General features: G+C 40.7%; 14 protein-coding genes and 1 non-coding gene across 28 annotated transcripts; 5 read left to right on the forward strand and 10 right to left on the reverse strand.

Moving 5' to 3' along the window:
- Nucleotides 1–18,576: 18,576 nt before the first annotated feature.
- ATP4B (ATPase H+/K+ transporting subunit beta) lies at nucleotides 18,577–25,210 on the forward strand. Its single transcript, XM_030467356.1, has 7 exons — nucleotides 18,577–18,688; nucleotides 20,113–20,241; nucleotides 21,291–21,404; nucleotides 22,166–22,365; nucleotides 23,642–23,695; nucleotides 24,796–24,888; nucleotides 25,049–25,210. The coding sequence occupies exons 1-7, from the start codon at nucleotides 18,577–18,579 to the stop codon at nucleotides 25,208–25,210; spliced, it is 864 nt and encodes a 287-aa protein (XP_030323216.1).
- A 10,119-nt stretch (nucleotides 25,211–35,329) lies between these two features.
- On the reverse strand, nucleotides 35,330–73,120 carry TFDP1 (transcription factor Dp-1). 5 transcript variants are annotated; one of them, XM_030466630.1, is made up of 12 exons: nucleotides 73,004–73,120; nucleotides 71,263–71,347; nucleotides 59,900–59,966; nucleotides 49,328–49,434; nucleotides 44,515–44,636; nucleotides 43,005–43,170; nucleotides 42,663–42,809; nucleotides 39,974–40,042; nucleotides 39,014–39,165; nucleotides 38,101–38,267; nucleotides 37,442–37,523; nucleotides 35,330–36,664 (listed from the first exon to the last, which is right to left on the reverse strand). In XM_030466630.1, the coding sequence occupies exons 2-12, from the start codon at nucleotides 71,272–71,274 to the stop codon at nucleotides 36,517–36,519; spliced, it is 1,239 nt and encodes a 412-aa protein (XP_030322490.1). In that variant the 5' UTR covers nucleotides 71,275–71,347; nucleotides 73,004–73,120; the 3' UTR covers nucleotides 35,330–36,516. The 5 variants fall into 5 exon arrangements, with proteins under 5 accessions (XP_030322490.1, XP_030322485.1, XP_030322513.1 ...); XM_030466625.1 differs by lacking the exon at nucleotides 73,004–73,120 and adding an exon at nucleotides 72,268–72,438; XM_030466653.1 differs by lacking the exon at nucleotides 73,004–73,120 and adding an exon at nucleotides 72,268–72,376 and having other exon boundaries at nucleotides 42,663–42,806.
- Nucleotides 73,121–77,294: 4,174 nt separating this feature from the next.
- TMCO3 (transmembrane and coiled-coil domains 3) lies at nucleotides 77,295–112,910 on the reverse strand. The gene is made up of 14 exons (XM_030469409.1): nucleotides 112,378–112,910; nucleotides 112,023–112,138; nucleotides 109,533–110,064; nucleotides 104,119–104,298; nucleotides 99,844–100,035; nucleotides 98,891–99,019; nucleotides 96,888–96,980; nucleotides 96,048–96,234; nucleotides 95,239–95,356; nucleotides 94,476–94,671; nucleotides 88,015–88,165; nucleotides 81,829–81,908; nucleotides 81,130–81,279; nucleotides 77,295–79,550 (listed from the first exon to the last, which is right to left on the reverse strand). Exons 3-14 carry the CDS (start codon nucleotides 109,977–109,979, stop codon nucleotides 79,437–79,439), a joined length of 2,037 nt encoding a protein of 678 aa, XP_030325269.1. The 5' UTR covers nucleotides 109,980–110,064; nucleotides 112,023–112,138; nucleotides 112,378–112,910; the 3' UTR covers nucleotides 77,295–79,436.
- Nucleotides 112,911–112,982: 72 nt separating this feature from the next.
- DCUN1D2 (defective in cullin neddylation 1 domain containing 2) lies at nucleotides 112,983–140,232 on the forward strand. 2 transcript variants are annotated; one of them, XM_030469410.1, is made up of 7 exons: nucleotides 112,983–113,067; nucleotides 115,641–115,857; nucleotides 119,283–119,451; nucleotides 122,097–122,227; nucleotides 135,384–135,466; nucleotides 137,878–137,974; nucleotides 138,744–140,232. In XM_030469410.1, exons 1-7 carry the CDS (start codon nucleotides 113,065–113,067, stop codon nucleotides 138,821–138,823), a joined length of 780 nt encoding a protein of 259 aa, XP_030325270.1. In that variant the 5' UTR covers nucleotides 112,983–113,064; the 3' UTR covers nucleotides 138,824–140,232. The 2 variants fall into 2 exon arrangements, with proteins under 2 accessions (XP_030325270.1, XP_030325271.1); XM_030469411.1 differs by lacking the exon at nucleotides 112,983–113,067 and adding an exon at nucleotides 113,437–113,588.
- Nucleotides 140,233–146,153: 5,921 nt separating this feature from the next.
- On the forward strand, nucleotides 146,154–183,678 carry ADPRHL1 (ADP-ribosylhydrolase like 1). 2 transcript variants are annotated; one of them, XM_030455483.1, is made up of 8 exons: nucleotides 146,154–146,647; nucleotides 150,514–150,678; nucleotides 158,556–158,681; nucleotides 161,259–161,399; nucleotides 164,425–164,552; nucleotides 169,024–169,156; nucleotides 169,690–169,843; nucleotides 175,752–183,678. In XM_030455483.1, the coding sequence occupies exons 1-8, from the start codon at nucleotides 146,434–146,436 to the stop codon at nucleotides 180,064–180,066; spliced, it is 5,376 nt and encodes a 1,791-aa protein (XP_030311343.1). In that variant the 5' UTR covers nucleotides 146,154–146,433; the 3' UTR covers nucleotides 180,067–183,678. The 2 variants fall into 2 exon arrangements, with proteins under 2 accessions (XP_030311343.1, XP_030311350.1); XM_030455490.1 differs by lacking the exon at nucleotides 175,752–183,678 and having other exon boundaries at nucleotides 169,690–170,154.
- A 19,670-nt stretch (nucleotides 183,679–203,348) lies between these two features.
- On the forward strand, nucleotides 203,349–245,286 carry GRTP1 (growth hormone regulated TBC protein 1). Its single transcript, XM_030464257.1, has 8 exons — nucleotides 203,349–203,560; nucleotides 205,416–205,567; nucleotides 211,621–211,779; nucleotides 219,958–220,082; nucleotides 223,295–223,391; nucleotides 240,959–241,131; nucleotides 241,236–241,421; nucleotides 244,917–245,286. The coding sequence occupies exons 1-8, from the start codon at nucleotides 203,523–203,525 to the stop codon at nucleotides 245,004–245,006; spliced, it is 1,020 nt and encodes a 339-aa protein (XP_030320117.1). The 5' UTR covers nucleotides 203,349–203,522; the 3' UTR covers nucleotides 245,007–245,286.
- A 1,896-nt stretch (nucleotides 245,287–247,182) lies between these two features.
- On the reverse strand, nucleotides 247,183–267,593 carry LAMP1 (lysosomal associated membrane protein 1). Its single transcript, XM_030464144.1, has 9 exons — nucleotides 267,377–267,593; nucleotides 257,567–257,685; nucleotides 256,032–256,245; nucleotides 255,763–255,924; nucleotides 252,156–252,376; nucleotides 250,051–250,173; nucleotides 249,133–249,202; nucleotides 248,800–248,970; nucleotides 247,183–248,198 (listed from the first exon to the last, which is right to left on the reverse strand). The coding sequence occupies exons 1-9, from the start codon at nucleotides 267,426–267,428 to the stop codon at nucleotides 248,059–248,061; spliced, it is 1,272 nt and encodes a 423-aa protein (XP_030320004.1). The 5' UTR covers nucleotides 267,429–267,593; the 3' UTR covers nucleotides 247,183–248,058.
- Nucleotides 267,594–272,141: 4,548 nt separating this feature from the next.
- CUL4A (cullin 4A) lies at nucleotides 272,142–311,202 on the reverse strand. Of its 2 annotated transcripts, XM_030448701.1 has the most exons (20): nucleotides 311,003–311,202; nucleotides 310,245–310,360; nucleotides 305,565–305,668; nucleotides 303,203–303,272; nucleotides 301,403–301,476; nucleotides 300,260–300,422; nucleotides 298,661–298,750; nucleotides 297,264–297,346; nucleotides 293,649–293,716; nucleotides 291,229–291,347; nucleotides 288,950–289,142; nucleotides 287,433–287,537; nucleotides 285,566–285,676; nucleotides 285,140–285,225; nucleotides 284,015–284,122; nucleotides 282,633–282,746; nucleotides 281,336–281,441; nucleotides 274,832–275,004; nucleotides 273,854–274,006; nucleotides 272,142–273,561 (listed from the first exon to the last, which is right to left on the reverse strand). In XM_030448701.1, exons 1-20 carry the CDS (start codon nucleotides 311,157–311,159, stop codon nucleotides 273,466–273,468), a joined length of 2,289 nt encoding a protein of 762 aa, XP_030304561.1. In that variant the 5' UTR covers nucleotides 311,160–311,202; the 3' UTR covers nucleotides 272,142–273,465. The 2 variants fall into 2 exon arrangements, 1 of the variants encoding a protein (XP_030304561.1); XR_003987435.1 differs by lacking the exons at nucleotides 272,142–273,561; nucleotides 273,854–274,006; nucleotides 274,832–275,004; ... (2 more) ...; nucleotides 284,015–284,122; nucleotides 288,950–289,142.
- Nucleotides 311,203–311,353: 151 nt separating this feature from the next.
- On the forward strand, nucleotides 311,354–325,533 carry PCID2 (PCI domain containing 2). 5 transcript variants are annotated; one of them, XM_030468825.1, is made up of 15 exons: nucleotides 311,354–312,016; nucleotides 312,872–312,962; nucleotides 314,787–314,876; nucleotides 315,385–315,458; nucleotides 316,196–316,261; nucleotides 316,790–316,831; nucleotides 317,237–317,291; nucleotides 319,018–319,121; nucleotides 319,877–319,952; nucleotides 320,076–320,217; nucleotides 321,296–321,396; nucleotides 323,540–323,613; nucleotides 323,776–323,901; nucleotides 324,073–324,196; nucleotides 325,174–325,533. In XM_030468825.1, the coding sequence occupies exons 2-15, from the start codon at nucleotides 312,927–312,929 to the stop codon at nucleotides 325,261–325,263; spliced, it is 1,200 nt and encodes a 399-aa protein (XP_030324685.1). In that variant the 5' UTR covers nucleotides 311,354–312,016; nucleotides 312,872–312,926; the 3' UTR covers nucleotides 325,264–325,533. The 5 variants fall into 5 exon arrangements, with proteins under 5 accessions (XP_030324685.1, XP_030324498.1, XP_030324430.1 ...); XM_030468638.1 differs by lacking the exon at nucleotides 311,354–312,016 and adding an exon at nucleotides 312,193–312,490; XM_030468570.1 differs by lacking the exon at nucleotides 311,354–312,016 and adding an exon at nucleotides 312,193–312,474.
- An 894-nt stretch (nucleotides 325,534–326,427) lies between these two features.
- Nucleotides 326,428–338,072, reverse strand: PROZ (protein Z, vitamin K dependent plasma glycoprotein). The gene is made up of 8 exons (XM_030468468.1): nucleotides 337,958–338,072; nucleotides 336,149–336,312; nucleotides 335,097–335,121; nucleotides 331,952–332,065; nucleotides 329,443–329,574; nucleotides 328,110–328,195; nucleotides 327,914–328,037; nucleotides 326,428–327,394 (listed from the first exon to the last, which is right to left on the reverse strand). Exons 1-8 carry the CDS (start codon nucleotides 338,058–338,060, stop codon nucleotides 326,892–326,894), a joined length of 1,251 nt encoding a protein of 416 aa, XP_030324328.1. The 5' UTR covers nucleotides 338,061–338,072; the 3' UTR covers nucleotides 326,428–326,891.
- A 7,939-nt stretch (nucleotides 338,073–346,011) lies between these two features.
- Nucleotides 346,012–354,943, reverse strand: LOC103530788 (coagulation factor X). 2 transcript variants are annotated; one of them, XR_003988940.1, is made up of 6 exons: nucleotides 354,804–354,943; nucleotides 352,525–352,656; nucleotides 349,807–349,982; nucleotides 349,010–349,127; nucleotides 347,345–347,967; nucleotides 346,012–346,626 (listed from the first exon to the last, which is right to left on the reverse strand). XR_003988940.1 is itself a non-coding variant. In XM_030468919.1 (5 exons), the coding sequence occupies exons 1-5, from the start codon at nucleotides 354,877–354,879 to the stop codon at nucleotides 347,420–347,422; spliced, it is 1,050 nt and encodes a 349-aa protein (XP_030324779.1). In that variant the 5' UTR covers nucleotides 354,880–354,943; the 3' UTR covers nucleotides 346,012–347,419. The 2 variants fall into 2 exon arrangements, 1 of the variants encoding a protein (XP_030324779.1); XM_030468919.1 differs by having other exon boundaries at nucleotides 346,012–347,967.
- Nucleotides 354,944–358,252: 3,309 nt separating this feature from the next.
- On the reverse strand, nucleotides 358,253–371,010 carry F10 (coagulation factor X). Its single transcript, XM_030468335.1, has 9 exons — nucleotides 370,999–371,010; nucleotides 370,739–370,879; nucleotides 367,390–367,550; nucleotides 365,636–365,660; nucleotides 362,950–363,063; nucleotides 361,730–361,867; nucleotides 360,662–360,912; nucleotides 360,459–360,576; nucleotides 358,253–359,641 (listed from the first exon to the last, which is right to left on the reverse strand). The coding sequence occupies exons 2-9, from the start codon at nucleotides 370,830–370,832 to the stop codon at nucleotides 359,094–359,096; spliced, it is 1,449 nt and encodes a 482-aa protein (XP_030324195.1). The 5' UTR covers nucleotides 370,833–370,879; nucleotides 370,999–371,010; the 3' UTR covers nucleotides 358,253–359,093.
- Nucleotides 371,011–373,550: 2,540 nt separating this feature from the next.
- On the reverse strand, nucleotides 373,551–383,005 carry F7 (coagulation factor VII). Its single transcript, XM_030468382.1, is given in 9 exon segments — nucleotides 373,551–374,187; nucleotides 374,613–374,733; nucleotides 376,002–376,076; nucleotides 376,078–376,109; nucleotides 378,418–378,558; nucleotides 379,323–379,436; nucleotides 379,530–379,554; nucleotides 380,145–380,305; nucleotides 382,736–383,005. Coding segments are annotated over 9 exon segments (1,278 nt in total). The 5' UTR covers nucleotides 382,806–383,005; the 3' UTR covers nucleotides 373,551–373,648.
- Nucleotides 383,006–388,653: 5,648 nt separating this feature from the next.
- MCF2L (MCF.2 cell line derived transforming sequence like) lies at nucleotides 388,654–488,285 on the reverse strand. 2 transcript variants are annotated; one of them, XM_030468267.1, is made up of 33 exons: nucleotides 488,089–488,285; nucleotides 456,177–456,260; nucleotides 447,104–447,218; nucleotides 427,651–427,741; nucleotides 420,371–420,490; nucleotides 419,718–419,834; nucleotides 419,062–419,211; nucleotides 418,337–418,461; nucleotides 416,509–416,623; nucleotides 415,407–415,526; nucleotides 414,376–414,567; nucleotides 413,968–414,159; nucleotides 413,160–413,319; nucleotides 412,941–413,011; nucleotides 411,798–411,874; nucleotides 410,725–410,791; nucleotides 406,703–406,818; nucleotides 405,673–405,742; nucleotides 404,406–404,498; nucleotides 404,161–404,253; nucleotides 402,841–402,966; nucleotides 401,946–402,167; nucleotides 401,270–401,362; nucleotides 400,873–400,951; nucleotides 400,661–400,727; nucleotides 398,257–398,372; nucleotides 397,531–397,617; nucleotides 396,657–396,713; nucleotides 396,228–396,302; nucleotides 391,984–392,111; nucleotides 391,249–391,361; nucleotides 391,022–391,125; nucleotides 388,654–390,898 (listed from the first exon to the last, which is right to left on the reverse strand). In XM_030468267.1, the coding sequence occupies exons 1-33, from the start codon at nucleotides 488,207–488,209 to the stop codon at nucleotides 390,804–390,806; spliced, it is 3,651 nt and encodes a 1,216-aa protein (XP_030324127.1). In that variant the 5' UTR covers nucleotides 488,210–488,285; the 3' UTR covers nucleotides 388,654–390,803. The 2 variants fall into 2 exon arrangements, with proteins under 2 accessions (XP_030324127.1, XP_030324150.1); XM_030468290.1 differs by lacking the exons at nucleotides 396,228–396,302; nucleotides 396,657–396,713; nucleotides 397,531–397,617; ... (1 more) ...; nucleotides 456,177–456,260; nucleotides 488,089–488,285 and adding an exon at nucleotides 427,924–428,468.
- An 8,021-nt stretch (nucleotides 488,286–496,306) lies between these two features.
- On the reverse strand, nucleotides 496,307–496,408 carry LOC115600476. Its single transcript, XR_003989003.1, has one exon. It is a non-coding gene; the product is annotated as a U6 spliceosomal RNA (small nuclear RNA).
- Nucleotides 496,409–566,393: the final 69,985 nt, after the last annotated feature.

A 566,393-nucleotide genomic window follows, 5' to 3' on the forward strand; every position in this document is an offset into this window, starting at 1 on the left:
TGATTTCACCTATTTGTGAAGAGGAGGAGTGCTACCTGGGAAAGCCCTGCTCAATCCACCTTTTACCCAATGAGTTAGCTTAGAGTTTCCTTAAATCAGGTTATTTCTCTCCTTTTCGTTCTCTCTAGGGTACTTTTTATCCCTGATTCCCCTTAATCTGTGGCTTGTGCCATTGTGGTGCCTATCAATCCCCTGTAATAACATCTGAACCCACCAGCCAAACATGATCACACTTGGCAGAGGGTTGGACCTTTCAAGGGTAACTGAGCTGTGCAAGGGAAACCAGATCATGAAGGGAGAGAGAGTAGTACTGCACTCACTGAGAAAGGGTTTCAGAGAGAGTTCAGCCACATCATGAGGCACCAGAGGAGTTACACAGGGGAGAGAAACATGGGAACAAGCTCTACCAACTCTGATTATTACAGAGTGACTTTGTCTGAGGAGCTTTAAAAACCCAGATGGACTGTTCACACTGACAACATCAAGTATGTGTCTGCATGTAGATGAATCAATTCTCCATCTTTCAGCCTCCCAGATGAGGTGTGTTGGACTAGTTCAGTCCAGCTCAGTTTTATTTTATCTACAGAATCAGATTTATCGTTCTTCTCTAAACAATTTTAAAAGACAGTGTCCAGAAGGCATCTCTGGCACTCTGCCCTTTAAGAATCAATTACTGAGTGCTTATAGCAAATCACTTACAGGAAAGGAATATCTAGTAAAATGTAAGTCTGCTTATTCTTCTTTTCATGGACTGGGCTTCTCAAACAGTCTATGCCATTAGACAGAAAGAGGACAACATTTATTTTCCACCCTGTCAATATCTCATAGTCATGTGGGTGCACTTTGGGGTTTCCCCAATACAAAGCAAATATCCTGATTTGTTTCACAATATTTCAATGTCCTGGAAAACCTGTGAAGCCCACTGAAGGAAATTATGATGGATTGCAGGTATAGGAACGGAAAGGCAGAGTTTTCCATCAGAACCCAGCAAAATGACACACAGCAGATGATTATACCTCCCCAGGCAGGTTTGTGCTGCTTCCAGGGAGACCTTCTCTCAGCAGGAAACAAGGTTTTACACTTCCTTATTATGAAAGGACATCTGATAGCCCAGATTGCTCTACAAGGCAATCTATCATTTATTTATTTGGCTTTAATAGGATTGAATAGCTGTCTGCACCTCCTGGATGCATCCTGCTTTCTGCTCTGTAGTTGACTGATAGGCACCATTAACATCGAGGTGGACAGATAAATTGATTCCAGGGGGAAGAGATGCATGTTTCTGAAGCTGAATTCTGTGTGCTTATTCCCACAGCCAGAAAGCTACAGCAGAACTTGGAAAAGATGCAGAGATGTGTCATGATGCATCTCTGCATTGGCAGCAAGGATGATCAGAGATACCAAGTGGTGTCTGCACCAGAAACCACTAAAAGGAGGAGAGATCTTCTGTTTGAAAAGGGCTAGCATGAGGGAGATCAGTAAGACCTCAGGAAGAAAGTCAGTGGGGTAGAGTTGCTGGCTGCCTCTTCTAATCCAAGAAGGAGTGGGCAGCAGTTTTGAAGGATAGAAAAACACCTGTGCATAAAACATGCAGGTAATGTGTGGGCTCCCTTGCCAGAGGCCTTGCCAGACCTTAAAGGTCACCTGAGCTCAGAAAGCATCCAAGCCTGGTGAAAAACAGTCATCACCACTGGTTCAGATGGTAGAAGTGTCCCTCTGTCTCTCTGTCTCTTTATCCCTCAGGGGCATTTTGGATCTGTGTCTTACACCTGGATATGGTGGCAGGCATCTGGACAAAGGCTGCCAGGTGCCCCACAGCTGCCTCCCACTTCCAGCCCAGTCAGTATTTATGTGTGCAGGGCTTCCTGCTCCATGGTATCTGGTGGGGCTGATTGAGGCCAGAAAGTCCCCTCTGGCTGGGAGAGTGGTCTCAAGATGTGGAACAGTTCCTTGTCTGGTGGGTGTTGGACCAAGTGCTCCCAAAGGGCTCAGCCACTTGAGCTGAGGATAAGCCCACACTGTAGATGCAATGTCCTGCAAACCATTTATACAGAAAAGTAAGAAATAAATAAACCAAACAAAACACAGAAAGTAGTTTCAACCCAAAGAGCGTGTGCTGGGGAGACTATCTTCTCATCCCAGCTTTCAAGCCCCCCACCTGGGCCCTTGAGCATACATTCAGCTCATTCAGCACCCTGTGTGTGCATTAGTGACACCTTATATGTCCTCCTCAGGTTGCTCCTCAGATAGGGTTTCCATTAGTTAATCACAGAATGTTCACAGAACGTTAGGGGTTGGAAGGGACCTCAAAAGATCATCAAACCCAAACCCCATATGATTCCATTAGTTTGGTTTGGTTTTGCAACCAAAAAGCCTGTACAAGATTGACCATGAGAGACAAAAGGGAGGGACACCACAAAAGCATCACTGAAAGCCATCCTGTTGAGATCAGTGGCATCCATGACCTAGAGTTTCTGGGTGCCTGTAACATAGCCAACAGCTATGTTACTGTTACTGAAGGGAAATAAGAATAACGTGTAGTAGCAAAATAAATCATAATTTCATTAATTTCATGTATTTGCTAAGGTCACTTTTCTTTTTGTAAACTCTTCTCAAAGTCAACATAGGTGATACATGTAGGGAGGTCCTGATTGCAACTGGGTTGTCTTTCATCATCTGAACTGAGCAAGCCTACAGGAAGGCTGGAGAGTGACTTTTCCTAAGTGTCTAGTGACAGGACAAGGGGAAATGGATTTAAACTGAAGGAGAGTAGGTTAAACGGGATCTTAGAAAGACGTTCTTCAGTGTAAGGGTGGTGAGACTCTGGAACAGATTCCCCAGAGAAGTTCTGGATGCCCCGCTCCCTGGAGGTGTTCAAGGCCATGCTGGATGGAGCTTTGAGCAACCTGGTCTAGATGAGAGGCATCTCTGCCCAGAGCAGAGATGTGGTTCAACATTGAGGTTGGATTAGATGATCCCTTCCAACATAAGCTATCCTATGAGTCTATGATTCTATGAAATACAGTACCAGATAACACCTGTGGTCAGTAGAATACAAACCACCATCTAGGTGGTCATCACTGTCTAGGAGGAAGGTATATATGTTTACTAAATTAGCCCTTAATACTTCAGGTCAGTGTGCTCATCCTTGGAGTGTATAGTTTGAAAGACAACTTCTAACTGCTGCCACACAGACTTGTGATTACTCCATATTGTGCAGACAGTAGAGGGGGATCAATGCTGTAGGGTATACTGAGTGGTAGTAATTATTGATCTTCATGACTGTCTGGCTGAAATGACATTGATTTATAAATACATTTGCAGAAATGCTCAGGAAGGAGCAGGCATATGTGCAAGCATTCCTCATGGACATAAATAGAATCATAGAATCATCAGAATCATCAAGTCTAACTCCTGTTCCTGTGTAGGGCCCCCCCCAGAATCACACCGTGTGCCTGAGAGCATCATCCAAACTTCTTGAATTCAGGCAGGGTTGGTGCTGTGACCACTTCCCTAAGGAGCTTGTTCCATTGCTTAGCTAACCTCTGGGAGAAAAACCTTTTCCTGATATCCAACCTAATCCTCTCCTGGTTCAGCTTCCTACTGTTTCCCTGAGTCCTGTCCTAAGTCACAGGAGTGAAGAAATCAGTGTCTGTCCCATCTCTTCCCCTCCTGAGGAAGCCATGTACAGCAGTGAGGTCACCTCTCAGCCTCCTTTTCTCCAAACTGAACAGTCCAAGTGACCTCAGTCACTCCTCCTAAGTCATCCCTTCCAGACCCCTCACCATCCTTGTTGCTCTCCTTTGGATGCTCTCCAACAGCTTGATGTCTTTTCTGTACTGTGGTGCCCAAAACTCCACAGTACTCAAGGTGAGGCTGTACCAGTGCAGAGCAGAGTGGGACAATCGCCTCCCTTGACCTCCTGGCAATGCTGTGATTGATGCACCCCAGGACATGGTTGGCCCTCCTGGCTGCCAGGGACACACTGCTGTCTCATATTCAGTTTGCCATCAACCAGGACCACCAGGTCTCTCTCCTCTGCATTGCTTTCCAGCCACTCATTCACCACTCTATACTTGCCACCAGATTTGGCCTGTCCTAGGTGCAGAATTTGGCACTTGCCCTTGTTATAATTCATGGCCCATCTCTCTAGCCTGCTGAGGTCTCTCTGCAGGGCCTGCCTGCCCTGGAAGGAGTTGACCGCTCCTCCCAATTTTGTGTCATTCACAAACTTGCTTAAAATTCCTTCCAGTCCTTCATCCAAGTCATTGATGAAGATGCTGAAGAGGACTGGGTGAGGGATGGAGCCCTGTGGGACACCACTAGTAAACAGTAGCCGGCTTGGTGTTACCCCATTTACTGTCACTCATAGTGCTTGGGCTGCAGACCAGGTTGCTGCCCCAAGGTTGGGGGAGCACCACACCACCTACTCAGAAATAGCCAAATACTGTTTCCCCCAGATCTGCCAGGAGAAACACATCTGTGGAAATTATCCAAGGTTAGAAAAAGCTGGTAATCAAGGGCACCAAGGCAAACTGGGTCATTGCGATATAAGAGAGAGAGCCTGGAAACTGTTGCATGTGCAGTTGTGCTGGTTGACTGGAGGAGGGCAGCAAAACATTGGGGAACTTTGGACCCAGCTCAGCACAGCCTGTGTCTAGCCCCAACCCTCCTTTCCAGAAGAATCCCACAGCCTTTGTACCCACCCACCTGCACCCCACATCCAGTTCCAGCATTCTTCCACAAAGTGTTAAAGGTCCCTGAGCACGGTGGCCTCAGCTCAGGTCTGGTGACCTCTCACTGAAAGTCTCAATCCTGTCACAAAGCAGGCTCAGTCACAATGCAGGAAGAAAGCCATTAGCATCATAGAGCCCTTCTCTTCCATATATCCCCACCTAAGAGGGTGCTGCTGTCCTGGAGCCATGGGAGGACACAGCCCTCTCAGGTCTATCACCCTTGGGCACTGAATGATGCTGTCACAGTTGAAGAAGGGAGACTGAGCTTGGGATTTTAGGACATTCTGGTGCTCCACATAGAGCTGAGCTCATGACTGCTTACATGACCAACGGGAGCAGCCATTAATGCAGGGGTTATTCAGGGATTTGTTAGTTCCTCCTGGGCCACTGGTTACCTGCACATGATGTGACTTAAGCACATGACTGGGCTTGTCACTGACTCCATCCCCAACTTGGAAATGCTGGTGACAACCTCTCCCTCCTCCCCATATTCACAGGAGTATTGCAAGGTGGTAAGATGCCACAGTGCTGAGCCTCACATATGTAACTGCAGTACAGAGCCCTGGCAATGGCAAATAGTAACCTTCCGGTATCTGAATGGGGCCTACAGGAAGGCTGGAGAGGGATTGTTTGCAAGGGACTGTAGTGATAGGATGGGGGGGAATTGTTTTAAATTAGAGAGGAGTAGATTTAGCCTGGATGTTAGGAAAAAATGCTTTATCGTGAGGGTAGTGGAAAAATGGAACAGGTTGCCCAGGGAGGTAGCTGAGGCCTCATCCCTGGAGATATTCAAGCTGAGGCTTGATAGGGCTCTGAGCAACCTGATCTAGTTGAGGATTTCCCTGCTTACTGCAGGGGGGTTGGACTAGATGACCTTTAGAGGTCCCTTCCAACACAAATTATTCTATGATTCTATGAAATGGGATCAGCAAATCTTGCAAGTTCAGCAGTAAGGCAGCAGTTCAGGCCAAAGTCATGATGGGACTTTAATAACAATGGACATGAGCTTTTAGGGATTTTCATCTAAGTCTAAATATAGCTTGGAGGGATATGTTAGCATCCCAGATCTGAATTTTACAGGTCACTTTTGTTTAGTTAAAGCATGTACTGCTGTATGCCTGAGAGAACTGCCCTTTCCAGCATCTAGCTGCAGCCCATTGCTTCCCTCCTCAAGTCTCTGAAGGGCTCTTTTCATGCTCTGTCAAAACAGAGACGAAATGAAGGTGTACTTGGATCCCACCTTGATCCACACTGGGTTGGGACAGAGCTTCCTTCCCAGTATGAGAACCGGAAAACTTCCACATCTGGGTATGGAGACCTATAAATACAGCTACTGATCTCCCCTCATGGGCCTGCCCAGGCACCACAGTAACATCAATATTCATTTTAGGGCCACTCTTACACACAGCTTACGCACAGCTCCCCCTCCTGCCCTGGCAAACACTGTATGAGAAGAGCAGCAGGGTCAGAATTCACCCCAGGTGGCCTCAGGAATTCAGAAATCATTCCAAATAAGTAATTTGTACTCAGCTTCAGATAAGCTAATCTAGGTATTTTTTCTCCACTGATTCTGCTGGGACCCCTGATTAGCCCTGTGCCATCAGGCAGGCAGCATCCCATAGCCATCTATATTTTCTCCACTTTCAGCAAGGCATGGAGAACCTACATGCCCAAAGTCCAGATCAACCAATATATCTAAGCATGTGAATTTCATTGAAGCACTGAGGGGTTTATTTATTCACAGCTATGAGCAAGAGCAGGACATAGAAAAATCCATGACAAAGTAACAGCAGAGCCTGTGCTAGACCATTTGGAGATCTGTTTCTCCACTGCACAAGTAAGAAGAACCAAGCACACAACACAGGCAACTTAAAAAGAGAAGGGGCTACTAAATATTACTTAGCAACCATACTTCCCCATGAGCCATCCCTGAGATATCTTTCCACCAATCTGCTATGAAGCACTCAGGCCTTCTTGTCATCCTCTCTGCTGTCCCTCAATAGGTTTAAAAAAGCATTTTTCCCTCCCTCATGTCCTTATTAAGATGTTCCTGCACTTCAGCAATGGAAGGAAAGATAAGTTCTATTGCATTTCTGTACATATACAGTTACCCTTAGGATAACTTTAGCATCTTTCTAACCCAAAAAAACCTCTTTGGCTAATTCCCTGGCTTTCTAATTGGAAAGTATCTTGTTTCCTGCTGTGGATGTTACTTATGATGTCCTCTCTTATTGCACCTGTGTCTCCCTGGTTCTGCCATGTGTCATTCCACTCCTGTTTTTAGCTGAGCACTATTACATGAGGCACTTTCGGAACGATCGATTATTACTGAGCTGCATTTCGAGTGCAAAGTCAGGCTCTGCTTGTAACAATTTCACAGTGGTGGATTGCAAACAGGAGTTTTAAAGGGCAGGAGGAAAAACATGAATTGTTAAACCCAAATGGGAAAAACAAGAAAAAAGGGCACCAGCTGTAGATATGACAGTGACCTGGGGTAATCAAACAAATCACTCTTTGCCATTATGCCTCTGGACAACAACCTCCAGCACTGCTGAATTCAGTTATTTAAAAGACATTTCCTACAAAATTTTCTTCATACAGAAATAGTATTCAGTACAGACTGTGAGAGGTTATGACCCCCTCTTTAATATCTGCTTTGCTGACACATTACATTGCAGTTTTGTATCTGCAAGGCATTTTTTTCTTCCTGGGTCTTTCCTGGAATCTAAAGTAAAAATATCCATGTAAAGAGAATAACTTCAAAAAATGTTATGACTACCTGCTCAGATGGAGCAAATAAATAAGTAAGTCCTTACAATTTCACCAAAAGCCTTGGAATTATAATTCTAAAGTTGAAAGATACATTTATGATTATTCTTGTGCCCCACTGGTAATCTGGACAGGGAGGAAAATCAAACAGTCTCATTACCAAAATATGTTTTTGGCACGTCTCATGAATGCCCACCATCACCATGGGACCCAAAGCAGACAGCTGGCATGGTGTGATCCCTTGCTTGCTAGAGCACAGTTTTTCTAATGTTTGTCACAGGCAAACACAGGAGCTCTGTCTCCCTCCTCTGAGCAGGTACTTTGAGCAGGTACTTACCCTCCCTTTTGGCAAAGCAAGCTGTGGGTGCTGTGTGAGGGTTCCTGTCTAGGAAGCAAACCACCCCCCCCCAGGACGTCTGATTTGTAGGGGACCATGTCAGGAGGACCCTGGTACAGGCTTCTCATCTTTGGGCATCAAAAGCTCTTTACTTATTCAAACAGTGTTTTGATTTGTTGTTCCTTCCATAAGGGAGCTCACTGAAATATGACTGGCAGCTGAGAAATGGATTTGCCACAGGCTCACTGTGCTCACTTCACGGCAGACTCTCTGCAAGAAGAGTCCTATCCAGCAAGGGGGGAAATTTTTATTGAAATCTGTGTCACAAATCCCAAACTGAGTCTTTCAAGTCATTGGAGTAAACTGAAGGATAGACCTGATCAGTTGTTTTCTCTCTTTTCTGTTGTTGGTTCAGACTTACAAGTCTGGCTTTCCAGTGATGCTGTAAAAGTCAGATGAGAATCAGGCTCAGTACCTTGCCAGGTGACCATCAATCTTTGCCATGGATCCTGCCAAGTCTGCCAATCTTAATACTTATTTCTAGGAAGGAATAAATCTATCTGCACGTGCCATGCAACTGATAAATGCAAAAAATGTACCACTGTGCCAGCCTTACAGTTTAGGAACTGAACAAGTTCTTTATATCAACTGGGATATATTTTGAGAGCTAGACCTGGTATTCACAAGTATCTCCACAACTGCTTACAGCAGTAGTTAATTCCAAACATCAGGACTTCATAATGGTGCCTTGGGAACACAGGCTTCATTGTCTATTATGGATGCTGATCCCAGCACTCAGAGAGATACAGAGATTCACTGATACTTAAACTCTGATGCATAGATATATTCTGATTTGCTCCCATCTCAGCAGAACAGCAGCTAAACACAAAAGTGCCATAAATGCTCCTAAACCATTTTAGTGGAACAGTTTTAAAATAATTTTTCTCAATCTGGCCTTCTCTTGAAAGCCAGCATTTGTATTAATGGCATATCAATTAAAATTGTTAACATTGTCTCTCTGAAGGGTTTTCTAAGTCTTGTAGTGAAACAGCTGAAAGTGGAAACATTTCATCTGTAGCCATGTACCTTCTTAATACCAGGTCACTAAATGTAAGATTGTCATAGAAGATGGTATGGCCTAGACCAGTGGTTTAATAGCTCTACAAGTAGGCACACAGATTTCTTTTAATACTAAAACCTGCTTGTGGTCATCCCTTGTTGTCATATTTCTCTCATCTCCTCTTTTCTCCTTAGTGCTTACAGTACCACCACCAGGAAAAATCTCACTCTTTTCTCAGCCACCAACATTTACTGGAACAAGAGAAGTATTTCTGCCTCTGGATAAAGACTGGATGCAACATTTTTGCCATCTCCTCAGTCATTTCAGCATCATTTTTATACGTCTCTCAGCATACACAGTTCAGGAGATGTGCAGGAGATCTGTGGTAGTTTCCATAGCTGTGCAGTAATGTGCAGCTCTACAGGGATGGCCCTGCAGGGCTGTTCCCTCTGCACTGCACCCTCTTGGGCAGCACAGGAAGGATGCTGAGGGGGATGCCTGTGCCAGCACCCTGCTGTTGCTGCCTGTAAGGGTGCAGGACAGCAGCAACACGGTTCCACCATCACCCCGACTGCCACAAGATGAGGTGAGAGGTGACTTTTGGAGAAGCAACCTGGCCTGAGTTTGGGGTCCCTTGTAGAATAGCATGGCATGCCTTATTTGATCCAAACAAGTATCTCTTTATGCAGTGACAGCAGCCACACCAGGCATCAGGCATCAGTCAGTTGTTGTAACAAGACCAGGAGGACTACTGACAGGCTCCAGAGGGAGAGGAAGTGTAAAAGGAGGTCTGCATGCTGAAGTGAGATCATAAACCACTGAGCAGCCACTGTGGTTATACTGGGAGGTAATTCTACCCTTTTTAGCTGACCTCATTTCCCTGTAGCACCCTCAAAAAAGTCCCCCTCCATATATATACATAAATTTATACACACACACATAAATATAGCCGTATATAATATATTAAATATAAACATATTTAAATATTTTTATATTTATAGCTTCATATTTAGAGATATCATTGGCAGCAGTAGGGGATTTAGCTCTTAACAAATAGGTATTACTCAGACTGACAACAAAGGAGGAAGAATCAGCCATGCAACTTTAGGGAAACTGTCAGCAAGTCTGAAGGGCATTTGTAAAAGCAGAGTGTCCCAGTGTGGGGGTATTTTAACCCCCACAACTTGAGATGCTGCTTTCCAGTCAGTATTGATTTCTCATTTGGTTGGAGCTGACCTTTCCCTGCCCAGTGTCACACAGAGTTCCCATCTAAAACAGCACACCCAAAAGCTTTGTAAATCCCCTGTGTGCAGACAGCCCCTGGCACTGCCAGGCCATTGCAGATGGATGATCCCTACCTCAGATGGGCTGTCTAGGGGGTAGGGCAAGGCAGAAGCATTCAGTCCCTGCTGAGGACCCAGCTCTGAAGATGTAGAAAAAGATGACATTGTCAGCTGGGTCTGGCAGGTCCTGGCTATGGTCAGGGGCTGTCCTCTTTGGCTGGCACCAGGTTACATCCATCTGTTTTGGTTGGGAGGGAATGGGAGACCAATTCACTCATCACCTGGATCATCTAGCAATCAGCAGGCAACAACAGCCCAGAAATAGATCACATTAAAGAACACGTGGATAAACAAGTGTTTTCCAGCTGGCAAGAATAGAGCAATTCAGCAATGAGCCACAGCAGTCCCTAAAAACCTTGCTGGGAATCAGCCTCCTTGCCAGGCACCCAAAGACAGGGAAACCCCAGCTCCCCCAGCCCTTCCTCACAGGACTTGTGCTGGATCCCTTCACAGCCTCCTTGCTCTTCTCTGGACCTGCTCCAGCACCTCAATCTCCTTCCTGAACTGAGGGGCCCAGAACTGGACACAGGACTCAAGCTGTGGCCTCACCAGCGCTGAGTACAGGGGCAGAATCCCTTCCCTGGACCTGCTGGCCACACTCTTCCTGATACAGGCCAGGATGCCATTGGCCTTCTTGGCCACCTGGGCACACTGCTGGCTCATGTTCAGCTTCCTGTCAATCCAGACTCCCAGGTCCCTTTCTGCCTGGCTGCTCTCAGCCACTCTGTGCCCAGCCTGGAGCTCCCCATGGGGTTGTTGTGGCCAAAGTGCAGGACCTGGCACTTGGCCTTGTTGAACCTCATCCCATTGGAATCAGCCCAACTCTCCAGTCTGTCCAGGGATACATGGCATTTGGAGAGGCAGCAGCACGGAGCCATCTGAAACCTGTAGGCTGAGCACCTTCAGCACCCATCCCTCTGGGTGTTTCTCCCAGCACCACCACACATCCCCCACCCTTGGGTGGAATCAGTGCTCTTATCATGAGTCAACAAAGCTGATGTTTTATAAACACTGGCACCAGATTCTCATTAGGCTCTAGGCTCATTGACAGCAGCTCAGGTGGGTGATGGTGGGTGAGGAGCTCTGCCTGCCAGCATCTGGGTCTTCTCAGGCCATCAGCTCTGGGGATGTAGCTTCTCAGGATGGATCTAACTCTTCAGGCATGGTGCTCCAGAAGAGGCCTTCAAGCTTATTACTCAGGCTTCCTAATTATGCAAACCAATGGGAGAGGAAGGAACTTGATACATTTATTTACTCACTAAAATGTAGAGGAGGCCAAAGGAACCTCATCTTTCTCATCTCACGACACATGAGGTGGACGGAACACTGCAGATGAAAAGCTGTGAGCAGAGGGCATTGAAGCTGCTGTGTGTGGATGCAGCAAACAAGGGGGGCAAGCAGGGGTGAGAAACCTGCTGGCAGAGCAGGATGGGGAAGTGCCTCTTTGTACCAGCAGATTCTGCTCCCTCTGGTCACAGCGGTGCAGCTCTAACAGACACAGGCTCCATTTCTTTTTCTGGAGATTCTGGGCCTCCCTGCTTCCAGGCTTGGCTTTGCCCAGTGAGAGAAGGAAAACACATGGAGCCTGCCTAGCTTTGCCCACCACCAGGACAGGACAGCATGCCCAAGGCCCCCCTTCAAATAACTGGTGCTAGCATGGCTCCCCATCCCTGCAGACTTTGGTCTCCTCCCCAGTCTGGTGCAACCTTCATACTCCTGCCAGACCTTTCCCTTTGGTTGTCCTTCCCTCCAGTGGCCAGCCCAAGGTCAGGGATGCAGGCATTGAACACCAGCCAGGGAAAGCAAACATCAGTCCCACTCCAAGCAGCTCCAGGTACATTAAACATGACAAAAGGCTCCTAGCTGAGGCCCTGGCACAGCAAAGGGATCGGGAATGGCTGCAGTGGCCACAAGTCTAGGGCATCAGGGCAGTGCCAGGGGGCATCCCTGCATGGTCAGATGAAGAACTGGTTGAATCCTGGTGGAGGTGCTTAGACCATCAGCCCTCCTCTGAGGCCATGAGATGTCCACTGGTCAGTAACGTGTGTCCTGCAGTTGCTTGGAGCCGTTCAGCAGCACCCATAGAGTTCCCATCACTCCATCCTGCCTTGATCAACCTCTTCACACAGGCAATGCTCACTTACACCCCCACACACAAACTTTCCACAAGACCTCTGTATTTGTGACAGCAACCATGTACACAGGGGTGGTGCCATGGCTCAGCCACCCCACAGAGCTGGTGTGTCACAGGAGTTCTGAATTCAGCTCTGTGCACCAGCACTTCCCCCTCCTGCTCTTCCAGCAGGTTTCTCACCCCCGCCTGCCCCCTTGTTTGCTGCATCCACACACAGCAGCTTCAGTGCCCTCTGCTCACAGCTTTTCATCTGCAGTTTCATCCACCTCATGTGTCTTGAGATGAGAAACATGAGATTTCTCTGGCCTCCTGTACAGTTTAGTGAGTAAATAAATGTATCAAGGCCTTTTTTCAGATCCGTGCAGCCAGCTTTGACTCTTTGTTCCGAAAATTAAGAGGAAAATCTGTTTTTACAAATCTTTGCTCATCCCAAACTTTTCCTCCAGCCTTTCAAGAGAAACACCAAGTTCTGCATCTTTTCACAATGAGATGGAAAATCCCCAGGTTCCCAATGGGAAATTTCTGTGCCCAGTACTTATGCACATAAGAAGGTGAAGCTCTTCACAGCCCTTCTTTTGTCATGGTCTCTGATGCTCTTAAGCATTAAAGAGACAGGGGACAAGTCCATGAAGACAACATGGCTGTGCCTGTCCATCACATGCAGCATATGGCCCTGGGTCCCCTCTGAGCCCCTTGTGGTGTTTCTTTGGCCACAGTGAAGACATAATCAATATTTTTTGCATGCTTTTCTAGCTTAAGGGGTTGGAAGAGTGGAGGGCTGTGCAGCAGGCACCCCACCAAGGGGCTTTTTGTGACATCAAACAGAGGGCACCTGTTGTGTGCTGAGGGATGGGGCTGAACCACTCTGGTGGTGGGGCTTGCTGCCAGTTTTTTCTTTTCTTTTTTCTTCTCTTTTCTTTTCTTTTCTTTTCTTTTCTTTTCTTTTCTTTTCTTTTCTTTTCTTCTTCTTTTCTTCTCTTTTCTTTTCTCTTCTTTTATTTTCTTTTCTTTTCTTTTCCTTTCCTTTCTTCTTTTGTTTTCTTTTCTTTTTCTCTTCTCTTTTCTCTTTGTTGTTTTTGTTTGCTTGTTTTGGTTGGGTTTGTTTTCTTTCTCTCTTTTTTTTTTTAGCCATTATTTGAGCTATTTTTTTTAGCTATTAAAGAAGGTATGATTTCCTTTCACCGAGTCACCCTTTCCCTGAAAATAGTTTTGACAGCTGAGTTAGTGTGATATTAGAGCTTGCAGTGAGAGAAAAGCAGAGCTGCTGAGGCTGTCACAGGGGTTATTCAAGGTCTTTTCCTCTACCAGGGCTGTGCAGGATCTCCAACAACCAGGTTGTTCCCTTGATGCTGAAGACAGCACAGTGTACACTCATTTGGATGAATTCCAGCAACAGACCTGGAAGTGACAAGCACAGAAATGCAAAGTGTTGCCATGTAACAACACTGTGACAGGTTTTCAGTGTTTGTTAGGTGTCTTTTTCTGCTTCCCAAGCTGATAATTAAAAATGGATTAGGATCGTAGATTCCCAGGACTGTGTGCATGGGCAGGGACCTTTCTTGGTCACCTCATCTGACCCTCTTCCAAGGCAGAGCCAGCCCCAGGGCACAGCAGGCTGTGCAGGCTTACATCTAGCTGGTTTTTATGTCTTTTAAGAGGGAGACTGCACCACCTCTCTGGGCTCCTGTCCTTGCAGTGACCCCCAACATGGAGCAAAGCTTTTTCCTAGCTTGCTGGAGTTTGCTTTTCTGCCACCCCTGCTTGTTCCTTCTTGTTCCTTTGCTGTGCTCCTCAGAGAAGAGTTTGGCCAGATAACTTCCCTTTTGGCCACTGGAGACAGCAGCAGGGTCTCTGCAGCATCCTCCAGCCACTGAGCAAGGACACAGGGCTCCAGATGTGGCCTGGCAAGTCTGCATGATGGGGGAAAACCCCTTTTCTCAGCCTCCCAGCTGTGCTCTTCTTCATGATGAGCCAGGTATGTGGCTCAACGTCTTTGCTGCAAGCTTTGGTGCACTACTTATGTTCAACTTCTTCAGCAGTCCCACCTGTCCTGTGCCATGGGGCTGTCCTGTCCCAGCTGACAACGCTGTCCTTGCCCTTGCTGAGCTCAGGAGGGTCTGGAGGTCCTCTCGGAGTGGCAGTCCTGTCAACCACCACTCCATGGTGCCCATGGTTAATGAAGATGCTAAACACCTTCCTGACGTACACCAGTCCATACTGGTTGCAGCTGGATGTCCACCTGCTGACCAGTGAACTGTGTTCCCATCTGCTATCCATTCTCCTGGTTCTCTCCAAGCCAACAGACAAGCTCCCTGTCTGGTCCCTGTGTTGCAAGCTGCACTGATATCAGATTGTATGACATCAAATGGAAAATCCTCTGCTTTTCTCCTTCAGCTCACTCAGGATGTGAAAACAAGGCAGGGTGTGCTCTTGGTTAATCTCAACCATCTTCTTCTCTTTCAGCTGCTTGCAAATATCTCCCAGGAGGAGTTATGTACTTAATGAGGAGTTACTTGCTTCTTGCCAATCCCATTTCTTTAATTATACTTTTGGAAATGCAGATTTTAATTAAAATTATTTCCGCAGTTACCCATCTAGTGTTAAAAAGATGGATAAAAAGAAAGTGCCTGTTCACAAGCACCAGCTGACTGCCAAAAGCAATTTGCTGGTGGCACAGACATTTCTTCCACCAGCAAGTCTTGTTGGTCTTCCATAACGTTTAAGTTTCTTAAGCCCAGATCTACTGATGCATCACTCTCCAGATGTTGGTATCTTTCATTTGCACTGACAAATATCTGCCGTTGTCATTAACAATATGCAATACTGGAGAAGAAATCTAGGACATAAACCACCTTAATATAACTCACTGCTGTTACACAACTTGTTTTCCTTACTTGTTCTTTTTTTTTGGTTGGTTGGTTTGTGGGTTTTTTTATGTGAATGTATTTTTGTAATTTATTAGTTCTAACAGATTTATGTATTTAATTTCTGCATCAGTTGACATTAGAGCCATAGATTATTATACAGTAAAGATATAATAAAATTATACTAATTCCATTTATTCTTTCAATGTCTTTAATACACCTATCTAATACATATTTTTGGAGCTTCAAGTCACAGATTTCCATCTGTTCAACTTTATTCTTTTCTTTTATAGTAGACAATGCTGTTAAGTTGGTGTATTTACATTTTCAGTTATCGATGAACTTTACTAACACTAGTTTAGAAACAAGAAAATTTAATTTAAATCACCTACTTAAATAATTTATCTTCCATACCCTTGCCTAATTCAGATGGCACTGTTGAATTTAGGGTAGCAAATTATGGACAGGTTACAGACAGCATATAAAGCAACCAGACCTGCTCCTTCTCTCCCTGTTTTCCCCCCTGACCTGCTCACTTCTGAAACCACTACATAGGAACCTCCACAAGCCTTTTAACCTCTTGGCAGATGTTTCATATTCATCCTTTCCAGGACACTGCCCAGTCGCCCTGTCTTCTTTTAACTTTAAAAAACCACAACCCACAGTTGTCCTGAGTATCAGCCAGCTCATGGTGAAATGGCTGGAAGGACCTTTTTGTTCACCTTCCTCTCCTTTCTATGGGGCATACAAATTGGTCAGATGTCTGTAAATCTTTGTTTTCTTTTACTCAACCTGACTCCTCTTTCAGCACCTGAAAACAAGTTAAATCACTTCATTGGTGGCTGTTATGCTAAAGTATCACACTGCCTGTTCCGAGGCAGAAAAGCACAATAAATTTCTATGCTCAGAAGCTCAGTGTTATTTAGCTGACAGAATAACTCTGCCCTATTAATCCAGCTGACAGGCTCAGGTACAGCTGTGTAGTGTAACGAGGCAACCAGGTGCCACTAATTGCCAGGGAGTGAGCATGAGCTTGTGTCAAGCCCACCTGTGCCCAATTAGGGTGGGCCCCCACTGCGCATGAGCAGGACCAGGGGGCCAATAAAAGGTGAGTCCTGAAGCACAGGCTCAGCTCAGTCCTGAGCATGTCTGCAGAGAGGTCAGTTGCTCTTGGAGCACTGTATTATCTTCATTGCCCCACTAATGCTCATTGCCCTCAGGGTGAGGCTCTGAGGAGTCTCAGAACCCAGGGCCTCAGCACTGCAGTACTGGGTCTTAGCTGGCTGCGCCACTCAAGCCTCACCCTGAGGGCGATGAGCGCTAGTGGCGTAATGAAGGTAATACAGTGCTCCAAGAGCAACTGACCTCTCTGCAGACATGCTCAGGACTGAGCTGAGCCTGTGCTTCAGGACTCACCTTTTATTGGCCCCCTGGTCCTGCTCATGTACAGTGGGGGCCCACCCTAATTGGGCACAGGTGGGCTTGACACAAGCTCATGCTCACTCCCTGGCAATTAGTGGCACCTGGTTGCCTCGTTACACTACACAGCTGTCTCAGTGTCCAAATCATAGAGTCATAGAATGGTTTGGATTGGAAGGGACCTTACAGATCATCCAGTTTCAGCCCTCTTGCATAGGCAGGGACACCTCCCACCAGCCCAAGTCACTCCAAGCCCCATCCAACCTGTCCTGGAACACTTCCAGAGAGGAGGCATCCACAGCTTCCCTGGGCAACCTGTGCCAGTGTCTCACCATCCTCACAGTGAAAAATTTCTTTCTAATATCTAGTCTAAAACTACCTTTTCAGTTTAAAACTGTTGCTTCTCGTCCTATGATTACACCCCCTTGTAACAAGTCCCTCCCCAGCTTCCCTGTAGGCCCCCTCAGATACTGGAAGGCCTATAGTTATATATAACTACATAGTTATATAGTTATATATAACTATAAGGTTATATATATGCCCATTGTAAAGACATATAGCTCATTAAAAGGGACTCCTGGCCCCCGCTGACTTCTCTGGGCAGTCTGGGGGGTTGGCACTACTGGGGTTCAGTAAGAGAGTAAGAGCACTAGCTAACAACTCTGACTAGCAGCAACAACACCAGCATGATGGGCAAGGCTTTCTAAAACCCAAGCTCCCCTTGCAATGGTGGCATTTAGAGAGCACGTGGGCTCTGCTATCTGCTGTGTGCCCCTTGCTCTTCTCTCTGCAGGGACCTCCTGGGGACACTTTTCAGTCCTGCTCCTCTGTGAACAGAGTGAACTCAGGGTCGGGCATCTGCCTTTGAACATAGAAGAACCTTTGACTGTAAAGCAGATAAAAAAGGTACCTAAATGACACCTAGGTGTTCTCTGCTCTGCCTTGTCGTATACTTGTCTAGCAAACCTTTATTATATTTTTTTTTAATTTCCCCTTATATCTCCTTCATTTTTCTGTTGGCTTTTCTGGTGGAGTGCTGAGAATGAGGCAGTGAGCAAACAAGGTGGGGGATATGCTCTGAAGCTGTGCTACCGTGGTCAGAAATCACCTAAAAACATTCCCCTACAGACAGCAGGAAAACACTGATCTTGATTTGTCCAGCTGTGCCACATGGCAAACCCACTAGCAAATAAATGATGCCTCTGTACTCACACCTGCTGTCATCTCCTGTACCCAGAGAGATGGTTACAGCTGTAGTGGGAGAATGATATCCACTATTTGAGGGTTAATAGGGAAGGGATGGGAAGGGAAAGGAAAAGGGAAGGAAAAGGGAAGGGAAGGGAAGGGAAGGGAAGGGAAGGAAAGGAAAGGAAAGGAAAGGAAAGGAAAGGAAAGGAAGGAAAGGAAAGGAAAGGAAAGGAAAGGAAAGGAAAGGAAAGGAAAGGAAAGGAAAGGAAAGGAAAGGAAAGGAAAGGAAAGGAAAGGAAAGGAAAGGAAAGGAAAGGAAAGGAAAGGAAAGGAAAGGAAAAGGAAAGGAAAAAGTTCTCCTTTGCTTTATCTGCTCTGATAACTATTGCATTGAGTTTATCACAAGCCTACGGGCACTTCGCAAAATGCGTAACTCTGCTGATTGGCTAAGGCTGTGAAGAGAAAGGAGAAGGGCATTTGAAAGGAATTACTTTTTCTTTGCCAGCCTTAACATCAGCATTATCAACACCCTTTATAAAGAACTGTATCTGCTGCAAGCTGATAATGGTGAGCAGGGGCTTTCATTGGTACAGGAAGTAATCTCCGTGACCTTCACTGGAGAAGAAAGTATAAAAACCAAAGTGCTTTTCTTGGTTGACTTTTGGGTACCGGTTGAATTTCTTAGTATCTGAGGAGGACACACTTTGGGGACAATTTTGTGAGAAAATGGCAACTTTAAATGAAAAAAAGACCTGCAGTGAACGGATGGAAAATTTCCGTCGTTTTGTCTGGAATCCCGAAACGAAGCTCTTTATGGGAAGGACCTTAATTAACTGGGGTAGGTTTCCACATGCAAGAGTCTTCTCTTCCTTCTGGTACACTTGAAAATCTTGGCAGTGGGAGGGTTGTTCTAATGAATGGACCAGAATGTTGTGGTAGATGTGCTGTGATTGCTAAAAACATCAGTTCTCATACATGCTTTTGAGCCACTTATAGGTTGGCCCTATAAGCTGTGTCAATCAGATCAAAAGATTGATCAAAGTAATTCCTACAAATGGAACAAAACTTGAAACTGATTTTGGAAGAAACAATTTGGAAGGACTAAACAAATTAACAGTTAACTTATCAATAGCTAAAGGTGGTGGTTAGTGTGGTTCTGGCACTGCTGACTAAAGGGTGTTCTGGTACATGGAAAATTTTGCTTAATAGGTGGGTTTTATTCAATTCTTTGGAAACACATTTGCTTTTCTCAAATTCCTTTCTAAGTTACTATCTTCTCACTTATCAGCATGTGCTAATGTATATTTCATCTAAGTCTCCCTGTGTCCCTTGCATCTATGACAATTATGTGTTTTTCCTATCCCCACTCTGGGAAGGGTGTCCCTGACCATTGTCAAAGGAAGGTCCCTGTTCTCCCCACAAACCATAAGATTTGGGTTTAAAGTCTGCGAGAGTATTTGAGAGTATTTGCCACTCTTAAAACTGTAATTTTACAAAAAATGAAAGTGAAATGTGAGCCTTTCCAGTCTGCAGAGAAGAAGGTGCTACAAGGCACTGATGATTACAGGGAATGATTTCTGATGGCCACCCCAAAATAACTACTGGCTGTGTGTGAGACACATTAAGCACATACAGACAAAACCACAACATTATTCTGCATCCTAACAACAGAACAAAATAGCAAGATGACACATTTTGCTGAAGGTGTTTTCACTAATAAAAGGCAGTGAAGTGCTAGGGGTCTAAAACCAACACACTTAAGATACAGACATCCAAATAACACAAGGAGCAACTTGGTTTTGTCAAAGAAATACCTCAGCTGTGTCACTTAGTCATAGAATCATAGAATCACCAGATCATATAATACAACGTTGGAAGGGGCTTCATAGATCATCTGGTCCAACCTTTCTTGTCAAAATCATGTCCATGTATAGTAAGTAGCTTAAATGGCCTTAATAGTTGAAGTTACTTCAAGACACCACATCATCTTTTAAGCTTTAAATAATCTGAGCTAAGCAACAAAAACTTTAAAAATATGTGTAGAAATGAAAACATTTACAGCCATTTTTTTTCTAGAATAATATTCTTTTAAGGGTAGAGAAAAAGATCCAATGCACCAGTCCCTTTGCAGAGAAAACCTCCCTGGGGACAAGGGTAGAAAAGAGATGGCCACCCCTGCTGAGGACATCCTGGCCATGGAAAGATCACTGCAGCACCATGCTTGAAAAATAAGATTTTGCCCTTCATTTTTTTTTTCCACAGTGTGGATCAGCTTGTACTACCTGGCTTTCTACGTGGTGATGTCAGGGCTGTTCGCTCTCTCCATTTACTGTTTAATGAGGACAATTAATCCATATGAGCCAGATTACCAAGATCATCTGAAGTCCCCAGGTACTGCCACCGGGCACAAGGAGGGACAAAAGTGAACTAAATCAGGTCAATTCTCCTCAAAGAATCCCTGTAAAATTTAACCTTTGTCTGAGAACACTTTTAGTGTTAAAACAAAAACCCCAAAACCAACCCCCCCCCCCATATTTATTTAATTTATTTATTTTTCTGTATTTCTATATTTCTGTATCCAAATATCTACCTCCTCTCCCCAAGGGCAGGGGTCAGCCCCTGGGGAAATGCTGCTTTCTGCTCCAGCTCCCCAAACATCCCAGAGGGATTTGGGGTTCCTGGCAAGATGGAGGGATGTTGGGACAAGCAGCCTGGGCTGGGTATTTCCATGCTTGCTGTCAGCACAGAAAGAGCCTGGAAGAGCAGGAATCCCTCCTCTATGGGACATGTTATACCAGTGGCCAAGCCAGTAAAAATCAGACAAGGACACATGGGTTTAGAGATCTGTGGGACATGAAGTGAGACTGGGGAGACACAAGACAGAATCAGCAAGAGATCATCACTGCTAAAACTTCACCCCTCTAGTGCCTTGTTCTTACAAGGAATGGTACAGAAAAAAAAATAATTTTTTTGAAGCTTTAGGACCAGCCCTAAAAATCATTTAGTCTGCTTGTTGCTGAATTTTGAAGTTTCATTTCAGCTTGATGTTTGCTGGCAAAATAATTCCTGTAGAATATTAAGCATGGCTTTTTCAAAAGCTGCTTCTCACACTGCAGTACAATCTGTTTCTTCAATCTGACATGACTATGACAACTGCTATTTTTAACAAGTCCTGGGGAAATCCAGTGCAATTGCTGGAATAATTTTGCAAGCTCTGCTGATAATAGCACAGATAGACATGAAACTAAAAGTTCCGCAGAGGGCTTAGTTTTTCAGTTTAACCACACGTGGGTAAATCCTCTCCAGCAGAGCCTGGGGATCTCCAGCACTTAAAATAACCAAGTCTTGATGTGGCATAATTGCTATTGTCAACTTAAATAAATCAATCTGTGCCTGGCACCTCACCCCTCCTTTGCCTTCCTTTTTCTTCCCCCCTGAAGGTGTAACATTACGACCCAACGTTTATGGGGATAAAGGACTACAGATTTATTACAACGTATCCGACAACAAAACCTGGGAAGGTTTAGTGACAACTCTTCAGACATTTCTGACAGGTAAATATGAGGTTTTTTTCTGCATCACCCTGAAGAAACATGCTGTTGCATTCAGTCTGAAGACCTTAAGTGAGAGTTTCCATTTCACAGTTGTCTTTCAGAAATCAGAGATTTTGAGTGGAAAATGCATCTTCTGAAAGGGACTGATGAATAAATAATCTCATGAATCTATAAATCAAATCTACATAAACATGTTAATTAAAGCAGAGCTTAGCTTCTGCTTCAGAGCTTTTACTTTTTAAAATCCTGAATAACCTTAATAAAACAGGCTAATAGAAAGTTTGAAGGAAGTGGGTAAAAAAGTTTTCAAAACTACTCTCAACTAAATTAATGCAGTGTTGCCCATGACTACAAATACCAAAGTGCCACAATAAGTCTTGTGAAGCTGTTGCATAATCAAAGTAGGTTTGGTGCCCCATAGGCCTGTTCATATCTTAATACACATATATTCTTTGTGAGTCTGAATATTTCAGTGTTTCTCATACACATACTGAGAAAAACTATGTTTGAAATGGACTTCATATGGAGCTAGCTATCAACACTAATTGCCAGGAGTAACTTAATCACTTTTTTTGCTTTGCCTGGGTATTCTATAAAAAAAAAAAACCCAAGCCAAGGCAAGTTAAACTTTTCTTGTTCCATCTAATCCCAACTTGGAAGCACAGTTTCCCACAATACAACCTCCAGCCTGGTATCGGGATGTGTAATCTATATATAAAAAACTCAGAGGGGAATTTTTCTTTCTTCCTTCACCCCTCTAGCATACACACCAGCTGCTCAGCATCTAAATGTCAACTGCACCAGCAACACATACTTCATTCAGGACACCTTTGATGGCCCAAATAAAACAAAACTATCCTGCAAATTTACCTCAGATATGCTTCAAAACTGCTCCGGCATCACAGATCCTACTTTTGGATTCCCAGAAGGAAGACCCTGTTTTATTATAAAAATGAACAGGGTAAGTACAAGCTCAAAGTGCCATGCAGGAAAGAATTCACCAAAAAAACCCACCCCAAACTGATAGCTCAAGTCTCTGCTGGGGAGCTGCTACATCACTTGCTGCCACGGGCTCTGATCTCTGCTTTGTACTGGGAAGACAAATTCCTGTGCTTTTCCTGAGAGACCTCCAGTTACCCAAGAAATAGTAAGATTGGTCACCACCCCTAGGAAAGTAACAGGGAAAAGTGGTATGTAACACACCTCTCTAGAGCCTTGGGTTTTAATTTTGTTAGCATCTGTCTTGCCCTCTCATGCAACAAACTTGTGCATAAAACAATTTCATTCTGCAATACTATCCTGTGCCTTCAGCTGAGGTGTTAAGATATGACAGTAACTGAAATTATTTCAGAAAGGCAAGACTTACACATCTTATTTCTCAAGGCTGCCACAAAAATCAAAAATCTTTAAAAAACTCCAGCACTTTTTTTTTTTTTTTTTTTTTTTTAAGAAGGGCTCCACCATGCTTCCTTTAATTGTTTCAGGACATAGACAAAGGCATAAGCATAAGCATAAGCATTTCGTTTTTATTTCAGGGTAAGATTTGGAGCCTTCAAAGTTCAATTCCAGTCCAAAGTGAAGAATTCATATTCTCCACCAGCTCCTGATAGACAAAATGAACTAATTTTTGGTCAAGCTGGCACCTTAGACTTGGGCAATGAATCTGTGCAAGGTCCAGCTGTGAGAGGAGATCTGAGTCCCTGATTTTGGCACATGAAATGCTGGCTTTTCCCCAAAAAGCCTTCATCTCCTTCAGCAAGGCTGGAAATGCCACCCCAGGCAGGGGAAAAACAGGCAGTTTTTGCCTGAGGGTCTTTATCTCCTGTCACTTCTGACTCCACTGGTTTTGTAGGATCAAACAGGGCCAGGAGTTCCCGCCAAAGCCAAAGTTTAATATGACACATGATGAAAAGCACAGGGATTCAGCTTTTCCTTTATTTTCACACAGCTGCTGTAAGAGACCCCCTGGCTGAGAGCAAAGAGTCCAGGCAGGTAAATGAGCTGAACTTGCCAGGAGGTGCAGCCAGGACAGAGCCCACCTACAGTGCCTGTCCCAGAGTCCTGCTTCTTCAGCAGTCAGCCACAACACCTTAATTTCACCCAGGTAGATAAGATGAGGTGATCCATTTGTTTTATTTGGAAACACATCAGGCAGTACTTGAAGCTCAATTAATCATTTGCTCATTTTTAACTCAAACCGACTTCCGAGATGACCAAAAGTGTGGTTTATGTTTCAGATTATCAAGTTTCTCCCTGGCAATGGCACTGCCCCAAGAGCAGACTGCACATATGTGGTGAGTGTATGAGGCCTGAGGCTCAAAAATTTGAAGCACTGAAGCTCTAAGAGGAAGTGAAGTGCAGCTGTGAGCAGACAGATAACCCTCTAGCTCTGGAGATCAAATAATTCTGGCCGAATACTGTGCATATACTCAGTGCAATTTCTTGCACCAGCTGACATCCTAAGAACAACAACAGCAAATGTTTATTTTATGTTAAATCACCCAAAGAATCGTTTTTCCATGCTGCAAAGAACATTTGCCATTTGCTTTCAGCTCCCACTAGTTACATGCCTCCTTCAGGCTCTCTGCAGATCCCCATTCACTGAATTCACAGCTGCTACAAAACACCACTTGCCTGGTTTTCTTGGCAATAGGAACAGCAAGACATTTTCACTTATATTTGAAAAATAAGACCAGCATTCAACAGACTGCTGAGCTTGAGTTTTAATACATACTGCACAGCTTTTAGCAGCAGTAAAGTACTTAGAATCATAGAATCATAGAATTGGCTGGGTTGGAAGGGACCTCAAAGATCATCAAGTCCAACCCTGGATCCACTACCACTGTGGTTCCCAGACCATGGCACTGAGTGCCACATCCAGTCTCTTTTTAAATATCTCCAGGGATGGAGAATCCACAACCTGCCTGGGCAGCCCATTCCAATGTCTGATCACCCTCTCCAGAAAGAAATTCTTTCTAATATCCAACCTCAACCTCCCCTGGCACAACTTAAGACCGTGCCCTCTTGTCTTGCTGAGAGTTGCCTGGGAAAAGAGACCAACCCCCCCCTGGCTACCCCCTCCTTTCAGGGAGTTGTAGAGAGCAATGAGGTCTCCCCTGAGCCTCCTCTTCTCCAGACTGAACACCCCCAGCTCCCTCAGCCTCTCCTCATAATTTTGGGTCTGTGCTCGAGTCCCTTCACCAGCCTGGTTGCCCTCCTTTGGACCCACTCCAGCACCTCAATCTCCTTCCTGAACTGAAGGGCCCAGAACTGGATACAGGACTCAAGCTGTGGCCTCACCAGGGCTGAGTACAGGGGCAGAATCACTTCCCTGGACCTGCTGGCCCAGGACCAGCTTATGTTTGCTTTATTATTCTTGTTTTACTAACAGGGGGATGAGTCTCGTCTGCTGGAGGTGGACTACTACCCCGTGAATGGTACCTTCAACCTGCACTACTTCCCTTACTATGGAAAAAAGGCACAGGTGGGTGTATTTCAATACCACTTTTCTTCTTTTAGCTCTGTGGAAGATGAAATGTATGGAGCATCTCTGCAGTCTTAGGAGAACTAGAGAAAATGTTAAGACTTTTATTTTTAAACCGGTTCTGTAAAATTAGTTGGTTTTTTTTTTTCTCTCATCCCAGCCCAGCTACAGCAACCCTTTGGTAGCTGTGAAATTTCTCAACATTACAAGGAATGTAGAAGTTAAAATAGTGTGCAAAATCATCGGAGCTGGAATTATCTCTGATAATGTTTATGACCCATATGAAGGAAGAGTGGAATTTAAATTGAAAATAGAAGACTGAGCAACAACAGAGACATTTCTGAAATACATGTAAAGAGTGAGTTACTTGTTAGCATATTCTTCTGTATTTATTTTCTATGATTTCTGTATAAATTTATGAAAATTACAGTGCAGACACTTTCTACTGAAAAATGACCCATACAGCTAAAAATGGAGATACCACTCTGTGTGTGAATGAGTTAGGGATTATCTTAATGTAAGTATCTTACTACTCCAGGGCTATGGTTTGCTGCTGCCTTCATCCAAGTATTGTACAAAACAGATTTCCTTTAAACTGCACAGCAGTTCCTTTGAACAAAATAAGCATAGAGTTGAAACACACACTTTCCATAACCAATATATATAAACCAATATATGTAACAATACTAAATTGTGGATATTGAGAAATAAGTAGATAGCGAGAAAAGAAACGAATACTTTGAAATACTAGCAAGTAGTATAATTCTCAATCTCTCTTGTATAGGATGTCAAAATTATCAAAGTTTATAAAAATTATCTGTATCCCAGTGCATTTTTTGTCCTAGTAAGCTAAGTCAGATTTTTTTAGATGGCAGATTGGTGACTGCAAAAGAAGTGAACTTGAAATATGTCCTCTAGCTTATAGTTTTATTGTACCACTTGCAACTTATGTACTTGTAAAACAATAAAAATTAGTGGTAAAACTGTAACACCCAATTATATCCAGGAGAACTGTGTTCATTTAACTATTAAGACTTGTTTTGGTGTGTGTGTGGTTGTTTGGTTTGGTTTTGGTTTTGTTTTTTTGTGTTGTGTGCTTTGTTTTTTGTTTTGTTTTATTTTGTTTTCAGGTAGAATAGCCCTGTATTCCAACAATGAGTTTGGCTTTACTTGGAATAATCTTGAAGATGCTGATGTAACAATAAATCACTAAGTGAATTGAAATTAAAGAAGTTTAACTCAACCTCATATCATGCAATAGGATTACTCTGTCAGTACAGTTATGTTTCTCATAGATGAAGTACAGAGGCTTCACCCAGAGCATAAGGATTGCACAATAAAAAACAACATTCAAGAGAACAAATAACTTTACACCTTCACTGCCTGGACATTTTAGGAATTCTGAAGATGTAACAGCTCAACCTCCTTTACTAAAGTGACCCTCAGCCAGCTTGCAAAAAGAACACAGTTGGAGGAAAATATTTTCCTTTCAAAACCGCAGATGCTATTTGAGCCTTAGAAAAACTGGGTATTCTGCATTTCAGAAAGACTAAGAAAATGCATCCTCACTTAAGATATTTTTTCCCCCTGGCCTTTCCTATTTAGGCTTTCACAGTGGGATTTTGCCTCTCTTCTCAGAGACTGAATTTAAAAAAAAAAAATGTATCTTTGTTGGAACACACATACCCCTGGGCATCTTTCCAAAACATGGAAAACAAATAATAAAATATTTCTTATAACTAGACAGTAACTCATGCTCAAAAGTAATTCAGTGTTGCCTATAAACACAGAGAACTCCTTCTGCTGGTGTTTCTTAACACATATGCAGAATCTCTGCTTGACTGTATTTGACAGAGCATTTACAATTTGCATGCTTGAATCAGGCAATGCAAATTGTTACAAGCTCACATTTTATTCAGCACTACGACACAACACAGGAAGATGCTGGAATTTCCCATGGATTGGGTAGGAGCTACAGCTTCAGGATGACAGCCTGGACTGAAATGACAGAAAGACTTCTCATGAGATAAACACATTAAAAGGAAAGACTGAAGTGTCTCTGCATCGACTAATGGGTACTATGTCCTGAGGTTAAAAAAAAAGGGTATACAGGTTCACCAGATCTGCTTCCTCAAGCAAAATGACTGTCACTGAGTTTAGATTTTTCTTTAACTTTTAGCTATCTGAGATGATTTTCTTCTTTACTGCAATTGTAAATAATAATCATAGAATCATAGAATCATAGAATCATAGAATTGGCTGGGTTGGAAGGGACCTCAGAGATCATTGAGTCCAACCCTTGATCCACTACTGCTGCAGTTACCAGACCATGGCACTGAGTGCCACATCCAGTCTCTTTTTAAATATCTCCAGGGATGGAGAATCCACTGCTTCCCTGGGCAGCCCATTCCAATGCCTGATCACTCTCTCCATAAAGAAATTCTTTCTAATATCCAACCTAAACCTGCTCTGGCACAACTTGAGACCATGCCCTCTTGTCTTGTTGAAAGTCGTCTGGGAAAAGAGTCCAACACCCCCCCGGCTACACCCTCCTCTCAGGTAGTTGTAGAGAGTGATGAGGTCTCCCCTGAGCCTCCTCTTCTCCAGGCTGAACAGCCCCAGCTCCCTCAGCCTCTCCTCATAGGGTCTGTGCTCGAGTCCCTTCACCAGCCTGGTTGCCCTCCTTTGGACCTGCTCCAGGACCTCGATATCCTTCCTAAACTGGGGGGCCCAGAACTGGACACAGGACTCAAGCTGTGGCCTCACCAGGGCTGAGTACAGGGGCAGAATCCCTTCCCTGGACCTGCTGGCCACACTCTTCCTGATACAGGCCAGGATGCCATTGGCCTTCTTGGCCACCTGGGCACACTGCTGGCTCATGTTCAGCTTCCTGTCAATCCAGACTCCCAGGTCCCTTTCTGCCTGGCTGCTCTCAGCCACTCTGTGCCCAGCCTGGAGCTCCCCATGGGGTTGTTGTGGCCATAGTGCAGGACCTGGCACTTGGCCGTGTTGAACCTTATCCCGTTGGAATCAGCAGCTGGTGTAGTGAAAGTCGAAAAGCCCAGAGAAAGCTCCAAGTGTACTAATCTGGGTACAGTTAATATTAGCTTGCCTGGACCACAAACAGAAGCACACTTGTAAAATATCAGAAGGGTCAGCATGAAAGCATCTTGTAATACTGTGATGGCACAGCCCAACCCTATGTGCAATGAGCAAGGTGACTAACCAGGCAACAAAGACAGGCTTGCACAGTCGTACTGTGGAGACATCCAAGCAACAGAAGTTACAAGATAAAAACCAAAATAAGCACACAGGAAGGAAAACTGGCAGGGCATCCTGCCCATGGCACATGTGGGGTGACTGGCAAAAGCAAAACCAAGTTAAGGAGCAGTTGAAATGCTCCTTTAGGGGGGGAGGATAAGGCTGGGGGATGAGAAAGATGCGTAAGATGCCAACAATGACAGGAGAGACTAAGGCAGGCACACCTCCTCCTGTGGAAGAGCTCTTCAAGCCCGATCACCTTCACCAGGGAAGGTGCCAGGAGTTTCATGCTGTGGTACAGTCACAGCTTTTTTAGTGTACAAGTGTTGCAGAGAACAGCTTTATATACGAAGTGATGGTGATTAATAACATGCAGAAAGTAGCCATTAGCACAAAGTGTCTTGTTAATGAATTCAGTAGTTTTGCTTTCAAGTTTAGAACTGGCCTCATTTATCACTTTTAAACATTCTTGCTGCAAGCCTCCAATTCCTTGAGACATATATACACACCCAATATATTTAAATTTACCCAATATATATAAGTTCCAATGCAACATTTGAGATACTTGACTAAGCAAAACAATATAAAAGGAAAAAGCCTGTCAGGCTATGCAGGGATTTTTTGGTTAGGAAACTGAAGCAGCATACTGAAGAATTAAATACAAGTGAAAACAAACTCCTGAATTTGGTGAGATGCTGTTGATCATGTAGGACATCTGACAGAGTAGGGAGCTACCCTGTGTCTCTGAACAGCAGAGGGAAGGGGCAGGCATTACCAGGAGACAGCTGGGGGGCTGTCAGTGCCAGGCTGCCTGCCCCTTCCCTATCAGCTGTGCTACTTAGGGCTTAGCTGGGAGAAGCAGCACAGGAAAGGTAACAACAAGCCATGAAAGTAGTGTCATTGACTACACAATTCTTCATATTCCATAAATTTTTGTTTCCACTTATCCCTTAAAGACATAGAAGTCTCAAGTGCAGAGGGCAGAAACAGGATAGCTGCTTTGAGGTGTATCTTCCTCTTGACACCATCTATTCCTATGAATATTCCTATGAGTGGTAAAGCCAATAATCAATGTGTAAAGTCCTAATGACTTATTGAAAATTATGAAGAAAAACTAAGAGTGCAGAAAAAGGGTCAATTCAGGCTCCTAGATGCTTAGATTTTTTTGTGTGCTATGAATACGAGCCTACAGCAAGATCAAAATGTTTGTCCTCTACCTTTCAAAATTGCTAAGTACTATATATTAATAACTAAATCTTTGCTTCATGGTCTCACATGATGTCATTGCTATTGCACTTGGGAATTCCACTCATTTCATGTAACTGGTTTTAATTTCCTACCTGTAGTAAAATTTAGTCAGTGATTGATTCTGCAGCAAATAAAGCTGTCTAACCATGTGCAACTTTCTCTAATTGGATGGAGAATAACAGCTGCATCTGTAATGTTTGCAGGAAATAGGTTATGCTTTACACATGCACTCTCTTCACAAGCTTTATTTCTATCAGATTCAAAAGTTCAAGCTCAAAAATACTATCTTGTTTAACATTTAAAAAAAATGTGCAAGAACAAACATGTGTCCTTTTCCTTTCCTCAATTTAATCTGCAAAATTCCCTCACTGGGGATGACAGTTCACTTTCCTTCTCTTTCAATGTCTTTTTCTTGATACCAGAGTGGTAACAACAGATACGTGGCACGTCCCATTAGAAGTTAAAAGTAGAAATTGGGCAGAAAATTCCCTCTCTAAGTTCCCACTACTCTTACTTGCTCTAAAATGAAAAAGAACTGAATTCCAGAGAGACACTTGAGACAACATCATTGATATTTCTTTATGTGTAACCCTTGTTCAAAATTGTACTTAAACCTTAACTTTTTTTTTTATTTGTATGCCCTGCTTGCCAAACAATCCACAATAACCTGACCTCTTCATCATTTACTTCTTTTCTAACCAGTGTAACTTACAATTCCTTTTCAATCTGGTTTTCTTCTAGGCTGAAGTGTTAAACAGAAGTACAATCTTGATACAGCTGTTCAGTCAGTGAAAACCACAAAAACCATTTTTGGTTCATCAGTAAACTGTTCATAATCCCTTAACATGCAGTCTGTCAATACTGTAAAACATATTTAAAATCAGAATGCAATGAAACAGAGAAGTCTAAGTCTTCAAGATGCTGAAATAGATCCATCCTTGCTAAGGAATTGCTATCTCCTCTGATTTGCATTTGATAGGAACTACTCTTTACTTTGTCATTAATAATTAAACTTCCAGGATTTTCATTTTCTTCCAGTTGTTTCCTTCAACAGTTTTTCCATGGGGCTCAGGGCTGATCTAGACCACATCTGGACAGGAATTCCTCACATTGGTTTGAAAATTAGTACTCTAGCATTATTTTAGTCTGTATAATTTACCATTTCAAGGTTCATTAAATATCAGCATCAGAAATTAAGATACCCACTCCCTACCTAGCATAAAGTGATCATCAGGGTTTCCTTTAAGGAAGTTAACCTTAAAGCTGAACATTATGCATGTACTTGAACAAATTTTCTCAAGTTTACATGATACAAGATCATGATCTTTGTCCAAAGGTTCTGTCTGCAACTTTGCTGCCTTTTAACAGGCTACAGTGCAGAAAACCTTCCATTCTGCTCTGTCCAGCCCTCCTGATAGGTCAGGGCTCGTATCACTACAGTATCTACCCGTATGTACCTTGATGTGTACAGTGATGTGTTGCAAGATAAATCTTTGAGCCTAGGTTTGGATTTCAATCTGCTCAAAACATTCAAAAAAATTAACAAAAGTGCTGTTAGCAGAACAAAAAAAAAAAAAAAAAAAGCAAAAAAAAAAAAAAAAAAAAAAAACCCCCAACACCTGTGAAAATACTGCACTGGTTATTTTTTCATTAACACCAGACTCCCTTATTCTTCGCTACATCAGGACATTCTCCCTTTATCACAGAAAAGCTGTGAATCAATCAATAATCATGATTTCCTCTGGTTAATGTTTCACTTGTTAGTGCTGATGTACTTATGAATGGCTCTCAGGGGACAGCAGCCCTCCACTTGCGAGTGGTGACAACCACCATCCTGCCAGGGAAGCACTACCCATGTACCCAAGCACTGGAAACACCCGTGCGTGTCGGTTGTTGCCTTTCCTCATCCTGCTCCGCACATCACTGCTGCTCCTTACAAAGCTCATCCCCAAGGAACAGACTTCACCTCTACCTGACCATCTAACCACCTTTCCCATCATAGGAGTTGGGTAATCTTTGATGGCTTCTGAAAAGGAGTTAAACTTCCATTCTTTTTCTGCGAGTGTTTTTGGAATACAGGCAAGCCAGATGACCCTCGTTAGTCTGCTTGGGATACTGACAGACTATTTTCTAAGGTGGTTTTCGTTTGTTTTCTTTTTCTCTCTTTCTTGTGACCTATGTGGTAACTCAGACTGGAAGACACCTCAGATCATCTCTAGTTCAATTCCTGCTCAAAGTATGGCCAGCTGTGAGGTCAGACTACACTGCTCAAGACTTTTTCCTGTCTTGTCTGGAAAACCCTAGGGATGGAGTCAGCACAACCTGTCTGGGCAACCTGTTCCACAGCTTGATCATCCCACAGTCATAATCATAGAATTGGCTGGGTTGGAAGGGACCTCAGAGATCATCAAGTCCAACCCTTGAACCACCGCTGCAGTTACCAGACCATGGCACTGAGTGCCACATCCAGTCTCTTTTTAAATATCTCCAGGGACGGAGAATCCACTACTTCCCTGGGCAGCCCATTCCAATGCTTGATCACCCTCTCCGTAAAGAAATTCTTTCTAATATCCAACCTAAACCTCCCCTGGCACAACTTAAGACCGTGCCCTCTTGTCTTGTTGAAAGTCATCTGGGAAAAGAGATCAACCCCCACCTGGCTACCCCCTCCTTTCAGGGAGTTGTAGAGAGTGATGAGGTCTCCCCTGAGCCTCCTCTTCTCCAGGCTGAACAGCCCCAGCTCCCTCAGCCTCTCCTCATAGGATCTGTGCTCGAGTCCCTTCACCAGCCTGGTTGCCCTCCTTTGGACCTGCTCCAGGACCTCAATCTCCTTCCTGAACTGAGGGGCCCAGAACTGGACACAGGACTCAAGGTGTGGCCTCACGAGCGCTGAGTACAGGGGCAGAATCCCTTCCCTGGACCTGCTGGCCACGCTGTTCCTGATACAGGCCAGGATGCCATTGGCCTTCTTGGCCACCTGGGCACACTGCTGGCTCACGTTCAGCTTCCTGTCAATCCAGACTCCCAGGTCCCTTTCTGCCTGGCTGCTCTCAGCCACTCTATGTGCCCAGCAGTTGGAGATGCTCCTGTTTCAGCTTCTCTGTACTGCCTATCATCCTCCTACCATGCACCACTGTAAGCTGACCCCAGTTCTGCAATGACCTTCTCTCAGGCCTGAAGGCTTTTAGGTCTTGAGGCCACCTCTTCTTCAGACCAAACAAGCCCCACTCTCCCAGCCTTTCCTCACATAGCTCCAGAACCCATGAAAGCTCAAGAACAAGTCAGAGACCAAGCAAAACCCTGGAAAAATGGGAAATCACAAATTTAGAAAACAAAGGCATTACAAGTCACTGCTCTCCTTGCGCTGACTTGTCTTTGCTTTTCCCAGTGAGTGGTAATCAAGGTAAAACAAGGCTTTTAACAAGAAGTGAATATGGTAGTAATTCTTTCTGAAAGCAGAGAGAGCTGAGAATGGCTGAAAGCTGTTAACTCAATGTAAAAGCCAAGCCAAACAAACAAAAAAACCCCCCAAAAAACCCCAGCACAACAGAGCCTACTATCCTTCCTATAAGCGGCCAAGCAAAAGGAAACAATGGACTACCTGGGAAAAAGTGTATATACTCTTTCTATTGACCATCATTCAGTTGTCTTACATCATGTTTTTTTCTTCTTTCACCCTATTTATATTAAATCAGCATCCAATTTTCTGATTTCTGATTAATGTCAACATTTCACAACCTGTGTATTCACTGATAAAGAAATTAGGAGATTTATCTCATGATAGTTACCCTCTTTTAATGAAAAATCTACCCTTTTCAAGGGTAGGTACCCTACTAGCCCCATTAATTTTTTTCTTCTATGCAATGGCTTCTCCTTGTTGAAAAAAGATTTTAAAAAAGAAAGTTTCCAAGGTCATAATTGCTTTTCTTTAGTTCATGCCAATTCCTACAGGACAAGCAAACCAGTTTATTTTTGAAGCAAACAATTCAAGAAATCCTTAACTTGTTACATACACACACATCTTCCAATATTCCCTCTTTTTCAGATTATAAAAAAGTGCTGACAAATGAAAAGAGTAACAGTTCATCCCTTCCTTATGTTTTCCCCCAAACTGAGCCCTTATTATCTTTATCATTTGTTGGTATTTTTTTAACTGGTTTTTAGTTTCTATCTCCTTACAGTATGTTCTACACTTCCATAGATTTCATCAAAAATTTTTTGTCCAGAATTTCCTCCTACATTCTGTTCTGCTTTTGATCTTCCTTTTCTGTTTGTATGTGTGGTACCACCCTTTTCAGAGATCATAACCATACAGTTTAAAGTTGTTTCCTGCTTTCCATGTCCTTGCATGCCAGGCCTAAAAATATTACATCTCTTTCATTAATTTCTCTGCCTTCTCTTTTTTATTTTCCTAAATCTTCTTCTACTACATTTTTTTGCAGTCTGACCAGTCTTCTCTTGTTTGCTCATTACTTCTTCCCAACTTAAACCTTCTTCCCTCTTTATGCCCCTCTGTAATGGTGCCAAATTTCAATGTTTTTATTGTTCCCTGGTTTCCCTAGTTAAAGTCTCTTTTCCTCAGTTATACCTCCTCCCTCAGTGTTTGTCTCTTTCCTCTATTTTCTCCCCTCCTCTTCCTTCAACTAAACCAGGTTACTACCTGATACTAGCAAGTAATTAAGAAGTCAGAAACTCTATTTTGCTATTGATTGTCTTTACTAGCAAGCTCTCCTGAAACAAAGGTAATACAGATTTGTTTAAATTGTCAAATTCTATTTGAGATTCATCAGCAACCAAAAGCAAATGAAGAAATTTATTTTGAAATTATGTTTTGTTGCACTTTCACTCCCACCTTGAGCAAGTCTCACCTGAGCTCTATTCCACTAATAAGAACCAAAAGGAGACTCTCAGATGTGTTCAAGTCTTCCTTATCTAACACACCTGTAAAAACTTTGCAGGTAAACCTTGGATCATATATTAGAGATTTAGAACATAAGGGAAAACTGGCATAACCACCTTGGACTGTCAAATGTTCCTTGGTAACTATAGTTGGGCTGTGCAGATAAAGATGATGTTCAACAGCAAAGATAATTCGAATCAGCTGACTCAACTGCAACAAGAACTTTGCTTCTAGCATTAGCACTACAAAGAATGACTGCATTCAATCACCACCTTCCTTGTGTTTTCTCACAAAATTAAATAATTTCTTTGGTTCACTCATACTACAGTAATACAATTCAATTAGAAAATGTTCACTGGGTACCAACTGCTCTGTAGTAAGCAACCCCATCCCCTTACGACAGATCTGTCGAGTCAAAATCCCTCAGAGAAAAAACATGTAACATTCTTTATATCTGTCACAGGATTTAAGTACATCCAGGAGCCCTGACCACAGTGCTGTCATTTACAGTGCTAGCTGCCTTTGCAGCAGTGCCCTGCAGTTTGTGAAAGCATCAAATCCTGACAGCAGCCTGCAGAGCAGCCAACTCAGTTCAATAACTTGTGCTTTCCAGTGAAAGCTGAGGATTGGATCTAACCAAGAGGTTTGAAGTGGAAGTATATGAAAAGCAGATGAAGAACTGTTTTGTGTTCATGGGACTGTGTGGCAGAAAGCCAGGACTGAGGAGTATGGGATGAAAAGGTAAGACAGTAAGCATAGGATTTCAAACACAGAAGCTGAAGTATGAAGAGGGGCCTGACACTCTAAGGAGCAACAGGGGATGTGAAAGAAGAGAGCATACATGGTAAAATACTACTTTTTACATCATAAGTTACCAAGAACTATAAGGAAAAATTACTAAATCAAAGCAAAAAAATCTTTGCCCTCTGTAGTGCAGATGCAGCATCCTGAGAGAGTTAATTCTAGGTCTTGAGACGAGAGGAAGTGCAATGTTCTAACATAATCCTAAAATTAGAAAAACCACAGAGCTTGTTAAAAATGCCCATGCGCGTTTTATTAATAAAAACTAACAGTGCCAAGGTTAAACAAGTCAAACAATTATAGTCTCTTTATATTCCATAAAATATTACAGAAAAGTTTATTTGTGTTTCAATAAAAAGACTACTGTCTTAGAATAGGCAGCTGACAGTATTTGTGCAGTTAATTGTTTGTGAATAAATTTAAAAAGACTACCACCTGCCCTGAAATTCCTTTTATAAAAATGAACTATTAAAAATGATTGACAAATTTTGAGTTAAAAAACTTAAAACATTCTCTATATTTAATTTCAACTTTATAATAGATTACAGGAAGATGCTTATGAAACAAATACAAACATTTGTTTCAGTACATGTCTTTATATGATAGACTTATAAGTATGTAAACAACTATATAATAAAAAGTTTCCAAAGTCTGCCTGTAAGAAATCAGGCAAATTTTACCATAAGCAATAAATCATTCCAAACCTTCAAGACATTTTATATAGCTGCACCAACTGGCAGTAAACATTTGCCTAGAACTTTGTAATTCGTATGTCCCAACATACAGTGAAAAGTATATAAACTTGATGGAATCATAATGTTAGATATAATTTAAGGGAAAATAAGTTCACAACAACATTTCTGGAATTTAACATGTAAAAAAGTAGGACGTATCTTTCTTGTTTGGTTCTTTGGACACTGCGTGATTAACAAAAAACACTACTACATTAGCTCACTATCCCTCAAAAAGTGGCATAATCAAAATACACTCCAAATAAATTGCCATTCAGTGTATTCATTTTCCACAGAAGGACAGTATTTTATTTCTCAATGATGTGTCTACATTTTCTTTAGCAAACTTCGCAAGAACATTTGGGGCAAAATCCATTTTCCTTCAAGTAAAAAAAAAACCCAAACAAAAAAACAGCCAACAAACCAAAAACCCCTAAAACAAGAGTAAATAAAGGCTCTGCATTAACACACTGGTATCAAAAACACACATCCACACCACATTTAAAAATATCCTACATAAAACAATCCTTGCTTGCTTATCAGAGGTGCAATTTCTAAACTCAGAACTGCTTACCAATATTCTCCTCGAGGGATGGGGCAAAGTAATTTGAGACACTTCTCCCTAGAACAATTTATTCCTGAAGCTTGCTGAATTTTAACAAAAAAATAGTCTACAAGCAAAGGGCATCAGTCGTCATCATCATTTTCATTAAAATCGTCGTCGTCGTCATCGTCATCTCCAACATAAGAAACTGGTGTCTCAACTCTGGAGCCACTGTACTGAGATCCATTTGAACTTGTAGCCAACATCCCATCTCCACCATTAGAAAAGTCACTGCAGAAAAAAAATAATAATAAAAAAAGCCAGTTGGCATTGTTTAAGTTTTTTCTATTTTACTGTGGTCTTAAATACAATCATGTATCTATTCTGTTTCTTTAATGTATCTGCCACTGCAACCTTAGCTCTAATTTATGTCAAAACTGCTTCTCAAAAGCAGAAACAGTCATTTTGAAATTGTTCTTACTATGTTTCTTCCCTTAGGTTCAAGATAAAGATGAAATCCTTTCACAAATGTCTTAGAAGTATGCTTTCCAGGTTTCCTGTAAAGAGCATTTAGTATAAAGGCTAACTAAGCTCTTTAATATTTTTATGCAGCACTGGATACTTGCAGAAAGACAAGTGTCTTTCAAAAGCACTATAAAAATTTAAAAGCACTATAAAATTGAGAAATTAATAGCTTTTCCTAGTTCCTTCTTATTTCAGGGCAAACACGTGCTGTATTTTTAGCTCAAATTTTTTTTATTCATTAAGCTTTTCTAGTAAAAAACAAACAAAAAAATCCAAAAACCCCAAAGCAACAAACAAAAATCTTGTAGGTTTTCTACTGTATTGCAGTCCCCAGTATCAATACAGACTGGGTGAAGGGACTGCAAGTGGAAGAACTTGGGAAACTAGTATACCAAAGCTTAGATACTCATTGATGTCTGAGAATAACCTTAAACACATATTCACACCACATTTAATTAGAACTTGTTTCATGAAGCATTTAATCCCAGATTAATGCCTTTGATGATCACAGACTTTAAAAAATAACTGATAATTTCACCTCACCTGGCTGAAAATCTTGTGCCATTTGATGCAGAACCTGATGAAGATGTGACATATACACTGCTGATTGATCCCTGAGCCATTTCTGTAAGAGAAGCAATACAGATGTCAACAATACTTCAAAATACTCATCTAATTCAGTTGAAATTCTTAATGCTTTTAAAATCCAGAAAGTAAGTCTTGCAAGGAAAACACCAAAATACTGTACAATGAATACACCAAAATGTACTGTATCCATAACCATGATTTAAAAACAAGCAGCTAATGCAACAGCAGAATTTCAAAATGCAGTAAAAGCTATTCTAGTGAAGTGAGCAAGTCAGATGTCTTCAGCATTCTTACATAATGAAAACAAAACCAGTACAAAATGAAGCCAGGACCATGTCTGCACTTTACAACCTGCCTTTGCAGATGAATCAACTCACACACTACAAGGATCTACTTGCCTGGTATAATGCAAAGTGTGTTTCTGGAAAGAGCAACAGCCTATTCTCTATGAACCTCTGTTATTTCTTTCTCAAGTTACACTACCAAGCATACGTATTGTAGAACTGGTTAGAAAACTTCACTCCAAATCAGTGGAAATTAACTGATCTTGGATATTTTCCTGTTTTTAACTTGAGACCCATATTGAAGAAGAAAACAAAACAACTCTAACTAACCTGTCACATATGGTTCCAGAGCTTTAGGAACCAAACTCCTTGCAATTTTTAGGTCCTCTGCTGAACAGCTTCCAGATTCTAGCCCACAAGCCATTCCCATGCGTTTTAGTACTTCTATATCATCATGAATTTCAAAAGTATTGTCAAAATTAAATAGATATTCAAACCTGGAAAGGAAAAATATCTCAATTAGCTTCAATTACTTCAGCTAACTTTCAAGTTTCAACTACCTTGCCAGTTTCAGGAATTGCAGCATTTTAACAGCTTAACACACAGTGTTAGTGACTCAACACAAGCAACTAAACCTGCAATAACACGCATTATATAAATCTTTAACAGGCCAGCTAAACAAATACTGAGTTTTAATTAAGTATTTTGCATGTTTTATTATTTTTTCTTTAATACTGTTCCTCTGCCTACCGCGTAGTTTTTAGAAATGTTTTTAAGCTCTTCTAATTAGTTAATAGTGCAAGTAGAAACCACAGCTACATTCAGCTTCTTTTCAGATGAAAACCCCATCTTTTTCAAACAGAAGTAGAGAACAGCATTTATGAAAGCAAAATCCACTTAAAATTCTGCTGGGTGTATTTCATCATGCTAAGCCAGAAGTAAACACTACTTCTTGAAGCATGATCTCAAACTTCACAGAGTTGCCTTACTTTGCTTCTAACATCTTACATATTAAGTCTTAAAGAACTTAAAAGTGTAATCACCATTATTCTGTTTATTAAAAAGCTCTATTAAATGTTTCTAGTCAAAATGAGTTTACTCAACTGAAATGCATGCTATCAATCTACAAATTTACTTGAAGAGTACATGTATTTAGATTTCATTCTTAGCAAATCCAGATGAACACTTCAGCATGGACTTCAAAGCTGTACCAAAAGCCAGACAGAAAAATCTGTTAACTCACTTGTCATTTGAAATACTGCAGTCAATCACTGTTTTCTTGCTGGTGTTCACAATGATAAATGGTAAGTGGATGACAGAATTGGAAGGTGGGGGTCGATTTGCCTGTTGTTCTGCTTGACGGTTTCGCTGAACAAGGTTCTTAAAGGCAATTTGCTAGAAAAAGCAATAGTGATACAAAAAGTATGAATTAAACCTTCACCATTCTGGTAATGAAAAAACACCCCTCAGATAAAGAAAGCCAGCAATGGTTGCAGCAAGCAAGTGCAGAAAAGGAAGAAGAGTGTTTGCCATATTCCTGCATCTTAAGATGCAAGAAGAGACACAAATGGTAACAGCAAAAATACAACATGGTAAAACTTAACTGAGAAAAAAAATGCACATTCCAGTAACTGTACCAGGACAGATCCTTGATGGAATGAAGTTATAATCATGACTGGAAAAGGGGATTTTCACACAGCATGCTAATTTCCCTGTTTACTATTCCAATGTAGCTACTGCACTCCACCAGAACAGCTGTTTGATTAATACTGTATTTTTACTGACATAATATTCTAAAAAACAGTTAATGCTTGGGATTTGAACATCTGACATCAGGTTTTGAATTACTCAACTAGTACTAGTGACTCTTCAGACACAATTTTATCTACAGACGCACTCTAGATTACAGAACTGAATTGGAAAACTCAGAGGACACAGTAACACAGCTACTCTTAGCAGAAATTCTGTTTAAACATACTTGAAACTGCAGAGTCCATCCTAACTCATGGAAGGTTTCTAGCTTCCCCATTGGTAATGGCCAACAGCATGGTCCCAGCCAAACTACCATTAAAACTTCATGAATTAAAAGCCTATTAATTAGACTGAATCAAAAAAGCATATGCCTATACCCCCTCAGTGGGATAAAACAAGAGGCATACAGATATGTTACCTTGCCCTATAGACAAGAGTACCTTGACTGTACCTGTAGAATGAGTTCTTGTAGTTGAGACTGTTTTTGCTTTATTCTTTCAAGTCTTCTCTGTTTCTCCACCTTAAGACAGAAAAGGGATTTGTTAATAATAAATTCTTTTTTTAATCTGTATCTTTTCCCCCTAAAATCACTTCAGTATCACAGCATTGCAGGTAGGATGCATAATCTTTTAAGGTTCTGTGGTTATTTAAAGATCTAATGATCAAAATTCACATAAGTAGTACTGATGGAAACTACAACAAAGACCAGAATTAGAACATTGGATAATGAAGTACAATATATCTGGAAGAAGGTAAAAATATCTTTGCAAACAGAGATATGCCTCAAAGAATTATCCAAACTCTTTCAAGGAGGCAAAGAGCATTTAGACCAGAATGATCCACTTGCTGTAGTCTGCTGATATTGGAGGTACTGGAGAAGATCCTTCAAAGATGCTTAAAGAAATGAAGTTGCTATGGAACTAAAGATTAAGTTCCTACAGTACTAAATACTTACTAAATAATAACATAAAATATTACAGATAAAATGGTAGCAAATAAATTGCTTTCCCCGTGGAGGAAGCTCACTAGATTCCCACAAGGACTTACAGACTGCTATTAAGATTACAGAGGATCAGAATATGTAAAATAAATAGTAAAGGGATAAATAGTAAGGGGACAGAATCTGCTGACAATGCTGGGCTACCTGGCATAAAAAGAAAGCTTGACACAAAGCACTCTTGGAGTGTTCTAACACTGAGTGATTAGCTCAAAACCTGATGTGGTAGATGTGAGAAAGTACAACCCCATTAATGTGAATTTTAGAAATAAAATTACATTCAGTAGAGATCCCAAATTAGAGTATCTACAAAACCATCAGATGAGTACACTGCAACAGCCAAAAATATGAATTGCTAGGCAAGAAACTGATAACAGAACAGAAATTATCATTACATCAGTGTATAAACCCATCTACTTTGAATTCTATAGGTTGGGTGGGTATTTCACAAAAGAACCACACAAAAGAAGAATCAAGATTATCAGTATACAGAACAGATTTTCACACAAGGGAATAGGTAAAATAGAAAGGAGAATGAAATAATGGGGGAGAACAGGTAAGTTATCTAAAAAAAAATTAATAGGATGGAGAAAGTCAATAAGGAATGACCAAGTACCCACCACTTCCAACAAAAGCAGATTTTAAAAATTATTAAAAAATAAGTCAGAGGATATCAACTATACATAGCATGTTCAAAACATTTCCTAAGAAGCATCTAATGCATCTGAAACTCACTGCCACAAAAAACTTCAATGTTAAAAGCTAACTTTGTATGAAGTAAAAATTTGTGGAGAAAAACTGAGGGCTATTAAACAGAAGAATATTATTTTCAAATACTGTATTACACTTGTACCTCAACAACTATTTCCTCCTCTTGCAACATTCAGCTAACTTCTCACTTTGGTACTCTGTCCTTGTTCTCATCTTAAATGCATGAACCTTCACTGTGCATTATTACATTCTAAGTTGCCTTTTTTTACTTCAGCCCTAATACTATCCTGCCCTTCTTTAGGACATCAACAGTCACAGCATCAAACCCAGCTGAAGGAGTCACACTTTTTTTTCTTTTGCTCCAACATTACTGGCAATACCATACCGTGTGAGACACATCCAAAGAGAACTACTTTTAAAATTCCTCCAGCTAGCCAGTGCCCTTCTCAGCACAAAGCACCATCATCTTCAAATCACTTCACCTCACATACTCACCCTACTATTTTTGCCTTTGTTATAACTCTCTTACTCTAATAATTTTCCCTTAAGATGACAAATATTCAAAAAAAAAACAGGTTCCTTAGATATCTTGTATTTTCTTAATACAGGTAGCATTTACTATTACTTAGCAACTACTAAGTTATTTCAGTACTAACTGAACAATCAATTATCAGTATTCAACAAAAATCTCCATAGAACTAGCCCTCTGCAAATAGATTCCAAAACATTTCTTTCCAAATTTCCAGCTTCTACACTGACTTCAGTCCTGCTGAAGTGGATTTAGACTTATGAAGAATAAAGTCTAATTCTATTCTTATAAAGCAAATTTCAGTAAACCTCAGTGATTTTATTAGCCCACAAATCTCAGAAAAAAACCAAAACAAAACCCAACAACAATCAAACCCTGAAACCCTGCCAGAAATTACAAATTCCTTTCAGTATAAAACATGTTACTTCTTACCCAAGCTATGAAGTAATAAAAAAACCCCAAAATATCTTATATATTCATGCAAGACAAATGTCAGAAATACATGAGTGATGCACATATATGTAGGTTTACATTCAACATCTGTCATCACAGATGTATTATTTGTTTGGCATCTGGAGAAAAAAGTACTTCTTGACTCTTGAGCACCACACGACCTCCATGCTGGAAACACATATAAACACATATAAATCTTTCAGTTTAACTTCCACTCAGAATCATTTGATAAGCATGGTAAAAGCTGTGAGAGCTGTATTTTCACCACATAAGAATTCTAACATAATACATATTTAAGCAAACTTTAAGTGTGTGTTCTGTAAATACACATTAAGAGTCAAACCAGACCACATTATTTTATCTTGCTATCTCAGAAGATCACATGTACATGTTGGATCAGAACACATTTACTCAAACACAAAGCCACTGTGAATTTCCTAATACATATACCTCTAAATTCTGACATTCCTGAGCCGAGTTAGTAGGTAGACCAATCCATTTGATTTCCTTCTTCTCCTTGGAGATAATGTTCATGGCCATAAGGACATTTAAGGCATCATAGACACGTCGTCTAATATTCTTCTGGTCATAAGCCTGCTGTGGAAATAGTGCAATAATCAAAAACATATCTGTGACAAAATATATGAAAACAAATGTATTATAGTAAATGAGTAAACTTGGGTAACATCTGAACTGTTGCATTTAAAAGTAGAAAAAGAAATACGTAAGTCTCAAAAACAAATTTCTATTCCCCCATTTGGTTCATATGCAATTGACCTCCCATATACTTACTGATTCATTTGGTGAAATGTGATTATCAGTGGTACTGAATTCTGCAACCAACTCGTCTGCCACCTCATTGTATGAGGTGGTTCCTTTTCTTTGTACCTTCTCACAAACCTTCATAGAGAAATGACGTAAACCCTTGCCATTCTTCTCTCCTTTTTTGTTCCGCTTCCTAAATATATGTATAATATATATTTTAAGAAGATTTGAACTTTGGAATATTTAATGTCTCTTTTTCAAATACAGGCACACTGCTGCAAAAACCAAGCCTTCCCTTTTATTCTGCTTCTAACCCCTTCCCAACTATTTTATCAATAATTTTTCCCCCCTACAATTTACAATAATTAACAATTCTAATATCTTGATGCTGAAACACAGTACAAATTCATCCTTCTGGCAACTCTAATAGTTCCAGTAACAGATAGAAAGTTAACAGTAGGGATACTCCTTGAGGAAGTCAGTAAGTAAAGCCTTCCAATCTTCAAGACAAGAAAGGATAGAAGGATAAATGCTAAAATATGAAAAGTTAATTACAGGAGATAATATTTTTGGTGTTTGTTTTGGATTTCACTTGTTCATTCGGTTTTGGGGTTTTGTTTTTGAAATTTAAACACCCCATCTAATTTGACCACAAAAAATTAAGACTGGACACTGTTTTACGTAAATCAAATCATCACACAACAGGCTGATACTGATTAAACTCAGTGAACATTACACAATCACTAAAACACAGATGTAAATTTATACAGTATGTGAAGTTGCCACAAAAGCTTTGAAGTTACAGCAGATGCTGGAAGTATAACAAAGCTTTCTATACACCTTAAAATTTCCTTGTAACTTTGGATAAAATGTAAGTATCAACAAAATTAGTACTAGCATTAGAACCTCCCAATTCTCTATACCTCATCTTGCTGAGTAATTCCGAAGTAGAGATCTATTTGTTTTACAAGGCAATGATGAAACTTCAGTTTTATAGCAATTACATAACTGAAGATCCTTAAAAACAAGCTTACATGAGAAAAGACAGCAAAAGAATGCATTTGTTACATCTAAATCTTTTCCCATAAGACCTAAGTTGTTATTTCAAATGATACTTCAGGATAGAGTTGTTCAAATCTGAAATGTCTGTGGTTTTGTGTTTTTTGTTTGTTTATTGTTTTTGTTTGATTGATTTATTGTTTGGAAACAAACCAGAAAAACAGAAACACCAAATTAAAACCTGAACTAAGTCAGACAAATTCCTCTGTACTTTCAGGAACTTAATACTCTAAAGGTAAGTAACCTTTATATGGATATAACCTGAATAACCATCAGTGTTTACAGAAACTTTCTTGGCTTTTTAATCACACATGAGGAGGTATTAATTCTTGTGTGACTATGCCTGGTTTTAATACAGTAAGCCTTTCTTGAAGGAAAGGTGAATAGACTGTTTTTCTCACATTGCTAGCCTGAAGAGTATATACCCCATCACAATGAGCTCAGAAAATTAATTAACTGGAACTTTTATTTTGCTCACCCAGCAGACCATGGTGAAGAATCTGCAGTCTGGTTCTGTGACACAAAGTGTGTGTTAGGTGTATGTGGGCTTCCTACCAGGATAGTATTTGGCGCTGAAGGTCTCTGAGGTGTACCAATAACCTAGAACAAAGATAAAATCATTTGAAAATGATCATAAATATTCAATAATATTTGCATGCTGCATTATCCAAACATAATGTTTTTCTTACCTACATTATTAGATGCATTGCATTTATCAACACTAGAACAAAAACTTCCAGATTACAAATTATGTATTTAGAGCACTTTAAGTAACGAGCATTTTATGTTTTATCATACTTAAATGAGATTTCCATGCTTTCTCGATTTCTTAATGATATTCTACACTAACTTAGATCAAAGCATACTCAGATCCTCAGAAAAAAAAAAACAAAAAGGGAAAGAAATCCCTATCAGACCACATTTAAAGAAGCTGCAGACAGTTAAAGTATAAATATATGGTACAGGAAGATCTGAAAATCAGTGAAAGCAAAGAACATTTTTCTCTGAGGTCAGTTTCTATAACTAAAGTCAAAATCAAAATACAAATAAGTTAGAGGTGAGAAAAAGTATGGGCCAGATTTTCTGATCTGATCACTACAGTAAGCAAGACCAATTCAGGTAAAACCATTTCATTCCAAACCTGTTAGGAGCAAGCACTTAGCTGATTCCAGTCATCAGGCTTACAGGTAAGTGGTCTTAAAGATGTGCTACTTTCATCATGAATAATACACACATTCATTCATACAAGCAGAGGCACTTTCCTTATCTGTGAACACTAGCTGAAGCCAAACTCCCACTTTTGCAGATGGTTTTTTTTTTTATAAATATAACTTGCTAGGTGATATGTATATAGAAAAAGAAAATTACACTGCACATACTTTTACTTTATAGAAACATATACACAGTTTCTTGGGGTACATTTACTTCTCAATGGAACAGCAGATTGAATGTGACATCAGCTGAAGTGAAAAAAAAAATCAAATTATTTGCCCCTGTACTCAGCCCTGGTGAGGCCACAGCTCGAGTCCTGTGCCCAGTTCTGGGCGCCTCAGTTCAGGAAGGAGATCGAGGTCCTGGAGCAGGTCCAAAGGAGGGCAACCAGGCTGGTGAAGGGACTCGAGCACAGACCCTATGAGGAGAGGCTGAGGGAGCTGGGGCTGTTCAGCCTAAAGAGGCAGCTCAGGGGAGACCTCATCACTCTCTACAACTCCCTGAAAGGAGGGTGTAGCCAGGTGGGGGTTGGTCTCTTTTGCCAGACGACTTTCAACAAGACAAGAGGGCATGGTCTTAAGTTGTGCCAGGGGAAGTTTAGGTTAGATATTAGAAAGAATTTCTTTACGGAGAGAGTGATCAGGCATTGGAATGGGCTGCCCAGGGAAGTGGTGGATTCTCCATCCCTGGAGATATTTAAAAAGAGACTGGATGTGGCACTCAGTGCCATGGTCTAGCAACCGCAACGGTGGTTCAAGGGTTGGACTCGATGATCTCTGAGGTCCCTTCCAACCCAGCCAATTCTATGATTCTAAAATGAACCTAAACCTATGAAATGAACCTAAAATGAACCTATGAACCTAAAACCATAACCACCCACAAGCTGCTCCATTTTCCTGCAGTGACATTCTACCTAACCAACAAAATTTTACATTTCTTCCTCAGGCTGGCTTCAATAATTTAGCCTCAACAAGAATAAAATAGAAAATCTGAAAATCCAGCATGAAGTACTTTTGCCTGTTAAAATGAACCAAATCAAACAACCTTTAAATGCAGAATGCAAGAGACACTCTGGTGACTATTACATGTTTGTAATTTCAGCAGCTTCCAAAGACAAACAGCAGCACTTCCTTCCATATAGTCTCTCAATTTTATGCTACCTCTCTTAAGTAGTTAACACCCAAGTTCGTCATGTGCACTTTTGACATCTGTAAGATCTTAAGTCCTTCTCTCTCCCCTTTCCAGAAGCTTGCTTCCACTCATAAAGAATTTCTAATTCTTATGGGAAGGCAACTACCTCCCCTACCACTTTTCAAAATAAAGAATTTTCTTGTGGGAAACAGAATGAGGGTGAGGGATGCCAAACTTGCACAGGGCATAGGTGAAACAGCTCACTTTCTCCCTGATAAAAAAATACTGTAAGTTCTGCTATTGACTGATCTTGTTCACCAAATGTCTCAAAAGGCTGTGAAAATGACAGGTGATGTAAAAATTCAAGTGATGCAGACAATACCAAGAACAGAGGGAAGCTGTTTGTCAGTTTTTATCCCCTAGGTAGAAAATAAGGAGGACTGGAAGAAATGATTCAACATCTTGCTGGCAAAGGCTAGAATTAGAAAGACCCACTCTACTCCATAGCTTCCTAATTTCCCAAACAGATTCACCATCCCCCAGGGACCCCATCTAGAATTTGTATGACTGTGTTGCAAGATGAAAGCCAAGCCAGTACAGGGGAGGGGATGGAATTACAGCTGGGAAAAAACCAAACTGTCAGCAGCAAACCCTGCACTCAGGTATGTCTTGAAATACCCAACAGTACAAAGGAATAAATGGATGAGTGTACAAATTCACAGGCTCATTTCTACAGTGGAAAAGTGAAGTCTGTAGTACATGCAAAACCTGCTCTGTATTCCCATTTTGACTCAGAAAAGTCTGCAAACTAGGTAGAGTTACGTGCTTTTATGAACCACAATTAATGAAGCCCCTATAGTCAAGAGTTTCAGAATCTTCTATGGAATTACTCTGGTATTATTGGCTTCTTAATAGAAATGTTAATGCCCCCAAATTAATTCACAAGTTCATAAACAAAAATGACTTTTAATGAAAAGAGCATGAATTGAAAGTTAAGCAGTAATGAGTCACTGGGAACATCCTAAAATAAAAGCTTTGAATTCAGAAAAAAACACAGGGACTAGGGGGGTGGAAGAAGCAAAAATAAAAGAAACAGCAGACGCTTCTTTTTCTAAATTTCCTAATTTCAAAAAAATAACAAGATTACAGTTCAGCTCCTCAAAGAATGAATAACATCAGGGCAAGGGAGAAGAACACCAAGACAGCCCACACAGTCCACTTCACTGTACTGAACAGAAAAGCTTACGTGGGGACAGTATTAAGAAAAACAAATCAGACTACCAGAACAAAGGACAAAAGCCAAATTGGAGTACTTAAGTATTAAAAACCTGATTTTACCACTCTAAGCTAAGCAAGTTGAGCAGGGTCACAAGCCAGACCCACAATCTGCTTCCCAAGAACATTTTGCACACTGCTAGAACAGTTTTGTCCTCTTAAGTATCAGAATACTAGGGGTAATTTTTTATGGTTCTTGCTATCCCCTTGAGAACTGTAAAGCTAACAGAAATTTACCCCAAATTTCTCCCTTTATATACACAAACCCTCCATCTCTTCTTTAACAACAGACAACTAAGTATCTTACTTTGTTCTCGTAACAGCCAATGCAAATATGCTAATATGTTCAGAGTAAAAAGAGATTAACAAAATTACTAAATGTAAATTTCCCACATTAGTCATATTAACAAAAGCACCATTAAAAGTAGTTATTTTTTCTTAATAGTACTTTTATAATGTCACAGTGTAAAATTCACCACATACATACAAAGACTTATCATTTTCAACTTGTGATGGAAGACACATGAATTTTTATGTACACAAACACTGTAAACATTATTTCCTCATTGCTGGAAGTTTTAATGTGATTTTGTTATTATTACCTCATTTTCATACTTAAAGAAAATATTTTATAAGTTACTTAAAGAACATTTCATTTTCAACATTAACTCAAGCATACACACAGTTTCCTATACAAAGCTCAAGACTTAAACCAGACACTGGATCTGCAATTCAGTTAAGAATATGGGAAGATGCAGAGGTTTGGGCATTTTTGCTTTCTTTGTTTCCTGCTTCAAAGTGACACTTACACCATAGCAACTATCTGAGCATGGGAACAGCTGCAAAGTATGGTTAATAAACAGTTATACAGATACACTGCCTAACGCAGAGGGACTAGACCATTGTGACTTACATACAGTTGAAGTGGTGTAGTATATTGATTCAGGCAGCCTCAGTTGTAAAACACTCCTTAGAGTGTTTTACACACTAGAGTTAGAGCTTAGAGTTGGGAAAGGTAGATATGGAACTGCTTTTACATCAAGAAAACCAAATTTAGGACACATTCCATTTCAGATGTTGACATACTATAGTTGCTTTCCAGCAGATGCACGGAGACCAGCTCTTTACAGATCACCAAATTTTAATTTTGATCACTTCAAAAGTGATTTCTCATAACCTATGTATTACCCAATGAAGTACTGGGTTATTTGAAACCTCTAATCTCATGAACCTCACACGAAGCCCACAATAAGTGTTTAAACAAAAAGATTTCTAAATTAAGCGCTAAGAAATGTGGTCTGTTTTCAGTGTTGTTCCACCTAACTTCAAAGTCAATAAATATGTGCTACTAGACTCAATTTACATTTCCCTATGGAACATTTCAAAGCTGAGACTTCACTGATTTTAAATGGCATGACTAGCAAAAGGGAAAGACACCTGAATATTCCAGTACCCACTTTGACAGTCATTTTTTCATTTCTTCATGTAAAAGAGCCATTTTTGTATTAAAATTAGAAAAGAGCTTAAACTATCTTGCCCATTACAAGTGATACCAGCTATCAAGCTCTCTAAGTCAGATTTACAGTATGTGCAAGTAGCAAAACAAAAACAACAAACCACCAAGCAAAAACTCCACAGAACAGAACAACCAAACACAGCAAATATCTCCTTACCACTTGTTGTGCAATGTTGACATTAGACTGTCCAAATGTTTTTGGCAGGAGCTGTTTTCCAAGCGTATTTACTGTAGAAGGATGAACAGCCAATAGAGAAACAACCCCTAAAACAAATACAAATAGATACCTTCAGGTCAGCCACATTGTATTATTTCAGCAATTCCAGTTTCATCTATACTACTAATGGGTATTAACAGAAACTAGCTCTGAACTGCATGGAGTAAATAAAAATAAAGCATTTACACATCTGAAACAACAAAAGGAATTAAGATGCATGGTATGGACTCTGCAAGTCTCTCCTATGTAACCCTAAAGGTCAGTGGTCTAGTATGGACATGTTTTAATTTCTTGTATTCGTAATCCCCTCCTCTTCTACCTCTAAACTTTGTGGCTACTTAAGTATTTTGCCATACCACCTAGAAAACATGCCTATGGCTCCAGCACAGGACATACCTTTCTGAGGCTGGTTTACAGGAGATAAAATTTGGTTACCACAGATCTTTCCAAAAGAATACTCTCAATTTTTCTCTCAGTGCCTCCTCCCAGCTAAGGGCAGGGAATTAAGAACAAAAATCTTCAAGAATCCAGTATCTGAGCAAAATACATGCAAGACAGTATACTGTCCCAGGAGGGAAAGCTGTTCTCTTCCTGTTCCTTAAGTCAGCCACAATCACCATTGACGGTAAGAAGTCTTGAACCATGTAAAACAAAAATTCAAGTACAAAAATACCAAGCCAGGTATCCTCTAGTAATTTGATGCTTCTTGCCATAGTTAAAAAAAACAACAAAAAAACCCACCAAAAAACCAACAAACAAAATAGACAAGACTGACTACAGAAAAAGAATTCTAGGACAAACAAGTCTTAAAATACTGGAGACATTTATTTTGCTGAAACATGTCATTTGGTTGTCAAGTGGGAGGTTTAGTAGTCCTTTCTCTCATATCACTTTTAGAGGAGCCAAAGAGGCAGAAGGACTTGGCACAATTCCCATTCTCCTTCCTTTCTTTTTCCCCATTATCCAATACAGAAGCATTAGGTAAGTACTTAAAATTAAATTCTAATAGGATGCAGTAGCCTGCCATTCTTCCCTTATTAACCAACTTTCCAGTGATCTTTCAGCATGTCAGCAGCTATCTAGTTCCTAAGTCTGTTATGCCTTCCTGTTCTTTCAAGTACACCCATCACTGTCATGCCCTGTTTTGTGTGTGTCATTCCTCTGCAGAACACAGCAGAGCAATATAAACTACCATGACATTACTGCTTGTGTATCTTCTGTCAGCTTCCTGGAGTTCTATGGCTTTTTTAAAACTCCTCCGTCTCCTCCTCACTGCTTAGAAAGAAAACAACACCACTATCTGAAGATTAGTTTTCCAGTATAAAATAAGAGTTATAAATGCCTTCCAAAGTTATGCCTTATTTAATTGATAACCTTTCCTTACTTACTATTTTACTCTCTGCTACTTTGCAAATAATTCTTAAAAGTCAATTCGCTTCTTCCCCAAACACTGATACTGTATTTTCGTAACGTAATCCAGAATGACTTCAAGATCATTCTTGAGTGCTAAAAGCTAACTTGGAGTCCTCATTTTATCTAGTTTGGTTTTCACCAATTATTAACCCATGGGAGGACTGTCCCATTTATAACACCTTGGTTTCTTTTCTGATTAAGCACCTTGATAATCAAGGGGTGTTGTTGTAATTTTTAAGAACTCCAAGGACATCACACTGATTAGATAACTCTTATCCATATGGTTGTTGACTCTTTCCAAGCATGACTTTGGAAAGACATAATTTTCCTTTTCCCCTCTCTAGAGAAGCTCTGTTAATTCCTGCTCATTATCACATTTATCCATATGCCTACTACTTCACTTCTCTCTTAGGTACCCATCTGATTTGCCTAGCAGAAGTCTCTGCAGTTACCTGAGCCCTTCAAAAATTGGTGCAGGGTATGTCACTTTCCGACCTTCTAGTACTAAACATACACTGAGTAAAGAAGGACAGAAGTACCATTGCTAGGTCATTTAAGAATTCACAGGTAGATATTCTCTAGCCATGATAATTTCTAAACATTGATGCTTTAAATTTTTTCCTAAGACAACAACTTCTAGCAGCATCTCAGTAGGACAACTTCACAAGGAACAGCATTGCCCCCATCACCCTAAACATCAATCAGCTTGTCAGCAGCACTTAAGATTGACTTTGTTCTTCTGCTGTGCTTAAAAATATTTGCTGTAACGTAAAAGCTTTTATGCAGATAACAAAGACAACTAGAAAAAAATCTTGCACTTCCAACACTGTAACTTCATGCAAAATAAGAGGTCAGGGCTCGCTTGGATTGGAAGATGTACAGAAAAGGATCTGGGGGATCAAGTGGACAACAAGCTGAATGTGACCCAGAAGTACAATCCTATGTTAATGAAGACTGAACTGCACTCTGGGCTGCATTTGGAAGAGTACAGAAGTAAGTACAAAAGAAGTTATTATTCCCTTTTGCATCAGCACTCTTTAAGCTGCACCTGCACTATCCTGTTCAGTTTTGGGTCAAGAGAGGCATTAACAGAAGAGTGTCCAGCAGAAAGATGCTACTATGGCTAGGGTACTAGAGCACATTATATATAAGGAGAAGCTGAGGGAACCTGGCATTTTCAGCCTGTAGAAGATTAAGGTGGGATGAGGTATGTGTTTGTGTGAATCTAATATATTCCTTCAACTATCAAATGGAGAGTTGCAGAGATGACAAAGGACAGAACAAAAGGAGAAGTGGCAGCAGTCACAAATTGCTGCACAGCAAATTCCAACCAGACATGAGGAAAAAAAATTCTCAATGAGAAAGGTAAAGCACAGGAACAGGCTGTCTAGGAAGTTCCCTGGAGATACTACAGGAACAATTCAGCTCGTGAAAGCTCTGCACTTCAAGGCTGGCCCTGGTTTGTTTGTAAAGCTAGATTAGACTGCCTTCAGCAGCCTTATGTTATTAATTTAATTCTGTGAATACAAATAGCTGTCTTGCATCTAAAACATCTGAAGGGAAGAGCAGGCAACATGTTTTGTTCTAGTTTTTAATTAAATGAACATTTCCTGTAGTGCTGTGCCAGAGTTAATTCATACAACTGAAACAACCTGGCTCTATACAGAAAACTGCCAGGTACCTCTGTCTATATGCCACAAACTGACTGGCAAGGAAATGCAAATATAACTGGAAGAACAGCAGCAAAAGAGCAAAGAGCAGCAAAGTCAACCTCTAAAAGACATCACGCTAAACAGGAAAAAGCATAAATATTCAACATCAGGGGAAAAACAAAACAAAACCCACAAAAAAATAGGAGTTTCTTTTTAATGAAGAGTATTTTCGGTTTGTCTCACTATTTTCTCATTTACTTGCTGTGCAAACATTTTTCTCCTATCTACCTCTACCTGCATTTTCAAACCTCATAATGCTCTTGTTGAAGTGGTTTCGTGTATGTGGCTTGTTTGGCTTCTAAACATACAAGCAGAAATCACTTTATTAAGAGCTTCACAAGTGACTGACAGCTCAGATTCTCAAAGGAATTTTACTAGTCATTTTTTAATTGCTGTTACTCTTACAACAATCACAGAATCCAAATAATCCAGTACTTTGTGGGCAACATACACTGTGCATAACAGCATGTAAAAATTAAACCACAAGTTTGCAAACAGCTTCCTTCCCTGGCACTAACTCTTCTTCCTTTTCAAAACAAATACATATTAATACTGCACTCTCCTGACTTTTTTTTTCTCCTCCTAAAGACGACAAAAAACACAGAAAAGCCCAAGAAAAACATACAAAACAATTACACTGGAGGACATTACTACTACCTAAATTCTCAGTCTCCCAAACATTAATAATTTGGGAGACCACTGTTAGTAACTTTTAAGCAATCATTAAGCCTAAATGGAAGTGTAACTTAATCAAGAGGAAGTTCCAGAATGCTGCCAAAAAAGAGATAATCATACTGTTAGGACCAAGGAGTAATGACAATCTAAATTTTCCACAGCAAGAGCAGCAGCACCCTTTAACAAAACCTATTCTTTATCTGTCTACAAACCACCCCAAGTAATGATCTCTTCATACAGAATATGCAGTAAATTAGACTTCTTTGGCTACTGATTGCATTTAGGGGAGAACTCTTGAACCTGAGCTTTCCTTGCATATGAAAAAAAAACCTCACAAACCAAGAAATCTACCAAAATAAAATCCTTTGCAGAATTTTAGTAGTAAAACAGGCTGGTGATAAAGGCAACTATGGCCATTTTAAGTAACTTGACATGCCCCAGAAGAAAGACACAGTACATCTGAACTTAAGACAAAGGAGTGCCCTCTGCAGACAAAACAGTAGATCTTTCTACAACCTGACTGCTCCAGTTCATGTAACAGTACTGCCTTTGAATTTGGAGTTTCAGATCACAGAGGCTGAACTGAGGTACACCTTGCCTCCAGAGCAGAAATCCCTTTCATTCTAGGTGCTGTACCATTTTCTGATGTAATGTCTTTATGCTTTGTTTACTTGTGAAAGCAAGAGCAGTAAGAGTGATGCAACAACAGAAGGCAACAGAAAAACATGTCTGTTTCCTGATCATTTAGTCTCAAACAAACTAAATGTCAGCCTTCTATCAGAGAAGCAATATTGCATATGGTGAAACTAATATTTGGTAAGAAGGTAATTTTGCAAGCACTTTCAGAATTATTACATCCCAAAGTAATGATGTTTAAAATGAGATGAGTGGTTTGTCAGAATGAAAACTAATCCCTATCTCCTGCAAAATGTAAAGCAAACTGTCCAGCAAACCACTTTTTCAGTAAGTACCCTATGTAACTGAAAGTTAAAGGGTTATTTTAAGAATAAAGAAAATTAATACAGAAAATTACTTAAGAAAATTAATCTTCCATGGCCCATGTCTTGATTACATAAGCTTTGAAATTGTTTTAACAGAGCAGTAAGAATCTACCTTAACAAACAGCTACTTGAAGACAGCAATATCATTAAGCCAGTCTCAGCAATACAAGTCAAATATGACTTGTGTTATCAAAAAGATACTACTATTAATTCCTGATTAAATTCATAACTAAGAGAATGTCAGTTGAAGAGCCAAGTAAGACTCTTTGGGGGGGGAGAAAAAAAAAAAAAAAAAAAAAAGCAAAACAAAAAGAGAAAAACCAACAAAACCAGCAAGGCTTTCCATAAACAAGAAGATTTAAGGAAGTGACAAAGACAATCAATTCCACTGTAACTGTCACTTCTGAGAGGCTAAGTCCCATTGAGAACATTAAATTCCTTATTTCTGGAATTAAGTCGGAACAGAATTTCTATAAAGCCACAGTACCTGTACTACTGCTTAAGATGCATACGATTGACAGAAGATTACATGAAAACTATGAGAATTAACTGGAAAATACTGTAGATTCTGTTTTGGCAGTCTTATGTATGTGGATTTTTCCTTCTTTTGGTAAGAAAAGAGATAAGAGGAGAGGGAATCAGACATCTAAATCATATATTTGACCAAATCTGTAATGAAAACAAAACTGAAGTTCTTTATGCTCTCTTTCTCTACCTCAAAGCATCACAACAGCAGGAAGCAACATAATAAAGCCTCAAACCCATTAAGCTGTCTCAATGCAGTCAACAATGCAGTGCTTGACAATTTTATTCAAACCAACTTGGAGGTGAAGTGAAAATCAAATGCAAAGCCATTACCTCAAGGGCTGTTACAGTATATCATGTGCATTTTGCTTTACAAAATCTGCCCTAAATCACCGAGCCTGAACTGATGCTTTTTTTCAAGTGCAAGAGTTTTGAAGACATACCAAGGCTAAAAACATTAACTTAAAGGTGCCACTTGAGTGTCTTTACCCAATAAATTCCTCAATTCCCATCACCTACCATGAAAATTACTTCTCAGCACAAAACAAGTTTTTGATTATAGATCACAGATATAATGCAGAATATGTATAAGCTGTACTCAAAAGATCTGGGAAAGAAGACAGAGGTGACAATTATGTCCTAGTAGCTGATTCCTCAGATGTCACTCTCACAAAGCTGCAGTTTGTAACATATATAACAAATACAATAGATATTTTATGAGTGGTTGCTTAAACACAAGTTTGCAGCAAACACTGAACTCTTTTTTGGGGCATCAATATACCATAAGCTTTGGCAACACACAGTTGTCTGCACAGTCATGTAAAAATACCTCTGCTTACTGAACAAGTCAGACACCCCTGCCAAGAAAGAAATAGTGCTTACACAGCAAACTTGGGCACTTTTATGAAGATACAGATCTTCCCTAGTGTGAAGTTCTACTGTGCTTATTTCTTATATCAACTCAGACTTTTATGTCACTCTTATCATCCTTAGATATGACTAGCAATACTTTGCTCTAGCTATTACAAACCAGTCTTTTCAAGACTTGTGTTCAGAAATAAAATGTGTGGTCTACCTTTAGACTTTTTAGAAATCTTTTTAGACTTTTTCAAATACCATTCCTATTTGTAAGAGTTCTCTTTCCTAAGCTTGACTTTAGATATTACTAACTGTTTGGAGTACAATAATACAACAAGCACTTTATAACCAACTTTCAGACAGAAGTCTTTTTTGCTAAAGCACAAGTTACAGGCTCTGAAATCAATCTCTACAGCTGTTCCAGAGGAACAATTCCAGTCACTGCAAAAAATCAGGAAATATTATTTGATCTTGCAAATAATATTAACAATATCACCACCTTGCATATGTTTCTTGTCATGCAAATAAAAAAAACACAAGACAATATTAACATTAGACAGTGTAAAAATGTAAGAGCCTAAATACAGACTAAAAATTCATATATTTGACCAAATTTGTAATGAAAACAAACCCGAAGTTCTTTATGCTCATGAAATGCAAAATCACATTTTTAAAGTGTAAAGGGTGAAAGGAGCTAAAGACATCTTTTACAGGGATTTGCCGGTTATGTACCAATAATGCCACCTACTGGCATGACCAGATAAAAATTTTCTTTCTGAAATTTTCAAATTAAGAGCTTTAACTTCAATACAGCATTAAGTATCATCGGTTATCTTTTCCCTTGGACTCATCTGAAGCAAATTATTTCCTTCACTCCAGTATCTTTAAAAGCAAGCGGCAGGATGAGAACTGAACAATGTTCTATTTAATACTTAAGTATTAACACTGACAATACCAAGGACCAAGTTTTATTCAAACTGAAACGCTTCCTGAACAGCAAGTTTCCTAAGTTTCTCAAGCTGCCAAATAGATTTTAGAGGACACAAACTTCAGGAAGTTTTACTGGATCAGCATCTATAAAAAATTCTCTCTCACTCGCCAACCTGTACATCTTTTCTAACCCTCAAGTTTAATTCTGATTATAATTATCACTCTAAATCCATGTAACGTGTGAATTTTAGCAATTTCAGGTTTAAGCAATTACCCAGGTGAATATTCTAAAACAAATACAGGAATTAACAATTTTTTTCCCCCAGAATGGAAACAAAGTAAAATAAAAATTCAAATATCCAAACGAGATTATCCTTGCCCAACAACCAAGGAATCAATTTGTAATTTTGCTCTATAAATAAACTGCTCTCTTATTCTGTCCTTGATAAAGCGATTTATCCTTTTTATTCTTGCCAGAAAAGGAGCAGAGCTATAAATTACTGTTTGTCTGCACTTAGTTTTCCTTCACTTGACATGTGAAATATAAATATTGTTTCTGATTATAAATAAAATCTGGAGTTCACGGCTGAGATCAGTCTCTCCCAAGGAAATTAGTCAGAACCATGTCTCCACTTGTTGAAGTAAAAGTCTGTCTAGGTTGGTAACCCATGTCTGACAGAGGAATAATCAGGGAATGAAGTAAGGACAGAACTTGCATGCAGAAATAACTCCCTAGAATTCTACAGCTTTAGAAAGTTTTGAGGAAGAGATTGTGCAGGATAACTGTTCAGCATAGCAGGGAGTGTTACCCCCTTTTCACCGTTCATGCCAGTGAAGTTTAAAAATTTACAGAAGTCCATTCACAGGCTATTGTGTGCAGCACTGTTCAGGCAGTAAGAACTGTAGCATATTAACCTGGTTTAGCCATAGAAGTACACTTTTGATTATCTTTCATAGTTGACTGATAGACCTATCACTTAGTCCCATATGCACTTTATAGACCTTTGATCAAGTGTCACAGAACTAGCTCAAGAAAAATACACTGCTCTTTCTCCCAGGCTGATTTTTGCAAGCATGTTGTTGTGATCCAGCAGACAAGTAATTTTTTTGTCCTCTACCACTCCTGTAATACCTTTACTTCTCTGACAACTGAGCTGCTCCTCTGTTCACAAATGGCTGGAAACATGGAAAGTGAATGAAGTGGCAAGTTTGCATTAATTTAGTTAGCAAGACAGCAAAGGACTGGACTTTCTGATATAATGGCATGTAATGTAGCCAGCTACTCTTAGAAAGAATGCAGTACTTTTGTATAAGTAGTTGCATTTAAAATTCTAACATTTAAAGACTACACAAAAAACCTAAAACTATGAAAATGCAGCAAGAGAAACCAAGTACTACTTTAGTGAATAAATTCTGATGCATAGCTGAATATTAAGTAACAAAACATTTGTTTTAAACTCTTATTAAGACTACTTATACAGAGCCTACATGCAAAACACAGACAAGCTAGATACAAGAAACATTGAATGATCAGTTGTTTCTCCTCAACAATATGAATCAGTTGCTGTCCATTAACTTATAAAACTCCCCTAAAAGCAATGAAGTGCAGAAATTAACTGAGGACAGCTTAGTTTGCCTGTATTATTCATGGTGGTGTACACTGAAAATAGAGCTTGACTCTGCAGCAGACCTATAATCAACTATTTAATTACTCGAATTTATTTTAGAAATTCTACAAGCAATTAAATGGCCTCTTTTTTGTCCAATTTTACTTTAAGAGCTATGTAATAATGGAAGATGCACATTTCCAATTCTTGCTGTTTGTTTTGACTAGCTATCTTCTGGTTGTAACAGAGTCTAGACACAGGAGGCTACATTGCTATAGAATATCCTGGTAAGTATTTACCTAGAACAAAAAACCTGCCCATTGTGGGTAGGGAAAGTGGTACAGCTGTTAAGGATCAAGTAATCTACACTTCTTTTGTTCAGGGGTGTGGGACTTTATTTACAAATATACACATGGACCAGTTAAGAGCCTACTGAAACACCAATAAAATACTTCATGTACCCAGAAAAATTGTTAAAGTGGTGGTAATGGAAATTAGAAATTCTGCATGTTGTGAAACTAAATACTTAAAGGGGTTTCTTGAAATGGCATATAAAAAACTGGGGCAATAATAGTAATTGAGTTCACCTGAACTGGACTAGAGGTTTATCTGAGAGTTTATCTGTCACACACAAGAATAAACCAGAGTGTCATCATCTGGAACCAACAACAAAGGAAAATGGTCATTTCACCAAAATCTGTTGTGAGATGGCTGCGAACCACAAACATGGTGTTATACAAAAAAAGTACTGATATGACCAGCACTTCACCCTTGAGTCCTAGATACTTTTTTTACCACTTGCATTGAAGAAAGTTGATGAAAACAGTAAAACAGGCTAAAGAATGGCAATAAGGAAAATCCAGAGGACAAAGAGCTCATCTGAAGAGGAATCTAAGACACAGTGACTACCTGACCTGTCAAACTGAAGACTGTAAACACAGTTATGTATAACTGTTATTTATTAAATAACAAGTAGGGAAACACACTAGTGAAAGCTATTCAGCTGAAAACCAACACCAGCAGCAGCAAAAAGCATAAAGTGGCAAGAAGATACTTAACTGGAAATCATAGCATAGGTGTACAATCTCACCACAGAAAATGCCTTCCCGTGAGAATACAGGGGACAAAAATCTAATTTTCACATAGAGCATAAACAGAAGATGTTATAAAACATAGCTGTCCAGAAGCACATGTTTGGAACTGGGTGGTACTTGTGTATGTAACTATGCTAATTGTAAAGTACAACACAACTTTCCAAATGTTCCGATTCTTAGTTTTTGAGCCTACGTATCAAATTCAATTTGATTATTACAGACTGTGTTTTATTAAACTGCTTCATTACATTACAGTATCACACATGCACAGTGGGATATCTGCCAAGTCCAAAACTGGTTTGTTCAATGTATTCTTTCATTCAAAGTATTCTTTCAGATAGGTTTGTAGCAGTGTGGATGCACTATCATAAAAACTGTCATAACCCACTTCAAACTGCTAGACTCAGGTATTTTTCTCCCTTGCTACAACACACTACCCCAGAAGATGTTTTAGACTAACCTGGATTTATACTTGAACACAAGCTATGCTACCAAGAAAATCTCATATGGTATGATAAACCACCACTGAAATTCACATGCAGTTTACAAACAAAAGAAAATCCACAGTTTGCTTGCTGATTATGGAAGAAACAAGTTAAAAATACCCTTACAAAAAATATGTTAAAAAGTAGTTTAAAATCAGTAATAAGCTCAACAGTTAAAAATCAAGAAAGTCTACTAAAAATTGTATCCTTACCTTTTCCAGGACTTAGGTTTTGGTCTATAAACACCTTAAGCTCTCCATTGGCTTCAATTAGTCCAGCCTGTTAAAGAAAGTAACTTTTATTAGATTTACAAACACAGCCTTTTATTGTTAAGCATGGAAGAAATCATACCGGAAGTCTCTACTGCTACCACTCACATTTTGTCACAAATCTGCCACTATTTAATGGCACTGCTTGTGGCATAGTATTTGACAAACTTTAAAATCTTGGTTTTAAAAGTAACATATTCTTAAAACACAAGCAGACAATCTGTATACTCCTACCTTGCTCTTTTGTGTCCTTATTAAACTCTCATAGTGTACAGTTTAACAAAGAGCTGAACATCATTCTAATGAGGAGCAGTGACAACTGGGACTATACCTTTCTCTGTGTTGATACTACTTGCCTACCCACACACAGAAGTTACCAATATTACAGCAAAAAAATAGAGGTGGTAGAGAATGCTTTAAGACACCTGATTCAGGAAAAAAAAGACATTAAGAAGAAACACCTTGAGCTTTTTATTATTTTCTAAAGATCAGAATATAAAGCTCGTAAGTGAAAGAGCTATAGGATTATGTACAAGGTTATGACCATACTCTGAGAAAGCTCCCAGAAGTTATTGTTTTTAAAATACTATTAATTTTTGGATCAAAAACACTTGATGCACCAATTCCTTGGTATCTCCATACAAAACAGTTGTGAAAAAATAGTAAGAGGATGTTTCCATTTAGAAGGAACTGCAAAGTCAACACTCACAGTTAATCATAGCTACAGCAAGGGGCTTTACAGAGGCTGAGAAGTCCCTATCTGCATTTTATGAACAGTCAGTATCTGCAGGCTGCTGCTGAACTTCAAGAGACATTGAAGTGGTGTGCATGCAGTCAGCAGCAAAGATTTTCCACTAAAAGTCTATCTACAACCCCCTACTTGGGATTTTTAAGAGGTTCACCAAACCGAGCAAGCCACTAGAGGATGCTGTGGTGCTGTTATTATCCAGGTGTATGACAGCAATGACTTCTTTAGACGGCAAACTTCAAAAAACAGCAAACTTTCCTTAATGAAAAGGGAGGGGGGCCAGGCTGGGAACAGAGCAAAAGAAATATTGCTGAGTGAAGCATAAAGAGCAGTGGCTAATGGCTAATGGCATGGCAGTGATGACGATATGGGGCACAAAAGAAAACCCAGGTAAGGAGACAGCAAAACTGATGGGTAGAATGAAGATACTGTAGCAATTCTCTCTTCTATTCTGCCAATTTTCCTCCCCAAAAGTATCGAAAACCTTCACACTTACTACGTAATTCAGAAGGGCAACAGACTGTGTAAGACACTTTCAAAGAAAGAAGGTACTCACCAACATGAAATCAGTATCATGCACATGTTACTAGAGCTACATTCTGCGACATTCCCAAACCGGAACTCATGTACTACATGAAGATGAATTCTGGGTGTTATGCTCCCGTTCTACCTCAGTTTCACAAGACTGTTAAACCACACAGGAAGTGTCATAATTTCTTTATATGAAGTACTAGCTTTCTTCTATTCAACAACAGAAATAGAAGGCCTTGTACTCAAGGGCTCCTGCAAATTCTCTTTTTTTCCCATGAGGATCAATGACACTGGAAAGACACTTAATATTGAGTTTGTAACGCATGGACCAGCCAAGCAAATGGCTGGGTTAATCTCTAATTGATTTTAGAAGCACATTAATTTAATAATTTTGAACTTCTTTTTATCTAGTATTTTTGAATTGTTAAATTAATTCATTAGTTTAATATGGAAAATCAAATTTGCATCAAGTTCACATTAGTTACACTGATAAACCAAACCCAAATATTTAAGATGTGATAATCAGAAAATTAGTTTTAAATGCAAATCATTATTTCAGTAACTAGCAAATTAGGCAATTCTGTAATCTGTTACTTATTGGTCCCTTCCTAATTTTATTTTTTTTTAAGTAGAACAGTCTCACAATATAACCATTTCTATTAATTCATTTTATTTGTAAGTATTCAAACAACTACCATACCACAGTACCAAATAATCTCATAAGCTTCAAGCTATGAGAATACCAAATAAAAACATACAGTGAAAAATAATACACAAAGCTATATGCAACTCAAAAAGCTACAATCTAACGTACCATTACGAAAGGTCAGGTTAGTGCTACATGGCCATGCTTTTGTTTGACTGAAATGACACAAGTCACTGAAGAACTGGAGAACATTTAGGAAAACCACTACATTTAATACAATCTGGGAAAAATCAAAGAACAGTAATGATTGAACAAGAAAAATGTCCTCAGGAACCACAATACTGATGAAGATTACTGCAGTTACAGTTCCACCACCTTTCCACATCAGTATCTTATTAGAAGTTCAGCTCTAGCAGTTAAGATGGCTGGTAAATACTAAGCTCATTCATAAGAGTACGTCTAGGAAAGACTCCAAGAAAACTAGCTGGAAAGAATACCACCAAATCCCAGAGCAAATACCACCCCAGCTGCTATTATTCAAAATGAAAACTCATTTCTAGTGAAAATTCTGTTATTCCAGCCTCAGTATGGTCTTCACACTTCTGGATACACTATTCAAGTCTAAGGTTAAAAAAATTTATCACCAATTTTGAGTCTACTCAGTCACAGATACCAGCTCTTGGTGAGAGAAAACTGAAAAGCAAAACTCCCATCCCATACAGTATTCTGGGGTCTGTTAAAAAAAAAAGGAACACTAGCCAAAATAAAATAAAATATAATACAATAAAATAAAATCTCTCCACATGTATTTTGAAGAAATCCCAGATATTTTTCAAGCCAAGTTATTTTGAAGAGATCAGTACCTATCTAGCATACTGCCGTGGCCAAAAGAAAGAGAGAAAATTGAGAAAAATGTGACCATGGCTCCCATTAGGTATATCATAGTCACAGATCAACAATAAACAAAACCAACAAAAAACACTCGCCAGCAAGAAGTATGTGCTTCTCCCCAGTGGAAAAGTAACCTTCTGTCAAGGTTAGGGTTTAGACAAAAATAAAATTCTGCTTTCTGATGGGAAAATACATGTAGTTTTCAGGTCTTATCAAGCTACTTGTAACAAGGTAATCTGATTTTTTTTTTCCACCTGATAATGGTTTTTGGGGTTTTTTATCCCACATTTTCTTTTTATCCTCTCATGAGTCTCAATTTCAAGATGGGTTACTTCTTTTTGGTGATAACACCAGGGCTGTTTTAAATAATATGCTTTTAATATTCGACTCTGAAAGCTTACAAAGTGTGTGCAACTTCACAGTTTACCATTGCTTTCCTCTTCAAAGACACACTGGCTTTGTATATTTCTCCATGGCTGTATAAAGAAACTCCTAGTATCCTAAATGGTCAACAGATAAAGATGCATCCTTTATCCTAAACTGTCAACACACAGAGAAACACCCTTCATCCTCTTCATGTTACAGCAAAGTCAACAATGACTTTAAAAGACAGCTTTTGACACATAACATAGCATCCAAACTGCAATAAATTATGATTTCCTTTCCACAGATCAGATAAAGAAGGTTAAACACCATTGGACAAATTACTAAATCTGTTAATTTTAATTGTGGAAGCCATGCTGCAGTGGAAATCCCAAGTGGAATTCCCTAGGCTTTGTCCCATCACATCATTCAGACCTCCTAAAGAAATCAACTGATGGGCTAAACATATCAAAAATGCAACTGAGAGTAGCTTTGGCATGCTATGAGATCATCAGCAGTCATAATGACTGGGAACTCTGTTGTTTTGTTTACGAGTAAAAGCTGAAAAGCACAAGTGCCCTAGCTTGTAAGTCAGTAAATTGGGAAATACCCTTTTTTTGGAACTAAAGTTAATCTGAAGACAAATTTGCTAAAAACGCAGATGTCACTAATCTAAAAAACACCTTCATGAGAATATCATAGAATAGTTTCAGTGTCTTACTTTAAAAGCCAGTATTTGTGGTCTCTGAAGTTATGAACTAGAAGCTTAATACCTTTACAGCAAAAGTATCATTTCAACACTTGCAACTCAACTTCTTAATAAAAATTAGCATAAAATTATTCCATAAACCTTTAAAGTAAAATAAAGATTCAAGGTGAATTTAGACGGAAGGACTGGGAATGTATAAAAGCATGACCAGGGAAGTTTAACCAAAATGAGACTGAATAAGTACACGTGCTATGTCTATCAGGCTTAACCGAAGAGGAAGATCCCCCCAGCACCCTGAGATAAGTAAATATGGGGAACAGAAGGGTGCAATACCTCTATCTTGCTTCTGGGTAGCTAGCCCATTTTAAGTATACTCCCTAAAAAAGAGCTGCAATAAGAGCAAAAGGGGTAGAGATAAATGGAAACAGTGCTATTTGCCAAAAGTTATTTCTCAGAATAGAAATTTTCAGTTGCTAACAGGAGATTAAGCCCACTAGACTGAGGCACAGGACTGGGCTTGACAACAAAACCTAAAAGTGATCTTATTAATGGACAAGGAGATCTGATCTCCTGGGGAGGGAAGAACATAGCAATAGGAAAGGTGAATACAATCTATTCTAAACGATGACTGAAAGACTAAATAAACTAGGATTCAGAAGTTCAAAATACATCTGGCAAGAAGCAGTGAAGACAGAATAAAAATTTCAACCAGGAAGGAAAAGTACTCCCAGAGCTTGACAAAGGCATCAGGAGATTGCATCTGCTGTCTAAAGGTATTCACAAAGGCTGCAAAATTCTCAGACATTATTTTACTGAAGGTGTCAGTAGCCTTCTTCTGAAACGATCATACCAGATCCTCAGATCACAGCATCATCTTGAAGATTGTCAACCACTCAGAAATGAGCTATTTATTCCATAGAAATGACCTTTCCAAAAGTTATAATCAAATTACTAGCACCTTAACTAGCAAGGCATAATCAAAGCACTAGATATTAAAGATTTGGATCACACACAATTGTGAAAATAAAACCGACATACAGTATCATAGCTCAGTTCAGTATTGTCAATCTTCGGTCTGAATAGGGGCTCCACTGATACTTCACTCAAGTTGGACACTGAGTATACACAGAATGAAGAGTATGTCAAGGCCACCAGCTTTCTTGGCTGCTCTCTCTAAACAGAGCAACAACTCTAGAATTCAGCAAAAAAATAAGTGAAGAATAGACTTTAAAGATGAGTCAGATAGTAATCCAGTTAAGGCACCACTCAGATCAAAAATAACACAGGTTAAATAAAACCATCCAACTGTGCTGTTTTTTACATTATTATTTCAATTGCCAAGTGATATAATCCTTGCAAAATTGCAGGGCATTAACAAGAGCAGCAACTTGCACAACCTTCTGATGCTGTTCTAGATTTTACCTTAATAAACTGTTTGTCCAGCCAAATCTAATTTTTACAGCAGTTTATTCAACAGCACCTGAACCACAGGTGAAAGCAACAAGTAATGATAAACAGGATTCATTCTGAAACCATCAGCTTCACCAGCCTCTTTATCAGTGTCTTTTAAGGCTACAGAAGCCCACAACGTAATTTTCAAGCAAGTCTGCATAAGCATTAATACAATATTGGGATGCTTAGGCAAATGTAACACAACACAAGAAGCCAGCAGCATTTTGGGCGAGATGCACTACTGTCCACTTTTGAAATTATCTCCTACCTGTCTGAGACCAACTTCGACACAACGTTTAATAAAGATGGTCCCATTTTCCCTCTCACTTGTAATTTGCTACAATAAATCTCCACTAAATGATATCCAAACAAGTAAATATAAACACTAAAATAGGTGACCCCTAATATAACTCTACTTTTAAAACCTCCATTTTTGTTTAGAGTCTTGTCAGCAGTGTATTTACTCAGTAATACTGCAAATATGTACTTATATAGAGCCACTATTAACTGACACCTACAGTGAATAAAGTTAAATATGCACATTCTACAAGAAAATGCTTTATTTACTCAAAATGTCGAGGTAATGGGCAACTTCTAAGTTGCCATTTTCTGCCAACATGGGGGGGAAAAGGGAAATTCTTACTGTGTATTCAGAATGTATAAAGAATAGCTTAAAGATGGTTTTCCTTCTGCCTTCTAATAGAAGGCATATTAAAAAAAAATAACATTTGACTGTGGTGCCTTTGTAAAAGACCTGGCTGCATACTACTATTTGATCTTCAGTTTGCAAACTTCTGACCAGGCTGGAACTCAACAAAAGTAAATAAAAATAGATCAAGCTACCAAGAAGTGCTGAACTAAAATGGAATCAAAAAAGATGCATGAACCACTTGAGACCCACTGAAGACCTAACTTCAAGCTCACCTCAATGAAATTCCCAGTACATAACCAAAAATAAACATAAAAGGAGAAACACATGCTGTATTTTATGGAAGTCCAAAAATACATTTTGAAGAGTTTAACACTTTCTAGGCACTGAAAGTGCATCATGTAAAAAAAAGATCAAAAATGTCTTTCCTATTTTCACTAGGCCCGTTTTTTATTCAATCCTAAACGCAACTTTTTCAGACCACAAAGACTTGCTGCTCGAGACTGATGAAGAAGCACCACATGAAAGCTATCAAAAACTACAATTTTTCTGGTGTTCTGGTAAAATTAATATGCAGAAACACAGATCTACTTCTCTCGCCAAACTGAGCAGACTTATTGACCTACCCAGTCAAGTTGCACTAAAAACCTAATTTATGGGGGTTTTAAGTATTCTTTGAGCAATTTACTAATACTGTGAAACTAATTCACTGAACTAAGCTACACACATGAATATATTCTGAATTTTTAATTAAAATAAGCCATCAATGTTAATCCCTACATTCTGGGATGTCTTAAAGAGTTATTTTAGATCAGGTGCTGAACTTTGTGCAGGCAGAATTTCTTTCACCCTGGCCTCAAATTTACACATGTACAGGGCTTCCTTTGCAAAGCTAGATCCACAGGCAAAACTGCACCATGTTAGTTTTACACAAACCAGGGATCAAGAGAAGAAATCCTCATAAACTAATCTGAGCAAAAGATAACAAAAAACAGTAAGATAGAATAGAACACAATTTAAAAATAATAAGTTAAAAATATAATTTTAGAATGAGTGTTTCCAAAGCCAGTGCTGCTATCAGCAACCTACGAAACAGAAAAATGCCATGAGCTTTCCAGATAAATAGGTCTTAAGAAAGATACTTTAGTCTGTGAGAAATTCTGAAGGTTAACAGTGGTGTGTCCATTTTAAAAGTTTGTGAAATACCAGATGAGTTTTCATCTGCATGCTCTTCATAACTGGGGTTATTTTAATGGCTGGAAACATTTCATGCAATAATGGTGAATAACTGAAACAATCATAAGCAACTACTACTATATAGATTATTTCATTTATGTAATGCATCTTTTTTGATACACATAATTTTCCAGATCAGAAGGAACCTCACTTGTTCCTGGTGTCCATCATCCCCTTCCTCTCTCCTAAATATTCACAATAACAGCACACGTTGCACTATCCTTTTAGAAGACCAAATTCCTGCAAGCAACTCCTACTTCTTCTCTTCTGTTTATCAGTGGATCTTACAGGAAAGAGCCACAATCTTCTTTACAGCTGTTCGAGAGGCCTCAGCAGAAGAACTAACGGAGAGGTGAACCAGGGTCACACTGCAAGTCTGATCTTCAGCTACGCTACAGAAGCTGGTACTCCAATGGTGGAAGGTGTTAACCATTGATACTAAAAAAGTATTTATGCTCTTAATTTACAGATAAGTCTCAATATATACTGGCCTGGAAGTAGTCCTCAGTCTTAAACTGTGACTTGGAAGACAAAAAATTAGGTTACCAAATTTACTTCTTGCTACCACAACTCCTGCTCCTTTTTTTGATGCTGCATCCTGCTTGGTTTTCAGCATGCTGAGGATGGTCATGTCAAAATTCCACTTAGGGAACCATACTGCCCACCCAACTATTAATGCCATGAATAAAACGAGCAGCAGAAGGAAGCTAAGTACCTTGGTGGGCCAGTTTTGATCCTCCAGCTCTTACCTGGAAGGTGTCAGATTTGTAAGCAGTGGAAGTTTACAGTAGGCTCAAAATCTTAAGAGAACTATTCTCATCAACTAGAAAGAGGAATACTGCCTGATTTGGAGTTTCTAGAGACTGACTGCATGTGATTACTATCTGTCCCAGACAAAGAAACTTTTCATACAGTGCAAATGTACATGTCAAACTGTACCCAATTCTACTGACCTCAATTAACTTGTCATTCAGCCACTGACATGATCCCATCCCCAAGTTACAAAAATCCTTGAGATACTGCAATGGGATGTTCTCTCATCCATGCATGTTTGCCTTTCATTGTTTCTTTAAATTACATTAAAAGTCTTTCTAGTAATCAAGATCTGCTGAATCAAATCTGACATTCTGTGGCAAATCTGCCTGTTGCTGTTAGAATTGCTTCTCAGAGCCACACAATGTTCACTTACATAAAACCAAAAACAGCTATGCTCATTACTGTTACCAGAACACACTGGAAAATGAGTTTGCTTCTTTTTTTTCCCCTTTACATTTATTGCACTCCAGATCCCCTACCTTTTACATAATTTTTCAAGCTAAAAATTGATATACTCACAGATACTTTAACCATCACAAGCTATTTCTCATTTTCCATTACTATTTTTCAACTTAGCCAGCTATAACATCACTTATCATTATGCTCTTCAACTCCACCTGCAGGCTCTTAATTAAGGTGCTTCATACAAATACATGTTTTTTCCCCTTCATAGCTTTCTGACCACTGCAGAGAAAATGAAAGTGTTCTGCCAAAGAAGTCAGTTCTTTGCTGCTTATTTTCTCTTTATTACACACTCTGAAAAGCATTAGAGGAATAAATTTTAAAGTAATATTTAACAGAATTTAGACTTGGGTGAAATAGCTCATAACCATTTTCTTGTCAGCTTACTTGATCAGCACTTTTGTATTTAATCCTTTATAAAAACATTTGATTGGGTTTGACAGTATTCTCCATCATACTCCCCATACATTCATTTACCCAGTTAACTCTCAGTCTGAAAACTTTTACAAGTATTTTACTTTTAAACCAGGTCTTCTCAAATCATAGCTATTATAAAGAGGTATAAGAAGAGTTGGAAGTGAGCAAGTAAAGTACTCTCCTGCAGCAGGTGGGAGGAAGGGTTAAGTAGGAGCATGTTGTCTTGTAGAGCTCTGGTTCCACACCTTCCTCTTCTGCAGTGCTGTTACCAGCACAAGCAATGGCCCCAGCAGCACCAACTAGAAGTGGGGACACACTGAGCCTGTGTTCCCAGACTGGAGCATGCTTGGCCACGTAAATGCCCACTGCAGCCCAGACAAGAAGAAGCACAGTCCTTACCACAGTTTAGGCATCTCAGCTTTGCTAAGAAAAAAGGAAGGAAGAGGTGGGGGCATTCATCAACTATGCTGTCTCTTTCACCACTACCTCTCGCAGTGTACTTGATAGGTGACATGGCAGAACTACAGGACATTAATCACAGCAATATTTCTATGACAGACTGTTTAGATTTACAGCAGAGCAGGTCTTCATAGTTTCAGTGACCAGTAATTTAGTGATACTGTCTCTAACATGATTAATTCTATCATTTTGGTAGGAAAAGAACCTGTATTTCAAATACAAAATACGGAAAGAATTCTCTTCCCTTCTGAAAACCCATTATACCGATTAGTATCTCCATTTTCTAGCATTAAATCAAACCTAATAAGGCCCATAATCAGCCAAGGAAATTTAAATTTCCCAGCATTCACTACACGTTTTAGACATCATGTAATGGTGCATATGTAATAGTCTGCAAAAAGGTAAGCAGTTCACCTTTCCTCCCTGAGGCATGATTAAGTATGTGTAGAGGTTTTTAAGAACAGGTTAGACCATCCTTCAATTAAGATTTCATACCCTGTTCCGGTGCTCAAGCACACCTAAAATTTTACCTAAAACCTGACCTAGATTTTTATTTTTCCAAATTCAGCTTACTAATTCTTGTATTTATAATACTGAAAGTAAATTTCTCTTCCTAGCTGCACCAGCTTCTGCCATTTCTTAAGTTTATTATCAAGTATGCTATTCTTCCCTTAACTGCTCTCATTTCTTGAGGTGAATCTTTCAAAAATGAGACTCGTTCTTTAACGTCTTACTATCATTCTTCTCCCATAGCTCTTCTAGGATATTAATCTGTATTTACAGGTGCTACTAGTTCTTCACTCAGTTAATCTCCCTCCCAAACGCCAATACTAAACTGTACTTTAGTACCTCAGTTACTTTCAATCGTTTCAATTTCATATCCTAGTCTAACATTCCTCTTCGATTTTCTTCCCGCCTATGTGGCCTTTCATTCCCTGAACTCTGCTATCTCTCACGTACTTGGCCACCCTTATCTCTTCCAGGCAAGCTTTGAGTGACTACGTAGTTGTGGTTGCTGCTCTGTGCATTAGGATGTTTTTCAGTTGCTTCTAAACTACTAAAATTTGCTGTAGGATTAATTGTCAATCACTATTTCATGGTAATTCTCACTATTTGAAGGCTACAACAGCTTGTAAATTCACCTTCAAGAATTTGAATTGCGCAGTTTTTCTTTAGCTTGTATATTGTTGGGGTTTAGGGGGGTTTTTTTGCAGGTGAGATACATTCTCATTTGAATAGCTTGTCTTACTTTCAATAAGGAATTATGAAAGCCCAATTATATTAGATATTAACAGTGAGTTATGGCTTAAGTACACAATTTTTATACTACAATGGGTGTAGTGCAAACATGGTTCAAGAGGAAGGCCACAGCATCAAAATCACTAACTTTAGCATAATTGGCAATAGAATTCTTCCATGAAGTCCCCAAAACCTGCTTTTACAGACACTAACCAGCACCTTTTGGTAGACAGAGACAAAACAATGAACACATATGGAGGCGGAACCATCTTCACTCCCTTGAATATTTGATGCCTCCCCGAACAGAAGAAAGGCAATGCTAGTTGACAAGAGCAGGCAATGACAACCCCATCATAACAGTATTTGTTGGGCTTTTGTAATTGCAACTGTGAACCAAGTTGTTTCCCTGTTCAGTGTGAATACACATAATGGCAATGGCTCAAGTGCCTCTATAAGCCTAACGAATTCTTAAGATTTAAACTACTCTGAAAAAAATGGCTGCAGATCTGAAGCTCTTTTATGCTGGAATATCTACAAGAAAACATAGCTTATGCTTGATGATCAACAAGAATAAATGAGGTTTCATATATTAATACCACCTATTAAAATGCATGACCTGGTTTGCTTTACAAAACAAAAAACATTCAATGAGCTTCGCTTCCACATATTGTGCTACAAATATACTTACATCTTTTGCCATGTTACCAAAGACTAGAAATCAGTCCTCTTAAAATCTTGATGGCAGCAGGACACAGAGACAACGATGTTATTTTCTAGAAAGCAAGGACAGACAACAGCTATATAAATGAAAGGAGGGAAAGTTTTTACAATTGTAATTATTGAATAGCACCAAATACAATTCAGCTTTCAAAAGAAGCATTTTTAAGAGGAAAAAGTTTGCTGTCATCACCGATTTATCCTTTAAGGCCCCTAACCCCATCCCACGCTCACGTGTGGTAAATACTCCTTGTCCGACAGGGGCGGTGATCTCTCCACCGGCCGGAGCGCCCTTCCCCCAGCACCCACCCGGATCCCAGCAGGGCAGCAGGCAGCCCACGCTGGGCCGGTCCCTGTCCAGCTGCGCCCCTTACAACACCGCAGAGCAGGGCGCGGGCAAAAAGCGGCGGGGGAAGAGATCACTCCTTTAGCCTCCTCCTCCTCCTCCCCTCCACCCCCATTTCCAGCAGCAGGCACAAGTAGGCCCCAGGGGCCAGCTCCCCCCGAGGCCTTGCAACCCCCCTTCTCCTCCTCCTCCTCCTGCTCGCAGGCGGACGGGCCGCGCCTGCACCAAGGCAGAGACTGGCAGTCGCCACCGCGCCTTGGGCACCCAACGCCCGCCCACCTCCCCCACCGCGCCCCCCGACCAGGGCCTCACCGCCCGGGCAAAGCCCTAAGCCCCGCGCCGCCTCCCCTCGGCAGCGAGGGGCCGCGCTAATCGCCTCGGAGGCGGCGGGGGCACGAGGAAGGGGGGACTCGCCAGGCGGCACCGCCGCCGGGGGGGGGAGGTGCGGGGGGAGAGGGGGCGACGGGTCCACCCCGTCCCCAACCTCCTCAACCCCCGCCGGCGGCGACACCAGCAGCACCCTCCACCCCCCGCTGCCGTCCGTCCCTCGTTTCCCGCCTCCCTCCCCCCCCCCCCACACACACGCTCCCCATCGTCCTCTCGCTGCAGGCCGGGCCGGGATGCTCGCACCTGAGCAGCCGAAGGCAGAGAGAGCCGGCTCCATCCCCCGCCGCCGCCTCCAGACAGGGACCTGGAGCGCGGAGCGGGAGCACTCCCGGCCCGCCCGCCCGTCCGCCGTCGCGCTGCTGCGGAGGCGCCCGACTGCACATGTGCGGCGGCGCGCGCGGGCCTGGCGAGCCCGGCGGGAGGGGGCAGGGGAGGAGGCAGCCGGAGCGCGGCGGCGGGAGGCGGGGGGGGGCAGGGAGGGAGGGAGGGCCGGGAGACCAACGGCCCCAACGGCAGCGCGGGCGGGGTGGGGGGAGGAAGGGAGGGAGGGGGTCCGGTAGGGACCGCCCCCCATCCCCGCTCTCCAGGGCTGGGGGGGGGGGGGGGGGAGTGCGGGGGGTCTCCCCCGGTGTGCTGTCACTTCCCAGCCCGCCTCTTCTCCAGCAGGTCTCCGCAGCCTGGTGGGCTACCGCACAGACTCCGCCACCACCGGTCCAGACAGCCGCCCCGCACACCTGCCCGGGTCCTGGCCCCGATCCCCCGGAGGCTGTCTCCGCGGGGGGGGGGAAGCGGGTGTAAGGGGAGGGGGGGGGAACGGGAGTGCAGCGGGCCCTCCCCGAGCCCCACGCGCGCGACCCCGCCGCTCTTATTTTTTATTTTAATTTTTTTTTTTATTCTTTAAACCGCCCCGCGATGACGGGAAGGGGGGGGAATGAATAAAATAATAAAAAAAAATAATTTTAAAAAAATTGAAACTTACACTTTTGTGCGTCCCACCGGCGTGACGCTGCGCGCTGACGTCACGGGGGTGTAGCGTGCCTTGCACGGGCACACGCGGAGCGGCTGCTAAGCCAACCGCCCGCCGCGGCACCGGCGGCGGGAGCATGCGCGGCACTTTCGCGCCTTCCGACTCCCCGCCCTGCGGCGCTCGCGGCGAGCGCGCGGGAAGCATCGGCGCGAGACCGCTCCCCGGCCCCGCCGGCAACCGGCACCGCCGCCGCCCCGAGCACGTGGGCGCCGGCGCGCGCGCGGGGTGGCGGGGTTGGGGGGGACGGCGGGGAGGGAAGAGGAGGGGAGGGGAGGGCAGTCGCCCGCGGGCGGTGTGTGTCCCCCCCCCGCACCCCTGCTGTGAGGAGGCGGGAGGGGAGGAGGGGGGCGGGGAAGGAGGTGCCGGGTTACTCCGTGTCCTTATCGCTGCGGGACACAGCCCGAGCTTTGGCCCCGCCACTGGCGGGTAGGTCCCGGCGGACCCGCCTCTGGCCCGTCCGGTCGGTTGCCGCCCTTTGCTGCCGAGCGGGTTTTGGCGGGGCAGGGCAGGGCCGGGCGGTGCGGTTGAAGGGGTTGCCGCAACATCCTGGCGGGGCTTCCTCCTCACGTTTGGTGCGGCCGTTACTGGAGGAAGCGGCCTCGCCGCGGCCCCGGCTGCAAGGAGGGCTCTGTGGTCACCCCGGGGCAGAGGTGATGCCGTGGGCAGGCTGCTGGACGGCGGTCTCGAACCGGGCCAGACCCAAGCCCAAAGATTCGGTGCTCACCTTTTCTGGTTCCAGACTTAGCATGCCCCATCGGCTAAGCCGAGCTAGAGTTGGGTGATGTAATTACACGAGAATTATGTAATTCTTGGCAAAAACCTTTCAGCAGGCGTAGTGGGGGGCTACAAAGGTACAGCCATAAGGGTGGGAGCTGCAGGCTCGCTCCTGAGGAGCTGCGCTTCTTGTAGGAGTGGATTTAAGACACTTTGATGCCGGGGAGCTGCAGAAGATGCTTCTGCGTGCAGTGCCAAGCCTGCCTTGAAGTATTTGTGCCCATGGAAAAACCTTCAGCATTTCTCTTATCTCCGAGTTCACGTTTCATTTTGGAGCCTCAGGTTTTGTGTTTGTAGTGGTGAAAGGCTATTCTAGGTCCTGTTTTCAGGTCAGGCTCCTCTGAAGTGTGCTTGAAGGGATCACACCTTTAAACGGCAGCAGCAGGGTGCGTTTCAAGAGATCATCTTGTCTGCAAGCAAGAGACCCATCACAGATGCCACAGGACATGCACAGGGGCATGTTCTGAGCTACCTGCTTCAGAACCAGAAGCCATGCCTGCTTCAGAGAGGGACCAAATAGCAGCTGACAAGCATCTGGTCTCATTGGGAGGTAGCATCTCCCAATTCTCAAATCTCTGCACTATTTTAGGAAATAAAAAATACAGCTTGGTACCGTAACCTCGAAAGTGTTGCCATTCCCAGATTTAGATTTTGTCACCCAAGGTGGGATCAGTTGTCCCTAAGCCACTCCAGTCACACCCTTTTGTCCAGTTTGTCTCCAGCAATCCGATTTTCCTAGTCCTCAATGTCTTGTCAAAAAGGTTTCTCCCACCCCAGCAGTGGTAATGACTGAACAGCAGCAGTGGGAGAAGCAAAGCAGCACACCTCCTGGGCTACCAAGTGAAGCCCGGAGAGGCATGCCTTTCTCTTAGGCTGTTTGCTATCTTTAGGGTGGGCCACACATCTCCCAGCCCTTAGGACATCTTCCTCCTCTTCCTTCTTGCTTCACTGGTTTGGTTTTCTCCACATTGTCAGGTCATCTTAATAGTGGATGCCTGGTACTGGCTGTTCCTTACGAGCTACTGCTGTTTCCCACAAAGATGTTAATGCTGTTAGTGGCTTGCCTCCTGTCACTTAAGCCCAGTTTTCTCCACCTTTGCCACTGCCTGTGTGCTGGAGCAGTGCCAGGACTGCTTACTGAGCAGAACTACAGATTCCTTCCCTAGACAAACCCCAGGAGTGCTTTTGTGGTCAGACAGCTGCTGGGTTGATTCCAGCAGGCAGCAGGACCATGCTAAGGTTTCTCACACCCTCCTCAAGCAGCACCATACAGCACTGTTCTGTCATGCAAGGCACATGCAAAAATGAAGATGTCCAACTATAAAACAAGTAAAATACAATGCACTGTTTCTTCTTATCTTTAAGGATTATAGGAAATACAAATTCTTACAGCTTTTAAAAAGCTACATAGCCCTAGACCAGTATGACAGCATTCCCTAAGCCATACTGGGCCCGTGTCAGTCACAACTTTCAAGAACCTCACAGCTCTTAGTAGATAACTTTCCTTGGGAGTCTGGATTGACAGGAAGCTGAACATGAGCCAGCAGCGTGCCCAGGCGGCCAAGAAGGTCAATGGCATCCTGGCCTGTATCAGGAACTGTGTGACCAGCAGGTCCAGGGAAGGGATTCTGCCCCTGTACTCAGCCCTGGTGAGGCCACAGCTTGAGTCCTGTGTCCAGTTCTGGGCCCCTCAGTTTAGGAAGGAGATTGAGGTCCTGGAGCAGGTCCAAAGGAGGGCAACCAGGCTGGTGAAGGGACTCGAGCACAGACCAAAATTATGAGGAGAGGCTGAGGGAGCTGGGGCTGTTCAGCCTGGAGAAGAGGAGGCTCAGGGGAGACCTCATTGCTCTCTACAACTCCCTGAAAGGAGGGGGTAGCCGGGTGGGGGTTGGTCTCTTTTGCCAAACGACTTTCAACAAGACAAGAGGGCATGGTCTTAAGTTGTGCCAGGGGAGGTTTAGGTTGGACATTAGAAAGAATTTCTTTACGGAGAGGGTGATCAAGCATTGGAATGGGCTGCCCAGTGAAATAGTGGATTCTCCGTCCCTGGAGATATTTAAAAAGAGACTGGATGTGGCACTCAGTGCCATGGTCTGGTAACTGCAGCGGTCGTGGATCAAGGGTTGGACTTGATGATCTCTGAGGTCCCTTCCAACCCAGCCAATTCTATGATTCTATGATTCTACTGAGCAACTGAAGCAGGCTGCTCCACATGGGATGAGGCATAAGGAGGGTGGTTGTGGGTACATAAGTACCAGTCTGACCCAGGGGACAGGGAAATGACTCACAAACTAAGCATAGCCCACACTACCAGCTTTGAACTGTTTTGGTTCTTTCATTCTCACAGGGAACAATGACCCCAAAGTAGTAATCAAGGGGTAACATGCAAGAACTCAATTTTTCAGAGAGAAAGCCACACAAAACGAGCAACCAATTCCACCTCCCTTCTGAAACAAGCCTACAAAATACCCCCCCAAAAATAAAAATAGGTATTCTGAATGAGTTGCTACTCAAGTGCAGAACAGACCCTTCCTTCCACTCCCTTAAGCTCTGTTTCACCACAGAAATATCCTCTCATCACTTAAAACGTATCTGCCCTGTATCAGCTTTACTGTATTCAAGTCATTTTGACCATTAGATAAAAAAAAAGAGACAGACCCACTGCTGAACAAGCTGAAACAAAAATTTCCATAATGGACCACCTGTTCTTCAGCAAGCCTTCAACAAATCAGATTTTCTTTTCTTCAGAGCTTCCAGATCTCTGCTTTAATTTTATCTACTTGGCACCGAAAGAGAATATTCCAGGGTAGAAGCATAAGGTTCCTAAAAAGGTGCAATTATATCTTAGTGGGCCAATTGTGAAATATTCTCCTCATTTTCCATACAGGCATGACTGATCAATCATTAAGGAATAAGGTCTGTTGTTGCTATCCTAAGACTGCATCATAAGACTATTTTGACATGGAACTATGCATGGAGACATGATATGCATTTCAGGAAGCATTTACAGTACCTCAGTATACCTCCAGATTTCTAGGAGACAATCTCAAACATCTGATTGTAAACAAACATCATATGTCCAATAAGATTATTAATTTGAACTTGCATCTAATATTTGATCAGACAATCCAATTCTATGTCAACAAAGAGGCACAGAAAATGGCTACTCAGATGGGGCTCCTATTTGTCTTTCCCCAGTTCTCCTAAAGCCCAGCCAAGGCAGGACTGAATAAAAAATTATTTGGGAAAGAAGTGACAGAGATGAGGCAATCAGTATGGTATCTAGATGCCTGCTTTCCTTTTTGGACATGGTACAAAAAGGACTCTTCACCCAACTCCTTTAAAAGGTAATCAGGAAAATATTTTCTTCCATTTAAGAGACACAAACTGGGTATTTCCTACTCTCCTAACTGCAATTTTCCAAAGAAATACAACTAGCCACAGCATTTTATTTAGACAAAATCTTTACTCATCACAGCTGTAATACTTTGTATAATAGTTTCAAGGGTAACTAAGAGACACAATGGAAACCATACAGAGGCCTCTACCATGGTCTGTTGAAGATAAATTTTTTCCTCCTGAAACACAGGTGGTAAACTACAGGTGAAATAAGCATCTTTCAAAACCAAAATGAGGCATTCAGGAGGAAAGCTTGTATACCAAGCAGAAACTCTAAGTTAGGTCAGTGGATAGAGTAAGATTTCTCTCCCTGGTACACTTAAGAAACTAATTAATTTAGCAAGGCACCTGAAAAAGAGGAAAAATAATCTGAACTGGTAGAGTGTTAAACAGTACCACCAAAAATTTAAATTACTTATATATTTTTAATAAAAAATATTTTAAATACACTAAATACAAAATCAGTTTCAAGTTTAATTTGTTACAGATTCATATTATTAATAAACTAATTTATAGCACAGCTTTTTCCTCTGCATTTGTCACTGTTCTTCAATAACTTTTGAAACCATTCAAGAAAAGGGGGAGTTGCCATATATTCCTGCAACCTTCATGAAAAATCAGTACCTGGGGAGAAAACCCTGAATCCAGTGAGCAAGAACTCAAATATGATGAAACCTACCTTGTCCTAACAGAACACACTGCAGGTAAGTCCAGGCTGTGTTCTGACAAGCCCAGCAGATGTCAAGAGAAAACACAGGAGGAAACTGAGGCTACTATGGTAGAGGAAAGAGGTATAAAGCATACAAATCCATCCAAAGCTTTGTTTTGCTACTTGGAGGACAGCTTTCACTTTAATTAGCAATTTAAACCTACGTAACATGCATTTTTCTAACCATTTTGTGGATATGGCAGTTATTTCAGATGACAGTGTAACACTGGCCTGGAGTGTCAATACCAATTTAATAGTATTGTTTTTAACAGAGAAACCTCAATATGATTTTTAAATTGTTCACCAGAGTAGACTACAGTCTATGAGGAAGCTTCCTCTGTAACACTTAAGGGATGGGCTTTTACCAGGCTTATCCGAATACATATAATGTTTTAAAAAACAAAACACATTCAAGATCACATTTAAAACTTTGTTTCAAAAAATGCCATGATATTTTAAAGACACTAACAATTTATTCAATGTAAACAAACTGTATAAAGACATGAAGTTCCAAATACACATCCAGTCTGTCATGTTTTGTGCAAATCAATTTACTTAAAATTATTTCAAATGTAGCATAGCATCAGATATCAAACGTCCAAAGTTACTGATGTTTTTCTCATCTGCTTAAAATTAGACTTCCCTGTTTTAGAAAATGTATTACTGATTTAAATCAGAAAAAAAATGTAAAAAATTACTGCAACAGCAGTTAGCAACAAAAATGGGTGACAACTGTCAGTCTTCAAATATAACTTATGCCCTTTCTTACCATCAACTTTTAGTCAAGTATGTAAATAAATACAAGAACTGACACAAATAAAAGTTACCACTACCAGAAAATACATTATATGCTGCAATATTCAATAAAATATCATATACTATTGCCTGCATCATTTGTAGTATGTATTTGACTGCTTAAAACAGTTTGATACTAAACAGTTAGATTTTTTTCTTTGTGTAGAGGGCTACACTTTTACTTACCATTAGAAATGTGTTTTGTGATTAATTTTATACTACTATAATAAATTCCTAAATGTGAAAATGACTCAAGTCATTTAGTGAAAAAAGATACCATAGGCACCATAATATATCTATTTTTTTTCTTTTTAAACAAAACCTGGTGATGAACCAGCGGTAACAAAATACAATGAAAATTAAAAGGCACATTCAGGCAAAAAAAATAACCAACACAGTTTGCATGATGCTGTATTTTAAAAAAATAATCTATGCTCTGAATAATTGGTTGGATCAGAAACAAATATTCTGGCAGATTCTCATCCCTCAAAGAGAAAGTAAGTTTTGTAAAAGATGTGCAATTCAAACGATAACTTTTTTTTTTAAATGTTGAATTTTGTGTTAAAGTCAGCATAAGGCTTGTAACCAAGTGCACATTAAGAGGACTGACTTCTCAAAACCTCTCGTTTTCCAAGTGCATAGAAATACAATGAGCACTGAAGCTATTCCTTTCAAGAAGATGAATTCTTGGGTATGTGCAAATCTTAATCAAGTACTTGAGCGTCTCTCAGGTCTCGGAACACATTTCATAATTGCAGCTCTCCACAGGGCAGGGGCAAGTAAAAGGCTTAGAGTAGTCACGCTCAGAATAAGAAGATAGACCTGAAAATTGTAAATAAAAGCCATTAATTCTCTTAATTACGTGGTAAACTAACAAATGACTCTTCTGTTTGAGGAGATCAGACTCGGGATGGTATTTTTAGAAGGCTTCAGCTGGCTTCCTGACCAACTATGCATATTGCTACAGAAGCAAACAAGTGCATGCTCATATAATCTCATTATCTGTTTACCAGGTTGGAAGATACAGTTAGAAAAACAAAATTATGATCTTACAGAAAAAAAGTATTTACACATGTAATTAAGAGGTCGATCGTAAAACTCAATGTTTGCTTAAAGGTCAAAGATCAAGTACCATTTTACTTGAAACAAATAAAAAAAACCCCAAACCAACCAACCAACCCAAAACTATTCTGGTTTAAGGATATAATGGCAAACTTCACTAATATTTTATACACTAAAAAAAAAAAAAAAGCACAAAGATAATTTTCAGTCATACCACACATCTTCTGAAAAAAGATCTTAACTTCATACTTAGAATGAGTCTTATGAAAACAGCAGCAGGAAGTAGTTTTGAGGTGTCAAACAGAAGAATCACTTTTGGAAATTTCAGAGCTATATAAACCTCTACAGTAGATAGTCACATGAGAGCTGCCACAGAAAAAAAATGAAAGCCAATAGGCCTGCAAGCTTAATATGTGGGTCCCTAAAATGGTTCTGTGATCATGTATGGGTATGTCAAAACTATACAAACATACCATATTTGTAACTCCTAATTATATCCAGGAGTGAACATGAATCTCCTTTAATTATAAAAGTGAACAGCATTGTGTGAGTTTTTCACATGTGCTTTTATTTGGACTTGGTTACACAGCTCACTTGCTCAGACAATGAAAACACTGGCATGCCAGCAGAGTATTTTTGTTAGCAGAGATGCAGAAGAAAAAGCAGCTAACACTGGAAAGTGAGGTCAGTTGTTGTATCTCTAGGGCCCTAATATACTTTATTCCACAAAGCAGGCTTCATCTTGAAAAAAATAATGTTCTCACAGCTTCAATATAACACTAAGTTAAAGTTTTCTTTCCTCGGGGATTTTTTTCATAGCTACAGAAAAATGTTGGGTTTTTTCTGCAGATAATTATAAATGAACAAGCTTTACAGGTAAATACTACACATTTGTTTGCTAATTTAAATGTTAAGGCAATTTCCACTTCATTATATCTGCTCTCTAGCTTTTATTTCTTTTATACTTTCTTATTCAAATTCTATACTCTGAGTTCCCCCTTCTATAGCTGTATCAATATTTTTAAAGAAAGGCTTCTCAATGACTTGAGTGCTATCTATCTACAACTCACTGCTCAGTTAATGAAGTTCTAAATGAGAGCAGTTAAGGTAAAGCATTTATAACTAAGCTATGTAAAAGTAAAACCTGCCTTTTAATATCAAAGTACAATATGAAACAAGCAAAAACCAGAACTAAGAACCTGTCAGGTCATACTTTGGGTTGGTTCTACTTGTTAATAGCTGAGACTTGCCACAAAATTGAAGTGTATTGGTATTTCAGAATCCCAGTCAGTTATTCAGGTGCAAAAACCCAAAGGTTAATAACTATAGCACAGCTTACCTCCCGAGATATGATCCCTGCTCTTCGTGCTCTGCTTCCCAGAACAAAAGAGAATTCACTGACTTGTGCCAGTCCTGCTGAGACAATCCACTTGATATACTGGCTGGTCTTTGGAAGAATCAGAGAAAGGACAAGCACTGCCAAGACAAACTGTAAAAACATTTTTTGGGGGTTGTCATGGGTTTGTTTTGTTTTCAAATAAAGGAAGTACAATAAATAAGTGCTATCTTTGCAAGACATATCATCAGATACAATTCTACGCATAAAATGAATTGGTGGGCTTTAGATGTGTCTTCTGCATTAATTTTAAGAATATAATTATGTACACATTGCACATGTACTATACTGTAAGTATAGTATATGACACTACATAAGATGTAGTGTAAGATACTATTATAAGGTAGTATCTTATTTACTGTAATAAAAACACTCCATAATTTTGTCAGCTTCAAATACAGAACTTTCTCCATGTGCAACTTACTTTCAATATTAAATACAATTCTTTTTTTTTTTTTAAAATACATCTTAAGAATGTTGGATCAAACTGTATTCTAACAAGCAAAATTCCCCCAAATACAGATTTACAGTAAATATGTAATGTTCTCTGTAATGTGAAGTATTCAGTTCTTGCACACAATTTTCATTCAGGCACAAGATTATTTAGAGTATTAAAAGATGAAAAAGAGAAAAAGAAAATACCTTCATTATGACCACAGACAATGTGAGAAATAGTAAGACTGTGAGCTCATATATTACAAATGTGGGGAAAACATGAAGTCCTAGGAGGAAAGAAAACAATATTTCAAAGTTTAAGGCCAGTATCTTACTCAGGTAATTTTCTGAGTTAATAGTAGATCTAATTGCAAGACTATATTCTTAACAACAAACAAAAAGCCCTAACATAGACCTAACCAACACTAACTACTTGATCACTACAACACTTCCTGAATTATCCAACCCTTTTTTCTTTGGAGGGGTTTAGCAGAAACCATATTTCAAATTAAATGAAATTGTATGTGGCTGATGCATGAACACTTTTAGTTTATAAACATTTCTCTTTCTTTCACACCAGTCAATAATCCATTGAACTGAACTGAAACACACCTCTAATGAAAGCTATAAAAATGTAGGAAAAGAAGTCCACTGTTCTGTACAATGACTGTAAAATACACTTTGCTAGCCACTTAACATTTTTGTATGGCATGGTAATGGACTATCACTGTGGGAGGAACATGATATTCAGTATTTGCACAGGCTACAGCTACTACAGAAAATACAACTTTTGTTCGCATGGCCCTCACTAGCAAACACTGGAAGTCAACTGAAATGTGAAAGTCACTTAAGACTGGAATTAGGTAAAGTCATAAACACCTGAGCAGGGCCTAAAAATTTATCAAACCCCATAGGTATGATGTTAGTGTGGGGTTTTGTTTTGCTGTTTTTATTTGTTTGTTAATTTGGCTGGTGGCTTTTGGTTGTGTTTTGGGTTTTGTTTGTGTTTTTGTTTGTTTGGTTTTGTGGGGTTTTGTTGGTTGGTTGGGTTTTAGGGGGGGATTCCCTTTGGGGGAAGTGTCTGTATATTGTTTAATTATTGTTTAATTATTTTTTTGTCTTGTATTTGTTGAAGTCCTGGAGACAGTGAGGAAGACTCTTACAGCTGAGCAAGTCCATTTTTTCCTCTTAGGCTATAAGGAATTTGCTCAAGCAAACATAACTGTGTATCTTTGGGAGCTCATTCCTTCTTCATTAAAGCTCTTAAAAAAGAGGAACCAAAATAGTGGTGATGTTCTAATAAATCCGTAATAGTTGGCCATTTTCCAAGCCAATTATTTCTGGTGAAGGACAAGAGTTTAGCTTTCTAAAGCATGAAACATATAAATCGATGCTGTAACTTCTTTTAATGCAAGACAAGTTTTCCCTGTCCCATGACACTGCAGAGCCTGAAGAACTGGAGAGTTCTGAATCATCTTTTCTTCCTAAGTACACAAGAGAAGCTACTCTAAGTACCTTCACAATTTTTTGTCCACACACACACACTCCATTGTGGACAGAAATGTACTTCAAATGCAGAGACTTTTATACAAGTACGACCTGGTCAGCATATGCACAACCTGCAATATTTCTCCATTTCCTTCCAACTACTGATCCACAAATGCAAAAGACAATCAGAATAAGGAGAGAGATGGCAGAATGAGACACACACCACACCAAAACAAAGAAATCCAAATGCGTGCACACATGCACGTGGAGGGAGAGTAACTTCTCTTTTTTCTTTTTTCTTTTTTTTTTTTTTTTTTCTACCTTGTATCATGCACTTTGCTCATTCACCTTTAGGCCAGTCTGAGAAATAGGCATGGAAAGCAACTAGAGAAATACAGAATGTAACAATGTCATGTTTGGCTGGAGGGCCAACTCTGCCACAATCTGGAATCAAAGATTTCAGAGGAAAGCTATAAATACATCCTAGTGCTTTCCTCACTACTGGTAGGGCTAATTTTTCAGTTCTGGAGCAGGCAAGCAGTCTGAAGTCCATTTGAACCACTGCCCAATGTGGAGATTATTACCATATTCCAAAGAGCTGAGGTGCAAACTACCAGAGTTTTCTATAGCAATGCCATGGAGGTAAGCATCTGCAAGGTGAAGCAAGCCTGAACCTGTTACATACACTAGTCTGAGCAAACAAACAAACATCCCAGCACACAAACATGTTTTGGGGGAAATAAATCCTGGCACAGTGGATCTCATGGTCATTACAGACCTTTGCCCCAGCCCTAGATGAAAACTTGGGATATGGCCAGAAATCCTATCTGACTGCTATACCAGCACATGAAGCCTTCCCAACAACACAAATATCATCAGAAAGATTAACTTCGTAGACAGAAGGTGCATGAGTATGGGTATTTATTTCAAAGGTTTCAATACAATTTTGTGACTAAGCTGAGGAGTCACTGTGGATGGAAGAAAGGCTCCGATCAAGTAATTCAAGAACTTCAGCACCTCTCATCAGGTAGCAAGTGGCATGTTGGCTTGTCACCAACAGCTAGGTTACCACTTAGGTATATTTTCACAGACCTGAGCATAAGCCATTGGACTTCAATTCTAAGCAGTAGAATGGAGGCTTTGGGGTGAAGGTGACCTTTCATCAGTGTGAAGCCAGAAAGCACAGTTCACTCATACATTTTTATGAGGAGATGCCAAGAGATTCCAGGCAAAATTTTGCACATTCTTTTTATAGGTACTTTGTCTTAACAAGTAAAATTCCTACAATTAGACAGATTCTACCAATTTGCTGGACAGTTATTAAACAGCAAGTGAAGATCGAAACATCATGACCACATCCTGAAAGATCCAGCATCAAGAAAAGCAATCTTTGAGATCGTCAACAAGATGACAGAAACTAGAAATCTGTTTATCAAATTAGAGTCACTAGAATTCATTCCTCAAGAAAGGACATCACTCAGAAAACTCATATTAGTGATGCATTGGGATGCAGTATCTACTGAGAGTCTTAATGAATCTAGGACCACAGCCAGCAAGTACAATAAATGCTACATCCCTGGCTAGATGAAGTATCAGAGGGCAAAAGCAACCAACACTCAACTCCATTTTTCAGCAAAGGGGAAAACCTTGATTCTATGTCTTTTGATTCTAAGATTCTGTCAGTTTTAAGAGATGGAAAACTCCCACATTTCATTGTTTTCTATAGAGGACAACAGAGCAGCAGAACTGGAAGGATAAGGAGAAGGTGATGTATGTCACCTATTGAATTACAGCTGTGATCTTCTGCTTTTGATTTCTCTCAAATTCAAAGAAATGTTAAGAGGCTTATCAAAGAACCACCATGTGCGTGTTAGTTCTGGACAATGGTAGTGCTGACAGTGTAAGTATCACCTGTCTTCTGAATAACAAAGACTGCACCATTACAGGGCTTTCAGTATCTTGCATTCCAAGTGCAACACTGAACACAAGATTCACCCAGGAGGGAAACACAGAGCCTGGCAAGTGAGTGCATCTCAACAGCACATTGAGGACACAGAACTTTGCCAGGAGTGGAAGTAATCTCTCTCTTCACCAGATCCTGATACCCATATGCTCCATAGACTGACAAAAAAAAAAAAAGGGATGTTGGAGCCAATAAAAAAAAAAAAAAAGTTAAGCATTCTATTCAAGGATGCCATCTGCCTTTATATAAAGCAAAACAAAATCAAATGATGGAGAAGCAGAAAGGGAAGGATCTGAATACTAGGTACCAAATCAAAAATGAGGAATAAAGGGACTGGTCTTGATGTTCTCTCAAAAATATTAGTGAGGATAGAGACTAGCAGGAACTTTCTAACCTCAGGAGGTAGCACAGAGAGACACAAAATGTGAACAACACACAAAGGCTTAAATGAATGTACAGATGGAGCAAGTGTTAATGCCTAACTGCAAAGGTGTATTATCTCCACAAATGCACCCATGCGTGAATTTGAAAGCAGCAGCATTACACAGGTCAAGCTAAGGGCAGGACCACTGTTACAGATATTACACGAACAAGTACTATTCAGCTTAGCCTTTAGGAACCAGAAGGAGTTCTGTAGTGAGAACAGGAAAGCAGGCAGTTATGACAAGCAAAATAGTGACTAACGTTTTCAAATGACATATTTACAGTCGCCTTAAAATTAAGTCCAATTTTTCTACTCAGTCCTTTATGATAAAAGAAACAGAAATTATATTACTGCCATGCTGCACCATCCAACCTCAGGATCTCATAGTGTTTCTGCTTTCTATAATAGGGTGCTTGCTGCCTATAGCAACAAGCCTTCTCTTTAGGCAGGGGAAAGAATCCCTGGGGCCTTTACATAATTTCACATAGCAAATATATCTCTGTGTTTATAATACATATAATTTGCATGGGTACATATGTAAGTAGAGAGCAAGGCAGAAGTATTTTCTTACTAGATTTCTTCTTTTAAAGTTTAAGGAATACTTTTTATCCAACTCGGGTTTTGTTTGCAACATCACATCACTCCTTTTAACAACTGACTTCCTTGCCACCCCACAAAACTTCCTGTTAACCACAAAATTTGAAAGTATTTGAAAGTAAAGGGGGGGATGGTGGGATAATGTTTATTTGGGAGGCAGGGGTGGGGTTTGTTTACTTTTTGTAGAGGTTGGGTTGTTTGTTTTGGGTTTTTTTTTTTACACGTGAGCATTGCCACATTTTGTCAGTGGCCTATAACATAGCAAAGTTTTCTGATTTTTAGCTAACGTTCTGAGGCAGGAATAACACCCATTTTCTGTAAAGGCATACAAACTTGTTAGGCAATTTTCTTTTCACTCCTTTCTTGCAATTCTAGTGGTAAGAACAGTTTAACAGATTTTACTTATTTTAAATTATGTAACAGAACTACTAAAATAATTTCCTTATAGTATAACCTAGGCTATATGGAGTGCTGCCAGCATGCCAACTGAGATTTTGCTATTTTCTTGTACTTTACCAAAGCCTTATCTCTAGTCTTAATTTATGCAGTCACAAGAGTGTAGGACAGTATTTTTTTTTATGTTCAGTCCCTCATAAAATTCACTCTGGGCTTATCATTACTTTTCATTCTTTGTATCCCTGACAACACTATCCACTCCATCATCATCTTTACTGAAACTTACCCACGAGCAACTGGGAATTACTTATCCACACTTGTCAGTTATATGGACCCAAGAGCTTTACCATAGCTCACCACTGTCCTACCCTTATTAAAAAAATAAGTTGTTCAAACAAACATATGCATTACTAAGCAATCTGACTGATCAGCACAGGTTATCATGGGCTAGGTAAAACAAAAATCAAGATTGGCAAGCATAACTATTTCATTTTTATTTTAGCAATCACTAGAAACAGCTTAGCTTCTGCTAGGAAACAACTATCAAACAGGTATATGAAGAAAGGCATTAAAACTATGCTGATGAGACCTCACTATTATCTGAACAAATATAGAAAGATAAAAAGAACAATAGAAGACTTAAAACCAGAAGAAAATCCAAGTGCTGTAGGAAAAAAAACAAACACCAAGACTGAGTAAGCATGGGTTGAAGGAGGTGAGATTTGTGCAAAGGGCCACGTTCAAACCCTCTGTTTTAGACCCTGAATGGCCTCAAAATAGGGCAACCCACAGTGTACAGTCCACAGTGAGAGAGTCAAGTGCTTTCATAGGACCTGCCTCCATCTAAGCACTTCAGCAACATTTCTTGTGTTACTGTAGCAGTTCAAACTGAAGCTACCAATTCTGATTCAAGTATTCTGATAAATGATCTTGCTTTGGCTAACACACATTAAGAATCACTCTTCTGGTCTTAGGCATCAATGCTGCATTTCTGTTGGCATTCAGATCCCATTTTCCTATCTAAGACATTATAAAAAAAGATATCCTGCTTCTAGAGAAAACCAAGCCACAAGAACCTGAAATCTTTTATACCAACTGACTCAACATACCACTACAATTTCAGTGTAAGTTACAAATATAGCCACTATGAAGACAGGACTTTAAAAAAAAAAAAAAAACAACAAAAAACCCACAACAAACTAACACCCAAAACCCTTTCTCCTTTAAAATTTTACTTACATGTTTAGTTACATTTAAATAGTCTGAATTTAGAACTTACAATGAAAAACAATGAAAAAAAATTCACAATACTTGAGAGCATAACATGCAAATTGCTTATCAAAATGAATGTTCAATTTAAAATATTAGCAAAGGCAAACCAATATTGTGGTCAGTTAACAGCTTAATACTTTAACAAAATAAAAGTAATTTCCTCCCCCCCCAGTTTGCAGACACCATTTTTTTTTCTCCTCCCCCACATTTGTAGGTTAATGCTATTTTTTAAGTAAGTTTTCTTAGAAGTTACCTATGGATGCAAAGAAAATGATGGCAAGAAAGTCACGTATTGGTTCAATACAGGACATAATCTCCTCAGTAACCATGTGACCCTGAGAAGAGATCAGAGCTCCAGCTAAGAAGCATCCCAGCTCCATTGAAACATCCAACAGCTCTGTGATCTGTCAAGGAATAACAGAGAATCTATTGCTGTTCTCTAGCCCTGAGTGACTTATATACCATTTCACAGTGAAATTATAAAACTGTACATTATACTGAATGTAGGAAATTACTGTCTTTATGCAAGTTCAACAAGAAATAGAATTTAGCATGCTTATTTCAGTGTTCTTCAGCATTGTAGTTATACAAGAGACTCACAAAACCAGTTTCCCCTCCATGTTACCTCCTTCCCCATAAAAACAAAACGAAATTTCTTAATATACATTGTAATGCTTTGTATCACTCTTAAGGACAGCATCTGATTTCACAAAAACGAGAAAGACTATAGCAGCTTTGGAGTCAGGATTGCATAATACATTGAGGCTGTGAAATAAAGCAGTAAGGACATATTTTCCAGCTGTCTCACAGAAGGAAAAAATAAAAATCAAAGCTTATAATTTGGGAGAATAGTCTCAATTTAGCAGAAGTCGCAGGCATAAATTACATTTTATTATTGTAAATTGGACTTAAATGTGCCTGTGTGCTTTAGTGAATAGGGAGGTATTTAAGCATGTGAAGTAAACTGCTGAAATGAAGCACGGGTTCTGTTTGAAAGAACTGAGACTGCTTCATTCATTTTCATTATTTGAATACAGTATTAGAAGGAAGAGATGAAACACACATAAAGAGACTGAACTAAACACAAAGCAACTGCTTAATGCAATGCTCAGGACATTTTAGAAAAACAACAAAAAAAAACACCAACCCAAAACCCAACAACAAAAAACCCCAAGCAGCACTTTTAGTTGGCATAAAGTATGTTTTGAAATAGTTGCTCTAAACCCAGGCTGCTGCACATGGTCATCTTACTGAGAAAGGGCAGTGCTAGGTAATATTTATGGAAAATTTTAAACTGAAGACTTATTTCTATACTGGGTTAGATTAAGAAACAATACACCATGGTACATTTATGGACAACATTCACCAGATCTCCAGCAGTGTTACACTGCAAGGTGTGAAGCTAAAACTCAAGTGACCTGAAATGAGTGGAGGAGAGCAAAAGACACAATAGTCAAGTCTCCAAGCTGTGCATAAAATGCTATCTTAAAACAGTCCCTGGACTTCTGTGTATTGCAGTATTCAAGTCTGAATGCTTATCACATGATTCCATTTGGATATCAGTCTGTAATTTATTGCAAGACAGTTAAGAAAACTGATGGGTTTTGTCCACTAATGCACATAGTTGTTGCTCGGGCAAAACCAACAAAATAATATTATAATGTTAGTCTCATTTTAAAAGGAATTTCATTGCTTTTCACCACAATTTGAAACTGTATGAGGGAAGGAAATGTATGTAAGTCGCTTTAAAATGACCAAAAGATCAAGAAGATAAAGGAAATAGTTATGAATAGGAAACATTTAGGTTCTTCTGAGTCACATTAAAAGTCACAACCTCTTGAGAAAATCTGATTAAGATCCCATATAGCCTCTTCTATTAAAGTTAGAATTAATTTTACTATTCAGCTATGCTTACCTCTACACTTTAGTGTTATCAGTCAGAACAGGGCTCCAGATCAAACTTCCATAGTTAATATTTTAGGTATTGACATCTATATGGGTTGGACTGCCATATCAGAAGAGATTTATCATCTCTTGTATTAGAAATTGCATGATTCTTTGCTGTTATGAGAATCACTGGTCAAGCAAGGAGAAATTTAAGTAGGAAAGGAAGCTTGTTCAGAAAGCATCAGACATAACTGGAGTAAACTGTATGTCTGTCAGGGTTTGCTCCCACCACATAAAAAATGAACTGCATTCCTTCATTCTATGGCAAGCTAAGTATGAGCTCAAGGGTCTGGTAAATTAAAAAAAAAGCAAATTGTGCTGTTTCTTGTCTACCCTCTAGGGTCCTTTACAACTTGCTACTACAAAATCTATAGGTTGCTCTACACACAGAGAAGTGCAAAGTGGATGAAAGGGCAAGAAAGTATCAAAAATTACATTCTTTTCTTAACCCCATCCCCTCTCCTTCAGTCTGTTTTTCAAATTTATATCGAGATTTATACAGATTCTCTTTTATACAGATTCTCCATCCTGGTCTCTGATTGTCCAATAATATTGCCAATAAGTGTACACATTTCCTCAGCTAAATCTGTCGCATTGGGATGTATTATATATAACGTGTGGGATGCACACATACACACAGGAGAGGATTTGTTTTGTGGCAGGAAAGCATTCTCAGCTACGTTTCTTATATAAGCAAAACTTGGAAAGTATTTTGAATTTTGTTTTCCCTCTTGGCTTTCATCATCTTTAATGTTTTGCCTTTACCTAACAGAGCTCTAACAATTACTAATCCCAGGGCTCTGCACTGTTCTTTTCTCAGCTCCTACATTACAGAAAGCTTTTTCAGTCAAAATTAAATGCAAAATTTTGTCAATTTATATGTTTTTCCCAGTACAGAAATCACAGAAAGTTAGGGGTTGGAAAGGACATCCAAAGATCAACCCCCCTGCCAGAGCAAGGTCACTTACAGCAGGTCACATAGAAATTTAGCTTTCCTTTGATTTCAGAGTTCCCATTTTACTCTAATTCCCAAAGTATTGCTTTGCTTTCACTAGAATATTGGATTTTTACGTTCAGATGTTCTAACATGGCAATAAATAAAGAAATACACATTACTGCTATAACATGTTCCAGCTGAATTTCAACCATTTGTTCAGCAGTTGTTTTGCCTATGTTCTCCAGTAATGTGTATCTTACTGCTGCTCTTTAATCATGACAGAAGCTTAATGAATATAGCAAAGCAGTAAAGTTAAAGAATGCCTGATAGAAAAAAAATGTATAAGAATTTCAGGCTTCAGTAACTTAAGTCTGCCCAAGAGTAAAGAGGTGAATTCATTTCGAGGAAATGGAAAACCTTAATGGAAACAGAAACAATTTTTAGAGAGCCTTGTAAAAACTCCAGCTCAACTGCATTTTATTAAATAATTAACCAGAATATTTGAGATTACAGTTCTTCCTTAACCTTCTCCTTTTAACTGATAGAATATAGTTCATTATCAGGTTACGAGCCCCTAAGAAGTACTCCAGGCAAAAAAGGAACAACATTCCTAATAAAGTGCGGGAAAAAGTATAAACATTTTCATAACAGAGCTTTATTTTCTTTTTATCTTTTTGGTATATAAAGCAAGCTGGACACTTCTCTTTAATTGCTGCCATCATCCCAGGTAAACCACAATGCAATCAAACTGGAAAGCACATCCCCATCTCCCTGAATTGTACACACAGTCCTACAAACTTGTAACTGTACCTGCTATCCTTCTTGCTAGATTTTTTTTTCCAATATTTTTTCCCCATTCCTTTACAACACTCAGAAACTTCATTTTTAGACAAAACTAACTACAGTTTTCCTGCAGATGTCCAATACAGCAATTCATTATCAGGATAGCACTTTAAAAATGTATCCCTGTAATATTTCTGTACATACAGAACGTGAAAAAGCAACACTACACCAGTGAACACTGGCTGAATTATAACATCTTCTTCAGCTCACTGTGGTATATATCTTGACCTAGAAGTACCAGTTTGACCATCAATCCTAAATGATCATATTTGACACTTTAAGATAGATTTACTCCTTATGTTATGATTCAGGAGAACAGTTTTCCAATGGGAAAAAAAAAAAAAAAAGCAGTATCTGTGTAACTCTCATCTTGAAAAGGAGTTGATGAAATTGTGATAATGATCTACTGAACCTTTGTTGCTGTTGACAAGGCACATGTTTGAAAGATGCAGAACTGCATCTCGAAGTCAGACAGACTTCCAGAGGAATGGTATTTGACACAACCCCCTGCTCTCCTCTATTTGACCAGCTAGTTGAAGGACAAAAGGAAGGGGGGAATTTCATCACTTCTAAGAATGTCTGGAAACAGAAAGAGGTATCTTAAGCTCCAAATCTTGGTAAAATAGCTCTTATTCAAGATTGTTTGCATCTCTTTAATTAAGTTTATCAAGAAGAGATGTATTTCAGACCCTGTTTCTGATTTAATGAGTTGCAATGTTATCTATGTGAGCCAAGCAGTGCAGAAATCCTTACACTTCATTACTTCCATATAGGAAGTTCTTTAGCTGACAGGATAATTGTTACATCAAAATTGCTTACTTGGACTTGAACCTCTTCTGTCCTAGGCTCCCTCTTGTTTCCCATACAGAATTTTCCCTTACTGGTAGAGAAACAGCCATTCTTGTTTAATTAGTCATCTGAGACCTTCAAAACCAGGGAACTAGTAAAACAAATTAAGCTTATATATAAAGTGCATTACATGTGAGTGTTACAGATTAATCCCAATACAGGATAAATTTAAGTGGGCTGCAGAAATCCAGTCAACACTGAAGCACATAAAAAATAACTATATGCAAGAAGTAGGAATACCATGTCATTCCTACCTCCTTTATCACATATTGGAAAGCACGTGTCCTGCAGAATAACTCACATGCTAAATAGGGGTTAAAATATTTTTTTAAAAAGGTCTTACAAAAGTTTTCTAAGTGGAGCCACAAAGTCACCTTTGGTTAAGGCCACTAAAATATGCATTCTGTTATTCTTTCTTCTAAAAATTCAAAAGCTTTTTTAGAATTACATCAGGATGGAAAATTCTAAGTTTAGAGACAGCTATACCAATTCTGTCAATATTTAAGCTTGGTTTCCCAAAGAGAAAAATCTTTGCAGGAACCACGACAGTTTAATTACCTTCCTGCCTGGAACCCCAAAAATACTTATTTAGCCTTTCCAAACACATGCAACATTTTTTTAAACTAGATTTCCATCCCTCATACTATGGTTTTATTCCTGACATAGTAGGTCATCTGTACCAATTAAGATTTTAAGATTTGTTTGCTGAGCTGTTTGTTCAACTGGACAACCAAATCCTATTTTTGCTTTGTTTTCATTGTAGTTTTTTTAGGTCTTTTTTTTTTGTGCTCAAACCACAACTTGTAGCATTACTATAATGGATGTATCTGTGTCAGTGAACATGAAGCATTGCATTTGGTTTACTGAGGTTACATGCAGTATCTTTTGTGCTGTTCCCTTTGATTCATTATTTATCAACTTTAAAGGAATTCTTTTTTTCACTGAAAGTACACAAAATATTTGCTCTTTCACAAATGCTTCCCGTGCTGAAGCTGCATTCTGGTTTTGCAGTATGAATCTAACACTGAAACATGTTCATTCTTAGGTTTGTATACACAGATATATTATGTAAAGTCATGTAGACAAACTCCTTGTATATTTGATATGTGATCAGTTCACTCTATCTAGGCAGCATTTTACAAAAGGAAGACTGCCTCTATCTATGGTAATATTTTATACAATTTTTTTTGCTTGGCTGTTGTTCTTTATTGAAGTTTCTCTACAAATGTCATATCTGTGTGTTAGAAGAATAAAGGATAAAGCAGTTAACAGGTTTAGTTTCTTTTCTTATTGGATTAAACATTTGGAATTTGAATAACTGGCCAGAGGGATGATATTTTTAACCTATATAATGGAAATCAACAAACTGTAAAGCTGGACCCTCAAAAATTTCTGTCTTAACCTTCCTGAAGGAGGTCAGGTCTTTCTCTGTTGGGCCTGTAATAATTAAGCAAAATACCCCTAGAGGGAAAAAACACTGTACATGCAGAGTAGCTTTCTGGGATAATTTTTCTCAGGACATAACAATCTGCACATCCAGGATAATGGAGTTTCAAACCCACAACACTATCAGCAACTGTCACATTCTGTTCTCCAGCAGAACAGTTTTTCACAGAGCTAGATGTGACATAGAAATAAATAAAAGGAAGATTCAGAGGCAAAATGAACAAAACCCAAAAGGGTTATCAAAATCTAGAAGCCTTAAAAGTCATTTCTCTATTTTCTCAACTTCATCCCAAACTGTTTATCTACCACAAAACATTATTTTATAATAAAACATTGAGAACTTGCTATTGAAAAGAAACTTGAGAGCATGTCACAATAGCCATTATCAGTATCTCAAAATCCATCCTAAATTCTTTTCAAATGCATGAAGTAGCCCAAAATTAAAAATGTAATAATGATTCTTTATCTGGCTGCATTAAGAGTTACCAGCAGAAGTTCAGATGATTGACATTCAACTCTTATCTCATCTTACTCATCTGTGCATTTGGGGTTTGTTTTAAAACATTTTATAACCAAGTAATTAACTACAGAGGTACACGGATACGCAATTACAGTAAGTGTGGTGGCTTTTGTGATACTGATGCAGCAAATTACCAGGTGCATTAAAATGTTTTATTAATTTAAAAGATTACCGTTAACATAAGGAAGATGAATGCAGTTATTCCTAGAATGAGGATTTCTTTATTCCCTTTGCTTTCTGCATGCAGCTTGCGATAATATGGTCCTATGAGATAAGTCTTTATAACAAGACACATAAGAAAAACAGCAGCCAGAGAAAAGAGAATTTGGCCAATCAGTATCAGTATTCTCAGTATTTCCTTGAAAATGCTGGAAGAGAAGAACAAACAAAGCATTTCTTTCAAGTGCTCTCATGTGTCCCAACTGGTTCCCCTTAAGTGAAAAGATCTAATTCCACAGATGTTCAATATGGAGTGGCTATAGTAATATATTTAGATGCATTAGTAAACAAGATGAATACTAATCTGCTGAGTGCCCAGCAATCCCTCTTATAGCCTAGAACTTACTTCCAGGTTGATTCAAAATGAAATTTTTTGATTGATCTTTCCAAGGTAAGCAATCAGGCTTAGTAATACTATCACATAGTCTTTAACAAATACATGGCTTGAGGAAATAAAGTAACTGAAGAAATTAATTTATTTTTTACAATAACAAGCCTTCCACTACAAACTTTATGTATTGGACAGGACTAAGGAAGCTAGAACAGAAAAATATCTTCATACAACATGCCAAGTACAAATATAGTAAAGGAAACTCAGAACAGTGTGTATTTTTCACTGAACTGACATTAACTGCAGTACTCTCATAGTTGTATCATCTGCATACTAACTGGAAAGGAGTGGGGAGAAGATACATACAGGAATTTTTTTTTTTTACCTGGAATACGTGCTTGCTCCTGCTTGAATAAGTGTAGGCATGACAGCTATAAATAAACCCAGCTGCACATCCTGCATCACCAACATGCCAAGTAGTACACTACTGTAGTCAATGTCCCCTGTACACCAACAAAGCAGACATGGAGACATTCAGCAGAATCAGTGAATACTTGCAGTGCTCAGAAATCTTGAAATGTCTTAGAATCATAGCATTGGCTGGGTTGGAAGGGACCTCAGAGATCATCAAGTCCAACCCTTGATCCACTACTGCTGCAGTTACCAGACCATGGCACTGAGTGCCACATCCAGTCTCTTTTTAAATATCTCCGGGATGGAGAACCCACTACTTCCCTGGGCAGCCCATTCCAGTGTTTGATCACCCTCTCTGTAAAGAAATTCTTTCTAATGTTCAACCTCAACCTCCTCTGGCACAACTTAAGACCGTGCCCTCTTGTCTTGTTGAAAGTCATCTGGGAAAAGAGACCAACCCCCACCCGGCTACACCCTCCTTTCAGGGAGTTGTAGAGAGCGATGAGGTCTCCCCTGAGCCTCCTCTTCTCCAGGCTGAACATCCCCAGCTCCCTCAGCCTCTCCTCATAGGACTTGTGCTTGAGTCCCTTCACCAGCCTGGTTGCCCTCCAGTTCTCAATCAGGTGAGGTCACTCAAAACATACAGCGTTAAAAGAGGATGAACACTTAACAGGCTTAACAGTAGGTTTTGGTTTGTCTTATTTCATAATATTACAAAGACAACTTTTTTCTCCTTTTATTGCAGATACTACAGTAGTCCATATTTTAAATCATACTTACCTTCTTTATCTCCTCGAACACTACCTGCAAGAAATCTTGACACCAGTGGTGTGCTTGATAAAGATAAACAAGTGGAGATGAAGACACTTTGTGTTGGTCTGATTTGGAGCAAGTGTCCCCACAGTAAACCAAAGGCAATCATCAGAACTGTCATGTAGCAGGGTCCTTGCAAAGATATTTTCCATACCTTTGTGAAGAAAACAAGTTCTTACAATAAAGACAGATGATGCTTTTAATGCATAAGTTACAATGATTTTCACTATATATAAGCAGTTTAAGATGCATGATTTAATATTATTAGAATTTTAGCTAGTTATTTCATAAAAGTTATTTCATAAACTTTTTTTATTAAGACCAAGAGAAACTTGTAACTTTTTGCAGAATCCTGATGGCCAGATTGTGCTAACATACTTGTGGACTCAGTTTATTAGCCAGTACATGTATCATCATCTCAGCATGCAATACATAACAAACTGATTTTTTTTCCAACAGGACTGGCAAACATTACTGAACACTCCATAATAGCAACTGCATGTTACTGCATGTTAAAATAATGCAGGGATGGATTGCTGTAAGTTGTGTCAGATTTTTCTAGTAATCAAACTGGGATTTTTTACCAAAATGAAGAGATATAGCAAAGTGGTTTTTTTGAAAGGCCAAACAAAAAATGCATTCTATTCTTTCCAAAGAGTTAAAGAAGTGAATGTCTTAACTGTCCTTTCAAAAATGTACAAAGTTATACAAGCATATTAGAGAGAGAACGTAAAAATCTGAAACAGAACTGATAACCTTAACACCATCGATTGAATTCTGTAATGTAGAGACATTATACAAGAATACCTTTCTTAGTCTTTCAGGAGAAAATTCCAGACCAACAAGGAAAAGAGTGAAGAATACACCAAACTCTCCTAACGTCTCCACCTGTACAATAGACTTTAAAAAAAAATAAAAAAATAAAAATCCGTGCACAGTAGTCTACTTAGAATACAAATTTATGTCCATTTACAAAAGGAATTGTTTCTCATTATGTTTCCCTAGGTAGTTCCCATAGGAAATTCCCTCAGCACCTTTAGGGTTCAAAGGTTTTTCCCCATCACCTGTCTGCTACTGGACAATTTGGTTGGGTAGTAAAGGTCACCCAAAATGATTATGTGTTGACATATGTAAGTTTGCTTGTTTGTTGAAAATAAATAGGTTAAATTTTATGCATATCATATTAAACCTCCAAAGTTTACATTTCAGAAGTTACTTCTCTCTAGTTATTTTATTGGCCTATTGGTATAATAATTCTGCTAGACTGTAGATGCTATTCTGCTCTCTGCCCTATAGACTCCATGCATCTGTCTCTCAAACCAATACAACTACCAGACTTTCCACTTCAGAGAGAAGGGTGCAACAGCAAGAAAAGTGGTTGTCTTCCTTTCACAACAGAAAAAAGCTGACTTTTTTTCCTATGTATTCACAGTCCAGAGCAGAAGAGGACAGGGTGATCAAGCACAGAGAAGTGGAGATGGAACATTCCCTGCCAGATTAGAATCTGCCTGCCTTTTCAGTTCCTCTGACATTCAAGTTTTAATGAAATACAGAAGAGACAAAAGGCAGGAGCACAGACAAGAGACCCAGCCAAAATGAACTGTAACCAGATGAATAATGCTTAATCACATCTCCACAAGAAACAGGCAGTCTCACTTCTAAGATATTGTTCTAAAGAAACCTCCATCTCTGTTGTGTTCACATCACCTTCTTCAGTGTAAGCCTATGAAAATTCATTGTTGAGTCTCCTAATGCCAAGCTTAGAAACCTTCTTCTTAGACTAAGTGGTCAAGTTGTCCAGACCTTCTTGATCCAGACCTTATGTACAACACAAAGGTTATTATTTAATCTCAACTTTGGAATTTGAAATTTTTAAACTGTTCTATTTGTAGCCTTCTCTTCCAAATACGAGACTGACAAAACCCTACAATCTCTTTCCCTTCCAACTTACTTTTGAGCCCAACAGTCATTTTTAACAAACTCCCACCTCACAGCAAAGGTTGCAAAGACACTAAATTCCAAGCAGTTATGCAGAGATCAACATAACAGACAAATGTAACTTAACCAGACATTACCATGCAACCTTAACATGTGTTCTGTTTTGCCTGCTGGCTAAACAATCTGTTAATGCACACCAGACCACTTATCAAAACATGTGCAATGTTTAGCCAACCACAGCCCACAGCCTCCTCACACTGAGCTAGTAATCAGGGGACACGTGATGGAGCTAAAAAGGTTCAAGAGACTTCAGGAATGTGGGCAGAGGACTGGAAAAGAAGTAGGGTGACTGGGATGGATGAAAGAGCTACAGAGGTGCAAAGTAACTGTCTAGGAAGCCAAGCTATGCTACTTAGGGAACTACTTCTTTTAAACACTTCCCCCAGAGCCAACACATAAGGTTTTGAGTATTTGACATCTTTTAAATAATTTGTCTATGAAGTTTGATGATTTATGATTAAAGGTAAGAAGGGAAAATAACCAAAACCAAATAACAAAAAAACCCCAAAACACCAAACTATAAAACAAATACAAAACCATACCAAATAAAAAGAAAAACCCGCAACATACAACCTTCAGCTTTCACTTTGAACAACTATTTCTGTCATGATTATATAGAAGAAAACACTTAAAACAAAGTCCTTCAAAGACATAAAATTTTAAGGCCTCATTTTGCAAAAGTCCAAGTTTGGGGATTAATTCTTTTTAATTAAAAAAAAATACAATTGAGGTTGGCAATACTATATTCTTTTAAATCTACTGTTAAAATTTTCAACAAAGGAAATTAATCAAAAAACAACTTTCATACTTACCTTGATACTATTTAGTCCAGATGGTCCTAAGAGTACTCCACAAATGATATACCCAAACATGGTTGGCAATCCTATTGTTGTGCACAGCCAGCCACATGGCAAAGACAACATTCCTATTGTCACAATATCCTAAATATTTAAGATTTACAAAGGTATTAATATAAAGTACACACAAATTTGTGATTAAAGACCATTAACTTTCAGAAGACAAATAGCACTCTGAAATAAAACGTAGAATACTGTCTGTCAAAAAAAAAAAAACAAACCCACAGCTTCAGTAAATTAACCAGAAGACTTTGCTGTAGGTATAAGCACCTCAGTTTTGCAGATGACACATGTGAGGTACTCACCTTAAGTAATTGGTAGCTTTGGGGACTTGTGATTAATTTATTAACTACTTTAAATACATTATAGGAAGTAGACAGTTTCCTAGAAAGTTGTGGGGAATGACAATTTGTACTAAAACAAAATGGTAAAACAGATCCAACTTTTTTGTTTGGGTTTTTTTTTAAATATTTCCAATCCAATAATTCTTCATGAAGCAGAAATACAATGAAAAACACATCTATATATTTTCCAGCATCTTTTTTTCATCACAAGACATGAACAGAGATAAACTCTCTAGTGACAGCACACAAGTGGCTTCTATCAGTCACAGCAAGAGCTTGCCATGCTGTTTGCAGCCTGAGAGAGAGGATGCTGCCCTAAAGATGCAAAAGGTTAAATAAAAACAAAGAGGATTAATGGGGCATCATAATCAGTCTTGTGAAGACTACACTAGGGGTAGGGAACCCACTGTCCAGATCATCAGTAGACAGAGTAATGATGAATGTTAGGATAAGTTTAGAGTGACAAATGCTGAAACCATATTCAATCCAATCAAGGACTCCATGCAAGCTAGCAGGAATAAACTTTAGCAAAATGAATATCAAGAACATCCCTAAATTTATTACCTTTATGAAATGATGGTCAGCACGAGGAATGGTTGAATCTCTGGGCTTGGTAAGAATATATTGATTGTTCTGGGAATCAATAAGCATACTAAGACCTAAGTCATCCTCTACTTCTCTTTTTGAAGCATTTATTTTGGAGTTGGCTTCATCTTCTTCCACCCTTAAAACAGCTTCAAAGTTTACACCTCTTACCTAGACGAAAAAGAAAGCAAATAACAAAAACAAAAGGTCAGTGAAGGAATAGACTATTAACTGTGCTGGAAATTGATCCAGAATTTGCTGATGCTAATTATACTGCAGTTTCTTCTTAGAGAAGTCTTTCAGTCTCTTTATGCAAGCTTGATGTCCATAACTGAAAATGCTATTTTGCTTCACATTTTAGAAATGAGAGATTTTTTCAGACCTCTATATCCAAGTTGTCCAGCTAAAAAAAACAAACAAAAAAATAGACAAGGTCTCAAAGCTGTAAAATTGCAGTTCAGTATTTTCAATCGCATCTAATCTGATTTAAAAAAAAAAAAAAGGCTTTACCATATTTAGAAGACTTCAGGCTGGATTGAAATGTAACATTTTATTCCCTTGAAGAAAACCAGTTAGATTATTAAGTGATATTCAGTTCACAAAAATCTGAAATGATGACTGTATTCCAAGTCAAGAAAAAGCCACTAATCAGTAAATTTGAAGGAGAAAGGATAAAAACCATTAAAACCATTTCTATCTAACTCTGTCCTCTTGGCTGCAGCTATGAAGCAGAAGACACTAGAATGATTTCATTATGCAGTGTACTTTAAATAACATAGATTTTACCAATATTCAGAAACAGTTATAGTTGTTCTTTCTTTTAGATTCCAGTAAAGAGAGTAGGCTGTTGACATTCCACTGACTGAGTACAAAACATTCAACTTTTCTGTATTGCTGTATTTTGCTGACAAATTAATTTCTTTAATGAAGAAATTCATTCACATATGCCATCTGTAAAACAAGATCCTAATTTTTTTTTCTGATTCTCCAGCACATTTCCCCAGTTATAATAAATATTGAATTTGATATTGATATTTGATATGTAACTGCCATTTTTATATTTTTCTTCCATTCCTTACATTTGTGTGTGTGTACATAATTAAAAACTTTTACTTTAGGAATTACCTCTTACCCTGGTTTTGTACACCATGCAGTATGATGGGCCTCTAAAGAACTGGCAGTCACTGAGAACCAAAACACAAGTGTTAAAAGAAAAAAGGAACTTGAAACAAATTATGAAGTTTGCAGAATTATTTAGAAGCATAAAATAACTCCTTCAAATATCAGCATTTTTAGCTGTTGGAGTAAGAGGCTGATGGCCATTTTCTATTCATGAATTATGAAAGCTGTCTTAACACCCTTTTTTTCCTCTCAAAGCCAATTATTTTATATACATTTTGCCCTTATTTCCCTAAGCTCCCTACTTACCAGGCTATTTTGCATTCAAGAATGAGGGGTCTGATGCCAGGTCTAAGAGACCAAACCATGTGCTCAGCTGATGGGAGAAAGCAGAGCAGCTGCATGCCACATACATGCAAAAACTATTCTCACAGCACTGGAGCAAGATGAAAAGGCTTCCCTACCATCAGCAAGCATGAAGAACTGTTTCTAATCAGAATACACAAGAAGTGCCCAGTCCTACAGTTCTTCTGTCATTTTTGCTCCTGAGCCCCACAGCCTCGTTCCTACTCCGGAGAGATGAAAACAGAGCTTAGAGTTTATTGTTAAATGCTGGCTCTACATTTTAAATTTACACTGATTTTCACATTGGAATTAATCCGCTGTTCAGTGCAGTGTTCCCATCTTGCAGATGACAATTACTTTGCCTAAAAACCAAAACACTAATAAGCCAACATCTGTTATAGTATCTTCTTGGGAATTCAATGTTATGACATCAGCAATCATGTTCAACTAAGCAAAATTATCTGATAAAACACAACAGCAGTGAAGCATCTGCTTTGAAGCTCTGGAACTCCAAATTCACACAGAGTTTGTTAAATGTTCTTTTGCAGTTGGTAGCTTGTCGGTCTGGAACTTAACCAAACTTCTCTGAGTCAAAATTAAAAATGTAACAAAGGTCACATAAAAGCAATGCTATTGGATAAATATATTCCTTATCTACTGGAGTTCCCAGCCTAGGCCAGAAATAACATTAGAAAAAAAGGGAAGATGTTTATAAGTTTAAGACAATTATATATTAAAAAAATCTGTTGGTTTTGTTTGTTTTTTCCTGTGTAATACATTTATAAATGTATTTATAAATGTGGATACTTAATATTCATACATTGTATGGATATTAAAAATTTTTACTTTTACAAAAGAAACGAGTAGAAGAAGAAGAACAAGAGTAGACAGCATTGGATCAGATGAGCTTTAAAATACTAATTAATTTGAGGACATAATGAGAGAAAACAGTTATTTACAGGATTTTCTTTCCTACATCAGCAGCTTCTGAAAGTGGTTTGTACATAACAGAATTCAGTGTGTAAATACCCTTGTCTTGCAATAAGAGGGCTAGCTCAGATTCTTTTTTTTTTTTTTTACCTACTACACTTCTCTATTTTATTTTAGTAGAAGCTTTTTTATCTTTATCAGATTACTGATGAGGCTATTAGAGCTTCTTTGTTATAAAGTTCCAGTGCTCTAACTTAAGAGAAAAACATGCTAGACGTATCCTGCAAAGATGGGTATGCAAACAGTCCTCTGGGTTCCACTTCATGGTGCCTTTTCTTTCACGAATAGCGATGCCAGCGGGAAACCAGAGAGAGACAGTGGAGAAAAAGGATGTACTGGCATTTTGCCACCTAGCAGGTGCAGCTGAAGGAACTGCGTTTCCTCCTCTCTTTAAAACGCGCGGTTATGCCGCAGCGGAGCAGAAGAGGGCACTCCAGGAGCTCGTCCCTTCCCTGATGCTGCTGCTGGCCGAGCTGAGTTAGGTTCCCTGTTTGGGTAGGATTGCTGAGGGCTGGTGTATACAAAGTAAAAAGATGCTGATATTTTTCCTCAGTAGAGTACAATTACAAAAAACTGTCCTGGCTCTACTAGGGAACAACTGCTTTGCCTCCTTAGTGGAATTTGTGTGCTATGTTCACCTTAAAGGTCAGCCTGCAAATCAACATATCATAGAATCATAGAATTGGCTGGGTTGGAAGGGACCTCTGAGATCATCAAGTCCAACCCTTGATCCACTACCGCTGCAGTTCCCAGACCATGGCACTGAGTGCCACATCCAGTCTCTTTTTAAATATCTCCAGGAATGGAGAATCCACTACTTCTCTGGGCAGCCCATTCCAGTGTCTGATCACCCTCTCCGTAAAGAAATTCTTTCTAATATCCAACCTAAACCTCCCCTGGCACAACTTGAGACTGTGCCCTCTTGTCTTGTTGAAAGTCATCTGGGAAAAGAGACCAACCCCCACCCGGCTACACCCTCCTTTCAGGGAGTTGTAGAGAGTGATGAGGTCTCCCCTGAGAACAAAAACCTTTCAAAAAGCAAAAGGCAAATAAAATTGCAATCCACACTTATGCAAAATAGGACTGATTAGGAGAATTGGTCTCTGAGGGCAGCCCAAGGGGACACTAGAATAAACTGATGCACTCCCAGCTCCAAATACACACAGCCTTACCTGAGGGACACTGCCCAGCACAGAAACAACGAGCAGGGCAAATAAAAAAATTTAAAAAGCAGAGAAAGTCAGAAGAAAGCAAGACCACAAACATATTCCATGTCCTTACCTGGAACAATGTATCTTTCTCAGACTGTGAAAACAAACTGCAAGGATTCTTGTTCTCTCTTAACTTTCCCAACAGAATGTAAGAGAAAAAGGTGGAGACTGTGCTTAACATGGTAACTCCAGATCCTGCAAAGTCTACCACAGTTCCCACCACCACTGCTGAGATGTCCTAACTCTTAAGGACTGTTTCAATCAGATGGACTATACTTGCCACTGTCAAGGTGGCAGCTGTTGAGAGGACTTTAAAATCAAAAACACAGGAATAACCAGCAAAAAGGAGTAATTATTCCTGTTTGCTCACTCCTAGAAAACAATCGTTCTATCAACAAATGCTTTCTTCTGTTGAAAGCAGAGCAAAATGAAATGTAGAGACAAAAGGTTTTTGTGTTGTTTTTTTTTAATAGGAACAAAAATCCTAATTATTTAACAAAAGAGGAATGCCCCTACAGTGCAAGTATCAGCTAAAAAAGTAAATGCACACCAATGAAAAGATAGTCTGAAACATCGCTTAATCACTTACAGATTTGTTGTCATCAAAGGCATGCTCTTCTATTTCCTCTTCCAATCTATCAGCTGCCTTCCTGACATCTTCTAGAATTTCATCAAGCATTGACAGGCTTTTGTTCTGATGCTGCATGTTCTTAAGGGCTTCAACCTGATGCTTTTCTGCTGCTAATAGTTCGACGTACTCCATTTCTTCCTGTTGAATTTTACAACACACATGAAGTGCTACTTAGGCCTCTGACCAGAAAAACATTTGACATAAATGTACATTTCTTTTGACACAAAACATCTTACAAGTGAAATTGAGAAAAAAAAAAAAACAACAACATAGACCTTATAATGGCAAGTGAAGATTGCTTTCCCCTTTGTCAGTTTTCACTAGGGGAAGTGGACAAGCAAAACAACAAACAAAATATCCACCCACCAAATGCCTTTTCTAATTCATTAAACAGTAGAACTGCCCCAGGATTACCATCCAGAAAATACAAGAAAAGAATCAATTTGAGGAACTCTAGGAAACATTTCAGAGCCAAGTAAAAGTTAGAGCTTAATGCTTTAGCAAGGAAGCATAATAAAACTTGAGCATAGTTTTACTAGCTACAACAAACAAACAAATTGGAAGAAAAACACAATGAATCTTAATTTTATAAGGCATTTTATAAACATGGGAAGAGATTTGTTTATGGTTTTCAAAATTATAACAACTGTGGAAACAACTACAAAACAATAAAAAATAAAAAGCAGTTGGGAGAGAGTACAGATGAACAGTCAAGCACTCTAGTTGAGTTTCTAGCTGTTTATGCTTCCCAATAAGCATTTTCCTAACAGAAGTAAAATACTTGACTTTGTCAATCTTTTCAGAGTGGGCCCCTTGTGAACTTGTGCTAATGATTTCTGAAATCCATTTCTAGGCTTCAGAAGTAAGAAAATAAAAAACGCTGATGTGATGCAGTGTGAGAATATTAGTAGGATAGTCTTACTAGTAGGATATTCCTACAGTTCTAGTAGGATATATTCCTGATAAAGTTATGATGTTTCAGGTTCAAATAAGAGAAATAAAAGTTTTATTTACTGGCCAAGAACCAGATTTGTCACTGTGCCTTTGGCTACTAATATGATAACCAAACTTAATACTTCGTGCACTGACAAGGTGTAATTGAAGGGTTGTTTGTGGGCTTTTTGGTTGTTTTGTTGGATTAAAAAAAAAAAAAGGATAAAAATAATCTTCACTTTACATGCCTCCATTCTTTAAATATGTGCTGACTGAGAAAATCTAGGGATGAGGATATGTAAGCAATGGCAGGTTTTTTCCTTTCAGTTAGATTCAGGATGCTGAGAATTAGTGTGCCCGGTAGGTCGAGGGAGGTCACCCTTCCCCTGTGTTCTGCCCTAGTGAGGCCCCATCTGGAATACTGCATCCAGTTCTGGGCTCCCCAGTTCAAGAGAGACAGGGAACTGCTGGAGAGAGTCCAGTGGAGGGGAACAAAGATGACTGGGGGATTGGAGTATCTCTCTTACAAGGGAAATCTGGGACTGTTCAGTGTGGAAAAGAAAAGGAGGAGACCTTCAGCAATGAGCATAAATATCTACAGGTGAGTGTAAGCAGGATGGAGCCAGGCTCTCTCTTTTCAGTAGTGCCCAGTGACAGGACAAGGGGCAATGGGCACAAGCTGGAACACAGGAAGTTTAAATTGAACATGGGAAGAAGCTTCTTAAGTGTGAGGCTGGCAAAGCACTCGAACAGGATGCCCAGAGAGGAGGAGTCACCTTCTCTGGAACCATGCAAAACCCATCTGGATGCAATCATGTGTAATGTTCTCCAGGCAATACTGCTCTAGCAGGGGGGGTGGACTAGAGGATCTGTAGAGGTCCCTTCCAGATCCAGTGATTCTCTGATTCTGTAAATATTTAGGTGAGAGAGACCCTTTTAAAAGAGCCAATATAATATTACCAAGGGAAACATGAGACTGGGCAAAAAATAGAAGCATTCTCTTGGTCAGATTGAATTCCCATAAAACACAAGTCTCAGTCTCCATTTTAGATGCCCTGCCATGCCCATTTAGAAATCAGACAGACCTCTAGGTTGCATGTTTTGTCTGCATACCCCACACAGGTATCTTAGATAACCTGGGCATCTAAAATGGTCCTAAACTCCTCTGTTTATCTTAACAACTGGAGCGCCCTCTCCTTCACAAACATTTTCAGATGAACATTTTTCTGCTTGAAACCTGCAAGAACATGCATATAATTCAATTAATTCTTCAATGCCAAGACAAAAGTATGTTCAGTACAACCTGTAACTGTAGCTTAACCCCTTTAAAATACTGACAGCCAGATAAATACTCCTGGTTGTGATGAAACCACAGAGCTGCAGGCTCTTGACTCTTGGTGTTTAGAATTACCATAGTTACACCAGCATGATGAAAATCACCCAATTCCCAAAATAACACAGGGTTGGGAAAAATGTAACTATTAATGTGTTTGGCTCTATGACAGCTGCTTGAGTTCTTATGCAACACATAGGCAAGAGCCACAGTCACTCCCATACAACCTCAAGGAAAAACTTTTCCTACCTGTTCTCCGCCATTAGACATTGCTTGAAAGATGTAAAAAAAAGTCCCCTGAATGAGTTGCAGAATTTTTCCTCATTCGGCAACAATTTAGAATGGAATTGGTAAGGGTTACATCCTTTCCCCTCAAAAATGGAGCAGGTGATGGAAGGAGCTGATTAGTCCTTTCTGAGACAGACTGGCTGAACTGTTATGAGGTAAACTTCAGGAAAAAAGTAAGGCTTTAATTTGCAAGAAGTTAACTTTCTCTGAGTAGCAAGATAGAAGGGCTTTGAAAAATCTGAGCTTAACTGTAAGCTTCTTTAACTAATGAAGACTGAAATGTTTGTAGTTTATTACAGTGTCACCTCTGTCTTCACCTGCAGAGCAGTGTCATGGCAGCTGAGTAGGACAGTCAGAGAACAGTGTCACAAAAAGGACACCCTACCTCAAAGAGACTGCTACATTTTAAGCAAAAGTGCATCACAGTACAAACACTGCAACTCAGGCTGGGACTGGAGACATCTGATCACAAGGTGCATACCAGACAATCTTTTAAGCAAAGTAACACAGATTGTGGTTGTGCACTAAATGGGAGACTGGAACACCCAGAAACACATAAGCTAAATGAAGTAAGGTTAAGCAAGACTTGGTGGCAAAGCTGTTTATGAAAGCAGTGCTGCTCTTGGTCTCTACTGTTCAATCAGGGATGAAATAGGCACATTTAGAAAATGAAGCTTCTTTGTACTACTTGCAAGTTATTTCTTCCATCAGTATCTGAGTAGTAGGCACCCAAGAAAGTAGAAGCTGATAAAAAGTAGGTAAAGTTTTGGTGATTTTTCCTGAACCTCCCACACGAATTCCTAGAGCAAAGAAAGGCAGAAGCTTCAGTGCTTCTTCCTTCCTCCCCTCCAACCACAAATGATTCCACTATATCTTTTCCCAGCATCAGAATCAGCAAGAAATGCATCAAAAATGCATATATCCCAACACTAAAGACTTCCAAATACTTCAGCTCAACAGAAATCAAATGAAGAGTCCAGAGTCCCTCTACAGTCTTTTGTGTTTTCCAATCACTGTTTCAGAAATGGAAAGGAGGTCTTATGAGCACACCAAAAAAGTAATCACTACAGTAAAATGAAACTGGAACACAACTGTACCTAATGTGTCTGTTCTGAAGTAAGAAAAAGTAAAAAAAAAAATATATAATCTACATAATTTTTTGGCATGCATTTCCCCACTGTTCTTTGTTCCACTTTATGTAACAATGGTAAGGTTAGAACAAGTATTCTGTTTAAATAATCACAAATATGACATAAGAATGAAGGGTGTAAGTAAACACCTTGATATGATAATAAAAAGAATAAAAAAAAAGCCTACATAATCGACCTCTTCAGAAGTGAAGTTTTGACAGGACACACTTCTAAAACACTATGCACCCAGGCCTCCTTTTAGGAGAAAAACGAAGAAACACTGCTCTCAGGTCCAAGGACAGATTACTTCAGCATTTTACAGTAAGATTTAGTTTTAGTAAGATTAGTACTTTACGTTGCAAAGAACTAGGTAAAAGAGAAAAGATTCTGGAAAGCTTTACTTTAGTATTTTTGAGATCTCTCAAGACAAAAAAAGGTGAAAAAAATCAAATAACTCTCATAACAATTTCTAGCATTTCTATGCAGCAGAGATTGGCACTACCAGAGAGCCAATACCAAAGTCATATTGAGAACTTCACTGGAACACACCTAGATCCAAGCTACTCCTTATCCAAACTTGTCATAATTCAGTTTTTGTTTTCACTGCACAGGCCACTCCAGCCTCCCAAGTCTGCATCCTAACTCTACTTCCACCACCCCTTCTTTCCTCAGTTCACTGCACACTTTTCTTCCACCCAACCTCTCGCTATGTTCACCTGGTAAGGTCTGGACATTTCTCACACAGGCATCCCTTAGAGTCTCCCAGCTCAGATCCTATATCCCAGCTACATTTTTTTCCCCTTCCCTTGCTTCCTTGCACAAGGGCAGCCTCTTCTATTAGAAGACAGAAAACGAAGAAAAATCTTAATATATTCCTCAAGTGGCTGAGGTGCAGAGCAAGGAAAAGAGCAATTTAAATACCAAAGCAATTGAATAACATTTTCTTCCAAAAGGACTTTCAGTACACAGTCTGAGCACTACCAAGTCTAGTAGACAGTGGCAGATTGTGCACAACCTAACAGGTCTGCACTGACAGGGGAATTCAGATTTTCTATGAAGTACTTGTGCTCAACAGTTACTCACCTGTGTGCTCTTCTTGGTAAAGTTATCTCAGTCAGCTCCTCCTAGGAAATACTTGTTTTCAAACAAAATCTGAACTTCTTAGACTAGGACTGATATACTGAGATTAAAAATCTAGCCATCTCATGTTTTGGTTAGTTATTTTACCCATCTCTATACCAATATGGAAATAACAGGCAAGAAATAATTCTGTTCAAATTGTAGATTTTGGTTATGCAATTATTGGTTCAAATGGAAAAAACAGTATTTTGCCAATTTATGGCATTATTCCACTCTGATAATACCCCTGGCTTATCTAATGCAATGTGCAATGACACACTTCTTGTATTCTTTTCCCTTTAACATACTTTTTGCTGTAGGTCTCACAATTATGCTTAGCTTTGCTTTGAAATAAGACCTAGTGACTTCTAGTAAGTTTTAAGTTCCACATGAGAAGTGCTTTTAATTTTACCAATGAGAACAAATAATTCAAAATCCATTTTAAAGAGTAGAACATTCAAGTTTCATGTAGAACCACTTTTTTATTAAAAGACTGAAACTGTGCCACAGTAAAATGAAATTAATGAATAAAATATTAATATTCTAGTAATAAACTTGGAGGAACTAACCTTAATTGCAGCTTCTCTCAAGGCTTCCAGTCTCTGTCTACTGCTTTCTTTCATATTTACAACATCTTTGTAATCACCCTGCAGAGCTCTTTGGAGGCCATGGATTGCTTGAAAGACTGAGTTTTCACTTTCATTTAGCTCCTTTTGGAAAATTTCAAAGGTGTGCACCTGAAAAAGTTTCTCTTCATCCGACAGCCCTGCATCCTTCTCAACTGCTCTTATAGCATTTTTCAGTTTGTTGAGAACAACATTCTTTTGGCGAAGAAGACCAGAGAGTTTTCTGCAGCTTTCCAGCACCCACTGCTTTCTCTGAGCAATCCCAGCTCCTTTCCCACGGTGCAGCTTTATTGCATGCTTTACTACATCTTCATGTTCTGCAGGATTTGCTAACTGGACACAAGGCAGTGAAACCAACGTCCACAGGGAAATAAATCCAGTTGCCTTCATTCTTCACTCCTTATTGCTGTTGGGAGAATCTGATGATGCACAACCTCTCAAAGCTTTATGCTACATGGTTTCTGCATCTTCAGTGCTGCAAGACAGTACCAACCAGTTAACAAATGTGATGATGTCAGGCCATATAGGTCAAGCAAAACAAACCTAAGAGTCCATCCCACACTATCATCTTTTAACAGAATGTATCAGGTCTCCTTCAGTCAAGAGTTACCAGAACCAAGAAACAGCCCAAGGTTGTCGATAGATTGTTTTCCTCTTGACTGTTTTCTAGAGATTAAAAACACTTTAAAAAGCTTTGTTATGTCATATTTGCACTGCTTCTTAGACTAGAGAAAAGCCAAAAAACATTAAGTGATGATGCCATAGGCTGTACTTCAACCTAACACCAGAACTCATCCTTCTAATTGATCAGCAAATATCTTCTATTTTTTCCAAACCTATCTTTAAAAAAAATCCCATCATAATTATTTGGTATTTATGCAGCCTCGGATGCATTAGGACACTCAACTATACAAAACAAAAGGGGAAAAAAAGCTTAACTGAAATAGATTACATTATAAATCAGACTTGTGAAGGAAACATTGCTGCAGTAAAGAAATAGCAGCAAAACTTCCTTGATTTCTGAGCAACACTAGTTTAGATCAAACATCTTCATGTGTAAGACTGCATGGTCTTGAAGCATTTTACCTCAAAGCTAATTATTGATCCTCAAGATTTTAAAGTAGTTATAAGAACACTAAAAGTAAAATCAATTAATAGGTTCATTTCCCAGAAGCTGCTTGAAGACGTATATTTAAACTGCTATATTTGCTTTTAACACCAAGCAGGATAGAATTTCAGAACCAAGAATCAATTTCCTTCCCTCAGATCTAACAGAAAAACACTGACCTTATCCTATAAAGTCCCATTTTCTTTAAAAAAACCCAACCAAACAGAAAACCCCCTATACCACAAAGCTATACATAACTATGCATAAATATATGAAAAACATACATTCAACACTGAAGCATGGCATTCTAAATATGCACAACACAGTATGTTAGATCATCAATAGAGATCATTAAAACATTTAAATAATTGAAAGTGCAATTAAAACAGCAAAACCATGTATATACATCACTCTACTTTCAATAAAATAATAAAGTAGAAATATTTTAGAACTTTGCTCAAGCTACAGGGTTTACCCTTTTAAGAGATCAGAAAAAAAAAAAAGCTCTCCCCACCCTCTGGCAAAGTTCAAGAGTAATATTTAAGGAAATATTTCTTCATGTTTACAAAGTAATACTCTTCTGTTCAACACTTTTGGAGGAGAGATTTTGCTGAATATATTACAACCTATTCCTGTAAGAAAAAAGGAAAGGAAAAAACCTAATGTATATTCAAGCTTCTGTTTATGAGGAGGTAAATAAAGCACTCTGCTGCACATCTTACATGGTATGTCCCACCACATAACTAAATTCTGAGGGGAGATTCAATCTAATAAGTTTACGATTGTTGCCCTGTGTAAGTTTACCACCGTGGTTCAGCCATGGTATGGCTTTGTTTCAGTAAAAGTGCTTTTTACTCAGCTAACAAAAACTATTGAGAAAAGCAGCACCCAGGGCAGCGCTCAAAATCTCTTCAGGGAATAATGACGTCACCTCTTAAAATTTATGATGAGTTCTGCGAGCAAATAAAGAGGTTAAAAAAACCAAAAAACCTTTCACCCCTCTCCGTGCACCAGCGATGACCAAAATTTTAGAGCAGACCCTTGTCGCTTGGAGTCCTTTTTCAGCAGTTTGTTCCCGATGCCCTGCAGCTCATCTTCCCCAACAAGCTGCGCAGCGCCGGATCTCATCGGGCTGACACTACACTCTGCCTCCACTCCAAGCCCTCACCCGCTCTTCCAAAAACCCTTAGGGCTCCTTCCACATCTACGTTTACCCCCCCCCTACCCGATCCCATTTTCTCCATCCAAGCTCCTTCAGGGCAGGGGAAGGGGCTGCCACTGTGACACACCCCCCCCCGGGGCACCTCTCTCCCCCGAGCACCCACCTGAGAACGACGACCGCCGGAGGGCAGCTCCAGCCGCCGCCGCCGCCGCCTCCTCACGGGCCGGCTTCCGGTACCGGCGCCTGGCGGTACCTCTCTCCCTGAGGAAGGCCGAGGGGCTGGAGGAGAAGGGAATGCGATCAGGAGAGCGCCGGCTGCGATCGGCACCTTTCCGGCCCCTGATGGCGGCACAGAGAGGGAGGGGGAGAGAGAGAGGCGGCTGCCCCGCAGCCCGACCCTCCCGGTAACGGGACTCAACTTTGGGGCCCCGCAGCAGTAATACCAAACACGCTCCCGCCTCCCCGCAGCACCCACACCGCCTCTTCGCAGCTCCTGCCCGCAATCGCCCAGCGCCCACCTTAGGGCCCGGCCGCTGAAGGGAAGGAGACGGAGACACCGGGCGGCTCCGAGCGCTGTTTCCTCTCCCCGCCCCGCTCACCTGAGGAAAGGAGGCGGGAAGGAAAGGAGGAAGGGAGGCCGACAGCATCCAGGGGAGCGCGGGAAGGACGAGATGGCAACGCGAAGAGCAGAGAGGTGAAAGAGAAGCGGCGACCGCTGAGTGCAGGCACCGAGGAGCTCGGCCCTTCCCTCCCCCCGCTCCGCCGGTCACCCCCGGCCGCTGCGGTACCTTTAAGCGCAGGGTGAGACGGGACCTGTAGTCCCAGCGCCTCCGCACGGCGTGTTGAAGGAAACCCAGTAGTGTCTCCCCCCAAAACCCCCGCACATTACCCTCCCCGCACACCCCTTCCCCCACATCCCGCCCGCTCTCCGGTGCGGGGCAGGCCGCGGGCCGTAGCCGCCGCTCTGGGCGGCGCTGCCCCTTCTTAGCGACATCGCCTCTCGCCGGGATGGGAGAGGGGGAAGGGAGCCGGGGCGCAGGAATAGCGGCGGTCTCCGCCAGCGCTCACCTCGGCCCACCGCGCTCCGCCTTTGCGCCGGGTCCCTTCCAGCGCGGCCGGCGATAGGCGGTGATAGGCGGGACCGGTGCGCGCCTGCGCGGGGGGCGGTGTCGGGCGGTGAAGTTGGTCAAAGCGCCGGTGATAAAATGGTAGGTTGTGGGAGCGGGGGGGAGGGGGAACCTCAAGCAGCCCCCAGTCATCCGGGCCAGCCAGACGCGTGTCGCCCCTCCCCACTTTTGCGGTTTTCCTCCGCTCCTTTCCCTCAGCGTCGTGTCCCGCTCCCCTAACCGAGGGGTACGGTGCAAGGCGGGAGGAGGGGGTGGGCTGTGCGGGCCGGGGATGAGGGAAGGCGAGCGGTGGCTGGAAGGGGAGAGCAGACGGTGCGGAGTCGGCCTCCCGCCTCTGCCGGGAGCGGGGAAGGTCACCGGGGGCGGAGGGGGAGGGGAGGGGGGCGGGCGGGGCGGGCGGCGCCGCGGGTATTTCGAGCGGCGGCAGCCGTCGGGGCGCGTACCTTTCCCTTTTTTGGGCTTCGGGCTGGCGGGGCAGGTTGCTGGAGCCCTGTGTCCTCTGCTCCAGCTTGCTGGGGCCGAGTGGGTCCTTCCCGCCGGCTCTAACCCAACTCTCCCTCCTTTCACTCTTTCCTGGGACGTCGGCAGGTGCAGCGGGAAAGGTGCGGTACAAAATGCCTTCCCGGGGTGACGGGGGGCGGGGGAGGGAAGAGGGGGCTGGGGCCGGGCTGGGATAGCAGCAGGGTGGTGGTAGTGGGGAGAGTTCTCCCGGGAAGGGTTTGCAAGGTGCCTCCAACCCCAAGCTCCGCGTGTTTTCCTTGGGCTTTGCCATAGGGCGTAATTCTCGTTTCGAGAGTTGTTGGGGTTTTGTTCGGTTTGTTGTTTTTTTTTCTAAAACGTGGCTTAATCTTGTCTTGATGAGAAGCGCAGCTGCTGGTTTGGGTTCCGCTAGTGAGAAGCCGTGTTGGAAACCCGGCTTCCAGACCTTCTGCCCTGGAGCGAATGTGTAGGTTCCTTTGCTCAGGGCATTAACACACAGGAGTAGAAGCCAGGCTCCATGGCAGGGCAGTAGGCTGGCTAGTCAGATGTGTTCCTTTATCTCGAATGTCTTCAAATAACTCGGTGTTTCATTTTGAACCTAGACAATCTCCCTAAATGCCTGGCGTAAGTAGAGTTGTAAGACGACGCGGGTTTTACTTTGCAATTGTTGTCAGAGACCTCTCTTTTAACGTGATCGTCACCGAGGTGTTTGCTGAAGAGAAGCTTACATAACTAAGGAAGATCTCGATGCAGACTCTCATAGTTAGACCCTAATGGAAATTAGGGGTGAAGTGACACAGAGCTTGCAGTCAAAGGATCAGGGAGCATTTTCTTACCAAAATACACTGTAGTTATTTTTGAAGCTCTTTTCTCAGTTTACATATTTCTTCTTGTATAAAACGAAACTTTGAGTTTCTTCTTACATAAAATAGAAAAATCCTGTAGGGAATACCGAAGTCCTTGTTTACGTGACGTGTTTCTTGTCTCGGGACCATCTGTAGTGAAGATGTCACCATCCATATGTGTACAAGAGATAACAAGTAAACTGAAAGATGGTCCAATGTTTACTGCTTACTGCTCGCTCAATCAGGACTCAGTTTCCCTCCCTCCCAGATATTTAAGAGACCAGAATTTTTTCTATTATGCCTGATAATTTGAGCAGTACTGAGGGACCGAGACAATTCTCATCTGAATTGTTGGCCCAGAACATGTGTTAAGTATGGTTTAACAAAAGTGCAAAGTATCAGAATATAGTAAAGAACAGAAATGGACCTAAGCTGTCTCCTTCTTCCCACTTTATAATGTTGAACTATGCTGGTAGAAAATTTGCTCCTATAAAATCCCAGTTTCCACCTCTTGTTTTTTTCCAGCTTAGAGATGTCGTATAGAGATGGTTGCTGCAATTAGCTGCCATTAAGGGATACATATTACTGGTTCCTGTATAACAGCATAATAGACAGTTCTTTTTGTTTAATGTATTAGTTGTACAAACATCTTTTTCAGAGTTAAAGCTTTAGATCATATTTACAGCAACTTTACAGTCTCATTGAAACATTTGGCAAGTCTGCTTTATCTATTTTCTCTTTGGCTCCTGTCTTCTCTTTGTGATTGTTTCTAACAAAAATGCAAGAAATGCATCTGATTTTTTTTCACCTGATCACTTAAAGTGATTAAACTTGCACTGTTCATTGTTGCTAAGACAGCATTAGGAAAACTGTTGACTAGTTTTCCTCAGCGTATAAAGGATTTATGCAGAATCTGAGAATCTCTAAGTTGTGCCTTTGTATTTTCTTGTTTGTATAACCACTGGGCATATTTTCAGAGGATAACCATATTGTTATATGATGAATCTTGTGTTTGCTGCTGTTACAGAACAGAAAAAGTTTGGCATGTGTCAGCAATAAAGCAGGAAGTACAAGTGTATTGCTGGCAGAATATGTGCTGCTAAAAATGTATATATATATATATATATATGCTGTCATTTCAATTTTCAGAAGAAAATGCTGTCTTTTTAACTGCAGAAGAACAAGGCTTTGTCTTCCTGTAATTCTGAAGTGAAAGTTGTCATCAACAAGGAAACTAAAACCTTTTAAAGATAGGCATTAGTAGTAGAATGCTGAAACAAACTGCTGGATTAGCTTCATTGGCTTTCCTGCTTCTTTTGCATCCCAAAGCATAAGCTTAAATCGTCTCAGAAGGACAAGGTCCGCCAGTTTATGGCATTTACCCAGGCTGGTGAAAGGACTGCTATATACTGCTTGATGCAGAATGAATGGAAACTAGAAGTGGCAACAGACAACTACTTCCAGAATCCAGACTTGTACTACAAAGAATCCATGAAGAATTCAGTAGACAAGAAGAAATTAGAACAACTGTATAATAGATACAAAGGTAAGGCTTGGGGGGTTTTTTTATTGTTTTGTTTTGGTTTTTGTTGTGTTTGTTTGTTTTTTGTTTTCTAGTTCTTTTGTTTGGGGTGGTATTTCTACTATTCCCTCAGATGTTCTTAAGGACTTTTATTGCTAGCTTTTCTTTTTTTGTTTATTGTAGTGGGATAAGCCTGAAAAAGGTTTTAAGTGCTCTTAATGCTATACAACTTAATGCTATATTCCTGTTCAGTTTAAAATAAATTCACAGTAGACAAATAAACCTATCATAGAATTGTTGGAAGGAACCTTAAAAGATCATCTAGTTCCAACCCCCGTGCCATGGTTATGGACACCTCCCACTGGACCAGGTTGCTCAAAGCCCCATCCAGCCTGGCCTGGAATACTTCCAAGCAGGGGGAAACCTCTTCCAGTCTCACCACCCTCATGGTAAAGAACTTGATAATGTCTAACCCAAATCTGCCATCATGAGAAAGTAGTATCAACTACATATGGTAGAAAGGAGAGTAAATCTTATTATGCAACTTATTTGATTTATTGCCAGCGGCAGCTATTAAATATATGCACAGTGCATCTTTGTGTGGTAAAATAACAGGCATGATTCTTACACTAATATTTGGGGAAGTTAACTTTGTTCTAAGCTACTAGTATTCCTATACATTAAAATAAAAACCATTTCAGGTAACATTGCAGCCAGGAGTCGGACAAAGCAGTCAAATAAGAAGACTTAAAAACTAGTCATGGAAACTCCATCCTTAATTTATTTTTCATGCTGGCATGCTACAGAAAAAAAGTGATGTGTCTGTTCAGAGAAGCTTGGAGGGAAAATGACAGAAGTGTTTGGAAGGCAGAGTTGCTCCTTTTCCATTTATTTGAAGCCATTGTTAAAAAGAGCAGGAAAAATAAAAAGAGAAGATAATTATTTAGATATGAGAATGTTCATGAGCCAGGTGACAGTGCTTCCTGAAATGGGTCCATCTGACATGAATGTGAGCATTGTTCATTGCACATTAGAGCAGAGTGGGCTGGAGCCAGGCCAGGAGAACCCTGCCGAAATCCATACATCTCTTGCTTTAAAAGATGAACTTTCAGAAGTTACTCAGCTATGGTTTTTGTGTAATTTTCTAATTGCAGTATAATTTCTAATGCAGTATATGGCATACTTTGTATACACTTTATCTTTTTTTATATTGTTTCCACCTTTTTCTGTTGCTTTTACGTATGAGCTTTATTTTAAGAGTAGACATTCTTCAGTATTTCATTTTGTGATAATGAATGGCATAAGGACAAAGAATCAGCAACACTATAGCATTTCCTTTGTGGAAAAAAACAAACTAAACCTAAGTAGAAAGCAACTTTTTTGTTTCATATTTATATATTTGTATATCACATACATATATATCAAAGTCTTTTGCTTGCTCCTTCCATGTTGGTCTTAAAGACTACTGGGGAAAAAGATATACATTTATAAATGCTACTAAGAATACCTCTAATGAAAAAAACCTCACAAATGTTATTTATTCATAATTTTCCATCAGTGGCAGACTGTACCACTTGGCTTTTGTGCAAGGAAATATGGCCAGTTTTACATTTGCAATTTGGTTGGCAGCACAACTTTGCCCTTCTAGGACTTAAGTGTTAAAGTTGCAAACTTGAACAAAACCTTCAAGATCCAGGAGAAAACAACAAAAGGTTTGGTTAAGCACCTTTCCTTTTTTCATATGTAGTCTAAACCTGAGTCACTGGCCTGACAGCAACAAGGAATTCCTTTGTATTATGGGGCCTTGTAGAATACTACGTTCATTGTGCTGTATTTGAAATCTGAGATGAGACTTCTTTCATTTTCTGTGCTTTGTGTTAGTTTTCTTATCTGTTTATCCAGCAACTCTATCAAAACAATCATTTCATTTTGCATCCTAGTTACTTGGATGGTGTGAAATATGATAAGGGTGAAGCAGCCCTTGCTAAAAATCATCAGCATTTTCCCACTGGTTTCAACACTGGGGTACTCTTTGCCTTCAGTTCTTCCATTAATCCAAATCCTAAATACACAAGAATTGCATTTTACGTGTCTTAGAACTAAATCTGATATATAGCAGAACAGAAATGTCTACTTGATATTCCTGCTCTAAGATCTCTGAATTGTAACCTGAGTGTACTTCTTTGCTTAATCCACAGAAATCTTTATTTGCTAAATTGAGTTCCTCTCTGCATTTTAGAATTTCTTCTGCTCTATCAGCTGGAAAAGTGGAAGAGATCTTAGCTTGACACACACATTACCACTTCCCCACACCCAAAAAAGAAGTTAGTTTTCTTTAGGCCTGATTATTGAACTTTTTTTTTTTTTTTTTTTTTTTTTTTTTTTTTTTTTTTAATCAATTGATTGCAGAAGGACTTAAAAATTGCATGATTGGAAAATCTTACCAGTTCAGAGATTGATCTTGAATTTACTTGAGGGATGCTTTTCTATGTAGCCTAATTTAAAACACTGAAATGCCATTTTATCAAAAGCTGGGAAAGAGTTTTGTAGCTATAAATTGTCCAGCTTGGAAAACTACGGGTGTTTTGTTGTTGTTGGGTTGTTTTTTTTTTTCCCTCCCACTTATGCAAACTTACATGCAGAAGGTTTTGTTTGGTGTTTGAGTTATGTTTGTGTTTTGGGGTTTGCTTGGTTTGGGTTTTTTGGGGGACTTTTTTTGGGGGGAGGGGGTGTTAGGAATTTAGTTACCTTACATAATTGTTACAATGATATTTACCCTGATGTAGGTAGTTACAAAGTGTGGTTCTGAAGGCCAAAACCATAGTAAAAGTACTGTTGAAACATAGTATTTCTGAAGTTGTGTTATTTACCTTAAAAGCCTTTTCTGCTAAGGTCTTGTTTGAGCAACGTTTGGGGGAATTCCCGGACTTTAATTAAAAACCAAAAATATGTGAATCAGTTGTGGTCTTTTAACAGTTATAGTGGATTATAACATATCCCTATCAGGAAAAAAATACCTCTGTGCTTATTTTGTAGGTGTTTATTTGTTATGGATGTTTTTTTATTACTATTATTTTAAAGTTTAATACATGCCAGTCAATAAACATATTGTATGTTTTGGTGTGTTTATCAGCCTTACTGGTTTTAGATGTAGTCAAGCACCTCCTCAGTTGATTCATAGATATTTCATAGAGAGGTAAGACAAAAATTTCATTGGCATTAGCTGATGAATTTAGGAAAAAGTTGCAAACCAATTTCTAGAAAAGTTTGCAGAATACTTTATCTATTTACAGACACTCTTGAAAGTACTTCTAACATTAACTAGAATTCAGGTGAAGACATTAGTGAGGCTTGTGGGGAAAAAAAAATAAAAGTCGTGTTACTCAGCATATTAAAGCAGTTGTAAATTTTTTAAATAATTACAGTTCTCCTCTCTATATTTTGAACAGACCCTCAAGATGAAAATAAAATTGGCATTGATGGGATTCAGCAGTTCTGTGATGATTTAAGCCTGGACCCAGCCAGTATCAGTGTTCTGGTTGTAGCATGGAAGTTCAGGGCAGCTACTCAGTGCGAATTCAGTAAAAAAGAATTTGTTGATGGCATGACAGACCTGGGGTAAGTATCCATTTCTGGGTAGTTCTGCATAGTTCAAGATGTAAGGCCTGAGCTGGGTTGATGTTTTAAACACTTTTTAATTTCATGAAGTGGGAAGCTTCAAAAAGCTGGTAAGGCTGGTGTCAAGCTTAATGTGCTAAATGCCTTTAGTGTCCTGTTGACCTTAAATTTGTGCTTTACTGCAGAGCTTGAACAATGACCACAGTAAGGGTGAAGCAAAATAACTCCTACCTCTACATCAAGGAAGACAGATATGCTGATCTTTTAATGTAATTCATACAAATATACACGTGGTTGTGTTAAGGTTTTGAGCTGGACTGTGTGCTCTTAAGAGCTGGAAATCACTGGAGATGTATGAAGGAAAAAGAAATTCAGTCTGCATTGAGGCAGAAAAGAAATAGGGAAGCAGAAAAGAACCTTCAATTCTTTACATTATCACTACCAATCTTTTTGCCTATTTTACTGACCATAGTTTTGTCTTATTGCCTTGTGTACTAGATAAGTCATTTTTTCAAGTATATAAGCAATTGAATTAAAAATTAGGGTATTAATAGTAGAGAAGGTGGCTTAACCTGGCTGTGATATATTTGATTTTGTTTTTTCCTCCCTGGCTTATATAGCTGTTTTGCATAGTAGACTTTGGGGTTAGACCACGTGGCTTCTGTTTAACAATGAAGTCAAGCATTTGCCACTTTAAAATAGTATCTTGTGCAAACATTTGGTTGGAAAATATGCAGTATTTTTAATATAGAGAGGTGGCAACATGTTTTTGGGTTTTTTTAACAGGTGCATTAGATAGATGGAGAGTAACAGCTTATAACTTGTATGTATTTTTTTGTAGCTAAATAATTTCATTTGACCTCAGAATGGCACTTTATAGATACCTTTCTACAATAGACCAACTTCTTGCAAATGTGATGTTTGTATCTGAGTAGAGGTCCTAGAAGTCTCTTACTGACTTCTTTCTAAGCTTTCTTTACTAGGTAAGGGTATTCAGAAACTGTGATGAAATAACTTTATCATCTTAGGTGCACTGTTTTATTTTGTTCCTTTGGGTAGTTTTGAGTAGAGACTCTAATAATTATTATTTTCTAGCCATGGACAGCAATCAAGTGCTTATGCTCTTATATTAAAGGCTTCCAGCATTATTTGATTAAAAAGCTTTAAATTACCAAAAAAAAAGGAGGGTTTTTTCCCAAGCCACTTGGGGCTTCTGGCTTGGTTTTTTTTTCATAATTTTATTGTCACAGTGCTTTGATGTCCTCATAACTGTCTCTGATACAGTTCTTGCCAAGATAATCTCATTGTACCTGCTTGGCACTGGTATAGAGTGTGTTGAGAATCTGGAATTATTTTGTTTCTGGAGTTGAAGTGTTTGTGGTATCTGGTGATGATTTGAATGAAAAGAAAATCCCTGAGGCTTAGTTCATACAGCACCTTTAGGATATGTACAGAAAGGCATGGTATGTGTCCCTATTTTTAACTAGGTCAAATCTCCATGAAACTGAAGTTCTCAGTTGAAGACTGTTGGCAGAATTCTTTCTTTTCTCCTCCAGGGACTCTTGGAGGCCAGAAAGGTGATTATTTTCAACTGTACAATTCAAGACAGTTAAAACTGCATCTGCATTTTGTGGATTTTTGCTGTAGTTATCCATCTTTGATACAATTACTCTTGAATCTTTAGAATAAATACAAACAGCTACTTAGAACTTCCAAATGCAAGGTGTTAGTTGTGATTGCTGCTTTGAAACCTGTTTCCTTTGCTTTGAGTTTCTTGGTACAACTACAAAAATTGGCAATATCCTATAAACTTTGAATATTCATTTGATTCCTCAGCATGAGGGAAACATTTTTTTTTTTAAATTTCTTTTAGAATATCTTGTCAGCAAATGCTCAAAATGTTCCATTCTTGTGTTGAGAGATGTGTTTCTGTTAAAACCTTAGTAACTTGATTATATCTTAGTTTACCTGTGCCAGGCTGTTAAATGCTTTGTCAGCCTTCAAGCTATTGTCAAAGGCTTTCTTTTTCCCTAGGTTTCATCCACAAATGTTCTATGGTGGAGAGAAGGTGACTGCACATAGTAGTTCATTTTGTTAAAAAGTTTTCTATCTCTAAGGTTAGCTGCTAATGTAGTATGCAGCTCTTCATTGAGGTAAAGCAGGGAACAAGAGATACCTATGTTAAGCAAAAACCCACACCCTTGTGTTACAAGAGATATAAAAGGGGAAAAGATAGTAGGTTTCAGTGAGGTTTATAGGTTTCAGTGAGGTTTATAGGTTTCAGTGAGGTTTATAGGTTTCAGTGAGGTTTATAGGTTTCAGTGAGGTTTATAGGTTTATATGTTCTTTAACAAAATAGCATCTGTTGTTTGAGTTCAAACTCGTGTAGAGACTGAGACAAGACCCACTGAATCCTGTTTGGGGTAGGTACTTAATGCATGCCTAGATGTAATGTTCCATTTAAAATGATTTAGTGAAGACCTGCAACTGTTTCTATTTTTAAGAATGCTATCCAAAAGATACTCTGGTTTAATCCTTACTACTGTTTTATTTTGCTCTGAAACTGAACCTTAAAATACAGAGAGGAGAAAAAAAAAAGTAAAAAGATATCTTAAATATTTACAAATATAACCTTTTTTGAACAGGTGTGACACCACAGAAAAACTAAAAGCTCTATTGCCAAGACTGGAACAGGAGCTAAAGGATCCAACTAAGTTCAAAGATTTTTATCAGTTTACTTTTAACTTTGCTAAAAACCCTGGACAAAAAGGTCTAGGTAAGTAAAAAAAGAAATACACAAAAAAAAAAACCAACCTAGAAAATATCTACAGACAATGAAGTCAATTCTAAATACTTCCAATAATACAATTTCTGACTTATTGTATTGTAAATTCATTATTGATCTCTTTAACTGACTTTCCCACTTTCCCATTCTCTTTCAATTAATCTCTTCTTTAATGTCCCCTTGGTACAGATAACTTCCTGGGGTTTTCTGCTACTATTGACATTCTCTTTCCTCTTGTCAAAGGGGAGGATTCCTGCAGTTTGCAGAGACCTGTCAGGCATTTTTTTTAAAGGACTGAGCTGGTGAGCTCCTTGTTTTCCTTTTTTTTAAGAGCAACTGAAACAAGATGTCCATATTGGCTTAAGACAGAGAAAACTCTGGGCAAAAGTTATTGCTCTAAAAATTTTTAGTTTTAGCTCACATTTTTTATGTGAAGTTTAGAATAGCATTAAGGACTTGGTTGAAAGCTAATGAATGGAAACAGGCATACAGTTTACAAAGTATTATTATTATTCTTTATATGATTTAATACTTTTAAATTTGTCCCAGTCCATGCCTTCTATTGCTGAAGCAAAACAGATACAGTATTTAAATCCAATGTTCTATTCAAATCAAAAGTGTCCATAGTTTGTGAATAGGGGAAAAAAATAGTAAGATGAAATCTGAGAACCTTTCAAATTTATGTCCACTTTCCAAAGACACTTTGTAGGAGGGAATTAAACCTGTGGTTTTTTGTATAGAATAGCAACATACTTTCATAGTTTTGTTTTTCTTTTTAGTGTAGCTGCTTTAACTCTGTCTACAGTACTTGGCAAGCATGTTAATAGATATATTTTCTCAAACTGTTGGCCAAATAGCAAGATGGAGGAGCAGAGTAATGATTTAGACCTCAACCAGAGACATTCTGCACATTCTTTGGGAATTACTTTGAACACTACATTTTGTCTTTCCCATTGTTTTTTTAATTACTATTTTTTAAACTATGGGCAACTTTTGCCCAGTTGTTTTTTTTTTTTAATCAGCAATTTCATTTTTCATTACTTTTTCATGGGTCACATGCCACCTTTACAGACACAAAATTGAAATAGACTTGTACTGCTTTTGTGAGGATGGATGGAATTCAGATGCCCTCGTAGTTCTTAATTTTCTTGCCTCTTTTCATTAAAAAGCCTTGTACTTTCAGACTGTGGAAAAGGTAAGTCAGTTGCAGCTGAGGCTGGATTTTATGGGATATGTAAAGAAGTCTTACAAATGCCTTCTGTTTTAATTGGATCAGTTCTAATATGAAACTCGTGTACTTGCGAAATAAGTCTTGGAAGCTTTTCACCTGAGCCTGTACAAAGAGAGGAGGAGGGAAAGTAGCCCAACCCAAATTATGGAACTGAATGTACTGTTTATTTGACATGAGGGAGGAAAAAGGGAACTTGCATGTTTTCCAGTACTTCTGTGCATTTGGTGTGGAGGCCATTTCATCTCGTAAGACTGTCTTCCCTGGAGGAGGAGCAGGCACTGACCTCTTCTCTCTGGCAACCAGTGGTAGGACCTGAGGGAATGGTAGGAAGATATGCTGGGGGAAGTTTAGGTTAGATATTAGGAAAAAGCTTTTCATCCAGAGGGTGACTGAGCAGTGGAACAGCTTCCCCAGGGAAGCAGTTATGGCACCAGCCCAGCCTGAGTTCAAGAAATGTTTGGATGATTCTCTTGGGCACATGGTGTGATTCTTGAGGTGCCCTACAGGAGTTGGACTCGATCCTGATGGGTCCCTTTCAACTTGGCATAGTCTACGATGCTATGAATGGTAACACCTGAGTGCCTTCTTGCACTAAGAGTTGAAGTATTAGCAGGTGGAATTATGAAGTGCAAAAATTGTTAAGCTTAAACTCTGGAAAGAGTTGATTGGAACTGTTGCTGATTTCAGTTGTCAGGAGTTGTAATGATTCTGGTAATACAGTTTCTTAATTTCAAGTAATGTTTAGTTCTTGCATGGCAGTATTGTGACATTTTTGATCAGACCTTTTCTGGTTTTGCTAAGATTATAGTAAATATAAGCAGGTGCCAGTGCTCTTATTTCAGTGGAGATACACGCTATCTCCTTCTTGTGTGAACTTGAATCACTGTAGGTCAGAGTAGAAAGAGTGCTGAGCAAGCATATGGACTAACATGACATTTTTGAGTGTTTGAGTGGTAGCTTATTCAAATAAAAATTGACACAGTATAGGTTTGGAGTTTGGGTCTTAATAGGGAAAGCAGTTGTATTCAGTGGAGCAGGGAGATGGAGGAAAAAAGTTCACAGGTTGATGTCTATAATGTACTAAGAGTTATGCTCATTCCCTTTCATCAAAACAGTTTAGCAAGGATAAAAATCAGTTTGTTACCTTACAGGAGTGTGTGTATAAGCTGAGAATCCTGGTTGTTTCAGCTACATTTTGGTATAGGCCTAGGTGCTTTTTTTATTTTACATTGTCTTCTCTGTATACACTGCATTTTCTCCTAGAAAGAGAAACTATCCATCTTCCCTCACTCTCTCCACAACTGATGCAGAGGTGTTTGGTGTTTGTGTCCCAGTGACAATGTGCCCTGTGGTCAAGGAGATGTGGGAATTTATGTTGTCCGTGTACAAATTGTGTTTCTCTTACAAAGTTTGGAGCCTTGGCTCCAGATGCTTCTATGAATTCAGGCCAGATAATTAAACAGAATGTATGGTTCAATTTGTTATCAAGTAAGCTGGTGTAGCTGTCTAGCTCTGTCTAGGTCATCTTAAGGTGCTGACTTCCTCTTCTTCCCAACATGCATATAAGAGGACATGGAGTGCTACCCAAGTATAAAATGCTGCCAAGCTGCTGCTGTAGGTGCCTGCCTTACAACATTTCTGGTGCCAAGATCCCATGGTTGTGCTTGCCTCCTTGTTGCCATCTGTTCAGACCTGAATTCTGACTTGAGGACTGGGAGGTCAGTAAGTTAAGATCAAGTAGGGACAAAAGCGAATGGTTTTAATTAGTGAAGTGAAAATAATCAATATAATTCTTTCCTAACTTTTAGTTACAAAATACTAAGCTCTGAACTTATATCACCAAGTCTGGTAGTTGTTGCACTCATTGTTAAGGGGAGTGAGATTTAGGCTAAAAAGTACAGCTTTATTCTCAGGTATGCACGTGACTAATTTGACATAGTGCCAGTTACAGCTGGGAAATTTGTATTCTTAGCAGATTGTTAGTAAAAACTTTTATAAAAGAAGACTTAATTAAAATGTTCCTTCTGTTGGATCCTTCAGGATAAGTGCTAAAGCATCTTCTTTTATAAACATAACTCTCAAGAGTAGAGATCACCAGGAAAATATCTGTGATAGACAAAGAAGACTCAATTATTTTTCTGTGTTTATTATCTTAACATACTAAAACGGAGAAATTATTGAAATACTTAAATGTCCACATAGTGATGCTTTGGATATGAGTCATGTTCATTGCTCTTATCAGTATTTTAATATGTTTCAGATTAAGATGTTTTTTACATCTCTTTCTGCTATTTTAAGAAGTGATAAGCAGCAGTTATTACTGTGGGTTTTTTGCCCTATCTCCCCCGAAGAACATCAGAAAATGCAATGATTCATAGGTCCCTTTTTAACATGCCAGCTAGTCTTTAAAGATAGAGAAACACTTACACAGTGTGTTCCCTGTGCCAGACAGAATCAGTGTCTACCAAAATCATCACTTCTGGATGTTTTTCTAACCCAGTGTTCAGTGGTATGCTGCTGCTAGGTACTAACTGGCCCAGTTTTGATAGTTATCAACAAGATTTGAGATCTGGCAGTTGTCCTTTTCCTAGCTGAAAAAGTTTGAGAGCCACTGCCTTCACATCTTGAATTTCTGATGGCAGGTCTCGTACGTCTATATCTGTATCTGCTTGAACCTAGTGTTAGATTATTTTATTTTTTTTCCTAGCATATAACTTAGATTTTTGTTACTGAGTTCTTCAGTTTAATACCTGCCTTTCCGAAGTATGCAGAATACATATTTCCTTAGAGCTAGTAACAACTCATTTAAATATTGACAACTATGTCTAAGTCTTCCCTTAGTCTCTAGACTGAGTGAAACAGACTACCTTGACAAATCTTACCTTTAACTCTGATACTGGAATTGTCTTCCAGCTCCCTTTTCCTTTGCAGTCCTATTGATCTAAAATTCTCGTCTTGTAGTACCCAAACAAACTTGGTATCTTCATGTTTTGCTCTGTGGTTTATATTCCATTTGTAAAGTGTATGTTTATAGCACTGATACTGCCTGCATTTTGTAATCTGTTCTGTCACTTGGTTTCTGCAAAACTGTAATGCAACCAGTTAGTTCTAATCTTGTTTTCTTGACTTCTGCAGTCAATTATTCCCACTAGCTGTATGACTTTGCACTTTAATGAAATCCTATTTACTTCCAAGTGGGTTTTGAATTCGCCCAGATTTTGATTTCTAATGCTGTCCTCTACCATGCCACACTTTTTTTTTTTCCCCAGGCTTTATAAGACTTGCAGTTTTAATAAAAGTTTTCTTTGTGGTGTCATCTGAGTTCTTTAAGTATGGGACAGTGTTAGTACAGGCCTGACTGCCATGGATGAGTTACTTCCAGTGTGGCAGAGAAAGACTAAGGTTTCAAAGATGGTAGGTAGCAGTTCAAACTTGCATACTAAGATTAATTTCATCATGTCTAGCTTCACACTGGGCACCAGTGTGTTCACACGGAACTTCTAGAAGTTGTTTTGGAAATTTCTGTTGGTTTTCATTCAACCTTTTTGCTTGGAGTGTCCTGAAAAAAAACACCTCTGCAAATCCTGGCCTCTTCTCTCTTGGGAGGTATCAGCAGGACACGGTTTCTCTTATTGCACCAGCTGCCATTTGTAAGAGGGGGAGGTGCAAGGCATAAAAGCCCCTCTTAGAAGTTTTTTTGATTATATTAGTATTATTTTTAATTATAGTGGTACTTGACAAAGTCATCTTCACAATGCAGTAAATTTTGCTTCAGAAAACCAGTCCAGGGGTGTGTGTGCGTTTTTGTGGTTTATTTCTTTTTAGAATAGCCAATCTTCCATTGCTTTTTAATTTCTTCTTATTCCACATTTACTCTCAAAACGAATGCAAGAAATTCTGCCTTTATGTAATTAGATGGAAAAAAGCCTCTCCAATAAATTCAGTTACATCTATTCCATCATTCCCCAAAATAGGCACAGAGTTCAGTACACCGATACTCATTCCTAGAAATAGGACTGCCTTTTTTATAAGAGTCTCTTTTCCACATTTTGTGTGGTGCTGCTATGGCATTTTTATTTCTCTTTATATCTGCAGGACTGCTGTCTCTGTAGTCTCATCCAACTTCAAATGTTTCCATTTACTTTGATTAGCTTCATATTGTCTAGTAGCATGCTTCAGTGTGGGCCCATGCTCTTTGAAGAATTAAAAGTAGTACCAGTCCCTCCAGGTGATGGCTCATTTAAGCAGTGAGATGCAGGAAGCAAAAGCACATTGCTAAAGATGTGCTGTGATTGCCTTCAAGCAGAAAATGATGTTCTAATTAATGTTACTCAGGACTCAGTTCTAACGCAGCAGTGCCAGCAGTGGCTGTGGATTGAACTGGGTAGGCATAACATTTAGATACGTTAAACTACATCTGAGTGGTTTTTTAATGTATTTTGAGGTGGAGTCAAAGGTGCAGTTTATTTATAGTCTAGTTTGCCCAGAGACTCTTAGAATAATGGACAGCTGTGATTCTGTCTGTTTAATCTGTTCTCTCATGTTCTTGCTTTTATGTTTAGTATGAAAGAAAAAAAAAGTTTCGCATAGTGCAGATTTGGAGATGTTTCTCTCACCTTCTACTCCCAAGTCTTTGCTTTTTCCACCACAGTCTGAGTCGAATTTTGCATCCTAGCTCTTGGTTGGTAAGTGTACTAAAGAATGGGATTATAGATCTTTTGTCCTGTTGCATACAGAGTAGTTCAGATTTCTAAAGACACTGTTCAAGCTCAAAATCAGGCCTTAGCTTCATTTTTTTTTTTTTCCTTAACTTGATACTTACTGTTTTTCTTCATGGGTGTCTCTCTGAGCTCCAACAAGACATATTCAACTGTTTCATGCTCAGGAGTTTACTACAACATGGAGGAACTCAATGCATTCTTTCATGGTCTTGGACTGCCAACATGGAAACAAAACCACAGATTTGGTCCTTCATCATTCCTTTGTAGTCTCTTCGCCTGCTTGCTGGCTCAAAAGGTTGTGCTTCCTTTTCTCTGCCAGTTTCCTGGGATGAAGCAAGAGATGATACATGAGGAGGGCATTCAGACTTGAATCAAATATTACCTCAAGACCAGAAGAATGACTATCTTTGCATCCAGTATGTGGACTTCCAGGAGGTTGCATCTTCTATGAGCAGATGAGTATAATGTGCTCTTTTTAATTGAAGCAACATCAACTTTGTCTTTCATCACAGCAGTATTTCAAGAATCTTTAAAGAAACACTTAGACATTAGGGGAGAATATCTTTTTTTTTTCCTTATTTTTTAATTTTTTCCTTTCCCCCACCCCAACTTCAATAGAATTGTGGAATGAATCATGGAACATCGAATGGTTTAGACTGGGAGGGACCTTAGAGATCATCTGGTTCAAACACCTCTGCCATGAGCAGGGACACCTCCCACTAGTCCATGGGAGGGACTAGTCCCACTAGTCCCACTAGGTTGCTCAATGCTCCATCCAACCTGGCCTTGAACAGTTCCATGGAGAGGACAGCCCCAACTTTGGGCAACCTGTGCCAGTGCCAGTGTTCCAGCACCCTCACAGGAATGAATTTCTTCCTAATATCTAGTCTAAATCTGCCCTCTTTCAATTTCAGAATTAGATTGATGCATTTATAGGCTGTTTGTTGGAGTGAGTGGATGGAAGAAGTGGAGGGAGTTCCAATGAATTGGAACATTTCATGTTTACTTTGGAAGAGGTTTGTGAATGCTGTATTTTAGGTATTTCAATGGCTTTGATCTGCAAGTATGTTTCTTGCTTTGTTTTTGTTCATGTTTTTCGTTCTGAAAATGCCAGCAGCTTAAGGGAAGTTTAATCTAGAACAGGGCTCTCTGATCAAAAAAGGCTGATTGCAGCTGCAAAGGTGTGACATGACTGCTAGTTCTAGTAATGCCTTATTTATTCTTTTACTCATGTTTGGCTCCTATTTGGGAAATGTACATCCAGTCAACTTTAAGTCAGCTGTTGTAGTTTATCTGAATTGTACATGGAGAGATTTGCAGATTGGGGGGTTTTGAAACTAGCAACAATCAGGTTTATTAGGTTGCTCTCAAATTGACATTCAGAGAGCCATCCATCTTCTAAGCCCACCTCACATTCAGAAGCATTTTTGTCTGCTTTTGTGCTGTTTATGCTCAAGATGATAAAAACTAAAGGTTCTGCATAGCATCAACCTGCTTCAGCATGGGAGAAGCTGAGATAGAGCTAATAAGCACAGTCAGACTGTGCCTCATCCCTGCAGAACCCTTCTGAAATCCAGATGCTCTGTTTCACCACTCTCCCCTGTCCACCTCAGGGACTTCTCTGTTACACTGTGCACTGTATGTCATAACAGATCACTGGGCAGGGATGTATGGATCCAGTTCAGCTGGTTCCTGAGTTTAGCTACTTCCAGTATTTGTATTGTACCCCTTACCTGTTTTCCCTTCTCTCTCCCTTCTGTGGGGTAGCCCTTAACTGCAGGTAAGGGCTATTTTGCTTGAAACTTTTGGCAGTTTGGTGAATGTTTTTTTGGTTTGAATCCTACTGGCAGTTTCTTGTTATTTTGCTATGTGAATTTTGTGGAAGAAGAAAATGTTCTGATTAGGAAAGAAATTAATTCTTGTGTCCATGTTCTTAGTAGTTTGGAGACCAAAGAAAACTCTTAGTTATTCAGAGATGATAAAAAAAGGAATCAAGTCACTCTGAATCTTGCAAGTATTTATTTGATGTTTGGTCAGGTAGTGTGACAGTCCAGTTGTTGAGGTAGGTTGACACCAGTTTTCACTGTTCCCACATCTGTACTAGTTTCAGTACAGTGTCCAGGAATTTTATTGGAAAAAAAAAAAAGATTTTGTGCAAGGTAGCTTTTGTTTTAGCTTTACAGAGGTATGATGTTTGCCTGTGATCACAGTGTGGAAACCAGAGGAAAGAGATCAAAGAATATCAGCTGAATTATATGTGAGGGCAAATTATGACTTTAAAGAAAACATCTGAAGTTCAGTCTCTTACAGAAGCTACATTTTTTTTTTTTACAAGGCGATTGAATGATAAAATAGATTTGTGTCTTTAATCTGTCCAGCTTAATTCTTTTGTGCAATATTGTTAACAAGAAAGTTTGGCTTCTCTTTTGTCCTTTGAGCTGTAGGGTGAGTTTTAGTGAAAGTATTGGGGAGAGAAAGCCTCAAAAGGGACTCTTGGCTCTGAAATTGATTTCCAAAACCTTGTTTTGTATTTTAATCCTTATTAACTGGACTAATAAAAGGAACTTTATTCCTCCTACAAGCTTTGTTAGATTTTTACTAATTTGTTAGTTTGTGTCTATAGATGGATGGGGTAAAGTTGATGCATCCTGTTATTCTGAAAAATAAAAAATTAAAAAAAAAGAATGAGGCCCATGTGGTTGGAGAGAGTATTCTGAATAAATCTCATTGGTGAGCTCCAACACTTATATTAAGCTGCCCAAAGTGTCTCATAGAGATGACATGTAATGTAGCAAAGCTTTACAATACTGATAAAAAGGTTAAACATCAATAAATGAATAAAAAAGCAATACTGGGACAATCAGTTAATCTCAAAAGATGAAATTAAAATAAATTATCTGTTTCCAAGCTCTAAAACATGATATTTTTACCATCATAATGTACAGAACCTAGTAAATATTCTAAGTAGGAACTATGAGGGCAACAGTGGTTAGGAAAGAAACTAATTCTTGTTTCAGTGGCTAATATTAAAGTATTCATATAAATAATTTAAAGATTTTAAAATGTCATTAGGAGTCCAATGTGTAATGCTTGCAGCCTTTTTTTGCTTTTAAGCTATAAGAGTAATTTAGGTGAATTGGTTTTAATATTCTGACAGCTTCAAAGATGACTGCATGAGCAGCTCTGTTGATAGGGCATTTTGAGAGCTGGAAGACAATTTGGCAGAGGATGATGAGCAAGTGCTGCAATCCCAGAGTGCTGTTTTGGCACAGCAGGTCTAAATGAACTTCATTTCATGTCCTCATAAATCCTACTCTCCAGCGAGTTCCTTCCTGTCTGTGGATTTATTTTCTGTTTTCTCACTCCCTTGATTATTTGTTTGCAGTGACTTCATTGCCTTTATCCCAAATCATACCAAGGGGGTGAGAAACGTAATTTTCCTTTTAATTCATGCAAGAATTTTTTTTCTTTTTTTCTTTGTGGGTAAGAAAAGCATTTGATCAAATCTTGAGACCAGACACAGGATGACTAACTGATAATGTATATCTCCTCCTGCCTTAATTGTGCTAATTTGTTATCAGTTCAGGCTTTCTGTTTAGTCAGGGTAAAAGAGGATGAGAGTTTTTAAAAACAATTTTAGAAATAGGCTTTAAAGTTTTGGGATAGCTCACACTGCATGCAAAGTGCTTTGCTTCTCATCAGGATTTTTTCAGTTGTTGATTGTTTAATTCAGAAATGTAAAGAACTCTCTTTAAAACATAGTAAAACATGTTTACCATAATGATATTCAGTAAAATAATGTTTAAAGTTATTAAAATATCATTTTATTAAGCTTTTGCTCCTTTTTGAATTTTACTTGGATATCGTATCTCACAGAGTCATTCCAGGTGGAAAAGACCGTGATCAAGTTGAACCATTGACCTAACTCTACCAACCATTAACCCTGCTCTGCCAAGTCCAGTGCTTAAACCCCAAGCACCACATCTGTGTCTTTTAAACACCTTCAAGGATGGTGGTTCAGCCACTTTCCTGGGCACCCCATTCCAGTGTGTGGTTACCCCTTCAGTGAAGAACTTTCTCCTAATATCTAATCTAAATCATAGAATCAGCTGGGTTGGAAGGGACCTCAGAGATCATCAAGTCCAACCCTTGATCCACTACCGTTGCGGTTCCCAGACCATGGCACTGAGTGCCACATCCAGTCTCTTTTTAAATATCTCCAGGGATGGAGAATCCACTACTTCCCTGGGCAGCCCATTCCAATGCCTGATCACCCTCTCCGTAAAGAAATTCTTTCTAATATCCAACCTAAACCTCCCCTGGCACAACTTGAGGCCATGCCCTCTTGTCTTGTTGAAAGTCATCTGGAAAAAGAGACCAAACCCCCCCCCATCTACACCCTCCTTTCAGGGAGTTGTAGAGATGGTAGGAATCTCACCTGGTGCAACTTGAGTCTGTTTCCTCTTGTTCTATTGCTTGTTACTTAAGAGAACAGACTAGCTCTTCCCTTATCCAGGAAGCTGAAAATCTAAATATTGAAGCTTTGTTTCAGCATGAAAAATCTTTGGACTATAAAGCCATTGTACTGAAGGGGCTGCATGACATGCAGTGCTCACTCTGTGTTGACAATAGAAATATTTTGATGTGAAGGGAAAGTGCAAGCTGCTGTTTAATGTACTGTATATGGTGTGGTATTTTGGGGATGTTCTTTAAACAGCTGCTTAGCGGTTTTGTTTTGGACATGAACGTTTGCAATGATGTCTCTTCTTAAGTGGTCTATTCTTAGGCACTTGTTTCCACATATTCATGAATCTCTTTTGCATCCTGTATATAAATATTGCATTATTCTCTATAATATGGGGTGCATGATTTTTTGGTACAAATACAGCATGTTTGTGTAATTATAGTTTGATTTTGTTTTGTTTGTAATAATGCCTTCATATCTATAGATAAAGTGTATTCTGAAGATTGCCTAAGAATTCCATGCCCTCCAAACCATCTTCCTGTAGGGATGTATAACTCTGATGGCACAAGGCCGCCTTTGTTTTCTTTTTCTTTATTTTTTTATTTTGTGCTGCACAAATTGTAGCACATACACAACCTCCACAGCATTACTGGAACTGTAACTATGTGTAACTAGGTCTTCCCTTTAAAGCAGAGAATCTCTCCCGTTTGTCCTCCAAAGCTAAGTTTTTCAACCTAGAAAGGGAATTGTCTTCAAACAAAAAGTGTGGACATCCCCTGAGAATGCAGCATACCTGAGGGCCCAGTTTTATCAAATACTTCAATGGGTGCCACTGCCAAAAGTGATAGTTCCATCAAATCCTTTTGTTTAAATGTCTCTTGTGTTAGTTCATGAGTGTGATCGCAGTGAACCAGAGGAGGAAGATTTACTTTTTAATTTTTTTTTCTTGGATCTGATTTTGAACCAAGGTCAGAGCATCTCAAAGCATGGAGTGGTTATAGCCACTACAGAGATATAGCCTATATCCTCAGCAAGAGATGCTTTTACTGTATACTATAATTCCTATACTTTTGTGCAGAAGGACTGATTTGCACACATATGTAATGTAACCCTCAGGTATCAACTTAAATAAGATAGTATTTTCATGCATTGTGTTAAATACAGTTTTGCAGTAATCAAGTTCACCTGAATTTACTACTAAATTTGACACATACCCAAGGAATCCAAGGAAGTTCTTCTTTCCTTTTTAACATTTTTGTGGCACCATTAACCATCTTTATTTCCTTGCCTGTACCATCTTCCATTTTCTAAGGAATATTTCATCAGAAGTATAAAAAACTCTTCCACTATTAAAGTGCTTTTTCTTTGAAGTGCATCTTGCTTAATGCTGTCACATGATAGGTTTGCAAGATTGGCTTGAAAAGGTTGAGTCTTCATAATGAAGCAGAGTAAATGGGATCAGACCCAGTCACTTCACGGTGCAGTTTAGAAACCCTTAAGATTATTCAAGTTTTTCCCTTCACATTTCTTTTGCTTTTCATTTGAGATAACACATGTGAATAATTAATCTGCATATATAAACAGCAAGTAAATACTATTAATTCTCTTCTACTTATTTTCTTTGAAAAGTGAGCCCGGTGGCAAAGACAGGAAGGATTATAAAAAGTTAATTAAGGCACAAAGCAAGTTCTGTGCTGAAATGAACACTGGCAGCCCTGTCCCTTTTATAGCTCAGTATAGGCATGCTGCAGTTGTCTATACCTTAAAATTGCATTTTGTCTGGGCCCCAGCCCCCTGATACAGACTCCAGGGAACTGCCTCTGTTAAAATCTGGGTATGTCTTTCAGACTTTTGTCACAGTATCGTTTGGTTTGTAATGTGAAATGTACTATTTCAAGTACCATGTTCCTTTCTTGTAGTTGGAAAGCAAGCTTCCATCTTGGCTGCTGTGGCAATACTGTCTATTAATCTTTCATATTTTGTTTGTACTTGCTTTACAATGAAAGCACAAACTGAAATCCTGTTGTGGTTTAAGAGAGGCTGCACTTGATTTTGTGGCTGCACAGCAGTGGGCAAACATTTATTGCTGCTGCCTGTGGGACCAAGCATAGAAGCCATTAGGTTTTGTGAGCTGCTGAGGATGAAAACAGGCCTTCAAGAAAGCATCCTTTCTACTGTTACACTGCATCCAATATTGTGCCTACTTTTCTTCTTGAATGTGTGGCTGTGCTGAACCCTCTTCTGGGCATGCATGAGCTGAGCTCTACTCTCAGGTCATGGTGCACAAGGGCTGCTTTCTTGGATTTAGCTTTTCAGTAATGGTTCTAGGTGTTTGTTAGATTCCAGAAGTGTTTTTATCAATGTTTGCTGTGTTTGTGCCTGATATCTTTTTCCTTACTTTTTCTTTAATTAGTAGATAGAGTTGATAACTATTTTGTTCTGTTTCTGTGGATCAAGTTAGCTTTTATCTGGCTCTTCCAGATGGTGACAAAAATATTTTAGTCTTCATGACTGTGATGCTCAGTAAGCAGATTAAACCATTACTGCTCCTCTTCTGCTTTTTGGGTTCAGTGATAGTAGTAAGCAGTTCCTAATAATTTTGTAGTGACTTTAGAAGAATGGTGCTCATTTGTATCATAATATACTGAATGTAGCATTAATTGTTTGACCATAAGAGTTGTACTGCATATAATGTGCTTTAATATTTACATGTTGCTTTGTCTCTTACAGATCTAGAAATGGCAATTGCATATTGGAATTTAGTCTTGTCAGGAAGGTTTAAATTTCTTGATCTTTGGAATAAGTTTTTGCTGGTAAGTATGGATCATATTCCTTCCTGAGTATTTGACTTGTCTGACTTGTAGGTTGTGTGCTTACAGTTAAGAAAAAGACAGGGTGTCTGAATGCTTCCTTCAAACCTTTTTCTTTTTGAAAACTGACATAAAATAATCTTAAATCAAGACAAAATCTTCTCTATTTAATTTTCTAATTCAGAAGAATGCAAAAAGATGTAGCAAAGCAATAGAGCATTCTGCTTGCTTGAACTTATATCCTCCTACTTTACAAATCCTTCTGCATGAAATGAAGGCACAATTGTAGACTGAACCTATCTTGCCTTTATTCTCAAGACACTTATGATTTGTATCAACTATGTATTTTATCATGCCCTGCCTTCTGTGGTATTAATGAGTAAACTCAATCTTTTCAAAATGTCAGTTCTGTTATGACTGACTTAATCTGAGACACTTTTCTTTTTTAAGCTGAAGTTCTTGTCTGAGTAATTATTTTGACTCAGTTTTTAGATAATAGCTGTGAATTGATCTTGACAATTTTCTGCTACCAGTACAATTCTGTGGGCAGTGGAGTAAAGATGCATAAATTAAGCTTTAGAAATTGCAAAATACTCTTATTTAAGACCTGATTCATTCATCCATGTTTCTACATTTGCATTTCTCTGTATTCGCAATAAAAATACTTTGTATGATATTACATAAACTAAGAAGTCTTTCAGTATTTTGTCCCGTAATCACCAGTGCTTAATAGAAGTCATAGTACCTTTTTTCAATAGTTTCCAGAGCTTTTTCTAAATTTGACAGTATATTAACTTTCTTCACTGAACATTGTACCAATTTCATGAAGCAAACTTGTGAAAACATTTTGCATTATAACTGCCTTCACATACTTAACACATCCAAATTCAGTTCTAGAAAAGTAATTGGAGAAAAGTCTTAACTTTTTTTTTCCCTACTTGGCTATGTGATTAAGTTTGCTACAACATACAGTTCTGCAGAGCTCTACTTCAGTCACTAAACAAGGTGATCTAGTATAAAATGTCTTGCATTGTTAGAAATACTTAACCTGCATATTTATTTCAGAAGAAATAGATTAAAAAAAATACAACCTAAAAAAGAAACCAGTTAGGACTCATAAGATGGGTGGAGGATTGTTTGTGTTTTCTTGGCTTTAAGAAACCTTTTCCTGAAGGTGTGTTTGCTTGTCATATTTATTGCAGTCAGGATATGACCTTTGGCTTGAGTGAAAGGTGGTGCTGAGGGACATGGTTTAGTGATGGACATGGCACTGCTAGGTTAACAGTTGGACTTGATGTTCTTGAAGGTCTTTTCTGACCTAAGAGATTCCATGACGTATGTTTTCTGTTGTGTTGGACATCAACCTCATATTGATCAGGTTCCACATTTTTTAAATGGAGTTTGTTCTTTTGGATACTCTAGAGTATTACTCCTTTAAAAAACAAACAAGCAAAAATCTACAAATAAGCAGAAGGACAAAACCACAAACACGAACCCAACCCTTCACTGAGCAAGCCTGCAAGCCTTGTCATGCAGTTGCAACTCGGTACTGCACACTAGAACTCCATATTGAAATTTAATTTCCCTTTAATCATCTGCTCTCTGCAGTTCATTTAGCAGCATCAACAGAGGAAGGGAGGTGTGAATGGTCTGGCTTGGTCCTACAGCTCAGAACTGCTTACTAGTTGTGTTTCCCCACACACTCACTCTTCTTGGGAGTGATAACTTAAAATGCTGAGGGAACTTTGGGACTGAAATCTTTTGTTATGCTGGGTGGTAGCTGGTATCTGTGAATTGGGTGATGCCAAAAAATGTACTTGAAGTCAAGCAAGGAGGTGGTAGTGGAGAACAGGACAGAGTGGGCAAAAGGAGACTGGGCAGAAGTGGAGTAAATGCAGGCAGTGGGTTGTGGTGAAGGAGAGAACAGCTGGAGAGAGGCTGAGATGGGTGGATCCAGAAGGCAGTCTGGGAGTCACTAAGAAGTCTGTAGGTGCAACTAGTAACCAACAAGTTGAAAGAGAAGCTAAATGTAAAAAAAAAAAAGGATAAGAAAAAAAGGGCTCAAGCTGAAATGGCAGAATACTAACCCATGGCTGCACAGTTTCATAACCTGGAATGGATGCCATTAAGTAGAAGAATAAAGCACATCTTGTTGGGTTGGTTTTTTCCCCATAACAAGTTAGGAATCCATACTCTAAAAGCAGAACAGAAGAAATAAAACAACTATCAAATGCTTTATACATTTTTTTGCCTTCTTCTGTTTCAATTTGTTTTGTAGCTTTCCTTAGAAACTCTGAACTTTTTTTTTTAATAAAGAGAGAGAAGAAGAAATATAGTAAATTGTCTATGTCAATAAAAATACTGCTGTGGAATTTGGAAATAGTTTGATCAACACCATTTTTCCTCTTTTATAGGAACATCATAAAAGATCAATTCCAAAAGATACTTGGAATCTTTTGTTAGACTTTGGAAATATGATTGCAGATGATATGTCCAACTATGATGAAGAAGGTAAGCAACATCAGGTGCTTTCAAAAACCAGCACAGCAGAATTAAAATATTGCTGTAAATGAACAACAGAACTTTCTGCTACCTTCTGTCTTAATTTTCTTGCCCTTAGAGTTGTAGCTGAAAATATGGTGTCATAATTGCTGCCAAAGCAGTAATGATAAGAAGGTTAATTAGTTGGCTGTAATGTGTAAATAGAAGTAAAGATACTGTCACACTCTGATATAACACACACTATTTGAACCTGCTATGCTACAAGAGTATCAATGAAACAGTTTGGTGGGGGGTTTTGTGCAGGTTTTCTTGGGCAAAAATGCTGCTAATTGCAAGGAAGTTGTTTTACTTGCAAGTATCTGTTGGATTTTTTTTTTTTCTGTTAACCTAAAAGCAGCTTACATCCTATTAGTTACCCTGCAAATCCTTTTTTAGAATGACTCTGTACATAAGTCTTTCCTAAGTTATGAATAGCTCTAACAGGAATGCCAGGGGTTTGCTGTCAACTAATGTTCATAAACTCTGTAGTGTCGATTATGCTTTAAATATGTTTTCTTTGTACTAAGAATTATTGCTGCAATACAATATTCAATTTACTAGTTTAATTTTTAAAATATTAATTTATTAGTTAGATTGTTTTTTCAAGTGTTTATGATGTTGTGGATGCTAAAGCCAGACTAGGCCAGAAAAGTCCAAGATCTTTTGTATTTAGAGACTACACCAATCTATTGCTGACAACAAAACGTTAATTTCCCAATTTCTTGATTTTTTTTTTTAGGAGCATGGCCTGTTCTTATAGATGATTTTGTGGAATATGCACGACCAGTAGTCACAGGAGGAAAACATAAAACTTCCTAACCCCAGACTTGTCAATATGGACTAAAAGTGCACTCTGAACTGCGTTAGGCAATGAAGATTTGTTGACTGATAACTGCACATTGTTGCTGGATTCAGCAGTCTTGATGAGATTCTGCAGGCAAAGCTGAAATTCTTCCTTTCTGCCTAAAGAAAAGGGTGGCTGACTTGTGGACACTTGAAGAACAAACTCAGAAGATAGTACAGACTGTTTGTAGGCTATCGGCTTCAATTATTGTGCCAGTTGTATCATATAGGATGTAGATTTTGCATGATTTTATACTTTGGAGAAGTTTAACTAGAGGCCATTTTATTAAAGTTTTGACAGCACAGCATGCCATTCAGTTCATGATCCAAAGTGAACACCAGCAGTTACATAAATAAAACTGTATTATATTGTACTTATATAAAAAGCAGTATTTGTGGTATATAAATTAAATCCCCAAATAAAACTTATGCAGTATGTTGCATTTTTATAAAAGTTAGTTCTGTGGATCTGTCCTAATATTGAATTGTAACCAAAAAAAAGGAAACAAACCACTTTGCTTTTTTTTTTTACTTGTTGCCAAAATTTTAAATTTATGTTTTAAAGTCTTAGATGTATGGATTGATTACATCCAGCCTTTTCTTCCAGTGAGATCAACTTCCTCATTATTCTTCTTGAAGTGCTTGGACGTGTAACAGTGCTGAGGAAAGGCTGCTGCTCTGTGCTACGTTGCAACTCCAGCTTTTTTATTAACCACTTTAAAGCAGACATTAAACAGCCAAAGATGATTTTATAATTAGTGTTTGATTATCATAATTCAGTTAGTCTTTGATTATTTATTTCAAATAACGAATGGGTGGAATATAAGTTTTAGTTTTATTTGTAGCCTGAAACGAATCATAAATCCCATCTAAATGCAACATTGTTATAAACGAATTCCTGTCATTTCTCATAGAAAATAAATGTGAATAAGCCCAAAAGCTTCACTAGTTGGCATCTGCTTTGAAGAAATAGTTAAGGGTAACAATAAGTGATGATAAACATTCATGCCTCTGGGTGTATTGTGCATTCAATTTCATTTATTTAAGTGGAAAAAAAAGAAAATTAATGCAGTATCGTTGATCTTCCAGGCTAGTGAAATTGGTCTAGCTTCTACCAAATATATATTTTTTTTTCCACCTTTTCACCAGTCCTCAATTATGAATTGTACAGAGGTCAGCGGCCTCTTTGTCAACAGTGTCTCTGATGCCAGAAACTATTCAACACATCTTCTCAAAGGACTCTTTTAAAATGCTACCTCACCAAAATGGGTTTGTCACACCCACTGTAAAAGTTTGTTAAAACAAAGAGTTACTAAAGAATATGCACATTGAATACGGTCAATGTATTTTCTATAATCAGAGCTGAATAGATGCAAGAATATTGGGAAAAAATAGTGCATTAAGTTACATAACTTGTATCTGCTTGGATCACCTCAGATCACTTTGGCACTGCATGATGGCATCGTGTATTATTTCATAGCTGTGAAGGTATGCAAGCTTAGAATGTCCTCTTAAACTCTAATATTTAGAGTTTCATATAAGCAGTCAGCTTTCATTTACGTCTCTGCAGCCTACAAGAACAAATGTTCACTCTGCCTACAGAAAGATTACCTTTGTTTTGCTGCTTGAAAGAATTTCACTTGTGCATCATGTTTTACAAAGCAGGAGTAGGACAAATGTGAACAAAGGAGCAAGTTTCCTGTTAATAAGAATATAGCAGGCAGGTTGCAAGCGCTCCATGAGTGATTTATTAGTAGGGGTTTTTTGTTTGTTTATGGGTTTGTTTCGGTTTTGAGTTTGAGGGTTTTTGTTGTTTGTTTGTTTGGTTTGGGGTTTTTTTTTGTTGTTGTTGTTTTTTTAATCCTAAACAGCATTTGTGAACGGTGTCCCTTGCAGGGCAGCCACTAGATGTCAGTGCCCCAGCCTTCAGGGGCCTCTCTTCTGTATGGTGTTCCGGGCTAATATTAAGCCAAAGTGTTACCTTCTGACTGCATCTTTTTAGAAGAGCCTCTGTGTACATAAATCCAGGTATTCTACAGAAATTAACAGAGATTTAAAAGGAGCTGTTGTGCCCTTTTTAAGGCATTTGATGGATCTACTCTTCCTTCCCAAAAGAAGCCATGTCTGTACCTGTCCTGTAGTCTTTGGAGAGCGTCTACCATCAAGTGTGTTTACCCAGCCAAAAGTGGTGGAATGCTTCTTATTCACACCATTGCTACATAAATTATATAGCTATAAGTGAACAGAAGTAGCTTAATCTACTGGTATGTGATGTAACTGATTTAATTCCATAGCAACAGAGCTTATGAAACATTTGTTCATGCTGAGAGGTCCTTCAAATCAACCTGGTTAACCTTCTACCTTTTAAAATAAATAGGGCATAAAAGATGTATGTGGGTCAAGGATTTTTGCCTTGTTAATCTGGGGAGGAAGGAAGGTGCTTAGCCTGGGAGGTTTCTTCATGGAAGACACTTTCCAACAAAGGAAGACTGGGCAAAATCCTCAGAAGATAGGAATTCTTCCTTATCAGCCAGATTCCTGGATGTAGTGGAAATTTTATTTTGCTCTTCTTAGTCTTCTACCCATTTGAAGCCACGTATGCATTTTACATTCCAGTAAATAGTAGCATGGAGTAAAACCTTCACACTTGAACAATCATAAAAATAAAAGCAAATAAGATGCTTTCAAATTATGAGTTCCTTATTTATTTTGTTTGCTGCTGCCCACAGTTCCACTTTACAAATCACTCTGACTTGTTTTCTAGGTAAGTTGATACAGTGGGAACATGCAGACTGATGAATTTATAATCATAAATGGTAGAGATGTCTTCAAGTTGTTCACTGCATACAGTATAAATTCCTAGATATGTTGTATGTATTTTCAAACTTGGTGCCAGGTTGTTTGGTTTTACATCCTCGACTGTTTGAAACTGAGCCATAGGGTTTGTACTTGCCAATTCTAAATTTAAATGTAATTTATCTCGTATGTCATACCAAGGAGGGCAAACCTGCAGATATCTGCTCACCCAATACACCTGAGAGATTTGGTGCTGAGTAAGTTGTATTTGTGTAAATTTTGTGGCAATGGAAAAAGGAATAAATGGACTGTCAACAAAAAAGGATTGAAGTCAGTCATGTGAGATGTCTGTATGAGGGGTTTTTTAGCTTTCTGCTTTGGAAATCTTGTGAAAGCTGATGTTTTGTTTGTTTGGGGTTTTTTTCTTGTTAATTTATTAGATTCTTGCATTACTATTCTACCAGTCAGAAGAGAGCACAGATGTAGTGCATTAACTTTTGAGAAGTTATAATAAATGTCTGGTTTGCTCATCTGTGCAACTTTTAGTAGTGCCACATCTATCCAATGTACCTGCTAGCAATCAAACTCTCTGCAATTTGTGTCATCATTTTTGTACTGGCAATATGTGATGTAATTTCAGGGAAACTCTCCCTCAGTCTTAACCTCTGAGCTCTGTAAGAGAAGCAGCACACTTAGAAGTGTGTGTGAAGACCTTCAGAGATCTGCATTCAGCTGTCCTGCATTCTCTTCTGAAAGTTTAAATTGAAATGAAATGTCCTCTGTACTCTCCCAGCTGCCACCCCTCTCCAGCGTTTCATAGAATCATAGAACTGGCTGGGTTGGAAGGGACCTCAGAGATCATCAAGTCCAACCCTTGATCCACTACTGCTGCAGTTACCAGACCATGGCACTGAGTGCCACATCCAGTCTCTTTTTAAATATCTCCAGGGACGGAGAATCCACTACTTCCCTGGGCAGCCCATTCCAGTGTCTGATCACCCTCTCCATAAGGAAATTCTTTCTAATATCCAACCTAAACTTCCCCTGGCACAACATAAGACCATGCCCTCTTGTCTTGTTGAAAGTCATCCGGGAAAAGAGACTGAGCACAAGAGGACCCAAGTTTCCCAGTGGGTCAGCAGGCACAGCAGTGGAACTACTTGTCCCTGTCCTCTAAGCAGATTGTTTCACCAGCTATGGCTGCTTTGGTATCCCACAAGTCTGTCTTCCTTCTGTAATACTGATGAATACTGATGTGTCTTTTCTTGTTCCTCTTTTACAATCAGTGAAATACTCTGCACTATGCTATTTGTTGTTAGGCAGACTTTATAGACTTCATGCCATGACACAGGCTTTCTGTCAAGAGGGTAAGAAGAAAAAGCTCATGCTGTGATGTTACTGCTTTATAGCACTGTCTTCCAAAATATAGATTGCAGTACGAAAATTATTCATCCCTACGATTAAAGAATTGAGTAAAAACAGTGTATAATTTTTTCCTGGATCTCAACAAATGTCTTCTATAATTAGTATCATTCCTAAAAATAGGATCCTGTTGCCAAACTGAAACTCTTCACTTGAGTAGTGGCAAAGATGCAGCTCTGGCAGAAGTCTGACAAAGTTTAGTGAAAAGGCTCAAGTTTAACCAGGAGCTGGAGAGGAAAATTCAATTGTTGAGAAGACCCATCTGGTATCAGCCTTACTTTTCCAGGACATGGCTTTGCATCCTTGGGGTGAGTGAATTTGGAATCAAGAGTATTTCTTTACTGAGTGTCTTGGATTGGCAGAAGCATCACTCACTCACAGGTGACATACTTGGGGTGTAGTCTTCTTTTACTTAGAATGCTTGTGGTGGAGGAGCTTGTGGTGACAGCAGTCTCAGCCCTTGCTTCCTTCACCAGTTCATTTATACATAAGAGAGAAGGGTGTCTGTATAGCTCAAGAGTCCTCTCCTGGGTGGTGAAGGGCTTGTTTGCTTGTTTGTGTCCCTTAAGGAGGAGGAGGCAGGTGGGGCCACCTTTGCTGAAGGCATGGGTTTGTGTTCTGACAGGGTTTCATAGAATCATAGAATTGGCTGGGTTGGAAGGGACCTCAGAGATCATCAAGTCCAACCCTTGATGGGTTTCAAATGCAGCTGAGCTGAAAAAAACAGGGTGTTGGCACCATCACAAAAAAGTCTTTTCTCTGTCCTGCTTTCTCATTTCTTTTTTCCTGGATTCTCCTCATCTGAAAGCAGTCCTTTGTACACTAATGAGAGGTCACCAAAGCTGCATTTTAATCTGGTTTAACATTTACTACAATTTTTTTTCCAGCTCTACTTGTTTTTTTCCTATTGTGAATATGTATGATAAGTGAATGCTTATCCATCTGATGGAGTTGTGTTTTGACTATGTTTAAGACACGCAAGTATGGTATTTAACAAATAATTGTTTCCTCTGGGGGGAACAGGGATAGGTATCAGTGTGCCTAATCTACCCCCACCTGGAAAGCTCACAGTGTCTTGGAAGTGCCACATGAAAAAGTGATTATGTGCAATTAACTAAGTAAATAAAAGCTAATTTTTTTGTTGCATATCCTGGTTTGTGGAACTGAAAAACAGAACTTCTCTGAAATATTCCCTGGGTTTTCATTATAGTCTTCTTTCTAAAGCCAAAGATTGTGTTCCTAATTTGGGCTCTGTTATGAGCAACCAAGTGTGCATGCGAAGGGGTAAAATCCACAGGGGACAAAAGGGCAGTGCAACTGCCAGCACCTTCAGAAGGGAGAGATAAATGGAAAACTAAGAATAGCTTTGCCCGTTTTCAGCTTTCATCTGATAAGGCTCTCCCTAACTCTCCACAGAGCCTCAGCAGGTGATTTCCCCTGTCCTGGTTTGTGAGTTCAACTTCTCATGGGCTTCCAAATCGTAATGCTTTGCAGAGACAGAGAAGAGATGGGGGCCACAAGAGGATGCATGGAGCTGTAGCAGAGACATCAGAATCAGTGGGGTTTTTTAAGCTGGTGTGTCTTTTTTTAAGCTGCCTTAGCTTTCCGTGTTGAGTGTTCATGTTGAGGGATGCAGAACCTGAGGTAACTCTGGCAGTGCAGAGGTGGCTCCAAGATTACTTCTGTGTTGCCTAAATGCCCCGGTTTTGGGAGGTAATGCTCATTCCCATAGCCATGCAGGGCAGAGGAGCTATCTCTAGAGCAGGCTGGCCACAGCCCTACTGTAGAACACTTGGCTCTGCATCTCCCCTGGTCTTCTATAGTGCCCATGGTATCTTAAGCTGTAATTGACCTTTTTTTGTGCTTTTCCAGCTCAGAGCTCCTAGCAATGAAGGCACATTCTCGCTGTCCTCTCAATACTCAACACTTCTGTTACCCAAGTCCTAATCTTTAAAGCAAGAGTGTACTGACAGAGGCTACTTTCACCATTTTGGTGTTTTATTTCTTTAATGTAGGCTAGGGATGGTAACGTTTATCTGTGTTCTGAAGCTCCATTAAGGTTTCTTGTGAAGTACAGTGATATTTCTACATGTCAATAATTCAGTCTGCCCTTAACTGCTTATTGGTTTGTGTGATAGGAGGATGTATCCTTTACTCTGCTGGCCTTTTCCATCTGAACAGCAATCAATATTGCTTTCTGAAAAAGATCAAAATTTTTTCCTCAGGCATTCTTTATCAAAATCGAAGTCAAGCCAACCAAGGTTTTCTGTTTAGTAGTCACTTGTGAATCTTTATGACAGCCTGGATAGTGACTTGGAACCACAATCTGAGTCAATCTCAGCAGATCCCTTGAAGGAGAATGTTGAGCCTACACAGAGAAGTGTTTGTAGGCAAAACACATTTAAAAGGCTGCAAGACTACACAGCTCCTTCTTGCACTGCAGGGCAGAAGCACTGAAAAAGTGGCAGTAACAGAAAGAACAATGTAATTGCACAGGTATCGAGTCCGAAAGGATGGTATTAATGAAGTTCAGTTCTTTAAAAGTGAGATTTCGTTGTATGTGAATTTTCTTAAGCTCACAGGATGCCATTTAAATGCATCTTTCAAAATATTTTCCTTCCAAATGTGAGCTGCTCCTGAGCTCTGCCTTAGGAATCTTCACCAGGGAGTAAGAGGCGTTGAACTGAGCTTATATTATACTCAGTTTTTTTCCAGAAGTACAATGAATTAGCAAAACATTCTTGTAATAGATAGAACAGAGCAAGAAAGCTGTTGACAAAATATTGCTGTTGGGCATAATTAGAAATGGTAGAGGCCATCTTCATTTGACTAGATTTCTTACTGCCTATAACCCATCATTCCAGTGTTTGCAGAGTTTCCTTCATCACAGGCTTTCCTTCTGACTGGAGTCTGAAAAGCAAGCTGACTCAGCATTCAGAAAAGGGCAGTAAAATATATTAATTTACAAGTTATTAAATAAATAAACACCCCTGTGGAGACATCTGTTTCTCTGGGTGTAGAGTTACTTATGCTGGGGAGGGCTAAAGGATTTCCTGGCTTGCTTTACAGTGGGTTGCAGAAACGAAGCTTTTGCACTTCTCTTTGCAGGTCAGCTCGTGGAGTTTCGTTGAACAAAGCCCCTGCAAAATCCCTGGGTTATGAAATATTTCCTCTCCGTCAGGTCCCGGGGAAGAGATGGCATCTGCAGAGCCAGAAAAGGAAGTCCTTGCCTTATAGAGAGAGCTCTCGGTGTGACACAATGGCTGCTATAAAGTGTCAGGGGGAGCTGAGCTGAAGGCAAAGGAACAAAGGAAGATCAAGATTTGGTGGCTGTCTGGGACAAAAGGAAAGGGGGAAGTGTCTTGGGGATGGATAAATTTAAGGCTGCGCTGGTGCTGGCTGGGGTAGGGGATGCTCTCGGTTATCGTAATTTCTCCCGGGAAAACAATGCCTTAGGGGCAAAAATCCAGCAGGAGCTGAAGGAAATCGGAGGGCTTGAGAACCTGGTGCTCTCCCCCGACAAGTGGCCAGTAAGTGACAACACGCTCATGCACATGGCTACAGCAGAGGCTGTCATCACAGGTAGGTACGAGGGATGGAGACTCAGCCTGAAAGGAACAAAACTGTCGAGCTGCTGCATTTCTTAAAATAAGCCTGAGTGCTGGGGAAGTCATAGGAAAGCGTGGCAGAGATGCTGGTTATGTGAATGATAATGGATATTTGCTTGTCTCCCCCATGGGTGTAGTCTGGTGACCACCACGGGAACTCGGGAGCGTTGATTCCTTGAGTGTGGAAAGGCTCTCCCTGTGTTTTCCCTCAGTGTAGGCAGCTGGTTAAAGCTGAAAGGCTAAGGTATTGCATGTCCAGCATAATTGATAAATAGATTACAGGTATGCTGGAATACATCAGGAAGTAATATAACCACTAGAAATTCTTCTGTGAAAGATAAGAGCTCTTCAAAGTGCATTTTTAACATGTTTGTGTCCAGAACTCCAAGCTGGAGTAGAGGCACCTTATTACCCCTTTCAGGTTAAAATCACTGGCATTGTCTCCTCTTTGGTGCCATGCCAGCAAAGGGTTGCACCTGCAAGGCCAGAAATGGAATAATTTGCTTTATAAATAAAGCTTTGTGACTTCAGTCCAAAAAAATATTCTAGCATACTATGTTTATAATACAATCTGTGAGAACAGTGGAAGTTAAAAACATGTTTTCTAAAAATCACAATAGTTTGAGAGTGAACATTTGTATTTTTTCTCAAGGTAGGATTAGTCTCTTGTAAGGTAGGATGGTATTTATAACTACACCCTACCTATTGAACTGGAGCCTTCTGAGACTGTCAAGATGGTCACCAAAAGTACCCCAGAAAACAGTGACCATTCAGCAATATTTTGCTTCTTCAGAATGAATCAATTCATTTAAACTCTAAAAATATTCCTGATTTGCCCTCAAGGTACATAACAGTGGGTAACCAACAGTAGCAGAAGCCCACAATGTAGCCAAGTATTCTTCACATCAATGAAGCTTCCCTTGTGCTTTTGTTTCACTGCTTTATCTGCCTGCTTCCAGTGTGCTCTAAATTTAGTACATAGAGATCAGTTGAAGAGTGTGTTGGATGCTTCATATTTGGCTCTTAGCTAACCAATGGTTTAAGAGGTAGCTAATGCACTAAAGATAAGGGCAAGATGTCAGCCTATCAAGTAAAAAGATGACTAACGTATTTCTGAATATAGGGTATGACTAAATGTGTATCATATGTTTCTTGCTTATTGAACTCTCTAAAACGGTAATTTCTGGGTAATCAAACCCATTAGACCAGCAGTAAAATAATAAATCTTATTTCTTAAATGTAGCAGGAGTACCCTGGATCTAAAGAGAAGTCTCAGCTGTAATTCCCATCAGCTATGTTTATCCTACACTCCCATTTCTTTGGCCTGATCAGACAAGCTTTATAAAAAGGCACTTTTATGGGCTGGTGAGAAAGCAACAAGCTGTGGAGAATGGAGAATTTGAGTAAGAAATCTTCATTTCATAGTAACATTGGTGAATGGGTGAAAGCTAGTCCCTCTCTCTGCTTCCCACATGGGAAACAGAAGAGCTCCTGCCCACAGCGTTGTCTCCTCCTGGCAAGAAGAACCAAAAAAAAAATCCACTCAGCTTGCTCATGGCCTGGCCCACATGCAAAAATCTCTCATGTCAACAGAGTGAAGCTAAAGGAAGGGAACATGAGTCAGTGAGGCTGCTATCAGCCCTGGGGACATGCTTTGCTTGTGGAGCAGGGAGCCCTTGATGTTGCAAGGCTGAGATTTTAAAGAACATATTGGGTGTCTGGAGCATTAACAGCTAAAACCAAAACAAAAACAAACAAAAAAACCCCACAAAAAACCACCACAACAACAACAAAAAAAAAATTAAGAAAGGAGGAGGGATAAGCAATAAAAATATTCCTGTCCTTCATTGCTCCGTTCCCTGCACATCTCCATGCTGCAGGCAGCATGCCCTGGGTGCAAACATGCAGGGGCACGTGGAATGCTTGCAGGCTTGGATGGACATGGCCAGGGATTGGACTCCCCATGAAGTCCCATTGTCAGGGCACTGTCCCCAAGGGGCTGAGGCTGCAGCAGCAGCCAAGTGCCAAGTGTGAGGTGGGAGTTCTCACCTGGAGAGGTGATTTTGAGTGGTGCTTTGTTGGCTGCTGGGTGGAGGACACCTCAGGAAGAGACCATGACCAGAAACATGCTGCAGACTGAGCTGGTGCTCCCCAAATCTACCACATGCACAGATAGAAAGGTTGGCACCACAGTGGAGAATAAATAAAAAGCCTACTTCCAGTAGGAATCTCTCCCACATGGGAAGAACGAAAACAGCCTCACCAAAAGCAGGGTAGTTGCCTCTGCAACAAGGGAAGGCTTCTCCTCTGATTTAAACAGGTGTTTTAAAACAATAAAAGTTAATTTCTACAGAAGGAACCAGTCCTACTGACTTGTGGGCTGAGATGGCAGCCTGGCTTGGGAGGTGGGAACCACAGTGGGCTCAGACAGCCTGGAGCTGCTGGACCACAGGGACTCTGGCTTTGGGGATGAGGCTTCAGCAGAAGCTGCCAGGCAGTAAATCCTGCTCCTGGTTTCTATCCAGATATAATGACACCTGATTCTAAAATCTGGAAAGAGCTGGCTGCTTGAAAGTGTCTTGTTCCTTTAGGATTGTACGTGAGATGGCCAGCTTAAGGGATAGGGTATCTTTTTATGTGGAAGGGGAATATCAGTTTTACACTGCATCTTCTTTATTTCCCTGTCTGTATAATTGTTACTTTTGAATAGCTCTGGTTTATGAGGCTCTTTTAGAACTTTCTTTTAAATCAAACATTTTCTGTGGATTTCAAGAGATCGATGTCTTCAACAAAATGAAGATAATTTTAGAACTTCTGATGTATCATTCAATCTGTGCACCTAACCAAGTATTAAATGGAATTTCTCTAAATATGTAGAAAAGATATAAATGGACAAATCCCCCTGGCCTCCACAGTTCACACTGATTACACAACTGAGATAGGTGCCAGTGGAAGCTTTCCTTTGGCAAAAGCTGAGGGCAGGGCTCTGAGCTCAACAACACAGCAGCAGCTGAGAGAAGCAGCTACATGAAGAAAGAGCATGGGTTTAATGGGAGAATTTTGATCCTTAAGGCAAGATTGCCTGGGTAAAAGTAATCAATAAATAGATATTGCTAATGAACTTATTCCAGATAGAAATTTATCTGCTGGAAATACTACGGTCTGTAGGGATTTACTGTTTTTACTGATCTTTACAACAATTTTTATAGAAGCTTACTGTTCTGGTTACTGTACTGAGCTAAGATACAGGGATTTCTGCACAAAAGACCTTCAGATTTTAGGCCAAATTAATATAAAATACAAATTAAAAAATAGGGCCACTGATTTTCTTTTTTGCTGAATCATGCATACCTCTTTAAATTAATTCAGTGGTAACTTAAAAATAATATTCTTTCATTTCTGAATTGGATTCACATCTGCAAACAAGAGCAAAGGGTCAACCTGAGCCAAGCACAGTGTGCACACCTGGTCCCCATGGCAGCAACACACTCACCTTATGGTTAGACACCTCTGCAAATACTTCACACCATGAAACCTAAACAAAGCCCCCGAGCCACTACTGCTGACAAAGAGAAAGCCTCCACCTTTCCGATTAAAGGGATTAAAAGTGGAAGAAGGAAAGCAGGGAAAGATCAGAACAGAGAGATGATGCTGTTTCTGCTCTGGCACGCTCTTATGGTACATAAAAAAAATGCTGACCTAGCCACCTAAAACACAACTTGGGGTACTGGAAGTGGAAAGAGGAACATTTCCTAAATACATAGTGAGCTTGTTTGTTTGTGGAAAGGGCTCTCTTGCTTTTTCACCTTTACTTATCAACCTCCTCTTCCTTCTGGGTAGAGTACTGGAGTTTAGAAGACCTGTACAGAGAGCTGGTGAAACGCTACGTGGATGCTATTGACAGGCTCCCAGGGAGGAGGCCAGACCCTGCCACTGTTGAAGGCTGCAGAGAATTAAAACCAGACAACTACCTTCTGGCTTGGCACACACCATTCAATGAAAAGGGTAAGGTACAGTTTTCCACTTACAGTTCCTGGCTTGAATAACGCCTGTTTTCAGCATTCGTGACTATGTGGAAATTCTTTCTTTTTTTTCCCTCCAACATCAAAGGCCAGTGCCCCTGAAACATTTTTGCCTGAGGATGGCAAGACATATGCCAGGAATTCCTTCTGTAGGGCACTATGTCCCCTCGTAAATGAACCCTTCCCTCTTTAACATCTATTTAAAGAGACTTTGTTCTTGGCTCGGTGCCCCTGGGTCCAGAGTTTTGTCCTTGAGTTTAATTGTTATTTTAAGAAATATTTTCTGTCATTTTTCATTCAGATGCTTGTAATCTTGGATCTTTTCTGTGATTGCAAGTATGAAACAAAAATGCTCTGTAAAATGCTCTAAGCACCAATGCATTCACTGGAGGCAAAGCAGAGACTTTTCTCCACTTGGATGCCCTGTTAAAAATTATGACTCTTTCCCTGATAACCCCTAATATTCCCAGCCCTGTTTCCCTACCCTCACCCTCTACTTCTCTTTATGATTATTTTGGCTTGTGAGGAATTGGATTTCCACCTCGAGTTAAACAACAGGCACACAGCTATGCGTGCACAGATACACCCATATCCATACAGCCCCATTAATCTTGAAAGCTTGCAAAAAACACCATGTCATCAGAGGAGACAGACCTGGACAGCCGCAAGATGATGGCAGAGCAGACTGATGCTCCTCCGTGTCACTGTGATGCTTCACCACTGCAGTACGTGCTGGCATCTCTCAACAGCATTGCTCATGGATGCAACACCCTGGCAAAAGCCCCAGTGGCACAATGCCCCGACTATTTCTGGGCCTTTGCAGTCACTTTTCTCTGACACAAAAAGCAGCCCTCACTTGGCCCCTCAGCCTCACAACAGCTGCTGGGAGGGAAAAGGATCCCTGCCCTGTTTATTCTGCCCGCCTCACTGGTTGCCGGGCTGATCTGAGATAGTGCCCCTTTGATGCTTGTCACATGTTTTTTGTCTGACTGGGACTAAAATTTGGTCAGAATTATGGTGGGAGCTTCTGCTGACCCCAGGCAGCTCTCAGCACCTGCAGCAGTGGAGCAGGGCTGTTCCTCAGCCCATTGCTCTGTTGGAATCATAGGATGGTAGGGTTTGGAAGTGACCTCTGGGGATCATCAGGGCCACCTCCCCTGCCAAAGCAGGATCACCTAGAGCAGGTCACACAGAAACAGGTCCAGGTGGGTCCTGAAAGTTTCTAGAGAAGGAAACTTCACAACCTCTCTAGGCAGCCAGTTCCAGTGTTCCATCACCCTTAGAGTAAAAAAGTTTTTCCTCATACTGAGGTGGAACTTCCCATGTTCCAGTTTCTGCCTGTTGCCCCTTGGCCTATCACAGGGCAGCACTAAAAAGAGACCTCTTGCTTGACATCCACCCTTCAGATATTTGTAAACATTATTAAGTTCCCCTCTCAATCTTCTCAAGACTACGGAGCCCCAGGTCTCACAGCCTTTCCTCATAAGACAGTGTTAGAGCAATATCTCTTCCTTTAGCCTTCCTCCTCCCCAGCTTTCTATGATGAGCTATTTGCTCTTGGGATACTACACCATCTAAAATTAATTTCTGCCTTGGGACCTGGCAGCTAAAGCTCACCTTCTCCATCTGGTCTGACAAATGTCATCCTGAACATCTCAAGAAGCCTTATTTATCACTTGAGAGCAAAAGAACCAGTGACCTGAAGTGGAGATGTCCATCATACCACAGGACTTGACACTGCTATGGGCATAATTAACTTTTAAATTGAATTTTCACAAATTCTTCCTGAAGGAAAACCAGTTTCACTGGAGCTGGATGCTTAGCAGTCAGATGGGATCTTGGATGGTCTTTTCCTGTGGTCATTGTATCTTAACTTCTAGCAAGAGTTCACATGCCAGCCTCCATGGACTAGTGAAACTGTAGTTTAGATAACCCTGCATTGTTTATATGAAGCTCTTCTGTTCAAATTCATGTGGATATAATCAGCACACTGACTTCTTTATTCAGGCTGCCCTGTGTGTCTCTTTGCCACCTGCTGTCATGTTCATTGAGTGTCACACTCATTGCAGGGTGTGTTTATGTTAGCAGGATTATGTTAAAAGCTGGTGAGACTCCTGTGATCACCAGAAGCCCAAGGTTGTCTAACACTTTCCATTTAAAGACCTTGTTTCCAATTTGTGACGCTGATGAGTCTGAGGATGAAATCTCCACTCTTGAGTGTTTGGCTAGGTTTGTCTGTCAGCATTTGTTTTAAGTTTTAATGCAGATGAGTCTGCTGTTTCTGAGATGTGGTAAAAACGTTTTGTTCCATTGCTAAAACCTCAAATTGTTCTGTGTGTGATCACTGATGTCTGAGGGTTGGAACCAAAATCTGAGCAAGGCAGTACCCCCGGAGCCTTCAGAACCAGTGAGAAAGGCCAGTCAGCTGGCAGCTTGGCTTTGCCTGAATCACAGGTATTTCAACCCAAGACTGTAGCATTCAAGCAGGTCTTTATTTGCAGCTACTGGAGCAGCCTCTGGGATCCCTAGAAGCACTTGAGAATGGTGCCTTTTTTCCTGGTGACACTGATAAAACACCATGAGGAAAAATCATGAGGAAAAAGTATGAGTTAAATGCAGAAAGCTGGGGAGCAAAAGAGAAGAGAAGGTTAAGCAGCAGAAGGACAGGACATAGAGAGGGTCTAAGTTTTCATGAGGAACAGTCTGAAGACAGATCCTCTTCAGGGCTTAGCTGCCCTTAATCTGATCTTTATTATTCTACACATGTAAAGGAAAGCACACTGAAGTGTCCTAAGACACTCCAGTTTAGGACTCCTGAGCAGGAGCCACTCACATACTAAAAGAGAATAACATCATCCATGAATGTAGATGATCTAATTTCTGTCAACACAGCTTTTGTGACAAGAAGTCACACTTCAGAATTCTATTAGAAAGCTCATGAAGTAGCCAAGAAACAGGAGGGAAAGGAGACACCATGAAGATGTTCTGCTATGATTTCCAAAAGGCTCTCAACCAAGTCCTTCACCAAAGGCACAACGTGATGAGGCACTAGGCAATGGGTGACTAGGCACGGGGTGATGCAATGGTTCTCTTAAGGATGGACAAGTTGTTAAAGGACAGTAAATGAAGAGCAGGAGATTGCAGTCTTTCTTCTGTAGAGAAGGAGGTTAAGAAAATCAAAGATAATATGGTGCAGAGCTGCAGAAGATATTCATAGTGATGAAAAAGTGTGAGATGAAGAGAGCCAAAGGCAATGCAGATTAATGGGAAACCATAAGCAGCGGTAGAAAAGTCCTAAGTTTAGATCCATAGTTGCGGTTTCTGATTCAGCTACCATTCAGGGAAGGGATCATGGAGCTGTAGTAGTTCTACAAGAACATCACTTCAGGGCTCAGTAAGTACCACACAGCAAACAGATTATTAGAAATTACTGGGAAAGGAACAGAGAACAAAATGCAAAACCTGTGTGACTCCATAGCTCCTCTTTCTTGGTTACTGTATATAATCTGGTCCCTTTTCCCCTCCAAAAAGATTTAAGAGAAGTAGAAAGGAAACGAGGAAGGATGGTTGGATAAGCAAAAACCTGTTTCCAGAGGCTGTGATGAGACAGTACAATAGAGAGCTATGAAGTCATAGATAGCTTGCAGAACATGAATAGGGACAGGGAACACTCACCATCTCCTCCAGCACAGAAAATAGAGACTTCAAGTGAATCTAGAAGGTCATGAATTCAAAGCAAGCAAAAGAAAAGACTTCTTAACACCTAATTAAGCTTCACAATTATTTTCCAATGCCAGTTTGCAGGTGTTACAATTCATATGAGTTCAAAAACAAGAGCTGGACAATTTCACCCAAGGGAAATACTTTAAGGGTTATTAAGCAGAAAGACAAATAGCCAGCTGCATCCTGGACCAGGGAGACAAATTGTCAGCAGCTTAGTTGGTAGAAAGGGTACCATCACTGTACTTTCCTTTTAATCCTTCTGAAGTATCCTCTCCATCCATCACTGTCAGACACGACCTTTGGTCTGAACGTGGAGGACACTCCTCATGTTCCTACATGAGCTTCACCCCTGGCTTGGATTAGTCTTGCAGTGCCTTATTCCATTTATTCAAGTGGTAGCTACTGAGACATGAGAGCTAACAGCTGCTAATCACCTGAAGCCCTCTCTAGGCTTAATGTTACTCCATGTGATGGAATTTTTTGTTCCCAAGTTTGCTTGTGTAATTCTTCAGCAGCCTTCTAGCTAAATTCCTAGGTTGGAGAAGCTCAAGGAACTTGCAAGGACAAGCATCTTCAGACCAACACTCTGATAACCCTTGGATAACCAACATGGACTGTGCTGTTTGGAGGAGCCAGGGCTGCACAGTGAAGAAGACTCTCCTCTGCTATTCCATGTCAGCAGAAGGTTTAATGAAGAGTTAGGTTTTACAAGCAGAAGAAACATTCTCCCAGTTAAGCTGACTGGTGCTCTGGCAGAGGGGATTTTTTCCCTGACTCTTCCTTGTGGTTTCTGTGTGATTTGTGGGATAGGCAGACAGTTTTATCTGCTCCTGGCTCCTTAATAATCAGGCACCACAGTGGCAATGTATGAGAGGCACAGGAGAAAACATGCAATTTTCAGGGAAAGTGTCCAGCTTTTTAAATTAGGAGCAGTGGTGAAAGGTGCCCTGGAGAGGGTCTTTTTCACAGGCATCGAAAAGACTTGCAAGAAGGAAGCAAGCTCTGAGCTTGCAGGGAATAAAATGGTATTTCGCAAAGCCTTTCATGTCATATTTGTCAGATGTTTGGCTTTTTTTAGACTGCTCTTGGTGGTTAAATCTACTGGAAAAGTTACTGCATGCAAAAATTTCACATTGGACTCTGAGGGAGAAAGGAGGAAATATCTTCAGCTGACCTAATTAGATCACCTAACCAGGGTGCTCACTCAGGATAGCTGCTCTGCAGGCAGAAGAGCTCTTCTCTCAAGAAAGAAATTCAGATTGGCCTGTATCACAACTAGAGATGTCAACGACTGGCTTATGTTGGTGTTACATTTTGGTTCAGGAAAGTGGTTTTGAAGCAAATCTTCCTGCCACCACCGTGACTGCACTTTGATCACACTCATGACCTCAGGACCCCTGAGCTGCAGCCACTCAGGTGACAACAGGGGTGACACTGAATGGGAAGCAGTGCTCCAGGAGAGCCCCTGGTGCCATGCAGTCACAGTGGTCACAGCTCAGGGGAGCAGCCAAGGGTTCCTCTCAAGGCAGGCAACCAAAAGCCCTGACCCTGGGGCTTTGGTATCTGCTGCTTCAATTCACCCTGCCCATGGCTTGCTCCTTGTCATGGTTTAACTCTGCACCAGCAATTCAACCAAATGAGAGATGCTCTCTATTAATCCCCCTCTCCTCCCTGATAAAGAAAGGAGAGAGAATAAGGGAGAGAGACTTATGGGTTGGAAACTAAACTACGCAACTTTATTGAAATAGTAATGATAAAAAAGGGAAAAAAATTATTGAATATATACAAATATATAGAAAATTGATACCACGTTCCTCCCCCCTTTTCCCCCAGCAATTCTCACGTCACCACCAAGGCTGCAGGGCAGCCCTGAGAAAGTCCAGGCTGGACTCCTGGAGTCGGCAGCAGTCGGGAGCTGGAGGGAACACACAGATTCAGGCTGGCACAGAGCAGGACCACAGGCAGAGGAATGAATGGAATCCTCCCAGGATGCTGAAGCAAACAGGGACAGGAGAAGGAAGGGAAGCAGGAAGGGCAGGAAGGGGTTTGACCCTTGTGATACCCCAAATTTATACCGAGTATGACATTCCAATGATGGAATACTCTCTTTGGTCAATTCTGGCATCTATCTTGTCCGTTCCCCCCCAAAGGAAGGTTTCAGATGGGACCTCTTTACTCCTTCTGGAGGGTAAAATGTTCCTCAGAGCTGAGCAGTGTCCTTGTTTCTGCATCCCATTCTCTATCTGTAACTATAAACACCGAGTGTTTTCAGTCCCAGAAGCAGACACTGACTGAGAAACTTGCTGTTAATTTCAGCAAATGCAGCTACTTACAAGAGACTGAGCTGAAAGCAAAAGTACAAGACAGAAAATCACCTTTATCCTGGCCCAAACCAGGACACTCCTACTACACCATTGTACTGGATAATGGAGATAGGGCCTTTCTCCATCTGGCCTGTCTGGAAAAGACAGGGAGGGGTGCTCCTAATGCAGGTTCCACAGATGCTAAAATTAGGTGGCATAAATATGCCCCTTATCTTCCAGGGACCAAGAAGAGAGGTGCGGATTGCTTTCTGCTGTACCCAAGGTCACTGGGAAGTGTGACTGAGCAAAGACAGTGCTGAAAAATGCCAAGTACTTTGAACAAGTCAACCCTATCCATCCCAGGATGGGTGCCTGCAATGAGTTAATTCTTTTTTGGGCATTGGCTCACCAGCTGCAAAGACGAGATAATCACCTTGTTGGTGCCTTGTGAAGATAAGCTCATTAAAACTTCTGTGGGATTCTGATATTTCTGTGATAAGCACTGTGGAGATACTCATTAGTAAATTTACCTCTCCATTTAGTTTAAAAGTTGAACACCTGGGATCATGCACTTAGAGTTGAGTATTAAAATAAATACTGTATCAGCTATTCCATAAATAAACTCCATGCTGCACAAGTTAGAAATTCCCAAGACCAAGTAAACGCAGCCTCTGCCATACAGACATGCACTGACTTCAGTACAACACCTCAATTTTGACATCACATGACTTTGAAGGATTTGTGTTAGATACCCTTAGTTTCTTTTTGGACATGTCATTTTTTTGTGTGTAATAGAAACTATATAGAAACTCAGCGCTGGTGAGGCCACACCTCGAATACTGTGTCCAGTTCTGGGCCCCTCAGTTCAGGAAGGAGATTGAGGTGCTGGAGCGGGTCCAAAGGAGGGCAACCAGGCTGGTGAAGGGACTCGAGCACAGATCCTCTGAGGAGAGGCTGAGGGAGCTGGGGGTGTTCAGCCTGGAGAAGAGGAGGCTCAGGGGAGACCTCATCGCTCTCTACAACTCCCTGAAAGGAGGTTGTAGCCAGGGGGGGGTTGGTCTCTTTTCCCAGACGACTTTCAACAAGGGCATGGTATTAGAAAGAATTTCTTTACGGAGAGGGTGATCAGGCATTGGAATGGGCTGCCCAGGGAAGCAGTGGATTCTCCGTCCCTGGAGATATTTAAAAAGAGACTGGATGTGGCACTCAGTGCCATGGTCTGGTAACCGCAGTGGTAGTGGATCAAGGGTTGGACTTGATGATCTCTGAGGTCCCTTCCAACCCAGCCAATTCTATGATTCTATGATTCTATGATTTTGTGAACTACCTGTGCAGCTCTGAAGAACGAAATGTGCAATAAAACTGGAAGGTCAAGTATGATACTCATGTGAAGTGTTTTAAACAGATGCTTTCAGCATGAGGACTCCTAAAATAAGGGCATAGTAAAAGCGTATCTGTTGTTCAAACTGCTGCTTCTAATGCTGGCATCTGGAGTAAGCAAAACATCTATGTCAGCCAAGAATGAGTAAAGATTGCATGAGAGTCTGAATCAGACAAGTGCTGTAAACAAGAGAGCACATTGCTTTCTGAAAATGCTATTCTCTTCATAGCACTTGAGGATACTGGAATATAAGAGCAGAATGACTCTGTGGAAGTAAAAATCCTCAAAGAAACTTTCCAGACTTGTAACTCACTTTGCATACTCATTTCTTGTTCCCTGAGGAGTTCCCGCACACGAGACGAATTAATAAAATGTACTTGTTTCACAGTTTATCGACATATTTGTCTATCACTAGAATTCTTTTAAGTGCTTGGCATTATCTTTTCGCTTTAGGTTCTGGATTTGGAGCATCCACAAAAGCCATGTGCCTAGGGATGAGGTACTGGAAGCCGGAAAAGCTGGAGTCACTCATTGAAGTCAGCATCGAGTGTGGGCGAATGACTCACAACCATCCCACAGGTAATGTCTGCTGACTGCCAGGGTGATGGAGTCCCTAAGGCTGCTCCCTGCTTCCTTCTAACTAAGGAATTCAGTCCCTGAATTCACCTCCCTAAACTGTTTCTGCATTCTGCAGACTCCAAGGCCTTGGTTTGATTTTTGCTTTGTATTTATGTAGGTATAACTCAGACAGGCTTGTATATTTTCTTGTATGTTATAGAGCAGCCTCAGGCTGGGCTATTTTCCTCCTAAAATCCCAATGACTAAACATAACCTATCTTGTCCAGAGCACTTTCCCTGGCTAAATGTTAGGATTCATGTACATCCAGATGACTTATTGTTATGCACATTTATGGTTCAGAGGATAACAACATTCTACTCTTGGCAGGTTCTGTCATATCCAATCACTGTAGGCAAAGGTAGAAAGCTAAAAACTACCTCTGCATATTTTAGGATGTTATCTCAAACTTGCTCTAAGCTAAACATAAATAAGTAGATTCAATGATGTTTTGAATATTCAAGTCTGTCATTCTGACAACTTTATGCTACGTAAGTGTGTATTAATTCTGTCTGCTTTAAACAGGAATAAATAAAACTGTAATGAATAATGACACATTTAAGATACTCAGTGCTCTGAAGCAATCATAAAAAACACCAGGATAGCATCGAATTAAAGGCAAGGAATTCAAAGCAAAGCAGAAAACATCATAATATGATAGATAAAGTCCCTGGTGAATTAGCAGCAGGAAGATTGCTTGCAGGTTTGGGTCTCCCACCTCAGAAAGGGATCACTAGACCTAGAATATATCTACAAGAAGCATCCAAGGAGAAATTGCATCCAGAAGGAGTTTTCAGCTGGGGAAATAGTAAAGTGGCATAGCTGAGAGGCAAGGAAGAGGGGGATGGATAGGGCAACATGGAGCTCACTTCCATCCTGACAGCTGCCAAGGAAACGTCAGTTGTGATTCTCATAACTAGAAAATGGGGAAAACCCAATTGACAGGTCAGTCAAGACAGAAACAAACAGACAAAGGAAATACTTCCCTGTGTCCTGCACAGCTGAGCTGCAGACCTCAGTGCTGCAGGCAGCTGCAGAGTCCACAGATACGCCTGGGTTCAACAGGGATCAGGCAAGTGGACAAGAAAGGCTGTCGCTTTCAAAAGCAATCAAACTGTGTAATTAAAATCGCCCCTAAGCTAGTCCAGAAGCTCTGGGGAGTGGATAAGCCAAACCTATTATGCTGTCTCTGTACTGGCATTATCTGCAGAGCTGGGAACCTCAGCTGAGGTTTGCTTTCTTCTCCAGTGATGGACAGGAGGACATGTGAGGGCTGCTGGAAGCAGGGCAACAGCAGCAGAGGGAGGGGGTTATCTGGAAAGCAGGCAAGAGGAGAATGGCAGCCCCTCTAAAAACCTCTGGGTGCATCCCAGCTTCTGCCTCCCTCTACAACTGACTTGTCCTGCTGCCTCCTGCTTGCCTTTTACATCACACTCCAAACCCTCTGCTGCCAGCCTCACACTGAATGTGGCACTCAAGGAACTTTACAGCAGTTGGGTCAGATGCTGTTTACCTAAGTGAAATCCCTTGAGCTGGCTCTACCTGTATTTTTATTCTTTCTAAAAGCACTCATTGGATCATGGGTTGCACATACCTTTGGCCTGACCCAGTCCTGCAGGTCTCATGGCAGAGAGAATGAGCAATTCCCTCATCTGTATTTGTAACCTCTGAAAAGAATTTGGCTTTACCTTCATCAAGACACACAAAGTTCATGCTTACTTCTATGCACAAGTGCATGCTTTTGGCCTTGTGCACCTAAAGAAGCACACACATAAATACTTTGCTCACCTGGGGCTTGCTTAAATGACTGAGTTGTTTCCTTAACTTTCTTTTGCATGTTGCATTGAGCTGGTTTTGTTACCTTTGACAGAATGCCAAGAGTACAATTAAATATGAGAACCAAACCCCTCTGTTTCTGACATCATAGAAGTGTTGAGTGCCCGTATTTGGTATATTCACAGCCAAAGAGGAAGACCTACATGGGCAGGTAGACAGCACATCTTGTTTGGGCAATTACTTCTTTCCTCTAAGGAGATACAGGCTTGTCTCCTTGGAGGTAGGGAGCAATTATCCAAGTAAGACATGGACGTGACTCTTTAGAGTGAAAGGAGCCAAAAATAATGTTAGATCTAACAACCACAGCCCTTGAGCTGAATGACTCTGTAAGCAAGGTGATACCACTTGTAATCCAATCACTTTGCACAAGACAGTTATTTCATGTGACTTCAATTAGAAGATTTTCAGTTTCAAAATAGTGGATGATGTTTATTTTTGAACCCTACCTTAATTTCTGTTGTGTTACTCAACTGAGAACAGAAGAAGCTTCCTTATAGATAAAATAAGTTGTACTCTATGTGTACAACACATTAGCCAAGAATCTCAACATGCTATGAGCCAGCCTGCAAACAGGCAGGTTATGTGCATTCATTAATCCACCCAACAGCCATGAGGGTATCTACTAATGGTTTTAAGAAGGACATGACAAGGATAGTAAGAGCACAGAACACTCATTGGTAACCACTGTTATCTATGAATTCCAGGCTTTCTAGGGTCCCTATGCACAGCTCTCTTTGTGTCGTATGCAATACAAGGGAAACCCCTTGTGCAGTGGGGAAGAGAGATGATGAAGGTTGTGCCAATGGCTGAAGACTACTGCAAGAAAACCATTCGCCACATGGCAGGTAAAATGTCTGAATCAAGACAGTTATTTTTTTTTTAAGTTGTGCTAAGCCAGAATGACACTGAAGAAAAGCCACTTCCCAGCATCTCCGCTTTTGCTGCTTTCCTGTCTCTCCTTTCCTGTCCTCCTGCTTCCTCTGCTCAGATTTTAAGCTTGTCACAGATGGTGCCACCTTCTACTACCATATGTTAGTTGCCTGGTGTATTGGTGGCAAAAATACAAAGAGTAATAATTACAATGCTCTACTGTATAGTTTTATTTTTAGGAAGATTGCTGGGCTGGGGGGAGGTAAGATGATTTCCGGCAGGTTATTAGGCAAACTGCTGAGGAATTACTCAGCTCCTTTCCATCATTTAGCACAGTCCAATATTTTCCATAGAAAAACTCTCTGACATTCCTAATTTGCCAGGAAAAGTCCACATGCAGATGTCTCCTGACCAAGAGTTAGCTTTTGACCACAAATCCAGATTTAACTCGTTGCCTTTCTGAACAAATATTTAAAGATACAGCTTATTGTATTCTTGTTTTAAAACAAGAAGTGTAGCACAACTTCTGAACTTGATATTGCTACTTTACTAATGGGCAAGGTAAAGGCATTTCAGTCTCCTCTTGCTGGGGTGTGATGCACTTGTAAGGGTGAGACCCGCTGTGGAGAGACACAGACCATTACGTCAAAACACAGAAGAAAGAGGTTTTCCTGTTAATGTCAAGAGACAAAGATTAAAATCAGCATGGAAATCTTTACACTTAGAAACAAAGATTTATCCAGGAAAAAAACCTGCCTCTTTAAAACCCAAAAGGAACCCGAGGGACCCATTCTGACAGACCCCTCCTTTTCATCCGCGCCTCATCGCGCACCAGGTTTTTTTTAGCCGCGACCCATGAGGAGCAGGTGCAGGATTAGTGGGAGTGAGCTCCTCCCTGAGCAGCTTTGCAGCAGGTCCCTGTCACTCCACCCTGTCAGGACCCCTCGGCGTGGAGGTATGCACGTTGGAGCCCTGAGGCACACTCTCCAGCTAGCGCCCATATTGTTGACTTTCATCCTATTTTGGTAGCGGGGAAAAGTCTCCTGCATCAAAGTTCAGCTCCTTGGCTGGGGAGATGCACTGCAGAGAAATCCTGCCAGAGTCCTCCAGCTTTAGAAAATTCTTTTTTAGCTGCATTATCCCCCATAGATAACAAACACAGGGTTCTGCAGCTCAGCACCTCTCTCTGATATTCGGTTGTGACCACTTGCCAGACAGTCCCATGGGTCCCTATGTGGCCGTGGCCACCCGGGCTCAAGGAATGGGGCAGAGCCTTGCTAGGGTTGGCAGTATGGGATTTCCAACCAGATTTTCCATGCAATCAAAATCTCATGTGACTTGAAACTTTATTTCCAAGCCTGTGAATGGGAGTAATCACACTTCCTTGCTTGTTGAGGTGCTACATAGAAAACATTCATTTTTGAGTCATTCTTGTTTGATAGTCATGGGACAAGTAGGAAAAGAAGAAGCCAAAAAACACAAAGAAAGAAAACTGCCATGTCACCTGCATTTTTAAAAGCAGCTTTGTAACCAGCTGCTGGGGTGGATGTCAGTAGTTTACTTCAACCAAAATTTTTTCATGTGATTTTTTTTTTCCCTTGAGATACTTTCCTTGTTCTGATCACTGTGAGTAAGCTTTCACTCTGGTTGTCTGAACAGCCCTTGTTTTTTAAGGGTTATAACGAATGGCTTCCTAGAAATCAGGCAAAACTGGATCATGGACCCAGGAAAGGGCATCTGGACACTCCCAGGTGTGCAGGACCACATGGTTGAAGACTCATCCCTGTCTGGTGCTGGGGAACTGGCACCCTTATGAAAATATCAGGTCCCAAAGTTAGCCTGGATGTTTTTATGTGGAGTTGAACTGCTCTAAAGATCTCAATTGCCAAAGAGGGTTACCTGTATGGCATTTTAGGAATGGAAGGAAAATGAGGTTATGTCCTTCAGAGGAACAGTTTTGGTGTGTGCATACTCCTCAGCCACCTGCAGCACACGACTGAGAGACCAAGGAGGAGAGAGACAGGGAAAAAGCAGCAATGCTTAATTTTATTTTAAAACTGTATTCCAATAATCCCGTGATGAGTTGCTGCTTTGCCTTGGTACATTTAGAGGTCTTGCCCACCTCACTGTTTTCTGATTCCTCACCCCCTCAGCTTCCCTTCACTCAGGCCTCAGTTCTGCAGATCCATGTGTGTGTCTGTGCTTCACAGGTCAGTGTGGCTGATGTGCCTTTCTAACCCTTCCTTAAAATGTTGAACCAGAGCACTGGCTTGAAAATAAACTGAATTTAATAGGGTTATTCACACACACAAAGTTAAACATGATGAGCGATGCTCTTCCTAAAGTGACAGAAAAAGAAGAAATATCTGTGGTTATTAAAGAAGTCTTATTTGTGTGGGCACAGGAGCAGATGTGTTTGTGTGTTATTTATCCTCTTTGCTACATTTGGTATTATAACACAAGCAAATGGAAATTTTGGTCACCCCAACCCCCTTTTCCTGAAAGTTCACACAGAAATACTGTGTAAACAGAATAGAAATACTGGAGATATTATATGAATAAAAATTTGTAATTGAGGTTGGAGGCAATATGCGTGTAAAACATGCAAGTATTTTATATATTCCTTAATCAGAGTGAAGGAATATAAAAATTGGTATATAATTGATTTAGCTTCTCTTTTTGTGTTGACAAATTTTTTCTTTGGTGTGTTCCTCAGTAGGTTATCTAAAAATCACATCTTGATGTATTTTAATAAACCATAAAAATAGCACAAGATTTTGAAAATACTTTTGTCCTTTTTTCACATCTTCTGTTTTCAGTTAGATGTTCCACTTTATGTTAAAATCTGCACTAAGTATGTGCACCTCTTAATTGTATATTACTGTAAAATACTAGCTTTTCAGGTCAGTCAATACCATCACGTTCTTTACAACTTGTTTAAGTAGAACTGAAAATGTTACCAAGATTAAATACTACATCATTATTTTCTTTTGCATTCAGAATATCAAGAGCACTGGTTTTACTTCGAAGCCAAGTGGCAATTTTATTTGGAGGAGAGAGAAATCAACGAGGAAAATCAGAATAAACCTGTCTTTCCAGACAACTATGATGCAGAGGAGAGAGAAAAGGTAACTGCAACTTCAGAGAGGGCTCAGGAAATCTCTGAACAGAGAGAGAGGTATTTTCAAAGAGATAAACCAATATTGTTCTTTCCAGTGCTAGACCAGTTGGGAAGTCTTTTTTCTTTTTTTTCCCTAAAAATTCAAGAAAAAAAAACTGCAACAGCTTCTATCCTTGGCTTGGGTATGTGTTTGCTTTAAAAAGCACTTGCCATTGATTCTGGGGGTTCTGCAACTGAAAGAAACAGTGCAGAGAGGTAGCCTTGGATGGATGTGTTGACTCCCAGAGCAGGTGCAAAACATAAGCCACAGCTGTTTGAGGGTGGAAAAGTCCAGGGGCCCTAATTAAAGCCTAATGGGCCCTAATTAAAGCCTAATGGCCCAAGTCCCACAGAAATCCCCATCTATGAGGAGGTGGACTTGATTATGATCCCTTGAGCAGAAGACAGCCACCCTAAGCACATCTCCACCAACGCAGGCTGTGCCCGGGGGTAGTTTTAAATGCCTCTCCAGATGGTGTTTCACCACATCCCATGGGATACTCCTTTATAGTGTACATAACCTTCCCTTTGCCTCATGACTTCTGGTTATATCTTCTTAACTCAAGAGAAACAATGTGCCTTCTTCCCTGGTGTTTACAGCTTTCTGATACGTGATGGCATCTCCCAAAGCTCCCTGCTTAGCAGCTGAGCAATATGCGTGTGGTTCTTGTCACCTTTTCACATAAATCAATCCTTTTTTCCAGGCTATTATAGCACAAATCCACCCCGAGAAGTCACTCTGTATATTTTTAGATGCTCATCTACCCAGTGGAAGGTGCCAATGGAAAATAGATTGACCGTGGATAATAAATAGTTCACTCGAAATTGAAATAATAGATTCCCTTTCAGTTTTATTTTATTAATTCAGTGCCATGAATTTGTTAGTAGTTTTTTGTTCCTTCTAGTTCTACTGGAGTCTACTGGAGTCTTTAGGAGCAATTAAACCCAACAGTATTTCTCCATAATCTTTTCAAGAGAGAAATGCATTAATTCCTGATGCAAGAAAAAAAGAAAAAAAATTGCCTTCATTGCCCAAGCCCAATTAATTTGGCTGAGTGAGCTACTAATTTTCACACACAAGAAAGGAAAATTTTGCTTGAACTCCACTGCCAGCCAGAGATAACAGACAGATAAAAGTTGAGAGATTTAATATGTTTTAAGCTGAGAGTGCTTATAGCCATGGAAATAAGTCTGAAGGTAACCATCTTATCTTCCTCTCTTTTTCCCAGGAAGGTTTTCCTTTGCACTCCCTCCGCTAGTGTCTGGTGGCACAGCTGATTGCCTTTCTACAGGCAATGAATAAAGAACCAGTGTCTGGCACCAATCCTGCCAGCAGGTCACTCTAGGTGTGCTCCTGCTAGACCAGGTGCACCTGAAAGTGAAGCCCTCAGATGTTTCTCAGATTGATCCAAGAATTTTACAAAGGCAGTTTCCCTTTCTAAAAAAACCCTATGCCTTGAAATGCTTAGCAGCAAAGACCAAATTCTGAATAAGCAGGTACAAAGCTTAAACTGGGAGATAAATAGAAATGAGGGCATAAAAGAGAAATGATCCCTTCTTGAGTCATGGAGTGGTTTGGGTTGGAAGGAACCTTAAAGATCACCTAGTTCCAACCCCCTGCATGGGCAGAGACACCTCCCACCAGACCAGGTTGCTCGCAGCCCCATCCAGCCTGGCCTTGAACGCTGCCAGGGAGATGGCATCCACAGCTTCCTTGGACAACCTGTGCCAGTGTCTCACCATCCCTGTTTTACAGAATTTCTTCTTTATATCTAATATAAATCTACTCTACTTCAGCTTACAATGGTTCCCCCCTGTGTCCTGTCACTACGTGCCTTTGCAAAAGCGTTCCTGTAGCTCCTTCAGATACTGGAAAGCATCTATAAGTTCTCCCTGGAGCCTTCTCTTATCCAGGCTGAACAACCCCAATTCTCTCAGCCTGGCTTCAATAGAAGTGCTCCAGCCCTCAGATCATCTTCATGGCCCCCTTTGGACTTGCTCCAATGGGTCCATCTCCTTCCTAGGTTAGAAGGGTGTCCCAGAACCAGACACAGAAAAGAGGAGCCAGTGTAGGATAAATAATTTTTGAGTGAGATACATTTGGAACATGGTAGACACATAGCAAATAGGCAGAAACTTCTCTCTTGTGCTGAACATTGACCATGACAAAACAAGAGAGAGAACCATCCCCATCCCAGCACCCAGTGCTGATGGTCCCCACCTGCCCTGGGAGAGCTGGTTTGGTGCATCACAGGGCTGCATGAAGGCACAGGAGTCAAAAGGAGGTTGCACTTCTGAAATGTTCAAGAAATGCTGCCGTGGTGCAGTTAAGTCCCTCCAGGCTTGGTCCTGAGGACAGCTATCCCTGGTGTAAAGTTGTTTCAGCAAAGTAAAATGACATCAGCCACCTTAAGGGCTAAATGGAGAGACACTTGAGCTGCCTGCCTCAGCACCCAGAATAGCATCTCCACGCTTCGTCCTCTTGCCTGTGGTAGTGTTACACATGTCAGTGCTGTTCCACCAGCATCCAAACTGCAGCAGTGAGGCTGGAAAGCTTCCATGTGTCTGAGGACAACATAAAGACATTTTTTCCATCTGGGGAGAAAAAAAAAAAAAGGAAAAAAAAGGAAAAAAAAAGGAAAAAAAGGAAAAAGGGAAAAAAGGGAAAAGGGGAGGAAAGGGAAGGGAAGGAAAGGGAAGGGAAGGGAAGGGAAGGGAAGGGAAGGGAAGGGAAGGGAAGGGAAGGGAAGGGAAGGGAAGGGAAGGGAAGGGAAGGGAAGGGGAAGGGAAGGGAAGGGAAGGGAAGGGAAGGGAAGGGAAGGGAAGGGAAGGGAAGGGAAGGGAAGGGAAGGGAAGGAAGGGAAGGGAAGGGAAGGGAAAGGGAAGGGAAGGGAAGGGAAGGGAAGAAAGGAAAGGAAAGGAAAGGAAAGGAAAGGAAAGGAAAGGAAAGGAAAGGAAAGGAAAGGAAAGGAAAGGAAAGAAAGGAAAGGAAAGGAAAGGAAAGGAAAGGAAGGAAAGGAAAGGAAAGGCAAGGCAAGGCAAGGAAGGAAAGGGAAGGGAAGGGAAGGGAAGGGAAGGGAAGGGAAGGGAAGGGAAGGGAAGGGAAGGGAAGGGAAGGAAGGGAAGGGAAGGGAAGGGAAGGGAAGGGAAGGAAAGGAAAGGAAAGGAAAGGAAAGGAAAGGAAAGGAAAGGAAAGGAAAGGAAAGGAAAGGAAAGGAAAGGAAAGGAAAGGAAAGGAAAGGAAAGGAAAGGAAAGGAAAGGAAAGGAAAGGAAAGGAAAGGAAAGGAAAGGAAAGGAAAGGAAAGGAAAGGAAGAAGGAAAGGAAAGGAAAGGAGAGGAGAGGAAAGGAGAGGAGAGGAGAGGAAAGGAAAGGAAAGGAAAGGAAAGGAAAGGAAAGGAAAAGGAATCAGTAGAGCAAATCTGTAGTCCAGCCCTGCCTGGTTTGCAATATAGGCAGATAAACCACAAACAAGTATATAACGTCTGAGGTAGAAGTGAGTGAACGAAAATGCAAACCCTTCACACATGTTGCAGAAACCAAGAGTCATCCAAGCAGCTACAGTTCATCTTAGCATAATGTAAATTAAACTTCAGGAAAAAAAAAAGTTTCCCATTTCCCTTAGAGAAAGGCAATTTTTGCTCTATATTTATCAGTGCTGAATCTCTTTGGGGGTTTTGGGCAGGAAAAAGTGAGTTCTGTAGACAACTTCTCTATAGAAAATCTGATTCTTGTTTGCAAACCTCCCTGTGGCTTTTGGATTGCTTGCTTTTTTTTTGCTTTTTTCTTCTTCTGCAAAAAAAATGTCTTTTACATTTGCAAAATATTTCCCCTCTTGTTTGGCAAATGCCTGTAGCAGAGGGGAAAAAAGGACTGGCAAGAAAATGTCATAGAAGGGGGCTTGAATAAATGTAGTCTGAAATTGTGGATTCTAAAGAAATTACTGGATCAGAGCTTTTTAACACACACACACACACACACATTCCATAAAGCTTGGCTAACTGAAACATTTGCAAATGTGTGACAAGGGGCACTGAGATTGTTTCTAAGAGATGAGAAAGGGGGCTGAGGAAGTCAGTCCTTAGCAACCTTAATTTTTAAAATAATAAGGAATTTCCGGGGTGTGAACATGGAATCTTGGTCTCTTTATGGCATTCTCAGCTTGTTTAAATCAAGCTGAGCTCCACCAAGATCCTGGTGCACTAAGCTGGGATGCAGGCTCATCCCTGCCCCTCAGGCATCTCCTAGCCTGTGGTACCTGCTCTCCTGCTGGCTCATCCCACCCCACAGGCAGTGTTGCAGGCAACACAGCTGCCTGATGCCCTTTCCCTCTGGGATCAACTATTCCCTCCTAGCTCGGAAGAAGCCACCCCAGCACAGCCACATGTCCTGCATCCACATTTCCAGCACCCTACCCTGATGCCTCTGTCTCTCCTGCAGACTTACAAGAGGTGGAGCTCTGAGGGCCGGGGGGGAAGACGAGGCCACGATGCCCCCATGATTGCCTACGATGCTCTTCTGGGCTGTGGTGGGGACTGGACCGAGCTCTGCAACCGCTCCATGTTCCACGGAGGTGAGGTTCCCCTGCATCTCCTGCTTCCCCTGCACTCACTGGGAAGGGTGGGAATGAGACCTCCTGGCCACTGATTGCCACTGTTGGCCAACCTGTTATCTCTGGACCCCTTGTAGTGGTTTTTTTGAAAAATCCCCTTCTTGTGGCAGCGGCTGCCACACGAGCTGCTTATGGTGCTCTTCAAATGGTGCTCCATCTAAGTCTTACAGAGAGGAACTAAATCCAATATAACTTAGTAAAGGGTGGGCATCTTCCCCTGACAAAATCATAGAATCACAGAATTGTTTGGGTTGGAGAGCACCTTAAAGCTCATCTAATCCCAACCCCCCTGCCATGGGCAGGGATACCTCCCACTAGCCCAGGTTGCTCCAAGCCCCATCCATCCTATCCTGGAACACTTCCAGGGAGGGGACAACCACAACTTCCCCTGGACAACGTGTGCCAGTGTGTCACCACCCTCACAGTAAAGAATTTTGGGTCGTGTAGGGGAAGGGGACACTAAGGGGCAACTGCAACTGTGCTTAAACCTGCAGGAGAAAGCGCGGCGACGGGGTCTATTGCCGGCTGCCTCTACGGGCTGGTGTACGGGCTCAGCAAGGTTCCCAAGGGCTTGTACCGGGACCTGGAAGAAAGGGAGAGGCTGGAGTACTTGGGAGAGAATCTTTACCGACTGTCCCTGGAGGAAAAGTAAAGCAGTTTCTGCCATTTTCTCTTTCTATAAAGACTATGGGGAGCCCTATAGAGAACTGACGGGTGTCTGTAAGGGAAGGAATTGGCCGAGAGTTAAGTCTGAAAGGCTGTGTGTAGATCATGTGCAAGCAAACATAGTGAAATTATTGAAATAATCCAAGACTGCTTAGATATTTATGGTTTTTGTGGGTTGTTGTTTTTTTTTACAGATGTAGGGATTTTTTTTTTAGTATAAAGAGTGAGATTTTTGAGTATATAGTGAGATAATTTCAAATGGTAACAAGATAAATAAACCCTCTTTTGATTTATTCCAGTCTAACTTGCTATAATACCACTTTCTAAGCAGCTGAGATGAGTAACTACACATACAAAATTAATTTTCAGAACTAATGCTTTCTTGCAAAACTAATGGTAGTAACCACCTGTGGGGATATTCTCTGTATATCTGACAATCCTTTCACCACTGCTGTTCCTCCTTGTTCTCAAATCTAATGTGTCTGTGACACATGTAAACCTAATGTCTCATGGATTAGTTTTTAATGAACTGCTGATCCCTGCATCAGCACTGTGGTGCAAGGTGTTGTTATATTAGAAGCCTCCAGAAAAGGAAAAGCCAACACTAAAAATACATCCAAAGAGCAAGCAAAGCAGCAATGTATCCAAAATTTCTGAATCATGTTTTTATCAGTCTTCAGAACAAAAGTTCTTTTAAAAATATAACTGGATGAAATATTTGGAAATAAATTAATATTACACTATTTCCCAAGCATCATTCTTTATTTTTTGATTGAGCAGCTGTATCAGTAGCAGAATTTTTGGCTGATGTTTTCTAGCAGTCAGGCTGCGATATATTCCACAAGTCTGAGCACCACAAAAACCCCAGGAAGAGAGGAGTTACAACTGCTTTACTTTTTTCTTCTTTCTTCTCTCCTTTTGCCTTTTCCTCTTTTCCCTTTTCCCTTTTTCTGCTTGCCTTACCTCACTTCACATCTCCAAGTTCTTTTTACTTATTATTTCTTTTTTCCTTTCCCTTTTTTCCTTTTCCTTTTTATTTTTCTTTTTTCCTTTTTTCCTCTCCCTTTTTTCCTTTTCCTTTTTGTTTTTCTTTTTTCCTTTTCCTTTTCCTTCGTATTTTTCCTTCTTCTTCTCTTCTCTTTTCCTTTGCCTACTTCTCCTTTGACATTTTCCTTTGCCTTACTCTTTTTTTCTTTGCCTTTTCCCTTTTCCTTTCTATTTTTTTATTTCTTTGTTATTTTAATTTTTCAAGAAAACCAACAAACAGTGATTCAGTTAAAAGTGGCATACAGCAGACAAAGTAAAGAGCACACCTCAGTGAAGGAGGTTCTGATGCATGTGCACAAAATCTGGAATCCTCAATGAAATGACACAGAAGAAGTGAGCACAGAATTTGTCTCTGATGTTTAAAATTATGCTTTACCTCAGAAATTCAGTAACTGAGGTCTATGTAGCACTTTCTAATATCCATCCATGGGTGACTGCCTACGTGGTGTTGGTTTCTCCTATCTTTCTCCAGCTGCTGAACTGCATTTTTAAAAGATAGCTAAAAATACATAAGTACTTTCCTACCCCTTCTTCCATGTAAGCAATTGCTGGAATCGTCACTGGGATGCTATGTGGCAGAAAGAGGAGCAGGTGATTCCTGTGGTTATGAATAGCAGCCTGCATGACAATATGCATATAAAAGGTTTTTTTGTACTACAAGCTACTTCAAACACTGTTTTAGCATGTTTTCTCTTTGCAGCTTCGCAAGGTGCTTTCTTGTTTGCTTTGGAGGCATGTTAAACTAAAAGGACCACTTGTGTCAGTAGCTTTTGATTTAAGAGAATACCAAGACTTTCATTCCTTCTAGTTTAGTATGCCTCTAGCATACCTGTAATAAATTCAGCAATAGAGAAGAGAGAAGAACTTATCCTCCATAAGGTAGGATTTTTTTTTTCTAGTACTTTGGCTTTTCCTGCTCCTATAGAAAGAAAAAAAAATCACAAAAACAATGAGGAGCATTTCTAAGTGTTTTCACCTTCTACCCAAGCTGGGGAGGACTAAGCTGGTTTCAGAGACAAATAAGATAATAACAAAGGACCATTCCCAACAACTGAACCTGTAGAACACTATTTCTGCAGTTGCTGAGATGATGGCCATCATTTCACTGAAACCACTCTGAAGTCCTGAGCATTGGTTGCAGCAGACAGAGCTGCTCTCAGTTGCTTCCCTTGGCTCATTGATCCAAGTACCATACAGAGCTGGGTAGGGATGGGATGAAGAGGGACAAGGGGGCCTGTGGGCTGCAGCACATCAACCTGCTCATGGCCATTTCATCAGAACCAATTGGGTGCAAGTCAGAGCCATCAATCAATCTCTGGCAGCTTCTGAGGGTTGAGAACTGTTTTTCTGTTCTTTCCCTGTCTGTTGATGAAGTCTCTGTAGTGCTTCCTCCTCTTGCCCAGCAGCTAATCCTTCAGGCTGCCAGGGAGTGGCTGGATATTTAACAGGTAGCTCAGGGTCAAGAGACAGGGCCTTCTCTTCTCCACACCAGAGACAGTAAAGCAGAAACTTCCCCAGCCCTATGCTCCCAGCAAACACCATGGGATGCCACCACTCCCTGCTATGCAGCAGCCCCCAAAGCTCCAACAGGGTGGAAAGGCAGCAGTGGGATGCAGGTGCAGGAGGTTGCAGGAAGGTTTGGGGGACAGCAATGGTTTCTCCCCCTCTGCTGAGGTGTGTTGGATCTTCTCTGCTCTGTGACACACAAGTGTTGGCTGCAGAGGTTTCCCTGGGACAGGTCAGTCAGAGGGATAGGGTTGCAGTGCTGCCCATTAGCATATCAGGCGGTTGCCACTCTGAAGCTGCCATCAGAAGTGTCAGTGAAGATGCTATAAATAAATAACCAAACTGCCTGTCTTATGCATCTTCATGATTTGGGGACCAAGAAGACAGGAAACCTTTAAAGGTGGCCTTGTCCCCTCTGACTTCCAAGTGGTTTGTCCTCCAGATACTGAAAACCATGCAGCACAAACAAGCAGCACATTGAGGCAGCATCATGTACATTAGAAACAGCAAAAAGCAGCATTTTTGGCCAAGGAAACTGAAACCTGCCCTAGGCCACCTCACAGCATCAGAGAGGAGCCCAAGTATCTTCTCTGTCATCTGGCATAACCCAGAAAACTGGGAAGTGAATTCTGCTGGTGTGGAATTCCCTCATCCATGGAGGGTACCTGCCCTTTCCTCCCAGTCACAGGCAGGACAAGGGGTGACTATCTGTAGTTGATATAGAGGTGACTGTATTTCATTGACAGGTCACATAATTTAAGAACAGCAGGATGCAGCTTGGGAAAAGGTGATAAAGAAATATTAGGGATGATGTCCTGGCCTGTTGAAAATGGTGGTTATGCTCCCAAACCTGAGAAACCCTCCACCTTTGCCCTCCATCCTGTAGGCATGATGTTTTCCAGACATTGGGATGTCACATTCTCATCACTACCCACATTTTCTGTGGTGGTCTCTGAATACAGTGTCCTTGTACCACAGCCCTTGCACAGAACGTGTTTCAGACTTAGAGTCATGATGCTAGCTGCAGGTGCAGTCATCTTGGAAGAACTGTAAATGCCCTAAAAAGGTGCTGTAGCTGTTTGCTCATCTGCTGCTGCTTGCTGGTGAACACAGGCAACATGTCTTGGTATTTAGGACAATGCAGTATTCCCACAGATACTGCATTTCAGAAGTTATCCAATAAGAGTGCTCTGACATATATTTTACCAAAAGTGTAAAAGGACAATTCTCAACAGAACTCTCTAGTAATACATTTCAATGAAGCTATTTGGATTTTATAGCTCACAAGTGATTAATTACCTTGAATACTCCTGGTAGAGAAGGTCTGATCTTCTTCCTTTCACAATCAATAGCAGTTTGGCTATGGTGACCTCACTAAAAGCAGTACTAGTCCATATTTTACTGTGGCCATTTATTGTATCCAAAGCAGTCTGGAAGGGAGAGATAAGCAGGGCATCTGGTTCTACCACTCTCCTGAGAGATCAGAGTCAACCCTAAATCATGCTGGTTGGTGGTCCTATGTGTGTTTCGGAATACACCAGGCACTTCTTAGGCAGGAGAGGAGTGATCTTCCCCCCAAAAGCAAGGTTTCAGTCAAAATACCAGCTGACTGGCTACAGAAGGGAGAATGAGCCAGAATATTTTTAGCTGAAATCATACCCTGAATTCTGCTTGGTTTTTTAATTATTATTACTATGAAAAAATCTGTAATTGTAATAAAAGGGGATCCTAGTGTAACAGGGGACCCTTGTTTCCTTGGCTGTGGTCAGTTCAGAAAGGGAAAAGGGTATATGTTACCACACAGGACCATGCACCTGTGCTATGCTGAAATGTGGTTATTCCCAACCAAAACCTACAATGTATTGTTTGTCACACTAGACATGGGCCAGTTGTCATGCTTTTTTCTTTTATTGACCTTTAAAAATATCTACAAAGTCACTAAAAATAGACTTTCTTCCATTCAAGATGACAACTTCATCCCACTGCTAAGGGATGTAATTTTCAATATGTGCACTTGAAAAGCAGCCAAGCTGAATCCAAATGTCACAGCCCAACTGGACAAGGACCAGAACCCCATTTTGCAAACGTCCCCCATAACATCCCAGTGGGGGGCAGGGTCCAATTTCTTTCAGAACCCATGGAGTACAAGCTACTGGGGCACAGCTGGGCCTTCCCCAACCTTTCAAGGGTGACACTCCCAAAAGGATGAGTCTCTTTGCAGTTTTTCTTCATTTTCCACATGTGGGCCTAATTTAAAGAATTTTTTTTTGTTGTTGTTCCACTTCTGGTCATAAAAATTAATCCCCTCCTGGTATGCAGGCTGCATTCTGTGCATGAAGCTATTTCACTGCACTGTGAAGTAACCTTCCAGCTCTTCCTGGTGTCAGAAAGCTGACACCTCTTGGTTTTCCCCCCACCCCGAGCCCTCTCTATTGTTATTGACTTTGCACTCCAGCTTTTGTGCTGAGTTCAGTATTTTATTTAGTAACTGATCCACACCAATTAAAGCATTGCCTAAACCCTCAGCTGTCCAAGGGGCTAATTCTTCAAACTCAAGTGTAGGTCCAACATACCAGCTCTAGATTAAAGGGGGTTGTAGTCAAAGGACACTGCCAGGGTTGTTGTGGTGATGTTATGTTTCACAAAGCAGATTGAAGAGCGTACTCCTGATTTGGGATTTGAATGCTATCAAAAATCAAATAATGCAAATCCTGCGTTGTTTGGGGTTTTTTGTTTGGTGTTTGGTGGTGGTTTTTTTTTTAATTCTTGGGAGGCACCTACTTATTTCAAGAACTCTCAGTGCCACATTTGTGCTCCTCAGCCTCTCATTTTTGTTCTAATGGTTTGAGTTTGTTTTTATAACCCAGAGGCAGAACTGTGTTTTCCTGCTAACTGCATTCTCATCGTATTTTATCTTTGCCTACACTTCACCTAGCAGGAGAGGAAAACACCTTCGAGGTTGCCCTGGCATTAGGACACGGTAATACTAAATGAATGAGTGAGGAGTGGCCCAGAGGAGATGCTGTCACCCCAACTGACATTGCTTGCCCCACTAAAGTGCTTCCACTGGCCCCAAAACACAGAAGAAAAAGGCGACGGTGCCGTGTGGGACCACGTGGAGCTCCGCGCGCGCTCCTGCCACGCTATGCCTCATGAAGCTTGTCAAGCACCTTGCATGCTTTTTAACAGGCCACTAATGACAACCCTCTTTAGAAGTCCTAAATTAGAAGTACCTTTTTCTCCATTTCATGCCCAGCAGCATGCCATTAAAGCAAACTAAGGAGGTAGTGGCAATGTTGATGACTTGAAAAGAACATTCGTGTTTTCTCTCGCGCAGCACCAAAAGCACACGCTTTTGTGGAGATGATAAGATGCTGGTAGACCCCTTGGTGCTGAAGAAGAAGCTGAGTAGGATGGCAACAGAGCAAGGGGCCTTTGCTGTTCTCAGCAGCCTGCTGCTGTACGTCACAGAGCTCGCAGCCGGCGACCCACAGCTCAGCAGCAAGAGGACAAAATGGGCAGAAGGTAAAGAAAACAAGGTGAGTTGTAACCAGCCGTGTCCAGGTCCAAACAGGGGCCAGCATCCAACCAGATTTCAGCTGTTGAGGGCCAGGTTTCTTAACAACAACCGTGAGCCGTACACCAAGAAAAGAAGAGAAGTTGGCAAACTGGTCATTAAAGAGAAGCTGTGGGTGAGCAGGGCTGGTAGGAGAGGAGATGGAAAAGCAGAGGAGGAGGATGCCAACACAGGGCCCAGTGAGAGGGCCAGGTGGGGCAGCACGACTGGGAAAAACAGAGTGAAGGACATCCTGAAGAAATTTTTAGCTGCCGAAGAAAAAGAAGCCAAGGAGAAGTCTCCTAGCTGGAAAAAGAAAGGACCAAACAGCGACTTGCCAAAAATAGTCAACAGGAGTTCAGTCCTGTCCAAACTGAAGGAGCAGTTTGAACAAAGCACTCTCCGTTCAGCCACGGAGGTGAAAGCATCACTCTTGCACAAGGGTGAGAAGAAGACTAAGAGCTCCCTGAGCAGAAAAACCATCCGTAAGCCAGAGGTCAGGGTGCTGCGCACGGCTGCAATGACAGCGACGGGAATCAAGAGCCCAGAGTCCCAGTACTTGGTGTGCTCCACGGTCCCGGTGCCCAGACTCAGCATGGCTACCAAAATTAACCATCCCTGGAGCTGGTCAAAAAATAACACTACAAAGCAGCCTTTGGGTCATGACACACCACCGAAGGAAAAGCTGGGGTCTGACAAAGAGCTGATGGAGAACAAAACAGCAGCAAATGCAGCAGAGGACAGGGTGGATGAAAAAGAGTTACTGGTGGCACGCAGGGCCATGTCGGATGAAAAGGATAGTGCTGAGGCTGACATAAATTCCACAAAGCAAGGACCTGACTTTAACCCTAATCTAGATAGCTTTTCTACTACCTATAGAAACCAAGATCTTGCAGACTGCCTTTCTCCCATGGCTGAATATAGTCTAGATTGTGACAGAAGTAACATGATGGCCGGGCCTGATACAACTTCACTACTTGGGACTACCCATGCTGTTCAATATGCTAAGGAAGACAGTCCACCTTCTAACTCACCTTACTCCAGCACAGCTGATGGATCCCACGAGCAAAGTCCTCAGGATATTAACACAGGTGAAATTCCTGAAATAACTATGTACCTATCCAGTTCAGAGGAAGCTGACACAGAGTTCATAGAGCCAGAAAATGATCCTGTCTTTACATGCCAAGAATGTTTTCCAGAGCTGAAAGAATTGGAAAACATTCTGACATTTCACTGTGCAGGAGTTCAAGCATCTTGTGAAACTGAGCCTTCAGTGGAGGATCAACAGATAACTCTCCTAACACCAGCTTCTGGCAAAAAGCCACCCATAGACCAAAAAGAGGCACCAGGTTTAAGAGTCAGACCTTCTGAGGAAGCCAAAGAAGGAGAAAAATATCATAGTGAAGATAAGATATCCTCCATTTCTAGCAAAAATTATATTGATGTCCCAACCCAAAAGGAAGAAGAGAATAAAACACCCAGCAGTCCAATGCAAAATGAATCAAAAAACAAGCAGCCACAGCCTTCTCATATGCCCAGTCCACAGAATAACTTTGGTAATTCCGGTGCTGGCATATCAAATCCAGATGTAAATCAGACCAAACATACACTCTTCTCAACTGAGAGCCAGGAGCAGAAGCCAGGTGCTGCAGAAGAAGAAAACATCTCTTCTCATTTAGAAAAAACACAAATCCCTTTGCCAGGGGACCTAATGAAGCAGAACTTCTACATTGCAGAAGATTTTGGGAAGGACAGGTTACCTTCATCTAATGAAATGAAGAATCATGCAAACAATCAAGCCCTGGGCAGGAGTACCTTGACTGACTTGGAGACCTGTCACAATCAATCTCAGTCTTTCATTGAGCGAGAAGAGGGCATTGCAGATGAGATGCCCTGGCCTGACTCTGAGGCATGGCAGTCACCCCCACCTAACCCTTTCCCAACACCAATGTGTGGGATTGCAGGACAGAGAACCCATCATACTCTTGAAAATCCCTCAGCTCTCCCACCTATTGATCTGAGGGCTGGTGGTGTGGGAGAGGAGCATGCCAGCCATGGCTTTGAGGACTCATTACCCTTTTCAGAGGATCTGACTAACTCTGGGAATGATGCTAAGGTGAAGGAGAAAAATGAATGTGATTTCAAGAACAAAGTGCTGTCCCCAAATCATCCAATAGAAAATGAAAACTCTACAGCTGAAGAGACAAATGCATGTCAGAACATGGAGAATTGTCTTTCACTTTCAACCAAGAAGCCAGGAAAACATGAAAATAAAACTGTGATGTCAAGAAAGCCCACACCACCCTTGGAGAAGAACCAAACACCAACTTCAGATGATACCATGAAGCAAGGAAGTGATAAGCTGGAAGAGAACCTGTTTCCTGCATCAACTGAGCTGATTTCCGACCAAAAGAAGCATACAAAGGGTAGTGATAAAGTCTCCAAACACAGAAAGGATGAGCTCCTGCCATCAGATGATGACATGAAGCATAAGAATTATCAGATGGAGACAGAAGAGAGAGAAGAGAGAAATGTCTTGCATAAACCCAAGGAGGACCAACTACCCAGCTACCCAACACCAAGTGATACCATGGATTATGATAATAACTCTTCATATGAGAAGAATGCTCATAGACCTCAAACATCCCAGTTACCTTCAATGGAGCACGATAGTGACATTCAAGGAGTGAGAAATACTGACCAGAGTTTGAAGTGTCTGACACCTTCAAGAGATTTTATGAAACACGAGCATGATCTGACAGTAGATGAAAACATCTACTGTAACAACAGGCAACACCACCAGTCCTCATCAAATGAACCAATGGAACATGCAAATAGCAGTGCAGAGGAAAGAAACATCAAGTCAGACTTCAAAAATTATTCAGTGCCAACAAAAACTACATCAAGGCAGGACAATCAGACTACTGATGAGGAGAATACCCCTCCTAATTTGAAAAAAGAACCATTGCAGAATCAAAAGAGTCGTGAAGGAGAGAGGAATACTTTGTGTGATCCTAAAAATCAACTACCATCACTGAATCCATTGATGAAGGAAGAGATGAAATTGTCCCCTCTAGAGACAGAAAAGCAGATGTCAGCAGGTGACTTTTTAAAGCCTAACACTACATTAGACAAACAAAAGAATAAATCTACTTCTGAGAAGCACCAGTCACCTTCTTTAAACAAAGTGCTTCAGCCTCAAGAAAGAAACTCTTCAGAAGGGAGAAAACAAGGGATCCCAGCAGAGGAGGACACCGGGTCACCTGAAACAAAGGTTTTAAATGAGAATGATAAACACCAGTGTTCTGGGAACCATCAGTTACCTCCTTTGAGTAAATCAGCAAAGCCTGAGAAAGATATTCCCAGAGGAGAAAAACAACAAACTGTATCTGAAAGTTTTACAGAGCCTGATGCAAGTGCTGTAGAAGATAAAGGCAAAGATCTAGGTTCTAGGGTTTGCCAGTCACCACCTTCAAATTCATCGGTGGAGCCTCAAGAAAAGAATGTCACAGCCAAAAAGAAGCAATCCACACCACCAGCTGATGAAAAACCAACATATAAAACTGGCAGTCTGGAAGAGAATAGTGGTCCTGAGAGAAGAGAGAAGCACCAGCTGAGCTCTTCAGCTCAAACCGAGAGGCATGGCAATGATGGCTCAGGGAAGGAAGGCCCTGTAGACAACTTAAAGAGCTATCAAACTCCATTGCCAACTGATGGCATAAAGTATAAAAGCAATACTGTTCCAAAAGAGACCAGTTTGTCTAATACAGAGAAGTCCCCCGTATCATCCCCAGGTTTTGATGCATCAAAATGTGAAAAAGTTCCTGTGGAAAATAAGGGAAAACATCCTGGATTTAAGAAGTACCAGGCACGCTCATCAAAGAATTTGGTGAGGTGTGAGAAAGATGTTGCTGAAAGGGAGGAGAGCTGGCAAACAGCTGGCAAAACAAGTGAGAGAAAAGCAGAACCAGGGAACTTCTCTAAAGCAGCATCATTGTCAAAATACACAGTGGAAAGCTACGGTGAAGGACCCTCAGAGTCATCTTTCAAGCCACTGATCATCACAGTAGCTGACACATTTAAACATCACAGCTAAAATATTAAGCTATAGCTAAGACAAGAACTTACAACTGATCATGCTACCTATTCTCTCTGTCTTTCATTTTTCTTTTACTATCCAGGGCATTAAATTATAATTTTTTAATCACAAGGACATTGATGTGCATCTATTTGAGCCGGGCTTTTTCCCATTCTTAAACATTAGCCTGAAGACATGAATTAAATTAATCACTGCAAATGAATTAGCTAATCAGTGAATAAATCACCAGTTTATAAATTAAATATGAGAAGGGCTTTGAGATCAGCATGAATTCAGCCCTGCTCCAGACTCTTATTTCTAGCTAATGGGTTTTGTTTGTAACAAAGACGACTGTTCAGGGTGAACTCTATTTGTATTTACTTATTCTAATGAGACTCTGCTAGTACTTCTTCCAAGAATGGTGGTAGGCAGTGTCAGCTTTAATTATGTCAAAACGTGGTTGTTCTGAACTCTGCCTTTCTACAGATTAATGGGGACTGTTGATCTATTGCTGCACTGAGTGGCACCATTAGCAAAAGTAGTGAGGAAAGGAAAGGAATGCTTCATATATCCACAGAAAAATCCTCGAAGGACATTGGTGCTACAAGAGGGTTTGCTGCTAATACAAATATTCAGCCTCATTAATATTAATATTGGAAAAATAATGATTTAACCTCCTCTGAAGCTATTTGCACTTTGGCCATACACTGTCTGCATTATTGCCGTAAAGAGGCTCCCTTTCAAGGGGTTCTTAATTACTGCAGATGCAGCAAGCATAAGAGCTCAGAAAATCCCCACACTGAAAGGCCCTGCAGACCTTTCCTGGGGACAATGTGAGCCAGAGAGACCCAATACCCTGCGGGGACAATTCAGCTCTTCCAGGGACATCTGTCCCACTACAAATCCAGGGGTGCACGTACATGAAGCAGGTGCCACAGCTCATGTTAAAAGTCTTAGGAAGAGTTTATTTTTCCGTGCCGTGGGAAACAGCAGTAAGAAGCAACCAGTGTCCCTGAAACCTACTGAGGGGATCTCACTTTTTGTGTTTTTATAGTAAAAGCAACTTCTGTGTAATGCTTGCATGCGATTAATGTTTTTTTGGAAAAGTGAAGGCAAGGTTGCTGCCTCGGGTGCTGTGGCAGAGCTGTGAAAGACAGAAATCTCCCAGCACCACTCTCCCATATGCCAGGTTAGCTTAGTGTTGTAACCACACATTCAGGTTAACACTTACTGTGGAGGAACCCAAGAGGTACATCCTAAGGACTTGCCTTCAGAAAGTTGCAGAGTTATCCAGCAAAGAGTTCACTCAAGTGAGATCCTGTTACCCCATGGCAGAGGCATCCCTTCAGTTTTTACAATGCTTTCCACAACCAAGCTCTGTACAGATGAGACTGACTATTGCTCCAGCCCAGGTTGGCAGAGTGCCCTGACCCATTGCCAGTAAGGGAATAAGGACAAGAGCAGGGCTGGCAGCAAGCTGAGATCCAACCCATTTGCCAGCACAATACACACGAGTCACATACGTGACAACTGGGCTGGCCCAGCCGGGGATGCAGCTGCCAGTCCTGCAGAATTTACTGATGCTGCCCTTCTGCACAGGGATGTGTTTCACCCACAGAGATTTTATGATCTGGCAAGCATAATGTTTGCCATAAAGTGGTCACTTTGCACTAAGCCAAAATTGTCATTTACTTTTTATTGTCCATTATTTCATTTCCCACTTGAGAAAAGCCTTCAAAATATAAAGCATTTGCACCAGACTTGAACAGTCAATTCTCTATTAGCTGGCTTCTCCTGGCAGCACAGAAGACATTTTAGTTATTCTTCTCTTAATCTTTTAAAAGAAATGTAAAATTTGTTTTATAATTTTTGCTTATTCACATCTGGAAACAAATTCACTCTGCCACAAATTAAATAATTTGTCCTGTCCTCCAGGTATTAAGGAGGTACCATTAAGGAGAGGTAGTCAGCACGTAGCAGGAGGCCCTCAACTCTCTCAATTTACACCCAAAATATTTGTTTTTCCTCAGCAGAGATACAACACTAGGAGACTAAGCCCTCTATTTTCAGGACAAGTCAGGCAGAGTCATCTTGTGGGGAGTTAAGTTTCAGGCTGCCACATGCCTTAATCTCTGCTGGTAAAACATAAATCATCCATCCAAGTCAATTTACCATTCTTCCCTGAAATGCACTTAAAAAGCCTTGCAGATTTGCACTATATGTACCCTTAAGGGTAATGCCTCACTTAAACAAATCACTGAGTTGTGTTTCAAGAGCTGACACAATTAATCCTCCAGGAAAGAAGCAAGCAAGGCCAGACGAATTCCAGTGGTGATGGTTAGAAGAGCAATAGCAGGCTGGTGTGTCTTGCAGGCAACAGTTCATATCAAGCCACTCCAGATCATGCTGGCAGGAAATTTAGCACTGATAATAAGCAAAGAAATGTCAGAAATGGGTATTTCAGGAAAGGCAGGAGTTCCAGGAGGAGTATGAAGATCTACATCAGCTGTGCCAGATGATGTGCAAATGGCAAGGCTCAAACCCTGGCGACATCCTTGCTCATGGGAGATGCTTAACAAAAATAAAGTTTCATTCCCAGTTTCGAGGAGTCCTTCCCAACCTCCTTTGCTTCAGGAGGAGAAGCCCCATGACTCTGCTCTCCTTTAAGCACATCTCCAACCTCAGCACAGAAGAGGCAGTGAAGAGAGCCCTCCTGGACTATCATTTCACTTGGAGTAGGAAAAGTGTTTTTGATGCTTCTGCCTGCAGATCTCTCAGCTTCCATAGTTTTGCACAGCAGTGTTAAAGCTGGAATTGTTTAAGTGTTTAAGAGGAGTCCCATCTCCAAGCTGGACCTGGGGCACCTAAAAGGTGCCAGCTGAAGAAGCAGGTCTGAGGGGGACTCAGTGGTAAGTGACGGGATAGAAGGTTGGGGCAAGCAGAGAAGCCATGCAGGCTTCCAGTAGAAATCACCAGTAAATTCTTTCAAATTTTTAATGTCCTCCCTAACTAGGCTGTAATAAAAAGCTCTCCCAGCACTTCACATTGGAAGGACACCTCTTAGGTGGGCTAAGTAGTATGGGATTCACAAAAGGATTGGTTTGGGGTGATTAAGGTGGCCAAGCATGGACCCAAAGAAACCTGCACACTGCTGTGGCAGTATAGTCCCCTTCCCCACACTTAAACACGTGGCTGTCATCTCCAGCAGCCCCATTCACCTTCCCACATTTCTGGCTGAGGGACAAAGCTCTAACTTTGGTCCCCAAACCCAGTGCTAGATAAACTGCCCTCTGGGTGTGCCTCACTCTCCATCTCCTAAAGCAGCACAGCTCTCGACTGAGGTGTCTGAAGCAAACTGGGACAAACCCAGGCCCCAGAGGGTAAAGAAAACAACACTTTCTCCAAAATATTCATTAATTAAATGTGATGCCCATATTTCTGGGGCATCAGGTGCCAAAAGAGCTCAGAGAGACCAGGGGAAGGGCTGAGGGCTCCCTTTCCCCCACCCAGATCAAAAAACAGCTGCTAAGAGTGAGCATTATCTCATTTAAACTGTGATGAAGAGCTCTCCCTTGCTGATTCCTTTTTTCTCTTCCTTTCCTTTCCTTTCCTTTCCTTTCCTTTCCTTTCCTTTCCTTTCCTTTCCTTTCCTTTCCTTTCCTTTCCTTTCCTTTCCTTTCCTTTCCTTTCCTTTCCTTTCCTTTCCTTTCCTTTCCTTTCCTTTCCTTTCCTTTCCTTTCCTTCCCTTCCCTTCCCTTCCCTTCCCTTCCTTTCCCTTCTCTTCCTTTCCCTTCCCTTCCCTTCCCTTTCTTTTGCTTTTCTCTCTCTCTCTCTCTCTTTTTTTTTTTTTTTTTTTTTTTAATATTGAAAAAGGGGCTATCAAGCATAGCTACAGTCAGCAAAAAAAATGCCCAGGCCCTGGAACAGTTTGGGGAAGTTTATCCAGTGGAAGACCTCAGGCCAGTGCTGTACCACAAGGCACGAGTGGTCCACATCAAAATTAGGAAATATGTCACTACTTTTCTCCAGACCTCAAAACTGGGAAGAAAAAGTTGTCCTGGTAGTGCCACCTGATTCCAAATTGTTCAAATTTAACAGCAAATTAATGAATACACACTTCTGCCTCTGAACTGTGAAATAACTTAGTAACTTATCAGCAACCTCTAAAGCTGTGTTTTGGACAACCTTTAACACATTGTGCATGACAAAAATGATAGACCAAGACTTTAAGTTGTAATTTTCTCAGGTTTTCCCCTTTGTACTTTTTTTAAATGTCAATGGAGCTGGTAATAAGAGAAAGCACTAAAGAGAACAGAAAAGGCCTTATATTAAAATGCAATGTTCCCTCCTCCATTGTTTTTTTTGGTTTGTTTCGTTTCCACCTGTATCCAGCAGATCCCAGGACACAGGGATTATTCAGCACTTCGGTAAAGCATCCCTCCCAGCCCCGAAATGCCACATGTGACATCTCTGGGCTGCTGGCAGGAGAAACGCTCCACCTAATGGCCGGATCTGTAAAGCAGGTTGCAAGCAAGCAGGGATGAATAAAGTGAGAATAACGGTGGGAACAGCAGAAAAAATTGCCCTTTATTTTTCTTTTTCATTTCCACGAGCATCTCTTCTTATAGAATGAAACCTTTTTCACTCCTTGATGAGAACTCTCAACAAAGGAAAAGAATCTTGCTGGGTAGCTGCTTTCTTAACAACTGAAGGGTTCTTTACATAGTGAAAAACCAAACAATCAGTAGGTCAATACTTTACCTCTTATGACCTGAAACCGTTTTGAGAATTGCTAGACCCCTCCCTTTACAGTACTTGGTTTGTCTCCAGCATGCCTTCAGTTGCTTGTATTTCACAGAGCTGCAGGTGCAAGAACAGCTTCACGTGGCAGGATTTTCACTTGGCAAGCAAGTGTTGCAGGAGGCTTTCAGTGATGCACATCACACAACAGCAGAAATGTACTGCCAGAGGGGAAACTTCCTGAGGTCATAAAGCTGTAAAAATCTATAATGCACCGAACTCCTTATCCTCAAAAAGCCACCAAATAGCTATTAGGGCCTATGTTTGTGAAAATAGATTGTGACTCCAAATATCCAACATGGGACATCTTATCAAAGAACACAATTTTATGGGGTAGTGCTCAGAGCTTCCTCTCTGAAAATGAAGGTTTTTTCATAAGATGCCTCCTGATATGCAGCCAAACCGCCTTTAAAAAAAAAAAAAAACAACTCAGATTTCTGAAATACAGGAGAATTTCACAGGAACTTACTTGCCCCTGCATCTACAAACAAACAAACAGGCTGTGAAAAAAAGAAACAAGAGTGCAGCAGCAGTCAGATCATGGCAGTCCTGCGGGTGAAGGCAAGCAGCACAGTTTGCTTTCAACCACAAGGAATTGCAACCACTTTCTGCAGATCACACACCTTTTGGGCCTACACCACTGCAGCTGCTAAACCAGTCATTCTGGCCCTTGCAGGGAGGTGAGAGAGTTTATATAGAGCTGAGATACTGCCTAAAAAGAAGGCAAGTCCTTCCAATCACTGTCATCCCTGAGGCTTCTTGAGGGAGTCAAAAAAAGAAAACTCTTGGACACTGCACATCCTTACCAAGAAAACCCAGGTCTAACCAAGTTCCACCATCAGAGTTAAATCCTTGTGTCTTTTGTGTTTCACACCAATACACTGGACTACCCAAAGGCTGCTCAGAGCCCCCATCTGAGATCTTTCATTCATGAAGCAGTGGATTCTCCATCCCTGGAGATATTTAAAAAGAGACTGGATGTGGCACTCAGTGCCATGGTCTAACAACGGCAACGGTGGTTCAAGGGTTGGACTTGATGATCTCTGAGGTCCCTTCCAACCCAGCCAATTCTATGATTCTATGATTCTACCAAAGAATGGGAACAGTGTGAGAGTAGTGGTGATCCAAGAACCCAGACAAGGTTCCACCAAATGTACCTCAGCTCTAACTGCCTCCAGGCTCCAGGAAACTTGTTACAGAAGAACAGAAATCACCAAAAGACATCTTCTTTATTAACTCATTTAAATTACACCCATCATGTAACAAGTAAGTCTGTACCATTTTCATACCATACAGATTTCTTAATAAATCTGTTTTCCTTCTTAGATGGGTTACTTATTTGTACCACTGTGTCTTACTTGTGTGTTGAGAAGACTAAAGTAATAAAAGTGTACAAAATAACAATCTTGTAATCATTCTGTCATTATCAAAGAAGGAGCATGAGAAACGAAGACAAACAGTGCTTGTGAATATGTCATCAGTATGCAAACTGTATTCCTTACACCCAAGAGAGCTGACACATGCTATGTTCCATGGGGCAGCTGGGAATAGGTAGAAAACATAGAGCATAAATTATGCAAATATCGTGCTCTTTGAAAGAAACAAGAAAAGCTGCATTTTCTTCAACTTGCTCCTTGCTTCCCTGTCCCAGCTGGCTCCTCAGACTCTGGGCTGCATGCCAGGGAGGTGACTCAAGCCACTGAAATAGGAGCAATGATGGGCTAAGGTGCAGATTATTGGGACCAACCTCCTCATCCTATGATGTTCTTAGTGTGGGAGTGGCCAGGCCACTAATATGACTTTCTATCTTGCTTTGGCTTGGTGATGAGAGTGATTAAATGCACACCCGAAACAAGCCTGACACTGTGGCAGGGCTGGATCAGGTTTGGCTATCCATGATCAAAGGCTGAAAGGAGAAGCCAGTAATCTGGTGGCCACAATAGTGCATTAAAGCTGTAGAAAGCCTTTGGGCAGCTACTCATTCATACACAACCTTGAAGGAAAGCAGCATCTACTGCTGGGCAAAACTGAACTTTGAATATGGAAATGCAGTAATACACAGAGCAGTGGAGGGTGACCTTCACCGATGGTGACCTGAATGTGCCCCAGCCCTGCCTGCTGCTCAGATGGAGTAGCTAGGCAAAGCTGGGGCTAGCCTGTGAGGAACAAAACCTGGGGTGACCACTGGCCCTTCCTGAGATGGGTCATTTGTAGCAAGACAAACCTCTCTTAGGGAACGACGCTTCAAGGTCCAACCAGGTGTTCCAGCAGAGACTCACGAGCAATGCTCTAAGCCTATGGCTCTCAGAGTTGACCAGCCCAGATCGGTGCTGTTGCTCCAAGAGCAACTGACCTCTCTGCTGGCTTGCTCAGGACTGAGCTGAGCCTGTGCCTTAGGCCTCACCTTTTATTGGCCCCCTGGTTCTGCTCATGCGCAGTGGGGGCCCACCCTAATCAGGCACAGGTGGGCTTAACACAAGCTCATGCTCACTCCCTGGCAATTAGTGGCACCTGGTTGCCTTGTTACACTACAGTCATTCCTCTGCTCCAGCAAATGCCAGTGAAGAGAAGAGGGATCTTGCTAAAAGTTAACTCTGCCCCATCTGAAAGTGTTTTGGAGGAGCCAAGTTCAGTTCTATTCTTCCAAGTCACAACATGTCGGGCAGTAAGTTGGCACTCACTGCATCCTCACAGCTCACCTGTGCAAAGCAGAGGCCATACACTGCAGGAATCATAGAATCATAGAATTAGCCAGGTTGGAAGGGACCTCAGAGATCATCTAGTCCAACCCTTGACCCACCGGAGCAGTTGCTAGACCATGGCACTGAGTGCCACATCCAGTCTTTTTTTAAATGTCTCCAGGGACGGAGAATCTACCACCTCACCGGGCAGTCCATTCCATAGCCTGATCACCCTCTCCATGAAGAAATTCTTTCTAATATCTAACCTAAACCTCCCCTGGCACAACTTAAGACTGTGTCCTCTTGTCTTGTTGAAGGTCGTCTGTGAAAAGAGTCCAGTTCCCACCTCGCTACAGCCTCCTTTCAGGTAGCTGTAGACAGCAATGAGGTCTCCCCTGAGCCTCCTCTTCTTCAGGCTGAACAGCCCCAGCTCTCTCAGCCTCTCCTCATAGGGCCTGTGCTCGAGTCCCTTCACCAGCCTGGTTGCCCTCCTTTGGACCTGTTCCAAGACCTCTACATCCTTCTTAAACTGAGGGGCCCAGAACTGGACACAGTACTCGAGGTGTGGCCTAACCAGCGCTGAGTACAGGGGAAGAATCACCTCCCTGGACCTGCTGGTGACGCTGTTTTTGATACAGGCCAGGATGCCATTGGCCTTCTTGCCACCTGGGCACACTGCTGGCTCATGTTCAGTTTCTTGTCGATGCAGATTCCCAGGTCCCTTTCTGCCTGGCTGCTCTCCAGCCACTCTGTCCCCAGCCTGTAGCGCTGCATGGGGTTGTTGTGGCCAAGGGATGCTTGGGTGCCAGCTCTGGCCGGTGCATGGCAAGCACCCAGCCTGGAGCCACCACCTGGACATCAGCAGCCAAGAGAAAGCAGGACAGAGGCTGCCCATCCACACTTGCCATTGTCCCACGAGTCGTCTCCTCTTCCAAAACCATTGTCACTCACCCTCACCTCCCCTTTGGCTCTTTCAGTGTTATTTCTCCAGGATATTTGTGTAGGTGGGATGGCTGCTGAGCGTGAAAATGATGGTGCAGCATGGGCTGAGCTGCAGTAGGACACAACCCACACGAGCACACAGGTGACCAAAGCAATGCCATACACAGGCAATGTTTTTTCAGATATATACTTAATAGAGCTGCAACTCCCCTGTTGCTACTCAAACCAATGCTAGTAGTTGCTTAGGGGGTTCTGATATTCCTCTGGTGTTTCTCTTCACCAGCTCCTAAAAGCCATACTTGCAAAAAGCATAAAGGTAAAAAGCTGTGTGTATACAGCGTGTGGGAGCACATAGCTCAGCAGGAGCCAGTATCAAGCTGAATGTCACTCAGTATTAAAAGAAACCAACTTGTTCAAATCTCACACTGAGGCAAGCACTTAAGCACAAGCTGTTCCTAAGACGACATAATGAAAATTCAGGTAAGTCTTGACTCCCCTGCCCTCCCCCAGTGGAGGGCAGTGAATTCCCCAGTGAATCCTCCAAAAGAATCAGGTTCTTCCTGCATCTTACTTTTCCACCTGCATAACGGGAATGAATGATTTTCCCCTCGCCTTGGTGCCTGTCTCTGTATATGAGATACTTAAGTTCTTTGGGCAAGTTCTTTAAAAGTCTGCAACATGTCTATATATGTGGGTATACCACCTATCTGACTGCACCAAGAGCTCACCTGAAGTTTCCAGGCAAAGTGAAAACTGCAACAAGATTAAATTTATTATTTTCTCTTCATTTCAGTCCCTCGTTTCCAGCATTCACCTGGAAGCCACAGAAATGGAGCACAGGTGCAACCTCTGGGTGCTCACTTTCAAACAAGCTATCACTGAGGATTAGTTTTGTATTTAAAACTTGGTTCACTGACATTTTAAAATATCTTTTTAAAATAAATGGCCACTGCTGTCCAATATACACAACTAGCGCCCAGCTCTAGGCAGACATGCAAAATCAGGTCTCTCTCCTTGCTCTCTTCCTTAGAAACCCAGGTTTAAGTGAAAACAATCTTTTTGCAAATCTCAGGGCTTAAACTACAATGAGATGATGGTCCACTTCCCAGGGCTGAAGAACAGTTCAGCTTCACTCCTGAAGGCTGTGAGACCACTGCAGCCTCCATGAAGGTTATTAAAATTCCCCTTGGAGTTCCCTGGGACTGAGAAGGATTGTAAGAGTGTATTAAGCCAACCAGCAGTGACAGGACCCCCAGGCTTAGACAGGTTTGCTGGGCAGCCCCTTGCTTGGTAGCCCCTCCTTGTAACCTCAGGGCAGTGGAGCAGTTCCCTCTGCAGCAGAAGATGCTCCAGGTGGGACAATACCAACACCTGACAAGAGGCCAGGGCAGACCAGCTTGGGTCTTGCTCATGGTTTTTAGGACCAGTGGGGCCAAATGTCCCACAGATTAAGCACAGGAGGAGTGAGAGTAACAAGGCTCTGCTGTTTCTCATTAGCATGCTGTATTGTCTTGTTTAGGACAGAGTTTTCAGGGCTGGCAAAGGGAGAGCTGCAGATTGCCTGGTTCCTCTGTGGTGCTTACGAACCCTGCTGTTGCTGAGGAAGATGGACTCTGTGTGTTTTCCTTTGGGAAGCTTTTATTCAAAACAGGGTGAAACTAAGGCTTCCTCAGTTTCATCTTTAAGGGCTGAATAGAAAAAAATATTAGAAAAATAAAACATGTGCTGCTCTTTTTTACTTTTAATTAAGATGTTAATTGGATGCAACTGTGGTTCATCAGTGCTACAACAAGAGAGAGAATGAAATAAAGGTAATTTTTCTCCCTAGAAATTTATTTCAAATAGAAAAATGAGTTCCACAAATGTTCCTCCCACCTGACAAACAAACCTGAAGCTTCCTGTATTTTTCAAAATACAACATGTTCTCCTGGAAAAAACAGAATATATATATATAAGCTTCAGAAACAGTATGTTCCAATTAAAACTATGTTTCATGGGGAAACTTGTGCCGATTTCTAGTAGCAGAGGGAGGGTGCTCAGGCCTGGGCTGGGAAGCTGATGAGGCCAGGAGCCCTGCAGTGAGCTTGAAGGCTCCTTGAAGGCAAAAGCAGGCATGAGAAGCCTTCTGCTGCAGAAGGACATCAAGTGCATTTTTTTTACATTTTTTTCAACAGTCCAGTGGGATAAAACTCCAGAGACAGACACTCAAAACTTCTTTGGGATAACACCCAAAGGGCTTTTTTTTTTTTTTTTTTTTTTTTTCACTGAATAGTGTGTAAAAGAAGAGGAAATCCTACGATTCCCATAAGCAAGGTGTCCCGCAGTTTGCAGCACTGCTTTGTTTCCTGATCTTTGTGAGTGGTCCTGCTGGCCTGCAGATGGCGAGTTTGCCATTTGGAGAGGGGGAAAAGCCCTTCGTCCTCAAGGGAGTCTGAAAAACAAATCCTACCGAAAAAGATACCTAAAAAGTTAACTCTTCACCCTCCCCGATGCCTCTCCTGCAATACTTAGATTCATGTGCAGGACCAGCTGCAACTGATGTTATCCATGTTAACTCATGGTATCCATGAGGATATTGCCCTCAAGATGGTAATACTGGTACTTTTGCCAAACATTAAACACTATTATTTGCAATGGGAATAGGAACTCCACCACCCACTTGAGCAGCAGCCACAATCCACAGCACAAAATCATTAAGAACACTCTTCCAGGATGCAAAGTTAAGGTAGGTAATGATTACACTATCATATTGTTTCCCAAATATTCTTTAATAGTATACAGATGAGAATTAAAAGGTATTCATATTGACTGACTCACTCCAAAGGTCCCACAACAAGGCCCAAACCTAAGACTCAAGCAACAACTTGCACTGTTACTGATCTGTGAGCCAAATTCTCCGAGGAGGTATAAAATCACATACTTTCAGGAAAATGCATTTTCCATATATCTATTTTTCAAAATCCATATCTGTGTTTTAAATGCATATGAAATCCCTGATCAATTCACAGAAGTAAAGCTATGAAGTTGAAAAGAGAACTTTTAATAGACACAAGAATACATATTTTTCCCTGACTGCCCACATGGAAACTCTGCTAAGCTCATCCTATGACATACACATTTCCTATTTCTGGCTTCCCTCACTTCCTTTCCACTTTCCTACCTTTCCCCATACATTTCTGTCCTGTCCAAGAGCTACAAAATGAGGTTGGAATGTGAATCATGTATTTCCAAGAAACATCAAGAACTTGTTCTGTGGGTCAAATTTTCCATTTATTTTTCAATAAAGATTCTGAGCCTTCCCTAGAGCCACAGCAGTAGGAATGTCCTTCCAACATGCAGCTGCTTATTAACTCCTGGGAAAACTCCTAAAACAAAGAGTTTTCAGTAATTTAGTAATCTTTCCAGTCTGAAGCTTCAGAGTTATTTTGTTAAAGAAAGCACTTGCAGCCATTAAAAACAAACAAACAAAAAAAAACCCCAACAAACAAACAAAAAACCCCCAAAAACTAAAAAAACCAAAACCAAAACCAAAACAACAAAAAATCCCAACCCATTTTTATTGGAGTGCTATTCAGGCTCCAAATCTTAAATTTGGTGCCAAAAGGCCTAAAACATCTGGGGCAATTTTTCCATCCCTCCTGTTCTCCAGTGAGGTACCCACTCCTCTCTGGATAACTTAGGACTTTCCTTCTGCCACCATCCCAACTGCAGGGAGGAGCTTTGAGGGGGAGGAAGGCAGCATCCTCTGCAGCTTGGAGCCCTGGACAGCCCAAAGGACAGGAAGCTCCTGATGCTGCTGACAGTGTTGCTGCAAAGCATGCAGCAGCATCCCCTTGGATGTTTCCAAGCACTGCAGGAGGATGCTGTCTCAGTTATTGGACCACAACTGCACTGCAAACAAGCCCAGCCTGATACATCTGCACCAGATCTGAGCTCTGCCACCGTGTTTGTCCCCAGAGGCCAGGCGACAGAGGTAAGCTGTGTGCTGTAGTGCAGCACTGACTGGTCAGCTCAGGTAAACTCCATGCTCTGCCACCACTGCCACTGTCCTTCACTCACCCACATGGAACGGGTGGGTTTTTTCAAGAGCCTGGACACAGACATGAGTGGACTTGCCCATGACTGCACAGCCAACACCCAGTGCTGCAGGGATGCTGCCACGACTGGAGGTGTTGTGGTGCTGCTGCAGGGATGCTCTCAGCCAGCAAGAGGCTGCAGAGTGCAGAAGAGGGTAGAGGTCTCCTACAGTACCAGGAAAGGAGAAAAGGACAAAAGATAGCAAAATCTGAGTAGTGATAAAGGACAAAACTTCTTGCTTTATGCTCAGAAGACCACGATGAGCAGCACTTAGTACTCCATCCCTCCTTCTGCCCACAGACTCTACTTTGCTTCTAGGTCTTAATAGCTTGTCTTTGACCCCACAGTGGTTTGTGGGCCCTGTGAATAGAAGAGGGGAAGCAGAGCCAATACCTCATTAGCCTATTTCACTAGCCTGGGGGCATTCCCTTTGCATGCATGGCATTTTTTGGCTGAAAAAAGCCCATTTCTTGGCTGACTAAACCCCTTGCCTTGATGCAAAGCTCTCTATGCCATTACCTCTGCCTTTCCCAGCACACACAGGGCTTCCATGCCCAGCTGAGACTGAAGTTGCTGTAGGGTCTTATGAAGCACCAGAGGACTGGGGTCTGCAACCCCCTTACTGCTTGGCACTGGGTGTACATTTGTATTTTAACATATGGAAATCATTAAACTGCTGCCCCCAGATTACTGCTGACAAAAAGCATCTCATGGTTTGCTGTCTCACAGGTGACATGGGAGAAAGTCTGCACACCTGGAAATCTCAGCAAGATTTGTTTAACTCTCTCCAATGAGAGCACAGCTCCCTCCAGCCCACACAAGAAATTTTAGAGAGCCCTCACCCAGATTTTTTCAAAAGCAAAGGGCTTTGATGTGTCTGTAGTGGGCTCGGTAGCTTCACTGAGTACAAACCAACAGCAAAGTGGCCCTGCCTAGCCAGAGCATTTTGTAGGATCTGGATCTTTCTTTCCATTTTCCAGACTTGAAGATGTCTGGAGGGTGTTTTGCTGAGTTCAACAACCAAATCCTTCATAGTTTGCTTCAAGGCCCTTTTGACATTCCCCAATAGCATCTGCACTGAGATTTCTCCCGGCTGCTTTGCTGCTGCAGCAGAGCAGAATGAATGCTCCCTCTGACCCCCCACAGCTTCCCAGTCAACTTGCACTCCCCAGCCTGCACACCTAGTGGAAGCTTTTTTTTTTTAAACGAGGCTGTTTTATCACTCATGAATATCACCACAGGGCACTGCTGTGAGCAAACAGCCTGAGAATAGTAACCAGCAATAAGGCAGCCATCCTTGGCAAAGGCAGAAGGAATATTGTCATGGATGAGCTCTTGTATTCTGGGCCAGCCCAGGACACCCTTCTGACAGCAGAATGTGAGTTTTTAAGGCAAAGGTGTCTGCGTGTCCCCTGCTAGGGGCTGCAGGAGTCTTGCTCTCTGCTCTTTTCAGGGTTAAGTAATGAAGGGAACAAGTTTCTCTGTAGGGACTGTCTTGCTCCCCAGAATGTTAGAAGAACCACAGAATAGCAATAAAAAGAAGGCAATAGGAAAACACGGTAACCACCCATAACACAAAAAAAACCCAACCCTCCAGTGTTGCAGTAAACTGTTCACCCCATTAAATGAGAACAAAAGGTTGTAAATTTACAGAGGCAAAGACAACAGATGAAAATTCAAGTAATTGAATTGCATTCCCTTCTCGTTTCAAAGCACAAACCATCCTCCCAGGGACTGCCTTTAGATATCCCAGTGGGGAATACTCAGGGCAAGATGGGCTCTGACTGGTGTCTTTGTGCTACACCTTCTTACATTGCCCTATCAGACCTAAACACTAATACCTGTAAGTTTTCACCCACTCAGATCCTGTACCTGGGTGAACTGGTCCAGTCTTATGCTCCCTGATCCATCCTTCCCCTTGCACTCCACACAAGCTTGGGTTGGCTCCACATCACTCACTTACCTCAGGCTAGTTTTGCCCATGGAAACCTGTCATGACCTACTTTGTAAGGCCTTTGTTCCCCACAGTTTTACTTTTAAAAATGGCAACCTGAAGGGAAAGAGAGGCAAAAGAAATTTGCACAATTCAATTTGGTGGGGAAGAAAAAAAATTAATTACTTAACAGCTACTTGGCAAAAACATGCTTTAGCTAAATCACAAGAGCTGCACACGATGTGCTGGCTCTAGGAACATGGTTGTCACTGCTGGCAGTCATTAGTGTTGTTGATATGTATAACAAGCCCTCTAAAAATAACCATGTTCAAACTAGAGCTGCAAAACTCCTGATGCAGTCACTTTCTGTGGTGTCCTGTCTCATTTCTTCTCATACTCAAAAAGGGATTTTGCTTCACTTCTAAACTATTTTTACCCCATCTTTAATAGGACAGGCCATTAACTCAATTAAAGTACAAATGTTCAGGGTGGAGATCTCAGATGCCTTTGGTCAACATAAGTACAAACATTTCAGCCTTTGCATCTTTCTTCTTTGCAATCATCCGCTGCATACTTCTCAAATATTATTTGATGTTATTCTACTGACTTTCAAAAGCGTTTAGTGAGGAAAATTAAATACAGTATGAACCTGAACACTACAAACAGCTCTGGGGGTAAGGGAAGTGCAAGTGTAAAAGCCAGTTAAGGGCAGGAGGATTTATATACAGGAGACACTGAAGGGTGCTCAAGCAGAAAAACAGATGATAGAAATGCTAAAACCAGCCATTTGTTCTCATGTGTTACTTAATCGCTATTTCTTCCCAGAAAAGACCACCAGAGATGTCTCGGTTAGTTACAGGTGTCCTCTTTGTGAGGACCCTTGACAGCAGCTCTGAGGTTTTTTTAAGTACTGTTTATTATCACCAGGTAATCTTGACTGTAATGGCCAGTATTACCTCTCTCCCCTGGGACTCGGAAGTGTTGCCAGGAACACAATCACTGATGTGGGAAATACAACACTTCACTAATCTGGCATTTGTTTCATGTTAGAAACTACACTGTGAACAGAAACCACCCCTTGTAGTAACCACACATCAGTACTACAAAATGCAGCCACGGCAATCAAAAGAGCCACCAGTGTTTTTCCACACCGAGTAGAACAGACTCATAGAAATATTTAGGTTGTAAAAGACCTTTAAGATCGATTCCAACCATAAACACAGCACTGCCAAGTCAACCATTAAACTATGTCCCTACGCACCACGTGTACTTGTGTTGTAAATATCTCCGGGGATGGTGACTCAACACTTCCCTGGGCAGCCTGTTCCAGTTCCTGACAAGCCTTTCAGTGAAGTATTTTTTCTTCATTACCAATCTAAACCTCTCCTGGTGCAACTTGAGGCTGTTTCCTCTCCTACCAATAGTTACCCGGGAGAAGAGACCAACCCCCACCACACCACAGCCTCCTTTTAGGTGAGAGTGACACAGGTTCCCTCAGTTCCCTCAGTCACACTTTGAGAGGCTACATACTCCTTAAAATAGGGTTTCAAGAATCCTCTTTGTAGAAGCACTCTTCTGTTTTGTTCTGTTTTGGTTTGTTTTGGTTTTCCTTTTCTGTTCTGAAGCACGGGGTGGCTCCACGAATGTCCTCCAGCAGTTGTCCATCCTCCTGGCATCTAAACATTCAATTCTCAGCTTTCATATAGGAACAAGACTAGGAAATCTGCTGTCTATATTTGCTGTATGAATTCAATCCTGTGTTGTGCAGGGGAAATGCTCCATGTTGTTCTGCCCAATAGTCAGTGCAGCAGCATTTTCTCTCCTGGATGTAAGGCTAAGCTTGTGTTCTCTCTACTTGTAGTTCCATCATGTTTGCTTTCCCTGGCTGCTCACATCTGAAGGGAAGTTGTGGCTCAACCTTCACATGTAAGACCTGGCCTGATTTAACATATAGCCCCCAGCCTCTGTTTTTTGGTGACACAATAAAAAGACACGAGATGTGATAGAAATAACAGATGTGTGCTATATTTTGTGAGAGCCAGATGGTTCAGGCAGGGAATAGACATTTCTGGCTAGAAGGAGTCCTAGAGCTTCCCAGTGCACACCTCCCAGAGCAGCAGCCCTGGGTGGGCTTCAGAGCTGAGCACAGGAGCTGGAGAGAGAAATCACCTGGTTTTTACTAAGGCAAAGGCTTGAATGAGAGATTTTCATTCTGTAGCAGAACCATCTCCTCTTCTTGCTCTCTGGCCCTGTAGTGCCACATCTGTTTGAACCACAAGAACTGGGACAGGCTGAAACAAAGAACTGAAAATTATTAATAGAGGCGTGATGAACACAGCCCCTTCCTGCAAACTCCAGTGACTTCTGTCAGATTGAATCTAAGCTTTCTTTGCTGAAAGGTGTTTCATTTACACAAAATATAAGTTGCATACATATTAAATGCTCAAAGCCTGTAAATCTCAGCTAATTTTGTACAGGGCATTTACACTGCCATCAAAATGCAAAAAGCTGTGTCAGAGAGATATTTTCAGAACAGTGTAGTCAAGAGAACTGCAGCTGGAATTACTTACAGACTCATTCTGTGGAATGCTAAATGCTTTCATCATATGTTGATACCATGAGCTAAATTCTAACCGAGTGGGGCAAAGAACAAGGGCCCCTGCAGGAGATGTCTACAGCAGGCAAAACTATAATGGTCGACTGTCAATTCTAAGTTTTATTTATGTATATTGGTGGGTTGATTTATACCTACATATAATTTGTGACTGTGGTCAATTTTCCATCAACATCTAATAACAAGATGCTTTCACTTTTGCAGTCAAGTGAAAAAATGACTTGGCACAAATCAGGAAAGATAATTATCATCAAGCTTACTTGACTGTGCTCAGAAGTTCATCAATTGCTCATGGAGCACTGGTGGGGACAAGATGTCATCTAAAAGGCAATTATTATTAAAATAATACTATTGGAGCTTCTGAGAAGAAAATTATTGAAAAAAATACTGTTGAGAAATACAAAAACTCAGAAAAACAAGGTACCTGTTGCAGAAGCCAAACAAATGTGTAGCATGGTCATATGAAATTATTGCTATGGTTCACTGGATAATAACAGCAAATTAACTTGTACAGTTCTTGTAAGCTGACACATAGTTAAAATAAAATTTCTTGGTTGAAAAAAAAAATCTGGTGTACATTTTAAATGGAAAAAAGATTCAAAATGCTAGCTGAGAACATATTATTTTTGTAACCACTTATGCAGAAAAGTGTGGAAATACCAAAATGTTGCTAATAGTTTGGAGAGCTACATTCCCTCCACAATTTGATTACCCTAGGACAGGGAAGAACAGTGTCAGAAATAACTGAAATACAAAAAGATAATTAAAACAATTGCAATCCTTACAATCTATCAGCTAGTGATAACATTAGAGTTTGGCGTACATTTTATCTGCAAATTAACACAAAATGAGAACTGAATTGTCCCTCCAGGTGAAACAATCACCTGACAAAGAAAGACAGAAAGAAGTCATCGTTTGATCTTAGATGTGGCAACCAAAGTTTCTTACCTTTCAAAGGAATGTAAAAATAACATGACACTTCACATGATACCTTGACTATATGAGTTAGAAAAATGTGTAAGGAATAAACATGCAGAAAGCTACGGAGGAAAACAACCTCCTTGAGTGCATGTTAACTTTGCAGTGTTCAATGCTTCAAAGCTGGGAGCTTACAGAAAGGGAATTTGGTGATCTGACCCGAACTTGGTGGCCTTGTACCTATGCATTATATAATAGTATTTAACTATAGAAATCTAGGATTACCTGCACTCCTGGAGAACTCCCGCCTTGTTTCACGTAAGGAATGGGTGTCTCTTCCTGAATAAATAAGTATACCCTCTCCTTTTTACAAAAAAACTGTGTCATTACTTTAAGGATTTTTTCCTTAATTCGCATTTTTTAGAGAAATTCTTAACTGAATAGAGACAATTAGGTAAAATAGATAATGTTATTCACAGATAGCACTTTGTATTTATGTGCAGTGATGGTATTTACATACCTGTAATTATAACTCTGCCTTGCTTCTTACAGAATAGGACATGGTTTGAGACTATTGAATTAAGAGCCCTTCCAGAGTCCTAATGCAGAGGCAACTGAAGGCCAGAAGATTTGCCTTCCCATGTCCCAACTAATTAAATGTCAAATTGCAGTAGACAGCCGGAGAACATCCAGGTTAAACCTTGCCCCTTATCAGTAGGTCTTCCAGATGCTGGATTTGCTAGGCATGATACCTTCAGAGATAAGGACAAAAAAAAAGGAGATGGGAGAAGTAAGAAGTTGTTAATAATCTCCAGTCTTGCCTGCCACCTCCTCCTGCAAAATTTCAAAGTTCAGTTATAAGCCTTGTACTTATGCAGCCAGGAAAGAAAACATCATCTGCATGAATTTAAAGTGCTTTCAGTATACCCCTCATGATCATTCAAGTACAAAAGTAAAAACAAAACAATCAAAACAAAGCCATCTAGAAAATACTTAATTTTTTCAGTTGAAATAACAAACACATTTTACAGAGCTGCAGCCTGACATCACCTAGATTCATCAAGCAATTAACTACTAGGAACCTCTCTTTTGGTTTACTCAGTTCCACACTGTTGGGTTACTGGTCTGTGATAGTTACTGACCTTTTTCTAAGGACAACCTTGACCCTCTCTTAGGAACACTTCCTGCTAATAACGTTCCAAGTATTTTTTCTCGATCACTTTCAGCATATAATTTTGCCACATTTTTCACACCGGGGGCACTACCCTGTAATTTCTCATTCCCTGCTCTTTCCAGCATTGTCACTTGCAGCCTTGAGCCTTCTTTTCTGATGCAGCTGTAGGGTGGCAGCTGAGAGCAAAAACCTTTCTGCAGATTTCCATGGGTAATGTTGATTCTCCAGGCAGCTGCAGTGGTACGCAGCAAGCTTTGGAGCTCCTTTTTATAGCTCCTCATATCAGTGTGCTTTGACTCCTGGGGCCACAGTCATACTGAGAGTAATCAAAATATTGGCACTTCCCACACTACACGTGGATTTGCAACTTGCCTTGCCAGCTAGTAACCTTCAGAGACATGAAGCTGTGACGCCTTCAGGGAATAGAGAAAATTAATTTTTATAAAAAAATATGTTTCTGCCCTTGCCATGCAGTCTGTTCTGAAGCCAGTGGCTGCTCTTGGAAGCATTCACGTGAAGAGGTTTAATCAGGCCCGCAGACGGCAATTATGTAAGCATGATGCAATTTTCTGGGACAAAAATATGGAGCAAATTCAGCATTTCATTTCCTGTCTAGAGCCTCAATCCATACATAGGCAAAGGCTGATTAAACTTGGGAGGTAGGTAGTGAGATGGCTGCAATAGGAACCAAAGGCATCTGGATGCAGCAGTGGCATTCCTTAACCTCGCTAATGGGATAAATTGCCTGGTCCTGGAGCACATTGTGCCTAGGCTAGAATGTACACTTGCAGGGATTTAAAAAAAAATCATATATATACAGGCATATGTTTATTTCTTATTGGATATTATCTATACTGTTTCATCTAAACTGTTTTCTCCAAGCATGGAACAACAGATTTTTTTCAGGTCATGGGAAAGTAGCTCAAGCCAAATCGATGCAGAGTGAAGCTCCAGCAAAGCCAGGCACACTTATGTGGCATGATTTTTAAATACAGACACACCAACAAGGGGCTGGATGACAAACTACATGAGCTAGGGAAGCCACACATGCTGTGGGAATTTCCATTGCTTAATTGGATTACAACAACACCCTGTCACTTGCAAGAATTACCTTTTTTATCTCTTCTCCAATGCACATTTTTTAAACAGGGGCTATTAGCCATTTCATGAGCAATTAGGGGTTTTTTAAAACTTACTGTCTGGATCTGAAAAAGCAGAGCTGCTAACTTTGCCAGGAGTGGTGTTTCTCACAGGTATTTCTCAATAAATAGGCTCACCCACACTGTTTTAAATAGGCACACTATATTCACAAACACCTTCTTTAGACCCCCACACCTTATCCCTTTCTTGGTCCTACTGTGCTTTACATCCCCCTAACAATTTCATTTTATTGATTTAGCTGGCAAGAAAATTGGCACGTTTATGATACAGAAAATAATGAAGGTATTTCTGCTGTCCTCAGATGCATAAAAAAATACTTTCGGTTGCCAAAGGCAGCCAAGGAAATATTTTCAGGCACAAATATTACCAAAGGCTTTCTCCTGGTCCTCCTTCCCCAGTTCTGGCCTAAGCCCAACAACAGTCTTGGGGATGGTATGTTAGAGTTGGACCATGTTTCAGCACTGTTGTTACACCAAGTACACATGGCATAGTGCACATTTCACAGCTCTGGGAAGCGTAAAGCCATCCCAGTCTAATTTCTGATATGCTGAAAATTTTGCTGGTACTGTCATTTAACAGCTGCTCTGCAGAAACAAGTAGGGAAGTCTTCCTCACTAGAATACAGGGTATAAGACAAGCCAAGCTGCAAACGCCTCAACCTGTGAATCACTTGTCTTGTCATCTTCATCTGTCTTGCAGGAAACGCATCCCAAATGCCTGCCCTTAAAGAGAAGTCACTATTTTGAGGACTTGCTCTGGCAGTAGCAGGATAGGAATTTCTAACAAACATGTTCACCATAAAGTAAAAACTTCAGGGATGAGGTTCAGATGGAAAAGGGAGGGAATTAGTTTGTGCCAGGTGGTACGTGGGAAGGCTGAGAGCTTCACTTAGACATCATCTAAGTCTGCCCTTCTGCACTCTGTCACTGCCACCAGCTACTTCAGAAGTAAAGCATCAAAAGTAAGCAGCAATAGCAACAAGCATATGTAGTTTTCAGATTGGATGGTTTATGTGTTATGGATGCCTTTAAAAGCAGTATAATACAATCTGCCCAGAAGAGAGCAGCACTGATACCCTTTGAAGGATAAAGTATTATATATTGCCAGACAGTAGCCTAGATCATATTATCAGCTACAATCTAGGCACCCAATTACTGCATTTAAATTTAGGAAATATTTATATTAAATTATTATCATTCTAAGGAGCTTTCTTAACAGGAGTTAAGTTTCTTAATAGGAGACTTTGTGTGTGAAACAGGCAGAAATCTGAGTAAGCCACAATCTATTATGCTTGGATTAGAGCAACAGAAACCGCATATAACATTCAAGGCTCGCTGAGAGTAAGAATGCCCTGTGGTACACACAAGACTACCCTTGATACACTGCAGATATACTCTTTAACTAATTCCAGGAACAGTTTGCTGTTTGCAGGCAACTTTTGATGGATCTGCTTTAAAAAGGAACACGCACCAAAGAGCCTGACCTTGTTAGGTGAACTACAACCCTGTCGCCAAACCAGCCTGCAGCTTCAGGATTTGGGGGGAGAAGGGGGTGTCCTGTCTAACTGAGGCTTCCTCCTCCTCTTCCACAGCTCAGTGTCGCCGCCTCCTATTCTCAGCTCAGCCAAGGGTTTTTTTATGCGACTTTGACCAAGTCACTGGGGCAGAGCTGTTTGCAGAGTGTGCCCCTGCCTACGCTCCGCCAAGGCAACGCTGGCGGGATGTCAAGGCACAGCCTTGGCAGAGGCACCGGGAGGCTCTCCCCGAGCTGGTTTGTAAGCAGGTTCCAGTCCAGCCGGTACCCGAGTGTGTTCGTGACGCCGCACAGTAATGTGAGTGGGACCACTCTCCTGTAAAAGAAGCCGTAAGAAAGCTGAAGCACTGAATTAAAAAAAAAAAATTAAAAATTAAAAATTATGTCTTGCTGAATAATCACAAACTTTTTCAACCTTGCGATGGCAATTAAACCAAGTAGAAATCTCTGTATTATTTTTTTTCCTTTGCTGTTGGAGTCAAACCACTTCCACATTTGTGTGTGGGTGAGTGCCTTTGATGGCACAATGGAGGAGGGAGGTAGCTTACTCGAGGAGTGTGCTGGGAGGGAACAACTGTTGATCTGCCTTGTGAAATCCCATCTGTTGTCTTCAGCAGCTCGCTGGCAGAACAAGATAATGTTTCTCTGGCAGTACTTGTAATTTTCCAAGCACTTTACTGGGGGCAAAGTCAGAACTTGATTCAAAAAGGGAGAATCGGGGGTATAATTTCCTTCCCTCCCTTCTGTTAGGCGGTGTGTTACAGACGAGGCTGCTGGCAGGCAGCTAGGTCTGTGGGGGATCCAGGGCATGCTCGACACCTCCAAAGACAAAGAACCGTGTGCTAATGTTAGAGGTGGGTTCCAGGAACGGGGGAGCCTTCTGGGGTATTATTTTGGGTATTATAACTCCCATGTTTCACACAACCTGCCATATACTATTTACATCACACTTAAATGATTGTCAGCTTACGGTGGAAACTGAGCAGATGCTGAAGTTGGTAATATCTCAGTGCAACAAAGCATTGTTTAATGTTGGAATGAAAAGCATTAATTCGGGGGGAAATTAATATTGTGAGGATCTGGGGAAGAAAAAAGCTCAAACCAACTAGGCGAACTTAAATACTAATACAACCACCCCTTCTTGTTGGCTACGGGGAAATTCCCTTGGTCTGAAGAGCCAAACCTAACCTGAACCTCACCCTACGTTAATGAGACATTTCCCAGAGCGCATTAAAATATTCGCATTTTTACCAAGAAACGTGAAATACACAAACCTAGAGCAGGAACAGAGGAGATGCCCACGCCACCCAGACGCCCTACAGTAGCCCCCGGCCCGACACCGCGGAGCGGAGCAAAGTGGCGGCGCAGTGAGGCGGAGCCGCGGAGGCTGCGCCTATGGCGGGCGAGGGGGAGGCGGCCACGCCGCCGCACGGCCCCGCGGGCGCGGAGCTGCCCTGTCCGCCCTGCCCGGCCCCTGGCACGGGGGGCGGGCTCCGACATCCACCCCCGCCCCTCGGAGGGCGGCAGGAGAGTTGAACTTGTGAGCCGGTCTGTATGGGGTCGCGTACGCCGCTCGGCTCGGCCTGAGGAGAGCCCGCCCCGCCGGGGGTGGGGGGAGGACGAGCGCGGGTAGCCCGACCGATGGAGAGGCGAGAGGACGGACGGGACTGGGCGTACAGGTATGGCTGCTGCCGCCGGCGCTACGGCTGCCCCCCGCCCCGCGATGGCGTGGTCGCCGCCGGCTCTGAGGAGGGTGCTTGGCAGCGGCTCCCGAAGGGTCCGGCCTGCCTCCCCCCCCTCCTTTGCCGGCAGTGGCTCGCCGCCGCCTGCCCGATCCCACCTGGGCTCTCCCGGAGGAGGGGATCACGTTTAAAACCACCGCCTTTAGAACTTTTCCTGTGAACGAGGCAGCGCTGGGAGGGAGAAAGGGCGCAGGATCGGTGACCAGCTGAGCTTTGCCGGGAGTTTCGGTCTCTTGCTGGTCCCTTAAAATAGCCTTTTCCTTGCCCAGAGACGCGGAGGGCAGAAGCCCTTGGCGGAGGGTGAATTTGGAGCCGGTGAATCCCGGCGTGAGGGAAATGTTCCTCAGGGAGCGCTTGGAGGGAGCGGGAAATGGCCGAGGGGGGCAGCGAGGGGGAGGAGAGGCCTCGTCCCCGGGGGGAGCCCCGACACAGGCCGGCAAGCGATGCCGCTGTTAACATAGGTGCATCCCGGAGTAATGGTCACCTTCACTGCCCGGAGGCAGCTTGGGGGAGGTAAATTCCTTAAAACCTGCTTTCCTGGCTCTTCTTATTTTCCCTTTCTGCCTTCGGAATGGAAATGGGCATGAAATTATTCTGTACGTGCTGTCTGGACACTCGCGGTCATAAACATGAACCGCGTGTCCGGGGAGGTGCGGGTTTTGACTCGCATTCTGCGGTCCTCAGGCAGAGAGAGACCTCTGTGGGGGTTTGGGTGGTTTGTACACCTGTGGGTTTTGTGTCACATTCGAGGAGTACGTGAATACAAAGGTGACTCTTCTAACCGGCAACTGAGTAACATCAGTATGAGTCCTGAATATTAAAATATTCCTCTTCTGATTCATGCTTTGCTACCCGTGACATTCCTGTGAGCCAGGGTTTATCCAAGGCTGTGCCCGTGCCGCTCCGTGGACAGACTCTTTCTCCATAAATTAAATGGGCAGCGGTTTGGGAAGTTAAGCCCTGATGTCTTGCAGGCTTTTCCTCGTGGGCAGACCCCTCTTTAACTTCTACACAGTCCACGAGTGTTCTGTGCTCGGGTGATAATCACCTGTACTCGGGTATAAGGCATCCAGGGAGGTTGCCATAAATCCAGTTTAGCAAGGTGTCTTGGTACATCAAGCTGGAACAGAATCAGACTTGTAGTTCTGAAACACGGACAGTGCCATGCTGCCCGAGATAATGTGATGCAACATTGAAAATTTGTTAAAGAAAATAAAAAAGCATTTTTGATACTGCCTATGAAAAAGGTCGACACAAGGATTCGTGGTTTATTTTGTTTTGTTTGCCCAAACTACATACTTCAATACAAATAATATTAGAAATGAGCCCTTCTAAAAATAATCTTTGTACCTTGTTCTTTTTGTTACTATTTTTCTGTACAGAACTGTGTGATAACTGAGTTCAGGCCATACTTGAGTTGTTGCACTATGCCTTCATACTTTTCAACTGTTTGTATTGTAGAGAAAAACACTCTCAGACCTCTCTGTGGTCATAATTTGAGTCAGTTTTGCACTCAAAGGATCCTTTGCTCTAAAAACTTCTTACTTCTAAAAGCAGTAAAATCTGTAAAAATGACTAAACAATGCATGATTAAATTAATGTCCCTGAACAGCTTTGATATGCTAAATGCAGTGTAACAGTTTGTGTGAAGTAGGTTTTTGTTGGGAGGAGGGAGTTTTGAGCTGCTTTTAGAAACAGCAGCTGGAAGTTATGTAAAGCATACTTGCATATTTTCTTTTTCAGCTCTAGGTATACAGAAATATTTATACAATAATTCTTTTTTATTTTGCAGGGTTGATCCATATGGGTTTGAAAGGCCAGATGATTTTGATTATGAGTCCTATGAAGCATTCTTTTCCAGATACCTAGTGGTACTCACAAGAAGAGCAATAAAGTGGTCCAAGCTTCTAAAGGGGAATAACAGTATACAGAAGAGTTTAAAAGGTGAGCTGTGTGTCTCTTTTATGGGTAAAAGTGCATTATGTTGGAACAGATATAAATCATATTCAGTTGGTTTGCATTTTTGAATGTTAAATACTCCTTTTGTCTTCAAGTGGAAAACAGTAGTATGAACAATAATAGTACATAAGGAAGCATTCTGGTTTTAGAGGGATCATTGAATTGATTTAAAGCTAACAAAGGAGTAATCCTTCTTTAGCATGTGCTATAATTTCTTATTACATATGTAACCCATAGGTTATGGCCACTGGCACTTCAAGATGCTATTTTATAGCTGTTTGTGGTATTGCATATTGCATTCTATACTGTCTTTGGAAAGACAAGAGATTATGGAGAAGACACTGTTTTGAACCCCAGAGCTCTCAGTTGCTGACTCTGCTGTTTTTAGACTGCTGGAGATCTTCTAGCCCCCTTTATCCTCCTTTTGTAAAACGGTGTTCACCTCACAGCTGAAAAGATGTGTACTAAGAACTGATGCCTCGTGAAGTAAAGAAATTAATGCAGGAGCTAATGCAGCATTAGATAAAATAATGATGGAACTATTAATAGCCACTTCAAAAAGCAAGAAAACCCCTAGTAATGTTTTATCTTGCAAGAGAGACACGGAGAAATAAATGGAGTCAGAAGGTGGCAGGGAATCCTGTGAGACCAGAGGGTAGGGTTTTTTCCTCCCACTCTTTGGGTTATTTTTTCATGTAAACATCTACATTTTTTCATGTAAACATCTATTTTTTTCCACTTTGCTCTTAATGATGCTGTTCAACTTGCTTTCTCTTGAGATCCTTTTGGAGTTGGACACATTTCTCTAGGTATGTTAAAGTGAGTAAAAATAAACAAAAGTTCATCATGCACTGACTTGTAATACAGGTGGATATTTAGAGCTCTGCTTCAGGTGCAGACATCCGCTACTAATTCTGGTGGCTTTGTTGTTCTGGGGTAGGGGTTTTTTTTGTTTGTTTTCTTTTATTTGCACCAGGAGTAGGATGATAACTGGTGAGACATTTTAAGTATAACAGTGTATTTAGTATATGGATGTCTGTTTTAAGGCTGAGGAATCCCAGAGAATGTAGGTTTGAGCTATAGCTGCAAAATCATATGCTGCTTACTAGGAAGTAGCTACTTCTACTCTCTTTTTCTTCCAAATGTAAAGAAGCTTTCATTTAGAGTCTGAAATATAGTGTCAAGTGTATGGTAATTTGAATTAGAGGGGATTTTGAGATTCTGTGACAGTGACAGCTTTTAGCAATTTCTGTGAGTTTGTTGCATTTCTCTTCCCTTGTGTAGCATTACAGACACACAGTGCTCTTGTGACATGAGTGATGTGAATGCCTTTAGTCTTATTTTGGAGCAAAAACGTCGACCAAATCTCTCAACTTATCCACCAGGCTTCAGTACATATGGACATGTTGCCACACTAGCCATATAATGGAACTAACCATTAACATGGTGTTAATTGTCTCTAAACAGGCCACTGTTTGTGAAAAATGGGATAGTGTAAATATACTGAGTGGACATAGGCAGTGTCTCTTGGCTGTGGCAAGTCCTTGTGGGTTGGTGCATCATCTTTGACCTTATTGACTTTTGCTAAGCTTACCTGAATTTGCAGACTATGTATAGTCATATATGTAGTATGTAATTCTAAGGAGAGTGACTAGAGTAAATAATGTTGAGGAAATGTAGTCTGAGTATAAATTAAATGTTATGATAAAGCCTCCTTCGTTATTGTTGACTGATACCTCAGAAGAGGAGAGCAACAGTACACTAGCTTGTACAATTACTGATTTTTTAGTACTTTCTTTCTTGTATTAGTATTAAGATTGAATTCTATGATGTAAGTAGCTAGAATACATAAGGAGTTGGTTTTTGTGTGTGCTTTATCCTGCAAGATAATTCTGCAGTGATTTCCTTTTAGGCAGTCAGAGAGCATCAGGTCTGCCTGATGCACTGAATTTCCCTCTTCCAGCACCTGACTTAACTGCTCTGAAACGTTGTTGAGGAGCTGATTGGCTTCCCCTCTTCGACAAGTGGCCCATGATATAGAGCTGAAAAGACTATTATATTTGTCCCTCTCCCCTCCCAGGGCAATAGCTGTACATGCAAAAGCATATTCTTATTTTGAATTCTTCGTGGGGCTTTTTCAGAGTTCATCCTGCTGTGAGTGGGTGTGAGAGAGGCATTGTGTGTGTGGTATCTCAGTGGCTCCACAACCGTTGGTCTTTACACACAGAGGTGCTCATGATTCCTGTCTGGTTGAACAGGAAGAAGTGATGACTTGTGCTAATTTTCCAATTTGGAAATGTGTTCACATGCTATTACTCTGTGTGCCTCACATCCAAGGCTATGGGCGTATACAATTCTATTCTAATGTAAATAAAAATAATGAGACTGCATTTTAACGATGGTGATTAAGCTGTGTATCCTGTCCTTATGGATTACAGCCTTCCAGCAGAGGAGGTAATGGGAGTTTTGTCTGACAGTTCTCCAGTCTCTTCTTTATTTTCTGGTATTTTGTTTCCTTCTCTGCCCTTATCTTCATTGTCTCATCTGCATGCTTCAGTTTTCAGTCAGTGTTCAGTCACTTGCCTCTATTCTTTCTGATGTTATTGAGACCCTCCTGTTTTTTGCTTTTCTCTTTTCAGCTTCTATCTTTATGGAACCAAAAGGCAGCTTTCTGCTCTGCCTTGTTTACAGGCAGGCAACAAGCTGTCTAACATAATTACCCAAAGTAGCTTAATTCTGATGAAAAGCAAGCTGCACAGAAGAATTTGGCTGTAAGTGGATTACTCAAAATTGACCAGTAGTCAAAGACCTCTAGTCTTTGAGGCTGATAAAATACAGTGAAAGGTGAAAGTAATGGTACTAAACAGTGGAGCATTTCTGTCCCAGACCAAAGGTTGGAGGAAGGAAGGAGCATCTTAGAAGGTCATTTTTCCTGTTTGTCTGTAACTTGAACATTTACACCCCAGGTCTGCTTTGTTTCTTCTGTGATACATTCATAAAATAAACATTTCAATTCCTTGTTCTATGCTATTTTCAACTCCTCCATCAAATTTTTTTACTAGGGTTTAAGTTAGTTTCCTCAGCATTCAACAGTAATTTTTAGTAACTGAAAAAAGTAAAAAGTGCAGATGCTTCTCTAAGCATCACTCTTTTACTATTTTAGATGAGATAAACTTTCTTTATAAATGGGTTTTTCCTACATAAACTTAGGCTATTGAGTAGAGTCAAACATGTTACATGTTTATCATGTTTCATATTGAAGCAAAAACCTCCCAAATTTCCTTATTCTGCCATTAAACAAGGACAAGCAGATTTAAAGTGATTGTTTTTTTAATTCATGCTACTATAAGTAGTATGCAGTATTGGAAAAAGTTAATTTCTCTTTATGTTTTTCTCTTTAGGTCACTTTGTGTATTTATTAGCACTTCAAGACCACTTCCTTATCATGTAGCTCTTACTTATATCAACAAGAAAACCATATTAATAATAATATTAATAAGTGTGGCTTAACCTGCAGAAACTTGGATTGGTTTTCAGAGGCAATGGGATTGAGACTACTGTTTTTTAGCTTAAAAGTAGGTGTTTGATGTTTTGTTAATGAAGAGAGGCAAAAATTTCAGATAAATAAATTTCTTTACTACACGTTTTATAGCTTAGACTGAGCTGTTTGCCCTGGGAGTGGTTCTTTGTGCAGGGTTTGGTATTCAGCAGTGATACTTTTGAGATGAAGGCCTTGGTTTACAGTGGGAGTCAGAGGTGTAACAGGAGACACATGCACAATCTGGCTTTATCTGTGAGAGCTTCTTCAGTGTTACACTGGGAGAATATTCTGTGGTGTGGACTGTGGTGTGGGATTTTTAGTTCCTGAGGATAAAGTGGCAGAGGGCCTATGGAGAACAAAATAGATACAAACCCACGATAAAACAATATAATTTTATGTATAAAATGTGACATATGAAAATCATATATATATATATACATATATATATAAAATATATTAAATTGCAGTTGTCCTTATTTTCTAATGCTGCTTTGGTATGCCAGTTTGCAGATCCCAGAAAGTATGATAAGGGGGTGAGGAGGAAGAAAAGTGTCTGTAAAGGGCTTTTCCATTCCTCAGGGGGTGGGGGAGCTGGGGTGGGTCAAACTTGAGGCTATACAAGCCTCTGGCTGTCTATTACCATGAGAATAATGACGATCAGGAGCAATGATTGTATTGCTGTGCTGCAGGGCAGCTTTCCCTTTGCTCCAATGTCAGAGGCTTGTCCCTGCTTCTCTTGAATTTCATGTGCATTTTTGGATGTGGATGTTGGCTACGATTTCAGAACAGACAGTTAGTCCAGAAAAAAAAATACCACTGAAATTATATGTTAGAATATGATAATCCAGTAAATTAGCCAGTAATTTTGCTTTTAGAGACATTTGCAGACTCATCCAAAGATCTCATCTTGCTGCTGACCTAAATGGGACTAGATCCTCACACTGATTGCTGCACTTGCTATGCCTATCTATAGGACGATTTTGGGCATTCGAGTAGTTGCAAAATCTTATAAAAAAGAGAGTGGGTTTGTTAACCACAGAAACAAGTAAATTATTTCCAGTCCATCTAAAAGAAGGTTGTAGTCAAACTTACTGTGCTAGAGCAGTAGAGACTGTAACCCTTAACTTAAATCCTCATCAGAAAGCTAAACAAAAACCAGTACCCTGAGACCAGGTGTTGATTGCAGATGTTAAGGTGTTTCTTTGGGAGAAAGCAGCAGATGTTAGGTAGGTGAAATGCCCACTAGAGATGCACCGAGCTCTCTGCTAACGCTGGGAAAGCAGCTTTGGCTCCTAAGGGATACGCAGCTGCAATAGGGGGAATGTATATAGAAGGTAACTGTCTGAGTTGTTGCAAAACCTGGTTTCACTCTGCTGTTTTTAACGCCTTTATTTCAGGCAGCATTTATTTACATTTACAGACCCTTGTGATTGGATAAAACTAGATTAGGTAATGATATTGTGTGTGTGTCTCTTCATGTGTGGGTGGGATAAAATTTTCCACTCTCATTTGAGTCCCATAGAATTTAGGGATGAGAAGCTGGTACTCTTAATTGATACAAGATACTACTTTAGTAAGAAATGTCCAGTTCTTTTCTCAGTTGCTTCTCCCTGGAAAAAGCAGAAGGATCTCAAACACTCAGACGTGGTTTGGGGTCAGAAGAGGTAATGCTGATTTACGTTTATGTACCAATGAGCAGCACTGTCTTATTAATATTTTTCATACCATTCCCAAGAGGAAGCTGCTTTGGCTGCCATTATCCTGATGCTTCTTCCTGCAATCTTGCATCCTAGTTATTTACACTGAATCATCTGCTTAAAAAAACAACCCCAAAACACACCCTGATGAGGAATATGATGCAGGAGATAAAAGCTACTTTAGATTTGAAAAGAGTTCTTCAGATATTCTAGGAAAAATCTGCTGCTGCTTACTCACAACTCCAGTTCTTCCAAGCTCTCATTTAGACAGTAGCCACCTATGTCATATTTCTCAGTTTCTCCTATGATTTCAGTGGTTAGGTGCTCAGCTGGTACAGCTGTTTATGCTAGAGCATAACCAAGAGAGAGGGCTGTCATGTCAGAGACCATTAGTCATGTAGGAAAAGAAAGTTATGGCTTGTCTGAATGAAAAAGAACTAAGATCAAGGGGAAATTTTGTTTTTCGTACCCTCATCTGGGAAGGTGGGAAGAAGAGGAAAGGATTCAAAATCTTAGCTGGGGAAGAAAGGAGAGGAAAGCCTGAGTCTGGAGATCCATGTGGAGAATCTGACTGGTAAGAATTTGAGTGAATCTAAAAAATACCATGTATCTGAGAAAGAAATGCTTCTCCTAAGTGATAGCATAGGGGAGAAAGCACAGGAATCTCTTGTCAAAAGTTTTTCTGTTTCTTCTCAACTTCATGTTGTTCATTTTCAAAAGAAAAAATTCCCTGGATTTTTTAAAATTTATTTTTAAAACATCAGAAATCAACCAATTCAGCAATCAATTCTGTTTTGCAGTGAAGAGATATATCAGGAAAGGCATCCCAAATGAACATCGTGCATTGATCTGGATGATTGTGAGTGGGGCCCAGACAAACATGGAGCAAAATCCTGGATATTACCACAGACTGCTTGAAGGAGAGAAGAATGACAAGCTGGTTGAAGCAATCAAAACAGGTTATTGTCTTGATAACACTATTTATCTGTGTTTATCCATCCTGTGTGCTTAAATGTTAGAGATCAAATTATGTCATGTAAAAGTTATATTTTTGTAGTAGTGGCTTAAGTGCTGAATTAACATGTAAATTAGATTAGCCATAAGCTCTGTAACAGCACACATCTTTCCAGGTTCATGATGTGATCAGAAGCATTAAGGAAGGTTAGAAATTATTTGGGAAGGAACAGAACCAACCTGAAAACATTATTATGTTGTCTTCTAAGAGACTAAAGAGTTAAAACCTGCCTTTGGGTCTGTTTCTTCTTATTTTTGTCCCAGTGGGATGCTGGAGGAACAACAAAGATAGTTGAAGATGGGGTGCAGTATCCGTATGAGGCAGATGAAGTATACTAGGATTTCAACTTGAGGATAAAAGACTGCTGAGAAAAAGCTGCTGATAGAGTTATATGAATTATAAATGGTGTTGAGAGGGTGAATGGGGAGCAATTGTTATTTGTCTCTTGTAACATAAGAACCAAGGACACTGAATGAAATTTGCCATCCTGCAGGTTTAGAAGAGCCTATCACTGACTTGGGCTCCTTGTTAATGGAGAGTGCTGCTTAGGTCAGAAGGGTGAACTGGGTTAAAAAAGGAATATGGCAAGCTGAGGGCTGGAGAAACCCACCTGAGGCATGAAATCCAAATCAGTAAATGTAAATCCCTGGAAGAAGGGAAGTGTAGAAGTACCCCTTCTCTACTAACCCAGATTCATGTGTGCTGAATATTGTTCATTGTTGGTGGCAGGGTATTAGGGCAACCAGACCTTAGACTGACCCACTGAATGTGGAAAAAAAAAAAGCAGGAGGGGAAGACAAGCAAGTAGGATTTTGTTGTAACTGGTATTTGCCCTGAACTTGTTCAACTTGCTGCATCAGAGCTTTTGTGAAGAAGCTAATATTGGCTGTATTGTTTAATTAATGAGTCAAGAGGCTAGGCTGTGCTCTGGACAAGCACAGTTCTGAGGTTGTTCCATCTGGACACTTGATGTGGAGTTTTTCCTCTACCTCTCCCTGCAACAGCAGCATCACTGTGGGCTTTTGGGAATACACGCCTTAGTAAGGCATTTTGAAGCATAAACCTTTGTGTTCCTACAAATACAAAGACAAGCCAGGGATCTTCAGGCTCCTATGCTGCTCAGAACTAGAAACAGTAGACCTCTAACTGCAAATGCAGAGGGAGCTAATAAAATGACTTTACAAAGTCAGCCTTGCTAAAGGCCCTGGAAAGGGAGCAAGCTGTATTCAGTGGAGGTACAATTGTTGCAATAGGGAGTTACAAGCAATTTTTTTTCAATATTAGACAATATTTTCAATATTAGACAATGACATGAAGGGTCATATCTTGACAGTAAGTGGCTTTTCACACAGGTTATACGACAAAATAAGTGTATTTCTGTAGGGGAGGGAAAATAATAACGAAGATAAAAATCTACATGTGAATTAGGGAGGAAATAAAGTTTTGGAAGAGCTACTGCATTGACTAGAAAACTGCAGAAGAGAAAACTAACAAGGAGCAAGTGAGAGAAGGGATAAAGAAAAAATTGGGCTGGAGGTTTTTATTGAAGGAAAAAAAAATAAAAGAGGACCTTGGACTCCTGGATAGATTTCTCTTCAGAAGGGAAAGAAAAATGTGAACATATGAGGGATGGAAGGAGCAAAGTCCTTAAGGTGAATGGGAGGTTGGCATTTAATAAACTTAGCACTCCTCTTGACTGTAAATTCACAGTGTGCTTTAGCTGTTTCAGTGTGAATTTGTCTGACATTCAGTTTGGTTTTGCCTGAGTTGTTTTCCCATCACTGTAGTTGTTTTTAACAGTAAGCCAAAGAAATGTGGCATCTTGCTGCTGTTTGCTTCTCATGTCTGCAGCTTCCAAAATTTTCAGGCAGTTGTGCTGTATTTAGTCCTGTGATATAGCTGCAAAGTGATAGCCCAGGACAGTATTATAACTACAGTTTAAAAACGTGAGAACAGCAACCATGGTGTTTTGTTTTTCTTTTTTTGTTTTTTGTTTTTTTTTGGGGGGGGTGGGTGCTTGGTTCTTTGGTTTTGGTTTTTTTTTTTTTTTTGTTTGGTTGTTTTTTTCAGAGGAGGGGCAGGAGGGCAAGACCAACAAAAGACTTCATTTCAAATTCAATTTAAAACATGCGTCAGATCCAGTGTGTCCTGTTTCTTTTATGTTGCTGCACAGAAGCTCTGAATAATTTTCATGCATGTTTGGAACTTATTTTCAGTGTGGGAATTCCTTTAATGGGATATAATCAGGTTAAAAAGTGCAGGCAGACTGTGTGGTCTAGTGCTTAAAGAAAAATCTGACTAGTAATATCAATATAAGTCTTTCAGCTAAATGGAATCTGATCTGTCCTTTCACCACTTTTGCCCTGGAACTTGCTGATTCTTAACTGATAGGGCTTATTACTGGTTTTGTTTTGTATGGTATTTGCTGTTTGAACAGACTCCTCTTTTTAAAGAGAGAAATGTAGGAAAGAGTAGGCTTCTTATTCTAAATATAAAACACAAGGTTGAAGAATGCAGGCCTCTCAATTTTGATGGAAGTTTTCATGGCTTCGTTTACATACACATTTAGAAGGGCATGCATTCCTACTGAGCTTTGTTGTTCATGCCCTATTATAGTATAGTTCAGGAGTACAAATTACACTGGCAGAATAAAATGTAGCTGCCTTCCTAATGCAAAAGCTGGGGGCTGGTTACAAAGGGGCTGATGCAGCTTCCTTGCAGGAAGGCCAGGTCATTGAATTTCAGAGTGTTTGTGCCTGAGAGTCCTCTTGAATGCATCTGGCCATCCATATTTCTGCTTTTCATAGGGAAGAGCTGTAGGTGCTGTGCAAGGCAGGGTCTCCTTGAGCCTGCATTGCACTGTGTGTCTGCTGGCATAAGGACCTGGCTGCAGGGGCTGGGATAGAAATTGCAAGGATCTTAGTTTAGGTACAGCAAAGTAATTCAAACCATAGTCATTGCTTCTCCACTGGAGGCAGTGAATGTTTTGCTGTCAGAGCACTGAGAAGCTTCCTTGAATGGGGTTACTCTATTAGTGAAGGTTGGGATGGGGTTGAAACTGGGCTCTCCAGAAAGGAGCCTAAGGGTGGTCTACCCAAAGTACGAGACAAACCAGAAGCCCAGCTAAAGTGCATGTACACCAATGCACGCAGCATGGGCAACAAACAAGAGGAGCTGGAAGCCATCGTGCATCTGGAAAGCTATGATGTAGTCGCTATCACGGAAACGTGGGGGGATGACTCCCATGACTGGAGTGCTACCATGGATGGCTATAGGCTCTTCAGAAGGGACAGGCAGGGTAGGAGAGGCAGAGGGGTAGCCCTATATGTTAGGTTAGATATTAGAAAGAATTTCTTTACGGAGAGAGTGATCTGGCATTGGAATGGGCTGCCCAGGGAAGTGGTGGATTCTCCATCCCTGGAGATATTTAAAAAGAGACTGGATGTGGCACTCAGTGCCATGGTCTAGCAACCGCAACGGTGGTAAAAGGGTTGGACTCGATGATCTCTGAGGTCCCTTCCAACCCAGCCAATTCTATGATTCTATGAATTTTCAGGTGGGTTTAGGGTGTTTAGCTGTGCAAGAGCAAGGGGAACAGTAGTATCAGCTCTTTTGGCTCTGTGTCAGAGAAGCCCTATGGGGTCATGTCCAAATGGCTTCTTCATCTGGGGTTCTGTCTACCAGAACAGCAAAAGGAAGGACTGGAGGTGTAAAGTGTGTAGTGATACTTGCTCAGAATGTTTTTCTTAGTCTCCAGTTAACTGTGGTTTGAGGAGTGTCTGAGTCAGATACTGCATGTTTGTGGTTTATAACACTGGATGGGGAAAATTTATAATGAACTAGTTGCTCCCTTTTTGTGTCATTTATGTTGCTCATGATTTTGCAGGCTTGTGCTGTCTTGCTTTTAAGTGTCTCCCTCCAAAGTAAGGCACTCCTTGTTTTATAGCATGGTAGCCACTTCATACCTGTGAGCTTCCTTGTTGCCATCCTACTGCAATCTCTCCAAGTCTGATACATCCTTTTGGAGATGAAGGGGACTGGAGGTTCTCAGATTTATGCAGTGACATTATTGCTTTTGTAGAAAGCAAATTTTGTAGGAAATTTTGTTAGGAATTTTGTAGAAATTCCTAACCTTTGATTTCTGCAAGTTACTAAACTGTTGCTTGTTGCTGGGGGTTGGTGGTGGCAGGCTCAGTTTCTCTAGTTTTAGTTGATAAGATACTTTTTAAAGAACAAACCCAAAATCCCCAGGCTTCTGAAACCATTTCTAGTTCCAGGTGTTGCTGGTAAAAGTTTAAAGATGAATCCTAAATATCCAGTTATAACACATTTAAAATGCCCCTTAAGTATATTATTTTTACAAGTTGATATTGATGACCTAACATCATTACTCTGGAGGTTTACAGTGGATTTTTTTGAATGCTTGTAGTTGGCAGTTGGGGTGAATTTTTGTTGTGGTCTTTACTAAGGAAAAAAAAATTACCTGCCTGGAAACTATTAGTTATATTAGAAACAGATTCAAGTTACAGATGTCTTAGTAGCAAAGAAGTGACTGTCACTGGAGTAGAGGATGTTAGTTATAAAAATACTTGTGTAATTTACTGGGTACTGTTTCTGGGAGTAAAAAGAACCTGGATGTAAAGGCAAGAATGGAAGGGATAAGATAGCAAGATGAAGAAGGTTGGCTCAGCCCTGGTGAGGCCACACCTCGAGTCCTGTGTCCAGTTCTGGGCCCCTCAGTTCAGGAAGGATATCGAGGTCCTGGAGCAGGTCCAAAGGAGGGCAACCAGGCTGGTGAAGGGACTCGAGCACAGACCCTATGAGGAGAGGCTGAGGGAGCTGGGGATGTTCAGCCTAAAGAAGAGGAGGCTCAGAGGAGACCTCATCACTCTCTACAACTCCCTGAGAGGAGGTTGTAGCCAGGGGGGGTTGGTCTCTTTTGCCAGACGACTTTCAACAAGACAAGAGGGCACGGTCTTAAGTTGTGCCAGGGGAGGTTTAGGTTGGATATTAGAAAGAATTTCTTTACAGAGAGGGTGATCAGGCATTGGAATGGGCTGCCCAGGGAAGTGGTGGATTCTCCGTCCCTGGAGATATTTAAAAAGAGACTGGATGTGGCACTCAGTGCCATGGTCTGGGAACCACAGTGGTAGTGGATCAAGGGTTGGACTCGATGATCTCTGAGGTCCCTTCCAACCCAGCCAATTCTATGATTCTATGATTGTAGGCACATGAAAATTAAATAAGAAATACAAAATATGAAAAGCACAAGACTGGTATTGCCCAGAGATGTGGTAGATGCCCCTTCCCTGGAAGTAAGTGTTCAAGGCCAGGTTGGATGGGGCCTTTTTTAGATGAGGGCTTTCCCTGCCCATAGCAGGGGGCTTGGAGTTGATGATCTTTTAAGATCCCTTCTAACCTGTGGCCATTCTGTGATTCTGTGGTACAAAAGCATTCGTTTTCTAGACTGCAGATTTAAATCTCTTTCCTCCAGAAAAGGCATCAACAATTATGATTCCAGATAGCAAAATAGCCTCAGTTTATAGAATAGGCATCTAATGTGGCCCTGTGCCTATGTTTGTAGTAGTGAATGAGGTAGAAATAATGCAGAGACAAACCAATGGTCCTTTCTTGGTTCCTGTACAGAAACAAATCAACTCAAAAGGTTCAAATGAACCTTTCAGTTCAAACAAATGAACTGAAAAGAAAACATGTTGGGTTTGTTTCACAGCACAACACCTCCATCTCACAGCATTGAAAGATCATCCCAAAAAATGCTGTTGGGTTTTAATCTGCTTTTAATGCAGAGGAGAAGGATTAGCTAGTCTTTTCCTTGTGATCTTCCTGCTCCCATGCTCTTATTCCTAGTTTGGTTATAGCCAGCAGACATGCACGCAACCCCAAGATGGTTATTATTGTTCTGGGATTTATCTAGTGGTATAAAGTTCAAATATTTATTTCCCTGCTTGAAAATAAGTCTGGTATTTTTTTCCTCACATTGGACTAGGTCGAGGCTGTGTTCCTTTGGATGCTAATGCCTGTCAGGAACAAAGTAGGTTGATGGTTAGCAGGTCAGAGAGTGGGCTGCAATGGAGAGGGAGGAAGTGTTTGGACATCTCTGGGACGGGTGTAGTAAAGTGTAGTAAAGTGCTCAAGACAAGTGAATGGCTTTCATTTGCTCCTGCCATTTGCCTCAAGTCATCTCTGGCAGTCAGCTCGTAGTATGGTGAAACATAATAGTTTGTGTGGGAGACTTTCCTCACCTAGCAGTCAGAAGCCTCAAATCATGAGAGTGGGGAGGATGGAGAAGAAGCAGGACACCCTGTTCGTGGTGTGCTCAAGATAATAATTCAGCATAAGGAGTCCTGTGAGACCATGCCCCACACCTTTTATTAGGGTAAAGACTTCTATCACTTTTGTGCCACACTCCCTCCCCAGGCCAAACTAATATAGTGATACTAAAAATATATAAAAAAAGCTTAAAATCCTTCATAAATTAGGGAAGACTGATCCTAGTCCGTGTGGCAAAAACATGCTCTGCAATCAGAAAGCAAATTGGAGCCCATTTCTCTCAGCTGCAGACCTTCCTCAGATTGTGGAGGTCAGCACATTATACTTTTCTGCTCTGTACAAGATGGATTTCTTGTTTCCCCTCACCCTTGTTCTGCACAGCTGAAAGGAAGAGCTTTAACTGAAATGCCAGCATATACTTCAGTAAAAACCAAGTCCTGATGGTGCAAATACAATGTTTCCCTTCCTACAAAGAAACAGAATGAGTTTATTTCTCCTATAACTGTCTGTCTGTTGCTCAAGTACTTTTAAAAATTGCTTTTTTTCCTTGTGTTTTTCTTCTCAGTCACATGAGAGGTAAAGTGAAATGTTTTCCTGCCCTCCAATTTCTGTAAAGTATTTCTTCACTTTTAAAAGGAAGAAACAGTGATTAGTGCAATAACTTTTTAATGCTTTGTGTCTTCCATGAAACTGATGACAATGTTGGGGGGCTTTCTTCCTTTAGTTGATTACAGCTCAGCTTTGTGTCAATGCTATAATAGACTTCTTCTTCTATGCAGCAAAAACTGATAAGAATTGATAACTCTTAGGATGTAATTATCTGTACAATACTGCTGTTACTGATTTTTTTTTTAAACTAAATTAATGAGCAAGTGTTCATATTTTCTTAATAAAAGTATTGGGTTTTGAAAATCTTCAAATAAGATTTTTCTCCCCAACTTAAACTTCTAAAAATCAGATGCATGTGTCTGGACTAGTGACCTTGGGTTCTCTCTTTGTGGAGTGAAGCAGGCCCAAAGTTAACTCTGTCTGTGTCTTTCCAATAACTGAAAGGATTTTTGGGTGGCTAGCTCAAACTTGTGTGTCTAATTTTTAGACATTTCTAAGGAGAGTCCTACTATGAATGCTTGGTCTGGAAGAAATGTTTTTAAATGTCAGTAACTGCATAGTTCTTACTTGGTTTGGGCTGAGTTTGGAACACGTGGGATGTGCTCTCAGTGATCTCAATCACTCTCAATGATTTTGCACCACTGAAGAAACGACTTTTCTTATGGTTGCATCATGGAAGAACTTAAATCACTTTAAAAACACCGTGATTTTAAATGGAAGTTACCAGCTGCAGGAACAGAGCTTTGTTTTAGCTGTTTGGGACTATTTGGTAGAATTTCACCAAACAAATCAGTTGGATATTCATTAGATTAGTTATGAGAACATGCTTCCCCAGAGCTGCATCTCATTTCATGCCACTCGGATAGATGACTTTGGTGTGTTCTGCCTGCCAGTCTAAATGTCTGGTTTGCTTTCATTTAAGCCTTTGCAGTCAGATGTTAAGAGAGTCCAATCTGCAGGATAATTTCTTTAGTCCTACTTGAACTTGATTTCTGTCCACTAATACGATTAATCTTTCTAGGAATAGATTATCCTTGAATGCAGATGGCCTTTTAGCCAAAGTGGAGGTAAAGCTGTCTCCTAAAATTCATCCACCAAAAAGATGGTATTTCTGAACCATAGTGGTTTCACATGTAATTCAGAAAAGCATATAAGTTTGTTTGGAAACTGAAGGAGGGAACAGCTCTTATTTTGGTCTTTTTCCCTTTTTTTTTTTTCCTAGACATGAACAGAACATTTCCAGATAATGTAAAATTCCGCAAAACTGCTGATCCCTGTTTGCAGCATACGCTCTACAATGTATTGGTAGCATACGGAAATCATAATAAAGCAGTAGGATATTGCCAGGTATGTAATAGCTGCTTTTTAAAGGGTGATGCATTTCACCAATGGTAATTGTTCTTGTCCATTTGAATGGGCATTTTTAGCACACATTAATTCCAATAACTCTTTCTGTTTATAAAAATGTCCCTTAATGGCAGGGTGAGGGAAAGAGAGCTGGGGGAGGGAAATGAGTCACTTTAGCCAACAACAAATGTCCTTGTGAGTTTCTCCTTGGCTCCTTTGTAGCTTACTTTATCATGCTTGGTTCCATTTGTTAGCTGCAAAATAAATGTTTTCTCACACATGGTTGCATGAAGATTAGTTGCTTTGAAGAGAAAGCAAGCTTTCCTTTCCCTCTTCCTTCCTCCTGCCATCTTTTCCCAAAATAGTCCTTTGTATGTGTGAGGCATGATGAGATCTCAGCTCCTTTTGTTTTCACTATCACGTTTTTCAAAAGCCAGGAAGATCTGGTGTTTGTATGACATCACATAGTTGGTGGGGTGGTATTGTTTATTTGGTGCCATCTCCCAGTACAGACAGGCTATTAGAATGAAAACTGCTACTGCTTATATGGTGGCTCAAAATAAGCTACTGTTGTCTTGGCCAAGCACTGTAAAGTTTCCTGTGGGACACACAGAAGTTAAACAGTGATTCATGTCAAGAAAAAAGCAACCATGTTTAAGGACCATCAAGAAGCAGGAGCTTTGCTCACTGTTGTGAGCGAAATTTATTTTCAGTTCACTTATTAATTCCTCTCTTCTCCCCTTCCTTCCAAGGATGTGTGTGCTAACCTATACCTTAAGTTAGTTGAGAATGTTTTTATAGTAAATAGAACTGTTCGAAAATTAATATAAATTATATTTATTGAGATATGGAGAGAAGACTTAGGGACACTTAAACCTAGACTGAAGTCACTAGAATAAATTGGTTTTGTGTGTCCCAACCAGTTTTAGTTTACATGAATTATTATTTTTAGTTTACATGAATTATTTGAAGAATGGGAGTAAAAGATTATTATTTTCACTTATATGTATTTATTAAAATGTGTTTTTATGTTCTGAGTAACAGAAGGGTTAGTACTACGAGCACTCACTTTTGTAAGTGTCAGACTCCTATATAAAGGTAGTCATACAAACATACACAGCTTCTAAACCATGCTGGCTTCTACACAAAATGTATGCCCAACTGTTACGAAAACGTTTTGGTACATTAACTGTTTGATCAGTGGGCTAATCTTTGCCTTTTAACTTGACATTATGAGCACTGCAGATGAATGAAGATGACTTAAAAAGCCTTATGTGTGATTTTTTTTCACCCCTGTTCTCATCATAGGATGAAAGTTATCTTTTCTGGCTAAGTAACTAGAAGGTAAACCAAAGGTCAACATCTAGTTTCCAAGGCATGTTGTAAATCATGCAAAGTTGCAGGAAATCACCTTTTCTGCTAGAGAAGCAGCAGACTTCATCAAAATAGATAAAGTGATACACACTTGAGTAGAAACCTCATAAATCCTGGAAAATTCAGAGTGAAAAGTAGGAGGAAAAAAAATAAATCAGATGATTGGCAGCGCTTTTACTGACGGAAAGCTCTCTAGAGGAGGTTTCCATCATGTTGATGCATTTGTGTTTGCTTGCTGGCACTCAAGTCTCCCATCTGGGAGTGTGTGAGGCTTTGCATTGCCATGCTGTGCCAGTGGTGGTGTTGCCTACCCTGGTACAGCCAGCAAAATTCATACTACTGCGTAGCAGCTTTTTGTGTGTGCCCCATTAAATGCCAAATAGTCTCTTGTCAGCCTAGATGCAATTACTGTGGTTGCTGTCAGTGTGGAAACAAATGGTTGCCTTCCTAGCTAGAAGGCCAAGCACCATGTAAGGCCATGCAAGGTCTATCCAAGTCATTTGTGTAGCAATTGCTTGACTTAAAGCTTGAAAATTAACAATGCAATGCCTTAATGTTTCTGTGTTCTGGGTGTGCTGGAAGGCCTTCTGAGGTGGGGCAGAATGTTGAGTGCAAGAAGTGAGATCTTGGATCAGGGAGGAAGTTGTAGCTTCCAGAGGCTGTGGGGGATGTTCTTTGTGGTGGCTGTCACCTGGCTGACTGCCACTGCAGGCTACCTGCAGACAGTGGTGCTCATGCCTGTGGGTGATGGATGTGGAGGAGAAGTCCAGCCTGGAGGGAGAGGGAAAAGGGAAAAGGCCAGAGAACCAGGAGGCAGGCTAAGAAAGGGATGAAATTAAAGAGGGCAGTGTAACCAGCACCAGTCTTCGTAGCCTTTAAATATTTAAAATTAATTTTGTGCTGGTGTAGGAAGACTATGGGGGGCTTGCACATCAGAGCTTTTGTATATTGTTGTTCTGATGTGCTACCTAATGTTATTAAGGTTGTTAGCTTGTTTACAGTGGAAAAGACATACCTTTTAAATATACAGTAGTTCACTCTTAAGCATGTAAATCAATAATATTACCATAACTTAGCAGTGGATACAATAAAAAGGGTTCTGGAGACAGAGGCAGTCTGTTTATGGGGAGTACTAGTTAGTATGTTCTGTATGCCACTTCTCCAGTCAGAGAGTCTCACTAACTTGTGTGAGGATTGCACAGCTGGAATTTGACCTGTTATGATTTAGGAACTTTCTGCAATTTTTTGGTAGCTCTTCCAGTTCTCCCACTGCCTGCTATTTACCTACTGGTTCCATGTTGGGAGGCAGGAACTATAGTGGCCAGTCTTGGACTAGCATGTGGAGTACTGGAGACATTATGGAAGCAAATTATTTGTATGCAGGCTTTTGAGTTAAGCAGCAACATCTTGTAAAAGCTGCTGGAGCTACAGAGTGTGTGTGGGTCAGGCATTCTCCTTCTTCAGCTGCACTGTCTGCCTGCAGGTGTGTTGTGTTGGTATTGCACACCTAATAAAGCTGTGGTTTGCTTCTGGTCAAGGCAGTCTTCCCTTATATTGGAACAGAGCTTCAAATTAATAATAAAAAAAATTAAAAAAAAAAAGGAAAGTTGAAAGTACTAAGCTTTTTCTTCTAATTTACCTTTCCTTGATCTTTGTTAATAGTTCTTGTTAGCTTTCATCGTGCAAGTCAGCTTACTCCACCAGTGGTCTTTATTACTAGAGTTTATTTAATATATCTATCTTGTAAAACCGTAGTAATTTTGCCCTTAATCAAAAGAAATGCTCTCATTTTAAGAGTTTGTAGTTTATGTATTTTAAAACCCTTCTTTCTGTTTCAGGGCATGAACTTCATAGCTGGATACCTGATTCTTATTACAAAGAATGAAGAGGAGTCCTTTTGGTTGCTTGATGCTCTTATTGGAAGAATATTGCCTGGTATGCTAAAAACATATATAGTGTATTGGAGCTTGGCTTTTACTTTATTTTTTCATTCTTTGGTTTCAGAGGTTTTAGAGATAAAAATGGACTTGAGACTGAAGATTTTCTTAGGGTCCTGGAAACACAGGACAAAGACACAGCACACTGACAGAACTTGTCTGCTTTATAATCAGATTTTAGTCTTGATGCATGCTTTGTGTGTCTGTTAATTTGTAGTCCTAATTCTCACTCCCAACTTAAACTTGTTAGGTGGTTGTCCTCCTGTATCAGTATGATGCTGGGGAACAGGACTTGGTGAAGACATCTCAGATTTGACAGCTTTGGTTGCAGGAATATGAGGCACAGGTGCAGTGATTAGAGAGCAGAGTGAAGATGGGAGATGTGCACAGTTTGAACACTGAACTTAAGGAATTCCCACTGCCTTGGCAAGAGGCAACATGAGCTTTCTTCAGAGGTATTTGGCAAGGTGGTAGTTCCTGCTGGGCACTGTAGTCTTCTGCTCTGTCCCCTGCTTCTGACCACAGATATCTTGGGCTCCTTATAAATCATGATTTTCAGAAACAAACAAACTAACAAACCACAGACAAATGTCAAAATCCCTGTCCCTGTGTGTGTATGTAAAGTCCTTGTCAAAGCTCTGTTACAATCAAAGATGGTCTAGCCAGGCTGGTCAGTGGACTCCACTGGGAAATTCAGCATATCCTGAGCTGTAGATACTATCTGGTCAGTTCAGGAGTTCTCTAGGTTCCCATGCCTGAATTTCTGGATTTGCAGAAAGTGTTAATACACTGAATTTTGCCCCATGAGTAAGCTGAATCTCACCAAGTGTGTGAAGTAGTTTAGAGCTAGAAGCAGACATCAGGCACAGCTATGTTTTATACTCTTTCAAAGTACTCTTAGGAATGTTCTTTCTTGGGATTTATTTATAGGGGAGAAATAGTTTTGTCATGAATTCCCATTAGCATTGCACAGGACTGACTACAGTTACAGCCTTAATGTAAAGCCATCCTCAGAAAGGTCGACTGATTTCTCTACAGAGAAGTTTTGAAATTCCCTATTGGCCCTGGTTTAGTTTTGAACAGTTTTTTATCCCAAAGGGTGAGAGACTGAATTCGATATTAGAGTGTCAACTTAGTGCTGGTCAAGGACATCAAGGTTGGTGCTTTCATTTCCACTTTTTTCTGTTCTTGTTTAAGACAAACAAACAAGCATGTAGTTGTTGGTTCCTTTTTGAACAAAAGGGAGACTTTGAAAAAGAAGGAAAAAGAGATGAGGAAGTCCTTTATTGCTTTTGAATGACTGTAAGAAATTGCCTTTTTCTCAGGCTATACCCTATAGGTACTCAAGTTTTCTTTGCATATAAGCAGAGTGGCAGGACTTTGTTTGCAGATAGAAAGCACCAAGACAGGCAAGGAGCACTGTGACTTGTTGGATCAGTCTGCAAATATTTGAGGGCTGGAGCCTTAAAGTTTACTTTCAAGCTATAAAAATAGTTTAAAGAAATCAGCTGTGTCTGTTGCTTTTGTTCAGCCGTGAGAGCTGTAAGCTGTGCAAACAGGTTGGAGACTTGAGGGCTGCTGTCTGCCACATGCCCTGCCACTGACTGACACCAGTGGATGTCTTTCTTATGCCATCACTCTGTGAGGGATAAGGTCCTCATAGAAGCTGAGTTTTACTGCAAAGTTATGTGTGGCAACTTTTGCTGTTAATCTTTTTGATAGTCTTATATGTTGGCTTTTTGGGGGAGCAAGGGAGTAGATTGAGAATTTCTTATTCATTGCTTCTGGTGGAAAGCTTACTTTAGTTTGTCATAAAACATTTTTTTCTTCGTGTATATCCTTCTTCTACACTTTCCTGATACCTAAATGATAGGAGTTGCTCCCATTTCTCTCTTAGTAGTTGAGTTTTTCTTATGTCAGTAGTAGCATTGGTGATGAGAAGCGATTCTTCATGTGAAAGGCAATTACTGTGTATAAAAGAGATGTGCATTTCCATAAATTTTATTTATAGATGTATTTTACTACCCTGTTTATAGATATATTTTTACTGCTCTACAATGAGTCTTCTTGCAGACTTTGGTCCGGGTTCAGCACACCCAATACAGGCACTCATCAGAGGTGCTAACTTAGAACCATGCATGCTAACTTTTCCTTGAAAATCAGATAGTGGGGAAGGAGAAATCTGAACAGTATTGCTGATCTAAGTGTGCCTCTTTTCCTTCTGCAGTCAGTTTTAAGAAAGCTTCAGGTGTCCCTTCCAGCTTGGGTGCTTCAACAAGAGCCTAGGCTAGGCAGTATGAATCTTGTGTGTAGTAAAAAAATTAATATTGAGTAATACAAGGCTTCCTTGTCTGAAAACTTGTTACTGATGCTCTTTTTTTTTTCTCTCTAATTTTTCAATTTTTTCCCCCTTCTCACTGCACTCCTGTATTATGCTTGTATAGTACATTTTTTAAATTCAAAGCATGACAAATAAAATACTTAACCATAGTTCCAGGATAATACTGTGTGTGTAAATGTGAGAGAGAGACTTGGACAGACAGGGAGGGTGTATCCATAAAGAAACTTGTGTAAGTAAGTACTGCCTTTCTTTTAACAACGTAGAGTACAGTGAATTTCAGTTTAAAGCCTTGTAATTATTTCTTAGGGAAGCAGATGCATATTCTCCAGAGCTTCAAAGGGTAAAGTAGCAGTTGTTTTTTGAATGATACCAGTTTGATTAGCCAACGCTTTTCCTTTGGTTTCATTGCTGATGCTTTTTTCTTCATCTGTCTGCATTATAATCTACATGTTTTCCCCTTCCATTGCAACACATATGCCTTCAGGTCATGTCCTCATTTCTGAGTGTGTCCTGTCACTGCGAGTTACATTGGTGATGATGATTCAGGACAATTTAGAAATCCCTTCTCTGCCCTCTGCAGTGCCCCTGTGAACTTATATTAAACAGCTGCTCTTGTACCTTGATTCTGAAGAGCAATTTTCTGGTCAGCAGATGAACCAAGCCAGCCACAGATCAATGTCATTGATTTGAAAACTGTAGAATGTGACAGCTTGGGAGCATTAGTGGCAGCTTTCTGGGGAAGTGACAGAAGGGCTCCTTCAGCTATGGCTCACCTCCCCACTTGTACTGCTTTTTTTATGATTGGGTCTAGGTCATTGATTGGGGATAGGTACCATAGGATGTGATGGTGTTACTACACCCACTGACAGGAGAGGGAGAGCTTGGGAATGTCACCCCATCAGTAGAGGTTTCTGGCTGAACGGTTCTGCTACACTCAGATGGAGCTAGAGCAGCTGGAAGAGCAAGGCAGCAAAAATGATGGTTTGGTTTGTGTGTGTGCCATTTGTCTGGCTGAGGGTAGCACTGCTGGGTACATCTGGGTGAGGCCAGAAAGATCCTGCCTCTGGTGAAGGAAAGCCCACAGTCTGCTGCCTGTTGTGTGTCATCTGCCCATCCAGAGGTTTGGAGGGATTAGGAGCATCTCTCATTTAAACTCTGCAAGGGGAAAGAGAATTATTTGTTTAAATGAAGTTTTGGGTGTTACCAAGATCTTTTATTCACTGGTTCATTCGAAACAGATGGCTGGAGCAGACAGTATTGCCCACAAGAAGCATTATGGATTAAATTTGTGCTCAGAGTGGATGTGTCTGCAGTTTGTGTTCAGCACAGCTCTTGTGTTTCTGTCCTTTTCATAGCTTTGGTCCTTGTTGAGAAACTCTTTTCTCCTGTTGAGGAAATATTGGAGAGGTTGCTTTAGAAAGTGCAGGTAGGTGGGAACTTTTAACTGGGGGACTTTGGTAGGTAATTTAAGGAGCATAATTGTCATGTTTTATGAATTTCTGATGAAATGGTGAGTTAAAGAGAGGAAAAAACAATTTGGACTCACTGTAACATGGCTTACTTATATGTAGAAGAACAATGATTGTTACCCGCTCCCTTAAGTGGCTCTCAGGCAGACAGCAGCAGTGTTTGTCAAGTTATATTTTAATTAGTCTGTATTATACTGGAGTTATATACTCCCACTGAAAACCAGTTGTAGAGTATTTCTCCAATGGTTAAGAGAGGTCTTAAGATTTCTGCACAAGCCTGTTTGTGGCCAGTTTTTATCCTGTTATTCTTGTGCCAACAGAGACTCTTGGGAGTTAAAAAAAGTCCCCCTCTCTCTTGGGCTTACTTTATATGTATTTGTAGGATACAGTCAATTAATTTTACAATTCTTTTGTATTACTTCAGCTGCTTCAGTCTAACTCTTCCCTTGCTTGTTCCAGTTTGAACTGGCTTTTTTTTTTTTAATAAATTTGATCTCAGTGGCACCCTTTTTTTTCCAGTGAGACATTTGTTAATGCCTTGCTCATGAGTGGCATGATTTCTCTTTTTACAGCTGAAAGTGTACCCTTTGAGAGAAAAAAAAAAACCTCATAGGATCTGCCCTGCCTTAAGGCACTCTGGTTTTGATTTGTGATCTCAGTAATACTGAATGTGCCATTACTCCTCTCTTATTGTCAACAGAAGCTTTTTCCACAGCTTATAGGAATTCGTAACACCTTTTTGCTGAACTTTATTTGCACATTCTTGTCTGTGTAATTTTAAATATCATTATGTCTCTCTTACTCCAGTCTTTTTGTTGTTACTTGCACCTTGTATATTGACATGGGATGGGAACTTTCAGTTAGGATTTTCAAGAAATACCAGCTTTGAATAGAAATAGAAATCTTACAGTAGGTGTTGCCTACAGGTATTCTTCAAGTATCAGTCTAGCAATGTTTCTTTGGTCTGGAACATTTTAGTGATTTTTTTTAGTTTTTAATACTTTACCCACACATAACTGCCTGTTTGTTTATTGGAAATTAAAAATAAAAACAGAGTTTTGAATTATGAAATAGTCAGAATGGTTCACTGACAGCATTGAAGTAACTGGCATTATCTGTGAGGACACAAGGTGCAGTAATGCAAGGCACCGCTTTGGCAGCTTCTGGTTAAAGCCAATGTCTGGATGTTGAGATAATAGATAGCTGACACATTTCTGTTTTGAGGTCTCTATGGTTCTCACTTTTATCAGCCAAAGACTTGCAGGTACTGTTGCATAAGGATGAGACATAGTAGGAGACATGAATGTTGAACTGAATAATAACATAGTTGTGTGTCAGACTCTTGTGTGCCCTTCTCTTTGGAGTGATTCATGTTACAACATTCTTTAAATCCCATCATGCAGATTTCCAGGTTTGAAGGGAAGGGCCAGTTGAGAAATGCAGAATGCTGCACTACCTTTACATTACTTCTGTTTAAACTGCTTGCTTCTAATTGCAGTTAAGCATGTGTTTAGTTCATTCTTGTGGCTGAATTTATTTTAATGCCCTGATTGGGTATTGCCAAGGAACCTCTGAATGCAGAACTGGCTAGGCTGCTGAATCTCTGGAGACCTGCTTCTCCAAAGGGCAGCGGAACTTTGTTTCACATGCAGCATTTTATTCAGCTGTGCAGGTAAAAGACACTGGTAGTCCCTGAGTAGCAGTAATGTTGAGCAGAGTTTGCAGCCTGTGAAGGAGACTGTTGTGATGAAGAGCTTGGCCTTTCACAGAGATTTGATCACCACATGCATGTGCCTTTGGTGTGGAAAACTTGCAAGGCTGTGCATATCATGCATGATCTCATGTTTGCAAAGTAGTTTATGATAACCAAGCTATTTTATAGCACCATCAACCCAGAAAATTTCAGCAGATTGATCAGTTCTGGGCTGTTTGCTTCTTTTCCACCTCTGGTAGCACCCAGCTACAGGGCCATGAGCTGGCAGAGGTCTCAAGGGTTCCTGGAGTTCCTCTGGGATGACACATGAAGCCACAGAAGTGCACCTCCAAAATACATCACACCTACCACTAGGAGAGAGGAATACTTGGCTGGTAGGCTTAATAATTTTGAGTTTTGAAATGTGGGTCTCCAGGATGTTTTACTGTTAAAACAGCAACCATGGTGAAAGCATTAATTTCAAACATTAGAGGTCAGTTGTATTTACCCAGGAGTTAAGCATGCAGTGTCCTGTTAAGCTGAAGGTGGAATGTAGGTATCATCCTGTGCCTGTATTTAGAAGCCATGATAAGCCTGAAATACTTACTGCTTAATGACTTTAAAATCTGAATCACTAAGGGATTTGGAAGACTTGAGCAAGCAGGAAGTAATTGATGCATTTCTTCTTTAAAATGGTACATATATTTAGACTTTTGCAATAGGTAATTATATATATATATATATATATATCTCACGTGTTTGTCCTCTAAATCACAAGCCTCATCAATAAAAGAACAATCTCCATATGTAGTAGGTGTGCTTTAGAAAGCTGGGTAGAAATCTTAGTTTAGTCTATGACTGAATTTTATTGTATATGACAAGAATATACATGTTCTCTGCCTTACTTTTGTGAAGGAACATGCTAAGTTTCAGCTCTGCAGCAAAAAGGACCTGAAGTGTTTTAAAAACATTTAAGAATTTTGTGTTCCTTGATATGGCTGTATTTACATTGGAAGCAGGACCTAGGTTACTTATGTCACCCAAAAAAGTAAAGTATGCCTCATTCCTGTATATTGATTTAGGTCAAGCCTTGCATGAGCATAGTTATGTTGAGCTTTTGAACCTGAGGTATCTTGAGTAGATCTTTTGTGGTACTACTCTGGATGGGACTGCAGCCTTTGGCTATCTGTGCAGGCAGTGGTATTTGCCTGTTTATCTCCACAGCAAATCAAAAGCCCTTTCAAAGCCACCAGCGAAATAAACTTTTGAAATGAAATCTTATTACAGTGATAAAAAGTACAAAGGAAGAGGGAAGGTGAGTGTAGGAAACACCAAAGCGTGGGTCTGGGGGAAGGAATTTGATGCGCTTGGGTCTGGATGAGTGGGCTGTACAGCGGGTGGGGAGCTGGCTCAGAGGGAGGTGGTAAATAGTTCTTTTACAGTCTGGCAAGCAGGCACAAGCAGGGTCCTCCAGGGATCAATATTGGGTTCAACGTGGCTTAATATCTTCATAAGGGATCTGGATTTTGGGATCAAGTGCACCCTGGTGAAGTTCGTGGGTGACACCAAGTTGAGTCGGGGTGTAGACACCCCAGAAGTGAGAGGCACCCTCTGGAAAAACCTGAACAGACTGGAAGAGTAATCTGACAAGATCCTTATGAAGTTCCAGAAGGACAAGTGCAACATCTTACCCCTGGGAAAACATAACCCAGGAGTGCAGCACAGACTGGGATCCACCAAGCTCTGTGGAAAGGGAGGTGGGGGTCCTGCTGTGAGCAAACAGTGTCCTGCAGTGGCAAAGGAAGCAAACAGGATGCTGGGCTGCATCAACAAGGGCAAGACACAGAAGTCTTCATCTCCCTCTGCTCAGTGTGTCAGGCCACACCTGGAACACTGTGGCCAGTTCTGGTCCCCACTGTACAAAACAGATGTGGACATGCTGGAAAAGATCCAAAGGAGGGTCACAAAGATGATCAGAAGACTAGGAAGCCTGTCATACTAGGAAATGCTGAGAGAACCAGGCTTGTTCAGCCTTGAGGAAAGAAGGCATAGGGGAGACCTTGTTGCCGTGTTTCCAGTACTTAAAGGGTGGCTTCCACGAAGATGGAGACTTCCTTTTTTCAAGGAATTGCATGGAAAAGATGAGGGATAATGGGTGCAAGTTATTCCTGCAGAGATCATGATTGGACTTCTGAAGAACATTTTCCACTATGAACATTGGAATAATCTCCCCTGGGGAAGTGGTGGGTTCCCCAACACTTGATCCTTTTAAGACCCTGCTTGAGGAGGTGCTGGGCCATCACATCTACACAGAATCACATTACTCCTAGAAGGGCTAGACCAGATGATCCTCGAGGCCTCTTCCAACCTGAAGTTCTATGATTCTGTGATGTTGGTTTTTGGATGTGTAAAAATGAATTGGAGACCATGCAGCTCAAGGCTTACTTAATTTCTTAATTTGTGCTTTATATTTTATTGCGGTAGATGTTTTGTTGGTTTGGTGTCTTGTTTGGGATTTTTAAATTTTTTTTGTTTGGTTTTTTTTAGTTTTAGCTAATGGCTCTAGTTGTGAAAGTACTAATGTGCACATGTGATGCTGCAGATATAATTTTGACAGCTGTCAGCATGTCAAAGGAACTGTGTTCTTTTAACTGCATAATTTAGGCAGCAGAGGCATAAAAACAGAGTAGCTTATTTCATTCCTCATAGTATTTCTTTTCCTTTTTTGACCTTCTAATGGTCAGCCAGGGTTCTGCATGTTGAGCTACAATTTTAATAATGCAGCCTTCTTGAATATGTCACTTGGATAGCAAGAAGTGCAATAAAATTGCCAGCAAATGTATAATGCTATTATAGATCCTCAACATAGATCCTAATATCAGTCTTGTGAATCCCAATCAGATATATTCATATGCTTCAAGTAATCCATGCATTAAATACCAAGACTCATAGAACTGGAAATGTAACTGGATTTGCTGTTGAAGAAGCCAGCTGAAGAAACAGTATTTCCTCTGCAGCAGAATTACTTGGTTTTGTGAAGGTCCCAACCTTGGTCTGAAAGGAGGACCCTATCACATTCCCAGTGGTGTATTTAAACTGTAAATCACTCTTTATTTTAAAACATCTCCTGCAATTTTTATTGGAATTTTCCTTGCCTTAACTTGTAGCTATTGCTTCTTTTAAAGACTTGCACTGGAAGGCCCATCATGCCTGGGGTGTTTCCTTTTTGAAGTGGTTGTTTGCTTTTAGTTTTCCTTGCATAAACTCTGCAAATAGAGAAGTTCCTTAGAAGAGTGCAGTTTTTGTAAGTAGTTTATAAAACCCTCTCTTTCACATCCTTTCCAGTTCTTCAACTTCATGCCTGAAATGTGACTTTCAGGCCTGCATGCAGTTTTCCAGCATCAGTTGCATACAGAGATGGCACACACTCTCTACTGCAGTAGTGGATATATCCAAAAATTGCTTTGTTTTTTCCGGAGCTAAGACATGCTTACTCTGCATTTATTATATTTGCAACCTAAGATAGTGCAAAGTGGTTTATTTTTAATCACTTAGCTGTATTGTTAACATTGTTTTGTTTTTTAAATATGACAATATGAAGAACCATTGACAGCAGGCTTTGATATTGTTTCAAAGTACAGAATAAATGCACATGCAGCACAGGCAGCTACGTAAAGAATGTGTTTGTGGAAGGAAACGTGCTTTGGAAGTAAAGGAAATTATATTTGGAAAATCATGTGCAGTGCATATTGCTAAATTTTGTCTACCTATGTACAAGAAGTGCCTTTGTTTCATTTCAGAGAGATGCTTGGGAAATACAACCTTGGTTAATTTCTGTGGTTTATATTCAGAAGACTTGAATAAAGACTTTGCTAAGCTTTCAACTTACAGATAGTGGAGAATTCTCATTTGTTTCTCTTAGAGGTTTTTCGACCTGTTGCTTCAAGATTAGAATTAATTCTTCTTAACTTCTTCAAGCTTGAAGTAAGAGGATTGTGGCTTTCATTCCTCTTCTCTTCAGACTGAAGGGTTGAGTTGGTTTTCCTCTCCAAATATCAGGCTAGAACTGTACCTCTCTATTTTAAGCCTCCTTCTTATGTCTCAGTCTTTTAAGCAATGTATTCAGGACTTCCTATGGTGTGACTGTACCATTCTTTTGGAAGAAAATCTAACAACTGGGCTTCTTAAGTTTGCAAGTATATAAATCCTGTGTGTTGTGCTGGAGTGTTAAGGGTAATCTTCTCAGTGTAGTGAACTGATAAAATAGCTTTTCTTCTCATTCCCACAGAGGAATTAAAAAAGCTACAGAACCAGGAATCCTTATTCAGCCCAAGTTATCAGTCATGAAGACTCACTGTACAGCTGTAAACTCATTTTTTTAAAAATTACAAGCAGTTGTGGTGATCTTCGGTGCTCACTCATAGATTTCCATTCTCTTTGAGGAAATCATTATTAAAAGTGTGTCAAAGTGTTTTGTGAATTAAAAGCCTTGGCTCCTGGGACCATCATCAACCCATTAAGCCCCAGCTTTCTCCAAAGCATGCAGCTCTTTAGACTGGCACAATTCATTGAGTCTAATGCCTGGAGTCAGGCCAGGCCACGTGGAAACAGCCAAGTGGTGAGGAGCCCATGTCCATTGGTGTTTATCAGCTCACTGATCCTTGAAAAAACAACCCACAAAAGGGGCAATTTCCAGTGGAAGTGGGTATGAAGGGGAGTGGGGGGGGAAGAGAGGAGAATGGAATCAGTGGAAGTGTTTTGGTAGCTATAGCTTTAAGCTAGGCTAGCTTTTAATGATGTGTATGCCTGTACTGAGCAGCACATAACAATATTTTGAAAAAATTTAAAACCAGCCAATTTCATTCTTCCTAACTAGAATGTCTGGAAGTTGCATTTGTGCTGCCTAACATGCCAGCAACTTCATTTTTTCTCTCTGAGAGATTAAACACAGAGTCTTTGTTTCTTTGTATTTCATCTCTTCCTTCTGTAACATCGAAAGGACATTTTTGCCTTTCTTTCCATTGTCTTTATAATTAATAAGCATCCTTCTTCAGTTTCAAAATGGTAGCTACTACATCTGCTCAGAATCCCACTGTGCTGTATGAAATGCAAATGGGAAACCAGAGGACTATTTCTGCTCCACGGGATCCATTTTCCAAGTTTTGGATCAGAAGCCAGAGATGAATACGGACAGATGGGGTTACGTAGAAACAATATAACGCTGCCTTTTTGTGCTTGCTGGAAAGGTGTTAGGGATAAATAATTTCTCTAAATACTACTGTTCTAAATTTTGTGTACTCTCAGTATCACAGCCAGTAAGCATCCAGAAAATGCCTGCAGTCTCTATTTTTTTTTCCTAAGGTAGTTCTGCCATCCAAAATTAATCAGGCTTGCTTGTGTTTTTTTGAAGCTAGTGTTCAGTTGTGAAGGATACAGACACTGCTGGTTCTGTTAGGAGTTCAGTACCTCAGGAAAATTCTACTGCAGTTTGGTTTGATGAAGGTGGCAGTGATGGAGCATTGGCTTCAGCCTGTTTTGGGTTTGTTTGTTTATTGGATTTTTTTTTCCAGTTCCCTGGAGGATTAGGAGCTTGTGTATTAAAAATAATGTAGTTAGCAGTTCTGCTTACTGTTTAACCACGTATCTGCAGGATATCACTTTGACCAGGACATCTGCAGGGGGTCACTGTGGCCTGATAGCAAATAAAGAATTGGCAGTACTATTGGTTTTCCTCCTTTTCCTGTTGTGACTTTCTCATTTCCTTCCAAACATGGGTTGTCCAACTTTATATGTCATACTTATGATGTAGATTCTTAGAAGACCTATTGCACCTTTTTGGACTATCCTATGGTAGAAATAAAATAGCAGGACTTTGCCCTGCCTCGTTGGACAAAGCAGGCTGGAAGTTGACAAGAGGGAGAATGAGTGAGTCAATAAATTAAATACAAATAGCACAAATGGCATCTGGGTGCTCTGAAGGTGAGAAGGGCTTGCTATCATAATCTGGTTTGACCTCTTTGTAATTGGAGTGGTGAAAATCAGTCTATGTACGTTCCATGAAGTTCATAAACTCAGCTATCATAGCATATCTTTTGGAAAGGAAAGCTTTGCACTGCAAAGGTTATTTAAAATTACCCTGTGTTCACTAACATGGAAAGAGAAATTTTACAGTGAAGGATTACTGGAAAGGACTTTTTTCTCACAAAGGCAGGTGGTGGAATCTATTCCTGTGTTGACCTGAAATGTAGAACAGAGTGTTTTTCATTTAATTGGCTTCTGCTTTTCTTTCCTAGATAGCAGTGAAGTCCTCTGGTTGCAAATGGTAATGTGCACCTACAGCAAGGAGACCTATTTGAATGTCACATATTGATGTAAATTGAACAGTTTTTGCTTGTTTGGGGGGAAGAGAGGCGCCCCCAGCTCCTTCCCTCAGCTCTCATAGACACTATCAACATGTTGTTGAGCATAAAATACTTGACATTGTTTATGACTATGAGAGAAGTTGAACCACCTAATTTTTTAATTTTTCAGCTTGTTCAGTAGAACTTGACCACCAAGATAAATCACTTGGGTTGTCCCAGGCAGGGTCAGATCAGCTGTTGAAATAAGAGTTAGAAATGCTGGAAGATAAGCAGTAGAGCTGAGATCTTCTTTGGGTATTTCTGTAACACCAAGAGTTTGTATAACCCTAGTTTCAGTAGGAGTATTTATATTTAACCTGACATATGCATAGCAGACTGGAAGGATTCTTTTTTAACTTGTACAGCTCTCTCTCTTGTAGAGGTAATTTAAGGCTATAAAAGTACTGCTTCTTAAACTTTTATTTTTGGAACCTCTTAATCTATTTGTAACAGAGAACAAGGTCATACAGTCCCTCCAAGCTTTATCCTTATTTCCTGCAAATCTCATTAGTGCTCTGGAGCACAAGCAGACAGCTACGTCTTAGTCTTGGACATCCTGGTAGGATTCTGAGAGGTGCTAATGATTGGGATAAGGGGACAGTGAAACATAGTTCAAGCAACATCTCTTTGCCAGATGCTGAGCTAGAACATGTTTCAAGCTCAGTGAGAGTGTGCCAGTCAGTGTAAGTGCTGGGAAAAAAACCCCATTTAAACAGGGAAGAAAGACCCTTCACTGGGTCACCCGTGTTGTGCAGTAGCAATAAAATGCCTGGCAGTTGGTTAACATGGATTTTCCTTTTTGCTGCTTGACTCCTAGAGGAAGAGAAGCTGATGATTCCAGCAGAACCATGGGGCTGTGCTGCTATTTGAGGTCAGGACTTTGAAGAAGAAGAAGGGGCACTCACTGGGACAAATTCCATGTGGGGTGCTGCCTGTACTGCCCTCTGCTAGGTTCTCAGGCACTCCTAAGCTTAGCAAGGCATCCAAAATCCAGAGGCAGGTACCAGGAAGGATGGCCTAGGCAGAGCAGGTAACCAACAGGAAAAGGAGAGATGAGAGGGAAGTGAGGGCAGCCTGGAACCAGTTGACACAAGAGCTTGGAAGTGGGGAGTTCCATACTGGGAAACTTAACATGCATCTAGGCATTCTTCTGGAATCTAACAATAATTTATTAATGTAATATAATAATTATCTGTAATACAATAGTTCCTCTGTTGCTTTCCAGAAGATAGATGGAAAGTAATGGAGTCTGTGATGACCTAAATCTTAAGATTATTCACTTCCATTTGACAATTTGAGGAAGAAAAGGAAGCAATCTTGTGATGTGTTTTCCAGGAAGATGATACATGTCAGAGGAATTTGCTATAAACCAACCTAGATCAATAGATACACAATATAATTACCCTAGTTTTTTTTTTTTCTTTTTCTTTTATTAGTTAGTGACAGATTGGGAACAGTTATTGACTTGGGTGCATTCTGGGTCATCAGCTGCTCAGTATTTTGCCAGATTATTGAGAGGGAAAAACAATCAATGCTAATTAAATGTGGATCACGCAACTCCAGAAATTTCAAATAATTTGTAAGATAAGATATGGAGGGAACATGAAGCTAATGTATTTTGATGGTAGGTGAGTAAAAATAATCTGCTGCACATTATGTTGTGAGAAACAGCTTTGTGTTGTGGGAGGAGGGTTAGGCTTGCATAGACTTGTTTATAAATAAGGATATTTTGGCTTCAGGGAGAGATTCTGGGCAGAGCAGCCAATTACAAAAGATTAGGAATATAGGGCACACAGTGAAACATTTGCACCAAGGGAGAATTAGAGGGTTTCTGCTGAGGGACATTTCCAGAAGATGCAGGCAATGAGCATCCCCATCAAATAAGAACAAAATGGAAGAGCCATGCAGGTTAAGTGTTTGTTACCAAGCACTTAGGCACAAAGACAAGTTACAAAATGATTTTCACATGTAAGGCCAGACATGGACCATGACAGATGGCTCAAGTGTCATCATAGAAAGGGGTTGGAAGGGACCTGGAAAGATCATTGAGTCCAACCCCCCTGCCAGAGCAGGGTCACCCATAGCAGGTCACACAGGAACAGGTCCAGATGGGTTCTGAATGTCTCCAGGGAAGGAGACTCCACAACCTCCCTGGGCAGCCTGTTCCTGTGCTCTGACACCCTCACAGTGAAAAAATTCTTCCTTATATTTATATGGAACCATCTGTGCTCCAGTTTATAACCAATGCCCCTTGTCTTGTTGAATGTATTGAATATATGTATTGACTCCATCCTCCTGGCACTCACCCCTTACATATTTATAAACACTGATGTGGTCACCCCTCATTCTCCTCTTCTCCAAGCAGAAGAGCCCCAGCTCCCTCAGCCTTTCCTCATAAGGTTCCACTCCCTTCAGCATCTTGGTCACCCTTTCAAGAAGTTTCCAGTCCTTCTTGAACTGAGGGGATCCTGATGTTGGATCCATTTCTTACTCACCTGTGTGGTTCTGGATATCCCTGCATAACCCTGATGAGTTGATGTGGGTCTCTTGGGTAGAGAAGGTGCTGTGGGCCATGGTCCATGGTGGCTGTTGCCCAGAGGCCTGGCACCCCTCCAGGGTAATGCTGCCCTCAGAAGATGGATGTTACCATAGAATCAAGGTTGGAAAAGACCTCTAAAATCAAGTCCAGCCACTAACCAGTAAACCATCCACTGTAGAGCCATAAGGTTAGATCTGTGCTGTCCCCTGGGCTACTGTAATGCTGCTGTGGTCCTTGCAAATGGCTGGTGGGTAAATCTTGCACAAGTTCAGGGTCCTGCAAGAATGTTTCTGGAGGACTGGGAATGTGGCTTTCCTAATTTGAGGAGCTAATTTATGTATAAAAGTCTGTATATACAGTAAAATTATGTATTAAATTATAATTTTTTTTAATTACTTGGAATAATTATAATTCATACCCACAGGTAACCGTAATTAATGTGTAATAATGACAGACAAAAATGGCTTGGGTGTAAATTCCTTTAATGTAAGTGCTTTCTGTTGTGAACAGGCAGCTAATGTAATGTCCTGGAAAAATCCTGCTGCTCAGTGTCTGCCATTTGCATAAAATGGTCAATCACTCCTGCTTGGTTTAATCTGCCCAGGGCTGACCGTGTGGCACTGCTGTGTACCAGGGCACAAGGGAGCTGCTCCTGCTCCACGAGGAACAGCAGGAGGCTGCCCCAGATAGATGAATAGTTCCTTTTTTCCCTTCTGCCCAGCACTACAATCTAATAAACCCAAACAAAATTTTAATTTACACCGAGGCTTCCCGGCTGCTTGCTGCTTCAGTAATTCAAGGAGTGATGTATCCCACTTGCCTGGCAAGTTCACTTGGGGGTGACTTCTTCCTTACCAGCTCTCAGAAAGCTGGGTGGGTGTCTGGTTGAGTTCTCACTGGAGCCCTGACATTTACTTTGCTGTGCAAACCAAAAATAGCAGGGGCTGTTGATTTCAGTGTATCGGATGATTGCAGTGGAGCAGAAAGCATGTGGGCTGCTGCTGCCCTTCCTCCTGAGGAAGAAACTTAAGTGTCTCAGGTACACACACACACACACAAAATAAATAGTTTGTAGATGGAGGAGAGGAGGAGGCAGGGTAGGAAAGGGAAGAAGGTTTATTTGTTGAAATGTGATTAATATTTTTTTCCACTTATGTTAAAGCAGCATTTAAAAAAAAAAGTTTATTAGGCCAGTTAATTTATCCACATTCCCACTGACAAACAGGAACAACACTAACACAAAATAAACAGAAAGAGGTTACTTGTGCTTTTGCTCTCAGAGCTCTCCCTGTAAGCAACTGAAAGGCAAGTGGTTAAAGGAGTGTTTATAGTGACAGAGGCTCTTGTAACTATTAAGAGTTTTACCTTTCAGTCTTCAATGAGAACAAAGAAAGCAGGGGTCACAGACAAAAAAGTAGGTTCCTGAAGGTTGAATGCAATGCTCCTCAGGACCGTAAAAACTCAAGATGTTCTGCAGTTTGGACAGGAAAAATGCAAAGCAAATAGCTCCTGGGGTGGGAAGTCTGTTCAAGAAAAACTTTGACCCAAAAAAGAGTGAAATATTAAACTGCTCTTGTGATATCATTAGAGAAGTTAAAAAGGTTATAAATGTACAGCATAATTTGGACCTTTTTTTTTTTCGTACTGAAAGGTTTTATTAAAATTGTTGCAGACAAACGGACTGGTTAATTTTTTTTTTTATTCTTTCACCTTCATGTGAACCATTGATCTGTGTTGTGTGGCTGTGGAAATATTGGCAGTTCTGTTAGGGAAATCTGAATTGCAGCTTTTCAGTGAAGGAATGGAACACACACAAAGGTGCTTGTGTTATCAGTTATTTATTTTGGTAAATGATGTTATTAACATAGGCCTAGTCAGAAAAGCACTAGTGAACCATCAAAGATTGCTTCCCAGGGCAGGAGCCAAGAAGCCCAGCATAAATGTTTCTGTCAATGTCTAAGCCCCAAATATGAATTCCTTAAACATCTGTGTAATTCTTGTCCCTTGCTGGGACATCTGAATGCTTATAGACCAAACAGCTTGAAAACAGTGGAAATTTAGACCACATATTAGGAGGACATTCTTTACTTTGAGGATGGAGAGACACTGGTACATGTTTCTCAGAGAAGCTGTAGATACCCCATTGTTGGAAGTGTTCCAGGCCATGCTGGATGGGGCTTTAAACAACCTGGTCCAGTGGGAGGTGTCCCTACCCATTCAGGGGGGTTGGAACTGCATGACCTTTAAGGTCCCTTCCAACCCATTCTATGATTCTATGAAAATAATCTGCTTCTTCCCTTAAATATACCCAGACCACTTGTTTCTAGAACTAAGGTGATTATTATTTAGCCTGCACCTTGGAAATTAAAATACTTGCCCTGTCAAACAGGCTGTGAAGAAACAGTTGTAGTTTGCTCCATTTTTCTTAATTTGGGATTTAACTGCTTAGTGCAGGAAATGTAGCTTTAATTTCAACCCCTGTCTTGTAGATAGATAATTAGGAAGAGGTGTCATTTGAGGGACCTGTCACTAATTTTCTTTCTGGAATTATTCTAGAAAAAGTGGGATTTCTTTGGCTCAGAGAAAAGGGAAAAAACCTCTTAATGGTTAGATCACACCCTGTGAGAAGTATCTGGCCTCCAGCACGCCTGCACAGTCTCAGAAATCCCCATTTCCAGCTTGTGTCTGAGCCAGTCCAAAATCTAAGGGATGTTTTTTCTGGTTACTTGTCTGGGTATTGTGCGGACTGGGAGGTATGGAGCCCCAGCACCCAGGAAGGAGGTGGTGGTTATCTTGATCTGTTTAAATATTCATCAGACTTTTGTAGTTTAAGCTAGTATTTAAAAACTACCCAGATTATCCTTCCTTGGGAAGAAAGAATGATTGCCAAAAAAAAAAAAAAAAACAAAAACCAAACCAGTCAGAGAGAAAGAAGATACTTTGGTAGGCATGAATGAAGTGTTTGTGTAGAGGCTGAAAGAGAATTTCTGTAAGACCACAATGCAGACATCTTCATCCCATGGTTTAATTTATTCCAATTCAGCTGCACAGGACATTCTCTTCAATTTTGTCAAAAAAATCATGTCCACAGATTCCTGACTTTTGGTTTCTTCTCTCCCAAGATTATTACAGTCCTGCAATGCTGGGCCTGAAAACTGACCAGGAAGTCCTTGGAGAACTTGTGAAAATGAAAGTCCCGGCTGTGGCAGAGCTGATGGAAAGACACGGTGTCATGTGGACACTGGTGGTGTCACGCTGGTTTATCTGCTTGTTCATTGACATTCTTCCAGTAGAGGTAAAGGCTCACATTAAGTTCACCTAATGTACATTCCTAATTGTTATTTCATTGATAGCGCTTTATTAATAACCACTGAGTCTGCATTCTCTCCTTTCTGGCAGACGGTGCTCCGGATATGGGACTGTTTATTCTATGAAGGCTCAAAGATCATCTTCCGGGTGGCCTTAACATTAATTAAGCAACACCAAGCTTTTATTTTGGAAGCCACAAATTTCCCTGACATTTGTGAAAAGTTTAAGCAGATCACCAAAGGACCATTTGTAACGGAGTGTCACACCTTCATGCAGGTAAGTTCTCTGCAGCTTTTAGTTGTTACCAATTAAAACCAAGACTGATTTAGAAATATTTTGCTCGGTCAAAAAGATGGATAGATTTAGGAGAAATGTATCTGTAGGAGTTGCCAAAGGGGTGGAGAATGTTTTTGTATAAGAAATGCAAACCTACCCTTACCTGACTCATTTACTAGAGAGGTCTGCAGCTTAACCAGGGGCTCACATTATGGACATCACTGGAAGGTTGCCTAAACCCCTACATTCTACTGACTATTATCTCCTCCTACTATTTCATGTGGGCACCAAAAACTACAAGGAAGGATTACAGAGTGCTGGGAGCAGCAGTGAAGGATTTGGGAGCATAGGTAGTGTTCTCATGAGTCCTCCCAGTCAAAGGAAAAGGGCAGGAAAGGGCTGACAGAACTGGAAAAGCCAACAGATGGTTGAAGGAATGGTGCCATAACCAGAGCTTTGATAGACCATAAGGCTCATTTTGATAAACCTGGTCTGCTGGGGACCAGTGAGGTCCTCCTGTCAGAGAAAGGGGCCAGAGCCTTTGGCCAGAGGCTGGCCAGTTTTGTTAGGAGGGCTTTAAAATGAGAATGCCAGGCCAGGCAGTCAGTTCTTTCCACACCCACCACGTTGAGGACAGAGCTACTAATGGTTGCCCTGGGCCTGGAAGAGAGTCACAGGCTGCCAGGAAGGCATGTATAGAGATGGATACAAGCCCTGCCAGCAAGACTGCTTCAGAGGTGCAACATCTCAGTGCACAAGCACAAAGAGTAGGGAATATAGCAGGGGAGTTGCACGTCTGCCTTTCTGCAGGGCTGTGATGGTATTGGTACCACTGAGATGTGGTGGGAAGGCTCCTGTGACAGGAGTGTGGGGATGGTGGGTATGAACTGTTTGGCAAGGACAGGAAAGGCAGAAGAGGAGGGGATATGGCCTTACACATCAGTGGGCAGCTGGAGTCCATGGAGCTCTGTCTGGGGATGGATGAGGATCTGACAGAGACTCCGTGGGTCAGGACTGAAGGGAAACCAGGGGCAAGAGATGTCATAGTGGGTGTCTGGTACAGAGCACCCTACCAGGATGACCAAGTGGATGAGGCCCTTTTCAGATATATAGGAGCTGCCTCACACTCTCAAGGCATTGTCCTCGTGGGCGAGTTCAATCAACCTGACATCTGCTGGAGGGACAACGCAGCAAAGCAACAGCATTCCAGGAAGTTCCTCAAGTACACTGATGACAGGTTTCTTCTCCCAATGGTAGGGGAACCAGCCAGAAAAGGTGCTTAGCTGGATGTTGTTCTCACCAGCAGAGGCGGGCTGGTGAGCGATGTAAAACTCAGTGGGAGATGAGGCTGCAGTGACCATGACAGTATAGAATTCAGGATTCTTAGGGCAGCAAGAAAAATGCAAAGTAAGCTGATGGCACTTATTTAAAAGGGCAGACTTTGGTCTCTTCAAGGATCTGCATGGTAGGGTAGAATGCTATAAAGCCCTGGATGGGAAGGGAGCCCAGGAAAGGTGGTCCATATTCAGGGATCACCTCTGGCATGCCCAGGACCAGTGTGCCCCAGTGAAGAGGAAGGCAGGCAGGAGTGATCATTTTTTTTGGAAGAATTATTTAAACCCCCATATAAAGCCATTCACACTCTGTCATACAGGGGAAAATCTTCTTTTTACCCTCTTTACCACTTAAGGCAGGAAGTCTGACCAGAAAACAACTTCAGTGCATCCTTTCAGTGATCTGTGAATTTTGTTCCTATGCTTTTTTTTTTTTTCCAGATTAATTGTAATAGAGCATTGCAGAATAGACACAAAATGCATTTTAAACTTGCAAGTAATAAATCTTTGTAGTGCCAGAATACAAAGCTTTCTTTTAAGAACAAAAAGGTAGCACCAGGTTCTTACTTCTAGACAAAACCCCCCATTAATTTGAATGCTCAAAGTCTTATGACAATCTGCAAACTAAGAATTATTCTTTTAAGTTATTTATAGGTGGGATGCCAGATCTGTGTAAAACATCAATCAGAGCTTAACTCAGCAAGTGGAAATGTAGAGAAGTTAGGTGCAAAAGAATAACAGGAGCACAGCTGTCATACATCACTTGGCCAACTTTGTTATCATTGCTTGCTTAGTATGCAGAAAGCTACATCCCAGTAGGTGACTTTCACCCCTAGAAGAGTTTCATGCTCATGTTTGAGCTCTGTGCATAAGTCTGTCATAGCAGGATGTCATTCGCCTAGAGTTTCAATTTTTTTGCTCACATAGAAGAAAAATCACCTTAACTTAGTAGTGTTTGTGAGCCTTTTAATTAAAAGAGCAAGGTTAAAAAAAATCAATCCCATGTACAGCTTAATTTAGAAGAGATGTTTGAAGGCTTCCCATTCCAAAAAGTGTTTAGGATTAGGATTTTGTTAAAATGCTGACTGCCATGGAAATACCAGTTTAGAGACTGATACAAACACTTGAAGGATTTTCCCCCACACTCCATTAATTACATTTTGTGGCAGCTCCTTTCAGCAAATCCACACTTTTTTCTTGCAGTTACCCCAAATAAAACTGTTTATTTAAACTGTATTGGTTACTGTATTGAGCAGGGTTTCTAGGCAATTAAATAAACATTTTAGAATAGGTTCTTACGTAACGTTGAAATATCTAGTTTTGAGTTTGGGCTTGTTAGTTTTTTTCAGCAGTACAGATACTAGAACCAGTAAAGGTGATGACATTTGAGTATTTTGTGCCTCCCCCCTTGAAAAAAAGACAAAAAGTTTAAGTTTTCATTTAATGCAATGCAGGCTTCTTTACCAGGATGCTGTTCAGAACTGCCTCCTTTATAACCTCATCTCCAGAGCTCTCAGGTACAACCACAGAGAACTGAGGAGCCCACACATCATAACTGTAGATCAGAGTGCATAAACTTGCAGCTTGCTTCTTAGTTTTGTTCAGTCAGAAGTTTTAGCTGAAGTAGTGGAAACAAATTTATTGTTCTTGAGCAAGAAGTCAAATAAAAAAAATTAAATCCATATGCATTAGTACCCTGGAAGGCCTGGTAGATAAGAGCAGCAAAGGTAGCATAGCAGGGGATTAAGACTGATTCTTTTTCCAATAGGAACGTACCATTTTATGTATATGTTCCAGAGCCTGCCTTACAGTGCCACATGGGAAATGCTTTGCAGCATTACCCCGGATGGCTTCCTGTGCTCTAAACCACCAGGACAAATGCCTTCTACAGTAATTTTAACTGGACACTTTTACTCAAAGTTGCTTTGGTATTGTTGCTTCTATGTAACTTACAGCATTTGTTCCGAGCTCCAGGTTTATTATCTTTACAGTAGAGCAGATGAAGATGCTGCTCTGTTAGAAGGAAGCCAGACAGCCAAAAGCACTTTCCCAGTGCTGGATATTAAAACAGGGACTTCAGACGTCAGAGAATTATCTAAGAATTCCAGCATACTGTCCACACACAGAAATTTAAATAACAATTTTCTCCTTTTGCCCCCAGAAAATATTCACAGACCCTGGAAGCTTGTCCACGAGCACAATCAACAAACTCCGAGAGACTTGCAGAGAGAAGCTGCTTTCTCAGGGATAATTCACCAGATTTAGCCAGGTGGTCAGACATGACAGCAATTGACACATTCCTCTGTTTGCACCAACTAAAGCACAGTTTAAGTTTTCCATGAGTTAACTGACACTTGACCAATTTTTTTCCTGCCTTTGAAGTAAGTGTTGTTAACACTTTGTACTGTACATCAGACTTTAACTGGAACTGATGGTTCTGTTGTTGTTGTTTGTTGTTGCTTGTTGTTTTTTTTTTTAAGGATTAAAGTGTTTTCACAGTAGAATGTGATCAGTGTCAGAACACTCCTTTTTTTTTTAAAAAAAAAAAAAAAAGCCACCATTCATGTCTTTTCAGGGCATTCTGCAATGTTAAAACAGGTGTATAAAATTACATATCCTTCCTACTGTATTAACTGTGATACCACTATTATTTGTGCAAAATAAATTAATTTAATTTGTCAGAACCCGCTTGTCGGTATGGAAAAAAGTCTCTCTTTCCTGACTGCCACAAGTTGGCTCAAATACAAGCACCCTTCTTTTTCCTTGCACTTCAGGAACTCAATAAATATGGCAAAGTGCAAGGCAAGACAGCAAAATGAAAAAGTATTGTAAGTAGCAGTTACTCCATCCAGTATGTAACAACTCCTTAAAGGCAGCAGGGACCATGTGCACATCCAGGCTACAGGAAGCAGCAAAAATTTCTCTGTAATTACCCTTAATATTTTATATGCTTGTTCAGGGTTTCCTAGCTCTAGCACAGCAGGTAAGAAGTAATTAGATATAAGGTAAGAAGTCTGGAAGATGTAAAAGATGCTGTACTTCTACTTCATGCTGGTGTACTAAGGTTGCTCTACAGGTGCTGTATCCTCATAGGCCTCTGTCCCTAAAAATGCTGGGAGAAGCACTTGTAAAGACAGCCACGAGCAGATTCCTTCCTTGATAGGGTGAAACATCGGGCAGTTCTAAAGCTGCAGCTTAATAGAAGTTCTAACAATCTTGCAGCCCTGGGCAAGGACAGCACCAGCCCTGCTCCGACCATGGGCCACTTGCAGCCCGGCTGTGGCCACCTACCTGCGAGTTCCTTTATTGACCTTACAGAGCCCTCTCGTGGCCAAATCCTTTCCCCTCTTCTTCCTACTGAGGAGGGGAGGGAAGACTGAGGAGAGGGCACCGATTTGAGCTTTTTAATCGTCCCTACTGAACAGCTGTTGTGGACAGCCTCACCTTTCTTTTACCACCACGCTCCTTTTCAGATTCTACTCTGAGCCATCTTCATTCCTTGTCTGGGAACGCTTATCTCCTCTTATCTCCTCCTCACACCTCCCTTGCAGATTCTTCAGCAAGTAAAAAAAACACCCAACTTTTCAGAGGAAGTAAATAGGTGCTTTTTCTAGAGAAGACAGCTACTCAGCAGTACAGTTCCAACCTATCCCATCCCTATGGTACCAGACATCTTGTTCCTCGAGTATTGATTTGTAAGGACATCAGCAGTACCATGCTTCAGGTAACAGCAGCAGGTATCAGGAAAGACAACTGTATTCACCACCATGGGTACCAGGGACCTTCAGGGTACCAGGGGTGGTGGTCCCATGTACACCAGCCTTGCTGCCATGGGTTCAGTGCTCCCTGTCAGCAGTGTTCTGTGTCAGTGTGCCTTGGGTCCTGCTGTGTGTAGCTAGTACTGTTAACACCAAAATGCTGCTGGGAAGCTTAAAATGCTGCCAGGGAAGCTTTAAACACAAATGTTCTTTCCCAAGCATGGGAAAGACCTCAGCAGACTGCATTTCTGAGATTCTTGTAAGAATCCCAACCTCAGTACAAAACCTAAGATGTCATTCACCCAGCCCTCACACCAGAATCATGGCAGCACACTCAGTCAGCAGTGCAGAGCAGTGCAGAGCACTATACTGCCATCTCTCAGCAAGCAGCAGTCTAATGGAAGAGTTAACTTTTCCACATCTCAGGTTACTGATACACAGAAGCTTTGCCTGTTCCCCCACACAAAGTCCAAAACAAGGGACTTTTCTGAAGACCTCTACACAGCTAAGCCTCACCTTTGTGCCACTGAGGAAAAAAAAACCAAAATGCTTGCTTAACATAACTCCGCATGAAGGATTGTTTAAAGCTGGCAAAGTAGAGCTAAAACCAAGACTTGAGTGTTTACCAAATGGACAAATGTTTTAAGAGTGATCAGCAACAATGAGATATACAGAAAAAAAGTGTCTTTATTAGCATTGTTACAGGCAATGCATACATAAGAACTGATCCTTAAAGTGTACAACCCCCCAGCCAAGTTTAAAGCAAGAGAATCAGCAGTTTGAGATTTATATTGTACACATGTGCAGTAACAGGATCTCTCTGGACCTTCCAACAGAAGAGACTGAAATCACTTTACAAAAAAAGGTAAATAAAAATAACACCCATTTTAAAAAAGTACCAGCTCCTAACAAGCTGGCAGAGCATCAAAAATATCAAACAGGGGAGTTGTCCAATCATAAAGAGTTCCTGTAAGATTTGAGTATTGCATCTTTCACACCCTGCATATGCCAGGCATTGAGTTTAAAGCTTAGTAAAAAATACACTCCTAAGAGACAAGGTGGAGTTTAGGTTTTAAATTTCAATTTTGTCAGTTGTTACTAAATTTCTTTAAATGCATCACCAGTATAATTAACATCATTGCTGGATGGCAGCAGTATGAAGAATGCACCTTTTCCCTTTGTTAAGAGCTCTGAAATTGAGTCAGTGTGAATTAGCAACATCCCTCTCTGGAATCTTTAGCTCACATGACCATATGCCAATTCCAAAAAAGCACCCTTAAAAACTTTTAGCTTGTTTCTAAGTGGGTAAATATTTAAACTAGTTAGCAAAATTAAACACCAGAATTTTCAGGTTATTTCTCTGCATAGTTAAATGCTGCAAGATGATTTCACATTTAATAAAGCAGACTTGAAGAAGAAGCAATTTGCAAGAAAAGGTGTTCCCTTACATTATCACTCTTAGCTCAGGGGAAATGTGTGGGGTTTTTTATTTTTCCCAGCTTCTTGCAATTGCTTTTCATCTACACTGGGTTTAAGTGCAAGTCATTAAATTGTTTGATATCCAGCGTGGCTCCTCTTTCTGCCAATCAAGTAAGCAATTAAGACAATTAGAACAAGACCAGCGAGGGCTGCACCAACTATTATAGGGATCAGCATGTTATTTTCATCCAGTTGACATTCTTCCACTGAAGGGAGAGAAAAAGATCCATGTTAGGCACTAGTGCACCAACAGAACCGGAACTTAAGCTTCTGTACTCAGCACATAGATAAAACTGGCTTAGTCAATGTCTAAGCGCAGCTTGCCAACCACCCAAAGGCAGCCAGGTCCACTATGGTAATTTGGGATGAAGTTCTAACTACTTGTATGCACAATATAGAGATTTATAATAATTGTTTCCTTCACAAGAGCTGTCACAAGAGCTTGCACAAGCCGAAGCTATCATAAACACATACAGTGCAACTCCTCCCCTAGCTGGTTTGCATTAACCACAAGTCACAAAGGAAAAAATTAACTAAAAGAGTCAGAAACTTCCCAGAGCTTTGCCCCTTTCCTACAGCTGTCTGCACACAAGAGGGAAAGGTAAAGCTGTTCTTTAACTCTCGAGGAAGAAGCCCTGGGTATTTCAAAACTTTTTACATACTTCTTGCACTAGCCCCCACAACATCTGTAATAGGGCATGCATGGCACCCACAAGCTGGCATTTGACTGCAGAATATTATATGTTTACATCAAAATGCAATTCACAAATCTTAGGTGTCCTGCCCCTGCAAACGTAAACCTCTTACCTGCACCAAATTTGTCTCCATCAATCTTGAAAACCTGGATCTGGACATCAAATATATTGACAAGGGCTTTGTCTGTGACCTGCAGATTCTCCTCTGCACTGCACTTGTAGGAGTTCCCTACTGTAGCTCTCAGCTCACTCATGCTCTTGTTTGATGCTTCAAACTGTGGAACTGTGTAAGAGAAAGTTATTACAGAATCCTGAAGAGCAGGAGCCGTAAGCTCAGAGAGCTTAAATTTCATGAATTCATCCCCAACATGTAACAATGATATTTAATGCAGGCAACCTTTGATGTTAAGGAGACTGAAAATGGAGACTTGTTAAAAGTCCCTACCTTTTGCTTCAGGAGGCAGAGTTGTGCTTACATCCACACCTTGCAGGAAGAATTTTTCAGCACTTGCATTCTTTAAAAAAACCAAAAACAACAAACCAGTAGTTGTCATTTAAGCTAACACTGTACAACATAAATTGGGAACAGCATCAAACCAAAGAGCTTAGTTGCCCTTTGAGAAATAAAAGCTACAGAAGGTATGGACCTTAGGGAACATTACTTTGGGGGAGGGAAGGGAGGCAGAGGAAGCAGCATTGTCACCCCTCAGACTGCTGACCTGATTCCTACCCACACCTTAACCAGGCTAGAGCAATGATCTCACCTCTGAGAGATAAAGCTATGAAGCAGCTTGGTACCCCACAGAGGCATGGGGAGTCATTTTATAGCAACAGGTCTAAATGATCACATTTGATCAATGCCACGAGTATGAAGCACAAAGGTGACACAGTGGGTTCAGTCCTCAAGGGCACACAGCTCTAACACAGCACAGGGGTGGGACTGCAGCAGACAGGATTTTCAGCCATCATAGGAGTCGACAAGACAAGCACACATGGCTGTTGGGCTGTACACAGAATATTTATGAGGGCTTAAATCCATCTCCATGCTTGTGTTTTTAGATGAAATGCCTGTTTGTCACAGGCTAGTCCTCTGCTTCAAAAGAGCTGTTCCCAGCTTGGGTGAGAAGCACTGGAGAATAGGCAATATATTCCTTAAAAAAATTCCCATTTCAAACAAAACAGATATCTGTCTATACCTCCATGTGTATACACATACATTTCCTTCCTCACAACAGTTAGCAAGCATTAAACTCTAAATCCTAGTATTTAAACCGAAAGAATTACTTATTACCCTTCCTGTAGTTGCATTTTTTTCTTTTGTACTTGCCCCAATTAGTTTTCACGCTTTTGTCTAGATTCTTACCAATGCAAAGTGGAAGGTAATTCTTGTTTTCTCAAAAGTCAGAACCAAAGAGGCAGATGTACTGCTGCATGTCCCAGAAGCAGTTGTAGTATTTGGTATGAAATTCAGTGAATCCAATCCCATCTATGAAAAAAGAGGATCAGTTGTGATATTTGAAGAAATTAATACACCACCATATGTTCACTTGACTTCTAGCTTGCTTGTATGCATATACACACAACACTGTTTACACACATATTTTGCAGACAACTGAGCAGATGAGGGAGTTACAGGCTGGTGTAAGCTGCACCTGAGTTATCAGGCTGGTACAGAGGACAAAGGGCATCTTTGCCTAAAAAAAAGCTTTCTGCAGCCCTTACTGGCTGCATCCAATAGCCTACTAAATTTCTTTGGTGCTAGCATAAGGAAAAATAATGACCACTACACAGTCTCAAGTTACAAAACAGTGCTTTAACATAATCCAGGGAACTGCCTGCAAGCATGGCCATCTTGCATGTCACTTCAGCTCAAAATGCTTTAGCTCTGCCCATGGTACATGATTTTATACTGTCCTGTATCTACACCAAAGGTTAAATGCACCTGCTGAGCAATCCAATAGAAACCTTCAGTAGCTCTTTGTTGACCCTCATGTGGCTTTGGTAAGCCTATTTGTCACCTCCTCACTGGTCATCACACTTGGAATCAGCTGTTCCAGCAGAGCTAGAACACCATGATACAGGTCAAAGCTTAAGGAATTTCACACAATTAAGGTGACTAAAACACAGTCCATCATAGCCAGCTAGTGTACAGCACACACCAGCTATCAGTGCTCATGATTTTCTCTCTCCATCATCATCATAAATGCAACAGATTCCTCTGCACCACCACAAACAGTTAAAACTCATAGGAGATACCACCCTCCTCACACCTTTATCACTGAAATCTGACTTAAAATATACAAAAGCAGCCACTATTCATTTGCCTGCACTTGACCTCATTACCACAGATTAAGCCCCATGATAGGAAAAAGCCACTTGTGATCAGAGGTCCCTATAACAAAGCTTTACTGAACATAAAGGTTTGCTGACCCTTGGTCATTGTCTCTCCTTCAGCAGTCCCTTTGGGATTATGCTCCTAGCTTTGCCTTACTTGTTAGCAGGTACTGGCTTTGTCCACAAGGCTGGCAGGCTGGGCTTTGCATTAACAGTGCAAGGAAACAACTTGAGCTGGGGCTGGCTCTGACATAAACCATGTAGTATTTCTGCTGTCAAAATCAGCCACTAAGTAGCTCTTAAGCATTGAAGTCCAAGCCTTTGATGCTGGCTTCACAAAAATCACAGAATCAGAGCTTAAAGGGACCTCTAGAGATCCTCTAGTTCAACCCCCTGCTAAAGCAGGATTGCCTGGAGCACATTACACAGGATTGCATCCCTGCAGGGTTTGCATGTCTCCAGAGAGAGAGACCACAACCTGTCTGGGCAGCCTGTTCCAGTGCTTTGCCAGCCTCACAGTCAAGGTTTTCCTCATGTTTAAACTGAACTTCCTGTGTTCCAGCTTGTGCCCATTGCCCCTTGTCCTGTCATTGGGTGCTACTGAAAGGACTCTGGCTCCATCCTCCTTACATTGACCCTTCAGATACTTATAGACGTTGATACGGTAAAGTTAACTAAGTCACAAGCCTGTATTAACTTTACAGTCATAAGGTTATAGCAGTATTTTTCCCTTCTAACAGTCATTCACTATTTTCAGGTGTGCCAGGCCAAATTGCTGTATTTTATTTAACAGTTTAAAAGCTTGTTTAAATGGCATCTTCAATAACAGGATTGCCTCATCTCATATCTGGATAATTTTTACTGTTTCTGTGGAAAAGCTGTGTGTGCTTACTAGATTTGACAGACAAGTTTAGTACTCTTCCTGACTGGAAAAACCTTTAATGACCAATTTCAGTAGAAGAGAACTGCTTGATTTGTCACTAAGCTAGTCCAAGTTAAGCAATTCAAAGAGGACAATAATGGAATAACATGATTAAGAACTGGGATTTTTCAAGAGAAAAGCCTACAATATTTTACCGAGTTTTTCTTCAAAGAAGGAATCTAAGAGCTTTGAAGAAAGAAAAATAGATATACCTTTTCATCTTTTTTTGGATAGGTGATATTAAGCTGTAATCCCATGTAGGCAAGTACACAGGTTCCATTTGGACCAGTAACATTGTATTTACCAACTGCAGGATTTGGGGGTGAGGCAGTTGGTGCTGGGGTACTTGTTGGAACATGGCTACTAGTAGTCTGTTTAGGTGTTGTAGGCACTAGAGCAGTAGTAGAGACCATATCTTCAGCACATTCTGTCTCTGGAGAGAAAGAAAACAGTCATTACCAACCAAAATGAAGCAGCAGGATGCTCTACCTTTTCAGTCCTCAAGGGGAAGGAGGATACAATTTCAAGTAGCTTTTCCTACTAGAAGGTAATAAAAGCTGAAAAACAATGATAAAGCATTACCTAAACTCTTGTTACACAGTTTGAAATGTTTTAAAGCCCCACATGTGAAAATGACACCTCAGCTCTTATTTACAGACATTCATAGTGACCACATCTGCTTTTATTCGCACTTGCTACTTTGCCATCAAGCCAGGGTAAACAAGGTCCTGCTGTGCTGACAGAGCCAGAATTCCTGCAGTATGTCAAACCAGAGCTGAGATGACTGCCCCTCAGAGACTTGGGACACTCGTGCTAGAAGCAGAGGAACAGATCTGGCCACTGTGAAAAGCGGTGTCCCAGGAGATGAGGTGTCCTCCTTTGGTTGCACTGCCAAGTTGGGAGGATCCTATGTAACTTGGAATCCCTTTGCTAAGGGTGGAAGAGCCACAGCACTGCTGTGAGGCCTTGAGAGGCCAAATAATGTTTAATGCTACTGTGGATAATCAAAGAAACTGCTTCTGATGGCAAAGGTTTTGCTATATCCTCTTCCTTTGGGTGTCCCATCCATCCTTCCCTTTAGTTCTACATTAGTAGCCACCCAACACTGTTCACCCAGTCTTGTACCCCCTCTGTGTAAAACCACTTTCTCTTTTCACCTGGTTCAGCAGCAGCTTCCAAGGCAAAAAACAGAGTCAGAAAGAACAGTGACTGATTTATTTGCCAGAGTACTCTGAAACACCTGGCAGCAAGATCTTAACTTGATCTGGGAGCCAAGGAGATTCCTGCACTGAACATCTAAGCCAAAACCAAAGGTCACAGCAAAGACATTACTACAGTACAGGCTTCCATGTTCCAAGCCAAAGTCATCTCTATGTGTCAAGGGTAACAACTTGTAACTTTATAAGGATGACAGCAACTGCAGCACCAGTCAATTCTGACTCCAAGGGCCTACTTCTACAATTTAATCCATACATATCTTGCAGATACCAGCTATCTAATAAATAGCCCCTGAACTTAAACAGCAACTTCACTTTCAGTTATGGCTCAGAGGCACTCTAATCACACCTTTTGAACTCAAAGGCTCCAACACAGCAATTTTTTTCCTCCATCTGCACAACCTGACACATCCAGCCTCTTACTCAAGTCAGAGATGAAAACAACCAAATTACTTCAAGTGGAAGTTTGTCCTAGGTGGAGGCTTGGTACAGTTTTTACTGATTTACAGCATAGCTCCTCACAACACTTAAAGAGAGATTTGGGAAATGAGACAAAATCTGTTATCTTTTTCCTAACAATTACAGGAAAGAAGCTGACAAAGCTACCTACAGATAAACTGAAAGCCTCCTTTTCTTCAGAGCTGCAGATAATTGCTACTGTCACCTCAGTCACTAACTTCTCGGTACACTGATAGAAGTTACCACTACCAGTGATGCACAGATACCATGAACACCAACCACTCTTCCTTCTGTGAACTTTACCCAGATCACCAGTAGAAATATCCTCTAATGAAAGACTTGCAGGGAAAAAAGTTAAGGGAGCATTCCAGATATCAGGTTTATCAATAACTAGCTACCAAAAGGACACTGAAATTCTCAAGCATACAAGAGTGGGAAGAAGTAACTTGTCTGGAAAGACCTGAAAAAAGGATGAGAATTCTTTAAGAATCTGAGCAAAGAGAGAGATCAGTGTGCCATAAGAATAGAAAAATATGTATCTGGATGTAGTCCCAAGAGAGTATTAAAAACTTACAGATGATGTTTAAATAAAAAATTAGCATGGCACTGCAGATAGCAGGAATGTAGAAACAAATTAATAAGAAAACCCTCCATAGCTTGAACTCAGAACAAACACTGTCTACTCCAAAATCAGAGAAAATCACATGAGTTTTTTTCTGAGAATAGTTAGTTTCACCAAGATATCACAGGATGGAGAAAAGCAACCAGGGGGAAGTGATCCTGGTAAATTGAAGTGTTTATTTTAAGAATTACTAACCAGAAATAGAAAACAAATGCTGAGAAACTTGTGTTGCATAAGGAACACCATCCCAAAATAATTAAAAATTTATTTTTTTTTTTAACCAAAGGATAAGAACAGATAATAGGTGGTGTTAAAAGGAAGTTACACAGCAGAGAGATTTTACTGAAGTTATATAGAAGTCAAACCCCAGCTTTTCATCATACCATGGCTTGTATGCCATGCTGATAACTGATCACTCCTCATACTTATCCGGTATAAGAACTGCATCAAGATACCACATTTTAAAAATGAGAGTTTGAAGACTAGAGTAACAAACTAGGTTATCTTTTTAAAATTACAAATGTAGGTCCACGTTTGTCCTGCAAATTAGTTCACTGAATAGAATAGACTAATTAACAAAATGAGACACACTGAAATCTGAGCTAGTCATATAATGAAGCCATAGAAGACATCAGCTCCCCTATTATCACGCATCAGGTGAATTATTTTTCAGAGACAAGGGACAAGGTATAGATACTTCTATAGAAGACACCTGTTCTGTGTATCCATCACATGTCAGCAGGGATTACCCTAGTTTTTAAGATGCATTTCAATAGGTACCTAAGTGGGATTACCAACATAAGAAAGAAAATTTCTGTTTTCCAAGTAAGATCAGATTTCTTACTTGGCCCAACAGCAAGGCAAAGAGTTAGACATCAAGAGCCCTGTAAACTAAAGAGTGTGTCCACAACAGCAAAGGACAGGAACACACCATAGTGTGTCTTCAAATCATGATAGCAGTGAAATTCCAAAATACTTTTCACCACAAACAATCAGGACCAAAAGTCATTTTTGTGATTCAGCCTGACAAAGGTCATCTCTGTTACAGCTTATATAAGGCCTCCTGTAGGAAGATGTACACATCTGCTCCCAAAGGACCAGTTCTCTACTGTCTGCCATTGTATCCCTCATTTTCCCCAGAGCACAGAGTAACTAGTTCAAACTACTTTGACAGAGGCATAATACTTGAAGTTATCAGATACTTCTAAAATGAGGATTTTGGCCATATGCCCAGCTGACCAACTGTAGCACATGTTTACATCCATAAATACTCATCAACGAAAGGAACGTTCCCTAATACCTGTACAAAGCCATGGGGACACAGTGCACAACGTTCTAGTCATGGGTGCTGCCATTCCTGTGAAGAAAACCTGAGGTGGGTCTATTTCAAAAGATGCTGCTACTAGAGCTTTAGACCCAGTTTGTACCCATCTAAATATGATTAGTCAGAACTTGAAAAGCAATAATCTATTGTTGGAAACACAAGCTCCCCAAGTGCAGTTTCTGCTATAAGATACCTACTGTTCATGCTGAAATTGCCATTTGTGAGATAGGCTTCCAATGTAACATTGCTAAAAGTAATGTTCACATTCTTCATATTGATGTGCATGGAAGTGATGCATTGGTATTTTGTGCCCAGATCTGCCTGAATAGTAGTTTTATGTGATACTTTCTTCACTCCTCCTGTAGAAAAAGATTACATTGTATTAGTATGGAACAGTATTTAGAAGTATACTGGTATTACATCTTGAAAGATGTTACACAATGAGAACTGGAAGTTTTCATTTTACCTGCACTTGAATTATGGAATAAAGTTGCATCTGACAGATTGTAGTGGAAAACTAGCTCTTCAACTTGGTACTTGTCTACATTTTCTGAGAAATTCAGGCTTAATGAATGTCCTGCTCCAAAACCCAACACCAGAAGTGGATGAGATGTGTTAGCTTTACCACAGGAACTCTGTGGCTCTACTGTAGCATTTCGTGGAAGGAAAAACTGAGCAAACTGTGGGGTAAAAAAAAAACAACACCACATGTAATGGGATGATATAACAGCTTTTCCTTACTGCTTTTTAAAAACCTTAATCAACTTTTGCAAAACATACATCTGATACTCATATATACTATACAATATCTACTTACATATCTGTATATAACAAGTAGTAGGGTATTGACATTTGGATTTCTAATACTGCTCTCTCAAATTTGAGGACAAAACTGTACATACAGCACCACTGTCACCCCAGATTAGCACTATGAATTGGCATGCACATCTGCAGTAGGTAAATCAAATCTGGCAAACTCTGGACATCTAAAAGATGGGAGAATTTAAGCTTCACTTCTCAGATTACAATTAAGTAAGAACAAAAGCAAATGGTACAGCCTACATAGTTTAGCTATAATACTTTATCACATATTGAGAAGTAACTTCTTACCTGAAGACCAGTACAATGTTTACTGAGAAGTTTTGAGCTTACTACTTAAAAGAAGAAACAGCCAAAAGCATGTTGTGAAAGCAGTCACCTCTGAATGCAAACCTGTATACCACTGTCAGAAGGATTTCACTTCATCAGCACCTCTGAAAAGTGGACTACACAATGTAACTCTCAGCTCTAATCACAAAGTGCACCATTTAAGTAATAGGGTTTTTTTTAATCTTGTATTACACTAATGGCTAGGAAAAAAAATAATCTTCAACAAGATTATTGTGACCCAAAACATGTAACCACAATGAGACTGGAAAGAAAAATAATCAACAATTCCTATTCAGTAGTAAAGATACCAGAAAAGTAAACTGAAAGTCAGAGTATTTGTAAATAAAATATATTAACTTTCCATTAACAGGTTTTTGCTGTTAATGTGGAACAACTTGTAAGTACTGCAATAGTTTGTAGATGCACTGAAAGCTAGAGACTTGTTACGTGAGAAGATGACAGATTTCAGGGAAGTTTACAAGCTATGTGCCAACAGCCATTTCAGTTCAAATTTAGCTCATGTAAATATGGCCAAGCTCACCAAAAGATGTCCACTAGCATTTTTGCCCTTAAAGTTCCAACAAAAGCTTTTTTTAGCTACCAATAGGACTGGTAGGAGGAATTCAGTCACAGAAGTATCCTTTGTGGTGGTTTCACACAGCTTTAACCTTGTTTAATTAGAAGAAACATCAGTAATAAAGAAAAGCTGATGATGCAACATGACTGAGAGGGAAGAAATCCTTGTGGAAGCAGTTTTCCATGCTGAAACATTTGTTTAAATACTGCACAAATGAAGAAAAACCAGATAGTTTAGAAACAAGTTAGACACAGTCACTGAGATATACTCCTTACCTCTTTTTGCCCATTTGCCATTTTGTATTCCACTGAGAAGGCTACTGTGAGATCAGCAAATATGCAGACTTTGCCACTTGAATCTTTCACTTCAAATGAAGAGGAAGCCTGTAAAAAGCCTGTTAAAAATGTTAATTGGTTAACTTGGTGTCACGTTTCTACTTTTGATCTCAAAGAGACAAACAGTTACAACTGCACATTTTGGGAGTACATCCTGAACAGCAGTTGGGTTTGGAAACCTAGCCATTAAAAGTGTCTGTACTAGCTTGAACATCACTAACACACTGAGGAAAAACTTAACAATGCATTTATAATACAACAAAGCCACCCAAACCAGAACTGTTAACATGCTCGGTCCTCTGAGGGTAAGAAAAACTTGCAACAAACATCAGTCATACTTTTAAAGGCAGCTGCTCAAGTGTTCACCCTACACAGCAACTATTTTGAAAGCTCCAGCCAGAACTGACTTGGCATATTTGATCCTGCATGCCTATAGCACTCAGCCTTCCCCCCCAGCACAGCACAGCAGAGCACAGAGCCTTCATTCCTGCTGTACCAGGACACTCAGCTGTACGTGCACTGAATGCAGCATTTAGAAAGCTTGGATTGACTGCAGATGTTTTGGAGGGACTGCCAAAAATAGCATGATGGAGCATGCTACCCCTGCCAGGAGAACTTCTCTTTAATGTCATCGTGCTTTCTGCACTTGAGAGGAGGATGGGGGCCAAGGCGTTGGCACAAACTGAGGTTATGTTTTCCTCACTGGTTTAAAACCACCTCAGACTGAGCTGCTGACAAAAAAAATCACTGCTTATCCCCCCACTCTCTCCCTCCAAGCCCCAGTGCTCAGAGTACTAGGACAGCCAACCATGTTAATATCACCGTAACAGGATAAGGACATGCAGCAAGGGGAGCACAGGATCATCCCTTTCAACAGCAGCACAGACTCAGGCCAGCATCCACTGACAATGAGGCCTCATCTCGGGGACAAGTTGTGGCAGGCTGGATACAGCCAGAAAGCTGGCGCTCTCATCCTTCACTAGAGGTAAGGGCTAACTGGACAGCACTCCTGCTCCCAAGACCTTACCAAGGTGCTGCAAGTTCTTTGTTGTACAGTATTTTATTTTTCTGATTCTCAGTTTACCACCACACACACCCCCAAAGCAAACCTTACTGCAAGAAGCCTACACCACTTGCCTGCTAGCAACTTACCAGCTTGCATCCGCAGCAACTTCAGTCTTGCAGAAAGAACACACACACAAAAAAGCAGCTTCAAGATATAAACCATCCATTTATCTCAAGCAAGTCAGCTTTAAAGAGTCAAACATGCTAATCCATTCAACTGCTGATACAGCAAAATGTTTCAGCTAACGGATTAACCTTTAGCTAGCCTGACCCCTCAAAGTTTTTAAAAAAGTAAATCCCAATTTTAAAGCTTTTTGCTACAAAACTATAGTGCATACTATTGTGTTAGGACAATTACTAGGAAAAGTTGGACTTCCGGCAGCTGGACTTTGGTAGAAGGCCCTTCAGTTGTAGGAACATTGGAAACAATTTCTTTGGCACTCCCAAGCTTTTTCCCTTGTTGCCTTTCCCTTAGCAACAACATATCCTCCCCAGGCATTAAAGGGGGCCAAAATGTAATTCATACACTACCCACTTAAAAAACTCTAGACATAGGGATATAGACAAAAGAAATTGCTTTAGAAGGCATAATGTGGGAAATTGATATTTCAAAGTAAAATCAAGCCTGGCTTTGACTTTATTCCCAGCTCATAATGCTCATTAAGGAACATATATTCACAAAGATAATGTTATTTATTGTAATTCAGAGCAATACTAAAAATACTCAATGCTCTTTTACAGGGAAGTTTCAATTTGCAGAGTTTCCTTTAACCTGAATTTACATCTGGAATTTGTTTATATTTTACCCAAGCACTTGTTTTCGAGAAGATTTTTTGGTTTCTCAGAAAGAAATCTTCCTGAAGATTTCTAGCACAACATAGAAAAGAGCACAGAGGCAAGGAATAAGAGTCCGTGGCTACTCAGTCTAACACTAACAATGGAAAATGTGCCAGAATGAAAACCTTCAGTGTCTGCCAACTTGTTTGATAGGTATTAAAAATCTTGGCAATTTTAGGGCTAAAAATAAAGTAATAGGCAGTAAAAGAATGAAAGAAGAAAAAAAAAAACAATTTTTAAAAGAAATGCAGAGAGAAGACTGAAATATAATTAAGAAAAATGTTGCTGACCTAAAGGAAAATGGGACAGACCTGCCCACTGCAGAGGATTCAGATGACAAGACTAGGTAACAGAAAGCACCAAATGGAAGACATTCTGGGAATGAAGAGCTGAAAAAACACCCCCAGCAAGTTTAAGTAATAGAGAATATAGGGTAAAACAGAGTCAAAAATACCACCTATATAACTAGTAGATTTTTGCAAGGGTAAGTTCACACCACAACTTGAATCTTGATTTTGTTAGTGTGGAACAAACACTATAAATTCCCATTCCTTAAGAAATGTTCAGCATCAGCTGCAGGATTTGCAGTGTCAGTGATGAGAGAGGAGCATTAAGCACGAGACACTGAGCTGTCCTGGATGAAGTGGCAAAAGGGCTGTTTCACTGGGAGTAAGTCAATGTGCATGAAGATGGTGAGCAGAGAGACCATTGTGCTGCATCATCATCTGCTCCCAGGATCTTGGAGGAATGTCAAAGAAACAGAATGAAAGGTAAGGGGCAGAGGGGCAAATTAAAAACAAAACAAAACACTAAAGAAGAAACCAGGAGACCAGAGGAAAGGTCCTGCCTACTCTTCACTCCAGCCAGTTATGGCAGAGGAACAGCTCGCTGGGTTTGGCAGGAAAGCAGCTGCTGAGTTTGTGAAGGCAGTTTCAGTGTCAACTAGTGATTAATGCATGAATCATCACCAGCACACAAATAGTAAGAGCCTACAGTGAAAATGTCAAGAATACAGAAAAGCAAACTGATACTGAATCGATTTGTCCTGGGAATATTCCTAACTAAGCTAGAAAAGTATTGCTCAGTTTTATCATGACATATCTACAAGCTGATATTACTGCTGCCACTTCTCATAACCATACCACTCTTTGCTATTTAACATAAAAACTGATACAACCCCCGGTTTCTTCGCTTCAGACTTGGAGGCCACACCTTGAGTCCTGTGTCCAGTTCTGGGCCCCTCAGTTTAGGAAGGAGATCGAGGTCCTGGAGCGGGTCCAAAGGAGGGCAACCAGGCTGGTGAAGGGACTCGAGCACAGACCCTATGAGGAGAGGCTGAGGGAGCTGGGGCTGTTCAGCCTAAAGAAGAGGAGGCTCAGGGGAGACCTCATCACTCTCTACAACTACCTAAAAAGGAGGTTGTAGCCAGGTGGGGGTTGGTCTCTTTTGCCAGACGACTTTCAACAAGACAAGAGGGCACGGTCTTAAGTTGTGTCAGAGGAAGTTTAGGTTAGATATTAGAAAGAATTTCTTTATGGAGAGAGTGATCAAGCATTGGAACGGGCTGCCCAGGGAAGTAGTGGATTCTCCATCCCTGGAGATATTTAAAAAGAGACTGGATGTGGCACTCAGTGCCATGGTCTAGCAACCGCAACGGTGGTTCAAGGGTTGGACTCGATGATCTCTGAGGTCCCTTCCAACCCAGCCAATTCTATGATTCTATGATTTGCTTCCCTTACAAACTGCAGCACCCTATTTGACAACTATTTGTGCTAAAGCGAGTGCAGTACTTCAGATTTACACAGCTGAGGGGCTCTTAGACTCTTCAATAGCAAAAACTAAGTTTTGTGAAGTACAATATTCACTTGGCTGGAAATACTACATTGTGGAGATCTAGCAGAAGAATCATCAAGAATGTTCTAGCAACAGAGATCTCACTTAGTTCAGATGCTTCCTTTGGATTCCAATTAATTCTGGAAAAGGGCTGCTTACGTATTTATTCTAGCTGCAAATATTCTGTTGAAAATCCTAAGATAACCTCCCTTTATAGCTAATTTCTGAAATTGTAGTCTCATACAAGAAAAGATTGGAGGCAAAACTGTTGAAGCAACAGCTAAATATGACATTTTAATTAAATCCTGCATCCTTCTTTATCTAACATATCTACCTCAAAAGATATTAACAGTCTTGAGACTCAATAAACACGTTAACCAAACCCAAGAATTCCTTGGTTATTTAACAATTTATCTTAATATATCTACCTCAAAAATATTAACATTGTTTTAAATTGAAAACTACAAAGCTAACAAAACAATCTAGCACATTTGAACAATTTAAATCTGAGCCTTTTTGAATATGGCTCTTGGAATGGCAGGATTCCCTACCTCTTAGCCACATAAAGATGCTTCCAGGTTTCAACCTTTTCATAACTGAAATCCTGTTAGCCAAGCACAGCTACCCTTAGGTTACTCTCCCATACAATGGAAAGCTACCAAGGAAGAAAGCTTAATGGTTGTTGTGCTTTAAAAAAGCAAGCATGTATTAATGGCAACTGTTTACACTGTCTGCTTGCAAAGAGGACTTGAGTTACTACAGTTAATGATTTACTTTGTCTCCAATTTTTAATAGAAACACAGAATACTGACAATAAGGATGTCAATCACAAAAGCTACTTTTACATCGTTTTTCCTCCTCCCTCTTAAAGGACAGCGAGCCATCCAAATCCACTGGGACACATTCCACACCATCAGTAGTTTAAGTGATCCATGCACCTCGTGCAGGACAGGCCGGCTGGCAGTTCAGCTGAGTGACTGCTGTATTAGGAAGGAAAACCACAGCTTCAGCGTCGCCCAGCTAATCGCTCCTCTCAAGCGTCCCAACAGCGGCTGAGGGGCTCACACCCATGGCCTGCTGAGACACACCAATTACTCTGCCCTGCTACAGCTCACCCTGCAATTACTGCACGGCAGGACTCTGAGGGTAAGGCATGCTTGCTGACAGATGCCAGCGCTACACAAGCACTCTGTACCCGAGCTACAGCACTGCTGTGTTGCCCTGCACCTTTGCCCAGGTGTTCTTTGGGTTTCTAGGGTCCACATAGTGAATGCTGCTATCAAAAAGGCAATAATCTGAGGAGATAAGACATGCTGGTTCTTATCTAAAGAAGGTTTATTTCTCACTGTACAGAAGTGCCCAGTAACTTGATCATTCAGACAGTTTGTAAGGATTCTGTCATCGGAGTGCCATTTTGTGAACAAAGCTGTGACCTTAGTCACCTCTTTAAACCCCTAAGTCTATGTTGGAAAAGAAAATGGAAAACTCCCTGAGGAATTATACCTCTATGCCTTCTAGAACTTCTAGTAACTTTGTCTTCCAAGGTAAGTGTCACTCCCAGAGGGACACCTGGTAAAATCCCCTTCTCAGAAAATCAAGATCATTTGCTTAGGATCCAGGATTGACACTACCTTGGGATACTACAGAGAAAACCAGAACTTAAAAAATAATCTACTTTTCAGAAGACTACAGTATTTACCAACCATAACATTTCTGGGGAACAACTGAAAGCAAGAAAATCTCTTGAAAGCCTTGATGTATGAACCACTTTGCATGACAAAGGGTGGTCTTCATAAAAATCATAAATTATAATTACCTGGGGCCAGAAAACTGAAAGCTGGCTACCTGGAAAACATACCAGCAAAACACAAGGCTGGGCTCACTTCAATTGCTGCTAGACAAACCTGAACAAAACCACAGTTACAGAAGAGGGGAACAGAGCTTAATTCAAGGACAGGTTAGAGTATTTTAGGGGAGAAGAGAATCAGCTGCACTTGTGCAGGCACAGCACCCAATTATATCAAGTTCCTGATCCAGTGCTAGAAGATACATCCTTGCTAATGAATAGAGACAAATTAATGCAGTCTCAGATTATGGTTTTGATACTGTTGATTTCTGTTAAGGCAGAAACATTGTTTCCTAGTGCACCCTTGCAGATACATAACCTCTGTCTTTATAAATTCATGAAAGTACAAAAGCACTATAAAAGGAAAGGATATTTAGCAGGTGTACACCAGCCATTAGGCCAGAGGATTGCACAACTGCATCAAGTTTAATCACATGAAGCTTCTTTATGTTTTCCAATCTAGAGGAAGTCAGTCCTGGGCTAGCCCTAGAGCAGCTGGTTAGGTAAGTCTACTGGGAGATCTGAACTCCCATGTCTAGAGCTTTTCCAGCATCTAGACAAGTCCATTTTGCTCTGGTCAGAGCTGCTGTGTCACACCACACAACTGACACACATCATTCAAGGTGGCAGCCCCAAGCAGCGTTTTGGGGGAAGAACCACCGTGTTGACAATTAAAAAAGAAAGCTTCTTCAGAGGACTGCATGTTGGAAAATGGGTAATAAGTGCCTGAGCAAACCACTCTCCTAGTTCTATCAAGAATAGATCTCACCCCTGTCATGGGGAAGACATATTGGTGTTCCTTTATTACACCGACTGAATTGTGTCTTATTAAGAAACCAGAAGTCACTGCAGTTTAATACAAGAAAAAATGTGTGCACTACTGTGCTCAAGCCTGAACACTGGAGAAACAACAGATAGATAAGTGCCCACTGCACAAAACTAAACCATGTTTGAAACTCTGTACTTTACTACCAAGGTGCTACTAACACTCTCATACTTTGAATTACAGTAGGAAAAGTTGTACTGACAGCCAGTGGTGTTGGTAAGTGACAGAGAAGGTTAAGAAACTGTTAGCCTTCCAACCAGTCTACCCTGAGATGCACAAAAACCATGGATGCCTGATTTACCAAAGCATAAGTTCCATTTAAAAACAGCAGGTCTACAATTTAGAATTACCAACCCGGCTAATTCTATGATTCTATGATAAGATAATGCAAGTGTTCAAAGTTAGCTGTGTTAACTACTGCCACTCACATACCCAAAAGGGTCTCCTGCCAAGCTTAAGAGAATAAACAGGAAGAACTCCATTATGGCACCAAGCTCTCTCAAGAAGCTTCCAAATATCACCTGACTTGAGAGAAAAGATAAACTGGAGCAGTTAATCTAAAAGATGCAAAAGCAAGGCATGCCTTCTTATCGCTAAAAATAAGTTATCTTTAAGACATGCAAAAGGCTTAAGAGATAACAGTATTTAAATTCTCAACAAAACATCATTTTCTTTAAGTGGGATTCCTCTGGATCTAGAGGTAATTCAGTTTATCATCTGCTACTGATTAGAAATCCTCTTATTCACTATAGAACAATCTAGAAGCAGGTTACACCACAAATGAAACTTCTAAGTCATCCTGAACAGAAACCTAGGGAACAGATCTCAAAAGCAGTTTGCCAAGGAGCCTGCACAGATCTTATTTGCAAATAAGTTACTTTACATGTCAGAAAAGCTGCCAAGGTCATCACCTATTTCCTGACAACGGGCTAGTATACAAATTTAGATCCTTAGAGACTGTGTCAACACACTTAAAGAAGCTACCAAGCAAACATTATGCTAAGGGCAGCATTGGTAAAACAACATTTTTTAAGTCACAAAATATAAAAGTGGTTATATTTTATGCCCAGACACAGCTCCATACAGCTCAACTCCATCAGTGCCAAAACTGAGGAAAACAATACAGTATCAAATTACTCACTGGCTGGAATTTATTACCCAAGTTTCTCTCAACTATCGCTACATTAGTGGCAAGGTTTGAAATTCCCCTTCAGACAGAGTTGTGCAATAGAAACACGTGGATTATGTGTCAATAAGTCTGAAATGGCATCACGCTACCTCTTCCAACTCATTTTTCCTTCCCCAGGTCTCAGACACTTCATTATTTATGCACTGATACTGAACCTATGTTTGGCTGTAAACTTAAATTTTTCAGAAATGTTTTCTCTTATTTTTGTTCCAGTAAGGAAAAAACTACAGGTGCTCTAGGACTCGAAGAGCACATGCAGCTCTGTTGGGCTTGGCATACAACCCATCTGACCCATTTTGCTCAACAGCAAACAAGCACCAGCTTCCCTCAAAATTCAGAATGCAACAGCTAAGTTTAAGGGCAGGCACTTCACTTCCCACAGACCCTTTTTCCTGTATTTATCATTGTATTGAGCAAATTTTGAGGAAATTGATCACTGATACATGAAATATTGAGCTTAGTGCCTGCAGTTCAATGTGACTGGAAAACTGAAACAGTAAGATGTGGTGAAGTATTCCGGAGGAAAAAAACCCACACATTCCCACTGTCACAGAGTCAAGGCATTGTCAAACAAGACTTCACATCTGACCCACCCATGCTAATCCTTCAGCCTCCTCTCATTACCTTAACTTCATCAGTGTTCACTCAAATGACTGAAAGACTACAAACATCTAAAGAAGTCAGCTCCTATCTTCTCATTATCTCATCCTTTTCCTGTCACCACCACCCAAGCCCCATACTCAGGCTGAAGATGGTGAAGAATATCTGCACTCCAAGGAGGGGTCTTTGTTTGCACCACAAAGTTGGCTAAAGTTACGTAGGAAGACCCAGCTACTAGACATTGGTACAAACCCCTGGTTGTCAGTAAATAGTTCCTCTATAGTATAAGAAACTAGTCCTGCCTCAGCTTCAGAAACTGATTTAACACGCCAGAAAGTGACAAAGCTAAATGCACTTAATTCCATTTGCAACTTCTAATTAAGCGGGGGAGGATTATTATAGTCCCAGAAAATATTATCTGTGGTACCACTTAAAAACTACACAAGCTGATCAGAAACACACAAAAAAGGAAGCTATACAAAGATACTCTCTATAACAACAGGGTTCTCTGAACCCTGTAAAGCAGGCCTGTGAGTCACCGTGCTCCCTAGGCCGGCTCACAAAAACCTGGGTGCCCCTAGAGTGCGACACCTCTCAGGTTGTCAATAATGATGGAAATTTTTACTACTAAAGAAACAACAGAAGAGTTTCAAAAGCTGTCCGTCTCCAAAATGACAGCAGATAACCCTTCTCAACTGCTGCTTTATTCAGGAAATTGTTGCTAAGATGCTGAAAAAGTTCCCTTTGCTGCCAGAGCCACATTTCAGAAACCTGATAGCATGGCATGATCTGACTTTCAAGACAAGAAGCCTGAAGCAAGGTAGTTACCAGTAAACAAGCAAGACAACCTTCATCATAAAACAGTCCTGCTGCACGAACAAACCTTCTCTTGCAGGCACTAAAACGAGACACTTCCGATTTCACTCAAGACACGGCAGAATGGAAGCTGTCAAGTAAGGGAGCATCACAGGCCCTACTGAGAAGTGCTCATCCTAGCAATGACATCAGTAGTTCTGCATTTCCATGGCTCCTGAGAAGTAAAGGCGCATTTTCAGGCTCTTTCCGGATCGCTGTCCCTCGATTTAGCGCAGACAGATGCTCCGATGACCCTTCCCGGGCGCTACACGCTTTCTCCCCAAGCGCAGCAGCACCAGCAGCCGCCGTCCCTCCACCGTTCCCCTCACACCGCCGCAGCTGTCAAAGGCTCCCGGGCGCCGCAGAGGCCCGGTGCGGGGAGCGACGACCTCTCCAAAGGACCCAGCAGCCGGGTGCCACAGCCGGGGTCCCCCGCGGCCGGCCCTGTTCCCAGGCCCCGGCGCAATGAGTTACCGCGCCGCTTTCCCCGGGAAGGCCCGCGACCCCCGGGCCGGAGTCGCCGTCCCGGAATAGCGATGGCAGGCGGCATCCCGCCAGCAGGTTTCCACTGACAGCCGACGCGCAGGTGCCGCGTCCATGACCGTCGTGCCCCTGGGACGCTGCAGGCCGCGGTGACGGACCCCTCGGAGCTGCGCCACTCGCTCCCCTCCCGCCCCGTCCCGCTCCCCCATTCCTTACCGAGCAGGGCAGCCGCCGCGAGCAGCCCCCGCGCGCCCTTGGGTCGCGCCATGGCGGGGGCAGGAAGGGGCGAAGCGGCACCGGCGGGAGCGCAAGAAACAGACACAGACACAGACAGAGAGAGTGCGAGCAGAGAAGAGGGAGGAGGAGGAGCGGCGAAGGGGGCGGAGGCGGCGGCGGTGGCGAAGCACCGCGCTGAGGAGAGTGGAGACAGCCCCGGCCGGTCATATGGCCGATGACGTCACACAGACCCGCCCAGGAGCCGTCACGTGACACACGCCCCCTCCTCCCCGTTCCCAGCAGTGGCCGCTCCGGGCAGGAGAGGGGTCCCCTACGCCCCCCCCCCCCCCCCCCCCAACGGGTCGCGAGGCAGAGGGGCGGGGCTCCCTCGCGCTCCAACGGCCGCCGGGCTCTAACGGCCGCCCCTGAGGCGGGAGGAGGGTGTGGGTAGAGCGCAGTGGGGCGGAGGCGGTGCCGCCTGGAGGGAGAGAGGGTCAGTAAGGAGGGCAGGCGTCTGGAGCACGGAGCCCGCAGGCTGGCGTGTGGAAACGTCGCTGCGTGAGCACGGGTGGGTGGTTTTCACGTGTGGAAAGTCAGGGGTTGCGGGCGCACGTGTGCGTGTCGCGCCTTGGGGCCCTCACAGTCCCGGCCCGCGCACAGCGGGGTGTGCGCTGATCGTGTGCGGGGTACAGGCGTGTACTGCACCATCCTCACAGGCTGCTGCCGGTCTGTCCCGGGCCCCTCTTGCCACCAGGGCTTCTCAGGGCCCTGTTCCGGACATGGGTTGAAGGCAGCCACGGATTGGCTTTGGGGCACTGTTACCCTGACACAGGCTACCTGCCCAGCCGTCACCTGTGTCACGGATGTTTGGCAATGAGTATTTTGAGGTTTGGGGTCCTTGTGTGAACTGCCATACATCCTAGCATTGGAACTTGTGTCATATGAGAGAGATGTGGAGCAGCAGGTCCCAGGTCAACCTTAACCAGCACTTTACCTTAACCAGGGATTTAATGCTGGTTCCCAGGGGGGAATGCAGCACCTCGCACCCCATTGTTAAAGATAAGGTGAGAGAGAAGGGAGAGAAAAAGCTTCAGTGAGCAATTAATCCACCTAAGTTCTGTATTGGTTCCCTGAATGTGGTTCTTGCAACTGTGTTTAAAGGTAATATAAGACGTGTACCATTACCTTGCATAGAACTATTTCAGTCAGAGCAGTATAAAAGCAGTGGAAGCTAATGGTCTTAAAATCTCTGAAGTGATGCATCTATGTACATATACAGTCTTTGTATGTGTTCCAAGCCAAAACAGGCGCTGCTAATGACTTGTGGCTGCATGGGTAAAATTAATTGCACTTTCACATAGCTTCTGATGTTGCCTGATGTATTTATGAACAAGAATTTTAAGAGGGTTTTTTTTTTTAGAAAAGTAGGAAAAAAAAGGCATGAAGTTAGTCTATCAAACATTCTCAAATGTTACTTTAATAACAGAGGTGGGGAGCCCAGGCCGTTTCATCAGTTAGTAATACTTCTTTTGTTACTGAAATCCTATTTCTAGTGCCACTGGAAAGTGTGCCAATAGCAGAATGGTTCTGGTTTCTCAGAATGACTGCCATGTCATCCGTCTCCTCATCGTAGCATACTCCAGATTAATCATCTCTGAGGCAGAGATCCCAGGCTGCCTTCATACTTTTTTACTTAGAACTGATTTGAAATGCAATTTAGCTACTGCCAGCTACTAATGTAAATTCCAGCTACTGTGAACTTGGTGACCTTTTCCTGATGTTTGTCTTCCTATTTCCCACAGACATTGTAGAATTTAGTTGCTCTTCAGGATAGCTTGGGGATCTGCTTTTCTTTTTCTATGCTATTGCTATGGACATTGTTTCCTTAATGCTGCATTTTTAAGTGTGCATTTTTGAGAGTCATCAATGTTTTATTTTAGTTTGTTTGCTTTTTTCCTGCAGCACTTCTGTCAGTCTTTTCTTGCCATGTATTGCCAAAAGCAGAAGTTAGCTTGAAAAAGGTCATAAGAAAGAGCTCTGGTCAAGTGTTTTAATGACTCATCTGCAGAGGAGTTGAGGTTAATGGAGGTGGGACATGGGTTGTTCTCCTTTTTTGATCACTGTACTTGGAACCTGCACTGGGAGTGAAGGAAAGTCTGTGAAATATTTGAAGTCTGCCAGAAAACAAAACAGGCCCAACGTAAGGTTTAAACTTGCTGGGCTATAGTCTGCCCTTCTACTGGAAAAATGGTAGGTATCTATGAATTGAAAAATAACAGATACTTAGATAACTACTAATTAATATTAATATGCAAGTTGTATCAAGCAAAGATTTTGTGGCAAGAAATTGCTAAGTAGAGAACATGGGGCTATCAGCAGAGAATGACTGATCTTCCATGCAGTGGATCATTAGCTGACCAAGCCTGTTACAGTCATGTAGAGACTGCACAAGAGCCAATTGCCTTGTCGTTGCCTGGAGCAGTATTACCAGGGTGTTGGTGAGCTTTTCCTAATGAAACAAGTCTTGCACAACCATGTCTGGCATCAGCCTCACTGCTCAATAGCTTGCTGGCCAACACCAAATCAACTTGATAATGGGGTAAGACATAAACAAACATGCAGTTACAGCTCCTGTAAAAGCTGGTATATAGACAGCCCAGAGATCAAAAGTAATGCCAAAATTAAAGCTGCTATCCAACCAACCCCAAGAGAGTTCCAGATTAACCTTGCTACTCCTCCTGGCCCTGAAGAGCTGTGGGTGCAAAGTATCATAGAATCATAGAATCGAGTTCAACCCTTGAACCACCGTTGCGGTTGCTAGACCACGGCACTGAGTGCCACATCCAGTCTCTTTTTAAATATCTCCAGGGACGGAGAATCCACTACTTCCCTGGGCAGCCCATTCCAATGCTTGATCACTCTCTCCGTAAAGAAATTCTTTCTAATATCTAACCTAAACTTCCCCTGGCACAACTTAAAACCATGCCCTCTTGTCTTGTTGAAAGTCGTCTGGCAAAAGAGCCCAACCCCAAAGTAGATGCTTAATGGGAGGAACATGGGAAGTAACCCCAAGATCTAGGAGCCTTTACCGCAATCCAAACTGATCTGCAAATTTGAGACAGAATAATAGCACAGAAGACAGAGTACAGGATAGGATTTTTTTACCAGGAAAGACTTTCCATGAAACACAATTTTTCCCGTAGCCTTTTCCTGCATTAAATTTGACTTCTGGGTTATTTTCTTCTTGAAGAGACTTGCTAGGAAAAGATAATCAATGGCTAAGTTGAACAGTTAAATTGGAAGGTTTTGGTAAAATTGGAGAATGCCCACCTGTATCCCAGATTACTGCTGTTATTTTTGTCTTTCTATAGAAGCTGCTACACAATTTATTCCAGTGATGAATTGCCAAGATCCAGGTTTTCAGGACATTTTCTGAACACAGATGCTCTACAGAGGAAATCTGTTAGTTGCTGCAGCCTGACACCTTTAACACTGGGTGATCTTCCAGGTGGAAACATTCAGCATCCTCTGCCCTGTGGGTACAAATACTCACAGGGGGTGAAGTGAACAAAACAGCTGGCATCACGCCAACAACTGCTCAGCTGACTGCCTTTGCCAGTTCTCAAAAGCAATCACATGCAGCTACTTTGCAATGAAGTGATTACTAATGACTAATAAGCTAACTGCTTACCTGTTTGGTAATATTTCTTTGTATTTGAAGGAATTTGTAGGAATTTGTGCCTACAAATTCCCAGGAAGAGGAATTTGAGAAAATCAAATTAAAAATGAGGACCTGAGAAAGAGAGATGACAGCACCTGGCCTGTTCATCTCTTCCAGAGTTTTCGGTCTGCTTGAAGCCACTTGCAGATACATTTGGAAGAATAAACATTTTCAGAAATTGTTACATTCTCTGTAGGTTTGGAGAGGCAAGGGGGTGGGGATAGACACACAGCTGGATAAAAGAGAACAGAACCAATGGTGCTATGAGCAGAAAAATGGAACTAAGCAGAACAGCCTTCAGCAGTACTGCTGCTTGAGGTTATTTTGGGGGCGGGGGTTTGATGGAGAAGGGGTACAAAGGCGTACATGATAGCAAGACAGGCTTCATTAGTTCCACTGCTCGTGGGACAGCCCATTTTTTGTTATACCAGAGTAATTTGGCCAGAGTTCTAGTCTATGGCAATTAAGAAAAACTGCACATCTCAGCACTTTGAATAAATTAACATTGCTTTGTAAGGCAGAACCTTTAGAACCTTTTCAATCCTCTTCAAGATAACACCACTGCTTCTAATCCATAGTTTTAAACCATTGAAGCAGGAAGTTTGGGTTCCAGAAGGGAAGCAGTACACATGGAACTCCCTGTATCCATTACTGTGTAGTACTGCCAACCTTCTGTATGGATAAAGCCTCTGCCCATAACATTTCTGTGAGATACATACTCCTTGTTTTAAAAGTCTAATAAGATGGATCTGATGGTTTTCCATACGTGTAGTCAATGACAAGGTGAACAGCATAATTAACACTAAAGAACACACAGCACAAATACACTGAAGTTCCACATTCTCACAAAGGCTAAGAAATTATTATTTAATATGCATCAAAGATTTTATTTGCATTAACTGAGGATTCAAATATTAAAATAAGTCTACATTAAATTACAATATCAAATATGTTTTAAATACAATAAACTAGATGTGTTTAGTTTCTAAACACAAAGGGAACAAAAATAATCTGGAAGAAAGCAATACAATCAATGACACCAGATGACAGAACAAGGACTTTAATAATACGTAAATCCACAAGATGTCAACTCTTATCAACATTACTTTAAGAAGAGGTGGTGGCCTTTGAACTGGTGCACAAATCCACGTGACATGAACTTAGGAAGGTTTCTCTGAAGAAAATATTGCTCAATTAAATTCGCATTTATGTCATGATCAAAACTCCTTTGGTAGCTCTTTTTCAGAATGAAACACACCAGTATGCAAATCCAGAAAATAAACACTCTTGTAAGTATTACCACAAAAGATGTTTTCCTTATAGTTACAGCTATTGAACAGATCTACAGTGTCTTTCATTCTTTAATTCAAATCAACTTACATATATACAATATGTAACAAAGTACTCACAAAATACTTAGTCTTTCAAGACAAAGTACAATGCTTTCACAATATCAAGTCCATTTTTTAAAAAAGTTTGTTTTTCAAAGTGGAGCACGCTGTACAGTAGGTTCCCTGTATGTTACTTTAAAGGCAAAACTAAATGTTACGGCAATTACACAAACAGTGATAAACACCAGTTGCCCTAAAATGAGGTAGGGCCTCTTTGACCCAGATCTACTCTTTGCCACCCAAGCCAGAAGTAGGAATAAAATAATAATCCATATCTTAGCTAAATAATCCAACCACTCACTACACACATGAACACAGTTGTCCTCTTGGCACTTCAAGGATCTCACTTCAACACCTGATTTATCCAAACCAGACTGAAGTTTATAGTAATTTGAAAGCAAATTAACTGAACACAAGTTTAAGGATATTCATGGTGCATAATTTCAAAAATGCAGTGTATTTCAACAACACTGCCTGTACGTAATTGTTCATCAATTAAAGGTTTTAAAAAAGTTACCCAAGTTGTCATTGTAGCTAAAGAATGCAGCATATAGGGTCTTCATGGATACAGTTAAGAACACATAAATGAAGAAACCAGACTTGCATCCATCACAAAAGTATTTTTCACACAGGTAATTTTACCTTTCCATCCAACTTCAATGACAGTGTTAAACAAAACTGTAAAACTAAATTTTGAGGAACCCAGAAGAACAAAAGAGTAACTAGAAGAAATTTTAAAAAATGACGTTTAACATTGTAAGGAGTCTTGACAAGGATGATCAGTAACATGTCATTTTGCTTTTCCACAGCAGTGCATGCAGCTGGTTGAATAATACACATCAACCTGAAATCTGCTAAAAGGAAAGTCTGGAACAGCATAAGTATTCGGGTGTCCTGAAGATACATGTGGATGATTTCGGGTTTTATTTTTTAGATTTGTTTGTTTTTATTTTTTTTTTTTAAGTATTTCCTCTCTGTTATGCAACATAGTGGTACTGGTTGGGGTTGTCTTTGTCTCTCTCCATATAGTCTCTGTCAATGAGAGATTCAATCCTCTTTTTCAAGTCTCCAGGCTACAAGACAAGATGAGATTGATAAAACAGTTAAAAAATATTTGTATTTAAAGTACATTTAAAAAAAATAGGACTGCTAACAGCTACATAAGAAAATTCACCATAAATACCTATGTAAATATCTCAATATAATTCCCTACTGATACTCTGGTTTATTTCTGTTTGCACACATTTTAATATTTGGATTTGATTCCGAGTCATATTTCTTACCTCTATGGACCCAACTGAACAGAAAAATATATTATGTATTTTTAGATAATCCTAGGATGGTTTGATAAACAAAATCAGTTACCTTTACAGGAAATTTCAGTTGGTTATACAATTCAGAAACAAGGAGGTTATGACCAAGAGTCTTCCTCATCTTCATTATTCGCACAATAGCAGCGTCTATCTGATACTGCCGGTCTTGAAATACTCTTTCAGTTGTGCTGACCTGTTCTTCCACCTAGAGAATGTTACAACAGCACAAGTCATATCACCATTCATTGCTACTGTTTATCAATTATATTTCTATAGTCAACTTTTCCAATTAAATGAATCTCAAATCTTCATCTTTGAGACAGATGCATGCAATTACTGCATGCTAAGAACTAAGTAATTGTAAAGAATGCAAAAAAATGTAAAGAAAAAATAATGTATGCCTTATTATAAATCTATCTGATAAACCTAACTATATCTTAAAAAACTCACCAGATTTTTGAGAGAACACAAAACATTCTGACAGCCCCAATACAGCAGTTTTCTCTATCAAACTGCCCACCTTCAATTTGACTTCTAGGGATTTTAATATGTAAAGACAGAAAGAACTCAATATTAATTAACACATGTCAGCTTGTGTCATGAATTTGGATTCAAGTGCCACAAAGACTCTTTGTCTTTTGTGCAAAAGCAGGGACAACTTGGACCTTAATAACTCTTACCCACTAAATAAAGAAGTGATATGGTGACATTTGATTCATAAGTTTAACACAGTACCAACACTTTAGCTTCTAAGATGGAGTGAAACATCTACAAGATCCTGTCACTTCAATACACAGGCATTTAACTTGCCAGTACAGGAAGGAAACCAAGTTGTTTTGATTTCAGTGAGTTTTAAAATCTTCATTGACTCTGGGACTCATCCTGACTACCTACCAAAAACAAGTTAAATGTCTGTTTTCCATCTCCATGGGCAAAAACTATGAGAGGAAATGAAGAGATTCAGTCTCTCCATGCGGGGCATGCAAATAGTTAATGTAAAAAGAATTAATACAAAAAAATAAATACATACTGTTTCTTTCATTTGGATTTGATTGATCTTTATTCTGAACAATTTATGCTTGAAGTCACCATTAAAGATGAATTTATCTCCATCTTCTACATCCTTGCCCTTCGGATTTTTAATCAATACTCGTGCTTTTCCACAAGCTAAAGACTGCAATGTTCTTCTTAATTCACTGTCCTCTGTGACGAAGTTCAAAGTATGGAAGAAAACAGTACAAAACATTATGAGATTTATGTGGTTAATCTAGAAATACAATTAAAAAGTCACTAGTTTTACATTAATAATTTCTTGCAGCTAAGCTCCAGTTAGGCTAGGTAACAACTTAAAACCTTCGAGTTTGGTCTCTTATCTTTCACAGGAAGTGCTGAGGGCATGCACAGATTTGTACATGTAAGGAGATTCAGACTCATCTCAATGAGCTTTCAATACAAAAGTAGTTTCAGGAAATATTTCACTTAATATGAGCCTGATTTTATTGATTTAGTTTTGTTTGGTAGTAACAGTATTTTAGAAGAAAAGTCAGTTGATGCCAAGTAACTCAAGACACCTATTTTATGATTTCAACAATATTTTTAACACATGCCAGAAAATATATAACAAAAAACCTCCCAGAAGGCTAAACTGATAGTAAGATGTTTTGTGAGAAGGCAGAGCTCACAGCTATTATAGTCACAAACTTACCTCACAACAGGAAGGCCACAGAAACAAGTGGGTAGGGAAAATTTTATCTACTAAATTTAAGTATTTGCACAAATCTGATAGATAAAAGGAAGTCTAGAACATTCTACTAATTATGTTAGTAGTCTTGCATCATGATTTTGAATTAAAACAGCTTCTGCAGTTTCTAGAATACTTTTATTCACAATATAAAATTATCACCAAATTTGTTGGACCTGTTTTAGTCCAAAAATTGAAAGGTTTGCAATCTAATACTGAAGTGCAGTGTAGCTGAGTAAAAGATTAACACTATTATGATTTCTAAAATACTTTAACTTTCAGATAGATTGACCTTTTCCTTCTCCTAAGCTTCCAGTTGTTCTATGATTACAAAAAAGCCCAAAACAACCTTTAGACCACATTGACTAAACAGGCTTTTATGATGTTTCACACTTTTTGTGTGTTTCACCTTCAGAAAATGTACATTGTTGAGTTACGGTTTTGTTGAAACAAAGGATGCCATTAAAAAAACTCAGCATTCTTTGGAGCTTTGCTTTTGCCTTGCATGCTAATTCCCAGGTTACAGCATGGCAGAGGGAAGGTATCTGCAATTACCTATCAGTCACTGAAGTAAAAGTAAAAACTACAGTTTCTAGAGGCTTTCATGATAATCAGAAAGGCAGATAAAAACAGACTGTATTTGGACAGCACATCTCAAAGGTAACCATTCTTTGAGCGACAGATTATGCATTTACTAACTGCAGTAATGTACCAGGGCAATCTCATCTCTTTAAGAGAGACTGACAGTTATTTATTGTAAAGTGACTCCAAAAAACAAGTGCCAACAATGCCATTTGCTGCAGATGAAGACTGTGATAGCCAAGAGAGGCAGAAATCCCTGTCTGAGTTTCTGGTTCGTTTGTTTGTTTTCAGTAACGTGGTAATCTCCCATGAAATATTCTTCTACTTTGAACAAAGAAAATTCATCTGAGTGTGGCTTTTTGACTCCCAAAAGTGTATGTATTTTGTGTAGGGTGGCAATGGAACATAAAGATGCAAAAAAGTCTGAAATGTATGTAAAAGCCAATTGCCCAAACTGTTTCAATACCCATGGATTTTGGTATCTAAATACCCACTTAATGTTAAGTGCTAGACATTTACAAAAGTAATTTATAATACTGTCAACACAATAATACAGCTAATACTGATGTTGCATAAATGAAAAGTGTCTGAACACCAGAACAACAGGAAACACCATATTCACCTCTGTAAAATATATACTGTCCTATCCTGCCGGGTACAGCACTTTTGGAAAATTTAGTTTTAGTTTGGGTTTTAGTTTGTAAAGCAACTCACAAATTTTACATCATAATACCTTACTGGTTTCTGCCATACTGACTGGTCAGTTCTTTCTGTTAACTGCAGGATGACTCTTGAGTGAAACAAATGCCTGGCAGTACGTTCTGTAGTCAGCAGAGAGCTAGGGAGATGTGACTGACAGACCTGAGGGACCCCCATGAAAGCTCTGCTAAAGCTACTTCAACATGAGAGTACCAAACTTTGCAGTATAACACTGGAAAATACCAAATGCTTCATACCTCATTCCAGTATGTTATTCATGATGCTTATGTAGTAAGTCATCCCCAGGAACACACCAAATAAACAGAACATAATTTATGATCATTGTTATGGTGTTCTCAATGAAAAAGTCAATGTGCATGCAAGGAACTTGGGGCTAACTCAATTTGAGTTGATGTTTGAGAATCAGTGCTTTAAGGCCTGCCATTAATCTTAGGCAGCTGAGTTTCAGTTGAGAACAACCACATTGTGTGCTGTATGGATCAGACCAAAACATCTGCCTTAGAGTTAGCTAGAAGCTGATGAAGAAGCTAAAAGATGCCTGAATTACTGTACCATGAGGGTTAGTGAATTCAGTGTTCACTGCCTCTAAGCTATTCATAATTCTACAGACCACTGTCTTTCCTTCTTTTCACCTTTTTCCAAACCATGCCCTAACTTTAAGAGATGAACTCTCCATATTCTGCATGGGGACCATGTGTTAACGCCCCTATGTCTTCTTCATCTTTCTTTGTCCTTACCTAATTCTACTATACACCCTTAGAGATGGGGAACCTGAAACATATGAAGTATCCAAACACAAGTACACACAAAACCTGATGAAGGGTTTTACTTGTTCTGAATAACTTCCCCAGAAGTTGCCAGCATGCAGTTTGCCTTCCTGGTCACTGATGAACCCTTTGGTTGGCGTTTTCACAGGACAAAGTGACTGCACAACTTCTTTCTTGAGCAGTCATATCTAACAAAGCCAATCTGACATGGCTAAGGTTATTTCCCAACTACAGATATCCTTATATTCATCAACAATGGATCCAATTTATCTTCTAATTGTTCAACAGCGTGAGATCCTTTTCACACTTTTTTTTAAAGTTTAAAAATTGACCTTCCTGAGAAATCATCATCAAATTTTGTCACATCTGTATCTTTCTGAGATCCTCAATGACTATGCTAAATAAGACCTGGGGATCCAAATAGGAGCTTTCTTTCACTGTGAAAGCTACCCATTCCTTTCTACCTGTTGATTTCTGTTTAATTAATTATTCACTCCAAGAGAAGCTTCCCTCTCAAGCCATGAAAGCTTAGTTTCTTTTAGAGCTTGCAAGGAGCTGTTATAAAGGACTTTTTAAAGCCTAATTGCACAATTATGGCTGTGGACATGCTTTCCAGCTCTCCCCAAAAAGCTTGAAAGGGAAGTTATGCATCACATAAATCACGCTGGCTCTTTCCTGATACACAGTTATCTATGAGCCTACCAGTCCTGTTCTTCCCAATGCAGACCTGCTACCCACCCTGCAGTAATCTGCAGAATTACTCCATGAACATTAAAAAAAAAAAAAAAAAGGAAAAAAATAGCATTGGTCTTGCCACTTGGCATTCTTAGCACATCAAGGCTCACTTCATTTATAAACTAGACAAAATAATTCAGTATTTATATTGGAAAGTTCCTGTAGAGCTTCTGGATGAATACTACCAGCTGTTGGTGGTCTGATTTAGTGTCTGTTCTGTTGTACTGACCTGATCTAAACCCTTATTGACACTTCCACTTGCAGGATTTTATTCTGCCCTGGGGCATGGGGGCATCTGGCTACGCTCTACTGCAGCAAACACCAAAGTGCAAGGACTGGATGACACCGTAAAATAGGGTCACAACATTAATCCATGTTAATTAAATAAAAACTGCACAAGGCTTCCCCCCTCAGTGAGCTCACACACATATATTACCAAAATAAAGCAACCCTTAAGAGCTGGGAGGTTTATCCTTCTCATTTTCTAGCCTGGCATCCCATCTCTGACAGCACCCACGAGCAGGTAAACACAGGACAGAATATAAGAACAAAGCTAATAGAGCTCTGTTTTTCCCTTTCTTCCTCCTCTCCTCATCCTACTGTTCCAGGAATTTAGGACTTCCTTAGCCAGAGGGTTTCTACGCATTGAGAAACTTTCAGTGTTTTACTCTTCCCTGAACCTGTCTCCTTGAGTTGTGTAAGCTTCCAGCTTTTACAACATGCTGTTTGGTTTTCCCCACCCTTGTGCTCATTTCATTTAATGCCCTCTAGTTTTTGAGTAAGAAAACAAATCCCTGCTCACTGAGTTCTATTTACCCTTTGGTCTATTTAGTTCAGTTCTAGCACACTCAGCAGTTCCCTCTATAGAAGCTGCTCCATTTTTATTCTCATTCTCTGAACTCTTCTTGGATCTACTGTGTTATTTATAGATGGTGGAGGGAGAAATCTGACAAACCTTACAGACTTTCTAAAACATTTAAGTGTTCCAGCAGCTTTACTCCCTTTGAATTTAGATGGAGCCCATCCATTTGTACAGCTTTACTCTATTTAAAAGGGTTTCCTACATCCTAATGAATGCAGACTTCTCCCATATCTCATTTTTTAAGCACGCACTGGAATTTTGCTTATCTGTCTAGCCCCACACTTGGTGTTCAGAACATTTTGGAACAGTTTCTATGGCAATCTGAATGGCCAAATTTTGCCCCTCAGTATTCCTGCCATGTCCAATGTTATTTGTATCCACAGGGCACTGTTTCATCCAGGTAGGTCTCTCAGAGCCTGGCCATTGGGACCTCTGACTTAAACAGTCATTTCCCCAAACAGCTGCATCTCAGATTCAGCTACTTTTTCAAATTACTGAATCTGTTCTTTTCCAGCTAGCCCGGATACCAGCCTTCTGGAGGGTACTGCTGAACAACAACAAAAAATCCTCCATGTTGCAGGAGGCAACAAGGGCACAGTGTGGAATCATTTCTAGCTATAAGAGTTTCCCCTCCTTTGGAAACAGGGAGACTGCTAGATGGGAACAGGACCTCTCTAAAGCAGCTCCAAATGCCTTGTGTAGGGAGAGCCTGGGAAGGCAGAGATTTTATGTGATCCACCCTGGCCTCATAGGGACACAGTGGACCATGAACTGTCCTCATTACCTCTATTCTGACACTATTTCCCCATAGGGGAAGGAAACACAGACGTGGGAGGACTCAGTGCAATGAGAGAACATGATACAGATAGTTCCCAACTATCAATCAGTTCTACCCAGCTGCCTTAAAAGCAGTCTACTGAAAGCCTTTCTTTTCTGGTATAATAAAATGAATTTCCATGCAGCAGATTTTATCTGTTGCTGTCAGGTTGACAGAATGCAAGCTCTGAGGTACAGCCATACAGGATGAGAAAGCAGGATCTGGATTAGGCTTCCATGAACTTAAGTTTGTTCTGTAACCACTATACTCTGACCTACTAAGTCTCTCTGGATGACCCCAGTGCTTACCATTCACAAGGCCAGGAGTTTTCTGCAGCTCCATTTGCACTAATGGAGTGTGTGACTAAGCAACCTGAAGCTTTGAGGCTGACAAGCTGGAGCACCTGGGCTGCACTGCCTTCTTCAATGCATCATTCTGCCACAGGGATTCTAGATATCCCTATTTTACAGTGCTTTAGTAAATATATTTACAATATTTTAGTACTTGTGTATGTTTATACACAAATACTTTTACAGCAGTTGCTGTACTGGGTTGTTATTAAGATACAGTATGTGAAGGGCTACTGGGTATGAGCTGCTGTTTGATGCAGAAGTTCTAGAGTAATGAGATTATATTCTCCTCTTTAATGGCAACGCCTCTGACTATTTCAAGGAAGTGTAAAAATTCAAAAGGAATCATGTAAGAGTGTAAGAACACAGAAGATAGATACTGCAAATGGTTAAAAGAATACTTTTTCCACAGTTTACTTTGTCCTTTCTGCCTTCAGGTTTCAAATGCAGAGGGAGACAGCTACAAAGTATACACCCTACAGGATACTGTTCTTCCTAATAAATCAGATCTACTGGCACTCCTACAGGAGTCATGGAAAACAGGTGGGCAAGCTCTCAGTACCACTTAGATGAGAATACTCTCTTGAATCACCCCCAAATGAGACCATTCTACAACGGATAATTTTCAAAATACAGTATTTGAAACCGAAATAGAACAGAGTCTTTATCATAATTTGAATTTTAAGAATTGCAGTGATAGATTTTGTAAATCTAATAAGTTGTTAGTAGCATCATACACTACACAGCTCTTACTCTTCATTTTGTGAAGCATCTATTTTATCTCCACCAAGTAGCAGCAATGTGTTTTCTTCATCTCATTTATTGTCTATATACTATTGGCTCATACAGTCTGCTCTAATGATTGTAGCAAATTTCTTAAAATTCAGCCTTGACATAATAAATGATAACTGGCAATCACTTGAGGAATAAATTTAAGAGTCAAAAAATATTTTTTCATACCTACACCAGTGGCCATTTTAATTTCTTCAAAACTGAATTCATCTCCTTCATTAAACATCAGCAACACTAATGTCTGAAAGAGTGATACTTGAAATTCTTTCTTTCCCTAAAAAACAAATATCAAATAATTAAAAGTCATATTCAGAACATTTTCTATTGTATTTCCCAAATCTGATGAGGTACAGAGCTATACATTTTCTTCTATTTATAAAATAAGAGATATACATTTTAGAATGCCTAGCATGGCTAAGAATCTGCCTGACTGCAGTACTGAGGAAAAAGGCTATTTTTAAAACTTTTTTTTTTGCTCCTTTAACAGTAGCAATGCAGCACACAGCAGAAGCTCATGATAATGGAATTGCATTTTGCTTCACATCATTTACTTAATTTTAATTACAATATATTAAATCTGGCTTTGCTGCCATCAAAAGCAAATCTCTTCATACTTCACCCAAGTTTCATTTTACAGTGATGAGCAAACCAATGCAGAAGAATTCTTGGCATTGGATCAAATTTGAAAGAAACAAAAGATTATTTTGGTTTACCGTGATACAGAGTGACAGTACTATCTGTAGCAGAATGTTTGTACAAACAGACAATGAAAAGGAAGTAACTCAGACTTTTCAGACAGCTGCAAACACTTCTGTCTATCAACAACAAACGCATCCATCTTGCTCTTATATAGGGCCTAAACCTCAAAGTGTTACTAACTCACTGTGAATATGAAGCAATATAATTTCTTTATTTTTTTTTGGGGGGGGGTTTAGCTCTGGCTCAATTAAGCTGCATTATTAGCAAGATATTCCATGAGCCAAAACAACATTAAGAAACAATGTGGCTACTTAAGACTTTAGTAATTCAACAAGCATTTAAATTTTAATCACAGTCATTACATCACTAACACTCTTCAGCCTCCTTTTGCATCAGTGAAGCATTCTAAAAGTGTCACCAGTATTTCTATGCTAAAAACCAATTCAATATTAAAATAAAAAGATGAAACATTTTTTTCCTCTAACTTCCTTCTTTATTATTGTTTTCTTTATTTGAATGAGCAACAATTCCTATCAAACAAATACAAATATTCCCCAAAAGGCATTGTCATCTTCCCTTAGATAGGTAGTATTTCAGTTTAACAACAAAAAGCCTACATTCTATACAAAACAGGACTGAGTTGTGATTGTTTCTCCCCAAAATGTTACTGTCTTTATATATATTTTAAAAAAATTACATTACTAGATTCCAAATAATTGACTTAAATTTTATCACAACAGGGTAAGCATTAAACAAGCAAACTTACTTCCTTAAATTCTGCCTTTAGGACAGCATGCCCTAAAGTGGTCTGCCACTGAAGCTTTCGACCACTGTGTTTTCCTAGGTAAAAAGTTTTAAATACCTCTTGAAGCTTTATCATCTGTAATGCAAAGAGACAGAAGTTTATTAGTGTTACACCAGTGAAGTGATGCCGGATGATTTCACATGCCATTTTTTGGTTCTCCTCAACATTTCATAAGTGTGTTTGCACAAAAAGCTAAATCCAAAGAGCAAAATTCTGCATGCAAGTACACTGTTATTATTATGCACAAAAGAAAGCTTCTGTTCAAATATAGTTTTTAATTCCTCTTTCCTTTTCCCTCCCTCTTTTTTTTGTTGGGTTTTTTTTTGTTTTTTTTTTTAGGGGGTGGAGGTTGGGGGGAAAGAATCCATTTGTTTTAAGTAAAACAAACTCCCCGTAAAAGGTTTTTAAACCTCAAAAATAAATACTGGTTTCCTCTTGGACTTTGAATCTGACCAAGAAACCACAGGAGAAAAAGCATACATCTGACATCCAGATATTGACAATTACCATCGATTCCCAAGCTCTTCCTTTAGTTTGTTCTGCACATATTCAGGTCTGATTCCTGTACTTTATACCCCCTTATTTCCAAATAAGGGTGTTTTACCCCCCTGTTTCCATCATATGTTGCTCGGGTTGGATCCTTAGGAAGTAGCCTGTTACTGAGGAAAATATGCCACAGGAGTATAAAAAGCACAACAGCTTCCACAGGTACTGGACCGATGGGGAACCTTCCTACCAACTTTAGCCTCTGAAGTGCTTTCCACATTTCAGATCAAGCAAGGCTTTGCAGGAAATGGGATTCTGTATTTTAACTGAAATCACTACTGATAGGAGCTTTGCTTCCAAGTTGAGAGATTTTTGTGATCTCTTATCAGGCAAATTCCATTTAAATGCAGCAGGCAGTTTTGTGAGACACATGGCAGGGAAGAGAAGAATCTTACAGGAAAAAAAGAACACGCAGTAACAACTACTGTCTAGATGAAAATGCTTAACCAATGTAGTTAAAGATTGACTAAATCAAGGTGCACTGTCAAGTTGTAAACTTTTAAGTGCTTGATTGCAATGTTAAATACAACACTGATTTAATTTTATTACTAATTTTAGATTATTATTGTATTATTAAGGTGAAAAAAAACATATGAAGTTAAAACAACCACTGCAAAATAAAGTGGGGTTTATACACTACTTTTTTTTTTTTTTTCAAATTTGGAATCTTTAAAATGAGATAAACCTCTTAAATATCTAGCAGAAAAAACATTAAATGAAGACATCAGTTCACCCTACGAGAATGACTATGATTCCACTCCACAAAGTGCATTTAGAAAGAGAATGCAAACACTAACCTCTGAATTTAAGTGGACTTCCATAGGCGTATACGTTGGCCAATACCCCATTGTTAATATATTTACTGTCAGGTCTATATTTCCTGGGTCACTTTGGTTCTGCATATACTAAAATACAAGAAAAAAAAATTCAAGTATGCCACTTCCATGTTAAATTAGAGAATATATATATTTAAATTAGAAATTTTAAGCTTCTAGAACAACAAAAAATGTCTAAGGGCCATATCCTTGATTAGACACACTCTACCAAAATCTTAACTTTCATTACTATTAATTGCTCCTGTCCCCATTTCAAAACATAGCAAGAGGTTGGAAGTAAAAATAAAAGCACAGCATGCCTTGAAGTATCCTAGAGCACTGTCTTTACAGGGTATTAAGGTCAAAAGAACTTGAATCACATGCAAATAAAGCAAAGGAAAGCTTTTGATCAGAAACCAGGGCAAGAACTGCAAGATCAAAAAGATCCCCTGGGATTACCACACATCTGTTAGACAATAGATTTTCTTATAGTTTGAGCATTATAACAGCCAAGCCAGGCTGCAAAGTCTGGGACAGAAAAGCACTGGTGTATTTTATAACAGGAGTAGGTGTTCTGGGACAGATCTCTCCCCCAGTATACCCTCTTCAATAAGGCCCCAAAACAGGAACTCAGGGAGAAGGGCAACAACAGGGCGAGCATTTCAGTATTTCTTCCAAGCATTCCCTTGGTCATGGACAGGTTGGAAGTTTTGTGCCAAAGCATACATGGGTTTTGTGCACTTTGCAACTTTCAGGGAGTTTCTCTGGTGTAGGTCATCCACAAAGAATTAAATAGAGAAACAACAGTTTACAGAATTAAGGGGTATGGACTTTAAAGGATATAAGACAACTAAATTACTATGTGGTGTTTAGAAGGTAATTTATTTTAAAAGGAATTGAATAAAATTGTAAAATAAGATTATATCTGAATTAATATATAATAAATAAATTCTGTTCTACAAGTGGAACTCTAAGTAGGCTCTATTACTATGACCAGGATCTGCTGAAAAGATCTCGTTTAATTTTAGCTTAATCCAAGGTGTAACACCATTAAGTACTACTTCAGCATTACTAAAATTCTAGTATGCAACCAGAAGCTAAACATACCTGCTTAAACTGAACCATGACATCTTTTGACAGTTCCATGTCCTTGAACATGCCCTCCAGTTTGCTGGTAAAAGCAGCACCACATTCTGTCACGAGTCAAAGCAAAGATTCCATAATTACAAAGAAGCACAGAACAAGCAATAAAGTTTTAAACTGAGACAGCCAAACCAGATTTGTCAGGGTCCAGAGGACCCACATCTAGGCAGGTGTTTTAAGGACTGATTCTGCTCCTCAGCAGGATCATGAAATGAAGCAGTCACATATCTTAGAGATCAGCCCAGTTGTTCTTGATGAGCACAATGGAAGCTGTATATGCTCAGTTGTTACTTAAAATCTGGCTTTTCACTTCTTCAAGCATGAGAAAATAAGGATTCCAATTTACATGCCAAAAAGTAATAAAAATTTAACATGTCTGAAGACACCTACCATGTTTCAGCTTTGATAACATGGACTTCTCTGCATCTACTGATGCACTTTTTCCAACAAGCAGTCTTTTGGCCAAGTCTTTCTTATAAAATGCCTCAAACACATCTTTACCTGTACAGAAATTGAACCAAAAATAAAATACAAAATACATTAAAACACCAAATAAAATACAATGAAACAACACATTCTTTTTGCATCATCACACTTTAGGTTTGTGACATGAGCCTTTCTCAGAACAGTATTTCCTACATAACAACAATGTGGAGGCAACTAGTTCTTTTTTTATGTTAGTTATTTTCTTAACATATATTGCAAAATATTTACTTTGTCTTTGTTTTGTTTTTTTGCCCAGGAACACTGTCTGCCTTGTGTTTTCCACTGGATCAGCTGTGAGCCACATGAAGTTATTCCAAGGTACAGAAGAGTATTCTCCCTCCAATGATCAGATTTCTTATAATTAAAGAAAGGAAAAGAGCTCCTATGTAGGAACAAATTAACCTTTGAAAGCCTAAGGTGAAGAAAAAGTGATCAAACTCCTCTCACAGGGTTTGTCAGTAGACTTTTGAAATAAAGAACATGTACAGTCACCCACAAGCTTTCACAGCCTTAAACCAGAGCTCCCACAAACCTTTTCTGTTGATAGTGCAAAGATACCAGCAAATTGTTTCACTTTCAAGAGGAAGAAATTCACCTTAATTCAAGGCACTCTTTCTGCTGCCTATAGCAGCCCCTCCTAATTCCTTGCAAACACTTTCCAAAGTGCCTGCAGCAGTATCTCTAGTGCACTCCTGCTTTCCCTGATAAAGTGCTGTTTCTCAACAGCCCTCAAGATACTATTGAAAAGTCCAGTGCTCAGAAATTAACTACTAGTTACCATCTCCTTGTCAAAGGACTTTGACATGCTGGACATTTCAAAATAAATTTGCACTTTTAGCTCAGTACTACAAAAAAATAGTAAGAGAAAAAAAGTTGGTCAAAATTTCAGATTACTGACATTAATCTCTTAGGGTGACAAACTGCCAGCGATACAGCCTTCATTCACTATCTCCATCCAATACCCTTTGCTTTTGACAGAAATCATGACACAAATTATATTACTTTATGACTGTTTTTTGTCTGCTTTCCCATTATATTCTACTTGTTTCGGATTTTATGAGGTAAGAACCACACAGATCTCAGAACAGACTAGCACAGAATTGGGTAGGTCCTGCTTATTCCATCCCAGCCCAGCACACATGTCCCACTTCCCTCATAACAGTGACCATGTAGCTCTATGGGATTCAACCACATATTTCTTCTCATATTCAATGTAGGAAAAAAAAAATAATAATTCTCCTAACACATTCAGGGCTTTTGCTTGGACAGGAACATACGTTATGGAAGTGCATTTCAAAGGCAGTAAACCAGAGGATTAATATTTTCTCTCATTATGCTGAGACCTTCTCAGGCCTGATGAGAAAAAAAAAGTCATTAGTTGCTGGGTTTAAATGCACTTTGCACCTATGACATACTGAAGTAGCCAGGGAACATAAAATCTGTACTAACCTTTCTGTTCTCTGTCATTAGAGAAGTTGTGGTTACAAATGTGGGTAATTTATGTGAAAAAAACCTTCCACCAACAGCTCTAAATCTCAGGTCTCCATTCACAGACTGTAAAAGCTTTGTAACTTGCCAGTCTCCATAGAACAAATTTGTCCTCCCTGTTGTATATATTGTGCTTCTTCACATGTAAGGCAACCTGAATTTAAGACCAAGTCAAGCAGAAACTCATGCTAAAAAAAGATCTCTTACACTCAGAGGAATGCAGTTCTGCTAGTAGGAAGGAAAACAGTTTCAATTGTATAAACTGCAGATAGGTATTTCTTACCATGAATGAATCTAAATATGATCATAATTTTGTCAAGGATTCTTTCCAGCTCTTCATCTGTTGCTTCTTTATTACCAGCTCTCAATTTGGAATCCACATATTTTGCTACAAATAAATAAAACAGTTTAGCAGCTTTAAAAAAAAAAAAACCAACTAAAATTACCAACGTAAGCATCTCCCACTAGGATTATCATTAGATATTATAATATAGGACAAGCACTATATTTTCTGTTTTCCTTTTCCCCATCCCTATGTTCATTGGAATGATAGAGCCCTACTGTACTACAGCCATAATAGAAAAATATCAACAAATTGAATTGTCCAAGGGGAAAAAAATAATACTGTACAATCATTACAATTAATGCATTATAAATTCCCACATTTTGTGTTATAGTCATAGCAAGCACATTACTTGTTGAAAGACAATGTTTTGGAAATGTGCAATGCATATGAATGTATTTTATGAGAAAGAGAAACAAACAACACAAAGAAGACTGTACTCCTGTAGACCTTTACCATGTCCCTCATGCTCCCTTGGCAAGAACATACCAAAAGTTCACCTCAAACAATGCTTTCTAGTTAGTAGTTTCAGAATGCCAGAAATAAGGTTAAGCCATGAGTTTAACTCAGTATTTATTAAGCCATATTAGTATCCTTATCCAACCTTCTGTGTAAGAAGGAAACCTTTCCAGTAGCCAAAACAGCACAACTCACAAACGAGAGCAACCCATGTCGTGGCATTAACCTGGATCACCACGTGTTGCAATTTGCCCTGCATAAGGTTGGTTTTGGAAGGAAGCCACAAAATAAGTTGTATGTATACATGGAAAGAATGTATAGAGGGAAAAAAAACCCAGCCTAGGAAACAGGATCCTCGCCTGATGTAAAATGCCTCAGCTCCAGGGGCTGCAGGCAAAACAAGGGTCTGAACAGCTTTTGCCAGACCAGGGACAAAGCCAGTAATAATACTTTTAAGATGTTCTTATTATTTATCTTTTTTTTTTATTACTTCCCCCTTCAAGGCAATGACATTTCCCCCTCTAGTAAGCCCCTTTCTATCTAAAGGCTTTAAAATTGTTCTCCCCGCTTCACCTTCAAGGTGGACGGGCTGTACTTACTCCTATCCCAGAGCTCTGTAAGATTCAGAGAACTCATCTACCACCACAATTAAAAGCAGTTTCCTTCTTTTTGCCACAGCTTCCCCCTGGCCATTTATTCCACTCGCAGCATCAGCATTCCACTCCCTGTGCAGCTGTTAGCACCAGGCACCGTGCAGAAAGCAGAGGGACAGCAGAGGTTGGCATGCTCTGTCAGGATGCTGCACGCACACCTAACAGCACACCCAAGCTTTTTGAACCCACAACACTCCCAACTTCACTTTTGCCTCCTGTCCCCAAACCAAGTCTCCTAAAGCAGAATGCGTACTGCGTCACTATGGCACTAGCACACTCAGCAGCATTGTCTTACCATGCTTTCTACAGATTTTTGAAAGATTTTACAGAAAAATATTTGTGTACCTATCAATTCTGCAGGCTTATTTGGTCTCTTGTTGATAAATGTTTCAAAGGACTCCTTCATCAAGTTTATAAATTTTTCATTTTTCTGAAAGCAAACTTCTATGATATGGTCCACTTTATCCTTAAAATCTAGTAGCTCTTGCACCATATCCTTGTCCTTTTCAGGATTAACCACTATTGTTGTCCCAAAGTTCTGTAAAACAAACACTTTTGATAATAAAATACTTTAGAGTGCTACCTATCTCCCCCAACAGACACATTCACCCTCATTAAATTTATCAATAGGAAGAATATTTTTTTCACAGAGCTACTTATGTGATGTCAAGCTTTCAAAAAATGAGATGAATGGAAATTTTAAATAAAAATGCAGACACACATTAATGGATTTCAAACATTAGTGTTTGACCTAAAGATTATATACACTTAAAACAAAGTTAAAATAAAATATACACAGCAGACATGACTGTATGATGCACACGCTTAGTTAGATACAGAACTACATGATGCACGTAAAAGAAATTACATGGAAACTGCCTCAGTAATGTTAAATCCACTAGAGAGCTCTTGATAAACAGGTGGTGAAAATTCAACTGTTGCTTATCACTCCAAGATTTCTCTTTGAGCAATGGCTTAGAAATCAAAAACACCCAGATGTCCTGCAATAAGACAAAACTTTCCCATTCCCAAGAAGCAGTCAGACTTGACTTTCTTTTCTTTTCTTTAGACTTTCTTTTCTTGTTCCTACCTCTATTAACTTAAAGTCAGAGATACACTACCATTTGTCTGATGAACCAAAAATAACCTGTATAGGAGGGTTTTAGAATTGTGTAGTGACACTGATCAGCACCCTAGACAGAATGATCAGTTTTCCAAGGTGAGAATGAGGAACGCCTGCACAGTAAGGGCAGAACAGTATTCAACAGGTATATTTTCACCAACTAAAGTATGACAGCCAAAGCAAGAGTCAAAGAGAGATGGAGAAATCCCTCCCAAACCTCAGAATTCCCACTTCAATATCTAATTATCTTCTCAAGCAATATTTCAAACTAAAGCAAGACAAACACAAGGCTGTCCAAGGTCCTTAGATTCAATATACAGACCACAGATTCACAGAAGTGACCTCTGAAGGTCATCCAGTCTACCATATCTTACACTTAGCACAATTCCCCCCTTCATTAACACAGCATTTGGACCTCACACAGTCTCTATCAGTTACATTCATATGTTGCAGTGCATTCCCCCTGTTCTGCACATAGCAAACTGAGTTACAGCAAGCTAACTGGCACTCCTGAAATCATAAAAACATGACTAGAGTAGAGCACAGACCTTCGTCCCAGTAATGAGACATGTGCTCAGTGTTTTTTTTTACACTGGCTCACAAGATAAACAATCTTGAAGCCTCCCTTTAGTGCACTCTGTCATACAGATTGTTTAAAAGGAGATTTACTGACACTGCATAAAATTACTTCTAGCTTTCTGAGTCTGTAAAAAAAAAATACTTAAAAACAAAGCCATAAAACAATGGATTCTGAGAAACATAAAGCCAACTCAACTTGCTGATGTGAAAAAAGAGCTTTACATCCTCCTTCCCTTATTTTCCTACCTATCCTGAACTCCTGCATCTTTCCTTAGGCAGCACCAGGACTTTTCTGTGAGCCTCTTTAGCTCACTAACCTGGCATAAAACTGACCTTGCCCAGGTGTTGTGTTAAAAAAGCTCACAAATGAGTCTATGGAGCAACAGGCAGCACTAGGGTTAAGTCAAGAGCTTCATCTGGGAGCAAGGAAGGAATATCACTCCTTGGCCACAGCAAACAGTTTAATTAGCCCAGCTGCCTATGGATCCACAGACTCCATACTCTGTGGAAAAAACTGTGGAGCAAACTCCACCTTGGTTCTGGGGGCAGAGGTGAGACTGCTCCGTGGCACTGGTGCATCACAGACATGGGTGTGCAGGAGAAGTAACTCTGAAATGAACTGATATGCACTTAGTCCTGAAGGCTGATGAACACATGGACAGTTTGGCAGAGAACCACATAGGGAATTATCAGCTTTGGAGAGAAGTACCTTCTGTGAAGCTTTCCTGCTTTCATCTTGCAAGAGCACTGGAGTGCAAATTCTCTGTGGCAGCGTACTACATGCATCTGGTTCCTAGCAAACCAAATCTGAAATCTAAACCTATATTACATCTAAATACAACTTTGATGATGGATTATTTTCAATGACAGTACCTTAAACACTCATCTGCACTGCCACATTAGTATGAGAACTTTGACATACCTTGATGTATTCACTCCAATGCTGCAAAAGGATCTGCTGCCCACCTTTTACCCGGCTGAACAGCTGGTATGTCTGAGTCAAATCTGATATTCTATTTTCATCGAGCAGGTTATCAAGCCCTTATAAAATAAAATCAGAAGAAGGATCAAATTTGAATACAGTTTTATAAGTACAGTAGAAATATATTAGAAAAATCTCTGTGGAATACACCAAAAGACAAGACTCTCCAGCGTGTTTAAAAGGTGTGGACTTTTATAAGACTAAATTTTCAAAAGCAAGTGATATGCTCAGGGTTAACATGACCCCTTGGTTAAACTTGCTGAAATAATTTATGGAATAATATTTTAAAACTATTTCAGCTGAAGTACCTTCCTAACAAAGTGTTGTCTGTAGGCCTCCTACAGAACATCTATGCTTGATTTTAAGAGTACAGTTTAATCAAGAGATCTCACAGAACTTCTAGAGAATGTCAGAAAACAATAAACTACATAAGCTACCACAGTAAAGATGAATATTTTGCAAAATTTTTTGCTTTGCAATGTGATGAGCCATGTTTTTAAATTAAGAATGTGCCATGAATTGTCTACACTCACACAGATGGAGTAACATAAGACTACAAATTTCTTCCAAGTAGCTTTTGCCTTTGTCAGCTCACCCTACATGAGACCAGGCCTTGGAATGGAGAAGCAAAGCTCAAGGAAAAATTTGAAGGGTAACAGCTATGTACATATTTTTACACTTGAGAATGTGATGAACAGAGTCCCAGTGTAATCAGTGATACATTGTCTAGTGTTGGTCACAGAGGCTGTTGTAATATGGGAGGGTAGCTTCAAAGATTTATGGCATTTAAAAAAAAACAACAGAAAGATTCCTTTAACACAGGTTGACAACCAACATCATCAGTGTAGGTGACTTAGTACAACTGTTTCCCTTCACAACACAGACTTCATTAGTTCCAATTTTCATACATTATTAGATAACAAAGGATTTTCAGTCACTACTGAATTATCCCATTTCTACTATATTCTTAGTCTTAAAAATACTTTAACTATACATTACAACTTACACACTCAGACTACCAGCATTCAAGAATTCTGTCAGGTAAACTTTTGGATCACATTTTTCCTAAACTTTGAGGTATGCCTAAACTTTTGAGATGCCAGAAGAATGGACAAATTTTAAAAGTATGTAAAATGACAGATTACAAAGTCTTCAACATATGTGATTGGTATTCTTTTGACACTGAGCAAGGAATTAAGAAATGCCCATTCCTTCACATCCACCTCATATTCATCTAAAGATGCCAATATACTGACTGCTTTGTTGCAACCTGACTATGAAGTTTAACCTTCCATCTTTCCCTATCATTTAAGCTGTGTGATTGAAGTATTTTGTCACATACTTGAAAAATGAAAAAGATGCACAGGAAAGTCATTTAAGGCAAGGCTTCACACAACTATCAGAAAGTATTGCCACAGCCTTGGAAAATTTTATTACACTCACAATGGAAAAAAGTCACCCATATCCAGTTAATGGCAATTGTAATAATGTAAGAATAAAAAGTTTCTTATACATACTCAGCATTTATGAGCTTCCTCCTCACCATATCAAACTGACTATTTCACATGCCTTCTTCTAAGGAGCAAAATCTACAAAAGGCTGTATCTTCTACTTGAACTAAATACTAGGATTAAAACGAGCAGATATTTTCTCTTTAAGCCAACCAACAAACAAATATGTTACTGGAAAAGTTACTTTAAAATAATACTTGAATTAAAAAGCAAGAAAAATTGACATATATCAACAAAACGATTAATTATCCCTTATTTCTGTTCATAATAAGGTTAAGAATAGCTAAACTAGAGCAATCATGCTTATTGTTATAAATTTATTGAAAATGGTGAAATAATCTCAGAGTAGTTTAGATAAACCTGTGAGCATATGTCTATTTTTAAAAGGAGGACAATGGAAGAAGAGAAGGTGCTATGCATAACAAACCAAAATTACTAAAAACAAGGACATGACAGAGCTCAGAGATATAAAACTGCTAGGGCCATCTGTTTTGCAGAAGTAAAGGAAACAGACATGTAAGGACAATTTAGTAGAAGATCTGAGGCTTAAAAAGATGGCTAGTGCTAGAAAAGGAAAGGATCATTCAAGGATAATGCTGCAAATCAAAAGAGACTGAGGGGGTTTAATAATCTTTAAAAACATGGAATTATATTTTAATTATTTCCTTCCACACATACAAGTTACTTGTCATGATGGGTGTAGCAGTGTCATAAAGCTGGATTTCTGTATCTGTGGTATTTTTTTCCATGGCTAATGTACCTCCTTAAATAAAAGCTGTGGAGTCTATAGTTATTGCAGAGTAAGAGAATCTGTTGTTTATCAGAGATTACATAATATTTTAAAAATACCTTTTTGCAAAATAGCTGCTAAGTGTTCTCCTAGTAGCTGTTTCTCCACACAGGCAATAAGTGGTTTCCTAAAAAAAAGGCAAGAAAGTTATATAAGAAATACTAGAGTATAAGGGAATTGCAACTTGTCAGTGTATTTGTGAAGGTTATAAAAGATATTAATATATATATATAAATATATAAAAGATACAAAAAAAATCACCAGTTTTCTATTTAAAACAGGGGCTAGAAATTAAGACTAAAGTGTCACATCTGATTTAAGTGAAGGAAGAAGGCAGGATGTCATGTGTGCAACTAAAGACAAGATTCAGTTTTAATATTAAATCCAAGCTCTTACATAGCAGAACAGAGATGCTTACATACCAAGAATCAGTAAACAAGTTTCTGAGAAAAAGCAATATTGACATTTTCTTGGAAACAAACAAGGTAACAAACACAACAAGATCCTCCAAAGGTTTGAACTCCAAATCAACACAATACATGCTGGTGTTGTTAAGAACTTGCAACTTTTAATCCCATTGCATTATATACATACATAAGCATAAACTGAGCTAGAACCACATGACTCAAAATTGCAAAACATTTGAAATTTGTCCTTGATTTTCCCCTACTTTTTACTGTTACTGAAATAATCATTTGATATATTAACTTCAGGCAGGACTAAAAAACAATGGCAAAATTTCCTTTCCATCCTTTATAGCCTAAAAGAAGAAATAAATGTCTGAAGTGCAAAGGGGTAACTAATAAAAATATTTAAACTTTTTCCATTGTTTACCATGACAGACCAGTTCTTTCTCCATTAAAATTTACAAAACTGGTTCTCAGAACCCTTTAAGTTTCCTAGAAGAGAAATGCTTGACCCTTGATGGAAGCCATTTACTTCCACTTCCACTTCATGTCCTCACCTTTGTTACAGCACCACCTTACCTGAAACACCTCACCAATGACCTGCCTGACCTTCTGCACAACATATGATTTTTGTCCCTTCATCTCAAAAGATTAAATTCAAATTTGGGAAGGTTCAGAGAGGGGAATAGGGATGAACAAAGTTTGGAGCACAGCTGTGAAACAACTGATGGTGTGTGCTAGGGCTCTTTTTGTCCAGGAGGGAGATGACCTAGCAAGGATACAGTGCATTGACAGGCAGGGAAGATGTGGAAAGGAACTGACTGACCCCTTTCCCTTCCAGCGTAAGATCTGGAGGACATCAGTGATGATACTGGGAGCCAGATTTAAACAAAAGGAGATAACTTATCATGTGGTGACCAGTGTAGTGCTGGCAGAGATGGAGAAGCTGATGTGAATTCCAGTGAGACAGCACAAGAGATCCATTGAATAATTCAAAACACACAAACCACATTAGGTTCAAAAAAATACCTTGTGCTGAAAACAGGCAGATACCAGGAGAGTATCAGGGCATCACATGTACTTACTCCATTCTTTCTCTTGAGTGGTCACAAGGGAACATGAAAAACTAGTAAGACAGACCCCTGGTCTTAAACATACAGCCATTTTTATAGCCACTTCCATACTCCCTGAAACTTCCAACTACTCCTCTGTACAGCTGCTGACAGTCTCTAACCATAGAAGAAGCAAAAGTTGTATAAATACCATGCTTTGCCCCAAAAGACCTGTTCTGCCTACAAAGGAAGTAAGGATAATTCATCTGCTGGAGACTGAGGGGTAGAGCTCTATTTCATAGAATCATCACAGGTTTGGGTTGGAAGGGACCACAAAGGTCATTTAGTTCCAAACTCCCTGCTACAGTCAGGGACACCTCCTACCAGACCAAGCTGCTCAAAGCCCCATCCAGGCTGTCCTTCAGCACTTCCAGGGAGGGGGCAGCCACAGCTTCCCTGGGAATCTTGTGCCAGTGTCTCATGCTAAAGAATTTCTTCCCAATGTCTCTACCCTCTTTCAGTTTAAAACTCTTTCCCCTCATCCAATCACTCCATGCCCTTGTGGAAAAGCCCCTCCCCAGCTTTCCTGCAGCCCCTCTTCAGGCTGCTCTAAGGTGTCCCTGGAGCCTTCTCTTCTCCAGGCTTAACAACCCCAACTCTCTCAGTCTGTCTTCACAGGAGAGGTGCTCCAGCCCTCTGATCATCTTCCTGGCCTCCTCTATTTCCTAGGAAGCAGACAGAATGAGGACTTATCTTGACTGCTAGCTGGTGAACAAGACCTGAAGGTACCTTCTGTATGGCCTCAAAGTCATCTACCTAGGTACTGACCTACCAGGAAAGATGCTTATTCTGGTCAGCTGTCCAGAAAGACACAAGTACTGATGGGCTGAATAAATCCCTCTATTGGCTGCAACACCACACACTTCATGTGTTGCATAAATCTGGTTTGACATTTTTTTAACAGTGTTTCCCATGGTGGCTTCGTCCTGGAAGGATCATTTCCATCTCAAGATCAAACCCAGTAAGTCAATTTAACATCCTTTCTGCTCTTTTCATGTACACCTGGAGAGACAACATGACCTGAGGACAACTCAAGGGCACTAATTTTAAGAACCGCTGTTTCTTACAGCAAAGAAAGGAAAGTAGTGCCAAGCCTTCTATAAATAGGTTTCCAGGCCTTTAAATATGGACTGGATTCAAAGAAAGGACTTCAGGCACATCTAGACACACAGGAAATATGATACCAACCTAATTTTTTTACTGAAATAGTAAATAAATATATATATGTGTTTTGACGTTATACACAGAAATAGTTCCATACATTTTAATATCACAGATTTTTTTTAAAAACTTAGTCACCCAGCCTTCAGCATTTACAGAAAGAAATCAAGTTCAAATCTTCACCATGATGTGTAAGGCACGTGCTAATACGTATACATATGTATACTAATAAAATAGTAAGTTAAAAAAATAATTTTTATTCAGTTATCAAAACTCAATGAAATGCCAATACCTCATCTAGAAAATGAAAAATTAAATGTTATATTCTTTATTAACTGTGATGTTCTTTATTAAAAAACAACTGAAGAGCTTACTGCAGGACATATTATATGTGGATCAATAGCATGTCACTGACTCTGCAGTGCTTCCTGAATGCATATTCTTACCCTTGCAAAACACACACTATTAATCAACACCTGACTGAAAAAGGGACAAGCTACCTTGCACAATACATTGGTAGCAGCCGCACTTCAACTGATGTACTGTAAATTCACATCCTGGGCTTCTTATCAGTGATGTTCATGGTCTGCACCATTGCCATGACTTAACTTTTCCTTTCCTTTTTTTTAGCCTAACGAATCTTTCTTTCCCTTAAGTGATTTGTAGTTATTATCAGCACACAAACAGTTAAGATTAGCTACTATTTTGATAATACAAATTTGAGTTTTTATATAATGCTTGTTAAATTCAATTTATACTCAAATCATCCAGGACAATTTTTTCTCCTCCTACTCTGAGTATATTTTGATTTTAAAGAAATCAGGTTTACTAAAAACAAAGCCTTAAAAAAAACAAGCTGTATCACAAGTGCTGTCAACAATATCTGTAAGATATTGTCAACAATATCTGTAAGATGTGTCTCTACAATAATGGAGTATCACATTTCTTTATAATGGATGCTTGACTTATGCTGAGTAACAAAATTTGTACTCACTGTGTGCTATGATCTAAATATGTTATTACTCTGTCTCCTTCTTCTTCCAAACGTTTATTAACATGGTGAAGGTATTCTGGAACCTAGTGAGAAAAGAGAATGTCAAATTCAACTTCAAAAGTATGAAAGACAGGTAATCTTGCTCCATTACAACTATTTTAAATGACAAGTTTAAAGAGAGTACAAATTGGAAGGAAGTATTCCATCAGAATGTTGTTACAAACTATGCATAAACTGTATTTTTATTAAATAGTGTTACTTGATATTAGAAGTATTGTAGCCACACTTGACTGACAGGAACAGAAAAGGAGAAATTCGAGAATTTTTGAGAGGAAGGTAATTTTTTTCTCAAAATCCTACAGGGTAAGGCTAGCTCTTAAAATACCATGGAGCAGATTTTCATTATTGTGAAACATATCCTTCTATGATTTCAATAGGCAGTTTCTCCAGTGTGATATCTGTCCCTATGGAGAGCTGGAACAGTTATCACTGACCCAGGTATGAAACTCAGACTTCAAATTATCAACAGCTAAGCATGCGTGCATATATGTATATGCATGCACTAACATACACATGCACATATATGTATATCTGTGTATGGATTATATGCATATGCATTAAAATGTACATGTATACTCTGCATAAGTTAAGACCTTTTGTGTTTTTTAGAGCTTTCTACTAGGCATACAAAAGCAGTAAGACTGGCTTGAAAAGTTCTGACAAAGGTTTCAGTGGAATGCCACGGAATGAGGTGAGTGGAGCTGGATTAGACACAAGGTTTTACCTCAGCGCAACACAGTTATTTTCAAAATGTTTGTAGTGACTCTGTTAAAACAGAATTAATAAAGGTAGTCTACTGTATTTTAGACCACCAAGAACCACGCCTTTTGACATACAGTTTCAGAGATAATACTTGCATGCTGCCAACTGCAGAGCATAGTTTTATCTCAAAAAACAGAAAATAAAAATGTCTTAAGTCTCTTAACTCATAAGGAAAAGAAATAAAACAGCAAAACGAATGCAACAAAATACCAGTGAAAAAGTAAATGGTTTGCTTGGCTATAAACCACATAGTAAAATGATGCCAGTGGATATTTTTCAGCTAGTGGGCAAATGTAATACTGATGGCACAACTTTAGGCTTTATGTGGAAATAACTTTCTGGTAGTGTCACTTTAGCTACACCAAATGCCATTTGGTTTCTCCACCCTTAATTACACATTTCAAGCACCAAGGCCACCTGGGGTTTGTTCTTCCCTTTGCTATTGTAGCAACATGTACCTGGGTACCAGTGAGTTTCACTGAAAGTTACCACACCATAGCTCTACCAGAGGTTCTCAGGTAATCCCACAGAAGGTAAAGCTATCATAAAAGCAAACATCCACAGCATGCACCTACCTCTCTTTCTTGCATTAATCTCTGGCCTTCTGCAGCATATAAGCAATTTGTCTCTTCCAGAAACCTCTGTTCAAATGATTCCTTGTAAACCTGCTCAAGAAATCGATTTAGTTAAGTCACATTACACTGCCAGTAAAAGTGTATTTTGGTTGTCAGGAAGAGATGGAAAGTAAAAATCTCAAGAATACACACAGTTAAAAGTGTCAGAGAGACATTACATTAACACAGAAGTTCTCTGTTTGTCCACTGGTTCTAGAAAGACTGAGATCAAAGCTGACTTCCCAGTGCAGCAGTAGCATGTTTCAGACATCAGTACTCAAACTAAGTTGACAGGCTTCTTTTCAAAGCTCACAGCCCCAAACCAGTATCCATCATAACACAGCAATAACAACCAATCCACCTGAGCACAAGACTCCCACTGATACTTATGTGGCAAGAAAAATAATGTACTACTTCCAATTAGTGAAATGTTGGCCCAAAACAGGTGATTCTCATCAGTGAAATAACAATACACTCAGTAAACAGATCTTCAGATCTGCCAGGTTTATCTCAGTGGGAAAAATTAATTATAACAAATAAGGTCAACTCTCTTTCTCCAGGGAAGGAATAACGTGTGTAAGAAAGAGCACCAACAACAAACACAGACACCTAAAAAATTCTGCATAACAATTACTGGTTAAATATAGAAAGGATTTAAGTTGGAAAGGAAAACTATATAAAATGGTTAAAACAGTCTGGAGAGGGTAAGTAGTGAATAACATGTAAACAGAAGGACAGTGAACAGAAAGATTCCTTAAGTGTGATGAAGAATAGAAGAAAATATTTCTTACAAAACATACAGTAGGGCTCTAAAATTCATTAAATTCTGACCGTTTTTTTCCTTAAGGACTTCTAAAACCTTGAATCTTTTTCCATTAAAACATGAATATGAAATCTCTGGCTTGACAAGCATTCGGTGCATAATGGTTTACGAATTCAGCTTCACAGACATCAACTCATTGTTTCATCCTTCTCTTTACAATTACTCCATGTTCAATAGAAACAAATACTAGATTTCATTTCTTACCTTCCTTCCTTCAGGATAACTGGAAAAACATTATCATAACAGCATATGGAACTATTCTCTGCATAAAACATGTAGAGCTCTACTAAAGGACACAGCTGTAGAACAGGATTTATGCAAGCAGGAATCAACTTTCAGCAGCTGGGCCTCAACTGCACACTTGCCTAAAAGTCAGGAATGAGTAGGAGATTGTTTCCACTACATAAAAGATTTGATTAATTTCTCTTTCTCCAGAAGGTAAGTTCCATAAACACTTAAAACAGTGTTTAAGACAGACAAAATACTACACCTACTAAAAAACCTGCAAAAATATTACAAGTCTGTAGGTCACTATGTCAGCTCAGGAAAACAGGCAGGGGTCTCATTTACAGAGAATGAAAGACTGTGCATCAAGTAAAGAAAAGGCAACTCTATCAGTCTAATACTGAGATACTGAAGTGCATTAACTAGAAGGGTAAAAGTTTCTGTACAACACATGAACTAGAGAAGTCCAAACTCTATTTCTAAGCATTAGTAATAAAGTTTACTGTACCCACCTGCAGATCAGACAGCATGCCCAGCAAACTCCTCAGCAGACTTCTGTCCACAGCTTCACCATTCCGCTCTCGTTCAATCAGCAGGAGGATTCCATCAATAGTCTTGTTTTGAACTTGCTTGTCACTAATGACATGATTTCTAAATAATTCTAGCCCCATATCCCTGTGTGAATATTGAAAATTAGCAATCACACTGGTGATTCTTTTCAAAAGTCTATACCTCAGTTTGAGAAAGACATACACAAATGAAATATGTATGATACATACATATTATACAAGGGAGATGATAGTAGTAGTGTCACTCTTTTTGACACTATCCACTTAAAAAACTGTAACAAGAATTACCATAAAAATACCAGGCCATGTGCTACCAGATGCAACATAAGGTTGTTTATTGAGAAAATTGTTGTCATAAAAATAATTTTAAAATTCTGAACAGAAGATTACCTGGAACAGTCAATTTATGTGTAATTTGTAAAATTTGTTTGAAATCACGAATCCTGTGTCTAGGACCTTATGATCACCTACATCAGATTCTTGTTTTGTAACAAGATGATAAGGAATGGTGCCTCTATGCCACAAATAAAGCAATTATTAAGAACTGTTTTGGCCAAGGAAAAGAGGGGAACATTAGATAACACTTATCTCCAACATATCCACGTGTATTTTCCCGGTATGAGAAAAAAAGACACAAAGTTTGAACAGACTTCTTGAATGACATTCAGTAAAGGGAAGTCCAACACAGAGAGCTGGAGAAAAACTACTGCAGAGGTTGGTACAACATAAAGCAACACTGGACCCAGGGTTAAGGCACAGAGGCAGCAGTCTGAGGTTTCCCACACAGTCGGTCTCACCCTGGCTGTGACAACTACAAATATATGTATATATATATATGTATGTCTTTAATTTTAGGCCTACGTTCACAGAACCTTTTCTTTTTCCACGTTCACTTTACAACAAATATTCCTGGGGAAGAAGGAAATAACACACACATCCGCTGACACATGTATTGCCATAAACTAATACTAAATTTTAGAGACCTATTACATAGATCAAATAAAATGGGAACATTTCTCAACCTTTACAAATAAAATAGCATATTAAAACTCTAGAGATTTGAGGAATACTTACATGGATACCTACCATATAGAAGGAAGCATTGAATTTTGAAGTACATATGTGCGATCCAAAAATAAGAAAATGCTTCTGATCATTATCTGAAAATACACAAAGGAAATGTTTTTCTCTTCACCAGCACATGGCATTTTAAATTATAAATCGACTTCTGAAAAACTCTATCACACAGACATGCACCTTAATTGCTAAGGCATGTATTTTCAACTTTTGTGGTGACTTTTACAGCCACTGGTATGTAATTTATAGATGTTAATACTATTACTAAACAGTATTAGCAAACAATTCCAAGTTAGTTTTTGAATTCATAAACATTAACAAAACAGTTTTATTAGCCTGTTATGAGTTTTAGTGCTACTAAGATACATAAGTTGCTCAAGCAGTATAACCAAGACATTCAGTAAACACTTGAAATAGCATGCTGCCATGGTTTCTGCTTTTTAAAAAAAGAATATTTAAAAAGAGACTGCAATAAACTGTACAACAGAACTTTTAATAATATAAGCTAGTAGCTAAAATTCATAAGAAAAATATAGATACATTAATTCTAACAGGGGGAAGAAGGTATAAAAATATATTATCCCAATCTTTTAATCAAAAAAATACAAGGAGGTGGGGCTTTATGTTATTACTCTTTCAAATTCAAAGTCCATTTTAACTTTGCTCATTAAAAGGCTACTCAGTTTTCATCTCAGCATAATTTAGAATGTCAGTAACTAATTCACTCCTGCCCAGTTAGAGAGATTTCTAACCCCAGCTGTCCCCTAACTCCTCTCCTAAGAGGTTCCATTGCTTCTGTAGCAACTCCCAGGCTGACACAGTTTCTGGCCAAGTGTTTTAAAATAAAACAGCAGCCAGCTTGATTTTTTTTTCTTAAATACCACAAGTGCTAACTCAGCACACAGGCAAGAAAGCCCTTTGCTACAGGTTGTTACTTTGAGCATAGAAAAAACCCCAAAACACACAAAAGCAATTAAAGCAAGCAAAATTCACTTTTTATAAGGTCTTTTTATAAAAACACAGGCCCAGTTTAATTACGCTTTCAAACCAATAAACTTCAAATCTATTTTTGTCAGTCTGTTGAATTTGAATAGCTTCCATAAAGCTTTCCATTTTTATTTCAGATAAACACATACCTCTGCCCCTCCCCCACTGGGGAATAGAAATTCAACAATTTTGGGCATCTGTAGCCAAAGCTACTTGACAATGCAATGAAAACTCATTGTAGAATGCTGGTTTAGAATGATAATGAAGCATTCAAATTAAAGGGACAATTAACATGGGGTGTTTTTGAGAGAGGATTTTTTTCTGTAATGTAATTTATCACAGGGGTAAGAAGGACAGAAACAAAGAGTTTCAATTCTTTAATCTTCCTGTTTCTTAGCCCTTTAGTAAGGAGAATCACCTCAGCCTTGCAAAAAGAGAAAAAAAAATAAACAAAAAAACCCCTCACAAATTAACCCAGCTTTTGGAGCTGTCTGAAAGCAAAGATTGTGAATTGTCTACTTACTTATAATTACAAATAGCAAAAAATTCCAGCATAGCCTAGTTAGTTTTTCTTTCCCCCCCGAGAGAAAACAGGTGTCAACATAGTCTGAGTGATACTCCAGCTTCACATGAAGTCTAAGAAAATCAGTCATCAACACAGCAGAACATTAAAAAACCCCACCCTCAGCTATCAAAGGGCAAAGTGAAAAGGGATGGTGAAACTCAAGGAGCAAAGCAGCCCCAAGGTAAAACAGTGACAGACTCCTTTCTGCAGTCTTCACAACTCAAGGATATACATTGGTAGACAAAAGTTCAACTTACCATTTGTCTGCAATGATCTTGCCAGCATTTATTTATCTTCTTTAAAAATAAAAGACTATCCAGAGAATCTGTACAGCACCTATTAAGGAAAACTAGCTTGCCCATACCTTCTGAAGCCAGATTCTAGAGGTGATCTTTGATAGCCATAAAGCAAAGCTGCTCCATGGATATTCTAACATTATTGGGACTGCTCAGGGATAAACAGTTAATTGTAGATCTCTTGCCCAGCAGAGGGGCTGGCAGCTCTCCAAAAGGCCTCCCTATGTTTTCAAGGAATATCACTCACTGCTCTTCAGTAATACCATCTAGTGGCTGTTCTGTATAACTCTGATAAAATTTTAAACAAGAAATCCCACCAGTGACATAAAGAACCTTGTCACCAGCTGAGGTGAAAGGTAGAGAAAAGTTTATTTTGTTTGTTTAATGAGTTCACACTCTGCACACAGAGTGACCCTAATCTTTTAAAAGCAGTTGCAGTTCTAAATAATCCTCAGCAAATCCAAATGCTGCCCTTTTCCCATACATCTCCAGGTCTCTCTAAGTTAAAGAGAGTTTTCTTTGTTATACAACAGATTCGACTGTTATTTATGAATAACAATTCTAAGGTATCATGAGTGAATCCAAATGTGGCTTTACCCTCCTTTCCTGCACAGAATCACCTCCAGATCCCTCTGGCAAATCTGATTAATCCGATTTTATGTCCTGTAAAATATAAAATGCTCAACTCTCCAAATCAGTGTTTCTGTCACAGGTAGGGAAAAAGCAAAGTTTTGAAACATCAGTTTTAAAACATCTCTTCAGAACATTTTCTGAAGTCTGGAAACCCGGGGATGAAAAAAATTAGTTGACTACTGCTTTAAAGCAGACTATAAGGCTTGGTTCTTAGAGATCAGTTATGTTTAAGAGAATACTGTACTGACTAATGTGCTTTTAGTTAGATGTGGTTTTAATAGCATCAGAATAAATGTAATGAAAAAATCAGCTGCAATAAAAAAGGTGTATTCAGTATGTTAATTTACATATCGATGTTTCTTAAGTGTCATATAGAAACTAGACTTCCTAACTAGGACTCAAAAAACCAAAACTGTGTTGAGACTTAGCTAGATAACAGGGAAAAAACCCAAAACAAACACTTCTTGATGAATGCAGGCACTTAACTGGGAAATGCAGTGAACTGATAAACTGAGTCACAATCCAGAGCACATTTAAGGCATTCACACAGAAAGTTCTATCTGGGCACCACTGCCTTGTTTCTTTCTATTTTAACATAGAAACATAGAATGGTTTGGGTTGGAAGGGACTTTAAAGATTCTGTAGTTCCAACAACCCTGCCCTGTGCTGGGACACCTTCCACTTGACCAGGTTTTTAGCTAGAAAAATACATACATAGACTTAGAAAACACTGCTAGCACACAGACTACTGTAGTATCTGTTCAGTCTGCAACTCTGCAGCATCTCTTTGAGAAGAGACTCTCCAAGCACACAGGGACAGCCAGGTGGATGTGCAGTGTATTTATCTCCTGTTTAAGCAAGTGCAGCCCCGTGCCTATTACACAAAAGAAAACAACCAGACAAAGAACAGTCTCAGCATGAAAAGCACAAGCAGATTCAGAAAATAGGGCTGGCTATACTCAGGTGTCCAGAGAAACTCTACAGGCACTTCTGCAACCAGTTCAGCCAGAAAAAAAGCCCAGCAACATAATTTCAGAAGATTTGGGAAACAGAAATTTACTGTAAAACCTGAGGTTACTGAGCCATCCCAAGACAGTCAAGTGATCTCCTGAACTTAGAGGTCTTTCCCAAGAAGCTCCCAAGGTACCCATGAGACACCTAAAGGGCTTGTTGAATGCCTCTGTAGTCATTGCTGCTGACCAGTAGTGATTATTGTTCAAAAAGGTGTGCTCCATGTTTGAGACTTCTTTCATAAATACACTATTAATGAAATAATGCATTTCATTAATACACTATTACTGTATTGTGTACAATACACCATACAATGTGTATTGCACTGCAGTTATTTTTTTATACCCTCCCTGCTGCAAGTATCTTCACTTCTCACCTGCAATAAAAATCCATACCTGTTAATTCTCACAGTCCTAATGAAATTTTCTAGACTAGGTATAAAATTTGCATTCCTATTAAAATGGTAAGTAAATTATTATTAGCATGTTACTTATCTGCACACAAAAATTTTTCATCCAGATGACTGAAGTACTTATGCATGATTTGAAAATACATAAACATAGAACAAAGAACCTCCTTGACACACAGGCAATTACTGCTGTCAATTTTATAAAGTGTTTTAAAAACCAATTATTTAAACTAACCATTCTAACCATTTCTGAGCATGAGAAAAGGATATTCTCTAAATTGAAGGATTTGTGCTTTCACATGATCTTCACAGACTTGTCGCAGCTGTTTGTACAGTGTAGCAGAGACTTTGTAAGAACAGAGATTTTCAACAGCCTAAAAACCAAAAACAAATATTATGAATCGGATGAAAAAGAGCAACTCAAATTTTTGTGCCTGAATAATCAAAGCCAACAACAAAAAGAAATCAGCAATTATCTGTCCAAGATATGCACCAAAAAAAACCCAACAAACCAAAACCAAAAACCACCAAAATTAAATTATTCAAAATATGTAGAAAAATTAAGAATTCATTATTCTTTTCTGATTTTGGTCTCTTCTTATACTGATAAATATTGAGTGCAAACAAAGTCCACCATCACAGTCCGGGTCACATTTCAGATATGCTGTTAAACATTACAAGAATCTCCCTCCCATGAATACTGCTCAGCAGCAGAATTCTTACTGTAGGTTCATCTTGTGCAATCTCTATCACAAGCACATATGCATTTTTAGGGGAGGAGCATAATCATACAAAATATTTTCACTTCTTAATAACTTCAAGGTAGACATTTCAACCACTCTCTCTAAACAGTAAATGAATACAGCTGTTCTCATGGAATTTTATTAGCATCCCTTTCCAAATATTTCCACTAATTCATACACTCATGCTAAGATATGCAAATTAAGGGTAAAAAACACGAAAAACCAAAATAACAAAACCCCCAACCACACTAGTCACTAAAGAAAGACCTGAATTGATTTATTGGGATTTAGTTGAGTACTTATCCACAGCTGTCTAAGAGACTGGTTCTGCCCCAAACCAAGAAAATTTGTCTTCAGGAAATTAACGTAAAGCAAGTTGTTATGCAGCAGACCTAGAGTACACTGAGGCAGCTCTGGCCATCTCTAGAATACTGCTGTTCAGCTAAACAGTAATTACATTGTCTTATACTAACATTTTTTCCTCACAAGAAACTCAATGAGAATGCCAAAAAGAAAATGTAGCCTTGCTTGATACCACTGCCTATATTTAGACTTTGTTCCAGGCACTTTAACTTGTCTGCTGTTTTTCAATAAATTATTTTATTAATAGACCACAGCATCTGAAAGGAATCACAATGAAGACAGCCAAATGTTCTGTGAAAATTGTGAAGTTTATTGCAAGTAATACTGGCCATTCAGTGATTCATATAGAATTATCCAAAAGAACTGGATGTGATTTTCATAACTAAAAAAATCCTAAATCATAACTAAAAATGCATCTGTCTCTTCCTTTAACTTCACCTCAACTGCCTTTGTGAGCTGACACTGCAGAGAGCATTGCCTAAGACTTAAAGCACCTGCACAACTAAATCTGATCCTTTCCTTTGCTCCAGAGGATTTAGTGTTGTATTTTTCTGACCAATTTTCTGTCAGCATCAATAAATTTGGATAAAGTTTCAGTATTTTCTCAGTGTTTGGCCTCTATTCAGTTCTCCACAAATTTCAGTTATTTTTGGCATGTCTGATTTCTTCACAATGTGAAACATTATAGTGCCTAATGTCAGACATGTAACTGTAAAAGCATTCGAATATGTTCTTTATTTTGTTTCAGTTTAAGAAAACCCAAACACATGGACTAGCAAGAGTGAGGACTGAGAGAGAGGTGAGAGGGAAAGCAGGGTTGCTTCTTTGAGCAGCAGTGCTGGCCTGAAGTGTCTTGCAAACCGCAGCTCTATCACCTTAGTGCTGCCTCTACTACCTGCTTCTGCTTGTTTTGATGGGGCATGATTTCCACTCATTTCCTTCTTCTTCACCTTTTTGTTTCATTCAGAACTTTTGCTACCTGTATTCCTCTATTCATTTGACATGCATTCATCTTGCACACAATTAGTCTGGAAAAAAGCTACAGTAACTATCACAGTAACTCTACAAGGATATAAGACACTTTCAGACCCTTCACCTACACAAAACTAGTAAAAGTTCTGTTTTAAATCACCCTTTTAATGCCTTGCTATGAGCACAGTCTTCTGTTTTAGAGTTTGGCTTGCAAATTATTGCCACTTGTATTATTTCCTCTATAGGTTCTATCATTCCAAATAGTTTGTATTGCAAAACACAAAGTGAATTTGCTTCCAAGAGATCTTCCCTATGCGGCAATTTTAACCTACCCAATGTCATTTTATTTAAATTAACATCAACTATGACTTCACCAATTTTGATACAATACTAAAACAAGGAAACAAAAAAATTCATCATGCAGTGCCCATGTTATGTTTTTCATCTGGTCATGTAGGTAAAACAACATCTGTAACATGCAGTATTCACACAATCATTTTGCAGATAGTTTGTTAGGTATCCTATGACATAGCCTTTCCCATCCATTCACCCAAATAAAAGCCTGTTCAGGACTCTCAATTTTTTTTTTTTCTTTCACTACTACACCGTCCTACTCTATGTCCTCCAGAAGGGCAGTGCTGCCCCATTTCAGGTTATTTAGGACTTTGCTGCAAAGGGAATTTTCTTCTTTCATTATTTTTATCACTCCACACTTGGCAATTTTTTGCACTGCCCCACTTTCTCTATCCCATCAAGTATAAGCTACTTCTACCAAAATCTGTTCAATCTACCACCAATCCCAGACTTCGTTTCTATTTTAGTCACAAAAAATTGGCTGCCACCCTTCCATTGCTCACTGACTACTCCTCTGCCAAGCACCTCCATGCCTGATCCCATGCTGCCTCTAATGCCTGGAAAGGAGTATCCCTGGGGCTTCCCACTAAAGCCTTGTCACTGTTCTTCAGTTTTTCCTCAGCCACTGTGCCACATTAAGTAAGTAAATCAGAAAGTTCAAAGCCAGGCTGGCCCACCAGCCCACTCACCACACTGAACTCTAGCAGGCCTCTCATTTTCTCCCAGAATACCAGGTAAAGAGGATCAAAAAAAATGAAATAAATAAAGTCCTGATAGTAAGAAGTGATGCACACAGAGAAGTTTTCCCCTGTGGATGACTCGGTGCTCACCAATAGGCAGATAAAACGATCTGTAAGTACAGATCAGGTTTCTGGCAGATGCTGAACTTCATCTTTTATTCCTTTGGCAGGAGAGTTAAGTACCTATGGATGCACAGCCACACCGACTGCCACTACCCACTCTGCAGGAATCTTGCTGATCTGCACCACTGCCTTACACACCATCAGTCTGGCCTTGTGCAGCTTTTACAAGGAAGCAGGCAAATAGAAAAAGCAAAAAGTGCAGTTCTCCCTTCATAGTTTATCTGAAATCTCTCTCCTCCTCTTCTGCCAAAACTAAAGTCTGTACCCTGGCAATTTCATAGCCATATTACTATAATCTCATTTCTGAGCCTTTGAAAACAAGTTAGGTAACACTCAAAGCCTCTGTGGGGTGGTTTTTGGTTTTTTTTTTGGTTGTTTTGTTTTGTTTTTCTTTAGCTAGGCATGAAAAAGCAGGATTTTTCAAAAGCTGTGTTTAAAACCATAAAATGTATTATGTAATTCAAACTCTGCAAACGTGCAAGTATTAATAACCGTATATGTGACAAATCAATCTGTTTAAAGGGACAAAAAAAAAATTAAGTCAACATGCATTTCATAATCATCCATTTCAGACCCATATATTAAATACCCTAACTAATCACAGTTATAAGTACAGTCAGCTTTCAAGCCCATCCTGATCTTCTTGAGCATAGACCCAACATGGGCTGATGGCTTTCTGTTCTCTTCTCTGACAGTTTGCACTTTGCAGACAACATTAAACCCACCTCAGCTGAACATTTATAAACCTTTAGCATACTTGAGCATAACAATGACTTAAAACCTGTTCTGGCAATGAGATTCACATTTGCAGCTCGAACACCTGCACTCACAGAAAACTCATAACTAACTTGAGGTATGTAGCACAACTTAGTGCATAAGTGATTTTTTCTAAAGTGATCACAGTAAAAAAAAAACTAATTAAATTAAATTACTCAAAGCCCATATGTTTAAAAATAAATATGTTTTAAAATAGAACTGAACCATATATAAATGGAAAAAGTAGAAAGGAAGAAATGGTTCATGAGTTTTTCTCTCTTACCCTCACTAGCCTCTGCTCCAACAACCCAGATGCCCCAGAAACACTTTTTCACCATTTAAATTAAAAAATAAGACCCTTATTGATATGAAAATGTAACAGTAATCTAAACCACGGGTAAACTGACAGTTTGCTGCCTCCTCAACCAAGGTCCTTTTTTAACTCCCTAAAGGGTACTGATGCTGCAGTCTAATTGGTACTATCTAATAATACCAAATATTTCAACATAACAATTCACGAGACCAAAGCATGTACAAAAGAGAAATCATCATAAAATATGTATCTGCATAACCCAGCAAGAGTATCATCCTGGTTTTGGTATCTTGGGTAAGCAGTGTATTGGAGAGGTTGGGACTTAAATCTCAGCCCTGTCCAAGCACAGCTTTCCATGTCTCCCAACATAAACTGCTTTTTCATAGGCCCAGATCCTGGTAGCTGGCCAAGGAACTGCTATATAAAACTGCAAACTGACTAGAAACAGAGTAGGGAGTGAAGAGTTTGGGAAATATAATCAGTTTTTAGCTAATCAAAATGCACTATGCTAAATATGTAGCTCTGTGGAGGACACACAGCAGATAATTTTCCTTCTGTTAATTGTAACAATGCCCACACTCCTTACCTGGTAGAGCTCTTCGAGGTTGTATTTAATAGAAATGCTATTCTGTATCGCTCCCACCGCCTCATGAAGTTTCTGCCATGTGTCCTGAGTATAATTATCGGGTAATTTGGGTCTTTCTGTGAAGAAAGACACAGGTAGGTGAAAACCAGCAGCTCAAGGGGCTTCGCTAAGTTCTGCCGAACCATGTTGTCCCTGATGGTTAAACCTTGGCACAAGCGGAGGGTCTGTTCCCCCCCCTCCCCACGAAACCTCCGCACTAGGGCACGGACCTGCCCGGCAAGGGCAGTGCCGGTACCGCCACCCCACGGGCGGGCTGGGGGCCACCCCACCCGCGGGGCTGTTCGCTTGTGTTTGACTTTACCCCGCGATGTCACGTTCAGGAAGGTAACCCCTGGCCTCGCTGTAATTAGTTTTGACACTAAGGTGGCTTTGTGCCCGCTTCCTCCCGCCGCCCCCACGCACCCAGCCCCACGCGTGTCCCCGTAAGCCCTTAAACCGGGATGGTGACGGCAGCGGGAGGGTTATCGGCCCGGCGACAGACTCCTGTCGCCCTGATAAGGCGGCGGAGCGACTGACACCATCGGGCCCCCCCGTCGCCGGCCCGGTCCGGCTCGGCCGCTGCCCGTCTGCCTACAGCGGGGAAGGGGGAGGGGGGGGAAGCGCTCGGGCCCGCAGTAAACAAAGCCGGGGGGAGAGGGCCGGGCGGCGGGTCAGGGAGCACCTGCGGGGGGAGAGGGCCCGGCTGGCCCCGCACCCACCTCTGAAGTTCTTGATCACGAGTTTCTTGGAGGAGGCGGTCGCGCCTCCCCCTCCCCCGCCGCGGGTGGCGGCGGCCAGCGAGGCGGGCTTGGTGAGCCCGTTGGTGTGCCCCACCAAGGCCGTCAAATGCGGCTTCTTCTGGGGCTCGTCCGCCATCTCCGCCCCGGGCGCCGTGTCCGGCCGGGGCAAGGCGCTGGGCTGGGCCGGGCCGCCTGGTCCCCGCCTCCGCTCCCCTCCTCCTCCTCTACCACCACCCAGCAGCCCTGCCCCCCCCCCTCCCTTCCCGTCGTCTGCCCGGCCCTGCCCGTGGGTGGTTGCCAAGTGCCGCCCGGCCGGCAGTCACAGACAGCCACCCGCCTGCACCCTTCCCGGGGCGCCCCTGGCGAGGGGTCTGTGTCCGCGCACGGCTAAAGCCCGTCCCCAGCGCTCGGGGTTGTGCTAGCCCCGCACACAAGATGGCTCCGGTGGCCGGGGCAAACCCCGGTAGGGCCGGGAGGGTGGCGGTGGCGGCTCCCTGCCATTGCCTCGCACCCCTTCGGTTCCCCCAGCTTCGCCTGGCTCTTGGGTGTTTTGAGCCTGGCGCGAAGCGGGACCGCGCCAAGGGGCAGCCGGGTTTTTCACCCCAGCCTCCGGTTTCTCTCCATGAAGAGGCACCCGTCGGGGAGGCAGCCCGCAGACCGGTTACCGGCGACCCCTGTCCCAGACAGCCGGGCCACGACAACCCGAGCACTGCCTGCCAGGGTACTGAGCACGTCTGCTACCTCCGCCTGTGCGTTTAAGAACGATTGTTTCGGGAGTGAAACGCTGAATTTAATTTATTCGACAGTTTTTGGATCACGGGGACTCCCCGGCGCAGGGGACCGAGGCGCCCTAAAGCGTGGCCACAGGCGGCGGGGTAGTCAAACCCGGTCGCTGTCTCATGGTAAGCGACCCGGGACTCCCGTCAGCGCGGCCCCGAGACAGTAACGGAGCGGCCGGGGCTCACGGAGGCGGCCGCCCACCCCCTATGCGAGGTGAGGGGTCGAGTGTGAAGAGGAGCGGCCACTTCTCCCCGTACCGTCGCCACCACCGGCGTCGACCCCCGGGCTGCGAACGTGCGGGGCGCCCCGGCGCACGAGCGCTTATCAGTGACGCGCGCTCTAGGCCCCGCCCATCGCACTTTCCTATTGGCTACGGGCGCAAAGCCACGCCCACTCCCCCCCTCGGGGCCGCTGTGGGCGGGGCAGAGGCGCGGCCTCAGCCATTGGGGGGTGGGGGGAAAGGGAACGGGAAAGGGAAAAGGAAGAAAGAAAACAAAAAAAAGAAAAAAAAAGAAAAAAAAAAGGGGCGGTGGGAAGTCACGTGACTCTCCCCGGTTGGTTTCCCCCGCGCCGGTTGGCAGCCGCCGTGCTCCCGTCCCTTACCGGGTACCGGAAGTGCGGCGGAAGTTGCCGGAAGCGACTGCCGGAAGTGCGATGGTGGTGGCCCCAGGGTGTGTGTGCGATGGGGTAGGGCCGGGGCTGGGTGGGGGCACCGGGGGGAGGGAGGGGTGCGGGTCTCCCTCTGCCTGCGGGACTGTCGCTCCTCACGCTTCCCTGCCGCTTGCGGCAACACGGGGGCTGCCGGGGCCCTTCCCCCCCTCCTTGGGGCCGGGGTTTCCTTTTGGGGCCGGGGTTTCCTCTCCGCCAGGGCTTTCCCCCGGCACGCAGCGTGTTTGTGCTCCCCGCTCACCCCGCGGGTCTGATGGGTGCATCTGGCGTTTGGTGAGGTGCCCCCCGCCTTTCCGCAGAGCCCGGGAAGGATACGTACGAGGTGCGGTCGCTTTGCTTGCTGTTCTCTTAAACCCCGGTGTTACTGTTATTTGTTTGGGTTGGTTTTGTTTTTTGCAGAACGTGAGGCAGCCGATTTTTACCTGGGACTTCGGACTCTTCTGCTTCTGTTTTCATGGCGCACATCACGATAAATCAGTATTTGCAGCAAGTAAGCGAAGTTTTTTATCTGTGGGCACTGTGTGGCTGTGTTTTTCTTTGCTGAGAGTGCGTTGCCGTGTTTAAGAAATCAATCGACCTGGGATACTCAAGGTGGTAAACAAATATGCTTTTAAAGTCTGTAGTAAATATGACAGTGACTGCTAAAGGTGTATTCCTGGCATTTTTCAAAAATGTGGTGGTTAATGTGTGGTAAAACAGACAGGGAACTACACTCTCCATAAGAGTTAACGTGTTAGGATTGTGTGTGCACGCAGTAACAAATACAACTCGAGAATTTAAGAAATACAGGGATGTAAGAAGCACAGAAATGCTGAGAGATGTTATTTGTTGCATGGAGGACAGAGAGACAGGAACGGGCTCACAAAGGGTACCAGCTGGGCTGAACTTTCAGTGTCAAGCTCTTAGTGTGACCACTCTTACTGCTTCTTTCTGAGCCATTGTATTTTCTTCACTGTTACAATTTTACTCAATTCACTCAAGATCAGTCAGGTCAATTGAGTGAAGGGCAAAAAAAGAGAGTAATTGTTTGGGGTTTAGTCTCAAAAACGGAGTGGCTGAGATCTCTCAGGACTGAGATCTACTCTGAAAAGTCACCATCTTCAGCTGACAGTCCTTGTGATCCTCTCTCTCCACTCTGCATCTCAAATACATCATGTCTGCACGTTTTTTTAAGTTTATACACACACCTCACCAATACCTTATCTCTTATGAAAGAAGCATTTTGCTCTGTGTCAGACTTGGACACTATACCTCAGAGCAGCAGGTAAAGAAGTGACAGATAACAGGATGTGTAATGCTGACAGCTGGAGACAGATTAGACATGCAGCTATTATTCCAAAGGCAGTGCCTGGTATTAGACTGCCAAGACTGTAAAAATTATATTCTGTGGGAGATAGGCTTAATTCTGCTTCCTGCTAGAGATAACTGCTTGTAAAATGTTGTATGAGCAGAATGTTGTGATGCCAAGCTTGGAATATTTCAGTTGTGGAAGTAGCTTTTGGTGTTAATTTTTAGTACCTTTCCCACTGTTTGTACTTATCATATTTTTGTGTTGGGACAGAAAAAAAAAATCCCAAAATTTGCTCTATGGAAAACCCAATCCAAATGGCTAAAACCATCGACTAAAATAGCAAGGAAAGCAGCAGAAGGGGGAAAAATAAACTGCTTAAACTCTTTCAGAGATTCATGTTGTTTATTTTTGGTTTGGGTTTTTTTTTTTTTCAAGTAAAGGAGAGGTAATTTTTTATTTTGGAAGTAGTTTTTCTTCCTAACTGTTACAGGAATGTTTCTAGGAAGTGTAATTGCAAGTTCTGATTCATGATGTGTAGTGTTACAAACAATAATAATAATAATAATAATAATAATAATAATAATAATAATAATAATAATAATCAGAGATTGTTTCTGCCTTTACATGTCTGTTTGATGCCCATAAGCCAGCTAGAATTTTAAAAAGCTTAACCAAATCTGGTTCACAGCTCCTGTTTTACAATATTAAACCTAAGTTGTTTGGAGATTCTCTGGTTTGATAGTATTCTACAAATTCGGGGAAAAAAAAAGCCCACAACAGTGTATGCCCCTCCTTCTCCCCAACATCTTTCTGAAAACCAGGCATATTGAAAGTACAGTATTGATTCATTTAGTTTTAGACCTTCAGAAACTCACATTTGGGTTGGTATTGGTGTGTATGAACAGTGGTAACAAGAAGGTGGCTTTTGTAGCCGTGTGTAAATATGTTGTGTTCAGTTGTATGGCTGTGGCCATACATATGGCTGTGGATTTTGTTGGATAATGTGGCTGTTTCCTTTGGTAGGTGCAAGAAGCCATTGACAGCAGGGATGGACAGTTTTGTGCAGAACTGGTGTCATTTAAGCATCCACATGTTGCAAACCCAAGGCTACAGGTGAGAGTCTGGTTTTGACCTTTCATTTTGCTTCTAGTTTCCCTAGCTGTCTATATGGATTCCTTTCCATTGGAGTTAAACTTCAGAAATCTTTTTTCCCAGGCCAGAGCAGGGACTCCCTTTATATATTTCCATTTTTTTCCTAGGATGACTTTTTTTGTTCCACTTTTACTTGTTTTCTGGGAAGTCCTTTTGGCCAGGTTTACTTTGTTAGGAACGTGGCACAACCAAGTGACAATAAAGAAAAAAATCAGTGGGTATCAAGGGTCCAGTGTTTGTGGTATAGCCATTTCAGATGGCTTTACTTTTAAAGTTAGCTGTAATCAGGTTCTGGAGAGAGAATGCACACAAGAAACTTATTATTCTGGAGGTGGTTATTAATATAACTTAAGGTTCTGATGGATAGCAGCATCATGTATGCATAAAACTGACAAAATATCCTGATGATGTTCTGTTTCTGCTGCACTGGGCGTTCCTTTAATGTTTCATTGATTTATTCTATACGTAGCTTCCATCCCCAGAGGAGAAGTGTCAGCAAGTTTTGGAACCACCATATGATGAAATGTTTGCAGCCCACTTAAGGTAAAGACAGACCTGAAATGTAAAGTCAGTTGTAAGCTGTCCAGCAGGGATAGTGAAGGTTATCCTTTAATTTACTTAGTTATTTTAAAGGGTTTACATCTGAAAACTTGGTGTTTATTACTCTTTATAAATAATGCTAGAACTGCAGGTAATAAGGACCTTTTTTCTCTCCATGTAAAATGTGCCTTATGTATCTGGTAGAAGTTTGTGTATAGCCACTGACACAGCTTTGGTTTCAGTGCCTACTGTATCCTTTGTTCTGCATTTACTAACTACACAAGAGTTTGTGGTAAAATAAGGGACATAAGTATTTTTAGAGGGGAATTTTAGCCATAAAAGTACTCTTAAGGCAGATTTAGGACCCAAATAATTCTGGGATGCTTTTATGTAGACAAAGTTCTATATTAACAGTTTTCAGTTAGCTTTCAACCGTCTTAGATTTTTATTTTTTTTTTAATCTATGCTAACCTTGGGGACAGTTTGAATAAGCATTAGCATATTACAGCTGATACTGTACTTACTATACAAACAAATCCCCATTCTTCTCTCAGGTAAGTTTTCTACAATTGTCAGGCTATAGTGCTGTGTTAAAACACTTGTACCATTTCATTAGGAACTTTTCTAATAATAATTCTATGCCTCTTTTAAATCATGAATCTCTATGCCTATTAAAAGGCAAAAATTTGTCTTGTGTATGTGATATTTTCTGGTTCATTAATGCAGCTTTTCTTTGGCAGGTGTACTTATGCTGTTGGAAACCATGACTTTATAGAAGCATACAAGTGCCAAACAGTTATTGTCCAATATCCTTTTCCATTAACCTTGATTATTGTTTTCAGCTTAACTGTGTGCTTTCTTGTAGAATTAAGTTACCCTTACCTCTTTTAAAATTTACTAGAATAATCTGCTTCCAAATAAATTTCAGTGAAGTTCTTCAGCAAGGAAATACAGATACTCTCCTTTGAACTTTCTGTAGGACTAAAAAGGAATCTGTCACTTTACTCTAAAATAAAAAATTAATTTCTCACAGAGTTTAGGAGACCCTGAAATCATTACTCTACATCCTAGTTTGGCTGAAGGAGTAAATACTGATGAAGAAAGGTGCTATCTTATCTCTTGGCAACCAATGTTTCTCATGGCTGCTGCCACACCAAGAAGCGCATGGCTGTGCTCGTGTTCTTCCCTCCTGCATCTTTGCACCCTGACTCCTCATCTACTTGCTGCTTTGTTGGTTTCTGCTTTTTAATATCATGATATAGAGTACTATAGTACTGCTGGGTTTATATCTCTCTTTCATTTAATAGCATTTTCAATTTTCCTAAATAAAGTACATCTTTCCTGCGAGCATTTCAGGCACATAAAGAGGAAAACTGGTGAGTACATCATAGAGAGCCACCAGGAACTAGACTTAACTTCCACTGTCATGGTACCATACCAGTCAAACTAAAATCAGGCCTGCAGGGTTGTTGTTTTTTATACTCAGAAATACTTAAATTGGTTTTGCTGCCCATTTGAGTTTTTAGATCCAAAAGTGAAAGCTAAACATCTAAGTTTAATTATATGGGATAAAGTGGGATGATCTTTTATTAAAAAAATGTTTCTGAATTCATTCTTCCAGTGTAGGGTTTCTGAAGTGTTGAGATCTTGAAGACCTTTCCTTTTAAAAGGAACTTTTCTAGTTTGATGACCAACTGGCAAAAAGAATAATGCTTGTTTCTTATGTCTTACTCATTATATGATTTGTACATACTAAATATAATATCTTTTTGCTTTTCCAGGGCTTTACCTATTATGTATGCTGTAGCTCTTGATCTTCGAATTTTTGCTAACAGTGTAAGTAAATCTGATTACAGCCTCATTAGTTTTATCCGTTAGGTGTTTCCATGGTGGAAATATTCTAGACCTTATTACGTAGCCTAATTTTGCTCATTACTGTTGTAACTCCAGGCTTAGGACTCTGCTGACACATTAGATTCATCTGGTACCATTGAAAAACTAGGTTGTTCAGTCTGCCTTTTTTTGCTGCTTGAACTGGAAAGTTTTGAGGATCTGTATGGAACTCGCAGCAGCTGCTTAGAGCATATGAAGTTATTAAGTAGTCTTTATGGAGTAGCATGGAGCACAACTCACTATTTCCATAGGTTATGCTTGGGACTTGGTGGAGTCTTTATAAGGGTGGAGATATCCCAAACATCTGAGCTAATGTAACCACTAACTGCATCTGGAGAGGAAAGCTTCTGCTTTCTTTCCCCTCTTCCAGCTGTGTGTACTGCTTCTGATGCTCGTTGAAGTCCTTGCTGAGTCCCTGTAACTACTGACAAGGAAAAAAACACCAAAATCAACCAAGCAAATAGGCAAACCAAATTTACATTATTTTTCTCAGGGCAGTGAATTGCAATGGCTTGTGTAGGGAAGAGAGAATTGCCAAATTAAGGCCAAAATAAAGTGGCAGAGTTGTGATCTTTGCTCCTAATCACTTTACCTGAAGAGCTGAAGCTAGAGTTAGAGTTTGACAACGTCCACTTTTTTCAGTATTTGTTGCCTGAGCACTTTCTTGTGCCCACCCACCCACCTACAAAACAAAACCAACACATCTGGTATGCATTTTTTTTTTTCATGTGCGTGCCTGCTCTGTGCAAAGTGTTAATTCTCAGTCTGAATAAGGTGTGTTTGAGGTGCATGGGAAAGGGGAAAGAGGGGCAGGTAGTGTTAGACATGTTTGGACTCCTAGCCTTAGTGTATTCAAAGGATGCAGATACAGAGAGGACTTCTGCAGTATATAATGCATTTCCATTCCTTTTTTGTTTTTTAATGTTTCAGCTAGTTAGAATGCAAGCATTATAATAAACTTTTTAGGAAGCAAATAGTAAATATCTACTTGCTATTTCTGCACCCCCACTCTTCTTTGTTTTAAGGTCTGCATGAATCAGTGTGTGAATGTCTTTCCTGTGGTGTTAGCAACTCTTTTTTTTCTTGTTGCTGTAACATATGTTTTCCATTTTTTCTGAAAATCCCAGGTCCTAGCAATGTGTGTTACTACTAGAAAATGTTGAATGTGGTTTAGAAATAAAATCTATCTCTCCTGGCTGTGGCCAGAACCTTTACTATAAATTCTAAAACTCAGACTGTGTAACTGGGGAACCATTTGAGTTTGTTTTTCTTCAAAAGGCATTCCTTTTTTTGACAATACTTTTGGTCTTTGAAAACTTGAGTAGAAGTGTTAATGTCCCAGGTCGTCTATCAGATGATCCTGAATTTAGGTTTCTGAGAGCTGCATTAAGCTTAGTGGCTCTAAAAGGAATAGCAGTCAGTGCTGTTTTCAAAGGACTGTCCTTCTGTGCCTCAGGCTTAGTAAACATTCAAGGGCCTTTCTGAGTGTTTTTTTTTTTTTATTCTGTGAGTTTGACTACCTTCTACTAGTCATGTCACTGCATTCTAGTGACGTGACAAATATATTTCTATAAAACTTTATGAAATGCTGTATTAAGGAACTAAACTGTGTACAACCCAGTGACCCAGGATGTAGAGTAACACATTGTTTCTTGCTGTATAATGATAGGCAGATCAACAGCTGGTGAAGAAAGGGAAAAGCAAAGCTGGTGACATGTTGGAAAAAGCAGCAGAACTGCTGATGAGCTGTTTTCGAGTCTGTGCCAGTGACACGTAAGTGAAAGATCCTCTATAGAACTTGCCTTATTAAATTGGTAAGAAATTTCCATAAGTTTTTTCTGCTTATTAAAACCCTATCTGGATAAGAAGGGACACTTCTGAGGCTCCTTTCCTCTCATTTATAGTCTGTCCTCTGTTGACTGTTAGCTGCAGCTGTAGAGGCTTCCCTTCAGGTTTAACAGTCCTAGCAGATGTTGTTGGGAGGGACTGATGATGTCCCTGTTTCTCAGGAAAGATTGTTAACACTTTTGTGCCCTGGTCCCTTGTGAAGTTTGCTTCCTTATGGTTAGGTGGAAAAGAGTTGACTTTCGCTTCCAGTCTTGGCAATTTTAACACTTTCTGAGCCTAGAAAATACTTTCCCTTCCCCTGCCTCATCTTTCTTTCACTTTGTATATTGTAAGCAACTTCTGTATGTGTTTCCAGTAGACTGGAGAGAGAACCCTGATGCATATAATACTTTATTATTATAGTATTATATGTACTATATGTACTTTGCATCGTATCTTTTAATTATGTTGAGAAGAAGTTTAGCAGAGCTGTATAAAATTTAAGATAGGAACACATGTTCTGTTTTGACAGTGCTGATATCATTTAAGAGAAGGACTTTGGCCTTGACTTATTTTCAGACACCTGTTTTCACCCTAAAAATCCATAAAGTATCTATGGAGGGAATTTAGCATAAGGACAAAGTAATTCTTTTTATACAATGTACAGTACTAGTGTGTGCTTTTCTGTTTTCTTACGACAGTCGAGCAGGAATTGAAGATTCAAAAAAATGGGGCATGTTGTTTCTGGTGAATCAGCTATTTAAAATCTATTTTAAGGTAAGGTTCAAGTTTGGTAAACTGTGTTTTTGTATTTCCTATTCCAAGTCAAACCCACCCTTTTTAATATGCTACTGTGTATCTACCCTCTCTGAGTAAAATGCCATTGTTTTTCTGTAACAGATCAACAAACTCCATCTCTGTAAGCCTTTAATTAGAGCAATTGACAGCTCAAACCTGAAGGATGAATATAGTATGGCACAGAGGGTTACATACAGATACTATGTTGGACGAAAAGCCATGTTTGACAGTGACTTCAAGCAAGGTACTGTGTGTGTTGTCTTTAGAGACTAAAGTCTTGCTGCTTGCTGTGAAATCTGGCTGATGATTTTGTGTGTCTGACTCAGAACGTGTGTAAAAGCTGCAGTTGTGTTTGCATTGATCAAAGGAAAAGTCATCCCAGGCCCTCAGGCTGAGGCAGATCAGAGATGAGATTACATGACACTTCTAGCCAGTTCTATGCCGAGTTTTAAAATGTTTGTGCTAGTGAAGTTCTCTGTAGTCTTATGCATTCTGTGCTTGAGTAACAAAATGCATAAGCATCCAGAGAATAGGTTTGTAAAATGAGGTTTGTAAAAATATCACAAAAGAGGCTTTGCAACTCTCTTGTCCTCTTTGAATTGCTTTATGCCAGGTAGAAAATCTTTAGCAAACCAGACTGTAAAATTAGTTTCTCAGTGCATTGATTTTTTTCAGATTTAAAACCTGCATTTCTGAGGTTTTCTTACTCACTAATAGAGAAGTTTTACAACTTTCATTTGCAACTGAAGACTGACAAAGATCTCTTCTGGAGTCAGTTTTGTTACTCTAACAGTGTCTTCTGGCTCTCAGGCTTGTAATTTTTCTCTCTTGGCAAAAACTGATGAAAGATTTTCATGTTGTCATGCTGTGTGATCTCACTGGCACATTTCTGCAGCTCAGCAGGTATGTGCATCACATGCAGCTTACATCCAGAGCTCTGAAGAACCTGCTCTGTGAATTTAGAAAGTAGAGTTCTAATTCATCAGAGCTTCTTGAGATTCTCCATTCCTGTAACAGTAACACAGTAGTATTACTGAAATGAGCTGGAAAATCCAGTATTGCTTGTAACTGTTACCTCTCATGTCTAGACCTTGACGAGTTTGAAGAAGGATTTCTGGTAATATTTTGCATTTTGTGTAAATCTCTAGTAATTATTACAGCATTTTTCTTAGTGTATTTTTGTTGGTGTGATTCTTTTTGGTGTCATTTCACATATTATGTGTTCAAGCTACATATGGACAGTGAGCACAGAATCTGGGTTCCAGTTCTGATCCATTTTTGCTGTTGACTCATGTTACTGGAACCTTTATTTGTGTCTGCAGCTGAAGAATATCTTTCATTTGCCTTTGAGCACTGTCACCGCTCAAGCCAGAAGAACAAAAGAATGATTTTGATCTACTTGCTGCCAGTAAAAATGTTGTTGGTGAGTAGATGTTTCTCTTCAAATATTTGGGGGAGGGGACATAATCAAACTGGTGCTTACTATAGTTTTTTTATTTCACTTATTGGAATTCAAGTGCCTGTCTGTGCCTCACCCCCATAAGAGCCAGCATATGAACACTTTTTAGTCTTGGGAAGAAAATATTAAATTGTCATTTATAACAACACAGGAAAGATGAAATGCAAAAAAAAAAACCAAACCTCAAACCCCAAGACCAAACCCAAAACAAATTAAAAAAAACAGCAAACAAACAAAAAAAAAACCCAACAAAACAAAACAACCCCTCAAGCAGAAAAAAACTTTACTCCTGCTTTCCACCTCTCCTAAAGGTGCAACCTGAGGTTACTCCTTTGATAAAGACAACTTAGAGCTCTTTGGAGAAGTGCTTAACAGTGTCACTTCAGTCACGTAGCAGAGTGCATGCCTGTTGCTCAGCTGCACAGATGGGCCAGGGAAAGTGTGGATTCAGTAGTACAAATCTGCCTGTTCCTTTCACCCAGTGAAGAGAAGGAGGATGTGCAAACAGATGGCTGAAGATTGTTGGGATGGGGGTTGCCACAGGAAGGAAAGGATTCCTATCTTTGGATTTTCTGCACCCTGTGTACATGCCCATTCAAAGCGTGTCAGAAGGGTCATGAAGTAGAGCATTTTGGTTTTAAACAAACTAATGAAGGCTGGTTGCTATTTGATCCTTTCATCTTTCTGTTAAATAATTGAATACATCTCTGCTTCTTGTTCCTCTCCTTTCCCACATGCTGTGCTAGGATTTGCATATCCCTGAGCTAGTGGAGATAGGCTGATAATTCATTCAGTGTAACTAAGGGGACAAGAACTAGATTTTAGGATTTTCTGTTCCTGACTGGTAACAAAGTTACACAAGGACAATGTTGCTATCGCCTGCTTCTCTGAGCTGCCATCCTCTGTCTTTTCCCCATCCTGCATCATCTTGGGTATGACCATCCCCTTTTTTTCATTCAGTGCTTCCTCTCTAGTCCCTTGCAGTGTCCAGTGCATAAAGGGGGAGCATAGTGGGTAGGATAATTGGCTTCTATTTTTCATTTTTTATTTATTGACTTTCTTACTGGTTGTTTTCAGATCAATCAATGATAACGTAGATAATTTATAAAGTAAAACTAACAGTCTTCCTGAGAAATTTGTCTCAGTCCTGTCTGGGTCCCTTAAACTGTTGGGTCCATTAGTGCCTTGAGTTAATTGGGGATTTCCTGGAGCAGTTACAGTGTACAAGAGGCACTAAAGAAGCTAGATAAAGGTCATTGTTTTTACAGCTCTTTTTTAAGTCAGAGCCCAAACATTAATACTAACCTTAAACTGTACTAAAATAGCTTGGATGGTATTTTTTAATTCCTAGCAGCTCTTGGTAAACATGCAGCTGAGTTCTCCTCTCAGATAATCCTCCAACCAGGAAAGAAGTTACCAACAGCATAGCAGGATGGTAACTAAATTTAAAGTCTGACCCCAGTCACTGTGCAATCTGATCCCTGCTGTACTGGGGGGAAGAAACCAAAGTTTCTTTTTGACAACATAGGTGGCTCAGTCTTACTGGATTTAGCAGTGAGAATTAACTTGGCTTCTTTGAATTTAAATTTTGCTTTTTTTGCTTTTCTTGGGTTTTTTTGAGAGGGAGAGGACATTTTTATTTTTGCACAGTTGCATGGTGAAGAAAACAAAACAATCTAATACAAACTGAGCTAGGACTTGACAGTGCTGAAGCATTCCAAGAGGTAATGCTTGGGATTCCTGCAGTTCTTCAATTTGAAGATTACATCATAGAACCATGACATAAAATTTGGATCTGCCTAGGGCTCATTTCACAGGATCTTCACTTTACAAGTTTAGTAACTTTTCCCCAATATGAAGAAATATTAAGGCTCCCTAAACCATGAAAAGTAGGTAGTTATTGGGAGCTGAGCTACAAGGTGATTAGCAGGGGCAAGGGAGTTGTCTTACAAGTCCTTTTATTCACCTCTTGTTCTGTAGAAAAAAGAAGAAAAAAAGTGTTAAAATATTTGTTTTTTTCTCTAACAAATGTTTTTATAGCTTAACTACATTCCATGTAAAATGCATTTGACTTTACCCTAGAAAACTTGGAAACTTTATTTTTCAGGGCCACATGCCAACAATTCAGCTCCTAAAAAAGTATGATCTTATGCAGTTTGCTGAAGTAACAAAGTCTGTAAGGTATGAACATTGTTTTGTTGTGTTATATAATAAATATTAAGTAAAATATATTTATTTGGGATGATTGAGGAAGGTAAGGGAGGGATATTTCTACCGAGTCAGACAAATTCTTTTCTTGTTTGGGTGAGACCTTCTCATATTTTCACTTCTTCATTCTTGTAGTGAAGGGAATCTTCTCCTACTGAACGATGCTCTGACAAAGCATGAGACCTTCTTTATTCGGTGTGGAATCTTTCTTATCCTTGAGAAGCTGAAAATCATCACGTACAGAAATCTCTTTAAGAAAGTGTAAGCATAATAAAACCTACATTTTTTGCAAAAACAGATATAATATAGTTTCATCTAGGACTGAGTTCTAGCTCTTGAGAGAGCTGAATTCCTGTTAATTTATTGTAGAACCAGAATTTTTAAGTGATTGTTTCTCAATAACAGATTTTTTTTTCCTGTTGATTCTTTCAGATATTTACTACTCAAAACACACCAGCTATCTCTGGACGCATTTCTGCATGCCCTGAAATTCATGCAAGTAGATGATGTTGATATTGATGAAGTTCAGTGCATTTTAGCTAACCTCATATACATGGTATGTGCTTACCATTTGTTCAGTTATCCCGGACTTAAAGACAGTAAAAAATACTAGGTAGAGAATAAAAGCTTCCTTAAAAAATATATCAGTAATCCCTAGGTTCTTTTGTATAAAAAAAAGTCAATTCCCTTGTGCCCAAAATTAAATTTTTTCATTTGCCCTGAGGGCTTCCTCTAGTTCCCACCTCTCTTGCAGAAATCAGTTAAAATTAAAGTTGCATTTTACATTAAAAATACAGTACTGACATTTCTACATATGCATAAATACTGATTTAAATGTGCAAAAATTGTAACTGGGATCAAAAAGGATTTGTTCTGCATTTGCAGTAGGAGGCCCCCGATATTCTAACACTAAAAAAAACCCCAGTTTTCTTTGGGTGTGTTTCACATTTTGTCTTTTACTCTAAGTGGATCTCTACTATTCATGAAAAGATAAAGACATGAAATCAGTAGAATTCTAATAAAGTGGAGTTTTGAGTAGCATTGCAGCATCCTTGAGAAAATGAACCACTTTGCTGTTTATTGAACAGGTTATTTGATGTGGTGTAGGAGTAACAGAGGGTGGGATTTATGTCAGTGGAAGATTTCTTTCAGTGTTACTATGTCTGTTACTGCTACTATGTAATTTAGTTTGTTAGTTACAGAGTAGTGCTTAATTAAAATCCTAATTTAAAAGTAATGAAGATTAAATTTAGGAACACTTCTTAGAGCTCTGTCTCGTCAAGGCAAGGTGAGCAGACCAGCAGGGGGCCCTGGCAGCACTGTCTGTAGGCACCATGGTTGGGGTTCCAACTTTCTGCTTACTCTGCTGGCCCAATTACTTCAATTGGATCCTGAAAGATGTTAAGTACGGTAGTGTAGTAGTGACTGAGTACACACACCAAGCTTTTCTTGATGTAGCCTGAAGATAGCTGAGGTTACAGGTGATGCATTACCAGCTTCCAGCACTAACACTGTCTTTTTCTCCTCTGCCAGGGTCACATTAAAGGCTATATATCTCATCAGCATCAAAAGCTTGTTGTCAGCAAGCAGAACCCATTTCCTCCATTGTCAACAGTGTGTTGAATATTGCATCTTATCCATGCAAATACTCTCAGGATCCTGAGCTTGCCCATTGGATCTGCTCCTAATCACTCTGAGAACATTGTAAATAACCTCGTTGATGTCCAGGACTGGAATACCAGGAACTGTTTGTGGCTCCTTTCCCAGAATGACCAAAGCTGCCAGTGTTACAAAGTGCATTGGGATGAAATGCCAACTTTTCAGTGATAGTTTCAGCAGGCTTTCTAGATCACTCAAAGTATTTCGTGAGGAAATACAGCAAAGCATTCCAAATACCTTCCAAAGTACTTAAAAGCTTTTATTAAAGTACTTTGTGTTACTATTTCTGCTTTTGTCATCCAGAGAGGAGAAATACCATCATTTGTTACTTATGATAATCCATTCTTCAGACTGAAAATAATGTTTTCCTCTGTTTTTTTATGTCAGTTCAGTAGTCTTGCTGGTATTCAATACTCTCTTCAAACCTTCTCTAAAAACTAAAGAAGTGTTTGACACCAAAAGCTTTATTTTGTCAGTGATCTTTGGGTTCAAGTAAGTGTGGGTTTTTTGTCTGTATGTGCCTACAGATGGGTTTTGTGGTGTGTTTTTTTGGGGGGAGGGGTTGGATTTTTGTTTGTTTTTAATTCTGGTAATATTTTTTTTTCTTTCCATTGTTGTTATGATGAACAAAAGCTTAAATTATCTGTACTCTGATTTATTCTGCTTCTGGGGAAAACACTGCCACATGTTTGGATCCAATATTTTAAGTATTCCTATCACAAGGCTTTTGGGGTGTTGTTTTTGTTGTTACAATGAAACTTTGTTGATAGTGATGAGATAGTAGTTTTGGGGTTTTTAATTATTTTTAAAGGAATTTTTTTTTTCTCCTCTGTGAATTTTCTCCTCTGTGAAAGTTGGGTTTTATTTTACCCATTAGCAGACATGGACATGATTCATAAGGGAAAACATGGGTACCATGTATAAGGGAAAGTATTTTTCAGTGTGATGGGAGTATCAAGTCTTACATCAACACAGGCATCTAAATGCCTGGAGTTTCCCTGTTCTTTGTAAGTTTTACTTGTGTAGATTCTGAAATTAGAACATGAATTTGCTGAATCAAACCTCAGGGGTAACAAGACTCATTTCCTTCAAGCAACATTTAAAATTCTGGAAATACTTTTTGAAAAATCTCTATAAGAGTAGTCAGACGTGGAAGAGGCTGCCCAAGGAAGCGGTGAAGTCACCGTCTGTGGAGGTGTTCAAGAAATGTGTGGACATAGCACATCAGGACATGGGTTAGTTGGCATGGTGGTGTTGGGTTGGTGGCTGGGCTTAATGATTTCAGAGGTCTTTTTCCAACCTAAATAATTCTATAAATTTTAGGATTAATAGTTCCAGAAAACTAAAAGTTCAGTAAGTTTTTAATGAAATAACTGGTTACCATATCTTGGCTATGAGAGTACTGTGTGTCAACAGAAGATGAAATGCAAACAGGCACTTCTGTATGAACTGGAGTTATATACCTGTCCTCATTGCAACTTCCATTGCTGCAATCATGATGGAGAGTCAATTCAGTGTACTGCCTGCATTCAAATGTTTCCTTGCAATGACTGGCAGAGGTTTGGTGCTGGAGGGTTGGCTGTGTTTATGTCTTACTTCATTTTTTGTTTAAACCATATCATATACCTTGCTGTGTTAGTGAATAGAAGTGTTTTCCACTCGGTGTCTTCTAGTGGCCAAGATCCCAGGATACCAGTCAGAAACCAAGTGCCCTTGTACTCAGTAGCTAAAAAGCCTCCTCCAGCCAGTTGTTTGTCTACAGTCTCCTGGAGGGCTCCACAGAACTGCCTGTTGGTGAGGCTGATGTTGAGTATTTGTTGGCAGTCCTCAGCAGGAAGGTAGGAAACCTGCAACTCCTCACTTCGAAGTTCATCGCCTTCCAGTCTCCAGGCACTGACTGTACCAGCGAATTTGGGGATTAAAATGTGTTCTGCAAAGTCTCTTTCAGGCATGCAGAGAGGAAGCTGGTGGTTGCTGCACTCAACGTGCTCCTGAAGTTGCAGTAATGCGATGTTGTTCTCACCAGTGTCTTCATCATACCGGATGTGTATGTGTTTCTCACTGACTTCCAGTATTTTCTCAGTTCCATTGGGCCCTGTGAAGCAATGGCATTTCATTTCTATTAGAAATCATTTATAAGAGATCTGAAAACTGCAGGCAAACTGGCAGCTGCCTCATCTCACGCTCAGAAATACATGCAGAAACTAAAGGTGCTCTTTCCTGAAACAGCTGCAGTAAAGGTGAACAAGGAATGATGTCTTGACAGCTTTTTAATTCTGTGTGGAAGTATGCTTGATTTCAGAAGGAAGGAAAAATATCCAACAAGTGAGTTCTGGCATGTAGCAAAAGTCACCTTAAATCCATCTGGTTTAGCTTGTCCCTAGCTGCCAAGTTCTGAATTGCATTTGAGAGGCTGTGGCCTCTTTCCTTGGCTTGGGACGTATGGGGCAGCTGTAGTTCTAGCTCAAGATACTTAACTGAGATGCTTAAATGAGATGGCAGTAAATTTTTTTCCTTTAATAATATTTCTATGCAGCAAAAATTTTCGTAAGCTTTTTTTTTTTTTTTTAAATTAGAATGTGCTACAAGAGGAGAAAATGTTTGGATCACCTACCAGCACCCACCCTGATTTCAAAGTGGCTGTGCAGAAGGGCACACTCTGCTGTAGTCAGTACAAAGTTACTCTTCAGCAGCACTCCTCCACAGAAGCCCTTGCCTTCTGAGTTTAGCATCAGGGCCTAGGAAAATGCAAAAAAGATGATGGGTAGCACTGCCCACGTCAGGTTGAATGATGAATGTGCTAGAAATACCTGCCAAGGAAATCGCTCATCACGTTTCTTCCTCGTTCCACTTATCAGATTGTCACTGTCTTGAAGTCTGCCACATGCACATTGATCTAGCAAATGAATGAAGAAATCAAAATGTCATGCTGTATCATTTCAAGAGAACTCCTACCTGCCTAATAACCTTATTGTTTCTACCTTGACTTTGGGGTTTCACTTTTACACCAAGGAAAAGGAGAAGGACAATTCCTCAGCTCATTAAAATTGGAACGATTTGTTTGGCATCTGTAGTCTAACAGCTTAGTGATTGCAGTAAACAAACATTTTTTGTCATTGTATTAGTCTTGTGGCCACCAGATTTCACAGTGCCTTGAAACTGCTAAAATGAGGCTTCCTTTCCAGCCAGTCATCAGCACAGCTTGCTTCCTCCTCTTTGTATACAATATCTGAATTGCACCAAATGCCTGGTTACTGAGGCCCAATCTGGACAAGGTAAAACATGAGTTTTCCTTGTTAAAGTTATTACTCTAGGGGTGTACATGCCTTTCTCTTCCAGTTCAGAAAGCAAACATGCTTCACAAGTTGATACTCCAGTTATCTGCATTTACCACATTTTCTGTTCAGCTTGTGGCATGGTCTTGGGTCACTCAAACTGGATCCTGTGTGGCTAAAGCTCAATCAGAAAGCACCCTTCAGGAGCTCTCACAGCACATGGGGGGTGCTTAGTCTACAGGATTAATGTAGAGCAAAGCAAAGTCCACCTGAAATGTGTACTGGATGTGGGCATCAAGCCTTCATCACCAAAAGTGTGGCTCCACAGCTCAACCCCTATTCAGCTACACTACTTGCTAATGTAGACAAGAGCCTAAGCATACTATTGTGCTTTTAGTAGGCTGAGGGGATACATGGTATGAGATGGGGAAAAATGAAGAGGACTACAGCTTCAAAAGGTATTGCTCCAAACTAATTAAATGTAGTAGCAAATGTTACACTTCATCTATCAGACCTGGTGCCAATCTTAATCAGTTGAACCTCAATCACAGACAGATCTTCAGTGCAGCTCCTCTTTACCAAGCATGGGAGTAGAAAACTCAGCCCTGTGAGTGATCTGTAGGATGATGCAAGTCCTTTCTGCAGACCCATGCTTAAATGTTCAGATTAAATATTGTTTCTTTTACCACTGCTCTGGCATCTTGCGTGGTGGTCCCTACATTCCTCCTGTTTCTGCCCAGTTTAGAAGATCAGTAACATTCCCATCACTTGAGTCTCCAAGCAGACTGATAGCATCTGGGTATCAGGTGCTGGCCTGCCAACCCCAGCACTGGGCATGTGCCCCCTGTACTTCCAAGTTCACACCTACCTAATGCAATGCACTCTTTTTTGTCCTTCCCAAGCTCATAGCCATCAGCACAGGAACAATGGTAGGAATTGCTTCCTGGGTAGCAGAAGTGGTGACATCCTTCTTTTGCTTGGTGGCGACATTCATTTGTGGCTAAACAGGATAAATAGAGGAAAAGCATTGGGAGCAGCCCTGCAGAAAAGGCTCTGGGGGTGCTGCAGGCTCAGTGTGAGACAGCAACCACCAGAGCAAAGTGTATTCTGGGTGACATGAAACACAGCATGACCAGCCTGTCAAAAGAGGTGATTATTCTGCTGGGTTCAGCATTTGTGTGTTCTGAGCTCATATACTGTGTGCAGGTCTGGGCCCCACAGTTTAAGAAGGATGTGAAGGTCCTTGAGTGCATTCAGAGGAGGGCAATAAAGCTGGTGACAGGACTTGAAGGCATGTCCTATGAGGAGCAGCCAAGGACTTTGGGTTCATCTAAAGGATGAGGAGTAACCTCAGTTTTCTTCACTTTCTTGAGGAGGGGAAGATGGGGAGGGAGGTCCTGAACTCTTCTCCCTGGAATCCAGTGATAGGAAACGTGGGAATGGTTCAAGGCTGTGCCAGGGGAGGTTTAAACTGGACATTAGAAAGCATTTCTTTACCAAGTGGGTGGGCAAACACTGGAACAGGTTTCCTAGAGAGGTGATAGTGCCCCAAGCCTGCTGGTGTTTAAGAGGCATTTGGAGAATGCCCTTAACAACCTGCTTTAACTTTGGTCAGCCCTGAAGTGGTCAGGCACTTGGACTGGATGATCCTTGTAGGTCCCTTCCAACTGAAATACTGTATTGTTCTGTTCTATTCTGCACACCTTGAGTTCCTTATACTAAGCATTTTATGCTTATTTGCTTTATTTGGAGGTGGGTAGATGATGTGGATTGTGTTTCCCACCACTTTGTTTTTCCCATGTTAAGCAGAAAGTTGAGACATCCAAGTATCTGCAGCTTCTGCAGGTTCATCACTAAGAGTGCCCACCCAGTTCCTCCCTGTACCAGCCTGCCTGCACTTCTTGAGTTTGGGGGGGCCTTAGTAACCAGCAGTCAAACTGGGCCTTCATGTGAACCCCTGAAAGGATGCCATGGATTTTCTTTCTGCCCTCAGACAAAGCTCTGAGTATCTGCAGCAGGAGGAACTGGTGCACATGTTAAGAAGGCAGGTACTGATGGAGGGAGGAAAAGGCTGACACTTCCTGCTTTTCAGCAAAATAAATAAATAAATGTATAGCTCTAATTTCTCGTGCTTGTGCTAAGAAAATTAAAATTAGCAGCTGCCAAAGATAAAAAAAGAAAGGGAGCATTAATCACCTTTGAAACATGCTTAGTCAACTTTCTATACCTGAGTAAACATTTCAGCTTCATCACAAAGCAATAGAAGGAACAGCCGTTTGATGGTGGATCTAGCTCAAAGATGGAGAAGTAGCACCAAAAAAAAAAACAACAACACATAAAGTGGCTCCCTAAGGCTCATGCTGAACTGATCTGGGTCCCCTCACTGGTCCAGGCTGTGGTCCACTTTCTGTGCTCCCCAAGAAGCTGGTCTGTGTCCAGTCACACCCCTTATAAAAAAATGACCTTCCCTTACTGGAGCTGGGGCGTTTCCCAACCCGGGGGGACCTCTAAGCCAGCAGAAAAACTGATGTAAGGGCTGGAAAGTAGAACCTGGCAGATGTAAAATTGTAGGATCCATCCCAGGGTGTTTTCCATGCCAGAAAGAGTCCGTTTTGCTTTATGCCTTCTACGCTTCCACTGAAAATGGTTTGGTTTAGAATCACAGATTCATTGAACAGTTTGGGTTAGAAGAAACCTTCAAGATCATCTAGTTTCAACCTCCCTGTATGGCCAGGGACACCTCCCACAAGACCAGGTTGCTCCAAGCCCCATCCAACCTGACCAGGACACTTCCAGGGAGAAGGCAGCCATAACTTTGGGCAACCTGTGCCAGAGTCTCACCACCCTCACATTGAAGAATTTCTTTATATCTAACTTAAATCTACCTTCCTTCAGTTTAAAACTCTTAGCCCTCATCCTATCACCACATGCTCTTGCAAAAAAAATTTTTGCAAGTCCCAGGGGACTGTCTTGTGGGTGCCTGTGGTCTCAGAGGCACCAGGGTGGTTGGGAAGCCCCTGTGGCACCACAGCCCTTTTTCTTCAGGTCACACATCACCTGGGACTGCAACAAGAAGAGCATCTGGGGAGCATGGGTGGCAGTGGGCAGGGCTGCCTTTGGAGCCCACCCGTGGTAGGGACTTGCTTCAGCCATTTTGCTGCATCCCCAGGAAGAGGGAGGCTCAGGGGGATGAGGCAGCCTGCTTAAACTCGGGATGCTGTAACATTTCAGCGGCCTGGTAGCAGCATCCATCACCCCTGCTCTGCCAAGAACCACTTCTTTCCCAAAAACTGGTAACTGGCTGGGAGATCTGCGTATGGTTTACCCCCTCCTCCAGGAGGAGATGAGGCTGCTGGGGAGAGGAGGCGCTGCCTTACCGAAAGCACAGTTCTCTCCCTCGTAACCCTCGGCGCAGGTGCAGGTGTAGCCGCGGATGCTGTCCTCACACACTCCGTCGTGCTGGCAGGGGCTGGATGAGCACCTCCTGCCACCTGCAGGAATGACACAAGGGGAGGAGGGATGAGTTGCCACTTCCGCTGATCCACCCCAAAATACGCAGTTCCCACCCCCTTTCCCGCGACATGAGCTGCTTGGAGAAGCACTGTGGAGAGCAGTTTGGAAGGAAATGTCTCTGCTTTCAGAGACTCTCTTGCTGGGAGGCCAGGAGGTGCCCAAGTAGAGTCTAGTTCTGAAGGATGGATTGGATTGGATTGGATTGGATTGGGCTGCCCAGGGAGGTGGTGGATTCTCCCTCCCTGGAGGTTTTCAAGAAGAGACTGATGTGGCACTCAGTGCCATGATCTGGGAACCACAGTGGTAGTGGATCAAGGGTTGGACTTGATGATCTCAGAGCTCCTTTCCAACCCGGCTGATTCTGTGCTTTTCTGCTTCAGGGAAAGCACTGACTTACAGTTTATGGACTTTTTACAAATATAATACGAGACTGGTGCTGTAGGTCTCCCATGTTAGGTTGATATACATATGGATAAGGAAGTGATTATATGCATCTATAGATTAAAAAAACCCGAATAATTTGGCACCAAAATTATGCAGGGAGCGACATCAAACAAGGAGGCAATCTGCCTTTTACAAATCATTACAGTTATTATACAGTAGCTTGGACACTAGCAAGTTTAATCTTTCTGACAAACCAAACACTGAAACAGAAGGATGCATCACTGCGAATGAAGCACCAGACAGAACTGCCAGTTTCCCTTTAGGCTGCTCACTTAAAAGACACCAAAAGAGTTTGGTCTTCAAGTAACAACTGCTTATTGTACACATGAGCGATCAGGGAGCAAGCCAGAAAAGCCTGATTTGAGACGTGATCTTCAGCCTTTCTAAAATGTAAAACTTCATCAGCAAAGTTAACTGCAGTCAGCAGACTGCCACAGTTGGTATCAGACATGGAAAGGCGAAAACTACCCAGAACGTGGAAAATCCACCCAACCTGCAGGCTATTGCTTAGGCTATGGGCATATTTATCTTTGAGAGTACTAAATTATTATCTTAAAGTCATCACCACCCTCATCTTATCTTCAGTGAGGTGCCACCAGCATACCCCAGCACAATTTAGGTCTCCTGGGAGGGTTTTTGGGATGTTAAGAGGCGGTCTCATCATCACAGATAAGCTGGAAGAGTTGAGGAGTGAGGACCTCCAGCAGCAGTGGTTGTGTACCTGGAGCTAGGGAAGGGCAACACCTACAGTCTTAAGCAAGTTAGATCATTTAATTTCATCCATCTGAAATGGATGCTCAAATATAGGTAAAGAAGTCTCAAACAATGTCTGGGGTCAGGGGGGGTCCTGTAAAAGTGGGAAAAAAAACACCTAGTGCCTAGCTTTACTAAAGCATGAAAGAGAAGATTCCAGAAATTATAGAAAAATAAGCACAATTGCTGTTACTGGAAAGCTACTGGAATTATGAGGCTGTTTGGAAGCTCCCAACAAAGTAAGATGATTATAAGCAAAACCAAACATGCATACTTCAGCATCAAATAATCCAGACCCTTAAACCTGTATTACAGGATAAGGGACAGAATGGGGAATCAGTGAACATCTTAGAACAGAAATATCTCCATGACATTGTCATTAAGTGAGCCAGGTAGACACAGACTACTATAAGACATGCACAAAACCTTTTGGAAAATGATCTTTAAAGAGAGGTTCTTGGTAGCTAAGTTTATTCTGCTAATAAAAGAAGGTCAGGGACACTTGTGCTCTCAGGCCAAGTGCCTTGGCAGCCTTAGGGCAAGATTCCAGTATATCAGCTTTTACTTGAAGAGACCAAGGTAGAGCAGTACAAAACAGAGGGTGAGCTAACAGCTCTGCCTCTCTTCCCAACCCTCTTTTATCCACAATGCAGATTTACCCACTGGACTATGAAGGCAGAGCAACAGGGGTCTATAAAATGAGACTTTGGTAGACAGGATAAAAAATTGTGTTTGTTTAACAAGGGGGGGAAAAGCCATGGAAATGCATGACAACAATCTTCAAAATGTTTGAAAAGATACTACAAAGAAGGAAAGACATGTTGCTGTTCTGCAGGAAGAAGGGAGTTCATAATGTCTTTTAATTACTGCAAGGAAACCACCTCAAGAGGACAAAGCCAGTAATATGTCCTGATTTTGGCTGAGCTTGTTTAGATGTACCATCCTCAACTTGTTCCTCTTGTCTCTTCAGAGAAGCCTAAAGAGGAAGCCTGCATGATGTGCTGAGCACAAACCAAGGACTGAACTTAAAAGAAGTCAACCCCACCTTCAGAGAATTAATGAAAGGCCTGATAATTAGCATCATTCTTCATAGCATTTATGTCACTCATGTTATTCTTCTCTGCAATGTTCCCTGGACTCAGTGTTTTACTGGCTCCTGCAGAGAATTAGTACTAACTGCTTGTTTTGTCACCTCCTTATCTACTGTCTAAACCTGAGGTTAGAAATTAATAAAAGCTAAGAGATAATTTAGGACAACACATGCAGAAAAGAGGGAGGGAATAGGGCAGGGTCACGATGAGCTCCTTGTCTGGGAGGCATTTGGTAGCATGAGCCACCCAGCTTTTACAGATTTATTTCTTTCCTTGAAGACTGCCAAGGGATGGTGCAGTGCCAGTGTCCAGGGTTTGCAGGCAGTCCAGTAGCTTTAACACCTCTTTACCTCACTCAGGTTTAAGTGTTAGTTTTGTATTTGGGAGGTTTTGCTGGTAGAGCTGTGCTGCTCTGTTGCATCAGCAAAGCAGAGTTCTCAGGTCCCAGGCTGTTTCAGAACAGCCTTAAATTCAGGAAAAGAAATAGCCTGTTTACTATGATAACAGCTACTCACCTTGATTTTTACTTTGCAGTCTTAAATGATTTTCCATATTTATTACTTTTTCAACAACTTTCACACCAACACTTTTCTAAAAACATCACAAGTAGTGAGTTGGATGTTTCTTGTAGGAGAAACTCAGAAAACCAGCACTGATCTGAAACCATTATGTTCACAGTGTGACACCACTATGAAGGAGGGAAATCAAGAGGCTAACTTACCATAGTAAGCTTCCCAAAACATTTCCTGAAAAAAGGAGAAAAAAGAGAAATTAGATTTTAATTCTCAAATAATATTATCTTCCACAAACATTTTGGGAAAACAAAAATATTACATGAGAGAATATGTACATCTAACATTTTTTTTTTAACGTTTACACAGTTGCACAACTACAAATTCTGTCCTGCCAGCAAAATTTGCATGAGATGGGAGGGGGTTGGCATCCTGCTTATTTTATTGTTCCTTAAGAAGCTGGAAAAGAAAAGAAACACTTTGCAGGCAAACAGCTGAATCCTGTAGTGATACAGCTTCCTGGAAAAACTGGCTGGCCATTGTCTCTCTGGTCTGCAGTGGCCTGGGAAGTGACTTTGTCTCATCCTGTCCCACCCTGCTTGGCCCCCAGCAGGTGCTGCTGGAGGCAGAGGGGACAGCAGAGAGTGAGTCTGGGGGTCACAGGCACTGGTCACCCCCTTTCTGTGCCCCACTTTTCCCTGGGTGCATGCAGGCAGCTCTGCTACTGCTTTCCCCTCCCTTGTATCTCCCCTCCATAAACTTTCTCCATGGGAGTTTCCTCTGCTTTCCCATCAGACACAATTTCTAGCCAGATTCCTCTTAAAGAGCAGAGCATCCAGCTGTACATGTCAGGAGGGCCTGGCAGATGCTGACCAAGTGGGACTCTTTCTATAGATCCCACAAGATGCTGGTGAGTTGTTTCCCTCCAACCCAACATCCCCTTGCCCCTCCTGCTCCCTATGGGTTGCTGAAGTTATATTTCTATGTGTGGTCACAATGGGACAAGAGCCATAAATTTTCACAACATGAGGCACAGAACACATGGTTTACAGAAAGGGAATTTACAGCTGCTAGAGTTCACCTCTGCATTTCCATTTTGACCGCTGAATATACCTATTTGCTACCTTCTGAGGTGGAAAATGCAAAGACTTCACATGGAGAAAACCATCCCAAAAAATTATGCAGGCTGTGGAGCTGTATTGGAGAGTAAAGGACCAAGGCAAAATTTTTTATTGTGCATGCAGAAAACCAAAATACTTACAAGCATTTCATCATTTTCAAACACTTCTCTTGCTTCCTCATGAGTACATCTCTCTTCAAGGCATTCCCTTTCCAAGCTGCCTTGGAGGACCTCTTCCAAAAGTAGGGAATTGGCACGCCTCTGTCTCTTGATGACATTGTTTGCATCATCAGCTGATATAAATACTGGAGTATTGTGTGACAAAATGCTGTCATAAGTTTGTAGATTCACTTTCTTACATATTTTTACCTCCTTTTATGAAAGATAAATCCTTTTGATTGATTCATGGTTTCAGCCACCTTAAACTTACATGCTGAAAGAGCCCTACTTTCTTAGCCCAAACTCCTGCTGAGGAGCCATAGTCTTTTCCTTTTGGGGAATGCCTGACTTGCTCCCAATCAGGAGGAATTTGAAGCCCTTCCAGACACAGTTTGTTCCTCCAGTGGACAGACAGAGCAGAGATGCTGTGGCACAACTGGCTAAGGAGAGAAGTACTAACATAAAGGCAGAGGCTATTTTGTAAGAGTGCATCTCAGACTCACCAGTAGAGGTGAAAAGAATTTCTAATTATTTATGATCATGGGTTCACACTGAAGCTCTTCAGTCTTAGTTCAGGGAGATTTTTTTTTCTTTTTCTGAGAAGCAAAGCATTGACATGACTGAGTTTTCAGTCAAACCTCTCTTAAGGTGAATAAATAAAAGGTACCACTCAGCAATGCTCAGAGTTAAGAGGGCTGTATCATGTACCATCCTTTATCTGGGAGATGCCATAATCTTCTTGAATTGAGTAAAGAGGAGTAAAGAAAAAAAAAAATCAGAAGAGTTATCAGATCTTAAAACTCCTCTTTGCAATGATGCCCCCAGCAAAACCTATCTGCCAGCTGAATGGGTGCTGCTGTGCTGGAACCTGTTGCCTTTGACATTAAGCAGAATGTGGCTCTATGTGCCAGCACATTTTTGTCTGTTCTCCTATGCTTGGAAAGTAAATGCTTTAGACAGTGTTTTGGGGTGGTTTTAGTTATTTAATACAGTGTTTGGGGGCTTAGCACTTCAAGGCACAAAGCTTGAAATAATATTAGAATTGGAAAAATTGGCAGCAATAACAAAATTACTCTGAAACTGCATACAAGTGACTAGTTATCCTTTGAAGGATATCCAATAAGAAACGGTCTTCCATGTGATGCTAAAAAATAATAAATTATAAAGCAAAATATAAAATAAAGTAAAATAAAAGCTTTGTATTTGTGTTTTGTGAGTAAAAAAGTTATCTGACACCCCAGTGCACATTGCTGTGTAGTGTTGCTGATGCATCCAGCATTACTGGCAGTGTCTGCTGCTGCTGCTGCCAGGGGAGTTTGGACCTTCTTAAGTTGTCACCATCTTTTTCTTCTCAAGATTGACATATCATGGAGGATCAGCACAGAAATAAAAATTTCTTCAAGCTATAGCAAGTATGCACCTCAGCCTCTTTCATAAAACTCATTTTTATTTCAGCAGCAACAAGTAATATAAAACAAAATTCTCTTTAGGACCTGTGGCACTCTTTAGGAATTATAAGAAAAGAGAAAATATCCTGATATAAACGGTGGTAGTTCAAAATTACATTGATTTAGTAACCTACTGTGGTTTTTACTTAACTATTTAAAAAAAAAACACAAACCAAACAACCAAAACAGGTGATATGTAAGGAAAACAAGGAACAGTTTTCAGTGGTGTCACCCTGGGCTACAAAGCAAACATGATATAAGGTACCAAATTACTGCTGTGTTTCAAAGAGCAGTAGCACAAATCAGAACTAAAGGCACAACAATCAAACAAAAAAGGCCATACCTGTCTGTTCTGTCTGGAGGAAAAGGGCAGAGAGAAGAAACAAAATTGTCCAAGAGCACCTTGCCATGGTGACCCTTGGAGCCTGGTGGCCACCAGACTGCATTCCTGCAGCTTTTGGGGAAATGGTTGCGTGAAAGATGTTGAAGTTTAAAGTCCAGCTGCTCATGAGAAAACACAACCCCTATGGGCAAAGCCTGGCCTCAATGTCAACACATGAAAAACCTCAGCAAAACCTGCTTAGTGGTGCAACACTGTCACTTCTCTTCCTGTGATGGCTGAAGGGGGAGCAGGTTTGCCAGCACGGCAAAGGTGTGGGTATGCATCCCACCCCCCAGCCTTCCCTTTCCCTAACACAAAATGGGGAGAGGTGAACAGTATGAACAGTCTTTACAAGGAAGACATGGACATGCTGGAGTGTGTCCAGAGAAGGGCCACGAGGGTGATCAGAGGGCTGGAGCACCTCTCCTGTGAAGACAGATTGAGAGAGTTGGGGCTATTCAGTCTGGAGAGGAGATGGCTCCAAGGAGACCTTATTGTAGCCTTCCAGTTTCTGATGGGGCCTATAAAAAGCTGGTGAAGGACTTTTTAGGATGTCAGGTAGTGATAGGACCAAGGGGAATGGATTCAAGCTAGAGGAGGGTAGATTTATATTAGATATTAGGAAGAAGCTATTCACCAGGAGGGTGGTGAGATACTGGAACAGGTTGCCCAGAGAGGAGGTGGAAGCCCCATCTCTGGAAGTTTTTAAGGCCAGGCTGAACAGGGCTCTGAGCAACCTGAGCTAGTGGGAAGTGTCCCTGCCCATGGCAGGGGTATGGGACTAGATGGTCTTAAAGGTCCCTTCCAACCCTGAAAATTCTGTAGTTTTATGAACATCACTATGATTCCATGGACACCAGAACAAAGAACAATCTGGGTGATGATTACAGGGATGAGTTTTGTGACGTGGCTCTTTCATACGCTGTCCCCACCAAATATTTGCCAAGGCTTAGTTGTACTGGTCAAATCTCATCAGCTTTTAGAGCAACCAAGCATCATAGTGTGGAATTTCCCCTGCAGGGATATATCTGAATGAATATGGCATTTTTCTTTGTGGCTGTTAGGTTTTCGCTGCCCAGCCTGGAAGGCCCACTTCAACTGACCTCAGGATCCTGGTCACACACAGACATATGGACACACAGTCTATGGAAAGAGACATAAGTATAAAGGACCATGTACATGTGAGTACCTCCCTGGGCTGCTGTGTGGCACAAACCTAGCAGCTGGGGCACTCCTCCTGCCTAGCCCAGGAGGAGAGGAAGGATCCAAGGGTTGGTATGGATGGGTTGGGGGCTGCTGTGGCAGTGGCTTGGCTCCTAGCACAGGCAGGCTCCTGGGAACAGCAGGAAACCATTTCTAGAGTCAGAGCAACAACCAGTGAGAAGAAAAATGTTGGGGTTTTTTGGGTTTTTTTAATCTGAGTTAGAAACATAGAGACCGTTTTGTGTTTTCATGTTGCAAACTTCCAGCTATTATTTGAGTACGCAGTTCTAACAACATACGGTTGATCTGATCATTCGTGGGCAAATCCACAAATAAAAACTTCAGTTTACATCAGCTGCAGTTTTTAAAACCAGTTTCAGTGAGTATCAAGAAAGAGGAGAAGGGCTGAAGAAGACCACATGCCTCATCAAGGCCAGTCCTGACCAGCTCTGGGCTCATATTGCAGCTCCCATCACAGACTTTAATGCTTCCAGTAAACAACCTCTGCATTACAACTATTGTAGGATGTCTTTTCTGTAAAATCTCTGCTGGGACATTGTTCCAGAAGTTCACTCAGAGTTAAAACTCTTCTAATATCAAGCTTGATTTTATTCACATGTAAGGTCATAACCTTATATATTTCTTCTTTTCTCTTTGGTATTTCTGCAGAACTAATTAATATAGACTCTCACCCTCCTTGGTTAATTCCACGTTGAGCTTTCTACAGTCAATGAGCTCTCCATGCTTTCCACAGTGCCCTGAGGCCACCAAGTCCCACTGTACCTTTCACAGATGGGGGCTTCATGGCTGGGGAAAGTGGGGGTCATTGACAGTGGTCACATCTATCAGGTACTGGGGGGCTCAGCCAGCACCTTCTGTGTCTGGGAACTGCTGTGGTCACTCACCTCACCCTTGTCACCTTGCATGGTGGCAGCTGCATTGCTATTCCATGGCTGACCATCCCCAGGGGAGCACCTGTCAGTGAGGCTGCTGCCATAGATGCTCTTCTTACTTGCCTTTACCTTCCCATATTAAGAAAACTTGCCCCCCATACATATGCAGTACAGTAACTCTGGCTCCCTTCAGCATGAAAAACATGTCACCACTTGATGTCAGCAAAGGACTTTGCAGGACACAGCACAAAAATGTGGATCTGCAGATTTACTTTTTAAAAACAAGCTGTTTACGTTTTGCATTTTGCCATAGAATCGTATCACATAATACTTTAGTATGGAAGGGACCTTAAAGATCATCTAGTTCCAACCCCACAGCACATCTTGCACTAGAGTCCCAGCTGCTCAAAGCCCTATCTATTCTGACCTGGAACACTTCCAGAGGGGGCAGCCACAACTTCCTTGGGAAACCTGTGCCAGAGTCTCACAACGACACAGTGATTAATTTCTTCCTGATGTCTAACCTCAGTTTCCTCTCTTCTGGTGTAAAACCATTACCCCTTGTCCTGGGGCTATTCAGGGGCACTCCGTGCCCTTGTTAAAAGTCCCTCCCCAGCTTTCCTATAGGCCCCTTTCAGGTACTGGAAAATGGTTATAAGGTCTCCCTGCAGCCTTCTCTTCTCCAGGCTGAACAACCCCAACTCCCTCAGCCTGTCCTCATAGGAGAGCTGTTCCAGCTCTCTGATCATCTTTGTGGCCCTCCTCTGGGCTCAGTCCAACAGCTCCATGTCCTTCTTGTGTTGAGGGCTCTAAAACTGGACACAGGACTCCGGGTACAGTCTACAAGAGTGGAATAGAGGTGAAGATGTGCTGGCCACACTTCTTTTGATGCAGCCCAGGATATGGTTGGCTTTCTGAGCTCCAAGTCTGCATTGCTGGCTTATGCTACTGGCAATTAGGGAACTCTTATAGGTATAAGGTAATTGTTCGAATTAGGTTAATAGTAGCAACACAACTATAGAAGCTGTAATCTCATCAGACCTTATTTTACACAAACCCTTTTCTTACTGTGTTTTGGTTTTGTTTTTTTTTTACAAAAAATTCCTTGACTGAGCATCTGTGTCCTTGGGAATGTGTGTTCTTGTGTGTTCCTGCCTCCAGCTCCCGACTGCTGCTGACTCCAGGAGTCCAGCCTGGACTTTCCAAGGGTTGCCCTGCAGCCTCGGTGGTGACATGAGAGTTACTGGGGGAAAAAGGAGGAGGAACGTGGTATCATTTTTCTGTATATTTGTATATATTCAATATTTTTTTTCTTTTTTTATCATTACTGTTTCATTAAAGCTGTGTAGTTTAGTTTCCACATAAGTCTCTCTCCCTCATTCTCTCTCCTTTCTTTATCAGGGAGGGGGATTAATAGAGAGCATCTGTCATTTGGCTAATTACCAGCCCAGCATTAATCCTTGACACACACAATGTCAGATATGAAAATCTGCAGTTCCAAGGATGGAGTAACTGAATCAGTCACTGCTCTTTTAGCACCTGGTTCCCACGAAGTTCTTGCCACAGCAATGCAGCATAGCCAGGGGATGCTGCAAGTGTGCAGACCAGCTGCTTGGGCAGTGGTAGGGCAGCCATGGGGACATGCCAATGCCACCTCCCTCCTGCTGCATCCCCTGGCTGTCTGTCAGCCTTGCTGCAGCAGGGGCAGACAGGGGCAGCCATCCTGAGTAGCTCTGTCACTGTCACATGCTTTTGGGAAACACACACCTCAGCCAGCAAAAGGGGTCAGCAATTATTTTCCAGAAAATGTCACCCCCATGCTGAGCAATAACAAAAGGTTATGGTTGGACTTGCAGCCACATTCCTCCCTAGGGATGTCCTACTGATGAGTGGCACGTGAGCACTGAGGTTAGCTGTGTGTTTTGGACACTGAAGATGGTTGAAGGTGAAGGAGACTTCACCATAGCAGGAGGTGCAGGACCACAGGAGCAGCTCCATCCTCCTCTCTCCTCCACCTCACTTCTGTGCAGCCTCTTATCTTTGTGTCAGCTCTCCACAAGAATCTGGGGGCTCTGAGATGAGAGAAAGGCCACTACTGCTTCCTGCTGCAGGGCAGGGAGGAGGGGGGGTGTCAGGAGCTGGGCCCAAGAGGAGCAGACCCCTCCAGTGTCATCATGAACTGTGCATCCTCCCACCTTGGTCCTGCATGTCTATTGCCAGACTTGCAGCTCTGGCAGAGGAGGGGCAGAAAAAAACTGGAGGATGTGTTTTCTCTGATGTGCTTAGAAATACATGGGTTGGCTGTTAGGTAACTGGTGGTGCTCAGCTCACTGGAAGTGAGGCAATAGAGGGCACATCCCAAGCTCCCCTACTCCGAGCCATCTGTGCTGCAGATGGACCCAGTGATTTTCTTGCTTTCTGCCCCATTTTGCCTTTGAGGCAGTCCTCAAAACCCCTCTGGCTTCTTCTGTGCCCTCTCCTTGCTCCAGGTTACCCAGAGCCTCAGCTGGTGGGGTAAGAAGGTAGGAGAAGATATGAGAAACCAGTGGACTTGCAGCCCTGCTTAAGCCCACCCCGGGCAATGCATGCCCGCTCCTGGGTGGCACAGGGAAGCAGATAAAGCTGCTCAACCCTATATCCCTGCCACCACTTTTGCTAACTCTCCATGGCTATGAAAAGCCACCTCCTTGTTCTCCATGTCATTTTCCATGCAGGTCACTTATCTCTCACCTCCTGCCCAATAAACTGAAGACAAAAATCTGCCCCATGCCCTAAGTATTGATGGACACTGAAGCACTATACTTTTGCCTGAGGAATAAGGGACTGTCACCAGCCACCCACCTGCCCACCTGGTCTGATCTTCCCCATAGGGAAGAGCCCCGGAGAAGCTGCAGGCAAATCACAGCTATCGCTCCCAGCTCCAAAGAGATGGAGAGGGCACAGCCCAGGTTTTACAGTGGTGTAACCCAGTAACTCCTCTGTCAGAGGGCTGATATATTGTGAAGCTGTAGGTTATTCTTTACATAGAGAATAAAGAGATAGAAGCAGCAGATTCAGGAACAAGGGAGAGTTTTTTCAAATTAAAGAAGAAACTCCCTTGCAGACAACTGTTTAGACACAATAAAATGAGAATGCTTCCCCCAGCACAGACTAGACACCAGTCAGCTTAAACCAGGTGAGCATGGTCGTATGTAGTCTTGGTCAAGAGGTAGCGATGAGCACCACAAGCTAATCCCATTTACATGCTGATGTACACTCTGCTCGTATGAAGCATGTTTGTCAGCATCCATGCTTATAAGAAGCACAGCTCTTTGTGTGTACCGAAGCTGCAAAAATGGCAGCTGAAATTTGCTGGGCCAGCAGACAGGAAAATCTTAATCCTTAGTGTGGTTAAAACAGGTTATTATTCAGTTAAATACCTGGACTGTTCACGACCTGCAGAAAAAAAAGAGAGAAAAAAAATTCTCTTGCCAAATCCTAAGTGCATCACTATTTCCAAAAGCTGGAGGAACTTGCAGCCATGTGGGAGGAGCATCAGCACTGCCCTTCTGGTTTGGTTACAAATTGCAAGAAACTCTGGAGAAGTGGTCAGGGAGGAGAAATGTAGCCCTGAGGAGCTCTGATTCTCTATTGTAGATGCTGCACTCGTAACAGGATTTGAGTCTAGCCCACAGGGTTGTGCAAGTCTCCTGGCAGTCTGGCAGAGAAAATGAAAACCATCGTGGAACTACTCTGACATCTGCCCCCTCCCTGGAAATGTTCACGGTCAGGTTGGATGGGACTTTGAGCAACCTGATCTACAGAAAGGCAGGGGGGGTTGCATGTAAAGGTCTTTTCCAACCCAAACCATTCTATGAGTCTGTGATCTCTGTAGACGCACGCTCTGACGTTTTCTGTATCAGGGCACACATTGCTAAAAAAAGTAATCGTTAATATTTCCACTATTAAAATGCATTCTTTCTTTCCACCTTTGTGCTTCTCTACCATTTTTGCCCACTTTCATCCTAAATGTCCTTATACCTGCAAAAATTACAACCAATAAAACAGGGCATGGAACATCCAGAAGTGGCGGAGCACAGGCGTGGACAATGCTGTATCACTTGGGCTCCTAGATAGGATTTCAGTGATGGATCAAGGGTTTTAGTGAGGTGGCTAATTTTGCTCTGAGACAAACAATATCTTGATCCCCTGTGAAAAACACAAAAAAAAATAATTTTGGAATCTGTGCTATTTGGATGAGGATTTTTTTCCCCCTGTTCCTCACTCTTTCTGCCTGATTCTCTCTCTGAAAGTTGTGGGGCAGCAGCCCTGCAGCTGTGTCCAGATGTTGTGATTTAAGGTGTTCCCATGACCATCTGCTCACTTCCTCCTGCAACAGACTTATCAGGAGGGGAGACCTGACCTGACCTCAGCTGTGCCAGTGCAAATACAACACCAAAGAGCTTCCACCCCCAGCCCAGACAACCGTGACTGTGTGGTGGAAGCAGCTCCTGCCATTAACTTCCAAGCTCTAGGAGAGATGGACTCTGTGGTCTTGTGCAACCACTACATTGCTGGATTGGATTTTGAAAACTGACTTCTGCATTTATGACAGAGAAAAAAAAATCCATCCATGTTGAAAAATGATGGCAAAAAATCTTATGCATCTTATCCAGGATGAATTGAGTGAAAACTCTGACCCCTCTGGGGGGACTCAAATAGCATTTAGGCAGAGTAGAGGTGACATGCTGTGTGCCTTGGTATGTATCTCGAGTGAGAAATGCAATGCTCTGTGCAATTAAGTAGCTGTGTCCCTACAGACAGAATTTGTTCTTACCTGCTACTAAACATCTGAGTAGGTTGATGACAGAATTTCATGCCTGGAAATGCAAATCTGAGGAAGACGTTCGGATGACTGATTCCTCTGAATGCACGTTGAGCTTAAAATGGTGAGGAAAGCCCATTACAGGTTTCCATGCCTTTTTTAATCAGTTAGAAATAAACTAGGAACACTGCAGAGCTGGGGTAAGTGGAAATGCAGGGCTGGTAGGAAGAGAGATGGATGGCAATGAGGGAATGGGTCAGCAATGTTCTCCTTTTGGTCCCTGGGACAGGTCTGATTTTTATATATCTGGCTCAGCTCTCTCACAATATATAGTTTAGGGCTGAAATATAAAGAGGAGTTTCAACAGAGGTCCCATGGGCAGTCAAGCAAGGGTAAATCCTCTGGAGCAGCGATGTCAGGGAATTGCATGTGTAGCCATCTGTTCCTTGAACACCGTGACCTGGGATGTTCTGTCACTCCAGGACTGTGTTAATTTAGCAGTTCTGTAATTCAGGAGATGTGTCAGAGAAAACCAGGTGGGGTGGTGGGAATTAAAAATGGAACAGACTCCAGTGTGGTTTTGCTGAGTTTTTTGTAGGGGAACAGGACAGTGGCCATCTCAGGGCAAATTTAACAACCATATTCCTTGCAAACTGATCCACATTCAAAATTATGAAATGGTTTATGAAAACCCCACAATGGAGACTTTCACACATGCAAACTGGACATTGTGAAGCTAAGGAATGAGAAAAATATTGCACACTTTATACCATAATAACATTTGTTCATCTCTCTTTTCCCTTCCTTCCAAAATATGTACTGACACACTTTTTAAAGTACATGAGAGAGTACTTTCCTTTTCTGTAGAGACTCAAACATCTTAATATCTAGTTCACAATTTTTGTGTACCAGTGAAGTAGCTGAAAGTCAAGTCTTTTTTTTTTTCTTCTGGATTGAAATAAAGCAGACAGAGGATGTCAGGTTCAGGTGATCAGACATTCCAGCTTTTCATAGTCTTGAAGGATTATTTATCTTTCTAGATTTCAAAACTCTGCAGTTGCAAATAATTTAAATAGCTCTTTATACAAATGGTGACAAATAACACTATTGTAATCTGTAGGGCATGCAAAACATTCATTTTATTAGAGCCAAAATTACAACATGAATAATGATGGTGAAGAAACTATCTCAGAAGGAGATCAAGAAAACATCATAACACCAATGATTTTAGTGATGATAAAGCAAGCCTTTCCAGTTCAATGAACTTTATTTAATCACTTATTTGATTTAGTGACATGCCTGGTTATTTAGATTAATGTGGATATGTGGGTGGCTTTCATGTTTTTTTAGCTTTTTCTGTGTACAGATAGATAAATCTAGAAAATCACATAGCTTTTCTAGAGGCGTTTAAAATGCTGTCCTACTCAGATACTGTCTTTCTTAGTCTGATATTATCTTTGTCTGCTTCGTTTCTATAAAGGAGGTACTACCACAAAAAGGTTTCTAGTTCAGCCTTGCAATGAGAGGGGGCTTATCAGTCCAGGCAAAACCTCTAATAGACAAGTTTAGGCTATTACTGCAAGAGCAGAATTAAATCCTAGATTATCACATTTGAAGAAGTTTCACTGTCGTTCAAACCCAGCAAGCTCTGGTTGAAGTACAAGCTCACTTCTGAAAACAAGGTATTAGCTCATGAAGACAGAGGTGATGCCTCTTAAGGGAAGTACAAACTGTAATATGTGTGTTTGTGAATTCATGTTGAATAATTATTTGAATAATTATAAAGTGTTTACTAACTGAACTTATATAAAGTATTTTGCTAACCCCATTTTGAGAGTACTAATAATGTATCTGCCTTCAACATTGTGAAAGATGCAAACATAAATGTTCTTTGTGTAACTACAAGGCTTAGGGGAACGAGAAACAAGACATCCACAGTTTCCCTCCTTGAAAACGCTACAATGTGTATTCCGTTGTGCTAATCTCAGCTGATTTTGCTGCTCACCACATAGCATTGCAATTCCAGGTGGTTTTACTGCTGACTGCAGAGTGTTGCACAGGAAAGAGCGAAGGAGCACATGTGCGGAATCAAAGGGTACCAAGAGGGGAAACTGAGGCAGACACTGACTTCATCCAACGACCACCAGATGGGGGTCAAAAAGACCCTCAGAGATAAAGTGGGCATGCACCTTTGAAGGCCTGCCTCTTCCAAGAACTAATAAACATAACCCAGCCTATTCCTAGAACAGTCATGAATATGTATTAGAATAGTTATGAATATGTATTAAGATATGTAATACAAACTAAAAGATTAAACTTTACCGCGTCCGTGTGAGTGGAGCGGAGACTCTCCACGCACCCAGCGCTGTTTTGCTTATTGCAATTTTATTAATTAAATTAAAGCTTTAACAGAAGAATATTGAGTCTCGGTCATTTTTATATCACAAACTATCAGAATTTTAGCAAGCATGTTTAAAAGAGGAAAATATTACTTAAGGATCAGGTTGAATGACTGTCAAGCCCTTAAGAGTTTTCTGTCAAAATACTTCTTACCCACGGCAGGAACTTTGACAAGTAGGTGTACACACCATATTTCCCTGGCCTTCCACAGTCTTGTCCCCAGCTGATGATACCAGTAACAAAGTAAGTGCCATGGTATTTGGTCACATGGGGGCCTCCTCCATCTCCATTGCAGGCATCTCTTCCATCTTTATCATAACCAGCACAGAACATGTTTTCTGTGACTGGAGCACGAAGGGCGAGCTTGCAAGTGTCCCTGTCCACATAAGGGATTTGAAGCACTTTCATTCTTTTGACAGGCATCCATCCCGAATGTTCTATCCCAAAGCCACTGACAATTCCATATGTTTGATTCATCAGAACATCATTAGCAAAGTGCTCTTCTGGAAGGCATGCTGGGACAACATCCTCAGAAAATGTGATAGGTTCCTCCAATTTGAGAAGGGCTATGTCTTTGTCAAAAGTTTGTGTATCAAATTCAGGATGTGCAATTATTTTTTCCACTCTGTGCAGTGCTCTACTTGGCTCTTCCTTTTCCCTGTCCACCATCCCTGTGTCAGATTAGTAAAGTAGCTGTTAGTAAGACAGTACCAACAAGTACAAACTGCATCTCAATAAGAGAAGGGACCAAAGTTCCTTGTACTTTGACAAGGCATTGTCTTGTACAAATAAAACAGACTAGTCCTGTATCCTGATGATGTAGCATCTCATACACATTTTGGAGCAAAAATGCCAAGCAAGGAGAAGATCAGAATTTTCCTATCGAAATAATGGTCTCAGTGAAAGCACTGATATAATATTTTGGGCTTCATTACAATGTTCCCAATGGTACTCCTACAACCAAAAGCCTCAACACAGAAGAGAAGGATTTTGCTCCTCTAATTCGTAGAGCAACATAGTCAAACAGACTTAAAAGGGAAGTAGATAATAATCATCTTCCAAAACTTGAACATTCTGCATACAAAACCTTAAGAATTTAAATATATTTATTCTTTCTCAATTTGTATGAAGTCTCTTTGGGAATTAGACAGGCAATTGGATTTCAGGCATATTCAATATTTGTTTTATGATTGCAGGCTGAGTACAATTTTTATCTCTCAGAACACCTTTTTTTTCAGTACCTAGAACTTACCTACCTTTTCAGAAATTACAGTCATAAATATTAAATTTGAGGTTTCAGGTGTGGAACAGTCTCAGATTAGTATTTACATGCTGTCAAAATGGTTATGGCTAACATCTGATTGAGGCATCTGGAATTCTTCAAGGCTTGGCTAACACAGGAAATTTCATGAAGGTGCAATGTTAGACCAATTGAACTGCATCAGCTCAGCCTTACTTGCCCACCTACCTTTCCAGTTTGTACTTGGCTTCTATCATATACAAGCTACACCAGGCCAAGCCAAGCTTAAAAAAACTGTCCATTCAAGAAACTTGAACATATATTTCAGTGTTAGTCAAGGGACAGGAAGAGGCAGTGAGAAATAACATGAGGGTAAGAAAAACTCTAGCAGAGTTCTGTGTTTTCTGTTTCAAGACTAAAACACAGTACAGTTTCTCATTTTTGTAGTGAAGGGCAAAATGGGAAGCACTTACCCACAAGAACCCGTAAATCTCTAAGGTGTTTAACACAAGATGCTCCAGAAAGTACAAAATACTCATTCAGAATTGTCCCCCCACAAAACCAATCATCTTTCTCTCCTACCAGAACAGCCTGTAAAGAGAGAGAAGAAAGACAAAGCACAAGAACAGATTTATAGCTAGCTGAGATTTAAGCAGTTTTCTTCAAGCTGGCAGTCTGATGGGTGTTTTATTTCAAAGTCATCCTCTACTCAGAGAGTTACATTGAGCTGTAGCCACCCCAGAGGGAAGCTTGTTAAGACAGAGCTGTTTACTGGCTCAAAGCTGAGGTTGTGCAGTGAGTTATTTTACCAGTGGGTTTTGGTTGCTGTTTTTTAAACAACATGTAGCTAATAGTGTAATAGCACACTCCTTTTGTTTCTGTTTTTTCACTTTAGTCTTGGTCACAACAGGAACTCAGACTGTTCTTCTGATACCACCATCCTACAACCCAAGTCATGGGGTGGCTGGCAGGCAAAGGGTTCTGTTGCTCACATCACTCTGCTCTACATCCTGGATCTGCAACCCTAATCTCCTGTCCTCCCTCTCTCCACATTTGCTTGATGCTGAAATGAAGGCACAGTGTCATTCATGGTGGGAGACCTCTGCTTGCACACAGGACTCAGAAGAGTGGAATAGCCACCCAGAATATTGGCACTGTCTCAAAGCAAGCTAGGTCCCCTTGGTGAATGGGGGTATGATGAAGAATAAATGTGTGCTGGTGCTGGTGAGCAGGGTCAGATGTTAAACATCTCAGGACAAGGGCACCTTACCTGCCATGGGGCTGTGATGGGTAAATTGTCAGCCTCCTCGGTGACCTCTGGATGGCTGCTTGGGGCCGTGGCTGTTCCCTCACTTTCAGGATGAGCATCTTGACTTGCTGTGGTTCCTGTGACTTTCTCTCGACCAGCTTTATGTTTTCTCTGAAGCTTACCACATGGGAACTTGACTGAGAAGGCAAAACCAAAATGCTAATACTTGATGTCTGGATGGTACTGGGACTTTCAGGCACATGTTGTATGTTGAGAGCAAGGCATTCCCATCCATAACCCTGACCAAACAGGTGTGAAGGCTCAGCTGATGCTACACAAGCCTTCACTCCAGCTCAGAACTGTCTTTCTTGAAGATTTAAGTGTATTTATAGGATGTGGAGAACCACAGTCTTCCATCTCTCAGAGGTACAGTGCCTGTGCTGTCCCTGAATCATAGACTTATAAGATGGTTTGGATTGGAAGGGACCTTTCAAGGTCATCTAGTCCAATCCCCCTGCAAAGACATCTTCAACTAGATCATGTTGCTCAGAGTCTCATTCAGTTTGACTCTGAATGATCCCAGGGATGGAGATTCTACCACTTCTTTGGGCAACCTGTTCCAGTGTTTCACCACCCTCATTGTAAAAAATTTCTTTCTTATAGGCCCACTTTAAGTTTTGAAAGGCCATAATAAGGTCTCCCTGGAGCCTTTTCTTCTTTAGGCTGACTAATCCCAACTCTCAGCCTTTCTTCATAGGAGAGGAAACAAACTCTTCAGGAAATCAACTTTTAATGGAAATGAGAAAAAACTCACTTAACAGCTCAAGGACGACTCCTTGAGCACAATCAAATTCGGTATGCAAGTGTCTATATCAGGGTTGGCTCTGCATGATGTTTTAAGTCACTAAAGATGTTCTCTTAAAACATTAAAGATGTTCTTTTTAATATCTTCATTAAAGATCTGGATGAGGGGATTAACTGCACCTTCTAAGTTTGCAGATGACACAAAGCTAGGTGGGTGTGATGATCTGACAGAGGCTAGGGAAGACTTACAGTGGCATCTAGACAGGTTGGATCAAAGGGCCAAGGTTAACTGTATGAAGTTCAATAAGGCCAAGTGCCAGGTCCTGCACTTGGGTCATAACAACCCCTGGGGATGTGTGGTTAGAAATCAGCAAGTTGGAAAGGGACTTGGGGGTACTGGTTGACAGTCAACTAAATATCATGTCCTGCACAACATTGTGATCTCTAAACTGGACTAATATGGTTTTAAAGGATGGACCATTCGATGGAAGGAAAAGGAGGCTGAGAGGAGACCTTAGAGCTCTCTTCAGCCACCTCAAGGGAGGTTGGAGTGGGGAGGGAAGCAGCCTCTGCTCCTTACGGAACTGTGATAGAACCAGAGGAAATGGATGGAAGCTACACCAGGGGAGGTTTAGGCTGGATGTTAGGAAACATTTTTCTCTGAAAGGGTTGCCAAATGTTGGAATAGTCTGCTCAGGGCAGTGGTGGAGTCATCAACCCTGGAGGTGTTTAAAAGGTGTTTGGGCCTGGTCCTTGGGGACATGGTTTAGTGGTGAGATTACAGTGTCAAATGTTGTCAGTCAGAGATTGGACTGTGTGTGTGTGATTCTGTGTGATTAAAAAAGCCCTTGCAAAAGTAAAAGGGAGGGAGATTAAAATGATTGAAAAGTTAATATAATTTTCTACTTCTAAAATTTGCCTGTTTGGGGCAAGTAGGCAAATTGTTCTAGTATTTTCAAAATATTTAAAAGTTAAACAGTTTTGATTATTGGTATCATTATTATGTGTACTGCCTGTTATTAAAACTTTTGTAATTTGGAAACTGGGTGAAGTATCCTATATTAAGAATTAGAAATGCATGACAGCAATCTGGGCTTAAAATATGAGGGACATCATAACAAATATAATCAGACAGACAAATACAATCAGACAGACAGAAGAACAGATTAAGATTAATAATTGTTAATGTTCACTTTCTCTGGATACAGGCAAAACGGATGGGTTTAAATTCAGTGTCAGTAGTTATTCACATATTAGATGACTATAGCTTAACTTTGCAAAATTAGCTTTTAGAAAAAAGTAGAAAGGAGGGTTATTATTTTTCACATGGAGCAGCTGACATTTTACAGTAAGCACATGAGATATAACTGCAGTCATATTATGTGATTCCCATTGTGCTTGAGGACTCTGTCTTGGAAAGGGAGAAGTTTCTTGGGTTCCTACTTGTTTGCACCTGTAGGTGTTCATCACTTTCTGGAGGCCTTGAAAAAAGACACCAGTTTTCACCAATGAAAAACCTATCCCATTGCTTTATAGCAAAGCCTCCTGAAGCACGAGATGCCTGTGGGAGAACCAGGGTGAGAGAAGGAGAACCTGAACCCCATTGTAACCACTTGTTTTATATATAGCTTTATATATGCTGGGACATAAGTTTTGCAGTCTACTCTGAGAGAATTCTTATTTGCACAGAATGTGTCTTTGAGCTATTTTTGCCACTAAACATTGCTCACAGTTGCACAATTTGATGTTATTTAAATTTTGACCTTCAGCTAAGATCTTATTATCCTTGTTGGTAACACCTGCAGCAAGCAATGCACAAAGAGTTAATATTATTCCTTGTGCTTCAACTGCACTGCAACACACCAGCATTCCCCAGCTGTGGTGAAGATGCAATAGTTCACCCCCACAGAATGAACTTCAAGTGTGACTTCTTACCTACAGGAAAGCAGGTTTTGTAGTCAGTGCCTAGGGCATAGCCAGCAGCACAGGAACAAACAACTCCCTCATCATCAGCTTTGCAGAACTGCTCACAGTCCCCGTTGTTGACCTTGCATGCGTTTGGTAGGACTGCAAAGGAGAGGCATTTATAGGAAGGGTAAAAATTTATGGTGATTTCATAAAAGCACAAGCAGCTCTCAAAACCTGGTTTGCAAGTACTAGTCAACCCCCATACTATTTTGTGAAATTCTGTGCAATTCCTGACAAATGCCTTACCAATAATGTAATTACACTGATTTAAAACCTGGTAAGCTGTCAACATTAAGTAGACAAATTTTATTTTATATGTAATGCTGTGTTTCCCAGTTCTAAGTAGCAGCTCTTTGGGGACAGAGGAAAGGATAATCCATACTCACCCAAATGGCCATTGTACTGAGGCAAAGATGAGCATGGCTGTGGGTAAGAGGCTAAAATCAGCAACAAATAAATTTTCAGTAATAAATGGTGCATTGGACTCTTGATAGATCCTTGTGATATTCCTTTGCCATCTGTGTGTGGCTCATACTACTCACCTTAGCTTAGTCCCTGGCACTGGAAGATGGCAAACAGCATGGAAGAGCTCCTCCCAGCACCAGCAGCATGAAAGCAAGAAATAACCCAGTCTTAACAGATGCTGCCTAACCTGTTCCTAGAGACTAATGATGAGACTCCAGAGTGCACCCACACAGCCCTATAACAACTCAAAGGTTTCCTAATCTAACCTGAGTGTCCCTCAGTGTCATGTGGTCTCACTACTTCTTGTCCTAGCTGCTCATCCTTGTGGAAATGGAGAAAAGTTGAGTTTATTACATGGTTTACAAATTTCCTTGGTTTCTGTATTGTGTGACCAAGGGTGAAATTTTGGGTTTGTGTTTACTGAATTGCCTCCTATTTCTGTTGGACCACTCTTCAAGTTTCCCAGAATAGTCCTGAACTCTCATTTTGACTTATGGTTGTCTTTGAAATCTGGAACAAGCTAAAAGTTCAGTGAGTAAATACTCTGTTCTGTATTGCATGTGTATCAGTGTGGAAAATGCCCAGTATCAGAGGTCCTCAGGCCCACCTATCTGGAGCCTTGCATTCCATAGCATATCATGTTGATCTGATTTTATTTACTCATTTGCTTTCCTGGTTTTGTTTCAGGATATTTGCAACTCTTTTATACAGATCTAAATTTTTCTATACTTTCTTCTGGAGGGTAGGTCATGAAGGAGCTCTTGATTTTAATGAATCCTCCAGTCCTTTTGTCACCTTGGGATAGTTTGGACGTGTGCCTCAAACACTTTGGGGTTTTTCTCTCTGTTAAAAGATCTTTCTCTCTGTTAAAAGATACATTAATTTTCTTCTCTTGTTCTTTTTCCTGTAATTCTGTCATGAGCTCTGTCATTTTACAACTGTCTTCAGTCTTTTTACTGTCAGACACTTCTGCTCTGCTGATGAAAATCAAATGCAGGTGAGTGAACACAAGATTGCTTTCTACATGTTTGTATGAGAAAATCTTCCTTGAAACATCCTGAAGATTCTCAGGGCACCCTGTGTCCCTCTAAGCACTTTTTCCACTTCATCTCTGGGATGTCAAAATATGCTTCTAACTCCCAGCTCTTGTACTGTGAATGACTCAGGTGTTTTTTTAATTGTGTCCAACCAGTCCTCTGTAATCACCAAATGACTTTTCCAGCAAAATCAAACAACAAAGTATGTATCATCTACAGCATGATTCACAAGCTTACTCTGTAGAGAAGCATCTCAGGCTCCAACCTAAAAGACAGGTGGGGCACCTCCTCAGGTGGAGATGGGATGTTTCTCTTGAGACAGACAAGCACAGTAGGTGATGATGTGGGGTCCTGGTTCTCCTCTGCACTGTTAAACCTGTCATTCATTTTGTCACCCAATTGCTTATAAATGGACAGTAATGGTTATTTAATCGTCACATCTCTTGAGGACATGAAGAATTGCAAATGGTTTGTGCTGTCAGTTTGAAAGCTCTGTATACTGACATATTCACCCCATATTTTTTACTGACACGATTGATTCAGTCCAAAATGGCATTTCTCTAGTGACTAAACCCTGGATATTATTGCACAGCAGCACTCAAATAGGAGCAAGGTGGCTGAGAAAGCCAAGCTACCAGGTTTTCAACCACATCGCCCCGGATGACAAAGCACAAATAATGGCGAATAATTACCTGTGTGGTTTAGAGAAAGCAGCACAAAGGCAAGTCAAAGCAAAGGCTGTACCTGTCTGCACCATCTGAAGGTAAAGGAGGACAACAGGAAGAAGCCAGACTGTCCCACGGTGCCCTGTCATTGCCATCCTCCAAGCTCACTGTGAGTTTCTCACCAGTGTGTCTGCAGGGCTCTGTGGCAGCTGGTAAATAAGAAGCGCTGCAGTGCAAAGGTCATTAACTCCTGAGAAAACAAAACCTCTAAGAGCAAAGCCTGGGCTCAGTGTGTCAGCGTGGGACAAATGTTAACAGAACAAAAAAGCCACTGTGCTGCAGCAATGCCACCTTGATGGCTTGCAGACACCTGGGGTGAGCAAAGCCTGTGGGCAGTGTGGAGCTGGCTTTGCCACCTAGGCTGTGTCACCTGTGTATTTGACACTCCTCAGGAAGAGAGGAGTCCATAAACCAGGGCAGGTTCTCCCTCAGCAGAATAACATGCAGTTGCATGGTGAAACTTGGTTATGGTACTGAAATCCAGATTCCAGACCACCACTTGGTGGTCCCCTCTGCAGAACCATGGTCTGTGGCTGTAGAGAAACAAGATAAACCAGGTGCCTTGAATTGCCAGTAAGTGGGTGTGAGTCCACCTGTGCCTGATTAGGACAGGCCCCTATTGAGCATGAGCAAGACCAGGGGGCCAATAAAGGTGGGACACACACCCACAGAAGGCACCTCAGCTCACTCTGGTGTGAGGCATGGAGAGGTCAGCAGCTCGTCGAGCCTCTGGAGCAAGAAAGGCTCTTCCTGCTACACTTCTACCCTGGAAGCGCTGTGTGGTGGCTGGAGTCCTGGAAGAGACCAGCAGCTCGTCGAGCTTCAGGAGCAAGAATGGCTCCTCCCGCTACATGTGGCTATTCCTTTTCTCCCTGTCCATTGTCGGTGGCTTTACATCTTCAGGAAATATGGATGAAGCCTCCCTAAAGAGCCTTACTAGACAGGCAGCAAGAAGCTAGAGCAAGTGATCTGGCTGTGGTTCATGTCTCAAGAAAGGCAGAACAACCAGAACCACAGCTTTGGGCCTCCTGTGGGATGTACAGAAGCAGGAAAGCAGCTTGGAAAGGGAGAAGTAGCTCAGGGAACCAAATCTGCAGAAAGCGTACTGCAGAGATGTTGCTTTGAAAACTGCTCTGGCAGTTGCCTTAGGAAGCAAGTAAAGCATGGAGCTAAACAGAACAAGAGAAATAAAGAGGGCAAATTTGGCCTGTAAGGTTTTGCACAATGTTTTGGGTTCTCTTATACCAAGTAACACTGTAGTTTGAAATGCTTTGGGCAGGTTGAAAATTATTGTTATGCTGGAATCCAGTGAAACTGGGAAGCAGGAAGTTCATCAATTTCCACCTTATTCTGGATGGAATTTTTTTTTTTCCTCACACCACTCGATGGATTCTCAGCTGTTGACAGGGACAGGTGGCCTGGAGCTCAGGCTATAGAAGACAACCCTGTCAAGTGAGTCACCTGTGTCAGGGAGCAATAAAGAAGAAGGAAAACCTTTCCTGTTATTTCCATGCCAGCACAGGTCCCAGCTCCATGACTACAACAGTTCTCCATTGCTTGCATGGGTCACCTGGAAGCATAGAAAAGAAGGGCTGGAAGGACCAGCCAGGACCACCTAGCCCAGCTCACTGAGCCAACAAGGGTCTAATTTACCTTGATTCTTCTTTGTGTGTTGACCAAGGCTCCAGCAAAGGTTCCTCCTGCCTGGATTTTGCAATCTGTTCAAATTTCACTATGTGAAATTACCCCAAAACAATAAGTCCACATTGAAAAGAAGTGTGCTTTAGTTCTTTCTTTTCTTGCAAGGCCTAGAGCTGGTTATGGACTTTGGTAGAAGGCCAACATGCAAGCATATATTCCACTCATTGTCTAAGCATAGCAGAGACACTTTTTTTACAGAACAAGGAATAATATGAAGCCCTTGAGCTTCAGGCACCATAGGCATCATGGAACAGGATGAAAGGCTCACTAGGAACCAGTTTTTCTGGAAAAAGAAAAATAAACTGATTGCAAAGTCCAAGGACAAAGTCTCTCATAATCTGCAGAATAATGACACTTCTTTTCTAAGCACAGTCATGTTGTACACACACAAACATGGACTTTCCTCACCCTCTTGTATGCTCATCTGTTAAGCCAGCTCTGTGCCAGCTCTCAAGGTGCTACTTGGCCTGACAAGGTGCTCCTCTCAGCCACCTCAGCACCCTATATAGTCCAGTTTCACTTCAGTCCTCAGGCTGAAGCAGAAGAAAGCCCTCAGCAAGAGTATGTAAACAGGATTTGGGTAGCACCAAGGCTTGAGGTTGTCACTTTGAAGAGGATGTTTCACACTGATGGAGCACTCAAGGATAATGGTGGCATTGGTGGCTACCAAGGCAGGAGATTAGAGTATTCAAAAGGGAATCCAGTGTATAGAAGAAGTCAGGGAACCAAACATTGCTGAACAAACACTGAACTAAGTCTGCTGAGGGTTTACACAGGTGGTGACCATCAACCTTGGGTAACTGACCTGCAGTCCTTCCTGTGCACATTTATTGCTGATTGCAGCAATACCATCCTGCTCTGCAGAGCTGTATTTCTAGTTCTTCAACCTGGTTTGCTCACAGCATCTCCTGTATGAAACCAGCCAGTACCAATGCAAACCCTCAGAGGTAACCCAGCAAGTGTCTGGTGAAGTTCAGGGTGCCTCAGACAACAGGGAAGACCAACAGACTGGAGAAGCCTTGGAGAGACCATCAGGATGATTAGGGACCTAGAGAACATGACTTACAATAAAAGGCTGAGGGGTTTGGGTTTGTTCAGCCTGGGATAGCTGAGAGATATAACTGCAGTCTTCCGCTGCCTAAATGGGGATTACAGTGTAGACAAGGCCAACCACTCCCCAGAGGTGCCCAAAGAAAGAAGGTGAGACAGCAGTCAGAAGTTGCAACAAAGAAAATTCCAATTGGACATGAGAAATTTTATACCTGAGAGTGCTAAAGCATGGGAACAGGTTGCCCAGAGTATAACAAAATCTCTGCCTCTGAAGTTTTTCAAAACTTCACTGGACCAGACCCTGCACAACCTGCTCTAGCTTTGATGTTAGCCCCCTGAGCATGGGGTTGGACCAGATCACTTTCCTCTGCCCCTGCTGTTGCAATTTTTATCATGATTTATATAACTAGGACTGAAGCTGAGAATGTTTGAAGAATAACTGGACATAAAACCACTACACATACAAAAAACTATCGGAGCATCTGCATGGAAACCTTACAGCACAGATCACATCACAGTACCTGAACAGATTACATGTGGCAAATCACATTTTAATTACCTCCCTCCATTCTTTAACTCCTCATCAGACTCGACATAAAGCAGGTAAAATTTGTCACACTGATTTCTCTAGGGACTTTCATGCTGTTTTCACTCTTAAATGAGTTGTCTTCATATATTTGTAAGCTGAATAGAGGGAATAAATAAATATATATTTTTAAAAAGGAACAAAAAAAGAAAGAATGTTTTATTTCATATGCTGGTGTACATCAGTATTGCACTTTACAGAAACACTTAGAACAAGTACACATGCAAGGAGCTTTCTGATCCTCAGCCATACACAGTCCAAAACATGATACAGAAAACAGTGAGCATGCACATACATTTTTTTCTTTCTGATGAAGAGAAGTGTTAAACTGAAGTACAATCCCTATAAAGCAAAACTCCATTTTAATTAGCTGCTGTGACCCAAGCGGGCAATTTTGTGGAACATGTGTTTTATTTAGCATGTGTGCTAAATGTGTTTTATTTATCAGATGTTGAATACTTCCTTGGGTCTCAGCTTTTATGAGGCAAGATTCCCTACTCCCATAATCTTCTAAATATATCTGCAGGTAGAAGCTAAACAGCTCTAGTAATAAGAAACTCCCTACTGAGCCAGCTGGCTGCAATAGGAGGATTAACTGAAATCCTGTCCTTTCCACTTTCATCATGATCAGTGGAGGCTCAGATTATGTCCAGGAGCCTCTGGTGAAAGTACTTGGACAAATGACAGGAATCAAAATGGCAATATAAAAATAACCAAACAAGCAAACAAAAGACCCCACCGAGCAGCCATTTTGTTTAGGGAAAGCCCCTCCTTTTACAAATTCAAAACAGCATCAGCAGTCTGCATATACATGCTGAAAGCCAGGAATAAAATAAAGAGAAGCAGCACCATAACCTTAAGGAATCAGATCTCAAAACAAGTTTAGCAGATGTGGATAAAAAAAAAAAGAATAAAGTTTCCATTACAGAAACTGCATCTTGTTAGATAACAGAAAGATCAAGAGCCACGCCACTATAAATTTTGTCTCATGGCCATTCTTACCCAGCGTAAGAACCTGGACATTTTGGTATAGACACCATATTTACCCTTTCTTGCACATCCTTCTCCCCAGCTAACAATTCCAGTAACAAAATAAGTATCCTTATATCTGGTTACATGGGGGCCTCCACTGTCTCCTTGACAAGCATCTTTTTGCTCCGTTTCATAACCAGCACAGAACATGTTTTCTGTTATCGCAAAGTTAGTGGACTGCTTGCAAGTGTTCCTGTCTACATAGGGGACTTCAAGCACTTTCAGTTTTTTGGATAGTCGTCCACCTTCGAATTCCCGCCCGAAGCCACTGACTGTCCCAGACCTTTGGTTCATCAGAACTTCATTAGCAAAGTCTGCTTCTGGGAGGCACGCTGCGATCACGTACTCGGAAAACGTGATGGGTTCCTTCAGCTTTATCAAGGCTATGTCATTATCATAAGTCTCTGCAATGTATTTGGTGTGAATAAGGATTTTGTCCACGGTATGTGTCGTTTCAGACTGTTCTTTCTTCTCTCTGTCCACTTCACCTGTGCAAGATTATTAAAAGGGAGACAGTATTTAAAATGGAGACAGTATAAGGAATTAAGAACAACCTCGATAAGGAAGGGCAATAGTGTACCCACTCCTAACACTTTGCCTAAGACTTTAAACCATACAAGTAAACATAAAAATGTGTTGCAGTATGTATTAGCAGCATCTGGATCAGTTTCAGTCCCAAGCTTTTGTCTGTGGAAATTTTTCAGTCGGTTTATGTAAAGACATAAATGGATTCAGCCAAACAAATGCAGCTGTGGGTGGAAGCTCTTACAGGAGGTTGAACCTGGCTTATATCAGGGAAAATAAACTGGCCTAGGTCAAGACCCAAACAGTGTGAATGTAAAGTTATCTTGATCTAGTATCACCCCTCAGAAGTGAAGCAGTCTTAATCTGAGTTTATTTCTTCTTCTTCTAGTTAATATAGCATAGTTTCCTGATTGGTCCTGCAGAAACAAGTCTGTATGCTTCAGATATGCCAGGAATTATAATCTTTCTGAAGAAGCACTACTCTGATGAACATAGTGATAGCCAGCACCTCTAGAATGTTTGTTCTCAATGACTTCCAGCTAGCTAGCAAAGAAGAAAGGGATGCAGCAAAAGCACCTTCCCCATCAGCTGCCCATGTTATTACAAAGCAGGATTCCTGAAATAACAAGAAATTACAAAAAGCAAAACAAAAAAAAAAAGTACCAAAGCATAACAAATAAAATGAGTAGATCTCACACAGGCTCTAGAGCACAGACAACATCACATGCAGATGCTCAAACATGCACAGACATCACAGAAGGAAAATAAATAACCACTTACCAACAACGACTTTGATTTCTTTGGATTGGTTCATACAATGAGCTGCAGTAAGTATAAATTTTTCATTCAAAATAGTTCCACCACAGAACTCTTCCCCTTCCTCATTTAACAGAACAGCCTGTGAAAGAAAACAGGAATGTGCAGAATTAAGATGAGCAGTTAATACTTTCAGCAAACACAGAGAGCACGAACACCAGATTTACCTGCCATGGACATTCTCCAAGATGACATTCATCACCACCTACTATCCTGGTAATGACGTAGGGAGTCTTTCCACCTGTTTCATTGCCAGGTTGGAGGATTGGGCTTTCTGTGGTAGGGACAATGTCCTCCTCCAAAACTGCTGCACTTGTGGGAGGACCATCTTCATCACTGGTTACATTGCTACTATCGGTGGGTAAAATAATTGACCTTTTTTTTCTTTTCACAAGAACTTTTCCACAAGGATACTTCACTAGAAAAACAAGATGGTTAGAATTAGAGATGGACAGAAACACTGGCATAAGAGGAAGCTCCTTGACAACACCATCTCACAACAAATCAGTTAATGCAGGTATCCTGTTTGCAAAATGCAAGCAAAACCTTGACAGATGCAATTAAAGGAGGAAGGCCAAATGGTTTGAAAAATGAAAGCCATTTTTTAGTCCTAAAGCTTCATCCTGAAGATAGTGTTTTCAAGGTATTTAAAGCATCATCTTCAATTGTTTACATTGCTATATTCATGTACTTGCTCTTACTAAAACAATCTTAATTAGGAAACTGAGTGAAAAGTTTTATTTTAGGAATAATGGTTCATGATAGAAATTTATTATTAAAGAATATAAAAACTGACACCATGAGTACATGGTGGACTTACTCCTCCCCCCAGATTTGCTGAAATACCACAAAAATGTACAAGTGTAAATAGTATTAATCATAATTAATTAGCATAAGCAGATATTATTTGATTAGGTTAACTGAAATGTAAAGTAGAAAAGTTTTTGTGAGCTGCTATTTTATATGGATTGTAAGTGTTTAAGTAAATGGTAACAGCAATCACTTTTATTCAGTTAACAGCAGAGTTTACTCAGGTAATTCTGTGAGAGGCACTTTGCAAAGGATTCCAAATCAGCCAGATTTTGGTAAGTCCATTGCATCATCTCACACACGGAAGGCTATGGAAGTACAAATTAGTTGGCTTCTGTTATGTTGTGTAGAATCCTGATGGTTCAAAAGATATTTTTTAACATGTCTCATCACCATTGCTATTAGTTTATTATGTGGCTTCATACCTGTTGAAACACAGTGTTTGCCATCCTCTGCTAGAGTATACCCTTTTGCACAGGAACACAGAACATCCTTCTGTACACTTTTTTTGATGCAGAACTGCTCACAGTCACCATTGTTTATTTTGCAGTACTTTGGTATGACTATAAAAGAGGCAAGTTTGAAGAAAAACTGTTAACAAACTCTGACTTGACAGAAGGTATGGAAGTTCACAAAATTAAAGGATGCTTTTTAGACAGGATCTGTATCTCCACCTGTAAGACATCTGAAGTACATCTTAGTAATAACACAGGTGGCTGACATTAGCTTATACCTTACACAGCAGTCACATTCACTGCATGAAACATGCTTGACAAGTCCAAGTGGGTCCAGTGGCCATCTCATGGTGAGCTTAAACAAGCAGAAGCAAAATTACTGTGGAAAAATGAATAAAACACTAACAGAGAAGTCCAGAGATGGGTAAATCCTCACAAAATCCCTCCCTCCTGCCTTAAGAAACTCAACTCATCACTGCACTCAGTCCAGTGCATGTCCAGACTCATGTCCAGACTCATGTCCAGACTTCAGTTCCACATGCTCTTACTCTGGGCTCACCACTCAGTGCAGGGCTACCAATAAACACTCCATTAGAACAGTAGTTGTATGCCACAGAAGAGGGACTCAACAAGGATTTACATGCACAAAATGAGTTCTTGCAAGGCTGGAAAGGTTGGAATTGTCTACTGAAATCTGCTTTGGTTGTTTCTTCACTGCTATGATCCGAGCAAGGAGGTTGTGCTTCTGTACTTGAAGTAAAGACTCTTTGAGCAACAAGGATCCTGTGCTGCCTAGCTTTATCACTGTGTTTTGGGGATTTAAGCTCATGCAAAGAGATACCATCATAATTAGGAGGGCTTTCTTGGGAGTAAGGGAAACACTGGAGCATTCTCAGTTGGATGGGACTCTGAACAATCTGATCTAGTTGAAGATGTCTCTGCTCATTGCAGTGCAGTTGAACAAGATGACTTTCAAATGCTCAACACATTCTGTAATTCCAACACTACCCAGCTGTATAACCACCAGAGCTTTGCGTTTCTGGCACTGTCCTCCCAACATATTGTTGACTCCTGTACTGTTATGTGAATTTTTCCAAAAGGCAAATAATGCTTGATAAGAAAGAGTTAACTCTCCATATTTCAGCTCCCTGGGAAATTCACTGCCACAGTTCTCTGAAGCAGAAACCTACCAAATTCACAGTTCTTCCCTTGGTAACCATCCAAGCACGTGCAAGTGTAGGAACCAATTCCATCTTTACAATGTCCACCATAGTGACAAGGACTTGAGCTGCACTGGTCCCCATCTACAAAAACAAACAAAAAAAAAGAACCATTGTGACAATGTAAGCATTTTTAGAGAAGTCTGAAGGGGTGTTAGTTTTGATAAGCAATTGTTCATCTTTCCTTTTAAAACTTTTGCCCATTCCAGATGGAACAAGGAATATAAATGCAATCATTCCAAGCCAGCAATGAATCATAAACATATTCTCAGTTTTGCGATCTATTTTTGAGGCTGTTGGATCACAGTGCATTGAAGGCTGTAAAAAACAGACAGGAAATTTCTATGTTGCAACTACTGTCTCAAGATATTAACCTTTTGGCCTCCTGCATTTCCCTACCGTTTCTGCATAATAATGAAAACAACTTTTTTTTCTTTAAAGGTCATTTCATCCCTTCTGCATGTCTTCTGTCTGCAGTGCTACTCATTTAAAGAAACAGAAACTAGCATATTAATCAGAAGACAAACAAAACAAAATGTTTTGCTAAATACATGTGTGCAGGACAAATTCCTGTTTTATGCTGCTTACAGAAGCAAAATCATCCTGTTGTACCCATTGAGGTTTGAGTCTGAGCTTCAAAGAATCAGCTCTTATCTCAAACTCCTCACATCTCTGCTGGGGTTGCCTACATTTGAAAAGTAGTTCTGCAGCCCTTCTTCCTTTTTGTGACCTGGACATCACTGGATGACCTGACTCCAGCCCCAGCCAACTCATTAACTCAGCTACACATAGGACAGTGTGGCTGTGCTGTCTTTGGCAGCCTGTTCCATACAGCAGTGCTTTCTCCCACTCCCCACAAAGTTATCTCACTGCTGCACTGATGCTCTGTCACTGCCTCTCCCATCCAATGACCTTCTGGTACAAATGTGTTCCCCTATCAGGTGGCCCTGCTGGGCTCTTCTGCACTATTTGATAAGAGAAGGAGGCAATCCAGAGAAGTGACATTGGCTTAATAATTTGTTGCTTTAGTTAACATGCTCTTCAGATTTGTGTGTGTTATCTCCTGTTCTGCTCCTGTTTAGAGCACCTGGAAGAACAGCAATGCCCACAGAGGAGACAAAATGCAAGCAGCTGCACATCCTGAGGACCCAGCTTGCCACCTGCACTGTGGTTCTGGCCTGTGACCTCCTCTGCCGCAGCTTTATCTGTCCCAGGGAGCATCTGCTGGGCTTTATATACTGCCCCTACACCTCACCATCCCTCCTGTATCTGCAGGCAGCCAGAACCCACAAGGCTCCAAATTCTGCATCTGTGTGGTCCACCACGAATGCACTGAGGCCCATCCTCAAGAGAGAGAAGGTGAGGCCACCATTCACCAAAGGACAGACAGACTCAAAACCTACAGCACAGCTCCTGATTTTTGCCTCCTCTGCAGTGTCAGAGCACTGCATTCTGTAGTGGCCTTCACTAAGCAGAATCTTATTGTTAGAAACTGCACTGGTTTAGGTTTTCTCTACGCTGTAACAGAAACAGTGGCAATGGATTTTCTATCAATATTGCACAAAAGCATTGCAGAATCCCCTTCTGAAAAAGGAAGTGGGAAGAAATTGTGCTAGGAAGTTGGCTGAGGGTAACTGTGGTTTTCAATACTTTGGAACATCAATAAAGCATTAGTGGGCTGTGGTTTAAAACGTATTAAATTGGCATGTCTGCTTAAAGCACTGAGACTGAAGAAAATGGCATGAAATTTTCCACTCCTGTTCACCGCAATGCTGACACAGCTCTGCTTTCCTTGAAATGTCATTTTGTAGGTTGTAGAGTTCATCCCCTGCTTAGAGGATTGCAAAAGTCTGCATCTTCTTGATGACAACTGTCTTCAGTTTTCTGCAGACTTCAAAAGACAGAGCTGAGATTGTTTTGGTCAACATTTTTGAGGTACTGCTAACACAAAAACTGGACACATACTTCCAGGAGAAATTAATACATTAAAAATCTGTCCTTGAATAATGATTACGATAACTAGAACCCTAATAGATACAACTCAGACCTTTCAAAAAAACCACAACAAACTGAAACAAAAGAGACTGATGGGTAGTATCTGCTACTCTACTGTCATGTCTGCCTTGAATGCCTTTAGTTCTGTAGGAAACACGTCCCACACACTGCTCTATAATACAAGGATCAACAACAAAGCAGTACAGAAGGTGGCGTGAAACTTGCAAAGAGCTGTGCAATGAAGTTTAATCACTTTGTGTTGGCTATGGCATTTAAGCACCACACTCATCTTATGACTCTTTGCATCTTGATTCCTCCATCTGGGGCTGTCCCTCTGAAGGACAACTGACCAGCAGACTCATATGCCCAGTTCCTGCTTCTCACTATCCTTTACATGCTGCTTTGTTGTAGAGGACAAAGATCATCCCAAGAACTGCAGGCTGCTGAATCTTCCCTTCAAATGAAGTGCCTGGCTTCAAGCAACAAGTAAGGCAGTAAATCAGTCAGATTCCTTCTTCAGAGGAAACACAAAGTGAAGGTATCTCTCAGTGAAAAAGATAGTGAAGTAAAGAAGAGAGAAGTGGTTATGTAAGAAGTAAATCCTTTTTAACTCTGCAGTAAGGAAGCTTAATTCTCTAAACATATGCAGATTGCTTCTTACCTACATAGACGTTCCAGAACTCCTCCTACAGGTAGGTGTGAGAAAAAGGGAAATAAAAAGAAAAAAAAAAGATGAGAATTATTGAATTCTTTAAAAAAATATTGGTGCTTTCATAAAGAGGATACTTGCAGCTAACAACTGTTAGAGAACCATACAGCAGGCTACTATTACCATTTAATAAAACTGTTTGATCCAACTACAGTGCCCAGCTCTACAGAAACAAGTCCCATGCATTTTTCAGAAATATCTAAAACCCCTCAGAGATTTCCTAAAGTGACTCAGCATAAGTCATTTGATTTGTTGCCTAATGGTGTCTTTCCATCAGTTTTGACTGACTTTACTCACGTTTTTGCAATGTCAAATTATAAAGTCTCCCTCCCTCTCTCCACACCCTGATCAATTAGGACCTCAGAAATCCTGAGATTTAAAAGCATTTTGTTCTTCTTTCCCTCTTCATTGAGGGCTCCAGGTATGCAGTCTGTCTAAATCCTTTCCATGACATCTGGTCACCAAGCAGAACAGGCTGTGCTGGTTCTGCTATAGATCAGCCAACCTTTATTCTCTGAAGCACCCTGGCAGTGTACCCCATGACTCCCCACCCAGGTCATCTCAGGGACACTCTAAGAACATTCTGCCAAGCAAGTAATGCTGAAGTGAAATTAATCGGGCCTTAACTCCATTCTCAGAGCTGTTCTTTACAGCAATATAGCTACAGATGATGTTCCCAGTTCTCCTTTGGCACCAAGTCACTACAAGTTTTCAGTTATCATAGAGTATATCATAGAATGGTTTGGGTTGGAAAGGACCTTAAAGATCATCTAGTTCTGATACCCCTGACATGGTCAGGGACACCTCCCACTAGACAAGGTTTCTCAAAGCCCCATCCAACCTGGCCTTCAACACTTCCAGGGAGGAGGCAGCTCCTCCATAACTTCCCTGGGAAACCTGTTTCAGCATCTCACCAGCCTCAGAGTGAAGAATTTCTTCCTACTGCCTAAGCTAGATCTACCCTCCTCCAGTTTAGAGCCACTTGTCCTATTGATACATGCCCTTGTACAAAGTTCCTCCCCAGCTTTCTTGTAGTCATCCTTCACCATTTATTTCACCCAAGTCCCTCCCTTGAGCTTGGGAACAGGTCACATTTCTGTCTGAAGTTAAGCAGTCATCAGGGTAGGGAAGCTGACACAAGAGCCACACATACCAACTTCATACCAGGTGAGTAATTTAGCATTAAGGCACAAAACAACTGCCTGCAGTATCCATACTGTCAATTCAAATACTGAGAAAGAGACACACAAAGTGATAAACACTGCAAAGCAGCTTGAGGTAAGCGTAGCAAAATTCTCCCGTGAAGTTCCATGCCAGTATTTTCCTTCTCAACCTGTGGACTCTCCACCTATGAACTCTTGACCATAGCTATGACACTCAGCTATGCCACCAAGATAGGGTGAACATATTTCTAACATGGGTAGTATCAAATCATTTGAAGGTCATATATCAAATCAAATTGAACAGATCAGAACAGGTGAAAGAATGGAGGCTTTAACAGGCACTGGCCTTACAATAGATAAATTTGGACTATTATTGAATGTTTATGCCTCAGCAATTCCAACCACAGTCAAAACCATTATTTATTCTCTGCATTAAGTGATTGGGAGTAACTTGAGGTTTTCGATGATCAGCTCAAAAGAGCTTCATATTATTTTGTAAATATGAAATATATAGTTCTATGTTTCATATAAGTTCATCCTTACAGTTTTCTCCAAGTCTTCAAAGGCTTCTCTTGCTTCTTCTTTTGAGCAGCGCTCCTCAATGCATTCCCTTTCAATATTCCCTTGTTTCAATTCCTCCCAAAAAGAGTTAGCACGCTTTGTTCTTTCCAAGAACTTGGTGGCACTTTCTTTCTTGATGAATACTAGACAATAAAGAAAAATAAAGACAATAAAATACTAGCCAATAAAGAAAAATACCTGGTGGCAGATAACATTTACTGGTGGTGGTACAGTGTCATTAGAAATAAGTAGAAACAAAACCAAAACAGACCCATTCTCCTCCCATACTCAACCTGTGAGGTTAGTCCTGACACAGACTGATACATCTCAGGACCTCTCAGAACAATCTCTCCAAGAACTGGCAACTCCAGGACAAAATGTCAGTTCCCACAATTCTCTCCAACTGTGTTCAGTCTTGAAAACAAGAACATGCTGGTTGCTGCTCATCTCTTGCTCAAAACTCCAGTCCTGAATAAAATGACCTTCCCTGAAGGCCACAGACTGAATTCCTTGATTTGGTTTTAAAATTGACAGCCAGATGTCCTGGTAGGGACAAGATAGAGCCAATTTTCTGTCCTGTGATTTTGCTTTTAGATAGGTCTCTTCTAAGCAGCTGTACTTGCTGAAATTAACAGCAAGTTTCTCAGTCAGTGACTGCTTATGGGACTGATAAAACTCGATGTTTATAGTTACAGCTAAAGAATGGGATGCAGAACCAAGGCCACTGCTCGGTTCTGAGGAACATCTTGTGCTCCAGAAAGAGAAAAGGAGCAAAGAGGTCCCACCTGCAACCCTGCTTTAGGGAGGAGCAGGCAAGACAAGTGACCAAGTGACCAAAGTGACCAAGATTGACCAAACAGAGTATTCCACCCCATATGCATCATACTCAGTACCAATTTGAGGGATCACAAGGGTAAAACCCTGTTCCTTTCCTTTGGCCTTTCTCTTCGACCTTCTTCACCTATTCCTGTGTGCTTCAGCATCCTGGGAGGATTCCATCCATTCCTCTGCCTGTGCTCCTGATCCCTGCCCTCCTGAATCTGTGTGTTCCTGCCTCCATCTCCCGAGTGCTGCTGACTCCAGGAGTCCAGCCTGGACTTTCCCAGGGCTGCCCTGCAGCCTCGGTGGTGATGTGAGAGTTACTGGGGGAAAGAGGGGAGGAACATGGTATCATTTTTCTGTATATTTGTATATATTCAATCATTTTTTCCTTTTTTATCATTACTGTTTCATTAAAGCTATGTAGTTTAGTTTCCAACCCATAAGTCTCCCATATTCTCTCTCCTTTATTTATCAGGGGGGGGGGGGTGGGATTAATAGAGAGCATCTCTCATTTGGTTAATTGCCAGCCCAACATTACATCGTGACACCAGGCAACACCATCAACTGCTCCAGAGGTTTGTGGTGCAGAAACTAAATGCCACATGAACTCAAGATACAGCCACATATCTACTGACAGATGGGAAAAACTGTTTCACAGTCCAGCTCATGAATGAGTTCTACTGCCCTTCACCACTCCAAATCCCACTGCACAGCCCTGGGGTTCTTCCTTCCCTTGAAACAACATTTCTCAATTGTCTGTGGAAGTGCTCCTGCCTTACTGATGTGTGTGCAGGTAGAGTTCAAGTAGCTGCATTTTAAGATTTAACAAAGAGCAGAAGTAAATGAATGTCTGCTTTAGCAGGAAACTACAGCCTGAGGCCAGTTTACTGGGTGGTTTTATTTTTTAAAGGCTTGGTGTCACAGAAGCATGAGACCTGCTGCCTTCAAGTTCAAGCTGCAGGTAGCTGTTGATTTAAAATGAAGGATCAGAAGCATTAAACTCAGCTCAGCCACTTGGCTGTGTGAACAGTAATGTCATGCTCCATTGACTTGTGCACACATTACCAGGTAAGAAAAACAGTAAGAACACTGGAGTAAATAAATTGTCAATTACCCAGTCATGAGCATACATTTTAGGGAAGCTTGCCATCTAGAAGTTGGCATTTAATGACCTTCTGAGCACTTGGAATTTAAAGAGAAATAATACTTCCCCATCACAGACTGGGGTGTGGAAGACGTGCTGCAGATGGGACTCTGAGGCAGTCTGCAGCTTGAACCTACCTTCTGAAGAATTCTTCATATAGCTTAATTCAGCAATAAATTAACTGGCTGATAATAATCACATCATCCAAACACAGTGGAGACTTACTCTACCTTTGCTGGAACTGGCACACCAGCAAAAGAAAGACAAATTCTGCAAGTGCTATTTATATTAATTGATTCCATAGAGCCCACAAGAACTTTGGAGCCCTGCTCATTTTGAAAGGCTCCTGGCAAGGAAGGCTTACAGAAAGTGCTTTCAACTTCTAGATCAGCAACTGTTAGTTCATTCACCCTCTCTCTTGTTTGCCCTTAAATCCCTCTCTGCAGTGACAGGAAAGTGACAGGACGCAGCCGGTGGGGTTATCACATCTATATTCCTTTGCCTCCACATCACTCACGTAAGAGGATGTTATTGTAAACTTGAACTAGCTCTTCTAGGGCTGGTCGGTCTCTTTCCCAAGCTTTCCACCATGCTTCCTTCTTTGAAGACATCAAGGAACAACAGGCATTGGTCAACTGAATCAGGACATTCCAGAAACGTGCAGAGGACCTCACTTAAGAGCCTGAGCAGAGTGACTCACTGAAGGAAGAGTTAATGACTTGCAAAGCTACTTGCTGATGCTGCTTTGGGGTACTTTGGGGTCGACCCCTGGATTCACAAAGGGCAGGGGGGATATGCTCCCCCTTTACACCCTAGCCCCTCTGTGACCAAGGGCACCCAACCCACCCTCGGCCAGGCTTCCCCTGACTGTCATGAGCCCCCGGGCAGCTGTCCCCCCGGTGCCGAGAATGGGGAGGACCGGCAATCCCATTTTATAGGGAGGGAAGAGCTAAGGAGAAGCAGCCTGGGAAAGGCCACCAGAGCCTTCAGCGGGACACGGGATCCGGTGCCCTGAGGTGTCCCAGAAGCGGACCTCCGGACCTCGCCCATCTTTGGTCGGGAGGGCTGCGCAGGTGCACGCAATCTCTCAGCCGGTTTGGAAACCAAAACCCTCCCCACCCCGGGGAAGACCAGCGCTGGGGTGCCCGCTGCCATCCTCCGCCACGTCCCGACGGCCGCAGCTCCCCGCGCAGACAAGGGCTCGACGGTGCCCACCTCCCCCGGCGGGCTGCGTCCCCTCAGTCTCAAGGAGGGGCTGACCACCCCCGCCACAGCCTCCCAGCAGTTCCCAAAGGCTGCAAGGAGGAGGACCACCACCCAGCCCTCCCCGACCTCGTCCCCCAAATCCCAAAGGTTCCGCCTTACCGCCTCCTTCAGCCCGCAGCTCGCCGGCCAGCGCCGCGCAGAGCAGGAGGAGCAGCAGACGGCCCGACATGGTGGAGGGGAGAGACCCCCTCATCCCCCCCCGCCGCTGCTGCCGGGCCTGCGGGTCCACACCACGGACGGGACGGGAGCCGAAGCCTTCACCCCCCCGGGCGGGGAGAGACTGAAGCGGCGTTGCTTCACCCTTCTCAGAAATAGCGGAAGCGCCAGGGAAGGGGGAAAATCGCCGCGGGATTTCTCACACGGGACGGGACGGGACGTGGAGTGGGGGGAGGCTACGACGATGATGGGGCTTTTCATCTTCCCTTCTCTCTCTCTTTTTTTTTTTTTTTTTTTTTTTTTTTTTTTTTTTTTTTTTTTTTTTTTAAGGAAAAAAACTTAAAAATTTTTTTTTTTAATTTATTTTTAAATTATACCTGTTGTTTGCGAGGGAGGGGGAAGTGAGTCGTCACTTTAATAAGCAAGAGGTGTACCGGGATGGTCGGGTCGGGCCGGCAGTGGCAGATTCTGGGGCCAAGCAGGGACAAAGATGGCTTTCCACCCAAAAAAGCTGAGAGAGCTGGGGTTCTTCAGCCTGGAGAAGAGAAGACTCTTCGAAGACCTCTGGCTTTTCAGTACCTGAAGAGGCCTACAAGGAAAGCTGGGGAGGGACTTTCAATGAGGGCATGTAGTGATAGGACAAGAGGGAATGGTCTCAAGTTAGAAGACGGTAGAGATAAGTTAAATATTAGGAAGAAATTCTTCCTAATGGTGAGACACTGGCACAGGTTTCCCAGGGAATTATGGCTGCTCCCTCCCTGGAAGTGCTGAAGTCCAGGTTGGATGGGGCTTGGAGCAACCTGGGCTAGTGGGAGGTGTCCCTGCCATGGCAGGGGTGGTCAGAGCTAGATGATCTGTAAGGTCCTTTCCAACCCAAACCATTCTCTGAAAACCTGCCAGCCTTGGCAGCTCCCACCCACATCCCAGTGCCACAAGCAGCTGGATCCCTGCTTTCAACACCCGTCATCCGGTGACCTTGGCCTGGTGCTCACCAGGACCTGGCCTCTATCCCACTGTTTTTGAGAGGTTTTGCTCAGCTGTGACAGCTGAGGTCTCTCTGTGCTCTGTAGGCCACATCTTTGGTGCTTTCAGAGCTTGCCATTGCATCTCCTTCATTTTCTTCTCTTGTTTAAACAGGCCATTTTATTAAAAGTATACCTAAAACATGGCTTTGTTTTGCAAAAGTCACTGCATGGCCAATGGTTCTGGTAGTTTTCTTGCAGCATTTAAATGTCAATATTTACATTGGAGCATTGCAGAGAAGAAGTCATCCTGTGGAACATGAAAAACCCCAAACTATCCTTGCTTGAGCACTCTGGAGGGATGATTTTGCAATGCTGAGTGCCTCATCTCAGTCAAAACAAGGTTTTATCTGCCTGTCACTGCTCCTAGTCACTGTCCTCCCTGAGAATATAGTCTACTGGCATATATACTTTCCTTTTAGGAGTAATAAGAACCTCTGGACTGTGTTTTCATACTGTAAGATATCTTGTTTCTCAAGTTTTGGGAATGTACTGATTTTCTCCAATTGAGTTCACTGCTTACATGGACAGTATCCCATTCTTTTATGTCGAAAAGCACGTTACAGGATGTTCAGTATAGCATGGTATGTGGACCATATAATGACAATGTTTTCTTCTAATAATAGTGTGGCATATTATAAATGTCCTACTTGTTTATGAGCTTTTCTGGTTGAATTATATCCAGCATGATTTGAATTAATCCAAAGAATAAGTTTTGCAGAAGACACTAGTGTAATTCTCTAATCTTATGGTCAGTTTATGTTTATCACTTCTTCACTGTTTTCATGCATAGATTAGAAGGTACTTTTTAAAACAGAGTTGATGGTGTTTTCTGAGCTGTTCAAACACTACAGTTTATTCATTAGGGCTTTAAAGAAAGGTCTTTGGCTTGTGTTTTGCAGATAGTCAGACAATAATCCTAGTCTGGCTTTAGATCTCATGACAGAGAGTACAATTTAGATTATATAGGAAAGAAAATGAGACAAACATTCCCTTTCATTTGCTCCCTTCTGTATTGAAGAGTGCAATACCAAGGCAAAGATAAGATCAAATCAGTTGCATTCTTCACTGCTCATAAATATAATGTTAAATGTTACACTTAGCAGCCTTAATGATAGCAATAGTGCTTGGTGCAAGAAGACTAAAATCAAGTTATTGTAGCAGACCTGTAAATGTGGAATTAACCTTTTACCAGTTTTCTTGTCCTGGAGACTATCTATAGTTTCTTCCCCTCAAATCAGCCTTTGCCACTGCAACTGTTGGAGAAAGCTACCTTAACATAAGCTAAAAGAGGCACTTTTTCTATTTCTTCTGCTACTGCATCTTTGCATTACAGAATCCATCACCCAAGGAAATTGTGAAACCCAGAAGCATAAATGTGAAGAAGAGATTGCACACATTTGTGGACAACAGGTTCATGCATGACTATGCAGCCTCATGCAACTTCTGGCTCAGGAAGTCTGCATATCACTGATTACCAGAAGCTGGGAGGGTAGCCAGAGGAAGGATCATGATATGTTTGATGTGTTGCTGACAGTCTTTCTCTCAGCCTCTGACTTTGTCCCTTAGCAAAAAAAAAAAAAAGGATGCAGAGCAAGAGGGGCTTGTTCTATGCCTGTTTGACAAGACATGTAAGTTTACAAACAATACTGAGAGAGAAGTTATTTTATATATTCCAAGTAGACATTAGGCTCATTTCTAATCATTAATAATGATGTCGGTATCACATGTATCCCATATCTAAGATAATGAATGAACACTTTAGTATGAAAAAGGCACAGAGGGGTTGAGGGGTGGCAACATGATCTGGAAATGCTCCGGTTCACCATCATTAATCCATGTGCTTCTTCAGCCAGTCAATGTATTTGGATACCCTTGTGTAAACTCCATAGCTGCCTTTAACAGCACATCCTCTTCCCCAGCTGACAATTCCAGTCAGAAACCAAGTGTTTTTGTACTTCGTAGCATGAGGTCCACCACTGTCTCCTTTGCAGGAGTCTTTAACTCCAGTCAGGTCTCCCGCACAGAACATATTCTCTGTAATATTTAAATCAGTCTCCTTTTCACATTCTTGCGTCTTGACACGTGGCAAATCAACTCTCATCAGAACAGAAGAGGTGGCACCTCCATCGAGTAGGCGTCCCCATCCACTCACTGTGGAGAACTTGATGGAGGAGAGCTCATGGACGGCAAAGCGTTTTTCAGGCAAGCAGATGGGCACCACGTAGTCAGTGAGATTCACAGGGGTTTCGAGCCTCAGGAGGGCAATATCATGATTGACTTGCCCGTTCGTGTATCCTTCATGAATGATCATCTTGGCAACTCCACTTTCTTGCTCAGTTTTCTCATCATAATTTATTGCGTGTTCACCTGTAAAAGTTATGAATGGTCAAGTCGGGGAGCGTTTTGATTCCTCAGAAGTTGCAGAGATGGAAGGTTTCTAGTCTGACATAGGCATGGTCTCAAGTTGTGCCAGGGGAGGTTTAGGTTAGATATTAGAAAGAATTTCTTTACAGAGAGGGTGATCAGACATTGGAATGGGCTGCCCAGGGAAGTAATGGATTCTCTGTCCCTGGAGATATTTAAAAAGAGACTGGATGTGGCACTCAGTGCCATGGTCTGGGAACTGCAGCGGTAGTGGATCAAGGGTTGGACTTGATGATCTCTGAGGTCCCTTCCAACCCAGCCAATTCTATGATTCTATGATTCTTAAGAATGATTCCCTTATTCTACCTAATCCTGAGCTTTCTGTTTTTCACTCTGGCTGAATAACATCAGAAGGGGAAGATACATACCCAATCTCACCCGAAGCTGCTCCTGCTGAGTAAACTCCAAACAGTGAGCTGCAGTGACCACCCACTCTGGGGAAAGCAGGGTCCCACCACATTTCTCTATCTTATTCTGTATTATAAGAGCCTGCCAAAAGAAAACAAATTAATGTCTTACATTAAACATTCACTTGACCTGAATCTCACTAGTCAGGTTTTACATAGCTTCTTTCTGTTACTTCACGCTGGCGAGGCCACAGCTTGAGTCCTGTGTCCAGTTCTGGGCCCCTCAGTTCAGGAAGGAGATTGAGGTCCTGGAGCGGGTCCAAAGGAGGGCAACCAGGCTGGTGAATCGACTTGAGCACAGATCCTATGAGGTGAGGCTGAGGGAGCTGGGGGTGTTCAGCCTGGAGAAGAGGAGGCTCAGGGGAGACCTCAGCACTCTCTGCCAAGGGACAACTTCCACACTGAGAACCCCCCTCAAGAATTGTAATCTACTGCAACCTTTGTCAAACTGATCTCCTAATTGTTTTACTGATGTATTCCTTAAACTTGTATAGGCTGGTGAAAGGACTTGAGCACAGACCCTGTGAGGAGAGGCTGAGGGAGCTGGGGCTGTTCAGCCTGGAGAAGAGGAGGCTCAGAGGAGACCTCATAACTCCCTACAACTCCCTGAAAGGAGGGGGTAGCCAGGTGGGGGTTGGTCTCTTTTCCCAGGCAACTCTCAGCAAGACAAGAGGGCATGGTCTTAAGTTGTGCCAGGGGAAGTTTAGGTTGGATATTAGAAAGAATTTCTTTACGGAGAGGGTGATCAGACATTGGAATGGGCTGCCCAGGGAAGTAGTGGATTCTCCATCCCTGGAGGTTTTTAAGAAGAGACTGGATGTGGCACTTGGTGCCATGGTCTGGGAACCACAGTGGTAGTGGATCGAGGGTTGGACTTGATGATCTCAGAGGCCCTTTCCAACCCAGCCGATTCTATGATTCTATGATTCTGTGATTCTATGAACTGTGTTTGAGAATACAGTGCTGATTGTCTGGAGAATTTAGGAGAGGGGCTTCTTTCCATTGGTGTTTTCTCCATCTTGTAGTATGGACTCTGACTATTCTGGCCAAGAGCTTATCCCTGTGTGCTATAGCTAGAATTCTTCCAGGCAGTAAGAACTAAAGGATGAGGAAGTAGAGGATGTTGTGTTACCACCATTTTACTCCTATGAAAGCAAGCACTCCAGAACAAAGCTAAGGAATATAATTGAAATTGTGGACCTGCTGGCTGCAGATGAAGGAGGAATTTGGTTGTCTAGACCTGAAATTTATTTAATGGATTTTTTTAACATGATAGAATTAAAACAATTAATTTAAGAGAGTGGTTTCATAAAAAAAAAAAAAGGCAATGAAAGGTTTCTGAAAACGTACTTGCCATGGACATTCACCTGGAGGACAGATTAAACCGCCTACTATTCTCCCTCTTCCAGTTGCATTTTTTTTTCGCCAGCACTGGTATTTTTCCACATGGGTATTTAACTGAAAAAAAAAAAAAAAAAAGAAAAAAAACCCCCAAAGGACAGCAAATGTGATTTTGTTGCGCTCTGTGAGATGCACAAGATCTTCAGTGAAATTATGTTAGCTGAAAAATGGGTTTCTAGTCTTGGAGCATGGATGCTCAGAAGTAATTTAAAGCAGCTCAGGCTGTACGTAATCTTTTGGAAACAGCCAGAAATGATTTTACAAATGGAGTGCAGGCTCATACAGTATTATTGACAAATATTCACCTACCACAGGAGTTTACAAACCCCTTGTATTTTGCAAACAAGATACCTGCTTAACATATATGTCAACACAATGAGGTAGGCTGTGGGCTGGAGAGCAGAAGTTACTCTGTCAGTCTTGTAGTTCACGTATTGCCAGCAACATTACTGACTTAAAACAGCTACCAAGCATACAGAATCCATGGCATGAGACACAGACTTAAGCGTGGGATGTGCAGCTTGATATCCCTTGTTTGGGTGGACCTGAAGATCTTCTAAGAGCAGATATCCTATACCTTCTGGTATGCCTTCTGGCAGACTTTGCCTAGTTTTCTTGGGTCCAGAGCATCCTTGATTCTTCCAGACTGCACAGTTCAGTTTAAATCTGCTTTCAGCCTGAGCACACATGTAAAGATTGTCAATAAGAGAATCAAATCTTGAGGAGTGAACCTATAATTGAGCTGCATTTCAGAGGAAAACTTATTTTCAGTACATCCTTCACCCAACAGAGTTTTTCTTGCCAGAATAAGAAAGTTTATCTTTGTGTGCCATCTGTCTTGACTGAACACATTGTACCTTCCAACCAGTGATACTGATATCACTCTGCAATGAAGCTGTGAGGAAGACTCCTCACTCTCTATCACTTTGGGAGCCAGGGCTTTATAGCTTATACTGAGTTAATCCACATTCTTCATGGATATGTAATATCCTGAACGTGCCAATTACTTCAGCTGATGCAAAGGCAGCATCAAGGTTCCCATCAAGCTTCCACCACCAGAGAGGTTGTGGAAGCCCCATCCCTGGAAGTTTTTAAGGCCAGGCTGGACAGGGCTCTGAGCAACCTGATCTAGTGGGAGGTGTCCCTGCCCATGGCTGGGGAGTTGGAACTAGATTATCTTAAAGCTCCCTTCCAACCCTGAAAATTCTGTAATTCAATGATTTTACAGGTACATGCAAGGGACAGAGAAACAGAACCTGCTCTTTGGTGGCAGCTGGTGGCAGGTCAGCATGGATGTAACACAAACCCAACCCCTCTAACACTGCATGCAGGGCAATGCCAAGCTTGGGCATTTGAAAGGGACACCATGAGAGATTACAGAAGGATGGGGAAGGGCCTGGCAGGTACACAGGTTTTTTTCCTTGCAACACAACAGTGAGTGCTACGGATATGTGATGCCCAGGAAGCAAGCAACAACAAATACATCCTTCTAGCAGAGGAAGAGGTGCTTCAAAGCCTATAGGGAATATGGAATTCTTTGTTCTTTTAACAAAAGCAGCTTCTCTGTCACGTCATACTGCAGGGTCTGGTAATAAGGGATAAGCACCTTACTAGAAATAATTTTCTAATGAAATTGCTGTTGTTGAGAGCGAGGTTGTCATTATCAGTTCTCTGCATGACTGGTCCTTTGAGGTGTGTATAAGGTGGGCAGTACCCCTCAAAATTACTTTGCATGCTCCCTGCAGCTCTGCCTGTTATTTTCATATCCCCAGGGGTCTCTTTTTTCCCTCTAATAAAGTAATTGAAGTAGGCATTTGAAACAGAGTCAGGTGCCAGCTTATGTATTGGAAAAATAATTAACTTGTGCTGTCCTAGTCCCACTTGAAATTTACCTTTTTTGAGGAGTAAAAGAAATATCTAGCTGTAGTGTCTAGAGGAATATCAAAAGTGTATTGGTCCCACCAAACAGGAATTGTATATAAAAAAAAGAGTAACTTCCTTTCTTTGGTTTTAAAAGGCCTTCTCGTCTCCTGATTCCTCTGCTGAAATGAATACTGTAATGAAATCCATACTCACAAATTCAGATTGGAGATCTAATAGTAAAACAATACTGCCACCACCAAATATTTCCCCCAAATATTTTACCTCTGGGGCCAGGTATGAAGGGGTCCAAAAGATTTCCTGCTCTCTGTGCATGTTTCCCCAACTGATTTTCCGGGGTGTCCAACTTGCACCAGAACCCCAAACCTACTGCTATGGACTCTGTCCTTGAAGAAGAGGTGGGGAGCTGATGGATGAGGTACCTCACACCCCTTCTGATGTGTACATGTTGAAAACTTTTTTTCCAGGGCTGACTTATCCTTACCTTGGGGAACGCAGGACACGCCATCGCTAGCCAAAGCGTAATCATCCGCACAGAAGCAAATTCGTGTTTCAGAGCCCTCATCAGTGCAGTATTGCTCACAGTCACCGTTGTCATAAATGCACTTCAGTTTGTCGGCCAGGGCTAAGGTCAGAGAAGGAGTATTTAGGTTTCCAAATGGGGGTTGTGGCACTTACCATGAGTCAATGGCAATGGGGAATGTTGGCGGGGAGGTAAGGCTGCAAAGTAGGTTTCTGTGATTTTGTGTACATGAAAAAACTCATATTTGACAAAAGCAAGGCAGACCTAGGCATGAGGGAGGCAAAGTCTCTACCTAAGAGACACACACATAGAATTAAATCTGTCTGCCTTTATAGAGTCTCTCTGCCATTGTCTGGCAACCATTGTAATACATGACTGAAAAATGAGAACCATTTTATATTTTGCCCTTTGGCAGAAGGGTGCTTTGGGATGAATATTGAGGCTGCCTGGATAGACCTGACAAGTTCAAAGTCCTTGTTTGGACTCAGCATATTCTGAGGGTGTAACATTCAGTATGTAGTGCCCACTGAAAGCAATGGGAAGTCTTAACCAACCACTGGATCTGTCCTATGCACTTGCATAGGAAAAGATTGCTCCTTTCCTCTCAGAACATGTGAAAAAGGCAATTACTTTTTTTTTTTTTTTTTTTTTTTATGAAATCATTATAGGATAATAATGGTCTTGATGCCTTGCAGTGCCTGACTGCTAGCTGGTTAGAGCCATCACACAACACTGCAGGCGGTGTGAACAGGAGCTGTCACTGTGAGAAGGAAGCAGAATGATCATGATTGCTACTGTTCATCTCCATGGCTTGCATGTGAATTAATAATGACGTTTTTATTTTAATAAGCTATGCCAGAGCTCACCTGTTTCACAGTTTTTGCCTTCGTATTCACTGGGGCAGCGGCACACATAATCCTGAAACTGATCATCACAGCTCCCACCGTTCTGACAGGGGTTGGAGTCACACTGGTTAGGGTCTGCAAAAACATTCAGTGTCAGCCCGGCTCACGTGAAGAGCTGTGGCATCGGGAGTGGTTTCGCAGATGCTAGAACATCCCGAATGATCATACCAGAATAGATGTGCCAGAACTCTTTCTGGAAGAAAAAGATGTGAAATTTAATTAAAGAAAAATTAACTTAGGTTAAGTCCTGCAGCCCTTGTAGCACACAGGTTACAGGCAGCCACAGTGATGCTCCTCGTGCCTGTATAACTTATGACAGTTGATATCCATAAAATATTCTACGTTATTTTCTAGATTCTACATTATTCTCATATACTAGTAGAAGAGGACACTGTGTAACATGCAAAACAATAGGTTATCCATCAGTAACCTCTCTCCAGCTGAGGTGGGATTGACTGAAACAGATGTTGCACAGTACAATAATCTACGGTACTGTCAAGACAGGAAATATTGGGGGTTCGGGGTGACAACTTAGAGGGTGTGAGCTTTCCTAGCACTCCCCAGATCATCACTGCCTGGGGTGGCCTATGCAGTGTGCCCTCCTGCAGTGCATTCCTGCAGCTTGTGCCCATGTAAATACAACAGAAAAATGCAAGCAGCAGGACACAAACTGCTCTTTTTTTTTTTTTTTTTTTCTGCCATGGGTTTGAAGTGACAAAGCCCACCCTTGAGTAGGGGCAGCCCACTGGATAGTGAGGACCCACCCAGCCCTGTGGTACTTACTGTCCTTTCATTGTCATTGTAAATCTCTCTTGCTTCCTCAAAAGAACACTTTTCCTCCATGCATTCTCGCTCCAGGGACCCCAGTTTTATCTCTTCAAAGAAGCTGTTGGCTCGTCTTTTCCTCTGCAAAATGCTGTTTGCCTCTTCCTGCTTGAGAAAGACTGAAAAACAGTGGCGTGTTCTGTTTGTCACACACCTGTGCCCTCCAGACAGAGAGGACAGGGGTAAGATTTCCCTGGAAGCTTTCCTGCTTCTCAAGCTTTTTTTTTCTGAGGTGCTTTAGAGATGAAATGGGTGAATGTGAAAAAGCCTCCTTTCCCTGGCCTACCTCCCAGGTGAAGTGGCAGCACATGAGCTTGAGGCCACAGCCCGAGAGAAGTTGGCCTATTACACCCGTGCTGTATGTCAGTGACTCCTAAGGCAACATCACAGAATTATTGAGGCTGGAAAGGACCTCTGAGATCATCAAGTCCAGACTATGACCTAACACTACCACATAAGCTACACCATGGCACTGAGTGCCACATCCACTCTCTCTAACACTGCCAGGTCTGGTGACTCCATCACTTCGCTGGGCAGTCCATTCCAATTTCTGATCACCTTCTCCATGTGGAAGTGCTTCCTAATATCCAACCTAAACCTCCCCTGGCACAGCTTCAGTCCATGTCCTTTTGTCCTGCCACCCACTCATTGTTGCACATCTCAACAAGCACAGCATGGCTTGTTTCACTTCTAGCAGCCAAAAAGCTCGTGTGGATTTATTTGGTGCTGATGTGCATGGCAGCACCTGGTTTTCCCATACTTGCTACAGAAGGTGACTTGGTGGCAGGTGAACCACAGTCACCCCTAACTTCCCAGGGCTCCCTTCCTCACCAATGTTATCTCAGAGCCCTTCACTCCTTGGACTTGCAGAAGGGACTTACCCCGCTGCTAGCAGACCACAATTTAAAAACTACCGTTCTAATATATTTATCTTTCAGTTCCTTTTCTAAAAAAGGCCATGTTTAGAGGCATAGGAAGGGTGGATGATGCTGTTTGCATTTCCTACTGAAGCCTGCAGATGGCTCCTACCTGCTGCAGCTGCAACCACAGGCCACAGCCACAGGGGTCTTCTCCCCCCAGTTCATCTCTGCTGTGCTTTGGAAAGACATTGGGTACACAGGTTTGAGAGCAGACATTGGCAGAGGTTTGTCAATTTCCAGTGGACAGACATGTTCACTGGAACAGCTGATGGGATTGTCACCATGCTGATCTGCTCCTCAGCTTCAGGATACGAGCCACACAGTTATGCTCTACCACCATAATTCATGATAAGGAGCAAGATTTCCCTGTTCTGCATTGTATTTTTGATCCTCATGCTATACAGAACAAGGCTTGAAATAATTCATTTTGCATCTTTTTTCTCCTCCACATCATCAGGAGATTCTGGAGCTTCATGAAAACAACTTACATTTCAGCTCTTTTAACTGTTTCACCTGGGATTTTGGGTTGATTTGGATTTGTACTCCACTGCATGACCCCTAGAAAGTGGGAGTTGCCTCCTACCTGCTGGAAAGGCCCTGAGGTGGTCACTGAAGGACAAGAGTCATGTACGTCTTCATTGAGAAGCACAAAAATATAAATCCTGAGAAGGTTTTTATCAGTCTGGTGAGGTGCCTCTAAACATTTGTGTCTAATCAGAATGTCTGATGATTTACATGCAAAATAGTGGTGGTTTTCCCTATATTTTAAAGTTACTTGAAGGAGTGAAATACTGTGTGGCATGCATTGAATTTATCCCAGGGTGCTTCATGAACATTTGTCCATTGTAGGAATGAACATTGTAGGAATGTCTGTCTCCCATGACTTCAAAGTCAGGCTGTATGTTTGCATTTAATATGTCTTTCTTTAAAGACTTTTAATTAACCTTATACTTCAGATACATGACACATGGGTCAGTGCACAGGCACAGACTCCAACCTTGGAGCATGCCTGAGCACGTGGCATCCTCCAGTTTTCATTTCTGCTTTCTCCACTTATTTACATAGGAATGCTTTTGACTTGGTAGGTATTTTTCCAGCTTTGTTCACTGCAATGCAGAAGACCCAGTCAATGCCTAGCTGCAACTACTTTGTTAATTTGGGAGCTGGTTTGCAGACACGTTCTGGAGCCACCAAAGAGCTACCACCTCACTGCTTTCTACCACTGCCAAAATGGGGTGGACCCTCACCTCTTTAATTTCATCAACTGAATAACAAACTATTGATTCTCTGATTTGAAAAAAGCCACAGTTCAATATGAAGTAACAATAAAGCCAAGTTGGGTTTTTTCCTTTTCATGCAGTGGGCAGACAGCTGACGGTTTGCCTGCTGTCTCCACAGTGGGGTAGCAGATTCACTTAGCATCCTAGAGGTGCTTTCCCTTAGTTGGCAGAAAAGTGTGTGGATGCCATCACTGAAAGCAAACAAGAGCCTTAGAATAACTCACAGGCACAACTGGAGGCAGGACGAATACGCAACCGTTCCCAAAAATTGCAATGAAAATTACATCTCGGCAACAGGAGAGAGGTCCATTGCCAGTAAACACAACTACAGTTGTATCCTACAACATACCTGCATCCAGAGAAAGAGGAATCGCTAGCAGAAAGCAGAGAAACAAATCCATGCAGAGCCTGGAAACCATGGTGAACCCTGTGAGCCAGCGTCCCGGTAGTGTATTGACATTTCAGCAAGGGCTGTTTGGCCAAAGAGCTCAGCTTCAAATGCTGGGAGCCAGAGGAGGGGCTGGCGAGTCATAGAAACAGAAAAAGATCCATGACACCACGGCAAGCAAAGCAGCATGGCACATGCAAATCCTGCATTGAGCCCTTTTCCCTCAAGCAGGGAGCTTGGTTTTGAAGTGTGCTCTCCTACCTTGGCTTCTCATCACACAGACTGCTAACCCAGCCCTTCATTTACCACCTAAGATGCCTTTTTGATGAGAAATGGAAACACTGGGACCCTGTATCCATATGTCTGGCATTAGCTTGGCTGTATAGCCCTACATGCAGAGAGCAGCAGTTTGGTCATTATCTTGCATTGGCAGTCAAGGGGTGGTCTCAGTGCTTTGGAGTATGGTTGAATTGCTGACATCTGCCTTTTCCTACTGCTCTGTCATCAGCTGAAACTCTGCACTTGTGGCCAGATTTGCTTGGAGACACTAATTAACCAGCACAAAACCCCCTGCGCTGTTTGTCTTCGCCTTTATTGCAAGATCCATGTGTCCTGCACAAGTTGTACCAGCTGGGAGAGATGCTGAGCTGATCCACCTTCTATTTCATTAGTAACAACAGGGGGCTGAGGGGCTGATCTGCAGGCACTGTTTTATCTGGAAAGCAAGCAGTCCTCTGATTTAATGGAAATCAATGAACAGCATCAGACTAGAGACCTGCCAACATTCTTGGGGAAACATTTACTTAAGATAGCAGAGAGGTAAAGAGCATGTTTGCCTATGGGAAGTGATGTGCTGCCTGAGGGCTAGAGTATTTTCCAGGTTGTTCTCCCCATCCTGAATAGAAAAAAAGAGGGGGGGTGGGGGGGCTGTGGGAGCTCTGCATCTGAACACCACAGCAGAAAAAAGCAGAAGCTGTTTTTGAACTTTGCTGCCAAAACTCATTGTAGTTCCCTGCAGAAGCTGTGATCCTTAGGGGAGCTGGGCTCCTGGCCATCCTTCACATGCAGCCCTGTTGTTTGGTGGTGGAGCACACAGCTGGATATCCTGCTTGGAAATAGCTTTCCCAAGGGTGGGCATCCAGGCACTCCTCTGGATCACAGCCTGGATAAATCCCAGCAGCCCTGTTCCTGAGACGGTCAGGGACAGGTGAAAAGTTCTGTCCCAGGACAGAGGAAGGAGGCCAATTACTGGAATACAAAAGGACCTACAGCAGCCCCATGCTGTCCCCATCTCTGCTTTTTTTTTTGAGGGGGAACCTGCTCCACATCTCATAGCCTTCCAACACGATCCTCATTCCTTGTTTGCTTGCCTACGGCAAGCAAAAGATGTGGAAATAGCAAGGGCATGTTCTCCTTAGCAAGACCAAAGCTAAACTTGTTAAAACTGCTGGAAACTTCCTCTTTTTCTCATCTTCTGGAGGAAAGATCTATCCCTGTCTGCTTGAGTAAGTCAGACAGGTCAGAGCAGGAGGCTGTGCCTCCCTCACCAGAGGCCAGCCTGGCCCCAGACACCTATCACCCCACCAGACACATTTCCTTAGGCTGGGTGGGTATTTCCCTGCCAGGGAGGGTTGGGTGGCCACCACCCCACAGCAGCACCACAGAACCTCTGCACCACAGCTCCCCTTTGCTTTTTCATCTTCTCCCTTCGTAGTGTGCAGACCCTGTACATGCTTTAGGACTGACACAGTATTTGCTTTCTCTCTTCCTCTCCTGCCATCCCTCAGGCATGAAAGATTTTGCTTTTATTGCTTGGGAATACAGCCAAACACTCACTATTTTTAGAGCCCAGGGAGAAGCCCAAGTGCTGGGAACAACAGTCAGTTCATATGGGGACAGTCTTCCAAGAAAAAAATCATGTGATTAGGTTTCATCAGAGAAGATAGGGATGACCATGCCCGCGAGGAGGGTCACTGAGGATTCAGCAGTCTTATGGCTCTGTTCATGAACTTCATATTCACAGGGCTCGTCTCAAAGCTGCTGCCCTCTAACAACAGCCAGAAGTACATTTTTGGTTAAAGAACTTTTTAAAGAAGAGCTCCCCGTCCTCACCATCTCACACCTCAGTGAGGGTACCAAATATCAGTTCTTTAGTTTTAATTCCCCAGAAGATCCCTAAGCCTTACTTCATTTTTCTTCTTGTGTGGTCTTGCTGTAGTTCATGAGAATTGCCCTGGTATCCTGCTCTACAAATCTCCTTGCCAGTGCAGGCTTCTGCCTTGGCTTATGTTTTCTGAACAATTCCAAGGAAAATATTAATATAAACATGCACCCCTGCTGCTCATTAGTGCTACTAGAATCAGTCTGGGGACAGCTGTTCAGAAAATACAGGGTTTTGGCGTATGTTGGATGTGCCCAAGTTGCTTTATTTAAAAAATAATTTTAAAAAAGTTTAAAATATTAAGCACAAAAAATGTTAACAATGTGAAATTAAAAAATCTAGAGCAGAAACAGTAGTAGAAACACGAATAAATACAAATCCTACCATTTTGGGCTTTTTAGTTTCATATTTTGGGTTGAAGACAGGTATGGAATCTGGTGGAAACCGTGCAACTTGACATGTCATGACCAGTCCCTGGTCATGTAAACATGAGTTTTCTATAGTCAGCACTTAGGAACAACTTAAAAAAAAATGAATCAATTATTTCTGTTTCAACAAGGCCACAAGAGGCCATTTGAGTAAACTGACAAGGCTGTGTCTAGGAAAGACCTGGCAACAAACTGCATCATGAATTTATGGAAAATTCAATTTAAATCTCCAATAGCAGTAGCAATTTGCCACCATTCATTTAATTAACTAATTAAAAGCAAACCAAGCCTGTGATCAAGATAGCAATTTCCTCTTTCTGTTGTATTAATCTATAAATATGTGGATATCGTGCCCCTAAGCTTTAAAGCAAAGTATTTACTTTTTAGATCTCCAAAGAGAATTCTTTCTTTCCAGGAGAAAATTCATTGCTTCTTGACTGAATTATGAATCCTTATAGACTAAATATTTTCATAAATTGAAGCTAGAAGATGGGGGGGTAATATTTTTCAGTTTTTTTTTTTGCAACTGGCTCTGACTATAATGCTTAAAATTTTATTTTTAATGTTGATGTGGGTTATTTCTTCCTCTTCTTTTGCTGCCTGAGGAGAAAGATCTGAAGATACTGGGTAATAAAACAAAAGACACAGAAAAATTAGACTTAAAATAAAGGCAGTATACCCCAAAGTTTGTTAATGGCACCTGTCTCAGTGGGTAAGGAGCAATACTAAGTGTGTTGCAGCCCTTCCCCAGACATTGCCCCCAGACTGTCACAGCTGCAGCAGCACCACTGGCAAAGGCTTTTAAATGCAGCTGGGGACTCCACTGTCTTGTCAGCTGATGTGAAATGAATAAATATAAATACCTGAAAAGTGATGAATCAATTAGCTTGAATCGATCTGTCAGAGCATTTTGGAACCAAACTGACTCCAAACCAAAACCCTTGCAGAACAGAGAAGCAAAACTCGATTCTTGATTTTCTACCACCATCTTTAGGCTGGTGCTGGTACAGACAGGTGCAAAGATGCCCAGCAAGCTTACTTAAGCACATCATCTCTTATATATACAGGGCTTTTACAGGTTTGGGAATTACTGATGTGGGGAATTTTGGCCTTTCTCTGCAAGATCAGAGCCTCACAGAGCTCCTCATGGTTTGCCCTCGCTCTGGCCACCACCCAGCCTCTCCTTCAGCAGGGCTGAGGGACTCATCTTCTTGCTGCATTGCTTGATTGGATAAGGAACACCATGACTTTGTCTTGGAGCCTGCTTTTTGTGTACACCATGTTTGTTTGTTTTTTTCCCCTCTCTCTCAAGTATTTATCTAAACATAACTCTGCCCCTTCCCAGATTTCTCAAGAAAAGGCTTGTGTGAGGATGCTTCACTGTGAAGCCACTTTGGACTAAGCAAAAGAGTTAAAGCCCACTGATATCGGGGGTGTTTGTTTATGTGTGACCAGATAGTCAAGTTGTGGCTGCCCCATCCCTGAAAGTATTCAGGCCAAGTTGGATGGGGCTTGGAGCAACCTGCTCTAGTGGGAGGTATCCCTACCCATGGCAGGGGCGTTGTAAATAGATAATCCTTAAGGTCCCTTCCAACCCAAAGCATTCTTTGGTATCTTGAGCTAACCAAGTGCATGAGGGGAAGGGAATGGCTGCCAATGGCTGCTCTACCCAAGCTCCAGCAGAGCCCTGCAATGTTTTGCTGCCCTGGGCACCCCATGCCTGCTGCCTTTGGAGGCCACCCCTCTCAGACTCATTGTGGCCACAGGAGCAGGTGTGGCAGCTATCATTGAGATAGGTGAACACTCTGCCCCTTCTGGAATCTTATCAGGCCAAAAACTGCCAGCAGAAAGATGTGTGTGGGGATAACTGAGCTGCTCCCTCAGGCAGGAGGAGCTGCCAAGAGGAGGGGTGCAGCACCATGAGGCAGGAAAGGAGCAGAGAGGGGAGTTTGCTGCTGGACTGACTGCTGCTCCACACAGCTTCTGCTTCAGTGGCATTTAGCACTTTTTTGAGTTAAACTGTCTTGGAGTCCTGGGGTCCTTGTCCCACTGTATCTACCAACCCCATGTGCTTCCCTTAAAAAACAACCCATCCTTTTCTGGCTTTTGAACTCTGGCTGAGATGTTACAGTCCCTCACCCCATGGTGCCCTGCCAGAAAGCCACCCATCCCTCCAGCCTGGCATGGCCAGCAGCTGCTTGGGAACCTGCCCTAGGTGTGAAGGAGCCTGCAGAGGGACTGGCTGGTGGTGGGATGGGCTTGTGTTGGGATGGATGCTGAATGTCACTTTATACACTTAAAAACTTCCTTTCAGTAATGCCCAGCAACACCAGCCCCACTTAAATAAAAAAAAAATAAAGAGGCATTAAATAAATTGACAGTTTAGAAAATAAGGACCACTGATCACCCCCTCAGACACTTTCTCTTAAAAATGCATTTACTCAGATGGGTTATCTGCAAAGATACTTTCTGTTAAGGTAAATCTGGGCCAGAATTCCCTCATTTGTTTTCTCTAACAAGTACGATGTAGCTCTCTGCTCAGAAGGGCTGGACCAACTTCTGCTCAGAAAAGTAGGACTACATACTACAGAAGCAACTGTTATGTTAACAAGAATAAGAGTAAATCAAAGCAGTCAAATCCCAGCAACACCTTAGCTGGCACACGGCCACCAGCTCAGCCCAAATCACTCCAGTCAGTGTGAAATTCCCCTCCTGCTATAGCATGGTGACCCTTAAAGCCATTAAGCTGTGAATTCTCAGACCTTTTCCTCTTCAGATGCTGCAAGAGTGAGTGTGGTTTGTTTCTCACCCAACTGCAGCCAGCGCCAGACACAGAGCTCCAATTTGTTCTACTAAGGTGCCAGGAACAGGATCAAGAGCTGTGTGTGTATGGGAGGAGAGGAAACGTGGGATGCACAGCTTTCTTCAGGAGAACCCAGCAGCAATGTGCTGTCTTCCAAAAAAAAAAAAAAAAAAAGTGTGGGGGAGGAAGGGAATAAAAGTGAGATTACCTGGCACTGGCTTTTATTTTTTATGCTCAGCCTGCAGACATGCTGTAAATGCCCAGTGCCAGGTAAGTGGCATAGGGTAAAATGTTTTTCTGAGCTGGTCCAAAATGAGTAGACAAAGGATTTAAACACATTCACCCTGACAAACATCTCTTTTTCTAAGCTTGCAATAGCTAAACAGACCTGGTTTTCTATCCCAAATCCTTCAGCCTATATCTGGTTTTATATGATACCCAAGACTGTGAGACAAAGTAAAACACAGAGCATATCTATATAAAGGCATTCAGCAGGAAGTGCTGAAATTTATTCAAATTTTTGTAATTACAATAGAGACCTTTGACTTTGAACTTCTAATTCACAACAGCAGTAAAAAAGGAAATGGTGAAATGGGTTTTTTTAAAGTGCAATGATGTGGAGAAAACCATTGAAATAACACAAATGAGGCCATGGTGAGCAAAGAAAGGACAGTCCCGTCCTAGCAATGACAGCAATATATAAGTAAATTATGTTACAGATAATTTACAAAATAACTTATGTAGATGAATATAAGCTGAATCTCATGTTGCCATTCCATTGTTAAATATCAGACTAAATATTCCAGGTCAGCACAGTATTATATGGGATAATTAAACAAAGATCAGAGGATATCTGTGTTGGAAAAGATGCCTGAAGTAAAACCCTGATCAGTCTTTATATTGCAGTATTGCAAGAAACCCAAGTCTTTATGAATTGTAAAGTGACACATTCAGCAGCATGAGGACTATAAATACATCTTTTACATTGATACATTATATCTACACACATATACATATCTACACACACATATATATAAACACAAAAACATAGATGCACATTTATATGTGCATAAATACATGTGTGTGTATATATATGTTTCAATTTGTACTGCCCATGGTCAGTTGCATTTTGATTGCATCTGGGGTCGGGCTGTTTTTGCAACCCAGGGGTAAGATAATCCTTTAGAGTACTTTATGTTGAAGTTTCCTTAGCTGCAGCCTCTAAAATATGAAATTCTGGCATAATGGTAGACTTCAGGGCTTGGCTGTCAGAGGGGCTGAGGACTTAACAGCAGTTCTCACAAACAATCTGCTGTGCTTAATGGTGCTGAATACTTAGGCTCTTTTAAATGTCCACACTATTTTCAGTAATACAATACATGAATCCCTTAAAAATATTTGATTGATGGACAGAAGTTGATATAGTTTTCCATACATACACACAGTTTTGGACTGTTTGTAAGGATGTTGGGTCAAGAAAGTCTGACAAGGTGAAAATTTACAATATTGGCTTATATCACACCTTGAAAAATGGCAAGTTTAGCACTCCCCTTCCTTTAAAAAAATTAAAATACTTGTCTGTAGCATAAGTCTGACTCTTCTCTAATAAAGGTGTTGTTTGGGTTTTTACTTTTATTAAAAAAAAAAAGTGTTTTTCTCTTTGAAAAAATCTTCAACAAACACTACTAACTAAAATTGCATCTGGTTTCCAGCGCTCATAGATCTATCTGAAAGAAGGCTCTTGACCCACAGTATAGCCACAATAGTTCTCTCTGCATGTAACTGCATGTTAATTGTGAGAACTAGAGGTAACAATGCAATTAGCATTTAATTAACAAATAATTTAGTGAATAAGGACATTTGTGTTTCATTGTGCACCTACATAAGGAAAAAGATACTACTAAATTGCCAAGGCTATGTAAACACAGTGATCTTGGAAAGAATTTGGTTGTGAGGCCAAAATACCTCAGAAAAGAGCTATTTCATTGCACACATTATTAAAAGGTTGAAAAGGATAAAATAATATTTTCTTTTGATACTGCTGTGGTCAGTGAATTGGTCATGTCTGTATTCCCTGTATCCAGGGAATAGAAGAATATCCTGAAGAGCCCAGAGAAGAAAAAAGGCTGAACCAAACCTCCTTCCTGGTTGTGCTAAGAGTCCCACTCACTGCAATGACTGAGGTACATCCTTGGAGAAAGGGCTGTTTTGTGGGAGGAGAAATTGTAAACTCAGATTTATTTTCCTCATACCTGTCCTGCACAGTGATTTCTGTTATTAGTTTACAATGAGGATTTAGCACTGAACACATCTTGTTTGCTCACACTCAGATTCTGGCTGTTATGGAATTAAACAGTTCAGAATAAGAAAATGTGTTTTATGCTAACAGCTCTGCAGCTTTAGACTTCAGAGCACAAGCCTTTACAAGACCCTATTTCAAATTGTTTAATTTTATTTACATTTTATTCACATTCCATTCACTTTTCCTTGGGATCTTCTGGGAGAACCTGTAAAAATCATCAGTGGAAATACTCAAAGCTGGCGACACAGAACTGGTACTTCTCCACTGGAATCCACTGTGCACAAAATCACAACCTCTGAAGTTTCTTTCGATGGAGTTGAGGCAAAAATTTACTGTTAGCCCTTAATGTCTGAGACGCTGGTGCTGCTGGCATTGCAGCTATCACTGCAACTTGAGGATGTGCTCAAAGTGCTGGAGGCAGTGCCTGATTCTGGGAAGGAAATAAAAAAAAGCACAAGAAAATATGACATGGTTGGATTTTTTTTTCACAACCTTCCTTTGTAACAGGAATCTTCAAGGGAGACAATAATCTCATTTATAATAAATAGCCTACCAGAGCTGCTTAAAGATTGAGCTGATTTTGAATTGCCTATGAGCATCAGGAGATTGTTTGCTGGGATCCAGCCTTCTCTACCAGAGCTCAGGTTCTTCACATACCTAAAAAATTACAAAAAAACCCATCAGATTGTTTCATTTGATGCCTTTGAAAGTCTTGCCCTAAACATCTGCCTTCCAAACACAATTCTGTATATAAAAATTTGCAAACACAGATCTGCATACCAATGTCCATCCTCTCCTTCACGAATCAGTTGAACCAGATCTCCACTTTTCACTGTAAATTCTTCAGAAACTCCTTTCTCATAATCAGTCACAACTGTATATTTACCAGGAGTCTAAATGCACACAGAGGAAAAACAACAGAGTAATCTAAGGTATGCTGCAGCTTTTGCCATTGAAGTTGCAGTACTTTTCTTTCCCATGCACATAGATGCTGAAGATGGTGTACATACACATACTGAGAAGCAGCAAAACTTTGCTGTTTAGTTACATGCAAATTCAGTACATAAGTTCTTACACCCTCAAAAACTCTCAGTGAATTGCTTCAATTACAAAATTAATGCAAATCTCTACCCAAAAGACAATCAACAAAACCCAAACCACCAAAAAAAAAAAAAAAAAAAAAAAAAAAAAAAAAAATTCAAACCCTGGCAAAGTTAGTGACACAATGTTTGTAGTTAAGCACATCATCACTTGACTGCTGTATTCTGGCATAAGCAGTCACTGTCTCACAGGTCTGTGAGCACCCACAGGCACAGCTGGACCTTCCCAAGGTACGAAACACAAGGCTGATATAAAGGAAGGGGGCCCTCTCCATTCCCTTTGGAATTTTGCCCAGGTGAGAGTTTCAAGGCAGGCACTTTTCTCCATTCAAGCTTCAAAAGCATGCCTACATAGTGCCACACACACTGGATCAGTAACACTTGCTTATCTCAGCAGCAAAGCATTTCTGGTTACCAGCTTCATCTCTCCGCCTCCTCCTCCTCCTTCTTCCTCTGCATCTGATGAATTCAGTGGATCTTCAGCACTAGACCAGCCGTCATTTTCTTCAGATGCATCAAGAGAATGAGAGGTTTTGGCCCAACCTTGGGGAGCAAACAGCTGGTGGTTAACTTTGCAGCAGTGAGCCAGTGCCTGGGGGAAATGTTCTTCCTCACTGAAAAACTTTGAAGTGATCAACACAAGCAGGAGGAAAACTGCACGCAGGGAAATCACCACAACCACTGGGTGAAATTCACAGCTGGCAAAAGTTGGCCTCTTTTCATCAGAGTAAGTGGAATTGAGGTCACACACAGCAGTGAATTTGGCCCTTTAGGTCTGTACAGAGGGAAACCAAAGGGAAGAATGCAAACTCCCATCTAAAAAGCTGCTATTCCTCTCTTACACAAAGGTAAGCAACAGGTAGATAGTCTTTTTCTTGGAAGGAGGGGGAAGACAGGAATGCACACTTTATGGGAAGAGGATGAATACACGGGGTTGGCACCCAAAGCAATCTAAACAGTATGCTGGAACAAGGGATGGATGCTCATTGCTTCCTTCAAACTCTTGAGCACTCAGAGCTGGCAACAAATTCAGCACAAGCTACAGGCACTCAGTTCTTCACCTGACGAGGCAGTTTATTATTTAAGGGTGCTCAGGCTGACATAAGGATACTTAATCACCCTGACTTATTTTATTGGTAAGTCACTGCACCAAACACCACAAGAACTATCTCCTGCCTGTCATTTATTGCCAAGTGCTCCTTTTTCTCTCTCTGGGTGAATTATTTCATTTATTTACAAAGCTGAATCACATCCAGAATGCACAAAATCCTTTCTGAAATAAAACTACAGAATTTTTTACTAGTGGGATGTTTTTCATCGAGGTCAGAAGCTGCTAGTAAATGTGTCAAGTTTATACTGAAAAGAAGTCATCATAAAAGAAATATTTTCTAAGTAGGTTTTGGTTCAAGTCAAATGGTAACAATGAAACTCAAAAGTAGGAAAAGAAGAGCAAGCCTTCCAACTTGTGTGTAACTACTGAGCTGAGAAAGCACCAGCATTTTTGCTCTTCATTGCTTTTGAAGCATTTGTTGCATGGCTGATGCAGCCAGTGCTTTAGGAAAAAAAAAAATCTGACTGTCATCAAGAGTAAAGCCAAAGCAATTTAAGAATCATAGGCAGAAATCACACCAGAGCACATCAAACAGAGTGGAACTTTTACCTTGCCTGCGCTGCTGGGTGACCTGCACAAGGTTAGAAGTACTGACCCATTTGGCCCTGTCCAGGGCTAAGAATAAACTTCCATCTGTGAAAAAACTGAGCAATAAATTCCTGCTGTATCCATGCAACTTTCCTTGGAAACTCACATCCTACAGTTGGCTTGTGGGACTCAGGTGAAACCCTTTCTGCTACTTCCAAGTTAAGAACAATTCAACAAAAGAAAACTAAAGTCCTAATTATTCCAAGCTCTCATGAGTGAGTTGCATGAAAGAAAAAGTGAAATCATACTCACTGGCCTGCCCATCTGGAACATTCTGGGTAACAGTTCAGGCTCAGGAACACCTCAGCCTCTTTTCCTAAGTTGTGGTGATGTGGGTAAAAGCAGACCTGCCTGATCCTGCCATAGCAGCAGTACTCCTAGTCCTCATACAAGCTGGCACTCTATTACTAACAAGTCCATACAAAAGCCCTTCTGATCCTGGGTGGGGGCTGGGGGGGTGAAGGGGAAGTGGTGAAAATGGTCACATACATATTAGCAAACTACAGGTATCAGAATTACACATGCACATTACACGTGTATGGACGTGTTCTGGGCTAAATGAGAGCCCTATAAAAGCAGGAAATGTCAGAAAATGGCAGACAGTCTTGAGAAAAGGCAAGGTTATGCAGACATCAGCTTAGATTTGATGGTGCTGGGAAAACCAAGAATTCATTCACCACTTCCCCTCAGAAATGAGCCCACAGGTTTCTTCACAGAGATAGGATCTATCTGCAAGATGTTCTGTCACCAATTCCTTTTCCTTGAGCTCACTCTGATGTAACTCAGGGCAATGTAGCAGTAACAGGAAATGAGTAGGGGCAATGTTCTCTGCACTGGGGAGTTGTGACCATCACCTGGGGCGGTTTCATCCTGAAATGAAAGGTCAAGTGCCTACTAATCCCTCTTAGAGTTGGGGAAGGAGATGAGTCAGTGTCAGAAAAGAGACTGGAAGGTACAAGACAGAAAGGGGAGTTAGTATATGTTTTAAATTAATTTACTTGGTTTAGAGTTGATAAGTGAGAGGCTGCTGGACAAGACAACAAATCAGACAAGTCTGTTTTGAGGACACAACAATTTTAATGATAATTAGTAATGATCAAGGACTCTCCACCCTGGAAAATTACAACATTCATGGAAAAGGCCACAAAACACCCTTTTCTTTCTGAAATAATTTTTTGGCCCTCAGGATTTTCATGGTACCTGGAGATCTGAGGTTTAACTGCTACCTGCAGAAACATTAACCTTGTTGAGTTTCTGCATATGTCCAGCATGGGATTAATCTTGCTTTCTGCTCAGACAAGGTGAACAGTGGTACATGAAGCTTTGCTAGCACCTGCATTGTTTCCTCTCCTGGTTTCAACCAGAATAAAGCTAATTTTCTGACTTGTAATTTTGCTTTCAGCTAAGTGTCTTCTAAGCAGCTGTACTTGCTGAAATTAACACTAAGTTTCCCAGTCAGTGTCCAATTCTGAGACTGATCACACTCGATGTTTATAGTTACAGCTGGAGACTGGGATGCAGAACCAAGGCCACTGCTCGGTTCTGAGGAACATCTTGTGCTCCAGAAAGAGAAAAGGAGTAAAGAGGTCACACCTGCAACCCTCCTGTAGGAAGGACTAGACAAGTGACCAAAATTGACCAAACAGAATATTCCATCCCATATGCATCATACTCAGAATGAATTTGAGGGATCAAACCCATTTGGCTCTTCTTCACCTGTCCCTGTTTGCTTCAGCATCCTGGGAGGATTCCATCCATTTCTCTGCCTGTGCTCCTGGTCCCTGCCCTCCTGAATCTGTGTGTTCCTGCCTCCATCTCCCGAGTGCTGCTGACTCCAGGAGTCCAACCTGGACTTTCCCAGGGCTGCCCTGCAGCCTCGGTGGTGACGTGAGAGATACTGGGGGAGGAATGTGGTATGGTTTTTCTATATATTTGTATATATTCCATAACTTTTCCTTTTTTTATCATTACTGTTTCACTAAAGCTGTGTAGTTTAGTTTCCAACCCTTAAGTCTCTCACCCTTGTTCACTCTCCTTTCTTTACCAGGGAGGGGAGGGGGAGATAGAGAGCATCTCTCATTCAGTTATTTGCCAGCCGAGCATTAAACCATGATATTTTCACAGGTAAGACAAAGGCTGTGAAAATCTGGAAAGGAGCAGGATGGTAGGGCTTGAAACAGATTCACATTTAGAACAATATTTTTAAAAGGAGATGGTGGTGGAATGAAAGTCAGGAAGAGAATGACTACTCTCATAGCCTTGGTTAGCCACAGGGGTTTGTACTCAAACTTCATGGGTAGCCTTACTGCTCAGAAATTGGACATTTAACCAAAAAGCTGTTTTTATTCGTTGCTTAGCTGTGTGTTGGGATTACAGAAGGCAAACTGGTGCAAGGGATTCAGTTAAATCATCTGGGTTCACCAAGTGGTAAAATTGCCTATCACCTAAATAAAGATGTTACAGGCCTGTGGCTAGAGTAATGCAGGTCTAAAATGGAAATTCCACATGGCAGTGATGATCTCACTCTGACTAGAGTGCATACATCCTGGATTATGTTTTTTTTTTTCTTTTTTAAAATTTAAATCCTCTCATAAGGGGCACAATGACAGGAAGATGCTAATTGAAAAAACAAGTGTCTCATAGCAACTGGTTGCCACTTTGGTTCCATTAAACATCCAGCTTCTGGTTATTTGTTCACCAGAACATCTCTTTCCCACTGCCCTCTCCCAAAAGCTAGTTAGTCATATGCTAATTTATTCAATGCCAAGGTGAAACTTCAACCAGTTGTGCTATCAAAAACAGTATATGCAGAAGCTGACAGCCCCACTTGGAAAAACTCAGCTGATACCAATACTGCTGCATGCAACAGCATAATAGAGGTATCCTCAGCACTCTGATGCAACATAATACATGAGGGATGTGTTGGTATTTGTGGAGCTCAAGATGTGATATCACTCTACCTCTTAAACCAAAAGGAGTTGGGTCACTCACTACTTCATGCCGTTTAGCTTTTTTGTCAGGACTGGTAGGAGAAGCTGCAGGAGGATGAATAGGCAAAAAACACAGAAGAAAGATATTGAAGAACTGGAAAAAAGAGAATAGGTGGATTGCATGCTAAATACCTTTGAGTTTACACTGGAAAACAAATGGGTTTCTGTAATCACTCTAATTTTAACCATCGTTGGTCAGTTATAGCATAAGGATTTCATTATTTACATATAGTTATTTGAAGATAAATTGACAAATGTATTTTACAGTAATAGATTGAAATATATGTAAGCTTTTCTAAATGAACTAGACACGAACTGAACACAATTATTTTCAATTTTAGACAAACATCACCAAATTTAAACAATAATTTTTACATATATCTAGTGCTACAGCAATACCTGGTCCTGTAAGAAGGATCATTGGCAATGTCTGGCTTTTAGCAGAAGATGGAGTTTCTGTCAAGGCAAGCATGGGATATTAGAGCTCACCTCATTAGCATGGGATATTAGATACACAACCCTAGAGCTTCTCCAGAAAGAACTCAAAGGTTTTAAAAAGGCATTCTGAAAGGATGCTTGGAAAAATAAATCATGCTCCTGAACAAGTGCCATCATCTTAATGCAATGCAGACTGCTCAAAAACTGCTCAAAGCAAGATGTGAATGTACCAGTGGGATTACTTGGCAGGAGGAAGCAAGAAAGGTCTCGGACTCCTGCTGTCTGTTTTAGCAGAAAAAGTAAAGACCTTTTCTCAAAACATAAGGAAACTTTTATCTATTTTTGTCTGCAGCAAAAACCAACTTTGTCATACACATTTTGCTGCAGTCCTGCTTTGGGAGTTTTATTACTATGGGTGCTAATATGGGAATAATTCAGAAAAACTTGATTCCTTTCTGCCAAGTACAGGTGCATTTGGGGCAGATCCACAGAAGCTAGAACCAGGCTGGGTGCCTTTAATCAGAAGACAACTTTCTTCTTCTAGGATTCCTACAGAAATAGGGCACTGTTAACTCTTTCTTTGGCCTTGATAGTAAGACTGGAAGGATTTGAAACTGCATGTCTGTTTTTGCATCTCCAGCTGCTCCACTTTTCCCAGCTGCATCTTCCTCTTCTAAAATCTCCCTGTCATGGTCAGTGATCAGGAACCTGGCTTGCACTTAGGAGACCAAACTTGTGCACCCACTGAAAACCTGCTACACTACACACACACAGGCACAAAGTGATGCTTCAATTACAGCCTTAAATAGAAAACTAACTTTTAAAAATAAATTACCTTTCTGACTTTTGAGGTTAGTAAAGCCCTGCAGTGTAAAGGGCTTTTTTGACAGTGCAGAGCATTCTGAGGTAGAGCTAGTGTCATCTACAAAGGAAGAGAGAGACAGATAGAAAGGGGAGAAGACCATGAAGAGGTCAAGGCAAAAAAATCTTTCACAGCCCTGACAGGGAACCAACATATTAAGATGAGAAAGGACAACAGAAAGTCCAGGTACAACAGAAAAACCCAAGTGGCCAGTTGCTCTTACTCTTTGGTGACTTGTGTTGCCACTGGTCTAGTAAATCTCCATGATGGGAGCCAAAAATCAAGAGAGAAACAATATTCTTCAGAACAGAAAATGCTAAGAAATTTATGCAGAGGAAGAGAAACCTGAGGAGCTGGGCAGCACTAAGAGAAGACCTACTGCAGGCTCAGGCCTCGTAACTTCCCACCTCCTTTTGGCTACCCTTCAGCAAAGTGGCTTTGGGCCTCTTTGCACCACACAGTGAAATGCAGAAGCCCCAGAGCTGAGGGCAGAAAGGACCCACTCATGCTGGTGCAGAGTGGGCAGCACTTTGTGGGTGGGCTGCCCCAAGGCTGGAAGCAGCACAGCCCTGCCTGTTCAGATACAATGTTGTGTTTCCTTGCACTACTGTGGCTGCTCTGCTGGTGGATCTGCCTCTGCATCTGCAGTACAGGCATGCTTTTGCAATTAAAAATAACAATATATATGTGTAAACTCACCTTTGCCTTTCTCAGGATACTTTGGTGCTGCTGTGGTGCCATAACCTTCTGGACTGGTGAGATCAGATTTTTTCTCATCCATTTTTTTGGTGTTTCTGATGTGGTTCCGTGAGGGACTGTTTATTAGAAGAAGATTGAGACAATCAATCCATTTCCAGAAAAATCTGTGTCTGAATGGGGTTGATGACTTTCAGACCCAGGCTGCCTTTTACATACAGATATATAGTCTGAAAACCGTTTATTAGCTACTTCCCAGATTGTAGCTTCTAGGACTGAAAGAGCCATTGATGGCTGTACATTTAAAGACCAGGAGCACATACATAGGAGAAAGGCTCCCTTAGACTGCAGCCACGTGTATTATGGCAGTGAGAAAAGACTGCTCAGGACAATTTCCACTCACTCTCAGTTGCAGGCACACATTCTGTTCTGACAGTTTTCTCCTGAACATAGTAAGGAAAGAAAAAAAGAAAAAAAAGAAAAAAAGAAAAAAAAAGAAAAAAAGAAAAAAAAAGAAAAAAAGAAAAAAAAAGAAGAAAAAAGAAGAAAAAGAAGAAAAAAGAAGAAAAAGAAGAAAAAAGAAGAAAAAAAAAGAAGAAAAAAGAAGAAAAAAGAAGAAAAAAGAAGAAAAAAGAAGAAAAAAGAAGAAAAAAGAAGAAAAAAGAAGAAAAAAGAAGAAAAAAGAAGAAAAAAGAAGAAAAAAGAAGAAAAAAGAAGAAAAAAGAAGAAAAAAGAAGAAAAAGAAGAAAAGAAAAAAAAGAAAAAAGAAAAAAGAAAAAGAAAAGAGAAAAGAAGGAAGAAGGAGGAAGAAGGAGGAAGAAGGAGGAAGAAGGAGGAAGAAGGAGGAAGAAGGAGGAAGAAGGAGGAAGAAGGAGGAAGAAGGAGGAAGAAGGAGGAAGAAGGAGGAAGAAGGAGGAAGAAGGAGGAAGAGGGAGAAGAGGGAGGAAGAGGGAGGAAGAGGGAGGAAGAGGGAGGAAGAGGGAGGAAGAGGGAGGAAGAGGGAGGAAGAGGGAGGAAGAAGAAGGAAGAAGCAGGAAGAAGAAGGAAGAAGAGAGAAGAAAGAAGAGAGAAGAAAGAAGAGAGAAGAGAGAAGAGAGAAGAAAAGAAGAGAGAAGAGAGAAGAAAGAAGAGAGAAGAGAGAAGAGAGAAGAAGAGAGAGAGAAGAGAGAAGAGAGAAGAGAGAAGAGAGAAGAGAGAAGAGAGAAGAGAGAAGAGAGAAGAGAGAAGAGAGAAGAGAAGAGAGAAGAGAGAAGAGAGAAGAGAGAAGAGAGAAGAGAGAAGAGAGAAGAGAGAAGAGAGAAGAGAGAAGAGAGAAGAGAGAAGAGAGAAGAGAGAAGAGAGAAGAGAGAAGAGAGAAGAGAGAAGAGAGAAGAAAAAGAAAAACAAAAGAAAAAGAACTAAAGAAAAAATAAAGAAAAAGAAAGAAGAAGAAAAAGAAAAAAAGGAAAAAAAGAAAAAAAAAGAAAAAAAAGAAGAAGAAGAAAGAAAGAAACTCAGATGCTCTTAATACAGGAATAGATAAGATATGAACAAAGAACATGGGCTGAATCTTGCAGTTGGAATCCCATCACACCCCTGGTTGGGAATGGAAAGGAGAAAGACAAGCCACAAATACTATACCACTGGGAAATTATCTCTGAGTAATAAGTAGATGCATAAAAAATGCCAGGCAGAAAGCTACTGATACATATGTCAGCTCACACTATGTGAAGATATGAGTACATGGGCTTATGGGAACATACACATATAATGAAAAAAAGGGAGCAGAAGAGTATTCAAAAAAGGAATCAGGGAAGGGCAGAACAGCAGTAGGGAGTAGAATAATATACAGGTTGGTAGGGTGAAGAATGGAAAAAAAAAAAAAGGGAGAAAAGTAAAAGCTTGACTCTGTACTTGGGACAGTGGAAGAATCAACACATCACTCAATTAATTAAATCTATCAAAGCTGAGGTGGGAGGGAAGAAAGAGGAACAGAGAAAAGATGATGTCCTGAAAAGGACAAAATAATAATGTGAAACTGGAAGAAAAAAAAAAAAAGAAGGCAGGAAATGGAAAAGACCAGAGAAGGGGGTAAAATGCTGTTCCACTTAAGCCTTACTCATGTGTACAATATCTAATAAGCTGTTCGGCAGATAAGAGCCATAACACCACCAGGACTATGGCTGATGCAGAAAATTACTTTTCTGTGCTTTTCTCTATCAGCTGGGAAAGCCCACTGCTGCTCAGTTTAACCTTTCAAGAGATGCATAAAGTCCAACCTTTACAGCTCTCACAGGAAGAGACCTAAAAATCTCTAAAATATAAGGGTCATTCTTAAGGGATAGGAGCAATGAAGAGTTGCAAAGTGGATGCATTAGTTAGCATATCTGCAAGACAGCCAGACTGATCTGGTAACATACATACTTACCTTGCACAAGATGATGCTGGTAGAGGTAAACTCTGTGTTTGTTCTAGTGTTCTGTGCTGGATAGCTTCTGTGATGGAGGAGAGAAGAATGATTAAACTGACTTCTATTTTGAACACGTAATTATTCAAGTCCTGCTCACTGAAGACATACACAGGGAAGGTTTTGGACTTAAAAAAAGATTTAAGACATGTATATAGGCAAAATATTTTTACCTCTGCATGCCTGCAGTTGACTCGTCAGCACTTTTCTTATTTCATTTACCCAAGTAGCTTTCACTTCAGGGGTTGGTGCCTGCCCAAAAATAAGTATAATCAACCATCAAGCATAGAATACTTGCTACACAAAGATCTGCATGCCAAACACAGCCTTGGAAGAATCCTTTAAGAGGGACATATAGAGCCCCCTCTCTAGCCCTTCAGTGACCAGAAATTAGCTATGAGAACTAGAACAGGCCAGGTGCTGAGGTGGGTTTTTTGGGTGTTGCTTTTACATTTCGTCATCAATGTATATTAGTGATAAAAGACCCAGATCATCTTAGACTTTTTCCCCCCCCCCCTCTCTCCCCTCCCTCCCTTTCTTTTGTTTTTAAAGCAATGATATGTTCTTTACCTGTATGATGTAAACTTCTTCCCTTGCATTATACCAGATTTCAAATTTTTTTGCATCACCTTTGACATTTTCTGTTATTCCAACAGCTGCCATCTGGAAGCAAAGAGAACAGAAGCTGACCTATCAAATTGCAATTTGGTAACAGTGGAAGGAGACAGCTACTGGTGTTCTTTGGTATTGTGTTTCTGAAAAGCAAAGCCACATTTGGCTTCTTGCTCAGAGAAAAAAATAGCTAATAACACATGATCAGCACGGTGGATGTAAGACATTTAATGCTTTGTGTCAGCTTCACTACCTCGAAGGGAAAAAAGACTTAAGTACAATAAATGGACACTGGCCCACAAGGCATCTTAAAATTCAGACCACCAAATCTTACATCTATTTTATATTACCCTGCTATACTCATTATTATATTTTCTTTGTGGTTAATACAACTGCAGTTCAGCTAGAACAATATGGTTTTGATTTCCTGAAAGGATAATTTCCCTCAACCCCAACCCTCTAGCAGACAGCAACACAAAAGGGACTTAGACCTGCAGCACTCTTCATCCTTCAAAGGATGAAGCTCCCAGTGCAAAAACTACAACACATCTTCACTGCCAGGAAATAAAAATGTTGCATTACTGCAGGCTAAGTCCTCAGTATCTCAACCTTACTGGACTGCTGGTTGTCTTACATTTAAGGAGTGTTTGTAGCTGTAGGAAGGTGCTTTCTCGTATCCCTCTCCGTTTTCTTCTCGCTTTTTACAGAAGAGCACTGCTTTCTCGTGGAGGAAGAGGTGTCTCTGCATTGGCTTGAAACGCGCCAAATCTTTCACCTTTGAGTGACCCTTTTTGTGATCAATCCAGACATTGAAGGACCCCTGCATTAAAAGCTTGCCTAGCTCATTCAGGTTTCCCTGGGACAACAACAAGAAAAAGTATTTATAATTACAAAGAGGAAACATCGGAGGAAAACACATGCACTAAACAGGTCTGTACGAGTTCTTTTGTTCCAAGTAATCTCTTACATCAGTGTTTATGTTGGGTTTGGAAATGTAACAAAAATAAAGTATGTGATGGATTTTTACACCTAGTTTTCTCTCTCCCTCCCCCCCCCCCTCCACTGTTTAGGCAGCATTTGACAAACAAAAGTACCAATAGCAAAGACAGAGACCTATACATGAAGAGAGGAGGAGCTACAATATGCTTTTTTTTTCCCAAAAAGCCCTCAGCTCCAAAGGTCCTTCCATTGTTTTTTAAATTTTAGGTGTTGTTTTACACATGGATATAAAAACTTAGTAGTGACTCCATTTTGCAGTAGCCTGAACCAGATTCTTCATAACGATTTTCAGTTTCTAACTTGGTGTCAAGTAGATCAGAGGAAGAAAGCTTGGGAGATGGAGCAAAATATTCCTAACAGGAAAACTTCCAATGACTATGGAGATCCAGTTGCCATTATTTTCATTACACAATTCAGCAAAAGTCAATTTTGTAAAACATTCTTCCAATCATTAAAACACAGTATGGGTTATGCTGTACATATATCTAAGAAATGAACCAAAATAAATGAATAAAGATAGTGTAACTCACATCATAGCCTGTAATGGCTATCTGGTGCATAGAATCATTGACTGCTTTGAGAATACCCAGTATAGATGTTAATGCCTCCTGAAGATCTTCAGCACCTTCACAGTTCTTACTGTATTTGAGCATTTCCTGAGAGGATGGGGAATGGCAACATTCTTAGTTTTGGAAACAGTAATAACTAGGAACATTCAAACGGTAACTCTGAATTTAATTTTTTTAAGTAATTGTTTAAAGTCTGTAGAGTTATCCAATGAAGTTTTATGCCATTATAATCTAATAGGTTAAAAGTTTTATAAGTGCTACTTAAGAATTTCACAAGACTAACTATAAGCAATTTTTCATCCTAAGTGCTAAAAACCAAACAAGACTCCAAATTTGTAACTTTTTATATTCATTACCTTTGTGGAACTGAACAAATGTAAAACAAATTTCATTTATTGCTTGAGTTATGGTGAGGCCTGGGAAGCTGGTGCACAGAGCATTTTCTACAATTTTGAAAAGATATCCCTTCTGTAAAAGGCTTTTTGATGAAGCTGCATCTTCCAGTTGGATGCAGATAAACACAGCTGCAAGTTTACACAGAATCCACCAGACATTGTACTTTTGGACTTCAGGAACTAAAGATAGCTTTAAACAAAAAACTTTTCAAATGTTCCTCTCTTCACAGGAGTTTAATGAAGCTAATTCTTCAAAAGCAGTTACCTTTAGCTTAACTCAAAAGTAAAACTGATCCAAGGTAATTTTTTTAAACTACTGCTAAATGAAATTATTGAAATGGCTGTCTATGTGGAAATGTTTCTTTAAACAAGACAGCTTCCAACATGGCAAAACCTCACTCAGTTTAAAATATATAATAGGATATTGCTCTCATTTTAATCTCTCAGTATAGCACGTTTAAGTAAATCACAATGGTATCCTTCCTAAAAGTACCATACAGTGCTCTCAGTAAAGTACATTTCCTGGAACCCAGTAGGGATTGAGGGTATTATAAATAACTGCAGAGTAACAAATACTTCAGATATTCTCTTTTCTTTGTTGTGAAGGTTTCTTGGTACATGTGTTCCCCCTGATCAACTTTTCTTTCTTCTCTTCAGCAGAAATATAAGGGCAAAAGAAGTTACAGAAGGTGACTGTGTAGTAACATTTGCCTGTCTACTAACAGGTTTTTGGCTGAAAGAAAGGAACCAAGACGAAAGTTGATTTTTCTCTGTTCCAATTTATAAATCTATCTGCTAACATTTAGGTTTCTCTCCATCGGGATGAGAGAGGCTGCATAAAAAAAATGCACAAAATATACTTACATTCTAGTTTCCTAACACATACCTTCAGCAATAATTGGTATTTGGTTATTCTTTGAACGGGTTTCAGCAAGTATGAGTCCAAACTGAGCTTGTGATCAAGTTTTCTTTGACATTCCTGTAATCAGTGTTGGATTCCATCAGTACACTAATCAGTATTTCTGTTACTTGTTCTCAACATAAAGTTTAAAAAGCCTAAAAAAACCCCAACCAAAACAGACAACAACCCATCCCCCCTTCCAAATCTTTCAGAGATTCAAGTAAGCATACCTGAAAGAATACAGAATCTGAAAACTGCCTCCACAAACTTTCAGATCGAGGTTTATTTTGACAGTATTTTTCATAAATCTGGAAATCTTCCATCTGAAATTGGGAAGACAAGCAAAAATTAATAAATTCTTGTGACTTCAATAAAGAAAGTTCAGAAGATTTTTTTTTTTCAGAATCAATAAGGCTAAGGAAAACAAACAAACCCATGCGATTTCTTGAGGCATCCCAAGCAAAAAACAATAATTCAAACTCACTGCAATGCCTGCTCACTTTGTACTAGGAGCATGAGAAGAAAACATTCCTGTTAATTTTTGCTTTAGCTGCTGAATGTTAAACACCTTACAAAGAAGCACACATTATATTTACAAATGTATTTCTATTACAATAGGAGAAATGTTTCTATGAATGCCCGACCATAAGGCACTCTGTGAAACTTATCTAAACTTTTTCCTTAACACATTTTCATTTTATGAATGTGTTTTTCACATTCTGCACTAAGGCAGACCAAGAAGCTTGTGGCCTCTTATCACTTCAGCAACTAAATAGCATGACTTTAGCACTTCTTGAAAGACAGTTGTTTTTTTTTTAAAAATGTCACAGTAACTACAAATGTAACTGAAAAACTATATAGGAAATCAGCAGGCACAGAAATACTTCTGTTCCTCAGTTTTAGGACACATGGCCTGTTTCCATTTAGGAAACAGTCAATAGAAGAGGGATAGATGGCTCATCCCATAAGTTTTAGAACATGAACAGGCAGCAACAACAAGAGACTGATTTCCATAAAAAGAATCCTATTTAACCTTTGGTATACAATGGATGAGACTTGCTGTTTAATAAATCCCAGATTAAAAAAGTTTAATTCTGACACAGTTTTCTATTTTCAGAATAAAAATGTTTTGGAGTTACTCTGTTGAGTTGCCTTCTTAGAAAACAGAAAAAAGACACAGAAAAGAATAACAATAATAAAATCCAATTAAAAAAATCTACCCAATCATTTATAATGATAAATGATGTAGTGTATGACTCCATCTTTTCCTAAATGCCACTTTGATAAAGCAGCTTTCTTCCAAAAAGCTAGTTGCTCCTTCTAACAAAACTAATTACCCCAAACAGTGGAAAATATCCCAAACTCTCAATCAACATCTCCATACTCAATCTGTTACCTGTTTAAGACATGGTGGCAGCTACTACATGAAAACCACTCTGATATATTGCAGCCCTACAGAGCTTTATGAACAGAATGCCAGCAAAAGTTGACACATACCTGATCCAGAAAGCACCGTCCTACTAGTTCTGGGTATTCTATGTAGTTTTCTAGTTCTCTCAAGAATATTCTAAAAGGAAGAATATTTTCTTAGAGCATATCTTAAAGAAGTTATAGTAGATGTTCACATTCTTGCAGTTCCCTTTTTAAACTTTTTCATACAGAGCTGTAATTCTGTGCTACAAAACTACACAAAACTCTTCTAGATCACGTACTTAGAAAAGAGACAACAAATTAAAACCACTATTCCAGCCAATTTCTTTTAGTTTACTATTTTCACAGCTGACATAAAATGTAAGATTGAGGAGTAAGGACCATTTTGATTCCCTTATGTATGATCTGTTGTGTGTGAAGTATTTGATTTTTCCTTCAAAATACTACCAAACACCACTACCAAGTGAATAAAACTCCACCTCAAAAAAACCAAACCTCAAAAAAACCAAACCAAACCAAAACCCCAACAAATAAATAGCAAAACTTCCAGTCTACTTTTGTCTGAATAAGGTACAATTATTTAATATGCTTATCATATGTGGAAAACACTTCTGTCCTCTACCAATTTAAATATTATCCTGCAAAGAAATCCCTCTCTACCTGCATGGATTCAAATTTCAGACAGAGGTCACTCAAGTTTAAAATTAAGCAGCCTCAGCACCCAGTGTGAGAGATGAGAATTTGTGCTATAGAATAATAATTTACTTTCCCCAGAAAAATACATAAAAAATAAAAGAAACCCCAAACCAAACCTTGCTTTAATTAGCTTGTAACCAGATCCCAGTACCTTTCTTCAGGAAGAGGGACACAATGCAAAATTTTACCTGTGTACTGAAAACTTTCAAATAGAGTTCACACACCTTTGCTTTTATCTTTTGTAGATATATTGATTTTTTTCTTCCATGCAATATGAATTTTGACATGAGCCAGGTGGGACTCAGTAAGGATCCTTTAGCAATTTAAGTCAGATTAAAAGAAAGTGTAAGAAAATCCCAATTCAAGTGCTCTTTTTAGATCTGAATGCAAATATCCTCACCTGTTGTGGAAGTGATAAATTTCTTCCATATTTCCAAACAAGATATCCTTCTTATTTTGGAGTTCTGGTGAAATGAGATGAGCCATTAGGGGGTTGTCCATCTCTGCAGCATACCCCTGCAAGACAAGAGAGAGAGGCACACTAATTATCTCCCTTGACTTGAAGTATTTATCTCATTTGACAAGACAGTCTGTCTGCAGGCTGAAAGATAGCAAAGAAAGCATTCAGTAATAGTCATGAGAAGAGTATACAAATTTTGCTTTTCCATCAGTCCAGTAAGACACACCTTTATTTTTTAGAAAGGCACTTGAATAATTACAGCGATTTTAGTTAAACAGTAATGAAACAATATTTGCAATTATTTCCACCAAAGGTTACATATTCCCATGCTAAACCTACAGTTCATGCTTTTTCTGTTAGATTTTGTACACCTGTGTTTAAAGCCACAATTCCAACACACACACACACAAGCTGTCACAGTTTGGTTCAGTGAGGCATCCAAAACCTCCGTGGGGAATCTGTGCCAGCATCTCACCACCCTCACAGGCAAGAATTTCTTCCTCATGTCTTCCAAAATCTCCCCTCTTCTATTCTAAAGCCATTACCCTTTGTCCTATCACTATGTGACCTTGCAAAGAGTCCCTCCTCAATTTTCCTGTAGGCTCCCTCAGGTACTGGAAGGGTGCTAGAAGATGTTTCCCAGAGCCTTCTCTTCTCCAGGCTGAACAACCTCAACTCTTTGAGCCTCTCTTCCTAGAAGAGGTGATCCAGCCCTCTGATCAACCTTGTGGACTTTCTCTGGACTCACTCCAAGATCTCCATGTCCTTCTTCTGTTAAGTGCTCTAGAAGTGGACACAGTACTCCAGGCGGGATGTCATGAGAATGGAGTAGAATGGGAGAATCACCTCCATGCTAGTCTGAGCTATTAGTATGAGGGAACAAACTAATTAATTATTTCTGTAAGGAACAGAAACCATTAGGCTGTCAATTCTGTCTTTAAGGCATTTTCATTAGCTTTGATACCAAAAGAGATAATTTTAGATCCTGATATCTTCCATAATGCTACATTCTCTTCTCTGTGTATCTGGCACACACAAGGAAAAGAGAGCAGAAAGCTGATGTACATGACTATTCTCCACTGATCTCCAGGTCACTAATCAGTGATTAAGAGATCACCCAAAAAACTGAAAAAAAACCCCAAAACTGAACAAATCCCCCCTAAAAACCCAAACTCAAACAAAACTGTCCCAACCAATCAAACAAAAAACCATGCAAGAATGCTCCATCTGCATAAGCAGTACGGGCACTGAAGAAAGATGATGCCACCTACTTTGGAGTTAGATTAGATTTTTCTCTCTGTTTTAAAAGCATAATTCTTGATTAGAGTAAACTGTACTGAGTTAAAACCAACTGAGAAATTAAATCAAAAGATAAATAAAAGAGAACCTACAACCAAGATTTTAAATTTCAAAATTATGTCCAAACTACAGAAGTCAGGAAGAGTAGCTGCTAAAGTCAGCTAGCCTGAAGAATTCAAGCACCTAGACAGGACAGTGATTAATTATCTCTTTATTATCAGAAACATTTCCTTAAAATAAGAGTATTTTTCCCCCGAACACCATGAAAAATAAAAAAATAACAGTACAAGCAAAGATGCTAGAACTTATAGATAGCTGACCATTGGTGTGTCCCCCCATCTCTCTCCTTCCAAAATAGGAGACTCTGAAAGAGAATATTTGTTTAAAAAAAGTGATGCAGCCCTAAAAAGATAAAAATAATTTACATAAAATGGAGTTTAAAAAATATTAGGGAAATAACAACTTCAGCCACTATGACATTTAGATACAGTGAAGAGATGCATGAACAGAGTAATTAATTTCCACTTGAAGTAAAGACAATGCTGAACATAGCAGCAAAGCCAGCAGTGGCCTAAAGGAGGGGAATCTAATCCAGCTGAGGTGAAATCAATCAAACCTGAGAGCTCAATACTTTGAGATTCTGAAGGAACAAATAAATGCATGAAATCCATACATTGTCAAAAAGCATTTGACAACTTTTTTCACTTGTCTGATATAGTACTTATTTTAAAACTTTAATATAAAAATATTTCATGTTTTACTACCTATGCAGTACTTATGCTTTAAGAAAGGAGAGGGAAAGCTATCCCACACAGCCAACAGAAATCATTTAATCTTACTTTAAGAATATATGAATCTTTGCTTAGTCTCCCATTTTAAAGCTGTTCTAAGAGCATGAAAATAAATGGAAAAAGGAGTCGAATATAATGCCTAAAAATAGACCAGACTGATATTTCCCCTCAGTAAAAATGACTGGGGTTCACAGACTACAAAGTCAGATGATCATGGTTATTAATGAAAGGAAAACTATTAAGCTTGGATAAAAGCAGCTATAAGAGTTTAAGAGTTTCCCAGTAATCCTTCCTTCTTTTTTTTTTTCTATTGGAATTCTTGGCAGAGCGAAAACACATGGCAATTAAATGTGATATAATGGTAGGAGACACTGTCCATACAAAGGAGTTTCAGGTTATTTTACAGGAAAAAGAGGAAGATTATTATAACAGAAGAAATAAGTGAATTGGGAGACTATCCAGAACTGTGGATTAATAGCTAGGATTACTCCAAAGCTGGAAGACTGCCATTGAACCATTCCTCAGCAAGGATTTTATCCAGAATTACTGTTGGCAGTCCCAGTCACGCAAGTTCAAAGGAGATTAATCCTAAGCTGTAAGGAGGCACAGAGAAGTGTGCCTGGCACCATCAGAGTACTAGAGCATGTATCACATTGGCAGAAAACCAAGATAGCTTGGCCTAACAAGACAAAGATTGCACTCTACTCTATGCAAAATGAGGGTAATACCAGAGGAATAAAAAGATTCTGCAACAATCCTCCAGTAACAATAAGGGCCAAAAATCCTTCGACTATTCAAGCCTTGATTTTATTATTTTTTTTAAAACAAAACTGTACAGATAACATTCCATGCAAACAACAGGGAATGAAGTGATCCTTCAGGTCCACTCCACAGCTATCTTGCCATAAAGCACATGTCAGATGTAACCATCCTACTGTCATCAACACTTCCTAGCACTTGGATCAGCCCCAGGACATAAATGCTGTGGGAAGCAGAGCACAAACTAGGCAGAAGCAAGACTAATACAGTGCTCTTACTTGAAGGTATGTTCTATAACTTAAGACAGCTCCTATTTGGGAACTTAACATCAGCATGGACACCATGGGTATCTAGTGTTGAGTCAGTGTCGAGCTGGCTCGATTCCAACTCATCCTGATATAAATAATTCAGTCTCAGTTATCACCAATTTTGCCATCACCTAGAGTCAAACTAGACTACAACAAAATGACACATCTATTTCTGAAGACTTAAACACAGAATACTGCAGCATATTCCTACAAACAACTCATTAATACTGCAGTTGTGCCTCCCACAAGCATGGAGAAAAGGGGACCCTTCTGTTTCCTTTAGAACTTCAACTCAAGACATTATTATTATAAGGCAGTGTGTTGCCACAGTTGTACCCAAGACATTTCAAAGATCACTTAAAGATGCACAAACAGGGAGCAAAGAAACAAGTTCTCCTCTGACTAAAGATTCTCTTGCTGCAGGTTCACATTCCTGTGTGATACATGGCCTTCCTAACTGAAGACACTGGAATAAACTTTTACAGGATTAATGATCATTACAAATCTCACTGTGTTTCACCTAAGTCCACCTAAATAAATCCACTTAAATAGTCTGGCATATTTTACCTTCTGCCAAATTTGTATTTTCTAATACAAAATCCTAGTCGCATAAATATTTCTAGAAAAAAAAGAAATTGCACCTTCCTACCTCTGTGAAAATACAATTAGAGAGGAGAGATGTAATGATCACACTGTTTCATGGGACAAACAGAGTCTTTACAGGGATAAGGAAAGCATTAGAGCACTCATGAAATGGAAGAATGAAATAGATTCACTACCAGCCACAGTGAAATTTTATTATTACCTCAAGAACACAGAGAAGTTCTTCCACATATGCTCTTTCAGTCTCAATAAGTTCATTAATCACATGCCTGGAGACAAAGAATGATAAGTAAGGCAGGCCTGTTCACTTACACAAAGCAATGAGACAACATTAACTTTCTGTTTCTACTTCATTTCAGACAATAAAGTAACAATTTCCAGGTAAAGGAAAATGTGACAGTTCCTGGATATTTCTGTCAACTGTTTATAAATCCTTATAACACTTAAAAATTTTTAATAGGTATTTAAACAGTTAAAAAGTAAAATCTAACTTTTTCCATATGTGAATTGAAGCAGTGAATTGTTTTATCATTCTATATATAAAACTTGGTTATGCTTTGTTTTTAAGTACAAGAGGAGCTGGAGTTACAACTGCATAGGACAACCAAACACAAATAAAGTTACACTGATCATTTTAAATTAGAACTATTCTAGAGCACACTTTAAATATCCCAATCCTGCTTCAATTTCCTTAACTGTAAATAAGCATGTTTCCCCCTGCCCCTTCGACTTGGGATTTTGTACAATTTAACATGATTGTAAGAGTGAAAAGATAGTAAAGTATCCAGTTTAGAGGGAAAAATGCAAGGTCTGCTAGACACACTGCAGCTGGTACTGCATTATTTTTTGAATAAAAGTGATATGGTTTAGTCTTCATAGAAGGAAATTATTTTTTCATAACATTTATCAAAATAGGGACTAAAAGGACTCAAATATAAAGACAGAAATCTTTTGAAACATGGAGACCAAAACCTTCAATAGATTTAAAGAATTTCTACTCATTTTGTCATCTCCAAAATGAAAATATGTAGATATTCTGCCATAGCATCACCTTGCTGCAACAAAGCTACAGTCTAGTACTGTATAAACTATAAAGGATGCTGCAGACAAACTGAAGTATCTTCTATGTACAGAGAAGTCCCAATGCATTTTAAAAAGCACAAGAGGCTTAATTCAGAAAAACATATCTGAAGTATCAAACCCTTAGCCAAACTCAGCCTTTTGCTGGAACCAAATCAGAGAAAAAGCATTTTTTGTTTATCAGAATATACTTACTGCCGTAACACAGCTAGGTTTTCTTCATCATCCATTGTAGATCCTCCTCTGCTTTGATGCTGTTCAGTCATTTCACTCTAAAGAAGGAAACAACAACCAACAAAAAAAGAATTCATCACAACATCACAGATGGTGGAAAACCAGTTTAAAATACAGAGCTCTGCACTCAAATCTACTTGCATGCATTTTCCCAAGCAAGACTGTACTCCTTTATAGATAAAGGCAATTTGCAAGATTGCTGAAAAATAAAATCCAAGGCAACCTGAAAGTCTTGAAGTATGCAAGAGCATTTAGAGACAGGGAGTTCTCCATGAAAGGCCATCTTAGAAAAAAACATGGTTGAAGGGCCCTTTCCAGGAAGACAACATCAGAGCATCCTGAAGGCAACAGTGGCTTTGGTCTCTTTTCCAAGCTAAAAATGAGGTACTGTACTAACTTTCTGGTAACTTCCTAGCTTGACACAGAAGTTCACTCTTACAACTCCTACTGTGATGGCTGACTTAACTATGGCTTGCTGAAAAACAATGAGGGATTCTGCTTTCAATCTTCCCCGGAACCAACCCGGTTTCTCCAACAGTTGTCCCTAACTGGTCATGTGGCCCTGCCTTCCTCCTTGCATTGTTCCTTACTGAATCTTTGCTGAGTTAATTCAGCTCTCTAACCTAGTGGGGAACTATTTGTTTCTGCTGCTGCTGTCAGGTTACTTTCCTTGCTGGAAGTGGGGCAGGAAGACCATCCCCACTTGGGAATGGCAACCCATTAGGTCAAGTGAAGCTGTCGTGCAGCCCATGACAACTACCTCTTCACTTCTGCCAGTTTTAAGAGTAGCCAATTATCACTGGCAAATAATAAATGTTTCCTGTTCATACATTTTATATTTTGATGCCCCTAACGTTTTTTCTAATATAGGCAACTATTTACTTTACCTTCCCTCCTACCTAGCACAGTGGCAAAGCAGCCTCCATTTAAACCACGCGACTGCTTCACCACAGTTACTTTGCTAGGGGCAGTCCCATCACTTTTTTGATTGGAATTGCCTCATTCTTGCTGAAGTTTTTGAATTTTCCATTCCATTGTATTAGGACTTTCTCAAGTGCATGAAAAGCATGTGCATGAAAAGCACAAAGAAAAAAATATAATTACCTTTCCTCTTCTGTAGTTTCCCCTTCGAAGTGCACTGCTGTCTGAGTTGGATATGTATTCTCTTTGAAGACCTAAGCATGTAAACCAGAATCAAATATCAGTTAGAACTTGAGCAGATCTAACACAGATGTTTGTGCAACCACAAATTACAGCTGAAAGTTTCTTCAAGATTCTCAGCACAGCACAAAAAATTAGTTAGAGGCTACAGCTGTTACTTACATGGAGAGGTACCAGGAGATTTTACAAAGGCTTCAGGTCTTGGTGCAACTGGCTGAACAGGACGTGTCTGCTTAGCTGCCAGTTTCTTAAGACTTACTTGTCTCTTTTGAAACATTTCTTCCATACTTTCTTGCTTCTGGTAAACTTTTTGCACATGCTCCTATCATTGCCACAGAGAGTGGAGTAATTAAAACAAAATAAGAAGTGTCCAACAAATTATACTGCCATTTCAGTACATTGATTTGAAACTGAGACTGCTTTTATACCACATATAAAAATATTAACCTACTCTTCACTCCTAACACAGCACAACTTACAGTCATTTAGTACCCTTAGAAATTGGAACATCACTTCATAAACATTTTGCGTGCTTGCTGTAGAGAAACCAATGGGGTTCAGGTTTCAATTTAAAAAAAATCATAGGGAAATATTTTGGACAGTGTCTAATGATTCTGTAACATGAAGAGATCAACCAAAAGGAAAAGAGACATTCTACAAAGCAGAAGTCATACAAGTATCAGGGACAGGCATATTTTTGCTTCTTAAAAAGGTATTTCAAATACTCACTACCACTACTACTATCTGAAAAACTGAATTAGTCATTTAAAGGATCTGAGACCCTTGATACTTCTTCAAAATTATGAAAGGACTAGCACCTCAGGTAGGGAATTACATTGGCTTTCCAGTTCCCAGGTATAACTCCTATTACTTGATTATTTAGCTAATAATTTAGCGATTATTAGCTGCAATGCAGCAACTCTAAAATTAACAAGTGAACCCCTAGATACACATAATCATCATCCAGTACCTTTAGGTCCTCATTGAGGATGTGTGCATACTCTCTGTAAATTTTATTCAACTCCTTGATTTTGTTGCCTGCACCAGTGTCCAGAAATTTCTCGATCTCCTGTAATGCTGATTCTGCACCATCCTGAGACTGACACTTATCCACTGGCTGTGAAGCTAGCAGATAAATTCCTTCATCACACCACTTCATAGACTAGAAACAAAAAAGAACAGGCTCAGAATGCACCAGTATCAGCATAAAAACCTAGGAGGTCCAAAGCATTTTGTAATTCTAAGTTGTGATGCATTCAGCTATTTAAGAAGAAAGCTTCTAGCACATCCAGATCTATTTACCTGCTGTTATGACAACTGATTTAATGAGGTTTTAGCGAACAAGATGGGAAACAGAACTGGTTCATAGAAAATTTACCTTTTCTAGTAAGCCATGCAGTTCTAAAGATTTGTTAAGAAGATTCCGTCTCTGCTCTGTCTCAGTAGCGAAGGCATCACAGAGATGATGAAGTTCACTGCATTTTGGAATAATGGAATCCACAGCATAATGATTGCTTTGAATAAAGTCATCACCCTCTGAGGCTAGCATTCTGGCTTTTGCTATAATTTCCTAAGAAAGCAAGCACTGATTTAGACACATCTTTCTGTGGACCAACATCACCGAGAAAAATAAAAAATTACACAATTTGGTTTTATGCAGTAAAATACACATGTTGATATAGAACATGTCTTTAGTTAACAGGTGCCTTGTTTAATCAATCGAAGTGACTTTCTGTCTTCCCAGAGGCCCAAGAACTTTTATACTTCCTTCTTTATTGTATCAGAGTGCTTCAGACCCATTAATGAGTTTAATTACATGGCCTCTGTTGAGAGAACCACTATGAGCCCTTCCATGCCCCAGTTATTCAGCAGCATGTTGGTGTGTATATGCATGCAATCTGGAGTACATCAGCAATCTGAACCCAAATTAAAAACCACCTAACTCCAGCACCTCAACCTCAAGAGTAATGATCTCACTTAAAGAGATGTATTTCTGTAAAGGTACCTTATCTAGTTCATTCAGCGTTTGTTGCTGTTGATCTTCTTTTATCATACACCCAATATATAGCCTTGCTGAGATTTAAGGAAGTGGCTTTAATAAGAATGGAAGTGGCTCCTTGGTCACTAAGTGCAGAACTTGACTATGTAGATACTTCCTGCAATTCTACCATGAGCCAACCACACTGACTTTTTGACTGGTCACTCTGTGCTTTATTAAGGGATGCCTGAGAACTGGGCTGCTCATAAAGATTTTATTTCAAATTTCCTTCTGCACATTACTTGAGATACTGAATCTGACCTGTTGTCAGCTTAAGCTCTGCTCATAAAATATGCTCAACAACTAAATACTGTTCCCCCCCCAAAATGCATTGTCATACTAGAAAATAAAGAGACTTGGAGAGTTCTTACACATGATTTTTCTTCAAAGTTGGCAAGATCTTTCAAAATGTGCTCCACGTGTGAAAAGCTATTTCCCACATCTGTGAAGGCAGACAGTCTCTCAGATGCAGTATCCAAAGCTGCTTTGACCTGAAATAAGGCATAGCTATGTATCAATGAAGAGAATTCCACTTCTCTGGAGACCCATCAGTTAGTTGATAGCCACTATTTCCAGTCAGGTGATTCACATTATGAGATTACTAAGGCACAGAGACAAATCACTTTTTGTGAGCCTACCTTTACCTTCAATTCAAAATGAAAACATATACATAGAAAAGGCAATGAAGTAATCCAGTTTGCTGGTACTGAAAAAAAATGTAGGAAAACTGATGCTCAGGAAACATTTATGCTCTTGTTTTTGCCATTTATGATCTTGCTTTTACCAGATGATAACAAGAAAAACTGGCATTAACATACACAGCAAAACATGAAGGACAGGTCCTCACCATAACTATTTGTTGAGAGACAGACATATGGAGAGACAGACATACACTTCTAAGAGGGTTTCTGAGAATTTCTCCCATGGAGACAAAGGGCTGAGCTCTGAAATCAACTACACAAGTGTAAATTGACTGTAGGTGCCATCTATCCTATGAGTTAAACTAACATGAGATCAGAAACTGGCTGTAAAAATTTTAGTTTAGCCTCCACCCAGCTTCTAACAGTGTGGTTGCAACTTCCCACCCACAGTGTTGGAGACTTTTACAAAATTTCAGCCAGAAGATTTAGATAAGTCATGGTTCCATAAAAGGGTCTATTGGCAAGTTGAAAGGTTTGCCCCCAGCTTATTATGCTTCTGTGGAGAAGAACAAATTTCAAAGACAGTTCTGGATATTTATACACTGCTGGGCCCATGGAAAAAAGAAATCATAAGACAGCAGAAGAGTAATTATGTCTCTGTATGCAAGTATTCAAGGTAGTACAGATAGCAGGATGTCAGGTAAGAACATGTCCAAGAAAAGGGTAGGAAAAAGCTTTCAAGCACAAACCAGAGCTGCAAAAACAAAAGGGTATTTTTTTTCTGAATAATTTCTATATTGCCAAATGTCAACTGCTATCAAGAAGCTCTCACCTCTCTGAAATTCTGTTCAAAATTCCGAAGGCGCAGGCACTGCTCAAGTTTTAGCTGATGCTTAATCCAAAACTCATCAAAGGCACTCTCTGTTTCATGTAATTGAGCCAGAAGCCTTTAAAAAAATTAAAAGAAACAAAGAAACACTCAGAGAATGATGGGTGCAACAATCAAGGGACAATACAATCTTCCACAGTAAACATTAAACCTCCCCAAAGAAACTTTTTCTGGAAAAAATAAACTGGATACAAGAATCTTTTTTGTGATTCACAGAAATGTTTCCTGGAATACCACTGATGTAAAACCCAACACAAACATTAATTTCTGAAACACTGGCAAATGCTGATTTGTATCTAGCTGCTGCACACAGTAGTTCTCAGCTCTGGCATGGGAACACGGTGACTTAGGGCTAGCAAACATAAATAAAACTTGCAAATGTGTGTGGGCTAGGACACAGAGGAACCTAAGCCTTGGGCTACAAGGAAAAATGAAGACAAAAATTAATACTGCTGTGATCAGGGAGCTGCCCTTATATTTCATTCTGTGGAGCAAGGCTGAAAATAAACTTGAAGGTCATTGCTCCTCCTCTTCTGAGTTACTACTTAAATATCATAGGCAAGTTCACCACAGTACTGTGATGAAAAGAATCTCCTTCAATTATAATATTGGCCAATGCCTTAAGACTTCTACTTTTCAACTTCCAGTATTACATTTGACAGTATGGCATCCTGTGGACTGATCTCTACAGTGTGCTTTGCTGTACTTAGGCTATATCAAGGGAAGGCCATACATCAGGATTTTTGTTTTTAATTGCACAGAAATGAGCTCTGAACATATAGCTTAAACTTTTTTATAATAAGGCAGATTTTGTTCCAGTTTCTCTCGGATATTATATCAAGTGGGAATGTTTTGGATAAATTAGCAACCTCCACCCCAATTGTCCTTCAGATAGCTAATAGCAACAATGACCAAAAAAAGTGACTTCTGCCAAGCTCTGTGGACTGGAATGGACAGTTTTTTGGAAAGAAAAGTCAGCCTGAATGTAACAGAAATATGGAATGACAGACAAAAAAAGAATGCAGAATGCTGCCTGGGGGAAATGAGCTATGCTTTCATAGCTTTAAGCAAATTTACATCTGTGCTATGGTGATATAATGTCTTCAAAACTGGCAGCAATTTAAGGGCGGTGGGGAGCAGAGGAAAACATCAATTTCTTATATGCCCAAAGGAAGCAAATAGAAATTTTGTGCATAGATACTTAAAGAGTGTCGTAGTCCCTAAAGGCTACTAACAACACTGGTAAGATATCAGAAATGTTAGAAGCTTCTTCAGGCAGGTTCAGAGAAAAAGAAACCTCTCATTTCAAATTCAAAATAACTTAACAGAAGTGGACAAAATTTACTGAAAAGACATATATTGCTTCTGTATTCTCCTTCTGCTTTCCCTGCAGAAGCAAAGTTTCCTTGGATTGCACTTGAGTCCTTAAACAGAGCATCAAAATTCACTAAAATAAGGAAAAGCTTCTCAGCTGTATTTTCAAAATCTAACAAAAAGGAAAAAATAAAACACCAACAGGGTTATTTTCCCAGTACTGGAACTCAAACTGCAGGCCCTCTTTGCTTTATACCAGGGGACCCAGGAACTAGCAGCAGGGAATCACTTTGCTCAAGACTGATCTGACAACAGAGAGTTGTTTTTTAAAGTACTTCTTGTGTTCACATGCAACATTTGCTTATTTGCTAAGCACGCCTACAGAACTAAGTAAAAGAGCTGGGGAGGGGCCAAAAAACCCAGAAGAGCAGAATATTCAGTATTTGACTCCTCTCACCTTTCTACTGTTGTTTGATTGTCTAGCTGATCTTGATTCAGTTTGTATTCAGGATTCTCAGTAACTGGTTTTGTAATACTTCCAAGGATATCATCGCCCTGTTCTACCGCTAACCTGATGTCCTCCTACAAAACAAAACAAGAAACCCATGCACTGTAGTTGTGTCTTGCTGTTTTCTTTTTTTGAAGCAGACTTCATAAGGCACCAAACTGAAAAAAAGGATTTTGTTTTAATAGCAATAGAACAAGCATAGTTTGATTAAAATTAGTGTTGGACAACAGAAAGTAAATATTCAGTGTCAGCTTTTTCTACATTTACCATCTTAAGATCCCAGTGCTACTGAGTTGAATTTTCATTATGGATAGATAGACTTCTGTATGTCCTTAGGCTACAAACATCTCAAAACTTTTAGATAGATAGTTCTGAAAACACCAGTTTTCATTCAAACAGACTTGAAAGAACATTTGTCCATTCTTCAGAAAGTCAAATATTTTCATATGCATGCAAAACTTATCAAATTTCTTCCTGCAAACAACCTATTAAACACACCACTACTTACAAAGGAATTCCATTTCCACATACAAATGACTATGCATTTGTATATACCTAAACTTAGCCTCAAGACGTAATTTTTCAATGAGAAGAGGATTTTTAACACCAATTCAAGCTACAAGTTATAATACAGTTTAACTAGAACACAGCATCTTTTAAAAAAATCTACATACCTTCATTTTGTTCTTCTTTTCTGTGTGTGTTGCAAGAAGAGAGTTGGTTGATTGCACATCATTTGGTAGCTCTGTTTCAGCCAGCTCAGTCCCAAAGGACTGAAGAATCTGAGCTGTTTCCTTAACCTTTTGGGCGAAACCTTCTATAGCCTTTTGGAATAAAAACCATTAAAGATGTTTCATGCTCATCACATGCACATGTACAAACAGACACATACACACGAAATAAAACTCAAAACAAACCCAAGCAGATGAATTACAAGACTGAAAATGGTCAAAATATAATGTTGCAAGCAACAGATACCGTCACCATTAATTCCTTAATTGTCTATTTTTCCTAGGCTCGTATCAGGTGTATCTTCCTCATACTTTTATAATCTGGAGAATTTTTTACAACTTGAGCTTTTTCTTTCTTGCAGCAAAATCAATAAACCTCAACACAATAATAAACTGTAGTTCCTTAGGTCTGAGTGTTCAGAAAACCACTCCCAAACCATTACTCATATTATTTCTCTAAGATGACTAAGTACCACTGGGAACATCTTCTCACTCAGAGCAAGTCAACGTGCATCACTTGGAATCTGTTTTATAAATGACAGGGTATAAAACAGAAGGGCTCATTAAACTGGACAGTTAAGACAAAAATGAAGACTTACAGTGCGACGGGACAGCCATCTGTTATGGCAGTAATCCAGGGTGCCACCAAGATCTTCTGTTAATTGTGTTTTATCAATGTAACCCTGCAGTTCTGACACTGAGCCCAGCATTATGATCTGCAGCAGCAATGAGAACAAGTGAAGGCCATCAGTGGCAAGAAGTCCCTTGGTAAAGATTCTAAGCCCTGTCCATTCAGCTCTCTGATAGAGGAATCTCAGTTTAATACAGAAAGGAGTTATGAAACTATTTCCTTTGGATATAGAAAGAAACAAAATTAACAGATGTTTCAGGTGAAGATAATAGAAATGTAAATAACTACAAATGAGTATGAGCACCAAGCTTAACAGTCTGTATTAAAATAAAATTTGGGAATTTTACAACATAAATTACTCCATTGAGGTTTTTATATCAATAAACAATACATGGCTTCTAAGAGGAACTTTTAATTCAAGATTTAAGAACTGCTTTTAAGCATGTGGGGCTTTGCTGGGGGTTTTTGGGATTGGATTTTTTGTTTGTTTGTTTGTGATTTTGTTACGTTTTTTGGTTTTTTGATTAGTTTTTTTTTTTTTTTTTTTTTTAGGCCTTGCTGGTTAGACTAAGTATTTTAACAGATTCCTAATAATAAAGTGAGAAACAGAAGCTTACTTACAGGTACTTTCATTTTAAACTCATCCCTGTTGAATCTGAAAGCAATGTCTGAGAGAGCTCGATGAAAAACTCCCGTTGGGCGCAGAACAAGGACTAGCTGAAGGTTTCCTGGGAAAGATGCCTGCAGAACAAGTTTACTCTGTTATTTTTGTGTCTCTGCTCCAGAAAATATTTCTCAACAAGGAGAAGCCCCTGTTAAACCACAAGCTACTCGTATCAAAGGCCTCCCTTAATGGGGTGACCAATTATAAACCTAGCAAGGCTTGAACAGAGAGCTTCATTCAAAGAGACATTTACTCATCTTTGGGAACAGGAATCTGTTCTCCAGGAATCAAATTTGTCAGGGTTGGCTTGCACTGCTCTTCAGCTAAGATTGCGTCCTATCCCAGTAGGCTAATGAACAAAGAGTGGTGGCTTAGTACTTTTAGGAGAGCAGCATTTCACAGTTACCTTATCTTCTCTTTAATAGAGAGTGTCAAGAGAACTGTTTGAACACATCATATGACATTTCTAATTTGTGTATATACTACCTTGCCAGTTGCCTACACAAACTCTTGCCATTGAGACTAAATTTCTCAGGCAGCAGCTCAGAAAAATCTTTAAATTTTACAGACAAAATACAGAGTTAGAATTCTCAGCTGTGTTTTTTCTCATCATCTTACAGCTAGCAGTCTGATGGATCTTTCCCAGCTATATACATGATAGGGGGAAACTAAAGAGAGGAGAAGGAAAGCAAAGAAATAGCATCAAATTACTAAAAATCAGCCTCTGCAATGGCAGAGGTTTGCATACTTGGCATTTAGCCATTCTTGAAATCATGCAAGTCTTTTTGCCTATTCAGTATTTCCACTGCAGGGAAGCAGTGAAGCTCATTAAAGAAATTATCATTATAATGATTAAGTAGGCAATTTTCTTCATTATACTGTTGGAAATTATGTCACATTTTAGCACACTGAATTACTACCCAAGAAAAAGCCAATTGAAACCCAAACACAGACTGAACGAGCTGCTATGCAATGCTCTGCTTCCCTACCCAGGGAAACTGTTAGCATCTGGAAGGTTGGAGAGTGGTTTAATACTCATTTTGAGGTTTCTGAGGGGTCCAGATATTCAGCACTGGAAATGTCTTTTTTAAAAGAAAAGTAGTTAAAACTTTTCCTGGAAGACTCCAGAGATTCATTGTAGTTCCCCAGATATTCAGTATCTCAATTTGACTGAGGAGCCTTAATGACTTGAGCTTCCAACCTGCCTCCTACTTCAGTGATGTCCTAATTTTCTAGAAAGCGTGGTGGTTCAGACCCTGGGGAGTCTGTCTCAGGGATGGGAACAAAATCCAGGTAATTCCCAGTGCCCATACCAGCTCCTCGTACTTGCACTTTAAACAATCTTTCTCTGTGTACTAAAAGTACACCCTGTGGACTCACTAACCCAGGGTTAGCCCATGTTCTACTCTAGACCAACCCAGAGAATCACAGAATGGTTTTAGTTGGAAGGGCCCTTAAACACCATCTCGTCCAAACTGCCTGCATGCACAGGGATCACTTGCATCAGCACTGCCATTTGTCTGATATTTCATAACACCTGTGGGGCTGGTTTTCTACCTTCATATCTCTTTCACTTCTTCAACCAGTCAGACCAGTGTTAATTTCAAAGATACATAAAGAGATGTAGATGTGCATCAGCTTTGAAACAAATATGACCAAACCAGGAATTTATATACATCACAGCCCTTAAATCAAACTTTTGAAATACACTGGTATCTTTGGTGCCCTATTGGTATTATGAACCTGGAACATGGGAAGAGCCTTCACTGGCTGGATGAACCAGGAGCTATATAAATACTCAGGAGCACGCTGACCTGTCTGCTTTCAGGCCTCAGCTTCTCAGAGGTGGGGAGCTTTCCACTGCATGCTCCAGGCCTCTGGAAAGGGGGAATTTACAGAGTCTGAACTCAGCTGGGTTTAGGGCAAAATGTAAAATTCAGTTAGTTGCATGTAATCTTAATAATTAATTTCCTTTCCACAGTATTTATGAGAGAGAGGTGGTCTGTAGCACCAGTACTGACCCTGAAGCTCTACAGTTGCTAATAAGGGGAAGTTCAGAGGGTGAGGCTGCCTCACAAATGAAGGTGACACGATGCTGAATGGGGTCAAGAAGGGACAACAGAAGCTGAGCAGGAAACACCCCCTGCCCAATGCTCAGGAAAGGGTGGTGGCAATGTATTTACAGGGAAGGAAGGATGATGTTTCCCCAGGGACAGCTGCTGAGATTCTTCCCCTCTTTGGTTTCCACTATATGACATGTTTTTTCTCTTTTGGTGCCAACAGGGAGCTATTTCAGCCTCTCAACATCTTGACCTGCACAAGTCAGGCAGAGCAGCAATCCCAAACACTCCTGACCTGACAGCAGTTGTATACAGCACATATGTGCTACAGGGTATAGGGCACTTAGCATTTTCAAAGGAGGAATAAGTCTCACTACTGCAGCTCCCCAGAGAGGCAGTGCAGGAACAGAGCAATGGCTGGGGGCTACAACCAGAAGCCACTCACCACTGCTTTCAGTGGTGACAACCCAATGGTGAGCTTTTGGAAAAGAAAACCAGAGATTCATTGTGGTTCCCCAGATATTCAGGATCTCAATTTGACCAAGGAACCTTAAAGGCTTGAGCTTGCAGTCTGCCTCCTACTTCAGTGATGTCCTAATTTTTGGATAAGAAAACCAATACTTTTGAGGTTTTCTGTCTCAGATTTCCTCCTGGGCTTATTTAGCATATGAAGGAATTAGATGGATAATTATGTATACCTTTTAGACAGAGATGCACTAAGTTAAAGTCTACTGTTCAATCCCACAGAGCAATTCACTTTGCTGCCATGGTGCTCATGAGTCTTTAGACTCCTACACAACAAAGGAAAGCTGTTCTGATAAGCAATGAACTTACAGCCCCTCTTCTTCTGATGAGCGGCAAACCTATAGCCCCAAGTAAACAGCCAGCTTTCAGAAATATCTGAACCATGCAAAGCCATCAAAGAGCTAGTGCTTGACTTAGTTCTAGTCATTCTGCCTTAAAATGCTTGGAACAACACTATTTTTCATTTTATGAAAAGCTTCATTATACCCATATTACCAAACTCTGGAGTGATGTTTTCTCTTCTGCACTCTCTAGTGTGCCATAAACCACGGGGCACTTCTTTCCAAAATACCTCTGTATGAAAAGGAGCTAATAGTTTTGATGGTGTGGTTTGGGGTTTTTTTTCAAGACTGTTCCTGGCTATAACAAAGTCTCTAGTCTCTTACAAAGGCTTCTTGTCAAGAAAGAATCTTGAATTAAATTAATTCATAAACAGAGCAGTTTGAAATCTGGTTTTTAAACCATTGAGCTGTTTTGCATTAGATTTGGGTTTAATGCTTGTGATGTTATGAGCCTGTTTTCAGAGTTGATTGAAGTGATTAACTTTTCTCTTTTTGTGTAGTAAAAAACGTAAAAAAAATAAATGGCTGACTATACCATACAATATCTCAAAATAACTTTTTAGTGTATCATTTACTGAAATAATTCATAAGAGCAGCTACCAGCTACTGTTCTAGATCCACCATATTGTCCATTTTTGTTGGTGTTCTGAATCCAAGCAAAAATGAGAAACACGACTAGGGCTGAAAGAAGAACAGTTTTTTCAAACTTAACACATACAGATTGTCAAGTGTCATTACACTTTTCAGGACATGATGCAAAAAGCTATCTAGAAACTCAGCTAGTGGGAAATACCTATTCATAATGTAAAATAGCACCTTTCGTGGAGCATCACTTACTAAAAGACATCTTTCCTCCATCAACAGCTCACTAAGAAACTCATCATCCCATCACAAACAAGACCAAAGGACTCATGGTTGGATTACTGTAACTCACTGCTTCTCTCCTTGGATGTAAAACAAATTGTAAGACTCCAGATGACACAAAACCAGGGCTGCCTGGCTACTGCAAGCTTTAGGCTTGTATTAGCACTCCAGTCTCTCCATTTGATTTTGATCTCATCCTGCCAGCTAAAGGTCTTGGTGCCAATCTCAAAGCAATGAATGGGCTGAGCCTCTCTAACAGAAAAAGACTAAATTTTATTTTATAAAGAGCTAAGAAAGGCAGTGCTCTGAACCATGCAGTCCAAATCAGAAGGCATGAAACCTGCACGTAAGGTACTCTTAGCCAAAGATGGGAAATCACAAAGCAAGCTTCTCCAGGGGGATGGATAAAACCCAGCTCTTGTCACATTTAGAATGGGTTGCAAAGTTTTGTAACTGGATAAAAGTTTCTCACTACCACCTGAGTGACCTTCATAACAGCTGTTTCCTCAAGAGCAGTTGCCCATACATATCCTATTCTCTAAGCACTAAGTTTAAGGCAGTTTATTTTTTCTGGACTTACAATATGAAGTTGGTGGATGGCTACAGTGGAACTCCTAATGAGTTGTCTAAATGGCTGAGTTCATACTAACTTCCAGATTTTCCCTCAGGATGCAGGAAGAAAATCATGACAACACAGTCAAAGACAGTATCATGACACAGGCTTCATTTTTTTCAAGAAAACCCACTGGAACTATGATCAGAGCCATGTGAAAACCCAGAACACACTGATTAATAATATGCCTAGCTCCTGCTAAGTGGGCTGAATATTGATTGTTTGGAAATGACAACACTAAGAAAAGAAAGTCATTTTTTACTGCAAGGAAAGGAAAATGGGATTATGTTTTCTAGGTTTTGTGTGTCATTCCCTTGACTTCCATTGGAACAATATGGAGCCATTTTACCAAGTTATGGGACTGCTCCTCCTTGCATCCTCATTCAGGAATGCTGCCTCATTTCTATGCTCAGCTGCAGGAGCTAAAATATTCAGCAAGACCTTGTGCATCTCTGTATACAGTGTACAACTGAAAACTGGGATATTATAAATACAAATTTAGAAGAATCTCAGCAGCTGACTAAGAAAAAAATTATGAAATTTTGTGTCTTCATACAATGTAGCATGTAAAACGTAACAAGAGGGAACAACTTGCAATGTCTACCTTCAGTATATTTCTTGTAATACCTCTCAGTTTTCTACTGTCTCTCTAGGAACACAGCAATTGACTGCTAGAACTTCATACTTAACAACCTAAAGCTTGGCTTTTGGTGTCTTTAACAGGCTAAATAGTAGGGGTGAACTCTGACTTAGCCATCTAAAGGCTAAGCTGCCTGTATAAGCAATGGTATCTCTATCCCACCTATCTCAGATAGGATGATTCACCATCCAAACACATGCCACGGTGGACTGCACAAGGTTAATATCTTTACTTTTGGGGTAGCTAAATCAGAGAAAAACCAAAAAAGTGATTGTCTGCAGCATCTCTCAAACCACAAAGTCTGCAATCTTGCCCTGGTGGAGGACAACTTCCTGGGCCACCTGCCCATTGCAGCTTTGTTAAGTGGAATATAGCAATAGCAAAGCCTGCACCCCTGGACATTTGCTTGTCACAAAATCCCTGCCCAGGATCCTATCCCTCCCTCCTATCCCCAGGAAAAGAGGAGTCATCTTTCAGCCCAGTGCCTCTGGCTCTGGTTTCAGTCCCACTGTTGCTGCATGTGCTTAAGCAGCAATCCTCCTGGCTGAATAGTGCAGCCACTGCCCTTCCACTGTGTCTGCAAAAGTAGGGTTACCTCATCCTCACAGCCTTGACTCTATCAACCCTGAAGCATTAGCATGAAATAAAAAGTCAGCTTGTCATTGCTCATTTTCTGACTCAAACAGAAATTTTCCATACTATGGAAAGATTTCTCACACTAATTTCAGCCTGAAACAAAATTTTTTTCTTCATTAGTTTTGTTGTTTCAAAACACACTTCTCACACCTACTAGTACAACCCAAATATTTATGAGTGAAGAGTCTTAGAAATAACATAAGAGAGTAATTATTAAAAAAATCCACATTGGATTAATTTTTTGGTTAGCAGCTGCTCAGTGCTGACAGATATGTTTCCTACAGTTATCAGGATATTAGTGATGGGAAGATGCACCAGCCAGGATATTCCTGTTCGGCAGTGCTTTAGCCAGAGCATCCTGCCCTGGCAGCTCTGATTTCACATATCAAAAGTGATATGTGGCTTGAGGTGGCTGGAGAAAAATTGGGAAATGTGTCTGGGAAGGTGCTGAAGGATGAGCCAACAATAAGCCAACAGCCAAAACTCTCTTCTTAAATGAGGCTCGTGCTCATTCTCACTGATTGAATCTGCTCAATGCTGCACCTAAAAATTTCAAAGTGAGCTGCAAAAGTGAGTTTTGCTAATATTTCTTTATATTTTAATACTTTAATATTCTTAAACATACTAAGGAGGAAGTTGTATTGTGAGAATGTTATTATATATTAATTAACAAAAAGTCAAATAGTAGCAGTAATACATTACCTTTAAATAAGCACCTTTTGATTTACAACAGGCAAACATTTCTTGGGTCAAAATGAGGTTACATATAAATGAAATCTACTTTTTTGATTTGCCTTTTATTTTACAGACTTTAAAATTTTCAGCTATGAAAAATTACAGATGCTTACAGCTCTCTTTTTCAGAACTTATTGGAAAGCTTATCAACACTAAAATTCAAGCAAGGATAACAAGAAAAAAAACATTTCTAAATAGACACATGACAAAATTGGAATCTGCCTTATCCTACCTGTGTAAAGAAAAAAAAAAGCTTCTAATAAACTGTGTTCATTAAAAGAAAAAAAAAAATATATAAAGGAGACAAAGTAACCACTTATGCTTTTGAATGTTCATAGTAGGTGGGTAATATTTGCTTGATTACAAGCAACCTTTGCTTTAATTTGGACAACACAACATCACTTTTTACACCCATTTTCCTTTCACAAGTGGTAAACTAAATCAGGACCCTCATCCTCAACTCTTCCTAAATATGAAGCTCACTTGAATAGGGAAAGCTGGGCCCTTAATAAGATGCACAGGCTGCCCATGCAAACATTAGTTTCCCACTGGGGAGAAATGCATGCTGCACACATTGGTGTGAACACACAAAAACTAAGAGCATTCTCAGGCTGATGTCCTGAGATGCAAACTGCCTTAAAACACATCCCAGACACACGATGCTCAGTCCCAGTCAGCTGCAATACACAAGTGTTATCGGATACTTTTCGTGTCATGTATCAGCTGACCTTTTGTTGAAGAAGTAATGACATTGCTGCTTTTCCTATTGTAAGAAAAAGTAATGGAAAATCTTTCTGAGGAGTTAATTTAAAACAGTACTCACTGCTATCCGCAGTATGGAAGCTTTCACAGAGGTCCATTTGTCCTGTCTGCGATCTATGACAAGAATAAATCCAATTCCAGCATCTCGTAAACTAAGTTTGGAGGAGGAAAGAAGAAAAGAAGAGCAAGTTTACTTAAAAATACAAATTAAAACTTCGCTGGTTCTCTCACTCAAAAAAATAGTTAAAAACCCCAACCAAACAAAAAATAAGTATCTTGAGTTCTTTGTGCAGAATCTTCATCTAAGCATCTTAAATAAAGATATACTATATACCATTGGAAAGAGGCAGCAGTTCCAAATATGGTCCACAGAGCTTCAAACCACATTCAAATAATGAATTCTTCTTTGTCACAAAAGACAGTTCATATGTTTCTTGTACAGAGATTATTTCAAGAGGAAAATAACCCCCTCTGATTCTTCATTGTTGTGTTGCTGACATAATTGCTTCTTCATGCTGCTGTCAGCATAATTTCAGGATCAAACCAAAAACTGTTTTCCTTTTGCATCTGCTTTTCACCTTCTGTTTGAATTGTCTTCTTATTCATGGATATTTAAAATTCCTTAAAACTCAGGTCCTTCACATCATTCCAGGACACTGCTCCGCACATCTGAAATCCTCACATGCCTCCAGGTTGCAAACTTGTTCCCAGGTGCATTTTTACACTCAGTGAAACAAAAAATCCCTACAGCCTTTAAAGATCCCAAATCAGAGAGGAGAAAAATGAGATCAGATGCACTTCTCTGGAATGGAAACATCTGTGAGAGAGATCCTGCTCCAACCCTTGCATATGGGTGACCTTTCTGTTTTGCCTGTGCTCAGCTGCTTGTGCTACTGAGTCCCTGTGAAGGGATCTGCTCCTGTTTTGTAATTCCCCATCTAAGCCAATTGTGCAATGCCAGCAGCAGCCCTTGCCAGCCAATCACAATCAAAATGAAAACGACAGGCAAATACAAGGCAGAAGGGCTTGGATTTATTATTTTCCCATATACTGGGTCGTTTTTAATATATGTGCTGCTTTTCCAGTCCAGATAGCAATTTACTGCAAGGTCTACTGCCTGCACTGTGTGACATTTAGAAATCATGTACACCAATTTGTTATCATCATGCCTTAAAAGACAATATAAAAAATCAACACAGCAGAATGTCAGGATCTCTTATTCCAGACTGCTGAATCATGAAAACACCAGCTTTGCTTTACAAGATTATCATTACAAGTATATTTACAAGATTACTATATGACTAAAATTATTATTAGCAGTATAATAATAAGATGATGCTGAGAAGGATGAGGAACACAGGTGCCTAGCTATGTCATTTTTAGCTATTCTTCAAATTTAAACCTGACTCAGAGACTAGTCCCTCTCTTTTACAAACTGTATTATCTCTCAAATTAACAGATGAAATATTTAGGGGGGAACATGAATACTGATAAAAAATGCAAAGGAACACTTGCTTTCTTTCAAAAGAAGCTAAGAAGTCATTTTTACATGGAAGACTCTTAGAAATGACCCCTCACTGCCCACATTCAGAGCATGTTACTTAACTCTTGCCTCTGGGTTAGCACAACACTGACAAACAACATTAGAGGACTTGCCTTGTAAGCCTGCAAAACCCTTGCAAATGTGGCTTTATATTAGCAACATGCTTCCCATTACAGTAAATTTCCATGATTTTTTAAAGCTTCCCCTCTTCCTTCTCCTTCTGTATTTGAAGGGCAAAAGGAAGAGAGAGATCCATATTGTTCCCCATTTCAGGTTCCCACTATTTTAAGTTTTATTGAGTGAGCAGAATAAAATGCCAATTACAAGCATGTTCTATGATAATGAGGCAGCAAAACAAACTCCTTGGGTCATACAGCCTAAATGTGGATGAATGGAGTGAAAAAGGTAGTACAACTGTTCCCACAGCAGTTCAGGTGGATTCTGAAGGGTATTAAGACTCTTTAGGGGTTATTTCCCCTGCTCAGTGTAAGTCCCTGGTAGCCCCAAAATTTCTGCATACTTCTTCAGTGGAAGCACAACCTCAGATCCCAGAGAGTACCTAAATGCAATATCTGTATCACATTTCAGGGAATTACTGAAATGTCTGTGTAAGAGGAATAAAATTAAAGCTTCTGACTGAGCATCAATCAGCTTTCTTTCCAGGAGCACAGGGAAAGACAGGATCAGCTGGGATCCTGGAGAAAATCTAGATGGCAGCTCCATACAGTTAATCATCTGCCTCAACACCTGGCAATGAGCAAAGCTTAATATCATTCTTCTAGAAGAAAAGACAAGACTTACTTAAGCAGAAGAGTTGACAAAGGAAAGCACATCTCTAAGTAGCCCAATAGATGTCTTTAGCTAGCTGCCTTTTTCCATTGGATAAAAATAGAGGGATCAAACATGTTGGCTGGCTACAAGGTTCAGAATGCAGCTCCCTTCCAGGCTCAGAAATAAAAGCCAGGATTCCTCACTGCTGCTAGAGGAGATGCAGTGGCAAAGTCTTGAGCACCTGACTTCAAACCGTTAACACTCCATTAATATAGACTACTTAAAAAAAAAATAAAATTAAATGCTTGGTTCTGAACCAATCACAGGTGGAAAAATACTTGCTATATTGACAAGTCTCATTGCGAAAGGCTGGCTGTGGAGTCTGGAATCCAGCTCCAGCAAGTCATGGGCAGGAAACAACAAACCCAACTAAGACATTGTGTACAACAAAGCTGAGAACATTATGAAGACAACAAAGTCATGTATTCAATAAAAGTAAATATTGGAAACAGGTTTGTGTGCCAGCACATCCTTGCTCTCCTGACCTCTCTTTCCTGTCACACACACCTGCATGCACACTTACAAGACAGCTCTCCCCCCCACCCCCCCCTCTTTTAGGGCATGAGATGAAGGGTAGCAAGAAAGAATTAAATGTTCCTTTGGCTCCTGATTTAAGTATAAGCACCAGCTATCCCTTCTTCCCTCAGCAATGTTTATTACATTCTAAGCAAATACTGATTTCCTCTACCACTTTCTTCATAATTTGCCCAAGAGTTAAGCATTTGGTCTTCTGCTCTGTGTCTCATCAGAAGCATGTTCTGACGGACGTGGTCTGTCCTGCTCATCAATCTTTACTCGCTGCCTTCTCCCAGTTGCATTGTACTTTATTGGCTTAATCCAAGTCTTCTCACTTCTCTGTATCACTCTCCAATAAAATTGTCACCCCCACTGTGTTTGTCTCTCATTCATCCCCTCAGCCACTCTGGTTCCTTGCTGCCTTGTCCCAAGAACAGCTCAAAAGGACTTGGAGCTTTATTTTTTTTTATTATTTTATACTGCCTGGACAAATGACCAGATTTGTTCTCACCACAGCCCTTCCTGAATATCACAAACCTCTCATCCTTCAGCCTGAGTCTCCCTTACCCTACATCCCATTCAGTCTCTCAGTGTCTTCCCTCAGGTGGACACTTCTCTTGGCTGTGGTCCTGCCTGTTGAGTCAGGCTCAGACAGTTTGCATCCCCTGCCTAGTTCTCAACAGGCAGCACTACCACACCACAAGTATTCCTGCTCTCAGCCCTGGCTCTAGAGCAGCTCATTTGGCAACCACAGAGAAGCCCCAGCTCAGTCCCAGGATGAAGGGGAACATTTTTTACTTGAGTAGCTACCGAACATCTGTGACCTGGGATTTAGGCTGATATTTCTCAAGGTATTTCCTTGACACAAAGACCATCATTCTTGTTAAGCGTCAAGTCTGAGTCCTTGACCAAAGGATGGAGCCACTTGAACTTCTCAAACAAAATCCTATTTCAAAATTTGAACAGCACAATGGATTTGTTCACTGTATTTTTGGGAATAACTCCCCCCTTTGGGTCAAACTTTAAACCAAAAACTCAGGTGAGACCACATGAAGGGAAAGAAAATTTGGTAGAGTTGTAAACAACTAGAAACAGTAGAGAAGCATAGCAGAAGCACCTGCCTATTAAGGCTTCTTGACATTTCCCTTACAACCTCTGTTTTCTCTAATGCATTAACTTGTATCCGCTGTACTTTCTGAACCATAATTTATATAAGCTTGTAATTCATATTTAGTGTTTCCTTCCTTTGTTTCCCTCCTAACAAAAAACTCCAAACCAAAACAAAAAACCCCCACCATCATGAGATAAGCTCTGTTCTTCTGTTTATTCACCAGCACAAAGAACAGAACGTATTTAGCAAGGCAGAGAAACCATTCCTGCTCAGGAAATATGCCTGGCAAACTCACAAAGGCCCGGTCAAAGAAAGGTAGAAAGGAGGGGAAGGCAAGCAGGGGCCACAGAGGACAGGGGAAAACATAGCAGAAGGTAGAGAGGCCCTGCCCTACATCTTGGGGAGCCAGTGTAGCACATTTGGAGAAGGTGAGAGCAAGGCTGAAGTACCTGCCCAACAAGCACCAAGTTCTCCCTGTAGACACAGGGAGGTGAATTTTCCACCTAGTGACTCCTCAGCTTTAGATTACGGGGATATCTCTCTCTAGTTCCCAAGACTTACGAGGTCATGCACCTGGGAGACAAGGTGGGAAAGTTTACAGTACATAGGACTCAAGAAAGAAAGTTCCCCCTGGGGAGTGTGGAAGCAGTTACATCTGCAGTTACAGCAGTCATCATCTGAAAGATCTTTGCATTTCTCCAAGGTATGGGTGATGACAATTGCTACACAAGTAAGTTCCCATTGCTTCTACACTGCTGTATGAAAGCATTACTCTGCCACAAACAAAACAAAACAAATCTTCAGGTTCATCACAGAGACTTCATTGAAATTCTGTGCAGCATTTTAGGTTAAACAACTCCAGTTTAACAGAATTGAATTTCAGTCTTAAAGACTTATTTTATTGGTTGGCTTAAACTACACTAAGAATTGTTCCTTACCTTGATTACTTCTGCCTGTACATACAAACAGCTGAACAGCTATTTTGACAGCAGGACTTCATCAGTATTCAGTGAAGAATTACTGCATTAAGCAGAGCACCAAAGCATTGTCTGCAGCAATCTGCATCATAAGCAGCCAAAGCTGTCTTCACATCCCTGGTAACAAATGCTTTTAAAGTTTATTCACCCTCTGTAGCTCATCACTGATCATGAACTGCACATCAGCAGTATGCACACACAGCTTGAAGAGATGAGGGATCTCAGGGTACTCACAAATCTTGATCTTTTTTTGGCATGCAACACGTAGGCCTGTTTAGGAAGGACTATGGAACTGGCTGCCCACCCATCATGGGCCACACTACTGTACTACAAAAGAATAAACATCAGAGACACAGTGACAGGCTGGGAATCTAAGGATTGGTAATGCCCATCCCGTCCCTGCCATAAAGGTAGAATTGTACAGAAAAAGGTGGAGCTCAAACAGGTTCAGCATATACAAGGAGACAGCCCAGTAGCCTAAGCAGATGGGTAATGAATACTCTGAACACCAAGCAGTCTCATCATGCCCCCAGTGATAAAAACGTTTCCAGCAGCTATCATGCTTTGAAGTCAGATCTTAGCCTATATTCAGTCATCAGCAAACAAGCTAGGGCAATCAAAAACAGCATTCTCTTTTACTTTGCTTAGGAAAAGGCTATTGGATATCAGATGCTAACTAGGTTATTTTTATTGAAGCTATTTAGGTTATTTTTTCCCACGAGAAACTTTGGATTTCCAGAGGCATTTCAACAGATTTAGTGTGAGCCACTTCAAAGACAATTTCTCCATCTGTCCTGCCACTGCTAGGAATGACTTTCTGGGGTGTGAGGGGGAGACACAAACTCTCTCTTAATCAAAAGTGTCTCACACACTAAATAAAATGAAACTACTAAGGCTATAGCAATGAATAAAAGCAGAGAAAAGCCATCTCCTCAGTGGCTGTTTACATGCTTTCAAAGACAGCCAGATTATATGGTAATAAACATGGTATTAATCATATTAACAAATCAAGATAGAAATCTCCAGTACAGCAGCTGTGAAAGAGAATAATTCAGCTAAGCCCTATGACACTTCATGTTACCAGCTTTATGCTGGCTTCCCAGTAAGGAAAAGGGCATAGAGCCTTGCCCCACATCTCCCCACCTTGCATCTCTTAGGTAGGATAACAAAGACTTTGACTTGATCACTCATTAGGTAAGTCCTGGAAAGTGCATTTTTAACTAGTGTAGCAGAACTTAATGGTTTATGATTTGACAAAGAAATAAAGCTGAAGTTCAACTGTAACATTAAACAAAACCCAAATTCAGACACTAAGCAGTAGACTTACAAAAGTTTAATATTCTAAACATTCTTGCCTGTTTACTATATGCTACTTTGTTCGAAAATGAGTCAATTTATCCACATAATTCCAAAACTAATCCAACAGCTAGGCATTTTTAAAAAGAAAGAGGTATATTTGACAAATTCCCCTCATTTTCAAAGGTGTTTTACTTATTAATTTTAAAATGGCTTTGTAACTGATTGATCTTTAAGTATTTTAATTTTTTGACAGCTCCTTTCTCAATATCCAAAGTGAGATTAAGGACTTGTTAATGTTGGAAACCAGAGCCACTAGGGAGAAGAAAGTGGTCTTGATATTTCTTGAGTAAATGATAGAACTAAGAGGATATATCACACTGCAAAGCTTCAGTTTGAAAGCTTCAGATATTACAGGGTTTTAGAGATCATAATACACAGCCTCACTGTAGAAGGTGCTTGATTAAGTCATTTTAGAGATAACAGGAACTGAAAAAGAACTATAAAACATGAGTTCTGTATTAGACAATGAACTTTCTAGTTTCAATTGCTAAGTGACCCTGTAGGTTTTACCACAGTATCTGAGCTGATATCTAATACCTCTTTGTAATGCTATTACTGCTTCAGTTGTTATGTGCTTTCTAGAAACTTGCACTTAAATTAGTACCTAAAAGCATTCAGCTGAATAATAGCCTGAAAAATAAAAAGGTGATAATCCTTTTAACACCAGTCTTACAAATTATATTCTAAATTTGCAATGTAAATGTACAAATCATAACAAGATTATAGAACAAAGCCAAGCTGGAAGTGTTCTGAAAGCAGGACAGTAATACCTGCCCACTAACCATACTTGCTGTAACTTGGCAAACTTTTCTATTTCTAGATATTTTTCTATTTTTATGACAGAAAATTTGAGGTTTGCATTGGTATTGAGACATTGAGATATAATTTAACAACCTGCCATGAAAGTTGGCTAGACAGAAATTTCTGCCACAACTGTATATGCATGACTGAGATCAAAGAATATTGCACACATCTGAGAACAGAGTTGTCCCTAGCAAGTGTAACATTTATGAACATCCAGACAAAGCTCTTTGGGTACCTAGCAAACCTCCTGAGCCCCTAAAGCAAATTGCCATGACATTTGGGCTCCAATTTAAACTCTGTGCCTGATATCTCAGTTTGGATTCCCGCAAGAATCATTTTCACTTGAGTTGTGTAACCAGTCTATCAAAGATCAGCTCTTATTCCAGCAAGATTTATGTGAAAAAAGAGAAATTATGAGTGAGCTCCACTTCTGGCACATGGAATTGCATATGGGACAAAAATGGGAATGCGGTGATTAACCACTTCTGCATAATTTTATATGCAAACAGTGATAGATCTGTTGTCTTGGATTTTTGTAAACTGTATTTCTGCTTCATCTGAAAACACTGAAGAAGGCAGCTAATGCAGGAAGTGCAGTTGGGAGGACATCTCTGTTCTGTCTGATCTCCTTGGAAAATGATCCACAAAGCACTGACCCAAGGCTCACCACAAGTTTCCTGAGGTGTTGAATTTAAAGACAGTGCCTGATGGAACAGAAGCCACTGCACTGCATCTTTATGTCTCCGTATCCAAATAACAGAATGTTAGGAGCTGGAAGGGACCTCTAGAGACTACCTAGTCCAGTCCCCTGTGAACCCCACAGTAGGTTCACTGAGAGCAGGTTGCACAGGATGGCATCAAGGCAGCTTTTGACTCTACCACCTCTCTAGGCAGCCTGTTTCAGTGCTCTGCCACCCTCAAAGAACAGAAGTTCCTGCTCACCTTTGGATGGAAGTTCTATGTTCAAGTTTATACCATTCTGTCACTGGACACTACTGAAAAAAGTCAGGCCCCACCCCCCTGATGCGCACCCTTTAAGTATTTATAAGCATTTGATAAGCTCTCCCTCTTCTCCAGACTAAAAAGACCCAAATCACTAAGTTTTTCCTTGACAGAGAGATGTTCTTGTGCCCCAATAATCTTCATAGCCCTTTGCTGTAGCCTCTCCAGAAGATCCCCATCCTTCTTAAACCAGGCAGCCCAAACCTGGACACAGTACTCAAGATGCAGCCTCACCATGGCAGAGCAGGGAAGGAGGATAACCTCTCTGTGATCTGCTTCCAACATTCTTCCTAAAGCACCTCGAGGCCACAGGGGCACATCGCTGGCTCACGGTCACCCTGTTGTCCACCAGGACTTCAGGTCTCTTTCCACAGAGCTGCTTTCCAACAAGTCAGCCCCTAACCTGGATGGTGCATGGGGTTATTCTATTATATACTAGAATATACTATATTCTAGTATATACTAGGTGCAGTGCCCTACACTTGTCCTCGTTGACTTTTATAAGGTTTCTCTCTGCCTAATTCTCCAGCCTCTCTAGGTCACACTGGAGATCAGGCATGAAACCTGCCATGTACTGTGTTTAACTAGTGGGTACTTGTACTAGTACTAGTGAGTACTTGTGCTTCAACAAAAGGCTATTGATCTAGAAGAATTCGTTATTTTTGGTTACTGGGCCCTCTCATGGTCAGATGAATGAACTTTGACTGTGGAAGGAAAAACCTACCCAACTCAAATTAAGGTTGACCACTGTTCATGAAGAAATATAGGAAAGAGAAGGAATCCCAGGAAAATAAATTTAAAATGAGACAGAGTTGGAAGACGGTTGCTATACAAGTGCAGCCTCTAGTGGTCTGTCCAAAAGCACTGCTTGCCAAGTAAAAATTATTAAATGTAAAGCTCCTGGCTTTATAAAAAGCCTTTCACCTAAATCACTATAAATATAACAATGTGTATACTATTCTTCCATCTTTTTCATTCTACACTGGAATTCCATGAATAGATGGATTTTAAAATGTACATTCCAAATAAAGCATTTGACTTCTCATTTTGGTTTTGATAGTTAATGTCTTCCCTTCAGAGAAACAAATAAAGCTGCATGGAGATGAATAAAATCTGAGCCTTTCTGTTGGAGCTGAACCTGTTTCATCATTAGAGAAGGTTCAGATAAGAAATTTGATGGGTTTGCCCTCCTCCACTGTGCACTTTTTTCCTTTCTTCTCCACGTTCCAGTCAACCGTCCCTAAATCTTTCCCAGCACAGCACTTCTCTCTTCCCATTCCTATTATGCTTGCTTTTGCTCTCAGCTGTTATTGGTTCAGGCCTTAGGTATGTCTGAAAACACCCATACTGTATGTCAATTTTCTTAGGACCAGGAACAAATCAGATACGCAAAATTGTATTTTAGGATCTCACAGCAAGCAGGGAAAGTAGAATTCAGGTTAATGTTGCATTGTGAGGTGGTATAAACAAAAAACATGGCAGATTAAATGGTTATAATTTGCTCATGAGGCAGAAGAGCTGAGCAGAATCACACAGCCTGGAAAAACAACACCATAGAATCATAGAATGGTTTGGGTTGGAAGGGACCTTAAAGATCATCCAGATCCAACCCCCCTGCATGGGCAGGGACACCTCCCACTGGACCAGATGGCTGAAGACACCATCCAAGCTGGCCTTGAACACTTCCAAAGAAGGGGAAACCACATCTTCCCTAGGCAACCTGTGCCAGTGTCACAACACACTTAAATTAAATAATTTCTTCCTGATGTCTCTCCTAAATCTCCCCTCTTCAAGTTTGAAACCATTTCCTCTTGTCCTCTCACTACACACCCATATATAAAGCCCTACCCCAGCTTTCCTGTAGGACCCCTTCAGATATTGGAAAGCTGCTCTAATGTCACCTCAGAGCCTCCTCTCCTCAGGACTGAACAACTTCCTCAGCCCATTTTCATAGGGGAGCTGCTCTAGCCTGATGATCAGTTTTGCAGCTCTAAAATGAAAATGCTGTTTGAAACTTTATAACCATAGGCAGTAGCGCTACATGTGAGGCTGTGTCAATGTGCCAGTAACAGGAGATCTTAAAGGTCAGACAAACAAGAGACAAAATAATAAAAGCAACTTCAAAGATCTTGGTCTGAGGGGCTGATAATAATTTAAAACTTGGAAAGTCCCATCCAAACTTCACAATGACTGCAGCCCCCAAAGTCAGGCTTGGTTACATGGGGACCTACACCTGATCTGACAATCCTTTATCACCACAGGACTGTGGCAGCAGCAGTTTAGCAGATCTGCCTACAAAGAGCCCATAAGGAAGATGGACTAATTTTGGATACGTACTGCTCATGAAGCAAGTGGCAACTCACTGATGACCAGGAGAGGTGCCCTCAAGCCTTGGTCCAAAGGCAACCAAGGGTCTTTATCCTGCACAGCAGGAGGTCCCTTGAAATGGTGAGATACAGATTCAAGCCTATTTACTTAAGGCATTTTAACACTGCTTGTGTTCCTTAGGCACAATAAACAGCATCAGTAAACACTTAAACTAATTTATATAGCAAGCACAGTCACATTTATCTTTTCCTACCTGCTCAGCTTCAGAGATATTGCCATCAGTATCTTCCTTCACTGGCCCCTATAGCACTTCATCTCCTATCTTACTCTAGGCCCCCAGATCAGGCTCACTCTCACTTTGAAGCCAATTTCTCCTTCAAATAAACACATATGATAGGAGTACAGTAATGCTGGCTATATTCCATCAGATATGCTGACATTCTTTCTGCTCCAAAAAGCTTCTGCTATTAGGGGGAAGCTGAGGGAATGTAGCCAGTGTTATAAATAAAAACTAAAGCGTCCAGGCATCATCATCTGCCTGGGCCTGGACATCTGCTTGTACCACATGCGCTGATTTCCTTTCCCTGGTATCCATCAGTCTTTTTTTGTGGTAACTTAGCAAGCTTTACCCCACCAAGAAATCCTGCAGGCTAAAATCAGAACAGCTTTGATGAGCTTCTGAAGGTAACAGAAATAATCATTAACAAAGATAATTTTGTAAAAAATTATTAAAAAAAGATAAAATTCAAGGATAATAAAATGGCTTAACAGATCCTCTTCTAGTGTGCAAAAAAACCTAAAATAAGTTGTTTGTTTTTTTTAAAGAACAGTTTTAATTTTTAAAATGGAAAATACAACTATTGATGGCTGGAGTAGGCCATGGGGTCTTGGACATTTAAGGATAAAGTTATTAAAAAAGGCAAAAGGCTCCATGTTGTTTAACCTTAAGTAAATATAAGCAACAGAAAGCTACGTGACCCTCACTCTAGAAATAGTAAGTCAGACTCAATAAAGCATTTTTTACACCTATTCAGAACTACTGCGCTGGAATGGTGCAACAACCATTAATACCACTGCACAAAGTGATGGTAGAGCCTTATCTCTGGAATGCTGCATGTTCTGTTTTAGAAAGGTGAGTTTACACCTAAATAGGGTGTGTTAAGTACTCTGAATTTATGACTGGACAAATGAAAACTCCTGGGTGAGGTCCAGCAGATTAAATTTACCACCAGACTGTGTGTGCTATGCATACAGAGCCAAATCCTCTGACCTCTGAAGGTGTATGGTGGGATTTAAGGACAAGGAAGACTTTACCTGTGCAGGGCTGAATTTTCACCAGGTGAAAATCAAACAAGTGTAAATCGTTTCAAGCCCAGTAAAAATTTATTTTTTCTAAGTAACGTATTGAGCTTTGGCCTAATCTTGTCAGGTGCTGTATCTGACACATAACTTCAGACTACTCATTAACTTTGAGATGTGATGCTCTTCAAACATAAACCTTTACATTTCCTTTCTGCTTCCAGGAACATCTGGCATTTACAAATGTTTGGCAGCTGTGCTCTGAGAAAGGAAGGGCACAAACAGCATGACATTTTGTTGGAAGTCCCAGGATGTTCTCACTGATAATTTTGAGGGGCTGCCAAGGTAACAGCAGGGTACAGGTTCCATATCTTCAGCCTGCATTGTAATCTGACAAAGAGGAGAGCGTGGAAATGAAACACAGCTGACAGGAATAAACTCTGAAGCTGCAAAGCTGCTGCACAGCACGGCAGCGTGAACAGTCAGGGCGTTTGTTTTTTTGGCACTTATTACTCATTATGTGGTGACGTTCATCCTTGGCACTCTATAAAACAAATGTGGTTAACTCCTAGCTAGTGGTGGGCTGCTTGTTTAGTTTGCAGATAAATGAGGACACACGTGTGGCTACCCTCCCACGCTGGCTCTTTGCAAGGAAAGCCTGGACCCTGAGGGACTTACCAGCTCAAAACATACCATTACCCCCAGCACAGCTGCTCCTGCTTCCAGAGCACCAGTGGTGAATCTGTGTTGAGGGCACTGGGCAGACCTGAGCTCTGTGCTCTGGGTGCCCCTGGTGCTGAGGCTTGTTAGGTCCAGCAGCACCCAAATTGTGCTGTGGCTCCTCTTTCTGATCCCTGCCTGGTTTACCCTGTCACACTTTGCTGTGTGAACACTACTGAGTCCTTCTAGGATCTGAAGCCAGAAAGCTTAGCATGGACATTTGGTTTTCAGCCCTCCAGTTAACCTGGTGCTTTCCCAATGATGGGAAGCTGGTGTAGCTACCGAGGGTCTACCCAAAGCTTAGCAAACCTTAACAACTGAGCTCTCAAACTCTCATGACTTTTGCAAGTCATCATGTTCTGTTCTGTTACTTGGACAGGATGGCTCCCTATTTTCCAGCACCAGGCAGTGCCACAAACAACAGGATTTCTTAGAAGGCCACATTGTGTCCAAGCATTTGTAAACCATCAGGATCTCAAAGAAGGGGACGTTCTCCTGGGCAGGAAATGACAAGGACGGCTTTCAAAACAGGAAATTGTCAAACAGGACAAGTTAACCTGAGATACGCTCAACGTCATACAGAAGGACATTACAAAGAGAGGCTCAGAATCCAAGTACAAAAGGTCTGTGTATTGTATTTAATCAGCAGTGTGGAATTCAAACTGGACATCAAAACCTGTTCTGAACTTTTTAATGTAATCTTTTATTTCTCTTGAAAGGAACTTTGTATTTAAGACTCAGTTTTACACTTTAAAATACTAATTATCCGATTTCTTGTGACCACAATAGGCTCAAAGAGTGTGTATGAGCAAGGAAGTAAGGCATTAAAACTATATCCTTTTGTTCTCTCATACAGTATATTGTTTTCCAGTTGCAGTATAAACTGCTAATTAACCAGAAGCAAAACCATATGCTGATTTTTTTTATCAAGTACAATTAACAGTTTATTTCTTTAGGACCAAGTTCTCATGCTACACCCCACATTTAATAAACTCTCATTCCAAGAACATCTAAATGCTTAAAATGTGTTTAGAGTGACAGCCGTGGAAGTACGTATGAGTAACTCTTGCCCTCAGGGTAAATCACAAACCTTAAAACGCTATATAGTAGGATAAATAGAAAGAGGGAAAACTTTCAAAACAGATAAAAAAAGAAGAGAATACTGAATGTTCTAAGATGATTTCTTAAGAGTACATTTAGGCAGCTGTTTCAGGTGTTTATTGCAAACCTGAATGGAATATTCTTCCCCCATCCTTTGTATATGTAGGTTGTAAAAGGGACATCCCACAAGTACCTCTCCCACTTCACAGTAAGAATGATGGACACTGAGCATGGAGGTTGTCACACTTTTTACTCAGCTAAAAGGTGAGACAACCTTGTTTTGCATTACTTCCTCTTCCCACCCAGCTCAGCAGCAATCCCTAAATCACTCACCCAGTGAAGGATGGGGAGATTCTTTGCTGTAGAAGGAGAACCAGACTAGCTACACATCCATTATAAAAGGTCATCAAAGCATTTCAGGCAGACACAAGACTTGGCTCACTGTCCTCTGCTGAAACTCACCTCTTACAGACACTTTTCTACAAATACTGTAAGTACTATTTCAATATTTTAGTTAAAATACTCTTCCTTGAAAGCATAGCCTAAGGTACATTACATATTGCCATGGATTCTCCTTCTTTCATCTTGGATACTATAGGTATCAAACCAAAAATCACTTGACCTCAGCCAACGGAGTAAAAGAATCCCCACCTTTAATAAAACCTTATTTTGTACTTTAATAATAGTAAAAAAATTCCTGGCTGCTAAAAGGAAAAATCTATTTCAGAAGTATTACATGTATATCTTTACAACATACTTCTCATTACCAACACAGCAGTTATAGATAAGTGTTAGCCATATTCTTCCATTATCTATAGCACTCACCTTTAATCCATAACTTATTTCTGATACAGCAGTGGTATTTAAGAACACACAGTATATGACTGTTGTCACACACCCCATGAACAATCCTGTGGTGAATATTTTGAGATTATTACAAAGCACACATTAGACATTGTATTTTATCCAGCTGTCAATAAAACATGAGTTTTCCTTGCAATGTTAACAACCTCCACCTGAAGAAGATGGTTCAGCTTTCTGTATTAAGATATACAGTTGCACCAGGGTTAAGAGATAAACTTAAGTTGAAATGAGGTATTCCTCTTTCACTGCCTCCTTTCTGAACATCCTCATGTTTCAAACACATACACATCTCAGTACATGCCAATAGCTCTGCTATTTGCACTATTCTACTCCAGGGTCATCTAAGTTGGTAAAATGGAACTTGAAAGTGTTGCATTCCTAAATGCAAGGTGCCTCATGAGTCACATAACCCTTCATAACTGCAGTTCACTAATGAAAAAAGACAGAAGATTGTTCACACAGTAAGAACTTGCAAAACCCTGTAATTCGATACTACAGAACAATAATGCAATAAGAGGGGACAAGGTCATGTTTACACCTGTAAAATTAGAGAGAATAATAAAAATAGGTTAAGAGGTTTCTGTTTTCCTCTTTCTACAGAAAGTCATAAGCTAGTCTTATTCCCAGACTTCTCCTGGTACTTCTTCCACTTTGGAATGAACTTGGAAACCTAATGCCACTGCTAACTATACCCATAAACATTTTATTGGGTGAACACCATTGCAGAGCACAGAAAGGTCCTTTCTTACAAGACTCTTAGCAGCTACACAGCAATTCTCATGAAATGTCATTTCCCTTAGCATGCGACTGCAGGCATTTAGACAATGAGTTTTGAATTATTGCTGCCAACCCCTTGCTGTGATCACGAATCTCATCCAGGGCCAAGGAGCAGTTTTCTGAGAAACTGCTGTGGCTCCAAACATGTCCAAGCTCTACAGGGTTTTTCATAGAAAAGCCCCTTTCCCCTCAGTCAGAACAGCCAAAAGACAGTTACACATTTCATAAGCTAAACACCACCAATCTGGAGAGCAGTCCATGCATAAAAGTTGTGGGCAGCATTTTTATCCTTCCTGTAAATCTGTGTTACTTATGTCTCTTTAATAAACTTACAAAACAAATAAACAATTAACAAACTGCCTCCACTACCCTCAAAAGCAACTTCCAAAACATCCAAAGCAGTCTTTGAAATTTAAGCCCTTGAAAACTAAGATAGCAGCAAAAATCCTACTCTACACCACCTTTAACAGCACTAGAAATATCAGCATTCAAGAAAAATTACTATACTGCCCATCTTCAGGAGTCAGTGACCTCTCATTATCAAAACATACTTTATAAAGACCTGTACACTGACATCTAGATAGTGGCATTTCTGTAATTTTTTTATTCCTCTAGCCCTGTACAAGGGCTCATAAACACAATTTTACCAGTAAGCTTTTAACACCACAAGTGAAGGTGTCAGGGATGCCTTCAGCCCTTTGAGACTTTAGCACTTCTCAGGCACAAAAAGGTCCCAGATATCTTAGCAGTGGCTTAGTTTTAGAAGCTTGAAATTGAAATTTATACACCCTAATACTTAAAACATTGTTAAATTCACAATAGTTAATACCTTATGCTTCATATCTAGCCAGCTGGACTATCTCCTTAGTTTATACCGAGCAGTGATCACTTCCTAAAGAATTAGAAACTAAAGAAACAAACTCCAGAATAATCTGCTCCCATGCTTTAATTAGTAAAAATGGACTTCTGCCAGGCAGATGCTCTGGGATGCAGTCAGTCCTTCCCCCTATGCCAGATGCTGGTTTTTCTCATCAGAATTTCTCTCATAAACCTGACTCTGTGCAGAAGTTCAGTGGGCCACCATGAAGCACACCACCAAGGACTTTCAAAAGGAGGAACAGATGTGAACTTAGTACATAATTATTTGTAATAGCAGTATTCAAGAAAGATCCTATCAAGGGAGGCTCAGCACTGCACAGTTTAATCAACAGTGATAAACACAGGAAAATGAAGCTGGCTGTGATCTTCCCAACTCCATTCCCTGATAAACAAGGGGTTAACAAGTACAACAACCAAGAAGGAAGCTCGTGGTGTTGTGCTGCATATAACCAGTACTCCCTCTCCCAGGGAACAGGCCCTACAAAATAATTGAGAACAAAATAACTTACAAGAACACCACTATTTCTCTTCATCCATGTACAGTAAACAAAAGCCCACATATGTATGCGGGACATCTGCCATAATTAGCTTCAAATGTGAACCCAGTATGGTCATGATGAGCTGCAGTGAATGCTGTCAGTGAAAAGACTGCCAAAAACAGCCTGAGATCAACATTTAATCGATGTTACACAACCTGTGTTTCTGAGAGTTTTTAACCTGGGAAAGCTACATAGCCCAGTATGGAAGAGACACAGAGGAGAGATCTTGATTCATACAATAATTCAGGTTTGAGGGGATCTCGCGAGGCTTCTAACCTCCTGCTCAAAGCCTGGCCAACTTCAAACCAGGTTGTTCAGGACTTTGTACAGCCAGGTCTTGAAAAACCTCCAAGGACAGACCTTATAGCCTGGCTTGGTAGCCCATCTCAGTGCTTCCTTATTCTCCCAACGACATTTTTTTCCTTATATCCAGGTGAGAACTCTCTGTTCCCATTCCCACCCTGGGCCTCTCTATCTCCCCATCACCCACCTCTGTGAGGAATCCATTGCCACTGCCCCCACAACAGTAGGAATAGGGTTGTTGGGCCCTCCCATGACAAAAAACACACCACTCCTGTAACATCTCCTTGCACAGGAGCTTCAGCTCCAACCCCAGCCATTGTGGGGACCCCACTGGATTTGCTCCAGTTTGCGAGTCCCCACCCTACAGTAGCTCAGAGCTGGGCCCACACAGAAGGTGTGGTCTGCAGGGCATCAGCCAGGGGATAGCTGCCTTCACCCATTCCAGGCCATGGTCTTGCTGGTGCAGCCAGAACCATCAGCTTTCCCTGCTACCCGGGCATCCTGCTGGCTTGTGTTTAACCTCCCACGAGAGCCTCCAAGTCCTTTTCAGAAAAGCAGCCCTACAAACACTTTGTTCCCAGTCTTTACTCTTGCAGGGGTCTAGTCAATCTCAGCTGCAGGACTTGTCATTTGGTGAATTTCATGATGTTTCTTGTCCATCCATTCCTCTCACTCATCTAGGTTCCTTTGATTGGCAGTCCTTCCCTCAAGTACCTTGACCAGTTTCTCATTGACAGACTTCATGCACTCCTTCTTCTTGTCCTCCCCAAGGATATATTCCCTGAAGGCTGCCTCCAAGTGGAGCATGTGCCATTGACCACCAAACTTTGAGCTTGATGACCCAAGCAGTTTCTCACCCGCCTAGCAATCCATCTCTCAACAGGTAATAGCTCTAAGGGGATACAAAGGTGCTGGAGGAGACTGTGGTGAAAGTCTTGCTAAAGTTGAGGTAAAAGACATGCACAGCTTCCCCTCACTCATGCACCCAGTAACCTCATCAGACAAACAGGCTGGTCAGGCACTATTTACTGCTGTTTACCTCATGCTGGCTACTCCCTATCACCACCTTCTTTCTTGAGCCCATAATGCTTTTTAAGCATTAAAAGTTTAAGAGGACTCCATAATTTTCTTACACACTAAAGTGAGGCTGACCAGCCTGCCATGCTCTCGATCATTATTCTTGCCCTTTCTGTAAAAGAATCAGCATTTGCCTCTCTTCAGTCATCACAGTCCATCTTTGATCACAAAAACCTTCCAAAGATACTAGGAAGTAGCCTTGCTATGACGTTGCTGAGTGTCCTCACCACTCCTAATGTAGCTCATCTTGTCCCAGAGACCAAATTTAGGTCAAGATTTCTCAAGAGACCCTTGTTGTGAACCTCATCTGCTGCTACTCATTCACCTCCTTGAACCTTGTCTCTAAGCACAGAGGCCTGGCAAGATCTGTCAGAGGAGACTGAAGCAAAGTGTCTTGTCTGTTGGCTACCACTAATTTACCAGCACATTCAGTACAGGTCCTCATCTTCTGTGCTTATTCCTTAAATAATATAACAACTGGGGGAGAGAGGCAGGCTTCATGTCCCTTGTTCCTTGTCCCTCAGCTCTAGGTGTGCTTTTACTTTCCTGAAACCACCCCTACATGTTTGGACAATGTTTCTGTATTTGTTCTTTGTAGCCTGTCCCAGCTTTCACCTTCTGTGTGCTGTCTTTGTCCTCCAGCTCATTCAACAGGCTCCCCATCCAGCCAGGTCAGTCTCCAGTTATGTCTATTCATTTCCCAGGATGTGCCATTCCTGGGCTTGGAGGATGCTGTCCTTAAAAAACTTGCCAGCTTTCCTCAGCAGATTTACTCTTCATAGCTGACTTCCATTGAATCCCATCTACCAGTTCCCTGCAAAAGCCAAAGCCTGTTCTCCTCAAGCCTGGAGTCTACTTTACTCTGCTGCTTGCCTTCCACACCTCCATCAGGAGCTTGAAACCAGTGTTTCATACCCTTAAAGATCTCCAACAAACCCACAATATTTATTGAGCAGCCCATTGGTAACATTATCATGCTCTCTAAGAGAACCAGGATTAATTGCTTGGCCTGCTTAGCACCCTCAGTCAAAGACCTGCTGCAAAGTCATTCAGCTGAGCTGGGGAAATGGAGCACAAATGGTTAGGACAAAACTCTGTCCATAACTATGGAGTATTCCCTCACAGTGTAACATCTTGAGCAGCATCCAGAAATCAGCTTGCTCTGCCAAAATTACACATGTTTTCAATTAAAACAGAGCACTGCACTCTAAGATAGAGCAAAGATAAGAAACAAAAGGACAATATCCATCACATAATCTGCATCCATGCATACCAGGAAGTAATTTTCTGATGAAACATAAATAGCACTATAATTTATCTAACAACTACAATAGAGCCACTAATCAACACCGACACTGCACTCGAAGCTGCATTTTCCTTTTTCTAATTAAATGCCAAACCTGACCCCTACACCATATTCAGTGACTGTATATGAAAAATCACTTAGCAGATTAAAAGGTATTTTCTCTTAGAGAGGTGGTCACCTTGGGATGCTTGTCAGGTAGGTCAGGACATTCTGGAACTCTTTCTCAGGAATCTCACTGAAAGCTGGATAGTCCGGAAAGGTGATAACAGGGCATCCATCTCCCCCTCTTCCACCTAGAAGAGAAATAAGCAGCAGGAACATTTACATGCAAGTCCCTTTATCTAGCCTGCAATTTCCCAATTTCAGAGCTTAGGAAGTTTTACAGGAAGGAGTTTATTACACTAAATAGGTGGGTTTTTTTGCAGTCTTTGCTCATGTGAAAACAGTTTTGACACCAGATGGCAGTGCATCTTTCTTGATAAGTGTCTATGGGAATGAACAGATTTGGAGAAAGAAATGAGCTGATTTAGGGGGAAAAAAGTTATTTCAGAAATAAGTAGGTGAATCTCCATCTTGAACTCAGCCTTCTGAGCAGTTTGAACTCATTCCTGTAACACTTCCTCTTGCTTCAGCTGCTCTGCTTCTGGAACAATCTAAAAGAAGTCGTAGAAAGTTGCAGTAAAAGAGGCAAGGTGTTTCAAATGAGATTTCCTGTTAAACCCCTGAGATTACCCAGAAAAGGTAAAGCAGAGCCAAACACTTATGGTACAGTATGGCTGCAGATGAGGTAGCTATAATTTTTCTGTATTGGTATTGCTTCTGGCATTTGTACTACTGGGTAGAATTCACAAATGAAAAGCTTTTTAATATGCTTTGCATACATTTTTATATATAAAATACAGTATCTTTTTGTAAAGGCAATGTTAATGTTTCATGTCTTATGCAAGTATATTTTCATACAGATAGGCTGGAAAAAGGATGTGTCAAGCCCCAGCAACTGCATGAAGTCAACAGTTGGGGGTAGGCAGGAACAAATTGTTGGAAAGTTATCTTTTCTTAAAAGCTCAAAAAGAGAAGAAAACCAGCTAAAAACATCTGTGGCAAAACAGTAAGGATGTTTTTTTCAGCCCTGCAAATCTGACAGTTGTGTGGAAATCAGCTGTAAAGGATATTAACAACACTGTCTGACCATGACAGCAGCAGTGATTTGTGAAAATTACAGTGTGCTATTACTCAGTTCAAGTGCCTCTACATCTAACCTCATCAGAAAAAGAAGATAAACAAATATTTGAGATCAGATTTGGTTGATAAAAGAATCCACTGTTTCTTTCCAAAACCACATGTAATTAGAAGAGCTCAAAGAGTATCCTCATGTTAATTTGTGGTGAGAATTTGACTTCAATTTACCAGCTTACAGGAAATATGGTGCTTCTACAGTATAGTTCTTGAAATCAGACTACATGGGAAAATAATGCACTCTAGATACAGCTACATAACAAAATGCAAATGTCACAAATTTGCAAACATAATCTTTACAACACATCCAAATGCAGCCATGTTTAGTCAAGGGAGTTAATTTTAGCTATATAAATGTTCACAGCATGAATGTCAGTTAAAACCAATTTTGCTTCTATTATTCTTTGTTCTTTCCAGGCTCTTAAGACCAAGAGCATTTTCCTCTCTCATGAAAAAAACATTTTTCAAGCATGATAATAATTATTTCTGTTGCTCATGAGGTGTCTTGCTCTCTCTAGACTATCTATTTTTAGCTACAATTATACATTATTTGCTGTATCCCTGTTGGCTACTTGCTTTGTTCTACTTAATTTCTATATATAGGACATATGAAACAAAAGAACAACAACAATACACTTGCAGGACACATCCTAAAAGCAGAAACCCAGACTATGACCTTCAGGAAGTTCCCAGACCACCACAGATTGTCAAGGGCAAATAAAGCCATCCTGCCTTGACATAACCTATTAATTTTCAGTTTCTAGTACAGACAGCTGTGGTTATCTTGGGTGGAGATGACTGTTCTGCCATGTGCTGTTGGAAGATCTTTACTCCCTGATGATCTTTTTCTCCAGTATTTGCCTTCCAGGCACATATATACCTTCAAATGTTGCTTATCAGGATCCTGCTACTGAAAGGAGTTTAGGGCTGAGTGACCTGAAATGCTATATGTAATTAATTCTGTATAATTTCAGCTTTAACATTACTGTCCTGTAGAAGGTGCTTCCTACATTGCAACTTTAAATACTTGGCCATCAATAGCAGACAGGCAACTTAGCAAAGCAGTGACTACTTACAAATCAGTGCTTGTCACAAGTTACTAAAAGGACATGGAAAATACAACAAAGTCCTACAATTAAACTGTGTTTGAATTAAATAATAGTAAAAACAGTAGCTGGGTTTGCTTTTGAAAGTGTCCTTTATTTCATAAAGGACCTGATGCAGAAAGAAGTGATCTATTTATTTTTTCCAGATTTATTCAGAATCACTTTTTCTTCCTTCACCTCTGCAAAAGCAGCACTACAAAGTTTACTCCAAAGTTAGTTATCAGAATGAAGTCAGAATTAGTTAGTTACCAGAATTTAGGGGGGAGTAGATAATCATCTCTCTCCTTCCCTTCTAGTTCACAGTCCTGAAAATTCAGCCACTTATTTGTTGGCCAAGTTCTGTCCACAATGGCACACAGAAGCCTGTTTCTATTTCTAGGCTGAAGCAAGGATACACTGATTTTTCCAACTGGAACTGAATAGTTTTATGTTTTCCTACTACAACTGAGTATTTCAGAGCATCTAATCTTAGGGAGGTTTATGTGTTTGTGTGGTTTTGCTCTGTTTTGGTTTTGTTTGTTGGTTTGTTTTTTTAAGCTTAATCCAAATTTCTGAAAGGATATTAAACCCCTTATTTTCACTTAAATATCAATACCATTGTAACCATGCAAAGGAAATGTCATATAGGGCTTTGAGCAACCTGATCCAATGAAAGATGTTACGACATCATGTCCCTACATGTAGGGTGTTTGGATTAGATGATCTTTAAAGGTTCCTTCCAGTCAAACCATTCTAGGATTTTGTGATTCCATGATTTTGTGAAAATGTTGAAAAACATTCAGCATTATTTATTTTTGAGATACAAAAAAATATCACTTGAGTGCCAGCTTTTTTGTCTAAATACCAAAGAGCAGAAGAAAACACATCTGTCCTTACACATATGCAATCAGTCCACACGTTTTACCCAAAACAATTCACAAGAGTTTCTTGACACTCATCTCATAGCATGCAACTGTAATGAGAATTACTACTTTTCAGGCTAAAAATCGGAAACATCATAGAACTGAAGAGCACTGAAGTGTATGTCAGCAGACAATAAAAACAAATTAAAACCACAATACCACTTTAAATTAAGTAGATCTGTTTCCACCCCACTCCATGAGAAAAAAAAGAAGCAAAACTTCATTATTAACTGACTTATAACTGACTTTGGCAGCCTATGCAACTGAAAATTCTTTAATAAAGGAAAAAGAAATTACCAGTGTAAAATATAATTTTTTCAGTGGTTAAATCTCTACAATTCTAGCAAACCTCGAGTTAGGTGAAGCTGTCCTGTAAATAGATCTACATGTCTTGGTCTTTGGCCAGTTTTGACATCAGTGACAGACCTATGTTTTGGGGACATACCCATTTTAAAACTATGCTGAATTGCTTTAGAGCCACAGGTTGGGTGTTAAAATGACTTAATTGTGCTTAGGAAATAACATTTTGTAATCCTAACTTTTGTATACCATTACTGACACAACGGTGCCAATGGCTCAAATTATGTGTGTCCTGAGCATTGTGATCTCCTGGATGAAGACAGAGTTCCTTGGAAATTATCTCCTTGGAAAACCATCTGTGCTGTTGGGGGATAGGCCTGGTGAAGTTTGCCATAAGTAATTCACCATTTATTCTTTATATTGTGCTACAAGTAACTTCTTTCACCGTAGCCACAATCTTTTTGTTGTTGTTGCTTTTTGTTGGTTTTAATTAAGCAGATAGTGGGATAGCAAAGAGCCAAGTCAAGGAAATTGCAACACTATTTTATGTGAATTCTAATCAAGAAGCACATTAGCGACTTACCTAAAAATAATCTCAAATGAGGAATTATTAATTTCCTTTTCAATATAAAATGTCACTAACAGGGAAAATCATGCAAAATGATTTGAAAAGCTTCTGAAAAAACACACACGCATTTGCATGTGCACACACATAGAGAAAAGGATAACTCCCCACAACCCCCTGAAAGGAACTCTGTATTTTTTGTAGAACCAGAAAAATTTGGGAGCAGCAAAGGAGATTGCTCAGACTTCCAGGAAAGTAGAGCAGGATATTATTTTGCAATGTTTCCTTAGCTATTCTGCTCCTTTTTGCATAAGGAAAGGTATCAGGGGAGACCTCATTGCTCTCTACAACTCCCTGAAAGGAGGGGGTTGCCAGGGGGGGGTTGGTCTCTTTTGCCAGACGACTTTCAACAAGACAAGAGGGCATGGTCTTAAGTTGTGCCAGGGGAAGTTTAGGTTGGATATTAGAAAGAATTTCTTTACGGAGAGGGTGATCAAACACTGGAATGGGCTGCCCAGGGAAGTAGTGGATTCTCCATCCCTGGAGATATTTAAAAAGAGACTGGATGTGGCACTCAGTGCCATGGTCTGGTAACTGCAGCGGTAGTGGATCAAGGGTTGGACTTGATGATCTCTGAGGTCCCTTCCAACCCAGCCAATTCTATGATTCTATGATTCTATCCACAAAAGCACTCTGCCCAACGCCACACAAAGGAAGCAAGACAGATATAACTAAATGATGACAGAGAAAGAAGTAGGTCCTCTAGCCTGAACCTATAATGCAAATGAAATGGTATACAGACTATATATATAAAAAAATATCTCTTTGCTAATCAATATGCACACTCAAGATTCCAGAGTATCATAATTCTTAATCAGTTTGGGTCTACAACTTTTTTCAAAAGACACAGCTTAAGTAAAAACAAACTTGTTTGCAGTCATGCCAGATGTGAGGTCTTCATGTGTATGAGAGAAAAGCTTATTTATACATTTTGATTTAGAGTTGCAGTGCTTCATCTATTATGTTTCTGCTAAAGAATTTCTCCTTTCTACTTGCATGATATACTTAACTAGAGTGCTCAGAGTATTTGAAATTACATATAAACTTCAGTGAGGTGGTGGATAAAGGTTCTGTTGTATACCCCTTGCAAAGAAAAATAGAATAAAGAGAAATTTTTTAAAGCATGCTTTCCTTGCAACAAGAGAAAAGTTTTACTTGTATAATTTCACAAGCTGCATTTTGACCCACATGATAAGCAGCATCTGTTGGCTTAGCAATCAGACTGCAATAACTAAATGTACCTTAATGTATTTGAACTATACACCTCTTAGCTAAGGATTACTTTTTTTGTTTCTTCTTTACCACCCTTCTTTTTTTCCTAAGCCTCCACAGACTTTGATATAAAGACAGACACTGATATAAATCAGTGAATATAAATCAGTTTAACCTACACTTGTACAGAAACTGCTAAATAATACCTCTTCCACTATTATTGGTAAATACCTCTTCCACTGTTATATTGGTAAATAAAATCAAGTTGATATTTTTAACTAACTGATTCAATGTATGCAGTACAGGATCCACTCAGAAGTTCTCAAATACAGTTTTAGAAACAGGCTCAGCACCTTGTGGTTACTTCAAAGGGAACAGTTTAACCAGTGAGGTATTTTCAGGTCAATGACAAAACCAAGAGCACGGTAAAGGAAATAAAGTTACAGAGAGTAAGCAGAAACTTATTATTTAGAATGTTAATTTAAAGGGTCAAAGATATAAGCATTTTAAAAGCTAGTACCAGTGCAAACTTTCTCAACTGCAGGAAAAACAACTATGAATCAATAGGCAAAAGTACAAGTAGCATGAACCCATATTTGTATTTCCTTTAAGGGAAATATTTTGTTTGAAGTTGTTCAGTGCTTAAAGAGACATTCAAATGACAGTGACTTGAAATAATTGGTTCAGTACTTACAGTGGCCTAAAGTCTCATTTGCACATCACATGGCCTGTGTAATTTAAGATGCATATAAACATACACACCTATCTGTATGCTCTGCTTCATCTACATTTATTTAACATACTTGCATACAGCAATGGCAGATAATTGCAAAGCTGGGTATGGAAGTCACAGAGCAACTTTCCAATCAAGCAAAGAGAAAAGAAAATACTTATGGAAGAAATTACCAAATGTGAATGAAAGAATGTAAGGAATATATTTTCCAGAGACTTTTAAATGGACAATGTCTTTTGTAAGGGGAAAAAAAAAAAAAAAAGGGCAGAAGACACTTGGCAATGCAGAAGAAAAAGGGGATGAATGAACACCAGGTAAATGCAAGAAAAAAGCAAAAGTAAGATGGGTGAAACAGTGAACCATATAGAAGAGTATGTTTTATACAGCCTAGTCACAAAATAATATTAGTAATAATAAAAAGTGAGTAACAACAGTTACTGCAAAGAAAAGGGCCTTGTTCCATAGAAAGAAAACAAGGCAAAAAATAAACAGCTGGGTCAGAGGTAAAATATTAATTTTGGGGTCTATAAAGCTGTTATGTGAATGGTTGTCCCTTAATTAGATTTCAGCTGAACATAACTGCAGTCCCACTGCTGAGCAAGAGCTAAAGCCTTCTGCATCTTCTGAGATGGCTGGCATCTTGACCTAATTGCTCTTTGTTCTATTTACCAACAGATGCAAGCATTAATGTAAGCTTTTGCTTTATTTTGTTTCAGTTCAAGTCTAACTTGGATGGTCCTGTAGCATTTCCATTATAATCTAGCAGAATGAGGAACATGAATTACTTTGTACCTGCAGACAATAAAGAAGTGACCCCAATTTAGACCAAATCACAGAAAGTAGTTCAGGAAGGGCTACAACCTTCAGCTGTAGAAGCAGAGGAGGCTTCATTCACTATTCAAACAAGCGTGCCACAAGACCTAGATACATCCTATTAGAGAAAATAAAGTGATTCTCAAGTATACATCACATTGCTGTAAAAAAGATAAAAACCAAAAAGCACCTAAGACATTATGCAATTCACCATACCTGCAAAGATGGTCTGTACTAAAAGTATTCATAGTCTATGGATTTTAATTTTAAAGAGTTTTATGGCATTTTCTAATATTCTATTTCCAAGGCAACTTAGTAATGAGCAAAAAAGTCCCTTTCACACACATACATACACTGTGAATGTTAAGTGGCACCTCAAAGCCACTCACAGGCACAACTGCAAGAGCAAAAATTGTACATAAATTGAGTACTGACATATTAGTTCCATGAGGCTTTCAGAGTCTGTAACACCACTATTTGGTACAGCACAGAAAATTAACCACCAGTGTCCTGCAGGAGAATATTAGGAAAAAAGAACTGAAGTCCAAAGTTAAAAAAAAAAAAAAAAAGCCTAACCATCAAATTGCTCAAGAATAATAAAATAGAATAGAGAATATAGGCACAGTTCACAATAATGCAGCTGTCCTACTATTTCGGGCAAACAAAACAGACTTAAAATAGACACAAGGGTGAATAAATTGAATAAAATAGAATGAGGAACAGCTGCTCTTATTAATCTCCACACAACCATCAGTGTTATGAGTCCTGAAGATATTTGTGGCTGTGTGAACTCAACAGTCTTAAGAAGTGAACAGACTCCAGTTGGACTCAATGAGATTTTGTTCATCTATGTAATCACCATTTCCCCCCTCATTCCAGAGGGGCAAAATGTAAACCCAACTTACAGTTTCCCAAATAGGCCAAATATTGCACAATAGTGCTATTTTTTTGCTCCTGGATAAGAAGGAGGAGCTTGGGAAGTCAAAAAAATTAACTGCCAGATAAGAACTGTAGCTTCAACATCATAATCACAAATGGAGCATGAACATTCAACTTCATAGAAAAATGACCTTGTTTCCAAGTGCTATGACCACAGAATTATCAGAATGACAGAAATACCAGAGTTGGGAGGAACCCTAAAGATCATCTAGCCCACTCCACAGAAAACACAGTCACTAGCCCAGACCCACACTTCATTTAGTTTGTGTGGCAGGAATAAATAATAATTAATGACAAAGAGTACAACAAGATTCAAGGAGTTTTTGCCAAGCAAGGAGGTGCATTGCTTCATTCCCCCATGTCTCTTGATCGGATGCAGGGAGAGATTCAAAGGAAGAAGGAACAGCCATAAGGAGCAGCTTCAGCCTAGAAAAGGAGGTGGAAGGGGGCTGGAAGGAGGCTGAGCAGCACTGCAAAGCCTCTGATGCTCTCTCTCTCTCTCTCTCTCTGTGTACTATAAGGAGGGCAGGGCAGTAACCCCAAATTTGCTACTGCACATCTGCAAGACCTTTACAGGCAGGAAGGCATGGAAACAAACCCAGAAGCTTGGCAGACACCAGACACAGCCTGGCTGGTGAGTACTGTTGCTCTATACCCACCAGCATCCATCCATGGTTCCAGTGTTGAGATGGACCAAGCCCAGCAACTGACATCTGCACATCACAGAACCACAGGCCCCCATCACAGGTTATCCAGGGGCATCAAAGACTCCCTGCACTCCATGAGCATGGCTGTGCTGCTTTTAGAGACAGCTTGACACTTAAAGCTGTTTCCTTTGCAGAGGGCAGGAGGTGATACAGAGCCAAAATCCTCGAACAGAACTTGGTGCTGCTACACATGCCTGACCCCTTGCACTGAGACCACGGGGGGATGTGGTGCTGTGGTACCCACTCCAATCCTGCTCTGGTCAAGTGCAAGGTGCCAGCTTGGGTTTCAGTATCAAACCTGACAGGAGAGCCAGTATCAGCATGGCCTGAGGACTGCAAAACCACAGCAACCAGCAATGCATCCATGCTGCACACTCCAACTCTTTTATCCTTTTTTTAAAAAATTCTTTTATTTTTATTCTTTTATCCTACCCTCAATGCCATCCCATTATCCTGAATAATTAACAAGAGTATAAAATTCCCATTATAATTTTTTGTTTGTTTTTTTTAAAATAAATCTTTCCATAAATCCTTGCATAACAAGTTTTGGTAGCCTGTATTTTTGGTTGCCCACAAAATACATATTTCTCCTATACATGACCTCAAAAACTGTGAAAGCACAACAGGCCCAACCATATACATAAGCAATGTCTGTAGAAGGGAACATCATAGTCTTACCTGACAAGTAAGCAAATCGTTTCTTTAACTGGTCCTGAATATCAGCAGCGTAGAGGGGAATGATATCCTGATGCATGATTTCATCTGTGGAGAAAGAAAAAATATTTGCATTGCAAAGTCATGTTATGTAAATTTTCACAGCACACTTTAAAAAAAAAATCCCTAGAACACAAGCACCCTAAAAACTATCCAAATTTTGAAAAATATGTGAAAATGTTTGGACTCTTTCAAGTGCCTGTCAAGGGCAAACTTTTCTTTAAACTGTATATTGATAAAAGAGTAAAGTGGATTTGCTGACACTGGAAAGCAGTATTATTGAACCAAAGATTGGATAGCTAATACTCCTCAAGAATGATGTTAAACAGTGGGCTTTTAACAAATCAAATTCTGTTCCTATCTAAGCCTTCTCAACTCACATGAAAAAGAGAATCTTATGATACCTCTAAGCTGTTGTCTAGTATTGAGATATCCCAAGGCAACAGCATATGATAAGGTAGAACAGGCTTAAAAGGACATCCTTACATGGAGCACACATATTTGTGCCTCAACTGTAAATTGCCATTTAATTTTTTATGTCAGCCATCCCCTTTAGCTTAATGACAAACATCTAATCTCCTGTGCCTTTGTTTTCTGCCACAGTGTTTGAGCAGAGGTGTTTCACACGTAGTTCCAGAGCAAGGAAAAACCTGAGTGCCACTGACCATGATAAAGACTGCACAGCAGAGTTGCCTCATTCACTAAACTATGATCTATTTTTACAAAGAGACAACTTTTACTCTTGTAAATTTTAAAAATTAATTTTTCTACATTTTTAGCCTCAACTAAAAATCAGTGAGCCTAGCATTTTAATTATTTGAACACTTATTTTGGCAAGGCACTATGATAGAGAAGTTTTATTTGATGTACATTGAAATGGCATCAGGACAGACTCAAATCTGACACTCAGAACTCTGAACATGCACAGGAAAAATAAGTAAAACTTGAAAATTACTTAAGTGTCACCTGTCTTGAAGAACAAGCTGATCAACACAAGTAGAGATCTGGCCCGTAAGAAGTGATTTGCTATTACTGAGATCTTTCAAATGCTTCATCTTGAGGGGGGAGCAGCTCCCTTTAACAAGTGATTCTCATATGTGTAAAATGCTGAGAATTGCAATTATTTGAGAATAGCAAAAAACTCCACTTTCAGTTACTTCTTCCAGATAAGGAACAACTTATACTGGGAAACAGAATGTCTCTGTTCTCTTTTGGGCAGTCTGGAAGAGGAAGACCCATGACCACTTTCAAGGTCAGACACTGATCAGAGCTATTTTCCTGCATCCGGTGAACTGCTGCTTGATCAGAAGACCTCTGTACACCATGCTGCCAAATCCATAAGAGGGTATGTTTAACTCTTAAGTTATATTTCACCCCAACTTTCAGTTACGTCATCTTAATATTTTTAAGAGAAAACTGAACACAGATCTTTCTGAAGTCCAATCTCAAATGGCCAAGTAATTTCCAGAAGAGGGGACCCCATGCAAAGGAAAAAGAATTTCAGATTTTTTTTTTGCTGCCAGTGCTTTTAATACAAGGAGCCCTGCTGCAGTGATGTTTAAGAACCTGAAGGAAGCATCTCTTAATCTGCAAACCAATGCCTGCAAGCAAACCCGTTTACCTGAATATAATAAACCTATTACTGGATCAATGCCTAATTTTTGTGTGTGAGATGGGAAAAGGGAAAAAAGAATGTAACCACTTTGTAATATGCCATCCTGTCTACAGTCAAAGGCAGAAATAATTTTCATTATTGTAGCATAAGCATGTATTAAGCAGACATGTTTTGCATCCCTAAGTAAATACGTGACACATAGCATTCAAGCAGGCAAAATGTTTCTAAGTCAGGGAAACTCTTTACTTTATGTTTCCCAGGTACATAATGATTACTATTTCCTCATGTATTCATGTGATCAATCCAATTGTGGTCTCACTTCTGCCCAGTGATGACCCAAGTGTAGATTTGACTGTCCCAGTGCTCTCTCTGACAGGAAGAGCACCCTGAAATGAAATAATTTATCACTATAAAGACAGTATTTTCCTCCCTGGTTTTAAACTCAGTTTTAACTCGGAGTTGAGAGCCAGTGTGTTTGCAACTTCAGGAGCAGTGTGGCTGCTCACAGATGGAAAACCTCCAGAAGCCCTTCCTGCTGCGCTCTGCCACCAAGGCACAGCCAGCCCCTGTTCTCACCTTGCTCATCTGGTTTCTCAACACTCTTTCAGGAATCAGAAGACCAGGGCTGATTTTCAATAATTTAAAACAACCAAGATAACAAGTAGCAGTAAAAAACAATGTGAGAAAACACTGCACAGTTTGCATCCAACAGCGTGACAGGATTTTTTTGGACCCAGTATCATTGCTTACACAGATTTAGCCAGAAATCCCTCTCCAAATACCCTGTCTCCTATTGTAGACAATGCAATTATAAAAACTCATTGTTCTGCATAAATTCCTTTGTATTTAGCATCCCTGTAGAAAAGACAGTTCATCACAGTTGAAGATGTCAAAGTTTATCCATCATTACTTGAATATACCATTTCATTAACAGGATAAAGCAACTCATGCTAAAGAGACTGTGAGGGCACATGCTACTTGCACTTACAGACTTTAGAGAAAATTATTTCTTGGAAATATTCTTTAAATAGAGAACCTGCCATCCGCTACGTTCTTCAGGGACAATTTCCATTTTAGTAAAGCTAATTAAGTGCAGATTAAAATACAGATTTACTGAAAATATATTCACTGCTTTCTAAGGAATTTTTATAGGCTTGAACTCTACTTCCACCTAGATGGATTAAGATGATAAGCCCACGATATTCCTTTACATGGGATTTTCAAAACAGAGACCTCAGGGTTTGTCTTTTTTACTGTATCTAAAATTCATGGCTGGAACAAGATGCACATGCCAAAACACGCTAGAATATCCTGTCTTTCCTGAAAAGCTCATTTAAAGAGTTTTACAGGTAGTCTACTTAAAATAAGGCCCCTAGGATTTATAATGCATCTTGTATTGTGGGTGCTAGGTTCTGCAAAGTTTTTTAATTACCGTATTTTTAAAACTGAACACACATAATAACTGGGCATGCACAAAGATTTTTTTTTTCTAAGGCAATAGCTGGAAATTCTGTAAAAAACACACTATCCAATGTTTAAATTGTGAGTCTAAGAGAGGACAGAAGTGACAACTTGCTAACATAAAGGAATCAGCTAAATATGTTATTCCCGTATAAGAAAGCATTTATCTTTTAAAATGTGAACCACAGTCTTGCAGATATATAATCTTCCAATTCAATTTTAAATCTTGCTTTAATAGTCCTGTCTTTATGATGGAAAAAGATGGCTTAGAGGGGCCTGACCCTGTCCCATGAAAGACACCTGATTGCATTTGAAATGAAGCAGGATGACAGATTTAAGCATGCCAGCACAAAGATAACTTGTTCTTGAATTACCTGGTGCCAGTAAGCCCTGAAGAAACCCAGATCTGAGAAAACGATCAATGTCACTCAAGTCAAGATTTTCACTTATTGGGAAAGGCTCCTCTTTCTTTTCCAATCAAACTGAAGCTCATCATCACTTGGGGTTCACCTGACATGCCAAAGCAAAGCCCTTGTCACAGCAGACAATGCTGGAGGAGAGTCTGAACGGAGTGACCTACATTACGTGGAAGGAAGTTTCTGGACACAACTCACGAGCCTCTCACAATGGGTTTAATCCAATTCCCACCGAGCCAGCTGGAATTACACCACCCTTTCAGTAGTTCTGCATGAAATTCTATGGCCATTACTTTATACTAACTTGAAAGCCCAACCTGTTTGCACACATATGGACACAATTATACCTTTCAGCACAAGATCTCGGTGGCAAACCATAAAGCTAACTACAAATCATTTTTCCTCCTCTTTCTTGCTGAGTCAGTAAGGTTTTCCTGAAAACATGTTAATGGCTTGGCTATGAAATTTATGCCTAGATCTAAAAATAATGTCTTTTTCTTAACTGGTTTTATTTTCCCCTCTTTTGGAACAGCTTACCCACTGAAAGCATTGAATGCCTTTTCTGAATGGTATCTTCATTTGAAAAATCTCTTCATTAAAGCACCCTCCATCTGGTAATTATAAATGCAAGATAATGACTTTCAGAGCACTCCCTTCATCTCTCTCAGCCCCAAGGCAAACCTTTCATTTCCTCATTCTTTCTTCTGCATCTTTGCCCCCTGACCACCATCAGGAACAGTCAGCTCCTTTGTGTAGTCCCCAAAAGGAGGAAGGGCCAGAGCTGGTGAAGATAGCCCCTCTTCCACTCTAAGCCACATGAAACTAATGAGCTCATCAAGATACCAAGAAAGCTTTCCAGCTTTAAAATTGAGTATAAAAAATCATCATAGTAATGATGTCTGCAAGTTTGTCTGCTAGGTGTGCCCAGGCACAATAGCTGCTGACTGAGCTCCTCAGGTTCTTATTCTATCTGTAGCCACACCAGGTTGATGCTAGGAGTTCATGCAAGTGTTCATAAACTTAGTATTAAAACCTCACTGGTTTGAAATATCTTCAGGAAGAGTTAATTTTATTTTGTTTGACTACACTCCAAAAGGGCCAGGAAACACACATGGTTAAACCTCCAGAATTTTCATGCAAAATGCATCTCTTTATTAAAGTGTAGCTAGAAAGGAAATAAACACCCTGGTAAAACAGTGATCTTGCAACTTTTAAATTTCTGGTGAGCTAGAGTATCCCAAGCAAGGAGGGAACAGGAGCTCTTCATCCCCCATAGTTGCTAGTACAAACAGAAATAAAGCAACTTAGCACTCCAAACAACTTTGTTTCACAAGTAAATATACTAATCGATAAAGATGTATAAGAGTTTTACTTGTAAAAGCTTCACAGCCTACAGTCAAGCTGCATCTCCCATTTCTTCTCCCAGTCAGGGAAGACTTTCCCTGCAAGAGCCCTGGTGCCTTAATGATCAAATTGAGATACTTTTTCTTTCCAACTTTATGGAAGTTTCTCTTCAACAGCATTACTAATAGCAGTTCATTTTCTAGGACTGCACAGGGTATTGCCACAATATGCATAGAATAGCACATCTGTGCAGCACATCACTACACATTAGATTAGCCTGGCACCTTGTATTTTTCAATGTTAGGTAAGGATCTAGTTGAGACAAGACCTGGAAGTGGTAAAAGAAAGAAAATCTAAAGCCCTAGGACTGACGTTCCTCCTATCATATAAGCCCATTCAGAGTGGGTCAGAGGCACTTATTTTTTGAGGGTTTTTTTTTAATGACTTGCGTTAGATTCATTCAGATCTTTCATAGATTTCATTATATGTCTGCAAAACTCATAATTCATAACTTTTGGTAATATTTAAATGATTCCATAGAAATGAAACTTGGTCTGCTCATTTAATCATACCTGAAGAACACCACAACTACTTAGAAGATACTTAAATTAATTCTGAAATTCCTCAATGCCAGTATTTATATACAAGGAATGGAAGCTTCATCATGTATGAAATAACTGAAAAACAAAAAAACTTTGTATTACATAGATGCCTCCTGAAAAAGCCACGTTACCCAAGTAACTCCTGCTTCCTGTAATCACAACTGAAAAAAATAATAAAAACAAAACCAAATCTGTTTCTTCTTGGAGATTTGGCACAGGACAAGACAAAACTATGAGAATGATGGTGTGGTTTCATGTAGGGAGATTAATCATTTATCCTGTTGAGGTGCACAGCAAATGCAGTGCTGTTGGGCTGGCACAGGATGACAAGAGGTGTAGCAGTCTTCATTTTCTTGACTCAAGTTATAAAATAGCTGCTCAAAAGAAAACTTTGACAGGCAATCCAGAGTTTTGTCCCTTTCAAACTTCTCTCTAAAATTTCTGGATTCGTCCACTTATTACGTATGTTAAAGGATATCTGTCTTTGTTCTCTTCCTTATTCCATCTCAAAGGAGAAAAAGGAGAAAACGTTCTATGTAAGTTTACCTGAATAACATCACCTCAAAGCAGAAAAGTCAGAGGAAATAAAATCCTCTCACTTCCCTCTAGGGTACATGTACTCACAGGATACTCTGAGTGCTACAAAATACATCTTCCTCAGTCCCACCTTCTTGAGACACATGCTCTGTAGTCCCACAGCTTCTCAGGGATGAGCATTAAGTTTGGGTATGGTTTACAAATGTAACAAGAGTAATCAAATGGTAGCTCATCTGTAACCAGAAGAAAACTATGTAATAATTAGGAAGGTAATCTAGGGATTAAAATAAGACCTAAGATATTGTAATACTTGAAGATAATCTAAACCAAGAAAACACGTATTAGGAGCTATACAATCAAACCAAAAGGTTTGTGGGGGGGAGATGATGCAATTCTTGCAAGAAATCCAAAACTGTTACCACTTACAACACCTACTCTGGTTACACCTGCTTTTGCTCCACACAATGTTTGAGCAAACCTCACCTGTTCAGGTGAGAAAGAGATGTTCTTCATGCAATTTCAATTCATTACAATGACTCCTTTCCCAAACTGAGAAGGAAGGGGAACTTCTAATCATTGCCCACAGTCATATCACAGCACAACTTTTTGTCAGCTGCAAAGATTTAAAGGGCAGCAACACCAACCAACAGACTTAACATTTAAAAGCAAAAAAATCACTTAGTACATGTGGCCTGCTTTTACTATTGCAACAATAATATCCCTCCCATGTCCTGAAGAAATCCAAAGAAATCTTATTTGCCTGCTGGTAAACCCTTTTCTGTTATAGTTTCAAACTATTAGGAACCATATCCCAATATAAGATTAAAAAATATTGCCAAAACTATAGCACTGTTAACTCCTTAATACTGCAAATCATGCTGAGTGTACAGTATTACAATATTTCTCAAGTAATACAGGTACTTAGTGACCAACAAGAATCAAAGTTTGCAAAATGCAATTTTTTTTTTTAAATGGATAGCTACTAGATGCAGCCTGAGCAGCAATGTTCCCTTAGCAAGAACTCAAGTGATAAGAAGGCAACTGACCCAGATTGTCTCACTTACTACTTTAGCTAGCAAGCAAGCAAGCCTCAGAGTAACAAAACTTTTAGATTTTGCCAGCCACATTTAATAAGATTTAATGCTCTGAGAAAATAATTTCAGAAAATTTGCTTTACAAATACGAAAGCCTTGCAAGGAAGGGGAACTCTTACAAATATGGAAACATAATAGAAAAATCAACTCTGAATAGAAGAGCGACATGCAAATTATAGGACTCATCTGTAGCATGGCTTAAAAACTAATTATGCAATCACACAGAGTAAACAAATATGCTCAAGGAGATATCTTTTCAGGAAACAAAAACAAGGATTTTTTTTCTCTACTGAAACCAGCTTCTTTCTGTACTCCCTCTGCAGAAATATACGTATCTGAACTCACATCACAAGGTTTTGACTGAAAAGTAAACACAGAGGAGACCAGATGCATGAGTATTTGGCAATGCTACTAAACAAAATCCTATTTTTGAGGGATCTTCTGGAAGCAAGGTAGAAGTTTAAACTTAGGATTTTTGTTTTGATTGGAAAATTAAAACTTCTGTAAAACAGCAAAATGGTAAAATCTGTTTAATTATTCCACACAGACCTATTCTGGAGATAAATTACACTTCTTTTACTCAAGGGGAATTAGCAAGATGCACAGCTACAGTAAAAGCACACCCAGCACACTGCCTGAAACACTGAAAACAGAACAATCTCCATTACAGCATTAGGCAGTACTTTGAGGTTGTCACAGAATGGTTTGGGACTATGAAAGATCATCTAGTTCCAACCTCTCTACCATAGCCAGGGATGTCTTTCACTAGATCAGGTTGCTCATGGCCCCATCTAACCTGGCCTAGAACACTGACAGGAATGGGGCATCCACTACTTAACTGGCCAACCTACTGCAGAGTCTTGCAATCTTTACTGTAAAAAAAATTCTTCCATATATGCCATCTAAGCCTACTCTCTTGCACTTTAAAACCAGTCTTGCTACTTGTCTGGTCACTGCAGGCCCTGGTAAAAGTCTTCTTTGAGTTCTGTCATTTCAGTGATATGGAGGATAGCTAGAATAATTCCTAACTAATGATATATCTTACCCTGACACAACCACACTTTTCCATTAAACTGCACATCTATGAAATAATGTTTTGAAAGGGGATGTGAAGTACTTCATGGGCCTGAGACAGATGGAAGAGCAAATGTTCACTAAGTGGATTACATGGAGCTGAGTACTGGTATTCAGTTAAGACACATCTACTTCCAGCTGTTTGTAAAGCTTCCCATTTCATGACTTCCCATGACTTAGAAAGCAGAGGTTGTTGAGTTCATAACCAAACTGGCTGCCCCACCTTACACACAGATAAGAGAGTTGTTAATGAAGAAGCTTTCTTACCACTGAAAAAATAAAACTCATCACATGTCTCTCTAAATATTAATGCAGATTTTAACTGCTTCAGGTAATACAAAGGTAGAATATGGTTTAGAACAAGAGTCTGTTAATGCACTATAGCCAGGTCTGCTGCTCACATCCAGTGTTTTGCAGGTAGCATGATAGAGGTTTGGCAAGAGTCTCCCCTCCTTTGCCTTACAGACCTCCATCTTCATCTCTTTTAGGCCTCAAATTAAGTATTCATTCGTTACCCCATCATAGAACCTGGCACATGGCTGTCATCAAGTTCTGCTAAATGAAGCTTCTCTAAGCAAGGAGTTATTTTGATGTAAAATTGGCCATGCAAAACAAATCAGTGAAAATATAGTTTCTGGATTTCAGTGTCATCTGCAAAAATCTATTAGATTCTCTTTCCATAAGTGTAACAGTCTAATTGGATGTTACTTCTCTTCTGGGAGGCTGTTTTGCTAGACTTTCATAAACCCATGCTGACTGGACCTGATCACTTGTTGCCCTGTATGTGGCACATGATGGCACTCAGGATGAACCTGCTCCATCACTTTCCCTGGCACCAAGGTCAGACTGACAGGCCTGTAGTTCTCCAGATCCTCCTTCCAGCTAATATATAAGGCTCTCTACATTTCAGAGTAACATGGTGATGATGAGAGGAAAAATCTCTCGTACAACATATACACAGAAGAGGCTAAAGAGCAAACTTTGACCTTAAAATTCCCTGGTGGTGGGTATTCTCATTTGAAGTCTCATTTGACCTCACTAGGTAAGTGTGTTCCTTTGAGACTGAAGGCAGGTTGAAATAAACAAAAAGCCAAAGGAACAAAAATGTTCAAACAGTGGTTTTAAAATAGGGATTTACTTTTAAAAGCATGGCCCTGGGTCTCAGTAAGTACCAGGTTTCAGTGACATCACTGAGATGCTCTACAGAACTTTGGAGCATAGCAGAGCAAAGGGGTGAGAGGCCAGAGTCAGAAGCTGGAGGATGGGAAATTCCATCTGAATGGAAAGCATAAAATTCACCATGAAAACAGCTAAAGACTGGAACAGGCTGCCCTGTGAGGCTAAGGGGTTTCCACTGTTGGACATACACAAAACTCTGACAAGTTTCCAAGAATCATAAAATCATAGAATGGCTTGGGTTGGAAAGGACCTTAAAGAACATCTAAGTTCCAATTCCCCTGCCATGGGCAGGGGTACCTCCCAATAGATCAGGTTGCTCAAAGTCCCATCCAACCTGGCCAAACACTTCCAGAGAAGGGACACCCAGAGCTTCTCTTGGAAACGTGTGCCAGTGCCTCACCACCCTCACAATTAAGAATTTCTTCTTCAAGTTTTCCTAAATCTACCCTCTTCCAGTTTAAAGACATTACTCCTGTCCTGTCACTGCATGCCTTTGTAAGAAGCCCCTCCCAACTTTCCTTTAGCCCCTTCAAGTATTGGAAGGCTGCTATAAGGTGTTCCCAGAGCCTTCTCTTCTCCAGGCTGAACAACCCCAACTCTTAGCCTGTCTTCATAGGAGAGGTGCTCCATCCCACTGATCACATTTATGGCTCTCTGGTGGATTTGTTCCAGCAGCTCAGTGTCCTTCTTATGTTGAGGGCTCCAGAACTGGACACAGTGAAACCTGCTTTAACTTTCAAGTTAATCTTGCTTGGAGCAAGAGGCTGGACCAGGTGCCCTCCAGGGGTTCCTTCCAGCTTAAGTTTCTCTGTAATTCTGAAGGAATTCCCTGGAAAGAAGTCACAGTCCTGGGAAGAGGAATTTCCAGCAAAGATATCATAGAACGAACTCATACAGAGTAAATTGTGTACTAAATTCAATACATTTAGTTTTAAAATGAAAACAGAATAGGGTAAAATCCAGTATGTTGACACATCTGCTGAATCTCTGGCTAATAAAAATCCTTCTACAACCACATATAACACGCCATATAAATTTTCTTGAAAACAAAACTAAAACAAAAAACCAAAACTAAGGCAATCACTTTTCCAAAGAAAAGAGGAATTATCTCAGAGTCACGATGAAGTAGCTCTGGTTTCTAAAAACAACATAGCTAATAATTTGTTTTGTAAGAACTGTTCACAGACTTCCAGAAGAGTCCTGGAAATGACAGTGATTCCTCCACTGCAGCATTTGTTCCCCAGCATGTGACTCCCACATGCTTGTGCCTGACCCCAGCAGCTGAGGGGATTCCACCTTCATTGCAAATAAGGGTGAGACAGCCAGATTTTAAGGACACTCCCCTCAATTACAAGTACAGGGAAATGATCTCTGAAGGAACTCCAATCATTCTCTATCCATATTTCCCTTACCTACAATGCAAACTAGAAGGAGAACCTCTACGAGTGATCCTCCATGGGTTTCTGTCCCTTGAGAAGAGGCTGCTGACTCCTGGGGATCCATGGCCACAGATAGGCAGTGCTGGCTCCCATACAGCACTCAAGAGGCAGAGGAAAGAACGGTGATGAGGAATGGACCAAACCCTCTGCCCACGTCAAACACAAGATCTTCCAAGAGATCTCCAGGAAAGAGAACCGTGAACACACCCACAAGAAGTGGTGGCAATCAACAGATGGAAATCAAGCTTTGGTAGTTGCTAACAAAAGCAGCCCCCAGATTAAAACCTCTTATCTTGAACCTCGCAGTTTACACAAATAGTTCTGGCATGGCTACAGATGCACCAGCATGATTTGACACAAAACACTCCCCGGTTCTGCAGTTTAAATGACATCCTCTTTCTCATAAGGTAATAACCCCTTTCCTAAATCCACCCCTCCCTTCTCATCACAGACAAGGTTACACATGAAGACTAAAAGTTACTCAGACTAATTAATCCCTCCACCCTTTCCATCTGGCTAGCCTCACTTTCATTAAATCATTCATTTCTCCTAAAAACATGCCTTTTGGCATTACCCCTAGTCACATGGAGCACCACTGAGAAGCAGATTACTCAGATTCACATGCTGATAATTAAATCAGTAACACTAATTAAAGATTAGTAAAAAGATCCACCCTTTACATACCTGTTTCATTGAAATTTGATCTTTCAAAAGCAAGAACACTGGAAGGTTAGACACCAGTCCATGGACTCAGTGCTTTTTCTCAGGTCCCCCTCTGCAACAGTCACGCATACCAGAAGCAGAAAACAGAACTGGAAATGTGAATTCAAGCACCAGAATAAGAAAGCAATTTTTGCTTGTCCCTGTTCCACAAAACACGCTTTCAGTTTTGCAAGGGACTGTAGCTGCGCTATTAACAGCAAATAATATCTCCACTGTTTCATTATATCTTAACAGAAACAAGATTCCTATAGAAAGCTTTGACTGAAGGAATTTAAGAACTAATGCATTTTAGACTAACCCTCCTATAATAACAACCAAGGGATGCCAAATTGTATCCTGTGAAAGAAACCATGCTTTCTCTCTACCTCAACTAGGTATCAGAATAAATTATGTGTCTGATATTTACATAAAATGCAATGAAATGAAAATTAAAAACCACTGTAATTCAGGAACAGCAGGACGGCTCTCTGCAACAGCAAGTTCTCCTTGGAAGCTTTAACAGCGGTTCTGATTGCCATAATCACTGCATGGGTGAATTCTGAACAGAGTAGCTTCTGTGTATGTCTGATGTACCAAGAAATACATCCACAGATAAAAGGATATACTGCAAATTTACACAAGGACAGAACACACATGACTGTAACAATAAACCATAGTTATATATAAAAGTACACAAAAACAGTACAACTTCTACCTTTGTACTAAAACACATCCCCTTTTCCTCAGGAGGATAATGTTATCCAACAGACTTTCTGCCTGACCTGCAATTAACTAAGAAAATTTGAAAAACTAGACACACCTGTGCTTTCCTTCAGAAGAAGCCACAATTCAGCAATGTCTTTGTAGAGCAAGGAGATCAGGCTTAAGGTCATGTTGCTTCTAATCGATTTAGCACAAAATAGTTCCGCAGACAGTGACCTATTTATCTGTAAGCTCTTCTTCAGTGCAAAATGAGAGCACAAAACTCCATCTTTCAGTCAAAGCCAAGCCACCAGGGACACAATACCTTTCTTCAAATTACATGCAGAGCAACTGTGCCTGTCAGCAGGCTCAGAGGTCCTCCGAAGGGCTCGCTGGTTGCTGGTTACCACTTCGCCTCTTCCAGCACCAAGCACTGGCATGCATCAGATGCAAGCTGTTTGCTTTACATGTGAATGCATGTACTGTTCAAACATTATCAGAGCAAGAATGCATTAAAAAATTAATCCTAAGTGTGCCTTGTCAAGAACCTCCCTTTAAGAGCCGTAGTTGTAACAAATGATGCTCCACTAAATCCATCACGATCATTGATCATTTTTTTCTACCACTCACTCCTTCTCCACAAAGGGAAATTGACTGCCTGAGGGGCAGATGTCCTTTTCCTATGAATCTTTGGTTAGAAAGTTCCTCAGAAATGTTTCCTCTCCGTGGATCCAGTGTTTCCTCTCTGTGAAGGAATTTTCACTCACCTGTCTTTAGTGGAACTAAACTGGGATGTTTTTTCTTGGTAAACCCACCAAGTACCTGTTCCCTATGAGAAAGCCTACCCAAAGTAGCAGGAACTGCCAAAAGAACATCAGTTCAACTTAGAAAGTCACATAAGATTAACAAATCTTATTAATAAGAAAATGGGAAATAAGGCAACACATAATAAAATAAACAATAACCAATATAGTCCATGTGATCTTTCAAACATGAACTGTCAGCCTTTACCCAATTTATTCTTGATTTAATTGATCCCTTAAAGTAACTGTCCTGTGATGGAGTACCTGTTAGTTAATACACTCGAGATTAGGTACCAGCCATCCAGACCCACTAATACAAAGAATTAACCAAGGAACAGGAGTGACAGCAACAACCCTATGAAAACAAATGGATTGTTTTTCCTCACTTCACAGTGTTATAAGAGCTCTTTCTCAACACGAGGGGTCAAGGATAGAGGCCAGTGAGGATAAAAAGCTTGGACTGATGGTTGCATCTGTTCACAAAATCCCATTTACAGATGGGGAAAAGCTCATCTTTAGCTTCAGCACTCCCAGCCATCAACCAATTCCATGAACAGTAACCCGAACAAATCCAGGTCACCCACAGACCACATCTGTGTTCTCACCACTCATCCGCCACAGGGCAGGAACTGTTGATAATCCCAAACCAGTCAGCTGTATTGTAATACATACACCATCTTTATAAGCAGCTCTATGCAGTGCACACCATTAAAAAGTGACTTGAAGAATATAATTCAGGTAATTTATTTTAAATTCTGCTGTTTCATTTTGGCCCATTACACAGAGTTTCCTAAGCAGTATCAGATGTTTTTGACTAAAAGTAGATTCAAAAGAAAACACACTCCTTAGAAATGTTTTACTTAACTATTACTTTTATGAGGTCATTACCAGCACATTTGATTTTGGAAATAGCTCAAAATTACTGAATGAGTCTCCACACCGGTCCCACAAGTCATGTAAACTCTGAGACACAGTAAGTGACCCATCTTGGATCAGGTAACAGCATCAGAAACAGGATCTGCATGTGGGCTCTAAGCCCATACACCCTCCTTTCCAGGACTGTCACCTAACCAGCTCTGCAGAGTTGTGTGCTCCTAGATCAGTATCTTGACTTGTAGTCCTCAGACAAAGATCACAATTCACAGTATTTTATTTCTAACTCTTAAATCCAATGTGGCTCAAGGAAAAACAGTCTCAGAGCAGCTAGAAATCCTCCTGCATATGATACACACACTGTACAACACTGAGATATGTTTCTTACTTAACAGCACCAAGCTGGTCTCAGATGTTTGCTAGGTAGAGCCTCAGTACCACGTTTGACTGACTTGGTATGGCTATCAATAGCAGTAGGGGGGTGCTGCCACCTGCAATATAAGAAAGCTGAAAACCAAGCTTCTGTTATCTTAAGTTTTATGCCAATGATATGGGAGTACTTTCCAAACAGACAAAGAAAGGGAGATTTATGGCCTTCTTTCAGAGGTTAAAACCAACTCTAAGAGATGATGCATCCTTCTCAGAAAGGTATCACACTCCCCCCACCATCAACCAGTAAGATACAGGAAGCTAGGATTTTGGTGAGCTGGCTAATTCTTTAAGAAAGAAAAAATCAAACAACAACAACAAAAAGCCATTAATATAAAAGAGGAAAAAGAACATCATGCAGCATCCTGGCTGTGCTTGCTCTCATTGCCAAGACAGAGACAAAGTACAAACCCACATATTAGTCAACACCACCTGTTCCAGAGCCCTTTCATGTATATAACATGGACAACCACTTCTCAGCATGCTTCTGTCTTCAGAAAGCAGAGGAAGTAGTGGAGCAAGTAATTCATGTGAAAAACAAGTACTACTTTAAAAATAACCTTATTTCTGGTACTTGCACAACAGATATATACAACAGCCACCCTTCAGGCACCCACCTAGCTCCCTTCTAGCCTTTAAATCTCCTAAATCCACAGTTACATATGTTTTTCCTGGACGACTCAAGATCTAATAATGACCAGGGCAAAGAGCACTAAAACACAGCTCTGTTTTTGCAACATTACTGTCCTTCAGTGTTAACCAAGCAGACACACTTTCATCTCTCAGGAGCCATGGTGTCCTTAGACTGAACAATACACATGAAGAAATAGTGCAGAGAGCTCAGCCTGTGCTGTACAGGAGACTTGGAGCCTGTTCCCACTGTGCTGGAGGGTCAGGATCCCACAGAGAGCATCTCTCTGGAAACTGGTCTCACCTGCCTGGCTAAATGGTATTTCAGGGAAAAGTGATAAGTTCCATTCTGCACAGACAGCTTAAAATTTCACTGAGCTAGAGGTGCCAAAGGTTCCTGTGAAGCAAAATATAAAAATATCCTCCTGGGAAAAGAGGGCCTCTTTGCTGTGCACTGCAGGGAACAGCAGCAAGGAAGAACAATAATATTGAAAGCACAAAACCCCTTCTCTGGACTTCACGATACAGCTTGAAATACAACCAGAGAGGAAAACTGTGGTATGTGGGCACACATGTTGGCAAGAAGACTCAGAGGCAAATTAAAGCTATATGTTCCTGATAAAACCTGCATGGATAAACGTGTATATATTCATAAATGCAAGGATATCCATTTCAGCTTCACTCATGCTCTGCACTTGGCTCAGCTCTCCCTGCCACTTCAGCATGGGCTGTGAGATACTGAAACCCAGAGAGCAGAGGAAAATGCTGTGGGAGAAGCTGTTAAAGGGTGCATGCACACCCAGTTGAGGGTAAAAGGCTGTGTCACCTTAGTTTTATGGAACCCAGAGAAGGAAGCTATAAGTGTGGCTTAAGTATACAGGACACCTCTACCTGGTTAATAAAGCACGTGCAAGAGTGCAGCATTAGAGAGGCAATATTAATGGTAAAGGATGTTAAAAATTTTGGTCAGTTCAATGTTAAAGTATATTAAATGTATTTTTCCTCAGGGGTGGTATACTTAGCAAAAAGCACATCAATAAAACAATGTGGCACTCTGTGGGATTCCACATAATAAAAGCTACCTGTATAGCAAAATATAAAAGTGTGCTCTGAAAAAGCTGATAAAATACACCTACCTCACACTTGTAACCATGGAATTTATAATTGGGTGGAGTTTTGAAGTAATTGACCCATTTGATACATCATCTGTTGACATCTAATTTAACACACTAGACTATTTTAAAGCCCCATTCTTTTTTTCTCCTTCTAATCATTCTTGATGCTTTTGTCAAGGAATGAACACAAAAAAGGTTTCCTTCTTTTTTAAAGTTATGAAGCATTCGAAATTGCCAGTTCTGTCTGGTTTACATCAAAAGCTTCCACAGAATTCAAAATGAGTTTATGTAAACATTATGCATCCATACACAGATTTGTGTGCTTGTGTAAATCCATTATACAAAGCAGCTTGTCAAATTTTCATGCAGCCACAAAACTAACCTATTTTGAAACCATTTAGGCAGTTTTAAACTCAGATGCTAAGTCAAGTCCCCATATCACATGCAAACCTAAATTTAAGCAAGAGCAAGCAATCAAAATTCCTGGTCAGAGAAACACAATAAGCTGCCACCCATAGAGAGACACTGCACCCATGAAAATGAGCATACTGGTAATGCCACTAGCTGCTGGACCACTTCAAAGTGAAGGCTGCTCTTCAATTAATAGGGTGAACCCTTCAATCTTAAGAAAAAATATTCCCAGGAAAAAATGTAAGGAAAGTTACTGGGGGATTATATCTTAAAAGTAGACTTTTCACTGCAAGACAATAATAAACTTCAAAGCTTTGAAAAGTACACGTCTTCACTTTATACTTTACTTAGACAAAGTAAAACAAAAAGCAAAAAGAAGCTCAGTAACTTTAAAGGAAGTGCAACACCCCACCAAGGACAGCATTTCCTCCAGCCTCATGACTACACTTGTGAGTTCCTCCTCAAAAACACTGGCCACTGGATGCAGTTACCACACACCAATTTCCATTTCTAATTTCAAAACTCTCTCTTTTTGATCTTCTGTGAACTGAATTTCAATCAGTTTATAATTTTTCTACTTAGACATCCTTTCTAAACAAGCTCCTGGAAGTATTTAATCATAAGCCTCTCCTTCACCAGACTGCAGGGTTTACCAAGGTTTCTCTTTTCAAAGGGAGAGGCAAAAGGGACTTTTGTTTAGGTTGAATTTTATCCTGCAGGAGTTAGTAAAAATTTTTATTCTGCAATGTTTGGTGACAGTTCTGTCCATCCACAGCTGCAAAAGCCAAAGAAATGGATGTGAACTTTTTAAGACCAGTAAGAGCTGGACCTGTAGTTACAGACGGAAACCAAATCACCACTGATGTTAGATAGGTGGTAGGACTAAAATTCAGCAAAACCAAAAGGATGAGATCCATTTCTACAGCAGCAGTAAGATTAAAGGAACAAGTGGAGGAGCTAAGAAAAAGAAATTTATGTGGAGTTTGGGGACAGCCAAAAGGGTAACCCAAGAGTGAGTAATGAGAACAGAAATATGTGATGAAAGCAGCACAGGAAATGAACCTGGGAAAGGGAGAACAGGCTTATTTTGTATTTTGAAACAATATATATTAACAAGAGCCTTACTCCAAAATGCAAGGAAAACTGATACAAACCATTACAACCAATGAAGTGTTGTGCCACAATCACAACTACTTTTATAGTCAAACTATAAAATTTTGTCAGCAATAGGAAATCCTTTTTGTGACTCTTAAAGTAAACAGAATAATTTTCTTCCAGATTAATGAGATATTCAGGAAACATAAAAACTTTCAGGTCAAAAGATGTGGGAGAATTGGTTCCAACAAAAATATCAGATGCTCCTATAACTGATGAGCACAGATAAAGGCTGCAAAACTATTTATTACAAAGGAAGGAAAAGAACATTTGCAGAAATCATCATTCCTAAATCCTGAAAAAGCAAACAGGCCAAGAGAGAAATCTGATTTTAGTCAGAAATAAAATTAAGAGACAGAAAACATTGATTCTATCATATCACATCACTGAAACAATCAGTTTGGGAGTTTTTGGACAAGCTAGTTATGATACTTTTGTAATAGAGGATCATGCATAGTTCCCAAAGAAATAAAAAAATCCAGCTACTAGATCATCTCAATTACCTGTCATTTTATATTGGCAAAATAGGAGCTGGTCATTTCCATTAAGTCTTACAATAATATGAGTCAGATTTATGCAGGTAAAGCAAGTTTGCACTTGAAAATAGTCAAACCCACATAACAGATAGGATACAATTGCCACTGACTTCTTAACAACTTCCTACTTTTTAAGACAGTTTTGATTTTGACTCATGATATGGAATTTCTGTGGCCAAGGCACACATGCTGCAGTAAGCTGCCCGTGCAACCCACAACTCCTTATTCATAGGAAAAAATGTGAAAAAATGAAGGGAAATGAATGCTTTGAGCAATCCTTAATGTTCACCGTTCTCTGCTCCTATTGGTTCCCAAAATAGTATCTCAATTTTTCCCATTTCCAATCCTTTCACTCCTCTAGGATTCAACAAGCTCCACAGTTCCTTCAAGAAAAGATGAGTCTTAGCACCAGCAAAGAGTAACCAAAGCTCATTTTCCACCCATCAAAAAGAAGAAGATCAGAAAACACACTTAGACTCACTGCTTCTAGAGAGCCAACCTGTCTGCTTCCCATTCTGAACAAAAATCTACTGCCTTCCAAGAAAGGAAATCTCACTTTTGCTCAACAAGGCAAGAAAATACCTTATACCTTGTGCTTAGCAGCACAATATCCTTAGTTAAATTTAGTCAATGGAGAAAAGAGAAAGCTTGCACTGTTTGCTCTCTGTAGAAAGACAGGACAGACAATCACACCTGACCATTGCCTGCTTACTAGATACAGGATTTTAAAGAAAACATTATTGTATCATTTAAAAAGGTAGTGATCCCTTTAAAAAAGCACTTAAACCCCCCCTAACTCTGCAAAGAGGTGTTGCAACATCCATAAATAACTGTAACAAAGACATGGAGCTGCTGTAACTGTGTCCTGTTTCTATTCTCCAGGAAGCAAACAGGAAACCTATACCCTTACCTGATTGAAAAAGCAGCCAGTCCCTGAGATTTTAATCAACCTAAAGCAACATTTTCCTTCTTTTCCAGTTTCCTGGGATGCTTCCTGACCCATTCAGGATAGAAGTATGGAGACCAAGCTTTTTAACGGCAGCATTACCTTTGTTTTTCACATTAAATATTGCTACTTGCCCTATTACTGTATTTACTTTTGGCCTAGGTGTGACAGCTCAACAGGTTTTGTTGTGGATTCAGACAACAAAACCACTCCTCTGCTGAGGGTGGTTCATTAGCATTCGCCTCCAGCTTCAGCAGGCAGGAGTTTTCAGCATGCCTCAAAAACTTCCACACTATTTTAAGATGTGCAGTAACAAAAATAGATGCGCCAGCCATGCAAAAGATGTACACATGCAAACCTTTACCTACCCAGGAGGAAAAACCTATAAAAACTTGGCAACCCATACTGTCCATCACTACCTCCACCAATTAGGATTTTGCAATCTACAGAATGTAAAACTTTCTAAGTTTGCCCCTTCTGCAGTTCTGGGGTAACGCCTCCACCTCCAAATACTTCTGAAACAGTTTTGTTTCTTCCTCCTTCCATAAAAAGAGTGAAGACATTAAGAAGGATGAAATGAAGGCCAAAGAGCACATTCCACTTGTTCTGACACATGCAGCAGCTGAACTAATGCCCATGAATCTTGCAGAGTAAGAGACCACCCTCAGCCATTCTTCCCCTTCTTCCTCTTGTTGCCTTTGCAGAAAAAAAAAACAAAAAAACAAAAAACCATTTATTTTCCACTAGCTCCTGTCTTACCAAGTGTGTACCTGGTTAGTTGAACATAATTTTAACTTAGTCTTTACCCTTGTAGTTTCATTGCGGGGCAAGTGGATCAAAAGTGAGGGCACTCTTTATAGTTCCCTGCACCATGGTGGCAGCAAATAAGACTTCTCCAATTAAAGTCTCATCCTGCAGCCAATATTTGAAGAATTAAACAGTATCTTTTTAACAGGACAGATTTATACCCTTGGTCAAAAGCCTCCCTTTCCCCTTACTCAAACACCCAGTAAATGCTGCTGTTTTGATCCCAATGTTACAGCAGTTTAGCCTGAGCATGAACACACACCTTCTCAGGATGCTAAAATCACAATACCAAGGATAACAAGTACAGATAGGCAGTCAATTAAAAGGACATCCAAACAATCAAATATACTGTTTAAAGAAAACAACAGTAATGTAAGTAACATAAAGTAACATAAAGTAACATAAAAAGTATTAAAATTATCACCACTTCCTAACTCCTCCAATTTTGGAGGGAAAATCCAAGGCAAGAAATTGGATTCCTGTTTAAGAAAAACTTTGTACAGAGTTGGAGAAGTAAGGGAAGAGGGGCCCCCAAATATTCCTTTTTCCCCCCATACTGAGATTCTGGAAGTTTTTTCCAGCAGCTCTCAGGGATATTTCTTCATTGGAACTTTTTTTTTCCCCTGCACTATGAACAAATTTGTTGCAGCTACATATGTATAAGATATATTCAGGTCTCTATTATTAGTTGCATGAAATGCCTTTGAAGAGAAAAAAACAATTCACATCCTCTTTTTCATCTCCCTGCTTTATTAGCTAGTGAAGGAAGCAGCAGCTCAGCTACAAATAAGAGCATGTAAATACAACAGTTTCTACAAAGAACCACAAAACCCCATTACTTCATTGAGCTCATTTCATGTTTTCTTCTTCAAGCAAGAAGGAAGAAGCTCTCACTGTACCTGAGTGGAAGGAAAAGACTTGCTGCTCTACCATCAGCTTGCCCAAAAAAGCAGCATGCATCCCTCTGGCACCTCCTGGCAGCTGATGGAGCTTCAGCCAGCCCAGCTGGGGTGGATTCTCTGGCATTTAAAGATTCACAGGTGCAGCCATCAGCAGTGAGCTGACAAAGGGCTTGTGCAAATATTCCTTTCCTAAGCCAGTCTTCAGTTCAAGTGCAGTGCTATAAGCCAGCAACCAGGGTTTCTCTTGAAACCTGAACACTGAGAAATGGATTTGGATATAAAGCAAGCCCCCTTGCATCAGCATTTCCACTCAAGTTACTGCCTTCCATGCAATGGCAGGGATTAGGGGCTAATTAGTATATTTCTGGTGTGCTCTACAATTTGGCAAACTGTAACCCAAAGCCTACTTTGTCACATTTTCTCTGCTCTCATATTATTGTTTTACATCATATCACCTCCTTTGACTTGCTTAACTGTGCTCTAAAACATTTCTTCTGTCTCCGAAGCACTGATGCTGTTTGCAGGTACCGACAGCAACCTCTGTTTGTTCCTTTCCAAAATAAACACAGTCACACAGAGGAAATTGTTTTAAAAAATTTAAACTATTCAAGAGTGAACAAGCCTATTGTTTGGAGAAGAGGCTTCGGGGCAGTAGTGCAATACCACAACCATGTAGCAGAGCATCCATTAAAAAACCTTACATGGAGCACAAGGATGCGAGGTTGGTGTGCACTGGGGCAGGGAGAGAGGGGAAAAAGCATTCTCATTGTTTAAATGTAAACAATAATAATAATAGGCTTTCATAATTGAAAGAAGGAAGCAATCTGATGTGGAAAACAGTTGTTATTACATTGTTTATGACTCCATGTTCCTGAAAAATATGCCGGGTTACTCTGTAACACAGCAGGGGGCTAAACTGAGGTGACCTGAAATTGGGCGAATGGCTGAAAACCCATCTGATAAAATGGGCTTGGGAATACCTGTTCTCTCTCTGGAAGCATGCCAGAGTGGAAAATACTGGGTGGAGAATCCATAACTCCTGTGACTCTAAAAGCTTTATCCTCAAACCTCCAAATTCCAGTTGTTCAGGCAGAAACCAGATTCACTGCCAAATGCTGGCTTAGGTAAACAAAGCATACCATAAAATGTTTTATTTTATTAGTATTAGAGAGTCTTGTTTCTCAACTTTGAAATAACTTCTCATTACACAGGAAAACAATCAAAAAACTCCGTAGCTTCATTTTGTTTTCTTCAAGGAATCTGTCCCTAAAATACCTCTACAAAATCACATGACAACAACTGCAAAAATTATTATTATAACTTACCTTGTAGACAAAGAACATACTTTTCAATAGCTGGAAGTCAGGAAAAAAAATCAGAGAAGGGATCAAGGTCAAATTTTATCAACCAAAAGGGGAAAATTTTACACTGAAGAGCGTAGCAGAGACCACCTGCACTTGCACCTGAAGTCCTTAAACAATCTTTGATAGCCAAAATGGTAGATAGAATTAGGGTGTTTTGGGTTGGAAGAGACCTTAAAGATCATCAAATTCCAACCCCCCTTTATGGGCAGGGACACCTCCCACCAGACCAGGTTGCTCAAAGCCCCATCCAACCTGGCCTTGAACACCTCTAGGGAGGGGGCAGCCACAACTTCCCTGGGCAACCTGTGCCAGTGTCTCACCACTCTCAAAGGATTTCTTCCTAATGTCTAACCTAAATCTCCCCTCTTCAAGTTTGAAACCATTTCCCCTTGTCCTCTCACTACACACCTATGTAAAAAGCCCTACCCCAGATTTCTTGTAGGCTCCCTTCAGGTATTGAAAAGTTGTTCTAAGGTCACCTCAGAGCCTCCACTTCTCCAGGCTGAGCAAACCCAACTTCTTTAGCCTGTCTTCATAGGGGAGGTGCTACAGCTCTCTGATCATTTTAGTGGCTCTCCTCTGGACATGTTCCAGGAACTCTTTGTCCTTCTTATGTTGGGGACTTCAGAACTGGACACAGAACTCCAGGTGGGGTCTCACAAGAGCAGAGTAGAGGGGGAGAATCACCTCCCTCAGCTGGTTGCCTGTGCTTCTTTTAATGCAGCCCAGGACCCCGCTGGCTTTCTGTGCTGCAAGAGCACATTGATCGCTCATGTTAAGCTTCTGGTCCACCACCACCACAGCCAAGTCCTTCTTCTTAGGGCTGTCTGCAATCTGTTCTCCTCCCAACCTGTATTCATGCATGGGGTTGCCTCAATCCAGCTGCAGAGCCTTGCACTGAGCCTTGTTAAACTTCATGCAGTTTGCACAAGTCCACCTTTCAAGTCTGTCAAGATCCTTCTGGATGGCATCCCTTCCCTCCAAAGTGTTAACTTCACCACACAAACTTGCTGAGGGTGCATTCAATTCCACTGCCCATGTCACCAACAAAGGTGTTAAACAGCACTGGTCTGAGTACTGATCCTTGAGGAACACCACTCCTCACACGTCTCCATTTGGACACTGAAACATTGATCACAACTCTTGGGGTGTGACCACCCAGCCAGTTCCTTATCTAACGTGTGGGCCATCCATCAAATGATACAGGTGATGCAGAGAGCAAAACATTATCTGTGCCCCACATTCACAGTCCAGTAAGAATGCCTGAACACACTACTAGAGTCCTAGAGGTTTAAATAATAGAAGCTTGAAAGTGAGTTGAAAGGGAACTATGTGGTTTTGGGCTTCCAGGAAGGATATATTTTGAGTTTAAGTTTCAAAAACCCAGCCATGGCATGCAGCATTGGAAAAGTAGAGCTTTTTTAATATAAAAGGATAGAGACAGTACCTTGAATTCTTCATTTCACACGCTAGCTCTCTGTAAAAACAACTGAACTAATGATTTGATTTCTATAAGTTTTCTGATATACACCTTTTGAATCCACCAAAGATGGATTAAGTAAGAATAAGATAGATATCTGACTAAAACAGAAAATGTGTATTTTTTTGTCACAAACACTTAGGAACTGGCATGTAATTCTGCTCAGCAGACACTCTGCATGAAACAAGTTGCTTGTGTTTCATGAAAGGTTATGACTTTCACCTAAAAGAAGAAAAGGAGGGGAAGAGAAACTGCATCTTTTCTTCAATTAAAGACTAAAAAGCAAGTAGCTCCTTCCTCAAAAGCCAGAGGACACACAGCAACAAGTTCTCCAACTAGTCCTTATATTCATATAAACTATATGTCACATACTGTGGAGACTTCTAAAGTGATTTCTCAAAGAAGCAAATCAAATGATGGAATTCTTTGGAGAATTACTCATGACTAAAGCAACTAAGCAACAATGCTAATACTGTCCCTCTGAAACTCCCATTGGTTTTCAGAATACAGCCTCATCCAGATTAAGATGACTGGATGTAATTCATAAAGCTCAAGAGTTATCATAATCCAGGACAACTCCAAGACCGAATTTTCACCAGAACTCTGCTAGTCATCATTTTTTAAAGTATAATCTTTGTCTAACCACACACATCTGAAATTATAGGATCATTCTCTCCCAAGTGCCCCACCAAATGCTATGTGCTTGTAAAGAGAACAAAACTCCTTACTAAAAGAGAACTGCAAGATACTCCCACTGAGCCTTTCAAGGACCTCTTCTAACTTGGTCCCTGGACTCACTTTTCTGTGGCCTTTGCTTACAGAAGTTCCAAAATTTATAGAATCATAGAATTGGCTGGGTTGGAAGGGACCTCAGAGATCATCGAGTCCAACCCTTGAACCACCGTTGCGGTTGCTAGACCATAGCACTGAGTGCCACATCCAGTCTCTTTTTAAATATCTCCAGGGGTGGAGAATCCACTACTTCCCTGGGCAGCCCATTCCAATGCAAATAATTAAATAGAAACTTCTAAATGAGAAATAAACATAAGTCTTATTGAAATAGTTAGATGAGGCTGAAATTCACTGCATCCTGATGGCATCACAGATGGAAAAAATTCACAGTTTTTCTACCTGGGAATAGGAAAACAAAGCTCCTACAAAAGATTCCCATAAGAGCCTCTGCTTAGCTTTTTGGCCTCACTCCAAAAGGAGAGAATGAACCTATTCAACAGGCCAGTCCCTCACCCTGAACTGTGTGCAAGTCGACAAACTCCCTGTCAATGACACCACAGACTGCTGACAGATACAGGAGAGCAAGTAAATGCGAAAACTAAGACTGTCAGCAGCTCTTGTCCATTCTTTTCAGAAAAAAAAACCCAACCAACAAGACTGAGGAGGGTTTCCTGCAGAAATTATGTGTGAGGTTGCATTAACTGCTGACTAAAATAGAAACTCATTTGTGTTTTGTTTCTTCTTTTCTTTTTTTTTTTTTTTTTTTTTTTTTTTTTTGTTTGTTTGTTTGTTTGTTTGTTTTGTTTTGTTTTGTTTTTTGATGTTCTGTTTTGGTTTTTTTTAAGTCACTGACCAAGAAACGAAACACATAAAAGTTGAGTTGATCTTCACTTCCTTGATTTGAAAGAAGGATGCAGTGGCTCTGAAATAAGATTAAATAAATAAATATAATAGCCAGCTTCAATCAGGAAGTGCTGGAAATCTTACAATAAACTTTGATCCTTTTAACTTAGCTTGCTTTCCTATAAGGCCACGTCTGTTCAGCCTTTTCAGGTTAGCTTGACCTTTAAGGTTAATTTGAAGATCATGTGGGATTTTGTTAAACACTCCAAGCATACAGAGTAAAAGGAAGCAGTGCATGACATCTTTCTAAGCATGACTTCAGTAGAGCTAAACAGATTGTAACAGCACAGGAGACTAGACACCTCTTAAAAAAACAATGAAGATAAAGGGAATAAATAAAATTACATCCTGACTCCAGGACCGGTTCTGCCCAGAAAGTAAATACCTTCTTGTTGACAATTCACCACGTGGAAAAGAAAAAGCATACTATAAGCACAGCAAGTCATTTTTAATCTAAAGTATTGAAGCAAATTATCAACAGGAAAATACTTAATCTCTTATTTTCACTATTGCATTATTTTTTTCCTGAGTCCTTTTCTCATCAAGGCTTATATTCTTAAGCAGCCATGAAAGCAGGGAAAATATAACTTTCTCCCATCTCATTGCACACCAAGGCATTAATGCCATATATGCTAGTGCCTCTAGTCAAATGAGTTTTTAAAATAGCACTAATGGTCAGAAAGTAATTTTTTCCCCATTTCAAGAGTTGCAGGCAAAGCCAGATTTTGTTTTTTAATGATTCATCTTACATGTATTGAAGTAATACAACTGGTTTTGCCTTTTTTTTTTTTTTTTTTTTCCTACAATCAAGTGTGAACCTTGACATCACACAACAGCCCTTAGGAAAAGGGCTCTTCCTTATACTAAGACTCAGAGACCACCTAAATCTCAGCAAACAGGGACCAAGAGAAAATCATAAGCAGAGGCTGGGGACAACAGAGCAGGATCTTAAGGAGTTCAGAGTCAGTGGATCTATTGGAAGAGGAGCCTAGAGGTAAGGTCTTCTACTACCCCTAATTCTGTGTGTGTACCTCTCTCCCTCTAATTGGCAAAATTCTTAAAAACCCTTTTTTTCCTGAAGAAATCATCATCCAGAGGAACAAAAGTGGTGGCTTGTACACCAGTATCCCAGAGCTTTCATTATTATGCACCCAGCTGGAGATATTTTTTTCCCCAAAATTGAGTAAATCACCTAAAGTTTTAAAATACTAACTTTTACAACATTGTAATTTACACCACTATAATTTTATGTTTAAAAAAACTTCAAAGCACTTTTTAATAAAAGAAATGGGGAATAAAAGGCAATTTCAGGGATCTTGAACCTCAGAAATATGATGATATCATCCATTTTAGGTATTTCTACTTTCCATCACAACATGCATCTGAATATGATTGTAATATATACCCCTCAAATAATGCATTTCCTTCACTTTTACTTGATTATAATAATATTTTTAAATAAATTAAAAACCCAACTAAATTTAAAATTTCAGAAAAAAACCAAAACCAAACAACTCCTCCCAACAACAATAAAAACACACACAAAAAACCAGCTAAAACAAGGAGGGTGAGGTCCCTCAGTTTTATAGGACAGATCAATACAGGCACATAAATGAAGGGAGAAAACACATTTGCTAGTGTTGCTGAATTGGTATCTCTGAACACTGATAATCTCTTTATCAGAAAACATATCCTGAACCACTGCAGCAGCAGACTGGCCTGTAAAATTGTGTGGTGATGCTCTGACACCAGTTTCTGAGGGAAGCAGCAGTTCATTCTTGATAGATTTACTGCTTCAGAACTTTCTGACAGCTGTGACTGTTTTTGCTGATGTGCTCACTTTTCACTAACTTGGCTGACCTAAATAAATCATTTAATTTAAGCACATCAGATATTAAATGGTAGCTAGCTGGGAGTAGGGATGCTATTCAAGAAGTAAGAAAGTTCTATGAAAACATTAGATGAAAAATTACATCCTAAAATAGCATATTTTTTATTTCCTATAGAAAAGAGGACTTAAAATAAACTCTAAACATTGCAACCCATCAGTCAGACTCTTCCAGCAATGTGCATTCTATGAACACAGTGTATTTGCAAGAATCAAGCAAAATTTATAGCGTTAAGACTCTTGAAAAGCATGGTGTTTGCGCACATATAAAAGGAGTTTGAATGCTCCCATGAACACGGGTCCAAACCACACACCTTACCGATGCCTGACTTAGCTGACTGCAGAGTCTGTTTACATGTAGAAGATCTAAGAGTCATGATAAAGTTAAGCCAGCTTACCCCGTGCCACAAAATCCAGCCATGAGCACCATTCGGAGAAGAAAAAAAAGCTCTTCATTTCTGATACAGAAATTCCTCTCTGATTCATTGCCAGAGAAGAAAAAAATGTCCACAAAAGAAAAATGTTTCCAGAGAATAAAAATATTCTGCTCAAAACAAACTACTCTGAGAAGGCAAGAGCTTTCATATTAGTGGAACTTTGTTCCATAAACACAACAGGTGGCACAAAGTGACTTTACAAATAGATTTTCCTCCAGTAATGCCACAGTTCTTGTAATAAGCTCTTTAATTACATGTGTTCTCCCCTCATGTCACCACCCTGAATATTTACAGACTGCCAATACAGCTAATATATGGTACAGTATATCTAGGTCATATGCTCAAGCCTTAAGCATATTTTCATTCATGACAGGCTTTGAGAAGGCAAAGTAAAACTGTTTTTCACTCATATTTATAACTGGAACTAGTTGTATTGACTTGTTCACTGATACTTTTAGCATGCTGGTGTCTTATGACCTCTGCTATGGATTCACATCCAGCTCCCTTCTCCAACATTCTGTGAGAAAAAGTACCATCGGCATCAAGTCAGGTTATGGAAGTCTAAAGCATGGAAATTCTGAATCTCAAAGAAATCCCTTTTCAACACTTTTATCCAGACAGCAAATGAGGATGTGAATGCAGCAATCAGTAAACACAGCCTTACATGCCTGGACCTACCTAATGTGGGGTCTAACTAATAAAGTTGTAGAGGCAGATTTTTAACACTGAACAGAAATCTCAGTGGTTACACAGGGTTTGGCTATGTTGAAGCCTCCAGGTACTTAAATCTGTCTGCTATATTCATGCACTCAGTCTGATGCAAGTTCAGTCTAACATTTCTCGTATCCATGCATTTTGCTATCCTGTCTGTAAGCCAGCAGCCTCTCCCCATATAAGAATGCCCAATATCCAACAGAAATACAGCTCCGGAAGATGCACACATCTCCACCCCCACAGCTGACAAAAGAAGATGAAAGTGAACTCTTCCTCTAGACTCCTCTTCACTGTTCATGGTGGATTACTGACGCTGTGGATTAACCAAATTTCGTCTGACTCTCACTACAAAAATCTATTAGCATCAGACACCCCCAGTACAGCACTGCCTCACGGTACCTTGGTGCAAAAATTCCCTGAATTGAAATAGAAGGATCCTGGGACACGGAGAGCCTCCTCATCCATCCAATCATTACATGCCTAAAATATACACATAAAAGCAAACCTCCTCAAAGATTCAGTCATCTTCATCAGAACACCAACCTGAATCCAGCATGAAAAGATGCAGACTACAGGATGCCTCCAAAGATACTCCTTGTCCATACTAAGCACAGAACAGACTGAAGACGGATGTCTCTGGAGTCTCCACTTGCCAGACTTGTTTTACAGCTCAAGCTGTCCTGCTGTTTCCATTTGCTTAGAGAAAGTGAAAAGAGGGAGAATCTCAAAGGAGCACCATGCCAGGAAGCCCATCACAGAGGACCTCAGCAAGTCAGCACCCTAGAAAATCTCCCCTCCTGATGGGACACAAGTGTCCCCCTAAAAGGCTGCTTGAAGCCATGGCTTTCCAGGGCTAAAATACTCCACAAATGCCACAAATGCTGTCCAGCCAGCCCACAGTCAGGATGCAGAAGCACATAGAAGGTCAGGGATGGATGCAGAAACTACGATGCTGTCTCACATGAGCCTGGCAGTATCAGCCTGAGCCTTGCCTGCCAAGGCAGGAGGGGCCACATGGCACCTGGTCCCAAACTCTTACATTCCAAAGAGCAAGTGTCACCAGAGCCAGGGCTCAGCACAGCAAGGGGATAAAGGTAGCACAGCCTTCCCTGGGTAAAAGACAGCCACAGAAAGCAGTGCAGTGGGAATAGGTCGAGGAAGACAAATCCAATCATCCACAATTATTTCATTTAAAATAAAGTTGGCTTTGTTAAAATGAAAATAAAACAGATATAGGTTTTGTTGAAGCTTGAAGACTCTGGAAACCAGCCCAGCTTCCCCCACTAAAGTAAATACAGTAATGCAAAAATCAATATATGAGTTAAGACATTGTTCACGTAAAGGTTTCTATATTCTACATTAAGGGTTTTAACATGTGGGGGAAAGGGTGAAAATACCACATGCAAACTTGCTCTTGGCAGTTTCCAGAGATGCTAATGAAAAGAACAAAACACTTTGAGACCTGGGACAACAGGACAGAGTGGCTTCATTTTGTCAGAAGGAGGAGAGAGACACATACATCACAGGATTCACAGAATCACAAGCACATTTACTTTGGAAACACATTTGACAAAATTGTAACATTAGGACAGAAATCTTCCCAGGTTGCAGTACCTCTCCTCTTCCACAATCTAAGCCTTTTATCACCTTCAGTGTAACACTTGCTCTGGAAAGGACACTGAATGGTAATTGAGATCTGCCACCAGGAAGGTGGAAAACTCTTATCAGTTCTAAGACCATAAAATGGCTTTGATCAAAAAAATTGAATAATTGATACTGGATATAAAAAGTTAACATTAGAAGCATATACTTGCTTTCCAACTGTCAATATAATATGGGCGACAGGAAGGAAAGGAAACAAAATTTTTGCATACTTGAAGGCTTCATACAGAAAAGACTGCAACACAATCAAAAGGAGTTTTAGGATAACAATAAAGATGGGTGGGAGAAAAGACAGACAGCTTCCTACAGAAACATAGTTTTCTGACTCTATACACCTGTATATAGCAAACTGAACCTGTAGGTAAGAGATGATTGCATAGCATTAGAAGATTTATATTAAGGATCTGAGTCTGAAGGAAATTGGGCTAAAATGAGGAAAACTATTTATGTTAGAATGTGTTCAGTATATTAACTTCATGTTTTTCTCCTCTGCAGTTAAGGCTTCGCCTATGCTTGGAATTACCTCCAATCCATTTGGCCAGCAGGCACCCACAACTCAGGAGTACATAAATGTTATTTAATAACTGGTGCAAGTGATAATTCTTATGGTGACACTTTGAACTGCAGTGTGGTTAACCCCAAGAGATAGCTGAATCCTAAAGGAAGGTAATACTGAAATATAAGGAGTCCTTGTTTTGTTCTGTAAGACTGCATCCCATGAGTTTAAAATACAGCTAATTTTTTCCTGACTTTACTGTAATTACCAGCCATTAACATCCAACATTTTCCTAGTCAAATCTGAATGGAATTAATAGTTAAATCTTGAGAATTTATTAGTTATCACTCCTAAAGGTACCAGACCTTGGCCTCATGAATGCTCAGAACTTGTAAGTCAAAAAAGGTGAAATACTTACATTTCAGAAGTTACAAAAAAACCCAACAAAAAAACCCCACAAAAAAGGTTATTAAAAAAACCTTAAAATTTCATTCCAAATGAAACAGATGACAAAAACCCAGTGAGCACAGTACAAAAGCAGGTGTGAGCAAAAGAAACCACCATAGAGGCAGTTTTGTCTTCCTACTTTTTCCTGAAGTATCAGTATTAAAGAAAGGAATATTGAAAGGCCTTGAAAACTCTGTATTTGCCTACAAAGGTAGCTTAGCTTATGTTGGTTTCAATTGCATATCCTCCAAATAAATTTTAAAAGAAAGAAAAAAAAAGTCTTCTTTTAATCCATAATAGGTCAGTCCACACGTGAAACCAAGAAAGGATTAATTAATTATTGAAAGATGTGGTTCAGCTTATCTCAGCCAGTGAGGGTTAAATATTTCAGGCAAAACCCTCAATAAAATGTAGTTTTACTAAGTACAAAGATTACATAAATATCAGTCAGAGTAACATACTATTAGACCACATACTGTATGAAACAGACTGCAATGGAACATATGGAAGCAAGTTCTAAATTTAGTATACTACACTTAAACATCAGAGACTTTTTAATTTATTTGAGTGGAGGTTTTGAGGGGTTTTTTTTCATGTAATTAATTATATTTTTAGGAGTGGAGCATTCAGTGAAGTTCTTTTGAGTATCAAAGTAGGGCTGATGTAAAAACACTCAAATCTGTGTTTGTTAGATACTATCATACACCTGGATCTGCAAGGAAAAAACATACAACATTTTTCTCCAGGAAGAACTCGTGACAGAGAGTAATCACTATCCATGAGTACTATCTAATACAGATAAGGACATTTTTTAACAGTTGTTGGATACCTACATCATTATGTACTAACTCCCAGAATTAGGAGAAAAATACTAACTTCTGCAAGAACCATCAGAGCTGCATCACCTCACACACTGCTCAAGTGGAAACATTCTGTGTAGATGTAAGTCACACTAAAGGATCACCTATACATTAATCTCACCAGAGCATATTTGGCGTTGGTTATTCCGTGAGTGCCGTCTGCCATGCAGGATTTGGATGAATCTTGGTAGGATCCTAAAATGACTTTCATGTCCTTCCCTGAAAAAGCGGCGTTGAGACATGGATGTGTAGCCCTCTGTCTTCACCAAGTTATTCACCAAATGAAATGAAAAAAAAATCAGCTCTTCAAAAATTGCACTCTTCTGTCACACTGAAAAATACTCTGATTTTGTTTTTAAATGTCAGTGGAACATAAAATCTCTTTCTCAAATTCAAATGCTACCATAACAAAACAAAACAAAACAAAACAACAACAAAAAAAAGGTTAAAAAAGGACATAGAGTTTAAGAGATGGAAATGCCTGCAGTTATTTGTATTTTATGTGCTTTTTCTCAGAAACCAATACCTGTTTTTACTACAAAGAAAAATTGGTTGTACTCAATGGACCAAAAATGCCAAGATAGCTTCTGCATGAAACTGAGAGGTTTCTAGCATGCTCTATTCAGCAGACAGGACACCTTGCCAGAGCTTTCAGTCTGCTAGTATTTACTGGTATGAATAAAGGAGGCACAGCTTCTCATGTGAGCAGGTCAGACTAGCAGATGAAAGTTTAAAAAAAAAAAAAACAAAAAGTGACAGTTTTTCAGAGTTTCACCCAAAAGAACTGTAGCCAAACTAACAGCCCTGTGTTGTTTCCACTAAAGAAAAAGCCCCCACAAAACATCCAGTTTGTTAGCTCACTCCAAACAGGGCGATCCAAAGCTGCTGCTCAACCCAAGCAGCTGGTACTATGGCCTTTGCCTTCCCATCCTTTTCCTTGACCTGAGAGATGTTCAGCTGCTGCAAAGACATCCGAGATTTCTTCTGAAGAAGAGCAAATTGGAGGTGTTTCTTCTAAATTCACAGTCTTGATTGAAATTTCACAACTCGGCACTCTGAGAGCAGAAATCTCACACTGACACTTGCTGCACTTCCACCTTCTGTGTCTGAAGCACCCTCAGGGGCCAGTGCTACTGTCATGCCAGCAAATTAAAAGAAAGCACCATTGTCAATACGATGCTGTCAACTAGAAAGTCCTTTTAGCTTTATTTCCCTGAGTCAGAGCCTCACCATCAATCCACCTCCTCTTCCTCCACACTGAATTTGCACAGAAGCAAGGACCATGTCCCTCAAAGGCAAAGCCTGTTCCCAGAATATGTGAGCAGGGAGGTTTCACAAGGAAAACCTGAATCTTCCTGGGAGTTAACAAACAATAGGAAGGAAGGGAGGGGAAATGAATCCCAGGCTTTCTTAAAACATATCAGGAAACCCTGCGCTGTCTGTTCCCCCTGTCTCTTTCAGGGCAGGAGAGAGGAAATTGATAATGCTGCTTTACTTGGCAGCCAACATTTTCCTCTCAATTCTGTTTAACTATGTCCTGGATGGCCACAGATCCACCACAACCCCAGTATATACCATTACACACATCAAACTGAAGAAGTGTTTTGAAATATGGTGTAGCAACTATCATTACTCTGAACACTAATTTAAACAGATCACCTTTAGTTAAGTCACACTGAAGTAAATATTAACCAACTTATTATAAAATACTAGCTTGAATAAACCTTGCTAACAAAGGAGAATCATTACAGTTTCAAGTATAAAATGTTTGACTTTCAACGTGAAATCGAAAGCAAATGTGACATTATTGCAATGTGAAGATAAAGAAATTATCGAATTAAACAAATTTTATGCAAATAGCACTTGTTTTCCAAATTCATTATGCTAAGCAGATGGACCACTGCGTATGTAAGGCAGCCATGCTATTCATCCTGGATCAAAGGCCTACCAAAGTTTATTTAAGGAAGAGAGGAAGAGAGGAAGAGGGGAAGGAAGAGAGGAAGGAAGAGAGGAAGGAAGGAAGGAAGGAAGGAAGGAAGAGAAGAAGGAAAGGAAGAAGGAAGGTAAGGAGGAAGGGAAGGAGGAAGGAAAGGAGAGAGGGAAAGAGGAGGGAGGAGAGAGAGAGGGAGGGACGGAGGGAGGGAAAGAGGGAGGAGAGTAGTGGCACACAGTGGAAATCTCATGGATGATTTATGTAGAGGATTATTACTATGAGGCAAAAGAACCTTGCTTTCTTCGTATAGGAGCATGCAGAAGACTGATGACTTGAGTTGTAAAGTACACACAATCCTACTGAACGCTATCCATTAGCTACATCCCCCTCCACAAAACAAGCTTTTAATCTTCTTTCAAGCACTCAAATTTATGCCTAGAAGCAAAGAAATTAATCACAACAATGGCTATGGTGGTGTGCAATCAGAAGGAAACAGATGGTCTAATGCAGTGTTTTCCAAACAGCAGCAGCCTCTATCTACAGGAAAATAATCTGAATATTTTCCTTAGCCTCAGGCATAACTATAAGAAGGGTTTCTATTAGAAGGATTTCTTCTCTGCTCTGTAAAGTGTCAGCAGACTTCACAGAGGTCTAAAGACAGTAACATTCTTCGAGTGTTAGTTGGAAAAAACCCAACTTGACTGCATCTATCTCTTATTCCACTTCACATCAACAGTAACATTCAATGAGCAATACCTCCACAATTGTATTTAAATTACTACAAACAGCATGATGGAACCAACAAAATCGTGGAAATGAAACAGGGTTTATTTTTCTCATGCTTCATTTCCAGTACTCTTTCTGACTACAGGCTTAGTGTTGTACATGGACAAAAAACAGCAGCCACACAGACTTACATCTGTATCATCTCTTTGATTCTTCTTTTGAGTCTGGGAAACCTCACAATATTTTAGTACAATAACTTCAGATTTTCTTGAGAATTCTTAAATTACGTTGCTGTCACTCTCATCTCTACTGGGTGCTCTCATTTTTCCTTCCATCTTTCTGTTTGTATGGTACCCTTATCTTTACAGGATATCTCAAATGCCCTCCTGTGATTTTTCCTCCAAACCCTAGGAATTATTTACAGGTCCTTCCTTATGCCCTCACATTCAATGGGGCACTGAAACGTTCACATTATAGGACCATGTATCCCTCTTCAGTGTACAGTACAGGAGGCTCTGGTAGAAAAAGCAACATTGCTCTAGTTTTTCTCCTGTGTTTCTTCCACTCCTCAAAACAAGTTTATCTTCTTATCTTCTGATATGCCACTGCCACTGGTGTTGCCATTTTTCTTTAACTGTAGATCTCATTTTGGGGGAAAAAGACTGCATCTCATGGACAAGAAATCAGGGCACCTCCCTTGCCTGGAACTTCAAGATTCCACCATGCACACACCACACAGGAGCCCACCCGTGAGATCTGTGTCTACTGCATCTCCTGTTTTTTCCACAGCAGTCCCTGCAGGGAGGAGCTTCTGCAGAGAAACTTCATTATCAGAAGTGTCATCACATCCCTGATAAAAACCCAAAGGACCCAAAGAGAGAACTCACATGAAGAATACAAAAGACTCTGAAAATCATATGAGAAGTTGCATCTAACACACATATATGCAGAAGGAACGTATTGAGAGGAATTATTGAGAGTTTCTAAAAAAACAAATCTAAAGGGACATACAAGCTAAATGTCAGTCTTTTCAAAAAGGTGCAAGTGCCATGTGAATCTTTCAACATCAGCGCATTCACAGTAGCAGCAGAAATGAAATGAGGGGAAAGAAAAGTGAAATGTTGTTTATATTTCTCTGCTTCATGCATGCTTCATGGATTATCTCTGCATGCATATTTATTTTGTTGAGAACAGTAATACAAACAGAAAGCTAAATTAAACTCTTCATTATTGAACAAAATTTTGCACATGTTCAAAATATAACACACAGGCTTCTTCTAACCTAATACATAATCTGTTTTATAGTTGAACAGTCATATATTTTAACAAGGAAGCACTGATTGCTGCTATATTAGTCAGTCCTGAGCTTTCTTGTAACCATACATGAATGCTGAATTGTTTCAAATATTTTGCTTGTGTTGATTTTTTTAAACTGAAAAGAAGAAGTTGACAGAAATTAATCCACACCAGAGGCCAGTCACTAGGCTAAAACAAGAAAGAGTCAGCTAGAGGATGATTTTAAATGAAAAAGAAAGGGTAGCTGAAACATTAGAAACACAGAACTTGCTATTTTTACACAACAAATTCCACATGACTTGTAGAAGGAAAATACGGAGGGAAAACCCCTTTGAAAACCTGAGAAATAAATCATTATTCCACGGTGCCAGACTGAAATATAAGAAAGAAATGAATCTTCCTTTTTCAGTGTAGATGAAATCAATATAAAGTTCAGGTACATCTGTTGCCTACATTATTTTTATACTTGTTAGAATGGGATGGGTGTGCTTATAATTCATTTTTAGGCTACTCTATCAGAAAATTCCCTCAAAAAATTTAGAAAGGGCTCACAGTGTAATCTAGAGAATCTGTGAACTGAAATTACATTTAATAAAACACCATGACATATAAGGAGAAGTTGGAGTGGGGAAAAATCTCAGAAATAGAGATGGAGATACATCCTGACAACCCTAAAAACTGTTACAAACAGACTCAACATCTCCCAAAAACATAGACAGTGTTAAACTTTCTCTATATTTTGACAGTGATTTATTAAAGATTAGGAGTTAAAAGAATTATTTGGCTTCATGACAAACCTCCAGAGAAACCCTGAATTAGGTTACAAGAGCATATTAGGTTAGTTGCCCAAGCTTAATCCTAACTGGATATATCTGCTCAGTGACTAACCACGATTCTAATAAGCATTAGATGAATATAAGTAGATGAGGATGGAGATAAATGGACAGCTTGCATTCTATTTATACTTGCACATTATGCTGCAGAACCACAGCTGCCAGTCTTCCTTTAAAGCAATCTCTCTACATAAAACACCCAACAAACTATTACCATATAAAATAAATCCTAAACCACAGAGCATTTTATAATTTAAATTTATAATAAGAAAGAAAAAAAATCCAAACTTTGCAAGATAAAAAATTGGAGTTTCAGTATTCTGGAAGTGTTAATATTTAATCATAAAGATAACAAAAAGCTTTGAAAGCCTAACATCTCAACATCTAATTTAAGTAATCTTATGTTACATGTCTGAATTTCCTGGGGCTTAGCAATACATTTGACCTGTCTCCAAAAGAACAAGTTTCTCTACCATCAACAATAGAAAATACTCAGAAAATCACAATGAATAAGACAAATAACTAGAAGAGAGTAACTCATTATTACCAGACAAGCAAACTGAGGTTTAACATTTAAGACAGCACTTCTAGTTTGTCCTTTTACATAAACCCTTTCAACTTTCAGAGGCAACTAGCAATCAGCTTCAGAACTTCAGAGACATTCTGAGAAGGAGCATGGAAACTGCACTCACAGTGGTGAAAACCAGGTGGGCAAAGCATAGCAAAATCCTGACTGGTGCCAATGTAAAGCTGTAGGTAAAGGCAACCATGATATTTGAGCTCATTAAGCAACTGCCATCAGCATCTTAAATTCTATCATTTACTTAAATTCTTTCAGGTAAAATGCCCTGGCAGCCATCAATTACAGATTGGGATGGAGCAGATTTGTCAGAGGTATGAAGCCTACTTCCCTCCTGGGAATTATTTCAGTCCTATGCTTGATGCAGGGCCCATACTTTCACCCAACCACACCATCTCAGCTCTGTGCTCTGTACTCAAAATGCAGCTGCTGGGAGCACAATGCAAGGGAAGGAGATGACCACAGCAGGTGGTGGGTCTGTAGAGAAGGAATTTTTGCAGCTAGAGAAGGAGAAAGAAACTGATGGGAGAGCTTTGATGTCACTGCACAGCTGTGCCTGCGCACCACAGGAGTCACAGCAGCAAAGGGAAGCTGCTGACATAAACCCGGTACAACAACTGGTAGCAAAAAGAAGTGGCTTTAAATGTTTTATCAAGTGCAGCTTTATTAACAACATCCTGCAGAGATACTAAAGTTTCAAGCATATTGGCCACTCCCAGCACATAAAACCTGGGACACGGTGGTCATTCCCTCCACATGCCAGCTACATCTATATAAATAATAATCAAAATAAGGGGTGAGACCAAGTACTTGTCTATATACTACTATAAAGACATATAATGTCTTTATACATTATGCTAATGGAATCTGTGTTCAAAAATAATCTGCAGCTAATATATGTTTATATATATGTATATTCATATATATATATAAATATGAACATAAAAAAATTAGAAATACATACAGTCAACAATATTGACTAACTGGCCAACAAACAGCTCTGTACAGAATCCGCTGGGGAAGAGAAAGCCCACATTTGATGCTGCAAGAACTTTTGCTGTAATGCTTATTAAGCATTTAAGCATAATTTAATGTAATTAAAGTATGAGAATACTTTAATTATGAGCATACTTTAACTATGTCCAAAAGAGAGTTCAATTCAAATATTGTATCTTCTAACAGCTACAGAAGGTACACAGTACGCCCCCATTGGGTTGAATTCTGGAAGAAGCAGCCAGCAAGGGAAAAGGGGTTTGTATGCATTTGCACTCTGGGTAGATATTGCTGCTTTCCCTAACCAAGTCTGCCACATTTGAGATTAGTGACCAGCTCACTAAGGAAACCTGTACTTCATTCATTTCTCTACAGGAGACAGAAATCTCTCACACTTCTTAGGAACACATTTCTCAGTGGTTAAGAACGGCTGCTTTTGCTGAGGTTCAGGACACTGAGGAATCTATGGCTTTATGGGTGATGTTCAGAAGGTCTTTTCCTGAAGGTGATACATTTAAGGGCTGCAAAGTGTTGAATATGGTACAGACACTGCTAGATCAACTTATCTCAACAGGTCCTAGCAGGGGTGGCTCTAGCTCATGGACTTCTCAGTAACAGAATATGTACAGTGAGGAATGAGTGCTGTGCACCTACATGACTAGATGACATTGTTGTACTATGCCACAGCAGGCCAGAAGCACCCTTTGAGCCTTCGGTGTCTGCTACTACAATTTCTTTCTGCTGAAGAATTTTCTGTTGCCATGTGCTTTGGACCCACGGGATCCTGTGCTCTGCTCTCACCTCTTCCCTGTCAGACTTGTATTCTTTTCCACATTTCACCATCCTCCCTCTTTAGGCTCTCTGTGAATGGGGTATTAATAAAGGGAAAGAGTTTTCAGTTGAGTAGCTGCTTTGAAAGTCTTCTGCATGCGCCATTACACCGATTACGAATTTAGATGGCAGTAATCCACTCAGCACAAAAGAAACTGTACTATTAATACCACACAAAGCTGCTATGCAGCTAGAAGGTAATACCTTTTAGGGACCTTTCAGAAATGCTGTAAAAATCCCTAGGCTGTAAAAACCTAATACCATTTTTCTCAGGCTACTGTCAGGATGTAGCACAGTAGGTTTTCTACTGCAACTTTCTGAAATGGTCATAGGGGTATAAGAGTAATAAATCACATGTTTGCAAAAGTAATTAGGTTTTCATAATATTAATAAACACAAAGAATTCATGAACTGCTGATTTCAATGATCATCCATGTAGGCCACCCACAAAATGGGATTTTCTCAATGTACAAGTAAGCAGGTTTAATTGAACTGGGATGAAGGGAATTGCTGGTGAAACTGGCAGCTTACTAGAAAGTCAAAGGTTCAGTCTGTTCAGTGTTATTTTGCTTCATACTGTTTATCAACTAGTCACTTCTAATAAACATTGATTACACAATCATAATTACAGACATTCTAGTAAATAGATCCAAAGACACAGTAAGAGAGAAACCAAGGGTCTTTATGCCACCTGGAACAGCAAAGGACTAGGACAAATCCACATTTAAGTTTAAAAATTAAAAGCTCTTTGACAAGCAAGAATTGACAGAAAATTTCCTTCTGAAAACACATAACAAATCATAGAATCACAGAATCAGCTGGGTTGGAAGGGACCTCTGAGATCATCAAGTCCAACCCTTGATCCACTACCGCTGCAGTTACCAGACCATGGCACTGAGTGCCACATCCAGTCTCTCCTTAAAAACCTCCAGGGACAGAGAATCCGCCACCTCCCTGGGCAGCCCATTCCAATGCCTGATCACTCTCTCCATAAAGAAATTCTTTCTAATATCCAACCTAAACCTCCCCTGGCACAACTTGAGACCATGCCCTCTTGTCTTGCTGAGAGTTGCCTGGGAGAAGAGACCGACCCCCACTGTAGAGAGTGATGAGGTCTCCCCAGAGCCTCCTCTTCTCCAGGCTGAAAAAAAATATGGAACGCTTCAAGAATTTGGCCTCTTGCGCAGAGGCCATGTTAATCTTCTCTATATCGTTCCAATTTTAGTATATGTGCTGCCGAAGTGAGCACTATGTGCTGCTAAATGCTGTATGACATGCAGTTACTATGGCTGTAACTCCTAGAAAGACTGAGAAACATATTCCACCTATAGCATCTTATCAGCAAGTACCAACACTAAGCACAGCCACAGTCACACAGGCACTCTGACCTGACCCCGTACTGCTGCCAAAGGAAGGAATCCTGCTCCCAGGAACTCCCCCTCTTGTTTCAGTGGTGTGGGCATTTGCATTCATGCAGCCACATGGTGAACTATATGTGGATATGTTCCAGGTAGGAAGGACAAGCAGGACTGGAACACATGATGTGGCTGGCTGAAAAAGTCAATAACCCTGGCACGTAATGTGGCATGTGTAAAGCTGCTGAAATGGTAAATAGGCATTGATTTCCAGGCTGACCATGTTGTTTAATGATTATTTACTAAAATGAGCACTGCATTCTGTGCTTGTCTCTTTTGGATTCTTAAACAGAACTCTTCATATGCTTTAATCATAGAAGGGTTTGGGCTGGAAGGGACCTTGAAGATCATCTAGTTCCAACCCCTCTGTGTGGGCAGGGATACCTCCCCCTACACCAGATTGCTCTGCGCCCCATTAAGCCTGGCCTGAACACTTCCAGGGAGGGGACAGTCACAACTTCCCTGAGAAAGCTGCCAGTAAAGAAGCTACTGAGGAAAACTCAAGAGATTACATTAAAAAAAAAAAATAACCGAGCAAAAATATTTTATTGCATATTCTCTCACATCTAACTAGAGCCTGAAAAGATCACAAAATATTGATCCCCACAGCTGCACAGCTGTACAGCCAAAGGTCAGTTGCTGTCAGTAGCCCTTTCCTCCCACTCTGATTTTGAACCCATTTGTTATATTTGAATTCACAGGTAAGTTTTTCCGAACAATTAAATGATGCTTCTCTCCTGTCACTTAAAGATAGAGCTGTGCCAGCAGTTTTTATTTGTATGCTGGACAAAGGTTACACAGGCATGATCTGTCCATCCAGGATGTCTTTCTGAAAAGCAAGATGCTTAAAATCATCACTCTTCATCCTCAATTGACCCAATAAGTTCCAGCTAAAATATTGATACTAGTGGCTTGGTCTTAGGAATTGAGCAGCTGGGATCTTTGAGGAGGGAGATCTGCTCCAGAAAGGCAGTGCCTCTTCCAAGTGCCAGTTCTGATCCTGCTCTCATCACTTCATCCACTGTGTCATAAATATCATCCCTATTCATTTAAAGTGTGTGTATTTTAGTCCCTCCACACATCTCATCCTTCCCATAGAAAAACTGCTTTGCCCTCCAAGCAATCTTTGGTGTTTCACTTGTGTGACTGACAACAATTCGCAGAGCAGGGTGTTCAAAAATCATCAGTGAAATCCAAATCCAAGGACAGGCTCATTTTGGGAACTGGCCCTTTCATGGTGCAACCAAACATTAATTGGAGACTTGGTCACAGGAGTAATCTTTGCTCTGGTTTGTTAGTTGTAGAGGCCACTAACACCAGGCACCTCTATTAGTGATGTACATGTCAGGGGTATTTTTTATTTTGTATCCCTAAATATGGGCAGTGCATCTGGAAAGCATCACACGTATTGACCCTCACCATCAGAAGAACATACAGGATTCCCAGATACACCCAAGGAGTGAGAAGCAGGTAAGAAAATGAAACAGAAAAGGCACAGATGCTGCAGCTCATGCTAAAAATACAAAATCAAGTGTTTTAAAACTTCTCAGCTGCAGAGAACTTTGCAGAATACAGGTTTAACTATAATTTATATAGTTCTTCATTAAACCATGAAATACAATGAGCAAGCTTTCTTGCATCAAATTTCACCAACAAAATACTACTTTGCAGCTACATGCCTGGACTTCACTGCTGTCCTGGATGCTTACAGTATCTTAGAACATTTCCCTATGTAAAACTATAAGTATCTTCAAACATTTAAAACCAGTCTTTGAAAACCACTATAATGTATAATACATTAACACGGCAAAACAAAAGCTAGTAAATAACTAATAGAAGCAACTGGCTTAACAAAGCTTAACAAAACCAGATTATTTTAAGGAGGAAGCCTTCATAGAGTCACTGTATTTTGATCTATTAAAGATCCATCTAGAGTGAAAAGCAAAATGTTTTGCTCTGCTACAACAGCACTGAAGCCCCTGTATGCAGTGATGAAAAGGTGGAAAAACTTTTAACACTGTAGGATGCCACCAAATTCCACCATCAGCCAGACAACATGTCCCCTTTGCCCTGCCCATGTACCTGAGGACACAGAAGACTTCTGGAACATGTGAATCCTGGAACATCAGCACCCTCGGAGACATTCAACTGAGCATATCCATAATAAGTAGATTAGCTTTGAAGAACTCCTTTCCAATCTAAATTATTCTCTGATCATCTTGCTCATTTAGCTCCCTGTTATCCAGCTGTGTTCACTGCTTTGATACCCACAGAGAAAAGAGAACCATTTTTGTTGCTTAATTTGTGTCAATTGTATGAATTTCCCAGAGAATTAATAATTTAGCAGAATTTTATCTTCCTCATTTCTGAGTTATGTGAAGAGGCCAAGAGTTAAAGTAAAACACTAAATTATTTATAAGCTGTACACACTTGAAGGCAGATAAAATGTGTAGCATTATAAATTTAATAGCTATTAGGAAGTACAGAAACTATAAGCATGATAGCTAAGCTCTTTTCTCAAAGGAGAGAAAATTAGTCTTCAAGTCTGTGTTAATTATTTTAGACATTAAATGAGCTAAAGCAAATGAGTTTAAGGCAGATATAAAGTCTGTACAAACTTCAGAGTAAGGAGTTTTTGGCTGCAAATGAAGGAATGAGGCTCCATTTCCTTATTGGCAGAACTCTTACTGAAAGGCTATTACAGAGTCCTGCTCCATGTATTAGCAGGATGGAATTGAAAAAACTGTGCAGAACTTTCAAGTGCTGGCAGCTGATCAGGCTATCACAGACAAGGAAAACAAATTATAAATTCATTTGTAAAGGCTGGACAGTGCTATAGAATGATGCTATAGATCCACAGATCCTAAATCCTCTGTCTCCAATTACCAACTCCATTCAGTTTGCTTAAAGTAAGGATTATGTCTTCTTACTTGGGTGCTCAAGAAATGAAGAATAATAAATTGCTGCCTTTTTTTATACCTTACAACTCCAAATAACCTCTACACGTGGTTAATACATGTACAGCAAACAAAATTCCTCATAACTCAGCATTTCTAAATGTATTTACTGTCTTAGATATGCAGTTGAATAATGCCTTTCAAACAAACTTTACCGAGAAATAGGTTAGAAAAATGGAAATAGGTTTGCAGTACCATCCTCTGAATATTTATCGCAAAGTAGCTGATATAGAACAGAATATTGCTATACTCTTTTTTTTTTCTTCTCTGTAACTTCCTATTTTTCCTTGAAAACTGATTTAAATGATATTTCTTTCTTAATGTCCATACATTTTACACAAAGACCTTCTGTTGAAATTCATCAGGCTATCTGAGCCCCCTTCCCCCAAATGCACACAGACAGACATAGTCATTAAAGGACTTACTGAACAAAATCTCCTTTATTTTCCAAAGGGGGCCCCTTCAACAAAGAAAGCTGAAAAGTAGTCTTTATTGTTGGGCACTGGGTGATGCAGTTCTTTATGGCAGTGAAAATTTAGGATCCACTTCCTCTGTTTCTTGACAAACACATCTCCTACCCACACAATATTAGCATCCTTCCACCCCTCTGGCTGTAACAAACTGTTATGTTTTGTCATGGATTTTAAGCTGAGCCCCACAATACCCATTCTATCCATAATGTGTTAAGTCCATAACCTCTGGTGTGACAACAGCCTCACAGAAGAGCAAAGGCACCTCCAGCCTCAGGGCTTGACACAGGTCCCAAGACATCCCCAAGTCTGACTGGGAGCTCCTTTCCCTGCTGCTCCTGCCTTCCTTCTCTCACCAGAAAACCACCAGGCAGGGGAGGCAGAGGGATCCCCAGCAGTATAAATGTGGCTACCAGTGGGAGGTGGAGGCGATCTGGGCAGCTTGGGGAAGGTCACTGAGAGTGCAGTGTGAAGGCTGGGGTGACTGAAAATGTTGGGCAAAAAGAGTCATGTTTCACTGAGAAAAGACATTGCTAGGAGGCCTGTGGAAGTTACAGGACTTGGGACCAGCAACAGGACGTGGTGCCAGGGACCCCGGGGTGGGGCTATGGGCTGAAAGAGGGCAAGGGCAGAGGAGATAGAACCACTGGGAGAGGGGGTGTGTTGTGAGGTTGGGTGCAGGAGTCAAGAGAAGGGATCTGCTGAGGACAGCAGCATTGGGAACCAAAAGGCAAAGATGAGAGTTCACTTCACAGGACTCATTTAAGGAGAGGGACAGGGAAAGGGAAAGAGGAGAGAGGATCCCAACTCTACCATGCAAGGGAAAACTGTTTCTAGCTTTGCCTGAATTCCTGTGCACTTGCTGCTCGGTGCTGGCTGACTGTTGCTTCACCTGGAGTAGCTGTTTTGTTGTAGTGCATTGGAGAAAACAGACTTGGGATAATCCCATTCATGCTGGGTCAATGAAGAAATGTCCCCTTCCATGTAGGCAGGGACAGAGAGGCAGAAAGAGCCGTGCATGTGTGTGAATGAGACATCACAATAAGAAACAACCCCATTATAGCTTATTTTGACATTTCAAGCATTGAGTGTTTAGGGACACAAATTTTAATCAAATGTGGTAAAACACAACACCTTGAGTCACCTACTAGTACACAATCTTACAGACAATCATTAGTGGCCTACAGAGCAAAAAAAAAAAATTGCAAGGCCCTGGAGGAGCTGACATTTGGCAGTCAGACAAACCTAGATGTAACTTGTTCACTTTTCAGAGAGTATCTTATGCCTCCAATGTACAACTTAAGGCACTTTGCCAGCTGAAGGAAACTTGAGACTTTGAATACACTCTCCTCAAAATGTAACACAGCAGGAATCTTGATAGCATCTGCAAAGTAGGAAGTATAAAAGTGTGTATTTCTGACATTAACTTTGCAAGTACTATAATTAAATAATAAAATTTAATAACCAGGAAATTACTAAAATGTTCTCAGATAACATTTAAGATACATAACTTAGCAATGCAAGGTATGTTTATTAAGAATATAAACTTTTAAATGAAAAAAAGAAACATATAGCAAGTATGTTTCATGTCAAGGCTAGCAAAACAGCTAGCAGCCACCATGTAGTTGGGCTTTCCTTGGTCAGAACAGGATAAATGACAAACCTTAAAATAATGGCTGGCTTGGAAAAAAATCAAAAAAGGTATCTCAGCAAATCTAGTTCTTCTTATTGTTGCAGTTGATTGCTTACAGATATTTAAAATTTGTTACTAATACAATGGATGCTTTGTCTCTATTTTAATCTGCAATGTTTTTAAGATTGTTTTCCACTTTTAATTTTGGATTCAGTTATGGCAAAACCGTAAACTGTAATTCATAATATTCACTGAACCAGAAAAGAAGAGAAACTCATTGCTCCCTAAAGTAACACCAAAATGTCAAACTAAAAATAATATTTCTAGACAAAATCTGTACATTCAGCCTCCAGCCTTGTTCCTTCCCAGATCATCAGACTATTGCAGGTTTCTTCAGATATACTGCAAGGTCAAGAGGCAAAGGTAAATGCAGAGTCTAGGTGAATCACTGGCTGCACCTGCATCTTATTTAAAAAGTTAAAAATCTGGACCTTGAAGACATAGGAGTATTGGTTTATACATATGATAAACCTGAATTTCCCTGTAAGTTCTAACTATATAATTTTCATTTTCAAAGCCTGCTGAAAAATATTGCTTGACGCATCGTGTATTTGCTTAAGAGCTGTAAAGAACTTTGCAAGAGCTTGGAAAAGTTGTGCCATGTAAAATGTAACTTGCTACCTTTTACAGCAGTGAAATTAAATTCTGTGTAAAACAGTGTGTTGAGATTACATCTTAAAGTGCAGCAGTCTTGAGTTACAGGCAGGGGAGAGAATGAGCAGAAATCTCCCATTTCTAATCCATGCAACACAGAGGACTAAGAGTCTGATACTACTCCCATTGAAATGAACCCCAAGATCAGTAGTGAGCTCAGAATTAATTAACTTGAACCCTGACAAAGAGATGTATCACAAGCTTCAGTACAGAAACTGGCTTTAATGGGCAGTGGATCCATGCAGAAATCAAGTACCCAGAGTAGTGTAACAAAGCAAGAAGCATCTCTCTGCTTTGCCAGACAATGAACCAACAGCCATAATGCCCACAAAATGCCCACAAAAATGCCCATTTCAGATTTGAGGTTAACCAAGACAAGTAAACTTCTAAAGAGATTACTACACTGACTTGGTAACCCAGGAAATACAAATTATGGGAAAGAGTCACAAAGACAGGGAGTTCCACTGTTTCTCCATGGCAGACTTCAACTGTGCAAGTGAAGGAACAGTCCTACCCCATCCCTTTTCCTCCAGCACCACAGCTGCCTGTGTACCAGCTCAGCTGTCCACTGGGAGAGGCAGAGCAGTCTACAGATTTGACAGTAGGAAGACTTCTTCTCCCCTGTCCACAAAAGAAAGTAGTTTTCTGTTGAATCAATAAACTGAACCAGTTCAGTGGTTCAGACAATTGGCAGGTCCCTCTCTCTCATCTGATGCAAGACAAACCATGGGAAGCCAAAGGCAAGAGAGAGAAAAAAAGTAGAATCCACTCTTTCTTCAACAGTTTAGTCTCACCAGATGGTAGGTGGTTTAAAAATGCACGTTAACTTTAAGCAAGGGTGATTTATATCCATGAATGATTCCCAGGGCAGAGACAGAGCAGCCCCTTCCAGGTGCATCTCAGAGGAGTCGATCTCTGCACTGATGGGTGTGCAGAGGACACTGTCCCCTTCCACTGACTGTAGAAGGCACCTCAGATCACACTTACCAGGCTAAAATTCTCCTGTGTGCATACCTGCCTGTAGTAAAATGCTAGATGAAATAATTTTCTTTATCTAGTTATCTGAATTCCCCAGTGAAATGGAAGCAAGGGTTAAAAGAAATGATGTGCTTATGGAAGCATCTTTTCTCTACACTGCAACCAGCCAGAGTATTCACGAATGTTTTGGCACAAAGATCATTCCATATCTCTGTCATGTACCTAGAGTTAGGCTGGGGAGGTATTGCACAGTAAATAAAACAGGTGGTACGGTCAAGACTTCCAAAAGAGTAAACTTCATCTGCATAAAGTCAAATGAGGCTGTCCTTTTCTCATTTTCAAATATTCATAATACCACAGTGTGATATTACACTCACAGTAAAGAAAATATATATACAATTCTGACATTTTTTTTACGAAAGTGTAAAATTGAATTTAAGGTATCACTCGTCCCTATCGAGACGAAGCAACTGATAACCAGATAAAGAAAGTGCAAATTACACAACAACAGGATGAGAAGAATAATTAATTTTCAACTGCAAAACAGAGCTAATTCTTCACACAGGACAATCTTCCCAGTTGCACAATTATTGAACTGGACAGTGCTGGGCAACTACTTCAGCATGCAAGCAGCTCCATTACTTCAAGTATGCTACACTTTGCTTTTCAGTTATGCATCCTATAACACAGTTTTCTAAAACAGAATATCAGGCTCTTTCTATAATTTCTAAAATTTATTATACTGCCTGTCATCCACCTTCAAAATGAATCATATTTTTTTTTCCATCATAGTCTAATGTCTCTAACTTGTTTTTAGAAATCAAAGAAAGAATACTTTTAGATCCTAATTTGAATATTCAATTACACTGTCTTTGGAGTAAATCAAAAGAAGCTTTTTTCACAGGCTGACATGATTCTGGATGTGACAACTAGAAATAAAATACCTAAATTTGCAGTCAAAGGAATATTAAAATCTCCCCTTCTTCAATCATATTTTTTTTCTCAATATTGCTAGTCAGAAACCTCCAGCAATTTTTAGCAGATTTTTGGGGGGCTACAGTATGTTATTTTTTGCCAAAAATATTACCAAACTCTTTCTCCAATAAAAATTTCTCAGCAGGCAGGTGAAATTTTGCTTTTAATAAAATAAAACATTCTACAATCAATTCCAGTTTGAAAAAAAAATCCCTGGCATTTACTTTCCTCCTTTTTGCTGACAGCTGTAGCAGAAAACTGCCTTCTCATTACAAATGTGGCCACAGGTCTAATGAAGGAAACATTCCAATCCACATACTGAGGGTAAGCCTAGGGTAAAAGATGTGTCAGCAAAATGGTTTGTGACCAACTGTTTTCAAAAAGCTTCAGAAATTAGAAATTAAAATGAGTGCTGCTGGGTGATGTTTTGTTTTGTTTTGTTGTTTCAGTTTGGTTTGGTATTTTTGTGCATTGTGTTTTATTTTTGTAAACTGGCCTAATTTATTGAGTGTCATAATCTGATATATCTCTAGAAGTTAAATTACTGCCTGACATTAGATATTTTTACTTAGGGAAACTGCAGTTTTGATGACCAGCCATCTAATACCTGTCAGAGCCCAACAAGCTAACAAAGTGTTGACTTTACACCGTACGAAACCACTGTTCTGCACTAAGCATTATGAAATGTCAATATTTTATGCCATTTCAAATTAGGAAAAAAAATTACAGAAATGAAAACTAGAACACTGGTGAAAAAAAACCCACTATTCATATCTTACTGTTTGTAGCTTCAGTTGATTACTGACAAGTGACTGAGATGAAGATGAAGATCAGGATATCCAGGTTTACCTACAGCTATCACCAGACACCACCACACATGGGGGGTGATTACCATTCACCAGGCTCCTACCCTAGTCGTGCCCCAGCTTTATCAGGGGAGGAGATGCCCAAGAGCCAAGCCCTCCCTCACCTTCCCATCCCATCCCAAGGAAAGGAAACCCAGGTAAGTGACCTGGGCAGGAGCCACGAGAGGACTCCCACCCCTGCCAGCAGAGCACCCACCAGACCTGCTAAGAGATACCTGTGGGGCACACACCCATAATTCTTCCAAATAAAAGCAGGTTAGAAAAACTGCTTGACGCCCACTGAAGGTACTGTGAAACAATGTGCCTGACCTTATTTCTTGCTGGGAATGTTTCTCCCTCATCAATTCCACCACGCTTGCCTGACGCTTCCTTTTTAGCTGTGTCTAATACTGATAACAAGCTACTTGAGGCAGGGAGCTGTCGAGTGTGGTATAGCTCATGTGCAAAGGACTTGGCAGGCTGTGCAGTGCCATACCCAGCACAAAAAGAGAGCAGACCAGCCTTTAAAACAAGCACACTTTAATTTATTCATCACTTAATAACTTACTAATTCATTGCCTAATATGTAACTAGTAACACATTTATAAATCAGGCTTTGACTCCCAGAAGATTCCTTTCTAAAGGCAAAAATGGTTAAACTAATCTTTTTCCCCCAAAAGTATTTTGAGAATGCAATGGTAATTTTTAAAGCTTGAGATCTCCAGTATTAATGATACTGTAAAATTAAATCTGATATTCTAATAACTTCTTCCCAAGTACTTCACAGCCCCAGTAAACTGTAGTCAGTGCAGCTGTCTGTGGAGCATTCCAGGCTTAATGGGACAAAGGGCCCCTAAGAGCCAGGATCTGTCGGGGGGAGGCTCTGCAAACCCCTGGCACAGCACCCACTGTGGCCCAAGCTCCCTGCACAGGACAGTGATGCATACAGGGCAGGAACCAAGCAAAGCTGTGGGCTTTCCTCTTCTTGATCTGTATACAAGGCTTGTGAGGCCTCTCAGAGGCCACTGAAGAAAAATAGCCCCCATATGACTACACAAAGCTGATCTGGAGCTTCCAGGAGCAGGAAGCAGAGAGAAAGATTAGGAAAGAGTGGACAGGGGGGTATACAAGTTCATAGAATCATGGAATGTCAGGGGCTGGAAGGGTCCTCTGGAGATCATCGAGCCCAAGCCGCCTAACAAAGCAGGATCACCTAGGGCAGGTCACACAGATATGTGTTCAGATGGGTCTTGAAAATATCTAGAGAAAATCTCAGCCTCTCTAAGCACACTGAGAGTGCTCTGTCATCCTTATGGTAAAAAAAAGCTTTTCCTTCTGTTGATGTGGAACTTCCTGTGTTCCAGTTTGGGACCATTGCACCTCATCCCATCACAGGGCAGCACTGAAAAGAGACTGGTATCTTCTTGACACCCACCCTTCAAATATTTGTAAATATTAATAAGATCCCCTCTCAGTCTTCTCCAGGCTAAACAGCTCCAGGTGTCTCAGCCTTTCCTCATAAGACAGATGTTCCAGTCCCCTGATCATCCTCAGAGACCTCCTTTGGACTCTCTAGTATATCCCTGTCCCTCTTGGCAAGTTGTCTTGCTTCCTTTTCTTCCAGTTGTATTTTAAAATGCCCCTGTACTCAGCGCTGGTGAGGCCACACCTCAAGTACTGTGTCCAGTTCTGGGCCCCTCAGTTTAGGAAGGATATCGAGGTCCTGGAGCAGGTCCAAAGGAGGGCAACCAGGCTGCTGAAGGGACTCAAGCACAGATCCTATGAGGAGAGGCTGAGGGAGCTGGGGGTGTTCAGCCTGGAGAAGAGGAGGCTCAGGGGAGACCTCACCACTCTCTACAACTACCTGAAAGGAGGGTGTAGCCAGGTGGGGGTTGGGCTCTTTTGCCAGATGACTTTCAACAAGACAAGAGGGCATGGTCTTAAGTTGTGCCAGGGGAAATTTAGGTTAGATATTAGAAAGAATTTCTTTACAGAGAGGGTGATCAGGCATTGGAATGGGCTGCCCAGGGAAGTAGTGGATTCTCTGTCCCTGGAGATATTTAAAAAGAGACTGGATGTGGCACTCAGTGCCATGGTCTAGAAACTGCAACGGTGGTTCAAGGGTTGGACTTGATGATCTCTGAGGTCCCTTCCAACCCAGCCAATTCTATGAAAAAAAAAAATAAATCTGAATATTATATAATGCATTTGCATCTATTTAATATCACAGGGATTACTCACTACAGCAGCCACGCATCACACATCTCACATGTCATGGGCAGCCCCAGACTGGCTGTCAAACCAGCAAGGCTGCTGGGCCAGGCAGGTGGTGATAATGAGAGAGTGGGAAGGCTTCTCTCTTGTACCATTGCTTTCCTTCTCAGGCAGCACACACAGCAGAGAGCCATCAGCAATGCTGCTGCTCAGGCAATGCTCACATGCAAAAGGTCAGGAGCTACTTGATGGGAAAGGATGGGAGAGGAACTCCTGAGGGAATGTGGGGGAACAGGAGGGGCTTCTCTGAAATGCAAGTGCCAAACAGTAAACACCCAGATCCCTTCCTGCCTTGGCAGCCGCACATGAAGACTGTCTCAGGTACCTGCATTTCCCTTCAAACCACTCTTGGATCTCTCTAAACTCTTGCCTTCCTGAGGGGATAAAAATTAAAATCCTGCCTGTTCTTATCAGCTCTGATAAGAGTTGCCAGCAGTGTCATATAAAAGTCAGGCAGGGTCTTTACTGAATATAGTTTGAGACCATTACCCTAAAAGAACCATCAGGGGGTGAGGGGGTGTTTAAACATAATGTCAAATAAAGCCCAAATTGTTCTGTTTCCATGTTTTAAAAGGCAGGTGGTAGGATAGGGAAAAGTTTGTTCCCAGTTGGATGGGAACTTTTAGTACTATTTTAACTTAGATATGTGCAAAATTAACAAAACAATATTTAATAAATACCTTCACTCTCATGATACAAAATGCACAGCGGCCCTCTGTGCTATCCAGACCTTTTACCAGACCTTTTTAATTCCCTGTTAGATCTTCAAAAATGTAAACAATTGCTTTGAAAAACACCTCCACACCTGCCACACTGGAATAATTCATCTTCTGCCTTCATCCAGCAACAGAGAGAAGCTGTTTCTATTAATATCCCTCTCCAGCTCCAGGCTGTGTGCTCTCAAAGCAGTTCAGGTGTACTCTTCAAAGGAGCTGACTGAAACAACAATGGCACTAAAGTCTGAAGCAGAGTGGGTTGTCCTTGAAAGACAAGTACAGCATGAGCTGGGGATAAGAAGCACTGAAAAGGCTCAGCAGAAGGAAATTAAGAAAGTATACTATTAGAAAGAATTTTATTTTTTCTTACCTACATAAATTACTGCACAAGTGATTTGGCTGATATAGAAATCATATTTGTTCTTCTGTAAGCTGCAGACATAACTTCAACCACCATAAACAACTTCTGCAGTCTCCTTTTGCTTTCTCCAATGTCCTCAGACACTCTTTGCCTCTTTTTACCTTCAAATGTCTAGGAACAGAACCCCAAAGTGCATCCCACAGGTCACTTGCAGCCTCAGCAGCCTTTGCTCACAGCTCAAAAAGAGAATTATTGACTGTGGCTGTTCTCAACAAAACCAGCTGTGCCAGGATAACAGTGAATGTCTGGGTCCTGAGCAGACTGAAGCTGTCTCATAATTAGGGCCTGGCATTTACTCAAGCATGAATTAAGTAATGATGATGAATTTTCATCACTCTTGTGATTCTGTAAATGTAGGTCATATTCCATCATAACTATTAAACGTATTGTTTCACACATTATATTATGGGGCCCCAGCTCCATGTCCTGCCAAATGACTATCTATGAACAAAACATCCAGAAAATCTTTTTAGACTTTCCATATACTTCATATACTCGTTTCTGCCAGCTTTCTATTCTCATCCAAGCTGCACAACCAAACACACCTGTTCTGCTTCTTTACCCATCTTTCTCCTCTTTCCTTCTTCCACTGCCAAGAGGTCTCAAAGTAAGCTAGGAAAACCCTTCCCTCAAACAAAAATGTGCTTATTTCTCTGTTGATTTTATTGAATATTTGTGTGGGAGTTTTTATTTATTCTGAAGTATTTTTACAAGAACAGAAAAATCCGTATAAATACCATAACAAATATGCTGAATGTTTCAGTAAAATATGTCCAAAAACGTGAAATTCTAATTAAAGACAGCATCAAGCTGCATTTGTTAAATCTGGTGGGTAATATAAACCAAGTTACAGATATGGCTGGAAGCTGAAAAGTAAACCCAGGAGAAGAATTAGCCAGTGTTTGGAGAGAGGAGTGCACAGGGTATAGCAGAGAGAGGGACAATACGGGTAATTTTTGCCCTGCCACACAGCAGGTATCTGCCTGAGAGTCAGGCACTTTGGAGAGGCAGAGAGGAAATCAGCCAAACCCAGTCTTAAGTTTTCATCTCTCAACATGAATTCACCAGATGAGTTTCTTCTTCACTGCAGTAAATGCAAAAATTGAAAATGCTGAGATAATGGAAAGAGGGAATAATCAATTCAATTACAGATACTCAGTGGCAGCAGGACACAGAGCCGTGGGCACCATTAAAGTCTGGCAGGGCCTCTTCTTGGCTGATGCTTTGGAGGCATCATTCCTGTAGTAACACATGCAAGGTAAACACAGAAAAAGGAGCCAAATGAGTCATGCAACGTTCTGGTTTGCTTACTGTACTCCAAGGGCCAAAAGCTGATGCAAGGCTGGGCTTGCAAACCCACTGTTAAAACACAGGCATGTGGTATGAAGGAACCCTGAGCAACCAGGGAAGACACACAGGGTAACGTGGGGTGACAATCAGAAGCCCAGGACAAAAAAGCTGACCAAAGCAGAGCACTTTGCCCAGCCCAGCAGCCAGACATACAACTGTTTCCAGAAAGGCTGTAATTTATCATTTGCTATTTTTAATAACAAAGGTTGCAGAGCCTGAACAGTCGTTTTTAAAATCAGCAGTTTTTATTCTCATTATTTTCTGTTTATATCAGTTATCCTGCTGTTTCATATGAAAAGCCATTTTACCTTTAAATTTATCAGGCTATAGGCAGGAGTTGAAAGGGAGGTACCTTTCTAGCTCAACAAGAACTGAGACTGTCAAAGAACTAGGACAGTCACCTCTTGGAGCAAATTTTTTTGCCTGCTACATGAAACACTGAAGACAGAAAGACTTGTAGTGGGACCAGCACTTAGCAAATGCCTCAAGCACATCAAGGGAAGCATGTGAAGTCCTGAAGTAAGAGAGCAGGTGGAAAGCAAAGGCCTCCCCACCTCACAGCAGTGTGATTCAAAACCCACCAAACACCTATTTGCCCAGATTATCAATTTTAAGAAGTGAGAGCACTGCCAAGCAGCATTACACACCCACACCCTCACAACCAGGCAGTACCATGCTGTACTGGGCTTGGTCAGCTTGCCTCCATTTGAGCAACATGCTCTACAAAGCAGCTGTCTTCCCACCTGTCCTCAAAGGGATTGAACGGCCTAAGGGTCCTCCTAAGCTCACAGTCCACCAGTCTTCCTTCACATGAAGATATGAAAACATTTTGGGATGGGTAATCACCAGGCTTCTCTATTTCAGCTTACTCTCATGCTGTAACTCGCAGTCAGTTCCACCTTTTGTGTGATCAAGTTTATCATCTCACCACTGCAGTGTGGCTTTCATCATTCTTGACTCCTTGCTGCTCCAGGGAATCATGCAAGAAGCCCAACAGCCAGCTCCATGCTCCTGGTACACCACAAACTAAACTGCACTTCCCACCAGTCATTAGAAAACTCAAAGCATTAGTAGAAAAACTCAAAAGCCACAAAAAGACCAGCAGTGAGAGACTGAGGCTGTAACTAATATCCAGCACCGGATTCCTGATAAGCAAGGGGATCTATTGTCTGATACTGCCCAGAATGTGTAGTAAGTCAACCCCCAGGATCATAATCCTGCCTCCACATACCTTAGGACCATATACTTGTGCTCATTGCTGAGCTGGCTGCACCCACAGTGCTGTTAAAGGCAATGTTAAAGGCTGGACTACCAAAGAGTTTCCCTCAGCCACAATGCCTGCATTCCTTACATGCAGTGAGCCAGGTAGCTAATGCTCCAGCTATGCAGCTGTAGGGATAGTTGAGGAATGTAAAATGAGGTCAAAATATCCAACATGGCATTGTAGGCTTACCTCAAGAGACCTATGAGTGATTAATCCATATAAAAGCATCCAAGATAACGCTCTCTCTATCTGAAATAGAAGCATATGTGGCTGGTATTTAATAGGAGACAAAAGAAACAATTAAGCGAAATTAAAGTGTCTTTGCCAGATACTGTAAAACAGCAGGCGCAAACTTCCAGATGAAATGCACTGTTTCAGACACTGAAAACCTTAACAAGTCCTTGGGCTGATTCAGAAACAACAAAATCACAAGTAGGTCACTTGATTAACTTTGTGAACCGGCAAAGATGGGTGAGCCAAGCACCTCCTGGTTTCTGGCTTTGCTCAACACTTCAGCTGGGAGCAAATACCTCGAAGGCAACGCAGCCCATGTCATGTACCACATCCCTTCCCCTCTGCTGAGCTGTTCCTTTTCTGCAGAAGTCCCCTGTTACTTGATATGCACGAGGTAATCCTGCAGCTTGGATCTCTCTGGTTTTAAGCGTGGCAGGCAGCTGTGCCAGGCACTCTTGCCAAGAAAGTATTCTGAGTCACTGCGATAATAAAAATGCATCAGAGTAACAAGGTGGGGTTTTTTATTCAATATCACTAAGTACATAATTTCAGGCAGGGCTTTCCTGGCTCCACAAGCTTTAAGTATACACACCAAAGTCCACAGACTGAATGGAAGACTGACAATTAGGCATCCTGCACTCCTCTGAAAAGCCACTCTAAATGTGCCATCATTTCCTGTTCACTCCCTATTATGCCCTGATCTCCTGTTTGTCTGCTGAAAGATATTTGCACAGATTGCAGTTTTCCTACTGTAGTTCAGCAACCGCCTTTAAAATCAGTGGAAGACTGGGGTGGGTGATATGATAAAAGAGGCCACTATTGTTGACAGTCTCCAAGAGTTGCAAATGGATCTAAAGTCAAGTGGGCATTTTCTTTTTTTCTGCTTGCTTCCCTCTCCTCTCCCCATTGTAAGTTAAAAAAAAAAACAAACTACAACCAAACAACACAACAAACAGACAAAAAACTTGACTGAACTCTAACATTCTGGGATGCAATTTTTAAGCAACCACAGTTTGATTAAAAATAAAATTTATCAGCCTTAATGTTGATCAAATTTTTTTTTCCTTGGATTACCAAAAAGGCAGCTCTCTTTAATAAGGACAAGACTGCTGCCAACTTTGAATCTTACTCCCACCAGTTTCACTACATTCAGCTGTTTCAGTACTAAAATAATGATTTCGATTTAGGCCAGAATTCACTAAGAAATGGATATCACATAGGTGCACACAGAAGCCCTAACAATACCTGCCCCCTGACTACATGAGCAACCCACTCCTAACTACCTGAGTCTTCTCAATAGCAGCTTCCATCCTTATTCCTACCAATTTAGCCCTCATGATAGGAAGAACATGCCTGCTCCATGCCCTCTGGCCTGGGAAATCAGAGTCACCTTTCATAGTTAATCCTCAACATGGGGGCAGGAAAGCTGAAATTAGGCCCACCAAGCTAATACCAGACACATCCCCCACTACCATTAAATACAACCTGGGTGCAGCAAATGTGCTAACAGCCTGCAGAATTCAGAGATCTCAACTGCATCTCTTCGACTTCACAAGCCACATAGAAAGCTGCCAAGTAATAATTTAATGCCCTCCATTCTCAGACCTGCTTGCCTGCCAAATTAACACGCACAGAGCACTCTGCCACAGGCAGAAAGATTTTTTTGGGTTCCCATACTGAAAAATCAAGTGAACCAAGGACACATTATACCAGGGTAAGAAAGACCAGGCAAGCAGGAATGGAGAGGACACACTGAACAGGTCCTTCCAGCTGCCCACAGCTTTATAATGTCCCTTCAGTGTGCCAGAGGGTGTGCCCATTGCTCCTTGAGGTAAGCCAACTCTTTCCAGTGATGTTGGGCATTTGGAAGTGCTATGTGAGCACATTCCTCCTACATCTGTTCCTAATTCACCAAGACAGGTGAGCCAGACTTCAGAACTTCAAAAGCCTGCCTGTCAATAAGGCAAAGCCAGAGAACTGATGTGTAAAGTTTGGCCCAAATTGTAAGTATGCCAGAAAATCTAAAAACTGACCAAAGCTGAAGTGGCTAGAGGGATGGTACATGTACTTTAAATACTAGCACTGCATACATATTTCCTAAAGAACTACATATATGATTATCTTCTTTTCTTTGCAGATGCTGCTTCTTTTTCCAGAGTGCTAAAATTTTGTTTGGGGAGAGGAAACAGATGGAAACTGTAATAGTGGCACTTTTCCAAGGTGGGAAGAAAACATTAGTGGATTTACCACAGGTTTAAAGCTGGGAATGCCAGATTTGTATGGCCTGTTTGCATGAATTAGACAACACCACCATTGCAAGGCTTCCAAGCTCAGTGCTGATGCAAACACAAATAGTGACTGACAGAAAGAGCAGAAAACCCATGGCAGACAGCAATATGGACTGAATCTATGTGATCCCAGACAAGAACTGTTCATAATCTGGGACTTAAACCTCTGAGCCAGTGTTCCACGGGGAGGGGAAGTTCTGCCCATGAACAACAATTTGTGGAAGAGGATCCAATTTCACACTGAAACAGAACTGAAAAAGAGAAACAAAAGTAAAATCTATGGCCAAGTGAACAAATATGATGCAGTTATCTGTCAGAAAAATAAAGACAGACAAAACCAGGATTTTATACTTATTTTTAGTATCAATAATAATTTTCTGAAAAAAATCCAAAACCCACAATTATAATTGGGAAAACCAAAAAAGATTAAAAACAACAACAGACCCCAAATAAAAGGAGGTAGAAATAGAGAATTTATTTAAGTCACTTCTGCCCTATTTTAAAAGCAATAGTTCATTCATCCAAGTCCAGGAGGCCATTTGATAGAAGGGAAGTGACTAGAAGGACTAAGGAGCATATCACAGAACCACAGAAGGCACCTTATTTGTGGAGGTAAGGAAGATATCAGGGGAGCACCTTTATTAGCTGAAGAGAGCAAGGTAAAAGTTCATTTTGAACTATGAAGCAGGAGTCAGAGAAGGAACATGAAGATGATCTTGTTAAACTAAAGAGCATGATCTTTATGACCTTAATAGCTAAATATAGACAGAAGTAAATGAAGACAATATATCTACGAGGTGTTGGAGGATGAAGTAGAGGTGAGGAAGATGAAAAAATAATCACAGCTTTGCCAGAGAAAGATGTCCAGATTAGCAAAATGTAGCTGAGAATGGTCTTTCAAGGATCCTACAAGAAGATAACACATTCATGACTGAATAAAAGGAGAGGTGGGCCCAAGTGAACTTCATGAAGTTGAACAATGTCAATCGCATCTTGGGCTGCATCATAAGAAGTGTGGCCAGCAGATCCAGAGAGATGATTCTGCCACTTTGCTCTGGTAAAACCTCACTTGGAATTGTATCCAGCTCTGGAGCCCTTAAGGCAGGAAGGACACAGATCTGATGAAGCAGATCCAGAGGAAGGCTACCAAAATTATCAGGGCAGTGGAAAACCTCTCCTATGAAGACAGGCTGCGGAAGCTGGGGTTGTTCAGCCTGGAAAAAAGAAGGTTCCAGGGAGACCTAATAGTGACCTTCCAGTATCTGAATGGGGCCTACAGGAAGGCTGGAGAGGGACTGTTTGCAAGGGCCTGTAGTGATAGGATGAGGAGCAGTGGTTTTAAATTAGAGAAGAGTACATGTAGATTGGATGTTAGGAAAAAATGAGGGTAATGGAAAAATGGAACAGGTTGCCCAGGGAGGTAGTTGAGATATTCAAGATGAGGTTTGACAAGGCTCTAAGCATCCTGATATAGTTGAGGATGTCCCTGCTCACTGCAGGGAGCTTGGACTAATTGACCTTTAGAGGGCCCTTCCAACACTAATTATTCTATTATTCTATTCTATAAAGAGAGAGAGGCCAGTAATTTACCAGAGGGGCTGGAAGTGTGAGTAACTCTGAATTTAGTTAGAGCAGAGGAAGCAAAAGGACCACTGAGGAAAGTGCTGGTGTGGGACAAGTGGCCCAGAAAGCATGTGTCAGCACACGACACACAGAATCACAGAACCATAGAAACAGCCTGGCTGGAAGGGACCTCTGAGATCATCAAGTTCAGCCCTTGATCCACTACCACTGTGGTTACTTAGACCATTGGACTTGATAGCAGCAGGGCAGCCAGAGGCAGAAAGGTTGTTGTGGTAAACCAGCAAAAGACCATAGGCTGCAACTCAGATTTACCATACCTAACTTTAGGCACAGGGGAGATGCTCCAGGCTTCTCTTCCTGTCCACCAAGGGAAAGAAAAGTGCACTTCAGAAGGTGGACGGCCTTCCCTTAGGAAGATGCCCCCTTCTCTCCTTTCAGCCACATGGATTTTAGGGGTATTCCTCCCCTGACATAGATACCTAAAACTACCTGGGATTAAACTCAGCCTTCTTACTGTATCCTTCAGAAAAAAAAGTGAAGGAAGAGGAATAGTCTTTTTCCTCCAGTCCTACAGAGGAGAAAATCCCTTAATAGCTGAAGGTGGATAGCTGCACTATGGGGCAGCCAGGGGGAACCATTGCATTTCAATTACTCCTAAGCAGGAAGCTATTGAAAAAATGGGCTTGGAAAATTCTGCATATGACCTTGGGCTGTGAAGGAAATCTCTGCTTACTTAAAGGTTTCTGAGTCAACAGAAAGACAGCTGTGAAGCCAGACAGTAGATAATTTGGCCCAAAGACAAGGCAGAGCACAAGAGTGGGAGACAGCAACAGATAAATGGCCTAAGCAATCCAAAAGAAAAAGGAGGGGAAAAAAAGGAAGAAAAAAGGAAGAAAAAAGGGAAAAGAAAGAAAACTGAAAGTCACCTGTAAACACATCGACTGTCTGTAGAAAAGAGGTGCCTTTGGCTTGGGAACACCCAAGGAGGAGGGAGGCGAGGGGCCAGCTTAACATCATGAACAAGAAACTGGCTGTAAAGTAACAGCTGCTTTTTTTTGAAAACCATGCACATTTAACAAGCTATATATCAGAGCACAGTCAGAGCCTGTTGGCAAATGTGAAAACAGCACTCAGAGCTGCTGGTAGCTTACATGAAGGTCACAGCGTTGTGTACCTGCATCTGCACAGCTGAGAGACAGGTGGTGTCATGGGCAAACCAGTGAGCCTGCTGCCAGTCTGGAGGCTCCTTCTATTTTGATTCAGAAAGAAAAGGCTCCCATATTCTTAAACAATTCTACCACACGTTATTAAAGTTTATTGCCTCAGAAAAACTACAGCAACAGTTGTAGGGGAGTGGAAAAAACAATGTGTGAATTAGTAAAATGAACTGCACCAGACAACATGCCCTAATAGAAACAACAGGCTGGTATTCTTCTTCTTTAAACATTCAGAAAATCAAAACAGACAATAAAGCAAATATCCAAGTATTTAACCCAAGACATGTTTTGAAAACAGGAAGATAATAGGGGAAAAGTACATAGAAAAAACAAAGAAGAAAATAGTATGTATGGTGACCTTTGCTTGTAATTTCATGCTTGTTCTCATCTGATTAAGTCTTGCTTCTCCCCCCTAGCCTCCCCCCCAAAATGTTACAAATATAAAATACCCACTTCCCCACTCCAGTAAAACTGGTGCAGACAATCTGTCTATTCCACATTTGTCATAAAATCTATCTGTTCATTGGACTACAGCATCAGCCATCTTGCTAATTATCTCCTTTTAACACATGGAAATTGAAAAAGCTGAAAAAGTCACCCTTAGGAGACAGAGGGCCAGGGAAATTGGAAGAAAAATTCCAAGCTTTAATAGTGTAATTAATAATACCTTAAATATTCTGTATTAGCAAACCATTTGTGTGCCTAGATAACAAGAAGATGCAAGACCTCTGACATCTGTCAACTGACTAACAATAAAGGGAAAAAGAAGCATTTGCAAAGGATGCAAAAAATTGCACCTCTTCTCTTTCCAGGTAACTTTATATTCTGAAATATGTTTACATCTCTGTATGAACAAGAGCCAGGAAAATGATCCTAGATCTGAACACTACTGTTCAGTTCTAGTTTTGAACAAATAAGCATGTCCATTTTCAAGAACATAAGAAAATTATCCCAGAAATCATAATAATCTTTCTACAGAGATAAAACCATTTTAACAAATCTGCTGCAATTTCTAATCCATACAGATGTAAAACTACATTTACCACAATTAATGGATTAAGATTTGCATTCTCATGGAAGTGCAGCCTAGACCCACCCAAAATACTGGTTGCAGTGCCCTACAGTTAGCCAAGCTCTCCACTGCTTTATATGAGACCCAATCCATCCACTAGACAAATCCATAATTTCCTCCACTTCTTAGCTACAGCTGAGTCAGAGACAAAAAAAGGAATCAAGAGTATTTGACTGGGCTAGCAGCTACCCAAAACTATCAAGAATGCCTTCTAAAGCTTGCCTCATTAATACCTAAGCACTAAAAATGTTAATTAGTGTTAATATAAATAGAAGTTTAACCTGGTGACAAAAGCTCTTAACACTTTCTTTCCTGTTAATGCGAGCATGCATAAAGAATGCTAGTCAGATTACCAGGAATTTCTCTAAATCCTACAAAACCACTAACAGCACCCACTCAACACAGTATTTAAGACCAGCAGCTCCTCCTACCAGCGCACTGGGAAACCGCATTTAATCTTTGCATCAATTCTTCTAGAGCCATTTCTTCAGTTTTCAGCCAGCATCTCATTCTCTGAGGAAACAAAAAGAATCCACAGCAAACATGCTCCCCGTGCTCCAAAAACGAAAGGAGGGGGAGGTAAAAACCTCCAAACCAGACCACTACAGCAGTGTTTCGCAGCCCTGCATTTCAATTGCTCCACACGGATCCCCCCTCGGCACAAAGAGAGGGAGGGAGAGAGGGAGAGAGGGAGGGAGGGAAAGAGGGAAGGAGGGAGGCAGGAGCGCACGTTCCCTCCTGGCAGCGCCTGGGTGAGGCGGGCGCTGCTTGAAGCCAGAGCCGTGAATCTTAATGACAGCGGGGCCGCTTAAAACTTCTCTCCCCTCCTCTGCATATGGGTTTGCCCGCAGTTAGAGTCTTCAAAACACCGGAATTAATGAACGAAGCGTTGCTCAGGCGCCGGACCGCCGGTTTCTCTCAGCGCCGGGAAGGGCTGCGCTGGATCGGCAGCACGGCAAAGGGATGCTGAGAGCTCCCAGAAAGCTCCATCCTCAGGATGAGGTGAACGCTGGGCTCCCCTCTACCTTCTTGCCCGGGTGAGCAGCTCTGGAGGGTAAATTCTTTCCTGATGGCAACACCAAGGCTATTCCGCTCTCATCAGACCAAAGGATGCCTTCACCTTCAGCTTGAAATGGTCATTTTTGAAGGTTCAGGACTTCAATTTCTTTTAAACACTAAAATAACCACAGCCATCCTCCGGACTATTTGGAGGAGCTTGAGTGCCTAAATGTTGTGCCACAGCACAGGAACACATAACTCTGCTTCCCTTTCAAGGGGTTTTTCAAGTCAGGATCTGCAGACCCCCCCCCAAAGTATATGCAAGAGAATTGCTGCAGAAGGTAACTAGGGAAAGCAAACCTAATTAGCCAGTAAACTTCCATTTGCCATAGAGACTGTATTACCACTGGAAAACTTTTAGGGATATAGAAAATCCTACAAGGCTGAAAGCCGTACAATGACTCTTTGTACAACTGCTCCTCATAATTGATTTTCAGTGCTTTTAACCAGACTGTTCTGCCAGTTTCCAACTATGAGGGTTTTAATGCTTTCCTTTCTCAAGATTGTATCGATGCCTACTAAATGATTTTGCTGTCAGCTGAATTCTCCCAGTCTTCTAATAATCCTCTTGGTTTTAGTTATCTCATCTTATATTTTACCCATTAAAATAAATAAACAGTTATCTACGGTTAAAAGAAACAAGACTCTTTGTACTGTATACTTAAAAGAACTGTGCTGTGTTATTCAGAATAAAGATTCTTCAGATTGCATACATCAGGCAAAAAGCAGCATTCCTTCCCAGGAAAATACATGTGTACCTATGATGACTTGTTCATAACTCTCAACAATAATATTGAGACTATGAGCTAAAACAAAACAAACCCCCAAAAGGTTAAAGTTAGTTTACCTGAAAGTGTTTGGTTGGTTTTGGGTTTTGTTTGTTTGGTTTTTGTGGGGTTTTTTTGTAATCATGTGTTTGTTAATCATGTTCATTCCTCAAAATCAGGCAGCCTTGTCTGGAGTGATCCAGTAACAAGTTTAAGAGTAGCTTCTCTACTGAAGGAAACAGAGATGCAGTATATTCAATATACTTAACTACAGCATGTGAGATTAGCATCCCTGCTGGTAAGAAACTGGAATCTAACCAGATCATCCATGGTTTAATTAATAACCTTGAGTCAGAGTAAAGAAACAGATCTCAAACTAATTAAAACCAGCTCTTAAGAAAAGGAGCCAACTGAGCCTTCTTGCAACAAAAAACAAGCCCAGCATCTTATCATGAGCTACCGAGGGAAAGCGAGACAGTCCTGTAAATAATGGCACCAGTATAGCTCAGGGATGAACTACCACAATTTTGCTCTCTTGAAGTTTGAAGCTGACACACCACATTTCTGAAGGTGTATTAGGGAGTCAAATATGCCACCTCAGCCCCATACATCTCATGCTATATTAAAATCTGAGAGTGAAAGGATTCATATCTGGTTCTAGCACTGACACTTAGCAAACAGAATAGGAGTTGGTTTCATTTTCCAGGTAAAGTGTGATCATTTTAAATATCTGTATTTAGCTCCTACTCAAAAATTCAAGCTGCTTCTGGAATTGTGTTTTTTAACTTCTGCTACACCTCTAACAAAAACACTTCTCAGTGGTCCTCAGCAAGCCCCTGTTGCAACAGCTGAATTCATGCTGAAATATAGCACTGTGTAAAAATAGTTTCATGAAGAAATGTGAGGAACACAGACTTTCTGTTCTGTCTTAGACATTTAAAATGCAGTGAAAACATTTTTGTCAAATGATCTGTACGATTTCTTCCAGTGAAACTGAAAAGATAATAAGCAAGGAGCAAATGTATTGCAGAATTTAATCAATCAACTTCCAGGGCTACATGGATGTAATGTTTCACCTGATTTCTGGAGGTCTGTACTGTTTTGGTTTTTTTTTCCTAAATTTCTCTTGGGTTTGAAAGCCACAACAACTTTTTTTTTTTTTTCTTATTCTCAAAGAGCTAAATGTCTTTCAAAAAACTGTAGCTAGTTGCAAATAAATTATACCCAACTATCCTCTCATGTGATGAGTCCCAGCAGTAACCATGTCACTAACATATAATCATGCAATGAGTTTTGCCTGAGCAAGATTCTTGCAACAATATACCTAAAGATTTCACTGCCAGATTCACTTTGACCTCCGTAATATCACTTGTCAATGAGTTCCAAAATTTAATGATGTGCTGTGTGAAAAACTGCTTTTGTTTAAACCGCCTTTCTGATTTTTTTCTGGGTGCCCCAGTTTGCCTTTTGTGAAGCAGTTGGAAAAAAACAGGAAATAAACACTCTCTATTCACTTCCCCAGACCATTCATGGCTATACAGACCTCCACTGTAGGTGATATTATGTCCCCTCCAATTGCCTTTTTTCCAGACAGAAAATTTCCTAATTAGTTCTTCTTTTTACAAAAGCAATCCCATACCACTGCCTGCATTCTCCATGCTTCCACACACCCTAATTCTACCCTAACAAAGTGAACAAAACTGGACATGGTACTCAAGAAGTGGGCACAGCAGAGGTTACACAGTGACATAAGGATTTCGTTGTTCTTGGTGTCCCCCTCAGTGGTCTGTAATGTTCTGTTTGCCTTTCAGACCAACTCTGACTGCTGATGGAGCTGCTGCTGTTTTCAGGGAAATACCCACAGCCAGGGTCTCTTACTGAGGGTAACAGCTAGCTTAGGGAATAGCGTTGCTTTTTCTCATATGTATCACTCTGTAGAAACAACTAATTTTACCTGCTCTACTCGTCAGTTCCTTAGCTTCACTGATTTATTCTCCAACTGTTTGCATTTAGGATTGAATTTGGCTATTTTGAATCGTTTCATATATTTGCAAATTTTGCCTTTCATGCTTCCTTTCCATTTCCAGTTCACTCAGGATTATGTTGAAGAGCTGAAGCTCCTGCAGAAATCTATGCTTTACACCTCTAATAACTCCCCACCACCCACAGAAAACTCCCCACCTAAAGCAGCTCTCCATTTCTTCTTTTTTAATCAATAATTAATCCACGAGAGGGCTTCCATTTTAACCCACAGGAGCTTCATTTCTCTGAGAACAGCTGCAGCACAAGACACGCTATTTATGGAATATAAAGTAGGACTACAAGAAATAAAAAAACCCATATAGACTTCCCTGTTGCTTTGCAGTGGCCCTACCCCATCACATGCTGTGATGATGAAGGGTGGGGAATATGGATGGTTATGCAGCCGAATCCTCTACTAGACATCCCACACTTCCAAGCAATACCACGTGGTCAACAGCAAGTCAGCCACACTATTTTTTGGGTGGTCCCAGCATCACATGCTACAAAACCCTATAGATTCTGTAAGCTATGAAGCTACAGGCATCAATGTCACCACCTAAGACGCCGCAGACGTACCCAGAAGGACTTACCTAAGCTTGACTCCTGCAGAGTGGGAAGAGACCCATTGAATGATTGTCTTGTAATCTAGGTCCTCAGAGGTCCTACAAAAAACTCCCACATCCACCCACTGCACAAGAGTAATACTGATCCCCAGCCTTAAAGAAAAGGGGGAAGGAAGGGGAGACAGGACAGTTGATATGAAAGATCCAAACAGAAAATGCATTTTTAACATTTCAACCTCCTCTTGGCACCAGTTTTTCCTTCATGAAGCAAAGGGATTTTTCCCTTTTATTTTTGTGAATGACTGAGTTCTCTTGGTAATCAGCCCAGTTAGGCTTTATTATGTAAAGCATCTGGGATTTGAAACTGGGATTCATAAGCAGAGATGGCAGTATTCTGGTTTTGGCAACACCTCGCTCTTCCACAAGGAGAAAATTGTTCCTAGATTCACAATCTCAAGGAATACAGAGAACTTCACATCGTACAAGTCATTACCCTGCAAATACATGCAGGAAGGAAAAAGAAAAAAAAAAAAAAGTAAAGTTTTTTCTTGTTAAAAACTTGACACTCAAACATTCATATAAAGCTGGACTATGGGTGAGTTTGATATAGGAACACAAAGAAGTCTTCAGATGTGCAAGAGCATTTAATAGAGGAATTCCACCAAAATTATACCTTTTTTTACTAACATATTAATTTATCAAATCTCTAACAGGTCGTCAGCATCAGATCAACCTCCATGAGATCTTCCTTTGAGAAATTAAGTGCTGTACAGAAAAAAAGGCCTAGCAGCTGCTCTCCACACTCCCTCATCTGGAGTGCGTTTTGGTCACATACAGGACTAGGCCAAGGTGGTACCTACCTACTCAGCAGCTGGAGAAAAGCTTTACCCCCTTTTTACATAGGTGCTCCTCTGCCTTTCCATTACTGCTCAGACCAGTGGCTGAGAAGTAGTAGAAAATAGATGAAGTGCAACAAACTTACTTTGATTTGGTGGCCTCTTCCCCAATTTGCCCCAAACTTGCTACATTCTACCTGCCAGTACTTTCAGTGTTCATCCCTAAATATCTTCCTTTCCTGCTTATCAATCTAGCCTTTCTTTAAAAAAATACATATAATCAAGATTAGCTTGGCCACTGAGTCTTTTATAAATAATTGCTTTCATATCCTGTATCTCATTTTTACACTAGAGCAGCATCCCTCATACTTCCATGTGAAGTTCTGCAGTTAGGTACTTCAGCCTGCAAGGACTTAAAATGAATTAAATTAAAATGAATGACCATTGAGACTTTCAGTATTTCTTACCATAACAGGCAGGGTCTTCTTTTTCCCCAGCCTCTCTTGCTTGCATAAAGGAAACGAATGAAATGTCATTCAAATACCTTTCACTGATCTGTGTTTTTAGAACACCGTTTCCCAGTAACTGCTCCATTCCATTTTATTCTTCATCCTCCTCTTTTGCCATATGGGATCAAGTAATCACTGCAGAACCAACAGCCTTGCAAGTGTTTATTTAGTGTAACACCTCCAAATGCCTGCTGCTCCACTCCCCAGCCTGGGGACCTAAACTGCCCCAGTGTGCCAGCAGCTGCATCCCTCTAAAAGCAGGCATCAAAACGAATGAACACTGCCTGGTTTTTGCTGGCACAATGCCAAGATCCTACCTTTCTAAGTTCACTGAGGTGTCTTTATAGACAAAGGAAGCACCTTCTGTAGAAAGTCAGGAAGATGGAAAGCATACAGATGGGCTGCAAACAGAAGTAGCAAGGAAAGAAATGAAGTACCACTGTTGTTTTCTCCTCTGGGGCACTCAACAGATACATATAAGTAGAGAAAGGGCCATGAAACACAAACTGGGCTCCAAACCCTAAAAAAAAACCCCATGAAGCCAAAGTACTTAAAACAGAGAAAGAAATGGAAATTGCAGGTACTGAAAGGTGGCAGAGTCTGGATATGGAGATGTCATAGTCCTATTCTCCTGCAGAGTCATTATTCTCTATTTAAATGGAGAAATTAAATCTATCAGAAAACACAGTCTTTCATCTCTTGTAATGGTGCTTTCCTTTAAATGGAAACTCAGGGTGAGGAGGCACAAAATTAATTTACACCTCCTTCTCCCCCCCCTGAAAAAATAAAATAAAAAAAAGTCTGTCCAACATTTTCCAAATTTCTAACATTTCAGGACTCTTAAATAGCATTAGACTTCACATCAGTCCCTTTCTGTGTTTGTTCAGGTTCACAGAAATAAGAAAAGTCCCAATTTTACTACATGTCCCGCTTTGTAAAAATCACTATTTCAAAAGAACTGGTTGTACACCATAAAAGTCTTTACATCTACCATTCTTGAGTCAGTAGTGATTTAAAACATTGTCAGGAAATTACTCTGTAATAAAATGTGATGTTTAACTGTCACTTAGAATTGTTAATTTTACATACAATCCGCAATCTAAGAAATATTCAGAATAAAAAAAGTACGGTATTTCCAGGACCAATTCAATTTGATTGCACAGAATATAATTGAAGTGCTTACCCTTGGGGAAAAGGCTGCCAAATTTTATCACAGATAAAGCACAGAGTAGAAAGATGTCAACTTTTATTCAGAACTTTTTTTAATGGGATGTATCTTACAATTTGCCTGCCCTTTTTCACTTGTACATCTTTCCAAATGTAGCATTCACTGGAACTTTAGGGTTACAGAATGCTTTATCCATTTTTTAGCAAAGGAGCTAGAGCAATACTCAGGGAACACACTGAGGACATGACAAAATTCTATGATTCCATGAAAATGCAGCTAATGATTGGTCATTCATAGAATGATAGAATCATAGAAAGTTAGGGGTTGGAAGGGATCTCAAAAGATCATCAGATCCAACCCCCCCTGCCAGAGCAGGGTCACCTTTAGCAGGTCACGCAGGAATGTGTCCAGGTAGGCTTTTAATGTGTCCAGGGAAGGAGACTCCACAATCTCCCTGGGCAGCCTGTTCCTGTGCTCTGACACCCCCATAGTGAAACATTCTTCCTGATATTTATACGGAACCTCCTGTGCTCCAGTTTATAACCATTGTCCCTTGTCCTGTTGTTAGTCACCCCTGAGAAAAGCTTGACTCCATCCTCCTGGCACTCACCCCTTACATATTTATAAATACTGCTGAGGTCACCCCTCATTCTCTTCTTGTCCAAGCTGAAGAGCCCCAGCTCCCTCAGCCTTTCCTCATAAGGGAGATGTTCTGCTCCCTTCATCATCTTAAGTTGCTCTGTGCTGGACTCTCTCAAGGACTGCCTGTCCTTCTGGAACTGAGGGGCCCAGAACTGGACACAATATTCCAGATGTGGCCTCACCAGGTCAGAGTGGAGGGGGAGGAGAACCTCTCTCAACCTACTAACCACTCCCTTTCTAATGCACCCCTGGATGCTATTGGCCTTCTTGGCCACAAGGGCACATTGTTGGCTCATGGTCATCCTTCCATCCACCAGCACCCCCAGGTCCCTTTCCCCTGTGCTGCTCTCCAATAGCAGTAGGTCAGTCCAATAGGTCAGTCACCAACCAATACCGGTACCTGGGGTTGCTCTTTCCCAGATATAAGACTTTACACTTGCCCTTGTTGTAATACATTACATTTCTCCCTGCCCAACTCTCCAGCCTGTCTGGGTCCCTCTGAATGGCAGCACAGCCTTCTGGGGTGTCAGCCACTACACCCAGTTTTGTGTCATCGGCAAACTACTGATAGTACACTTTATTCTTTCATCCAGTCATCAATAAATATTTTGACATCAATAAATATTTTGAATGGTATCAGTCCCAGTACTGACCCTTGAGGGGCTCCACTAGAAACAGACTTCCAACTCAACTCCATCCTGTTGACTACAACTCTCTGGTTTCTATTCTTAAGTCAGCTTTCAATCCACCTCTCTACCTGATCACCCAGGCCACACTTCTTCAGCTTAGCTCCAAAGATACTGTGGGAGACAGAGTGTCAAATACCTTACTGAAATCAAGATAAACTACGTCTACTGCTCTGCCATCATTCGTCCACCTGGTTATATCCTCATAGGAGGCTATCAGGTTGGTCAGACCTGACTTCCCCTCAGTAAATCCATGTTGACTGATCCTGACAAGCCTCTTGGCCTTGATGTGCCTGGAGACAGCATCAAGAATGAGTTGTTCCATCACCTTTCCAGGGATGGAGGTGAGGTGACTGGTCTGTAGTTATCCAGGTCTATTCTTGCCTTTCTTGAAGACTTGAGTGACATTTGCTTTCCTCTAGTCCTCAGGCACCTCTCCTGTTCCCAGGATGATAGAGAGTGGCCTACAATGGCATCTGCCAGTTCCCTTAGCACCCTTGGTTTATGGATTTCCAGACTCATTAACTTACCCTTAATCCATCCCTCATCAACCAAGGCAAACTCATCCTTTACCCTGACTTCCTCAGCAGCCTTAGGGACCTGGACTCCTGAGGACATCCTCCAGCAGTATACACAGAGGCAAAGAAAGTGTTCAGCAACTCTACCTTCTTTGTATCCTCTGACACCAGGGCACCCATGTCATTCAGCAGTGGGCCTACACTGCCTCCAGTGTTAGTTTTATTTGCTATATATTTGATGAAGCCCTTCCTGTTGTCCTCAACCTCTCCTTCAAGGTTTAATTCCAAGTAGGCTTTAGCTTTCCTAGTTGCCTCTATGCATTCTCAGACAACAGTCTCATATTCCTTCCAAGTGGCCAGCCCTTACTTCCACAACCCCATTTGAGGTTACATAGCAGTTCCCTGTTTAACCATTTTGGTTTCCTAGTTCTCTTTTTTGATTTCCTCCCCATTGGGATGCATCAGTCTTGAGCTGAGAAGAAGTGGTCCTTGAATGATAATCAACCATCTTGGGCTGATAACCAGCCTTCTAGAAGCTTCCCACCTCCAGCAGACCTCCCCCTAAAGGCTACTTACTGTGCTGCCCTGAGTGCTCGACTCCTTCATGCACTGCACTCCAAGCACAGCTCAGCTTTGTCTTGATACAGAACAAGAAAATTTAAGAAATCCCAAAAAACCTCCAGGAATGGGACAATTATTTCCAGCAACCACAATGGTAATTCGTTTGCAGTCACAGAGGCCAAATCCTAAACAAGATCTCAGTCTTACTGTAGATCACTCGCCCTCACCACAGGTCCTTCAATGGTGCCTTTGTGTCTTTCACAACAGAGCTTGAAAACTTCTCTGTGTCTGTTTCCTTAACAAGCCAAGTCCTCCATCTATTCTTCTTGCATGCCATCCTCAGTAAATAAAATATCATTATTTAGTCTGGTTATTTGTGATGCCCAATGCAGGACAGAAAGGCAAAATCAGGTCTCATCAAAATTGGCAAGAGATTCCACATAAGAAAAAGCAAAGCCTCTGAAAAAAAGGCTTTTGTAGATAATTACAACTCGTCCATTTCTTTCCTATATCCAATTCACAATGATTTGGGCTTTTTTAAAACTAGAATATGATACAGTGAACATTTTAAGATCTCATCAGGTTTTTTTCCATTTAATAGTTTTCACAGAAGGCATTACTTCACAAACCAGTCAAATTAAACTAATCTTTCCTGGGAACTGGTTTGCACAATACCTCAGTAAATGAGGGAAAACAACTCATCTTTAGTTCAAAATTTCTCTAACTTCATTAGGGTACAAGGCTGTCAGAAAATGAAAATGTCATACAGGCTTCTCGACACTGTAACTCACATTCAAACCACGATTTCATGGTTTCTTGGAATAGAAAGATTTTTCTTTGCTTTAGTAGGCATCTGAAAGTATTGCTATTAGTTTTCTTGAAGGACCACAGTCCTCAATAGTTAGTTCTTTTAAAGAAAAGCATAGGCATGCGTGTACACATTTCCTTGTTATTTTGATCATGTACTGCTGTTCCTTTTTCTTTTTTTACCTCGTTGACTCTTACAGCTATTTCCAATCCATAACAGAGATTCTTCTGTCTGTGAGAAGCTTAATGCAATGCCATTTATTTTTACTTTCTTTGCCTTTAAAATGCAGTAAGAAGAGTTTTTTGACAAACTATCTATTATGCATGAAGTCATAATATTTCAAATAATTTTTAAGCTATATAAAATCCGGATACTTCAAAACAACTTCTGAGTTGACCACAACCACAACTAAGACCTGGTTCTATCTATCCACAAAGAGAGGGAAAGCCTCACAGAGACTCATCCCAAAAGCACATCCAGGGGGACCTGAACAAGACTGAGAAATGGGTCCATGCAAACCTCATGAGGTTCAAAGGCCAAGTGCAAGGTCCTGCACCTGCTTTGGGGCAGTCTCCAGTATCAATGCAGTCTGGAGGATGAAGGGATTGAGAGCAGCCCTGCAGCGATGGATTTAGGGACACTGGTGGATGAAAAGGTAGAAATAAGCTGCAATGTGAGCTCACAGCCCAGAAAGCCAACTATATCCTGGGCTACATCAAAAGAAGTGTAGTCAGCTGGTCAAGGGAGGTAATTTTGCCTCTTTCTTCTGGTCTCATGAGACCCCCTCGGAATGGCTGAGAAATTTGGGGTTGTTCAGCCTGGAGAAGGCCTTATTGGAGCATTTCAATACTTAAAGGTAGTCTATAAACTCTGTACCACAGAGTTCCCTCAAAAGCTGAGCAGCTGAATGCCTCCTGAAACACAGTTGTACAACTTAAATTTGCTCATTCAAAGGGTATTTCTACAACGGCAGTTCTGGTTCAGCTCCAGTCAGATGCTAGCTACAAAACATTGAAAAAATTACAGGTTAAAAAGTTTCAGAATTACACAACTATTTTCAAGAAAGTAAAGAAAAAATACATTAATGTGTCAGACAAATAACCACAGCAACTCACACTATTTCATTGTACATGGTCATATATTTGTCATAGCATAAATGCTTCTGAATTATTACTGTCAGGATGTTAGACCTGAAAAGGACCTCATGAAAAGAAATATATGACTCTTTTTCCAAGACAGCAGATGCATAACAGTCTTCATGCATATTCTTGCATACTTCATGGCAATACTTGGATCCCTGAAGAACATTTTGATTCTCTTCCTCATTCCCACCTGTGTACCCAAGAGGAAGAGCATTTGAAGAGATGAATATTGTCAAAGCATCAGCAGAGCACAGGTGAGGAGAAGGGAAAACAGGGAGGTTAGAATTATGAAATATAACTTTAAAGCTGTGATTCCAAAGGGCACCGTGTAGAGGAGGCTTGAGGATGTCATATGGAAGGCACTGGAAGGCCTGCTTTGACATTTTAGCTATGCCACATTAACACACAAAAGGAATGTGTCTTATTGGTTCCTGGAGACTGATCTACATGAGAGTCCATTTACTTCTCTGAAGATCTTGACCAACATTTCAAAGCAGCAAACAGGCACTAAGGAAATAGTTACCTTTGCACCTGTGGTTATTAATGCAGTAGGATCTGCCATTGCTAAGACCACCTGCTACAAAATCAAAAATCATTACATAAAACTTTGGAGGCTCTACTGGGTAAAACCTAAGAAATGAATAAAAATAAACAAGATAGCAATAATGTTTGAAATCATGTCACCAAGTACAGAAGTCATATTTTTTAACTATGCAAAAGCTTCCTATAACACAATATTACCTGTAAAAACTGTCATCCTACTTAATCTTTCTAAATATCTGATTTCTCTTTACTGTCATAAGTCTGTGTGAATGGGACGTCTTGTCCTCAGCAGTGGCACAGTAATAGGTTGCAGGCAAACAGCTTTCAAAAAGTAGAAGTTATATTATTAGATAGTTTCACTTTAATTTTCCTGCATTCATGGGATTAGGCAACATGCTGTTCAAGGAACTGCATTGTTTGTTTTGGAAAAAAAATTAATATTTTTTTATTAATTTTCTTGGGTTTTAAATGTGTAGATGTAACAAGGAGGGATACAATAGAAGTTGGAAGCCAGATTATGAATAACAGCTGACACACAAATAATTCTGTCACTCTACTTCTATTCCTTTTCTTCCTCTCTCCCTGACATTTGCAAGAGTATTTAAAATTAAAGACTAGTTTCTTGTGGAAAAGACAGTATCTGCCTCTTCTCCCCACCTCCTTAATCCCCAGATAGTCTCAGTTTGTACACACAAAGCACATGGGCCATTCTAATGTAATATTAGTTAGAGCACCCAAAGGAAACTGTAATTAAAAATTCTCTTCAACTCCTTCCTAGAGAGAGAAATCTTTAAAAATATATACTCTAACATCATTCTCCCTGGGGGGAACACAGCAAGGTCTCAGATTCAAGGCTTGTTTAACAGCGTGAGTAAAATCCCAAATGCAAAGGGCCTAGTGACTGAACTTAAATATAACTTCATGTGAACAGCTGCCTCCTTTTAGAGAGGAAAAGGACTTTATGAAACATTTTAAAGCCTATTTTAGCAAGAAATCCCACCATGGGATCACTGCCAGATGTCTCTACAATATTTGACAAGCTACAGCCAATGTTTTGTCAACATGTGTTTTGTGCTTTTCTACACAGCTTAGTTTTCTGAACACTATATGTTATTTTGCCAGTATATATGGGGAACCATTCTACTACCAAATACAGTCACAAACATTACTTCTACCTCAAATGATTATGGACCCAGGTAAACACACAAAACTATGTTAAACATAAAGGTTGAAAAAACAATCTAATTCTGATGCAATACTTGCTTAACAGAGCATCTCTTTCTTAAAATACAGTAAGGCAAGTAAGTTGTAAATTAATTCTTCCTGATACAATTACACAACCAAATTATGGCACAGTTTTGGTTTTGGCTTGAGCAGTTGAAGCTAATCATAAGCATCACTAAGATCTTCTAACACAGTATATGAAATCACTCCCCTCTCACAGCCAGAACAAAAACACTAATCTGTGAGAACACATATGAATCCCATATTGGATTACTCAAATAAACTCCAAATAAAACCAGTGTCCTGCCAAAATCCTATCTATTATGAGGCAAACGTATCGCTGATTTCTTTCAGCAGCTCCCTGATCTCCAACTCCACCAACACACAAACAGTATCACTGAGCTTGAAAATGTAAGACTTTAAAAATATGTGTTCAGAAAACTAGATGCTGAAAGTAAAATATATATATATATTTATTTATATATTTACACACACACACACAGAGACAGAGAGTTCATGTTTGGGCTTGTGACTACCAGCCTTTTTTGCTCTGTTCAAAATCCGAAGCACCCCTCCTTTGATCAGGTGGTTTATGTGGTAACAGCATAAATGGCACAGCATTTGAGAAACAAAAGTAGTAAAAAGGTGCAAGTGTACATGCTAAACTCTTCTCAAATGCAGGAAAATCACCAGGCTCAGTGCCTGCATTTAGCTTTTGCAGTGAATTTGTTTCCAAGGAAACCAATAGCTGCAGATGTTTTCCTATGCAAAAAGGAAAGAAAATTCAGCTTTGAGATTTGACTTGTTTACTCAATATTTTATTCACACATTTTTCCTGATCAGTAACAGACTGTCCCTCAGACCCTGTAATAAGACCAGACTGCATTAAATCAGAATTTTTTAAAGCTTCTATACACATAACTTTATGGTGCTAGTAAAGGCATGACACTTTTAAATGTTTTCACCTTTACTATGTTTCAGTCTCTTCTGCCTAAGTGACCTGCCTTCTCTGCTTTGTTTCCTTCAATAAAGCATGCAAAACTCACCCTTTATCATGGGTTTTTACCCCAAGATGTGCTCCAATAACTTGGCAAGGTTCCAGCGTACAAAGAACAATGCTGACTTGGAGAGGCTACAGGAATGCCTACTCTCATGATATGAATAGTGTTGCAAAATTGTATTGTGCTATAGAGATATCACCATAATTGGCATAAGTTATGCTTCTTAGGATGAGAGTACAAAATATAAATATTTAGTAAAACCACAATGGAGATGGCAAGGTAGAAAATCCACTTTCCTCCTAGTTTTTCCACAGGACATTAAACCTATAAGTCTAAGTCACACACACAAGGATTATTTCTGTATTTATACTGCAGATTCTCAAGCTGATACATATGAAAGAAACCACCATGGGTACTGATTTTTGGGGGTTTTTTATTTTTATTTTTTGTCTTTTAATTAAAATTAGAACTTTTTTCCCTGCATGATTAATAATACCAGAATATTCACCTTACCTTCCGACCTCCCAAAACCTTTTCCCACTTTTCTTCTTTCAGTGTTACTGATTCAACAGCAACATCTACTGGGCATGGAAGGGCACGATTCAATTTTTTAAAAGAGATTAAAGGGCCAGGCACTGCAGCAGCAAATGCTTACAGCATTGATCTCTGGATACTTTCGTATCCCGATCACTGTTAAACCACAACTGAAAGGAACAAAAAAATAGCATTTGCTCTCTACTCACCCCTCCAAAAGGAAAATAAGCTCAGCAAAAGATGGATGGAAGAATAGTAGTGACTTCTAATTGCCATTTGGAAACATATTTATATTACATCCCCTAGGAATATTAGATATACTAGGCTAACAGAAATTGTTGACAGAAATTCTGAGAGTAAAAGTATTCAAACAATCTTAAAGTTCATGCAGTGAAGAAGTTTATCATACACTCTCTTCTCTTTGAATCTCTTTTCCCTTTTTATTAAAGAATCACACAGGTTTTTGAGAAAAAACAAACAAACAAACAAAACCCAAAAAACCCAACCAAACCGGTGACTAATAACCAGCCAAATAAGACCAAGTAGTAGTTCTTCAGAACTTCAGAGAGAAAAAGATTACCTCATATATATCTATTAATTTCAAAGAACAAGGGTCCCAGAGGATATTGGTCTAATGACACCCATCATTTGCCTTTCATAAAAGAATATACTGGGGTCTAAATTCCCTAAGTTGAGCTCAAGAAGAACTGAGGCCTTGTGAGAGGGACACAGGACAATCCACAGATCTTGCAGGCTCCATCTAAATATAAACAAGCCAAAGAAAATGACAGGGGGACAGCTCAACTTCATCCCTCCTTCTGTCCTTCTGCAGAGACTGGCATCTCATCTGCCTGCTGAAAAGCACACATCATGATCAGGGCACACAATGATCACCCTTGCCTCATTTTGAACTTCTGTGTAATTCCTTCCTTTAAAATGCAGTCAGATGAGGATCAAAGAATCATAGGAGCCCTACTTCGAACACTGATTATGCATTGTATATCAAGCAATTGTTTATGAAATCATAGATAGAATCATAGAATTGGCTGGGTTGGAAGGGACCTCAGAGATCATCAAGTCCAACCCTTGATCCACTACCACTGCAGTTACCAGACCATGGCACTGAGTGCCACATCCAGTCTCTTTTGAAATATCTCCAGGAATGGAGAATCCACTACTTCCCTGGGCAGCCCATTCCAATGCCTGATCACCCTCTCTGTAAAGAAATTCTTTCTAATATCCAACCTAAACCTCCCTTGGCACAACTTGAGACCGTGCCCTCTTGTCTTGCTGAGGGCTGCCTGGGAAAAGAGACTGACCCTCCCCTCCTTTCATGGAGTTGTAGAGAGTGATGAGGTCTCCCCAGAGCCTCCTCTTCTCCAGGCTGAACACCCCCAGGCTCCCTCAGCCTCACCTCAAAGGACTTGTGCTGGAGTTCCTTCACCAGCTTAGTTGCCCTCCTTTGGACCTGCTCCAGGACCTGGATATCCTTCGTAAACTGAGGGGCCCAGAACTGGAAATGCATCAGTGCTACTGGAAATAGAAAACAAAACTGGAGGCTTCTATTTCACAAGTCAGAGCATCACTCATTTGGCAGGGAACTAAGACGCCCCTTCCTACCACTCCTGGTCTAGGGACTCTTGACTCCTTCAAGTCAGTGCCTTCACCCAGGAAGAGCCTCAGCCCTCTAAGGCTGAGGTTGAAACCAAAGAGTGAGCTCATTTTCTGGGTAAATTCTCCAAATCAAATGTTGGCTGTAACATATGCTTGGAACCCCAGTGCCTCTGTATCCAGCTTGCATGAAGCTGAGCATCTTACTTTCTGAGAAGCTCATCAAGGTGTACACTGAGCACACGCAACAGCTCGAGGGCATGGCACAGGCAAAGCAGCAGCAGCCCCCCTCAAAGGGGCAGCAGCTCTGGGAAAAGTCAAGGGGACCCACTGAACTTTGTAGTGAGGTAGGTGTTGGTCTCTTCTCTCAAGTAACTGGTGATAGGATGAAAGAAAATGTCCCCACGTTGCATCAGGGAAGGTTCAGATTGAATACTTGGAAAAAAATTTTTACTGAAAGTGGTCAAGCATTGGAACAGGCTGCCCAGCCCAGGGAAGTGGTGGAGTCACCAACACTGGAAGTGTTCAAAAAACATGTAGGTTTGGCACTTCAAGGCATGGTTTAGTCAGCATGGTGGTGCTGGATTGACAGTTGGACTTGATGATTCTATGATTATAAAACCAGGTAGCTCTATCATCACTAGAAAAACTACTGAAGGAATTACGAAGAGAATGAGAGGTACTCTCTCAGACCTAGACATCTAAACACCATGAAGACCCCCAAACACTGGCACTGTTCTCTCCCACACACTCCCTCTGCAGTGCAAGGAACAAAAGCAAACCCAGCATCCCTTCTGGAGACCCACCAGTGGGTAAAATGGGGAAAAAATCCAGCTGCTCCCTTTGGGACCAATTCTGGTCCTTGCTGTGCACATGTATGCCATTGAGATATCTTCCTATGTCAATGTGTTCTCTGGAAAAGTGGAAAGTGCATGCACAGCTTGTTTTTTGTAAAATGAGATATATCAGGGTAAAAAACACACCATGTCATACTACTGCTCAAAGCTGAAATTATACAAAAGCCCACTGCAGCACACTGATGGAACAGCAAATTTCAAGATAGATTCTAGATAGGTTCTAGAACATGCAGTATATTTTCTAAAATGAAAGGTGTTTCTCAAAACAAGCAATAATGGGGGTGGGAGGGTTGGGGTGACAGTAGTAAACCCGTGACAGGTAGTAAACCCATTTTCTCATTGTGTATAATGGGGCATTTTTACTGTTTTTTCCCCCTCAACTCCTGTGACTGCAAACAGTGACTATGTAGAAAAAGAAACTTCTAGGATTTCTCAGCAAAAAAACCTTCTTCTTAGCACACTGATTGCTATTGAAGAGGGATTCAGGCAGTGTTAAAACAGCCCATCAGCCTTGTTCCAGTTGGATTTTTTAGCAGATTCTGACACCACTTGTGTGGTCTCCAGCAGCTTCTTTGCACATAACACAACCCCCATGCATGAATCCACACACCTGCCTGGTTTTTCAAGGTGTTCATAGAAACCTCAGCAGAAGCAACATCGATGTGGTTTCTCTGGAACCTTAACCTTTTGGATAGGTATCCTTCACAGTTTATTCCAGGCATCTATTTTTCTCTCAACTCATTATTTTCAGCATATCTGTTCTCCCCCCAAGATTATTCTTGGATTGAAGTCAAACCTGCCACAGGGCTACCACAGAGCATTCCCTCCCTTTCCTCACCCACTTAGCAATTAGCAAAAGCACATTTCCCCAGGTAAGCTTTCATAAAACAGGTCACACAAATTTGCTGGCAGAAATCTTAAACTGACAGACTCCAAATCAGAAACAAATTTATTTCCCTTCCCCTTTCCATAAAAAGTTGTTTAGTAATGGTAAATGGAAAATATATTTATCTGTTCAATGATGAGTTTAGATGACATTTTAAGACGAAAGAAATAATCTCATTATGTGCAACAAATAATTTTAAATAATCACAATTTTTCAAATGTAGCTTTTAATCAACAAAAAGGCTTACGCAGATCTCATAAGATGAGCTGAGAAAACTCAACCTCTCACTAAGTAACTTGAATTCTATGTCCAAATTAAACAAACTCTCTTTAGCTTCTAGCAATTAAAACAAACACAGTATTTTTAGCTGGAGGAAAAGGGTTTCCTTTGACAGCTGGCCATTTAACCAATTCCAATCATCTCTAAATCATCACAATTTTCAACAGCAAAGAAACTCAACAATATCAGTACAAATCAAGTCTGCAGTTTGCACCTGTGAATAATGAACAAAAGGATTTCATAGGCAAAAAAACCTTAAATAATTTACTTAATTACTTTCCAACATTTCCATCATCAAAGCTCCCTCCTCCTATATAGTGACAGTGTTGCATCCTAAACACTTAAAAGCGAATGCATTGATTAACCCCAGCAAATCTGTGATTTGCTCAAAACAAGCCCAAGTAATCCCTCAGTGCCAAAGGCAGCAAGTGCACTCAACATTTCATCTGGGTATTGGCTAGAGGAGAGGCAAAGCAATTTATTTCCATGACCAATGGTACAGACGGAAGCCAGGGAGCCAGCCTAACCCACCACTTTTCACCCTACAGATGCATAGGTTACAGGGAAATGATGTTAAGGCAAGCACATGAAACCTTGCAGCTCAGGTACTTTCTGTTGCACGCATGCAAGACTTAGTGTTTATGTTGACAACATCACCTCTGTGACCTCAGGAACAAGTGTCAAATCCAGCAAGCAATCTGCCTTCACTAAACAGAGGAGGCAACAAGCAAGAACTCTCAACTTGCCATGCGACTGCTCCTCATTGCGTGGTGGGCACACCGGCGGCATGAGATGTCCTAGGTCATGCACTGCCCTGTCAGAAGAATGAGCCAGTGTCTTGTACTAGAGTGGTTTTTTTCCTGTTTAGACATAATAATCAAGCAGATTTACAAAGATATCCACTGCCTACAGACACAGAAAAGAGGATTTTACAGAATGCCTAAACAGGTTAGACATGTAACCCCTCTTGAATTTCAATTACACTGCTGCTTAGGCAATTTTCCAATTTCTTTGGAGCCACCTGAGGCACAACAAGCACAAAGGTTCTCATGTCAGGGACTAAACAGAACTGACAAAGCTTTCCACCTTTATTTTCAGCAACTACCTAATATTTCATCCTTCATGGAGAATATCTGAAAAGTGAAACATGATTTAAATCAGAAGGGAAACAGTCATTACATTCAGAGGTACCACAAAAGTCATACATTTTCATAATAAACCAAATGTTATTACTTTCTCTCACTGGCTATATGTTTCAAGTTGAATATAAACAAAAGGACATCCATGACTACCTAATACTGAAACCTATAAACCTAAGAAAGTTGGATTAATTTTTACTATATTATGTAGCTAGAAAGTAATTTCATACCTCCCTATGAAACATAAAAATGCCACCATTTGAGGAGAGTGCAAATGTCTGTTTACACATATCACGTCTTACCATGGAAGCCCTCTGAGCACCATGCAGGACAAAGCAGGTAGAGCTTCCTTCTAACTGGATCTTAAGAAGTGCCTGCTTCTTCGTACAGATTATTGGTGTTTGCCTCTCCCTTGGCAGTAGGCTCTCCAAGTACAGAACAGGCAGCAGAATGAGGACAGGGAGGATGGCAGAGCTCCAGCTATATGTCCGAGGTTTGTGTGACCTCACAGCTAACAAGGAACCCCAGCCAAACTCTTTCTGAAAAGCAAGACTCTCTAGGAAATAGGAGAACAGAAAGGGAAAAACAACAAATGCTCTGGTTGCTTATTACAAAAGAAAAGAGAGGGGAAAGAATAGAAAGAAGTGCAACAATGCAGTAAAGGTATTTCAAAGGATGGGTGACTATAAGCCATTGAAGTGCACACTACTTGGAATATTGCCCTAAAAATCTTTGCCAATTGGGTTCAAGGAACCTCAAAGGAAAATTAAAATTATTTCAGGCCTTCATTATAGCTGCAGATAGAACCAGAAGTTCTACAACTGTATCTTGGTTACCGTATGAAATACCCACACAGACAGGAAAGTGAACTGCAGCTGAACTGTAAAGTCATCAAGTGTGGCACCAAATTGCAGACACACATATATAAATGCACACACATACACACCATCTGAGTTTTGTTGCTGACATTACTGAAATACCTCTCCAAAGCTCATTTTTAGCTGAAAATGCCTTTTTACAATAATGGAGCTTTTCTGCTCTCACTTCTTGAACTGAATACTACTAGCTGAAAAAGGAGTTATTTTTATATATTCCACATTTTCTGTAATTCTCAGGAAAGAAGGAATTAGAGTAAGATGTTTAATATTAATATCATTTAAGAGGTTGGTTAACCTGCATAGCTTAGAAGTCTTAAGAAGAAAATCCTGACTAGACTCCTACTGATTTTAATCAGGCTAGGATTTCATTGCTCTATTACTTGAAGCAGCAACACAATACAGATGAGGTTTGCCATGCAAAGGTTCTCCTTTCTCTGTTGTTAGATTACTCCAAGTAGCTTTAAATGCATCTTTTTTTGAGGAGTTAATTTCATAAGAATTTGCCAGATTCCTTAAGTAGATATTCAGTTTTAATAAAAAGCAGCTCTTTCACACACAAATATACTGGCTCATAAACACATGCTGAGACGGATACCAGCCCTACAGTGGCCTGTAAAGCAGCAGGCTTGTAAAGATATTTATTTATAAAATCTAGTTCCACTGCAAACAAAAAGCCTCAAACACTGACAAAATGTTACCTCTGCACACATATCTCATATCTTTCTTGGAAATGCACTTCACATCAATCAAACTACTAGTACAGAAAGTTCAGCATGGATATAAAAGCTCCCAGAGTCACATCCAGCCTGTTCTTTAAGGGACAACCCACTGTCACCAAGCAGACAAAAAGAAGCATCCAGCAAAACCAAATACTTTTCTCTGTTAACAGTTAAGGTGACCACAGTTCTATGTTAATAAAGAAAATAAATAAATAAATAAATTCCAAGTTTCCCCTCCTTGAGCACTGCAACAAAGCCACCAGGGAGAGCAACACCCCCCAGCTCTGTGATGCACTCTGTATCTGTCAGTGTATTATAGCTTAAGGGACTCCTGCCCTAGTTGGCTGGTTTCTAATGGAAAAAAAGGTCATGGGCTATTTAGCATTTGCATGGACAAGCTGAAAATCCTACAATGCCATCTTCATTCCACAGATGTACCAATGTTATTCAGATGCTGTTGTCATTCCCATTAACGAAGCAGTCTTGTCATGCTTGCATATGGAAGTCATCTCTCATTGCCTCAGAAACTCCGGTCTTAACCTTTCAATTATTTGTTTATTTATTTTTAAGTATTCAAACACTCATTAAAATACTTGGTATGATACTCATAGTCTCATTTTCTGCATGTACCTTCTAGCTATGTCAATCTGCTTTGTTAGCAATCCCTTGAAAAAAGCTTTTCAAGTTGTTACTTGAGGTGCGCTGTAATGTACCCTGCTTTGCAAACTAAAATTTGCAAATTACAGTTCTAATGAGATGATGAGACTGAATTATAAAGCTTCTCAGAGAATATAAAACATCTCCAAGAATCAAGGAACTTCCCAAATACATTGCATAAAGGGAGAACTTCTCCTGGAACATGCACTGGAACCCTGGACCACTTTTACATAGCAATAAAAGCAGCTTCTAAGAGATATTTTAAAGTTTCTTACTATTTAGTTAAGATTTTTAAAGGGTTTTATTTGTTGACAGCAAGAAACAGAATGGGTTTATCCCAAACAGCTTAGTTACTGTTTTTCTGAAAAATCCCTTCATTTGAAACACTATAATTATTGTGACTATGAACACCTACAATGTTTCCCTCGTACATCACTACTGCAATTTTGTATTTATACTGTTGTGACTAGTAGAAAGCAGAGCTAATGACTAAAACTGAAGTTACACTCTCAATCGAGTTACCAGAACCCACAAGTAGGTAAGAGACAGCATGTCAATGTTTTAGGGTTTTTTTCCCCTCTGATGTAGCTGACCATCATATCAAGTCCATCAGTGGTCTTACTAACATCACCCGACCACGCTGTTCCTTACAGTGATGTTGTAGCAGGTAGAGAATTCAGTCAAGCTGTCACCTTCTGTAATACCAGAGAGTACTGCCTAAAATGTGCTTATGTATGGAAAATGATGCAATTTGACATTTTGAGATGACACCAAGCACGTTTCTTCCTAAGAGCATGTCAATGTAACAGATGAGAGTTTCAAGTGTCCAGGACCTCAGCAGCTGATGGTGTTTTGCAGCACTGCTACAAACGTTTCAAATGGCTCATCACACAGTCACTCAGCTGTCTTGTTATTTCTCACGCAAAAATCCTAAAAATCACTCAAAGTGGTAAAAAGACACCCATTTTATACTTTAATATGGTTTAAGCTTTTTTTCACTTCCTGAACTATGTCTTCTCAGGCAAGCTTGGACCAGGGAGACTTCAGACTTGTGTAAACAGTCACCTGTACCCTTGAGTCCTCAAAACCTGGGCAGTCATGACAGTCCCCTTACTTTTCCAAAAGCTTTGACTGTAGAACCTTCAAGGCTCTTTGCCATAGCACTGGCAATTATAGTGCCCAAGACATCACACTACCAAATCTTGGTATCACAAAAGGTTTCTTCTGCTTCCCTGTTGCTTTCCCATAATGACAGGAGGCTAAAAAACCCCAAGTGAAAAGATTATAGTCCAACTAGATCTGAACTCAAAGGAGACACATTTTCCAGCCTCTTCTGAAGACAAGAGATTTATTACTTACACAATTTGAAATGAGGCAGTAATACACAGGAGCTGTTTGGATGCTCTCATGCTGCCATCTTCCCTGAGCTCTGCCTCAAGCTGAATTTTGCACACTGCCTCATCTACTGATTTCAACCTAGGTTTTTCAGCCTTCTGAGATGCAAAATGTTCTCAAGCAAAAGTGTGGAAAAACTCACAGACATAATGAAGACTTGATCTTAATTATACCTTCTAGGAAACCATTGCAGTAAAAATACTGGTATTAATATAGTATCAATAGCATAGCAGATGAGTTCCAGGGAAGGGAAACAGAGGCATTAATACTTCAGCAACAGCAACACATGGTTTAACTAGAGAAGAGCAGCAAGATGCTCTCTACCCTACAGTATAATTACAATAGAAACTAAGACCCCTAAACACTGGCTTACAGAAGCCAAAATTAGAGAAGGGAAAAGACTCCAACAGCATTGGTGGAGTTTATTTTCCATGGCAGCATTTCTCTTTCTGCCTTTTTCCACTAGAAGACTAAGAATTAGCTTTACATAAAAAGACACTGGCTTGCTTTGCCAGCCACAAAAATGCTTGCTTCTTTTCCTGAAATAAGTACTTGAACAAGCACCAGACTTAGAGCAAAATCTCCTCATCTCACAATATACGAATTGCCCATTTTAAATATTCATGCTACTCTGCTGCAATTCTTTTCAGAGCAGACTCTTTTTAGCAGTCCCTTGATAAAATCAGAATATATAAACATGGAGACTGCATCAATTAAGAACAATATTTTGTTAAAAAACAAAGCCCAATAAAATGGCCACAAATATAATGGTGCATTCAATCTGCAATACTAGCAACTGTATTAGTCACTACACAGGAAGAACTTTTCATACTGAATTCAGTTTTAAAGTTTAATAACTTGGTCAGAAAATTCTCTGCAACTGACATTTCTCACACCCAGCTCTGGAAAATCTCCTTTGCCTGTCTACATGCTGCTCTACAAGTCAAAAGAAAACAAACACAGATTTTTATTAAAACTATGTCCCACTTTTTCCAGGCATAAAGAGCATTATCAGGTGCTTTTCAGTTCTGATAAATGGGGTGCAATTCAGCTGTCAAGCCAGACGCAGTTATCATCCTCAACCAAAAAATCTGCTGCATCTCAGGGAAGGAAACTTATTCCAGAACTTCTTTCACTAAACCTTGTATTTCCTTCACAGTGGCAGAAGGTCAACAGCCACAGCTAAAAGGTGAAATTAGCATATCCAAGTTTGTGCAGGTTATCATAGGAAGTCCAGGCCTATGAAGTATGTATATGTATTCAGTTCCTTTCTGCCTTCATTGCATTCATTCTGAGCTGTGCAGAATCCTTCCTCTGTAGATCAGTCAGTCAACCATTGATTCACTGTTACATCAACAAAAGAACACACATGTACCTTACTCTGAACCTAACACAGCTCTCTCCTGAATTTCTAGAAAGGAAGATTAGCAGTTTTCCATTTGAAGTCCTGCAGCTGACATGAGACTGAACTACCTGTTCCTCTGACTTCATAACAGGCCTGCCTTCCCAGGACTTGTTTCTTTCTCAGTCAGAAAAAGATAGCAAAATATTAAAAGAAACTCCTTGACTTCTCTTCACCTAGCTCAAAGCACTAAGATGGAATCACTTAGACCTACCTCACCTTCAGCAGTGGTTTGTTTAACTCCAGATTTCATTAAGAACAGGCTAGAGACTACAGAAGTTCTTCAAGTAGTCTAACTATCCCCACAATTAGGTCTAAATCTTCTGTGCAGAAATCAAGTTTGCATTTTTTGGTCTTACATTATTAGATATGGACAACAAGAAAATTAAATCAGGCAGATGTCCACCTTCCTCCATAATTTACAAAGATCTCCACTAGAAAGTCAGAATTCATGAGGCTTACCTTCTGTTTTCTTTTGTAGTCTAGATATACTCTCCTTATTTCCACAGAAGTCACATTCTGTAAACCTCTGACCAATCCTGACCTCCTGCTCTGGAATTTCTGTGGGGTTTTTCTAGTATCTTTCCTTGCTGGCCTGAAAAATCTCATATTCTGGCTGAGACCTCAGCAGTGGACAAATGAAATGATTACTCTAATAACTACTTCCTGCTAAGCCACAGCAGATTATGAATCATTCTGTAGTAGCAGTAACATCATTAGCTCGTTCAGGCTGAAAGAATGAGCTTTTTTTCCTTTATTACAAAGGAGTCATATCCTGCTTTGTAATCATGTATTAAATGTAAAACTCTATTTTAGAGATTTTCACCTTTCCAGTTTTGGATCAGCTTTCCATCTTAGAAGTTTGCATGAATATGTGTAGATATTTTTTTCATTACCTAGGAGGCTTTTAAAAAAATTCATTTAACAAAAAGAATTTAAGATGTTAATAAAGTCCAATTGCTATCAGATGTAACTGATAACAGACTTATAGTCCATCTGCACTAAGTACTAAGGCAAAGATCACAAAGTTCATATATGAATGCAGCAGTCTCCTGCATGACTACATGGGAAAGATCATATAGCACAGGAAAAAAAAAAGTGTTCCTAATCCCTGTAAGTATAAACTAGCACTCACTGCAGCTTTCTGCTTATGGACCGTAGCAACAAAAGCAATGTGATGAAGGTGCAGAGGTATTTTGTATTTGCTTCTCAGCAGCTTCTCAAGAGTATGATTTTAAATCTGTAGGAAGGTAGGTCAGGTTTCTCTGGGATGACTATTTTTTGCTAATCAATTAATTTATGGGATTATTTTAACTTCTCTGAACAAGCATCAGTCCTCCCGAGTAAAAGTCTTTACTGGCTGCTACTAAACGTTTGTTTTTGTGGGTGAGACATCACCTTTCTCCAAGTGAATATTCAGCTATTCCTTTATTTCAGCAACCTGCCCTACTCTCATTGCTAGTCATGACACACCACTGCTAAAATTCTTCAAGCCATCAGTCCTCTTCTTAACACAGTTTGGCAGCCATTGGACAATTTTCAAAAAATACTCTTTTACTCACCGGCTGTGCTCTCTGGCACCTCCTGCAGATCTCGCACAAGCTGCATGATATCTGACACCACAACCTGGTGGTTTGTATCTTCTTCTTTCTCTTCATTAGACTGGTTGGCTGTTGTAAAGCAGTTGCAGCTTCCAGTTTCTTTGCACGGGATGAGCCTCCAATACCAGTAGTCAGACATGAAAAGGATTGAAGTTGATTTCTGAAATTTAAAAAACAAACAGAAAATAATTTTCTGTGAGAAGTAACAAAAAAAACCCACCCCAAACTGGGTACTTGAAAGAAAAAGCTCAAATAATAAAATACTGAATATTGAATAAACATTAAATATTGAATAAATAGAAATAAACATTAAATATTGAATATCAAATAATCAAATTGAAAGTTACATGGTGTTTATTGTACTTTCAATTTTATTTAAAGAAAAATATGCCATTTATGATATCGCATGCAGTTCATAAAAGCCATCCATCTATTGTACCAAAAAAAGCCCCCAACTTTGGAGAGATCCCTGTAGTTTCTCAAAGTACAGGGTTTGCTTATCTTAGGCCAAAGAGCTAATCACAACTCCCCCCCAAACAATATACAAATATCAAATTACACATTATTTTAATAACAACTGCATAAAGGCAAAAAAATTATCCATATCACTCTGTATTTTAAGCAGACCAACTCAGTGCTTATCTTAAAAGCACCCTCTGAAGCCCATTTTAACACACCAGAACACAGGCTGTCAACACGTAACATAATGTAAGAATAAAATAGTAACACTAAAACAAGAACAAGATATTATCATTCCCATGAAAAGGGGGCTGAGATTAGTTTGAATTTTCCAAACACAGGTTAACTGAAGGAAACCTCACCCCTGAGGACATGGTAGGAAGAAGACATGCTTTGTTTTTTGACACAGTGCTCAGGTCCTTCAGGGCTGCCCTTGACCTGAGCAGAAGAAAGGGGCAATGGTTCCCTTAGCCCAGAGGAACTGATTACCAGGCTTATTTCATAGAATCATAGAATCATAGAATCATAGAATTGGCTGGGTTGGAAGGGACCTCAGAGATCATCGAGTCCAACCCTTGAACCACTGTTGCAGTTGCTAGACCATGGCACTGAGTGCCACATCCAGTCTCTTCTTAAATATCTCCAGGGACAGAGAATTCACTACTTCCCTGGGCAGCCCATTCCAATGCCTGATCACCCTCTCCATAAAGAAATTCTTTCTAATGTCCAACCTAAACTTCCCCTGGCACAACTTAAGTCCATGCCCTCTTGTCTTGCTGAGAGTTGCCTGGGAAAAGAGACCAACCCCCCCCTGGCTACCCCCTCCTTTCAGGGAGTTGTAGAGAGCGATGAGGTCTCCCCTGAGCCTCCTCTTCTCCAGACTGAACAGCCCCAGCTCCCTCAGCCTCTCCTCATAGGGTCTGTGCTGGAGTCCCTTCAGCAGCCTGGTTGCCCTCCTTTGGACCCACTCCAGGACCTTGATATCCTTCCTAAACTGAGGGGCCCAGAACTGGACACAGTACTCGAAGTGTGGCCTCGAGTGTGGCCTTGGACATTTGGATGTCCAAATAAAACATACATCTTCAAATATTACTTTAAAGTGCATCTTCTTGCCAGTTTAAAGATTGTAGTCTTACTTTAGCAAACCTACTGCCTTTTTCCTCAATTCCTCATTTACCTGTTCCCAGCTTTTTGGGCTTTGCAACATTTGTCAGAGGGAAAGTAAGGGAATTAAAGGCAAATTGCTCAAAGCTTCCTGTAGCTGCCAAACCTGATGGGTTCTGTGCACACATCCTCCTGGTTACCCAGGTAGTGGCAAAGTTACAGCTGTACTGAAGCACATGCTGCCTGTAAATAATTTATGTAGTATGTAGGAGGAACTTTTAAGCTGCATCTGCCCCTGTTACTGACATTCTGAATGCAAACGTGGGTGCAAGTGTGCACACACAGGCACCTAAACAGCACATGCAGGGGAGTTCTAATGAACGGAGCATTTCATATCACTTCAGTCTTTTTTTGGTTTTGTTTTGTTTTGATTTTTAGTTCTGTAGGAGCAGTGGGATTTCATTCCCTTCACCCTTACACTTGATATAATAAATTAATAAATTTTACTCCTTCTTAGCTAAGTTTAAAGCCTTCCTGTCCAGAGCTCCTTTTTACCCCAAGAACAGGGGCAGAGAAAGGAAAATCTGCTCTGAAGGAGAAAAAAATCCCAGAAACCTCCAGTAGATCTTCCCCTGCTCCTATGAAAGGTGAACTAAAAAGCAGCTGGATCTATGCTTCCATAGCCAGCAAATTATTCCAGGAATAAATTTTAAATTTATCGCCTTGGCTTAAGGAATGGAAAATCCTAATGATAAAAAGAAATAATCATATTTAAATATGCAGTTAGAGACACACTTATAACCTTAATCCTATTTTAATTAACTAGTTTTCTGACCCACTTATCACCTTTATTTTCATTTTAAAGAAGTAATGTGAACTTAGTTTTTAGACCACATAGCTTAGGGGCTCATGAGGGTGAAGAAGTTAGGGGAAAAAAATATGGGAGGGGCTGAGACATAATCACTATGTATCCTTTTCATCCTTTCCTGAAGAGAGGCAGCTCACAGAGACATTCAAATAATTGACTTGACCAAGATGGCCTATAAAAAGGAAAATATATTTTAAAAGGAGAGAAACAAAACCCAAGGCCCCAGTTTATTCTCTTAAGAGCCTGTGTTCACTTGGATCACTGCAATAACACTGTAGACACAAGTAGTTTTCCTTATTATTTCAAAACATGCAAAGATAAGCTAATGCCTTCAACCAGCATAAGAATGAGGTTGACATAGCAAGAGAAAAAACAGACTTAAGAATGAAACCATTTGACATGTACAGGCCTAAAAAACTACTCCTGAATCTGTTTTGCATGGTAAAACCAACACTGCTTGCGAGTTTGGGTTTTTCTGGTTTGTTTTAAACCAGATTGCAAACATCAAAGTTGGTAAAATACCCAAAGAAAAGAAAGGCCAGAATTTCTACCCATTTGTCAGGGCTTGAAGGCACTGGCAGCCTCAGTTGGGACCTTTCCCCATAGCCCCAAGGGCAGCATTTAAGTTCATCCCAAAGCCTTCAGGCCAAGACCTCCCTGCTTGAGCTACCCCATTGGCGTTATGTTTCCAGTCCCTGACCTGCTTTGAGTCCTGACTCTGGATCCTTTCACTGCTGACTGGACTCCCTGGAGGGATCAGTTTCATTGGGATCACCAGGTCAGGGACAGCTGGTAAAGTCTGTCACCAGTGCCCATGTCTGGTGCCCAGACCCTGGCTGGGGAGTCACCCCGGGGCCACCTTCAGCTCCTGCTTCGGCCCCTCTCGTGCAGCAGCCCTGCTCTTGCTGCTCTCTGACACCACTTAATAAAGGCACAAACTCAGCTAAAGACCAGCTACTCAGCTCAGCCAAGTTTATCAAAATATAATTCTAATGGGGACATAGCAAAGCACACAGGAAGGTCTGAGGGAGAGTGCATCTGATGAAGGTGGTAGATCCTTACCACTGTACAGCAACACACACAGGGAGGCTACAGGCACAGGCTGGGAAGGAGGAAAGGTCTCCAAGGATGCAGTAGGATGCAACAGGAATCTGTGAATTCACAGTACCTAGGTAAAAGCTTTCTTCTCCCTCTGTTTTGCCAGTCACTTCCAGAGGGAAGGCTGGGTGGGGGTCACCATCCCTCCATTTACTACAAACTGTTGCCAGGTATTCTGCTGCCAATCAGGTACATTGTATACCTTGTCTGAAAGGTCTGGCAGCACAATGAATGGATGAGATCTTAGCTTTCAAACTCTCATTTGGGGACCAATAACACATTAATATCCACTAGTAAGAGGTAATATGCAATATAATTTTGTAGCATTCCCCTCTACTACTGAAGGTGCAAATGTTTTCTGAACCATTGCTTATGAAACTCAGACAAATGAACAGTTTTTGAAAACAAGAGTCCTTCTACTTCAGTCACTTTACACATGCTTCATTGAATTTCCTTGTTTCCCACCCCAACCCACCCCAAAATTCAAGATCAGCATTGCAAAGGGATTAGTTAATCCTTGTCTTAAATATAACTGGATTATGTAAGGCACCTGGTTATCTCTGAAAGTTAAATCCACAGCAGTTAAACCTGATTTCTAGGGCCCCCATTGCTCTGAGTTCATACACTGTTACTGGATGTCTGTTATTGGCAAGTGGGGCAGGTTCTTCAGCTATTTCCTCAGTTGTTTAGACAGAGCACAACCCCTTGTTAGGTGTAAGACAAACATCTAAATGTAACTCCCTTCCATTTGTCTGGTATTTTCAGATGATCCTGTGAAATACCTCTCTCAGCATTTAATCACCACAGTGTTTTACCATTATTGCTCCATTTAAGTCAATGGGCCCCAAAAAAGTGTATTTTCATGGGGAAAACTGCAAAACTGGTCCTAGCTTTGTACCTACTAAGACATCAGACCCTTATTTCCTTAATCATGATGACACTTTATTCCAACACTCCTAAAGAAAACCTGTTTACTACATTACCTGACCTGAACAAGCAGGCTTAAACATACTAATTCACCAAGTTTCATTCACATAGTAATTCACAGACAGAGGCAGTGTAATCCAGCTGCTGAAGTAACATCTCACCCTTGTACCTTGCAGGTCTCCTTAAGAGAATTAGACTGAACTGGACAGCAGTGTCTGCATAGTGCTAATTAACATGTCTTCATTTTACAATGGATTAGAAACCCATCATTACTGTTCTGATGATTTTAAGTGCGTGTACCTGGGCTGCATCTTTCTTTCCAGTTTTTATGCTTTGTCAACACTGGCCATTCTTCCCATTGCAAAATCCACCAGAAAAGTGCAAAACACATAAGACACGCATATATTATAACTCAGGTTCCTTCCACCTAAATCCAGACATTAAACTGAGAGGTCTAAGAGCCTGTCTGACCCATGCACCTTCAACATTCACTGAAGTAAGAGAGATGCACATCTCCTGAGGCTCATTGTCCCCTCACACTGACTCAAAAGAGCCCAAGGCACTTATGGATGATCCTGAGTTTGTAAAATGGAAAGTCCCACTTTTGTACCCATTACTAATAAAACACAGCAAAGAATGAGTCATGTACTAAAAAAAAATTATAGCACTTAAGGATTTAAGTAAAGCCTATTAAGCTACTCAAGTTCTGCCTATGGATGTATTGCATTTCTACTCTTGCCCCTCCCGCAGTCCTTTCACATTTTGTTCAGAAAGATAGGAAAAAGAAAAACGGAAGCAACAAACCCCCAGACATCTTCATATCCCTGTCTAGGACATGTTGAACAGCCTTACGTGTTTTAAACCAAAATCAATTTAAAGGCTACAGTTTTTTCTCATTTGGAGTTTTACTGCGATCAACATTTGACTTGAGTAGTAAGTAATCCTTCAAGATACATGTTCTTATTTTTTATTTAAAAGCCTTTCACAAAGGATTAGAAATGAACAGACTTATGTAGGAAATACTAATTCCTAAGACATTGCAAGACTATTCAGCAAGAGCTAAACTGAAACCTCTTCAGAGGAAGGGGAAAAAAATAAACCAACTGTGCTTCTTAAGATAAATGATTTCTTACTTATTTAACTTTTCATCTTACAGGGAGTTTCAATGAAGTTGCTCAGCTGTCTTCCTTCTTCCCTTTCAGGCAGTCACACAAGAAAAGTTTATCTTTTGTTACCAACTCAGAATCCTGCATCACATTTTAAAACTTCAAACAAAAAGAACAAAAGGGTAAACATACACACATCATCCTGGCCTGTATCAGGAACAGCGTGGCCAGCAGGTCCAAGGAAGGGATTCTGCCCCTGTACTCAGCCCTGGTGAGGCCACACCTTGAGTTCTGTGTCCAGTTCTGGGCCCCTCAGTTTAGGAAGGAGATTGAGGTCCTGGAGCGGGTCCAAAGGAGGGCAACCAGGCTGCTGAAGGGACTCCAGCACAGATCCTATGAGGAGAGGCTGAGGGAGCTGGGGCTGTTCAGCCTGGAGAAGAAGAGGCTCAGGGGAGACCTCATCACTCTCTACAACTCCCTGAAAGGAGGGTGTAGCCAGGGGGGGGTTGGTCTCTTTTCCCAGGCAGCCCTCAGCAAGACAAGAGGGCACGGTCTCAAGTTGTGCCGGGGGAGGTTTAGGTTGGATATTAGAGAGAATTTCTTTACAGAGAGTGTGATCAGGCATTGGAATGGGCTGTCCAGAGTAGTGGATTCTCCATCCCTGGAGATACTTAAAAAGAGACTGGATGTGGCACTCAGTGCCATGGTCTGGGAACCACGGGTTGGAGTTGATGATCTCAGAGGTCCCTTCCAACCCAGCCAATTCTATGATTCTATGATCACAGAAGGCAGCCAAGTTCTCCCAAGACTTGAAGAACCTCCCTTGCTCCCTGCCTACATTGCCAAACTCCCTCTCCCTTTTCAGAGCTGCAGGCCCAGTCCATGCCAGGCTGCCCACAGACCACCCCAGAAAGGCACAAGGACAAGGTAACAGCTTCTTGCAGGCATGAAAGGACATGGAGAAAGCCAGAAGTTCTTCCTCCTCTCCCACCAGCTATAAGCATCCTAATCTGAGATGTACCTCAAAGTCCTTCAGAAAGCTGGATCTTGCATACACACTATTTCTGCTTTTGATACATCACAGGAAAAAGACAGAGGCCCTGAGCTTTAACATAGCATTGGATTTGTGAAGAAGCTTGATGTCCATTTTGTACAAACTTTATGTCTAGTGGTAGGTGGACAAAATTGCCTATCTTCAGTGAGTACAACCAAAGAAAAACAGTCTGAGGAGTGTTAATGTAAATGTGAGAAAAGCACCATATTATAAAATTCTAGTTGCCTAGAGATCATTATTAGCAAAAGCATGATATCCTTAGTCTTTAAAACTCCCACCAAACCACCCACGTTCCTGAAAACTACTGGAATTAGGTATCTAAATATCTTCTGCTCCTGCCCCCTTGTACTGCTCCCACGTGTCAAAGTTTTCTTTCCCATTCATTTTTCTTTCCATCCATGAGAAATCACATAATCACAATGACCTGAACATAGTGTTCCCTAAAATGGCATGAAGAGCAGTTTACATCTGTCTAAAACTGTTCATAACCTCTGTTTCCACTCTGATCACACTATGGAAAATTTTCTCAAGACCCCAGAAAATTACAAGCTACATTTCTTTTTTAAATTAAGCCTGAAGGACAACAGAAGCTGATAGCGTGGAGAATGAGGTGGTTACAGGTTTGACCCCTTATTTTAGGGGGCTAATAAATCTCCCCTTATTCAAGCTGTTCTGATAAACCTAAATTCCCATCTGACCAGTGGGTTACTCTTGCACACACAAAACTGTGACAAATTCAAGATGCTGCCACCAGCATGAATACACTATGCCAAATCCATTTGTTTACCTCAGAGGCACCTCTGGCCAGGCATACATATCCTAACTTCTACATTAATTCAGCTGAAAGAAGTAAAATATATGCTACCTTCTGATCAGTGAATACATGGCATGTTCTATTACTTTTTAATTTGTCTATGATGAAAACCACCATTAGAATATTAACAGTTGGTCTTGAAATTAGAACTTGAAATGTCAAAGACCTTTCTCTGGAGAAAGCTCCTAGGGCAGCATCTTTGCTCACTGAGCATATAACAGGAGTAAGTGCTTTCCTCAGCTGAGGACACAGGTCTCTGAGCAATCACTTGGGTCACTTCATCCCACCGACTTGCTGACAAACATATAATAGGTGTCCAGTTTCAAAGGGCTCACAGAACATCTACTCCACAAGTGCCTTCACTTCCTCCTCCCTCCCAACCCCAGCTTGTCACAGATCAAAAGCATTTTGCAATAACCCATAAAACCCCCCTCAAGACTCCTCGCTTCAGTGTTCAGCCTTTTACCATAACACACACAAAGGGAAAAAGGCATGGCTGAGATTTTCTGAGGTCCAAGAAAACCTTCCCTACTGCCCATCTGCAGAGATGGAGAGCACTGTCAATGTTCTGCATCTGCAGATTTTGCTGAAGAGAAGGGCAAGGTAAAAGGAGATCACTTGGGAAAAAGAAGAGGTAACTTCTCTGATCTATTTGTGATTTAATCTTCTGTTAAGTAACCAGGCTGAATACTCCCTAATTAAATTGTTATAGATTTATTCAGCAGGGTAATTTTTTTAGGAATAGCAATTGAAGGCAACCCTCATCTTGAAAGGAGCACTGTATTAAAAGTTTCAAGTAGACAAACATTTCCAGGTGATTGAACCCAGTATCTATTCTGAAGCTCCTGCAAAGTCTCAACAGTGCACACAGGGCGCTGCCTTCAAGACTGATTTTACAGGCAACCTTGTCATTCATTGCACACAAAAAAAAAAAAAAAAAAAAAAAAAAAAAAAAAAAAAAAAGCCTTTCTATGTAACTTCTGTAATTATGTTCCAGTCCTAAATCACTGGAGTAAATCACTTCTGGAAGCCATCTGAAACGCAAGAATTTCAAAATACAATGGAGGAAAAAAAACCCATATGGAAGCAGCCCTGATCTCCCTACAGAAGGAATAAGAAAATAAAAGAGGTAGCAGCCAGGCCGAAAACACAAGATATGCAATGCAACATCAACAAGTATGAAAACAATGCTCACAGTCTACCTCATGAAAGTTCCTTTATTAGCTATGTGCTCTAAGTACCTTCTTGAATTAGGGTCCAAATCAAGTTTTTTCACCTCTCCTCCTACTTAAATGACAAGATGTGTACTTTTGTTTAGAATGCTGTTTACTTTTTATTAAATATGCTATCCAAACTTGCATTTAATAAATGTATACCCTGATACTGAACATTACTTTGACTTTTCCACTCCCTAGGTCAGAAAGGCTGTATGTGTGCTGCTGAACTCTGAAAAACGTTTGAAGATCATCATAAAAAGGCAACCTATAGGAGATACTTTAGAAATACATTTGGTTTATTTGCTTTCTGTTTTTATTTGCTTTATTTGCTCCTTTACTGCTCACAATCTCAGTCATTCTGAAATCACAAAATCTGACTGGCTTTACCAATGAAATCAAGGGTTCTGCGACAGCAAATCTATTGCCAAGTCTATCAAGATAAGTTTTTACATTCTTTCTCAAGGTTTCCAGCTAAAAATATCTTTAAACTGATCTTTCTTTCTGCCTTTTAGATTGCAAACACTTGAGTCTCGTTCCTTTTGTAGATATAAAAAGGGACAGAAGGAAAAAAAAATAAATAAAAACAAAGCCACCACAACCCAACAAATGTACAGACAACACAGCTGGCTAATTTATTTTAACAGTCCCGCTCCCAGCGAGAGACAAAAAGTAAATAAACACCACAAGCGGCAAAAACATCCTATTTTACAGTCCGCGTGGATTAACCACTGCAGGTAGCACCAGCCAACAAAACCTCGCATCTAAAACCCCCTTCTTCACACCAGGGGCACCGCTTTGTTTCTGTAAATCCGGGATGCTTAATTCATCTCCTACAAACCTAGGAGCAGAATCCCCACTCGGAGCACAGCAGCTCAGGGCAGCTGCGGCGGGGCAGCACCAACCCCCCCACCCAAGGGAGCGGAGGGCATCCCGTGGCGCCCACCGCCTCCGTTCGTTTCTTCCTTCGTTTCCAGACAGGTCTTTCCCTGCTTGTCTTTGTTCCGCTTCCTCCCTGAACCCAGACCTATCGCCACCTAAACTGTGAGGAGCAAAACAAGAGAAAGGAAGAAAGAAAACCCTCTCTCCCCACCCCCGACAAACCCCGCACCGAAGAGTCCCGGTGCCCAAGGCTCAGGTCCCACCACCGATGCCCGCAGAGGGGGAGCCCACCCTGCGGGTGGGCGGGCGGACAGCACGGGGCGAACCTCCACACCGATACCCCCCAGTAGCCCAATCCGGCCCGGGATGCTTCCCCCTTTTGCTCGGGGGCTCCGCTGCCCTCTGCCCGCAGGGGAGCGCTGCCCCCAGCAAGATGGTGGCGTTCCCCTGGGGGCGGGCGGAGGGGGAGCGGGCGGGCTCCGCGGTGCTGCCCGCCGGACACGAGGCGCCCACCTCCACTCACCTCGGCGCCCTGCCCGGAGGACAAGGTGGCCACCGCTGCTACCGCTGGAGCTCAGCAGCTCGCCCAGGAGAATGGGGCAGCGCCTTCCCCCCCCCCGCCACCCCCTACACACACACACACAAACACACGGTGCCGGCGGGATGGCTGGCAGCGCCGGGGGAGGTGCCGCGGGGCCCCGCCCGCAGCCGTGGAGGGGTGGGCGGTGAGGGGCTGCCTTTTGTCACGGCTCCGCTCCTCTCCCCGGCACCGGCACACCCCGCCCCGTGCCTGCTCCCCGGGGGAGGCTGCCGGGTGGCCGGAGGTTCTTTGTGTGGCGAGGAAAGGGGGGGGGGGAAAGTGCAAGCGGAGCACTTCGTAGCCCCGGGCTCGGCGGCCGCGCTTCACTCGAGCACCTGTAACCCCGCTGCCCGCCAGCGGTCGGGTTCAGCCCCAGGGAAAAGCGGGGCTGGGAGCGGGGCGAGCTGTGAGGGCTCCCGCCTCACCGGGCCCCGTGTCGGGGTAGTCGGGACACCGCTAAGGCGGGGCCGGCGGCAGCGCCTCACTCGGCGCCACACCCAGCCGGGCCGCTAAGGGTTGTTCGAGTGTAATTTTAATTTATAGATTTTTTTTTCTTGGGGTGGGTGTGGGTGTGTTATCCCCAGGGCTGAGTTGCGCTTGTCCTTCACGGCCACCAGCAGGTACAGGCTGGGGTGGGAGCTCCGGGGCTGGGGCGAGAGGGGAGGTGGCGGGCGGGCTCCTCCTGTGCAGCCGCTGCTTCAACTCCCGGCGGCAAAAGGCTGGCGAGGGACAGCAGCCTCGCAGCCATGGGCCCGGGTTAAAAAAAAAGGCGGGTGTTGACTTGGGAGGAAGAAGTGTCGGAGTTAAAATCTTCGGGTGCTTTGTTTTTTCTCCCTAGAAAAAGCACGTATTTCCAGGGAAGCGGTTAAAAAAACTGTAGAAGCATCGTCAAATCTCTTGGGAAACTGAGGCGACTGAAAGCGATGGCACAGAGGTACGGGCCCGGGTCAGCCACGGGAAGATTTTGCAGCCTCGATTCTGACATTTCCTGGAATGTCAGTGTTTGGCTCCTGGCATTTCATTGTGCTTTTACCTGGATGTGTATATAAAGATAGCAGTGCTTTCTGTGTTTACATCTTCATCAGACAATTGAACAGTTGGAGGTGAATTAAAAAGTTTTCCCATTATGAAAAAAAACCACACCAACAAACCAGCCAACAATGGCTGTTTGCTTTCTTATTTAGGTATCCCTGTGTGGTAAAAACTTTTCCTCTAAGCAAAATAGGGCACAGCATGTGCTTTTATTTGTTGGATGTATAAACATATGGAAAACAGGTGCTGTGCTTCAGGGGCAGCACCCAAACTTTCCAGATCCCTTCTCTCAGGCACCCAGCAGTCTTTCACACTACTCTACATCCCTGCTGCAACAGGAGTGGTTTACATTCAAGATAACCAAACCCCATATTTCAGGAACTAAATTTTTTTAGAAAGAAAATTCCAGGACAAAGAAATATTATGTAGTTCTTGCACTTCCTTAAGTGATAGGCATCTGATTTTTCAAAAAGAATCAGATGGCAGAGATATGCTGAGTTCCTCTCAGTCACCTGAAATGCTCTCTCTTAAAGCCTGGTGACCCACAATAGTGTCAGGAAATGGCTTAGAGAAAGAAGGTTTCAGTATCCAGTGGTTTCTTACATCAGCCTTAATCCAAAATGCAGGTCAAAAAGAACCTGAGGTGCAAGTAGGTGATCAAGTTACCTTAGCAGCAACCTTGCTCTGTTCACAGGTACCCTGTGCTGCAGAATGCCATGGGAAAGAGTGACTCTGACATTTCATGGCAAAATGGGTCTCTGCAGAGAGAAAGTGCAGATTTAGATAAATCACAACTTTTTTTTTTTTTTTTTTTTTTTTTCCCCACACAAGAATGTTTGCAGTGTTAGTTGGAAAGATCTGGTTGGCTGTCCAGGAAAAAGAGGGACATATTAATGATGACATGGAAGAACAGAGAGGATGCCTTAATTTTGGAGATACTGACAAAAATAGCCTTGAAAGAAGAGCCTGTAAAGCATGAGGGAGACATGGATAAAACATACAGCATAGACTTCAGCTCTGCTTTGTGTTGCAGGCACCTTTTGATCTCTATCCCTGTAGCAGTAAACTAATGGGTGCCAGAACTCAGGCCCAGCTGCAGCGTGTGCTTATCCTCTGGGCTGTTGCCTTGGTGGTGGTGTTCCCAGCATGGTTCTCTCCTACCAAACTAGCACTCTGAAGCAATTCCTAGCACAGTTCATGGGTCAGTGTGGGCCAAGGGCCATCCCCAGCAGACCGTCTGCATCCAGATGACCTATTTTGGGAGAGAAGGGAGTTCAGTTGTGCTTATGCAAGCCTTGTTGTGCCAGCTGGTTCCTGTGCCAAAGGACAGCTCCTGACCCGCTTTATTTGCTAGTAGAAACATGAGGGTTTTGACTTTTGGCATCCCCACTGTGTTCTGTGTCAAATAAAAACCTTAGGCACTGGCTGGTTTCAAGCAATGAAAAGGCAGACAAGAATATCTGAGCATTTTTTGATCAAGCAGGACTTGTGCTGAAATCTTTGCTCAAAGGAAGATACATTCACATTGACTAGCAGTATCAGAATTTATGGAAGAAATTTATCTTATTAAATATCCTTTCTTTTTTTTTCCTCACTAATGTTATTTCTTCTGCATTGAATAAAATATATTAATGAATATAACATTTTGATAAGAATTCTATACTCCAGGGAAAAACTCCTTTGTTCTGGCTATGCCAAGAAGCTGCTCTGAGTTTCAGGAGGCAAGCAGTTAAGTTTTAAGCAAATATGAGGAACAGATGGCATTTTGGTATTCTGAAGAAATTAGTAAAGTAAGCAAGTCACTAGGGCAAGTGCACGCTTTCACATTACAGCTGCTGAAAGTAAAAATGGGTTAAGATATCTTGAGATATCCATCCTAAATAGGAGAAGCTGGGTGAGATTCCAAGAACTGTGAACCAACAGAGTATTATGGCTCTGGCAAAAGTTGTACAATGGAGCACCACCTTGCCAGTGTGAAAGTGCTATAAATAAATATGGGGATGGCTTTGCTGATTTAAAAAAAAAAATTTCCAGCTCAAACAAAGCTGGGATGAGAAAGCCCAGAAGGATCTAACAAATACTGAGGTGTTGTACAGACTCATATGTTGCAGACATTGCAGTTGATGGACAAACCTGGCAAGGTGTTTGAGAGACTTGGTGGCATACCTGGGGTTTGGGAGCTAGGTTGGGAAGACAGGTGACTTTTCAGTCAAGGGCTTTTAGTTCAGGAGTTAACTTTTCCCAATCTGGTGCCCATGCCTGTTGCCAGATTTATCCAGAAGACTCTAGAATACACGATTACTTTAAATTGTAAAGAGTAAGAAGAGGTGTACCAAGGTATCTAAATAGAGAGGTGGTGGAGGCCCCATCCCTGGGGCTCTGAATTGTTATTGTGTACTCTTTGTGGTCTGGTGTGTATTTCACACAAGAGCAGAACTATAGTGCTACAGGAAGAAGCTCTTAGTATGAGCTGTACCTGTTTCTGCCAGTTGTGAAGTCTGGGGGGGATACCACATACAACAGATCACCTTTCAGGGAACACAAATTCTGTCTATGGTTACACAGATTCTGTCTATGTAATATCAGAGACCTTTTTTTTATTTTTATTAAGTAACCAAGACATGTCTTGTACAGAAAGAAACCCTGTAAAATCATACTAGTCCTCTGAGAAAAAAAGATACAGAAAATCAAGCCTCAAAGCTGTTATTTGAAGAAGTCCTCCAGGGTATGTTATGAAGATTTTCAAGACATGATGAGAATAAAATAGTAGTGGTTGTTCACAGAGAAGATAAAATAATTTATTTTAGTTTTAAGTAGACTGACAGTTATTCTCTTTTTTATAACTGTGGCAATAATTAGTAAATGATGTAAAAAAATTATTTAAACTAAGGCAGTCTGAGAAAAAAAAATCACAGCAGTTTACAAACGTGTAATAAAGCACTGGGTTATTAGTGGCAAACATAGCAGAAATATGATGAAGTGAGATTAGGAAGAGCCTAGATTTTAAAGAATCCCATTGGTGGGCTGTGCAATTCCATGGTTTTGCAAGATGGGAGCAAAACACAGTACCAGAGAACCTATCCTGTTTTCATATTTCACTGTGAACATCAGCAAACATGACTCATGGGCTCAGGGGACACTGTGCAATCACACTCTGCTTTCTGATGGTGTAAAGTATCTCCAGAAATTCCTTCTTCTCTGGTATGAAATATTTACCTTAATACAAACCCCAAGAACTCACTAAAAATAACAACAGCCTTTCCATAAATAATAAATTCTTGAGTTCAGGATTTTTCTATGCATGAAAATTCAAGCTGAATGTGCTAGAAATAGCGTAGTCAGCAGGACTGGGAATGGGATTGTCCCTCTGTGCTCAGCACCAGTCAGGGTGCATCTCAAATGCTGTGTTCAGTTTTGGGCCCCTCACTCCAAGAAGGACCTGGAGGTGCTGAAGTGTGTCCAGAGAAGGGCAACAAAGCTGGAGAAGGGTCTGGAGAGTGAGTCTTCTGAGGTGAGGGAACTGGGGTTGTTTGGCCTGGAAAAAAGGAGGCTAAAGATCTTCATCGCTGAAGATTCAGCTTGTAATAGCTGGATGATTCCTTTGTCTCCACCAGAGGAGTTGGTGAAACATGGGATGATTTGCCATAAGAAGTAGGATTGTATCAAAAGGAACTGACTTGGGGGGAACCAAATGGCCAAGGCACTCAAATATGTGAGTTGAGTAGGAAGAAAGCTGATTTCCTTTCAAGGAAAAAGAAATGTGCACACCAACTGCTCTTTGATGCCCTTCCTGGATTCGTTTTGATCAAATAGCAGGATTGGTCTTTAAAAACCAGATGGTAGAACAAGACACTTCCTAAGCATTTTCACAACCTCTGTGAGAGCGCACACAGGATCAGGAGAAGTCACTCATTTTAAGTCTTCTACCATTTGTTGCCATGATTCCCTGAGCCTAGTCACTGGAACAGAAGTGGAGCTACACTCACTCTTGTAAGTAATCAGAGAAATTGATATGCCAGGAAAAACATTATTTCCAAGGAATCAGCTGATAAAAGGGAATGCTCTGGTGGGACCTTTCTATTGAAAGGTGGTAGGAAACTTACAGTAACAGGGGCTCAGGGAAACTGTTGCTATGAGGAGAGAGACTTTTCATTTATATTGTTCTACAAAGGCAGGTTAAAAACTCTCAGCCCTTCTGAAACCCAGAAAGCTCTTCCCTATGCCCTTTCATTCTAATTGAAGCAATGCCATGTAGAAGCAGAGGCAGCACAGAGGGCAGTGCTCATGCAGCTGGTGCTTGTCATAGCTCCTGGGCATGGCAGAGCTTCCAGGGAGGGCCTGGGGAGCTGGGGATGGCCCTCCCTGAGCAACACAATCTCAGATGCCTGTCACAAGACAGAAGGTGGTTTCCTACTGGCATAGGGGAATCTCCAGGGGAAGCATCTCCCTGTACATCGATTTAGCAGATATATGAGATTTCTAGTAAATTTGTGCAGGAAATGGCCATGGAAAATCTGTTCTGTTGTTTTTTTCAGCAGCTGGCACAGAATCAGATTCTTCCAACTTGCGGTGCCTGTAAACCATATGTGATGTGTGGAACATGTGATTCTCTTTCCTCTCCTCCCTTCCTTCCTTTCAGGGTTATAGAGTCAGGGCAGGCCTCTCATTAGCAGTCCCACAGCCATTAAAGGTGTCAGGAGGACTGAGAGATCTGCCTGTAACCCTGAGTGTGGAATACATCTAAATGGAAGGAGGAAGATTCCCTGGCTAGGACCTGGGACTCTAAAGATGCTTAGGTCCTAGAAAGCCCCACAGCTTCAGGCTACAAGGTCCAGACCTTGTTAGCTAATAAGATTAGTCCTAATCTCTGTATTGGGGACACAGCCATATGCAATAAAATACATGTGGGAGGATGAAGCTCTAAGTCCATCCTGCTAATGACTTTTGAAGAGCCATTTGCTATTCATGTTTCAAATTTTGCACGCCTCTATGTCTATGTTGTCATAGTGACAGAAGGCACTGACAATATTTTGTCTGGTTTTTTCTTGGACATGGATGCAAAACATACTTTGCCATGTATGTTTTCTTTCCCTCCCACTAGATTTTTTTTTTCTAGGCTTTCCCAAGAGTTTAAAAAAGAATTGAAATTGTTTATGGAGTACACAGTGCTTCTATTTTGTACCCTTAGACAGTAAATAAATTTTTAATATCTGACAAACAAACAAAATACAATGCATATTAAAGGACTTGGCTGAATACCATGATTTAAATAAGTTGTAAGTACTGTTTGCTCTTACTCTCAGTGTACCTCCCGACAACAAATCTTCCACTGGCTGCAATGGGAGCTGAGGCACCTACATTGCACACACTCAGCTGTCAGTGCCTGAGCCTGAACCTCACTCTTGTCTTCTTGGATCATATTTTGATATTGAGTTGTTCACACACAGCTCCCACTTAATTCCTGCTTTGGCTTATGCAGAGGAGAGGCACAGAGGGAGAGTGGAAAATTCCTGGGACTAGAACCATGGTGTGCTTTGGTCTGCAGTAAGTAAGGAAGGGATTTCAAAGTCATACCTGCTGCTGTCTTCTTCTGTGGGAAGCACAAACTGCAGAGCAGAGTTTTGGGCTGTGCATCATGAAAGAACTTAAATGTAGTGATGAAGAGTAATAGTTAAGGAAAGAAATTACTCTGGGCTGGACGATATTATGGACCTTCTTTAAAAATAAAGCATGTTGGTTTTAAACTACATCCACTGTGGGTGGTATGCAACTCATGAAACCTATTAGAGTGATGTAATGTGGCAGGAAGATGAAATGCCTGTGAAGCAGTAAGGTAAAAGATGAGATGTTTTAAATGTTCAGAATGACCATTCATCAGATTGGCAGGCTGATCCATGTGAGACGATGTCTGAACTCTGCTGTGGATCAGCGAAATTAATTTTTATGCTACTGTAATACTAACTCCTAACTCTCTAGAAAACATTTTTTAATACCGCATCTGTAGTGTCCAGACACAGATGGTAAGAAAACAGACAAGATTATTATGGGTTCTATAGTATAGTGCCTGGCAGCAGTGGTCTGGGATTTTCCCTCAACATCCGCTTTGTTCCTTAAATCAGCAGGATTCCAAACAGACTCTCTTGGCTAAATACTAAGATATAAAATTGATTACAACGAAACAGAACTGTTAAGTGTGCATCTCTGGGAGAAGTCAGGGGAATGTAAATCATTATGAACTGAAGTGGTTTATAAGTTAATTGGGTGGTTGGATATTAACCTTATGAAAAATGTGAGTGCCTTCTTGAAACCAATTATTTACTTTTCTAAAATAGCAGCAGCTCTTAAACAATGGGTAATGGTGGAGACTTCTCAAATAAGAAGATTAGTTGCCAGTGAAATTAAGATAATCTTAACTTTCTGTGTGTCACTCCATACATAATTAGAAATAAGGAGTTGGCAGATGGGTCTTATGAACTACAGCTGGGAATAAAAGATGCCAAAATAGAGTGCATGTGTATTATTCCAATAGGCTGCCAAGGAAATATTTGTGGGCTCAGGCTGTTGGCATACTGCCCAAAGTTAGTTGATGGATATAATCATGTCTGATACATAACTAGATCAGTATGAGGGAAATAGATCTTTCAGATATGGATAAGAATTCCCTTGGAGGGGAGTGTGTGTTAGAATTTAAATAGCTGTTCCCTGTTACCTTCAAGTCTTTGGCTATTTTCATAAATAGAACTTTTCTTTTGTCTTACAAATACTATTACTCTTAAAAAAATTCTCCCTAGAGACCCTCAAACGTGTGAGTGGTCAGGTAATATGTCACTCAAGACAGAACTGTAGGATACAGGCAATTTGCAATACACTCAGTGGCTTGAAAATTTCTTTTTTCCAATACTTTCAAATCATAATTCTTTATAATAGAAAAAATATTGAAAAAGTCCCATGAGACCAGTTATTATAACTGCAGCAGCTAACATAAAGAGACTTGAGAGGGAAAGGGTTAACTTCCAAAACACGCACAATTTTAGAAAAGGATGGATAATCTTATTTTGAGCCTTCATTTGATTAGGAAGGAACATGGCAAAGGCAACAGAGCTGTATGGAAGAGGAAAGAAAGAGTGAGGTTATCTAATATGTGAAATTCATACTGGGGCTGTGGTGTTTGTGTGCATGCTCAGATATTTAGATATTAGAAAGAACTTCTTTATGGAGAGGGTGATCAGGCATTGGAATGGGCTGCCCAGGGAAGTAGTGGATTCTCCATCCTTGGAGATATTTAAAAAGAGACTGGATGTGGCACTCAGTGCCATGGTCTGGTAACCGCAATGGTGGTTCAAGGGTTGGACTTGATGATCTCTGAGGTCCCTTCCAACCCAACCAATTCTATGATTCTATGATTCTATGATTCTTTATTTCTTGGATAGAAGAAGGCAGTAGCTACTGTGGTGGTGACCATATCACCTTCAGAGCTGGGGGTTTACTTGCTGAATGCTCCTGAGACAGCATGGAAAAGAGAGATCGTTCTTGTTACCACGTATGGGATAATGCTCTTGCTCAAACCTGTAAGGAATTTTTTCCTTCTTTCAGAATTTTAGCATTGAATGCTAAAATAGCCTTTATGGGAGGTACCTCAGCATGTCAGGTGCTAGATAAGAGACAAGAAAGGGGAGATGTAAACATATGTATCCTACATCCTGTCTACTGAGAGAAAAAGAGCAGGCATTGAGGTTTGAAACCCTAGCCCAACTCTTTAGACAGAGAACTCTCCATTTCATACAGGTTTTGCACGTGCACATTTTTAACTAAGCCAAATGTGCATGCCCAGCTGTGCATGTTCAGGTTTTCTGAAGACCTTTCTGCTGGCTGGTTAAATTCCCTCACATTCTTCTGTAACCCTCACTTTGCACCTCAGACTGCACACACAGTGCAGTGTTGCAGTGCCCTCCCCTGGAGCACCATGGGCATTTTGGGGCCTCGCAACGTGAGAAGGACACGACAATATCAGAAAGTGTCCAAAGGAGGAGAAGAGGGGATGACTTCAGAGGAGCATGTGAGGATACTTTGGTTCAGCTTAAAGGAATCTGAGGAATGACCTGACTGCTGGAGCAATGTCCACAACCACCTCATCAAGGGGAGCAGAGAGGAAGGTGCTGATGTATCTGCGGTCTGGTGACAGGACACAAGAGAAGAGCCTAAATCAGAGGAAGTTCAGCTTGGACATAAGAAGAAAGTTCCTTGTGGAGAGGCTCATCAAAGACTGGAACAAGCTCCTCAGGGAAGTGGTCATGGCCTCAAGCTTCTTGGCATTCAAGAGGCACTTGGACAACAGTCTTAGATCTATGTTTTAGCTTTTAGATTGCCCTGGCTGGAGTCATGAGTTGGATTTGGTGAGCCTCATGGGTCCCTTCCAACTCAGGATATTCTATAATTTGTGAGAGACAGAGAGTCACCTTTTGTTTAGTTTTAAGAAAAGGAAACAAGTGCAAAAACCTCAAGAAAACCAAAGCAAACCAGAACCAAAACCAAAACAAACAAAAGAAAACCCAAAACCCAACCAAAAACCCCAAACCAAAACCCAACAACCAAAAAACAAACCAAACAGAAAACAAAAAAGCAAACTACAAACCAAAACCTCCACAACTACAGGGGGTATAGCAGGGATTACTAAACTTAGGTCAGTTAACTTAGCCAGGTTTGGTACTATGATTTACAGAACCTTTTAATTGAATCACATAAAAAGCTCTTTGCTGCAACAGCATTAATTCAATTTTTCTGTGCAGATGGCAGCAAAAGACAGTAAACAGTGTACAATAATTAGGATTTCAACTAAATAAATCAGCTTCAGCAAAATGTTTTTAACAAAAATATTATCTAAAGTTTTATTTTATGGTTGTACAGAGCATTTTAACTGCTAATAAAAGTTCCTGGTATGACACGTAACCAGAAGACTAAGATAACTTAAAGACAATGAGCAGGGTGGCAGGGCAGGGGGCAAAGCCCATCAGCTTTAGTCTTATTTTAGTGCCAAGTGGTAACGCTGTCGATTTTTGTTTCCTTGTTTTGCTGTTTTCAGAATGGAAAACAGAATTACTTTAATTTTAAACTGTTATTTTCCTAAACAAATCAATTATGAAAAAGTAGATTTTAAATGAAGTCCCACAAGTGTTTGTAGTAAGCACCTACTATGTAACACAGAGACCTAGGAGTGAGATTGTCTCGGTGTCAAACCTATCAATGTCCCAAGTGTTGTTCTGGACTACAACAGATGCAAGCACAATTGCTGTGCTTTAATAAACACCTTGGGAGGATAGAGGGTACCTGATAGCTGGGTATTTCCCATAAGTATCCAGGAGTGGAGGGTCTCCAAGGAAGGTGGATCCCAAATCTTTTGCTGTGGGCCTTATCCAAGAGGATGGAAGCTTGACTGGTGTTGTGGTACCATCTATTATGATGTTTCGATTTTTTCCATCTGGACCAGTTCCCTTCAGCACAGTGATGCAGAAACATTGCTTTTAGGCTCAATACCCAATTTGGACTAAGATGTCATTTAAAAGCCAAGTGAATCCCAACTGTTACTGAGCTGTGTCGCAGCACCAGTGCTAAGCTTTGTAGTCTTGTGCCTAAAATCCAATAGGAGGTGAGGGCTTTCTTTCTGAGCTATAATTTTATCAGAATAAAAGGGAACACAGTACTTCTTCGGAGCTGGGAAGAAACAATTAGAATTCAACCTAATTAATATTGACAACTTTCTCCAGCTATTCAGTCTGTAATCCTCTTAGCAGCAAGCCGCTCAGCACTTCCTAGAATTATCTTCCAGGTTATCTGCTTGGTTTGAAGCATTTTCTGAAATAAAAAGTCAGCAAACCCCTTGCTGGTCTTGAACCTTGGATCAGGATTTGTTTTTCTTCTTTCCTAAAACTCAGTGTTTATTGGACTGCAAGATCTACCTTTCAAATTTGGTCAACATTTCAGTGGGAATTATTTTTACAAAACAGGTTTAAAATCTCCAGTTAAGTGTTGATGTGTTATTAACAATGCTTTCCTTGTTAGGAACAAGAACCACATCAGCTTTTCCCACATTAAATAAGGAGACTTGATGTTAACAGTTCTTCCTGATACAATCTGAATAGGGAGCCTCTGAACCTAGCAGGACACTGCATCAGATGTATTTTTAAAAACTTAATGCACTGTGAGATTTTGTAACCAATATGAATAATGAAAAACAGCAACAAACCTTTCAGTGATTTAAAATTGAATGCTACTCCTATTTGTCTCCTTTAGATGGAAAACAAAACACTCAACTTATTAAGAGTCACCACTACTAACTTACTGCAGACTCACCAATTAAAAAAGAACTGATCTCTCACTGTAGTTTTCTGATAAACACACCTAAACCTAGGTGGGGGGACATTAGGAATTTGACAAACTGTTCTGTGTAATTAAATGGGTTGATGGCTATATTTATTTTTATCCCTGTCCTTTCACTTCACAGTGTAAATGAAGCCTTTGAATGGCTATGACTTTTGCTTTAGCATTTGAATGAAATTAAAATGAAAAGACCTGTGAGTTTGTGTAGTGGAAACACACAACAACAAAGCTTTACTAGGATGGTCAAATACTATTTTTAAATTCCTGTGGAGTATCACCTGAAGAAATTAGAATATGCAGAAAACAAACCCAAGAATCTTCAGTCAGTCTCCAAACTACCTCATTTCATATCAAAATAACATCCAGGAAAGATTTTATCCACCAGTATGGTATATACTGCAGAAATAAAATATTCTTGTTGCAGAATATAACAGTTTTCAACTAATTCTACACTGTAACTTACTAAAAAAAGCATAATTTAAAGAGCTAAAGGAAATAAAAGTATTCAGTTTAGAATATTGTCCAGAAACCACTTTTTTCCTCTGTGTAAATTTTTAATATACAAAATGCAAAGTTGCATACTTAGATTATCTGCTCTTCTTGCTGTTGTGTTCCTCCTGAAACCCAGATGGATCATCACATTATTTTTTTCCAAAACCTTCCAATTTATTGGAACTCACACATTATTTTTTTTCTTCATTATGTGACTAAAGAAAAAAACATCTTTCATATTTACCTTTCTTTTTCCCTCAAACTCCCTTCTCCAGAAGCTCATTCATTAGAAACACAACATTTCTTGACATAAAAGCAAGAGATGAGTACAGTATGCGTGTGTTGTTTGGATAAAAAATACAAAACATTAGTCTGAAATCTTTATTATGGGAAGTGTGAAATCAGTATACAAAGCATCTACATGGACTCGGGAGGAAAGAGGAAGGCATCTAACTCAATACTATGACTTTGGGGAGACCTTCAGTCTGTCTGTCTGTCTGCACCAATGTGCTGTACAGCCTGTAAGAGTTTTGAAACTACAGAAAAGTCCCACTGTGCCAATGAAATTGTGCAAATGAAAGATAATGATGGTTTTTCTGTGGACTGGGCCTTTTTGGAAGGATCTGTAAAAGCTGCTACCAACTCAAATGGAGAAACACATTATTAGGCTCAGGGGAGACCTCATCACTCTCTACAACTCACTGAAAGGAGGGTGTAGCCAGGTGGGGGTTGGTCTCTTTTCCCAGGCAACTCTCAGCAAGACAAGAGGGCATGGTCTCAAGTTGTGCCAGGGGAGGTTTAGGTTGGATATTAGAA

Source organism: Calypte anna, chromosome 1 (assembly GCF_003957555.1).
Source record: "Calypte anna isolate BGI_N300 chromosome 1, bCalAnn1_v1.p, whole genome shotgun sequence".
Lineage (NCBI taxonomy): Eukaryota > Metazoa > Chordata > Aves > Apodiformes > Trochilidae > Calypte > Calypte anna.

Coding starts and splice junctions, on each gene's coding strand:
- ATP4B (XM_030467356.1), top strand. CDS start 18,577: ATGGCAACTTTAAATGAAAAAAAGACCTGCAGTGAACGGATGGAAAAT. Junction 21,405..22,165: donor TCTTCAGACATTTCTGACAG/GTAAATATGAGG, acceptor TCACCCCTCTAG/CATACACACCAGCTGCTCAG. Junction 23,696..24,795: donor CAAGAGCAGACTGCACATAT/GTGGTGAGTGTA, acceptor TTTTACTAACAG/GGGGATGAGTCTCGTCTGCT.
- TFDP1 (XM_030466630.1), bottom strand. Junction 37,524..38,100: donor TCTGGAACCATATGTGACAG/GTTAGTTAGAGT, acceptor CTTCTCTTACAG/AAATGGCTCAGGGATCAATC. Junction 36,665..37,441: donor GGCACAAGATTTTCAGCCAG/GTGAGGTGAAAT, acceptor TTTTTTCTGCAG/TGACTTTTCTAATGGTGGAG.
- TMCO3 (XM_030469409.1), bottom strand. CDS start 109,979: ATGAAGGCAACTGGATTTATTTCCCTGTGGACGTTGGTTTCACTGCCT. Junction 99,020..99,843: donor CTGACCATCATTTCATAAAG/GTAATAAATTTA, acceptor TTAAATATTTAG/GATATTGTGACAATAGGAAT. Junction 81,909..88,014: donor CATTTTCTTTGCATCCATAG/GTAACTTCTAAG, acceptor CTTTCCTCCTAG/GACTTCATGTTTTCCCCACA.
- DCUN1D2 (XM_030469410.1), top strand. Junction 115,858..119,282: donor ACTGTATAATAGATACAAAG/GTAAGGCTTGGG, acceptor TATTTTGAACAG/ACCCTCAAGATGAAAATAAA. Junction 137,975..138,743: donor GTCCAACTATGATGAAGAAG/GTAAGCAACATC, acceptor TTTTTTTTTTAG/GAGCATGGCCTGTTCTTATA.
- ADPRHL1 (XM_030455483.1), top strand. CDS start 146,434: ATGGATAAATTTAAGGCTGCGCTGGTGCTGGCTGGGGTAGGGGATGCT. Junction 164,553..169,023: donor ATGCAGAGGAGAGAGAAAAG/GTAACTGCAACT, acceptor TCTCTCCTGCAG/ACTTACAAGAGGTGGAGCTC. Junction 169,844..175,751: donor CGACTGTCCCTGGAGGAAAA/GTAAAGCAGTTT, acceptor TCTCTCGCGCAG/CACCAAAAGCACACGCTTTT.
- GRTP1 (XM_030464257.1), top strand. CDS start 203,523: ATGGAGAGGCGAGAGGACGGACGGGACTGGGCGTACAG. Junction 203,561..205,415: donor GGACGGGACTGGGCGTACAG/GTATGGCTGCTG, acceptor TTTATTTTGCAG/GGTTGATCCATATGGGTTTG. Junction 211,780..219,957: donor GGTTGAAGCAATCAAAACAG/GTTATTGTCTTG, acceptor TTTTTTTCCTAG/ACATGAACAGAACATTTCCA.
- LAMP1 (XM_030464144.1), bottom strand. CDS start 267,428: ATGGCGCGACCCAAGGGCGCGCGGGGGCTGCTCGCGGCGGCTGCCCTG. Junction 257,686..267,376: donor CGCGGCGGCTGCCCTGCTCG/GTAAGGAATGGG, acceptor CATTTTTAACAG/GCTTTTTACAGGCTTCCTCT. Junction 248,971..249,132: donor TCTGCCTCCTGAAGCAAAAG/GTAGGGACTTTT, acceptor TCTCTTACACAG/TTCCACAGTTTGAAGCATCA.
- CUL4A (XM_030448701.1), bottom strand. CDS start 311,159: ATGGCGGACGAGCCCCAGAAGAAGCCGCATTTGACGGCCTTGGTGGGG. Junction 289,143..291,228: donor ATTGGAGTGAATACATCAAG/GTATGTCAAAGT, acceptor TTTGTTTTACAG/AACTTTGGGACAACAATAGT. Junction 284,123..285,139: donor TCATGGTTCAGTTTAAGCAG/GTATGTTTAGCT, acceptor CTTGTATTTTAG/TATATGCAGAACCAAAGTGA.
- PCID2 (XM_030468825.1), top strand. CDS start 312,927: ATGGCGCACATCACGATAAATCAGTATTTGCAGCAA. Junction 316,262..316,789: donor TGCCAAACAGTTATTGTCCA/ATATCCTTTTCC, acceptor TAAATAAAGTAC/ATCTTTCCTGCGAGCATTTC. Junction 320,218..321,295: donor TGACAGTGACTTCAAGCAAG/GTACTGTGTGTG, acceptor TTGTGTCTGCAG/CTGAAGAATATCTTTCATTT.
- PROZ (XM_030468468.1), bottom strand. CDS start 338,060: ATGCAGTCTGGTGGCCACCAGGCTCCAAGGGTCACCATGGCAAGGTGC. Junction 329,575..331,951: donor GGGAGAGAACTGTGCTTTCG/GTAAGGCAGCGC, acceptor TATCCTGTTTAG/CCACAAATGAATGTCGCCAC. Junction 327,395..327,913: donor TGAAATCAGGGTGGGTGCTG/GTAGGTGATCCA, acceptor ATTGCTTCACAG/GGCCCAATGGAACTGAGAAA.
- LOC103530788 (XM_030468919.1), bottom strand. CDS start 354,879: ATGGCAATGACAGGGCACCGTGGGACAGTCTGGCTTCTTCCTGTTGTC. Junction 352,657..354,803: donor CCTTCAGATGGTGCAGACAG/GTACAGCCTTTG, acceptor TCTCCTTTGCAG/TCCTACCAAACGCATGCAAG. Junction 349,128..349,806: donor CCATCACAGCCCCATGGCAG/GTAAGGTGCCCT, acceptor CTCTCTTTACAG/GCTGTTCTGGTAGGAGAGAA.
- F10 (XM_030468335.1), bottom strand. CDS start 370,832: ATGAGGGGGTCTCTCCCCTCCACCATGTCGGGCCGTCTGCTGCTCCTC. Junction 365,661..367,389: donor TTGAAGACTTGGAGAAAACT/GTAAGGATGAAC, acceptor ACCTACCTGTAG/GAGGAGTTCTGGAACGTCTA. Junction 363,064..365,635: donor GTTCTGGAACGTCTATGTAG/GTAAGAAGCAAT, acceptor TTGTTTTTGTAG/ATGGGGACCAGTGCAGCTCA.
- MCF2L (XM_030468267.1), bottom strand. CDS start 488,209: ATGTCTCAACGCCGCTTTTTCAGGGAAGGACATGAAAGTCATTTTAGG. Junction 402,168..402,840: donor TAGCCATTACAGGCTATGAT/GTGAGTTACACT, acceptor TTGTTGTCCCAG/GGAAACCTGAATGAGCTAGG. Junction 396,714..397,530: donor TAACCTCAAAAGTCAGAAAG/GTAATTTATTTT, acceptor TTGCCTTGACAG/AAACTCCATCTTCTGCTAAA.